The following is a 443,146-nucleotide window of genomic DNA, read 5'->3' as shown; positions in this document are numbered from 1 at the left end:
GCTGATAGTGGCCACTGGAGGAAGGGCTCGCTGGGAGATTAGTTCAGAGGGAAAGGAAGGGGGGTGACAGAGAATAATGGAGGTGAATGTAATCACAACACATGGTATATATGTATGGAACTGTCAAGGAAAAATTAAAAATTAATATTTTCTTTGATTATAAAGTAATGTTTTAAAGAGTTTTGGAATATATTATTTTATGATTCTTTCAAAAGAATACTTTAGAATCATATTTGAAAATAATACATTCACATCTGTGACTTCACTTGAAAAACATCCTTAGTGTATTGTAGTATAGTGAGTTTTCTTTTCTTTCCTGGGTTTTGTGTGGCTGTGAAAATTATTTAGGGAAGATAAATAAATCAGATCTGTGTAGGTCCGATAAGTGTAGTCTTGACCCATACATAGAAGATTGTTTTCAATTGTTTGAAAGCTGTAGTCTATAAAAAATTTGATCTCAGAATCATTTATATAAAACTCACTGTGGCCACATCATTGGTTGAGCCTGGCTATAGAGCTAAATCAGTATTCATATCATTTGGTCAAATCGGACACTTTTCTCCCCTAAATTATTTTAATAAAAGGTGAGAAGGTCTAATGAATCTATCTCTGAGTGTGAATGTTTTTAAGAAGTAGAAGAAAAAAAGAGTTCAGGCGCCAGCTGTCTAATTTATTCCATGACATTGATTTTGCTAATTAAATAACTGTTTGGCTTGTTTCTTCTTGCCTGCAAACAAAAGAGAAATGCAAGGATTTTGGAATGAAGTGTTACTGTGCCCTTGTGTCTCCATCAAACAGAGAATCCAGTATTGTTATCTTAGAGCATACCGAGTTTCCCCAGATTTGGCTTAAATCTCTTCTGGTTGAAGAACTTCGAAGGGCAAGGAACTTCTGCAGTCTTCATGGGCACCTCTGTAGGCACTATGCTCACAGAAATTACTGCAGAGGGTGGGGGGGCACAGTTAATTTTACATGCAATTATTTCTTAATAGAGGTTGGAAATGGATGTATCTGCTAGGTGGTCTGTAATTAGATGCTAGAAAGGAAAAGTTCTTATTGCTAACTCAAATTTCTAAATCTCTATTGAACTGGATCTTAAGGAAAATTACCAAGGAGGTTAGAGGCGGGTGGGTGAAACTGTTAGTCTTGAGGCTTAAACGCAAAAGACAGGAATGATTTGAAAGTAGGGAAATAGGTGGGAAGATGCCTGTAAGCAGCTGCTCACCTGAGAGCAGGTGGTGTTTATTGTATAATAAAGATCTTAAGTATGAGAAAAAATATCTCTGGGATTGAGTTTTTTTTTTTCTTGTAAAAACCTCTATCAGATATTATAAAAACACCTCTCTACACTTTCTCTTCCTCTCAATGCAGGTTTCATTTTTTTTTTTATTAAAGGGAAAATAGCTGATTAATGTCTCCTCATTTACGTTGTTTTCAAAAAGGTCAAGAGAACGTGTCTAAAGTTACATTGAAAAATTCCAGGAGTTGCATTTTTACTTACTCCCCCCATAATAAAGAATATTATTTTATTTGCTTCTTCGAGCATTATTACTAAGCCTTATGTACCTATTTGCATAACCGTTTTGTTGGGCATATTTATTCCAGAAATATTTTACTTAAAAGTATATGGTAGAATCCTTTTTCTCATTCTCTGGGAAGTAGCTGGCTGTGGAAGAAAATTGATGAAACTTTTCATGTGCTTTGTTCTCACGGGGCCTCTAGGGAAATCTGGAAAGAAATGGCAAAAATAACAGCCCATAGCTTGAAAAATCACATTTGTTCAAGTGCAGGATGGAATTTCATAAACATTGGGATTTACATTTCTATTTGTATGACTCCATAAGCAGCCGGCATTGATGTTTGATGTTTACCTGGCGGTAGTTTGGGTGCGTTTGTCTCATAGGGACGCAGTTGGTTTTTCATATTTAAGTGAGGCTGTAGCAGGCTGCACTCATCCTGTGTTTGTTTGTTTGTTTTAAATCTTACGTGTCTTTTAAGGGGAAAACAAGTGAAAAAGACCTCGTCCTTTGGTCTCTGTTCAAGCACACGTTCCTTAGATGTCCTGATAAAGTTCTGAGATTCTTAAGTTAGAGACGCCACTGAGAGACATGAGAGTTAGACTCCGAGAGTCAAATGTATTTTCCATTTTGTCAGCAACAAGATTTCTTCCCAGTTATTAAAATGTACCCTCAATTTAATTTACCAGAGAGGTGTGGTTTTTCAAAGACCTTAGCTATATAATAATCTAAAATAGATTTTGATCTATTTTAATTAATAGAATTTTTATTTATTTAATAGAATTTTTGGCTTAAAGTTGGAAACTTTGTGTTTACATGATTCTGCCCATCCCTCCTTGCTTATGGAGAAGTGCCTCTTTAGTTTGCATGCATTCTAGATATATGTTCAAAACATCCTCTAACATATAAACGTCCCTACAGGGTTTTTATAAAAGTCAGTATCTAACTTTGCTTTTTCTATAAATGACACTGTTTCTAATAGATCCTCCACTATCAGGGAAAAAAATGTCTCATTACATATTCTGTGACTCTGCTGTGATTTTTCCATCTCTATTCTAGCTTAAAAATGTGGCTTTAAAAATTTAAGAAAAAAAAAAAAAAAAAAAAAAAAAAAAACACCCATGGAAATGAATAGCACACACACAAAGATTAGCTGGGGATCGTTAGTTTTCTTTGCCTTCTTCACAAGCCATTCCCGTCAGCGGTCCAGTTATAATAAAGGCGGAACAAAGTTCCCCGATGTCTATGGAAAAATAGCTGCCTGCCGTTCCTTTCAATCGCTCTGCTGCCCAGACAGGCCGGCCTCCAGCCAGAAGCCAGCAGGCAAAATTTAAAAGGCACGCTTCAAAATCTTAGGAGCAGCTACCCAAGCATCCATAACTCTTAGCCCTCTAGGTATGGGGTCATCTTTCAACACTGCCCCACTGTCATATACAACATCCGTCTTGTCCCACATTCAACGGATTGTGTCAAACGATGGAGTAATTATATAATACACATATACAATAGCACAATGAGACCAATAATCTCCAACCCAGTTTCTTTCTTTATTTCAGTGTTATTACAACGTTTCCTGCAGTAAGGAGAGGCTGGGGAGGCTGCGATGTGTTCAGCCCGCACTGGATCTCAGACCGAAGTGCAGACGGCGCTTCCTTTGGTTTTAACCAAGGATGCATGGTCTCCAGCATTCGTTTTCCTAAATTCTAATAAACCCGGCTTATATTATGTAGAATCTTTTTCCTGATTCACCCAGGAAAGTAAATTATGCTGATGTTTATGCATCCTAGAAAAACAAATAGGTTATCTAAAATAGCATTTAACTCACCTTGATTTTTTTTTTTTCAGAGAAAGGGCTATAAATGAATTCTTCCACCCAAACAAATCCAATTTGCCAAACCGTATCTTGTTTTATTGTACTGGAATACAATTCACAAAATCATAATACGATGTTAAAGACACACATGCCTTAGAATTGTTATTAAGTTGTTTTTTTTTTTTTTTTTAAATCCTTGTATAAAAGCTTCTGGGAAAAAAAGTTGACTTAGGGGAATGAGATTCCCCCTCCCCCCGAAACTACACCTGCAGTAAGTCGTGAAATGTCAACAAGTTAGTAGAGAGCATTGGATTCTTTAGTCACGGGATAGGTCGCCGAGGCATTTCAGTACACGCCCAGATGACAGGATGAAATAATATTGAGAAGGACTGAGCTCAGTTTAGCACGATCGCATAATGCATAGATTTATTATAAGAAATAACGACAAACATTCAGAAGCCACTGTGCGAATACTTTTGTAATTGTGATTTGCATGAAGCCAGTAGGCAAACAACACCGTTATTGTTTTTAGAGAACTGTCCCATTTCCTGATGATTTCTCAGTGTTTCTGAGCAATAAAGAACTTCTGTTGGCCATGACAACTTGATTAAAAAAAACCAAACACATAAACAAAACAAACAAACAAACAAAAAACCAACAACAACAAAAATAAAAAGGAGGAAAAGGGACAAGGAAGAGATTGGTTTGAGGCAATCAGAACTCAGCCTTGGTTAAAGAGTCAGTACCAGGGTGGGATCAGAAAGACAGTGAGGATCCAAACGGAAACCGAAGGAAGAGACAGAGAAGGAAGGACAAGGGAACTGAGGTGTAACAAACTCTTGGTAATTGTAATACACCACGGAGTGGAGCGAGCCGCGTGCTCGGAGCTGAGTCCGTCTCCTTCCCGGTATGTTCCGAAAGAAAATGAGCCTTGTTAATATCTTCGCAAAAGTCAATCCTCTTTCAGCAATCAAACAGTGCTCTTTGTAACAGAGCTGCAAAGTACGTGGGGTTTTCAGCCACACTGTAATATTTTTATAGCTCTCCAGTCACCATCTATTCCATATACACAAACATCCGCGTACCCAGAAAATAATTGTGGATAATTCAATGTTCAGATTCGATAATGGATGCTCAAATAAATATGAGAATTCCAAGCAAATTTGTGCAAATGAAAAAAGATTTCCTTTGACATAATGGCATGGTGCAAGGCTGTGTGTAATGAGCTGTAATTTGTCTGGAAGAGCATTTTAAAGGGGTTGATCCATCCACTGGAAGGGCCAGCAGCCGTTCCAAGCCTCATAGCACTGAGCCGGCCTGCCTCGTCTCCCAGGAAATTACACCACAAGCAGGCCAAATTTCTGACAACTTCCATAAATTACTTCAGATTTTCATATTTCAAATTTCATCTGCATTCATCATGTGAGTTTGACTGGGGAAGAAATGTCTAGGAGCGGCTCGGCTAGCGTTCAATGCAGCCGTCCCAAGAGCCTGGCCTGGGACGAGATAATTGAATTTCGTTTTGATTAGATTATCCCTGCTGCAGTCTACTGCCAATCTGAAGTATTGTGCCTTCCTCTCTACTTAACCTTCCTGCCCCATGCCTGCTCCAGCCTGCATGCAGCTCTCTGTATTGCAGAATATATTTGAACAATCAAAGTTAGGAGTTATTATTTTGCCTTCCATTGTCCGTCCTTATAAAAGCACACATCCTTCACTGGGCTCCCTCTTCCCAGAAATCGGATTACTTCTTCTTCTTTTTCTTCTTCTTCTTTTTTTTTTTTTTTTTTTTTTAGTTTGTAATATTGTTTACCATTTTCAGTGGAAAGTGCCCTGTAATTTAGGTGGAAAATCTAAAATCATTACTAAATCTTGGCATGATACAATAGGCTATAAATAAGGATCAACTTTAAAACAACTATAATCATCACTCGGTGACACATGAGGAGACCGAGAACAGGTGAATAATGAATATGCTCATCCATTAAACTAAAAAAAAATCTATTGTAAACTGAAGTTATTTTTCAACCCTTTACCTAATGGTCAATGAAGAGAGCCCTCTGTAATCGGTCTTCCAAAGCAGGCTATTAGAAATTCAGATATAAACTCTTGGTAAACATGAAAAAGCATAAACACTATTAACTTAGGAGAAATACGGGCACAACAGCAAAATAATCTGGGAAACAGACGTAGGGAAATTTGAAAACTCGAAAGGACGATTAACAGTAAACATGGACGGTGGCTATCTCACAATGCCAGGCACATTTATGTGAGATCCAATAACCAAAGAACACCAAAAATGTTTGTCGCTGACTAAGTTAGAGGCACAATTATTAGGAACACAGATAAATAAACAAAGCTAATGTTGTTTTTAAGTGATATCTATCACTTCCTCTTTATTGAGTTATTGCTTTAAACAATATAAGTTTCTTTGATGCCATGTGTCTCAACTGAGGACTTTCCCTTCTTTATTGTTCTCCATTTTGATGAAAAAAATTGAATTGGGGTCTGTTTTATTGAATTTTGTTCAGTAAATATACTGAAATCATATTTTTGTTAGAAACTATCAATAAATCCAGTATAAGAAAAGTAATAAGATACAAATATGAACAGGACCTTTGCAAAGGAAATATTGCAAAGAGAGTGAGCCCAGAAAATATATTAGGGATGTGCTTTTTCCCTGGTGCTAGAAGAAGCAGAAAGAAGGACAGGTAACGGTGTTATTTTTAATACAGACTCCGTGCTTGAAATAAAACCAATTCCAACTACTTTTTCACGTGGCTCAACCTGACATTGCAGTTAAAAATTCCAATAGGCGCGCACCTAGATCCCTTTCCTGAATGAAGAGAAGTCACTGAGGAGATGTCACAACTGATGAATAACCATGATTTCTACATTATGAAAATTTGAATATTTCTGTTCACATTCTAAGAGCGCGTACCTAACAGTCTCAGTTTTTCCCCCTTAAAACCAATTTACTAACATGTGACAAAATTATTGATATCTGAAACTCCATTATGCCCTATTAGTAATATCAGGAACAACATTGCACAGGCTTACCAGGTTCTAATTTATTATGGATCTATCTCTTGATGGATAGTGCTTATTCCTCTTAATCTGGGGGAACACTGGAGGTCAGGATATAAAGAAGCGTGTTGAGCATCTTGTTTTCTTTCCCACTTGTTTTACTGAATCTGTTTTTTGGACAGAGAAGGGCACAGAACTGACTTGGGTAACTCCATTCAGAAGATCCCTGGTTTACCTAGTAACTCTTGCCCACTCCAGGAAATCACACACTGGCAGTACTAGAAATCAGCCATTTGAAGTGCTCCATCTGCCATGGAATCTTCAGTGGTGTATGTCCTCAGAAGGAAGCAACACAAACCCTTGATACATTAGCAGATACTCTTTATAACTTAGACTTTTGAACACTATTTTCCCTTGGATGTGGTCACCGTTTTAAAATAACTTTCCAATAAATGAAATATAAAAAAAATGTGATTTGGTATTTGCAACTTGTCTTAAGGGTCTCAAAGTTGTTGTAATAAAATTAAATGTGTGCACTTTCAAAGCACTATTAAATCACGCTTTTGAAAAATCTCTGTGATTTAATGTTGGAGCCACTGTGCTGTTTGGCAGGGAGGTCTGGCAATTAAGCTTTCTGTACCGGGTATTCAAATTTGAGAATGTCACTTTATTACTTTGATTTTTTAATTATGGACCATGTCAGCAGAAAGACTCCCAGTGAGTGCAGTAAAAAAGAAAAAAAAATTCCTCGTCTTTCCTGGAAATGTCAGTCGATGAGAAAAGCTGAATTCCTAGAAATGGATAATTTATGATGGAAGCGAGAGGCTCCTGTGGACCATCGGAAAGGTAGCTTTAAACCAGGATGGTTCATATGGCTGGGTGCCTTAGGCAGTTGAGCTCCGGACTTGAGATGTTGAGAAGAAGCCCGGCTACTTCCAGTCTTGTAAACTGAGCTTCGGGGAAAAAAAAATGCAATTAACTACACATTTGCTCTGCAAAAGGGTGGACTCGTCCTTATGACCAAGCAAGACGTTGGTTACTGTTGAGAAAAAAAATTAAGGCTTTGGTATGATGAGTCATTTCCCCAAGACACACCTTCTTTTCCCCCATAGGAAAACTCTATACCCTGAATAATTCTCAGGCTGTCACATTGCATAATTCTAGGGACCCTGTCATAGAGTCTGCTGTGGACATGTGTTCTTGAAAGCCATTTCTTAAAATGCCATGGAAGCAGGTGTCCTGGAATTTAGGGGCTCCCGGGTAAGCGGTGGTTGAACCATCTATGTTAGGTTTCTACTTGCAAAGGAGGCAACAATAAAAAAGAAATAAACCCCATCAGCACCACTTTTCCCCATCAACGGAGGCACTCGCTGCCTCATTCCCTTCACGCAGACTTTTCTAAGCTACTGTGAGGGACTAATGTGAAAAATCTGCAACTTCCCAACCAACGGAGTAGACGAAGAAAAGAAAGACTGGTTCTTAGACCTCTTTCATATCGTCAGAGAACCTAGTTGCCAAATCTCTGTATTCCTGAGAACGGTGATACTGGGTTGTGGAGCAATATGTCTTTGAGGTGGTCTGGGCCCAGTAGAGGTTTCCTTGCTCTCAGAGACATTGGTTAAAAAATTAAGTTTCAAAAAAAAAAAAAAAAGAAAATTAAGTTTCTAACACGGAAGTTTAGCTCGCTGGTAGAAGTCAGTCCTCATTTGTAGAATTCCAGTCTTGATTCTCTTAGCTCCCTAAGAATTAAAAATTTGGGGTACAAGCCTTTATGAAGATAGACTTCTTATTATAAGCTATCCTGGTGTAGTTATCTCTCCTACCCGCTACTCAGTGTCAAGGTTTAAGATATACTGTTTTCTTCATCCTTTTGTGTGTGTGAGGGGAAGGCTTATTTCCAGCTCATCCCATAGTTCTCTCTCTCTCATCCTCAGCATCTCTTAAGGCTATGAAATCTCAAGTCCCACATCAGTGTGGTCTTCTGGATTCCCATTCTATTTGGTTGCTTTTGGGTTTCTTGATATTATTTATTTGGTATGTTTGATTATTTATTGACGGATTTTTTAAAAGATAGAGAAATATCTTACAAAGTAACTTTTATAATAAGTTGAAGTAAATGTAAACCACTTTGGAAAATGGTGCGGTAGTGTGGGCTGAACCTCGCCCCATGCACACCTATGACCAGCAACTGCAATATTAGGTACACAGACAAAAGAAACACCTAGAAAATTCCTCAGAAGACACTTATAAGAATGCTCACAGCAGTCTTATTCATACCAGTTGTGGTGGTTTCAGTGAGGAGGACCCTCCCCCCTTTATAGGCTCATGTATTTAAAAATTTGTTTTCCAGTTGGTGGAACTGTTTAGGAAGGATTAGGAGGTGTGGCCTTATTAGAGAATGTGTGTCACTATGGCTGGGCTTTAAGGGTTTAAAAGCCCACACCAGGCTCAGGCTTGTGCTCTCTCTCTCTCTCTCTCTCTCTCTCTCTCTCTCTCTCTCTGTGTGTGTGTCTTGTTTGTGGGTCAGATGTAAGCTCTCAGCTACTGCTCCCAGACCTGCTTCTCCTCTGCCATACTTTCTGCCATTATAGTCCTGGGACTCACCCTTTGAAATTGTAGGCAAACCTCCAATTAAATGTTTTCTTTTATAAATTGATTTCTGCCTCTTCATAGCTATAGAAAAGCAGCTAAGACATTTATTTTAACTAGAAATTACTGTCAACAAGAGCATATGTACTTAGATGATGGCATAATTGTGCTGTGTGCAGTATTTACCCTATCACACAGAGATCGGGAACAAACAAGGTAGAAGTGCATATAAGAAGATGAGTGTATTATAGAAGCACAACTAAAACACTCAGGCCCAAAACAAAGGGCACTATATTCCACATCTATGCCATCTAAAACCTGCAAAGCACTCTAATCTTTGTAACTGGAAGGAAACTCAAGGGGGACATTTATCTTTATTATTATTATTATTATTATTATTATTATTATTATTATTATCATCATCATCATCATCATCATCATCATCATCATCATCATCATCATTGTATTTTGGCTGCTGGTTACATAGATCTGTTCAGATAGTGAGAATTCATCAAGATCAAGTACAATGTTTAAGATATCTGCTCCTTTCAGGCTGTGTTGTAGATTTATGTTAAGTTGATACATGATTGGACAGGGAAAGGAGGAGGGAAAAAGGAGAGGAAATGGGAGGGGAGGAGTCAGAGGAGGAGAAGGGAGAGGAAGGAACAGGAACAGGAAGAAGGTTAAGGACAAGTGAGAAGGGATCTCCTAGGAGGGGGAACAGAGAGTGTAGTGGTAAATCTGCCCAAAATAGATGAGCAGCTTGTTTTCCTAGTTACTGAGTTGTATTTTCCTTGATTGGATTTATTTGGGTTGAAGAGGATATTGCAACAAATTGGCGATTTGGGTTGAAAAGGATATTGCAACACTGTGTTATACTTTCTAAAAAGGAAAAGCACTGTAGTCTTTTTAGAAGTCTTTCTAGAGGAAAAAGTGGTCAGAGTGAGTGCAAATAATGCAAGGGGACCATGTTTGTCTTGATAGTGTATCCCTGCATCTGCTTGGTCTCCTTTATTTATGTCACATATGAACAAATATGCACACACGATTATCAGGTGACCAGTTTTTTTTCATTAAAGAATCCCAGGAATTAATCAGCATATACCTATAGAAATTTAATTGCCTTCCTAAAATAATGTGAGCAAAACAGACCACACTACTTTACTCACTGTCAGGAAGCCAAGGGATGAATGAAAGAGTCTGAAACTGTTTTCAGTGTAGAAGAAAGAGACTGTTTAGAAGCCAGGAATGGTGAAAACAGCTTGTAAGTATGTGCTATTTGTATTTTAGATGTTTTGGCTGTTAAAATGTTAGTTCCCTGAACAATAATAAAAAGTAATTTCCAGGAAGAGATGATTAAAATAAGAGCCTTAGAAAAGTTGGGATTAAGGCTGAACACGAAGGGCATTTTGTTTGAGAAGGCTGACGCTCAGAGAAGAAGGTGCTGTGGCCCTACAGGGACATGCCAGCACAGGGCTACATGTCCTGCTCTGTTTTCTATTTGCAAAATGGGAAACAGGTTTCCTTCCAATTTAAATCCGAGCCATAGTGTAATATTATGTAATTGTTCAGAGAATTGGCTCCCGAATTACTTTAAAATATGAAAGCTGTGTCATTAAGAAGGAAAGGTGGCGTTCTAATTCAATTTTTATTGCTGTGATAAAAATGGCCCGACAAAAGGTAACATAGGGGAAGAAGTACTTGTTCAACTTCCAGTTCCAGGTTAGAGCCCATGGCTGAAGGGAAGCCAGGGCAGGAACTCAAGTCATTAGTCAGGTCAAGGCCACAGAGAGGAAGAAACACATCCTCACTGGGTTGCTAGGTCGGGTGTGCTCAGCAAGCATTCTTCAGTCTCATTCAGACATGGCCCATGTATGAAATGGTGCCTCCCACCCGCCATTTAGGATGGGCCTGTCAACCTCAATTAACACTCAAGATAATCCCTCCAGGACAAGGTCAAAGGCCAACTTAATGGAGATAGTTCTTTTATTAGGTTTCATTAGAGTCTCCCCCAAGGTGATTCTAGGGAGCAGTGGACTGACAGATAAAACTAACCAACCCCGCGGTTTACCGGCTACATGCATAAAACACAACGGTACGCTGCTTAGTAAAAGCCTTATGGAAGGCTGAGGTGGTTCAGAGTTAGGGTGCTCATTCTTCACGCATAACTCTGCACTTTGGTAACTCACTGTGACGAAGAATGAACAGCTGGCTGTCGTCCAGCCTGTCTGCTGCTCCTCTTCAAGAGGAAGTGACCTGACTGTTTCTTACTGTTTATCTCATTGTTTCCTGACACTTTCATGCTGAGGTATGGGTCCACATGGGCTATTTCCCTCCTGTCTCTGTGGAGTATCCAAAGCCTCACATTAACATAGGCCCACCCATGGAGATATTTCCACCCTGAGTTATTTCTATTGGTCAGTTGCTGACCAATCAGAACACTTCTCAAGCAAAATGTCCTCCGTGTTCAGCCTTAATCTCAACTTTTTCTAAGGCTCTTATTTTAATCATCTCCTCCCATTATGGAAATTACTTTTTATTATTGTTCAGGGAACTAAGATCTTAACAGCCAAAACATCTAGAATACAAATAGCACATACTTACAAGCTGTTTTCACCATTCCTGGCTTCTAAACAGTCTCTTCTACACTGAAAGCGGTTTCAGACTCTTTCATTCATCCCTTGGCTTCCTGATGGTGAGTAACAAGAAGAAAGCATGGTATTTGATCTACTTTATCATTTGAGTTTAACTTATAGCCTGCTTATTTAACCAGACAAACCCTTAAAAAACTGAACTGTGACTTAGAAATAGAAGGAGGCAGAGAATGCCAGTGCTGGCTTGGCCTCGTGGCTCAAGCCTGTCGTCCCAACTACTGGCGGCTGAGGCAGGAAAATTGCAAGTTGAAGGCCAACCTATGCTACAGAGTGAGTTCAAGGCTAGCCTAGTAACTTAGTGAGACACCGTTTCAAAATAAAAAATAAGAAGAGAGCTGGGAGTACAGCCTAAATAGAGAACATTTGTCTGGCATGCCTGTTCAATCCCCAGAACTGCAAAAAGATAAAGAAGAAAAATACTGACCAAATGTGTAAGAAAATGGCAATGCGGACATTTCTCTTCCTTGTAATTTCTTGGTGAAGAGCAGGATTGCTAGCTAGATGAGATACCAGCCTCCTGTACACACACACTAACACACACGCTAACACATACACACACTAACACACACTAACAAACACACACTAACACACACTAACATACACACTAACATACACACATACACACACACTAACACACACTAACATACACACATAAACACACATACTAACACACACTAACAAACACACACTAACACACACTAACATACACACATAAACACACACACTAACACACACTCTTCAGAAACTGGACCAACTACCATGATTCTGATATGAGGGAAACATCAGGTCTGGCAGAGAGGGTAGAGACTTTGGGTGAGTTTTGGTAGAGGTTAAGTCTTCATTCTCCTACCCAGTGCTTCCCAGTTTTTATCTATATGATGGAGCAGCACCCTATCCTCCTGCACCCCATCCTCCTGCACCCCATCCTCCTGCACCCCATCCTCCTTCCTCCTGCATCCCATCCTTCTGTACCCCATCCTCCTTCCTCCTGCACCCCATCCTCCTGCACCCCATCCTCCTGCACCCCATCCTCCTTCCTCCTGCACCCCATCTTCCTGCACCCCATCCTCCTTCCTCCTGCACCCCATCCTCCTGCACCCCATCCTCCTGCACCCCATCCTCCTTCCTCCTGCATCCCATCCTCCTGTGCCCCATCTTCCTGCACCCCATCCTCCTTCCTCCTGCACCCCATCCTCCTGCACCCCATCCTCCTGCACCCCATCCTCCTTCCTCCTGCACCCCATCCTCCTGTGCCCCATCTTCCTGAACCCCATCCTCTTGCATCCCATCCTCCTGCATCCCATTTTCCTGTACCCCATCCTCCTGCACCCCATCCTCCTTCCTCCTGCATCCCATCCTCCTGCACCCCATCCTCCTGCACCCCATCCTCTTGCATCCCATCCTCCTGCACCCCATTTTCCTGCACCCCATCCTCCTGCTAAACCATCACAGTAAAGTAAAACAATGGCTAAGCGGATAATTTGGAGTTAGAATGGCTAGTGTTACATCCTGGCTTTGCTATTTTCAATGTAGACATATAGAGGAAGGCAGTTAAATTCTTTAATCTTAATGAAATGTTTCGATTGCTTTAGTTAAATTACTTTTATTAATTAAATTAATAAAATTCTTTAAACTTAATTAATGCTTTAAATGCTTTGATTCCCTCATCTACAAGAGGGAGGTGCTAATCCCTCCCTCAGAGAGTTACTTTGAGAATTTAACACCCATACAACCGTACTCATGATTTGTGAATCTGACAAAACATATCTTGGAACTATTAGAAAAACCCCCTCACTTGGAGTGAACATATGCAGACCGTCTTCCTCCATCTTCCTGTCCATCACCCCCAGACAACAGAGTGTGACAGCTGCATTCTATCAAGTACGGTAGAGATGGCTTAAAGCTCTGTGAGAATGTGCAAACAATGCATCCTCTTATGTAGCTTAGCAAGTAAGAGACTTGAATGTTTGTGGAGTTTGTGCCCCTGGAGGTCCTCGAACTTATCACCCTCAGATAATGAGGGACAGTGGACCACACATGCAGAGTATGTAGGGCAGAGCCTGCCATAAAGACATGCACACTTTTGTCACTGCGTTGCTGACATATAGGATGTGGAGAACTGTTCCCCGACATTGTAGACACTCATTAAATGGTAATAATGCACGATTCAGAGATGTTTGCAATACTGCTGTGCACATAAAAATCAGACTCTTTGCTTGACATGTACAATACCTCACCATCCAGAATTTCATTGTAGCCAGTTTCAGTTTAACTGGTATGTGTTGGTCCAATGTGAAATAATTTGATTCCATGATCTAACAGGTATTGCACTGAGGAAAAGATATGACAAATGGAAATCTGTCTTCCCCGAGACTTAAGAGTTGAGGACTCATGTATAATGTCTCTTCTCACCATAGTCAGGTGAACCCAGAGTCTCCTTGGCAGGAACCTGCAGCAGGCTAAACAGGCTTGCCCCTTCATGCTATATTTTACCTTCTTATTGTGTTTTTTAAGTAAGAAAACAATTTGGACAGGCATTGCCAAGACAAATATGTATATATTATACACACTCAGTATTCATATGTAAGTACACATATACACTAGTGTTCTTATACAGTATCAGTTATGAATCATACGCTGCTGTCCTGACATGATGAAGCAAGGCAAGTAACTCATTGTATAAAATTTGTTTCTAACTGTGATGGCTTCATACTTTTAGCCAATACCTCAGGGCTCAGTCTTAGGGTAAAGTTCATTGTTAATGAGAATAGGATATTAATTAATATTTTGTTTAGGGTAACTTTTTAATAATTTCAAAATGTTTTGGTTGAAGAGTTAGATATTTTTCTTTCTTCCTTTTTTCTTTTTCTTTTTTCCTTCCTTCCTTTTTTCCTTCCTTCCTTTTTTTCTTCCTTCCTTCCTTCCTTCCTTCCTTCCTTCCCTTCTAGGACAGGCTTCAGTATAGCCTAGACTAGCTCAAATTTGTAGTCCTCCTGCCTCATCCCAGTTTTCCAGCCTTATTGTCTTGACTGCTGGGATTATAGCCACCAATCTGGTCCTCATCTTCTCTTTTTAAGTGTCACACTGTGGGGGGGGGGTTGATTTCATTGTATGGGATCCAGTCTGTGAGGAACTTGTAAGCTTCATTCCCACTTTTCTAGTTTACTTATAAATATTGGTCTGGAAAGATGTCTTAGTGGTTAGAAAGAAGAGCTGCTTTTCCAGAGGACCTGAGTTCAATTCCCAGCACCCACATGTCAGCTCCATAACTCTAGTCCCACGGGATCCAACACCCTCACACAGACATTTATATAAGCAAAATATCAATGCACATAAAATAAGAATAAATTTAAAAACAGTTGAGATATAAAACTTAATTCATGGGACTGACCACATGCAACACTACAGTCTCAATGTGTACCCACAAGCAGGTGTGAGAGGGGAGACTATAGGTGACATTTGTCTGGGAAGACTGGGTTGGCCGTGCAACTGTGTCAGGATCCAACCATCTATATACCTTGTTGTGCTTTTATCCTTTGTACTGGGCTCTTACCTTATAGAAACATGGCAGTCTCACACCTTATAGTAACATGATGGGCTCATACCTTATAGAAACATGGCAGTCTCACACCTTATAGTAACATGATGGGCTCATACCTTATAGAAACATGGCAGTCTCACACCTTATAGTAACATGGTGGGCTCATACCTTATAGAAACATGGCAGTCTTATACCTTATAGGAACATGGCAGACACATACCTTATAGGAAACATGGCGGACTCATACCTTATAGGAACATGGCGGACTCATACCTTACAGGAACATGGTGGGCTCATACCTTATAGGAACATGGCGGACTCATACCTTATAGGAACATGGCGGACTTATACCTTATAGGAACATGGCAGTCTCATACCTTATAGGAACATGGTGGGCTCATACCTTATAGAAACATGGCAGTCTTATACCTTATAGGAACATGGCGGTCTCATACCTTTTAGGAACATGGCGGACACATACCTTATAGGAAACATGGCAGTCTTATACCTTATAGGAACGTTGCTGTTTTAGTTATTGCCATTGTGTGTGACTTCAGTCAGTGAGAAAGAGAAAAAGGAAAAGTAAAGAAATGCTAGTTTTTCTTGAAGGGCACAACTTGAAAATTGTTCAGATTCTATTGGTCAAACCTTAGCCACTTGGCTGCCGACCTGCAAAGGAGCATGGGAAATGTAGTATTTGTTGGTGTCTAACACTAAATTTCTTCTGCTAGTGAAGGAGAGGGGAAGTGGTTATGGGGGGGGGGGGTGTATAATGGCCATCTCTCAAAGACATTTCTTAGTATAGTTGAAGGCTTAAAATGACATTTTTAGCACAAAGCTGTGCCCACGATTAAATAACAAAACCAAAGATAACTTCAGATTTTCATTTTCTTTTAATTAAAAATAAAATTTGAGTCAGGTATGGTGTCATGCCTTTAAATTCAGTACTCAGGACGCAGAGGCAGGTGGATATCTATGAGTTCAAGGCCAGCCTTGTCTATACAATAAGTTCTGGGACAGCCAGAGCTACATAATGGATCCTGCCTCAAAAAATTTATTTTTGAGATAGTGTCTACCCATGTGGCCATGTTGGCTGGCAACTTACTATGTAGACCTAACTGGTCTCAAATTGCTTTATCTCCCAAAGGCTGGGATTAAAGGTATATGCCACCATGCTGAGCTTTACTTTTGTTTTATGAGTGATACACACACACATACACACACACACACAAATACTGTGTGTGTCTATGACTGTGTGTGGCTGTGCCACATAGAGTGGCAGATCCCCTGAAGCTAGAATTGCAGGTTGTTATGAACTTCCTGATGTGGGTGCTGGGAGCTCAACTCAGGTCCTCTTTAAGAGAAGCAAATTTCAAAGATCACTTTTATTATTAATTTCTAGATCTTTTCATTTCTCTTAAGCAAAGTGCATATTGACTGACTATTCAATGATGTGAGCAGGTATCAAGTCCTGATCTTGTGGGAATGTCTGGTTATTTCACCAGGAGTAGCCACTGAAACAGTATTGACATCATGGGTGCATTATGAAAAGCATACACATAGTTATTTACTTGCAAAGCACAATTCTTTTATTTTTCCTTTTTAAAAATTGGATATTTTCTGCATTTACATTTCAGATGTTATTCCCTTCCCTCTATCTCATCCCCCTCCCCCTCCCATTGCCTCCATGAAGGTGCTCCCTCTCCCAACCACCCTCTCCACCTCAGCACATTGGCATTCTCCTACACTGGAAAAACAAGCCTTCACTGGACCAAAGGCCTGTCCTCCCATTGATGTCAGAAAATGCTTTTCTCTGCTGCATATGCAACTGGAGCCATGGGTCTCTTCATGCAAACGTATTGGTTGGTGTTTTAGTTCCTGGGAGCTGTGGTAGGTTTGGTTAGTTGATAATTTTGTTCTTCCCATGGGGTTGCAGACCATGTCAGCTTCTTCAGTCCTTTCTCTAGCTCCTTCATTGGGGTCCCTGTGTTCAGTCTGATGGTTAGCTGCAAGCATCCTCCTCTGCATCAGTATGGTTCTGGCAGAGTCTCTGAGGAGGCATCCATATCAGGTTCCTGCCAGTAAGCACTACTTGGCATCAGCAATAGTGCTTGGATTGAGTGGCTGCATATGAGGTGTATCCCCTGGTGAGGCAGTCTCTGGATGATCTTTTATCTAATCCTTGGCAAAGCATGATTCTTACTCCTTGTATGTCTACAATGTAAAGCATTTGCATTACAGCTAATTTTTTTTTTAAAGAAAAACAATGTCCATTGCTTTCACTGAGTATAAAAGAGGAAATACCAGGAGAATCTAGGGAGTGCTCTTTGAGGGGCTCAGAGTTGAGAAGTAAGAGAAGTATATGGGACACACCTGGACTGCAGAGGCAGAGGGACTTCTGTGTTGGTAAACTTCTGCTATAATAATTCCTAACAGGACTGGAGAGATGGCTTAGCTGCTCCACCAGAGGATTCAGGTTCAATTCCCAGCACCCACCCTCACATGGCAGCTTAGAACTCCAATCCCAGGGGAGTCTGGCACTCTCATACAGACATCCATACTGGCGAAACATCAATACATAAGATAAAAATAAGTGCGTCATTACAAAAGTATCCCCAAAGCATGTTCTTGGTGCTGGGGCTGATGGGTAGGGGCTCGAGAGGCCAAGTGACACCATGCAAGTGTTACCTGTGGTATATCCACTCACATTCCATCTGCCAGAGCAAGCCATATGGACAAGGCTAAAGTCGATGGCTTGAGGCAAAGCACTGTAAGGAGGAAACAAATAGATGCGAATAAATGATCATCTTCCAGACTAGAGTTTGAGTTCAAGCTGTGTGGTCAGAGGTGCAGGGCGTATCAGACCCATTTGTAAACAGGGGCCATGACTAGAAGCCCTAGATTTGTATTAACTAAAGGATTTATTTTATGTATTTCATGCATGTGAGTACCCTGTAGCTATCTTCAGACACACCAGAAGAGAGCATTGGATCCCATTACAGATGGTTGTGAGCCACCATGTGGTTGCTGGGAGCTGAACTCAGGACCTCTGGAAGAGCAGCCAGTGCTCTTAACCGCTGAGCCATCTCTCCAGTGCCGTTAACTAAATGAGATGTCTCTGTGAGGCAGCTTCCCAGCAGTGTGCAATGTATTCATTACACATATGCTGTGCTAGTGTATGTTGCAGCCCACCAATCAGTTAGTTGGGTTGGGGGTGAAGCCTTCAGCTACTCAGAGAGGTGAAGCCAGTAGCTTTCTGGATGGGCAAGCACCCTTGCGTGTGTGCTTACAGTGCTAGGGACAACAATTTAATTTTCTTTCCTTCATCTTTGTCCTTCTTGACATAATGTCACTGTTTAGGAGAAGGTGGTTTGAGCCTCAAATGTAGCTCAGGCTGGACTTAGACTTGTGATCTTCTCACCTCAACCTCCCAGCTGCTGAGATTATGGGGATGCAGAACATCACCTTTTCTATGAATGAATTAAAAACAATGGGGGAAACCCAGATTATTTTTTTTATTGCTTCATCTGGTTTTGTTCCGGCATCTGCCACTGCTCAAAGTGGGTGAGGAGGTAGCTGGGGGTGGGATGGGGTGGGGGAGGGGACGCCTTGATGGCTATGAAGTCACCAGTTGAACAGAATTACCCTTCAGAGCAGCTTCAAGAAAATTCCCCTTGTTGCTGTGCTGTTTTCCTCTCTGTGACCCTAGCGAGGTCATGACCTGCTTCCCCCTCTGCAATTTGAGAAATCCTGGAGGACAGTGTCCAGAGCCCAGCTCTGTGTGACCAGAGCTGAGCTGAGTCTAAAAATACGTCTTGCTATAGAACAGCAATTGTGGCTGTTTCTACAGTCATTCTGGAGCTTATTACAAACCCATCCAAAAAGAAATTCCTGGCATTGCATTGGTCTGGGAGTTGCTGGGGAGACAGGGTTGTTCCCCATCTGGTTTGTGATGGAGGTGAACTTGCAGGGTCACACACTGGGGGCTGCCTCTTGCTAAGCAGCCTCTTCTGATCATCACTGGAACCTGTGCTGGCTGCGGAGACAATTTTCCCCTGTTACTCCGGCTGAAAACCTAGGAGAGAAACTCAAGTCATTGGAAGACATCCACTGCTTAGTTAAGCCACTAAGCAAAAGTGTTCCTCTGCTGTATACACAGGTATCTTCTTCCTATTTGACTGAGTCAGTCTCCTCTCCAGCATAGGTATGATCAAAGGTCATTGTCCCACAACATATAACCACAGTGGGAAAGCTAGAGAATTTAACTCAGAGAAGTCAGACTAAGTTTCCCACCTTGGAAACAGTTTTAGTGTAAGTGATTTTCGTGGCATGCCCATTGGTTCACTCTGCGTGGATTCACTGATTAGACTGACATCTCTGGGGGGGGGGTCTCTTCTATTGGAGAGCCTAGAGATTGTGATAAAGCAAGCCTAGTGTCCAGCCTCAGGGAGCTCATACAGTGGGAGAGAAGGCTTTTATTAAAAGAACATTCTGACATTGGTAAGAATGACCACTATTCCATCTTCCAGTCACTGCAAAATCATAGTCTGGAAATGAAATAATAATTCATACATATCTTTTTGAAACAGGCTTTTCCTTATAGCCCATTGGATCCAATCCTCCTGTCTCCACCATTCTTAGCTTAGATACATGTTTAAGATCTCTGAGTTCAAGACCAGCCTGGTCTACAGAGCGAATTCCAGGACAGCCAGGGCTACACAGAGAAACCTTGTCTTGAAAGACAAACAAGCAATGTCTTTTTCACTCAGTAAATCCCAGTCTTTAAATTCCAGTGTCCAAATGAGAGGTTCTTGTTATCTTTCCAAGGAAGAAATAAAAAACACTTGTTCAGTAGTATAGTTAAGGGAACAGGGAAATGGACACATGCTTACACCGTGGCTAAGCACCTAAATTGGTCCAGGCTTTCAGGAATGGCATTCTGGTAATATGGAAATGCCCTCTGATGGGAGAACTTTTAAAATAAATATGGAATGTCCCATACAAGGGAACATTTCTTGTGTACCAGTGGGATGCTCCAGAAGGAAAATGAAGTTAAATATGCTATTGTACGAGAAGAACATCCCAAATATGTATACATGTGTTAATGGGAAGGGAACATTAACACTGGTAACTTCACCAGAACCTGAATTGGAGGATGTTTTTCAGGATTTAAAATTTTCTGCAGGGATCTGCTGCTTCAGCCGTATGCCAGGAGGCAGTGGGGGAGGGCCTGGGGATTTCGCTTCTTTGTTTTTTTTTTTTTTTTGTGCCTTTATGTTTATATCCATATATGTGTGCATATGTGCATGTTCATGTATGGATATATATGTGCATGTATATATGTATGTGTGTATGTATGTATATATATAATTATGTACGAAGCAAATGTTTTGTTGACTGAGCTTTCTCTCTAGACCCATTTATTTTCCCGAGACAGAGTTTCTCTGTGTAGCCCTGGCTGTCCTGGAACTAGCTCTGTAGACCAGGCTGGCCTTGAACTCAGAGATCTTCTTGCCCCTGCCTCCTGAGAGCTAGGATTGGAGGTATGAGAACTGCCATGCTCCTTTTCTGACGTTATTTCTTTCAGAATTCACAATAAGAAGAGAACCGAATGCAGGGGGCCTTTAGCAGACTTTACTGAACTAAGCCGATCGAGGAGGTAGCTTAGCCTTCCAAGTTTTATTTGAGCAAGCAACAAAAGTAATGGGCTGTAGCATAACTGACGCTGAGAAGGGATGTTAGCTCTTCTTAGAAAACGGTGTTCTCTTTGATGATTTGATATTGGAAATCAGGGGCACAGGCAGATGGGGGAGGGGCATGCTGGGCACCATCAGAGTCCAGCTGCTATGGAGATCTGTGCCTCCATATCATTGAAGTTGTTGAAGCAACAGAGCTGGGTGAAAACTTCAGGTTTCCCAATAAGAGTTGTTTCTTATATTCTAAATCTTATAGATTTTAAAGCATTTTAAAGATATAATAAAAATAGAAAAGCGTAGAGTGAACACTGGTTTTCCTACCTTATTATCTTCAGATTTAGTTTGCCTCCTTACCAATCATGTTCACACAGATGTGAATCTTAGAAACCAACTCTGGGCTTGTCCGTCTTCCCATCTCCCTCTTCTGAGGTCTGCACTTGGGTTGTTGCGGTGCCTCTTATTCCCATGTTTAATTTAGAAACATCTACAATGTTTGCAATAACAAACAAACAGTATTTTTTTATCTGGGGTATTTCCCCTGAAATTTTTTATTGATTGTTATTGTTATCATACTGTTTTGACGGCGGCATTTCGTTTCCTAATGTAAACATGCTGCGGTGTGTATGTCTGCTCTTCCATTGGTGAATGTGTGGATAGCATCTGACTTTGTCTGTTTTCCTACTCCTAACTGTGGTGCAGTGGACATTTCTGAGTGGCTGTCCTTATCCAAGGGAGAGAGCTGGCAGTGGGGATTGTGGGTAATCCCTCAGGGTAAGTGGGAAAATCTTTAGCACAACTAAGGATGGCCAAAGGGCTGTGCTGGGTCACACACCCACCCTGGCGAGGCATGAGACTCTGAACTGCACATCTTTTGCTTGTGCCAACTTGAAGGGTGCTCGAGATGGCTTCTCCTTCCTCTGTTTTCTTCATTAACATGGGGGAAGAAGCGTCTTATTATATATTCATTGGCCATTTCCATTTCCTTTTCTGGTTAGTGACCTTTTGACCCTTTCATCACTTTCTTAATGGGTTGTTAATTATTTCGTTGTTAGTTTATTCTGAGTGAGAAAAGAAAAAAGAAAAAGAAAAACCCATCCATTCTACATATTTTTTCTTGAGTGAAAATTTGGGTGCTACAAAAAGAAACAATAACAAAAATGTACACACTTCCATGCCAATACGAAATGTAGGCTTTTGCTGTAAGTTTATAGTATTTTTTGGTAGTAAATGGAGAAAATTCTGTAACAGTGCACCAGCATTGTAGTAGATCTTTACTTCACTTACATTTTGTTCTCAAGGTTTCTATCAGGTTCTAATCAAAACACAAAATGATTTGGTTATAATTACTATTGTATTGTCCCTTCAGTAGCCAAATGTAGTGCGTATTCTGAAGCTGAGACCATACAGCACAAGAAACTGGCGATTTTCCCTTAGCCCTCTCTGCTGTCTCTGCTTTGTGGGGTGGACCACGGTCCACAGAGTGACTCATGCATTCCCAGAGCTTCCAAGGACCCCTCCTCTTAATGGGGCTCCATTGATGAGTTTTCACCCAGCTGGTCTGAGTTGCACAAACAAAAGATTGTATAAGATCAGCCCATGGATGATAAATTCAGGATAATTTCTTGAAAAACTCTTGCCAAGTTACATACTGACCTCAGGGTCTTTAAACCAGCCAAAAATGTTAAGTAAAAACTGAATTAAATCTATTATCACAAATGTGTGCCCTATAATCTGATGAGCCTCCCAGATGTCCAGGCTGAGACCATCTGCTGCTTGTCTGTGGGCACACACTTCAGAACATGCCCATCACTGTGGGCAGCAGACTGACAGGGTGGAGCTGACCGGCTCTGAGCAGTTCCTGCTCAGACGTGAAGCAGGCAAGGAGATCTTTGAGATCATCTCTTTCTTTCTGTTTAATGGCTCAGATGATTTCTTTTTGGAGCTGAGTAACTTTCTCTAACACTCAGCAATGGAATAGGTGCATCTTTTCAAAGGCAACAGACTGATCTCACATACGAATGGAAACCAAAGCTAACAAGCAAACCCCGGGAGGGTCTTGCAATATGACTCAGGCTATCTCGTTATATTTTACCTCATATCACCAATTCCAAAAACGGACTCTTAGAAGGAGATGCATATTTAAGATGTTTATTTGGAAATATTCTCAGAGACAAGGGAGGGAGGAAGAGAGGATGGAAAGGAGGGAGGGAGAGAAGGAGGGAGAGAGGGAGAAAGAGATAAACACAAAAAGAGATGAAGACAGACACAGAGAGACACCCAGAGAAAGAGACAGAGAGACAGAGAGAAACACACAGAAGGAGGGTTGGATTGAGACAGTGACAACAGAGACCTCCGTCACCTCCGTCTCACCTACAGAGAACAGCTATTTCTGTAACGTAGGTCTTTATTCACTCCTGTGTAACTTTTTGGCCAGGGGATATGGTCTGTGGCATGTCCATCTGTCAAGTATGTCTACCTCTCTCTGATTTTCGATTTAGTGCCTCTAACATTTGGTACCCTGATATGAGTTCTCCCTCTCTGCAGACTTGCTAGAGTTATCCATGAGACAATAACTTTTGAGTCAAAGTGAGAGATGAGGAGTCAGATTCCTCACAGACGGATAGGGAAGGGGGGACACGGATAAATAATAAAGGCTGCACCAGACCTGATGGTGCACACCTTTAATGCTAGCACGTGAGAGGCAGAGGCAGGTAGATCTCTGTGAGTCTGAGGCTAGCCTAGTAAGTTCCATAGTAAGTTCCAGGGCAGCCCAGGCAATGAGAAAAGACGTGTGTCAACAAAAACAAATGATAACAATAAAGGTGGCAGGCTTCTGGCCGCATCCTCACCCTCCTGATCTGAAACGAAGGCCTGGCAGGAGTGGCTCCTGCCAGTAGTCCCCAACTGACCAGTCCAGGCCCATCAGATAAGATAAAGACCTGACCTGGACATGTTTACCCCAAGTTGTGGGACTCTTATTTTTCCTTTCTTTGCTAAGCTAACCAGTCTAGTTTAGGGGAGGGCCTCATCCTAAACCACTAAAACCATATAAACGCTCCCACGCCTATGGGGTCAGACTTTGCCTTCCCAAGACCCACCTCTGTCTTGTCAATGTCTTCTGTGTTCCCTGCTGTGCATTCCATCATTGTCAATAAAGTTATTTTTTTTTTTTCGTCTGTTAGTTCGGCTGTTGTGCCTGAGACTTCCCTGGTACTAACTGTGCTAGAATTTTTTTTTCTGTCTTTTAATTTTACCTTGCACAGTTTATATCAACAAACCCCCTGCTCCCTAGCTCGACTCTCTGCATCCCTTTGATAAGGTATCTTTAGAATACAGTGGATCTCTGTGAGTTTGAGGCTGGACCCATGGTCCAGTTTGTGGCTTCTTCAGTGAACAGTCCCTTGCCTTCCTCAACAGGCTTAGCCGTTCTTACACTGGACTAGGTCGTGTCAGTGCTGTGATATGATTTTGTTTTGAGAGCCAGGCTGGGAGATAGGATAACTCCCCGAGAGAGCTGGAAATGACTGTAGTCATAGCAGCCACAATAGCTGCAATTTACACTTCTTCCCATAGTTCCTTCCTTGTAAGTATTGCCTGGCTGCAAGGGAAGATGGGAAATGTTGTCTTTTAACAGGAAATTATCATTCTAAAGTCTAAGGGGATATAGAAAAATGTGGGGCAGGAGCATAGCTTTTTTAAGTTGTTTCTGGTTGAGGAAGTTTTTTTGTTGGAGTTGGGTAGTTCTTGGTCCATTGAGGTCCCTTTGGTCCCTTTGTGGAGTGAGAGCCCTCGGGAGTGCCTGGGTGGAACATTATGTTTGGGTATGGTAGAAAGCTCAGGGAATGAAATACTTAAAAGACAGGGTAAGAAGGTAAGTTTGATAATAATAAAGAGGGAAGAAGCGATGAAAGGGAGGAGCCAGAGTGAAAGAGACCTGGAAACCCAGACATAGGAGGAGGCTTGTGGTTGATGTTTATCTGGTCCCGATTGTTAGGAAAAAGATGAAGAGAGTGGGGGCTGAGGGAGGGGGATATGGCCCATGGAGGTGCGGTGAGGCATGGGGGCAAGGAGGATGCCTCTGGGGGACCCATGTTGGGAATCCCTTCCCCTGAGGGATGATGGTATAGTACAGAATAGAGTTTATTCAGGTCATGTGGGGGGAGTTAAGGGGTTGGGAGACAGAGAGAGAGGAGGAGAAGAGTAGAGAAGCAGAGGTCGGCCATGAGCACATGGAGTGGGGGAGGGAATGGGGAAAGCAGGGGCAAGGGGAGGGAGAGCAAGAGACAGAGGAGAGGGCAAGAGACAGAGGAGAGAGCAAGAAGCCCCTTTTATAGGGTCAGGTAACTGGGGCGGAGCATACCTGGCTATTGCTAGGTAACTGTGGGGTGGGGTTTACAGAGTCCCAACACCGCTAGGGCCCTTTCTCCAGCCAGCTACTATTTGGTGTGGAAGAGGAAAGCGCATCCTATCCTTAGCAGGAGGCAGGTCGAGTCTTTTTGAACTTTGGAGTACTGCAGCTGTCAGGAAACTGAGCCTGTCTGGAAAAAGGGTAAGGAGATCTTGACTTTCTCTAAGGCTTTTTGAGAGCTAGTCAGAGAGGGTAACGGATGCCTCGCTCCAGCTGTTTTCATCCTGAGTCTAAAACAAAGAGCAAGGAAAAGAAGAACCAGGACCGTCCGCAGCTCATGGATGCTGCTTTCACCTGAAGTGCTCTGAGAGGTTTGGGGGTGCTGCTCTCTCAGGAGCTGCCTCAGTTGCTTTAGAAAAGCCTCAGAAGAGTGTCCACCCTAGGGTTTGTGATAAAACTTAACAGCAGGCCAAAGTCAGACCCTAAGTCAGAAGGCAATAATTGTAATGGCTTATGGGAAACATTAAAAGACAAAATTAACGAGGAAAAATTCTACATAAAAAATAAGATTAGCTGATATAAGATTAAATATAAAGCTAACATAAGGTTACAAGCAATTGTAGAACCGCTGGATATTAGAGTTCGGTGGAAGGATATGGTAACCATGACTAGCAGTTTGTTTACATCAAACTCTGTAAGGGACAAGCACCAGGTAGCTTTGTAAAAGAAGTCAGCTAAAGTCAGCACCTGACAGTTTAACAGAGAAATAGAATCCCACTGAATCGTTTCTATAGGATCATCTAACAAAGTTTCCAAGAGTCTACTTGGATATTCAGAATACATTTTCAAAGATATGCGTTTGAAGACAAAGTGTCTAGCTTCCTATAATCAGGAGACAGGTGTGGGCCCTGGAATTAGCAGGGAGTGATAGTTATTTAATATGCTGCCAGACAGACTACTTGACTTTTCAGGATTCGGGGGAAGTTTGTGGCTAATCACTCTCAGGGTTTGGCTGCTGTTTTCCAAACCAGTTAGTCACTCAACAGCCAGTATTGACTCTTCGTGTGTGTTCTTACCATTTCCTCTGGATAACTCAAGTGCCCAAGACAAGGAGCCCACAAAGGCATTGCCTCCCACCGGGCTCCAGTGGTACTGTTACAGCACAGCAGGGTCAACAATCATTTCACCACCCCCAACACTGAGCTTCTCGGTGTCAGCCAGTGGATGGTCAGAGCTAACGTCATTGCACAGGCTGATCCCTAGGACCTGGGAAACACACTCTGGCATGGAGGTTGTCTGCGAAGGCAGAAGAAAGTCAGCACTGCTAAAGAGGCAGCCAGGTTGCTCGCTGGACACAGGACAGCAGTATGCTTGTATTGATTTCCTGAGATGTGCTGTTTACTTGCTAGTTTTTTATAGGCCGTGTACAGGTGTACAGTTAAGATGTCTAAGTTATTTTTTTATTGTTGGTGTGAGTAAGCATTCTGGCCTCGAAGTGTGCAGGGCTGTGGGCCATGTTCTAACTGGTGGAAAGTGAGTGCAATATCACACAGGTAAAGGGAACGAGGGCTTGTCTTTGAAGAAGGAGAAAAGGCTTCAGAAATTCTGAGGGATGCTTAGGAGACAATGCCTCCTGTTTGCCTGGAGAGACAATATGAACAGGGGAATGAGAAGCCAACATGTGGTCACCAGACACTGTCCCCTGTGGCTGTAGAGCCATTAACACAGTAGATCTGGAGGACTTCTAAAGTGGCTCTTTAGTATTTTGCTCTGAGATTGATCCCAACTGTCTGGCTACAATCCAGTGAACAAAATTATATTTTAAGTTACTCAAAAAAAGTATACTTTCATTTAAAAATAATATTTATTTAGTTTAGTTAAATGTGTGTGTGTGTGTGTGTGTGTGTGTGTGTGTGTGTGTGTGTGTGTGTGTGTAGCACCCAAGGAAGCCAGAAGAGGGTATCAGATCCCCTGGAAGTGGAATTACAGCTTGTTGTAAGCACCCATGTGTGTGCTGGGAACCAGACCTGGGTCTTAATCAAGAGCAGCAAATGTTCTTCATAGTTAAGCCATCTCTTGGGCTCAAATATGCATTAAAAAAAAAAGCTTTTCTAATGTTGAGCTTTTTAATGATCCTTCACTAATGAAAGTAGTGAAAAACAGGTAGTGCTTAGGAGTTTTACCTGAGGCACAGTAGACCTAGACAATAGAACTAGAATATAATAGCTAACCACAATGAAGGTGAGAGGACTGGATGGAGCCTACATCTTGAGGTGAGCTTTTTTAAAAAAATAAAACAAGGGCTGGAGAGATTGCTCAGTGGTTAGAGCACTAACCACTCTTCCAGAGGTCCTGAGTTCAATTCCCAGCAACCACATGGTGGCTCACAACCATCTGTAATGGGATCTGATGCCCTCCTCTGGTGTGTCTGAAGACAGAAACAGTGTACTCACACATACATACACACACACACACACACACACACACACACACACACATATAAATCTTAAAAGCAAAACAAAACAACCCAAAAGTATTGTTTTTGTGAACGTCTGATGATTTGTCTTTATGTTAAACTGTCGGACTTGTTTGGAAAATTTGTGCGTGCATTCATGTGTATGTATAGGTGTGTGTAGGTCAGAGAACAACCATGCACCATTTTCCAGGGTTTTGTTGTTGTTGTTTTTCTTTGTTTTTGTTTTTTTGAGACAGGGGCTTCTGTGGGTCGAGCTCAGGTCCTGCTGCTTGAGGGTTGGTGCGTTCCAGTTGCTCCATCTCCTCAGCCCTGTTAGAAGTAGCATCTCACTAAGTAGCCCAGGCTTGCTTTGACTTTGAAACTTTGACTTTGAGGTGTTCCCTCAGCACCCCCTGTGCTAGGGTTGTCTGCATGTGCCACCACGACAGACCTTTATTTGGCAAATTCTGATCACTCCATACAGTGTAAGACTGCCTGTACTTGATTCCTAGCTTTGCCATTTATTGTCTGTGTGATCCTGAAAAAGTCACTTCAGCGGCTTGTGTATGAAAGATTTTTTCTAAAATGTGATTATAAGAATGCCTTCTCACAGGGCTTTTGTGAATATTAGACTATTTAATATAGATGAAGTATTTATTTACATTTACTTTTAAATATTTTGTTTTATTTGTGTGTGTGTATGTGTGTGGTATGTGTGTGTATGTGTGTGTATGTGTATATGTGTGTATGTGTGTGGTATGTTTGTGTATTTGTGTATGTATGTGTGTGGTATGTGTGTGTATGTGTATGTGTGTGGTGTGTATGTGTGTGTATGTGTGTGTATGTGTGTGTATACATGTGCATGTGTGTTCAAATGAATGAGATGGTCCCCATGGAAGGCAGAAGAGGGCATCAGATTCCCAAGAACAATGGTTCTCAACCTTCCAAATGCCGTGACCCTTTAATACCTTGTGTTGTGGTGACCCCAATCATAAAGCTATTCTGTTGCTACTCCACAGCTGTACTTTTGCTACGATTATGAATCATAATATAAGTATCTGATACACAAGACATCTTTTTTAAGACCCCCAAACCATGTTGTCCTACAGGTTGAGAACCACTGCCCTAGAACTTAAGTTACAGATGGTTGTGAGCTGCCATGTAGGTGCTGGGAATTGAACCTGGGTTCTCCATAAGAGTAGCCAGTGCTCCTACGGAGTCCTCTCTTACAGTGCTCTTACTGGGCCATCTTTCCATCCCTAGGTGAATCACATTTCAACAAAACAGGAGGCACAGTAGAAGACCTAGGAGGAGGCAGAGGGTCCGAGTTGTCACATTTCTGGATCTTCCCCTGTGATCCTATGCCATGATAGGATGCACCAAGAAGTTCCTCATCATATGTTGGTACCTTTAAAACTGCAGTGGTTTTGCCTGCATGTCTACAAATCAGATCCATGCCTGGTATCCATGGAGGCCAGAATAGGGCATCAAATGCTCTGGGACTGGACTTACAGGTGGTTGTGTGCTGCCATATGGGTTCTGGGAACCAAAACTGGGTCCTCTGTAAAGTCAGCGAGTGCTTGTAACCTTTGAGCAATCTTTGTAGCCTCATATTGGCACCTTGATATTGAAGTTCCCAGCTCCTAAAACCATTGACAAAATCCAGCCATGATCTTTCTTTGTAAGTTACCTGTTTATGGTGTTCAGTTATATAATGTAAAATGGATGAAGACTGTGTGTGTGTGTGTGTGTGTGTGTGTGTGTGTGCATGTGTGTGTGTGTATGTGTGTGTGTGTGTGTGTGTGTGTGTGAATGGGGTGGCTTTTGCTGTTGCTCAGTCTAATACACTTCCTTTCTCTGCTTAGAATTGGGGCTTGTATCCTAAGTTTAGATGGGATTGCTTTTCCAGTCCATGTTGCAGCTGCTACATCTTAGGCAGTAAAGTCAAGGCTATGGAGCAGTAGCTGTTCCTACTTAAAGGGCTCCTTGTTGCTTCTTTGCTTTCTTACCATGTAGCCTTAGTAGTGATGGCTGCAGCCACAACAGACACCCTAAATCGTGAAGGCACACACACCTCCTGAGAATAGCTATAGGAAGGACTGAGTTGAATGTCTGAGAACACTGTGATTGCTACCCACGACCACCAGAACACCATTATATAGGAGTGAAACTAAATTGTATTATTATTATTTACATCATTAATTACTAATTACTAACAATAACAGTTCCTGTTATTTTGATATCTGCAGTGTGAACCCAAACTCTTCATACATATGCTTACATGTATACGTATATGTGTGTACATATGTATAGTTATCTGTGCCTACCAATTAACTAATTGTTAGCTTTGCTGCTTACCCAGACCCCTGCTCTGTGTGGATGCTGAAGAGTTAAGGCAGTCCTCAGGAATAATTGTCTCTCTAGGTCACTGGGGCTCATGAAGATGAGATGAGGCTACGCCAAACTCAAATGAAAAATCAAGTCAAGTAAGCGTTTGGAGTCTCTTGTTGTTTTTGAGGATGGGTATGTCTATTGATCTGCAGATTCATATTTGCTCAGAGAAAACAATGAAGCTGCTCTGATCTACTTCCAGCCACAGAGGTTGTCGGACTGGGAGAGCTCTGTGGACCTATTTGGATTTTGCTTCCTGCTCCTTAGCTCCAAAAATTTCCTTCCTTTCACCTTTTGTTAGAAATGATATCAGTAGTGTGCAGCAGCGGCAGACTAAAATGAACTGTTCTTTATCTCTGTGACTGGATATTCCTGTAAAGCTGGCTATCTAAAGTTTGGAGCAGAGACTGAAGGAAAGGCCATCCAGAGACTGCCCCACCTAGGAATCCAGCACATGTACAGCCACCAAACCCAGACAACATTGCTGATGCCAAGAAGTACATGCTGACAGGAGCCTGATATAGCTGTCTCCTTGGAGGCTGTGCCAGAACCTGAAAAATACACATGTGGATGTTCACAGCCAACTATTGGGCTGAGAATGGGGTCCCCAATAAAGGAGATAGAAAAGGATTGAAGGACCTGAAGGGGTTTGCAACCCCATAAGAACAACAATACCAACCAACCAGAGCTCCTAGGGACTAAACCACTATCCAAAGAGTACACATGGACGGACCCATGGCTCCAGTTGAATGTGAGGTAGAGGATGGCCTTGTTGGGCCTCAATGGGAGGAGGTCCTGTCAAGGCTCAATACCCCGGTGTAGGGGAATGTCAGGTCATGGAGGTGGGAGAGATTTTGAGGGTAGGGAGCATCCTCATATAAGCAGGGGTTTATGGAAGGAAAACCTGGAAAGGGCATAATGTTTGAAGTGTAAATAAAATATATCCAATAAAAAAATTAAACAAACAAACAAAAAGCTGGTTATCCTTGAGATGCTGAGAGAGCTGAAGCAAAAAGATACCAAACAACCATGTCAGCAACAATCCCAGATCTTCTACCTTTACACACAGATTTGCCAGGCACATAAACACTTGGGTTATCACATGACCACAGGCCAGGCTGCTGCCCAGACAGATGAAAGCCTATTTATGCATAGGAGAGTGGGATGTAAATGTATAAGGCTCAGTCATTCAGCCAAACAATTTAGTCCCAATTACTAACTCGGTACCAAGTACAGGAGAAGGGGGACAGGAAGACAGAGTGATCCCTGCTCTCATGTTGCTTAGAGTCAGAGACAAAAAAAATCCCACTCTTCCTTTACCTTAAAATTGTGCATACATGATATCAGGTTTGACTATTATGGCAGGAGTTATAGTTGACCTTTGACTCAGGATAGTCTCCTTTTTAAAAATAACAGATTTTAAAACAAAGAATTAAGGGTCAGCGAGTTGGCTTCATGGGTAAAGTGACTTGCTGCCAATCCTGAAGACCTGAGTTTGAACCCTAGGCTCCACATGATGAGAGAACTTATTTCTGTAAGCTGTCCTTGACCTCCACACTTACACCATGGTACATATGTGCTTTCGCCTCATACAAATAAAATAAATAATAGCATAAATCAAAGCAATGGATTGATTTTTTTCTGGAGAATATTTACCTTTACACAAGACACACTTTATGTATTTCAGAGCAACATGTCACAGAGAAGATGTGGGCCATAACATTTGTTTACTTCTTGACAGACATGTTCTCTAGATAATGCAGCCCAGTGCACTATGGAGGGAAAAACCCCACTATGCCCAGTACCTAATTATCCCTTCCCTTTCCCCAGAGCATCTTCACATATTCAACAGGCATTGTATTTATGAGGTAGGATCTGCTGTTGACTATTTAGTTGTTCAGCATCTGAAGCATGCATGGGATAAAATGTGGGTCAGTGGGTAAAAGGCCAGAGGCTTGCAGTTCTCACTCAGCAGCAGCCCTTAGACCCTTAAATCCATCAGTAATCTATTAAACACATTTTCATCTTGTCTGCTTTCTACATCCTCAGACCGGTCGGGGAACACCAAAAACACCCCGTGAAGCTTTATTGGTGTGTTTGTATTTCTTTTCAAATTCGATTGATTTGATGGCATTTCTTCCCGCCTGGGAGATGGGAAATGTGGCGTTGAACTGACCAGAGCAAAAACAAAGAGCTGAAATAGAACAAACCAGAAGGGTGCCCTTCTCTTGTAAAGGGAGAAACCTAGAAGTTAGAGCAGCAGTTGTATCTTTTCGTTGGTTTGATTTCTTTCTCTCTCTCTTCCTCCCTGTTCCCAATCTAATTTGTTTATTTATTTTTTGCATTAAATAATTCAACTCCTTTCCCTTTGTCATGAGCTGTATTTGGGGAGATGAAGACAAACTGCTTAGACCTTGAAAAGCACATGGGTTCCTGGCTTAGATGGCGTCTGTGTAGGATCCACTCTCCCTCCACCTTCTATAGGGAAAAAACAGAGCCAGGTGCGTTTCTTCCCAAATCAAATTAGCTGCAAGATGCCACATCCAATTGTGGCAAATTGATGTGAGAGTTTGTGATTTCTGCGGCGGCTCTTACAGCAGAGGTCACCAGGCAGAGACACAGACACCAGCCGGGGGGTTGTGGCAACTTGTGGTACAGGCTGCTCTGACAATAGAAGGGAAGGTGGAGAACACAATCGGCTTTTTGAAAATCGCAAGAGAGTCCAGTTGTAAGCATGCATTCTAATTGGATTTACTGTACCATCACTTACCTCTTTAGGATGTTAACATAACATCATGCTTAATTGAAAAAAATGGGTAGCTAACTATTCAGACTAGATTTTCCAGTAACCCGCAACCCCTGCCTGGTCTAAGCCACAGCTTAATCAGACACAAAATATAGGATTTCCCCTCCCTCCCCCAAGCATATCAGCAGACAGTTTTTAGATTTGAAATAAAATTTGCTTATTTACTACTGGAAATTAGGTAAAAATGTTGACATGTGACAAATTTGCCCTTCCCCGCAGTTGTTTCCAAAGACCTCCCCTGACATTAACAGGTTTACATCATGTCTTATGACATTTAATTAGTCATAGCTTATTTAATTAGCATGGCAAGGCATCCAGAGCAAGCCTAAGATTTTCTGCAAAACCCAAACAGGAGGTGGCAGTTTCATACCTTGTGGAAGTAAATGCATAACAGATTGTTGGGCCAGACATCTGTGTTTCTGTCCTAGCTCAGAACCAGAAGAACCCTAAGATTGCTTAAACCATTTTAGGACCCTTTGTCAAAACTTGTCTTTGCAAAGCTTATGCACTGTCAAGCTAACTTAAGCCAAGACACATCTCTGCAAGAAACGCCTCCTGCCTCAGGAAGGCTTAAAGTCTCCCTTCAGTACACCCAGGCGGATTTATTCATCTGGGAATAACCAAGCCAGCAGGTTTGTGCAGAAGAGATAGCTCCATGTTCCTGGCATCCTTTCTTCTCACAACTTTTTTCTATTTCTTATGGGCTTCTGACAGGAATGAATCATTTTGAGTTCACTGTAAATTCAAATCTTGAATATACTGAGCATCCTCGGTGGCTTACATTATGTGTGAGGGCGTGTGCTAAGCATGCTTGTGTGTTTCAGCCCTGCTGAGCCGATAACCCGTTGCTGTTCTCATTTGTTAGATGATGTACCTGAGGCTCAGGGCTAGTTATTCACAGCTGACACATATATGACCAAGTTAGGAGGTAAACCCAGTCTTGGAGAATGCCCAGGTCCCTGTTGTAGAGCCAAGGGTTCTCTGGAGGGCAGATTCACACTCACTGGTAATGCATATGTTTGGCTTCTGCCCTATTTAAACCCACATTTCTTTGTTCTGACCCTAAAACCTGAGCCTTATCCAGAATGCCTCTCAGCCTCTCTGTGCTGCTTAGCTGTGGCAGGCCCCACTCTTCTAGAAAATACATTGCACTGGAAATGACTCAAAACACCAGGGGTATCCACAATGAAAACCTCTAGGAAACAGCAACTATAAAAATAAGTATAAATATCAATATATGTATAACTGAATATAAATATAAACTCTGCCCATTGCATACTATAGCCTGGTATTAAACCGAAGCCATCTGTCTTGCCCTGTGTTTTCATGGATTTTTTAAATTTAGTGTCTCACTAAATAGCCCCAGCTGTCCTGGGACTCACTATGTAGTCCAGGCTGGCCTTAAACTCAAAAAGTTCCACAAGTCTTTTGCCTCCTGAGTGCTGGGATTGAAGGCTGTGCCGCCACCCACCTTGCATAGTTTTGTTTTCTTTTTCAATGCTGATGTGACCTCAAACAGTGTCTCCAGACAGAAAGACTTTTCCCATATAGACATGCGTTAGCTCAACTTCTTCTCACTTCAATACAGCAAAGAACTTTGTTTCATTCTTGCAAATAAACCATAAAGTTCAAAGCCAAGGGGTCCAATGGAGGGAGCAGGATGAGAACTCTATTCACCCCCTATCTTGACTATGCAGAATGTTAGGGGTGAGCTTTAAAAACATCCCTGTCTCTGTCTCGGGTTTAGATTGTTTGTGAAATGTAACTTTAAAGTATTTACCGGAATCTTCCTGTGCTCATACATCCCACATATGTGTAGTCAGTGGAACTCCTCCTACGCCCCCTCACAAATGGGGAATACAGATGTCCGTTTTATGCCAAAGCACCAGGACTCCGAGTGCATTAAGAAAATCATTTCAGCGTGGCTTTTACTAATGCAGAGTATTCTAAAAATGAAGCGAGGCAGATACAATAGCAGAGGCGCCACAGATAGAATAAATATCACTTAACCAATTACCAATTATCCGTGCTGAGGAAGGATGAGGCAGAGTCCCGATAATTAAAACCCCAAAGAAACTGAATGTTGGTTTAACCAGCGATTCCTCTTTTGCAAGAATGTCTAAGGAACAGCCATAAAATGACTGATCTGAGTTTCACTTCCTCCCCCTGCCTCCACCTGCCCACCCTCTGACTGGGCTCTGATGGGCAGGGGACCGGTCAAAGGGCAGACAGCTGGAGGGAAGTCAAAGGGAGTAGCGGGGACCCACAGAGTGGAGAATCTGCCCCCGGATAATTGAGAGTTGATTGGATACACAAAGGCATCCCATTGTCTACTTCTCATTTTGGAGAAGGGGCCACAGACAAGTCTGACATAAGTAGCTCCCGCCTGGCCCTTCCTCTCCTGGGCCAGCTGTGAGCATTCATTGGTGACGGCCATGTTTAGCACATTCCTGCTCAGGCCTGAGAAATTAAGATTTGAACTAGAAAGTTCTGGCCATACAGGAAGCCCAGCTCTGTCATTTTGCACAACTTTAGCCAGAGTCTGAGACGAGACAAGCGGGGGGGTGGGGGGTGGGGGGTGGGGGGGGCGGGGGGGCCAAAAAATGAAACATTTCCAGATCTGATACCAGGAGCTCAAGGCTCATTGCTCCATGGGCCTGCCCTCCGCCGTTTGACTTCCGGATGCCTTCTTTTCTGCTGCTCTTGCCCTGCCTCCCCCCAAACCACTGCAATGTCTGAGTGTTTCCTCTTCTTTCCTGTTTCCTTTGCCTTATCCAAACCTCACATCAGCATCACTGTCATGGTGCATGTAACTAGAGCTGGTGTTCTGGGGGCCCTATGGGGCACCTGGACCATGGCAGACACAAAACCAATAATGCGCCGGAACGTGTGACCATTAGCTGTCCAGTCCACCAGCCTGCCTCTCTGCTCACCTGTCTCTCGTGCTCAGCCACTAGGAAACACTTCTTTACTTCTGGACCTTCTGTGTTTTGTCAACTAAAGCCGTAGTTCCCAACGTTCCTAATGCTGCGACCCTTTAATACAGTCCCATGTAAAATTGTTTTTGCTGTTACTTCATAACTGTGATTTTGCTACTGTTAATGAATTGTGATGTAGATGTCTGATATGCAGGATGTCTGACACGTGACCCTTGTGAAAGGTTGTTTGACCCCTAACGGGCTAGCAACGCACAGGTTTAAGAACATTGAACTAAAGGGTTAAAGATGGACAGAGCAAAAATCTCCAAGACTTTGTCTGCCCCAGCACACAATGGCCATCTATTCTATAGGGTCGGCATGTTTGTGCATTCCATCAGAAAGATTCTGCCTCTCAAAGATACATATAGAGGTCCGAGGAGCCTAACTACAAGATGCTAAACACTTTGAAATTTGCACTTTGGAAGTTGATTTTGGGTATTTATCGAGAACTTGTCTCTGCTCTATGGAGCGATGTAATTTGCAAAAGTTTTATCCCAAGAGGCTCACAGCACACTTTGGCACGTGCTCCCTTCTTTCTGCAAAGCCCTTGCTGACCACGTCTTCGCTGACACACTGGCACTCATGCTATGTCTTCCCGTGCATTCTCTGTCTGGTGAAGGGATCTTACACTTCTCTGTTTCCGTGGAGGGTGATGCCTTCCAATAGCTCGGTCCCCTATTGGAGCTGTTCTCGAACCCGTCGTTTTTTTCTGTAAAACCAGCAGTGGAGAGCTGCTGTGTGTGCACTGGAATCATTTAGGGAGTCTTAAAGCGATACCAGGAGTGGAGGCTCTCACGCCGAGTCATTTGGATTTAAGTGGGAAGAGGTGCCAGGTTAGTACCTCCCAGCTGACTGTCCTGATTTTCTCATTTGTTTTTTGTAGCCTGGGCACCCGGTACAGCACATGGCACACGGGAGGTGCTTGGTGCACAAACTCGTTGGCCTAGTCCTAGCAAAGGAGAAGTGTCTATACAAAAGAGAATGCAAGCTTTACTCCCGATATTAGTTTTCTGTAGGGAGCCATTTTGCCTGCTTCGGTGAAAGCCTGCCTATGAGGCAGAGTCAAGTCAGGGTCTGCTGGCAGATTTCCTGGCCTGCTGAGGCATGGAACAATAAGGGAGGGTGCACTGGACACTCAAGGAAAGGGGCTGAATGTTCTGTTAATCTTGAAGGAAGGAACAAGGAGGAACAGGGAGACTTCCAAATGGATACAGACATTAAACTTATGTTAGCATTGTCTCTGCTGGCTCGTGACTTTGTTTCCCACGATACTGTGAAATCTATAAAACCCAGGAGAATTAAACTCGAGGCTGCCACAACTACTAACTGGACAGCCCTCCCAATTTCTAAACTTTGTCTCCGAGTCTTCTTCTCTGCCTTTCCTACAGTCATCCTCACTCCCACCTCAGAAGTCCGCTCAATTTTGTACCAGCCGGACTGGTACAGCTTTCTTTTCTACAGAAGAAGAAGACCTGCTGGGTGTCCATAAAAGGTTGCTCAGGGGAAAACCTACTTTCCTGGCTTTTCTGGTAAGTATGAAAGGCCAACAGGACAATCCCGGTCAACTGCGTATGATCAGAAATAATGAGTTCAGTTCCAGGGTCATATACTTCGAGAGTGGCCATGTACTTCTGTGTTTCCCTGTCCTGTTGGTACTCTGCAGACTGCCTTGGACCATAAGATGAGGACCACATGACAAACGGAACCAATGCCCCTCCCTGGGGGTAGAGCTACCAAGCCATGACCTTAATTAAGTATTCACTAATATTTCAGGCCCATACCTTAGCATCTAAGAACTGTAGTGTCTAATCAATTTGGGAAAATATTTAAATTTTAAAATTTCTATCACAAAACCTGATGCCTGAGCTCTCCAAACTAGTCACAACTGTCTTAGCTTATGTCGGAGCCAGCTCTGTGGGATGGCAGCGCTAACATCTAGGTCACGCACATGAGGGCTCCCAGTCACTTTTTTCTTTTTAATCTTATTTTTTAGAATGTTTATTCATGTGTTTATTTAAACTCTTTTTTATTGAAAAACATTTTCTCACTCAATATATTTTGATCACTGTTTTCCTTCCCCCAACTAATCCTAGCTCCTCCCCACCTTTCTACCCAGCCAACTCCTCTCTGTCTCTGTCTCTCTCTCTCTGTCTCTGTCTCTCTCTCTCTCTCTCTCTCTCTCTCTCTCTCTCTCTCTCTCTCTATATATATATATATATATATATATATATATATATATATATCTCAAACAGCAATCGAAAAATCCAAACAAGCCAGAACTAAAAAAAGGAGGAGGAGGATATTAAAAACACGTAATTAGAAACCATAATATACAAGGGAGAGACCAGAAAGAAATCAAATGTCCAAATGAAGTGACATGAGGGAAAAGCTCGTAAACCCCATTAATTGAGAACTTTGCCCATGCGTGTAGTGTGTTGTGATCACATGTACTCCCCATTCACTCACTCCCCTTCATTCCTCTCATCCCAATAATTATTTCCTCTCAATTTTATTTCATTTTTTAAATTGACTGAGTTTGCCCAATGCTGTCTGTTTGTGCATGGTTGTAGGACCATTTACGGAGTGTGGGCAGCCCCTCAGCTTCTGCACTCTGGATGGAAACGGCTCTTTCACTTCCATAAACCCTCAATCACTAGGAGCTCCTCAGCTAGGGATGGGACTTTGTAATCACCTCCCCCACCCATGCTGGGATTTTGTCTGGTTTCATCTTTCTCGGGTCTTGTGTGCACAGTCACAATTCCTGTGACCCTTTACCTGCCACTGTTCTTGTATTCAGAAAACACAGTTTCACCTCTGGCTCTTACTATCTTTCTGTCCCCTCTTCTAAGATGATCCCTGTCCCCAGGGAGGAGGGAGTATTATAAAGATGTCCCATTTAGGAAGAGAAGCTCCAATGTCTCTTACTGTGAATGTGGTGACCAGCTGTGGGTCTCTGTATTAATCTCTACCTACTGCAAAAGGCTTCTTATCATTCATAATTAGCAGCCAAAACCCCCGACATGGATTACAAGTTTTTCCCAGTCAGGCCTTGTCTTCCATCTGACCCAATTCTCTGCTCCTCACGTCTCTCTGTTGGCCCCTCAAATGAACAGCTCTCTCCTCTCACGAGGTAGTTAAATGACCCATCCCTTATCCATATTTCCATGTGCTGACGCCGACTCATCTGTTGCTGTTTAGATCTCAGTTTGGGGCTTATTTCTTCAGTCTCCCCAGACCGCTCTGTCCTTGAGACGACATTCAACAGAGCTGCTCGTTGTCTATGCCCCTAGCACAGCGTTTTGAAGGAATGGATGCACAAGGAAACTCCAGTGGATAAGCCTTCCCTTCTACTGTGGACCAGGCAGAGGCAGAGGAGTTGGGACACATGGGTTAAAACATCAAGAGAAGGAATATTCAACACTCTTTCAGAGAGCATCCTCCCCTGGGATAGGCTATAGGTGGAGAGCCAAGCATGAGCTCACTAGCCTTAGTCCCAAATTAAGTTGTTCTTGGCACAATGGCCACCAGATCCCAAATAGGCTCTGCTTTGGGTAGCAGCATTTTTCCTTGAATTATGATGAAGGGGAAGGCAGTAGTACTTTTCTTTCCTGTTGCAGGCTTATTCACTTAAGAGCCCCCGGCCTGAGCTTCCTTGCCAGCCCTAAGGCCTCTCCATGGCTTCTCCTGAATCGCCTCCCTCTTCAACATGTTCAAAGTAGTTGGGCCCTACACTGCTTACAAGGGCTTTCAGAGAGATGCGTTACCCCAAATGGTGCAAACTTTACTTCTTGCCCTTCCCTGGACTTCAGGAGTTTTGTTAGGAACACATTCAAATGTCTGGAGTCATTATTCAAGGTTTTGAAACCATCCTATCTCTCTGAAAAGAGTTTAGGTTGATTAAGGACCAGAGCAGTCATCTTTCCCTCTTCAAGTTCAACACAGGGATTCGACCGAAGACAGTGAAGCATAGAATGTTTGTTTACTGTGGTGATGGCAGGTTGGAAACATGACGGCGTCTCTCCTGCCTTTGCTGACCTGTAAACTTACATCCCGGAATTGGAACAGGAACAGAAAGAATACAATCCTAAGACATTTCACTCTGAGATTAAAAGTTGAAAGTGGCTGCCAGCACAGTCTAACACAGAGTCCTAATTTTTCTTTTCACAGCAGAAAAAAAGAGAAAGAAAAGAAAAGAAAAAGAAAAAAAATACCAGCTGGTATCCAGATCCCCAAATTTCTCAGGACAATGAAAACTCTGTATGAATTGAGATCAGCTTTTTCTCCTTTAGTTTTAAGAGGTAGAAAACCCATCCAGTAAAGTTAATATAAAAGATGCCCTACTATATCCCAAGGATACTCGCCTAACTATGCTTATAGCAGCTTTACTCATAATAGCCAGAAACTGGAAACAACCTAGATGTTCAACCGAAGGATGTATAAAGAAAACACAGCACATCTATGCAATTGAATACTACTTAGCTATTAAAAACAAAAGCATCATAGAAGAGCTAGAAAACATTATCCTGATTAAGGTAACCCAGTTACAGAAAGATACCCATGGTGTGTATTCACTTATAAGTGGAATTAGCCATAAAGTGCAGGATAACCATGCTGCAAGACACAGATCCAAAGAAACTGAGTAATAAGGAGGTCCCAAGGGAGAATGTGTAATTCTCACTCAGAGGGGGAAACAAAACAGACATCCTAGGTGCATGGATAAGGGAACTGGATGGGAGGGGGGTGAGGAGGGGAATGCAGATGGAAATCAGGTGTGGGGAGAAGGGTCAGTAGAGAGGGCTGGGAGAGAGAGCAGATATCAGTGGGAGACATCTTTTGGACTGGCTAAAGACCTGAGATGGGGGGAGGGTCCCGGAAGTCTATGAGGATGACCCTAGAAAGTCCTAGTAGTCGGGGACATGGAGCTTAAAGTGACCACCTCTTATAACCAGGTGGGACTTCTAATGGAGAGAGGGGCATCAATCCACCCACAAAACCTCTGACGCAAAATGTGTCCTACCTACAACATTTATGGGAACAAAGATGAAGCAGAGATTAAAGGAATGGCCACCTAATGACTGGACCGACTTGAGACCCACACCATGGGACAGAGCCAGCCTGTGGCACTATTGATACTCTGCTATGCTTACAGACTGGAGCCTAGCTTAACTGTCTCCTGAGAGACTTCATCAAGCAGCTGCTGGAAACAGATGCAGAGGCCCACACAGCCAAGCACCAAGTGGAGCTTGGGGAGTTCTGTGGAAGAGGGGGGATAGAACAGAGCAAGCCTAAGGGGTCCAGAACACCACAAGAAGACCTACAGAGTCAACTAACCTGGGCCCATGTGGGGCTCCCAGAGACCAAACAACCAATCAAAGAGGACCAAAGAGCATGCAGGGGCTGGACCTTAGCCCCTACACATCTGTAAGAGCTTGGTCTTCATGAGGGTCCCCTAATAATTAAAGCTGGGACTGTTTCTGACTCTGTTTCCTTCCCCTAGCTGGGCTGCCTGGTCAGGCCTCAGTGGAAAAGGAAATGTGTAGTCCTGCTGAAACTTGATGTCCCAGAGCAGGCTGATACCCATGGGGGATGGGGGTCCCCTTTTTTCTGAGGAGACTGGGGGTGCTGGGATTAGGATTTAAAGTGGATACATAAATAATGAAAAGAAATAAAAGACTCTTGGATGCTAGTCTCGTATTTTGCTCCATTCATCTGGTGACGTAGGTCTTCCTACATCTGACTACCTGACTTATTAATCAGGAAGAAGCTTACTGGTTTATTTTTCCTGGGGACAATGGTGTTTTGGAAAAAAGGACGGGTGTGTTTATTTGGTTTTCCTGACTATGCATTCATTCATCTATCTGTCCTTCTCCTATCTGCCTAACTACTGGGTCTTACTCTCCTCATCTCTTCAGCCTTCCAGGCAGCAAAGGCGGGAGTTGCTCATAGGCTAGTCACTAGGCTAAACATGTAATATATGGATATATGCTAATAGTAGTTAAAAGTAAAATAATGATCAATTTTAAGTGTGGATCACTCCTTGGGTGATACTAACTGTGGTGGTTTTAATAGGTGGCCCCAACTAATTGTGTGTTTCAATGCTTGGCCCAGAGGGAGTGTCACTATTAGGAAGTGTTTTCTTGTTAGAATAGGTGTGCCCTTGTTGGAGGAACTGTGTCATAGTAGAGGTGAACTTTGAGGTTTCCTATGCTCAAGCTTTGCCCAGTTTGAAATACAGTCCATTTCTGCTGCCTGTGGATCAAGATGTAGAACTCCCAGCTACTTCTCCAGCAACGTATCTGCCTGCACGCTGCCATGTTCTCACCATGACAATAATGGACTAAACCTCTGAAACTGTAAGCCAGCACAAATTAAATGTTTTCCTTTATATGAGTTGTCTTGGTCATGTTGTCTCTTCCCAACGATAAAACCCTAACTAAGACACTATCATATCTCTGCCTAGGCTTTCTCAGGCTCTGGGTGAGGGGGCTCTTTGGTTGCCCATTCATCACATAAGATTTACCTAGCCCTAAAATTTACCTAGCACCTTCTATCAAACACAGAGCAAGTTCTGGGCAGGCTCCAGTGGTAGACAAGATGACTGACCATGGGGAGTTCACAGTCCCTGGGGCAAGATAAGTGAATGGTGTTCAAACACTTAAAACAGAGCCCTAGAGGTATGCTCATGGGGTCATGATATGAAGAATATGGAGACATTCAAAGAAGGGAGTGAAGTTGGGAAATACTGTGATGAGTTGTAAGAAAAGACTAGAGTTAGTCAAGAGAAAAAGGGAGAGGGGAGAGACAGAGAGACAAAGACAGAGAGACGGGCAGAGACAGAGTGAGATGTGTGAAGGGTAAGGCCAATGGAAACATAGAAATTTGATAATAAGAGTGGGGAAATGTGAGCAAGCAGGAGCAAACAACTGGAGAACTGGTGGGCAGTTGGGGGATGTGCTCTTGCGTCGAGGGAGGCGAGAAAGGGAGTCTTGCATGGCACGTTGAGGCTGGACTATATTATGAATGTAATGGTGAGTCATTGAAGGATTTCAAGTCAGAGGAGTGACATGATCAGATTTACCTTTTAAATGACCACCGTGACATCAGTGGGCAGAATGCATTGGAGGAAGGCCTGACGGGAGACAGAGAGGCCAGTTAAAGCACGGTGGCAGGGATCCAGGTGGGAGATGATGAAATGGGGATGACAATAGGGGACAGATGCAAGAGCAATTTAGGATATGGAATCAGCAGGAGCCGGCCTCAGTCAGGCACTGAGAGCTGAAGGAAGATGGCATCTAGATTTCCGGTTTATAAATAAGAAGGGAGGACAGGGGGTGGCAGGAGGGAAAATATAAATTGAGTTGGGGACAATTTTAACTTGAGTTTATTCCCTATCACTTAAGTGGCGGGTTATCTGGAAGTCCATTCATGAGCATCTTTGCCAGTCAAAGCCTTCTCTTCTGCAGTTTTATTCGCCCACATATCAGCCACCATTTGATTTCAAGAATCCCTAAGCCTTAAAATGATCTTGGCTCTCTTTTCTGAGGTCCAGTTTCCTGGATTCAACCACAGGTTTAGTCATTTCTTTTGGAGGTCTCATTTCAGGGACAAGTAGCTGCTTCCTGTTACCAGGACAATGGTCATTAATCTCTCTTGGACATGGATGCTACTGAATTCTAGAAATGTACCTGGTCCACCAAGCAAATGGGATAATGAGCCAAGACACAAAGGAGGAGCAAAAGATCTGCTGAAGACATACCTGCTATAAAAAAAATCAAAAATTCATAAAGGGGCCTCAAGACTCAACAAGAGGAAAGCAAATACCAACCCTCACATGGGTCAAAGATCTTAAAAAGACAACCTACTAAAGATGATAAAAGCAAGAAAAGATACTGCAGATTATATGTTTTTAGGAAAATTCAAATTCTAAAGATATCACTGCATAGGAAAATGGAGATGAGGATTTGGAGCAATAGGGCTGGAGTGTCTCCCACCAAATTAAGCATTCTTTTACCACGGCATCTAGAAACTGTTTTCCTTGCTATTTACCCAAATGGAAATCATGTCCTTGCAAAAGCCTGCACATAAGTGTGTGCAGTGGTTTTAATCATGGTTTTCAAAACGTAAAAGCAACCATGATGCCTTTCGTAGGTAAAGGGGTTCCAGTTGTAGTATATCCCGATGCTTTACTACTCGGTGTTAAAAGGAAATAAATGTGTTGTGTTAACAGTTTCCTCCAAGATGAAAACATTCCATCCTTCAGGGAAACATTCTTAAGCAGGAAGTTAAACAAATCAAAATAGCTTCAGGAAGTCTCTGAAAATGACCAAATTCACTAGCCCCCTCCCTGATGGAGTAAGTAATAAAAGCCTAGAGTCCCTTTTAGAGAAACTGAAGCTGTGTTGAAGAGAAGACTCTCAAACAAACTGAGCTACAAAGAAGTCTCTTGAGACCAGACTAGCTACCCTGTAGAAGCAGACACCTGCCAATCTTCCTGAGAGAGGTTTAGACCAATTGAGGCACCAGAAAATGACACTTTCCAACCTGTTGAGCTGCCTGAGGCTGTGTCTCCAGGTTCCGTGAGCCGATGCCTGTGCTAGGGTGGGCTTGTGTGATTCAGCTGTCTTTGAGTCATTTCAGCTCCTGTAAGTAACTCTTTACCCATATTCCTGTAAGTAACTCCAACTCATTGTTCACCAAGTTAGACTTCAGTGGTACCCTTACTCTGGCCTGTCCTGGGGTGCCTATCTGGGATGACTGGGCATGTATGTTGTATCACACCAGGAAACATTTTATCACACAATAGCATGAAAAGTTTGGAAGAATTTTAAATGTATATTTCTAAGTGAAAAAAGACAACTTGAAGAGGTTACAGATTTGATTCCAGCAGTCCGAAGATGAGAAGATCAATGGTGGTCTGGGGTTATAAGGAGAGATGGATACGCAAACAGAGCTTAGAGCAGTTTTAGCCTAGTAAAGCTACCTTGCTGAGAGTAGAATGATAGGTACACATTACTATATATTTATCGAAGTCCATGAAATATAGACCACCAAGGAAGCTTGGCATAAACTGGCTCGTGAAAATTTAAACCAGTGTGGTTTGTTATTGATGCTGACAGAGGGAAACCGTGCACATAGTAGGAGCAGTGTCTGAGAAGTCAATGTACTTTCTGGTTAATTTCACTGAAAACCAAAATCCATTCTAATAAATAATTCCCTTTTTTCTAAATGTTGCTAGGCCAAATTAAGATGTGTCATAGCTATAAAGTAGACCCTGGGACTAAGCTTGTGGGGGTGGGGATCCTATTCAGAGTTAGGGGAAACACTGAAAGAACTGAAGGGGAGGGCAACCACACAGGAAGACCAACAGTATCAACTAATTTGGACCCCTGAAAGCTCCTAGAGGCTAAACTACCAACCAAACAGCATACACGGACTGCCTGGTCCAAAGTCCCCGGCACACATGTAGCAGAGGACTGCCTTATCTGGCCTTGGTGGGCAAGGATGTGTCTAATCATATAGAGACTTGATGCCCCAGGGAAGAGGAATGCTGGAGATGGTGGTGGCACCCTTTCGGAGGCAAAGTGGAGGAGCGATGGGGTGAAGAATTCTGGGAGGGAGGATTGGGAGGGGGCAACATTTGGATGTAAATAAAATAATTTACATTAATTAAAATAATTAAAAATTAATTAAAAATAAGCCTTTAATTTCAAAGACTTGTATAAAGAAAAAGGTATGAACATATTATTGATATTTTACTGTATCAATTGCATGACAAGATGCTTGCTTGAAGAGTGTGTTTGACATACACTAAGGACTACACAAACTGAATTTCTAGCAAGGCAAGTTCAAACTGGAATAGAACCAGAGGTGGTCTGTCTGCAGGCAGAGTTTTTCATTTTGACTGACTGATACCTTGGTAACAAAAAAAGAGACTGATATCAGTTTATTTCCCTACAGCCAATGCTGTTGGGAGACGGAGGTAAACCGGACAGGGCAGAAGAAACAGTCAAATGAGACCCAGAGGAAAACTGAAGTCATGAGCCATGGGCGGCTTCCCCAGTGCAGGTGAGGGGCAGCTAAATCTGAACCACAGTTTACAGGCTGAGGACCAGGATTCACTTGCCTTTCTCTGAGTAGACAGAAGGATGGAGAAGAGGCAGGACCAAGCTTCATGCTCATGATAGACACCATAGGTCCTGAAAGAGATCATTGAGATCTGGCCACTTGTTTCACAGATGGGAGAAAGGGCAGCAGAAGAGGAAAAGGCTGGTGGAAGTGAAGCGGCTGGTGTTGCCAGACCCTGCAGTCCTGGGCTGAGTTAGGAGCCCAAAGGGAATAAAATGTCTTCTTCCCCCCACCCTCTTCCCTCCCTCCCTCAAGCCATTTCTTACAGGGAGGAGAGTCTGTCTATTCGGCAGCATTTCCTTCGCCAAGGAAGCAGTCTGTAAAGTGATTAGCTTACAAAGTACACGGCTTCAAAATCAATTTTTAAGAAAACTCTCTGTACTTCTATTTCCAGTTCCATTAAAAAAAAAAGAAGAAGAAGAAGAAGAAGTTAGGAGAAAGAATCATAAGAGAACATTTGCTCTCACAGAACAAAAGAAGAGGGCCATTTTGCTGCAGTAAAAAATTTGATCTTTATTCCTTGTTAATTTTCCCTAATTTAAGGCCATGTATATGCTATTAACAGATGAAGGTCAGATCCCAGTACAGAGAACATCAAGAGGTTTGCAGGCACTTCTTACACTCAAGAACATTACTACAGTATTATCCTGTTACTGGATCAGGTATAGAAATAGTTCTTTACATTTATTCAATAAATATTTCCTGGATGGCAGCTATATACCAGGCACAGTTCTGGGCCTCAGGAGGGGAAGATGGCTAAAGCTCTGGGGAGGACCATCCATTTTGAGTGAGTAAGGATAAAGGGTGGTGTCAGGAGCACTAGGGGCAGAATGGGGGGCTGGGAACAACCAAGTCTGGTGATACTGGATGGATGGTCAGGGAAGGCTCTGTAGAAATGGTGGCTGCAGAGATTGAGGTCATAAGAATTAAAGAGGGCCTTTAAAGTCTGCTACTGAACTCCACCCTCTACCCTCCAGCACTAGGTTTTTAGATTTATTTTTTAAGATTTATTCATTTCATTTATATGAGTACACTGTAGCTGTCTTCAGTCACACCAGAGGAGAACATCAGATCCCATTAAAAATGGTTACGAGCCTCCATGTGGTTTTTGGGAATTGTGGAGAAGCTCCTAAAGAAATGCTCATCATCCCTAGTCATCAGGGAAATGCAAATCAAAACAACCCCAGATTCCACCTCACACCAGTCAGAATGGCTAAGATCAAAGACTCAGGTGACAGCAGATACTGGCCAGGATGTGAAGAAAGAGGAAAACTCCATTGCTGGTGGGATTGAAAGCTGATACAACTACTGTGGAAATCAGTCTGGTGGTTCCTCAGAAAAGTGGACCCAGTGAGGACCCAGCTAAACCACTCCTGGGCATATACCCAAAAGACGCTTTAACATATAACAAGGACACATGCTCCGCCATGTTCATAGCAGCCTTAATTATAATAGCCAGAAGCTGGAAAGAACCCAGATGTCCTTCAAACGAGGAATGGATACACAAACTGAGATACAATTACACAATGGAGTACCACTCAGCTATTAAAAAATGACTTCATGAAATTCCTAGGCAAATGGATGGAATTAGAAAATATCATCCTGAGTGAGGTAACCCAGTCACAAAAGAACACACATGGTATACATTCACTGATACGTGGATATTAGCCCAAAAGCTCGGAATACCCAAGATACAATTCACAGACCACATGAAGCTCACGAAGAAGGAAGAGCAAAGTGTGGATGCTTCAGACCTTAGAAGGGGGAACAAAATACTCAAGGGAGGAAATATGGAGACAATGTGTGGAGCAGAGACTGAGGGAAAGGCCATCCAGAGACTGTCCCACCTGGGGATTCATCCCATATACAGACACCAATCCCAGACAATATTGTTGATGCCAAGAAGTGCTTGCTGACAGGAGCCTGATATGGCTGTCTCCTGAGAGGCTCTGACAGAGCCTGACAAATACAAAGGCGGATTCATGCAGCCAACCATTGCACTGAGAACGGGGGCCCCCAATAGAGGAGTTAGAGAAAGAACTGAAGGAGCTGAAGGGGCTCGTAAACCATAGGAAGAGCAACAATATCAACCAACCAGATCCCCCAGAGCTCCCAGGGACTAAACCACCAACCAAAGAGTACACATGGACAGACCCACGGCTCCAGCTGCATATGTAGCAGAGGATGGCCTTGTTGGACATCAATGGGAGGAGACATTGGTCCTGGGAAGGCTTGATGTTCAGTGTTGAGGATTTCCAGGGCAGGGAGGTGGGAGTGAGTGGGTGGGAAAACATCCTCATAGAATCAGGGGGAGGGAGAACTGGATAGGGGGTTTCTGGAGGGGAAACCGGGGAAGGGGATAACATTTGAAATGTAAATAAATAAGATATCCAATAAAAAATTTAAATTAAATTAAAGGAAGGAAGGAGGAATCATGGGAGGAACGAGGCATGGGCCACAGCATGTTCTTGAAGTAAACAAGAGCTGTCCATGTATTTTTTATACAACCTGAGTCAGTCAATAAAAGTAGAGACTCCTAGACAGGTGGCCATGCTGGAAAGAATACTGGAAGACTGCAGGGAAGAACCAAAGGACTGAAGTCCAAATCTTCAAATGACTGCATCTCTAGTGAATTTTCCACTTAATCTGGTTTTTTTTAAAGTTGGCATGGTTGATATTTTGGACAGATAACTCGTTGTTTGGAGGTGGCTCAGCAGTCATGCACACTGGAAAGTGTTTTGCAAAAACCCTGGTGTGTCTCAACTTAGGACCGGGAACATTTTCTAATTTATAACAGCCTGAGATAATTCCACTGTGGCACACTGCCACATCCTCTAGGGATAGGGGACAAAGTCATCTGAGATTTAGAATCTCTGTTCCAAACACCAGTGGACAGAGCGTTATCCTTACTGAAGAAATGTCATCACAGGAAAGGATTTCAATCAACATTTATTTCTAATCTGATAGGAAGGATGCTATATACACGGATTTTCATGGAGGGTCGGTCCCTGTTAGCTGCAGCTTCATCTTTAAGGTTTCAGTTATCCACGATTGGCTGTAATCTGAAAGTGCTAAGCTGAAAATTCTAGAAGTAAACAATTTGTACATCTAAAAATCACATGCCTTTCTGAGCAAAAGAAACAGGTTTGATGATCGTGGTGTCTTGTCGAGGCCGAGGAAGGGAATTTTCTCTTTCCCCTCTTTCCCGGTATATCCAAACACTCCCCTTATGTTCTCATAAGTCATCTTAAAGCTGTCTATAACTCCAGGATGGACCCTTGTGATGCTGCTGAGCTTTTGTTCAAGCATCCTTCCTTTTACTCAGTAATAACATCAGAGCCCACATGGGCAGTCTTAGCGTGGCAACAGGTCAGAGATGCTGCAAATGCAAAAAGGTGAATGTTTCCCCCTTACTGAGGATAGAAAAGACACAGTATGCAGAGCTTCCTACGATCTAGAACAGGAACGCTTCAAACTGTGAGATGTGCAAACGCTACCCGCAAGAGTGTGCAGAAAGTGCTTAGTCATTCATCTTCCTTCATCCCACCTCTCAGCATCGCAAGAACAGTGAGTGCAGCATGGTAAGATATCTTCAGAGAGCTGTTTTCAGAACTGTTATTATAGTATGTTGTCAAAATCATTCCATTCTATTATTAACTATGGATGAGTTCCTCATATCTCACTTGTTAGTGAAACTTAGATACAGACAGAACGGAATATGTGCAGGGTTGGTAGTATCCAAAAACCTGGGCATTTACTGGGAGCCTGGGGACATAGCTTCCCAGGTAATGGGACATTATTTTATTCAGTCTACACAACAGTTTGGTAAGTAAGAGATTACCAGTCTTACTTGCATACGGGGAAACTGAGCCGTCTGGAGGCGAGTGACTTGTCAGATGTCATATAGCTAGTGAGCAACACAGCTAGGACTTAAACCTGGGTTTGTCTAACTCCAAAGATCAGGGTTTGTTCTGCCCCCTGCACTGTCCAATACTGTAGATGTAGTCATATTATAGCTACTAAGATTAAGACGTAAATGAATTGAAATTTAAAATTCACTTGTATTTGCTACATTTCAACAGCTCAGCTCTGACATGTGACTAGTGCCCAGTATCTTGGGCGTGCATATGTAGCACACTTTCAACCACCCAGGAGGGTTTTTTCTGGACAGGACTGCTGTGGACCAGTTGGCTCAGAAGGAGGTGGAGGTGTGAGACAAGGAGCAAGTGGACAGTCTTTGTCTCCCTAATTGCTACTCTTTGTATCTTTCCCTCCCTCCTCCCCCCCCCCCCCACGGAAGGCCTACACAGTTTGCCCATGATGACCTGCTTCTGTAGAGAAATTCCTGCAAGCAGCAGGAATGATCCTGGTGTTAGGAATTTTGCTTTTGTTTGCAGAAATGGTTCTTAACAGCAAGAGACGGGTCGGCTGCAAGTCACCAGGAAGGAGTCTATTTTTAGATCTATGTGGGCAGACTATGGCACCAAGCATTTCGTGATCTCGTGAGCACGGAAAAGGAAGAAAGGAAACACATGGTCTTATTGAGTCCACGCCGAAAATTGATGTCAGAATCACTTTCTTTCCTTATTACTTTTGTTATTGTTTAAAATAGAGACCTGAGTGGCCCTGCAGATTGTAAGATGTGTGCTCAGTGTCTCATGATACGGCAGAGACAAGCAGAGCCTCCTAAATGCTACCCGTCTTGGCACAATCGGAGTCCAAAAGTTGCAGAGTGAGTGACAGACTGGCATCCCAGGTCTCGATGTATTACTTCATACTGACCCCAGAAAGCATTTTGTAATTCCTTCTCATCCACTTAGCTACATTTCAATCTTTTTCAAGAGGACAGTACTTAAAAAAAAATATCTGCCACATAGAAAAGAGCTTGGGTTTCTTAGGAACTGCTTCAGAACAGCGCCAAGATGGAGTCAGTGTAGAACTCAGGCAGGAGATGAGCACGCAGGGGGTTATTGCTTTAGGCAGTGGTGACCTCCAGGCATCCTGCTGGACAAACTACTCCAGGGTCAACAGTAGGACAGCTCACATGAGAGTGTTCAAGTTGTTTGCTTTATTAAATCGATTACAAACACACAGGGAAGAGGAGGATATTTACATATGTAGGAGAGGAGAGTGTGGGGCAGGGAGGTCTTCTGTGCAGCATTGAGCAGATTTCTGCATCTCTACAATGCTCTCTCTCTCAGACTTATTCTTTCCTCTCTACATCAGCTTCCTCTCCTGCCAGAGTGCTTATCAAGAACCAGGAGGTTCAGACCTTGGGAGGTGCCTGAAGCCAATGCAGGTGCTGGCCTAGTCTGCTGGAGGGGTTCGGTGGCAAGGAAGAAGGGGTACACCAGACCACAGCAGCTCCAGGGGCCAGTTGTATCTCTGAAGAGGAGGAAATATGGTAAGAGAGCAGGAAGTCAAGTGACTGAGGCAAGGACGCCAGAGTTGGCGGATGCTTGGATGGAGGTGTTCTGGCTCCTCCCAGTGACTGGACCCCTCTTTCTTTCTCCCAGTAAACACCATCCTAATCCATCCCATCTTCTCTTCTTTTCCATGCTTCCTGTGGACCACTAGCTGGCTGTCTTCGAGTAACACAGGGTAACAAGTGTTGGCCGTGTCTCCAAAGCTCTTGGCTTATTTACTATAGCCATTTCTCATAAGAAGGCTTTTCGCTTTGCCTGAGCCCAAAGTAGCCTTCAGCTCATTTCTGTTGCCAAGGCTAGCCCAAAGTAGCCTTCAGCTCATTCCTGTTGCCCAGGCTAGCCCAAAGTAGCCTTCAGCTCATTCTTGTTGCTCAGGCTAATCAATCCTCTTGGCTTAGCCTCCTGAGTTAAAAAACTAACATTTTTAATGGGTACTTGTCCCAAAGCATAGGAAATGTTTTGATGAACATCATAGGAAACTTTTTGCATGAGTCAGTAAACTTTCAGTGTCTCAGAGTCATGGCTCCTCATGGAGTCACTGTAGAGCAAGAAGGGACGGGACCATAGAACTCACTCAGTTAGCCACATGGGAAACAAAAGCCCAGAAATACAAAGCACTTGTACTTGGTCTGTCCAAAAGAGGCACATAGAAACACTTGAACACAGTATGCAAAACCTACTAGAAATTGTTTGCTTAAAATAAAAATTGCCATCAATCACCTCAGTACATAATTGTTTTCTAAAAGTAGAAATGAATATGAATGTGACATGTGGCTGCTTTCTATGCTGTACCTCCTTTCACATACACACACACACACACACACACACACACACACACACAGACTCTACTTCAATACTTTAGTTCAGCTTGACCAATTTCTCAGGAATTAAATATCTCACTGACCATTGTAACAATAATGGTTATGTTATAAATCATAATGTAAATATCTTTGTTTCCTGGCAGTCTTAGGTGACCACTGGGAAAAGGTTTGGCCCAAAAAGGGGAGGCCACCCACAGGCTGAGAAACTGGATTAGAGGGTTATTTCCAGAACCAAGAGGAGCCAGAATCCTGACTCCCATACCTACTATGGGCACCAGTCACTTGCTCTGGAGTTCGCTTTTCTGGCTGATAAGATGTGGTCAAGAGCAGAGTCTGTTCCCAGCGGCTTTTACGGGGAGTCAGGTGAGATAGTGCATTTGCCTTAACCAAGTCTGTTTAACTTGGCGCTTGTGTAGCACATCTCAAGAGTGATGGTTCCAACGCTCCTTGCTTCTCTAAGACTTGGATGGAACAAGAAATGTGTCGAATCTGAAGCTGCAAGAAATCCCCCAGCTGTTGTCTTCCCTGAGCTTTGGCCACACGGCAGGGCTCTAGACTGATCAATAATATAATATGTTCGCCCCAACTATCCTGGCATTAGGACCGAGAGTTCTATCTTTGAGAAAACCCCCAGTCCCAGCCAAACAGGACCTTGCACGGGCAGGGCACATGGAAGCAATGCCACAGCTGTAGCTGGACGTGAAGAACATTGGTTAAAAATACTGTCTGTTCCAGAGCAACATGGGTTTCATTCACCCTTACACTCACTAGACTCTTCTTTAGCTGATAAGGCAACAGAAACAATAAGTGTAACAGCATACTTAATTAGGTGCCACCATTTCAACCGAAGGTCACAGGACTCCTAAGAGACAGGCTCAGAGTTCCAACTCACGGTCCCCTCTGTCCATAAAATCTGTACTCTTTCTAGGATACTGTGATACGTAATCTTGATTCTTAACTTGATAGGATTTTGAATTAACTAAGAGATACATTCTTGCAGTAAATATTAAGAGAAGGGCTTAGCCCTTTAACGGCTCCCGAGGTCTCACTCCTCGGACACTGCTGTAGTGTGGAACTATGCACGTGGACTCTTATCACTCAGTCCACAAGCTAGACTCTCCGCGAAATTCCCTTCCCAGGCGGTTCACTCCACCTACCCTGTTACTTCTGTCTCAGGTGGATACAACCATCCCGGCGTGTTCCATCTCTCCATTGCCTGACACAAACATTACTCCAAAGTCCGATAGCTTCTGGTTGTTGATTTATATAGTCTCAATCCACAAGCTCTCTACACAATAAGATTATATCCAATGGACAAAGATACAAACTGCCCTTCTATACGAGATAAAAGACCTATAGAATCCCTCCAAATATTCATATCTACCTAACAACGATTAAGTCCACCTGTATCCAGATCACCCTTCTTGAGCTCCATCTTGATTTCTCTCTTTCTCTCTTCCCCCTCTTCCATTTTCTACCGTTTCACCGCCTACCTCTCCACTGTCCAATCACATATCACCTTAACATTAATCTACAATACATCTCTAGGTGGGCCTGTGGGACCAGAGAGGATTAACTGAAGATGTCCCTCTCTCAGTGTGAGCAGAACCTTCTGGGTTGCCCAAATTTAAAGCTATATGAGAGGGAAGGAAGGACATTTGCTTGCCTGTGTTGGCTTCTTTCTGAGTAAGCATTGTAGGAACCGCCATCGCCACCATCCTCTGCTGACATAGGACTCCAGCTCTTTATGGTTCCAACATGGACTAGAGACCAGAGTTCTCCAGGACTTCCCCAGACCTTCAGCACAGGATTAAGACTGCCAAGGTATCCAGCTTAACAGGCTAAGCCTATCCAATGAACTCCTTGTCTTTTTATTTTATTTGTTTGTTTATTTGTTTTTAGATAGGATCTATATGTAGTTCTAACTGGCTTGGAACTCACTATATAGATCAAGCTGGCCTCAAACTCAGAGCAATCCTCCTGGCTCTGCCTTTGCCTCCTAGGTGTCCATTAAAGGCTTGCATGACCACATCTTTAACACACGAACCCACGTGCACACTCACAGGTGCATGCACACACACATGCATACGCATGCACACACAGTCCTTCTTAAAACCCCTGTCTTATGCAGATAACATTACAGCTCCCTTTGGAATTTCCTTCTGGAATCCTAGATCTAAAGGCAATGTGGGAACTTATGAAACACAAGCCATTCTTCGTTGGATTCAATAATAATGAGCTGCCTGCAAAGATGTTTATTGACTTAGGGCCATTGCACATCCTGCTTAGACTCTCCAGGCAGGCGGTGAAGTGCCTTGTGCCAGCCATGCTGACTCCTCTCCCGCTCCTGATTGGGCAGCCTGCCTTGCCACACCATTGAAGGCTGAGTTGATGCCAGCATCCTGTCGGTTATGCTGCCAACCCTTTCTTTCACAGACCCTCCATATGTATTCACTGACCGTATAGGGCTTCAAGCTAGAAGGTCCAAGGCTGACTCCCTTGTTCGTACTTACCATGGCAAGAATAAGACATATGCAACTTGCCCAATAACCGAATACAATCAATAAGGATGGCCTCTACTTTGCTCCACAATCCATGGATGCCCATATTCCTGTGGAGTCTAGCTTCTGTGTGAGAAAAACATCTAACAGGTGGACTCTCACCCCCTCCTTTTGTATATGAGATGAATACAGTAGCTGGCTTTTGTTGTTGTTACTGAGACAGGGTTTTGGTGTGTAGCGTTGGCTGTCTTAGAATTCAGTTTATAAACCAGGCTGGCCTCGAACTCCCAGAAATCCCACCTACCTCTGCCTCCCAAGTGCACCACCATCACTGAGCTCTGGGTTACTTCTTACAAGCAAGATTCGGGCAACTGCTTCACTCTTTGTTCATCAGGAAGCCAGCTGTCACATCAGGACACTCAGGCAGGCTCTGGAGAACTCCCTTGGCCACAGTGTCTTGATTTTTTTCCACCAACCTCGGAAAGGGGAGAGTGGTTCTAAGAAGGACTGTCCCAGTCTCTGAACCCAGAAGCTGCAGGTTGTGTGGGACCCAGTCTTGCAAGTTCCACATACCATTTGCATTGCATTTTGTCTATCAGTGTCAGTCCCAAGGCCACAAAGAACCAAAGGGGAAGACACACAGTCTCTGCTTTGTTTGTGTACAAGTATATGTTGTGTATTAAACATATTGCCTTCATGGCTCTTTTCCTTTTCTCTCCCCACTTTCATGACTCCCCTTTGTTTCCCTGGACAATTCTACTTTCCTTTCATTACTCTGTCTCCCAATGACCGGAGTAGATTATCTAATCAATCATTTATAGTAACTTAGAAGGGAAATCACTTCAACTTTAGCTGTTGTCAATGACAATATTTCTAAAAGTAGAGTAATATTGCAGGGTTCGGGGAGGAGGGGTTGCACCAGACATACTTTCTGCATAATGAAGTGTTTTCAAGAAGGCGGGTTGCTGCTCCCCACTTCAATGATCATCATTAATTTGTGTTTTCAAGTTCTCCTATAAACCAGTCAGAATTTTCTTTCAGCTACAGTATGAATGAGTGCAATTCTGGGGTTTCTTGTTTGCTTCCTGCCCCCAGACAAGTACAAGAGTTTAGACTGGTTTTTTAAATACTATGTTGAACTAGAACCCAAGGTCTAGGTTCTGTATGTGGACATGTATCTTCTTGTGTGAAGGAAGTGTTAAAGCTCCTGAAGCAAACACTGAATTGCCTGTGTTGCCATTACCACAGAAAAAGAGGAGACGCCAGGATAGTTACCAAATGTGGTAGTTAATATTGATGGTCAATGCAACAAGACGGAGAAATAACAAAGAAACCAGCTTCTGGGCATGTCGATGATTAACTAAATTAGGTTACCAGAGGAGAGATGCCCTAAACATGGGCCTCACGATCTCATGAGCTGGGGCCCAGGACTCATAAAAAGAAAGAGGGTGAGCAGCAGCATTCGTTGGTGTCTGCTTCCCAAATGTGGGTGCAATGTGACCAGATGCCTCAAGCTCTGGGTATGTCTTTCCTGCCATGGCAGACTGTATATCATCAATCTGCGAATGAAAATCAACCCTAGCTTTGGAAATCTCTTCTGTGGAGTACTTTGTTGTAGCCACAAGACAAGAGATTAATTCAGCAAGAAGTTTTACCTCAGAAATTATGGTAGAGCTTGTAGGAACCTAACACTGGGCAGATCCTGAAGGTACCCATCCCAGGCTTACCTATAGACAGAGACATAGACAGTTTCTGTGCTGTGGCTATACGGGAGCCCTTAGCTTTGGATATCTATATTGGCCAGCATGGGCCTTTTCAGGTAAGTATACATGGAAATTTACCATATCTCCTGGCATTGTTTACTTTCTTTAGTAGTGATCTGGCTTGAATGTCCACTCCGATATCTGAATGCTTGATCCTCAGTTGATGCTGCTATTTGGGAAAGTTTAGGAATTGTGACCTTCTTGGAGGAAGAATTTGGCTATAAGACACTTTGAGGTTTCTAATCATTCAATGTCCATATGATATTGTACACCAACCAAGCACCATTTTAGAAGACATTACCTCTCCAAATTGTCAAAATACAGTACCCAGGACCAACTAGAGGGCAGCTGTAACCAAACTCTCAGCTGGATATTAAAATCAGCTGCTTTAATAGTTGAGGGGGTTTCAAGAAGACACAAAGATATAATTCCATGTTCTTAATGAAAAAACTTAACAGAAATTCAAACAATTAAAAATATTGAATAGGGTTTGAGATATAGTTATGTGATTAAATGTTTATCTAACATTTACTTGTTTTGATCACCAGTAAAACACACACACACACACACACACATACACACACACACACACGCTCACACACACATGCTCACACACCTGCATGTGAGACAGAGAGAAGAGAGAGCCAGAGACAAAGGCAGAGAGATACAACTATTTAAGACTAAACAGAAGTTCTTGACCAGAGGTTACTTTAATCAGAATTAGCACAATGTCATCATCCACAGCCACAAAAATTGAAATCAAAATTAGGAAAAAAATAATGACTTTGAAATTAAGCTATTTGAAAAATGCAGTTAGTGGAAGAAGAAAAAAGATTTAAAAAAAGATCTCAGAAAAAATCAAATAACGAAAAAATGGAGCAAAAGCATTTGAGGTTTGGGACTTTGATTTCAACACACAAGAGGCAGAGGCAGGCTGCTCTCTGAGTTCAAGGCCAGCCTGGTCTACATAGAGAGCTCTAGGTCAGCCAGCACTATGTAGAGAGATGCCATCTAAAAGGAAGGGTAGGGGTTGGGAGGGAGGAGGAAGAAAAGTGGTGGTGTCTCGGGTTTCCTTTGACTCTCCTGAAACCAAGTGTTAGCTCATAAGCCATCCTAAGTGTGCAAGAGGAGTCTCCTGGATCCCACCATGCACTCTGCCCTGGACGTGCCACAAGCATTTAGAGCCTTGTTCTTCTTACTGCATTAGTCAGCAATATAGTAATAAATTTAAGGATTTCAGCGAGACATAGTAATGTATCAAGAGTCAATGAAACGCAGAATGTGATGTTCTATGCCCTAAACTCTCTTTATAAAAATTCACACTTAGGTGGGATTCTGAAGGCTACCTGTCAAAGATTTCCTGTTTCTTTCTTGTCTGCTTGTCTATAACCCCATCTCATCATAATTCAGTGATGGTTTTTAATTCATGTCTATCTGCTAAAGCAAAGACAGAACCCTTGTTTTCTTGAGTGGGGTTCACATCAAGGGATGAAATAAAGAGGGTACTGGCAGTGGGGACTTCTTTTTTTGTGACACTGCTCTGCCCGTGGGGGGCTCTCCTGGTGTCTCCTGTTACCTCACTGCTCCACACAGGTAGGTGAAGTTGATGCTTCTCTGATGATTGGACTAGAGGCAAAATCTTGCCTGAAAATTGCCTTATGATTAATTTCCTATCTTTCTGTAGAAATGTGCATGTCTGGGGGTAAGGGGTTGGGCTGCTCAGTGGTTGGGGTTTCTCAGCATGAGTGAGATTGTGTGGTCAGCCCTGTGTACTGAACAAACAAGCAAAATCTGGAAAAGCAATGTGTGTGCTCTACAGAGAGACTTTAAGAGATCCACTACAGGTCAGACCAACATGAAATTCTGGAGAGCATCATATTTCAGAGACATCAGAGTTTGGCTGGGTAGAGTGAAGATGACTTCCTGACCTCTCATGGAGGTGGACAGCAGTGACTTCAGTGGTCTGGAGAAGACGGGCTGAATGCATGTGTTAGCAGCTGTGTGCCAGCCGACTCTGAGTACATCTCCTCCTTGACGTTTTATGTGGTCCGGAGGTTCGGGCAGAAAAGATTGTGCCTTCTCCAATGGAATGGTGGCCCACAGCGCTGGCACTGACTTAGGGGAGACACAGAGAAGTAAACTAGAAATTAGAACATAGTTGACTGTAGAAAGCTAATTCATGCATCACCCAGAGCCCAGTCAAAATGACTAATAATTCTGGGACTATAATTACCCACCTGTAGGCTTTATTTTTTTTCCTTCTAACTTTCCACTTTTCTGTTTTTCACACATGTTTTAATAATGAGCACGCACTCCTTTTATAATAAAAAAAATCCAATTAACTTAATTAGAAAAAAATTACCCACCAGGTGATGGGAGGTATCACATTAATTCATCATTGAGAGGTACAGTCTGGCCCATGATCTCTGCCCACTACACACACTTCCTGCTGTGTTTCCCAAGGATGAGTTGAGATACAGTGTTGAGGTGGGTAAGAGAGGGGGGATGGTGAGAGGAGGATGAGGGGAAAGGCTGTTGGGAAGAGAGGCCTGAGTAAGTCCCTCTGAGTAAGAGTCACAGTCACCACCATGTGGCTTCTGGTGCTTGTAAGAAGAGAGAGAATGAAGGATGCTCTGTGGGAGAAAGCATCACGACCTATCCACTGTCACTAGTAATCTTACATTTGGAAATCTGATTTTGTCTATTTGGGAGCCTGGAAGAGTTGTGCAAAAATGTTGGGGGCCTCTGTGTTGCATGGGTTCTATGGCAAGACAGGGATGAAGTGGTCAGCTTTGACGCCTCCTGCCTGGGGTTATGTTCTGTGTTCCACTAAGTGCCTTTCTGGGTGGGCTTAGTGGGTCTATCAGCACTGACTGAAAGTTGGCAAAACCCATCGCTCTTTCCCTGACTTTCTCAGTGTTAGTGAGGGGGTGTCTTGGATGAAAACACATGATGTGGACACCTTCTCCGGGAAAATGAAATCGTTAATTTTACTTTCTTCTAAGGGATTCCACATCATTTAATTGGCCACTATTGCACACCCATATCAATCAATCGATAAACACACAGTGCAAACCCTACCTCTAAAGGGACATGCTCTCCATTTCTCTGAAGTGCGATGTGTTTTCAGGGGAAGGAAGTGGGGGGTCACTCACAGCTTATGTGGGGATGCAGAGCAGAAGGAAGACAAAGTAGGAAGTTAAAGCACAGTATCACAATGAAAAGAGCTTGCTCCACACTGGCACCTTAGGTAGAGTTAATGCACGCCATCTTCCTAATGACCATCCACTATTGATTAACTCCCCATTGTCCATCAGTTAGTTAACTGCAGCCTTTTGCCATTCCTGGCTCTAGTGTTCAAAGGTGAAAGAAGCTCTTTGTTATCCTTCCAGAAGAACTATTTGCACATTTTGATTTGGCAAAGCACAGTTCATATTTTTGGATCCTTCATGCTTTTTTTTTTTAAATCTATACAGAATATGCAAGGAAAACTGGTTAAGCTTCCAGACAGCAGATAAATCTTAATAATCACCAGACTTTGCTTGTCTTGCTCTCTTCTGATGGCTACATTTAGTATAAACTATTCTGTGAGAAAGGTCACTGTATGAGGGGTACATCTTCCTGCTTTACTAATTGCCTCAGAGGTATGAGCCCCCTGGCAGGGATCACTCAGCTTCTTAGATACTCTAATCTGGAATGTGTTCTTACCCCACCACTGGGCCTTCTCCGAGGTGGGGGAGGGGAATCTGTGAGCAAAATCATCATCCCCTTGGAAGGCACCCTGACCTCCCCAGGAATGAACTTTCAACCTCTTGAGCTGACAGTTAGTGGTGTATTGCACAAATTTTGTTTGAGACTAATTGCAGCTTGTAAATGGGGCATTGTAGTCCAGGAGAAGAGCCAGCAGTCTCTCTCCTCAGGGTCACCCAAGTGGAATCTGGACACAAGAAAGCCTGTCCCCTGATGGGCCTCCTCCTTGAGCCCTTCCCAACCTCTGGAGCCCTGGGCTTGTCTCCTTCATCAAGTGGAGGAATAGAGGGCACAGCAGGAGCCTCCTCTGCGAATCTCCTCAGGGAAAGTCAGGCTATTCATAGCGACTTGCTGCTCCCTCAGGAATTCCCAAAGACTTCCCAGGGTTTATTATTATCTTCTCCACCCAGTGGTGGCCAACTTTCACAAACCCAGGGACACACACACACACACACACACACACACACACACACACACACTGTCTCAAAGCACAAAGAATTTTGAAAACCATCCTTGTGGTACCCACCAGGGAAACTACTGGAAGTTAGAAAGACAAGCAGAGGCTAGCAGGAAGGAAAGACTAAGATTTTCCCAGCAGATCTGTTACTTATACTTTTGTTTCACAGGAGTGCACACATGAGACATTAAGTGCATGGAACTAGAGACCACACTTATGGAGGTGGGACTAGGAATGGTCTGAGCGCTACACTCGTGAGCAAGCTGGTGCCACGTGTGACTCACAGACATTCAGCACTATGACAAAAGAGGCAGCCAAGGATGACTGTGTTCTTCTCTGAGAGTTTTATCTGACCCGAGTGATGGCTAATATCTTCTGTCCTGAGGCTATGAAAGGAACACACAGAAGTGTGTGAAAGTATAGCGTGAGTGTTCCAGGCAAGCAGCAGATTGTCCTCAGCTAATCTAATTTGTCAAATTGTTTCTGGTGCCTTAGAGCTAAAGGATGATGCTCGGGCCACAGTGTACAAGTCCCCAGCCATCTGCTTTGACAGCTGCTGGACCCTGAGTAACAACTTATATCCCTGGCATCTTGGGAGAGCCCTTGGGTACAGGGGGTGACTAGAACAGCTCAACCAAGTGGCCAAAGGTTAACACTACCAACAGCTCACTTTTAACTAAGTACTGCACTAACCACATTGATTCTTAAGGCAAGGCTGAAGGTATTAAGAAAATAACCCCAGAAGGCACAGAGACCGCTATGTCTGGGGGCTGATGAGTGACAGGGAATTTTGCTCCCTCTTGGCCACACCTCTGCCGGTGTTATCCATAACCCTTTCTACCCCAGTGCTGTTGGGTGAGCATATTTACTGATATGCTCACCAAGAGTAGGTCTTTCCTCCCAATTTAGATTCATCTGTCCACTCGTTCAAGAGAAAAAGGTAGGATTAGCTCTCAGTTTCAGAAAACTATTTTCCATTACTCTCTGTGGGCCAATTTCATTAGCCTAGTTGGGTTTCATAAATAGCAAATAGATAAACTAGCAACCATCCCGGTTATACTGGTGATGTCATGGTTTTAAAATAGAAAATGCTGTGCTCTGTTAAGTCTCTTGTGACAGGAAAAGAGAGACAGATCATTACAGAACCAAGCTATCTGCATTCTGTTAGTCCAGTTCCCGGTGCTACAACCAATGACTCAAGGCTGGATGATATAGAGAGAAAAGTTTATTTAGCTCACAGTTCTTGAGCCTGCAAGTCCAAAATCTACTGGTTGAATTCTGATGAGATACCATCTGGTTGCATCTTACCCTATTTCATTGTATCCTACCCCACTCTACCCCATTCCAACCCTTCCCAACCCCACACGGAAGATTATAGTGTGGGGAAATGTATGCCAGAGGAACAAAATACATGTTAGGATAGGGAACCAGAGTTGGGAGATAATTCTAATCTTACTTTTTGTAGCAATTCCTTAAGGCAAACTAACTGGTAATGCATATAAACTACATTAATCTCTAAAGGTAGTGTGGGATGAAGACCTAGCAAATCTCAATAGACCACAGTACCTTTCTCCTAAGATTTATTGGGATATATGTATGAGTGCTTCATCTGCATGCATGTGTGTGTAACACATGAGTGCCTGGCACCCTCAAAGGTCAGGTGACAGTGCTGGATCCCCTACAACTAGAGTTTCCGATGGTTGTGAGCACTATGTGGGTGCTGGCAACTGAACCTGGGTCCTCTGCAAGAGCCACCATCAAAAAGCTGAGCCATCTCTCCATCATCCAGCTCTGACAAATCCCTCTGTCTGTCAACATGGCCAGATTGGTGACTGGGAGCTTATGAGTGTGGTAACCTTAATCTTAGAGGGACTCACACCAAAAGGAGGCCTGATGAAAATGGTCACAGGCTTCCCTGGTTGACCAGTTGGCCTTAATATTGTCTAAGTGTAAAAGGACTCAGCATGACATTGGGTGGATGGAGAAGCTCAGTGCCACAGGCTGCTACTCGGTCATACCCATGAGCATTCTATAGCCATTGTATTAACATTTGTTCTCTTTCCTCAGGTTCTGCCAGACATGTCTTTATTTACATTTTCTTGGAATGTTTCTAAGTCTTGCTTTAATGTACTTGGGAATCATGGAAAAGAATAAAATAGCAACATACTTAATTTTTGTAAGTCTCTTTCCTGCTTTGTTAGGAGACCAGAGTCATTTCTCATATTACCATTCGTTTAGAACTAAACTTTTGCACGCATTACTCATTTTGACCTAAGGCAGTGCTTAAAAAAAAAAAAAAAAAAAAAAAAAAAAAAAAAAAAAAACAACTGAAATGATTACAGAGGGGGTGACTATTACGCTGCAGAATCTGGTGCTAGGAGTTGGGCCTCAGACTGTACCCCTAACAAGAGCCTGTGTGGTTCTGGGACCATGGGCCCAAGGTTCCCATCCATTATAGCTGAACTTTCTTTACCTTCAGGAAATTCCTGTAATAGTGAAGAAAGGGGGGAGAGAACCGTCCTTATATTCTTGAAAATAATGCCTGTTGAAACAGAGAACATTGTGCGCTTTAATGCTCAGCACAAATGCAATTAGAATTGACCCAAAACATCAGTGCACCTAGGAAAGGAAGTCAGAGGGAGGAAGTAGGAGGGAGGGAGGCCAACATGTGGCAATTACAAGGTCTGTGGCTGGAGGGACTCATTCTTTTTCAAAGCATTGGCATGTACAGATCCCCCCACCAGCACAGACACTGTTTCCTCAGCTTTAGCCAGGAGTTCCTTTCCAGGTTGCCGGAACCAGCTGTGCTTTTGGTAGAAAGCAAGGAAATGTTTCGTTCTCTTCCAGCTGGGTTTGAGAGCCCCTCAAAGAGATCCAATAGGGATCAGAAATGAAGCTCACTCCTCCAGAAGTGCCCCAGGTTTTCCTGTTGGTTAAGGTTTTTTTTTTTTTTTTTTGTGCCAAAGACACGAACACAGATAATGAAATGTGTAAGTAGAAGGGAAAATGTCATTAAGTCAAATGCCTGACAGAAAATGGATGGTGCTCCATCTCTCTCTCTTTCTCTCTCTCTCTTACACACACACACACACACACACACACACACACACACACACACACACCACTTTGATACTGTCTACAATAAGCCTTGCTGCTCCGATTCAAGCTCTTTCTGTTGCTCACATGGCCCTGGTTGATGAGATAAGGCATTAAGGGACAGAAAGAGAATTCTGGGATTAAATGTTTTAATTATTTAAGAACAAAATGTACCTGCCATAGAAATGGATGAGATGGTACTGTTTCCCAAATTATGTCAGTCATGACCTTGGGAGAGTTTATGTTCTTTTTCCCAAGAGAGAAGCATCAGTTGTTGATGAATTCATGGCTGTTAAATTATCAAACAACAGAGGAAACACAAAACAAAATAAAAAAGAAACTTCCCAGGTATGCTTTGTCCCATGAGAAAAGCATTGCCAGGGTCCTAACTGTGATTTTTATTTTCTTCTTTTAACAGATTTCATTCAACACCCCCCCCAAAAAAAACCCCAACCAACCAAAAACTGATAATGCTATTTTTTTGCCTACAGGTCATCAAAGCAAGCAGAGCCCCAAACTCCATGTTCCTTTGTGTTTCTACAGAAGAGAAGTACATAACTGGGATAAACCGGTTTCAATATTTTCCATTCTCTTGGAGCTCACCTCTGTTCAATGGTCTCTCTTATTTTTTTGGTGTGAATTGCTGGCCAGTCATACACTTCTTGTTTTTCTTTTCTTTCTCCTCGCCAACTTGGGTCTCTCAGACACTCCAGCATTTTCCAAAGCCCCTTCTTTGTCCCCAGATTAGACTCTGTCACCAGTGGGTAGCCGAGTGCATAGGCCAACAGAACAGAGTAGAAATGACCCTTTAATTTGCTCAGACACTTGTACAGGTAAAGGCATCATCCCACTTAAGTAAAACCATACATTTAACCTTAGCACTGTTTTTCTGGGAGAGAGGATGTTCAAGCTTTGCTACATGCTTGCTAAGTAGCCAAAGATGACCTTGAACTTCCGACCCTCTTGCTTGCACCCCCTGAGTTCTGGGTGCTGGAATTGCATGTATGTACCACCATGTCCGTTCTAATTTCTGCAGACAGGTGCAGCTCAGTGGTAAAGAAAGCGCCTTCCTGGCATGAGGTAGGCTTTGGGGGCTTGCTGCCAACATAAAAAATAAATCGTTCTAAATTTCTTCTGACTTAGGCTTTTCTTTTGCTCTAAAAAAGACGAAGGTCACTTTGGTGTGTGGCTCATTATGTAGCACCTGCACCAGCCCGAGTCAACTTTGTGGTATCTTTTAATCAAGAGAAAGGGAGTGAAAGAAAGACTCCTTGCTCAGATCTCTCCGGCAAATATGGGCTTCTGGTAGCCACGGAAAGAAACACTCTGTTACAACTAGGCGTAGCTGGCCCCTGTCTTAAGAAACATGAAACAGGTTGGCTTTATTGATATCCATCTACTGAAAATTTAAATTCTACTTGATAGCAAGTAGATTTATTTTAAAAAATGGGGTCTTGTTCAGAAACCCTGTCTGGCATAGAACTCACCATGTTTAAATCAGGTCGCTCTTGAACTTTCTCTGCCTCCCAAAAGCTGAGATTATAGATACACACTACCATACCTGTTACTACAAAGACATTAATTAACAGTTTTCTTTTGAGTAAAGCCAACACATTTCTATTGTAGAAGCACAGGAAAGCATAGAGCAAGTGCATATAGAAAAGACAAGCTATGTTTAGGTCTACTGCCCTATAGTTGCTTCTTGAAAGGTTTCCCACACTGTCCCAAGGAGGAGTAAGAGTGTTAACCAGGATCATGTCTACTCGATTCCAAGACCTTAGCAAGAGAGATAATGCCTTAGTATAGACAGGGATACTTTTAAAAACGCTGGTCAATGACGAACATATAGCCATATCTCTAAGGATACATCTGCCAACTGGGACTATAATTGTCATTGATTCCCTTAACCGGATCCTTTAAAACACAGACCCTAAAGCCAGTGATGAAGGTAAGTAGGTCAGATCCTGTTTCACCCAAGTGGTGGTCCTTAGCTCCATGCTCCTGTCTCAGCTGAATGAACGCTGAGGGCTCATCAGGTTGACGTGGAATAAATGGAACCTAGTCTGGTTTCAGGAATCCCCAAGCCTTACTGGATGTCTCCTCCTGAGGTTTTAGTGGGTGTCATAGTTAGCGTCAACTGTCAACTTGACATGGCCTAGAATCCCCTGGGAGTAGCAGGTGGACCTGGGCTACACAATCAATTTTAAGCAACCTGACAAGCAGCCTCCCTCCATGGTTTCTGCTTCAAGTTCTCTCTTGATTTCCTGCCCAGGTCTCCTTCAGTGATGAATAAACCCTTTCTTCCTTTCAGTTGCTTTTAGTAGGCCTAATGATATGAAACACTTCAAAGATGTCGTCCTATTTAGTGCTCCCAACAGCCGTTTGCATTTGCTGACATTTTTCTTAAAGGGAAGGAAGTAAATGCCTGGATGATAGTGACTGACTGCTCAAAGCCACATGGCCTGTGAGGGACAGAGTCCAGGCCACACCCTTATTACTCAAAATTCCTTACTCTAATCACTTGAATGTGGTGCAATCAGAATTTATGCTAATTTTTGACTGCTCTGTGTATTGGGCCTTGTATTGTAAACATTCGTTCTAATTATTAAATGACTTTTGCAACACCTGGAATGTCAAAATGATGAGCTATAATTCTTTTCATCCCTTTGTCCTTCCTTGCTCTTGTTCATACCTTGTACAGAACAAAAGAGCTCATACAGCCAATAGTTAAAACTCAATAGGGTCAGGAAGATCCCAGCAGAGGGTAAAATCAAAGCCCACTCGCACAAAGGGGCCAGGTACAAGCTGGGTCCTCATTACAGACCTTGCTGGGGCTCCAAACCAGCAGTGGAAATTAAGGAGAAGTCAATAAGGGGCCTGTGAGAGAGGACAAGAGAAGGGCCTGTGGTTTGTGCATTCCTTTCTCCCACTGAAAGATCTCACAGAACCGGTCAGTTCTTTCCAAAGTCACTAAGCACCAATGCCTTCTTAGGCTCAAGGAGGACAATGGGTGGGTCCTGGTTTGCACTAACCTCCCTCTCTTTCTGTCTCTCTCAGTCTTTCTCTTCACCCCTCACCATGCTCTGCCATCTCAGGAACCTGAAGGAGTAACAGGGGATGAAGGCAATTCCTTTTCCTCCATGATTCCCCTCACCCACAAATAGCTGAGGTGTGAATCTTTCTGCCTTCATATACCCTTGGCATCAGTCCTTAACAGTGACTGCTAGAGGGACACTGTAACTGCAGACAAGGCCCAAGGGCAGACTGTTAGACCCCCAGTCTGACTCAGAGTCCTTCAGCTTCCACTTCCTGCTGTCCCAAGTCACTCCTGGTGAAGCAGGAGTTGGGGACCAAGTGAACACAGCCTAAGAGGGCTCGCAAAGGAGGGTGAGTGGAACAGTCAAAGTAGATGTTTCTCTGGTCTCTGGGCTAGGGATAAAGCCCCGTGTCCACCTATGTAACCTTGTCTGTGCTATGTAGTTGGCAGGACGTAGTTCTCCTATGTAGACAATGGTGATGATCAACTCTGGGTAAAAGTTGATATAGCAGAAAGAACAAATCAACCATGAGTACCGTGACCAGCAGCCAATCCATGTGCCATAAAGATGTGACCTTCCTCAGAGCACACAGCAATGTAGTCTCTTGTGGTGGAGACACTTCTGACTCTTTTTCTGAGATCTTCTGGTATTTAAGCTGGCTTGTTTATGCTGACTGGGTCAGCTTGCTAACTCTCCCTTCTTCCTTTCTCCAGAAGTTTTTGTTTTTCTAGGTTCACCCCACTTAGACCCTTTTGTTTGAGGAATAATGGGGCCAGTAGCAACCCTCAGGTGGCCTTCAGTTCCAGATAAAGAATGTAGCTGGAGAAAAGCAGACAGGATGGGAATCCTTTATGGTGGTTCTCTGTGTATGCCTAAAGTCACAGATAGAAGCTCTTTTGTTCTGTTGTCATTCTTTATCTATCTATCTATCTGTCTGTCTGTCTGTCTGTCTGTCTGTCTGCCTGCCTGCCTGCCTATCTATCTATCTATCTATCTATCTATCTATCTATCTATCTATCTATCCATCCATCCATACAGAACAGAGAAAAAGGATCCCGAGAGGCCTCCCCATAAGAATCTACAGTTCTGTGTTGTCTGTGGTTGGCATTTACAATGGTATGCAGTAATAGAGAAGATAGGAACACACACACATACACACACACACACACACACACACACACACACACACACGCTTGCATGCATGCAGACAAAAGCACTCAAAATCCTAAGGAAAGAACATCAGAAGTTCAAGGACAGTCCATTCTGCATATCAAGTCTCTATCCCTACAACAACAACAACAACAAAACAACGTAGATATAATGGACAGGCATGTGTAGTATATTCTCATTGGAAGAATAGAAAATACCTAAAACCAGGATGAGATGGAAAACTTTATGAGATAAAAAAACACCAGCACAAATATGAAAGCTTCAAATTGAAAACGTCTCAAAGTAGTCTTGTTTCATTAAAACATGTCTTGTGGATATAAGCAAACAAACCGACTTATATTCTTATGGGAAAAAGTGATTTTTAGGGTTAAGCGGCACCCTTTGTCAAGTGTCAGAGTTATGGGTTTTATTCTTTTAAAAGGTTTTCAACTGCCAGCCGCTCAAATTTCCTTTCAGAGCTGGAGTTGTGTCATTGTCCTGTGACAGAAGCAGGAGACCATTTCCTTTTTCTAGAATTTAGATTCAGAAAGTTGCAACTGTTCATTTCAGCTCATTTAGCAGTCAGGGGAAAAAATTGCAAATGGTGAATCATTTCTAGAGCTCGTTTGACGCAGAGGTTCTCGGCTCACCAGTAACACTCTGGTTAGTTATTCAGTGGGGCAGCAACCCTCACATCAAATGCGCACACAGCCTTGCTCCTGCCTCATCAACAAGCCCTCAAAACTCAAGACCATTTTTTAAATTCCTCCCGCATTAGAACTTGGCTCTTGCAGGGCTTTATTTGCAGTTATTTAAAAATTCTGTGTACATGGATAAACTCCCACTTGCTCTCATTCCGTGTCTCTGCCTCTTTCAATAGGCAGTTTTTACCAGAAAGCCCTGTCACCCGAAACAACCCAGCCTCGTTTTCTAATTCTCTTTTAATGGTCTTGTGTTCCGAGTTTAATTTCAGAATGGATTGCTCGCATTTCGCTTACAAATCTCCCTTCTAATCACTGTTATTAATATCACAATTTGTTTGCAATATCTGTAAGAGCACACACTGTGTCCTCTTAAAGATGCATTTGCCAGCCACCGAACTGCATGCATTTCAATTACCACTCCTCCTCATAATTATTATTATTAATATCACAATTACCACCATAACATCCATAAGACTGCAGAGGGAGTCTTGTCAGGAGTGCATTTACAAACAGCTTTTGCAGTTTGTGCTTGAGGAAAAAAAAATGTACCAGACTTTATCTAAATTCAACTTCCCCTACAATTTACATTAGACAACACGCTTCATCAATAAAGCTATCAAAATGATCTATTGTGTTGTAGACAAAAGTTATTGTGTCAAGTTGACACTAATCAGCTAATTCCAGTAAACCTTCAGATAAACAAAAGCTTGTTGTCTGTTACTGATGCATGCGATGAGCCTCATGTCCGTCCTATGGTTACACCATCTATGGAGATGAATCTGGCGGACATGCGCCCTAAGGCATGTATATGGAAAGCCAGACAAGATCTATAGCTAATGATGTTGACCCTGACTCCCCCAACAGAGATTGAATTCAAGTCCTCATAATATCTAGACAGCTGATATGTATACTGTGCTAATAATATTAACAATTACTATGCCACTGGGATTCCCTGAGCCCTGGCTTAGGGAGAAAAAAAACAAAACAAAACGAAACTATTTTAAGCTTCTTCCTTTACGTAATTTCCTCCCTCACGCCATCATTCTAACCATTTCTCTAGGAAGACAAGGATGCATTTCTGAATAAAAGAAGGCTTTAAAAAAAAGGAGGGAGCGCTTATGTTAATTAGCAATGCCATGCAAGTTAAAAACATCTTCCCGGAAAAGCTGAGAGTACCATCGGTGGTCTGAAGACACTGTCACAGCCACCACCACGTCACTGGCAGACTGGCTGAGCACAAACTGAGCAGAGAGAGACAGCTTGGCCTGTTATTGTCCAGCCGGGTCAGGAGAGGGCATCAGGAATGACACCAGGCTTTTACTGGTTCCCTCTGGGGCCCCAGAAAGCACCCTGCCAGTCTGTTTGGTGAGCTAGCTGGAGGTGCAGGCTGACGCAGCCTTTTCCCTCCCCTCCCCACCACTCTTTCTCCTTCCGTTGCAAAGAAATGGGAAAGGCAGGGGCAGACTCCCAGGCCACAGAGAAGCTTGGGATGAAATGTTGACAGGGGGCACTGTTAAAAATTAAATTCCGCCCTGTTTTGTGTATCATTCCTGTGAGTCACATTCGTGAATAGTAGCGAGAGATTTAATGATCGAATATTCTTTATCTTATTTCCCTTTGGTCGATGGCAATTTTTTTCTGTTAATGTCAACTTAGAGCTCAAAGTAATTTAGTAATTGATTCTAAGCGCAGCAGTTCGCCAATGGCAGCTCTCCATTTATGGGGGGATGGCTTTGCTAATTTTATCCATCAGAATGAGATTACCATGCTAATCTCTCCCAACCTCACATCTCTTGGTCATTTGGGACCTGCTGAGGCAAATGACTTATTAGACACAAGGGCTCCGTCCATTCCCGTGATCAGGAAGAGATGATAGGAAACCAAGATAAGAACATTAGCATGCCCTAACACACACAGATGGCATGCGTGCCTGACGCTAAAATCAGGAAAGCCTGAACCGGAAACCTGAATAAGAAGTTAACGACAAAGGAAAAACACAATGGCTCAAAACATTAAGTTTCCTGATGGGTAAGAACAAACAGTTAAGGCAGAGCAGATGTATCTAGGGACACGTAATTGGAAACCTAAACATTTCCTGGGCTGGGGAAGCCTGGCCAGTCCAGGGCAGGTGGAGAGAGGGAGGTTCCTTAATAACATTAAGTGGTAGAAACCCAAAAGCACTGAGCTAACAAAAAGATTGAGGCTCAGACTGCAGACAATCTGCTCTGCTGCTCTCAGTGAATGGCTCCCTGCTGCCTGTTAGCCATTGGTTATTTGTTTAATTTAATTTCAATGCTTGGAAGCAGCGTGAGCCTGTGTGATAAAAATAGCACAGTTTGGGTTGTGTGCACACAGTAGGGTATTGTATAGCACAATGAGGTCACAGTCCTTCCCCCCATAGTGAGAGGAAATGGGCACATTCTGAAATGTTTCACAGAATATTTGGGAGGGGAAGAAAGCCTGTTTGAATAATTCAGGTAAAGAAGATGTTTAAAGAAATAATAATAATAATATATGAGTGTGTGTCGTAGCTGGGTGAATGTTTAATGACAAGGGGTATACCTCCAGAGAACACATTTATGATGCCCAATGGCAGATCATACAGGAAAATTTTGATACTAAGCATGTAAACAAACCCTGTTCTGCTTGTTGAAAGAGAGGCAGAGAGACCGGTATTATGAGCATTTTAATTTCAAAACACAAAGCCTTATTACCAAAATATATCACGGAAATCTACAACAGAGCTATTTCCAATTTCTTCTCCTCTGTCCTACAATTTCAAGTGTCTTGTGCTTTAAGTCCATTGTGTAATGATGTCAGATGTCACTCTGTCATCTTGCAACAGAGCAGCATCTGCTGCATGGTACTGTCCTCAAGCTTCACCTCATCCCTCCCAAGTCAGAGTACCTTCCTGCCTTGCTCACTGTCTATAATCCTGTTCCTGGTTTCAGTAAAAATTTACCTCTAATAATAACATGAAAGAGGTCTACAGTGAGCTGATTTTATTTTATTTTTAAGATTGACTTACCAACATTGAGAGTCTATCTCTCTTCTCTATATCTATCTATCTATCTATCTATCTATCTATCTATCTATCTATCTATCTATCTATCTATTTGTATCTACCTACCTATCTATTTCTACTATCTACTATCTATCTATATCTACCTGTCTGTATCTATTCCTATCTATTCTTTATCTACTGCCTATCTATCTATCTATCTATCTATCTATCTATCTATCTATCTATCTATTATCTATTCATCTATCTATCTATCATCTATCTGTCTATTATCTATTTATCTATCTATGCCTACTTACTATCTATCTATCTATCTATCTATCTATCTATCTAATCTATCACCTATCATTTATCTATCTATTGGTTTTTTTGTTTGTTTGTTTGTTTGAGATAAGGTTTCTTTGTTGTAGCCCCGGTTGTCCTGGACTCAGTTTGTAGACCAGGCTGACTTTGAACTCACAGAGATATGCCTGCCTCTGCCTCCTGGGTGCTGGTATCAAAGTAATGTGCCACCACAGCCCAGCACTTATTTATTTTGAGGTTATTGTAGCCTGTGCTCTGCCCTACTCCATGGCTCACTAAGTACAAACTACTAACAGGAGTGTTCCGGGGTTTTCTGACATGAAAAGTCTTATTGTCTGGCAGTTAACTTTTGGAGCTTGGAGTTCACCAGTTCCCAGCCCAAGTCTTTACTCTGCTGGCCACTCACTGTGGCGAGCATAGGTATCAGCTTTTGGCTGAAACACTTTTATAAGCACCAGGGATGAAATGGCTATCATGTGAACACAAATTCTTTGGTGGTGGTGGTGGTGGTATTTTGTTCTTGTTTTTCTTTTTTTTAACTAATGGAAAGGAACATTTAGGCTGACATGGGCTTGACCAAGGAACTTGACAAAAGATGATTTGCCTGTCAGCTTTCAATGGTAATTACAAACAGTGTGTCTCTAAGACAACCTTAACTTTTCTAGCCTCAGCTGGGATTGACTGTAATTTAGGCTCCATCAAATGAGATTTTAGTACAGCTCTCAGACATCAGGAAGGTTTCCTTGTGCAGTTGACAGCAGCTAGCACAGTATCTCAAAATTGGTCAAAGCCTGTTGAGTACTCAATCATAAATGGGATGTGTGAACCACACACACTACCATCAAGGCTCAGGGACCATCATGGACATGGGGACAGCCAAAGTTAGACCAAATGGTGTCTTCTGGACACGACAGTATCAATGAACACATGAACTCACACGCAGCTATGGTTGCCTGCTCAAGATCAAGCCAGTTCCTCTCCAGGCATGGATGGTAGAGGGGCTCACAATCCTCCATCCATAGCTGAGAAGCTATTGGTAGTAGCCACCGGGGAGGGAGAGTCAGTTTTTATTAAGGTCATGGCTCCTGGTGGGTCCAACTATGTGCCAGTGGTTGGTGGAGCTTCCCTAACACCCCAGAGATATATGGGAAGTACAAAAAGGAACTCAGTGAGCTATGTTTTTTTAGGGACAGTAATTTGGGAGAAGGGGTGGATCTGGGAGGAGTTAGAGGTAGGAGTGAAGATGATTACAATCAAATTTCATTGTACAGAGCTATCCAAGTCTAGAAGCATAATATTTACATTTTCTCTATGTTGAAAATGCTTTAGTGATAGAGTTGATCTGTTCCTTTATATTTTTTTCTTTTAGGAGGTTGTAGGAAATTTCATCAGGGCTGGATTGTCATGGAGCAATCCTAGCACGGAGTTTTAAATAGAAAGAAATTGTGGTCCACTTTACAAAGAGTCGTCCCAGTTACTTTGCAGATGATTTGTAATCTTCAAGATTATATATTTGTGGGCTAGATGTGTGTCTCAGCAGCCAGCGCTTGCTCAGCAAGTACACAGTCCTGGGGTCAAAGTCCTCAACAAGGCAGAAACAGAAAACAACCTAGTTTGCTGAGAGCTTTTGCTGGGTGTGGAGGCCCTTGCCTGGAATCCCAGTACTTCAGAGACTGGGGCAAGAAGGATTTGACCACTGGGCTAGCCTAGGCAACACAGTCAGACCCTACCTTAAAAAGAGTTGTAGGTACAGTCCCTGGTAGAACTGAGCCTCCTCCACCCCTCCCACCTCAAGAACACTGGCTATGTATTTTGAATTCTTTGTTCATTTGTTGTTTGAAGACGAGGTTTCTACACCATGCTGACTGTCCTAGAGCTTACTATGTAGACCAGGCTGGCTCCGAACTCACAGAAATCTGCCCGCCTCTGCCTCCAGAGTGCAGGCACTGTAGGTGTGTGCCACTACACCTGGCCTTGAATTCCTTTTTGTAAGTAAAACTCCAACAATCTTTTGGTTACCTGTCTCAACTCACGAGAGTTACTGAAAGACTAAGGAAGTACTCTAATAGAACTAAGAAGCACAGAAATGTCAACTTTAGTTTCGCCACCTAATTGCTGGGGGCTTCAGTGAATTTCTGTGATCGCTTTAAGCTCTGCTGTCATTTGTGTTCACACAGAGGTCGGACAAGGCCTGGTGTCCTGCCATATATCACGATCCGTATTCCTTTGAGAGGAGGTCTCTTATGAATGTGGAGTTAGGCTGGCAGTCAACAACCCCCAGTAACTCTCCTGTTTCTGTTCCCCACGGCACAGGAGTTAATATAGTTCATGTGGAGCGAAGATCCATTGGCATTTTACATGGCGCTGGGATCTAAACTCAGGTGTTCATGTTCTGTACAAGCTCTTTTGTCCATGGAACCATAAGCCTGGTCCCTGGGTTGTATCTTTATTGTCCACAGTCTTAAATATCTCAGTTTGATCATGTTTCTTCTAGAGTCTAAATTTCAGGTCTTGTTTTGTGTGTGTGTGTGTTTATTGTGTGCATCTGTATGTGTGTGTAGCAGGAGAGCATGTATGTGTGTCTAGCAAGGAATGCATGTATGTTGGAAGCCATTAGACAGTATCTAGTGTGGCTCCTCAAAAGCTGTTTTTTTTTGGGGGGGGGGGAGATCTGTGTTTGTTTGTGTGAGACAAGGTTTCTCACTGGCTTAGAACTCCCAGACTAATCTAAGCTGGCTGGCCAGTGAGCTGTAGGGACCCACTGGTCTATGTGTCCTCAGCACTGAGGTTCCAGGCTCACGCCAGAATTTCAATGAGATGTAGGTTCTGAGGATCAAATTTAGGTCCTTGGGTTTGTGAAGCAAGCATGTTATCAAATGAGTGGCCTCTCCTCAGCCTGCAGAGCATGTTTTAATTTGCTGGCAGACTGCCAAGCTTTGGGGAGTAGAAGGGCAGCTTCCTCTTTATCTGAACGTCTGTGCCTACAGCCCTTCAAGGTACCTGTGTACAGTTCCCATTCAAATGAAAAGAATAGCTATGGATGAATGACGGGCTTTCTGAGTAGTTCTTCATATACCTGATAATGAAAGGGCTGGACAGTTTAGAAGGTAGACACTGTTTATTGTAACAAGAAATGCTGGTGATTAATACATGTGTGTGTGTGCTGTGTGTGTGTATGTGTATGTATGTGTGTGTGTGTTGTAAGTTTCCCATTACATAGCTTCCCTGGACTAACATGTACCTTACAAATAGCATGTTAGGGTGCAGGAGCATGACTCTTAGATGAGACATGTTTTGCTTTTTCATGACACCTCTCATGTTTGCCATCCACTGTGTTCTTTCCATTTCTTGTTTCTTTATTTCCTCTGTCAGTTCCTGACTCCCACCTAAATGCTAGGAGCCCAGCAGGCAGGTGAAGGGAGCACAGGTTTTCCCTCAGCTATCGGGATGGAAAACTATACTAATGGATAAAAGAAAAAACCTGGGGCTCAGGCAAGCTGGCTCAGTGGATCAAGAAAAGTACTTGCCACCAAGACTGACAACCTGAGTTCAGTTCCCAGGGTGCACATGGTGGAAGGCGAGCAGTGATTCCCATACCTCTGACCTCCGTACATGTGTGAGTGCCCACACACGAGTGCCACATACTTGCAACATGCATGCATGCACAATGAGTAAATAAAAATATAATAAAAAGGTTTTCAGAAAAAGAGGGAACCAATTGGGGTTTGCCTGTTTGGTTGTATTAGCATCTCGTCACTTTGCAGAGTACTAAGTGAGGTGTGAGTATCTTTTCACAAGGTACTTTCTGTGCGTGTGATTGAATTTTTACTCAGTCCTGATACAGTGCTAGATAAGGGAGAAGAGGATTGCCTAAGGATCCAAATAAAATACAGAGACTACAGAAAATGTTACTGCGATGAAGCTTACTATGTGTCTTAGTAAGGGTTTACTGCTGTGAACAAACACCATGACCAAGGCAACTCTTATAAGGATTTACTGCTGTGAACAAACACCATGACCAAGGCAACTCTTATAAGGATTTACTGCTGTGAACAAACACCATGACCAAGGCAACTCTTATAAGGATTTACTGCTGTGAACAAACACCATGACCAAGGCAACTCTTATAAGGACAACGTTTAATTGGGGCAGACTTACAGGTGCAGAGGTTCAGTTCATTATCATTAAGGTAGGGACATGACTGTGTCCAGGCAGGTATGGTACAGGAGGAGCTGAGAGCTCTACATCTTCATCTGAAGCCTGCTAGCAAATACTTCCAGGTAGCTAGGACTAGGGTATTAAAGCCCATACCCACCATGACACACCTACTCCAACAAGGTTACACCTCCTAATAGTGCCACTCACTGCCCAAGAATATACAAACCATCACACTATGATCTGTAACATGTAGAAGACTGTGTGCGAGCACACCTGTATGTACATATATTAATCTTTAAGCTTGATCTCATGACTTTGTCAACAGAAGTCCTATTAGTTAAACATCAATGCTTAGTTTATTAAGCATTTTCCATAGGCTAATAACTTTACAGCTAACATCCTTTGTACCTTCAACAGTTACCTATGAAGTTGACAATATTTTCAGCATTATATTTCATAGGGAAGAAATGAAGACCAAGAGAGCCGAGATACCAAAGATGCTGGCAGAGCTGGGATTTAACCCAGAGCCTCAGTGGCTTTGAACCCCACGCTTTTGACATTTCCCTGGGTGCTACTATCTTGTGGCTCTGACATCTATCTCTCTCACCTGTATCCGTTAGATATTCCAAACCATTCTGTATTTGGTACCACAGCAGTTTTTAGTATACCATCCCCACCCAGGGCTCCCTAGGCAACCTGTGAAGAAGCATCATTTCACATGCAAGAACTAAAACTCCACGTCCAGAGAGCTGCTTTGTGTGTGGCCAGGTTCCTTGCACATCACTGGGGGCCCTTCTATTTCTGACTGACTGGGTCACATGTGCTGTCACTAACCCGCCACCCTGCAGACTTCTTTCATTAAGACTTAAAGAACTAAGAAATCAGGAAAATTACCAGAAAATGTATAAGAGGGCAGCAGGACATTTTTATTGTTATTCCTAAATGCTTTATTGAGTCCCCACAAACACAGCAATATTTTATTTATGGATTTAATATAAATGCCATAGATTGTATGAAAAAATACACAAAACCCACGAGCAGAGCATTAACAGCACTCAAGTCCCACGCGGCTTAATTTTACCAATATTCTCTGCTTTCCATGGGAAATTTCTCTTTGTGATCATTTTCAGTTTGGTGTGAAAAAAAATATGTTGATCAAGCTTCTGCTTCACACTGAATCCATGAGAGCACATAGGACACATGGCTGCCTGCCCCATTCGTTCTCAGACTATGTGTGACATAGCCCGTCTTAATGTGCATGGGAAATCTGTGTGTCATCCTATATTGTAATTGTTTACCAGCCCAAAGTTCAGCAAAGGGCTCAAGGACATTTTTAAAACACTGTATGGTTGGTGCAAGTTGGGGTGGGAGCCTGTGGGCTTAGCAGTAATGTGAAGGTCAGAGGACAACTGTGGAGGGTCAGTTCTCTCCCTCCATCTTTATGTAGGTCCCAGAGATCATCAGCCTCCTGCCGTTAGCGCCCTTGTCCACCAAGCTATCTCACCGGACCATTGCACACCTTAGTGTTTGGGGTATTAGTATAGAACAGGTACTGTAAGTGTGAAACCCGAGGGCCTACAGGTATTCTGTACTGGGCATGGCACACAGTCTTGGAATCCTTCCTAAGCCAGCACCCCAGTCTTTGGGGGTGGGGTGTATGAGGTCATCCCTCCCTGCTTCCGATGGTGCTATTGAGGCTTTGAGAGTCAGCATCAACTCTTGTGATGTTGCCTGGGCTACGTGCTAGCTAATGTAGAGGGCTGGCTGGGTCTGCGACTTAGCCCTTCTGCCTTCTTCACTGCCATTCTGTCTCATAAATACTACATGGGAACACTGGGAAGGTGGCTGGGTGGTCAAAAGCAGCGTGCTGTTCTTCCAGAGGAAGAACACACACACACACACACACACACACACACACATACACACACACACACACACACACACACACACACACACACACACACACACTTTCAAATCATAAAAATAAATCTTTAAGAACAAAGCCAAGCAAATGAACAGCTTTGTGGGAAGGGGCTGGAGAGAGAGATGGCTCAGTAGTTAAGAGCACTTGCTGCTCTTCCAGAGGACCCAGGTTCAATTCTCAGCAACTTTATGCTGGCTCACCACTATCTGGTTACAGGTGGTCTGACACCCTCTTCTGACATCGGCAGGCATTATGCACACATGTGGTGCCCAGGCATATATGAGAAAAATATCCATACACATAAAATAATCATAAAAAATATTTTAATATCATTTTTAAAAAGAAGTCCTTGTGGGGTAAAAGCTGACATTTCTATGCCCTGAAGAGATAGTTCTGAATTTGTTTTGTTTCTGATCTTGCAATGTACCATGCCACTTTCTGGAGAGACCCTGACAGAAGTGGCGGCAACATATAACCTAGGCAAGAAGAAATGGTTCCAAGTGCCAGGGCCGAGAACCACCTAAGCAGTGTCTGAAACTAGCTTATTCCATTTCTGTCCCTCAGGTTCTAGGAGCTACTATAGCTTGAGGTGTGTGTGTGTGTGTGTGTGTGTGTGTGTGTGTGTGTGTGTGTGTGTGTGTGAAAGAGAGAGAGGGAGAGAGAGTGTGTGTGTGCAACAGTGTACATGTATGTGAGACAGTGTGCATATGTGTGTGTATATGAGTGTATGAGTGTGTATATGACAGAGTGTGTATATGAGAGAGAGTGTGTGTATGAGAGAGATTGTGTATGTGTGTGTTCGATTTTGCTTTGTTTTACAAACAAAAACTTAACATAACCTCTCTTCACACATGAAAATCTGCCCCTCCCTTTCCATTGAAACTGAGTAAGGGAGGGGCAGATTAACGCATGCCTTTTCCCGTTATAAAATGCAACATGTTTATAGACAACCATTGGAAGTCTCAGAAAAGTGCAATGAAGGAAATGTTGCTCACAGTTTTAACAAGAGACCACCGTTGCTGGCACGCCGCAATGACGGTAGCCCTCCCGTGACCCCCCTCACCGCAATGACATACAGCATTTTACTGTACTCATCTAGAGTCTGCTTTACTTTAGTATATTCTTAATTTTTTTTGTAAATATAACTTTTAATACATGTTTAGGTTGTAAATTAATCTAGCGGCTGTATTTCTTTATTCTAGTGAGTTCCCAGTGACCACAAAGAAAGACCAAGATTTTTTTTAAGGCTTCGCCTCAGTATCTGGACAGCCAAATGACTTGTATTAATTTCCCTAAGCCTATCTGGCTACCTCTCAGCCAACATCTGTCATAATACTTGAATTTGAATTTTACTATTCGTCTGGCTCTTTGGACTCCAGGTGGGTTTCCACGATTCCTTCCCAGACCCCTTCCTCTGTGACTCAAACTTCAAACTTCCGCTCTTTCTCCTTCCCTTGGCTGGTTGAAGTCCCACCTTATTCTCTCTTCTTCCCAGTCATTGGGTGATCAGCATTTATTGACAAGCAGAGAACTGTTTACACACACTTGAGACTGGAGATTCTTGTATACATTATAATGTTGTGTCTGAATAGAAATGAGATACGAGGGCAGAGAAATCAGCCTTTGAATAACATAGTGACAATCTTTACGCAGTACACAAAAATATTATGCCTAAAATTTGTTCGTGTGTGTGTGTGTGTGTGTGTGTGTGTGTGTGTGTGTGTGTGTGTCTGTGTCTGTGTGTGCATATGAAGGGCAAAGTTGATGTCAGGAATTGTCATCTGTCAGTCACTCTTCCCCCTCAGTCACTGATAGAGGGGCTTCTCAGTCAGATCCAGCCCTGGCAAGTGGTGAGTCTCTTGCTCTGGGAATTGCCTGTCTCTGCCTTCAGACGCTGCAGTTACATCATGACCACGTGGCTTTCTATGCGTCGACTTCTCAGGGTGAAATATTGCTGTCATCAGGTGTGGCATCTTCAAGTCACCCCCATCTTGTGACTTTTGTTTATTTTGCTTTTAATTTGAAGCAAGATCTGGCTACATAGTTCAGGCTGCCTTAGAACTAAGGAACTCTCTGCGATCCTCCTGCTTCAGCCTCCAAAGCACTGGGTTAACCGTCAACCATCACTTCTGCAAATTCACCATTCATTTACGGTTTCAATTTTCTTCAATTCACTACTGATAGCTTTGGACCCTTAACATATTTTTTGGCATTGCTCACACATAACAATCGTATATTTACGTGACACATGAATCCATGTATGCAGCAGGAATGATGCATGGGGTAAGCGGCAGGTGGCCATCTCAGACAGAGATCATTTCTCTGTGTTACAACCATCAAGACCTTTTCTTGCAGCTACTTCACAATATTCAGTTAATTATTGACAACCATAAATTCTGCTGTACAGTGGAGCATTAGAAGATGTTCTATCAAACTGTCACCCTGTATCCACCAAAATGGCCACTTAGCTTGGCTGAAGTATATATACATACCTTGACAATTGCAGCTAGTTCTGCAGGCAATGCTCCATTGCAGACATACATGCTTTACTTGTGCATTGTCCTGCAGCCATTTGTATTTTGATGCTAATTCCTCTTCCCCAGGAAGGGCCGCCTAGTAAGTACTCAGGTGACTTCATCAGAACCTCCTTCCATTTTAATTAGTAAAATAAAGGCGAGAGTGGGTGGTTGGGAGGGGAAGGTGGAGCTGGAGGGTTGGAGAGAGGGACAGAGAGGGGTCTCCAGAGGAGAAAGAGGTGGAAGGAAGATGGAGCTGAAGCACGTGACCTGTTATAAGGGATTTCATAGCTGGGGAACAGAGTAGTGTAGTGGTAGATCTGCCCAACCTAGGCACGCTGCTTGTATTCATATTAACTGAGTTGTGTTTTCATTGCACGGATTATTTGGGATGGAGAGGTTACTGCAACACATATGGAGTTCTGGTCACGTGACTGTAAAGCCAGTAGTAGCCATTGCTATTTCTTGCATCCTGAGGAACTTCCATACATTTTTTTTGCAGGGGGGGGGAAGTCATGGTTGTATTTGTTCACATCGCTGTGGAAGTCCATTTTCTCTACATCTTTGCCGACATTTATTTGAGGTGTAGGAATTCTCTATATATCTGGAATATTAAATTCTTGGAGTTAAATATACTGCAAACATCCTGTCCAGTCTCTTGCTTGTTTCTTTTCTTTGGGGGTGTAACTGCTGTGCACACAATGTTTTCTGTGGATGCTTAGATGCTTCCTCTATAAACACAAGTCATTATTTTTTTTCACTTAACATCAAAACATTCGCATGTTCCAATATAACTGCTAATGGCACTGAATGTTGCCCAGAATCATTTTGTAGGCACACCTTTCTTTGAACATCTGTGCCATAGCATGCCCAAGGCTGTGTCATTGTCCTTGCTTGCTGGACCCCCTTATGGTAACAGTTACTTGTTCAGCATCTTGGTACTTGAAGTTTTAGATGGTTTTCCTGAGTTGGGAGGGGCAGCTACTTCAACAAGGTGAATTCCTGTATCAAAGAAAAGAACCAGCTCTTGCCAAATTGACTTTCAAAAGCTCAGATCATTTTGTCCTTATTTTAGGTCACATGACGGGATCTGCCAGGAGAGCTTCCAGATCTCCAGAGTGACATGACCACGGTCTGTTGTCCACTTGCACCTCATCTAGATGGTGGTTGTCACAACCTGTGTTGCTCAAAGCAGTTAGAATCATACTCTGGCTTCAAACTTTCTTATGGAAGTGATTAGTGTCATATCTGTTCACATTTCCTTGGCCATAGCAAATTTTATAGTCCTAACTTCTTATGGGTCAGAGAAACCCATCTGCCAGGTGCTCAGGAGAAAAATCAGAATTGTAAACTGTCTGAAGTTCCAGAAAGAGGTCCGGGGGGAGGGGGGGCTCAGTACACCATAGCTTTCATGTATGTATGTATATATGTATGTATGTGTATGTATATATGTGTATGTGTATGTATATGTATATAGAGATATATAATGTGATATATGTATACATATATATCTTCATTCAAATATATATATATGTATATATATATATATTTAAATGAAGAAAGAGGCTCAGGGGTTATAGCTCAGTGGGAGAACACTTGCTGAGCACACACAAGATGTTGGGTTCAATCTCTAATATCTGAAAAAGAAGGACAAGGAGCAAGAAGAGGAGGGAGGCTAGGAGGGGGAGGAGGAGGAGGAAGAGAAAGGGAGAGCCATAGTGTGAGAAAGTTTGTCTTTGGGGTCTGTCCCTTTAACTTTTTTTCTCTGTTGTGTGTTTATACATGTGTTCATATTTGTGTGTGTGTGTGTGTGTGTGTGTGTGTGTGTGTGTGTGTGTAGAGGCCAGAGTTGGATAGCAGGTATCTTCTCAATTGACGTCTGTCTTACTTTTTGAGGCAGGTCCTCCCAGGGAACTTTCAGTCCACCACTAGAAGAGAGCATCTGGCCAGAGAGCTCCACCCACCCTGCTGTCTCCCCCTCTTCAGGGCTGGGTTGTGGGTGTGGCACCCCACCTGCTCCACATGCAAGGCAAGTGTCCCTCTGAACGAGATCTCAATCCCCTCTTCTCAACTTTCGTTTTGAAAGAATTATACATCTGAGGTTAAAATATGATACATAAGGTCCAACGTGGCCTTTCCTCAACTTTCTCCAGCGAGGGCGTCTTGTGTAACTGTAGTAAAGCGTGAAACCAGGAAGCAAACATTGGTGCAAAACCCAGAGATGGACCACAGACCTCATCCAACTTCCACAACTTCACGGATGCTTCCTTGTGTATGTTTCCGTGCAAATTTATTTACTTCTTTATTTATGTGTGTCTGTGTGAATATATTCACTCGCATGAGTTTGGTTTTATAGAGGCCAGAGGAGAGAGTTGTTGGATCCCCTGGAGTTGAGGGTACAGACATTTTTAGAGGCTCAGTTTGCTCCATGGGGGCTGAGATCTAAATCCTTCTGATTGCTCAGTGAGCACTCCTAACTGATCAGCCTTCTTTCCCAGTTCATCTGGGAATTTTAATCTCTCCACAGATTCTTGTAACTATCAACCTGATTCACATTTCCCTCCCCTCAGGACACCACTGTTGCCCTTTGGTGTCCCTTGGCCTGGCATGTGATAGTGTGTATGTTTAAAAGGTAGAATTGTGCGGTTTATTGTCTTCAGAGTGTCTGTCTTATGCACCACGTTCTTCATTTCTTTAGTCATCTAAGGTGTGGATAAGCGATTGCCCCCCTTGTCAAAGACATGAGGGTTGTCTTCAGATTTGGGCTATCACAAGTAAAATCTTGGGGAGTACAGGTCTATATGTCTTCCGTGGATCAAGAGGGCAGCCGTCAGGTTGTGTGGTAAGTACATGTTTCGTTTTATAAACGATGACCAAATCATTGCAGAGTATGTATCGTTACGTTCCCAAAGAGATCTAGTTTTTTTGGATCTTTCAAATAATTTAGTGTTAGTATTACATTTCAAGATATTTTAGAGGCCTGGGAAGTGGCTTAATGGACAAAGGTGTCTGTTATATAAGGGCGAGCAATTGAGTTTTGATCCCCAATACCCATGAAAATCCTAAGTGGGCATGCATGCCAGATTTCTTGGAATTTTGGTGCCCAGGTGGTGACCAGCGTGGATCCCAGGGAGAGCTGCTTCTTAGACTGCCCAGATTGATCAGTTCCTGGTTCAGCAAGGGAACTTGCTTCAATAAACAAGGAAGAGTTTGATCAAAGCCCTTTTGTCAACCTCTGGCTTTCACCCACACACGCACACGTGTTCATGTGCACCTGTAAACACAGAGATGTACTCATCTGCATGTGAACACCCATGCACATGACATGCATAGCCAAAAAAGTTTAGTTGTTTAATAGGTATACAGTGGTATCTTATTATATTTTTAATTAATTTCCCTAATGGCTAGCGATGCTGAACACTTGTTAATGTGTTTATGTGCCTGCTGTGTCTCCTCTCTAATGAAATGTCCTTTCCCACTTACTAATTGGCTTTTGTTTTCATATTGGGTTTTGAGAGTTCTCTATCTATTGCAGATACAGAATGTTGGCCAGATATACTGCTTGCAAGGATTTCCTCTCTATCAACCCTTTGTTTTTTCATCTCTTTAACAAGATCTTTTGCAAAAGTTAAGTTTCTATTTGTTTGTGTGTGTGTGCGCGTGTGTGATTACCTGCCCAGGCCACAGGTCAGTATTGAATGTGTTTCTCATGTTTTGTTTTTCACTTAATTTTTGTAACAAGGTCTCTCACTAAATTTAAAGCTTACTATTTAATCTGAATTAGCTGGCCAGCAAGCCTTCAGCATTAACCTATCTGTCCCGTGTTCCCTAGTACTAGCATTATGATACAGACACCATCATTCCTGCTCCAGTTTGTCTTGTGTCAACTTGATACACAAATTAGAGTCATCTGAAAGGAGGAAACATCAATAAAAAATGTCTGTAAAATCAGGCTATAAAACATTTTCTTGACTAGTTACTGATGGGGGGAGGACACAGTCCTTTTTGGATGGTACCATACCTAGGCTGGTGGTCTTGGGTTTTATAAGAAAGACTGAGCAAACCATGGTGAACAGGCCAGTAAGCAGCACCTTGTGCCATGCAGAGACACTCCATGGCCTCTGCACCAGCTCCTGCCTTCAAGTTCCTGCCCCGCTTGAGTTCCTGTCCTGGCTTCCTTAACCAATGAACAATGATGTGGAAGTGTTAGCTGAACAGACCCTTTCCTCTCCACCTTGCTCTTTGGTCATGGTGCTTCATCATAGCCATAGAAACCCTGACTGGGGCAATGCCCAACCTTTTTATGTGGTTGCTAGGGATCCAAACTTCATGACCCTGTGCTTGTATAGCAAACAGTTTGCCCACTGAATCATCTCCCCAGCCTCACTTTATCGACCTTTTTATGGATTGTGGTTTTGGTTCCATATTCTTACTCTGTCCCCAAACTCCATCTGTCATAATCTCAGTCTCCAATGTGGAATTCATTTGATAGATTTTTGGGATGGTCTCTGTTTCAGCAGGGCACCATCAGCCAACACCCTCTTTCTTAGACTCAAGTTCAAGGGACTTTCCCTCAAAACAAAAATCCTCCTTACAGGAAGAGCTGTTTGGGGGGATGGTATGTGTGTGGGGGGTGGGATAATCTTTCTGGAGATATTTTTCAAATGGGACATTTCAGTGATGTGAGAATTCATTCAATCAGCCTTAAGGCCAGCCTGGACCTGCAAATGGTTGCTCACTGGACACAATCAAGGCCTAGAAGTCCTGCTCTGGTCCAGAGAACAGCGCTAGAGAAAGAAAGTATGGTATACATTTCCACAAGCCTGTCACCTGGAGAACAATGCCTCTCTGACAGGCTATACAGTTAAGCTCTGACTCCAAAGCTACAAGCATTCTGGCCAAGTGTTTCAATGACAACCACAGCTCCTCAGAAGACTGTCTGAGTATTTTTGGAGGCATCCCAGAGAAACTCACACAGAGCCCAAGCAAAAGGCTATCATTTAACATGCTGTCTTTTGACTTTCTCTCATAAATTGCCTCATTTTTTAAGGTAATAAGAAGGATTCTTCCATCTGGTAAAAATCTGGTAATGCTCAACATTCTCCCGTAGGTATAGATGTCACAGTGTACATATCTTGGAAATTCCAAAACTTTAAACACACATTAAACACACATATTGCTTTCAGTAGAACTAGATTAAAACCTTCAGTAAAATCCTTAGCTGGGTGTGGTGGTCCAGGCTTGTAGTCTTAGCACTGTGGGACAGAGTGCAGCAGAACCGTGGGTTTAAAACTAGTCTGAGCTACAGAGTGAATTCTAGGCTGGCCTGGGTTACATAATGTCCTACTTAGGGTAGGTTTTATTGCTATGATTGAACACTATGACCAAAAAAGCAATTTGGTGAGGAAGGTATTAAATGGGCTTATACTGTTCATCATTGAAGGAGGGCAGGGCAGGAACTGAAAAATGACAGGAACTTGGAGGCAGGAGGTTTGCCTACTGGCTTGCTCCCCACAGCTTGCCCAGCCTGATTTACTGTAGAACCCAAGACCACCAGCTGAGAAATTGCACCACCCCCAATGGACTGGACCATCCCCCATCAATCCCTAATTAAGAAAATACCTTACAGCCTGATCTTACAGAGACATTTTCTTCATTGAAATTCCCTCCTTTTAGATGACTCTAACTTGTGTCAAGTTGACATAAAATTAGCCAGCATGCATAGCAAGACCCTATCTCCAAAAACAAACAAACAAACAAAAAAGTAAGTAATAAAATTCTGTAACCCAACCACCAGGATCTAGAATCGTATGTCATCCATATAAATTTAGTAGGCTTGTGTGTGTTTAATAAAATGTATGCTGTGTTTATTTTCAGAAAAAATAAAGGATTGTTGATAAGTAAAATCTTCTTCCAAACATATTTTCACTTCAGTCGTCTTTACTGTTTTGTAAAAAGCTTGAATTTATTGCTTTTTTCCTGTGCTAAAACATATGGAGCAATATGTTAAAAAAAACCCACTAGAAAACATTTGTGATCTTACCTTTATCAAGAATTGCTCAGAGGATCAAGCAGGCCTGGAGGCAGAGGGATGGTTTTAATGACTTCTTGAGGTCCTTGGCAATGGGCTATGGCTAGGATTATAATTATGACTATGTTTATTTATTAACATTTCTACTGGGCCATTTTAGTTGATTAGCACAATGCAATTACACAAAAATATGCAGCTACAAGTTCTGGGAAGTCTCTGCATTGCTAGGAAAGTCTAGATATGATATCATTTCTGATTTTCAATGATTTAATTAAAATAAACAAGCATACAATAGTCTCAGTATATTTTATAATATGATGAAGAACTACATCTAATTGCTGAAAGTAGGGGCAATGAGAGTTAGTAATCTCAAGTTCTTGGCTGATTACTCCTTGGGCCCTTCTCTGTTCACCAAACAAAAGACACATTTTGCTAAGGTGAAGGAGCTGGAATGGCGGTATCACTCGGTGTTAGAAGGTGTGCTTAGTAACCCCTAGGACCAGCAAGACAAATATGAATAAATAAAAAGAAGAAAGAGAGTGGAGATCTTGCCTAGTTGGAAGCACATTTGCCCAGCACACATCAGCTAAAACGGGGTGTGTTAGGGGACACTTGTAATCCAAGCATTGGAAAGGTTGGAAGTAAGAGGCTCAGAGTTCCAGGCTGTCTTAGGCTACACAGTTGACCTGGCTCTCTTTGCTTTTTCCCCTTTTCTGTGCCTCACAGATTCAGCCTCAGGCCATAGACTCCCAGCAATTTGAGAAGAAGCCAGAGGGCAAGCCTAACTGAGCAGAGCATCCCAGGAACAGCAATCAAATAAAGGACCTACCACATTTCTGAAATGCTCCAGAGACCAAGGCTCCTGAGGAAGATTTAATCTGTGTTGAAATACTAATTACCCCCAAACCTTGAATTTTGCACAACATTTGTTTAGAATATCAGTTCTTTACCGAGGGGAAGGTGGATCAGATAGGGTTTCTCTATAGATCCCTGGCTGCCATGGTATACTGGAACTCACTATGTAGACCAGGCTGGCTATGAGCTCTCAGAGATCTGCCTGCCTCTGTCTCCTAGAGTACTGTGTCTTAACACAGGCTATGAAGACCTCTGGAAGTCACTGGGTGGGGAGAAGGGTATCAATGAAGCTGTAGCTATTTTCATAATTATAAAAATAATAATTCGCCTTTACCTCACTGCCTCTCTCTTGAATACAGAGTGAAGTTTTCTAATATTTACTCGACATGCAGTACTTTGATTATAGAGACAATATGTAATATAGCAGTCTCCTTACTAGACCAAATACGAAGAAATTGGAAAATGCAAAACAACGCCATTATTTTAACACATTTAAAAATATAATTTCATCTAAGTATGTTAATTGTGTTAACACTCAGTGGGTTTTATCATTATTTTTAAATAAAGTGCTAGGTGAATATTGTAAGCTTTCCCCCCCCTCAGTTTTTATTTTTAATATAGAAAGTATCAAAAGGTAAACTTATAATCAAGAGCTCTTTGGGGGTGTCAAGGATGGAAAGGAATCTGGGGACCACAAATGTTTATTGCAGAGGCCAGCAGTTGTGGACAGACATAGAGACTCTCTTCTGCAACAAACAGCCTTTTCCATCTTGGTCAGAGGAGCCGGGTGTGACCTGCCTGCAGGAGACGTCAGCATCCGGCCTAATGAGGTTCCTCAGACAAAGAGTGGGGATGGGGATTGGACACCTAGACCCTTACCCGAGATTCCAGCACCGCCTGCCCGCAACTCTCTCCCTGCAGTTTGCAACTCTGCTCCAGCCACATGGGGTCTTGGGGGTGCTAGAAAATACAATGGGGTGGGAGAGGAAGGACTTACTCAAGTTCCGGCAGGTAACCCCCCTCAAGCACCTATGTGGTACTCTCCATCAAATTATTGGTTCATTATTTTGGTCTGTTGTTGTGGCATTATGGGGTGAAAAGTTGTGTGCAGATGTCTCACCAGGAGACATTAGCACAACAAAGGAAACCTTGGAGACTATTGGGATCCCTCCCTTCGTCTATAGGTTGGAAATTGATGCCCAGCAAGGTAAGAGAGTTTGCCTGGTATTTTATTCTTTAACGTACCACAAACTGACATGGCTGGATATAAAGCAATGATTCATTTTGCTGTCAAAAAGGAACTTTGACCTGAGCTTGCTCTGCTCTGGATGTTATCCAGGGCTTCAGTTAGTGTGACCGCAATGTCTGAAAGCTGGACCAACTGGGCTTGGTAGGAACCAATGTCTTTCCTCTTCCCACCAGGTCCCCTTCACAGCTCCCAGGGCTTCTCCCAGAGACTGAGCCCCTGTGGAAACACCAAGGGTTCTTAATAACCTCCATTTAGAAGTTCTGCTGCTCCTGAGATCAGCCCAGTTTCAGGAGGAGGAAAGTTGGTCTCTTCTCAGCCAAAGGAGGATAAGAAGAAGGAATGAAAGCATGGCTCTGTGCTTCTAAGAATGAAGATTGTCTCAGTGGCCATAAACCCCTCAAAGGGACATGCATAGCTCAGAGCCTGAAAAGGAGACCACTGAGGAAGATGCTGAGGAATGGCCTCTCAAAGTCTTACTGGCTAGTTGCTCGTGGAGATGGCCTGCAGTGCTTCCAGTGGGTAGAGATCCCTTTGGGAGTTAAATGACCCTACACAGGGTTCACATATCAGAAACCTACATTATGATTTATAACAGCAGCAAAATTATAGTTATGAAGTAGCAATGAAATAATTTTATGTTTGGGATCAGGATACCATAAGGAACTGTATTAAAGGGTCACAGCAGAAGGAAGGTTGCGAGGCTCTGCTCTAGAACCATGGAGCAGAATTGTTTCCCACTGGCCCTTATGAGATGGCTGCTTTAGGGTGATGCTGGAAAAGGTTTGCTCTTGTCTTTTGTATGAAGCTCTAAGATTGTCCCACTCTTGAGGCGTCTTTGATTCCAGGTTTGTGACTCTTGAAAGTTTCCTCTATTTATAAAGCCCTTTGTATGGCAGCTTATCAACCAAGTCTCTACAATTGGTCTTCATTGCACAATTTTGACCAGTGTTCTCATGCACATACCACACACACACACATTCACTCACATACACATACACACCACACATACCACACACATACACACACACACACACACACACACACACACAAACAAACATTTATACATATACACCTCTCACACACACACAAACATATATATACACTTACACACAAACATATATACATACACATACATACACCACACACACATACACATACCACACACACATACCACACACATAGGCACTCACACACACATATTCACACACACATGCATACATACAACACATGCATACATACACCTCACACACACATGTACACACATACTCACACACATAGACACACACAAACATAATACATGCGCACACACACATTCATGCACACCATCATTCTTGCACTTTGTTATTATCCATGTATACTAATAGTGTCCCATAAAAAAAGAGGTGGTCTAGCTCAGTGGTAGAGCCCCTTGCTAGTAAGAGTGGGGTGTGGAATTTAGTTGCCAGTGTCAGACTAAATAAAGGTGTAGCTAAAACCCCAATATGCAGACTGTAATCTAGCATGCAGTCCTATATCTCCCTCTAGGACTCTGCTGACCACACTTGCTTAGATAATCTGGATGTCTGTGATGGCTATTCCTGGTTGTCAACTTGATTACTTCTGGAATGAACTACAATCCAGAAATGGAGGGCACACCTGTGATCCAGCTCTTGAGGCTGGAAGACTCAGATTTTTGACCTGGATCTTGACATGGGGATCTTGAGGCAAAGGGCCCATGCTTTTAATTACAGAAGACTGAAGCAAGCAGACCTCCGAGTTCAAGGTCAATCTGCAGAGCAAGTCCCAGGGCTGCCAAACTAAGCAGTGTGAAGAAGTTGGAAAACAGAAAGCTGATGGTGATGTAATAGAACAAGGGGGGGGGGGAATGTTCCAGCTTCTGCATGCAGCAGAACTTTGGCAGTGTCAGTCATGTGGCTCTGGCTTTATAGTCAAGAGGAGAAGGAGACTACTGGGACAATTGATGCTGGCTAACTAGAGCTAAGAAATTAGTGGTGATTTAGAAGAAACCAGCATGGCTGAGGTAAAATCTTCTGGGAAGTGTTTTCTGAGAGCACAAAAAAGCTGTGTTCCAGAGATTGTCAAGGTTGTACTTCATGCTTCAGCTGCACTTGGTAATGTGTAAGAGTCACCCAGGTGGTACTGGTTTTGAAGGTATGAAGGGGCCATGAAGCGTAATTAAGGCTTGGCATTAGGAAAGGCCAGGGAAGGCTAATGGTGAAGGTGCGGCCTCAGTTGCAATTGATGGCCCAGGAATAAAGGGGCCATGCAAAGAAGTTGAGGCTTGTCACCATAAAGGGAACCCATGGGAGACTATTGGTGAAGTCTGGTTGCAGTGAGAAACCCCGGCATGTTAGAGATGTCACTACCATGGGATGACCACCAGGAACACCAGCTACAATGCAGTGGAGTCAACCAGAGCCCAGAGTGCTACAGAGGGCAGATCTGAAGTGACCCAAACCCTTTTGAGGAGTCCAGAAGATCATGTGTGGTTTCCAGACAGTAGAATTAGAAGCTGTAAAGTTGAAGTTTCCTTGGAGATCCCAAGATGTTTGAGATGTCAGAGCCACAGGATATCCAGGGAGTAGAACCAGCCCAGGAGAAAGAAGTTTGTTACAGTCAACACAGATGAAAAAGAAGTAGGAGATCTGAAAATCACTTTGACATCAGACATAAAGATGCAGAGTTTGGAGTTTGCTCAACTGGTTTCCTGTCTTGCTTTGGGAATTACAGTTAAGTGATTGGGTGAATCTCAGAAGAGACTTTAAACTTTGGACTTTTAACATTGTTGAGACTGCTATAGACTACGGGAACTTTGAAAGTTGGACTAAATGTGTTTTGTATTATGCTATGTTTAGGTGGGGCCCCCATAAATTCATATGTTTGAACAAGCCTGGGGTGGGGGCAGGGAGTGGAATATGGTGGACTGAGTAAGCCTAGCTCAGAGAGCAGCAGTATTAGGAGGTGTGGTCTTGTTGCAATAGGTGTGTCACTGTGGGCTTGGGCTTTAAAACCTTCATTCTAACTGCCTGAAAGCCAGTCTTCTCCTAGCAGCCTTCAGATGAAGATGCTGTCATGCTCCTGCCTTGATGATAATGGACTGAATCTCTGAACCTGTAAGCCAGCCCTAATTAGACGTTGCCTCTGAGTTGCCTTGGTATTGGTGTCTGTTCACAGCGGTGAAACTCTAACTAAGACAGCGTCTCTAAGTGTTGCGTGCTTAGTCTTTAACTCCATTCTGAAAGTTCAGTTTCATCCCCAGAAGTTTTATCTGTGGAGCTTGATCTAGCCAACCTGTAAGCTCTAGGTTCAGTGAGAGACTCTGTCTCAAAGAACTAGGTGGAGAACAACAGAGAGAAATAGATACCTGAAGTCAACTCATAAATTGAAGTTGACACTATCTACCTGAATGCAGACACTGTTACTTAAGTCCCAAGGCACCATATAACCAGCACATTCGTCAAGTATTTGACCTGTACTTTTACTAGATTGTTGGAAAAGGTTCAGCCAGACAAAGGCCTCTGTCCCTTCACTTGAGCCCATCCCCTATGCTAACATCAATCTACTAATCAGCGTCGTTCACCTAAATGTTGTTAATTCATCTAATGGTACTATCACATAGTCCACATTTCTCCATCTTGTCCACTGTGATATCGTGAGAGGCCTGGACGAATGCTCTGTTGAAGTCCAGATACATTATGTCTGTGGCACTTGGCCGCTCTCTAAATCCACTAGCCCTGTCAAAGGAAATGAAGCAAATCAGACTCTCCAAACACGCAATGCACGTTGATGCTCAGCTTTGCTTTTGTTCTTTGCTCGGCCCAGAATCCCCTTGTGTGACACCTTGCCTGCCCACTTCTATTGCTTATTGCTCTTCCATGAAGCCTCGTTCCTTGACTTCAGGAATATTTTTTCATGCCTGACTTATCTACCCCCAATCCTTGAATATAATGTTGTCTCCAAGTCTGTTCATATGTATGGTCCCCATGCTCACTTAACATTAGACATCTATTATTTGATGGCTGGTTCATCTAGAGCTTGGACTTACTGACAGTCACTTCTTTTCTGATACATCAGTCACTCCCAAATCTATTATGGCAAGGTGACTGACTTCAACGGTGACTGATTCCTAATTGGAAAGATCAGGGCTTCTTGGTGAAGTGGCTGGTGCCAGATGTAGGCAAAGGTGGGAAAGACGAGGCTAGACCATTCTGTTGCTCCATTCAGAACTTCCTAGCTACAGGGAGTCATCAGGGGCCTGTCAATCGAATTAGAAACTAAAAAGAGAGTTCCACTAATCAGAGTGAGGCTAACCTGAATGTTAAAACTGCTGCTGGGGGCAGGGTTAGTATGGGAGGTAGGAGATAGCTCCATCAGCACAAAGCTCGATGTATAAACATGAGGCCCTGAGTTCAGTGCCCAAGCCTAAAAGAATCTAGGTGAATGTGTGTCTTTTACCTGAGTGCTAGAGTCACCAACAGACAGGCTGGCTTGTCAGCTAGTCTAGCCAATTGGTAATTGATAGACTGTCTATCAGTACGTGGAGAGCAACTGAGAGAGACAGCTAAGAACAACCTTTGACCTCCATGTGCAGTCACATGAACAGAGAGAGAGAGAGAGAGAGAGAGAGAGAGAGAGAGAGAGAGAGAGAGAGAATGTCACATTAATGAAAAATATATGAAATGTATCTAGATATGTAAGTAGATAATGCTATAAGAAAAACCACACTGATGAGCTCTGTGGGGTACCAACCCCCCCCCCAAAAAAGCTCTATTTTCTGTAAACTCATAAACAAAGGCAGATAATTCAGCATGTATCCTGCCTTCCCATGTTTGCCACATCTTAGTGACCTAAGGATTGGTAAACTTCTTTTTACTTCCCTTCACCCCTCCCTGTCCCTCCTTTCTCTTTTTCCATTCTTCCTTCCCTTTGAAACTGAGTCTCACAGAGTAGCCCAGCTTGGGTTAGCGACTCCTCGTCCTGGTGCAAGTACTATAGGAACAGAGCACCACACCCAGCACAGCACCGTCCTCTCCTGAACAGCATTCTGGCTGGTGCATTGAGAAGGAATGCAATCAGTAGAACTCTGTCATCTTGTGCCATGTTGCAGAGTCACGTGAGCCATGCTAACCGATGGCCTCCAAAGTCTTTAGGTTAAAAGGGAGAGGATGCAACATTAAAAGAAATGGCCCCAACCGGCACAGAGCAAACCCCACATCATCAAAGACAATCAGCTTTCAAAGGTGGGGTAGTCGGAATAACACAGCACTTGTACAGAGTGTCCTAGGTAAAAACCCAAACATGCAGGAGTGGGGAGCTGTGGTACCTTTAATCCCAGCACTTGGAAATCATCTCTCTATGAGTTCAAAGTCAGCCTGGTCTACACAGTGAGATCCAGGCCATCCAGGGAGCCACAGTGAGACCCTGTCTCCAAAACAAAGCAAAGCAAAACCTATACTCAACCTTAACAAGTAGCTGATCAAGGCTCTGGGGTCCGCTGCTATTATATTACAGAAAATGCCTAAGATTAGAGTAAGATGACCTATGAGAAAGTTCATAGCATATGTGAACCATTCTCTTCCCAAATTAACTCTAAGGGCTAAGGAGATACCTCATTATAAGGTATAAGGGCCTAGGATTGATCCATGGCCTTGGCATTGCAACATAATAACAGCTCAGAGATTATTGTTTTAATAATTACTGATAATTATCATCACCACATGACTTGTAAAGAGAAAGAGGAAAACAGGCGGGAATTCTATAGATCAAATGATAACCCAGGAGCTGCAAAAGAACCCAAGTGCAATGCATACACTAGCAGTGCACGTGTGTGTGTGTGTGTGTGTGTGTGTGTGTGTGACAGAGTGCCTGTGTAAGGATGTGAGAGAATGAGTACATGTATGAGTGTGTGAGTGCATGTGTACATGTGTGAGAGTGTGAGTGTGAATGCATATATGAGTGTGCAAAAGAGTGTGAACATATGTGTGAGTGCAAGTGTGTGTGTGAATGTATGTATAAGTGCGCATGTGAGTTGTGAGGAGTGTGAGTGTATAAGAGTATATGAGTGCACATATTTGTGAGTACATATGTGAGTGTGTGTGCATATGTGTAAGAACACGTCTGATTGTGTGTGAGAGTGAGTACAGTATGAGTGGTGTGTATGTGTGTTCATGCATAAGGCAGAGGACAACCTTAATTAGGTTTTGCTCATCAGGAGCTCTCTGTCTTGTCTTTTAAGGTGGGGTTTCTCGGTGGTCTGGGACTTGCTGTGTAAGCCAGACTGGCTGGCCAGAAAGTCCCAGGGACCTACCTGCCTGTCCTCGCTGTCAGGATTACTGTTGTGCCACTGTACCCAACTTTTGAATTTGCAAAGCGAGTGCTGGGAATTGAACTTGGGTCCCTATGCTTGTGTGGTGAGCTTTTTATAGACTGAGTCACCTCCAGTTCCTCTTGCTCCATCCTCTATGGCCCCCTGGCATGTTTCCCTGGGCCTCAGAGTTCTATAAGAACCCACAGAAGTGGTCAGGACCCTTCTCGTTCAGGTGCTACCCACTGGCTCTGGCCCCTGTCACTGGCATTTTCACTAATCCTTCCCACTGAAGGTTATTCTCTCTGACAGAAAAGGCAGGATCAAAAAGGAGTTTTATTTGGTTTTCTTCATCATTTTTCAATGTTGAAAAAAATCAATTCCAGGAGGAATTTATCCCTTTTGTCATCTAGCTTCAACCCTAAAGAGGACTCCTTGGTCATCATTGGATTTTCTTAACCCTTGTCCTTTAAATTCTATCTTCATAGGGCACTGCTGTTAATATGTAGAGTGACTTCATTCCAGGCTTCATTCCTTTGCATGGCGTTGCTGGTTTCTTTGGGAAATCCTTTTCTTCCTTAGGAGTTTTTGCTCACCTACAGCACCGCAGCAGAGAGTGGTTGTCCCACATTTGGTGGCATCAGGCAGTGCTGGTGAGTACTGGCAGGCAGACCCGAGGTCGCCTTTCTGGAAGGCAGAAGCAGGTGTCGCCTTTCTGGAAGGCAGATTTGCCATGTGTTCAGAGCGTTTCAGGTTGTGATTGCAGACTTCCAAGCTCACCTATTAGTTCTAAGAATACAAACATACAGAGAGACTTACCTAAAAGAATTTCCTGACTATGGTTTTAAATATATTTAAAAATATTAGAAGTTTCAGACGTTGGTGGCAGCGCATGCCTTTGAATCCCAGCACTCGGGAAGGAGAGGAAGAGGCAGGCAGATCTCTGAGTTCAAAGCCAGCCTGGTCTACCAAGCAAACTCCAGGAGACCTAGGACTACATGAAAAAAAAAACCCTGTCTCAAAAACAAAACAAAACAAACAAACAAACAATTAGAAGCAGTCTAACTGTCCAATAGTGTGAGTTTGTCAAAAAAACAAACTATGGTTTTATTGTTTGGCAATTGTATTGTTATGGCCATTAAAAGTATTCCTAATCGGGAATTTCCCAGTCTGGAAACTGTTCCTCACATCTCCTTGAGGGAGAGAGGAGGCTACAAAGTAGTTCATGGAATATGTTCCCAATTTTTTAAAACCAAATTTCGTTTTGTAAAAATGTGCACGAGCAGAAAGGAGAGAAGATGGCAACGATGCATGATGAGAGGGTTAAAGCATTTGCTTTCTTCTCTTTCCATGTGTCATCCACCCCTGACATTTTTGTCCTGTTCTTTTTTTACTGTAGATAGCTGCTGCTCCAAATAAGAAGGGGACTCAGTAAGAGCTGGATTGAGAGGTCAGAGGTCAGCTGTGGCTCTGGTACAAGCCTTATCCAGTGCTGGCTTCTGTGACTTGGGCAGCCCTCAAGAACAGTCCTCAGCCGCTTCTTGGAGTGTCTTACCATTGTTTGATTATTTTTATCTTATTTTATTTAGCTCTATACCTAAGGGACAGATGTTCCCTTAGAAACAAGAGCACCTCAACAGAAGGGAGAGAAATTGATACCCCATGGTGGCTAATAAAGGGTGCTCTGGAATGTGGGTCTGGCCCAGGCCCACTATGACCTCAGCTCTGTCTCACACATAGTCCAGAACCCAACCTGAGCCATTTGAGAACTTTGCAGCTCGTTCCACAGCAGTAAGTACTGTTTGGGTTGGAGCTGGGGGCTTCTGCTCTCTGGTCTATAGAGATAACTTGGGGGGTCTGTATTATCTACCTACCATGCTGCCTAACTTTCCTCCAGCAACACTCTCATTTCTTTCAAAGTCTCTCTTCCTGCTTCCTGTCTTCAAGCTGATCTCAGTCAGCAAATTCTTTATGAATAAGCAAAGGTCTTCACGGCGAGCTTATGACGGGAATGCTAGGATGCCGTTAACTCTTCACAGTAAACAAACCGGAGGAAAGAAATATGCATTTTAAAAAGAAAATCAGTATTCCCAGTCTATCAAACGGGGGAAATACTGCACACACGCATACTGTAACCATTTTATTGTCTCTGGCTCCTGAGGTCTAGGACACGTGGTGCCAGTCCCTGAATACCGGATTGCATTTGTCTCTAAACTCTGAATCAGCTGAAATCCACATTAAAATGCATGTTGCTGCAGTGTATTACCGGCAAACCCCACAAACTTCCTAAATGGGACCACACAGAGAGATGAAGAGCCTATAACATCAAGGTCTTCCGAAAACCCAGAAGGACACCGCTCGGTGGGCTCCCTGGGCTGACTCAAGATGCAAACCCTGTTCCTAGGGCTTGTCTGGATGGGTAGTGGTAGTGAGAATTCCTGGAGAAGCAGAAGCAAGGCAAGCTTGGGGGGGGGGTGCAAGGATTCAACAGATGGCCCTGTGGTATAACAGTAATGGGGTAGGGATGAAAACAGCCCTGACATTCTGACTCCCATAGAGAGAACGATGTAATGGAAATTCTTAGATTGTTTTCCACCAAGTCAGTCAGGACATTAGAAACAAACTAGACTTCTCAGAGTCTTATCCTAGCCCCTGAGGCAACGGAGGTGTCTGCCCAGGATGATCAGCGAAGAGTATGTTCAATGGCCAGTTCAGCATGAGTCCTAAACCATCAAATTCGGGTCAAACTGTCTGACACTTACTGTAAGGGCGCAACTACCCTCAGTTGGGTGGTTTCCCTTTATATGCAGATCTTTGGTTTGTTCCATTTCCAAATCATGCAAGATTATCTGAACCGAGTTTATATCAAGGAGTAGGTTTCTGGTAGATAGTAGAGATACCAAAAATACAGTCAGAATGAGGGAATGAATCTTCAAGTGGCAACAAGCCCAAGTGGGTTGATGGGATCCCTGACCAGGAGTAATCATGGAAATCTTGCCAGTTTGTACTCTGGAGTGGTTTTGTTTAGACAATCATTGTGGGTCCCTTGATGTACTGGGCAGGAATATGTCTGTTTGTTTTACATTGCTTTCATTTGTTTTGGCTCCATCCTTAGGCTATTCCTCTGGACTTACCATGTGTTTCATTTTACCTTTGTGTGTGTGTGTGTGTGTGTGTGTGTGTGTGTGTGTGTGCCCAAGCACTCTTGTCTTTACTGCTGTAATGGAAGCCTAAGCTGAACTATGCATAGGTTCCCATACACTCCAAGCTCCCTTTGCATTTCGAGTCTTTGACTGTTCCAGTTCCGGTTACTATTGCTGTGGTGATACACCACAGCCAAAGGCAATTTCAGAAGGAAAGACTTTATCCCAGTTCCATAGAACAAACAGTTCATCATCAAAAGTAGTGAGGGCAGGAACCTAGAGGCAGGAGCTGATGATGCAGAAAACACAGAGGGATGCTGCTTACTGGCTTGCTCCTCATGGCTTTCTCAGCCTGCTTTCTTATAGAACCCAGGACCACCAGCACAGAGAGAGCCCCACCACTGTAAGGATAAACCCTCCCCCATCAGTCACTAATTAAGAAAATGCCCTACAGGCTTGTCTACAGCCAGATCTTATGAAAGCATTTTCTCCTTCGCAGATAATGATTTGTGTCAAGTTAACACAAAACCAGCCAGAACACTGACATCGCAGAGTCTTTTGCCTGGAACGTTGGTCACCATTTTATTTACTCATACATCATCTCTTCCAGAGTATTCCTCCACACTGGAAGAATCCATCAGTTAATTCTGAGTTTTCAGTGATGTCTGCTCCATGGCATCCCTACTCTAGGGCTAAGACTAACAACGTGGCCACTGCTGGAGTAAAGATAAGAGCAAAGAGATTCTCAAAAGCCGTCTCTCAGTCTCTACAAAATGCACTCAGACCCTTATCTAAGTGGCCTTGCCAAGACAAGGCACATGGTGGTGTCTACCTCCTAGAAGGTAGGAAGGCGGAATCCTACAAGGTTCCTAGAATAAGGCAAAAACAGAAAGATTTGTTAATCAGCCTGAGTAACAAAATATCCTCAAGTAAGTCAGACTTAGAAAGTCTTCAATGGAGCTGTCGACCATGATGAGAAGTTAGGTGAGGGTGTGGAAATCACATAGGGAGAAACAATGAAAAATTAAGAAATAATCACATTGAGGAAGACAAGACATTCAAGATGGCTCCCATGAGGTGGAGGTGGGGAAGATGTGGGAGTAGGGGGGTAGGGGGGGAAGAATGACAGCAATGGGGTGTAGCTACTGGCAAGCTGTTTGACTGATTGTTTGAGTGGGTGTGACTGGGGCTTGCCTGCTGACTTTCAGTAGTTCTAGTTTGAAGACCCATGGAAAGGTGAGATTGATTTCCTCAGCCAGTGAATGCCAAAGCACAGTAACAAGATGAGTCTGAGACTAGAATTAGGCTCTGTCCTTTGAACATCGAAGCAATGAAAACATGAACAGAGGCAGAAACAGTTTGGTCTCTGGACTGAGAAACATCGAGTTCTTGTGCAGTAGAATTCGTTGTCATTCTGAACTTGATTTAACCACATATGTGCTTCACGGGGAGAAATTTGGGAAATTAGAGAGGAGAGAGATGGGAACACACCCACACCCATACCTACACCCACAGACACACTCGGGGAGAGAGAGAGAGAGAGAGAGAGAGAGAGAGAGAGAGAGAGAGAGAGAGAGAGAGAGAGAGAGGGAGGAGAGAGAGAGAGAGAGAGAGAGAGAGAGAGAGAGATCCTACCAAGGTGAGATCCTACCAAGATGGGAAGGATATAAAGCCATTGTTTCTGAATGTCCCCTTCCTACTACGAGCTGTACTTGGGCCTCCATGTAGGCAGTTTTAATGCCAAACACAATTTTTCTCTTTCTTTTAAGGACATGCTCCTTTTTATTTGATGTGAATGCCTGCATGCAGTATGAGCACCACACTTGTGCCTGGTGTGTGCGGAAGAGTATGCAGTATGCAGAATGGGGTGTCAGGTTCCCTGGAACTAGAGTCCCAGGCTGTTATAAGCAGGCACTGAGAACTGAACCCAGGTCCTCTGCAAGAGCATCAAATGTTCCTAACCACCGAGCCAGCCTTCAGCCCTAAGACACACTAGGCTCACAAAGAAGCCAGAAACTATAAGCTTGTTCAAAATTGACAGCAGAAGTTTTAATACAGCTGCTGAGTGAAATTCCATTTCTGTCCAAACTTATTTGAGAGAAACCTGGGATATCAATGGCCCCAGAGGGTTTGACCTGAACTAAGCCCTGCCTCCAGTCTGAAGACAGTCTCTCATTTTATACCTTATTCAACATAGGTGGGCTTTTGTTTGAGAACAAACCTGTCTGACCATTTTCTTTGTAGCACATGAACTTCGCTGGCTCAGAACATTGCTCCTCTGTGTGGGGTGCGGCTACATGACACAGCTGCCAACTCGGAAAATCACAGCCTCTTTACTTGCCATTTGCAAGCAGGGGCAGCTCAAGCCCCCCCCCCCCCCCCCCCGCTTTGCAAATAGTTTTGCTGTTGTTGTACAGGCAGAGAGGGTTCCCTGCCTAATTTAATTTTGTTTCTCCTTCCTTTGTTACAAACAGATGTCACTTTTACATCTGTGACTCTGATCCAATGCCCTGTGTCTCTCCAACCAACAGCCCAGCAGATGTTACTACCATTAGCCAAACTCCAGCTGAAGATAACAAACAGCCCTTCTGCTGGCTGTGGCTTTATATGGGGGAGGGGCAAATAGGGGGAGGATGGCTGGAACCAGGTGTGTCCCCTGAAGAGGTCCTTAAAGAACCACTCCCAGGATCAGCAGCCGGGCACCAATATAGAGCGTTTATGTCCAAAGTCCCTTCCAAAGCAAATCCAGATATACAAACACTGTCTAGAAGTCATCTGAAAACTCCCACCCAAGCCCACCCTGCTAACCAGAGACAAATGATTTTTACAATGACAGAAATAAAGCATCGGATTAATCAAGACCAAATTCTATGCATAATGTAAAGCTGAAATGTAGAATCAACTTACCATCTATATCTAGATAAGATATCTTCTTGTAAATCCCTTAAAATGGAATTCCCATGGTAGATTACTCACTTCCCCCCCCCTCATTGATAACACAAAGCCTTTTGGGTGTTTGGTTACCGTCCTGTACATGTGTTATGAACATGCAATGGGAGGAATATAAGTCTATGCCCCCATCCACATGCAAAAGCCAGTGTTCAACCCACAGTCCTAAGAGACCTCGAGAAGCCCTGCCAATGTCGTCATGGTCATTGTGGTGTCCACTGCCACCATCTTCATCATCACCACCACCATCATCACCACCACCACCACCATCCCAGTGCCAAGTTCTGTGTTGCTTACTTTGCATATGTTGCCCGGCAGTTAACATTTATTAGAATCGTGGTATCAGGAGGTTAGTTACAAAAACCTAAAAAGGTTTCTACTGAGAAGTGAGTAAATTTGGGTACCTTTGCAAATGTTGTACATAGTTTAAAAAAAAAGATCCAGATGGTGAGTGAATACAGTTGGCTTTCGGGTTTGAGGCTTTTGTGGCTCATTTGTTTTGGGTTCTGGGAGTTGGCATCCTGAAGAATTCTGTGGGGATTATTTTCTTGGTGCAGGTAAGTAGAAAAATTGCAGCCTGCAGTGTTCTCTGTACAGAGAGAGCTAAGAACAAATTGCACCCTCTAATTCTCTGGTTAAGAGAATGCTGGCTCTGAGATCCACCTCAGCCAAATGTGGGGCTGGCTGTGTGGGGGCAATTCAGATACAACATTAAATAAATAAAGCAATCAAACAGAAAATTCCTCTAAAATTGTCACTGGTATTTAACGTTTTCTTCACCCCTACCTTATTGTGCCTTGCCTGTAGTGGGTGAGGCGTGAGGCGTGAAGGAGCTGACAAGCGGTTTCCCATGAATCCTTACTACAATACAATGGCATTTTGTTTGCTTGGGTTGTCTTCTTGTCTTCCAACATTCTTTCTGACTTTCAAGGGATAGAAAAAAAGAGAGAGAAGAAGGGGAGGAAGAAGAAAAAGAAACGTTCCTATGAATGGCAAAGCAAAGGGGAAAAAGTTTCTTTTCACCAGTCAACCTTTTTCACTTGGTAGCATGTAAACATTTTCCCCCTCATAGTATATGTGCTGGTAATCTGTTTTTTTCCCTCTTGTTATTTAAATAGCTCCCCCCCTCCTTTTGCCACATAAGATCGCCTTTCCATTATTGATTTAGAAAATTGGCAGGGGGATACAAAGTCAACCGTGTACACATACTAAGAAAAGGGAGACAGAGGAAGATGGATCAAACCATCCATCTCTCTATGTGGCCATTTATCTATCAATCTATCTTGCTTCCCACCCGCCTCTATTAAAATAAAAAGCAGGCACTGTACACATTGCTGGTTGGCTGAAGTTGTGATCTGGACAAAAGGTCTGTTTGGGAAAGGATGCTGAACCTCTAATTCTATTTGTGCCGGTTGAAAATCAGGAGGGGTTTTTCTACACTTCACTTTTATTAGATTATTTCTTATAGATGGCTTCTTTTTTCCTCCCAGACGCGTGGTGGCGGCTGCTGAAGCAGTTGGTCTATAGTTGGAATAATCAAATTAACCATTTGGTACAACTTTTAGGGGAGCGCTCGCGTGTAGAAAGTACAACTGGGGACAAAGCAGGGAGCTGGGGCTGGGGCTCTAGGCTGGCCCATCCCCACAAGCCTTTCATCACAGAGCAGAATCAGTGTCCTGAACCACAAAAGAGGGGCCAGGGCTGGGGACAGGGCGAGTGGGAGGGACCCTGACACTGAACAAAATAAACCTACAAGGCCTACAAAGGGGGAAATGAAGTCAAGAGCCTTTGCTCATCCAACCATGAGGTTCCTAGCTAGGAGAGGTCTTCAAGGAGGCGCACAGCACTCGGGTCGGGTGAGGATGGGCACCAGGGGGCGTCGGAAGAGAGGCAGAGAGGACCGTCCGGGTCGGCAGAACGGGGCTGGCACCGTGAAAACGATTGGCGCGACCTCGTAGAGGCGGTTTGGAGCCAGACTACCGGCGGGACAGGGCTGGCGCCCTACCGTGGCTTAGGCTGGTCTTGTCTCTCCTCGGAGGGCATTTCCCGCTCTCCTTTTCGCTTTTCCAGCCCGAGGGTGTTGAACTGGATAGCCAGAACCTCTCTCCAAACTCCTTTGCAAAGAACTGCCCGCGCACCTTCCCTTTCAACCGGGAGTCATCTGAAACGATGACGGTGAAGGCTGTTGGAACACAGCGTGGAAATTTATGGTGGTGAAGAGCAGTTGCCGGGAGCCGGGGTGAAGCTTCGAATGGCTCACGAGCTCTGCACCCCGAGACACACTTCAGACGGGTGGTGAACCTGGACTTTGCTAAACCTAGGCCTTAGAGACTAAATGCATCTCTTCCCAGACTGCCTAAGTGTCCCTTGTGTAGAAAAATACCCTTAAAGCTCGCCTCTACCAGGTGCTGGCTGGCTGGTGTTAATCTGGCCTAACCTTGCTTAAACCCTACACTTTGGCATCAGAGCGTTGGCCTGAGCTACAACATCCCTTTCAGAAAAACCAAGGACGTGCTCTGTCCTCCTTTCTGCCCTTACCCCAAACTCCCAGAAAGTGGAGAAACTTGGACAATTAGAGCCTTGTGCTTGCAAACTTACCCCCCACCCTCCCTGAAGTGGAAGGCAGTGGGAGAATACCAGCGAGGGAAATTCCATGTGGATTCCGTGGGGTACAGGCACCTCCCGGTCCAGACGCAGATTCATATTCATGAGGGAACGATAAATAAAGACAAATCCGCGCAGTAATAACCCTTGGATTCGCATCCGTCTTTGCTGGCCTTTAGGTTCAGGGACTGAAGACAGATGTTTGTATCCCCCTTTCTCCTCTTGTCTAGTGACCATAAAGAAAAACCATTTAGAGTGTTGCAATTTGTTTCCCGCCGCAATCAAACCTTGGACGCATTTATTTTCATTTTACTCTCCTGCACACACACACACACACACACACACACACACACACACACACACACACACACAATGCGCATTGGTCACCAAGGGCCCTTCTTTATCAAATACGCATTGTACAACGCACAACTGCAGTAAAACTATCAGCCCTCCCCATAAAACTATCACCAGCTTCCTCGCTGGGTCCCCTGGCCTGAACTCGCCTGCTCAGCTCTTCCGAACAGAGGATGCGCAAACTCCTGGACCGAGGCTGAAAAGGCTGGGGCTGGTGTCACTGTCCGGGTTCAATCCATTAGGGCGTCTGCAGCGGTTTAGTACGCAATAAAGTAGGGTGGCAGTGGAGAGCGGGCGCCCATCCACTCCCCAACACTAGCGTCGAATTAAACCACTTAGTTTGGCAAACACTGAACGCCTAAATGCCCCTATAAAGACTTTATGAGTTTGTTACTTTAATTACTGACTTGTTACAGAGCACATAAAGGGGGTAATGAATGCAATAAAACTAATTATCTACACATTTAATTCATATAAAATATCCAGGGTTTGTTTACACCACACGGCGATTCAACTAAGCATTTCCCCCCTCTTGTCCACGGAGAGGAAGGATTTAATGAAATATTTTCCTTTATTCTGCTGGAGTCTAACGAACCAAATGAAAATTACCCTCCGCTTAAATCATAGGGCCACCGAGGTCCACAAATCACGGCTGGCTTCTTTGTCTGTGCCTCTTTGCCAGAACCCAAGAGCCCGAGGACTCGAACTCGGAAAGTGCGCTTTTTTTGAGCCATTGCCTTGTTCGGGTGAAGCCTGAAAAACCTAAAGGGCAAATAGACAGCGATCTTCTTTTGGGGAACTCCAGGTCTGGAGGGGATTGTGACCGCCTGGAAAAGCCGGAGGTGAAAGAGAGGGTGAGAGAGAGTGAGAGAAAGAGAGAGAGAGAGAGAGAGAGAGAGAGAGAGAGAGAGAGAGAGAGAGAGAGAGAGAGAGAGAGAGAGAGAGAGAGAGAGAGGAGGCTGGAAAAGGAGACCCCCATTTGGGTGCATTTCATGCTGGGCTTGGTAGCTAGCAAGTAATTAAAACGAACCGTCACCGCAGGAATCTTTAGACACACACCAATGCAAATCTGCACCAACGCAGGCGGATAAAGAGTACCGAGAAACGTAGGGAACCCAGATGTTTCACTTAGGAGAGCTTTACTAGGTTGTTTGTTTTCCTGTTGTAAAGGGGCTGTCTGCCCACGTCTCTGGAAAGCACGTTAAGCTTCGAGGAGAAACACAATGGATAAGATGCTACCCCCCCCCCATGCCTTCGACTAGGTGTATTTTGAAGAAATCCGCTTAAGCCTCATCGTTCACATAATACCCCTTTGGCCCACTTACGCCGTGTTACAGGGCGCCTGATTCTTGCCAGCGTCCCACCCAGTCCTTCATAACATTTCATGCACTTCAGGGGGTAGGCTTGTTGTTAAATTGAGCGTGTAACACTCTTACAAAACAGGTTTTCTATGACATCAAGGTTTCTTCTCCCTAACCAAGAAAAAAAAAAGGACGAAGAAGGGGGGAAACACACTATCTCAATTTATGCCTAAGGTATATGATCAGTTAAAAAGGCTTAAAAGCTCTTGGAAATTGGATCAGGGAAAATCGTCACCCAACTTTCATTATTTCCAAGTAGCGTGATTGAATTAAAGGGCAGGAGCTGGTTAGAAGGGAGGATCAGGGGCTCGGTGCGTAATGGTGTGGTATTAAATTCTAATTAGAGATGCAGGAATCAGTGATAGGGAGGTTGGACAGCTCAGTTCCCTAGTGCCAGCCCAATAGACGGATGAGTTATTGTCATGTAAAAAGCGCCAGCAATAAGACTAACCGCTTTGCTATTGTCCAAGTGGAAAGAGCCAAGTTTATTATGAGGACTATATACTCTAGAGACCTCAGACAAGGCATCTCACAGGAGGCTTTTTCATAAAACTAGGCTCTGCTGGTAGTAAGGAGGCCAGTTTGGAGGCAGGCGTTGAGCTGTGCACATCTTCCCACTCCAGCCACCGTCTCCACATCCATCTTTGATTTCATTTTTCCATTTGGCTGAGCCATCCAGAGCCTTTTCAATGTATAAAATGGAATATTCTTACCTCAATTCCTCTGCCTACGAGTCCTGTATGGCTGGGATGGACACCTCAAGCCTGGCTTCAGCGTACGCAGACTTCAGCTCCTGCAGCCAGGCCAGTGGCTTCCAGTATAACCCGATAAGGACCACTTTTGGGGCCACGTCCGGCTGCCCGTCCCTCACGCCGGGATCCTGCAGCCTGGGCACCCTCAGGGATCACCAGAGCAGCCCGTACGCCGCAGGTAAGGACCGCTAGCTCTCTCGGCGGAAGAAGCCGCCTTTCCGCTCGTATATAGCAAGCCTTGATTGCATTTGAAAATGGAAATGTGTTTAGTATTTACCAAACGAAATTTGCTTACACAAATGAAAGAATTTATCACGTTAGAAGCGATTGCAGGGAGGGGTAATTCACTTACAGGGTTACACTATCCTAGTCACACCCGAACCGCCAACAAAATTATCTTAAGCTGCCAAAATGATAGGCATAATTTATTTACTTTGCGATGAGACGTAAAGCTTAGAAAATAATTAAATAACAAAGAGTAAAGCTCATTACTGGCGGTCTCTCTCTCTCTTTTTAAAAAAAGAACCGACAATGGCTCACACCTCTTTGACCGGTCATTTTTATGATCATTTCTTCAATTTATTGGCTTTTGTTTTTTTTTTTTAACAGCACTATCCCCCAACTTTCGGGCGGCGTCAACTTCTGAGAATTGAAAAGTTGGAGCAGTAGGTGTGAGTGGAGGCTTTCTGATATTCCAGCTGATGGTTTTGGACTGTTTTCCTGCTGAATGAACTATTATTCCCCCATTTGGGGCCTCAGACACTCTCCAACTTGCTATTTCAACTCACCCAAAAGCACTTGGGTCACAAGAACAGGCACAAAGTCACACTGTTTCTGCTCCACTAATTTGCTGGGTTTCCTTGGCAGGTCGCTGCGACTAAAACCTCCTTCCAGACGCTCTGTGGCGGCTCCCGGGCTCCCTGACCTTGGTCCCTACTACTAATTTGGTGGCCCTCCAAATCCTGGCAATTTTGCTCACTCTAGCTTTTTCCTCTGTCATCCTCTAGTTCCATACAAACTCTTCACCGACCACGGCGGCCTCAACGAGAAACGCAAGCAGCGGCGCATCCGCACCACCTTCACAAGCGCGCAGCTCAAAGAGCTGGAGAGGGTCTTCGCTGAGACGCACTACCCTGACATCTACACCCGGGAGGAGCTAGCGCTGAAGATCGACCTCACGGAGGCGAGAGTCCAGGTACAGGAGACCGAGTGTGGCAGCAGTGGCGAGGCGTGAAAGCTGCCGCTTATGGTTCCAAAGGGACCCGGGCCCATCAAAGAAATGGGATTTGGAGTGTTGTGCGCACCAAAGCGCGGTGGGGGCTAAGACACACACTCTAGGCAATTGGTTCACAGCCTTAGTGTTTCACACCGAAGCAGGTGGTCTGGGAGTTTGAACGAACAAGGTTTTTGGAGAGAAATGTCCCGTGAGAGGAGGATCTATGTCCGCTTAATTGCCACGATTCGTTTGTCCAGTGCCTCCTAAATCAAGCGCCCTTAAAAACCTAGTGCCGGTGGCACCAGGGATAATTTCCTAGCAACCTGGACCTGAAACTGATTCAGGAGGGAGCTGTTTCTCCATTAGAGTCAGGATGCGCAGCTTACTACACCTAACCTATTGGGAGCAAAGGTGCTTCTTAGCCCGGTGCAAGGTGGGTGTTCACTACGGAAGGTTCCTCTGCGGGATGGACAGTGGGTCAGCTGTGTCACCATCTGGACCCAAGAAGCCTAGGATCGGGTGAAGCGCGTTTAAGAGTACAGAAAAGAAAGGTTTCATTTTTAGGGCCTTTCTGGTTATATTTGGACTTGTCCCTTACGGTGTTATTTTACTGGCAAGTTCGTTTGAGCCCTAGGAAAGTTTCTCAGCGAGACAGGCAGACTTGTCAGTCTGTGGGGCGCTGTGGTGTCATTGGCCCATTCATACAATGAAGTGTGTGTGTGTGTGTGTGTGTGTGTGTGTGTGTGTGTGTGTGTGTGTGTGTACAGCATCTGAAACGAAGTGGGTCGTCCCAAGCGCCACTTTTGTTTCAGGTTTTGTTCATCGGGTTTTATCACCAGCCCTCTCTTTGGCAGGTGTGGTTCCAGAACCGTCGGGCTAAATTTCGAAAGCAGGAGCGAGCCGCCGCCGCCGCCGCCGCCGCAGCCAAAAACGGCTCCTCCGGGAAGAAGTCTGACTCCTCCCGGGACGACGAGAGCAAAGAGGCCAAGAGCGCCGATCCAGACAGCACTGGGGGCCCGGGCCCCAACCCCAACCCGACCCCCAGCTGCGGGCCAAACGGCGGCGGCGGAGGGCCCAGCCCAGCGGGAGCTCCGGGGGCCGCGGGCCCGGGGGGCCCGGGAGGCGAACCCGGCAAGGGCGGTGCGGCTGCGGCGGCGGCTGCGGCGGCTGCTGCAGCGGCGGCGGCAGCGGCGGCGGCGGCGGGAGGCCTGGCTGCGGCCGGGGGCCCCGGACAAGGCTGGGCTCCCGGCCCAGGCCCCATCACCTCCATCCCAGATTCGCTTGGAGGTCCCTTCGCCAGCGTCTTATCTTCGCTCCAAAGACCCAACGGTGCCAAAGCCGCCTTAGTGAAGAGCAGTATGTTCTGATCTGCGCTCCGCGGCGGCGGCGGGCGAGCCCGGGGGCCCGGGCTGGCGAGTGGGAGAGTGGGTAGACCCAAGGCTGGTGTCGCTGCTGTCAGTGGCTTTTCCCATTGAGGGCCTAAAATGATCGTGATTTGAAAATGAAAAAAAAAAAAAAAATGACGTCGCTCCCATTTCAACCCCACTCCTACCCCTTTCCTCACTCCCCCAACAAAACAAAACAAAACTAACAAAAATCTTCCCTGGCTTCGCACCTGCCTTGGGCTGCGCATAGGACAGGGCTCCACCTGCTGCCCAAGGGATGTGAGCCTGGACTTCGGGGGCACTCTCAGGGGGGCTGTGTCCGAGTGACCGGTGTATGTCTGTCTCAGAGAATGTGTGTCTGTGGCCACGGTAGGTGATAGGGAGAGATGGGGGGGGGACCAACTCAGTGACTTCTTAGAAAGCAAAGTTGGAGAGCAGCAAGGAGATAGAAGCAAAATGAAATAAAGCAAAACAGTTTTTTTTTTTTTAAAGATTCGAATGGAGGGAACAATCTGAAAAAATACAAATAGGGCGAGAGAAAACTGTGGGTAAAAATTGAGGATTTGGTCTTGCTACCCCTAAATTCCCGTGTTCATGATGCACAGACTGTCTTGCGGAGGAGTACTGAGTAAAGAGTACTGAGTAAAGAGTACTGAGTCCGGCCCCGGTTCCCCTCAGGTCCTTGTGTTCTGGCCACTGCAGAGATGGCTCACTCAGACTGTCCCGGCAGCCAAAGTGACTTTCTGGAGCCCTGCTTTTTGCCTGTCCCCCACCTCGCTGGAAACCATCTCGCCATTAGTGCAACTGATTCCCACACCGTCGTCGCTCTCTATCCTCACAGCGCTTGGCCCTGAAAGACGCCCTGTACAGGAGACACCTTTCCATCCTCCAACTCCGCAAACCCCGTCTCATATTTCACAACGTTTCTTCCTCTCCCGCCACCCCCACTGGCATTTTCCTCTTCCACCAGCTTTTATGGAACTTTTTGGCACTGCTTTGCTTTGGAGTCAGTTGCAGCCCACATAGCTGGTTGCAGAGAAATGAATCTACCCAGCAAGGGGAAGGCACACACACGCGTTTGCAGAAAGTGTCATGGCTCGCGATTCTGATTGAGTGATCCGAGCTGAACTCATTCTGTAGGGTGGACGGACTGTATATTGATAATTCCTTCTATGCGCAGTTTAGACATCTCTGTTGGGCTTTTTTTTTTTTAATTTTTATTTTAAAAGGCACAAACAATAGATATTAGTTGAATGTTGAGGCTTTAACTTTTTCGGTGTCTTTCTACAGCTGTGTTCTGTGACTCAATTGTATCGTGTTACTATCAGTACAGACCGTCTCCTCTATGTGAGTGTATAATGTTTTTCTCTTGTAGTCTCTATGGTGTGTCTTTATGATGTAATAAGGCTCTCACGGGTTCGATTCCTTTGTGTTTAGAGAGACCAGGTTCAGACAATGGTATATATTTTTGTTATCAGGTGCATGTCTGTCTGATTTCCTTTTTCTTCTCGTCATGTTTGTGAACATGAGCGTCATAAGTTATGTTTTCAGATTTTTTCAAATTTATTTATACGTGTTATAATGAATGCTTCTATTTAAAGGGGGAAATATTTCTACATGTGCATATAGTTTTCCAAGAGTGTACCATTAACTTGATTGTTAATAAAAAGAAAAAGCAAGTCTAAGCAAGTAAACTCTCGGGACTTTCTCTTGAGTCTTCTTACTTAAATCAATCGACTTTTAAAGTGTGGAGGTAGAAAAAGGTTGGCAGTGAATCCCAGGAAGGCTGAGCTTTTAATCTCAGGCTTCTAACTTGTAGACTTGAGCATCCAATTTGAACCAAACCTAAATTTTAGTGCTTGGGGAACAGGAGTGCCTTCTGTTCTGTAGGAATTTGTTTCTTCTTAGGAACATCAAACAGGAGTGCACAAAGGATGCTCCTGCTCACTGTGGATGGGGTGTTATCTGAGACAGGATTTGGTATATGAAGTGGAAAACTAGGGTTCTGTGTACAGGAGCCTGCAGGATTTATAGCATCAGCTCTAGGTGATCCAAAGTCCCCAGGTCACTGAGAGACATTCCTCCATCCCCCCACCCCCCACCCCGTGCCTCTCTGTGGGCCACACAGTGCTTCAGGCCCTGCAGGGGCTTGCAGTACTAGTGTGCTGGGGAAATTGCAGTGTCTCTGGAACTTTGGGAGGCATGGCATATAACAATAGTGTTTTTGTTTCATCCACATGGGACCACACAGTAGGTGCAGCTCCTATTCTCACTGCCTTTTGAATGGAGGTGAGGGGACATGGAAAGGTTGACCAGCTCAGGATAACTCATATTGAGGTCCAATAATGCCAACCTTTGAGTGCCAGAATAGAGTGCTAGTTATATTCTTGAACAGTTATTCAAGTAGTTCTAAAAGCGAGGCTTTCAGACCCCAAGTATCAACACTGCTTAGGGATTTGTGTGCACACATTCTTAAATCTCATGAGTCTTAACTCTGAGTGAGGCCCTGTGACAGGTTTCCACCAGCTTTACTAATATTATGAGAGTTGACGAACTGTACTATACTATAGTCTATAAGAAACTTAAATGGAAGTTAAAAATTCTGAGTATTTGGGAAGCCGGTATGTGTGTGTGTGTGTGTGTGTGTGTGTGTGCGCGCGCGCACGCGCGCGTGTGTTTTCTGATAGCTATAATGGTTCCCTTTTAGAATAAAGGTGTCATCATCTTGAACTGTCTGAATCACTTTCTAAGTGAGAATCTTATATGAGTTTCGGATCCTTCACTTTGTTTTTGGCTTTGCCTTAGCCACAGCCTGCCTCTCCTCTAGTCTGAATAGAAGCAGTCTTGAGCCTAGCAGGGCTCCTCACCTTAGCACTCAAACATGGCCTGTGTTTGATGAGGCAAGTTCATTCAGAACTTGCTGAGCCATGATTGTGAGCGTCAACTATACTTCCAATTTCCAAGTGGACTTAGCCACGTTACGGCGATTCTTTTATTTGAAAGGGAAACATTTCAAACATTACATGTGCATACGGTTTTCCAAGACAGTCGAAACTTTGGGTCAAACAGCTTCTGAGCATCTTTGAAAAGGGCTTTCAAAGAGTCTTTGAAAAAAAAAAAAAAAACTCATCTCTAAATGACCCTTAGTAAATGCTAAGACTACATTGCTTATTAACAATGCCTTCAATTGTTCTTGTCCAAATACCAATGACCACTAGATGTCTTTGGGCTCAGTCTTTGGTTGTATATGTAACTCAGAGGCAAAGAAAAGGATTTTATTGATTTAAAGCAGGTCATATTTTGGCTACAGGAAGACTGTCTTCTCTTCAGCAGTGAGGCGCACCTGGTAAAAGTCCCTGGGCCTGGACCGGGCCAGTGGGACAAGTGCCTTAGAGAAGGCAAACCCAGCAGAGAGAAGGGGAAGATGAGAGAGATGAAAACAAGAATCAAAAACTAATCAGGCCAGGTGGTGGTCATATCTGTAAATCTCAGTGCTGGGGAAACAGAGGCAGGAGGATCATATCGATTGGATCCAGCCTAGGTTACATGAGACTGTGTCTCAAAAACCACGAGTTAAGTAAGTACCAGAGGAAGCATCAAACAGGCAGAGAGCATTTGAAAGACCAGTGAAGACCCTGGAGACCTTTTCAGATGGGAACAGACAGGGTGGGCAAAGGGCTTCACTTCTTCTAAATCTACTTGTCTGATTGCTAAGACAAGACAAACTCTGGAGATTCCCCAGAAGGGCAGCTCCCCAAAGGGTTGCATGTGACCCTGCTTCTCTTATAATGACCTAAGAAGGAAAACTGTTGGAAGGTAAGTTTTCCAAGCAAAGTACTGTCCCTGTGATGTGAGGGAGCCTAAAGGTAGGACTCAGGGTCTCTCGCACTGTGTCATCTCCTTGGAGTCCCACACAGTGTGAACAAGCTCACTTTCACTTTTCCTCTCCTGTGGAATTTGCATTTTGGCTCATCAAGCCATCCCTTTTACTGGCAACCCTGAGACCACATGTGACTTCACAAAAGCTTTGGGAACCGATGCCAAGCCTCCTCTGAGACAGCCCAGAACAGAGAACCCAAGTGGCTGCAGAGAGCAACTGATAACCCAGCAAATATTAGCTCCCACAACACAAGCCAGGTGCTTCTCTGCAGCAACCTCAAACCTCGAGGAGGGCAGTATGGCTAACAGAAATAATCCTCCATCCAAGACAGATAATTTTGGAAGGCAAATACCCTAATCCTTTTGAGCCTGACTTACCAACTATAAATTTAAATAATAATACAGATTGAGGGTTGGTAGGGTGATTGAGTAAAATATTACCCAACAATATCTGGAATGGCAGTCAGTTTTCAGTATATGATAATGATAATTTGACTCCTCCCACCTCCCAGGTCCTTTTCTTGATTTTTCTAGCTCAGCTCTCAGTTACAAAAAGCCTACAGGGACATTCAAGTGATGCATGGGATGGTAACTATGACTACAGTGAACAGTTAACACTCAAACAGTAAAGTCAAAAGGGACCCTGTCAGGTTGCTTTTCTGTTCCTAGTAAGGAAAGGATGTATCTTCAAGTAAGTGAACAGCCTGGATATATAGTATATAGAGATATAGATATATGATTAGCTAGATTGGATACAAATATATGATTACATAGATATAGATATGGATATGGATATAAAATATAAGTGAATGTTGGTAAAGGAGGTATAGCAACAAACCAGAATCACCCAAGGGCTTTCCATGCTACATGTTTGGCAATGTTTGAAGCTTCTAGGCTTTGATGAATTTAGCTTCCACAATTACTCTATGGGGAAAAGGTCTATTTTTCATTTTTCCTTGAGTTACTAAATTGTTAAGCAACATGCCCAGGGTTAGTAGCTTTGCATGAGGGATCCAGTCCTAACTGGCTTATCTCTAGAGTTCATGTTCCTTCACTAATGTTCTTTACAGCACAGACAAGAAATGATTCCTTTTAGCCTACGAGGTTCCATGCTGTCAGACCCAAAGATCTCTAAGGGCAGGTGAATGTTAGAAAGGACAAAAGGAAGAGTGGGGCTGTGGTGGAAACTTCCAGTGAAGGCCAAGACCTGCAAGGGAACAAGCTGGAGAATCCTGGAGGAGGAAGCTTAGTCTCAGTTACATCTCCATGTAAATGGACAAGACCAGGAGTAGCCAGAGGCATGGAACAAGAAAGGAAAGGAGTGTTTACATTATGAAGGGCAAAGCATGGACCCATCAGTAGGAATGGACATAACCCCTGTGGCTCATTAATCACTATCATGACAGACACATGGCTCCATTGGAGCCCTTCATCCTTGGCTTTGATTTCAGGATGGCTGTTTTCAATCCATGTGGCTGTATAATGATGAGCCATCTATATACAATAGTGTTTCCCTGTGGGAAAGCAAGGCATCATGCAAAGACCTATAAGCTCATTATACAGGCAGGCAGGTTGGCCAGAACTGGGTCTCCATTACTATTGCAGATGATTTGGGTTTGGGCTGTTTTAGCTTAACTGGGTGTTTCCTCACTTTGAAACTCATGTGTACTCAGAGCATAGGAACAGATCAGTGGCCTCTACATGAATTGCTTAAATGATGAGATGTCATAGCCACTGTCATTACTGTGTCTTGGTCATCAGTAGACGTTACAGATACTTGAACTTCATGATGGAGCTTCTAGCTATTTTGACATAGGATTTGCATTCCTTATTATTTAATATTATGATATGCATTGGCTTAGACACTATAAATTATTACTGAATACATCAACTTACTATATCAAAAATCATTTGCATTTTTGTGGTATTGGAGATCAAATCCAGAGCCTAGCACATTCTAGGTAAATGTTTTCTACTTCTGAGCTACAACCCAGTTCATTAAAAATATTTTCTGATCACTTTAATTGGCCTTTTCTCCTAGAACTATGCTCTTTTCCTCAGATATCTTTTGTCTCAATTGATTTTTTTATTTATAATTTTTCAAAATGGCAACAGTTGTGCACTTTTGTTGTATACAATTTGATATTCTAAAATATGCATACATTATAAGAAGGTTGGTGTTTCAACCTTTCTAACGTACTCATAGCTTTACCTACTTATCTTTTTTTTTTTTTTTTTTTTTTTTTTTGAGGTGAGATCACTTAATGTCTATCCTTTAAAAAACTTTCAAGGGTACGTTCCATTATTGTTACATATAGTCACCAAGTTGACCAATAAATTTATTCAACATTTAGAGCAATATAATTTAAATTTTATAGTCTTTGACCAATACCTGCTCTAATCTCTCCCATTTCATTTTGTGTTTTGCACTGAAACATGCTGTTTTGACTATAATCACCCTGCTAGGGGGTCCATGGAACACACACACACACACACACACACACACACACACACACACACACACACACACAAAGTTACAGGCTCCTAGCCAACTGATGAGATCAGGGAATTATGTCTATGGGACCAGAATATGCACTCATTTTACTTTATAGGCAGAGGCAACATCAAAGAAAATTCAGCCATACCATGTGTTACTTCAAAAGATAAAACAGAATAAAACAAGCCCTCCAAGCCATCCAAAGAGGACTTTAAGACAGTGGTTCTCAACTGTTTAGTTTCTTGTTTTGTGGTGACCCCTCAACCATAAAATTATTTCATTGCTACTTCCTAACTGTAATCTTGCTACTGTCATGAATGATAATGTAAATATCTCATATGCCATAAATCTGATGTAGGATCCCCAAGAAAGGTTTGTTTGATCTCCAAAGGGATCGAGACCCAGAAGTTGAGAACTGCTGTTTCCGGACTTCACGTGTTCCTGGTTAGGCGGAGGTGATATCTGAGGGTGAGGAAACCTGAAGGTGTCTACAGATCCTGGCTTTCGACTCTCTATACCAAATGGTCACAGGAGCCTGACACTATGCAAAAGCTTAGCAAGGCCCTATGGGAAGAGGACAGTCTTCCTCCTCCTCCTTCTCCTCTTCCTCCTCCTTTTTCTTCCGAATCCCTGAGATCTGAAGCTATGGAGTCTTGCCCAAGGTCATATGATTAACATCATGGAAGCAAGGGATGGCACTCAAAGCTTAGCCTGCTAACACATTAGCTAAGCAGCTTTAAAAAAGAATAAAGGAAAGAAAATTCTCATCCCCCTAGCTGTTTACTTACACATATACACCCATTTCAAATCTGAAGCTATTTGGTTTATTGAAACATCCCAGAAAGTTTTAGCAATAATTTTGCTTTAGCTATAGTTTCATGCCAAAGACCTCCTTGTGGGAAAAGCCAGACATCATTGGGAAGTAATGCTTGCTACCTGGGTGTGATTTCATCGTGGAACTGAGTGGACTAATGCTTGCTGGATGGCTTCTCGGATGGTTTAAGTGTCAGCTTCCAGAACGGGAAGAGCTTGGTATAAGACTTAATTTCTTTAAGGCTGTGGTGATGGGTCACTTTTGGGCAAAAGTGGAAGACAAACCTGGTTTGCTTGACACATAGGATATTGAGTCATCTCCCCCACCCTGTTCAATGTTAAATTTAGCTTCCTTGTGTGCATGGGAGTGGGGGTATGGATGCCCACAGAGGTTGGAAGATGGCATCCAGAGCCATCCCTCCAGCCCAGATACATCGTGTTTGGAAGCTACGCAGTGTGTCATGTGCTCTCTTAGCCATTTTGCAAGTGCTGTCTGAGGCAGCTGCTCAAGCATCCTGAATGAAGATGTTGTTGCTCTCATTTTACAGATGTGAAGGGCATTCCAATGGTAGAAAAGAACTACTTACTCCAGACTTCAGAGTGGATAAGGACAACGGCTGAGCTCCAAGCCCTTTGAACACTTTGACACTGAAGTCCCAACAGGAGGAACCTCCCAGGTCAAGAGCAGTTGCCTAGAACACAGCATTGCCTTTATCTCATGCCTCTGGAAAATGTTGGCAAGGAAATAGAGAGAGAGAGAGAGAGAGAGAGAGAGAGAGAGAGAGAGAGAGAGAGAGAGAGAGAGAGAGAGAGAAAGAGAGAGAGAGATATGTCCTGGAATCCCCTTAAGGTATGGAGATTTTATAGTGTGTGAATCAGATTTAGTTAAACATACAGACTCAAGCAAGGGACTCAAGCAAAAAAATCTCTTGGTTTTCTTCCATATTACTGACTGCCTGAGGGCACACATCTTTCTGCCTTAGTCTTAAGTTAGGCCACCATAAAGTAGAACAGAGAAGATGGCAAAGACCTCATTTTTTCCTTCTACTGGAAATCAGTTATCTCTCTTTTGATAATAGAAAGGATGTATTGTTCTTCAAGATTATTTTAAAACATTGGGGGACATTCATAAGGCATGTAGCCTTTGCTTAATATTATAGGTTTTCCCCCAGTCTTATTGTAGAAATTCTAGAGACTTATTCAAATATCTAGATGTCTTAACAGTCTATATTCCTGACCACATGTTAGAACATTTTTGCACAGAAACTCCTTGTGAGGGTGGTTATTGACTGTGTTGAAGAAAAAAAATTCACACCCATTAAAAGCCTTTTCAAAATGTCTGCAGAAATTCATCTTCTTAAGCTGAAAAGTTTCCTCACATTCCCTATAACAGAAGCAGGTTTGGCCTGAGAAAATCCTCAAAAGACCGAAGTTTCACATACATTTATTAGCAGGAACCAAAGGACTTCCCTTTGAAGGCTGTTTCATGTATCTTGCATGGCCTCAGAGAAGCGGTATGTGAATCCACTTAAGAAACCCTGACTGCCTCAAGGGGTAGGCTTCTCGGCTTCCATAGCTGCATCTTTCTGTTGACTTGGGATCTTCAGTTTGTAGTCTGTGATGTCATTCATGACCTAGTACAAAGCTTCCTCATCACCTTGTAAAGCTCTGGGCTAGTGATTCTCAACCTATGGGTCATGACTCGTTTTGGGGAGAGTTGACCACAGGGTTACCACAGGTGGTCACATATCAGATATCCTGCGTATCGATACTTACAATTCATAATCGTAGCAAAGCATATCGGATGTTCACATTACAGTTCCTAATGGTGGCACAATTACTGTCATGAAGTAGCAACAAAAACAATGTTGTGGTTGGGGGGGGGGTCTCCACAATATGAGGAACTGTGTTAATGTAACAGGGTTAGGAAGGTTGAGAACCACCACTCTGGGCTGTGAACAGAGGCAGTGCTGGTGCATGGTTCTCCAAGTGATTACATATTCAAGAGGACTTTGCTCTTTAATACAGCTCATAGATCCTAAATCTCACTCATGCATCAGCCATTGCTGGTTGAGCCTGTGGCTGGGACCACTGGGCCAGCGTCCAGATAGGAGCACACTTAGGTAATAACGCTGTACTCACTACTTGGCCTTAGGAGCGAACGTCATTCAGCACAGTTTGGTCAAGATTAGCTTCTGTATGAGTCACACCTGTGGAAGTCGTTTGGAATAAGTAATTTTTGAAACTCTCAATAGTTCAGTGATTTCAAATTTTAAACATTTACATAGGTATGATGTACAGAGGGTGCACATTTTAAATGATTGAAACGCTAAGTGAGGTGTCCCCTCCTACAAGGTTTCTAGTGTTTGCAGCCTTTGTCACCGCCAGTCAATGGGGGTACATGACTTGATCTCATTAACTTAGAGGCAAAGACCAGGAAGATTATGAGTTTGAGGTCAGCCTGGGTTACCTAGATACTATGTCCCAGGATAAAACAAATAAACAAGCAGAAACAAAACAAAACCCACAACTGTCTTCTGTCTCTCTTTATCTACATGTCCCTGCCCACACTTGGTGTGTAAAGACAGAGAACTGTAAATTACTCCATAAGATGACTCAGAAGTGTCGTCATTGAAATCCACAATCACTTTGCCACACCAGTAGTAAGATATCCATTTAATATTTTTATTCCCCTGGAGGCAAAGTTTTGATATTTCCATCAAAACTTATCTTGAAACTTAATCTTCACTGTGTGGTTTTAAGAGCGTCAAACACTTTATCTGCTACATTTGGTGACAGGGCCTTTGGGGGGCTATTAATTCTTTTAGAAGCCATAGGATGGGGTCTCCTCATTCAATTGGACTATTGCTTCATAAGAGGAAGAAGCAGCTGAGATACAATTTGCTCTACCTTGTGGTGGGTACCCTGTGTTCCTCAGGATTCTCCAGAGTCTACTCCAGCAAGGACCTCACCAGCTGCTGCTGCCCGGTCTTGAACCTCCCAGCCTTTAGAAGCATGAGCCAAGGAAACATGTACTCCGTATGTAATGCCAGTCTCTGGCATTCAATAACAGTAACAGTATAGTTACAGAAGAGAAATGGATATGCATGGGCAAGCACACAGGCTCTAATGGCTAGATTTTGTACCAACGTGACTAGTTTTAGAATCACCTAGGAGACACATCTCTGGATATGTCTGTAAGGGTGTTTCTGGGAAATTTTAATCAAGAAAAAAAGACTCACCCTAAACCATTCCTATGTGTAGTCTGGATGTCCAGCTGAATGAAAGTGGGGAAATAAGCGAGAACACGAGGAGGGTGCTCAAAGCATCGCCGCTTCCTGAGCTCACACCAACTGTGACTTCTCAGTGCTGCCCTCCAAACACACCCTGCCACCACTACCCAAAAGTAATTGGTATACGTGGACTTTGGTTTTTCAAAACCTACTTTCATGAGGGTTCTCAGATGCTTTAACCTCCTTTCCAGGGATAGTGGAAAGGAAATGCTAAGAGGGCAAAAGGGGGATGTGGCCCTGTTTAGAAATAGTATGATCGAGTGATCCCAATCTTTGTTGGGACAGCAGTTTGTTCAGCAGCAGTGGCTTCATCCACTCCACTCACAGAAGAGACCGCCAGGTTCTGCCCCAGGCTGTGGGAACAACAAGAAGCTGCCAGAACATCCAAGTTCTTTGGTGTGTTTTCTCTCGATGGAGTCCTGACAAAGGATCATCGGAGAAGGCCAGCCGAGCCAATGCCACCACATCATCAGCAAAGCCCAATAAAACCCAGCGAAGAACAGCAAGTCAGGCCAATGCCACAGCGTTGTCCACTGTCTGTTGGGTTGCACTGATGGCCTTTTCCAACACCACATGTTCTCTCTGATGTCCACTCTGGCAAAACAGCACCTGCCCCCTTTCCAGGAAGCTTCCAGAAGAGCACCACCTTATCTGTTCTCACCAGAACATCACATAACCCAACTGAGTCTCCAAAGAAACTGGAAATTTCCACTTCAGATGCAAATGCTGTAACATGGTACATGTTTTGTACACCACAGTTCTTACTCTTCCTTCACAGGGCAGAGAAAGATGCCTTACCTTCAGGAGGAGGGAAATCCAGTCAGTAGTTATGGCTGACATCGCTTGTGCTCCTGGTGGCTGTCTCTCATGGGTTAGAAACTCCACAGGGCATTTCTTGTGGATTCTCCCACTTAACTGAGGCAACACCTGGATGAGGTGGGGGGAGTGTAATCACCCCACATGGAGATGAGAACATTGGTATTGAAGATGAAGTAGCTTACTCAGCTTCCCACAGCTGGGAAGGAACAAGACTGGGATTTGGTTTAATCTCAGCTCAACCTGACTAGAGACCACAGTGCTTCACAACATCTGGCTGTACATAACAGGTATTCTCACTTGTGCCTTAGTAAAAATATTCTGATCCCATAAAGCTCTTGTGCCTAACTGCGTGTTTGTGCACAGTTCCTTCTGATTTTTAAAAATTAATTAACTGATTAGTGTTCAAGATAGGGTTTCTCTGTATAGCTCTGGCTGTCTTGAAACTCACTTTGTAGACCAGGCTGGCCTTGAAAGCAGAAATCCCCCTGCCTCTGCCTCCTGAGCACTGGAATTAAAGATGTGTACCACCACTACTAGACTGATTTTTCTTTTTTAATTGAAGAGTGTTGCTTTGTGCAGGAGTTCCTAAACCCCTTCTTTATAGTGATAGTGTGAACCAACTTCTTACCTGTGTGAAGTGTACCCTGGAACAGGGGAACAGGGCAGTCAGGAATCCAGTGTGTGTGTGTGTGTGTGTGTGTGTGTGTGTGTGTGTGTCTAACTCTGGATGCTAACCCATGCCAATAAGACTGACTCCTATCCCTGCCATTACTTCTCCTCTATACCCTGGGAGCCTAATTCATGGCAAGAGAGCCAACAGCAGACAGTGAGGTTTAGGAAGAAGCTGGCCTCAAAAGACAGAGATGATGTCATCAGTCCCTCCCTCTTTATGGGGCAAGAGCATCTTCATGGAGTGGAGATTCCTCTTCTGCAGCACCAAACTGGGTGCCCAGCCCATTTTGGTAACTACAGCTCTTAGGCTGGTTCAGAGGCAACAACATTTTTGTTCCGAGGGCCTGGGATGTCTGCTGCAGGTGACAAACGGACTGCCATTCAGCAAGACCAAGCGGTGCTCCAAGTAGCTTATGAGTCCTTATTGCTCATTTCCCTCAGAGAACGAGTTGTCGTGGCCGCTCCACGTGGAGGCTCGATCCTTACCCTGTTTCCCATGCACTGTAACTCAGGCTTGAAGTTTTTGTGACTTGCCCAAGATCAGAATCAGCGACAGATAATGTGGGTCCCCAAACTCTGTGCATTTTATCTAGAGCTTTTTTCTGCATCCATAGAATCTTTGTTTCGGAATGGGAAGATGGTAGAAACCGCTTAATTATTTCAGAAGTGTATGATGAGGTTTTCTTACTTCTCTGCCTTTGATATTGTAGAGGAGGAAAAAGCACAGTGAAAACACCGACCACCTGCAGCCTCAACTACCCCCTGCTGGAAACAGAACCCGGTCCAGAGATTTCTGACGCTGCTTCGGAGTAACAAAATCCCTGCAGGAGTTAGGTATCCACTCCCAGGCTGCTCAGACCTGGAGGAGCCAGATCAGACCGGAGGATGTCAGAATGATCAGGCTTTTCCCCCCTGCAGCAGGATCATTTCCAACCACAGCTTGGGATGCCAGAGGCATTAGCAAGCCTGCAACATCTAAAACCGCCAGATCAATTCGCAGAAGTACTTCTAAGGGAAACAAATCAATATGTTCCTTCCCCTAAAGATTGATAGCATCAGCAGGAAGCAACAGATGCATTTTAGGGCTGGATCACCACGGAGGGATGGTGTCTCCCTGTACCTCTCTGCTCGGTCTCGGAGAAAGCTGTTGTAAGCTAGCACCTTAACACCCGGGCACCCATCAGGACGGTCAGAACAAAGGACCTTAGCACACTTAGTGGCTTTGAGGGTGTCCTCACATATCCTGTCTTTGTCCATTAACATCCTGAGGTGAATGCTACTCACCCCATTCCATAGGTGAGATTCAGGAAAACCAAAGCACCTTCTTTGCTGGACCACCCATACAGCCCAGACAGGACTGCCATCTTCTGAGTTTGAATCTCTAATTCTGCCAAACTGTCCTCCAGCTTCATTAGCCCTTGGGACACCTTCACTGTGTCTGACACACCAGAGGGCTTCCTGTACATTATTGCTGTTGCATTCCCTTAACGGAGTTTTCACTGTATAAGTCACATCATTTAATAGAAAGCCTCCCTCTCACTGAAACAGATGGGAGCGGTGACTATAGACAGGAAGATGCTGAAAGGAGCTGTGAACACTTCAAAAATGAAACCAGCATGTTTTCCTATGCACCATCCAAGCCAATGCCACATAGGCCATACTCAGACAAAAAAGATTAAACTTAGGCCATTGAGAGGATGTCCCATGTGAACACAGGGGTCTAGAAGCCGGGATCGGTTTGAACAGGCTTCCAGAAACCTGAGAAACAGAAGAGATGAAAAATTCCGGATCACACTATTGGTCAAACAAGTAAACATCAGAGCAGGGTTCCACGCACAAGAAAAAGGACGTTAACTAATTCTGCCATGGAAACTCGACTCAATGCCAGGATTAAAAGGAAAACTGTCTCACTTCATTTCTGAGAGGAATCTATCATTTAAATTCCCTTAAGTCTCATTCATGTCTTATTGTCAATGCTGACTCACAGTGCTTTCTTTCCCAGACTGCCCTCAGATCCCTGTTTCTTTGCTCATTTTATAGCCTCCCTCCCCCACCCCCAGTCAGCATCCTCCCTGAGATCAGCTGCATTCATTACTTGGGCTCTTGTCACAAATTAGCTCCTTACTTCCAAGTCCTGTCTTTCTAAAGTACAGATCTGTCCAACTTCTCCATCACCTAAGCTGGGCCACCAGTTGTCTTTAGAGGCTCCTGTTGCCTGGGACAGTTCCTACCTTAGAGATGTTTGTGTGGTCATTTATTGTAGTGCCATTCCCAAGCCCTAAGATATCATCGATAAGTGTCAGTCAAAGATGCATAGACAAAGAAGGTGTTACATATGCGCAGAGAAATGTATATTACTCATTCTCTTACATGTATAGGAAATGCTGGGTTTCAGACCCAGGACTAGCAGCTGAGGTGCATATTTAACATACCAAAGAGGCCCTGTTCTCCAGGTTCTCCCAACATCCCCCAGTCCCTACCTGGTACAGGATATGGCTGGTATATTCTGCAGGGACAAGGATTCCTCTTACCCAGAGACTTTTCACTATATAATACAGATATTTTGGTTCTCTCTCTCTCTCTCTCTCTCTCTCTCTCTCTCTCTCTCTCTCTTTCTCTCACTCTCTCTCTTCCTTGTTCCTTTTGTTTCTCTGTCTGCATGTCGGCTCCCCTTGCCTCATTCCTTGGGACCTGTGAACCCACCCAAAGGCTGCCCCCAATAAACCTGCCTTTATACTTTAATTTGGCTTGAACTGGCTCATTTTGTGCACAGAGATAACCTACCAGGAACTAAAAAAGCAGACAGGAGAGTAGATCAAAATCAGTAGATATTGGGAAGGGTCAGGGCTGGGGGTGGGAAGAGACAGCCATTTTGATTAGAGCCCTGTGGATGCATGTCTGCAAGTATCACACTGAACCCCATTAATCTTTGCAATTAATACACTTTGAAAACGATTTAAAATATTCTGCACATTTGGGGGAAAGTCTAAATTCCTTCCCAGGGTCATATAGAGTAATAGTCACATATTGTCCACAATTTACTGTCCCCCAAACCAAGTCTCGTTTAAAGAACCTTATCTCACACCTTCCCATTTTCCTGAAGCATCCTTACTGCCTCCTGGGACTGTCCCATCACACAGCCCAGAACACACCCAAACCCTTCTGTCAGATCTGTGGAGAGAAGGCAGGTTGCACCTCTAGACCAGGTGTTTATTTGAGCAACGCTTAAACAAATCTGGAAATAAAAAATCATTTGCCAAAGCATGAATTATGCATTGCTTTCTACTTCTTTCCCCCAAGGTAATTCTTTCCTTTAAATCTGATTCGTTGATTACTTCTTCTTAGTAAGTAGGAATGCAACCTAAATATGGTTCTTGGTGTGAAAGGCAAGCCTTTAGAAATTCAAATATACTTGAAGAAAAACATATATTTTCATCTATTAGCTGACAGTGACTAAGACAGAAGGCTCCATTTAAAGCAATTACCTGCTAGAGAAGGGTAAACTTCAGCATAATACATGAGTTGGTTCATGTTCCTTTGTTCAAGCATTAGTCTTCGGTGTGAAATAAGCCCGTGCCTCCCTCCCTCAAATGCATTGTGTTGTTAAACTTTCTTTGCTTTAAAATGTATAGCATCAACCATTCCTCTTATGAAACGCCATCTGAGTATTGGCTCTGGTGAGAAGCAGAATCTTGGGGTGCAATGATTGGTAGAGCCAATGTTACCTGCCCTTGACTTAGCCCAGAAATCTTTAGTGCTCACGGTTTTACAAGTCCTGGAGAAATGTGTGGAAAGTATGAAATCCTTCCTGGTATCATTATTCATAAGAAGTTAACCTGCCTTATATCCACAGCCTCACCTTCCTTCCATGAAATGTTAAATTGTGTTTGCTTTTCAGGTTAAAGAGTAAGTGAGACTTAAAGATGTTATGTCATTGCTGGGGGTAGGGTTGGGGAGGGTGGTTCATGCTTTCAGTCCCTGCACTCCGGAGACAGGGGCAGCTGAATCTCTGAGTTCCAGGTCAGCCTGGTCTACAGAGGGAGTTTCAGGACAGACAGAGTTACACAGAGAAACTCTGTCTCAGAAAAAAAAAAAAAAAAAAAAAAAAACAAGACAAAACAAAAAATCTAGAAGGATATTATAGCCCGTAGTTGTGGTATAAATGTGAATGAGTGTGTGTGTGTGTGTGTGTATGTTGTGAGTGTGTGTGTGTATGTCAGTGTGTGTGTGTGTGTGTGTGTGTGTGTGTGTGTGTGTGTGTGTGTGATGACTGTGGTCTAGGGGAAGTTGGGCAGGAGTAGGTGGTAGTGGGTAGTCGTAATTTTGAGCTAGTAGTGGGAATAAAAACAAAATCATGGAATGAGTTTTAACTGAGAGCCTACTTTGTGCCAGGCACCTAGCTTGCTGTAATTCATTTAATCTTAACTCTATAACTCTTCTCTTAAAAAAAATTATTTTACATATGAGCGTTTTGACTGCATGTATGTACATATGTATACTGTATACATGGCTGGTGCTCAAGGAGGTCAGAAGAGGCATCAAATCTACTGGGAATGGAGTTTGTGGATGTTTGTGAGCTACTATATGAATGTTCAGATGCTGAGCTCAAGTCCTTTGGAAGACCAGCAAGTGCTTTCTAACAGCTAAGCCACCTCTCAGCATGACTTTGTATTTGCCTGCTCCATTTCTTAGCTGTAGAAATTACTTGCTCATGTGATAACTAACACATTCTTTCTACTGTTCCAGGCAAGGACCCAGGTGGTCTGGTACAAAGTCCAGGGTCCTTCCCACACATTCACCTTTCTCAGTAGCTGTGAGGACCCAGTCTTGTGGGGACGCTTTTTGGTGGGCTGCACTTTGTGTTAATCTTGACCTGATTACGTGTTGTCTTCTTTTGATTATTTTTAACATATTGTTAGAGTTCCTCTCTTTGGTCAAAATAAAAGTCATCCACGGGGGTCATAACCACATGTGGTAGGTGCCCTGATAGTCCAGCTCAACTTTAGAATTCTTTAACTACAACATTTCAGATGGAATAGAAAGATTAGGTTCAGTAACCTGCGGCCATCTCACTTCCCCTCCTGTCCTGCAGTGAATTTGATAACCAATCCAGGAGGGAGCTACACTTTAGTTCTCTGGCCAGGGATGACATCAAGAAACCAAAACCACTGGCCAGTCAGAATCTAACTCCGTTAGTTTCCCCTGTGATGCACATACATTTTATTACTACATGGGTGAATCTTGGGAGAGCCAGTAGAGGAACTGGGGCAGCCAGAGCTGGCTTCTTTACCACAGAGTTCAGAGGCATTACTATTTTAACAGCTGGTTCTGACAAAACAGTACTTGTCCCCTGACTATTTGCTCTGCTCCTGGACATCTGGAACTTATAATTTCTGTTGCCACCTGTCTCGGCAGGTTACTTGCATTTGGCTGGTGTTGATGCTGATAAGGACCAAAGAACTAAATATCACTCTGAGAAGCTCTTTTTCTCTGGCACTTCCGCAAGTCTTTCTGACGTACACTCTGTATGTAGTACCTGCTAGTCCTCCTCAGAGACCCACTCCTTTCCTTCCAAACCTAAAAGTCGAATTTGACCTATGACTGCCTAGTCACAACAGATCTTTCCCATTTTCTTTGACCCTTAAATACTGTCTGCTGGCGATATCATTATTTAACTTTCTCACCAATCAATGGGTTTCCTGTAGCTCAGTGCCTTTGAAAATAGGCAAGAGGAAGGCCCTGTAAAATCCCAACACTCTTGACGCTTAGGCAGGATTATTGACAGTTTGATGGCTACATAGCAAATCTGAGACCTGTGTTAGCCAGTTTCAAGAAGAAAGAAAAATAAACAAAGGAGGGAAGGATAGAAGAAGGGGGAGGGAGAGAGAAGGAGAGGGGAGGGAGGAAGGGGAATAAAGTGGAGAGGAGTGGATTTTATCAAGAGGAACAGCATATGAAAAATCTATAAAGGTAAAATAAAACTAATACAATTTAATGGGCTTTAAAAGAACTGAGTTGATTAGTGTACTGGCTGGTTCTGTGTCAACCTGACACGGGCTGGAGTTATCACAGAGAAAGGAGCCTCAGTTGGGGAAATGCCTCCATGAGATCCAGATGTAGGGCATTTTCTCAACTAGTGATCAAGGGGGGAGGGCCCAGCCCATTGTGGCCATCCCTGGGCTGGTAGACCTGGGTTCTATAAGAAAGCAAGCTGAGCAAGCCAGGGGAAGCGAGCCAGTAAGTGACATCCCTCCATGGCCTCTGCATCAGCTCCTGCTTCCTGACCTACTTGAGTTCCAGTCCTGACTTTCTTTGGTGATGAACAGCAATATGGAAGTATAAGCTGAATAAACCCTTTCCTACCCAACTTGCTTCTTGGTCATGAATAAAACCTGACTAGGACAAATAGACAAAAAGAGACAGAATCTGTATGGACAAATAATGGATTATGTGAGGGATCTATTGAGAAAAAAGGATCTTTTGGGTTATTTTATTTTGTTTGTTTTTTGTTTTTTGCTTAATAATCTCAAACTCTGATGGTTATGAATGAACTATAGCCATCCCTTCCTCTCTGGAAAATTGATTCTAGTACTCCAAGGATGCTAAAATCTTAGAGTGCTCAAGTCTCTTACATTAAATAGGGTATTATTTGCATGTGACCTATACTCATCCTTTTTAAAAAGACTTATTTGTTTGTTTGTTTATTTATTTATTTATTTAATGTATATGAGTACACTGTAGCTCAGACACACCAGAGGAGGGCATCAGATCCCATTACAGATGGTTGTGAGCCACCATATGGTTCCTGGGATTTGAACTCAGGACTTCTGGAAGAGCAGTCAGTGCTCTTAACCACTGAGCCATCTCTCCAGCTCTCAATCTCTGTTTTGTGCTTGCTATTCAAGATGAGAGCTCTCAGCTTTCTCTTCCAGATGCTCTCCCTGGATCCACATCAGATGCTGTGAACTTTCTTTTCTCTCCTAAAACAAAGAAGGTCTCTTCTTGTTCGAGTTACTTTAAACTCTTTGGCAAGTCTCATCAGTAACCAGATACGTCCACTCACTTCAGCAAGCACAGCTTGGTGCCAGTGATTGTCGGGAAGGGGCTGGGGAGACAGAGACAGAGAAACAGAGAGAGACACAGATAGACAGACAGACACACACACACAGACAGAGAGATAGACAGAAAGAGAGAAAGAGGAGGAGGACAATGAGGATGAGGATGAAGACAAGAAGAATAAGGAGGATGAAGATGAGGAGGGGGAAGAGAAAAAAGGAAAAGTACATTTTAGAAAATTTTTGGAGCTGATCGACAGCCAATCAGAAACTTTGATTCATAATACCATGGCAGCCTGTCTTATCAGTCAGGTAAAAAGTAAAGAGAATGATATTTTAGATGGTTTCTGCCATCTGAATTTAGATACATGTGAGGCTCTGCAAAGTGGTTTAAGTCTGAGCATTGGGGAAGGGCACTCATTACTAAAGGTCTCACTCCTTGACCTCTGGCTTGCGTGGTCTGCAGACTTTGCGTGCTTGTGTCTTTGATGATCTCTTGCTCCTTTGTGAGAACTGTTACTCTACTCTGTGGGACCACATGGAAGCTTGCACACATGGTATCTTCCTGGTCCTAGACTCACAAGTGTTCTTCAACAGTTACTGGTCCATGGGGCAGAGATGCCATAACTGGGTTATAGTGATCTTCCTTGCTGGGAGCCATCCCAGGCCAAGCCTTTCTCAAAGGCCCTGAAAAAAGGACAAAGGGAATGTTAGTCTGTGTTCTTGTCCATGAGTGGATAGTGCCAAGGTCTGGTCTGAGGCTGGAGCCTGTGTCTCAAAGGAGTGAAAGTTGTGATTTTGGGGAACCAACTCTTCCCCTGGGTTATCATCCTCTGTCCTAAGGCATCTGTGCCTGAAGTATCTTGTGTTCTCTTTCCAACATTACCTGATTAAGCTTTCGGCTGACCCAGGGCCATTTCCTTCTTCAGGTAGTATATAAGAAGCTGTGTTTCTTAATAAACTTGCTTGGCCTAAGATATAGTTTGTAAAAGGCTCCCTGACCCCAGGTTTTCTGTCTTCTTGATATTCTTATTTCCTGGCCACCTGCATTTAGGAACCTATCACTTAAGAATGACCTCCTGGTCCAGGTCACTTCCTGGAATTGACATTACTATAGTTTGAAATTTGAATGGACCCCAAAGGCTTCTGTGTTAAAGGCTTGGAGAGTGGTTAGTAGAAACCTTGAAAGGTAAGATCTTTTGAGAGGTCCTTAGATCATGACAGGAGTGTGTAGAGAGATTGCCTTGTATATCGATGGGTGAATCACCTATCAATTAAAAAGCCTCTGAACTATGTCTTAGGCAGGAAATAGAGGTGAGACATCCCGGAGGAAGAAAGGATTCTGGGTTAGAGGCAGAAAAACTTGTGGGAAAGATGTGAGCAGAAAGACACATGGTGCCCCAGCACAAGTAAGCAGTCATGTGGCAGGATTTAGGCTAGAATGCACGGGATGTTTTAAGTTACATCTATACAAAGTAGAGTCTAGACGTATGGCCAAAGGTATCTGTGAATATATTTTGAGTCTGAATCTTACTTCTTGGAGTATGAGGCTAGGAGGAAGAACTTGACCTAACTTTTACAGGAGTGCCTCCTTTTCTCTCTCTCCTCTGCTTTTTGGCCACAAGATTGAATGGTTTTATTCTGCCTTGGGTTCTTGCTATGACATGGGCCCTTTCCGTGAGTCCAAAGCCCTGGGGCCAACTGGTCATGAACTAGAATCTCCAAATCTCTTCTCTTCTACGTTAACTGTCTCAGGCATTTTAGGAATGTTTTATATAGAGATACAGGTGCTAGGTGATAGAAGGAACCTCTTTTCAGTGTTGCTTCTAAGCTAACGAAAGCACCAGCTGGCCTCTAACAGGCTGCCCTGGCTATATGTAGAAAGCCTGTGTTAGCATAGGTTTTATGCCAGCATCCAGTGTTGGGTTGAGAGAACTCTGGCAGTGTTAGATTGCTGGTTTCCCACCATGATTCTCTACTGTATTCTTGGACTTTTAGAATTCCATGATCTATCCAGATTTCATCTCAGCTATACATGCCAGTGAACTCCTTATTTGCTTAAGCTGTCATGATCTGGGTTCTTAGTTGCAGCCTTTCATAATACACATTACTGCCCAAGGAAAATTACTAAGTAATACCCAACTAGTCACAGATTCTAGTTTATTTAATGTTTGATATTCATCAGTGACCTCATCGAGCTCCTGCTCGGAGCAGAGGAGTCTTTTCAGTGGAGTGAACCAGTCACAGACAGTTTAGCAAGTCAAAGGAGGAACATTGTCTGGGGCACCTCTCATCTGGAGCTATGGAGCAAAAGCCTCTACCAGAAACTTCTATTCTGTCTCTAGGTCTCTGTTGTACAGGTGAAAGTAGTCAGTAGAGCTGCCAAGAGCCCGGGGGCCTAATGAGTTCCTTTCCAAGGTTCTTACACCTTCAGTCCTCTTCTACACCACTGCAGCAAGACATGGTTGTTTTGTAGGGAATTCAGCACCAAATAGCAATTGCCACCAAATACCGCCACACTTCAGGGAAGGACAGTTATGCAACTAATTACTTCCCAAGAAAATACCCAAACATAATTTTGTTCATTATTAAAATTTCCCAATAATAAATTTATCCTCTCCATTAAGTAATGCATTATTCTCCCACAAAGCACACAGCAAACTAGAATTACTAGGCACTGCTCATATTAAATTGTTGCTTAATAAATTAAAACTTGTATGGTTATGAATAAATTAGGTCATCCGCACATTTTGTAAATTAGTAGTTTCTTGTAGTTATTTTCTCCTGGCCAAAGCCTGAAAAGGGGGGGGGGATGGTGGTGGAGAAAAAAATGATGGTTGTTATTATTTTATTGTTCTCAAGCAGAGCTCTGCACTCTGCAGGGTGGTTTAAAATAAGCCACTCAATCTGCTACATGGGCATCGATATTGTTAAGTATCAATCAATCCGGGTAAGTCTTACGGCCTATGGTCCGTAGGCTTTTAAGTCACACTAAAAGCTGTGTTTACTTGGTTCATAAGACCAGGTAAATAACCAATCTCAGATAGGGTTCAAAGAGCCCTTTTGGAGGGGGGTGAGGGGAAGTGTTTCAGAACAAGGTGGTCCTGGAACTCCCTATGTAGACCAGGCTGGCCTTGAGCTAAGATATCACCAGTCTCTGCCTCTCATGAGCTGGGATTAAGGGCGTGTGCCACCACGCCTGGCTTGAAGATTCTTGATACAAACCAGCATTGTTCAAAGTGACTTTAGTTTTCTGTCCTTCCCTCATTAGCACGGTTGAGGAGGTTAGACATCACCTTCCTTTCTCACTAATTGGAGGACATGTCAGTTTCCCTCTTATCCTCTCGGCCTGAAAAGTCCTTTCAGAAATGGAAGGAATTGAAGAGTCCTTCGCAGCAACTTCTCCAGTTACTGAGTTCCATGACACAAGCAGATTATATCTGATTAAAAACAACAACAACAACAAACCTCTCCACAGTCACTTAAAAGTGTGTGTGACACAATCAGGTAAGACAACTCTCTCCTGACAAAGTTGTGGAATTGTTTACACCCGCCATCCATCCAGGCTTTCCACCTCCTCCCTCCTGATGGCTGGGTGTCTGGGGTCTGCTCTGCTCCCCACAGTCCTTCCCACCCCAGAAGCTATTACTCAGTTCTCTCTACTGGGTTGGTTTTACCTCTTGTCTCTATGCATAGAACTTCTTCAAGCGTGTTCTTCCTATCTGTCCCAAACTATTGGTAGATGGGTACCTCAGCAATTCCCTTTTCTTTCCTGATTGGTTCTGCTCCCCTACACAAAACAGAACCACTCCCACAACACATCCCCATCACCACCACCACCAACACCACCAGACCACCATTATACCACCACCAGACCACCATTATACCACCACCACCACCACCAGACCACCATTATACCACCACCACCACCACCAGACCACCATTATACCACCACCACCATCCCCATTACCACTACACCACTAGACCACCATCACCACCACCATCAGATGACCATCACCACCACCACCAGACCACATCACTATTACCACCAGACCATCAACCACTATTATACCATCATCCCCATCACCACCATCACCATCAGTACCACCACCACCAGACCACCATCATTTCTAAACCATCACCACCACACCACCATCACCATACCACAATCACCACCACCACCTCTATACAACCCCCACCGCCACCACCATTATCTTACTTAATGTACACAGAAATGGTACTCTTCATAAGGAAAATAAAAAAATCATACTTTATAAATGCATAAGACATCATAATTAGAGTAGCCAAGCTATTCATTGACTCAGAACATCTCTTCAGATTTCCTACAGGGAGATTTGCTTAGAGCGAAACCAATAAAGGTGAAACTGACTTCACATTCAATGATTTTTCCCTATTGAATCATTCATTTAAAAACTGAAGGTTTTTCTCCCCAGTATATGGCAGTCCCTCAACATTTAGTCGGTTAGCAATCTTTGCAGGTTGTTGTAAGTTACCAAGAACTGACTTTCAAATCATTTTCTAGGAGCTAAAGCCATTGCATTACAAGCACAGCGTATCTTTTAGAAATATCTCCCCTACTATGGCTTTATTCATTTAGTTCTTTATTCTAAAAATGAAGACTTACCAAAGTAGTAGTCACTCAGGAAAACAAAATAAAGCAATGTTAAATAGATAAAGGAAAAGTCCGATCTCTTACAATTTTTATTTCTTATGTGTGTGTGTGTGTGTGTGTGTGTGTGTGTGTGTGTGGTGAACATGTGTGTATGTGTGGTATGCATGTATCTATGTGGTATGCATGGGTGTGCCTGTGTGTGTGTGGTATACGTGTGTGTGTGGTATACATGTGTGTATGTGGTATACATGTGTGTGTGGTATACATGTGTGTGTGTGGTATGCATGTATCTATGTGGTGTGCATGGGTGTGCCAGTGTGGAGGCCAGAGGAGTATGTCAGATGATGCTGTGTCTCTCTGTAGGTCTTTCTCTAAACCTGGAACTTAGTTTGTGACTACACTGGAAGGCAATAAGCCCCAGTGAATCTCCTTCCTTGCTCTGTGCAGTACTGGAGTCACACCCAGCTGTTTACACTGGTGCTGGGACTGAGCGCAGGGGCTCAGGCTTGTACAGCAAGCCCTCCTAACCCCTGAGCCATCTGCCAGCTTGCTCATCTATTTCTCTTTTATCCAACCCTCGTCAAAACCAGCAAGCATGCTGGGAGTAGCGAAGCAGGCTTGCGTCCCATACTCAGGAGGTGAGGCCACACAGTGAGCTCTGGAATGTGGAGAGCCCATCTTAAGATCGAATCAAACCAAAACAAAAACCACAAAACAAAGCAGCCAGAACTTGTTGTATTCCTTTAACTGTTCTACACAGTTACAAAGAACGTGCATACCTGGAGACAGCAGAACTCTCTCTGTCTGTCTGTCTGTCTGACTGAATGTCTGTCTGTCTACTTCCCTACCTATCACCTATCATCTACTTAAAAATCTGTGTGTGTGTGTGTGTGTGTGTGTGTGTGTGTGTGTGTGTTTCAATCTACTTATGGGTATCCTTTAGTATATGGATATGGCTTAAATTTTAAAAAGTAGTTCCCATTAGATACTTTATCGTTTTGTTAATCAAAGGGGGTACACATCAGTTTGGTCATCTGTGATCAGAAAGTGAGAGAGTGGATACAAAGAATGTTGGCTCAAGTCTACAGTCAAGACCTTGTCCACAGTACAAAAGACAAGCTAAAAATCTTCACCAGGGTTCACTTGAAGCAGGGTCACATGTACCAGGCTGGCATCCAATTCCCTGTACAGCTGAGAATAACCTTGAAACTTCTGCGTCTACCTCCTGAGCTCTGGGCTTATAGACATGTACATCCGTGCCTGTTTTAGGCAGTGCTATTCGGGGTGGGGGGTGGTTTCCAGGGCTTCTTACACTCCAGGCAAGCACTTAACCAACAGAACTGTATTCCTAGCCCCATGAAAGTAGGTTCTTGTTCTTAGATACTGTGGCCATGAAATAGGAAATCAATGCACATTTTTATATGTGCTGTGGCTCGTCTGTCTGAACATCTTTTACATTTTGCAAGCTCACATGGATTTTACCTTTTTCCAGTAAATATTACCTCATCCATGGAGCCCAGGAGCAATTACAGAAGATGAACAGCCGCCTTGTGTTCCTCTCGCTTTAGACCATGTTGGAAGTCAAGCAAACGCAACAGCAAAGAGAATCCACACAGCCATACCTGGGTTTACTCCCCTGGGACTGACAGAACTATTTACTTCCACACAGAGACTCATGTACCAGAGAATCCTGGGAAAGAATGCAACCCCTCCTACCTCAATGTATTGCTCTCCCAGCTGATTCATTCACAAATCTCTGTTACACCACCAATGTTGGTTGACTTATTCTTCTTCAGAAATACCATTTCCTGTATTGATTTCTTTATAAAATAATTTCACTTTTTAAATTGGCTTTGGTAGTCACAACTTATATATCTGTAGTGATGGTTTGTGGCTGCTACATGTCTATCTTGGACCAGTTTGTGCAGCTACACCAAACATATCTGAGGGTGAGTAGCTTTATAAAGAGGTGTACTTAGCTCACAGTTCTGAGAGTTTAGGAACATGGTACAGGCATGTTCTCGGCTCCTGTGAGAGAAGAGGGAAGCATCCTGTGGGACGGTGGTGGGAGCAAGAGACGGTGGAGTGATAGAGATGAGAGATGGTTGAGGAAAGGAACAATTGAGTAATTGCTACCCTGTAAGGACTCATTAAATAAGAGTTACTTATTTCCTTACATGTATGTGAGTGTCTGCATGAGTTTATATGCACAAGCTGTATCCAGTTACCAGAGGAAGTCAGAAGAGAAACTGGATTCTCTGGAACTGGAGTTACAGGTTGTGTGAGCTTCCCCCTTAGGTGCTAGAATCGAGCAAGATCAGTAAATGTTCTTAAAGACTGAGCCATCTCTTAGCTCTGGAACTCATCTAGTCTCGCAGGGGCTAGACTCCCTGGGAGTTAGCATTAATGTTTTCAGGTCTATGCCAATGGCCTTTCTAACTACCATTAAGTTTTGCCTCTTGAACGTTTTACCATGTGTCAGTACCACCTCATCATGGATGGAGTCTTCAATACATAACCCCAGGAACAAACCATCCCAAACCCTAGCAATGGCCATTTGTAAGCTCCTCCCTCTCTGGTTGCTGTTTCTGACAGTTAACCTGTCCTGTGAGATCAGTGAGGTCGGCCACTTTGACCATTTGAAACCCCCTCTCTCTCCATCTTTCCAAACTCAGGTTCTTGTACCAGCATCTTCCATGATCAAGGACCCACACCATCTTTGGAAACGTGGTATAGAGTATTCATTAAAATTATTGGGGTTTCAAAGTTTTAGCTCAGCTTTCTCGGTTTGAAATAAAGGGAACACAGCAGGACACATTGTCTTACTAGTCATATGAATCCTTAATTGCAACAATGAAGCATTATCCTTCCGAGAAGTGGCCCTGATATGTGTTATCTATTTTAAGACAGACAAACAGAAGACAGATCACATACACACACACACACAAACACACCCCTGCACATGCACGTGCACATGCATATGTGCACAGAAGTGGAGGGGAGATCACGTGTGTGCTTAGGGCTGTAAATTTTCTTATACAATACTGATTTTTTTCTGTCACGGGGGGAAATGGTATTTACAAGATTATGTGATATTTACACACCAGCCCTTCCCGAAGGCTTCTTCTCTTCCCATTTACTGAAGACTAGGACTCTTCCTCTCTAATGAAAGGAATGCGTGTACTTCCCGAATTGATGCTGGATGCTCTTCTTGTCCTGTGAGATGGCCAGGAGTCTTGCTCATCACTCTTTTGCCTTTATTTGATTTTATATATATTTTAAACTAATTCCTGAGGGAGGAGAGCTAGTTTAAAAAGTAGGTTTGGGGCAGCGATTTCCCCATATTTCCAGGATAACCCTTTGAAACACCTGTACATGGGGTCTCCATGGAAGAACCTCCCCTTACCCCGCCCATTCCTTATAACCAACATTGAGCCAGAAGCTGGAAAATTGCTCCTTATTGGCCACTTTCCCCAGTAATAAGTATACTTAAGAAATAATGCCACAGTCATGCAGTGCCAAGCAGCTAAAGAATGTAGAAAGGAAATAATCGTCTTGTAATTTAGACTGGTAGGAAACAGTCATTTCTAATTACTTGTCATGAGAGAAGAAAATACAATTAAAGATCCTGGCTTAGACTGGAGCCTGCACACAGCCAGTGCCCCCATTGATTCATACTTTAGACTGTCTGAAAAGGCAAAGTCAGCCAGACTGACCACACGCTCATCCAAGTAGGCTTGTATGCGAAGGGAGACACCTTATGGACGTGCTTGTGCTTTTGGCAGGTTGTCATGGAGACCGGAATGTCATGGTTATTAAAAGCCAGAGGTCCTTACTGCTAGAAGAGAAATTAGGGTTTACTTCAGAATAATATTTAGGATACTACTGAATTTATTTAAAGGACCCACCAGTCCTAAGATTGAGAAAATTTTGTTAACTCCAGACAGAAAGCATTTTTTGGTCTTACCTTTTTTGATTATTATACGTGTTTCATTATTTATTAGTATGCTTGTTTACTATTTTCTTCTTCCTGGATGCAGAAAGGGGCTTTGATAGTTGGTAACCCCGTACTCATTTCAAACCCTGAAACCTTGAGGGTTAAATAATGAGTGTGGCCTTCCTGCTAAAGCAAAGCAGGTAAGCTCTGACGCTCTCTCCCACACCACTTTTGTGGTTGTTGGCACCTTAGCCTTAAGGAGGTAGAGATGGAACAAGTCTGGTCTCTTGGACCACTGTTCAGAGGCAAAACTAGTGCGTCCTAGAAGAGCCTTAGTGCAAGGGAGAAACAGGCTTTTAGTAAAAGTCACTGGTACTGGGGCTTTGAAACTATAGCATCACTCAGTTTATCTTGGTTCCCAGCTTCCCTGGAGGATTGGCTGCCAATCTTCCTCAGATCACGTGATTCAGGGTTCTGCTCTCTTGATATTGCTTTGACTCCACTTTCTCAGTGTCTTTGAAAGCACCCTCTTTCCCCCCTTGTCTCTGAATACTGAAGTCTATTGTAGGATATTTGATCACACTGTCAACCTTGTGTTATTTACTGGGGGAAAAAAAGTGATAAACATGTTGCAAAGAGACAAGCTAGACACAGGTGAAGACAGAACCAGCCAGAGAATGAGAAGGAGCCAGAAGATTAGACCCTATTGCTAAAGTTAGTATGAGGCCAAGCAGAGTAATTCAGGAGAGGCAGAAAGAGAAGCCAGACTGAATCTGTCACCTTGTAGAGAAGTTTGAGCCAGAACAGCTGAGTTGAATCAACCAGCTAGAGAGCAGAAAGAACTAGAAAGGGTGAGCTTATTTAGCAGTGAGTCTGAGGAGCTGAAAACATTCTAGGCCTATATTAGATTGTACAGAGGCTGGAAGCTTCCGGGACTAGGCCTAGGTTGCCAGACAGAGGCAGTTCAGGAGAATTCGTTATTTTTGCAGAGGTCCTGAGTCGCCTGTGCTGGGCTCCCCTCCCGCTTGCCAGTCACCTTGTTTTGGTTCTACCTAATAAGGACTTATAAATCTGAATCCCTAGCCCCGTCTTCCCTCAAACATACGAAGTATGTGACATATGTCTACACGTCTAATGGATATCTCTTGTGGATTCCAAGTTCAACCCAACCAAAATCTAACTTAAAATCTCTCTTTCCTTTAAACCTGCTCCTCTCTAGAGTTCCTCCCTCAGTCAATAGGTCACCATGCATTGCATCTGCTCTTCACAGGTGACTCCCACGAACCATTTACCTCATGCGTCCATTCTTCTACTTAAACCTTGGGCTCTGGGGATTAGGATGTTGCCTTACAGATTTGGAGGGGACCCCATTCAACTAGTCTTATGGTCACTAATATTCCACAACAGGGTATATTTCAAGGATAAGGTATTGCTTCAAGGTAGGTACACAGAGTTTGGAGTTTGATGAGACTCTTAGCCATTCCAAGTGGCATAATCATAGACTCATTCAAAGTTTAGGTTTGGTTTTCAGGATATCTGGAGATCACCCATGAAGCTGGGGAATCTTGTGGCTGTCACGAGGAATGTGCATTCAATTCCTCTGGCCTGAATAGTAAGTAAGTAGTTGCTAAATGGTTTACTGCTTTTCTGTGCTAGACAAATGAAACATTATATATATATGTGTGTGTGTGTGTGTGTGTGTGTGTGTGTGTGTGTGTGTATTGTAATTGTGCTCGTTTACTGTACCTGGAATTTTACAAAGCAAAACGACCATTAATCAAACTCTGAATAGAAAACCAGGAATCGCTTCCCTTTCTCCTCACTCAGGTTTCTAGCAAGTGGGTCACATATTCAAGCTGATGAATTTAAACCTATTCAGAATAACACAAAGTTTCCGCTATAGTCTTACTTCCAAGGCTCCCAGACGAGAAGCTTAGGAAGTGAGTGAATGATTGGGCGGCAGGCTTTGCTGAGATCATCCATTTCTCCTGATTCATCTTCATTTATCACTCTGGCTTTGTAGACAGATATGAACTGCCTGCATTCGACATTAAAGACATGCTCTCCCATAATGATACAGAAATAAGTCTTTAACAAACATTGTTGGAAAGCCTAAAATGCTTTAGTGGGTGTGTTAGGAATATTGAGGCTCATTTTTTTGCTAGCTGACTGAATGTTGCTCAGAGTCTTTCTGCAAAGCTGGTGCTCTGTGCCTCAGCCTAGTACCAGCTTGGGGAAGATGGTGACTCCAGGCACCAAGAAAGATTTTTGAGATGTTGCTTTGAGATCTTGCTCTATGTGGAATATCAAAAACCCATCTCAGTGTGCCTTCAGAGGAGGAAATGAGACAGTCTTGTTAATTTAGCATATAGGCTGGAAGGACAGAACAACATTCATCATCTTATCAAAATTTGATTAAAATGTGGGTGACAGGCCAAAGGAAAAGGAGCCATTTCCCCCTCTCTTTGATTTTTTATTCTATTTTATTTTATTTTTGAAGAGTTCTTGGAACACCACTCAGCTCTTAATGGTTCTTTCATTATGGGAGCCAATTCGAAAGGCTAATCCCAGTGCCCGAAGGTCTCATATAGTAAACTGTAGAGCTTGTACAGCGATATAATTGCTATTAATTTAAAGGATGCTGGCATAGAGTGACAGCCAGGCAAGAAGGTGATTTTAAGGTCTTCTTCTCACAGAGCCTTAAAAAAATAGTACAAAAAAAATTCGGGTCTTACAGGACATTTTCATATCCAGAACACAACGTGGACCAGTGATTATCCACTTATCCCAGATCCAGACTTTAGCTTCCCGAAATGCTATTTACTGAGACATAGCAGCTCCACCCAAGAGTAAGGTAAGCCCATAGTAACGTAGTAACAAGATTTGCAGTGTTAAATGCAATTGGACCTCAAATTTTAGGCAGTTAAATGTCTTAATTTGTTCTTTTCTACCTGCCATAAGATAATGAGGGTAAACTCTGACACACAGTCTCTCCTCCTAGGGAAGATTTCTCCTTGTTCACCGTTTCTCAAACCAATCTTCTCTCCTGAAATTGGATTTCTAAAGTGCCTTACAGTCCTTTAGCGAGGTGGCTGCAATGAGCCCACTTGGAACATTCATAATCGTCTGAGATAAAAGCACGCTCGAGAAGCCAGATGTACTTAAGACAATCGAGAGGGGTTAGTCACCGAGTAAAAACATCTCTTTTACTCTGTTGCTAACTGTGCCCTTTAGCCTGCCCACTCCAGCACAGGTTGCTGACGGGAATCACCTTGGCTTGAAAATAAATAGTGAGGCTCTCCTCGTGTTAAGTACGCATGCGTGTGGCTCTCCTCGTGTTAAGTACGCATGCGTGTGGCTCTCCTCGTGTTAAGTACGCATGCGTGTGGCTCTCCTCGTGTAAAGTACGCATGTGTCCTCTTTTGCACAGTAATTCATCATTCTGGAACTTTGGCTCAACTGTTTTTGCCCCGTGGCTTGAAGAGGGAGGACCGTGGCATGCTTTTCAAAGGGCACTGTGGAAGCCAATCTACAGAGGCATCTTGACTCTACCACTACTGAATATTAGAATATTTTCCCCATAGAAGCCTATCCCCCATCTTAGGAACGATCAGCTGAGGAGTCTCTACAGGTTTTAGATGTTCCATCTCTGAGAGCCTTACGCTTTGAATGGAAAATGTCCCGCAGAAGCTCACGTGTTTGAACATTTGGTCCTCAGCTAGTGACCGTGCCTTGGGAAGTTTTGAACCCTTTAGGAATCTGCTTCTCAACTTTCCTAATGCTGAGGCCTTTTTTCTTCACGTTGAAGTTCATAACCTTCTAACCATGAAGTTACTTTTACTGTTATTTTATTTTATTTTATTTTAACATGAAGATATACTCTGATGTAGTATTACTGGGTAGACAAATTGATTTCTTTTTTTTTCTTTTCTTTTCTTTTCTTTTTACTTTATTTTAAAAAACAAAGATAAATGTACAAATTTTCAGCATTTTTGCATAAAAGTATACAAATACATTTTTAAGGTTGTAATCAAATATTTGTGGGTACATATACATACACATATGTATATATGTAACAATAATATAGGAAAAGAGGCTATTAATTTGAGGGGATAGGAGAGAGACTAGGAGGGGCTGTAGGGAGGAAAGGGGGATGTAATCCAGTTCTATTTTAATTAAAATATATTCTTTTTTTTTGTTGAACTTCACACAGTCTGTGAGTTGTTTTTGGAGTGTTCAGAGCTTTCTGGGGTTAGTATCCCATTATCAGTGACTGCATATTATGTCTGTTCTTTTGTTACTGGGTTATCTCACTCAGGATGATATTCTCTAGATGCATCCATTTTCTTAAGAATTTTGTTAAGTCATTGTTTCTGATAGCTGAGTAGTACTCCATTGTGTAAATGTACCACAATTTTTGTATCCATTCATCTACTGAAGGACATCTGAGTTCTTTCCAGCTTCTGGCTATTATAAATAGAGCTGCAATGAACATTGTGGTGCATGTATCTTTGTTGTATGTTGGAGTGTCTCTGGGGTAAATGCCCAGAAGTGGAATAACTGGGTCTTCAGGTAGTAAGTACTATGTCCATTTTTCTGAGGAACCGCCAGACTGATTTCCAGAGTGGTTGTATCAGTTTACAACCCCACCAGCAGTGGAGAAGTGTTCCTTTTTCTCCACATCCTTGCCAGCATCTGTTGTCATTTGAGTTTTGGATCTTGGCCAATCTGACTGGTGTGAGGTGGAATCTCAGGGTTGTTTTGATTTCATTTCCCTGATGGCTAAGGATGTTGAGCACTTCCTTAGATGTTTCTCAGCCATTCGATAATCCTCGATTGAGAAATTTTTGTTTAAGTCTGTACCCCATTTTTTAATAGGGTTATTTGATTCTCTGGTGTCTAGCTTTTTGAGTTCTTTGTATACCTTGGATATTAGGCCTCTATCTGATGTGGGGTTTACTGTTACTTTATAATTGTACTTTTGCTACTGTTATGGATTGTAACTCAAACATTTGTGCTTTCCCCATGGTCTGAGGTAACCCGTGTGGTGGGGTCGCTACCCACAGGTTATGAGCTGCCAATTTAGGAGGAATTGAGTTAGTACTTGCCAGAACTCTTGTTTTATACCATGGTCCTACTTCCAGTCCATATTTTTCTCTGAAGTGCTGACATAATGTGACCAGATCCCTAACGATCCTGTTCCATGCTTGCTCTCCCAGGACAGACTGCATCTCTTTTTTAAAATCTTAAACCAGAAGTTTATTTAAACAACAGATACTTAACTTGAAGGGGACACTATCTAGGATTCATGGCTTTCCCCAGCTGTCTGGGCTTGAACCCCTACTTAGAGGCAGATTGCCTTGTGTGTAAAAGCTATATAAAGTGTATTAAAAGTTATATAAATTCGTCTGTCTTTGGTTTTACAATGATAAATTAAAACCTTCCAGTTGAGAAAGATGTACAAGGAATTTTATGTTGTTGGATGGTTTTGCTGTTGTTGCTGCTTAAAACAAAATAATTTCCTGGAATGTAAAGATGAGGTGTGAACGAATATGCCAGTGATGCAGACAGAAGCTATTTTTCAGAACCAGTGCTTTCTGTGGACCATCTTCATTTGGTGCTAATAAAAAAAGACACCAGTCATTTATTTAAAGAAAGTAAGGAAGGGAGGGAGGGAGGGGGGATGGAGGATGGAGGGAGAGGGGGAAGAGGGGTGAGGGAGGGAGAGAGGGAGAGAGAGAGAGAGAGAGAGAGAGAGAGAGAGAGAGAGAGAGAGAGAGAGAGAAGGAAAAAGCACATTATGTTTCTGCATGCATACCAGTTACTTCATGTCCAGTAAAGAAATAGGAAAGGGGAGATGAAGGACTAGAGAAAATCGTACTGTAGTCAGCAAGGAACCAAACAGCCGTTTCTTACTAAGAATGTGTTCTTGGCCTATATTCCACTCTGGAGTAAAGGAACAGTTCACACTTTAGTCTACACCTCCTGTCTGCTCCTGAACACACTACTGTATCTCCATCCTCAATTTCCATCTTTGTAGTTGTGTCTGTAAATTGATTGGATGCCCATAAAATCATAACTAGATTTTCCCCAGAAGCTTTTTCTTGCAAGTAACAGAAAAAGCAGCCAGCATTGAGATAAACAATAAAAGAATTTCCAAGCTTTAGGAAATGCAGACTTAGAGCTGGGGCATGGGGGTGCCTTGGAGGACTCTTGCTTTCTCCATCGTCCCATCTTCATCCCCTTGATCCCATCTTTAACCCATTCATTGTCTCCATCCCGTCCTCATCCCATCCATCCCACCTTTATCAGCAGCTGAGTACAACCAGATTTGTATGCTTCTGCCTTACCTAGAGAATAAGAAAACTTTCCTCAACCCTAAGAAAAGGGTTGAGAGTCCAATCATTTAAATCCTGGCCACTCAAACCAATATGAATAGCAGAATGGTGAGGTTGCTGGTGGATTGTTGAAATCAGTGCCCAGCCCTAGAGCCAAGGGTGGGGGTGCCAATCCCACCTAACAATATGGTCTACATGGGATGCAAGACTGGAAGACCATCAGGTGCCCAGCATAGAAGCCGTAGAGACAGTGAACTCAAATTTCCCTACTTCTGTACTTCTTTCAATCGGCAATGAGTGGTACAATAGTAACTTTAAAGCTTTTAGAAATCACAGTGCTTACTGGGGTCTCCTCCTGACAAGCATCAGAACAAAGCAGAGGATTGTTTTTTGTTTCTATTACTACTGAAACAACTATGGAATTAGACAGAAGGGTTTATCCTGTAGGTTACAGTAGGCAACACACCCCACTGGACATTTCTTAGCAGCTCATGACCCATAGCTGTCTTCCTCCTACTTTACCGGAGCCTCCTCTTTCTACTTTCCTAGTTTCAGAGAGAGGTTTCCAGGCTGGTTTTATTGTTGAGAATCTTATGGCTGGGAACCCAGAATTTAAAATGGCCCAAGAATTCCTAAACACAAGTGCATATTACCAGAGAATCAGAATGATTTTTCAGATATGTTTAAATATTTTTCAAAAATGTCTAGTCATTTCTGAAGTATATCAGAAGCACTGGATGATGTTGAGAAAAATCAGGAATAGAGTTTCTTTTAAAAAAAAAGGTTTATTACTTTATCTATATGAATACACTCTAGCTGCCTTCAGAAGAGGGCATCAGATCCCATTACAGATGGTTGTGAGCCACCATGTGGGTGCTGGGAATTGAACTAACTCAGGAACTCAGGACCTCTGGAAGAGCAGTCAGTGCTCTTAACCTCTGAGGCATCTCTCCAGCCCCAGGAATAAAGTTTCTTGATGAGATAGTTTGGGAAAACGTGGATTGAGCAAACTTACAGACTGTCTTTTAATATGCTTCGTGCAGCTGCAAGAAGAATAATGTACCATGTTTGTATACATGTTGGCCATGAAATCCTCCTCCTGAAGAGCATTCTACAGAACACATCCCAATGCACACTGGGCAACGCTCTTCTCCTCCCTTTCAAATCACCATGCTTTTTTGTAAGTCAATTATCTACTTGCCCTTTGTTGGCCTGCATTGTTAGATCCCTGTAGGATTCTATTCCATGATAAAATACATTAAGGAAAGCTTGAAACCCTCCTTTTAAAAGTAGTAGAAAGGAAAAAATAAAAGGCCTAAAGTCTGCTGTTACAGATCTGACTGGAAAGGCCCCGAGGATTTATCTTGTCTGTGAGTGAGGAAGATACATTCCGAGCGCCTTTGACTGGGTCCCTTTTCCCACCTTACGGTACCATCTCGTTATCTAAATACACAGAGGTCACAATGTCCCTGTGTGACAAAGGGGCTTTAGGCACTTGATGTTCATATTTTAATGAAGCATTTTGATGACCCCACTCTTAAGGCCTGGTGGATGCTGCCCATGTTAAATGTAAATGAGATGAGAATCTGGTCTCAGCTCCAAGTTCATGCTAAGATGCAGTTCCGTTCTCCCCTGGATGGGACTCTGCGTACATTAAGGAATAGCAGCTGGAGAGCTTGCGGGCCTCTGAGAGCAGCTCACGGCCAAAGGACCATAAGACTCAGTGCTCAGATAAGTGCTGCTTCCGCCAAGCCTTAACGACATTTCATTGTAGAATCTGTTAATCTAACAAGCTCTAACAGACTCTCCTATCTGCGAGGATACAGAAGTGGTTCCTCTTCACTCCTATAACTGTTCAACTTTTGCAAACAATGAGAACAGCGGGAGCCACTGGGTAAAACACCAAAGTATACAGTTAGCAGTAAGCCAAGGACAAACCCACCAGTGAGCAACCACTGCTGGAAGAACTGGCGTTTATTCCTCTCCATTTTCTTCCTTTTTAAGTTGGTACGTATTTATTGGACAGGGTTCTGAGCATTTCTGAACTATTAGCATTTCCAATGCTGCTGCATCCTAGAATTTATTTGAGGCACACTACCTCAGGAGACCTAGTCTGGTGATCCTGTCCAACAACCTGGACAGAAGTTAAGATGTTGCTGTGGTTGTGTGTGTGTGTGTGTGTGTTTTAAACACATTGACAGACTGTAAGTACCAGGAATTGGAGAGATGGCTCAGTGGTTATTAGTCCTGGCTGCTCTTTCAGAGGACTTGGGGTTTGATTTCCACCATCCACCACCATGTGTTACCAAACACACAAGCAGATATCCATATACATACAATTAAAATATAAAAAAATGTAAATACTGGAGAAGTAATTCTATTATTACATTGTTTTAAACATGCATATACATATATGGTAATAGACAGCAACCCTAATATAAATGGCCAACGTTTTCCCATAGACTAGAGTGTAGCCTACTTAAAATGCATTATCCTTTTAAGAACACTATGTGGCATGCTATATTATTTTATCGAATTTATTTTGGACAGGGTTCCATGCCCTGTGTTAGCTGGTCTCTGAAGGCACTCATAATAAAGTAAATGTGAAAAAATGAAAAAGCAACGAGGTTGGCGGTTCTTCTCAGTCTCTTCAGTAGCAGCCCCGCCTCCCAGAACAAGACCTGACTTCTGTGTCCTTCCTTTGGTTTGCTTCAGCCTGTGTCGCATGTCTCTAGAGACTAGAGCACTTTGTTCTATGTCAAATGAATGGTGTCTTGTACCACAGGAAGTGTGTGGATGTCATTAGGTGTCTTACCAGTGTAGTCCTTATTTTTTCCAGACATCTGAATGTGTGCGATCTTTTCTTCACTCGCTTTTTATATCTTTTTCTTCATAAATATTCTAGTAATGCTATGAGGGCTTTATTGAACATGTGCACACCTGGACCACATCTGACCACTTCCCGAGAATCTGGAAGAGTTAATCAGGGATTTATCCTGACCTACCTTGACTTGGGAAGAGCTGATGAAATACACACTTCTGTAAAATACCTGAGACATGGGGCTGGAGAGATGGATCAGTGGTTAAGAGCACTGACTGCTCTTGCAGAGGTCTTGAGTTCAATTCCCAGCAACCACATGGTGGCTCACAACCATCTGGATCTGATGCCTTCTTCTGGTGTGTCTGAGGACAGCTGCAGTGTATATATATATTATATGTATGTATATATAATAAATCTTTAAAAAAAATACCTGAGACACATCAGTTACTCCTCTTAGAACCCAGTTTCTCACCTCTAAAACACTGGTAGGCACAGATCTATCTTGGAACATGCCAGAAATGCTATCATAGAAAAAAAGAAAAAAAAATTTGAAACAGTCTAGTTGCTCAAATAGTGCCAAACAGATTTAGGGTAGGAAGACAATCTTGTTTCCTGAGTCCCTTGAAGCCATTCATAAGCAACATGAAACTGTTTAGGGGAAAGACACAGTTAATCTGGACCCCAAGTGAAAGTAGTAATCTCTGAAACCATACACTGGGCAGCTATCCAAGTGTGTTAGAACTCTCAGCATTGTCAGATGATGCAGAGGAACCTCTTAGCTCAAACACCCTCAAATGCAGATGATTGGTGTGATATTTGTCAAAATAAAGTATTTAAATTACAGCAAATTAGTATCAGCCAATAAAGCAAAACCTGTTATAGGCTGTAAACTAATTTTCTGAGTACAAACTTATATACATGTTTATACACACCTATGTAATGTATAATATTATATACATGTAGATATGCACACATGGCATATATAATTTTGAGCTCCATAATTTAGGATTGAAAAGCTTTTTTTTCTAAACACTCGCATATTTTGTGCACATAAGCATGTGTGCGCACGCGCAGGCAGGCATGCCATGGTGCATTTTTATGGACACAAAGTGTGAATCCTGGGATTGAACTGAGGTCATCTCTCTCAGCAGTAAGTGCTTTTGCCCACGGAACCATCTCGTTGGCTCTGGAATTCTGTAATTTTGGAAAGCGTTATGTTAGAGGGCGTTTAGAATCGCTCACTTCTACAAACTGGACATTTCATGGGCAAACAAGAGGGCGCTGTTGGAAGCTGCCGATCTCTTCAGACAGAACTGTGTTCCGTTTGCTCTAGTCCTGCACGGTGCTTGGCATTTTCATTGAATTTCCAACTGATCGAGCCATTCTAGTTTTAAACTAATACCTCGGATACTACCAAAGAATGGGGGAGGGAAAGTTTTGAAGTCTAGATTAAGGCTAAAAAATGTAGTACTTAGAACCTAAAGAAAGCTATTTCTATATGGCAGAGATAAATGCTTTTTATTTCAATAAAGATATTCTTCCCTGACTTTACAGAGTAACACCTATTGGTTCTGAAATGCATTCTAGTAGCTTTCATTGCGACAATTATATGTTTTAAAGATCTGTTTGTTTGTTTGAAACTATGTACGTGCCTCTGTGTAGGTAGGTACATGTATAAGGGTGCAGGTGCTTGCAGAGGCCAGCAGAGGGCGTCAGACCACTTAGAACTGGAGTTTCAACCAGATGTGCGCTGCCTGACTAGGGCACTGGGACTAAACTTGGGTTCTTTGCAAGAGCAGTACCATGGGTTCCTAATTGTAGAACCAGCTCTCCAGCCCCAGCAACTGGATTGTTACTCTGGTAACTCTGAACATTCTTCCACAAAAGGAAAAGCACTTGTTTCTCATGGTAGCAACATCTGACTGCCAACTAAACTTTGTGTGAAAGCAGAACCCCAGACAACATCAGTAGCAAGTAGAATACTGGCTCCCTGAAACAGTAGCAAGTTTCCAGGCATTTGCTTGTGGTTTGCAACTTGTAAAAACATGGGACTGAGTATGAGGCAAGGTACTCAAGGGCTTTAGAAAAGGTGTGTGTGTGGGGGGTGTGGTGTGCCAATGGGTGTCACTATCTCTTAGTATCTCTGGTCCATTCCCCAGGCAACTGAGGAAAAGGCCCTTCGTGGGGCCAACTGCATAGGCAGCGAGCAGAGACCATGGAGGAAATAGAGGGCAAATGGTAGCAGGGGCTGACCTCAATGGGCTAGCACTGCTTTATCCCAGCGAGTGTTGAATACTGATCAGTACTTGGTTGTTTCTGGAAGCTTCCATAGGCACCTTGAATGATCTCTCTTGGTCATGGTGTGTCTACTTTCAAATACTTAAAACCTTTTCTTGTGAGGCAACTCCACATCCACCCCTACAAATGGCTGGTGGGTCTGACTTCTCATAATCTGAGGACCTTGAGTGCACATATCTGACATCATCTGACAATGCAGCCCTGAGCAAAAAGCCCCGAGACTTTCTGCACCCCCCCCAGAAGAGTTACCCCACCTCTCCAGAAATAAACAAGCAACACCAAGTCGATTCGAGTCTTTTATTTATAAATGTACATTTACTATAAAAGCTGTTGCGTCTTAGACAACTTTTCATTTTTAATTTTTTAAACTATTTCTCAGAGGCATTTTAGAATAAATATTGTAAATGAAAGTTAGTGTAACTGATTGAGAACTTCGACCACCCAGAAGAGGAAGGTCTTTTTGGATGGACTCACATCAAAAGGTGGATCATTTCAGCTCACCGAATCTTACACAATGTAGCTAGAATGTGTGTAGTGTTAATGACACCTTACAGAAAGAAGGACAAAGGTCACAAAGTTGCTAGTGAGAAAGAGTTACAGAGTTACCCATTTCTGTCCTTGGGAAAGAAGCCTTTGGAGTCTGAGAGGAGAGAATCAGCTACGTCCCGTAGGAGCAATAAATCGCTCAGTTGCCTTGCCTGGTTTCTAAACAAACACATTTACATTATAGCTCCACGCAACAGAGCATTTTTTTCCCTGGGATCTCAAATATTATTTGAAGAGAAATAGATCATAGTCTTTTATGGTGCATCGGGAAAACGACAAGCTTCAGTCTGCCGAAGGTGCCATGTAACCGGCTGTAAATGAAATAGAAATCAAATAGAAATGGAAACGGTTGGCAATTAGAATTTAGAAGACGTTGGAGATTATTCCAGGCTGGTGACTAGTGTTCATTACGGGAAAGCACGCTCTGCACTTGGGGAACGGGGCTTTATTTCTCTTGACTCCAGTCTAGCTCCGATACACGGACAATGAGTCTCACCAAGAAATGTGTAGAAATAGCTTTTCGAAACCAGAAGAATGTGCGGTACTCATGTGCTCCTGACATAATGGATGGCGTTGCACATGTAAAAAATATTCTATAAAAGTTGCTTATGAGTGACCACGTCGTACATGTTTTGTGCATCATTTCTCATAAAGTACTCTGTTAGTATCATGCAAAGTGTAAACATCCACGTTATTAAAATAGTTAATAAAACATGCAGGTGCTTCATCAAAATATTGGACTTGATCTGTACATTTTCAAAACTTTTCTTTTTCTTTTAAATTTTTCCTCTTTTTTTTTAATTTGTCTTTCAAAATCTTTTGTTTGTTTTTTTTTTTTTTATTCCTTGTAAAGCGGCAAACACCTCCGAGAGAAGCCGTGGGAACTAGGGAGTAACTTCATCTCCCTTTGGTGCTCTGAATCTGCTGTTCGTCACCATGTGCAACAGCTTTGCGTTTTTCTAAGGCACAATTTTTGAGTGAAATGATGTGTGAATTTCAATCCGGTAACAGCTTGTCCAAATGACAACGTGGCCAGCGGACCTCCACTGGCCGCGATGTCTGCACCTATAAGGAACCCACATGCAAAGAACCGTCTAGCATGGAAATACATAATTGCTAGCCATACTCCATAAGACACAGGAAAAGTTATTGCTTACATAACAGAAAAACACCTACCTGCTCTCTTTCTATGCTACATTAGCCTACTAGGAGTGTACCCATAGTCCACACTCGCCTGACGTCACCTCACCCAGTTGCCATTCCTTTAAAGCAGAACGGATAGTTCTTTCCCCAGCCTTAAGGAAAAGAGCCTGGAAGCTAGGTCAGGACGGTTGAACCACTGCATCTATGCTGTGTCCAGCTGAAACGTACCACACAGGGCACAGAACAAACCAGGCTTCCGCCACCATCCCTTCTGAGCTCGGCGAGTCAGGTCCAGAATTCTTGAGAATAAAGAAGGTGATGTAGGAGGATGAAGGCGCGCACAGGACTTCCGGGACAGGCAGGGTCGGCCATGTTGTTGCCAATTGTAGATCAGGCTTGTCACCACACGTCTGGGTTCAGTTGGGATGAACTTAATGCTTTTCTTTGGATACCTGGGCTTCAGGCCCTCAAGGAGAACTTGCAGGCAAACACGAGATATGTTTGTTCCTAATGATCCTTTGGTGCCTAATACCCACTTCCTCACATCAAGCCCCTCATTAACAACCCCTAACCCAGTGCTTGGAGCAAGCAAGCAGTTATACTTCCTCATTGATGTCCTAGTACGTTTGAAGACAATGGCTGATCTATTTCCTTCCTGTTTGCTCCTACCCTTGTGCCACGTTTCAGGGCAGATGTCTGGCGGCATTGCAAGGATTCTCTTCATTCGATGGGAGCAGCCTACACTAATGACATGACGTCTAGGGTACACAGATACTACTAACAGTGTGATAATTTATGGGCAGGACTTCTGCCCCCAACATTGTAAGTAACACAAATGTTTTCGGGAGTACAGTATATATTATCAGACTAATGTCTTTGCCTTAAAAAGAACAAGTTATAGTTCAGAGAAAGAACTTTCCGGGACATCTAGAAACGCATTCACTTTATAATCTTCAGTTGGCATGTCTTCCACTTCCTGCAGCTCAATTCTGTAAACATGACGTGTTTAATTTCTAGAAATACTAAAACACAACAGGTTTATTGCACCTTTTTGCTATTTCCCAAACAAGAGAGTAACACCTTTCCAACCATAAGCCTCTCTTGCCCGTGCTAAAACCATTTGTTAGCTCTTCAGGATCATTACAATGCATTTTTTTGTATACACTGTGCAAATGCAGAAAAAGAAATCAGCCCCCCCTCCAACCAAAGCACAGACATTGTGCTACAAGACAAAAGAGCAGATGCCACCCTGTAGGAGAGTCTTCCAGAAATTAGGTGAATGCCAGGAAGCCCCTGGATTTGGGGTTTAATAAAGCAGTTGCCAAGGGACACTCTTAGTAGAGAAATGCTCAGTGACCCGGAAGCTCCCAGTCACATCACAGTGTTGTAGGCTGGCCAGCACCTGTGGTGAGAGAAACAAACCTGGATTAGTCAATGTGCCTCACCTCATACGCTTCAAGTTAGCAGCACCCTCGCTGAAGTCTCTTCCTCACAGGGTGGGATGTCCTCCTGGCCTACCCTGATGCTCCCACATCATGTCTGGGCACTGGGCACGGGATGTGTCATCACTTGGGGCTCTGTAAGAACACAGTGTGAGCTCAGTGTGCGTGTGGTACCTATGCTCTATGCCTGATGTAAGGATTCTGGATTTCCTCTACATTAAATGACCCCCCACCCCACTCAAGCTTTCTAATTTGTCCTTTGGAACACCTAAGCAAGAAGAGGGTTGTTTTGTTTTGTTTTGTTTCTCTTGAGGTCTTAGGTCAAAGAATCAGTTCACTGTAACTGGAGAAATCTAAATGATCTGAAGACCTGGTTGTTAGGTTGAGCAAATAAAAATACTGAGCACCCAATAAATTTGACTTCCAGATAAATACACAATTTAAATGTAAGTATATCCCATGGATATTTGGGACATACTTGTGCTAAAATCTACAGTGTAGTACATAGAACATGCATCTACTGAAAAAAACGATTATATATCTGAAATCCAAATGTGAAATCATATTGTTTATCTGGGGTGTGCTGGCACATGCCTATAACCTCAGCACATGGGAAGTGGAAACAAGAGAATCGGGTGTGCAAGTCCAGCCTTGGCTATATGCTGATGTTGAGGCCAACCTACACTACAGTGTGAGTTTGAGCATCTATCTCAAATAAGCTGCTGCCACCACCACCTGCCATTCCAAAGGGGACAAAGAAGAGACTTCGAAGGCCAGGTGAGCAAGTTAATGCTGATGGCGCACTTGTAATTTCAGCACTGGGAAAGCAGGCCGTGATGGGTTCCTGGGGCGTACTGGGCTGTCAGCCGAGCCCACTTGACTTTCAGGCTCAGACAGACAGACAGACAGACAGACAGACAGGTGTGCACATGCATATATACATTGGAGAGCACCCAAAGAATGGCACCACTCCTGACTTTCATATGCATTTAAACTTACACACACACACACACACACACACACACACACACACACACACCCCAAATAAAAAACCAATACCCCAAAATAATAACAACAACAAGAAGAAGAACAACAATTCATAGCTATGTGAAATTCGAATTTCAGGCAGTTCCTTGGGCATCTCATATTCTATCTGGTCACCCAGTCTAACACGGGTCGTGTTTCGAGTCCTCGATGAAGATTTCAGAAGGCTTCTTCCTCACTTTAGGCACTACAGTCACGATGGAGGGGACCCGGGGGAGTTAGTGCTAAGTGCATCTCAGCAGAGAGCATGATGGGACGCAGCGCCATGTGCAAAGGCGCCATCCAAAGCCCAAGCTAAATGGAACTAGTTACGCATGTGATGGCTGGACTCCTGACGGGTAATTGGCTTTGCACTTCACTCCCATTTACATATGAACTTAAAAAACGCCTTGCATGGCTTTTAGGACCTGCATTTGAATATGCTTTCTGCCATATTTTCCTCCAACAGGAAAAAAAAAGGTTCATTTGAATGTGACTAGTTACTTGGAAAAAGTAGGATTAAATATTCATTTTCCCCCCCACAGGCTTCTCTGGACCGCCTCTGACATAAACCCAACTTCCCATCAACCCACCTCCTCCCTGATCCATTCAAAGCAAAATTTTAAAATAGGAAAAAAAAAAAAAATCACTTCCAGCCATCTTCCCACATGTCATCTGCATCTGGGGACAGTCACCCTGTCGAGCACGTTTATATTCCGTGAGCTAAATGACTCCTACTCACAACAACATCCCTGAACACATTTATTTCTTAAGACATCAAGGGAAATAAAGAAGCATTTGATCTCATATATTCACTTAATCATAATCAGCCAAAAAATACTTATTCAGATACTTTTATGCAAAAATGCTTTTAAAATCTGTACATTTATCTTTGTTTTTTAAAATAAAGTTGTTCAATAAAAAAGAACATGTGACATGACACATTCTCTGAAATAAAAGAGAAACCAGAAAAAAGATACTAATATTCGTCTAAAAAACCAACCAACCAACGAAACAACCAACCAACCAACCAACCAACCAACCAAACAAACAAACAAACAAACAAACAACCAAACAACGAAACAACCCCAAACAACCAACCAAACAACCAACCAACCAACAGAACAAACAAACAAAAAAACTTGGAAAAAAAGAAGAAACAAACCAGAGCATATATGATTATTACTAGCCAACCTCAAAAACAATCATGAAGATACAATTAAAACCGCTCAGAAACGGAAAATGAGTTTTCAGACATTCAGAAGTAGACTCGTAGACGCGGGAACTCACGCGTACTTCCTATCAGTTAGGAAAACAGCATCACTAATGCTAGGCCCATCCTTGGCTAACTCACCTGATCGCTGCCTACTTTTTATTTTCAACTACATTCTCGAGGATCACACGCCTACAAACCGAAAGCTACTTTAGTTTTGTCTATACAGACCTTTGGGACAGAAAGTGTCGCTTCCCCTGAGTGGGACATAAGGTCTGGAATTTTAAAAGGCAAAGGCTTATGTGTTTATTTTACATGAAGGTCTTTTCCATTGAAATAAATCACGAAGTGAACAAAGGACAGTGACCACACCATGCGGTGAACACGACACTGGGAAAATGTCTTTAACCTGTAAAACACTTCAATGGATCGGGTCCCGGCAGAAGGGCTTACAAAGGGCAGAGTTTCATATAGCAGACAAAAAACAGAATTGGAGAAAAACCCATATGGAAAGAGGTTCAAACTTGGAATCAAAAAAAGACATCTTGGGGCTAAGGAGAAGCCTCAATTGGTAAAGTACGGAAGTGCGAAGACCCAAACTGGGGTCCCCAGGAGCCAGACGTGGTAGTTAGCGCATGCGCATAACTCCGATGCAGGGGACTTGGTGGAGATGGGGGAATCTGCGGTATGCGCCAGCTAGGCCACCTAAACAGCGGACTGAGATTCAGGGACAGACCCTGTCTCAAAAAATAGTGAAGAGTGACCATGGGAGACACCTGCTGCTGACCTTAGTCCCCACGCACACATCCATGTGCACACGTGTGCACACACACTTACTCCATCCCACACCCAGCCTGCTATATATCTAGGCAATCCGAGGTTCTCCCTACCTAGAAGAATGAGATTTTGTTTGTTTTTCAAGAGTGGAACCCTGGTTCTCCCTGGTTCTCTCCGGTTCTCTTGCACACTAACGGAGCACCCTGCCCTAAGCTGCCCCGACAGGGGTAAAATGTTCACAAAGCTCGAACCTACTGATGAGCATTGCTCCTGCTCGGTATCTACCCACCAGAGATGACACGTGTCCCTCCAGATACATGCAAGGATGCTCGCAGAAGTATCTGACAAATACTGTTCCAAACCCAGGAACAAGCAGTGTCCAATCAGGAGAAAGAACGAGGCAACACTGACAAGGTATTATGCTGAACACAGCTATACGGGAAACTTTGTGCGGGGAGCTCAGTCACTCTGTGGATCGAATCCCAACACATACGCAGCTAGATGGAACTCGTGTGCAGTATACGAACATCCATTTCACCCCTGCCCTGAAGAAACCACCGGAAAGGGATGACGTCAGAGGGATTTTGATCCCAGCTTGGTATGCTTCTGAACAGTTCAAAATCCCTAACCTTACAGAATTCTAAAGTTTGTTGACTTGGCTATTCTTTCGAATGTTAGAGAGGTATATATGCAGAGACAGTGGGCAGAAAACAATTGGACCCCTCTGCTTTCTTCTTGGTATTTCTTAACATTCTAAAAACACACAAATAAAGTATTGTATTTTGAGAAAAGATAATGGCTCTTGTGTGTGTGTGCTTAACAATGATGAAGGTATAGGATGTACATGTGTGAAAATGACACAAAGAATATGTGTTAATAAAAGAAAAAGTCTATCATAAACAAAATATTATGTGTATAGTCTACCTTCAAGTAGCTTTCTTCTTCCTCTAGACTAATATCATAGTCCCTATATGTCCCAGGAACTCTCTGGCTCTTGTCTTTAGTTGGAATTAAAGACAGTTTCTGCCCCTTCACATTTGCTTGTATAACATAAGTTCCTGGCCAGAATCCTAACTCCCAGAAGAAATCACTAACTTCCAAAAAGTCTGGATGGGAACGTGGCTGTGGCCCACAGGGGTATGTAGGCTTACTGGCATCTTTTGAGCATGCGCTGTTACCAAAAAACTTCAGATCCACAGTGGATCCAGCAGCTGCCATGACAGTTCCTGCCCTGATTCTAACAGTGCCTCCTGGGACCGTGATTTCAGCTGCTTGATGGGGTTGAGGAGAAAGCAGGACTTATGAGAAATAGAGGGTGGAAAATCATTTTGAAACCTGGGAGAAAGGTTCTTATTTTCTCTTCCTAAAACAAACAAACAAACAAAAAAAAAAATCCAAAACACACAAAAGTCCAGTTCAAAAAATACAATTACTCTACATTACACGCATATGTGTGCATTTGTATATTTAGACATGCAGATTTTTGAGGTGTGTAAATTACTATTTGTACACTTTATATAGAACACAAGGTTTAACAATGCCATGTTTAATCTAGGAATTTACTGACCCCTTATTTGACAATATCTTCAACTGAAACTCTACGACTTCAGGGGTTTCTCATAGACCCAAACAACCTGAATTTAATTTTTGTATCACCTCAGTTTACTAACAGAATATAGTCCTCAGTATTCTCTAATGCACTGAATCTATAGCTATAAATGAAAACAATTTAATTTTGTTTTATCCTTATCTAGAAGCCAGTGATATATCTTTTCATTTATTTTGACAAATAATATTTTTTATTTTCAGACTTTATTTCACCAATATAATGGGTGAATTTTCATGAAAAGGTCTTGAGCTGTTCAGGTCTCTTCACTGCAAAAGTATTCTACTTAATGAGCATACAGCCTGCCGGCCACCAGCCAGCTTCAAACTGTCTGAAGAGTAGGACAGCAGCGCCCTCTGGTGGCTGCAGATAAAGCATGCACCTTCTTGAGGAGAGTGTGGCGCAGAAACTCCCCTACACAGCCTGTCAGTTTTTAAGATCTTATTATGACTGGGGGAGGCTCCTAGAAATGAATGCGGGTGACCTTAGCTGAGATACCTAACAGTTGAGACATAGGAACCTGAAGGGGTCACCTCCAGTAGCCAGGCAGGACCCCCAGTGGAGGGATAAGGACACCAACCCAACCCACAAAACTTTTGACCCAAAATGTGTCCTGTCTAAAAGAAATACAGGGACAAAGATAGAGCAGAGTCGGAAGGGAATGGTCAACCAATAACCGGCCCAACTTTAACCCCATACAGGGCAAGCACCAATCTCTGACATTATTAATGATACTGCTGTGCTTGCAGACAGGAGTTTAGCATGACTGTCCTCTGAGAGGCTCTACCCAGCAGCCGACTAAAACAGATGCAGATACTAACGGCCAAATAGTGGGTGGTGGTCAGGGACTCTTATGGAAGAGTTGGGGGAAGGACTGGAGGCTCTGAAGGGATGGGAACCCCATGGGAAGACCAACAGAGTCAACTAACCTGAACCCCTGGGAGCTCTCAGAGGCTGAGCCACCCACCAAAGAACACACACTGAGCCCACCCCCCAACCCTTGCACATATGTACCAGGCATGCAGTTCATCTCCAATAACTGGAGCAGAGGCTCTCCCTAAAGCTGTTGCCTGACTCTGGCATTTGTTCCCAAACATGGCTGCCCTGTCTGGCCTCAGAGGGAGAGAGAGAGAGAGCGAGAGAGAGCGAGAGAGAGCGAGAGAGAGCGAGAGAGAGAGAGAGAGAGAGAGAGAGAGAGAGAGAGAGAGGGAGGGAGGGAGGGAGGGAGGGAGGGAGAGAGGATGTGCCGACCCTGGCAGAGACTTGATGTGCCAGAGTGTGGGAATACGGGGAGCAGGGAGTTGGCTACCTTCTCAGAGATGAAGGGGGGACTCTGGGAGGGATCCTGGGAGGGGCAGCACTTGGGATGTAAATAAAAACAAATATCTTATATGCTAAGGTATGGAAGTTGCTGGCAGCGATAGAGAAACAGGAGCCATTACTTTGTCTCTCAATGAGTTTTCAGATTCATTTAAGAACAAGACCATATTCTTCAGTGGAACTCCTGAAGGGTGCTACCCTTGCAGAGTGGGCGCGAGCTCATCAAACACTAGGCAGCCACTCTCCACATTCCACTACCTCCAGAAGGTGCTGGCCCTTCACAGACAGGCTAGACTGACCGTCCTGCAAACCCCAGCTTTTCCCCTGACTCCACAAGGTGAGAGAGCTGAGAGTCTGTCTCAGCCCTGGACTGGTCTTATGTGCCCATGAACTCCTGCATACAAATCATTTACCCAAAGGAACAGGAACTTCCTGCAGGAAGCACTTGATTATTGGTTTTTTATTTGTCTGACAGCCATCCTACGAATCCTTTTTCCAGGGGTAGGAATATCAGCTGGAGGGAGAAAATTCCTGACCTACAGTGTGTGGGGAGAGGAATCTCCCCATACTCACTTCTGGATCGCATGTAGCAGTCGGTACAGTTTAGGAGACCGTTGCGAATCCTGACATCGGTTCCACTCACTGAATCTCCAAGCTGTCCTTTACAAATGCCGCACTAGGGACAGAACGTACAGAAGTTATACGACAAATAAGACAGTATGTGTACCGCGTGCTGGTGACCGCTTCTGGGGGCTTGAGTGAGGATGGCCTTTTAGGCTCATTTGTTTGTATGCTTAGTCCCCAGCTGTAGAACTGTCTGGGAAGGATTAGGGGGCGTGGCCTTGTTGGAGGAGGTGTGTCGGCAGAAATGAGCTTTGAGGTTTCAAAAGCCCACAGCAGGCTCAGAGCCTTGTTCTACCTGTGGTTCAGGATATAAAGTAACCAATTAATGCTCCATCTCCATGCCTGTCTGCTTCCTGCCATGATGATCACAGACTCTATCACCCCCGGAACCATGAGCCCCAAATTAAATGCTTTTTCTTTTGTAAGAGTGGCCTTGGCCATAGTGTCTCTTCATAGCAAAAGGACAGTAACGCGGACCGCTCGTGTGATCCGTGAAGGGATACATCCACAATCTCCATGTTCACTAAGCATCTGTTTTGGGTCAGATATGGTGCCATAAGCCAATTTATGGTAAAAGTAAATTATGTTTTGAGCATTTTATCTTAGTTCCTTGTATTTTACGGAGGGCACAGGTTGGGAGACACTGAGTTGCCCTGGGATTGGGAAGATGGTTGGGACAATGTAGCGCCTTGAGGGTCTGCTCAACTGTAACAACACACAATCTCTCAATCCAGACAGAAGGACCATGTCCAACAGTGACACCCTACTAGTTTTAAACAGACACATGGGAGATGGATTATCACATGACTCCCAAAGTCTCTTGAGGCTTTCAGGGACATTCCAGCTGAGGATGGCCAAGGAGCACAGGTCACAGTGCATTCCCACTTTATAGGTTCACTGAGGGCGCACTGTGGGGACGGAACTCATATGAGCCCAGTGGTTTGAGGGCAGAGGGAAATATAGGAGGCATCTGCAATATATAGGGAATATAGGGACAGTGGCACTGGGGGCTCCAGCTGGGGGCCTGCTCCTTCTAGAAAAGTCAGGCCAGCCTCTGATTCATGCTCTAAGACTAGCTCACAGAGACTGAGCCACCAGTCAAGGAGTATACATGGGCTGGTCCATGGCCCCTGGCACATATGTAGCAGAGGACTGACTACCTTATCTGTAGGAGAGGATGCCCCTAGTCCTGTAGAGACTTGATGCCTCAGAGAAGGGGGGATACTGGGGAGATTATGGTGGGTGTGGGTAGGTGGGTGATGGGGTTAGGTGGCGGAGCACCCTCTCAGAGGCAAAGGGGAATGGGGATGGGGTGAAGAACTCTTGGAGGGGTACCTGGAAGCAGGGGCAAAATTTGGAATGTATATAAATACATTTTTTAAAAGACTAGCTGGGCCACAGGAATATATTAGGTAGTGTGATGGAAACTACTTTACTTGGTTTTATCTGATTTGTGAATTTCACTGACTGTCTCTTAGACTGGGAACAAAGTGAGTTATTTTAATCCCATGTAAGTTGATCTTATGGCCAAGGGAGCTGCCAATGGGGAAGAGAATAGAAATCCTGATAGAGAAACAAGGTGTCAGCATCAGGCAGAGAAAGTGGTGACTTGGATTCAGAGATCGACAGCTTGGCTTCAAAAATCAATTATATTCACGTGAAAGGTGCTTACGGGTAGGAAGAGAGGCTGGGATATACTGGTAGATCGTTGAGTCATGTGATAGCAACTCAAGCGCAACAGCCTGCGTGTACCAGGAGAGCTGGCATTAGAAGTTAGGCCATCTGCACCATGCTGATCCATCTACGATGGTTACTGATGTCTACTTGTTTGGATGCCAAGGACAACAGTGGCAGCGGAGGAAGACAGAGTCCTTACTCTTATAGAACTCGGCATTTATTACAGAGGCTGGTACAGCAAAGCCAAGGGACTGGCTGGGCATGGTGGTGCAAGATAGTGAGTATCTCAGCACATATATATGAGGCAGAAGGACTTCAAGGGGACCAAGGAGAGCCTGGGCTACAATGGTGAGACCTTGCTTCAAACAAAATAAATAGACTTAATACAGCCCAGAGGAGCCCTTTGCTTCTCAGAGGGAGCCTCATTCCAAGGTCTCAGGCAAACTCGCTGTAAGCATTGAAATCTTACAGCTAGCCACAGTCACTTACTGGGCAGAGGACAACATCTAAAACCCCATCACATAAAAATCCTAACACTGTAATAACAGCAAAGACGCTTTCAGTAAACCCTTTAAGGCCCACAAGACTCAGAAGCCTCACGGTCTTCCAACATCCAGTTGCAACTTCTTGTTAAATGTCTGCTTCTAGCAACAGAAAGTATCTGGAAAGGCAAATGGTTTCGCTTCTTCTAGGAGGATTTTGTTTCCTGGAGGGATTCAGGGATGGAGAGTTGTCCGCTGGATGTGACCTACACATCTGTCTACTGCAGGAGGGGAGGGGTTGTAAGGTTACAGGAGGGTTTTCTCAGTGCAGGACAAGACCCAAACCCTGACATCACCTTAGGAGAGTGCTACGTACGTACCCTGAAACACTGGATGTGAAAGTAGAGATTCAGAGTCTCGATGATCATTGCAGCGCCTTTACCCAAAGCGAGCCCACAGGAGGAGCACAGCTTCTTCCCGCTTATAGACCTGGGTTAAAAAACCAAAGGCACAGTGAGAGCCTCAGCCTGCAACACGGGCAACATCATGCAAACATGGTAACATGGGTTTCATAAAGAATGAATAACGTGAGGGTCACCAAACTGAAAATGGGTACAGAGTGAAGCAGGCCATACACTGCCAGCAAGCTGAAGGTGACAGGCCTCCACGGGGTGCTTAATCGGCTGTGTCTGGGGCATGCTAAGATGACTCAATATATGTGTCTCGTGTTTACAGAAGTCCTAACGACATGGCATGAAGATTTAGCTTTACCAAGGTTCCGTGCAGCTTCCGCAATGTCTTAGTTAAGGTTTCTATTGTTGTGATGACACACCATGACCAAAAAGCAAGTTGGGGACGAAAGGGTTTGTTTGCTGTACGCTTCCACATCATAGTCCCTCACTGGAGAAAGTCAGGACAGGAACCTAAGCAGGGCAGGAACCTGGAGGCAGGAGCTGATGCAGAGGCCTTAAAGGGGTGCTGCTTACTCAGCCTGCTTCCTTACAGAACCCAGGATGGCCAGTCCAGAAATGGTACTGCCCACAATGGGCTGGGCCCTCCCTCATTAGTCATTAATTAAGAAAATGCCTTTTAGTTAGAGGCATTCCCTCAACGGAGGCTCCTTTCTCTCAAAAGACTATAGCTTGTGTCAAGTTGACATAAAACCATCCAGCACAAGCAGTTTCCATTAAAGGTGCATCGGCCTGCTGAGGTGTTTCCTTTTTGCAGAGTCCTTTGTGATACAGGAGAGAAGGTTGCCTTGTGGAGGCCTGAGCGATAGGGTTCCAGCTATGCCCTGAGTTCATGGTATACTGTTGAGTGCTCTGCTTAGGTCTCCCTTCTACCCACAAAAGGAGAGGGCTGGCTAGCCTATCTCTACTGAACAGACACAGGGTACTTCTTTTCTGTCTGTATTGCAAACTCCTGGGGCTGAACCCACCTCCTTCCTCCACCCACAGCCCTGGGTACTGTCCACCTGCTACCACCAGGCTGTCTTCCTATAGAAGCTTTGCAGATACCAGAATGAGCTCCCCAGGATGCCCACTGCTGCAAAGCTCTAGGAGAAATTTACACCAACACGTTGCCCTCTGAAACCACAGTGGACAAAAGCAGACAGAGGAAACAGAAGGGCAGACATGCGGGGGAGGAAGAGCTGTCCTCATCGAACCCTGTAGATGATTCCACTCTATCTAGCCATAATAAGAAAGCTATCAGTGAAAACTACTGAGTCCTCGGTCATTTGTGCCCGTGACAGATGGACACTTAGACAGCTTTGAAAGATTATCACAGGGACCATCTAATGTCCAGGGGGCCACAGTTAGAGATCTAGGGAAGACATAAAGAGAAGAATGGGGTTTTGTTTCCCAGCCCCACCCTGGTTCTCTAGAGGAGCCAGTAGCCCATTGTCCTCTAAGGGCTGAGAGGCAAAGGCACTGTTGCAGGAGCCCAGCATCTGTCTGGTGGACTTTATTATTAGATTACAGGTTCCACACAATGTCATTAAAACCTAATGGCCATGGCCAGCACCACACATCTGACTTTTTCTACCCCGTGCTGATGAATCTGCAGGAAGATGGAGATGTTCTCTCAACTCCTCCCCCTCTGTGTGTGGGGAAGGGATGTAGACCAGCATCGGTCGGCAAGCACTAGACTGGCCAAAATTACGCCCATTGAGTGCAGGACCACAAAGCAGCCTTAGAAAGGCTTGCTGACCTCTTGTACCTGTTTGGAGACTGGCCAGGAGGGGTAGGAGAGCAAGGGGACAGGGGCCCAGCCCGGAAGTTCTCTCGAGGGCTTTTCCTGCAACATGGCAAAGGAGCCCACAGTTATAAAAAGAAGTCAACAGAAGCCACAACAAAAGACATTTCCGCTTAACACAAAACAAAACAAAGCAACAAAACGACCACAAAAGGTTCTCCTACTGACATCTTTAGTTATTTGTTTTGAGACAAGGCCTCACTGTGGCGCCCAGGTTAGTCTCACACTCAGTATTCCTCCTGGCTCAGCCCCTCAAGTGTGGGGGCTATGAACACGTGTTCCCATGCCTGGTTGTCTGTTTTGCTTTGGAACATAATTAGTAACCATGTCTAGAAGGATGGCACATGTGTGTAAATGTGAACCGTATCGACACTGTTGCTCAGGAAGGACAATCCTGGTGAATTCTTCACTAAAAAAATGCTGGACTGCTCTTTACACTGTCAATGGAGCTGCTGTTGCTGAGTTTGATGTGAAAATTATGGGCTTAGTGTGACAGAAAAATGACTAAAGATCCAGAGGAAACTCTTAAGGGCAGAAGTTCAGGGGAGATCTAAACAATGAAAAAAATCACTTTATGGTAAAGATCTTGCAAATAAAAAAAAGATCACACATGTACAGTTGGATTCACATGGCTATTGGAGCAAACAGGGCCAATCTTAGAGGGAGAGGTTTTCAGAGCCACAGTCCCTGCCTTGGAGGTCTGCAATAAATGTTTTTGAGACTGTTCAGATCTCATTAGACCACCAGAAATTACACGTTTGATATTGCCAGAATGCCGTGTTGGCGTAGGCTGCTTAGGAGCCCTACGTGGGATCAAGTTGTCAGCTTTGAGAAGTGTATTTCGTGGGTGAAGAAACAGGACAGAGAAAAGAGCAAGGAAAGAAAAACTAGATCACAGGCAGAAAAGTCTTTCTTGTCTTCTGGCTGCTTGACCAGCTATGAGATCCCGCGAGCCCCTACCCACCCGGTCCCCTCCTCAGGTGGCGCAAGCGTCTCTTCTCCAAAAGTCCCATTTGCAAAATGTAAGCACCATGGCTTGGAAGGAAAAACAAACAAACAAACAAACAAACAAACAAACCAAGCAAAGGGAACAAAATCAGTGGAAATCATTACTACCCAGTACGAGAAATCGCATCTAGTTGATCTGAGCTCCTATTATAGATCCTGGAGCCTCAGATACACAGCCGTGGAAACCGGAGGCATCCAGACAAAGGCAGCGCAGCACTGAGAAGGCAGAGAAGCTAACGGGGTGTTGGTTATCTGTCAGGTGGATAAATCTGAAGGTACAAGGCTCATTCTCATTCGATAGTGGGGAAACTGAGGCAGGAAAAACTAAGACATGTGCTTAAGATTCTGAGTAAGAGGCTCTGAGTAAGAGGCAGAGACAAAATTTGAACCCACAAGTCTGGATCCAAGTGGCATGAGATTCAGGGAGGACCCATGCCAGGATTTTGAAAGCGTGACTGCATGCCTTCACTGTGGCCTCACTGTGAAGCAGTGTGGAGATTCCTCTAATATTTAACCTCCCTGAACTCTTCACTGTAAATGATCAGCCTTGTAAGGTTGTTGGGAAGGCTCCCTGAGAGAAACTGGTTCAAACGCTTTAAGGACCTGTTATACCGAAGTGCTTCGAAATGATTAAACAGAGACCGAGCACAAAGATGCAGCTGCCATCCAGCCATCTCACACCTCCCCCAGCTAAGTCAATACATGAAAAGATATGATGCCCCCCCCAGCTCCCATTTTATTTGTCTACTCACTTCCGTCTTTCCCCTGGAGACTCAATTTGATGATTCACGCTTTTCTCCAGGGCCAGGGTTTTGGGCTTCACATCTTCCGACATGGATGTTGGTGGGTTTGATAGCTGTTGGTTCCAAGGCGGATCTGAGACCAAGGAAGGAACATAAAGATGTTCGGCAAATTCATTTTGATGCCCAGGAAGACACGTTCCTTTAAAGAGCTGAGGCCCGCTGGTCCTTACAGTAATTCTGTATGGGGTGTATCTCAATCTGGCTGGCAGATTCTACTCCCCAAGAGGCGTTTTTATGGGTGGAGGGAGGATTATGTTCAGTGGTGGAACTGGGAAATTCGAAGAATGCACTGTTTATGATGTTTAAAATAATTTTTCTAAAATCTTAATTTTTTTAAAGTCTCCCTTTGATTAAAAAATTATTTTGTATGTAGGGGTGTTTTGCCTTCATGCATGTCTGTGGCTCATGGAGGCTGTACGAGGGTGTTACATATGTCCCCCTGGATCTGGAGTCATTGACGATTGTGAGCTGCCACAGAAGTCCCGGGGATCAAACCTGTGACTTCTGAAAGGCAGCCACTGCTTAGCCACTGAACCAGCCCCTTCCTTAAAATTAAAAAAATAATTACGTTTTGTGAGGAAGGAGCACATGCCACAAATATGTACATGTGTGAGTGTGTGCGTATGTGATTGTGTATGTGTGTGTGTATGTGTGTGAGTGTGTACGTGTGTGTGTATGTGTGTGTGTATGTGTGAGTGTGTATGTGTGTATGTGTGTATGCGATTGTGTACGTGTACGTGTGTGTGTGTGTGTGTGTGTGTGTGTGTGTGAGTGTGTGTGTAGGAAAATTCTTGAGAGTTGCTTCTCTCTCTCCACTCCACGGGTCTTTGAACTTAGGCCCTCAGGCTCTTTATTCATAAGTCCCCTCACCAGCCATAGTTTTTAGTTTTTAAAATGCTAATACCTGGTCTGGTCTCACTCAGACCCCAGTGACATTGTGGGGAGTCTGGTCTCATGGCGGGAGTTTATGTTATATATTTAACAGAAGCTAAGGGGAAGGGTCCCTTAAAGGGAAATTTGTAGCCACCAGAGGTCAGTTTTGGACAATATGAAGAGTTTGTAGGAACTTAAGTATTGGGGCTTATCTCTCATCCTTACCCTGATCTAGCTGTGGGTTTGTTCCACAGTGTGAGGCCCCAGGCTCTGCCTCCGGATGAAAGTCCTGATGGACTCCTTTTGACTCGGAGTTTTCAGAGTTAGCTGAGGGACTTTGAATTAGGCTGCTAAAAAACAAAACAAACAAAACAAAATAAACTTCAGAGCAGCGACAAAACCAACTGGATTAAATTTATTGTCCCTATACTTGAGGACACGGAGCTAGCAACTGTAACTGAAGAAAAAGAAACAGACTGTCTGTTCATTCTGTTTATCAACACACCCAGAAAATAATCCTTTCTGAGATCCTCCCTGTCCACCAGACTCTTCAAGCAAGTCACCTCTAGGGGGTTCATCTGAAGCACCCCGAGTTTCACAAGGGATCGATGACTGTAGCCAACACATGGAAGCCAGGCAGAGTGAAGCACCTCTGGAACTCAGCACTCGGGCAAAGGCAGAAGGACCACAGGGCAGTGAGTTCAAGGCCAGCCTAGGGCTGCCCTGCAATCTACTCTTTCTAAATATATAAACAAGCAAGCAAACAACTGGGTCACTTGGGATCTCCAGGCCTTTCGGTGGCTTCTGGATGCAAAGAAAGGAAAGATTTAAAGGGATGAAAGGAAAGTTTCCTATTGTCTTTATTTAAAATGGGTCTCTCTTTTTAATTTTTTAAAAACATTATTAAAACACTTAAATTTGATTATGTGCATATCCATGTGCACAACAGGTGTGTTCACATGTCATTACATGCATGAGGAAGGCAGAGCCGAACTCTGTGGAGTTGGGTCTCTCCTTCTACCTTTAATTGGTTTCTGGGGATTTAGCAGCAAGCGCCTTGACCCTCTGACCCATTTCTCTGCTGTACATATTCAGGCGCACCAGGATGCTGGCTTCAGAGCCATCACGGTGTGTTTAAAGAACCCGGGATGCATTGTCAGACTGTAAAGCAGTGAGCCCGCCCTGCTGGGAGTGAAGGGTGGAGCCCAGCTTTGGGGCAGCCTGGCACACACCTGTGCTCCTCTGGTAGGCCACTTTCCCCAGCTTTGAGCAAAGAGTCACTGTCATTCTCCTGGAAAGACGTCTTCTGTCTTCTCTCCTTTTCTTTGTCGTGACAGTTTTCCAAGTCCATCTTATTCTGGTGGGAAACGCGGGATCATTTTGAATATGATTTAAACACGCTAGATGACTTTTATGTTTGACCATGGAGTATCTAAAGCCCATCCCCACCCCCTCTCCTTTCTTTGAATAATAAAAGTTTTATCTTTTTTGCTCTACATTTTAAGGAGGTTATTAACCTGTGCTTTCTTTCCGTACACGGGGATGAGACCCTGAGAACTTGTATACATGCATACGGTGTACCCACCATCGCTTTATTCTCCCACTTTTGCCCCAAAGAATAGTCTTCACCCCAAAAGACTGCAATGATTCCCAAATACTTAGAATAAATATGCAATTGAGATCTTTCTAAAAATTATCACAAAAGGGATCGGTCAGGAACCCCCCTTCCCAAACAAAATGAGGTCACGGGGGACTGCTTACTTCCAGACAAATGGACTCTGGTTTCAATGACATTATTCTATTTTGCAAGTCTTGGCATGTTTCTACGTAGAATGTCCCTTCACTGCCTTACTTGGGGGATGAGGGGCCAACCAGTCTTTACAGGCTTTCTCCACCCTCAAAGACAATGTCAAGGTCATGTGGAATTGAACTCTCAATGTCAAGATCATGTGGAATATTTTGGTGGGGGGGGGGAGCAGCAAGTTTTGTGGCGGTAGGTGGGAACGCACTGTGGACATGCCTGCTGCTGCTGAAAAAAATGCAGAGAAATGCATGTCAAGGCATGGCAGGGAGAGGCACGTGGGGGAGGGGCAATGGTCCTGGAAGGGAAGAGCAATCCTGTTCTTAGAGTTTGGTGGTGGTGGCAGGCAGCAGGCTGGCTGAAATGGCCGTGTAGGAGCTGATGGCTCTGAAGGACCCGCCCGACCCGGTGCTGGATGTGACGAGGAAGCCTGGGTTAGGTTATGTGTGTCACAAGCTGGTTTTCATCAGTGATCTCACCCTCATCCCGCCTTCAGTTACGGATGAGGATGTAGACAGCTGATCCGCAGCACTGGAGGAAATAGTGAACGGGACCACGGTGTCCTCGATGATCTTACGCTCCTGAGGCAAAGACAGGAATCAATAAGATGGAGAAAAAAAATTAAAAGCAAAAATCTGTCAAGAGAAAATAAATACAAAGTCCAAGAAAAAATCATCAGATACATACAAATAAGCAGGGTGTTGGAGAAATGTTATTTTTCTGGAACATACAAATCAAATAACAGCATATATATAGCTGTTTAGAGCTTTGTATTGAGTTACAAGATTTAATTAGAGATAGAAAAGAACATGGTCAAGAAAAACTACTGTGGAGCTGATCACTTAACAGGTTGTCACTGAAGGTAACGTTCTCGACAATGTAGGTCATGACAAAGTTTTGGAAGCAGACACTTTATACTCCCACCTCCAAATTCTGTGCCATGGCCTGTTTGTTGCTATTGCTAAAAATATTAAACAGGACACAAATTTTATTCATGGTATAGTAAAGGTAGTCAGTGGTAAGTGTGAATTTACTTTCAGTACCAAAATTATCCTATAAAACTAACTCATTATTACCGAACACACTTGCTACAAGTGAGTGCGTACACTCAAATACATTGCTGTTTTCAGTGTTGTCTAAGACAGATCTGGGCTGGGGAACATGTTATTACAGTGGCTCCTTGAACATGGTTCAGTCCACATGGTGGGGGTGTTTTACTGTGGTCTGTTAGAACCCATATGATGCGATCCTCTTAAAGAGTCTGATGGGGCTCTGCTGTTAGACCAGAGTCAGACACAGCCACATGCACGCACAGGCTGCACACAAAGGCTGGGGCCAGACTTGGACGAACCATGCAGACAAAGTTACATTCCCTTTGGAGCCTCGTACCTCCTCATAGTATCTGCGCTCCTCCTCTTCTACCTCCTTCTGGGCCTTTTCCCACTCTTCCTTCAGCTTATCTTGCTCCTTCTGATACCTCTCCTGTCCAAAGAACATTTGGGGATGAGCGTTTTGTCCATCACTGGGAAGTTTTCCCTTCTTCTAAAGCACCACACACACAACCTGTTGCAAGACATTCTTCACAAGTGACCACTTGGAATCTAAAAGCACTCACACCACAAGAATGAAACATACTCTTGTTCCTTATTCATTACGCTAGGCGCATGTGGCTGTTTGAATGAGAAACGTTCCCGTTGGCTCCTGGTTTTGGACATTGGGATCCTGTTAATGCAGACGTTTAGGAAGGTTTGGAAACCTCGAGGATGCGGAGCTTTGCTAGAGAAAGTATATCACTCGGGTGGGGCTCTGAGGTTTTATGGTCCAGCCTCACTTCCTATTCTCTCTTACCATGGGAAGCAGGGCAAGAATGTTAGAAAAATATGAAGGAGAAGTAGAGTAAGCCACATTGCAGTTCAGTTCTAGAGCAGCAAGTCGAACTAGATTTCCCGAGGCTTGTGATATTTCTCTAGGTGAGTGTTTGGGTGTGTGGCAAAACCAGCCTAGGTTTTAGGGTTGTAAAGACTTGGATTTGGGTCCAGGCTTTGCATCTATCAGCTGTGTGATATCAGGCAGTTAATCGAATCTTTGTGAATTTTCACTTCATCAACTAAAAATGGGCTATTCCCACATGTTCCCGGCACAGCCCCCATATACAAATGGGTCAGTTTCAAAGGTCACTGGGTCACTTTGGACACGAAGCAAATGGAAGCATGTTGCACTTCTCAGAAAATTTCTAGAATTGATCATCATCAGCTTTCACTGGAAAAAAAATGGGATGATTCTATTGAAGAAATTAGACTGATGTCAAGCTCTATTCTACCCGAGTGCTACCAACTAGCTTTTGCATAATTAACTCATCCTCTTTGTTTCTTGAACTGGGACTTGGTGACTGAGGAGGTAATAGATGCAAGTAAACTGAGCCTTAATCACTGCCTAGAGACATATTTTTAGAGCGTTAGTGAACCCTCTCCCAGCTTCCCATGGCAGGAAGAATCAGTACAAGACTCTGTTACCCAGACACAAAGCATTGAGAGACATATGAGTTTCTGAGAAGTACCAGACTCCTTGTCTCCTGGGCTAAAAATCTATTTAATGTAACAGACATTGTTATGAGGAGAGCTGCAGGTCAGTCCTACCTGGAGAAGACGCTCTTGCTCCTGCTGCCATTTCTCCTGTCTCCTGCGCTCCTCTTCCGGGTCCCATGCCCAGAACTTAAACTGTTGAAGAAAAACAAACAAAGCAACCCCGTGATCAGAACTGAGGCAGGTCCTCAAGGGCTGGCCAGAGTGAGAGAAGACAGCCTCAACATGGTACCCATAGACACAGAAACAAATCTTCATAATCTAATTGCCTTTTTTTGGTGGCAGAAACCATTTCCCAAACTTGAAACGCTAGGCTGGTTCTATGCCTCTGTGCCTCCTATGGATAACGGAAACACACAGTGATTAGACGTAGGAATGAGAAGGCTATGTTAGAAGCATCCTTGCTCCCGGGCAAGAGCCCTCTGTGCATGCTAATTCTGGTGTATCATCTGAGAGCTACTGTCTGCTGATCCTGAAGCCATGCCTTTATACCACCATTGCTTCCCGTGGCAGCTTTCCCTGAAGTGGGTTGATATCACCTCAGAACAAGATGACTGGAGCAGCCCGGAGGCCCGCGTAGGAAATACTCAACCCAAGACCGAGAACAAGTGAGATCCATAGAGAAGGTTATGGCAGGTCTGAGAACAGCCAGGAACACAGGTGGATTCTGACTCTGAGTCCACAGATTCCCTCACTCCTCCTTCCCACACACAGGCAGTGACCGTGTGTCCTGTTGCAAGACCTTTTCCTCTCCATCCCAACCCAGGGGCACATGCATACTTTGACATCTGTGCTGTAGATGTCAAAAGTTGTAGACGTTTAAGTTAGAAGTCAATGTGTTAAATCACCCTCTTCAGCTCTGTGTACTGATCCCAGCTTTGGAGTCTCTCTGGGGTTCTCGTCTTCCAGAAAACTCGGGACTATTGGTACTGGGTTATGGCCGGACCTTCATATATGGCTCCTTGTTCTGAAGTGTGGCTGGAGATATCAGGACTATGTGATAAGCCGGGGTCCACTCTACATGGCCACAAAGGGAAACATTTGCCTGTAGATACCAAGTAGTACTGGCCATGATAAGCATCTTAGGCTGGATACCGCAGAGGGAAGGGCCCTGCCAGTATCAGGCCCTGCATAGCAGGGATTATATAATAATTTTAATCAATAATCACAACTACCCTGAAAGAATGCTATTTGCATCTCACTGAGCAGTCAAGGAGGATTAAATAGAGAGGATTTATAAATTACCTCCGGCGTCATACATGCTAGCCCAGGTTAGTAAACCTGAGCTCAAGGATAGAAAGGGAACAGCATTTTGTTTTCAGGCAGGACAGAAAAATCACCTCATATAATGATAATTCGCAGCTTTACAATCTGCGGGGCAGCATTACATTGTTGTTTCAAAATAAAATTTGGGGGCTGGAGAAATGGCTCAGTGGTTAAGAGCACTGACTGCTCTTCTGGAGGTCCTGAGTTCGAATCCCAGCAACCACATGGTGGCTCACAACCATCAGTTATGAGATCTGATGCCCTCTTCTGGTGTGTCTGAAGACAACTATAGTGTACTTATATGTAATAAGTAAATAAATCTAAATAAAATAAAATAAACTTTTAGATCTTAGTTTTGGTTCAGTATTCCTTAAGAAAATCAGACACAAGTAAAAACCACTCTAAATGGCCAGCTTTGTTCTTCAGGGAGGGATACTTACAGGTGTGCTCGCAGGGGACTTTTCACTGCTTGGAGAATCTGCTATGCCTAATAAAAGAAAGAAGAGAAGCCATCAGTCTGGCTGTGCTGGTCTTGTGGTCCTCTCGCTGAGTGTGGTTCCTCTTAACGTTGTCAGTATTAGAAAATCACAATGAAGCAGAGACCCGCGGCAGGCTGTACCCATCACCAAAAGGAACGAAGAATGTATCGGAAGCACCAGGTACTAGACTCTAGGCAGCTTCGGCTACGGCTATTAGTGCTGGTTCTTAGTACACCTCGCATTCTGGCAGAGAGCAGCTCCTCCACTGTGTGACACGGAGAAGTGCCACACAGAGAGGCCAGATGTCATCCAGGAAGAACAGAGTGTGACACAGTTAACAAGAGAGCCACCGCGCTTGTGGCTTCCAATCATGGTTTTAGAGGGAGAAGAGCCGGGAAGGGATGGATGATGTCATCAATATAATGTTCTGTGACATTCCTCCCGATTTTAGTACAGCAGGTGCTGAGATCAAAGAACAAGCTCACTGCTAACTGTGTGTCACAAACAAGCATCTCTCTTAAAAAAGAATTATCCAAAATCAGAAAGGAAGACAAAACCCCACTGGTTGCCCCAACATGGATTTTTTTTACGTGAAGAAAAGGCAGCGAGCCGGTATGTTGTTTACCTGACTGGGAGAAAAACTGGGACCGTCGCCAAGAGTTCTGAACTCTCAGCGGGGCACAGCCAGGCAGCTCTAGATCAGATAGCAAAATAAAACAAGCAGAAATTCATGAAACGCAGTGAGACCTGAGCAGAACACAGCCCACATGTCAAGGAAGGCTCGGTTGTACTGGACCCAGGGACTGACACCTAAGACATCTCACCAGAACCCACCTAAAACCTGACCACGGGGACAATGGGCAGCAGAGCTGGCCAGTCTCTGTTCCTGCTCGGTGGGTGCTGAGTGATAGATTTTAACGCCTGAACTTAGTAGGGATTTTGCTTTTAAGGGTTAAAGGTTAAGATGTCATCGTAATAGGCTATGCAGGAGCAACTCTAGGAAAATCTAAAAGGCAGTGGGGATGTGTCGTGGGCTTGTGGTTCTCTTCACATCACACCCTATGAAAGGGGGAAGTCTGTGGCTCAATTCCCTTCAAATACACCGCCAGGCACGTGTCTGTGACAGCCGGAGGTGCCAAGCACACAGAAGTTCTGGCAAGCATTTGCTCTCTAGCCATTGGGCTCTGCTGCTTCCATTCCTGGAACAATGAACACTGCAGGTTAAAGCCCTTGTTTTATAGAAACCACTTGGACAACGGAACTCTGTCGGCTTCCACTGTATTTATGAGTGGTTCCAGAATGTCAAATGGCTGTATGGTGCCCACATGTGTTCTTGGGGGGAAACCTGTGGAACCTTTTTCATGCTGACAGGAAGATCATCAGTGGCCTGTGTGAGCTTCTATAAATAGACAACTTTAAAGAAACGGGGGAGGCACCAATTTCTGGGAGAGAGAAAGAATTTATGAGGTGTGGCTCCAGGGCCTCTGGTTCCTTTGGACTGGATGCTGGGATTCAGCCTAGTCACTTAAGTGTGTACTGACTTCTTGTATCTGGGCCATAAGCCATGATTTCTTCCACTCCATTCCAGCTCAAGACAATCATGCCTTCAAAGGCTCCATTTATTGGAGGTCTCTGGCTTCCAGAAAGACGGGCACTCCACAAAGTCTAAATGAATGCTAAAGTCTGTCTCGCATCCATGTGCAATGTCTTCAGACACCATTTAAATAAATAGTTCAAGGTCAGGATTCCTGGGCTGCCACATCAGCATTCCTTGGACATTCGAACTTGCTGGAAGTACAGATTGAGCCTCTGGCCAGATCTATAAGACCAGACCTTGAGGGCTGGGTGCCCGGCCTGCAGGCCCAGGCACATACTACTTCAAGGCCTGCCACTGTCTTGCAGATGCCTTCTTTCTTTCCTTCTCTTTTTTTTAAAGGAAAGTGTTCAAGAAGAGTGTGTTATTTATGCCCAGCTCTTGGCTCTATATGCCTACGCTTGTTGCAAGTGTTCTACAATAACTAAATCCAACTCTTAAAAACCGGAGTGTGGTAATTTGTACTTGACAGGCAGTTAGATCTTGGGGAAAACTAAGAGAGGAAGACCGTGTAGCTAAGAACTTAGGAGCCAAGGACGAAGGGAGCTCTTTCTCTAGTGCTCACGCTTAAAATCACAGTGTTTATCATAACAGAACAAGTGCCTGCCAAATCCAGTTTTCCCTTGAGGAATTAACTTAAAAATACGCCAGCACTATAAAATTTAATTTTTTAAATTATTCAACCTGGATAAAGCACGAAGTAAATTTCTTTAATTCAACATCAATTCATCAAATCCAGAATGTCTTGTGAGATATGTAAATACAGAAGGCATTGAGACCAATTGATATGGCTTACATATTTTCCTAACTATATGTCTTATTTACATAGTTAGAAAGTGCTAGGAACAGAACACAATGACAATGTCTAAATATAGCAAATCTGTTGACCCAGTTGTTAGATTTTATTTTCATTAGCTGTTTTCAGGACTGTAAGCCTGAAAACTCTGGGCCGGTGCTTTGGAAGCGGTGGCGAATTTGCCTCTACATTAAGAGACTAGTAACAATTAGTATGTGTACAACTTAGTTTCTTACCAAATGTTCCTTGGCTCTTACATGGGTGCCCAAAATGATTGATAAAGGTTAATGGAGAGGGCTGGAGGGATGGCTCAGTGGTTAGAGCACTGACTGCTCTTCCAGGTCCTGAGTTCAAATCCCAGCAACCACATGGCGGCTCAGAACCATCTGCAGTGAGATCTGATGCCCTCTTCTGGTGTGTCTGGAGACAGCTACAGTGTACTCATATATAATAAATAAATCTTAAAAAAAAAAGTTAAGGGGGACCAGCTCAGATGGTGTTAATGGTGACCCTAAATAGCTGACCACTTTTTAAAAAAGAACTAATGATAAACCATGAGCAATGAGCTCCGTGCCGTCCTCCCTGACAGAGGCTAATAAAATACACTGGAGGGAAAATGTCAGCAGAGCAGAACATGGAATCTTCTGGTCCTGCCTCCCATGTTAGCTGTTTCTAAAGGACTTGGCATTGGTGAAGCCTTGGTCTGTCCACCTCGAGAAATAATTCTAAGGACGGCAGGGTCCCTGGCCTGCCATCTTCCCTGGATCACATTTCTAAGAGTCTTTTGCAGTCAAATGGGCATCTGGGTTTCCCAGGACGATAAAGGGCATGGAGTTGTGTCCTTAAAGGATAAAAGGTGAGTTCATAACCTATCTATGGTCCACAAAGTGGGAGTGAGCACAATCTCTAACAGGCCTTCAGCACCCATATTTCTAGAAGTTACCTCCTCCATTATATCAAACATTAAAATATGGCAAATACACTAAACACACTAAAAATACAACCCAACTATGTTATATGCTAAACATATTAAAACATAACCTTAGCGTGTGCGTGTGATTACACAATACTGAAGATGTATCTTTAATGTTTTCATGTACTTTATTTTTCATTTTCAAAACTATTAAATGCTCATTATGAAGAATTTTTTTTTGAAAAAGTAAACTTTTGGCTTGAGTAAGTACAGTGGTCATTATGTATACCCAAACATACTATAGAACAAAAATAAAGTTTATATAATGTTCAGAGATAAGCTTTTCGAAATACAAGTTGAGTTTAATTATTTTGTTAGTTATCTTCTCATGTTTTGGAGCCCGGATGAGACAAGTTTGAAGAAAGTCTCGACACATACTCAAACCCTGTTCTCCCATAATGCCTGGCTACAGGGTAGACTCAGTGCCTGGGGTTCCCACAATAATTAGAAAATGTATCTCAGCTTTCCGGTCTGAAATTCATAATTCACAGACTCTAGTAAACCACACAGCCAAGGGATCTCATGAAGGATGCAAACAGATTTTACGTGAAGAGTATTTTACCACAGGTGAGCTCAGGAGATTATGAAGATCTAAGAGAACCCCACCTCCCCTTACCTTGAGAACTGAGATTTGGCAAATGTAGTTGGTTGGTTTCAGGCATTTTGTCGAGAAACGGAAATGTCAAGGTTGCTTCCGGTTCGGGGGATTTTGGCTTTGCCACCTGGACCACAGCAACAACATGAACATTAGGAAGAGTGTCAGGCAATTAACCTACAGAGCTTATAGCACCACTATTTAATTAAGTCGGTAAACCTTAATGCTTCCTTCTACAATAGAATTTTCCTTTCCTAAAAACTTTTCACACTTTTATGAATTAATAGAGTGGATGGTTTTCCTTAGAAATTAAATAAGGGGATTAAAATGTGGTGAATGCCCTCTTCTTCAATCTCAGAAGACATTTGGAGCCTTTCCTCCCTTACTTCCTGTTTTTTTTTTTTTTTTTGGACAGGGTTTACTATGCATCTCTGGCTATAACTTGCTATGTAATCCAGGTTACCCTCAACTATCTACCTGGCTCTGCCTCCTAAGTGCTGAGGTTAAAAGTGTACACCACCACTCTAGGCTTCGGGTCTAGTTATTATACCCAGCTAAACTTGTTACCCACAGACAAGGATTAAAACCATCCTTGCTATAAGGCTAAGCATTAAAGCAACACTACTTTTAGTGGACATTATGCTAAACACAGTACTCTACTCCCCAACAAAGTTATGTAATACACAATATACTGTGCGTTTTGACAAAGAGATATTGCCAAAAATAGCTAGAATCAAACAGTGTCACCACAGGGGTGTCCTTGAGGAGTTTGTGAGGCACACCAGATGACTTGTCCTTATGGTAAATAGTTATAAGATTACAGACATTAAAAATTTGTATGTTTGCATTAAGATTTTTTTGTATTATTGCTACTTAATTTTATCTGTTTTTCCTTAATCTAAAGTCTCTGAGCAGAAGAACCTTCTTGCTGTCTTGTTACCATTAATCAATTTACTGCTAGAGACAGATTGCCGTCACAGGAGCTAACTCTGATTTCATCTCTTTGCCGTCACAGGAGCTAACTCTGATTTCATCTCTATTTGGTATCTGAGCTATCCATGGCTAATGTGACCTCAGGTTACCAACATTCATTTATTCCTATTGTGCTTTATTTTTCTCTATTAGGAACCTATTCAACTCTAAGAGAATCTTGAAGAAAATACAGTCAGCCACTTTGGTCAGCATTGCTGAACCAGACGGCCGTACAGAACTCAGCATTCAACATGCAGCGAATACTTAAGGTCTGACTTTCACCAAAGTTCACAATATTCCTGGTCTTTTACTTTTCTAAATATTTTTACTTATAATTTTTATATAATATAATTTTACCTATATTTTTTTACTTATAATCTTTCTCGTGTGTGTGTGTGTGTGTGTGTGTGTGTGTGTGTGTGTGTGTGTGTGCAACAGGTACTCACAAAGGCCACAGGTATTGGGTCTCTCTAGGAATGGAGCTATGGGTGGCTATGACCCACCTGTTCTGAATGCTATGGATGCTGAGAACTCTTAACAGGGAGGAGAGGTGTGAAAACTGTTGCCCTACAGGTCATCATTCCATTTGCTAACCAACTATCAGAGCTTTTGAACTTGGAACCATGGAATTTTAGAAGTGTAGACATGGTGGCATTTGATACCAAGGATAACCTGAAAATCCTGGATATTTATTTTATGCTTAAAAAAAAAACCAAGACCATTCTGTGACTCGTGTTTACTAAACAGCCATGACAGAAAAACAAATAAAGCAGAGAAACAACATGGAAACCTGGAGAGGGCTTTCCCTGTAGTGGTTGGGCACGAAACGGGCAGTCCAAAGATGGCTCGCACTGATGCGGGGACAGAGGTGAGGGACGGTAGGGAAGACACTCAAGTTACAGCAGTCATTTAGTTTGGTTCGATCTAAAGTCTAGAAATGTTCCAGTTTTCCTTTCAGGTTAGAATGATGTGAAAGAAGTGAGTTTAGAATAATCTCTCAGTAATGATTACACGCATATTGCAGATAAGGGACAAATGGCAAAGATGGAGGTCCTGCCTACTGCGAAACCTGTGATTCTGTCATGCTCTATAGACCTCGAGACTGCTCAGTAATTCTCTCTGCATAAAAGCAGGGAGCCACTAAAGTTGAAATACTGAAAATGCACCAGACAACAGGACACTCCACTCAGCTCTGTGATGCTAGGTGACGTGTCCTGTTCCCTATCAAATATCCAGTGCCTAGTATGTGCACCGTGTGTGCACAGTCAATGTGTCTGAGTGAGTTCTGTATGAAACAGAATCAAGGAGTACATTTTCCTCTTGAAGGTCAAATCTGTATTTAGGTTGATTTTAAAGGGTGGAACATTGCCATAAATAATCTGACTACTGTACAAGTCTGGCTCCATTTTGGGGGTCATTAGGATTAACCAGAGCTTTTACAGACATCAGGTCCATGTGTCCAGAGAGTCTGCCCATCTGGTCTGGAATGTTCTCCATAGTTTTAAAATTCTTTAGAAATCAACCACTGAGATAAATGGTAAAGTACTTTTAGACTTGGTATTTAAAAACAAACCCCAACTGCTATAAACAAGACTCTAAGTATGAACCACATTTAATGCAAGAGGTCATTGTATCATAAGTTATTTTATGTTATTTCTGCTTGTTATTTACCCCGTGGTATCTATAATAGCACTGCTAGGAAGTAGGTACGCAATGGAAAGAGAATATTTCTAAGTGTCAGGTTAAGAAACAAACCAGAAAGTCCATCAACAGCAAGCAGAAGCCTGAGTTTAACAGGATTCTCCAACATGTTCACATTTAAATTTAAATAGAATTATCTTTAGGATTAAATCAAAATTGTCAATGCTGGAGGCATTGCTAATACAGCCTGCCTTGCCTCAGTTCCCCACCCCTCGCTCATTCTGTTTGCTTGTACATTTAAAATGTGTTTGCGCATTCTGTGGTACTTGCTATATTTGTAATGCAAATGTCTGTCTTTCCCTCTTTCTCTCTCCACACTAGTTTGCGTAAGATTGGGTTCTGCAGGCTCAGATATTTGAATGCTTCTTCCCTATTGGTGGAATAGTTTTGGGAAGGATTAGGAGGTGTGGTCTTGTTCGAGAAAGTGTGTCATTTACGTGTCAGCTTTGAGGTATCGAAAGCCCACAGCCAGGCCCAGTTTCCCCACCTGTCTCTCTCTGTCTCTGTCTGTCTGTCTCTCTCTGTCTGTCTGTCTCTATTTCTCTCTTTTCTCTCCTTCCTGTTTATAGATCAGATTTAACATCTTGGCTATTGTTCCAGAATAATGCCCGCCTACCTGATCCCGAACTCCCCACCAAAATGATCATAGACTCCTCTTCTGAACCTGTAAGAAAGCTCCCAATTAAACGCTTTCTTCTATAAGTTGCCTTGGTCATGGTGTTTCTTTACAATGTGTGTACTTGTGTGTGTGTGTGTGTGTGTGTGTGTGTAATGAACATACAGTATAGTTTTTAGAGAGAACTACAGATTGAAGACAAGTCAGAAGGCCAGCCTGCAGCTGCCCCAGGCTCATGCAGTGTCTCAAGGCTGCCTGAAGCCCCTCAGCCTCTGGGTTACACTCCTCCCCTACTGTGACCTCACCTTCTGCGACAGCACTAACTCCACCTTCCCACTCATCTCGTTTTCTGGCCTCCTCTGGTCTTGTTCTTCTGGCACCTCATTCTTGAGCTTCGGGTTGGAAGAAAACCCCACCAAGGCCACGGTTGGGCTGCACCGAGTCACGGTTGTTGTAAAATGCTGTGGCTCTGGAAGGTGGTCACAGGTGGAAAAGGAAGGAAAAGGAAATCACACAAAGGACCACTTTCTTTCAAAGTCACCGGGACCCTTTCATCAGAGTCCTCCTCCTGATGACAAGCTAGTTCACTACAGGGGCACAGCAAAGGGTCCCAGGATGGCAGGATTCTCTCCAAACTGCCCTACTATGAAAGACATGCACCCCTGAGTAGCTTGTGACATAAAAGGTTTAGTGACAGTGGAGCAGATAACAGAATGTCCACATACCTGACTGTGCTTTTGACTGAGTGACAAACTAACTTTTTCCTGTTGTGTTTACCTCTGCCCTAACCTGGAGGCCAGAGGCCGGCTTCCCCTGTTACATCTTCCTCCATAGCCCCACCTTATTTTCTGAGGCAGAATTTGTCACTGAAACAGTAGCTTCCTTTCTCTGGGTAGCCTGGCTGATCAGCAAGTCCCTGGGACTCACCTGTCTCTGCCCCACGAGTACTGGGGTTACAGGCATGGTGCTCAGCTTTCTCAAACTTGATGGGGACCTCAACTCGGGTGCTTAGGTTTATGCAGCAAGCACTTTGCCCGCTGAGCTAACCTCTCCACCCCCAAACCTTTCTGTTTTCAAATTACATTTTCTTAACGGGATTGTGTTAGGAATTGAGGGGCAGATGGACAGAAAGCATGAGAAAGGAGCTGTTCTCTGATATTTAAAGCACTGGATATACTTTAGAGATGGCGGAAAGGTCACTCGGTGAAGGGGTATGATCATGTGTGGAGGCCTGGTAGAGCTGGAAAATTTTTACCCTATTGTTTGTAGTTAATGAATAATTTGGTGTTGGGAAAGGAGTTTTCATACTTACCAAAAGGAATGTGTAAAAATTCTTATAAAAAAAATATCTAGGGCTTTACATATTCTCCTATCAAGCTACACCACCGTCACCATTATTCTGTATATTTGGTGCCTGGCTGATCTGCTGCTGTGATGGTGTGCTAATGAATTTGACCCTGGGTATGCTTAATCCAGGTTGTCAACTTGACACACAGGGGAAGAGGAAATGTTGGCTGAAGAACTGCCTTGGTCAGACTGGCTTGCGGGCATGTCCTTGGGACTTGTAAGGACATGCCCTTGATCGCTAATTGATATGAGAGGACCCAGCCTTGTGTGAGGAGTGCTCACCCACTCTACATAGGTGGGTCTCGGATGCTGTATAGGAAAGGTAATTGAGCGTGCAGTGTGTGTGTGTGTGTGGGGGGGGTGTCCTTCTGTGGTCTCTGCTTCAGTTCCTGCCTCCAGGTCCCCGACCTGAGCTCCTGCCCCAATCCCCTTTGTGATCTGGGAGTTCTAAGATAAAACAAACCCTTTCCTCTCCTCCCCCAAGGTGATGTTTATCATAGTTACCACAAAGCAACTAAGACAAACCCGTTTTAGGGAATAAAATAACAGAGCGTGCACACGCACATGCGCGCGCGCGCGCGCGCACACACACACACACACACACACAGGGACACAAAGCTGGACTGCCTATTTTCACAGCAACATTTCACAGTCCGAATTTCCCCCCAGAGCCTCTAGGTGGCAGCACAACCACACAGAGCCCGACACTCCCCTTGAGTTTAGCAAGAAAACCCGGCATCATTTCGTCGCAACTCAGCACGGTTTACCGGAAAACAAGCAGGCTATAAAACAAACCTGCCGCGTCCGGCTCCACATCCGGCGTCCCTGACCTCTCTTCACTGTTCTCATCCTCTCGGCCGTTCGACTCCGTTTCCTCAGAGGCTGCCTGAAAAAGATTTTTCCCCCCTCTCTTGAATAAATCAACAAGGTGGGCTGCCCAGGTAAACTGTCTCCGAGCAGCTCTATGTTGGGAGTCTACTTTGTTGGAAAGAGATGTTTGTGAGCCAGAACAAGTGGGCACACCCTCCGTCCTTCCCTGGTCCTTCCACCGAACTTTATAAAGTGAAGTTACCACCTAGCCACCCCTGAATCCTTTCAAGTTGGCTGTCATCACCAGCAGAGTGGATTGTGTTTGATTTTTAAAGGACGGCCACTTCTCAGTTGGCCGTCCTTGGCACAGGGGCCTGTTGCTCTGAACACGGTAAGAGGTTCTCTGTAGATTGCTCTTCTCTTTCGTTCTGACTTCCCTCCCTTTCCACTAGGGGTCTTCATAACTTCAGTTTCCTTCACTGCCACACCACAGAAACCACCTCTCTGTCACAGCAGTGCATCGTGCTGTCACATGCGTGCGTTTATTTTCCTAATGATTAAAAATAAATTGCATATCAACTTAAATGTTCAACAGATGGGGAATGGTTGGATGAATTGCTTAGGGCCATAAAGGGAGGTACTACACTTCACAGTCACTGAAAATAAGATGCTAAGCAGGCTGCGGACATTGCTCAGTGGGAGCTGGGTGCCTAGCGTTCAGGAGGCCCTGGGTTTATTTGATCCCAAGCACTGCCAAAGAAGACAGCAAACACAGGAAACCTACTATACAGTAGTGATGTGTGACGATTACTGTTATTTAGTGTAGAGTTAAAATATTTAAGGTTCACACACACACACACACACACACACATATACATAGCATTATGTCTGCATATGCAAGATTGCATAAATGCTTATGTATATATACATGTATATCTTAGTGTATAAATTAAAATATGCAATGTGCACATTTATATACGCAGGCGTATGTGCACACACATACATATCTATGCATATATATGTATATGTGGCATAAAGGCAAACGTGGCTAAATAGTAGACTGGCAGGGTTGGGGAGGATGGAGGCAGATAGCAATAAGGGAGGAGAAATTGGAGCCACGCACAGTGTGTGTATAAAAATATCATTATGAGGCCCACTATTTTATGCTAACTAAACCAATAAAAATAGGAATGTACAACCTCAAGAAAATAGGCAATGTTAATAGTGTTTTTTTTAATGTGTTTATATTTTGGAATGATATTTCCCCTTTCCCTGCATACACTTTTATATGTTATAAATGCTCTACGATCAGAAAAAAAAATTAGTGAGGTTTTACACTGTCTTTATGGGGAACTGACTCTAGAGTTAAGTCCAAAGTTTTCCTCTTATCTTGGTTGCTCAGTAAAAGAGAAAGGTTAAACCAAACATATCTGGAAGTCTCGTGCCAAAGACAGCAAGTTAATGACTCTGTGATGTATTCAATTCTTTTTTAGTAGAAGTTTTATGTAAAAGACTAAAGTTGAGGTTTTAGTGTGTATAAAACATTTCATAAACTTTAAAAGGTTTATAGATGAAAGCTAATATTGATTTTCAGAATGGGCATTATTGAATACTTCATAAAATATCTCCCAGGAGAAAACCACCTCCCTCAAATTGCTCTCTGACATCCACAAGCACACAATGGCACGATTGTGCCCTCATGCATACAGACACAATACATATATACACACATACATGCATACAGACACATACACATACATACATACATACATATGTTTATATATACATGCACACAAAATAAACAAATGTAAAAGTTTTTAATTAAAAAATAGAATTCTAAGCCAAAATCTTTCAAACTTCTAACAGATTTTTACAATAGTATCTAATGGGGAATACATACTTTTTCTTTTGGAGGATGGAGTATTTTGAAATACTCATAATGAGGCTGGAGTTTTCTAATGATGGATAATATATCAAGTTGGAAAAAGCATATGATCAAGGTAAAAATGTATTTTTCCCTTTTTCAGTACCAAGGATTCAGCAGAACTTCTTGTATGTAAGTGAAACAGCCCATCACTGAGCCACACCCTGCTCTTAGAACTTTATTTATTGAAGTCGGGGTCTTGCTCAGTCAATCTTTGAACTAACTTCATAGCCAGAAAGACACTGCAATCCTCCTGCCTCAGCCTCTCAAACAGTTGGGACTTTAGACTTATGCCTTGAGTCTGGCTTTCAAACCCTAGGTAGGTCAATTGGGGTGCGCGAGGTCACAGTTTAAGTCCTGCCTAGGCCAAATTAGTGAGACAAGTGAAATTGAAGAGCCCTAGGGGTTAGACAAACTGTAAAATGCTTTCGTGGCTTACAGAAGGCTCTGGGTTTGATCCTCAGTATCACAAAAACAAACAAAAAACAAAGAGAAAAAAAAAAAAAAACAATGCCCCCAAACATTGCTTATTGAAAAACACACAGACAGAAAATAACCTCCACGTTAATATTATTTAATGCATCTTTAAACATCTTCTAATACCAACAAACTTGAATTGAATTCCTTTAAGAAATATGATTAATGAAAATAACCAACCAAAGTCTCATTATTATACAGAGGCTCAACGTATATGTGTGTTTGTGCATATGTGTGTATATGTTATATCTATGTGTTATTGTGTGTATATGGTATGCATGTGTATGTGTGTGTGCATGTTATATATGGTATTGTGTGTATATGGTATGTATTTATATGTGTCTGCATATGTATGCGTGTGCCGTGTCCGCATGTTACATATATGGTATTGTGTGTATATGGCATGTGTGTATGTGTGTGTGCATGTGTATGCGTCTGCACTCATATTTATAGGAGTTTCTGAAAATCAAGCAGTCTAACATTATCAAGGAATAAGTTAGGCTTTTTAACCTAAAGTTCACTCTAATACAACTAGACACATTAATACGCCATGGTAGTTCTGCTTTATTGTGTTAACATATAAAATACTGGCTGGACTACTGATTCTTAGCTTCCTTCTCCAAACATATTAAATTATAGAAAACTATTTAAGGCTGGAAAACAAATTTGCAGCTAAATACTGATGAGCGAGAGTCTCTTGAGGACACTCATGTCTCCAATCGCTGAGGCAGAGGAACTACAAGCTGGGCCTGTATCCTAGAAATGAACAGAAAATGCACATAACTTATTCAATCTATGAGGCCATCCCATTCAGGCTGTGTTATTTTAGGCACCAGGAAGAAAGAAAACACACTGTTAAACATGGCACACTGTGGAAGGAGGGAGCAGTCTGGATTTGCAGACGCTGAGACACAGACAGTGTCCCAGTGGACTCAGAGATCCAAGAACCTTGCTGGAGCCCGTTCAACACCACGCACAATGCTAACAGGGTGTGATCTGCCAGCATTACTTACTTCCCCTAGGGTTACGTAACCGGTACATCCCGTTTCAGTAATATTGTAGTCATGCTTGGCTGACAGGTAATCTACCTTTGAGACGTCTCAGATTGCTAAAGTATTTCGCCCTGAAATAATGATTAAGAACTTACATCCTGGTATCCAATATGGTTCCATAATGGTTATCATGATTAATATTTATCGTGATTGATATTTAGCCCATTTCGCAGGCACCATTGCTGCTGAGGCCCTTGATGTGGGCGATAGCACTTAGCCATCAGAGTGAACTTAGGCAGTATCAGCACAGTTCCCTTCACAAAGACTGAGGGTAAGTGGCTTGCAAAAGTCCCAGTGCCAGTAGGCACGAGAGGTGAAGACCTTGAGCTGAGCCAATAATCGGTGGCCTTGGAGCCATATTTACCTTTGGTGGTCTCTCGGCATTTAGAGTTTTTGACCCAATAAAGTAACTAAGTACCCGAGACTTTCATGTTCACTGCAGAACCATCTAAACTGCCATTTTCTATCCCATTTTCATCTTGTACCAACTGTTCATTATTCAGCAGAAGGCTAGAACTTCCTGGAATCCTTCAGGGCAGGAGATAGTTCAGTCATCTCCAAAGCAGCCAAGACCGTCCTGTCCCCAGCCAGCCAGACATTCAGAGTGCCAAGGGTGGAAAACAAATGTCACTCCGGAATAAATGCATCATCTGCGAAACCCGTGATCAAACGCTCACTTTAAATACATATTGTTCACCCAAATCAAGCCACCACTGGCAAAATATTCAGGGGAAATTGATAGAGAGAAAAAAGGTGGCTGTAACTCAACTTAAAAAACTCTTTCTATGCACCAAGAGAAAGAAGGAGGGGGGCTATTTTAAAGCTATTTTTAAAAAATGAATTAAAACAGTGGTAACATAATGGGCACTTTATAATTTCCTATAACGTTTTCTGAGTTCTGTAACACACAAAGACCATCTGTAATCAAGAAGAATTCCCAAAGCTGGTTTAATTAACTTGAGTCTGGCTTCTTCATCCCGAGTGCTTGTTTCTGCATTAATGGCATCGCATCCAAGGAAATGAGTTCAAAGTTGGCAGTCCTCACCAGCCCTGACAGAGTCAGAGGTTTGCTCCTAAAATATACCCTTGCTGGCAAATGTGCCTTCTAACCCGTGCTTCCCTTTGGTTACAGCTCAGAAGACAGGTCTTTCCTCCTCTGACTGGAAACACTTTTTTCAAGGGTCAAAACAAACAAACAAAACCCAGTCCTGGACGGGAATGAATGAGCACACAGAAAGGTTTGCACGAGGCCAAGCCAGGAATTGGCTTCCACTTCACCAGGAACGCCATCCAAACTAGCCTCACCGCCTGACTCAGCCCCAAGACCAGAGGCAGTAGGTGACAGATTTCTGACTTCAGAATCACACGGTTTAGCCACAAAATCTACCTAGCTACCGGCTGCTGCCCTGAACTGCAGCGTTGGCAGACTGGCAGAGCTCAGTTCAAGGATGGACAGCAGCCTAAGGCAAAAAGGTAAGAGCCAGCTTAAGACCTAAGCTCCAGCCCATCGTATGACCCCTATTGTTTCAATGGTGATATCCAAGGCCCTTCCTGGGACTATTCTGGGATGGCAATGGATTTTCTGGCTCCAGGCTTGACTAATTGGACTCAAGCCTGGCAAACAGTGTATTTGTGCCCTGGCACTATGACCCAGTGCCACATATGCTATGCATGCGATTCTCCTTTTACCTTAAGAATCTGTCACCTCTAGAAGGAGAATCAGCAAGCCAGGAGGTCTGATTCTCCATGCCTTAAATCTCTCTCTCTCTCTCTCTCTCTCTCTCTCTCTCTCTCTCTCTCTCTCTCTCACACACACACACACACACACACACACACACACACACACACCCCACTCAGACCACGCTATCTACATGATGATTTTCAAATCACTGAAGATGGGCCGGGTTTAATTTATCTCCTCTGATGCATATCATCTTGAAATTGCTGCACAATTCTATATGCAAATATAGGTTAGTATTTAATAGATTTTTTTCAAAAACATTAATCTACCAACTTTAAGATTACTTCTGGTTGGGGAAAAACACTTTCTAAAGAGATGTCTGTCAATATCTGACACCCGAAAGGAATCTGCAGTTGGTATCAACTGCAAGGCCAACAGCGCCTACTCAGATGCCTTGACCCTGCTCTCACTGAGAAGCTGAAGGAGCAAGAAAGATCTGATTGTTCCCCTGGCTTAGAAAACAGAAAGAAAGTGCTGATTTTTTTTTTTTTTTTTTTTTTTTTTTTTTGAGGAAGGCCACAAGCTTTTTCAAGACAAGGGACAAACAAACCCACCTCATCACTCAGAGAAAAGCTCGTGGAGTGCTTGAGATACCCAAGAGCTGAGCTTGGCTCAGCCCACAAGGACTGCCACCAATCACTGGGGCTCCCACCATTTAGGAAGAGTGAGTGCCAGAGAGAGATCTGGTCGACCTTCAGGAGATGGAGTGACAGAGGATCACTGTGCCTGGAGAGTGGAATCCTGGGAGCCAAGACAGGGGTACACAACAGATACAGAAAGAGCCAGGGGAAGAGCAGCAGTGATAGGGTCTTTTAGAGAGAGCTGGTCACAGCTGCATGGCTTTTAGGGAATGAACTGGATTGACCGCCATGAGCAGCTGGAAGAAGACAAGTAATCTATCCATCTCATGCATATAAAATTCACATCTGCACAAAATGGTAATTGTGATAATCTTATATAAATTCCCCAATCTTTATATCTCTCCCTATTTTGTGTTTCTAGGGAAAATCTATTTTACCTTACACTTGCTTATGGTCATATGAAAAGTAAGGGTGTCTGTAGTCTACAAGTCACCTTGACATTCCAGCTAAGTGCTGGGCAGATGTGCAACCTCACACTAACTACCTGACATGTATTAGTATATGTAACAGTATTCCATTACTTCTACACACAAACTGAAGTCAGACACTTAATCATGGTCAGGTCATGTTTGGCCTACTACATGGAGTTCTTGAGGTAGTTTAGGAGAGAATCATTTTCAGACCACCAAGCAGAGATCCAAATGCAAGTTGGAGGACAATGGACAAAACCCACCAGCACTACCATGGAAGATAGCTTTGAGGAAGACTGTATTAATTACTTCTCTTGTGATAAAAATACACGGTGAAAAAAACGTAAGGGAGGGAGGCTGCTTTGGACTCACGGGTTAAGGGGGTGCAGTTCATTATGGCATCAGGAACACAGCACGAGGCAGCTGGTCACACTGCCTATGCTGGAAGAAAGCAGAGATGAATGTTGGCGTTCGGCTTCCTTCCTTTCTCCCTTGTATTTATCTACATCTGGAGTGGGCCTTCCCACCTCAGTTAACCCAATGGAGACATACTTGGAGGCTTGTCTCCAAGGTGATCCCAGAACCTATCAAGCTGATAATCGATACTGAACATCATGAAGAGAAAGCACATCTTTCAATAGGCTACAAGCATAGGATCGATTTATCTTCAGCTTAGGAAAACATTGAAATTCCTTCCCAACTCTGTAGTCTTAGGACCCCATATGTGTGTCACCACAGGATCTTCTGACAGAAGCTGGTATTTTGAAACACAAGGTGCTAGGTTTTTATTGGCTTCTAACAGAGATACTGAGAGAAATTAAATTCGGAAAGATCTCACAAGTAACAGGGAGGGAAGGGAACCAGTGTCTCTGTCTGGAAAGGACAGTATCTAGTCTGCAACACCACCTGGCCTCTCTCTTGGAGTCTGTTCATTCTAATATCCGCACTATGTGGAACAGCTGCCTCTGTCCCCCAATTGAATCAAATGTCCACAGTGAAGGTCAGGCCTCAAAGTCCACATCCCACATAAAACTTCCCCAGAATGCATCCTATTTACACCGATCCTACCTATTCTTTGCCATCTTATATTCAGGTGTTCTTAGTCTATAACCTAGCATTTAGTTACATACTGTTTCATAAACTTCTCTAGTTCATGAAAAAGATACATATCTTGCTTCTTTTTTATTTCTAGTTTAACGACTTGGACACAGAGTGTGTATTCACTCAGTCTTCAGTAAGCAGGCCTGCAGGTGCATGGTGGTCATTATTATAATCCTATTCTTATAGAGCTGAGCCTAGCAGGAGGGTCTGGAATGGGATAGCCTTTGTGGATACAGCCTAAGTATCTCAAGAGATCTGAGTTCACTCCCAACTATAAAGGAAGAGAAGCATGGTTTCAGCAGCATCCCGTGAGGAAGATGGAGTGGAAGAAAGTTGAAAGAGGTGACAGGCCATCATGTGCCCACATCAGCCTGAGGGCGGCCACTCCCACTCCAGAGCATCGCTGCCTCCCTTCCCTGGGGCTCACCTCACATTCTCAATCCACACTCCTGCCCACTGTTGCCACTGTGCCCTCTGAACAGTTCCAACTTGTCCTAAAGCAACTGTGACATTTTAGTGGTGGGTGAGGCTACTCCTCTGTAGAGAGTGTCTCGTTTGAGAATGCAGTTTTTGGAAGAAAGACACGATTTAAAAAGAACACTATTCTTTTGACAGCCCCATGGAACTGAGAAAATGTGTCAGAAAGAAAAGGCAAGTACAACCCGGTATCCATCCTTGGGAGGCTTGGAAGTACAGCATCCTGGTTCAAGAGAGCCACTACCCTTCACTAGGAGCAAGTCACCCCACGTTTTCACTATGAATAAAGCAGCTTGCTTCTTTGGAATAACAGAATGGAAGTAAAATAAGGATTCAGATTTCTCAAAGCAAACTCCTCTTTTTTTAAAGAGACAATATGCTTGAGTGGAAAAGGATAGAATCTTAAGTAACTAGTACACACGAAGGACTTTCTAGTAGTGAGCCAAAGTTCCACATAACACAGCTAACAACTTTACACACACACATTCAAACTCACACATGCATAATAGTGAAGGGAGACAGATGATAGACAGATGATTGATTGATAGATGATAGATAGATAGATAGATAGATAGGTAGATGGATAGATAGATGATAGAGGATAGACAGACAGATGGTAGAAAGATGATAGATAGATGATAGATATAGGTAGACAGATAGACAGAAAGAAAGACAGACAGACAGACAGACAGATCCACTTAGAGAATTATGGAAAAACTCCTGCCGAAGTTTAAGAGTACACTCTACTAGACATCAGACCAGAAATACCACCCCCTGTTTGCAACATTCAAATTTACACAACTAGAAATTACTCCTAACTGGTACTAAAAAACACTCAAAAAAAGAAAGAAACCCCCAGGCTTGCCCATGAGTTTGGGCCTATATTCCAAGGCTTCCTAGCATCATGCTGACGATAGGGAGGAAAGGCCATAAGGTCCCCTTTCCTTTGGAGTTCCCCTTATGGGAACTCACAGGCTTCTGAAATCACATGATTTATTTCATATCATGACTGCTGCTTCTCTTAAATTAAGTCACTTAGTGGGTACGTAATCCCTTCAGAATGAGAGGAATCTAGAAAATGCTCCGGAGAAGCCGGGGTGGGGAAGGAGAATTGTTAACATTCCCAGAAGGGCAAGCCCAGTCCTATGGTGTCTAAGGATTCAGGGGTTTCTGGTTTAAGTGTAGGAGCAGCCGTGAATGTTATCTTACTAGTTAAGATCTTCCCTCCGGGAAGCTCCAATTCTGCAGCTGTGTGAGGCATTCCCAGAGGTGGAAGTGACATTCCAGCCCACAGGTGGGACTGAGCATTCACCTGGATCTCAGCACTGGGAAGATATGACCTCTGTCTCTTCCCATCAGAGTCTCTATCACAGAGCATGGCCGAACAAGGGCAGCACCCTCCGGTCCAGCATGTGGTTTGGAGAAAAGGCACGTCTTGCTGAGTGGAGGAGGCGGGGAGCAGGTTTACCTCCAAACCACGCCTTTGAGGAAACCTCAACAATGTCTTCATCCTCGAACTGTCATACAAACCCAAATGCTAGAAAGGAGCGTAGTAGGATGTGAGCTGCTGGTGTGAGCAGCCTGTACCCCCAGACCTAGGCTGCATCTTTGTGGGCGCCGCCAGCTTGGGTCGGGTAAGCAAACCAGTCAGAGCCTTTCTGGTGGGAGATCCGTGGAAGCGTAACCCCCCTGATGCCCTGGCATACTCCTAAGCGGCAAGCCTTGGACCAGATTGAGTCTCATGTCCACTGTTATTAAATTACCCTACGCTTTACGGCTTGTTCATTAAAGACTGGTTCATTGCCTCAGATGAGCTTGAATTTAGAAGTTTAAGCCAGTAAAAATTAGCTGTACTTTTAATAGTTTTTGTTTTTTTAAAAGTAAAAACATACATAAATGTATATGGGTTGGTAAATAGATAGGTAGAAAATAGATGTGTGTGTGTGTTTGTGTGTGTGTGTGTGTGTGTGTGTTTGTGTGTGTGTGTGTATGTGTGTGTGTGTGTGTGTGTGTGTTTGTGTGTGTGTGTGTATGTGTGTGTGTGTGTGTGTGTGTGTATGAGAGAGGGGGTGGAGAGATCAAAGATAAGAGTAAGGTTTGACAGAACCACTCATCTTGAGACAGGGTCCCACTATAGAACTCAGGTTGAACTTAAACTTAGCATAGGACAGTCTTGGGTTGTTGTTCTTTTTTTAATATATTTTTAAAATTTAGTGCATAAGTATCTTAATGTACACCTGCATGCCAGAAGAGCGCCCAAGATCTCACTATAGATGGTTATAAGCCATCATGTGGTTGTTGGGAATTGAACTCAGGACCTCTGGAAGAGCAGCCAGTGCTCTTAACCATTGAGCCATCTCTTCAGCCCCTGTCTTGGCTTCTTACATGTTGGAATTACATGTGTGTATCACCACACCCAGCTTGTCACTGATTATTTTCAAATTATATTAACAAGTCTAATGATGTCTTTAATGAGAGAAAAGGGATCATTTAAAGACATCTTTGTTTTTCTGTAACACCAGAGACCAATAATATGAAGGAAAGTTAATTTACTGTCCTTAAATTATGTTATCTTTAAGTGTAGTCTATTATTATGGACTGAGTTATGTCTCCCTAGGACCTTCAAATATGATCTTATTTGGAAATAGGGTTATTTCAGATGAACTTGGTTAAGGTTAGTGGAGGAAGCATCCCACCATACTGATTTCCTTTTTAACAGAAAACTTTGGCTCTCTCTCTTTCTCTCTTCCTCTCTCATTCCCTTCCCCCAACCACCACCTCTCTCTCTCTCTCTCTCTCTCTCTCTCTCTCTCTCTCTCTCTCTCACACACACACACACACACACACACACACACACTCACACACACACACACTCACACACACACACTCACACTCACACTCACACATACACACAGAGGAAAGGGTACTGGGATGGAGATAGCAAAGGTTGGGGTGATGTGTCTATGTGCCTTGGGCAGTCAAGTCTGCCAGTTGGCAACAAGAGCTTGAGAAGAGGCCTAGGGCAGATTCCAGCTCACTGCCAACACAAGGCGCAACTTTCATCCACTAGGCTAGAAACAGTTTCTGTTTCTGAAACCTGGTAGTTCGGAGTACTTCAGTATGCTATATGGTCAGAGCCAATGGATACACCCAAGGAGAAATGAATAAACAGTGTCATGACCTACTTGTTCTAGGGACCAATTACGTGATATAATAATCCCGAGGAGCAATGGTGCATCTTACTGTCAGTTCCTGGGGAGCAGAATCTGGCTTCTTGATGTTGATTTCGATGCTGTTGCTGCCTTGTTTCACTTGCACGGGAGAGCTGTGCACCGTGGCAACACCTTCAAACATCTGGGACTTGGTTAAGGATGAGCCAGGGGCTGCCACTGGGAGGCCTTCTGTTCCCTTTCCTGCCTCTTCTCCGTGGACCATTTCTCCATTCACGCTGACTTTCCCGTCTACCTACAAAAGCCAGGGTGAACAAGACATGCTATTACTCAGCCAAAGATGATGACCAAACACATTCTGAACCGCCTTAAAGAAACCTCTGTCAATGCCATACGCAAGGGCTTCTCTCTGACCATTTTATGACCGGACAACATTGCACGTTCGTCTGGCTCTTGATGTGCTTTCTTCACTTGAAAATATAGAAACACAAGAAATCTTTTTTAAAAATTTACTAATTATTTTACAGGCACACGCTTAAAAATTTTTTAAAGAAATCCTTTTATATCATGTGTGTTGGTGCTCTCTGTGTGAGCGTGTCAGAGTCTCTGGGGCTGGAGTTACAGACAGTTGTGAGCTGCCACGTGGGTGCTGGGACTTGAACCCAGATCCTCTAGAAAAGCAGCCAGTGCTGTTAACCACTGAGCCATCCCTCCAGCCCCCCAAATCAAAGAATCCTAAATGCAAACAAACCCCACATATTTGGGTTAGGTTGTGATAGCAATTCCAGAATTTGAATGTATTTTTTCTGGTGACCATATAAATGAGGTGGGGCTATCTTCTTATCAAGAGTATTTTATAGGTTATCTTGTTGTGGAAAATTTTTTAAAAAATAAAGTTATCATAGAGGGTAAGGATTCTGATATTATGTTATATTACAATAAACCTCATTTTTCTATTTAATTTTATAATTCTATGTTTTTCCCATGGGGGGAAAAAGCCCATGCTTATTAAAATGTTTTCTTTCACATTTTATATTTGGAGGGGGCAGTAAGCTTTAGGAAGGGAGGGGCTCGCCTGGCCTATGGACAACTTCCTGATGGCTGAGCCGCTCATCTGCTGTGAGGCGACCTGTGCTCCAGTTCTGACTATGCCTCTCAACAGCTACGCAGCCTCACAACTTTCTGACTCTCTGTGCAAAAATGCAGATTTTAACCTAACAGCCTTCTTCATAGTGTTGTTGTGAGGTCATACAACTAAAGAGTGCTCAGGACTTCGAGAAACACCTTACACACTCCTGGCTGTTTTTATTAGATTGTCTAGGGTCTTTGACAAGGAACAGTGGAAGGCTGGGTGCTAGCTATGGTTTTTACTTTGTGCGACGGCCGGTCACGCTCTGTTCCCTGCTACTTGTAAGAAATTTGCAACACAACTCAGCACAGGCACATGAATACAATGGAAGCAGCTAAACAGCATGCTTATTTTTACTGGGTGTGACCCATGTGACTTTTTATATTAATCATTCTTCACTTCATTTTCTAAATGGATGATTCTGAACCACTAAACTGACAATAACCCAGCAGCAGGTTTGAAACAAGACGGTTTCTGGAAACCAATGTTTAAATTTTATCACTTGATCTTTCTTTACTCTTTTTATTTTCTTTGTAAAAATATGCTACAGATTATTCATTTGGTTTCGAGAAAGGGTCTTGCTGTTGTGGGTGCTCACAGACACACACACACTCACACAGACACACACACTTTTCTAAGATCCTTTGTCTCTCTAATCTAGTAACAATTGTCCTATGTATAGGTTACTTTGACAACAACTGCTCATTTATTTCTGAGAAAGTGGCATTCTGTGGTGAGCATGCGTGTGTGTACACTCACACACACACACACACACACACACACACACACACACACACATTTTCTAAGCTAGCTGCTTTGTTTCTCTAATCTAGTAACAACTGTCCTATGTATATATTACTTTGTCAGCAACTGTTCATTTATTTTTAAGAAAGTGTCTTGCTATTGCAAGTGTACACACACACACACACACACACACATATACACACACAAAGAGTGAAGGAGAAATAGGTTACCAAACAAAAATGAGAAGGTTTTCTCAGAGCCTAAGTTCTGTCATAAATTCGTCTGTCTTAATCATTACGAGGCCACACTGAACCAATTACATAAATAAGGGGAATCGAATCACTGATTGACGTGATCAGATACCTATACAGCCAGTTATGTAAATGTATTCCCGCCTGTGTTCTGCCTCAGCATAATGCTTTCCTGGAAGGTTACATCATCCATTATCCTGGCCCCAGGTGAAAGGAAGTGGACACTGCTAGGTACACATGCACACATGCGCACACACACATACATGTCTTGTATAAAAGTCTTCAATTTCTCTTGAACCTCAGGAAGAATTTATTCGTTCACTTTTGCTGAATGCCTACCATGTTCTGGGTTTCTATCCCAGGCTCTTAGCTAAGACGGGGCCATGAAGAATAAAAATATAATCTTTACCCTGCTAGCGACAAACATCATAATTCGATCTGGATGAAACGGCCAAGCATTTATTTATCTATTTATTTTTTGCTAGCAAAGCTTAAGGTACAGATATATTTAGATACTTGGATTTATTTAAATGTAAGTCAGGCAGTAGGTTTTGAGCTCTCTCTGAAGTCCAGGAATGAAGGTCTCCTGAACTCACTGCTCGGTTACTTGGGTCACACAAACTTCTCTCCAGCCCTGATGGCAAACCACTCCTACCGATGGTGTCCACTTTTCTGCAAGAACAGTGTGAACTGATTTTTCTTTGGCATCAAGGGAGCTTAAGATGCAGGCCAAATGTTCCTCCGAAATATCGGAAGACACTGAAATGGGAGCAAAGGGAAATACGTCTGGTTGCCAAAGGGGTTTTGGTTCTCAAAAATCATTTTATAGATTCTTGGGTATTTATTTAAACCAAAGCAAATACAGTCTGAGTTTGCTGCACATCCTGATCACTATAGGTTTGGAGTTTTGCTAAATGGGGATTTGTTTATGCTGCTCTATGAGAAACCATCATTTTAAACCAGAAAAGAGACCTTGCTTGTCAGATGACCTGTCTATTGCAGGGAGTCCACTAAGAGGAGTAAAAGAACTGAGAGGAACACCCATGCCTCAAGTATCTGCAAATCAAAGCTCCTGAAATACGTGTATTATTGTCCGCGATGAGTGTTTGGCTTCTGTTTGACCCATAACTTGTTTTTTTTTTTTTTTTTTCTCTCCAAGAATTCATCCTACCTTAAAGGTCTTCAGAACCTCTTGAGAGTTTTTGGGCTGGGAGTAAGGCCTGGGTGTCAGCATAGGCACTGTGTTTGGAGCGACGGTTTTGCTTGGAGACCCAGGGCCTGCTGCTGCGCTGCTCTCCGGGACACTGGTACGAGCGATGGTGGTCTCGACCGTGGCCGTGAACTTGGGAGGGGGCAGTGACTGCTGACGCAGGTATTTCATGGGGCTGGGGTCGTTGGGGAAGGGGGATGCGTTTGGCTCTGTCGAATGGCTTCTTTCCAGAATTTTTGGCATCTCCAAGCGTTCGAGGACAGCCTCACTGATGGTGAACCTCTCGATGTATTGCTGCAGAATCCCCTGCGCCTCCTCCTGCGACCGTGCGTTCTTGTACGCTTCATGCAGCTCCCTCTCTCTCCGCTCTCTGCAGGGTGGGGCACGGGAAGAAGAGCAGTGAACATCTAGGAAAGGTACAAAGATTCCCACCAAGGTAGAGCAAAGCCAAACTATAAACAGTAGCGTTGGAGCCTTGGCCACAGTGAGTATCAGAGGAAGCATGACTAGATACTATTGGGCACTAGGGACAAAAAGACCCACTTTTCTTGGACAATTTCTCTGTAGGTTTTGATGCTTTTCCTCCGTTCACTTGTCCCATCTTCTCCGGACATCAGCTTCTCCATTTTCTTCCTTTCTTCCTCTTTCTTAATTAAGTCCTGAGAGGCACTTCTTCTACGGCTCTTCCATCGAGCCAGGTCCTGGGGGGAGGGGAAGACAGATACCACACTCATTCTCAGCCTGCATGCACTGGATTCCCTTCCTGTGACTCTCGGACCTATAGGCACTAAGGCACTATGCTGGGGGACTTCCATACAATCCTGTAAAAGTCTGGTTGGAACAAGGATGCCTAGGAGGCAGGGAAAGAAACAGATGGTGTGCACACTGTCATTAACAGGGCACATTTCACTGTGACAGTGTGATGGGACAGGTCATCAAAGTTCATGTCATTTGACAAACTTGGCAGAACTGTCTTATAGATGATATAGAAAACTTCATTTTTTTTTCTTCTATTTCTACCTCTGCAATGGAAATAAGATATCCCGGCCACAGAACGGGTAGGGATTTGTGCACAGTTTTCTCTTGGATGGGAATAGCTTTGGAGTTAAGTTCTACAGATCCACCGATGGTGTATGTGTGAATTCTTCTGGTCCTCAGGAGATCATCGGAACCTGTCCTACAGGTAGTTGTGGCACAATGAGCAGCTTCTGGGTTAGAAGGATGATCCGGAGCCATGGACTGGCCTATCTCTAATTTGCTCATGCATGATTTTGCGTTTCTTAGCCTCTCTGAACTCATTTTTTTTTTTTTTTAAATCTTCTCTAAAGTGGGGGTGGTTGATCCCACCCTGATTACAACCTTGGGATTAAATGTGATAGACACATTGACATGTTGTCATGACATCGCGCTAACTTTGGAGAAGTCAACTTTTTGACTATCGATGGAATGAGGTTTACCATAGTGACACCCCCCCCCCCATGAGAACCAAATAAAATGATCCTCTCTCTCTGCTAACCCCAAGCTCGCCCTGAGTTAGCTCTTTGCTCTTAATGAGCACATGACCTCGAAGCTCTCATCAGCCTCTGGCACCTTGCTGTCCTGGTTTGAATCTGCCTCTCTGCTCACTAGCTATGGAACTTTGGGCAGTGACTTAGCTGGGCTGGGACTCATCTGTGGATGCTGGGAGATAACCGTTGTTAGGACACAGAATCACTAAACCGTGCCCGCTACGGGTTCAGTTAACACTGACGGCTGGACCGTCACCTACCAGTCTTAAATATAGGCTATTAAAAGACAGCACGCCACAGCTCTGCGCCTATCCTGCACCGGCCTCCCACCCTTTCTCTTTGTGACCAAGCTTCTGTCCAGAGTACCTGCTGATACACACCGAGTGCTGGGTTCTCCTCTCTCCACGTTCCTACGGACCTCTCTCCTCCTCTCCCTTAATCTTCACAGTCTCTGTCGGTCACGCTGGGGCGACCCTCCCCGGCATGACTTTGAAGTGCAAGTTAACCCTGCCAGTCCGGTGGTCGCTTGAGTCCCTCCCCACTGCCCGCGGCCTTGGCCAGAACTCACATCTTGCCATTTGTCGTCCTCTTCCCTCAGCTGGTTATTTATCAGCTGCAGCTGCTCCTGGCGGGCCCTGCTGTGCGGGAGCACGGCTGCCTCCTCCTCACACCGCATGTCAAACATACTCGTGCTCCTGATGCGCGGAGAGAGCAAAAAAAAAAAAAAAAAAAAAAAAAAAAAAGCAGGATGAGAGCTGGCGGCAGGGCTCCTTTCGCAGTCACCGCCGCCTGGGGGCGCTACCGGGCAGGGAGCCGCCTCTGTGCTCTGCAGCGGGAAGTAGCCGCCAGCGGCACAGCCAAGAGGGGATGTCTTTGTCTTCATTGAAGGCCCTGAATGGGGGAGCTTTCTAGAAAGGTGCCCGAAAAGGGGCCAGGAGAAAGTAAAGGCCCGCATTCCTCTCACTCAAAGGTGTGTCATTTAGGGAGACTATATGTGTTGGGGGAGGCGGCGGGCGGGGACATTCCATTGTAGGGGAATTTCACACTACAGTTGGCCGCGAAAAGAGGGCTTGCCTGATTTACATGCGCAGAGACAATTTCTCCACTTAAAGAAAAGTCATATAAACGAGGGTACACTTTGCACCCTAATGTGTTCCCGATTGCTTTGATTGCTTTTTGATGGGATTCCTCTGAATTTAGTTTTTGAAGGGAAAGGGCGGGTAACGAGGAAAAGCAAACCTTTTGGCTGTGCCCGGAGTTGATAAATTCTGCAGGAGCTTACTAAGACCACAGAGTCTTTTCTGTGATACTCACACAGACATGTTAAGAGCACTGAAGCACAGAAGCAGAGACCAAAGCAAAGACCCCCTACCTCCCCCAAGGGGCTGGGGGAGAAAGACCAGCTCTGAGACCAAACAGATCGCATGGACCACTTACTCAGAAAGTTAAGTAGGAACTTAAGTTTAGGAGTTAAGAAAGTTAAGGAGAAACCTCCTAAGTCCCCTAGGTATAAAAGAGGGTGATGATCCATTCATTTTCGAAGATAGCTTAACGCGGGGTGGTGCTGAGGGCGCAGGAAGAAGACATGCGCTTGGAAGCCAGCTGATCCAGGCATCATCAGATGCACAAACAGCATCAGCACCGCAGGGCGAATCCGCATGGGTGGCCGGGTTCCTGACCCATTTCTCCGGGTGCTAGGCATTTAAAATCTAACCCGAGCGTGCTAAGAATTCAGCTGCAGGGATATGTGTTCGTACTGGGGTGACAAAGCATTGGTGGGAAAGTTGCTCTCCGGTCCCATTGGCTTTTGCAGCTGTGTCTTCTAGAAAAATAAACTTCCTCCTCAAAGGGGAAAAGGGCTGTGATCTTTTCATCTATTTTACAGTACTTATGAATATTAAGGAAAGTTCGGGAATTTATACGGTTAAGTGGAATAGTCTAAACCATGGTGGGTTTTTTTTTTTCTTTCTCATATAAGTAGGTCTTCTAGAAATACATGGATATGCTTAAACTTTCTTTTCTTATACTTAGAGGGAGGGGAGGGCCTTACCTTTAAAATATGTAATCTAGCCATTAATTTTTAAGGCAAATTACAATTTCCCTTAAGGCCTTAGGATGAATACATGTCTCTGAGCTGCATGTCTTACGAAGCAATGGACAAGCTGTGGAGAGAGAGGAGACCCCTGACTTTGTTGCCTGAACTCTAACGGGCAGAATTCTGGGTTGGGCAAAGTAGGTGGCTATAGTGCTTCTGCAGGGCTGGGAAGGAAATAACTCCCAAGTATGGGGTTCAGTTCACTCACCCGCAGAGCACTGAGGGAACAGGAGAGGCCTCCACAGTTGCCTCCTCTGCCTTGATTTACCAGCTCCGTTCCCACTGTGAAACTTCATCTGACCCTAGCCCAGATGTGGCCAATGACCAGATAATCAAGCGGGACTCTTGTTTGCCTCTCTTATATCAGGAAGACCCATCTCCCTCACCCAGAGTTTTTGTATTTCTTTTAAAAAGAATATCAATAGCTTTGTCATAAAAGAATCTGAAGTAAGAAAACTCTATAAAATGCCTCGTGACGTTCCCAAGACACAGGCCCTCCGGCAGAGCCGTGTTGGGAGAGGACCAATGTTCCACTGAGAAGAACGTGAGAACATTAAGTGACAGAGAGATTCCTGACTGTCCAGAAGGTGGAGATTTCGATACCTCTATGGCAGGTTTGCCCTGACTTGTATTTTATTAGGACACATTGTCTTTTGATTGGGCTATATCTTGAGCATATATCAATTAATAAGTGTGGTTTATGCCAGTAATTGCCCTTAAGGATTTTGGAAAATGGAGAGGGGAAAGACAGCACACAACTCCATTTTTAAAATTAACTCTTGGTATCACCCCGTGGTTTTGTTATACACATGACTGTCGACAGCGCCCGCTGTAAGCTGGTATTTGGTGCTTTTGCATATTCTCAAATCAAACCTCCTTTCCGTCTTTCTGATCTGCAGGGTCAGTTTTGGATTTTTGTTTTGTTTTGTTTTTTTAATAAACACCAGAGAAGGGAGTGCCAAGCCCCACCCCTTTAAGTAGTCCCTAACTTTTCCTATGGCTGTGCGTTGAGAGGCAAGTGTAGGCAAAATCTAAAATCTTCTGAATGTAGCTTCCTTCCCCAAGATCTACTTTGAGCACACTGCATGGCAGCTGCGTGTCTGTGTGTGAGTTTGAGCACACTGCACGGCAGCTGCGTGTCTGTGTGTGAGTTTGAGCACACTGCACGGCAGCTGCGTGTCTGTGAAGAGTGGGATTTGGCCTCTCAATTGCACGCCCTCCCCTGTCAGTGACGTGAAATATCACCACTGAAGGATGTAAGAGTAATACCCAGGTCTCAGTTTTACTGTCTGTTTAACCCTGTGCAGTCAGCCAAGCACAGGCTGAACAGCATTTTGGGGACACGGAGGGTCTGTCTACCAGATAACTAAATAATTCTAGACTGCCCCTCAGAACTTGGCGGTGGAGTGTGACTGCTCAGGGTTAAGACTCTAAACTAGGCTGACCTCAGCACAACCTCGGGGAAAAGCTTGCTGTGAAAACAGTCCTTTAAAGCCCTGTCTCTGCCTAAATACCATTATCATTGTCACCAGTAGAAATGACATTTGTGGGTTCTTTGCCCTGATTTGTTGTGGAACTTGGCTAAGACATCAGGCAGCGTTCACCCTTCCGGTGATGGCCACGTCTCTGTCAGGCCACATGATGCTTTTTGATGTTGGAATGAAATATTAAATCCTTTCCCCCAGAAGACCAATTGCCAGACCCAAGGAGAATATTGTTCTGAAAAACTTTTGGCCTTGTACACCAGGTGCACAAAGATCTTCTTGCGGGAAAGGCAACTTTAGAACAAGAGAAGATCAAGAATAAAAGAAAAAATGTATTTTAATTAAAATAGAACTGTATCACATCCCCCTTTTGTTCCTAAAGCCCCTCCCAGTTTCTCTCCTATCTCCTCAAATTAATAATCTCTTTTCTTATATTATGGTTACATATATACATATGTGTATGTATAGGTACCCACAAATACTTAATTACAACCTTATAAAAATGTGTTTGTATACTTTTATGCAAAAATGCTTCAAAATCTGTACATTTATCTTTGTTTTTTAAAATAAAGTTAAAAAAAAGTTTTCAAGGTCACAGATAGGGGGATATGATCCTTTTCAAACTGGGATGTGAGGGGCCAGGCAGGGAAGAGACCTCTGTTCAGAAAGAAAAGAACAGGCAGAGGAACCGTACCGTTTTATACCCTTGACCCCTTGTTATGCCATGGAACTTGAACAAAACCCCCAATGTTTGGGTTTTAAACATCCCACAGTTTATATGACTCCAACCTGGTAGAGACTTGGGCTTCTGAATCTATAATTAGTGGTTTAGGACTTCTTGTTTTTTCTTAGTTTGGGGGAAAAAAGTTACTGTAGGAATGACTACTTCATTGTTTAGGCTAAGCCCTGGTACATGAGGAGTTAAACTGCAAAACTCATGACCCCCTCCCCCTTCCCTAACTCAATGGTTCAGGGAGGGTACGGATGTGAATGTGCAAGTCATAGGAGCAGCTCAAGCATGCCAGGCTATGGGAAAGGGGCGGCAAAGCCGAAGCACCAGCTACACATCAGCATCATGCTTAAGTTCCTCTCTCAATAATTTCCCCTGCACAGAACACATGAGCCCTGTGGCAACCCCCCCCCCCCCCCCGTGGTCTCCTGTGCACTGGACTCGATGCCGCATCCGTTGCATTCCAATTAGTGGTAAGTACAGGAAGCATGCAGTTTAGGCTAGTGATTAACGTAATCCTATGAACGCGATACCACTTACTCTGCGTCATCTGACACAGGAGCTCTTGGACCGTATCTACGAGATCAAATACAAAATTAGAGAGAGGGCCGGCAGACAGTGGGCGCAGACACTGCCACCAACCTGGAGAAATAAGCTGTGGGGGAAAATCAGCTCATGTCTACCAAACTTTTTTGTTGGTCATGCTGAAAGAAAAATGCCATTACACAATTCGAAATATTCATTAGCTACTAAAAAAGAAATTAATAAAAGCCTTCCTATTTACAAAGAGTACATTAAGAACCCAGAAGAGAAATCAAATAATCCCATGTTGCCCACAAAGAAAACTCTTGTTTAATGTAAACACAAAAGCTTGGGTTTAACTCTCAGTGTTTGAAAAAAGGCAGCTTAAAATGCAAACACACCCTGGTTATTCGCACACAACCAGCTCATGCCTCTCTGTGCTGGTGGTAATGGGCTGTAATGGACATGCGACATACACACACCCTCACCAAGCTGCTCCGATGTGTTAACGCATTTGTACAGACAATATCAAAGACCTTTTCTATGGTTTTTTTTCTAAGAGCACACTAGAACGTCAGCCAGAACTCCCATCAGTACCTTCCGCCTGCATTTGACAGAAACCACAATTCCTAGAAAACGGGTAGTCTTAATCAAAACTAGACTCAGAGGCTATTCCACAGCTGAAAAAAAAAAACCAAGGTTTGTTCTAATCTTTTCTATTCCCCAGGGAATTTGGGTTTATAAAGCGGCATATCCTTGTGATGTTGGGCCCGAGTCTACCCACACAGTGGGAAAGATTTAAAGGTGAGAGCATCACTGTTCGGAAGTACGAATCTGAATGAACGACTCCCATGACCAAGCATCCCTTCAGCAAGTTGAGAGCTTAGACCCTGTCCTCTTCTGCTCCTGAAAGGCTGCTCACTTCTGCATTCTGAATGCTGATAAAGAATTGCTGCAGTAAAGAGAATCTATCCTGCTTCTAACTTCCCAGAAATCTCAACTTGTCAGCAAAACATTACTTTGTACCATGATCCAAGTCCTATCGGGTAATTTCTAAATGTCTCTTCCTCTATTTTAGAGAAATTACCTCAACAATGCATGAACACACACACACACACACACACACACACACACACACACACACCCCTTCTTCAACTTTCACCATTCTAGAACATTCCACATTTATTGACAATTATTCTTCAATTCACTGGGAAAAACCTGTAAGGTAAACTTGCTTTTGCCAATAAGTAGGAGGTAGTTAGCACTTGGCTACAAGGGGCCTTTCAGTTATTAAATCTGTGGGTAAACCCCCAGATTTCTGTTGGAACGGACACAAGCAAGCTAACCAAAGGACTGTGAGACTTGGCTTCTGCGGGGAAAAGACTCGCCCTGTTCTCCAGGGAGGCACTTTCAGAAGGTACCAGCTTAAGTAAGATCCTTGGTGTGCCCCAAATACCACAACTGTGAAGCAAGTGATAAGAGAATTCTTCCCCACCAGGACAGAAAGTGTGAGTAAGTCAGTTCTGAAGCCTGGGTACCTGAATTTTAGTTAGGAAAAAGGCCCATTAGGATACTCATATTAAAATGCAGTGCTTGCTAAACTGTCTTTAAGAGAGAAGTTGTTCTTGATGGACAAATAATGGAGACATAGTTAGCTAACAGTTGTGTGATTTTCTGTCTCTATTTGGATATCCAGTTAGCATTTTAATCTAAGTATAACACAATGCAGAAAGGAAACTTATAGTGCACATACAGTTTTCCTAGCGAACAGTATTAGCTTCGGGGTAGATCTGAACTTCAACTGTTTCTTCACAGAACAGCCAACAGCATTCAGGGACGTCTCTGCAGGTAACAGATTCCTACTAAGTTCTACGTCTCACCATGCAAGCTGCTTTCTAATGATTTCCCCTCAGCAGTGGCCAGCAGAGGCCCTTGTGAGGTGTTCTGGGATACTCACAAGAACAGCAGATGCTGAGGATTACCTCCTTTTCTCTATTTTCTGTGTGCTCATGGACCTAAGGAGTTTCCTCTTAGATGGATCTGTTAGTTTCCCAAGGGCACTGATGTAAGTAAGACTGCCTTTGCTGAGAACAGAAAGATAATTAGCACTTGGCTTTGAGGGGCCTTTTTCAGTTGTCATACAGGTGTGCGCTCTCTCTCTCTCTCTCTCTCTCTCTCTCTTTCCTCCCTTTCTCTCTCCCCTTCCCTTCTTCCATCACCCTCCTCCCTCCCCCTACCCTTCCCCCTCCTCTCCTCTCCCTCTCTCCTCTCCTTCCTATCCCCCTCTCCTTCTCTTCCCTCTCCCCTCTACTCCACCTCTCCCCCTCTCATAAAGAGACCCTTAAATGCAAAGTAGGAGATACTTTGGGCAAAGAATGTTTTAATGCTATAGGGTATAGAATCGATGACTATGACAGATTGGAACGAGCAAAAGTCAATTACTGAAGTTCCAATCTGAGGGTAGCAGTATTCTGAAGGGTGATGGAAACAAGGCGTGTACAGTCTGGTTATGTTCATACAACATCTGCAACTAAGAAAGCATCCTGGAATCCACAACTATTCAGTGGTGGGTCCCTATCCTCCAAGCCAGTTTGAAGTGAGAGTAGAAAATCTCTTCACCCACTCTTCTAGGATGAACACTCCGTCTTATGTTTTGCACATAGCAACTACTCTGTCAACACTGGTTAAAAGGAGGCACAAATTTTTGGGGCGTGTGTTGGCTCAATCAAGAAGCATGTCATGGTGTGGGGATAGGTAGCTCAGCAGGTTAAGGGTTTGCCACCAGGCCTGATGACCTGAGTTTTCTATAACTCACATAGAAGGAACAATTCAATTCCCACAGACTGTTCTTGATTTCTACTGGCATGTGGGCATTCCCTCCCTCTCCCTCTCACACGCACAAAAGCACACAAGCACAGAAACACACACACACACACACACACACACACACACCAAAAGTTTTTGCAAAAGAAGTACATCATAAGTTATTGGCTCTCTTCACTTACACTTTTTATCCTCATATGAACTAAAAATGACTGGAGCATAGAAAGCAACAGGAATTCAAGCAGGTCTCCGTGACTCCTGTTTAAGCAATGCCTTGAAGGGGAAAAGTGGTTTTTCCACTCAGAGCTAAGTTTAAAGTCTTGGTGCTTTAATTCTGGGCTGTGTACTGAAGTTCGGTTTTCCAACTGCGATGGAAATTCAGACTCCCAAAGGTCGTGAAAACCAGGAATGCACCCAGGAAGCATGTTATGTCTGACCTACAGGCCCTGCCCCCTTCCTTCCTGTCACTCTGGCTTGCTCCACAGCAGCCCACAGATCACGTTTGGACATCTGGAAGGTGAGTTGACAATAGAGGGCGAGGTTGACCACTCAGTCCCTTTGTGCTTAACTAGCGAGGGATTCAATCACTTAACTCTTCTCCCTATGGCGTTTCTCATTTGTGAAACGAGCAAATATCCACTCAACCTACTGGTGATATTTTTTCAGAGAAATTTTGAGCTAGAGAGGGGGCAGACACACTGAAGAGAACACAACATATTCTACAACTATGGTGTAGCATGACTACTGTCTCTGCTCCCTGGGTATCATGGGAATAAGATTACTACTACTTCTATTCAAAAGGATAGAAACTGTCAGATCAAGCTGGTAAAAACTACCAGGGTAGGGCTGGAGAGGTGGCTCAGCAGTTAAGAGCACTGACTGCTCTTCCAGAGATCCTGAGTTCAGTTCAATTCCCAACAACCTCACGGTGGCTCACAACCATCTGTAATGGGATCCGATGTCCTCTTCTGGTGTATCTGAAGACAGCTACAGTGTACTCATAAAAATAAATTAATCTTAAAAAATGGCTAGGGTACTAATTTTAAAAATGTAGGATGAATTCATGCTCTTCCTGGCCTCTGTTATACTCTTGGCTCAGTGCCATCAACGGTGTTTGAGAAGCAGAACATTAATCCTTCTCTGTTTCACAGTGAGCTGAAGAGAATTCCTCTGCCCTTCAATATTAGGCGGGTAGCCTACACTTACAAGCACACATATCATTAGCTGGTAACGGCAGCTTCCACACGTAGGACCTTGAAATTCCAGGCTCTTAAATCAAGTCAGAAAGTGGAACAGAAATCCTGCCACCAGATGGCAGCGAGGTTGGCTAATGTTGAAAACATCGGCAAGTTTTTATAAATGTCGCTTGTCTTCTTAGGCCCGAAATTCACAAAACCAAATAGCTTGGAAAGAAGTCTGACTCCTTTGCCAAAGGCTCCTCTGTGATGCAGGAGGATCAGGTTTTCATTTATTCTCCCCCACAGAGTGAAGATCAGGAAGAATGGGCTAGTGGGTAAATGCATTGTAAGATGACCCTGTTCATACCTGCTTACATGCAAGAGAGAGAGACTCGAAATTGATGATTGTCCACCATGTTGTTTCTTCTAGCAGAAGCAGGTAAGTGGCTTCAATACACCATGATGCATTAGTAATACACTCAAAGCACATGCCAAGGCCTTGACGGGAGAAATTGTCACAGGGATACAGGATAACCTGACCTCTGATCATTCCTGGGTATACCCCTGGCAGATTCCTAGTTCCCCGTGACTGTGCAGAAGGGAATGGGGTGGTTGGTATCTGGGAGGTCTAGAGAGCATCTCAGTTCTCCTGGTCAGCATAACCTTCTCATGAATCAGCCATTTTGTTCTAACCTTTCTAGTCCATAGCCACTCCAGGAAGGAGCTGTTTTCTTCTCCAGTCCCAAAGGCTCCCACTCAGAGGCCAGAAGCCATGCTCTAGGGCAACATTCATGACAACCCATTAAAGACCATTTACCGCTAAAGGAATTCAATAGTGTCGCCCACTGACCTTCGTCCAGGCAGACGTGCCTGGAGATGGAGCAGCGGTGTAGGAAATCCCCCTTTTAACTTGGTGAGACCTCTGTCACTTGGAAATAGCTCCAATTCTGCTTTTCCCCAGCAGTGAGGAGAGGATCAGGCCAGTCCCTGGTCACATGCAATAGCTAACATCTCCATTCAGAGTGGATCCAGGAGCCCAACTCCTATCCTGGGATGAGCACATCCCTGTAAGCAACGTTACCTCCCACAGACTCAGTCATCAAAGGCACACAGGGATGCTCAGCTCTCATCCAGACACACACGCCAGCCACACAGAGCAGAAGCAGCACACTGCAGAATGCAGGCAGGAGGCTCACAGGGGTCCGGTACATCCCGCTGGTCTTTTGACCCTTGTCAGCATCTCAGGCTCTTTGTGAATAACTTCATTTTGTCCTCTGCCCCCTTGTGGCAGGCGTGTGGGTGTAACTAGAGTCAGAGAGGACAGTTTTGTCACAGGAGAAGGAAAAAAAAAACTTTTCCCAAAGCCTGCTTGCCTGTCACCCATCACTACCTGCAAGGCGGGACATACCATGCCTCACCTTCCTCTGCCTTTGGGTTGCTGCTCTGAATGCAGACCTGTTCTTCCTGAGACTCCAGCACTGGCACCAGCCATGGGGCCTTTTTGAGGCAGCCATCCATGCCAGCAGACACTGACCTAGTGTTAATCAGGTGGCATTGGTGACAGAAGATAAGAGGGAGAGAGTTATGAAAGGAAACTGAAAGAGGAAGAGAGATGCTCAGCTGTCATTTCATGGTCCACCTAGCAAAGGGGGCCATGATCAGACTGTGAGTTCTCCCAAGGCCAGAAACACACCAAGGGGGCACGGTGTGACCTAGTCACTGCAGGATTAAGTGATGGCCCAGAGTGCACTGGAGGGCCCTGGGCTGCCTTTCTCATGAGTTTTCTGCCTTCTTGGTCTCCGAGACACTGGAGCCCGGAAGCCTTACCGCATGTTCCTGGCATGTTGATATGCAAAGCTTTTCCTCCTTTATGGTGTCCACCAGTGGAGAGCCCAAGAGACTACTCCACACCTCCCACTTCCTTTGGGTCTCAAGGACAAAGGATTGGGATGAATGCCACGTTTTCTTCCCTCATGAAGAACTTCATGTGGTTCTGACCAGGAAGGTGGGATGGAGGTTCTAGAACAAGCAGGGCATCTAGAAACGTTCTACTTCTGCCTAAGATAATGGGGACCCAGTGATGGGCATGAACAGGGATTCAGATGGAGCGCCTCCAGAGAAGAGGAGATTTTTGAGGCCTATGAGCTGCTTCCCTGGTCTGAGCAGTGCTGTCTCCAAGAAATCTTGACTAGAGAGACTCATCCTCTGGTCTCATCCCAGACTTGATTTACTGGAGACTTTGAAAGCTGGGGAGAAGAGAGAGCCCCCTTTTATGAGTCTACTTAGATGTCCTAAACTGAGTTACAAGACACCTGTGGGACAGGAGAGGGGGATGTTGTCATGCAGTGGCTCAACTGATAAGATGATGCTCCAGGGTTAGACCAAAAGGGATGGCTGTAGATTCCCGGCCTTCTCGGGCACGGATTCGCGTGAACACAGGCTGAAAATAGATACCTGCCAGTTTCATACACACGCTTCCCCATGATGGGCCCTCAACACAGTTTTTACGCTGTCCTGTGAGGAGTCTATCAAATGATGTCATCTCTGGAGGTTTGTGTGATGTATCTTATCAAACTCTCCGACTTTTGTTTGAGCAATTGGTTGGGTGGGTTTTGTTTTGTTTTGGTTGTGAATTAGTTTGGGTGCTGGGGACCTAGCCCATGCTAAGCATACATATGCTCTACCACAGAGCTATGTCCCAGCCCCAGCCAACGTTAAAAGCAGCATTTGATTCCCATGCAGACGTCTTTGCACCAGAGGGGAAAATACCTGCAGTCACTCTGAGGACTGAGCATGTGTCCGTCCTTCACGTTAAAAGGAGCAGTGGAGGGAGGTGACCCAGAGGAGGTTCGGCTTTGGTTGCTGTGACTGAGAACCTTTACATCATCCCTAGGCCCGGCCTTGCCAATGCTGAGCCGCTTCCAAGTTTGTTGGTCTATCTCTGTCACAGGCCCAAAGTGTACAAACTTTTGCCTGGGGCCGGATGCTTTCTTATAGGCCCTTGCTTTCCGGCCAGCAAAGTCATCTCGGATGGCGGTTTCTGCGTCGATTTCTGGGGAGGGCTCAGGGGCACAGGTGTTCTGAGCATCTCCATCCCTGGTCAGAACCAGAAATCAATTCCAGGGATTCCAAGGCAAGTACAAAGCAAGACAAGGAAGAAAAGACACCACTAGATATATAAACAATACTGCCGGGGCTAGAACCCCTTGGCTTTCCCATCAACCACTCAAATGAAAAAATGGTCACTATTCTTGCCTTGGTAAATAGCACTGTAAGTTTCTATTGCTTTCAAAGCATCAACTGCAACACCAGGATTGATGCCATAAGAAACTGTAGGCGCAGCAAAATGGCTGGTTATTCAAAACTCAAGTCAAGATTCTTTATAGTAAGCAAGTCTAGGAGAATAAATAACTACTTGCATGCAGAAAGTCAGCTGGGTAAAGAAGATGTTTTCTGCTAACGTAGCTTTTGGTATTAGTGCTTCCTCTCACACAGAACGTGCTCCGCTCCAGACGCTCTGTGTTTTGAGAGGTGCTCTTTCCAGCCATCAGAACAGAAAACGAGTTACAAGGGTAACGGCTCACTCCTCTGAATGTTAAATCCTACAATTGCCAGGGGTTAAACCATGACACACCTCATCTCTCCCGATACTTTCAATCTCTCCCAAGTCTCCAGGTCAGCTTCTGTAATATCAGAGAGTTTGATGAAGCTCAGAGCCTCACGGTGAGGGGTAAGTCTGCTCTGGATTCTCCTCTGGGCCAGGTCGTCCTTCTGAAGATCTGGTGCCTTCCTGAAATTTGTTTCCTGTGCTCCACCCTCCTGGGTTCGCAGGACACGGGTCACAGCTGTCTTCACATCTTCTCGCTGGCCCTGGTCTCTGTTGTTTTGATTTAGGCCCCCACATCATTGGAAAGGTCGAGTTCAAGGAGGGGGAGCAGACAAACAGAATGTCAAGTACGGAAACTCAGAGGAGGGGGACAGAGTGAAATGACAGGGACATCCTTTCCTTTCTCAAAAACATGGGGTTAATAGGAGCTGTGGGCACCTTCATAAGATGGGACCTGGGGCCCTGCATACGCCTGATGAATGCTCAGCCGCTGCAGCTACATCTCAGTCCTTCAGGCTACACTTTTGATACTGTAATTAGGCAAAGTTTTCTCTTTGAGAATGATAGTCTCTGACTTGTCTAGGAAAGGAAAGCCAGCGCGGGCTGCAAGGCTGCTGGGAATGGTAATGAGATTTTATTTTGACAGTAATCATGCCCAATCCCCACACTATTCAAGTCCCTACAATGAATCTGGGTTTTCCAACTGAATCTCTCGGTCCCCCTGAGAACGGTTTTTTCTACTGCATCAGTAAATGTCAGAAATTAGCTTGGCAAGATCCAAACTCTGGGAGTCGTTCGGAGATAGCAGGAGCATGGTTCAGATGGGAAAGACCTCAACTGTAAACCGTTAATGCCGGGAGCACATTTAAGTTGATTCGGAAAGAAAGCTTCCATTCCAGCTTCACTCTGTTTCATAGCATTCGCCTGGGTTGGTCACTGTAAGCAGAGTAGAGAGCCCACACTCTTCTCTGGGTAGTAACTACCTTACGGATGCTGATATCCTCAGGTTGTTCTACTAAATTAAATGCAGGTTGACAAATGTAACTTAAACTGAAGCTGTGCCAGTCATATCCTTAAACGTCCTATCTAAAAGTCTTTGTGTACATGTGGGAAGCATAGTGATGTGCATCGATGTATAATCCTAGCATTTGGGAGACAGAAGGAGGAGGGGGAGTTCAAAGCTAGCCTCGGCTTGCCCATTCCCAGCCGGCCTGGGTTACATAAAACACTATGTCCAAAGTAAAACGTAACACAAAATGATGCATTTTACAGGGTGACATTCTGCAAGTAGACACCTGGATTGTTGCCATATCTCACCTGATACAAAAATCTCTGTTCAAATCCCACAACTATAATCCCTTCCCCCCACCCCCGTTCACTCCAACATGTATGAGCTGAGTAGGCCGGTTGTAAAACACATTAGATCGGCAGTGTTCAGTTCTAATTTTTTTTAAACTTTAGAATATTTTGCATATACATAATGAGATATCTTGGGCCTGGGACTCAAGTTTACATGTTTCTATACACGCCATAGGCATGGCCCAGAGGTTGCCTGTATAGAATATTTTCAGTGCACCTGCATTTTGACTGTGACCTGCCGTGTGAGGTCAGGAGTGGGATTTTCCACTTGTATGATGTCAGTCCTTAAATGTTTTTGGATTTTAGACCATTTGAACTAAGATAATGGGAGAAAGATGGGAGTAGGAAGTTCACCTGAGAATGATTTCTATGATAGTACACACGGAACAGCATGATATGTATGAAGACGTGTGTGTGTGTGTGTGTGTGTGTGTGTGTGATATGTGTGTGATGTGTGTGTGATGTGTGTGTGATGTGTGTGTGTGTGTGATGTCTGATGTGTTTGCATGTTTGAATACATGTGCTATGATGTACATGTGGAGGTCAAAAGACAACCTCATGTTTTGAACCTCACCTTCTCCCTTGTTTGAGCCAGGCTCTCTCTTATTTACCTGATACATGCTTGGCTGCCTTGCAAGTTTCTGACGGTTCTCTTGTCTCTACCTCACACTGCCTGGCAGGCTGGAGTGTACTGGGATTAGACACTTATGCTGTTGCGTCTGGGATTTTATGGTTCTGGGAATATGAACCCCAGTCATTAACCCTACATGGTAATCACTGAGATGTCTACCCAGCCCTTGCTTTGTTTTTGCTTTAAAAAAAATCCACCATTATTTATCTTGTTGGTGTAAGAGAGGAAAGGATAAGATTTGTTCTTTTCCTTCTGTCTAAAGCTTCCTAATGCAGAGACTAATAGAAAGGCAATGACTGTCTTCTGTTCCCTTTGAATGGAGTGGAGCATCCATAAGTATTGGTTGTTCTCTTAAAGGCCATGCCTGCTTGGGTTAGTGATGCAGTTTACAAGACCAGGGGCTGGAAATGGAGGGATGGGGGCTGTATAGAGATCATTTTTGCTTAATGATGCTCTTTCTCATATAGACACACACAGAGTGCACACCTTTGACATCCTAGATTTCTCTTGTCCGACGGTCCCTTTGAGAGCTGTCTGCCGCCACCTGCCTTCTCTGCAGCATTTTTTCGGTAAGGCCCGTAGAGCAGTTGGTTGAGTGGCACCACTGGCTTGCTTTGGTTCATCCTTACTCTCCTTGCAGCAAAGTCATCCTTCTCAAGGTCAGGGAGCAGGAATGCAGCTTCATCTTCTGACTCCGAATCTTTGCCATGTGGGTGGGTCAGGAAAGGGTTTTCTTTCCGAAGGACTATATCACGAACAGCTTCCTTCTCTTCGCTCGATTGCTTTTGACTGATAGAGCAAGATCAAATGGAACTCCACATGTGATCAGATGAGAAAGTTTAAATCCCCAACTCCGGGTAATTTGTTATTGAAAAGTCCTCTCAATGCTGTTAGTTCAAAGGGCAGCACCTTTTACTTTAGCTGGAGCACAATTAGAACACGCTTAAGCTTGAATTCACCTCAGATATAACAAACAACACTGAAAGCCGTGTAATTTGCAGGGCTCCACGGGCATCTGTAACAGCAAGATCCTAAATGGCTCTGAAAGTGACCATCCAAAATCTTTTCACGAAACAGCCGAGGAAGAGTAGGGGGTTCCTTACCACCACCTTCATCACCACATTTGCTACACACACAGTAAGTACCCCATTTGCTTTTAGCTGACAGAGCAAAAGAAGGAGCCCAAGATATGACTTGGGAGGAAAAAGGCAGGAATGAAGCCTCGTGCTAGAATACAAGACAGGTGCCCACTACAGAGCCTAAGGAAGGTCTTTCTGCAACATACTGAGCTGAACAGAGACACATGGAATAGTTTAATGGCACTCAGAGGGTGACATCAAAGATGATCAAGTGCCTCACTTTCCAGTCAGCACCTGCTTCCCCTCCCCCACTCCCTGGGCTCTCCACCATGGTAGGGCTGCTTCTTTTCTGTAGGCAGAAGTGCAGACCAGCATGATAAAGGTACTCTGCCAAATTATTGCTACAGATGACTTTCGATTTTAAAGGACTTTTGAAGGTCCCTTAAAAACACAAGCTTTAAATGGCCAAAGGCAATCTGACAGCCTTAGGACTTTTCTTATTTATTTATTTATTTATTTATTTATTTATTTATTTATCTATCTATCTTTCTGTCCTGGGGTGGTGGGTAAGACAGAAGTTGTGTTTATGTGGCCTTCGAAGAATTTCCCACTCTTCCATTTAAAAGACCCGTTTCACTGTGAAGTCCCAATATGGGTAGGAGCATTTAATCTGCCCATCATTGACTGTATTCTCAGTTCATAAGGATAAGAAATAATAGTAATTTGATTTCTACAGAAGCATACCTATTTTGTATGAGCTTTTGGAAAGATGATTAAATGTTCTTGAGCTTAAAAGACTTAGTAGACAAGCAAATCAAAATAATTTGATTCCTTAAAAAAAAAAAAAGTGTACCTGTTTTGTAGGGGCTTCCTGAAAAGTTGATTTAAAAGTTCCTGAACTGAGGACATAACTTAGTGCCAGAGCAAACCTACCAAAGACTCAAACATAAGTTCAATCACTAGTGCTTCAGCTCCCTTCCCTGTACCCACCAAAACATGTTTAAGATAAGGCAAGATGGCTCAGTGAGTGAAGGAGCTTGCTGCCCACAGTGACAGTCTTTTGATCCCTGGAACCATGTAGTGGAAGGAGAAAACTGACTCTCACAAATTGTTCTCTGACCTTCACATGCACACCATAACACACTCAAATAAGCACACATTCACACACATGCAAACATACACACACATATGGAAACACAAGCTACATACATGTAAAGACTAAAATTTTTTTTTAATCGAAGGCCAAACTTATGTCAAGAATGAATCCAGGAGGAACTGACCTGGCTGAGGACTGAGTCAACAATTAGACAGTCTACTCTGGTTGACCAGTTGGTCCACTGACTGTTACTTTGTATCATATTGTTCCAAAGGAGGTCATTACTTCAGTGACAACAGATCTCCTTCTGTCTGAGAGTTTTGGAAAAATTAAAATATGCTTGGCCATATTTATAACACCTTCCACTGTTAGCCATTGCTTTCATTGGCCTAAAAATCTTACGATTTTAAAACAAACGTGTGTACAATGTTTTACTTCTCAATAAATGCACCATTGAGAGTATCAAATCCTTCTCCTAGTTACATCTCTTAGTCTTCTGCATAGACCCTCCCTAAACTGTGTCCATTTTCCTGCCTGAATTTTTAGTTGATATGTCTGGCAAAGATCAATTTGAATGGCTATGAAGAGTGGTTAGTAGAAAACAGCAGACCACCAAATCACTTCAGAGTCATTAAGCACAAACCAATCGATTATAATGATCCTGGCCAGTGGGCAAAGAACATGAATTAGAATTCCTCCTAAGTAGTGATCTTAGCTAAACCGCATAGCCTATGGTATGTACACACTCATCCTCTTTTTATCGAGACTAGGCCAACACGTTTGCACAAGGTCAAAGAGCTAGTGCATAGATTTGAATACAAATCAAGGCAGGCTTGTTCCAGGGACTCTGCTCTGTGACGATGAATAGACCATTGTGCTATTGACTGGACAAACAACAATGCCAGAAACAGCTTTGAAAGCAAAGCATCTTACAAAAAAAAAAAAAAAAAAGGCATTATCATTACTATGAGATCAGGAGAAAGGGAAGTAATTTGGTAACTATTTTAAATAAAGGGAATTTGTGAGTTGTACTTAGAATAGAGTTGTAAATTGCATTGCTCCACAACATTCGGAAGAGTGGTGGTAGCAGAATGCTGATTAGTCATACCTCACAATTTAGGTCAGCATTTTATGTCTTACAAAGCCCTCACCTATTCTTGCACCACAGTATGGAGCCAGTCATCTGCACAGACCAAGCCTAAGACTCAAACTCTTTCTACTTTTTGACCAGGAGGCCTGGGTTTCATCTCTGAAAGAATTTGTTAAAAATAAAAAGTATGCATGTATGCAAATGGCCCTGCCAATTTACAATGCCAATTTGAGCATCGTGAATCTGGTACCTTATGCATCTTGCAAGCCCAGCTGGGCTGCAAATTCCCCAAGTGTTTCTTTTTAGGCTAACTGCCCAGTGTGGCAGGACTTGTTTCAAGCGATCTCAATTTAGATGTGTGTGCTACAAAAAAGAGACTGAATAAAGTTTCTCTATCAATGGCCACTTCATGATAGTCCCATCTCTGGAATATCTTTACTCCAACCGGAAAACTGTTACTATGAGTAATTCTTGTTCATTGTATGAATTCTTTAAATTGAGAGCTTGTGGCCATCTCAGAGAGATGGGAAAAAATGATATAAATTATTGGCTGGTACCACTGGCCATGAGATAAAAATGCATTGAAGGCAGATATTTAGAGGAATAGTGATAAGTATATACCTACCAAAAAGATTTTAGTGACTTCTATTCTGTATTATTTATTCTTTAAAAACAGCCTATTTGTTAAACTGTGGTATATTTTTATTTTTTCAATAATCACAAATCTGAGCAGCTAATATGTAGACTGGTGACCACGAGAACTCAACAAACCAGGAATTATGATGTCCATTTTGCATAGACTAGTAAGGTACTTAGTTCAAGTTTTATGAACTTAGCTAAATGATTTTAAGTCTACATAAACAGCAGAGCCAGGCTGTTCAGACTTGTATCTACTGGTAGGTTTGGCAATTGCTGGGTGAACATTGCTTGCTAGAAGGAATATAACCCATATGTAATTTGAAATGCAAAGCCCTAGTGGAACCTTAAGGCACAGGTCTGTAACCTCAGATACTTGGGAGGCCGAGTCAGGAAGATCACAAGTTCAAGGCCTGCTTAGACTACAGAGAAATGCAGAGCCCCTGCTTATAACCTGGCAATCCTGCCAGCCTCATGTTAAATGAAAAGAAAAAAGAAAAGAAAAAGGAATGCTATTATGACAGGAGAGATTAAGGACCCAGTGCATGAAATAGGGCAGAAAAAAAAAAGTTTGTCTCCTAGTGTCTAGGGTTTATTTATATATTTCAAAGCATATGAGAGAATGGCTAAAACTAAGAAAGGGGGAGGGGACCTGGGGAACCAGCTCTGTAGATGAGCCCTTGCTATACAAGCAAGGGGATCTCACTTTAAATTTGCAGCACCCACTTAAAGGGGAGTGGCCATACACTTGCCTTTAAGTGGGAGCTCTCCTAACTTCAATGCTAGGGTGAGGGGCAGAGACAAAGGCACCACTGGGACTTTCTGGCCACCAGCCTAGCTTCAGATTCAACCAGAAACCATACTCCAAGGGAACAGACTGGAGAATGACAGAGCAATTACACATGATGTCCTCTTCTGGGCTCTGCATGCTCAAGAACACAAACATGCATGTAACACACACACACACACACACACACACACACACACACACACACACACACACACACACACTATAAATAAACCAAGAAAGAGCTGGCATTCCCTTTTACCCCCTTTTACTTGGCAAAGAACAGCAGCCAGCTTGGCTTGGCAGTGAGTTTGTTCTATTCAAAGAAACTGGGCTCTCCAGAAAGGCCTGTTCGTTCTCTTGGGAATGTGATGGGCAGCAGCAGAAACCTCCCTGTTACCCCGTCTCCAGGCATGGCACACACATCCAGAGTCACAAAGGTCATGCCTGTGTCTGTCTGGTCCCTAGACTGGGGAATCTGTGCAGAAAGAAGCCAGGAGCCAGCATCTGGGAGAGAGAAACATGGAAGTCAATGTGTCTGGCACTGGGCTACATCTGCTCTTCCTCTGAAGATTTCTAAAATGTCGATTGTTCCCTGGAGAGTTGTCTCCCCTCTGTCATTAATTACTATGTGGTCGAGAGCATCCATGGACTCGCAGAACCATCGAGTGGTGAAACACGTGCAAATAATTAGGGAAGAAGTTCAGTCACGTGAAACATATAATTCGGTTAAAAACTTTACTTCTCCAATGGGAAACACCAAATAAGAGAACGCAAGTCTCTGTGGTATTTTAATTTAAGGGGAAGTGAATCTTGGTTCTTATTTTACCCTCTTAAAAAAGAAATCTGGCTTCTTTTGCAGAATCTTATGGGGGAGGGTTAATTAAGTTAACATGGTCATAAAATAAGATAGAAAAAAAAGTGGTTTATATAATTTTTTAAAGACTTCTATGGAAAACACTAATAAATATTAATGGCCACAGATTTATTGAGAAGCCCTATGTTCTGTTCCTTGATGCTTAGATACCTCCTGATTTATTTTTTTTCACAGGCAGTATGGATCCTATAGGCTTCTCACATCATGTGGAATTGGAAAGACTGTACTTTGCTCTGTGTGCATAGTGGCTTAAAAATAATGTAACTAGGCGTGTGAGAATCCTTGAGTCTGGCTCTAAAGGCTCCCAGCCTTTACTGTGCACGTCCAGTTCCTGGACAAAGTCTTTCCCGACTGAGAAACAGGTCAGTTATCTTTAGCCTCTAGCTGGGTCCAAAACTGTGATTACCAGACTGCATCTGAACTTGGGGTCAAAAGGTTTGAGAGACATTGGCACAGTTCATTGTATATTCACAAATATACAACAAATGATGTATATTCTCATTTTTCACACATGGAGAATCCTGAATTTTTGGGTTTTTTTTGTTTGTTTGGTTTTTGTTTTGTTTTTTCTTCATGATTTGCATTTCATTCCAGTTAAGCAACTTTCTGCCACATTAAAAGCAGGACCCTGAGTGTGGGTAAACTTAGAGTGACTCTCTGTCTACTGTGCCTTGTAAGAAGTTAGGTGAGAAAATGTAGGCATGCTAGGCTGGTGACATGTGTATGTGGTATGTGCATGTGGCATGTGTATGTGGTATGGGGCATGTGTGTGTGTGGCATATGCATGTGTATGTGGTATGTGGCATGTGGCATGTGTATGTGGCATGTGGGCTGGGGCATGTGTGTGTGGCATGTGATATGTGGCATGTGTGTGGCTTGTGTGTGGCATGTGGTATGTATATGTGGTATGTGGCATGTGTATGTGGTATGTGACATATGTATGTGGCATGTGCATGTGGCATGATGGTCACTTTAGAGTGAACTAGAAACTGAAAACCTGTCTACCAAATGAACTCACAGTGACTGGAACAGAACATGGAGCTGCTATTGGGGGCAGTCTCTAGGAATATTTATAGCTGCCTCAACATGAGTTTAAATACTGTGTGAGAAAGTCTGAGGTGTGTTGACATTAACAAGCCTGCACATTTCTGCTTCACATTTAATTTGGATGACACAGATAAAAGTTAAATCAGTTAACAGCAAACATGTATGGAAGCAAAATATATCTCATACCAGAACCACCCTTTAAACCACGATTCAATGTTTATGCTTTGAATGAGAATCGTTATCAAAGAATTCAATGTTTTATCATAAAACATGCTTTCCAGTTACTGAGTGGCACAGGTTGCTTAATGAACACCCAACCTGCACACAACGTTGTCCTCAGTATCTCCTTGCTCACCCTCTACAGATATGATAAAAAGCAAAGGTGTGTGCATCAAAGATATGGAAATGTGATTTGTCTGTGTTCTTGCTCTTATCTGGATAACTTAGTGATTTTCTCACCGTGCTCTGCACTTGAACAGGGGAGACATACAAGTTGGAAAATGATACATGTGATAGGGTGCTGTTCATCTCTGTATTCAGCTTCTAGCTTGGTCTCTGGGATAAGAATATGCTTGAAGGATACAGGGAAAGAGCAGGATTTAACATCAGAATTCCTACAGTTTGGGGTACATAAATTAAATATTTGCGTAGGGATATCACAAACGGGGTAGAAATAGATTCTTTTGGTGTTTTTTTTTTAATTAACAAAGGCTATCCTACAATTAAATATATAAAACAACCTTGGATGTTTCAGTTAAGAACTTAGACCATGGGAGTAGCCATGAAAGGGGCACGTAGAGAAATACACGTGTGGGATCAGACGCAGTGCTATGGACAAAGTACCTGAATCTGGCTGCCATGTCAGCTCTGACCAGCTCTATAGGTTACTTACTATCGTTGCTATGGTATGAATGTAAACAGAATCTCCACTGGCTCATATGTTTGTTGATTTGATCTCCAGATAGTGACCTGCGTGGAAGATTCTAGAACCTTTGGGATAAGGGATAGATTGGCCAGGGTGAGTCACTGGGAACAAGCCTTGAGGTCTGTAGCATGGACTTATGGATCCCATTCTCTACTGCTTGGCACAATAAAGCCTGCTGCTTCACACACCTGTCACTAGGACCAAACCCCTCCCACCGCCACACTTTCCATGACATCACGGACTAATATCCCCCGAGACCATGAGCAAAAACAAACCACTCTTCCCTTGAGTGGCTTAGGTCAGATATTCTCTTACAGCACCAAGAAAAGTAATTAATACAACCACCCATCCTTTCTTCTTCCTCTCACAAGATAAGTGTGTTCTTGACCTTTAAAATGAAAAAGAAGGAACATGTATGGAATAAATTTTAAGTGTCAAACTGCTCTGGGAATCAGATATGTGAGTGTTGCCTACAAGGTTATTTGTGAGGCTCACTGTGGTTCTTACATAAAAGAGAAACAAGCTTTTCAGAACTCTCCAGAAAACAGTAGACCTGTAGAAATCTGTTGCTTTGGTAAAACACATCTCACCCAGCTCAAGAAGTCGGGAGCACTGTATGCTCACTAGCAGCAGTGGAGAGAGGTCACAGCTCCAGTCTTTGCTTTTGAACCGCTATGCTTTGGAAAGCACACCGAAAAATTCGGTCCTTACTACTTCATAAGAGAAGGCAGACGCATGGATTTTTTTTTTTTTTTTGAGGGGGGGGGGTAAGTCGGTTATTGTGGCTGAACAGATTGCCCTTCCTCTATTTCAAGATGTTGGATATATTCTAATGAAGGGCCACGAAGTAATGAGCCATTTAGGAGTAGGACGAAAGTTAACAAGACACAAGCAATAGGAGAATAAAATGTTATTGCTAGGTAAATCCTGCAGCCCACACAACCGACTGGAGGGATGGGGGCCAGTGAAGCAGAGAGGAGTTCACACTTCATCTCTATTTAAACTAGGCATGGACGTAGCAGAGGCATGCCCCAAAGGCAGAGTATCTATTTCTACTAGTCCAGAGCAGAGGAGACTGATATGAAGGACACGCAGGAACTGGGCTAACAGCATGAGAAGTCCAGTTCGCTAGCCGGACTCCAGTCCTGCAGGCATGCAGAAGGCCAGCCAGGAGAGCCCGCGGCCAGCACAGCTAACCTGGCGAAGCGCTGTGCTGCAGGGACGACCTTGATCCCAGCTTGCTCCAGCCTTCTGCGCTTTTGGCTTTCCACAGCATCTCTGTCTTCAGGAATAGCAGCTGGTACCGCAGTACTGTCCTCAGGAGGGGGTCCTCCATGGCTGGGAGGAGCTTCTAACCCACAACCACGCTTCCCATCAGGGCCCTTCTGGCTGCTGGGGTCATCTTCAGTGGGAGACCCTGCTTCACTTCCTTCCTCCTCCTCTATGGTTTCAGGGTAACTAGTGAGTTGGACAACATGGTTTACCAAGCTAACAGGCAGGTCAGGGAAGCTGACTAGACATCACTTCCGAGACATTTTGATAACGCTTTTAACCTAAGTCACAGCACAGGATAGGATGCTGCTAAGGTCAGATCAACTTAGTGGAGCTATTTCCGACAGTGCGTTTCCACCCCATACTGATCAAAGGCTCTTGTAAACTTGAAAGCAAAAAAAAAAAAAAAAAAAAAAAAAAATCCCTTTTCACTGTAAAGGTAAAATTCATTAGTTTTGATCAATACATATAAATTTTAAGAAACATTTCCTTAGTGGGAAAATCATAGATAATAATAATAATGAAATATTAAGTCCTTATAAAGACAGGGCCTGTTTCTTAGTATCTTACTACTGGGCCCCTAAATCCTGAATACAGCACCTAGCATGTAGTAGACATGCAATAAATATTTGCAGAATAAATATGTACATTAATTTAGACATGGAGGGAACAGTTTCCTTCTCTATAAGAAAAACAAAACACAGCTTGTATTTATACTGACACTTGTCTACATTTGGACTTCAGGCTTTCTCCATGTGTCTCTTATCTGAGCTTGCTGTCTATATAAGTGCATTAAGAATCTTTTTGTATAATCTTTGTACACCCACTATAACAGGATCACAAGTTGGGCAGCCTCCAAAGTGGGCCATGTTTCCTGTCTTCCACAATCAACAGAATTGGCCTCAGCGGACCAATTCCTCAGCAAGGGATTTGTTGGATACCTACTGCACACCAGGCAAGACTCTAGGGACCTTCATGAAATCAACATTTTAGGACAAGCTCTCTGGGAGGCATTGGCCACTTACATCCCTTCGTAACCGTACATCAAAAACCGAAGCCTCACTCTTACCTGAAGGGCCTTTCCCCGCCCAGGGGGGAGGTGGCGGTGCTCCAGCTCTTCCTGTACTCCTCCCGCTCCGCCTTCTTCTTTCTCAGAGGGGCTGGGACATAGGCCGTCTGGTTGCTTTTGTTCGGGAGGTACTGGTTAAAAGGCACTGCTGATTTCGGCTCACCGTGAGAAGTCCGTCGTGCAGACATATCATCTTTCTTCACATCGGGCAACTTCCGGTGCGGCAAGTCAGATTCCGAATCGCTTCCTCTTCCTGCAGAACAGAGCATGGATACTGATAAAGTGTGTGGGGCAGAAGCATCCAATGGCATGTCATAGACTCAAGGGTAACTCTGGTGTGTTCTGGCATTTGTACCTTGACCTAGTAACTTGGAAAACATCAGTCTAAATTAGCCTCCTCTGGATTGAAAACCACAGGTTTCAGTGATGAAACCCAAAAAAACCTACAAGCATAACTTTTTTTTTTTTTTTTTTAAATAGAGGTAAGTTTAAGTGTGCCAGGAATTACTGTGATACAGAACTGTTTACCAGACAAACTTTGGGCTTTGGCCATTCAAAAGAAAAATCTCACCAGTTCCCCATTGGGGATTTTATTGGTCTCTTTCCAGAGTCCTCTGAACTAGACATTCTGACAAGCATGCACTAGAAATTATTGGTCTTTGTGTATCTTTACGTTGTCCAGAACATGGTGAAGATGTAAATTATAATCTAGTAGCAGAGACAGATGAGAATGTCAGAACTTAGAAAGGTGACCAGTTGGGCTTCACTAAGGGTTGGTCTTCCAAGAAGTTACATCTTCTTCTATGTGGGGTTTTCCCAGTTCCTGATCTGGGACAATCTTTGATCTGCTGTAGATACCAACTCAGAATCATGTGCACCCCCTCCCCCATGCATAGTTTTCTCTTCCCTTTGTTTGGAAAACAAGAGCTATCCAGCATCTAGCTTCTAAACCATGCCAGTGTAGTCAGTGGGCATCTCAAACTTGGATACTGGAAATGGTTCAGCTGAAAGTGTTTATTTTCTGCAAAGAAATCCAGCTCTGTCAGCCTCAGCCTTGTTCCTAGATAACAGCCCCAATAATTCCAACATGGCGCATTATCTGGCACCTAGTGTTTAATACATGCTGCCTAATCTTTGTGTTGTAACAGCTCCATCAGACGAGAGCCGTGGCTTCCTACGTTTGCCTCTAACACACACATGACTGTCCTCTTCTGCGAGACCATAATGAAAGGATTTACCCTGGATGTCAGATCCTAATGGTGACATTTAAGACTGTGACTCTAAAGTATGAGCTGTGAACAACTTGCTCAATGTGCGGGAAATATTCAGAGTAGGAATTATCCGTGGCACTTGCTTACAGCCCCTCTCCTGAGATTCTGGCCATTTTCTGATGTGTTAGCGTCTGGCTCACTACTTAGCTTCCTCCCTACAAGTCTTAACACGTGATTCTATCAGTGTCAAAATAAAATGTTGCCTGTAAACGAACATTCCACCTTGCCAAGTGCATAGATCTGCTTCTCCTCTTGATAGTAGCCTCTCTTTATAAAGATAGAAATGGGCTCCAAGGGGCCAGAGTGGTCCTTCCCTTGCCCACAGATGATTAGTCTTGGTTTAGGGAAGCTGGCTCCTGCTCTCTAGCTACCCCAAATTCTGCCCTGTCAGCATACAACACTGAGAAAAATGTCTTCTTAAAATGTCCTGACGAGGGGAAATACTACCCCGTGTTGATAAGTGAATGAGAATAGGTAACTTCTTCATCTACTGTGTCGGCTCAGTGATGGTTAGAGTGGCCTTGGATGCCTCAGTCCTAAAAACCTAGAGTAGGAGCCGTAGTTCTGTATAAGATCTAACATACCATCCAACGGGTTATCGAATTACATTAACATGTAAACACAGCCCCTTTCTCTACTGAACAGCTCTTCAAGATTGTCTCAATGGACATTTTAAGAAATGTTAACTTGCCAACATCCCATGGCATAATGGCTTATCTGTGTGATGGGTAGCTTCCAGGACTTACAGCCAAGACTGCTTTTCAGTTCCACCACTTGCTAGTTCCGTGACCCTGGGAGTTTAAAGTCCCTGTACTCCGGGTTCCCCTGGCCCACCAGAGACAGCACTTGCATGCCCCTCGAGTGTTATGAGACCTCAGTCAAAGGCTGTCACGGTGTGTCTACATACTCTCAGGCTAGATTTCACTTTATTTGGTGGACATGGAAATTCACCAGGTTGACTTCTCTCTGAATGCTCAAAGTTAGGAAACCCCAACAGAGCACAGGACACAGTATTATTTTATCAACGTCTCACTCATCCTTTCCACGTGGCGACAAGCAATTAGAGCCATTGGGCTTTCCCTACCTCCTCTCCTACCTCCCCGTCTTTCCACCTATTTGCCAAATACTCCCAAGTCACAAACACTTTTTAATCTTCTTCTGGCCCTTTACTTTTGCTTATTCTTCATTTCCATTTTGTAACACATCTTTTTTTTTTTTTTTGATAAAATACAGGGATATGGAATTAATTCAAAGGATCCTGTTTAGGATATGTAACTAACATGAATGCAAGGTTGCATTTCTTGTTCAGGAGTTTTGTGGAGGTTGCTAAGAGAGGCTGAAGGAGGAGTTCCTGACTGGCAATATAAACTGTCTGAAGCAAGCCCAGGGGTCTACAGATTTCCTACCAGGAAACCGTATCTACCACACAGAATCCTGACACTTCTGAATGTGGCTTCTCTTTTCTGAACTGGTCAATGGGTACCCACTCATAATAACCAAGTTGAAGCCTTCCCAATGGACCCCAATATAAAGGCAAAGAGTGTTATGTTAAAGCTGCCTCAATTTGGTTGTGAGTCTTGAGACAAAAAATTTCAAGACATACTTAAAAAAATAAGTCTTCCAAATGTGGAACCATTCATTAGAACTAACGTTCTTACTGATTGGCATTATTTTTAAAGAACATACCAGAAAAGTCTTATATAATTAATTATGTATTTGGCAAAAAAATTATACTGAATTTTTAAAGAAAGATTAAGGAATGTGATAGTGGTGTTGTTTTTAAGCTTCTGTAGGTCTTGATTAGTTTACAGAAAGATAAGCCTTAAGCTATCAGATTGAGACTTGTGTGGAAGATACACTTTTCGAGGGGGCCGGTAAGGCTTTATTCCACATTGTTTGTCTGCCAGAGAAAGCATTTATAAGTAGGTTCTGGTTTATCAGCCTTAATTGCTGCAACTAAACTATGCTTTGGGATATTTTAATTCGGTATTACTAATCACCATCTCAAATCCCTTCAAGATGTGATGTAAACTCTGAACCCCTCAAAGCTAGGGACAGACTAAGGCATCTCTATAGAACTAGTTATTGGAGGTGGGGGTGGGAAAGGTGGACAGGTCCTATTTTTTTTAAGTTAAAGTAAGCAATATGGGTGAAATCGTTTGGTTGAGAGAGGTTTTTTTTTTTTTTGTGAAAGCAAAGCCACACTTGGGTTTTGTTAAAACATAATTAGATCACAAACTTGGTATTTTAACTTCTGGTGCTGTGGGTGGCACTTAAGATGTCAAATAAAATTTCAGAAATATTTTTTAAGCATCTCATAATGTACCATGGAATTCTTTGGGAGTCACATGCTATGTGGCCCTGAGGCTAATCTGTCTGCTGAAAAGTGTATATTCTGAGCAAACACATTTGTTCAGTGACTCTAGAGTCCAGCTTCTACGGGGCAAAGAGACAGTAGCCGTGGGTGAAATAGAGAACCAGTTTGGCCCCACACTTCTTGAGGCTGACAGAGCTAAACTACCAGACCTTCAGTGATTTTTGTCACTTAGAAATGTTGGAACAAAGACTTAAACTCCTGAAGGCACATCTGTAAAACAAGGACAAGGAATGTCTCCCAGCTCCAAGCAAGGATGGATTAAGATTCGATTAGATGCCAATGTTGAAAATTCAATAAGATACTGTGTGCTGGGTATCCAACTTAGAACCTGGACCTGTGAAACACTCAGGTACTGCAGTGACTTAGAGCTGACAGGCCGAGGACACAGCTCAGTGGCACCGCACTCACCTAGAATTTACAAGGCCCTAGGATCAATCTCTAGTACTTCGCAAAAACAAATAAACAACAACAAAACCACGACAAGAATTTTATGTCAGAAAGCAACACTGTGGCCACAAAAGATAAGCTTGACCTCAGACAGTGGAAGAATGTCTAAGAACATAACTATCACAGCAACATATGTAAAAATAGAAATAATAGCATCAAAAGAATTTCCCAGGCAGCCTTGCTGTCTTTCTGCAAGTCTATACATGTGGGACAAAGCCACCTGCCTCCTGAAAAGTCAAAGGTACAAGAGAGCCACTCTTACCAACAACCATTGAACTCCCAGCAGGCTGCAGGACCACACATTCCTGTAATTGATCATTCCATGCAAGTAATATCAAATCCACAGGGTTTGCATAAAACATTCAGCCTTAGAGGCCAGTAGGCAGTCTGGGTATACACTATGCATTCATGACCATGTGCACCAACCTAGCCTACTAGTCAGATGTGCTAAGCATCCAACTGACTAATAAAACAGGTGCCAATTAAGAATGGCACAGCCCCAGGTCCTAGGGCTGTCGCCGGGGAGCAGTACCATTTTTGCTAACATAGTGTGTTACTCACTAAACGTTTCCCTTCCTTGTATCCACAGTACATAAACTTCAGCACACTTTCTGAGTGAATGGCTGTCTGCACAGCCTCTTGATTCAGGGAGACCCAGGGAAGAATGATGTAACACGTTTTCCAACCGAAGATAAGCTCACTGAGGCGGTGTTCAAATGAGCTCCTGGCAAAGCCAATCAAAATTCCGAAAGCCATGAAAAACAACAGCCAGAGACTTTCCCCCCTACAAGTTTATAGAATTACCGGGCTCCAGCCAGGTGGAGAGAGAGTTTGCCTTCAAGTACCCAGCTCTCTAACCTTGACCCTGAAACTGCTGCTAATGATTAATTTCCAAGATGTAGGGTGTGTGAAGATCAAACCTTACCATCACTGCTTCCCCTGAGAACTACATCTGGAGAAGGTGTCTGCCTGGATCGGGAGCCAAAAGAATCCAGGCTGTCGAAGGAGTCATCCCGGCCGTGGCGTGGAGGAGAGAGGGAGTCGCTGCGTTCGGAGTCCCAGCAGTCGATGTAGCCACTGTCTCGGATGCTGCGTTTTGGGCTCTCGATGTCATCCGTCTCCTGTCCCAAAATAAAACGAAAGAATTTCAGATATGACCGCAGCATATATATCCTATCTGGCTTCCAGTGGTCTGCAAAGATACTTGCACAGGGACCATCTGTGTGGGAAAGTTTGTAGCCGTTAGCTTAAGAGACTAATGAGCACCAACGGTGATTACTTTCAGCTCCTCAACATTTTCCTGCTCCATCTTTTCAATTAGAATAGCACACACGACTTTAAAAAAAAATCCCCAAATAACTCACATCCTATATATTTTTTCAAGTAGATGAATACAGAGAATCACAAAGTTCGGAGTCACAAGAATGCAATGATCATTAACAACAAAGACAAAACCTTTGACCTGTCTTTCAGGGTCCATAAGCACATCTCTGTGGGACAGACGTGTCCCCAGTTAGTGCCACTGCCCCGGGTGATGGTATCTGGCAAACACAGGCGGAACCAGGGCTGTAAAATCCTGGAGCAGCATACTTCTACCTCCTGCTACCTTGGAGGGAAATTCCTCTTCTGAAAGCGAGCTGTCTTTCTGAGGCAAAAGTTAAAGGGGAGGGGAGGGGGCAATGAAAAATATGCAAAATGCTTTTCCTGATGCCACAGAAGAATCCAGGCATGCTCTCTCTCCGCCAGCTCCTGGCGTTGGGGGAGCTGCAGGCACTTGTGGCTGACCCACATGTTCAGAGCAGAGAGAACAATGGCTGTCTTTGACAGCCCGTGATTATAAATTCTTTCCAGCACAAGCGGCACAGACTAAAACACTGAAACTCCAGCAGAAGAAAGGTCAGGCAAAGCCATCCTCACCCTCGAGTTATAATAAAAGCCTTGTTCCCGCCAGTGCCTTTGCGTTCAGTACAATAGACCGGGCTGACGAAAACAAAAATAACTCCGGTCACTCAAAGATAAACCTCCACTTAATATCCCCGAGACTGTCACTAGAAATCAAGACAGTGGATTACACTGGCAGAGGAGTAAACTCTCACAGACAAAACTGGAATGTTGCTCCTGGGATGCACATGGAGGTCCCCTCTCCATTCCCAATGGAAAGAAGGAGGCGGAGGAAGAGGAGGAAGAGAAGGAGGAGGAGGAGAAGAAGAGGAGGAGGAGGAAGAGGAAGAAGAAGAAGAAGAAGAAGAAGAAGAAGAAGAAGAAGAAGAAGAAGAAGAAGAAGAAGAAGAAGAAGAAGAAGAAGAAGAAGAAGAAGAAGAAGAAGAAGAAGAAAGAAGAAGAAGAAGAAATCAATCTTCTCCATGTTTGCAGTTTGTGAAGCTGGTCTGTTCTGTCCGAGGTGCCTCCTGTGCCCTCGCAGGAACTATCTTTACTGCTGCTTCTGGCAACCAGAGAAGGTGGGGAGCATCTTTCAATTTTTCTCCCATCTCAGTAAAATGGGGGGAGGGGGGCTGAAATGATTGTGACAATCACAAGGCACCTCCGGTTTGCCGCCAGGAGGAAGGAATAAGAAATAAGACAGGGGCGGGACTGGGAAGAAAACCAACCCTGCCATCCCCAGCTGATTAATGCCCCTGAAGAATAGGTGGTCAAATGTCTGGGTGAGTTCAGCAACATGATGCTCTAAAGCAGGGGTTCTCAACCTTCCAAATGCTCCCACCCTTTAACATAGTTCCTCCCAACCATAATAGTATTTCATTGCTACTTTGTAGTTCTGTGACTGTAATGAGTGTAATCTAAATATCTGATATGCAGGATATCTGATATGTGATCCCTGTGAAAGGATCTTTCAGCCTCCAAAGGGCTCAGGACCCCTCCGTGCAGACCTGCCGCACTAGGGGAAGGCAGAAATGCCAGTTATGGAAGTTGAGGTTATTTATTTGCAGGTCAAAAGTTAACCAGATTCTAGAACACAATCTAGGCCTGAGAAGTTAAAAAAGAACTCATGACTCATTGAAAAATATAGAACTGAATTAGACAGAAGCTCGAATTTAGCTTCTTTCGGAGCAGAAGTTATTATTGTTAAATTACTCATCAACCAAATGGCTAAAAAAATACAAAGTTAGCCTTTATTGAACACTTACTATATATCTGGTTAACAATTTTGCATATCATGTTAACAATATCCCCATTTTATAGGGAAAAATAAAAGAACCAGAGAGTTACTTTAACTGTGGTCACACAGTAAATGGTAAATGCATAAAAATAAAACCTGACGCTGTTCATCTCTGGGGTTGACAAGATTGGATGCTGCCTGGATCCTTGCATGGTTCATGGTGTCAGTCTGGGTCATGTCTCTGAGTTAATGCTGTTTATGACTAAATCACTGCAGTAGAAATATCACGGAGCAATGCAGGCTAGGGTCATGTGGTTCAAAGCTTAGCTTCAGAAGCCATGATGACTGGGTTTAAATCTTGCCAAACATTAGGCAGCTCATGTCACCTCACTGGTCTTCATCTATAAAATGGGACTTGGCAATGACAGCCACCCAACAGGGCTTCTGGGACAACTAAATATGAAATATATGGAATGTGTTCAGAACAGAGAACAATGCCTAATAATGACTGTAAAAGGTATCAGCAATGCTTTTCGCTGCTGTTTCTTCAGTGAAGCATGCGGATAGAAAGTATATGATATTTATACATTGGTGTTAGAGACACCACCTGTCACACACTGGCCTAGATGCCCCACAAAGAGACACTCAGTGGTGTGGCTACTGCTTGCAGCTAGATTTGACATGTTTTCGGCTGCTTGGTGAAACATGGAAAAGCTGAATTTTCAAGAAAATAATATCAGAAAGGCTTCCCTTGCAGCCCCAGTCTTCCCCACATCTCAAGTGATGGAGAAGCATCCTGGAACTTCAGCAGTCTTCTCCCTGATGCTCATGGGAAAAAAAAATAGAAAGTTCACCCTGTTCACGACTCTGTAGTGAGATTGAATACTCAGTGGGGAAATTAGTGGCAAGGACAGTTGGAAAAGTGGAGAGCAGATCGCTGTGGCCGTCTCTCACCAAGATGGCCTCCCAGGAACCCTACAACCCTACAGGTAAAACAGAAGGCTGACGTGTTAGCCTAAAATAAAAATGAGGTGGCTATCCCCTGGACTTGCAATTTTACTGGTTTCAGTTAAGTCACCGTGCCTTCTGTCCTCTCCTCTCCTTCCTTCCTCCCTTCCTTCCTTTCTTCCTTCCATCCTTCCTTCCGTCCTTTCTTTCTTTGAGTACTATAAAGTGAGGCTTTGGAGAAGGGTTGAAATATAAACCTTCATGGGCTGCACTTGTCTGCACCTTTCATCTTGGAGCCCCGTAGCTCCCGTCCCTCCACAGAGCTCTCAAGGGTCGGCAGGATAGACTGACAGGAAGTCAGTGTAGTAAGTGCTCACAGCTCTGTGAAACGATATCCCTAAGGAGAATGAACAGCTGCTAGCCTCGAAGAGCTCTAGGCATCTTTCACTAAGCCCTCTTCTTCTTAGTCCCTCTGTGAGCATTAACTAGAACCAACAAGGGCCTGTGGTTGACTGACAGTGTCTAAGGCACTCCAGATGCCTTCTCTGGACAGCTCAGCATTCCCCCCCTTGCTGTGTGATTTACAGGGTGGCTGAGCACTGCTCCAACATGTCTGAGGTTTAGCTCCCCCAGTGCGATGGCCCAATTCCTCACTCATCACACTGGTTGTGGAAGCAATTCATTCTTCTGATATTGCCCAAGTACCTTCTAAGTAGTGTTCCAGCCCCGGGGACACAGCATCATAAAAATAAATCAACAGACATTGTATCTGTAGGAACCTGTGTTCTGATAGGGAAGACCAGAGATAAACAGACAAAGGTTACTTACAATAAGTTACTTGCTAAAAAGGTTATTGAGACACTGAGTTGAGGGATGGGTATTTTGTGCATTTATTGCTCTTGTATTTGTTTGCCAGTCATCCCACCCCACTTTGTCCCTTTTTTCCTTTGATGTTCTCACCTCTAGGAACAGGAATGGGATGGGCACCCCATGCCACTCCTGTCCAGAGCGGGAGCTTAGGCAAGGGCATGGCTGGCATCACCGTATTCACACCAAGACCCTAACAGGCAAGCACAGCAAGCTTTGGCTGAAAGTGAAGAGCAGCTGCTTGCTTTTGCATGACATCACATTGTCTTGCTCAAGCATCACTTCCTGAAATGCACAGGCCCCGAGCTCCGTGCTGTGCCGAGCCATACACAGACATACTGGACTCTCTTTTGAAATGCCAGCAGGAGCCAGCTCAGATTCTCCATTCACCAAAGAGCATAAGATGCAGACCTTGTAGTGCTGTGAAAGTCAAGAGGCAAATATGCTCTAGGGTAAGACAAATGACAAATGGCTCTTTTCTTGAGCACATACTTTGGTCAGTACAGTCCTACCATGCCAAACTGTAATTATTGCCATTTTAGTAAAAACTTAAAAAAAAAAAAAACCTGTTTATGAGTGTTTTCTTCATACACATGCCCATAAGGGTCAGAAGAGGGCATCATAGCCCTTGGGACTAGAGTTACCAATGGTTGTGAACTGCCAGGTGGGTGCTGGGAATTGAACCCAGGTCCTCTGGAAGAATATCAAGTGTCCTTCCCCATGGAGCCATGTCTCCAACTGCAGAACATCAATGATCATAAAAACAAGTTGCTTTCCCACTTCGTCTAGCCCTCAGGGGATGATGGGCTCACGCCAAGTTACCTTTCGCATCTGAGCCAACAGTCCCTCAAACTCCTTCAGGTTCAGTGTGGCTCCACTGTAGGATGCACAGCTGTTTGCGGCTTTCCCCAGCCAGTAAATGGTCACCAACACCTGTGGAACCAAAGAACGCACAAGAGTGAGAAGATTTGTCCCGAGGAGTGGTTTTTCAACAGGAGGATCAGTATTGCCCCAGGAACAGCAAAGCAGGAAGGAACAACTCAGCAGCCCTGACGTGTGGAAACCAGTGCATGCTTGAATCCATTCATCTGAGAGCATAATAATGAGAACTCAGTGCTGCCTCAGTTGGCCCAGAACACACGGTTCAGTCAATTAAGTCTCAGCTCTAAGGAAAAAATGGAGGTTGTGAGAAGGTGATCTCAAAGTGAGCGGGAAGGGAAAATAAATCCCCCAAGATGACACTCGTCAGGCTGTGGGTTTCCCACCAACTCTTTGGAGTTTTCACCCAGACGAGCAATGCAGGAGACTGTCAGCTCCATTTGAGATGGGTGCTTTCGAAGCCCCTTAATTTCTACTTCCGTGCGCATGGAGAACCTGCCAGGATGGATGGCAATTATCCTAAAGGATAAAGGTTAGTGAGTGCTTCTGGGCACAGGATCAGCACGGTGCATCTAAGTGAAGTCAGAAGACAGAAACGCACAGAGAGTGAGACACGCTGGTCCCTCCCTCATCCAAGCGATGCCACATCCCCATTAATGTGAGATGGAGATATTTTATCCTTGGCACAATTGCTATCAATTAAACAAACTTGGATGCTGAAGAATGCTTATGAACATCCAGTGGTCTGAGGTTACTAACCTACATAAGCTTTGTCCTTTCTTTCCAAAGAAACGTCCACAAAAGCAAAACCGTTCTTTATTTTGACTTAGAGGAAAAAAGTATCAGATGGGATAACGATGCACTCCTTAGCTGAATTACAGGGAGATATAGGAACAGAAGGCCACGCAAGAGCTTAGGCTTCCTGTTCACATTCTGGACTTTTGCTGCATCCCTGCTGGGAAGAACTTACTGCACGGCCTTCCCCATGGTGGGCAGATGCTCTGGATAATGAACTATAGGCATGTGGGGCCAGTTGGCCATGGGCCCAAAGCAGAGCCGTGTGCTGCAGTACTATGCTGTGACTCGGTTTTCTACCTCCGTGGGAAACTCTTACATCATGATTCCTTCAAAACTTCCAGAAGGTCTCTTAGTAACTGAGTTCTTACAGATAAATTTCCAGAGGACAGACAATCCCAAACATCAGGACACTCACCAGACTATACATAACCAACATGTGCTGACTGCGGTCCCATCTGGACCACAAGCGGAAATGGCTAATGTTAGAGTTGAAACCGGTTCCTGTGTGTTTTAAGAACACGAACTGCACATGGGACACAAGCCCTTCATTTACTTCTAGAATGAACTCTGATTAGAGAGAAACCCCCAAATCTACTACTTTCACACCAGCACAGTTATCATTTAGTCTATAAATGGTGCATATACTTTCTCTTAAGAATCAATCTTTCTAGTAAGGTCAATCGGACCCACCGAATTTAGCTAAAGGTCAGCCTTGGACCACTAAAGTCAAAAGTTTACAGATGTGGAGAGAGAAGTTACAACACTTACGTTTTTCAGCTTCCTGCTATAATCGAGGTTCCTAGGTCAGGAAAGGAAAACAAAACATTATTAGAATAGCAGTTTCTATGATGTGGCTTTCCTTAAACACCTCTAACACTTGCAAAAAAAAAGTCTCATAAAACAAAAGCCAGAAAAATATTAGAATATTGCTGGACTTTTAAGGCCTATGGCTGGTGGTTTCAGCTGTAGGATAAATTGTGGAGAAAAACAAAACACAACACAACAAACAAACAAACAAACAAAAAACCAAACAAATGCAGGGCCAGGTAGGATTGAAGTTGCTCAGTAGACCAGGAAAGGGTGGATTCTTGTTAGCATACAAAAGATGAGAATTCTGTTTAGCACTGGAACTGTTTATAGTTGAAAGTGTGTGCATAAGAATCAGTGCTATTCAAACATTTCCTTTTTCTGTGCTGGCTACAAATTAGAATGAAAAATTTGCCATAAACAGAAAAGTATGCATGCTATTTCCAAATGCCTGCACATGTGTTCCCAAGTCCACATAAATGTTCATTCCATAACTCAAAACCACCAACGCTCTGAACTATTCTCACCATGAAATATCAAAATGTTTCCAACGGTCTTTGAAAACTCCTCGAATATATTGACAAATAAGTATTTGGAAAATGAATGTTGGGTTTCTTTTCTCTGGTCATTTTGGTGAAGGAGGGGAGTAGAAAGTCCCTGCTTCAAACGAGCCAAGAATGCCTCAGAGCATCCAGACCGTGGTCCCTTAGTTCTGGCCTAATCTAACAAACTATGTATGATGGGGCGGCAGGCAGTTTTGAGTTGACTGATCTCGGAAGGACTGTGCTAGTCCTGTTCTGTAAAGAGAAGCACAAGATCAGCCCTTCAGTTCGGACAAGCATCCACACAATGTACATTTGATCAAGAAAGTGATCTTATGTTTTTGAGTTTAAACAAACAAACATATCTGCTTTTTTTTTAAATCTAGCAGCAGAAAAATGAGAAAACAAAAATCCAAAGATCTAAAATATCTTAGAACAAAAAGAATAGGGAAAACAACCCCTTTCCTGTATTGACAAGAGACGTTCACTGGCTGACACTGTGACTGGTTGCTAGAAACTATGTGGCACACCCCAGGGCCTCACAGAAGATTTGTAGAGTGGTTTCCACAGAGCCACTCGTTACGGAAATGCTTCCCAGTTTTCAGAGAGACTCTTGCCCCAGGAGCCATCCACGGCCCCGCCATACTCCCGTACTATTGGTTCCCTGGAAGGTCTTTGCTATGCACCCTTCTGAGCTGGCCGTCAGATTTGTCTGGTAGTCTTTACAGGTGGAGTTCACACAATTACACAGCCAATGACGTAATGACTTGCAGGCTTTTCCCCCTTGAAAATGTGTTTTTTTTTTTGTGCATTTAAGTCAAATTTGGGAGAGAAAAAGCAAGAAAAATGACCAACACTGCAAACTGGAGTGTTTTTATTGTTCAAAGACAATTTTATACAAATACAAATGTCCCCATGGAATCTTTCTCTATTCTATATCTCTTTGCCGATGCTACTAACACATGTTAAAGTGATACTCTCCCTTTTATGCTGTAAGCTGAACTCTCAGCAGGGGAGCCACAGAATTACTGCGGTGGTGCTTGGATCCATCTGAGCAACAAAGTCAACACTTTAAAAACCAGTCTCTGGCTAGTGCCAAACCAAAGCAGGATCACCTGTGAAAACACGGTGACTCTGACAATGTACGCCATGTTCCCCTCCGACATTCTTGCTAAAGCCAAAAGCCCTCCTAAGCTCCACAAATTAATTTGTGACGTAATTTTAGTATAAATTCTTTATGATTTTCTAAATGCCAACCCAGTGAGACAATCTCTCTGCATACTGACTCCAAGTTCAACATCCCCATTGTGTGTGGATGGCTGTTCCCACTCCATTTGCCCTCACTAGGTGCTTGGCCTTCTCTTTCAAGCATCAACGGCTTCCTTTTCCTTGGCCTTTTCTTGCTTTTCCTCCACCTTGCCAGCAAATCACCCCACAGCTGATGCTCCAGCTGAAACCCTTCAGATGGGCTATCCTTGACCTTCAGATGAGCTATCCTTGACCCCTTTATATGGGCTATCATTGACCTTCAGATGAGCTATTCTTGACCCCTTCATATGGGCTATCCTTGACCTTCAGATGAGCTATCCTTGACCCCTTCATATGGGCTATCCTTGACCTTCAGATGAGCTATCCTTGACCCCTTCAGATGGGCTATCCTTGACCCCTTCCAGACAGATCACTATCTTTCCCACCTCCATCTTTTACATGATCTTCTCTGAATTCTCACTCCCCAATGGTTATTTTCTTTCTTATGATTTCTTTCTGCAGTAGGAATTCAAGATAAACAAAGAACCCTGGTTTTCTTCCTTGTGCATTTTTCTCAAGGAAGCTGGAAATATTTCACACACGGTAGCTACTCAGTAATTATTTGTTCATTGGATGAATGAAGGTACAGAGTCTTAAGGGGAAGGTGTGTCTAAGGATTGCACTGCACAAGTGAAGGTGGTCTAAAAAGGAAAGAAACAGAAAGTGAGGTAGATAAGAGGAAAGGCTAAGAAAGGGAAGGTAGAGGAAGGAGAAGAAGACAAAGATGGAAAGACCAGAAGGACAAGATGAATATGCTGCCCTACAAAGGACTGTGACCACTCGAGACTATGTGACTTTCTCCTGGTGGGTTGCTTCCAGTCTCTCTGAATTAGTGTATTTCTTTAGGAGTTGGTTGCCTTGCTTCCTCAGGTCTGCAATGACCAAGTTCCTCAGAGTCACATCTGGAAGACTAATTCATCTGTCACATTCTGTAGATGAGAACTTGGTGCTGAGACACTCAGCAAGCTACAGACTTAGCCAGCTCCAGACCTGGGGCTCTACCCAGCTCTCGGATGCCTTGATTATCATAGACAAGCAATGAAGATCCGAGTTTCTGTTTTAGATTCTGAAACCAACTGGCTTTGGAATTCACCTGCTCTGTTAATTTCTAGTCTAAAGATAGCCAAAAGTTGATGATGATGATGATGACGATGATGATGACGACCATGATGACATTGAGGATGATAATGACAAAAGTAGCTAAAGTAAAGCACCAGAGTAAATTTTTCTTCTCCTTCCCCAGTGAGTGTGTGACTGATGATTACCTATGGCAATGCACAGCTGCTATTGTTTCTGGTCACTTGCCTTGCAGGTGAGACTGGAAATGTGAATTTAGCCAGAACCTAAGATTATTTCCCAAAATTAAATGAGAACTTTGCAGAGTTAAGACTTAGCTCAGTAACAGATGAGGCATGTGATGGTTATCGAGAGGCCTATGGAGGCTTCTTTGGTGCAACATTGTAACTTTCCTTGTGTTTTTTTCACTTAAATGCACTTTCCCTGAGAAATACTGAAGAACAGTCCATTAAAAATACAGATGTAACTTTAGCTCATCAGTCATGGCTCACTCTCCTTGTTCCCAGTCATGAATCACTGTAAACTCCCTCCCTCCCTTCCTTCATTCAGTAGTTTCAAGTTTCCCATTAGGAAATCAAGATCCGGAAACAAAATAAAAAGGACCCCTCTGACCTGTGGCTTCTCTCCCTTCCATTCGTCTATGAAAAAGGGCACTGCCCCAAATGATCAAATTGCAGGATGCCTTCCGCTCAATTCATCGTACTAGGCTTTATTGTTATGGTTGTAATTTGTAACAGGGCTGCCCTTATAGAGCCTGGTTTGCCTGGTATTTGCATTACATACACAAAGCTGGCCTTGGTCTTGTAGAGATCCTCCTGCATCTGCTGCCCACCCACTGAAACTACAGGATAGGCCACCACACTCTATGCTACCTGACTTTTAGATACTCTTCGAAAGGCTTATTTTTAGTTATGTGTATCTGTGTATGTCAGTATATGGGCATGAGTCATGAATGTAGGTAGCCCATGGAGGCTAAAAGAGAGACAGATCTTCTGGAGCTGGAGTTATGGGAGGTTCTAAGTTGCCTAATGTGGATGCTGAAAACCAAAGTGGGGTCCCCCACCAGAGTGCTATCTTCTCTTAACCACTGCGCCATCTCTCCAGCCACAGAGAGACTCCAGCTTTTTGTTCAACCATATTCCTGCTACATACTGTTTGAATAAAATGACAAATGTGCTATATGATATCACAGGCTCTGCAGAATCCCTGGGCTACAGACAACCTATTTTTGCCATCCTATAAGGATGAATCTTCTTACTCAGATCTTGAGCTATCTCTTTATTCAGAAACTAATCCTATCTCAAGAATTCTTTGGCCCCAATTATGGTTCACTAAATAGATACAGGCAGAAATGGCCAAAAGGCCAATGATCCATCTCTGAAAAGCTTAATCACCGTCACATACGAAAAAATGGCTGCAAATGTAAATGCAGAAGCCAGCTCGCCACCAGCAAATGCCTTCTCTACATCATCAGCAGCGTGCACAATCTGTTCACCTCCTGTGCAGTCTGCCAAGAGCCTATTCAATGGCTCCATTGGAGCCAGTAAAAGGGATGCTATCTAAGGTACACAGATTTTGTACATATTTGTCTGTAGCCTCACTGTTAAACCTTACTTAACATTTTCTAAAATTCTGGTTCTATGTGTATTTGAAAACTTGTTCTGCACAGAGGGGCAGGACACTGGGTTGTGAATGCTTGCTTTTGATTGCACAATTTTACTTTATTGAGAATACCTAATCTTCTACCCCTTAGAACTTACAACATCCTCCCAAAAAATGCAAATCAAAATACCAAGGGTTTCCTTTAAACATAAATCAGGCATTACTCACTTGACAGTGACCCTGTTGGAGGTATCCTGAAGGTCACTCGGGTCAAAGAGTTGAGATTCTTTAAGGCCAAGCTCCTTACAGCCTCTCAAGAATAAGATGGTATTGTCCTAGAAGGAAGAAAAGAAGCCCAAGTGTTATTTTAGATTGTCTCTGTGAGTCAACCTCACTTTGTTAATAGTCCACATTGCTGTCAAGGTACTAGCCATCATGGCTGCTAAATTCAAATAAATCAAATTTGTCACCCAACAAAATTGCAGTTAGAAAATACCAGAAGAAATGGACACTTCAGATTTCCAAAACCCTAGCTAGCCATTGCCCAATTCAACTTTCCCTTTAGCTTTATACGTTTAAACAAATGACGCTACAAAGGGGATGTGGCATCTTAAGGAGCCATACTTTTAAGAGCCAGGTAGTTTCTATTGCTTCTAAGTCCTTTGCTCATGCCTTCTTGTTTAAAACTTGGTATCAATGGATACTTTTTAAAATATTTTAGAGCTGGGTAGGGAATGGTTTAGTTGGTAGAGTGCTTGCTAAGCAAGCAGGACTATCTGAGTTCTGATCTCGGGGTACAGAGCTAAACAAAACGTTCTCAGTTGAGGAACACCGAATGGCCGAGAAACATCTGAGGAAGTGCTCGACATCCTTAGCCATCAGGGAAATGCAAATCAAAACAACCCTGAGATTCCACCTCACACCAGTCAGATTGGCCAAGATCCAAAACTCAGATGACAGCAGATGCTGGCGAGGCTGCGGAGAAAGAGGAACACTTCTCCACTGTTGGTGGGGTTGCAAGCTAATACAACCACTCTGGAAATCAGTCTGGGGATACCTCAGAAAATTGGATATAGTACTACCTGAAGACCCAGCTATTCCACTTCTGGGAATATACCCCAGAGACACTTTAATACACAACAAAGATACATGCACCACAATGTTCATAGCGGCTCTATTTATAATAGCCAGAAGCTGGAAGGAACCCAGATGTCCTTCAGAAGATGAATGGATACAAAAATTGTGGTACATATACACAATGGAATACTACTCAGCCACCAGAAACAATGACTTAACCAAATTCTTAAGAAAATGGCTGCATCTAGAGAATATCATCCTGAGTGAGATAACCCAGTCACAAAAGAACAGACATAATATGCAGTCACTGATAGTGGGATGCTAACCCCAGAGGCTCGCACTCCCCCAGAAACAACTCACAGACTGTATGAAGTCCAAGAAATAAAGAAAACAAAACAAAACAAAAAAATATTTACAAAACAAGAAAACTTTAACTATTTCCATGTTATATTTTGTTTTACATGTACTTTAGCTCATTGTAACTATTAAGTTTTTAAGGCATACTATCAAACCTTGAAAAAAATTAAGTACTGACTAAAAAATATATTCATATAGTTTTATGTAAAAATGATGTTAAAATCTGAAAAAAGTACTGACAAAAATGTATAATTTTAAGCAAAAAAATGTTTAAAATCTGTACATTTATCTTTGTTTTGTAAAATAAAGTTGTTTTTTTTAAAAAAAGAATAAATCAGAAAAGAGAATTACAAGCTACCTTCTAAAATAGCCAACATTCCTTTCTTTTATAAATGCAGGTACAGTAAAAAAAAAAAAAAAAAAAAAAAAAAAAACCCACAAACAACAACTACAGCAACAAAAGCCAGACATGACAGCACACGCCTGAAATCCCAGCACCAGGAATCTGGAGGCAGAAAAAGTTCTAGTGTTCTCTGGCTAGATTGTATAACTGGTAAGCTCCAGGGGACCTTGTCTCAAAAAGGAAGATGGACAGTATGTTCATTTGAATGAGAATGGTCTCCATTGGCTCATGTATTTGCATGATTAGTTCCTAGTGGTGGATTTGTTTGGGAAGGAGTAGGGGGTGTGGCTTTGTTGAAGGAAGTGTGTCACTGGGGGTGGACTTCGAAGCTTCAAAAGACTCCCAGCATTCCCAGCGTGATTTCTCTGCTTTCTGTTCTGTTTCCATGCCTTTGCACTGCCATCATGGTCTCAAACCCTCTGAAACTATGAGCCCAGTCAAACACTTTCTTTTATAAGTTTTGTTAGTCACACTGTTTTATAACAGCAACAGAAAAGTACATGGACACACAGCACACACACACACACACACACACACACACACACAAAACAAGACACCATGAAACTAGAAAACTTAAAAATAATAAAGTTTTGTTGCCTAGTTGTGTTCTTCTCTGCACATTTTTCTTATTAACTGATTTAAGAATATCCTTTGCCAATTTTATACCCTTCATACATCCACTATGGGCTTTTACTGAAAAATACCTTTTTAATGGGTTGTAATATAAATTAAAAGATAAAAGAAATCCAGTCCCTCCATCTCTTTCTTGCCACATTTACTCCCCATTACTCTTTCTCCACTGTTCTCTGGGAGGAAGGGAACAGCAGGTTGAAGGGTGTGGGAGAAGAGTGGGGTTAGCCAAGGAACAAGATATAATGATACAAATAAAGTTATGATGAAACCTACTACTTTGCTTGATAAATGTTAAGGAGGAGGAGGAATATGAGGAGGAGGAAGAGGAAGAAGAAAAAGAAGAAGAAGAAGAAGAAGAAGAAGAAGAAGAAGAAGAAGAAGAAGAAGAAGAAGAAGAAGAAGAAGAAGAAGAAGAAACCATCTTCTACACTTATTTGGGAAGGAAAATGAAAGGCAAAGAAACGCTTTTGAAAACAGTGCAAAGACCCTTCTTAGGAGAACATTTCCTGGAAGGCATAGATTGACATTGAACCGGAAGAGGAGCAGGTTGGCTGGCAATCACACTCATAATCAAGGGGGGTTCTATTTGAGCTGCCCATCTGTTAGGAGGTCTTAGGAATAAATGAATAGTTCTGAAAGTTAATCCAAACTGTGGGCCATCCTTTGAAGGCCCCAGAACAACTGGTCAACAGATGTATTGCTACAAACATATAACAATCCTCTTCTTGAGAGACTTCCATAGGACTTATTGACTCCATCAGTTTGGAGGAACAACAACAAAACAAACAAAAACCCAGCAGAACAAGAAATGTTAGCCAGTTTCCATGTGAAAACCTCTGGATGCTGAAAAAAATTGCTCTAAACAGCTGAACTCAGACTGGTGATTACCAGGTTCATACCAGGTACTCAAAGAGAATGGCAAAAGATAGTATTTTTAATTACCCAGTGTGTAGGCAGGACCCTCAGGCCCCTAAGAATCCCAGCTCCAGATGAACGCACCCTAAGTAGTCTCCCCTTGAGAACAAGGGAAACCCATGACCCTGATAATGTTATGGCATTAAACAATCACCTCTAAGTTAACCAAGACAAAGATTATCTGATTGGCAATGATATAACTAGGGATCTTTTAAACAGAAAGTGACAGAGTTCCTGCTGGCCCTGAACACCTCAGCTGCAGAAGCTTGGATTTTGTTAACTGCTATGAGCTTGGGATAGGCTTGGAAGATGCACAGTATCTTGACCCTACTGGCATCCTGGTTTCAGTCCTGTGATACTCTGAGCAAAAAGCTCAGTATCACCCTATCTGGATATCCAATTTATAGATGATGTGAAGTAGGAATTTCTCTGGATATTAATGGTAATTTTTGATGTGGCAATTAAAAAAAAATGAACATGCTTGGGCCCTAAAGAGCAATTGTAGAAAGCTGTTGACCTGTTTGTAGCCCATTTTATGCACCCAACATCATTCCAAGGGATTCATTTATTACATTAATTTATTTAAACCCTGCACTGTTTATCCTCAACTGACAGATGAATGATCTGCAGCCTAGAACAATTATGCAATGGTTCAAAGTTGCAATCAGCAAGAGATGCAGGTTGCAAAACAGTGGGGGTATGTCTGATGAATCCAAGCATAGAATTTGAGGTCAGTACCAAAGGGCAGTGGGGCTACGGAGAGTGGGACTGATCCCAGAGACTCTTACAGATGTTCAGCAGCTGGAACTGAGAACTGAGGACCCAGGTGGCTACTGGAAGGAGATGGTTGGGCTGGGAGCCAGAAGAAAGTCAATGGTATGGCAGAAAGATTTAAGAGATATCAGATGGGACAGCAGTGGGGAGACAGGGCAGCCTCTTCTAAAGCTGAGACGCCTTCATCCCAGCATGCTTTCTGGGCTTCTTGTGGAGGCAGGAAGTGCCCCATACCACTCTGCGCATGGCCTCTTTTGGCTAACTGTGCACTAGCCACAGCATATCTGAGGCTGTTCAGTTCCTGGGCATTCTCTTCTTTAGACATTTCCCATGTTGTTTAAATAATTAAATTTAGTAGCTCACATCTAACTCCTGAGTTCTCATTTTGTCAACAAAATATTTTTCACTACAAAATTCTGTCCTAGGAATAAATAAATCAAGGGAAGGATAACACACTAAGAAATACATTAAGTCCCTTTTAAAGGATACAATTTTTTTTATTTATACTTGGACCATCCTATTATTAAATTAATTAACCAATTACTTTTGTTTTATATTTTTGGATAGGATCTTATTCTATGACCCAACCCAGTCTTGAATTCCCTAGGTAGGCCTCTCCAGCCATGAACTCTTGGTAATCCTCTCTATTTTTCCCTTTCCTGCTTTGCCTCTCACCAGAACACAAATTTATCCTCCCTCCCTCTCATTCCTCCCTTCCATCTTCCTTCCCATCCTCCCTCCCTCCCCCCCCCCCCCCACTGACCTGGCTCTTTCTGTCTCTCTCCCATTCTTTTTGGCCCTAAAACTTCTAGAGACACCACTGGCTCTGAGACCGCCAAGTTCAAAATCAGGCACACCCCTGTGTTTTGAGTCCATATCTCAGAGGGGTAAACATAGTCTTTACTGAAGAAGGCAATTGCAAATGAGGCAGTAAGGAGTACAGATGTCAGCTGGGCTTCAGTGAGCATCTGAGTCTTTGGGATTGAAGTGAGTGCCTGTCAGGAAATAAGAAAGTGAGTTGGTACTCTCTACAGATCACCAGCGACCACAATAAAGGACAGGCCTCTGACCTTCACACACAGCTCCCTGGGACTGTGGCATCCTGGATCATGAACGTAAAAAACAAGAAGGTCTTCTTCCTGTGCAAGTCCCCAGATGCACGCATGCTCTCGGGAACACAGCGCACTATTCAGCACACAGCCTACAAACATACAAGCTTTGTATGGCAGCCAGCAGGAACGATTTGGGTTGGGAGATTTAAATAACTGTAGGTCTGTTTCCAACTCCTTGCTGTAACCTAATGATGCTGGAGAAGAGCCAAGCCCCAGTCAGATGCAAAGCCAGAAGGAAGAGCCACCCAGCCAAGAGCTAACAGAGGCCAGCCACAGGAGCAGGCAGGAAGGATGGCGTTCTCAATTACAACGTGAGGCATCCAGCTTTTTCTCATCCACCTTTTCTACACACTGACATGTCTCTCCATTACGATTTCAAGCAAAGCCTACATCTTAGTAGCTCAAGTTCAGAACTAACCCACGTAACCATCTCAGTCCCATAGAAGAAATGGGAGACACAGATTTACCACAATGACTTTTATACGTAGGTCTCACTTACACAGAGCTAATGACTCCACTAAGACCTGGTAATCTTTGGGGTTGGTTTTTAGGAACTGGGGGAAAAAATCATTGTTATGAAAAAAAAACCCAGTAAACAAAAATACATGCTGCCCAGAGGTAATGTGTTAGCCCTAACTGAATTCCAGACTCTAGAAGGAAAAGCAAATAAGACTGAGCAGTGAAATTTAAACAGTGAGTTGATGCCTTAGTTATAAACATACAGTGGGGTTATTTAAGGGTGTTATGACATCTACAACACCACCTCTAAGTGGCTCAAATAAAAGTGCATGCATATGTCTATGTGCACAAACGTATCTTCACATGTACAAAGAGAGAGGTCATATAACAGGGGTGGAGAGGCAGGGACGGATGGGAGCCTTGCGTGTTTTTATGTGTTTTAGAAAGAGGAGTGATTCAAATAGCAAATATTCAGAACTGGTGAATGTGGATGGGGCCGGAAAACGCTTTTTGTAAAGGGTGAGATTGTAAATTCCTTTGGCCTTGGGGATCATATGGTAGACTCTTAAAACATAACTCAGTGCTGTTGTAGTGACTGGGAAGTACACACGTAAAGGCGTGGATTTGTATTCTGATACATGACCCTTACACAGGCAGACTCTGGGCAGGATTTGGCCTACAAGTGATAATTAGCTTATTATGTGTTAGTTGAAAAATATTCAGTTATTCACGTAATATTCTAATGTGTTTTCCTGACCAGGAAATATGTGGAGAACACTTTCGAGTTTGTTGATTCAGCTAAGGATAAGTCAGGACTCTAGACCCTAATGATAAAAATCAACTCTGCAAAATTCAAGGGAGAAAAGCTGTTACCTCTGAGGAGATGGCTGAAGAGCCACTGGGGTCACAACAGGTTCTGTTGACAGAGAGTAAGTCTGACAGAGCAGAAAGGACATGAGGGTCTCCGTGAAACACAGACTTCCCCATGCTGTTGACCATGGCTTTGAATCAGTTTCTAGAACGATGCATTAACTTCTTGGTTAGGCCCCAGTGTGTTCCCATCCCACTGATGTGTGAGTCTGTCCAGTGACTGAAAACACTTTCCAGAGTCTTATTGGAGACCTGACCTTACACATTCCTGATAATTCTTGCTCTGAAGATTTTAGATCTTTTCCCCTTCTCTTCCCACTCAAAGATGGCCCAGCTCAGGATATTCCCTAACCATAGGATAGCCCCTAATCCCATGATGTGGTTGTTATCACAGGTAATATACATTCATTTAAATATGTAAATATAATGTACCATGTAGCCTTCTAGACATTTTAATGATGAATAATATTTTTTATTCTTCACGATCCTTTACATATTTAGCTATTTTTTCTTTCAAAATCCATATGAAGAGGGAGAAAGCTAGCTGAGTGGGTAAAGGCCTTTGCTGCCAAGCTTGATGTCCTTCATCTGACCTCATTCTAGAGACCTATGAGGTGGAAAGAGAGAACAGACTCCTATAGGTCATTCTCTGATCTACACACACACACACACACACACACACACACACACACACACACACCGCTTTGGAGTCAGAACTTCCATTAAAACCACAGCCTCATCTGATCTACACACAAACACACACACACACACACACACACACACACACACACACACACACACCCCGCTTTGGAGTCAGAACTTCCATTAAAACCACAGCCTCATCTGCATTCTGGGTGTGTGTTCCTAGATAGACTTCTCAACCTTCCTGATCTTCACATCTCTAATCTTTAAGGTGGGGGATGCTATCAACCTTGCAGATGTGGAAATCAGAATTATAGGAAACATACATTAAAAGCAGAGCTCAACAGTCTGGCATATTCCAGGCACTCATTACAGTAGCTCCCCCCTTATCTTCAGGCTTGCTTTCCAAGGTTTCAATTATTCCCATAGTCAACTACGGTCTAAAAGTATGAAATGGAAAATTCCAGAAGTAAATAATTCATACATCCTACTTTGCATGCTGTTCTAGATAATGTGATAAAGTGCTAGACCATGCCAATCCATCCTGCCCAAGATTTGAGTCATTTCCTGTGTCTAGTGCATTCTTGCTGCATACACTACCTACACATTAGCTACTCTGCAGCCATCTTGGTCATCAGATCAACTGGAGAGTCACCACAAGTTTAAGTAATCCTTATCCCAATTAACAATGGCCCTCAAAGCACAGCATAACTGTCCTGACAATTTCATTACAGTTCATTACCACCCTTGTTAACTATTAGCTGTTACTAACATCTCACGATTTTTGTCTATTGAACTCACTATTGGTATACATGTGCACTAGTTACATTTGCATCACTAGGAGAGAATGTCTGACAGACAGATTAGAGGAGAAGAGACTTATTTGGCTCATGGTTTCAGAGATCTCAACACATCAGGGCAGAGCAGCCATTGGGGTTCATGATGGCAGGAGTATGAGGTAGAAGCTGTTGACATCAGAGTGGGCCAGGAAGCAGAGAATCAATGACAAGCCCATACCTTTCAAAGGCCTGCCTCTTACTACTGCCTGAGCATCAGAGAGGCACCACCCTCCAAAGGGCCCACAGCCTCGTGAAAGAAATACTACCAGCTAGAGTCAGAGAATAAGATTGTGGAAGACAGTTCAGATTCAACCATAATTATGTCTGTTCATTGGGTCGAGGGCTAGTATGGACAGGGTTTGGTACCAACTGCGGTTTCAGGCATCAGCTGGGAATCTGAGACTGTATTCCCTGCGGATAGGTGAGTGTCTATAGAAGGCAGCGTTAGGACATTTTTGTCCACTCAGGTCAAGAAAAGACTGAAGATGGAATGAGGGACGGTTTGTGCATCTAAGAAAAGAGACAGTGCGTAGCTTGCACATGGCAGATGTTGAAGTCCTGCGGCTGCTATTTGCTCCTGGTTAGCCATCAACCTGACTTCTACAGGCAGCCTGGAACTTAGGAGCAGGCTAGTGCATACAAAGGTCACGTGCAGGTGGCTGCCCATACGTAAGTCGTCACTTATAATTTTTTACACAGAAATAAATCCTTGAGCCATCTCTCCCAATTCAGTCTGAAAGGCCCACTTGAGCCACAGAGCACGCGTTGGGCTTTTAGTTACACAGTGAAGCGGAACCCTGCAGTGGGAAGACACACACACAGATGTCCGGTGCTCATTGCTGCTGGCTACAGTTTGATCACAGATCCCTTCAGTCTCTGGCCATGAGGAGACTTGCTTCACCCTTGGCAGTACTTCAGGATGGAGGGGCCAGGAATGGGGAACACTCCACAGCCCACAGCCTCACCCACATCTCTTGCTGTTCTCTTCCTCAGACGGCAAAGATGAAACCTCTAGCTGTTCTTCACTTCCCTTAGCTGTAGGAAGCATCCTCTGTCTCCTTGAGCCACCATAAGGGGCAAGCGGTTTTCTGACTGTGACTCAGACACCCAGCCATCAGTGGACCCCTTTCAGAGTGCAGAGCCATTTTTCTCAGTTTTATCTTCTACTCAAATAGAGAAAGATAACATGATTTGCAATCCAGGGGAAACGCAAACAGCGCACACCAAGGCTTCCGACAGACTCACTATGGCCGGGTACTTAAAATGTAACACATAAGCTCATCTTTGCGGTTCTCAGTTTTGTAAGATGGGAACTATAAAATGTAAGCTGTGATTGCCTGCGGTGGGCTTATCGGATGAATACACTATCTATATAATACAGGCTTGCTGTAAAGCCTTCATAAGCAATAGGATAGCTCAAAGAGATTTGGAAGTATATCAGAGAAGACCAGATCTTGTTAGAAAAACCAACAAGCAAGATTAATGCTACTTTTCTACACTACTTATAAAAGCCTTTTTAAAATATGTTTTTTTTTTTTTTTGTTAGATTTTCTACCTCTGAAGCAAATTCCACTCAACAGAAACCCAATTAAGAAGTTTAAAACGTAAGGAATACATTACCAAAACATCTCCAGGAACTTATCCCATAATTAATAGAACAGGGGGGTTTCCTGCATCTGCCGTGTTCACAGTTACTGCCCGGTCTGCACTGGCTCCGTTCTTACTCTTGGGATTGGCTGGGGTCCAACAACAACCAACGCCTGCTAGACTGTCAGTGCATTTTTATTAGCTCTTAATGAGGATAGCAGTCCTTCCACCGAGAGGCAAGAGCAACCCACCACACCTGGGAGATTTTAGGGAACTGAAGCAGAAAGGTGGTATCGGAATGGATTGTTGACGTTAAAGGAAGAAAAAAATGGGTGGAAGGTGAGCAAACACATTGTAGGGTTCAGAAGAAGGAATGAGGGTAGGAAGAAGAAAATAATATGAGTTTTAAGACCAATGGTGAAGTGTGGGCATCCTTGACAATCTCTAGGTAGTGGGGAACCTAAGCCAGCTGGTGTGGTGTCTTGGAGCCCTACCTGTATCTTAGGCAAATTTGTAGGGTTTGGTGGGAGAGACTCATTGGTCAGGACGAAGATCCACCAAAGAGACTCTTCAAAGACCTAGGGGGGAAGTAAATCAGAAGCGAGGAGAGGAGGAAGGATGAGTGGTCCAAGAACCAGTGATGTGATGGGAGAGATTTTAGGTGATTGATGTCCGTACTGTAGGCACTGGAACCATCTGATAGAACCAGAGGAGGCTGAAGAAGACAGGAATGAGGTTTGACCTGGAACACCCGCTACTCAGAGCCACATGTCCCTGGAAACATCTATTTGGTCTGAGGTTCAACTGTGAGGCACTGACCAATACAGAGGCTTAGGAGCCAACTGCAAGTGTGCACTGGGGAGGGGGCACCAGCCAAATGTTCTCCAAATGTCTCTGTAGGTTGGCTTTATTGCTTTTATTCCACGATAACTTTCTGACATTCATAAATTGATTTTTTACCCCACTGTTCCCTCAAAATTCTCAAAAAAAATTAGTAATGTCCTCCTAATCAGAAAATCCACTCATTGACAGTTCAACAGTTTTTATTCAATTAACAGAAATGAGCATCATATGGAAGGCAGCTATTGGATTATCGATGTGTGCCAAACATTTCCGCTCTAAGTGCATTATGTACTTTTCCCTTATGTAACAGCACACAATAGACTTGGCATAGCTTTTCTCTCCCGACTCTTAGGACCCTGCAAAGCACACATTTTTATTGAGGGCTTCCTGTGTATCAGGTATTGTACTAGGAAGCATCTAGGATCAGAGTGGAGAGAGAGAAAGAGAGAGAGCAGTGCCCAGACCATGGCAGGGTTCTGCCTGGCATTTCTGAGGTCCAGCGAGGCCATTTCCCTTGCCACACTGAGTTTCTAAGTTGTCACTATTCAACCCTGTCAAAGGGATTCTGACTCATATCCTCTGCCTTCCCACTGGCTCTCCCTTCTCTCAGGCATCTCATTCTTTTCCCTTCACAAGGCTCTCTGTCTCTCTGTCTCTCTCTGTCTCTCTGTCTCTGTCTCTCTCTGTCTCTCTGTCTCTCTCTCTCTCTCTCTCTCTCTCTCTCTCTCTCTCTCTCTCATTTTTCTCTCCCCCCCCCTTGCCTTCCTTGGGAATCCAGTTCAACTCCATTGCCTGATTCCACTATTTTAACACAGCACAAAGAACAGGGAAAAGAAACAGTACAAGCTGAATCAGTCGGGTGTGCTGGCTAAAGCAGGCTTTTCTGTACAAGAGGAGAAACCAGTCTCAGCTCTACATAGAGGGAATTTGGCTAATATAATACCCCTGGCCCCTCATCCTCCTCCCCTGAGCTGCTTCAAGAGACGAAATGGAGCACACACCCAGCTCAGCTAGTTTGGGATATCCTTTCCCCGGCAGACAGCCTGTCTGTAGGACATGTGTGTTCTGTTTGTCTCTGCCATGTGGTAGGGGCCTCTCTGTGGGGGATGCCCATGGACGTCCAGCTGTGGCGAAAATGGATGGCTGTATTTGTTTAACTCAAGACTGAGGACCAGCAAATGGGCTTGGCGGAAGCTACGAATCTATGTGCTCCGGTGTGCTTCATGGGCAGTGGTGCTGCTGAGAGTCTGATCTCTGTCTTGCTCCTGTGCTTAGATCTCAGCTTGGGGGTGAGAGGGGCTTTGGTTATTGACAGCTCTAAGCCCCTAACATGCAGCTTTCGACGCTACTGGATGAAACAGTGCTGCTCTGGATCCAGAGAAGCTCCACATACGTGAGCTCCCACATCGGTGGACCCATCCTTCAAGACATCTGGTTAGCTCCCTGCTTCTCTGTTCTTCATCTGTCTGGTGTCTTTCACTATCTTCTCTCTCACAGATGACATTATTCTCACCACACCCACCTCAGGTTTGCATCTAAAAAACACCTTCATTTAAAAACTGAAATGAGATATCCTAAGGCATTTAAAAATAGAAATAGGATATCCTAAGACCTTTTGAAAAAAAATCTGCCAATATTCCTTCCAACAATAGGAGCAAGACGTACACCTCGGCTGGGGTGAGGGTTAAAGAGCTGGAGGTTAAGCCATGTTAACGTTCATTTAGTTTCACACATGTACATTTAAACCAACTCATCACATACTTTCTGTGTGAAAAGTAGCAGGTGAAGTGCCCTGAGTAAGAAGGTTCGAAACAAGGGCTGGGTTCTTATTTGCCAATGAGAGACGCCCAGAGGAAATGGGCATTTGTGGATTACAGAGCCAAGCACAGCTGAGCACAGGGTCACTCACCCAACTGCGGGACACAAGAAGCAGGAGTCCCTACATCATATGGCTGGGACGGGAGCATGACCTTCAGTGTGGGCCTCAAGTGGGTATACAGGTGACCCTTTGCAACAGCAGGACACCAGGGCTTTGTGATATGGGGACGTGTACTTCACCTCTCATCTGCCTACTCTGCCTGTTGGCTGTTGGCTTGTTGGTCCTCACTGCAGTTCCCAACTAAAGTTGTTGGCTCCTCTACAAGGAGGCCCACTGTTTTTTGTTTTTTTTTCTCACTTGCATTTGAAGAATAGGCCAGGGAAACATCCCTGTAGGCTTGCACAGAGGAAAATTGTCTCCCATGATGGCTAAAGAGATTGGGCAGATAGGATCCTAAATCCTTCCAGCAAATGAAGAGAGTTAGGCTAGGCACTGTTTCCAACAGGAGAAAAATGACTGTCAGCAGGGAACTGGCCCAGGAACACTACACTTCACTCACAGAATGGATCAGAAATGGATTTTTTTTCTACCTAAATCCTGTCCTTAGGGAACAGAATGTCTGGTTATTACTACCACTGCAAACATATTAGACAAAGCTAATCAAACTTAGGGTCTCTAAGAACATGGAAATCTATCTACTAAACCACAACTCTGCCTCAGTTTCTCAAAGTTAACAACGTAAATGCAATCGAATGAAACAATAAAAACAAGTAAGTTTTTCAAGCACGATTCCTCATCACTCAGCAACTGAAGCCCAGTTCTTTAGAGGGTATTTAGGGTCTAGACTGCCCAATCCCAAAGACCGTATGGCCTTTGTCACTTTGATTTGCTTTGTCTTTCTGGACTCCTGGCTCAGGACCATGCATTCAAGTCTACCTAACAGCCGGCCTGTCAGCACCACAGTGCTCGTGGCAGTGGGAGTCCAAACAAGCCAGGAAAAACTGTCTAGATGCCACAGATCAAATACTCTGAAAGAAGTACTGGACTATTTCTTAAAATACCTAAGTTAACCCCAAAACTCAACATATAAGATGTTGTATTGGCAAACTGTTTCCCAATCTGTTCGGTTAATTGTGCTTTGGGGATTGAATAGAAAATATTTTCACTTATGTTAGGATCAAACTGATTAAGTCATCTATCACCGTCAAATGACAGGCATGTCTCTGACTTGTCACATGTGACTGGCAACATCAATAAAACTATGAATGACCACTATGGACGGGCTGTGCTTCGTGATGAAGTGAATGAGTTAAGATTGGGGGGAAACGCCCTGAGAAACGTTTAAAAACAATCTGGCACTGTAATCAAATCTTAACTGTGGGGTCAATAGACTTATCGCACTGAACAGAGAATGAACACATCAGTGAGGGCATCTTCCAAATGCACAAGTCCTGTACCAGCAGGACCAAGTAGTCAGTGTGAAACATTCTCCACCAAATACGCAGCTAAAGTAACAAGCAAACGGAACATGGTAAAATGCTCATTAGAACAGAGTTACATAAACATGTTTAATAAAGTGCTAGTAAGAATGCTCTGTACATGGCTGGCGGGACTGGAGACTGGCGTAGATGTTATGGAAAATAACCCAGCTGTTCCTCCAAAAATTGAATGCGGGATTGCAACACGACCCAGTAACTTCACTCCTGAACATATACACGAAGGAATGGAAAAGATGGAGCCAAAGGGCCACGTGAATGACAACGTTTGCATTCGCAAAAGCCAAAAAGTAGATGCAGTCCAAATGCCAACTAGCAGACAAGAGGACATGAGGAATGTGTGTGCAGGCACCAGGGAATGTTATCCACTCTTAAAACGGAGCGGCATTGTACACACTACGCTGACGGCCATTACGCGGAATGGAATAAAGCCAGACGCAAAAGGACAGAAATGATATGCTTTTGCTTCTATGAAGTGCATAGAGTGGTCACATTCAGCAGGATGGGCGGTAGACCAGACATGGTCAGGGTCAGAGAAGAAATCGAGGAATGCAAAGTGATTGACTAATGGACAGAGTTCCCGTCTCTCTTCATGGAGACGGTCCAAAAACATTGCTAACCATTAAATGTCAGTATTGACCACAACTTACATATCTAATCTCATCCTCGGTGAATATTTGGAGGAGAGACCTTTGGGAGGTGATAGGGGCAGACCCCAGGTGAGTGGATTTTCCTATCCCTACACCCTATATCATGTGAAGTTACAGGCAAAAGATATCCATCAATGAACATGGGAGTAGGTTCTTCTAGTGCCTTCTCAGCAGATTCTCCAAATTCATGAGAATCAACTTCTCTTGTTCATAAGCTCACCAGTTTATAGTGTTTTGTTATAGCAGCTTGATGACCTAGATAAGTGATAGTGGTCCCAAGTGTCACTCAACTGTTTATATAAAATGGCAATTTGTATTATATATTTTACTACAGAAGGAAAGAAAGGGGAGAGAAGAGGAGGGAAGGGAAGGAAGGGGAGGGAATGGAAGGGAGGTGAAAGGAAGGGAAAAGAAGGGAAAGGAAGGGAAAAGAGGCCACCACCAGCAACAGAATTTGATTTGTTACAATGTTGAGACTGTCACATGACCTCAGAACAGAATGAGATCACTACGACTCTGCTGTGACCTTACACTCCCTCAGTCCCTCCACTGGGAATGGCAAACCCAAGGCATGCAGGGCTCACAAACGTCCAGCAGCTTGGGGTCTGATTCATTCCTGCCCCTTGAGGAGCGATGCGTTTCACACCAGTTCTCCAGACCAGGATTGACTGGTTAACGCTGACCCCAGGAACAGAATCCTTCACGGTCAGGGTGAGCCATGTGGATAACATTAGAAAAGAAACAAGAAGGAAACACACTGACAGATTCAAATGTGGCCGATCCTTTTGCACTCGGGGGTCACAACCTCTCCAGTGAGGAGGCTAAAGGTCAGTAAGAAAGGAAATGCCACAGACGGCCTTTATACTGACCGACAGAGAGCAAGACCTGGAGTAACCTTAGCACTTAAGATAGTCAGCTGGAGAACATGGCTCACTCCAAATGCTCTGCTAATGTCCAAATGTATGTGGAAAGAGGAAGGGGGAAGAACTCAGGGGGAGAACAGAAAGGTGAAAATATTGTCGCCACGCCTCTGTCTGTTTTTTCATGTCTACCCTTCTGTGGTGTCCTCGACTGAAATCAGGGCACCTTCACTACCCTAACTTACAAAAAAAAATACAATCCAAAGGGGTGTGGAGAAGACTGTCCTCAATAATCCGCAAGACCCCAGCTCCATAATCATGCAGGAGTGGAAGACACAACACATGTTTAAAATATATACCTACACATAAGTGCCCACAGATACTGAAATGTTTGGTCTAATTTGCACGATAAATAGGATGGGCAAGTTATCTCTTTCCAATAGCATCTAGCATATTCTTGGCATCCAACTGGAGTGTTAGCATTATTGCATAGGCTGTTCATGTTCACAAATCACCCATGAGTCAAAGGTCACCAGAGACAGGTGGGGATGAAGAAGACAAGGTAAACAAAGAAATGTAGAGCTGCAAAGGGCCATCTTCTAAGCACGTGGGCTCCTGAAGGAGTATTTGGAGCTTCCTGTCCACACTGAATTCTAGCAATCCAGCCCTAAGTACTTTCAGATGCAGGAAATCATACGGACTACGCCATTCCAAAGGCTCAGCTCTTTTATCGTGTACAGCGCTGTCTCTCAATGTGTATGGTTTGGCCTGCACTGTATCAGTACACAAATGTCACAGGCTTCAATATGATGCTCCAACCAAGCATGCCAGGAAGTCATCAATAATGTTTGGATAGGTACCCCCGGTACCCCCAAACCCCATGTACATGTAATCTCTAAGAAGGTATTATAAAAGTCCTGCTCAAATGTCTCCTGGCACGGTGATGTCCGCATATCTATCTATGGATCACACTCCGTTGGCACCACATATCCCACAGTCATAATAACAGCATGTGTGCACATTCTGGGCCATGGTAGGCCTATGAGCTATCATGTGTGGAGTCAGGCTATTTAGGGACTAGCTCTATGAGTGGCAGACCACAGGTGTTGGGCGCATTTAAAAAATTCAGTTGGAGTAGATAGAATGACATGGTTGGCCATTCCCACCATGGACCCAGAAGCAGCTGTGCCCTTCAGTGGATGAAGAGACTCACAGAAAATGTTCATTTCTATAAAGGGAGGAAAAGCCCGTTCTTTGTGAGAATGAGGGTGAAACCCAGAACATTCTGCCATGAGAAGAAAGGCAGAAACAGGAAAATAGATACTGGCTGATCTCACTGATTTCTGGACTCTTAACTCATCAAATGCAAAGAAATTCAGAATAGGATGCGAAGAACTGTGTTGTCTCCTGCGTTGCTGTGTTGGGCTTTTGTGAGGATTGTTTTAAATTACTGGTGTCTCCAAAGAGCTCACTTTTAGATATTTTTCACTGTTCTACTTGTTTAAGTCTCAGCTCTTATCTCTCTTAATTAACTCTTGCCTATCTTTAAGGTTTCATTTGCTCTTCTTCATGTACAAAGCAGAGCTAACGCATTGCCTTGTTTGCTTTTGTTTTTTGAGAATGTCCTTGGTTGCAACTAAGGGAACATTTGCATAGGCAATGTTTGTAAATGTTTGTGCTTTTCTATGTCTACCCCAGTTCCTGAACAAATGACACAAAAGCTTATTTATTCATGAATTAATCCGTAGGCCTTAAGCTAGGCTTGTTTCTCAAATTGTTCGTGACTCAACTAACCTGTTTATACTATTCAGTGTCTTCCATGACTGGTTACCTCTCCTCAGTTTCATACATCTAACTTCCTCTGCCTGAATCTCACATGCCTAACTCGTTCCCAGAGTTCCTATCTCTTCCCAGAAGTCCCACTTTCTACTTCCTGCCTTTGCTTTAGGCCATCAGCATCTTAATAAACCAATCAGAAAGTGAGAAAGTGTTTACGAGATATGATGTAGCCATATAAATAACAATACTAAAGTCAGGTCTGCACTCAACTCTACCAGCACAGAAACCAGCATTTGAATAATACATTTTTTTTTACATAGTGACTACCTTTACACAGTGCACAATAATATTACCCCAGCAAATGTCTACTCCCTCATTTTAAAGATCCAGTTCGATTCCACCAAATTCAAGCGTGAATTTATTGGGCTTACTTCCAGAGCATGAGTGAGGGGCTGCTGACAGGAGCATGGGCAAGCCACAAACAAAGGTCTGCACAGCAAGGATAATGGATTCCCTATGGAGCCACCTTCCCCACATAATATAACTCTAATTCTTCCCTGAGATCATAAGGCTACAAGCAATTAGAGCAGAATTGCATACAACTGGTTGGGAGGCATGGCTGGACACACAGGGAGGGTGCCACAATCCTCCTGCCGCCTCCTTCTATGAAGGAATGCCAACAGTCAACACACCCAGCTGTGGTGATCTTTTAGGCAGGCACAGCTGAACTCAGGAAGATGGCAGCTGTCTGGCTTGGAGGATTGTGCTATATAAGACCTTCACTCTTTAACAAGGAAAAAAAGTCCTCTGAGAGCATTGCTCACTCTACTTAGAAAGGTTTTTATTATTGCCTTTATTTGTGTATATTTAAGCGTGCACTGTGTGTGTGTGTGTGTGTGTGTGCACCTCTCTGAAAACACATAATCGAGGTCAGAGGTCAATTTGGGGAGAGTCCATTTTCCCTCCCATTATATGTCTGGGTTTGAATCCAGGTCACCAGGCTTCGTGACAAGCTTATCTGCTGAGCTGTCCCACCCACCCTGCTTAGAAGTTTTGATAACAAACAGACTCTTTTAAGTTCCTGATGCGTTTAACTTCCTCTTGGATTCTATTTTGAAGCCCAAGTGATCACTAAGTGTGCTTCCCAATGTGAAGTTAGAGCTTTTCAATTGCTTCTCTTCATTTTGATTCCCACTGCGTCCCAACCAGAGAATAACTCCCTTTTCTCTGTCCTTTACTGAGCTTCTTTGCCATCAGGTACAAGATCAGAGGGAGGAAGTTGCAGGTATGGACATTCAACAATCTATATTCATGTTTTTATTTATATCACTGGACACTGCTAGGAAACTCATTCTATTCATGGTTTTCCATCAGCCACCTAGTAAGACGTGACAAGAAAAATCATGAGACGTAAAATATAAACTCCCCATCACTTTCCTTCAGAGCTTTGGGTCTCAGCATAATCTGGAATTATAAAGTGTAAATCATAGCCAGACTATCTGATAAGAGCCTGCTTCCAAAACCACAAGAACATAAAGTGTGCTTCCTACTCGTGACCGGTGGAGGATTATCTCATCCATTTACTCTCTCTGGTACTAAAGACCCAGGTAGCTACCAAGATAGAAGTACCTCCCATCTGCAGGTCAGCATGCAACAGAAAAAGTCTTTGAATGGAGACTGGCTGTGGTCAGGCCATATGGAGGAAAGGACACTGATGGGCATGCATCTGACACAGCCGAGGGGATCCTAGTGAAAGGCAGCCATCCCAGATCAAGTGCCCTTTGAAGCCGTTAAGTGTTTAAAATCCTTTAAAGCATGCTGAAGTGTGCAGAGGGAAAGCAAGTCTTCTACGCAGCACTGTGGAGAACAGTTTGGGAGCTGAAGGCTGATTGAAAAGGACATCAAAGGAGTGCAACTTGTTTGATGTTTAGACATCCATATATGATGCAGATTACTGCTGTATTAGTGGTGGCCGCCTGTAAGCCAGATGGACTGGCGGACTGTCTCAACAGGCATCTACGTCAGTGCCACTGAAAGTCAGGGCAGGGTAAAGCCATCTTAACCCAAAGGATTCGCCACCTCATGCTTAAGATACATCTCCCTGTTAAGGTTGAACGATGCAGGAAGGTGTAATTAATTTTAGCGGCTTTCATGGCTGAGTCAACATCACATAAGAACTGGATGTAGTGATCAACCTGAGCAAACATGGTGGTTGGTAAGATGCTCTTAGGACAGCGAGCAGGGTGGGGTGATTGGTCCTGATGCTCAGATGGAGTCGGCCATAGCTCCCTCGACAGCTATCCTGAAGACTTATACAATCATTTCTGGCGTGGTATTTCTAAAAGTGACCTTGAATCCAGACATGTAACAAGCAAAAGAGAGAAAGCCAAAATTGAGTACTCTCCTCCTTCTAAAACATTCTCCTAAAATTTTAGTCTCCCTAAAATGTCGTTTATTTCCTTTTGTTATCTTTATTCACAAGACACTAGCATCTGGTAGGTATCCAGGAGGAGAAAGTCAATGTGATCCGAAGTTTTCACTGTACACAAACATGAAAGGAATCCAACCCACTGGACTAGCCAGGATAAGATTCAATGTTTTTGGGGAAGGCAGGAAAAAGCTGACACTTTCAATCCTGCTAAGAGGGGGATAAGATAATTCAAAGCTATCTTACAGAAGAACAATTAAAAAGTAGGTGTAAAAGCTGTCGTCTCGTGTGTTTCCTAGACGTAGTGATTCACCGTTTAGTAATTTGACCAAAGACGTACATACTCATCATTCACATTCACAAGTGTCTTGTGTAACAGGCACTGCAACTTGGTGTAAAGTAACAAGGTGCACACAAGTGAGCAACAACAGGTTGTTTAAGTGATCTCCTGGCTTGTACTTAGGTCAGAAACTATAGAACTGTTGATCGATTCTTGTATTAAGTATTAAAACTTTTCGGAAAGGTTTAATTTTTAAGCTCAAACTATTCAGGTATTCAGTAATGAAAAACATTCACAACGGAATTCAGAATTAAGTATTGCTTATATTAAGACAGATCATTTTCAAAATTAATTTTCTGTGAGTAATTACAGTATTTTTCCCATTTTTAAAATTCGGGTTCTGGGGGGGGGTATTTTTGCCTTAGAGTTCTGGGGAGGCAGAGTCCAGCATGATAAGGCAGGCAGAATGACAGCTGAGACAAGTATGGTGGCCAGACAGGAAGCTGGCTAATCACATGTTATGCATAGACAGGAAACAGAAGAGATCAAACAGGAAGTGGGGCCAGGCTTGAAGCCTATAGAACAAGTTCCTCATGACGTGTTTCTTCAAGCATGACTCCACATTCTAAGGTTCTGTAAACTTCCAACAGTAAGCAAAAGAAGTGTGTCCAGATGAGTAAATTATGCAGTCAGAAAGTGCAAGATCATAGTAAACATATCGCTTATTCGTGTACGTTTGTCTATGGCCTTCTTCCAGTTTTCTACCTTATGTTCTGTTGCTCCACCTATGCAAGTCAGTTTTTATTTGAAGTCAGTAAATGACAATAAAAAGCTAACCAGAAAGGTGGTCCCTTTTCTTGTCAGAGAACAAAGAGTACTACTTGGGAGGTAGAGTAGATATGGGAGGGTTAACAGCATCCTTTGCAGCTGCTGGATCTGAGGAAGGGAGAAATTTCTGAGAGACCCACAGATGGGTAAGATTTGCTATAGACTGCATCAGCTCTATGTCTCAAGAGGCAAGTTTTTCTTCTACCAAGACAGATTCATTCCTGCATCGGGTGCTTATGCTCTGGGGGTGGAGGGATGTCACAGATATTTTTACTTAAAAAATGAAATGCACACTTAACAAAATATGTTTAATAATTCCTACACCAGTATCCTAACCTTAAGCCTCTTCACAATCCTGCAAAGCTTTATATTCATCCCATCAGTTCTGGGAGACCAAATACAGAGTGCTCTCGAGAATCTGAGAGGGGATTCTTAAGTGCTTTTGGAGAGGTTCATATGCACACGACAAAGTAGTGCTCTAAAGTTATTTCCAAATGAGCATTTCTCAAGATGAATATAATTTTTAAATTTTGATCTTGTAATGAGCGAGGGAAAACCCTGACACATAATAACGATCCGTTAAAATACCACATCTGGGGCAAGACAGACCTCCACCTACAGAAGCCATGTCGGATGGTGCCATGTGGAGCTGACTGATGGAGCACACTGTGCCTTCTCAGGCATGCTGTCTTTAAAAGTTAAACATCTTAAAGAAGTGCTGTGCTAGCTGGGAGTGTTGCTACATATGTGGACTCCCACATCTGGGAAGTCTTGGGAAGGAGGATTGAAAACTCAGGGCCAGCCTGGGCTACCCGGTGAGAGCCAATAGCTAAACATCATAGAAGAGAATAAAAAAATTAAATACTTCCTTATACAGCCAGGTAGCTGACTTCATGTAGCATGAGAGAACAATGGCCGCTCTTAAGATCTGCACCGCTTAAATCCAATGCACTAACCCTTGGCAGCAATGGTGGTTAATGAGCTAGGTTTGTGGTTTCACCTAGTTTTGCGGGGAAGCCTCTGGATGCTATAGTATGAAAGGGGGCCTGTGTGAACAACAGTTAGATCCAGAATGGTATCCCGCATAAGCTTAACACATTGTGTCCTTCTGAGAATTTCACTGGACCATCCCTGCCAGGTCCCACCAGAATCCATATAATAAAACCAAAGCCATATAATAAAACCATATAATAAATACCAGGGCATTCCCTCCCTCCAAGGTTTGTGTGGATCAAATGAGCTACATTTAGATCGTTTGGCACAAACTACCTCTCTGATGGTGCATGTAAGAGATTTTTCATTGTCACATTACAGATGAAGGCTTACGACAAAGATCCAGAACCCAGGCCTTTAAAAATAGTTCTTAAAGCTAAGGACCTAATGACCACTGCCCCATAATCTAGTGCTCCCCCGGGGGGATGAGGAGCGCTTTTCAAATGCATGGTGTGTATTGCGACCTTTTTGAGGAAGACTTGACAAATCTCAAAACCCATAAAACGTTGGGTTTTCTTTGATGTAGCATTTTTACCACTAGGGAATTGTCCTAAAAAAAAGTAGTGAGGAAAAAAGGGAAGATTTATGCTCAGTACTGTTCATCTTAAGTTGATTTATAATGGCTTAAAATATAGAAACATCCCCCAAATGGCCAAAAAAAGAAATAGGCAAGTAATTTACTGTACAACCATATGTGGGAAAGGTTATATAGCCATCAAAATAGTAGTTTTCAAAGAATTACTTAACAGTGTAGGGAAATCCTCATGATCAAGGTCAAGGAAGAAAAAGAGGTAGAAATGATGTATTTAATAACCTTGACCATGCCGTTTATAAAGTAACTTTAAATGAACGTACAGAAGAAAACCTGGGCTTCAAAGGACAATACCTCAATAGAGAGCAGACTGTCAATGTGCTTTTGTTTTCTTTAAAACAGTTTTTAATTTCATACAATATAAATATTAAAATTCACTCCAAGAAAGTATGAAAGAATTTTAAAATGAATTGATTACTGGTGCTGTGGAGTCTCAGCTAGGAGCCTTCCGAAGATACAGCTAAGCCAACGTGAATGACTAGACATGGCTGGTTCCTCATCTTGTCTTCTGCTGTCTGGACAGCTCATCACTGGTGTTGAAAAAGATTGTGACCATGAGGTTCGGGGACATCTTAGTTGCCATGTTTGAAAGGATCTGAAATTATTACCTTAGTCAAAAAGTAGAGCTTTTCTTTATCTATATAATCCTTGATGTACCAACTGTCCCAATATTGCACACAACTACATTTTGGATTCAGAATAAGACCCTCTGTCCTCACTGAATGGCAACAAGCCATGGGAGTGTCTCTCTTCTCCTTTGAAGGCGCTCCTCTTCTTCTTCTCTCAACACCTTAATTCCTGGAAGCTTTTGTCTTAGATGTTCTTAACTGTCCTAGGGTTCACTAAGTCCTTCCCCCTCTCCTCATCCAAAGTCCTATCTAACTAGACAGCGAGATGAAAACATGCACTCCCAGGCCAAATTTCAATTAAATCATTGCAGCCTGATACATCCCCCACTATTATGGTTTTTCCTCTTTCCTTTTAAACGTACTACCAAGAGACTCACTTCCTTCTGCCAGAAAGACTCGTCTCCAAGGTCCTTTTTATTTACTTCCCTGTCAAATCCCATATCACTCCAGATCACTCCTGGTTTACCTCTGTGAATTAAGGCATCTCATATTTTCTTTGCTCTCGTTCAGAGACTAGGATTGGGGGCTAGAGGCCATAGCTCAGTGGTAAAGCACACGACTTAGCAAAGCTGAAGTCCTGTTTAATCCTGGTCACCAAGAAACATGACCAAAACCAAAAAAAAAAAAAAACCAAAAGCAACAAGTACTGGGGAAAGTTGTTTCGACAGCAAGATAGAGTATAAATCGAACTCCACTAGGAATCTATTGAAATTCACTGTCAAACTGAATCGTGAGACGTTTTGTTTGGTCTTGTTTGTTTGCCTCCTATAACTCTAGCCTCCCCCCCCCCCAAATTGTGTATTTATATACGAACTTGAGCACAGCACTCAGCAGATCGTCTCTTATCTGTGTTGGTTTTGGTACCTTTGTGACGGGGGCTGATGAAGCAGACACTCCCCATGCTCAGGAGAAGTTCAGGAGAGATGCTCTTTGTCTAACACTACAGTTGCCTCTCACACAACCAGCTAACACATCTAAGAACACCTCCACCATCATCTCGTAGGCATGCAGTGGGAGACATCGTCAGAGATGAAAATATCTTCTGTGTGAGCCTACTTCTGGTTACCCATCCATTATAGGTAGGTATAACATGACTTCTAGAGATTTCAGACTTGTCTGTGTGCTGTACAAGGGTAGAGGTGCGTTTTTAAGCAGGGACAGTTTCCTCCCATCCTTGATATGGAATCAGAAAGGCTTCATCTCCTTCCCGTTTCCTATCTGGCCAGGCTCTGCTTTGGAAATCCCCTATGAACCATGTCATCTCCTGACATAGTAGCCTTGGGAAATCCATTCCACACGCCATGGCTAAATGCACTATCCCTCCTGCTCTCTCTTGCTCTTGGAATGAAGTGGTTTTCGAGGCTTATAAACGTCCAATCTTTTGTAGTGGCTCCCTTCTATGTTGACTGCCTGCGAAGCCAGCCAAATTTTTCCTGAGACTACGAGCTTCTCCCATCCCCCCCCCTCACAATGGATCCAGTGCAGACCTGTCTCCCTGTACTTCCTGTGGGATACCCTCTGTTGATTTTCAGATATCCTGGCTGATGCTGAAGGGAGAAATTTGAGATGGCCATGGTTAGCATAGTGACCTCTCCAGTCCTTATGCATAAGCTCTATGCGTTTGACCTTCCTGCCCTGCTCTGAAGACAGGGCTCTCCTTCCCTGACAGCCTTTCCCTTCCTGGAATCCAAGACTTCACCTGCTTCAGCTTCTCGCCCAAACTCACCTTCCTCCCAGTGATAGCCATCTCTTTCTCCTTTGAACAAAAGCATTCTTGCCCTAAGCAATGCCACCTTGAAGCATGCCACAGCTCCCTCAAATCTATGCTTTTACCTCAATCCATGATTCCCCTATCCCTTGTGCCATCAAGAACTGTCCCTTCTTGGTCTATTTCCCTCTTCCTATTCTTTACTGCCCCGGATCTAATCAGCTTTCACCATGTGCTGCATGTGTTGGAAAGGTTAACTATCATGCCTTGACAATCCAAGGACGCCTCACAGCTCTTGCCATGGTTACCTCTTTATGTGCCATTGGCACAGCTCATGACCACATCTCTTTAGATAATTCCCTTCTTGGTGACAGTGTAATGCTCTACTTCCCAGCACATCTCTCCTACCTTTTCTCAGCTTTCCACTGAGTTACGTCCACCCCATTTTTCAAAATGGCCATTTCCCCTGAGTTACACCTCATGGTCAACTACTTTTCAGTCTGTTCTTAGGCAGCGCCAGTCACCCCTGTGTCCTCAGCATTTCCTTATTAAATATTATTGCTTCTTGCAGTCTTCCTGTCCAGCGCTACTTTTTGGACATCCTCAATGCTACAAAACGTCCAGAGCAGAGTCACTATGACACCTTTAGTTCCCTTGGTATATTCCATTCAACACAATTTATTCCTGCTCCAAAACTGATGGCTTCAGGCACGAGCACACAAACCAAAGTAAAGAAGGACATGTGACTTTTCAAATGCAAAATTCCTAGAGTAAAAGACCAAATAGAACAAATGTGCCTACTGAGGAGCCAAGCTCCCTCTAGTGAGCGGGTTAGTTCTACTGCTGAATGAAGCTCTGGTTATCTGGTTAGCAAGAAATGGTGAGGATGGCCAGAGATTGTTTAATCGCAGCTTTCAATTGCTCATATGATGGGTTGCCCAGGGCAGGCTTTCCCAATCTCTAGTCCTATTTGTGAGGAGAAAGAACTCCTTTAGAATAAGGGCCACGGATTTTTTTTTTTCTGCCACCTTGCTCCTGAGTTATCAGTGTTGTGTTCTGAGGAAGAAATCAGGCATGCTCTGCCAAGCTAAGCCCTTCCTCAGTGTCTGAGAAGAGAAATGCTTTTTCTTTTCCTAAACACAAGATGTTTTACAGGAGGTTCTCTTTCTGGGACTTGGGGAGTAAGACTCACTTAGTCCAGAGAGAAGTAGCTTTTAGCCTGCCCCTGCTCATTAAGAAAATGAAGCTGACTCAGACATGAGGACTACCATAAATCTAGAAACGTTGCAATAGAATCATGGCTTGCATCAGGACAGACAACACCAGGCCAATACGGTTCCACATGGAAGAGGCTTATTGAGGACGAGGGAGACAAAGGGGAGAAAGAGAGAAAGAAAAGGAAAGGGGACAGGAGAGTCTGCCTTTTATTTAGACTGTGATGTAACTGCCTCCAGGTAAAGGTGGGAAATGAATCAAATGTATGCTGGGAATGTATGGCCATTGCCATGGCAACAGATGCGCAGTTCCCTGCTGCCTATGGATGACATCATTGCTGGGTTCAGAGGTTAAAGCAGTTCTTTCTGATCCCTTAGCAAACTCTAACTCCTCACCACCCAGTATAGATGTCAGACATCAGGAGACATGGACCAGTTTTTCAGCATCAGTGCTGGCTTGGGTTCAGATATTTATTTAGTCGACTCTCAACTTCCCTTGCTTGGTAATTTCTACTCAGTGCAGCAGACAGAATTGTGGACTCTTTCTCCCTAACACCCTATGGTTACTTTCAATGCCCCATAGTCAGGAGGTCAGCAGAAAGAAACACTGGAAACAAACAGACAAAAAGGATAGAAATGTAACAAGATCACCAGGGAGCTAACACAGGCACCCAACTTGCTCCTCACCTGAATTGGGTGGTAACTCTAACTAATCAGCTGAAAGACCCAAAATTCACAAGATTGTTTCCAATGTTTATTCTTGTGCTCAATTCCAAAATCAAGCAAACTTTTTCACTTACTAGCCACAGGGACTGCCAGCATCCACACCTGTAGCCCCACCATGCCTTGTGACAAAGAAGACAATTTACATTTGACTATACCCAACAACATTCACAGACATTTCATCAACATCTTGGCCCGCCTTTAACTGCATCATATTTTTCTTATTCGTGCCCTCTGAAGGAACGCCAGAAGAAATAATCTATTTTAGAGTATTTTTCTAGCATGGGTGTTTGAGGCCATTTAGATCCAAAATAAGTAAAACATTAAGTCACCATAATTTCATGAACACTCACTCTGTTTATGTGGGTCAGATCCATGACACCCCATCACAAGGGACAGCCACAATCCTTGTGTTGTGATGTTGGTGTGTGTGTGGGGCTCGAGGGAGATGGTAAAGCTTCGTTGTGCAAGTGTGAGGATAGCCACTTGGGTTCTCACCTCCCGTGTGAATGCAAGGTGGCTGTGGCAGCTCATCCACATGATCCCAGTGTTAAGGGGGCAGAGACAGAGAATGCTTAGAGCAGCTTGCCTGACTAGAGTAAGATTAGCTGGATCCGTGAGATCTCGGCTCCGGTTCCAGTGAGAGACCCTGTCTCAATGTACTAGGTATAGAAATTGAGACAAATAACCAGCGTCAACCTCTGCCTTTCAGCCCCACTGAAACACATGTATGTTCACACACACACACACACACACACACACACACACACACACACACACAGAGCCCCACAACGGGGTATTCAATAATCCTTTCCAGTGGTGTCTGTTACTATGAGCTCTAGAAATGGGATGCTTTACGTATCTTCCTGCGTGACATCTGCAGCCCTGCAGCTGACATCAAATGATGTCCAAGGAACAAAGGTCAAGGACCCAGTATTGAAACCAAAAGCAATAGTGGATTGACAAGCTCTCCACAAAGGAAACTTACTGATGATCACTTACCTATCACGAAGTACTATAACCCGAAAGTAACTTGAATCCTTCACCAGTCCTGAGACTGACATCCATGCTCGCTTCTCCTTTTGTCCCTCTGGGACTTGGAAATTCAGGGGTTCCCTATGCTAAGCATGTGTCATAACAGGTACGTGAGCCTTATAAAACATCTCCCAGTTCCTTTGAGAGAAAGATTTGTTTTTACGAAAGCTGACTGAGCTAGGCATGGTAGCACGTTCAGCACTAGGGGCACAGAGGCAGGTAGATCTCTGTAAGTTCAAAGCCAGCCTGGTCACCATAGTGAGTTCCAGACAAATGCAGGCTGTAGAGCAAGACCTTATCACAAAGCCCCCACACAAAACAAAAAAGCCCAATCGTGACTTTGCTACAAGACAGGTGGGTTTCTATCTGGAACAGGGAAAACAAACATAGAAACACCCCTAACATCTATGATAGAAAGATGGGAGTATCCTTTCTATGAGGTGAGCCACTTCCAGCCTGCTTTCCTAGGAGGTCAGTCCATGACGGGAAGTCAAAAGCAAGGGAATTCTGACTCAGCAGGCTGGTGTTTACTGAGGACAAAATGGGGACAGGTGTAAGACAAAGTCACTGCAAGGTCACATGGGCTCTTAGGCACCAGCATTGCAGCTTGAGCACCTGTCATTCACAGCCTTACTCATATCCCTTACACATATTTTTTTCTTTAATTTATCCTTTAATTAAGTCAAATCTCCTAAGGACTCAGAGCCTGTGGTGGGAGCTGACGTCAGCTGGGCAGCTCTGTGAACGTTTTGAAAGCAGAGACGTTTTGCTGTCACGGAGGACAAAGCAGGATATGGTTCTTCCCACTTTATCCCCTCACAGAACCAAGGTCAGACCTTAAATCTTTGGTGAACTCAGCAAATACTTACTGAAAAGTGTTCCCACATTACCGGCACCAGTACCTGTAATGTTCTTGAACACAAAACGTTTGTGTGGTGTTATGGTTTGGATGCAGATTGTCTCCCAAAAGCCTTACACATGGAAAGGCTTGGTCCTCAGGTGGTGGTGGATCATATCACTAAGAGTTAACTGGATCCGGAGGCCTCTGGCCCAGTGAGTAGAATATGTCATTCATGTGCTCATTACTGTCACCGGATAATGGACACCAGAAGAGAGATCCTGGTCAGAAGAGGCAGATGGCTGGAGGCGTGTCACTGAAGGGTGACCTGGCCCCCAGACCTTTTCTTCAATGGGCAATAATCGCACCTTGGATAAACCTCATTGGCTACGACACTGCTTTCTTCTTCTTGGTGCCAAGAGGTGAACAGCCCACTCTCCACTCTCCCACAGGCATGGTTTCCTCTCTTACCTTAAGCCTAAAGCAACAGCCACACCTAACTCTGAACTGAAATCATGAGCCAGACTAAATCTTTTCTCGTTAAATATGTTTCCCTCTGGTCATTTGTTATAGTGATGTGAAAGTGAAAGCATAGGTCGGAATGGGAAAGGCTGGATGTATCCTAAATCTGGGTTCATCCGGCAGAGCAAATGTGTAGGAAGGGGCATCAAGGCCACTTGTATTGCAGTATGGCCTTTTGAACTCTGGACATTACATAATCTCCATGGCTTGGTTGCCATGGCAGTTAATTACAGAACAGACTGGTCACCTGCTTTCTAAGTCCAGCTCCATGACCCTAAGTGGGTTGCTACTGAACTCTGGACTTTGCTTTTGTATAAAATGAGGGGGAGAATATTATTTATACCCTGTATTAGAAACCACTGAAACAATAGGCAAAGGAATAGAGCGATTTGGGGCCATGAAGAATATTCAGTAAATGTTAGCTGCTGTTTCCTCGTTTGCTAGTTGAGAGACGTGGGGTCAGTCACGTAACCACCTCAGCTTCATCGTTTCCTCGGGTGTAATACAAAGAGTAGAAAGCAGTTTCCAAGGCCTCCCAGATCTGGGTGGAACAAAGAGGCACCAACGAGCACGTTTTCTCAAACTCAACAGGACCCCGATGGTAAAACTTCTGGCTGCATGGAGCTATAACACCAAAGTGATCAAAGTGAAATGGAGCATTTGTCCTCTCCTCTGATGGAAGCCTCTTAGGACCAAGGGAATGACCAGGATATTCCCTCGCAGGAGGAAATGTGTGCATAGCAACTGGAGTAACTCACAGCTCCTGTGCACCGCACTGTGTAGGGAGGGAAGTAGGCACATTGCTCTTCAGGGAATCTACAGTGTTAGTTTACTGTACAAGGAGACATTGTAGTTTACCTTACTTCTTGTCAACCTAACACATCTAGACATAACTTGGAAGAGGAGACCTATATTAGGGAATTGCCACCATCAGATTGACCCTTGGAGATGCCAGTAAGCACTTTCTCAAATGCTAATGTGTGTTCAAAGGCTCCTCCCAATGTGGGCAGTGCCATGACTCGGCCAGTGAGTCCTGCCTGTGCAGAAAAGGTAATTAACCAAGCTAGGGGAACTTAACCAATAAGCAGTATCCCTCAGTGGCCTCTGCTTCAGTTCCTGACTCCAGCTTCCTGCCTTGGGTTTCTGCCTAGGCTTCCCTCAGTGATGGATTATAACCTGGAAGCCAAATAAACCTCTTCCTCTGCAAGTTGGTTTTAGTCAGTGTTCTATTACTGCAAGGGAAAACTAGACCAATACAGCGAGGTAGGGGGATGTTGTTCTCCAAAGCACAGTTGCTTTTCTTTCAAGCCATTTGTATGCTGGGCTCCCTAGAAATTACCCAACATTGCTCAGCAAACTAGTCAGATTAAGGACCAGGGAGATGGCTCAGCAGTTCAAGGCTTGCTGGAAAAGCATGTAAATGCCCGGTGCCTGTGATGACCTAACTGTAATTTTGGCCTCAGAAGACACAGACAGCAGATCTCCTGAGCAAGCTGCCTTGCAAGACCACATCAGGGCCCTCTGGGTTTGATTAAGAGACCTGCCGCATTGAGTCGGCAGAAGAGTGAAGGAGAGTGACTTCCATCATCAATCTCAGGTCCCCACAATGCATATACGCCAATGTGCATGCACACCCACAGTGCCACTAGGCTGTGCAGATAAAGGACAGCAGTGATCAGAAAGGTTCTGTGACCTAACATTGTCACAGAGCTGCAAGGCAGCAGTGCTAAGATCTAGCCCCAAAACTACATAGTCATAATTTGATACAGTTTTTCAACTATTAACCGTAGATGAGTCTTCCCCAACTAAGCACAGAATTTGAAGTTTATGTAACAATATATCCTCTCTACAATCTGTGTCACTGGGTTTAATCTAGTTAGGATTCAGTGGGTAAGGCGATTACAACCCAAGCACAAAGACTTGAGTTCAGATTCTCAGAACCTACATAAAAAGCTCATATCAGACCCCAGTGCTTATGAATAAAGATAGGCAGAGCCCAGGAGTTCACAGGCCAGCTAGTCTAGCCAATCAGTGAGCTCCAGATTCAGTGAGAGACCCTATCTCACAAAATAAGAGGGGGATGGGCTCACAAAGCACCTCCCTCTCTCTCTCACACACACACAAACACAACTTAAAAAATACAATAACCTTTATCACAGAACATCTGATGTCAACCTCCAGCTCCCATATGCATGTGGACACTCATTCGTGTGCACTCTCATTCACATATGCACACACACACACACACACACACACACACACACACACACACACACACTCACGGAAAGTTTAAGACAAGAGAAGAACAAAGTCAGAAGAAGAAGAAGGAAGGAAGGAAGACTCTCTGGTCTCCACAGGTGTGTGCATGAGTCTGGACACCTGGACACGAGTGTACACTCATGTGTGTAGCACACATGAAAAAAATTTAAAACCCAATATGCTTTGAAATGCAGTAATTGAGAAAATAAGTCCTCTTTATTACCCCCTATTCAACATGATGACAAAGTACATTCCAGTTCATTGATCGTTCTGAAAACATCTATCAGTTTTGATATCAATAGTGCAGAATGGGCAGCTGTCCCGGGGCCTTATACCCTGCTATCTGCCCAAATAAGGTGATGGGAACACACATCTGCCCCACAGAGTCTGATACAGCAACTCATACTCCTGCCCTTTGTCTACACTTTCAAACTAACCATTTCTTCATCAATAACTATAGCCAAAGTGACTGTGCCTTAGTAACAATGTGGAAATTTGCTATGTACTGTTGACTTGACTGAGAGGGCAGATTATTATTTTTAGGGCAGGTGTGTTGTAGGTAGATTGTCCTGCAATCGTTTGTATTTTGATGTTAATTCCATGTCCCCAAGAAGGGCTGCCTAGTCATATACTCATGAGGTGACTTTATCAGAACCTTCCCATTTTAGTTAGTAAAATAAAGGCAAGAGCCCGTGATTGGGCAAGAGAAAGGAAGGTGGAGAGAGGGTCGGAGGTCGGGAGAGAGAAGGACAGAGGAGGATCAAGATGGAGATTGGGAAGGATGAACTGGATCCAGGAGGACTTAATTGGCATTAGGTAGCTATGAACATTTTAAGGATTTTATAGGTCTTTTATATTATATGGAAGGGCAGTTTGTATTTTGTTCATTGGATGTAATCTTGTTGTGTAGAGGGTTTGTGGATTGAGAATTGAATACACAAACCTGTATGAAAAGCTATCAGGCCTTACAGTCATGTTTGTGCTGGACAGAACGGTAATTCCACCCGGGACTGAGGCAGTCTTGCGGGCAGAGTGAGATCCGAGGAGGGACAGAGTCCGTGTGCTGGCTCCATACTAGAAATGGTGCCTTCGGAGTGAGACCGAAGGGCTGATAAAGAGATAAGAAATCTAATTTTAAATATTTACTGCAGCACAGGTGGATGGGATCCACGCTAATTTATGATAGAGCAACATTATCACCCTTTTACTTTAACATTTCACTGGAATTGTTACACTTACACCAGACTCCCTGAAAGTTCCCTTTTCCTTTCACTTCCAGAGAGAAACTTGATTAATGGGCACTCAGCCTTCTTTAACTGATTCCAGAGACAAGGGAGAGTCAGACTTAGAAAGTCTGGCTTATCGTCACTCTGAAAAGGGGGAAACAAAATTTCCCATCTAGTCCCTTAACCGGTGGTAAAATGAGGCAACTTTACAGGAAGTCTGGACTGGAACATGAGGAAGCCCACTGTAGGCAACATTAAGGAGGTTTTCAGAACTCTGTTCCCCATCACAAAGGGTGCCACAAGACTGCCTGTCACTTCATGCCATTTTGGCTACTTTTGAAAGTAGCTCAGAAGTCACAGAACAGAAGCAAAAGTAAAACCAAACCTCAAGCCACAAATCAACCCTGATGTTGGTAAGGAGGGAGGAGTTACAGGGTGCACAATACCACCAGAGTCCTCCTCAGACAGGAGGGGTTGGTAAGGCCCCTGGGGAGATGTCTGTGGGCTCTCAAATGCCATTTCGGGAAAATGTTTAGTGAAGTGTGTGCTCTTGTGACACCCTTCAATTTCTTTACGGTGTAATTACAAGGCATAAAGAATAGGAACAGTGGGTAATTTCCCAGCTTCTCTCCCTGAGACTCTTGTTGATTAAATTCTTGGTAGACACTTGAAATCCACCATTTGTTGGAAATTCCTTTCCCCCTTCCCTCACCTGTCTTTCTCTCTCGGTCTCTGCCTATCTGTCTCTGTCTGTCTCTGTCCCTCTGTCTCTCTCTCTCTCATTTTCTTTTTTCTCTCTCTTTTCTCCTCTTTTTGTCATTTTGCTCTAATGCCCAGACAAAGGAACTTAAGATCAAGAGGTATCTAAATAAATTACATAAACTAATTTCATATAGCAACGGCGAGCACATACTTCTCCTTGAAATACGCACGTATGACTCAAAGCCCAGATGTATTTACAGCCTTTTCCTCCCAACCATCCCCCACGAGTGGCATGTCTATACATTCTAATGAGCTGTACTGCATTCTGCTCACACACTGCCAGCCTCGAAGAACCTGAGTGTTCTTGTCAATCTGAACAAGCCCTGACTCACCAAGATTTACAAAGCAATCAGCAGTACAGAACTAGGATTTTTTCCCCTATGCAGTTCTGAAAAAAATAAAATCACAGCACACAAAGCAAGACCACACTTAAAATATAACATTTCTGACCTGGAGAAAGAAATGGAAAGAGATAACCACCCACAAAGGGCTTTGCCATATGTTGGGACAACACTGTTTATAGTCCTTTCCCAGATAGGTTTGACCAAACAGTACAGGGCCAGGAAGAACTCGGCACCTTCTATGCCTTGGATCTGCTCGTGGGTCTGAACTCTTGGGACAGAAAAGGGGTCGTAGTTGATTTGTGCCCAAATCTAAGAATGAACAGGAAGGAGGTACATGAGAATGGAGTGTTGGGAGAGCTTTTGAGAAAGGAGTGGACTTGGACTTCACTCATGTGTATTTGCCTCAGAGCCTGTTTGACCATGAACAGGGCTCAGATTTTTCTTTTGTCTTTACTTTGGTCAGTCTTGTGTGGCCTTGAAAGTGCTCCAGGAGAGTGACATAATCCTCGTGTATGGTAGGGACTCCAACACAGTCAGTAGGGAAAAGCTGTCTGTGATGGGAGTGTTAGGATTCTGTCTAAACTCCACGCCACAGTTACCTGGCAACAGCCAGCTATGCCCTACCCTGCCCCACAGTTTTCTGGCACTATAAAAGGGGCTGCTTCCCTTACCTCACTCTCCTGTTCTTGCTTCTCTTGTTCTTACCCCTTTGTCCCTCCTCTCTCCATTCTCCCCCCCCACATGCTTATGGTTGGCCTCTTCTTTTTCTTCTCCTCTTCTCTCTCTCTGCCCCCACTACCTTCGTAACTCCCCTCCCATGCCCTGAATAAACTCTATCCTATACTATACCATCGTGTGTCTGGTCCCTCAGGGAGAAGGGATGACCAACATGGGCCCTCTAGAGACACCTCCTTTCCTCCATACCTCACCACACCTCCATAGAACATATCCCCCCACTCTCTTTATCTTTTCCTAACATTGGTGCAGAAACCCTGGACATATCTTTATCTTTTTATAAGCACACCATGGAGGACTCAGGGAGAATGTACAGGCCTGAGAGGCAATCCCCTGGAAGGCTGAATGCTGGAACCAGCTTCAACTTGATGGCTAGGAATGTAGGGTGGCTTTTGAAGGAAAATGGGCCATTAAAACAATGAAGAGTCCTGAATAATGGATGGGCTGCCAGCCACACAGGGGGACCATATGCTGTAGGGAAGGCCATATGGAGGGAAGGTAATACCACACAGGGACTGAGCAATGGAGACCTCCTGCAGGAGGCAGCAATGCATCTTTAAGCTCTGGGGAGGATGGTAAGCGACAGGGTTACCATGACAGGGGATAATGAGGAGTGGGGATGCTCCTACGGGAGAGCCACAAGTGTGCCTTAGGGAGGAGGATGGAGAGGGAGGAACTGGAGAGATGCAGACAAGCTTCGAGCTTGGAAAGAGGAGAGAGGGAGAACGGAGCTAATGAGACCGATGGGGAGATGATGGTGAGGTGAGGGCCAGCAACAGTGACAATGACAGGCTTCAGGGTGGGCTTTCCCACAGGGCATTCTAGAAGAAGGGAAGATCAAGATTCAGAGGATAGGACCCTTCTTCCTACAGGCCCCAGGGGAGACAGGACACAGGCTGTAAGAATGTCTGAAGAAAAACAAAGGAAGCTAAAGGTACCCAAGAAGGGTCCCTTGAAGCTAGACTTCCAATTCATGCTTTGTTAGTAACAGGAGCACGGGCGCATTTTTTACCATCTGCAAATGTTAGAGGATTCTCTAATAAAGCAAATAATAAAATCTGCCTCCTCTCTCCCCTCTCCCAATTCTCTCCACCCTTCAGAATTAATCTACCAAAACCAGATAAAAGCCACACAGACGAGGCCCTCTTGGGTAACACAAAACAAAGCTATATCTGGTTCATAAAGCTAGTTAAACACACAGCATCGGAGGGCGTCGACGTGTTTATGAAAATGTGTGTTTAAATTGAAGATCCACTCATGTTAACAAGAAGCAGGCCTGACATACAACAGAAAGCCTCCTCTTAGCGTGACACTAATTCGGTCACCCGTGAGCTGGGGTCAAACTGCACACTGAAGGAAGAGACAGACGACAGTTCCTAACATACATAGAGTTTACTGACTCAAAATCCTGGCCACGTCTTTCAGTAGATGTGACTAGCTGTACAGAGGGAGGCTAGACAAGAAGATGGAGCCCACCCAGAGGGGGCCAAAGGGGTGGAATGAACTTGGTCACCCTAAGGTGACTGGTCAAGCCAGGCTTGCTTGTCTGCGAAGAGGGAAGGGATGTAAAGAAATGGCTCTGGGAGGTAGGATGAGTGGGACAAAGGACAGGACATGAGGCCAGGCAGGTCATGGAGAAGAATATACATTGTAGCCTGCTGCAGAAACAGCTGAAAGGAAGCCTCATCAGCCTCCAGGTCACTCCTTAGCCACTGGTTCAATGGATGCCATGCCTACTTTCGGGAAATGTCTACAAGCTAAGGCCAGCGCTTCTGAGTCCTGCCTCTACAGCCCTGAGAGACAAGCTTTGAGGTTCTGTAAAGTAATAAGTGGTATTGGTTTTTTTTTTCTTAAAGATGTTTTTGGAAAGAGTAAAGTGGCCTGAGGGTTGTCACCAGTGTGGAAAAGGTTTCCTAAGGGCATGGGGTATTTACTGGGGACTTGCATTTGGGCTGATATGTATGTAGCAGCTATATTTAAAGCTTCAAGGAAACTAATGACAGGCCCTAGGAGGCATCTCTGAGGTGCCCTGAAGCTCAAAACACTACAAGGCCAGTGCGGTGACCAGGTCACCCTTCGGGGCAGTTAGAGTTTATATCAGTGACAGGATGGTTCTCAAGTTTCTTACTTAGCCTCACAACTGTGGCCTGCCCATAAGATCCTTACTGAATAGCCTCCCTGGAGAGTTTACATTTAGGACCCGACTTCCCTCACAGAAGACTCCCTTTCAACTCTGTAGAGTGCACAGGGAATTCTGGAAGATCAGTTTCCCATTATCCTGTATTTCTAATGGTGTTTTAATATCTGTGTTTGGGGACTGGCTTGACTTATCACACAGTAGGCAGGCATTCCACTGCTGATCTATGACCCCACGCCTAACACTGAAGTGTTTAAAACAAATTTGTTTCTGCTCCTAGATCTTACACACACAGAAGGTATAAATTTTAACAAAACAAACCCATTTATGTTCCCTTGCTTAATTTAGAACTATTTATTGAAAGAAAAAGGCATTAGTTAAAACTGCCTTATTCTCTCAGTCTCTCAAATTATCCCACCCAAACGCTTGTAAATTCTCAGCATGTGGTTGAGTATGGCTGTGTTTTTATTAATACACTAACTACACTGACTAATATACAGGGCTCCCTTGTAGGACCCCTTTTTATAGGTCTCGAAACACAATTTTACACTTCACAACACTGCCGGCTCATGACAGGTTGGTTACTGACACCGAGCTCCTAAGCACTGGGTATGAGGAACGCCGTAGTCATACATTACTGAAGGGAAATGTGATTCTGTGACAGGCTACTTCGCAACAGTTTATGAGATGGAAGCTCTATAGTTACCAGTGGCCTGAGCTTTGCATGCCAACCCCACTCAATGCCAAGAACTGCCTGGGTACCTAAAGAAATCAGAGCTCTATCCCAATAGTCATTAATAATAAAAATGGACAGGATAAATTCATATTCAAAGAATATGGACGACCTCACTGGAAGCCACACTCTAAATGCCTTTTGCCTTATTGAGTGATACTTCCTGGGAAAATGATCCTGGGAAGGATTTCGTAGACTCTTAATAATGTCATACTCTGCTTTTCAGGACTCACCCACCCACATCGAATCTTCTTTTTATCTCAGGGAGAAAACCCAGGGCCTAACACATGATAGGCAAGTGCTCTACCAGTGAGCTATATACTCAGTCTCTTAAATAACACCCCTTCCATGCCTGATTTAGTTTTGGGTCATACCTACTGATGTTCCACATGGCAAAGAGAGAAATGCTTGAGCTTTTGGTGTCAGAGTTCAAAGCCGGATTCAGATCCCTTCTCAGCCGCAGCTCGGGACTTAATCTGAGTTTTTATTCCCTCAGCCATAAGTGGGGATAGATAATAAAACTCGGCTGCTGGCAATTTCTAAGCAACATATACAAAGTATCCGGTGTCTTGTCTCCAGCACGGAGAAACCAGAAACTAATGTCATCTGAAGGCTGTTGGCACCATCTTGATGGGCCTGGTGACCTTAGTGCCAAGTTATCATATCTATATGGTTGATATACTTATATCATATAAATATACCATATCTATATGGTTTTCAATAGCTATCTGGTTACCTTCTTATTTTTCTTATATCTTTACTCAAATTAAACCAACTTGATTTTTTTAAAAGAAGTAAACCCTTCTTCCTTTTACCCCAGCATTGTGTGCCCCTGATTGCTGAATTCACTGCCTAGCATATTACCTGACCTTCCCACTCATTAGTAATGGCCGCATGTCTTCATGCTGGACTGTGGGCTCCTCAAGGGCGTGTGTTCATGGCTAGTCTTGGTGGATTCTTGATATTTGATGAAAATAAATGAAGAACTGAATGTACTTTGCATTTTGAATGTTGGGTCAGCTAGGGTGAGGTATCTTCAGCATCCTCCCGTATCAACAAATGAGAAAGGACAACACCCTGGGCAACACTAATGGGGTGCCTAGTACCAGCGGGATAATTCCAGCCAGCTCTCACCCAGGACATGCCAAACAGTGTAAGGGACAAAAAACATTGGTTTCCTGGAGTTAAGTACTTATCATGTGCTCCTACATCTGAAATGTTCCGCGGCTTATGCCCATTAAGCAGTAAAGGGAAAAATGTTTGAACATCCTATGGAAGTGGAAGGAAAACCCTGCTAAATGAACAGACAGATCTGTGATGTTGATCACGTTCATAGTGCCTTTTTAATTTGTGAACAGTTTCCACGTGACTACGCTTGTTCACAGAGCTGTGTGAACATCTCACCAAACCCCCAGCTATCAATCAAAGGGCAAAGACTAGAACTTTAATCAAACACAGGAGCTCTTAAATAGAACAGAGAGGCCTCCATTTTCAAAGGTGCAACAACACTGACAAAGCCTTGAAGCTGACTGCCAAACTTTTAAAGTCTATCACAGCCTATCACGAGTGCCATAAGAAAGGCCATCCATACCTGAATCTGGACATAGTGTTTGGGGCTTGTAGGTACATGATAAACATTTACTGAACGAATGAATGATGAACAAGTGAGTGAATTGATTAATTAACTACTTAATTTAGCTAATTCAATGTATATCTCAAAAATCCTTTACAAAATCCAATAGAAACACTTGAAGGATGTGACATTGAACACAGATGATTCAACAGGATAAAAACTAAACACACACACACACACACACACACACACACACACACACACACACTTTATTTTTTGCTTAACATGAGATAAATGCCCAAATGTGTAATTCAGCTGCTAAATAGGCTAATGCCATCTCAGCTCAATTAAGAATTAACAATATAGGGTTTGGAGAAATGGTTCAGTAGTTAAAAGCACTTGTTTTTCTTGCAGAGGACCAAGAGTTCAAATTCTCAGCATCCACATCGTGGCTTGCAACCACCCAGATTTCTAGTTTCGGAGGATTTGATACCTTTTCCTGATTTCTTCAGGTATCAGGGACATGTGTGGTATACAGACATGAATATGAGGAAAATATTCATACATATAAAATAAGACGACCAAATCTAAAAGAAAAAAAACTAAAGAAAAATTATATCCAGAGCATAAGAAAAAAATGTTTTTTTCCTGCATTATAAAAATTGAAAAAAAAAAAAAAACCTGACACAGAGATGGTGGGAAATCTTATCCATGCTTTTTTTTTTTTTTTAAACTAGTTCTTTTCCCTTAGAGTTGGTTCTAAGCTTTAGTGGTTCCAGCGGGTGGCGAGGGGGACCTTGGTTTTATAGGGATTGGAGTCCCAGGCTTTGCTGATCTTGAGCATGGAAAACTAGTCACTGGCATGGAACTACCCCGGCCTTGCTCTGAAGTTTCTCCCACTGAGAACCTGAAACATGGACAGTATGCATTTTGTTTTTACATCACCACACATTACATCATACATGTTTTACACCAACCATACAACAACAACGCAAGAGGCAGCACATAGTCAGCATACGATAAATGGTTGGTAAATTTTAAAAAACTGAAAGATGCTAAAGCTGGTCGCCAGTGGCTAGATTCAAGAGAGACTGGTACAGCAACTGGTTCTAGAAACTTCAGTGGGAACTCACCATCGGGGCACCAGGACTTCCTGTCCACCCTGGGAGGGATACTAGGCCTACTACTCTACCCCATCATGCATAGTTAGCACAATTTCTTTAGATTCTCATCAGAAGGGATCCCAATCCCTGAGACCTGGTGCCCAGGGCTTCTCAGTTCTTGGTCCTATTTGGCCTAACCTCCTGTTTTCCCGCTAGAGCCTACTCTGCTTCATAGGCTAAGATCTCTTGTACATTTGTTCTGTCTTCCTGCACATCCTCTCATGTTCTTCTGCCTGCCAGGACTGCTCATGCCCAGCAAATCTAAAGCATCATAGCCAAATTTCAACATTCTCCTTTTATCTACCCAAAATAGCTTTCTCCAAAGTCCCAAATGGGTTCCATTAATGCCCTTCTTTGCACTCCCACAGCATCTAGGGGCTACATCCTCTGAATACCCAGTATCCTAAGTTAAAATATCTGCCTCCCCCAACAGGTAATCGGTTCTCCAAAGGTGGAACACCCTGCCTTTCATGTTGAGGACCCTGTATTCCTTCATGGCAGTGGTACCTTAGATGTCCATATGATCTGAAATAATGGGGGAAGTCAGCTGCCCTTGACTGAGAAGTGTTCAGACCTCAGGGGTCACACTTCCATAAAGGGGAAGAAATCCCTAAGATGCGTGAACCCAGGTGACAAATGGCACCAATAACTATCTTGCAGCTGCCATAATAGTCACCAAGTCTCCTTTCTGACTTGGACAACCAGAATACTTCCATTAAAAATAATAATAAAAACTCCTCTCTGGGCAGTAAAGTGACTTCCTAAGTGGACAAGTTTATAAGTCACTCCTATGAGCCCCGAAGTCTCCTCTCTTACTTCTTCAAACTGGTCCCACCTCTGCTTACACCAAGCTTTCCAATAATTATAATTAAATAGTGACATCAGATGCAGAGCCTTAAGAGAGTGAATGTACATTTTTAAAAGCCATTTTATCCAGGCTCCTGAGAAAAGATGGCGGCAACCGAGAATGGGATCAGTGTCTAGGATGGAAAAGAAGGGGCGCGCTTTGAGCGTTTTGTGATACAAAACTTGCAAATGCTTAGGCTTCCAATTTTAGATAGGTTAGTGAGGCGCACGCTCCAAGAGCAACACAGCAAGGGGAAAAGAAGGATCAGATTCTAGAACAAGAGCCATCCACTCCATGAGCAAAACCGTACTGAATATAAACTTGTGGGTGCTGGGCCTATGGTTCCAGGTTTCTAGAACATCTTTCTTTCCTCCCATGTGGGTCCTGATGCAGGTGCCAAGTTTTAGAGATCAGTAGAGACATAAAGGAAGAACCATATGAACTGAAGTGAGCCACAGAGACTTCACCTTGTTCACAAACACATCGCAAGCGCACTTCCCACTACTGTGGGACTTGGCAATTTTTCTTAAAAGGCAGAACACCGCATGGTTTCAGCCTTGAGGGCCTCATGGTTTCTGTTGTAACTGCTGGGCTCCACCATTATGGAAAGAATGTAACCAAGATGTTGCACAAACGCAGGAACAAGGCCAATTCCAGTGTTTACAGATTAAAAATGAGAATTTCACCTCATTTCCACATGCCTCACAGCATTCTTCTCTTACCATTTCTTTAGCCCCTTAAAGACATAAGAACCAGCCCTAATGCAGGCTGTGAAAAGAGAGTAGGTCCCCCCCCCCCGCCTCTGTGCTATGTAAACGCTCCTGTTTGAACTCGGAGCTCTGTTTTTCTACTGCCAAGTGCCAGAAAAATAGCCCAGTTCCCAGAAGATTCTCAGTATTTGTCCATTTTGACTTGGTAAGCTTTTATTTCACAAAGTCATATAAAGAGAAGCATATCTTACAAGGCTTATTTTTCCTTTTAGTCATTTCCTATGGAAACGTTGAGTGCCCAATACCATTGTGAATGGTCTTTAATTAGTTTGGCTACAGAAGTCCCGGCTGTAATAAATGTCCATGGTTATAAGAAGTCAGTGAAACTCGTGGACGCTATAGATAGAGCTGGAGAAGTGAAAGACACGTCAGTGCTCACAAGCCATCTGTTCTAGCAAACGGAGCAACCGTCCTGACAATGACTTCCTAAACTTCCCATCTTGAACGGCACTGGTCTCTGTCAGGGAGGCAGAGAGACCGGGATACATTGGAATCAGAGTTCATCTTCTATACATACCTATAACAAGATTTCTTCTAAGCTTAGCTGTTAACAACAGCTTTCTTTTTTTCATGAAAAACTGGTGTGACTCTCTGTCATGGTCATTGGAACTTACATAGTTCATCATATTGTCCATGTTGCTATGGCATTAGGAAAGCAAAGTCAAGCTCCTATCCCAACTACGGAAACAATATACTAATCTTTTGATTATATTGATATTTTCCATGGTCAAAGCTTTTATCTTTTCAACTACATGAGTATTTTTTTATAAGTGGTTGGTAGAACCAAAGTGGGACATCAATTAATCAGCTCATTAATCTTAGTAACCTAGCCTTTCAGGTCATAGGACACACATGAAAGCCATGTAAGCAACATGGTCATACCAAGAAGAGCCATATGAAGGCTTTCTTTCAAACATGCTCTATTTCGAGTCTTCCACATCTCCCCTTAAGTTTCTGCTCTTCACCTGGCTGTTGGCATGTGGTTGCCATGGCATTCATTATTTACACAAACAACACGCAAGGGAAGCGTTTCTGCCCACTTCCTGACGACTACTACTTAGGATTTCAGGCCAAGTGCTTGTGAGCCCAACACCAGAGAGGGTGGGGCAAGCTCTAAAGCCATTTAGTCTGCATTGTGGAGCTAGCAGACTCGGTTTTTTAAATGCCTAGGAGAGTGACAAAAGCTAAGAATATCAGGTACTTTTCTTATCCATTTAGCCAGCTGGCTTTATTTGAGCATATAATATAATATAATATAATATAATATAATATAATATAATATGATATAATATGGTATGATATGATATGGTATAATATAATATAATATAATATAATATGATATGATATGATATAATATGGTATGATATGATATGATATGGTATAATATAATATAATATAATATAATATAATATAATATAATATAATATAAAATGAACCAACCAGATTGCACGCAACCTTTTAACTCTTACCTTCTTGTAAATATGTACCTTTTAAATACCTTTTTAGAGGTATCTCTGTGTGTGTTTGTGCATCTGTGTGTGTATCTGTTTTGTGTACATGTGTGTATATGGTATGTACATGTGTGTGCCCTACCCCCACCCATGCCACCATGTCACGCATGTAGAGACTATAGGAGGACATTAGAGGTGTCTTCCTCTATTGCCTTTTGACTTATTCCATTGAGACAAGGTATCTCACTGGATCAAAAGCTTCCCATTCGGGCTAGATGTGCCAGCCAGTGAGTTCCAAGGATCTGCCTATCAAAGCTCATGATCATGTCTAGTTTTTCTTATATGGGTATTAGGGATTCGAACTCAGGTCCACAGGCTTGTAGAGCTGATGCTTGCCCACTTTACTGTCCTCTCGACCCAGGAAACAGAGTTTTAAACATCAAAGGAAGGTTAACTGTCATTAACAATATCTGACTTGTAGGTAACAATCAGCTGATGTTTGCCATCACTAATAGTAAAAACCCCAGGGAGCCATGTAAGAAAGATTTTGGCCCCAAGTCTCACAGGTGTAACACTTTGAAATCATTCCATAGTCTTTCCTTTCACAAAGAGGAAAATCCATGCTCTTCTGCTATGGAGGACTGCGGGCTTCTATCCTATGTTCTTGGCTGGAAACCCACACTGCATTCCTGGTCCTTCTGTCTTTATCATGGAAACCAGTTCCCCATGACTGTGCTCCAAAAGAGAAAGAACTGGGTGGAGACCTAAGCAAGGGCCAGGTAGAGGGCAGTGGTGAGAGGCCTGCATAGCATTGCCCTTGATCCGTAGCATGCATGTCTGGAAGGCATCATTTGTTTTGAAACTGGCCAACGGTCTATAAATTAAAAATATGACTATAGAAAATCAGAATGACTTTGGGGGGTGTTAAAGCTTAATCAATTATACTCTGGAATAAGGTCAGGGCGTAGTGTCATTAATCAAATGAACATTTTCTTTTTAATACAGAGAAAATTTACTAGGGCCCTTAGAGGTTTTATGGGTTGGGACAAGGAAGTTCTCAAACAGAATTCTCATGAACACGATTTAAAAGAAAAAAAAATGAGTATTGTGATCACTGCTAAAATGTTTTAAAGGAAAAGGTGATTCCAAGTGTTTAGCTTAGAACACATTTCCAATGCAGAATAGAAACCAAGAGAGCAAGTGGTTGACCACAGGGGTGGGACATTTCAGATCCCAAGCCTCAGAAGAGTTTATGATCTATAGCATGAACCTCAGAAGAAGTCATACGTGGAAGAAATGTAACGGTCTCCCTAGTCACCACCCAGTGAGAGTTCATTAGGGTTAGACAGCATGCTGAGTTGACCTACATTCCTCACAAATCAATTGGTTAGATGCTATCAATGTCCCATCCCACCAGTGAGGAAGTCCAGGGAAAGATATGACATTAACCCCTGCATCACAGTGGTGACAATCGCCAATTGCTTGGGAACGCATACCATACCCTAGGCAGAAATTGAATCACTCATTTAAGCCACACCACAGCCTCCTGGGGTTCGTGCTAAGGTTACTCCTTGCTTTACTACATAAAGTTGAACAAGTTGGCACAAGATCAGCTAGCATTAAATAGACTCAGCAGGCAGACGGAGCTCCGTAATCTACACCACAAACACTCACAAGCAAAGGAAGGCAAGTGTCTCCGGACCTCGTTGTATGGGGAATCTAAAAAAACATCAAAATGTCCTCCTCACTGCCTCAATGAGAATGAGGCAGCAGGTGGGCTCCTGCATAGCATGGTGACAGCTTTGAGGAATCGTGAGGCTTGCTTCAAGTTCACGAGTTCGAGGTGAAGGACAGCACCCAGAAAACCAGCCTGCAATGTGCTCCCTGCCTGGAACAACATGCTAAGTAAAACCAGTAAGCCAGGGGAGGTTTGTGTGCCTGAAAGGCTCAGGGGCAAGGAATGAATGAGGGAGTTAAAGAGGAGAAGAAGAAGGAAGAGAAATGCAACAGTTCCCATCCACGGGCAGACAGCTCTAAGCAGGCTTATAGGGATTGTCCGTTAAATAGTGGGAAGATGGCTCAGCTCATTTACCATGTGATGCATTAGCATAAGGAACATACATTAAAGTGTGTGTGTGTGTGTGTGTGTGTGTGTGTGTGTGTGTGTGTGTGTGTGTGTGTGTGTGTTGTAGCATATACCTATAATCCCAGTGCTGGGGAAGCAGAGGCAGGATGTTTCCTAAGACTTTCAAGCTTAAATGATTTATTGAGCTCTAGGTTCAGTGAGAGATCCAGTGTCAAAAAAAATTAAGGGACAAAAGGGTTGAGAAATACACTTATTGTCAACCTGTGCACTCGCACATGCACACACACATACCCAAGTTTATTGGCATAAATGGGTATATGTACGTGTGCTCACATGCATGTGTACATACAATAGATGTGTGAGGTGCTTCTGTAAGTGGAAGGCAGTCTTTTATTTGTGAATAATGAACGTCTGCTGGAAGTCTGTGGCCGAGTCTGGACCATTCTGATGGGTAAACAGGGAAGCCAGGCAGGAACTATTTTGTTCATTGTTAGTATTTCATGTTTCCACGCTGAGCCTACTTAAAAAGCTGAACTATGGCCCTGCACATTTAAATCATCAAATAAGTGTAAAGTGCAATAAATAAACATTTATGAACCTCTTGTTTTTTCCTATAATCATTTAAAATTATGTAACTTTGGAAAGTCAAACCTGTGCCTTACCCTAGTGAATTCTTCCCTGACCTCAGGCACAAGAGACTCCCATTCACTGGCTTAGTGCCTAAATGGTCATTAAATAGAACGGTGGAGAATTCAATACCTACAAGTCAAGATGGAACAGTCTTAAGACTGACTGTACATGAGCAAGTACCACTGGACAAGGTAAAGACAGTACAGACAGTTGTAGTGGTAACTGCCCCTTCACTTGGCTATTGGACCTCCCTGAGTTTTCTTTGTTTCCCATCCCTGATGATAATTTTCCTCAGTTACTCTCTTCTCATGACAAACAGGAAAAGGAAAACAAAACACAACACCACCCAACTTCTCTCTTATATAATGCATGCTCCCTCACAAACGTCCTTCCTCCTCCCCCCAGAAAAACCAGAACTCAAAGGGCCTTGCTGTTTTTAATCAATGCCACTCAATGTCAAGGACAGGAAATAAAAATATTTCCCTTTTCCAAGTCAAATATAATACCCCTTGTGAAGCTGCTTTAAAGAAATTAAAAATAGAAAATTTGGGGAAGATTTCAGGTGAGAGATACTCATCAAAATATTCCAGTTCGCTAAAAATATCTCCACGTTTTTTCTTAGCATTCCAACCTGCACAGTGCTGAAGTTCAGCACGATTAATCTGTTTCACTCTTTGGTCGTGGAAAGAAACCCTGAGGTCATCACAAAGGAGGTAGCTCTGGAGCTGTCCTGTGAGACCAAAAGTCCCTGAGGGCACGTGTCAGGCCAGAGTGCTGTTTTCAGAATGCAAACAGGGCAGGTGGAAGAGAGAGGAGGATGAGGAAAATGACTGCATCCCGTTACCTGGCAACCAGAGTTTAGATCAGAGACCCAGGAGGTAACTTAGGCAAGCCGAGGAGTCCCTGAAGGCTAAACCTATGACAGCAATATGTCCTTGGTCACCTGCTCTGGCACAGATAAATGAGGCCCTTTGTTTGGGAAGTTTAACCTTGCTGATGACAGACAGTGAGGCTGACTGAGCATTTAAAGACGAAGGGGGACAAATGGGGGAGGCTGGTGTCTGGGGTGGGCTCAGACATCACAGCTCCGGTAAGGGAAAGATACGGACAGGCAGAGATGTGCACGGTGGCAACAGGGATTGGGAGAGCAGGGCAGCCTTGGTAGCAGAAAGCTAGGCAGCTGCGGGGCAGCAGAGGTTCCTCCTGGTCTCCTTCCTTAATGGCTTCTCCTTTCCATGTCAATCTCCTGGGCCCAATTCCTCTCCTCAACAGGAGCAACATAGATGACAGCCACGTCTGTTTCAAGTCCTGCCAGGAAAAACTGCAGGGTTAAGAACACACACACACACACACACACACACACACACACACACACACAATTTAAAATATCATGCTACTGGATTTTTATTTTTTTTTCATACATTTCTTGGGCACATATACATACACACAGGGAAAGATTGCTTTCATTCAAAGGACTCAAGAATGTTCACAGTCTATAAGAAGTTGCTATGTTCTTAAGCTCTGTCACCAGCTGCTTCTGTTCTCCAATGGGCCATAGATTTATTTCCGAGCAGTTGATCATGCCATTGGCCAATTACAACCCAAAGTACAGCACATGAAGCCACCAGGATAACCACAGGCCTGTGTCTGACCAGCTTGGGGGACATGGCTGAGCAGTCAGGCAAACAACACTAATTCACTGTGTTACTGGCAGCACAAAAGTGTCCCCATGGGAGAAGAGGTTGAATTCCAGGCAGAAATATAAATGTGAATATCTGCAGAAAGATGCTTCCCATGAGGGTGAATTTGTTTACATGTCCTGCAAATCTGTCATCCATGATGAAAAAGGAATGAGGGAGAACTTATGGAACGTCAAAATGATAAAAAGTAATCACAGAATAAATGCACATCATACGCTTTCTAGAAAGGTGCAAATAGAGATATCTTTGCATTATTACTATTACTAATATTACTATTATTATATTACTATTATTATTAGGCATCATCATCACAGACTGATAGCCAAGATACCAAGATTCCAAATGGCAGCACAACTCTGAGGACGAGGGGCCTAACAGAGGATCTAAGGCCTGCATGGGAGAATAGCGATGGTGACAACAGCCCTTCACTTATTGTTCATTCAATTACATTCATAAGGAAGATACAGCAACTATTCAGGTGCACATCAGTATGCTGAACCACACACAGGGAAAAAGTAAAATCTTCATTCAATTCAAGCTGAGTAGTATAGAGCTAAACTTCAGTGGTCATGTGTATTGAGCCTCTCAAGTTCATGAAAAACCCACAACTTTTTAGTTCAGATACAAAACATCATCTCTACATGAATACAAAGAAGGCTTTAGCATATTCAAACACAACTCACTCTTTCTCTGAAGAACCACCCGCTGGGAATTAGGTCCATTAACTCTCCATAGCTCCCCACTTCTAATTTAGCCAAACCAACTACACCCCTTGAGTTTCTCTACAAATTTCCTACAAGTCCAGCATTTGAAGGTAGAGACAGATTCTGTGTGTTTGATAGCAATGCCATCACCTATCATGGAGAAGTGAGGAGCTGTGGAGAAGTAGTTCAGAGGCAGCAGCTCATGTGGTACAGCGGGTGGGCTTTGCCAATAGTAATATTGTTCCTCCAGCCAGCACCTGGCTGTTCCCCACCTTAGACATTGTGCACCACAATAAACACACCACTGGAAATGCAAAGGAGAAGGTGAGGTGAATTCTGGGGTTGATGGGCACACAAGTGAAGATGAGGATGCTTCTGGTGGTAGTTGGCTAGTATCACTGTTGTCAGCACCCTGCTGTGGCTCCCTAAGCAGACATTAGAACCTTCTTTTAGCTACACCTTCCTCAGTACCAAAAGCCGGTTCCTCACCTGCATTAACCAGGCCTAGTTCATGGTTGTCACAGGAGAGATGAAAAAAATGATCCAGTTCAATGTGAAGGAGTTTTCAGAGAACCAGTCTCAAAAGAATTCCCCAAGGGGAGAAAAGGGTTCATGAAGAAGAAGAGAAGACTAAGCCCAGGCTGAGTGAGAATAAATAAGACAGCTACCATAGCTCTTGATGAAGAGATGGATGAATGTGAGAAGAAGCTGGCTGCTTGTCCCTTCACCTACCTGCCCAAGTGGACCTTCGTGTCGGATGAGTTTAGGCATAAGTACTCTAATGATGTCACCCTCTCTGTGGACATATTTTTGTGATTACTTTGACACAAAATGACTGGTCCCCATGGTCTGCTGAGTTCCACTTCCCTGAAGAGCTCATGCAGACCTTATGAGTTGTAAACTTATCATGGAAATGTACCAGAGATTGAACAAATGGGGCAGGAATGTCTTTGCTAGTGCAATCCTCTCTGAAATCAAAAACAGCAGATCTATTTTTGGTGTTTAGATCTACTGAAACCATGATTATAGATCAGCATATTTCTCTTAAAAGATGACATGTGGATGTTTACAATAAAAACTAAATCCCATCAGACATTCTGAGCCTGGAGGTCGACCAGCTGTCTTAGGGACACTCACTAGAAAAACAGTGCTAGATCCACTGAAGAAATTGATTTCTAAACCTCTTAGACATAGTTTGGTGTGAGACTTTCTTCTTCTTCATACATTTGATGAAAGCAATTAGCTTTCATCAAATCAAGATATTAACCACAAAAAAAAACCCCACACTGATGATAACAAATGTCCATTATTTCTTGAGAGTCAGTGGATCCCTTGGCCCTTACACATGGGAATCAGTAATAGGTGATTGATTCTTCAGTGGCAATTGCAAAAAGTAGTCCGTACCTCTTTAGCTCTTGTTTTCAAGATATGAGGATTCATTTCTAGGAAGTATTTTTTTTTCTTGCTGTTAATACACTGATGTAAAGAAGACACTCCAGGGCTTGTGGAAACACACAGAGCAGTCTCCCTCACAGTGGGACCAAATGTAAATAACATAATAGAGGGGTGTCTGCAACACAACGGGGGGGGGGGCATTCCTGTGTGTTTATTTTAAGAGAAAAGAGGGATTTACTTTAAGGTATTAGAACTGAGTCAATGTCAGAAAACAGCAGGTGTATTTAAGTGCAACTTAGGAAAAGAAACGGTCAGCTCTTCTTTTCTCCTTCCTCTCCACCTCCTTCCTTCCTTCTTTCCTCCCTTTTTTTCTTTCTTTCTCTCTCCCTCCTTACTATTTCTCCTTTCTTTTTTACAAGTCTACTCAGATGGCTTTTTACTCTAGGTATGTTTTCCTTCCCAAAGTCTTTACTAGCTAAGTAGGTAGGTAAATGGATAGATGAATAGACAAAAATCTGTAAACTTGATTAGGACTTTGCCTTGATTGAATATTTTGAACACAGAAACCTCCTATCATTAGTGCCATCTACATACATGTAAACAATTACATGTCCAAGAATATCCTAAATTTTCCTATACTTCTAAATGAAAATGTAAAAGCAGTTCTGTGGATCAAAATCAATACCTTGGAAACTTCAGATTTTCTGAGCATATACAATTCAAACTGAACAAGGAAGATGAAATACAATTCTATCAGAAATGATTCTAGCAGAATCACGGCTGCAGTGAAAGTCCCAAGACATATGCCAATGGAAAATTGATTCAGAGAGCTTTGCTTGGACCCAGAGGAGTCAGGAAGCAGCCAGTGAAGGCAGAAAAATTTCAGGCCACTGCTCATTTCTCAAGTATGGCTGAGGTCAGGGTCTCAGAGTTCAGGCCCGGGTTCAGCCTTTGGAGAGGCAGGGAAACCACAGTAACTTTTCAAGTTGTACTTTTTATGGTCTTTGTGGGGAGACAACCAACATCAGCCAAGGGCTGTTTACCAACAGTGTCTTCCAGCACCTCCTTCAGAGACAAGTATAGACATCCCTGCCAAAGCTTACATGAGAAGCGAAAAGACTGAATGTAGCCATGTAAAACATGCCCCAGTCATTTCGTAAGTTCCAGCTCTTTGCAGATGGCCGCTGTGGAAGAAGTGACTGCTTACAGAAAACAGAGCCCAGGAATCCATCCAGCTCCCAGAAAGAAAGCAGAGCAAAAATTACTCAGTGCACTCAGAAACTCACCGCAATGCCCTGTTCTGTCCGAGCTCTACGGTGTCTAAGAATAAAACCTTCACAGAGAAGAGGGAATGAAGTTGAGGCAAGTACAGGCCATCAGGGGAGGCATTCAATGTCAAGACTATATTCAAGTAAAGACTGGAGAAGCCAAATAGAAATGAGTACATCTCACATACCCAAGACCATGTGAGGGTATGGGTTCTGAAAGGAATCAGATACAGTTCAGTTGCCAAGGTAGTAGCAGAAGCCATGGAAGCTGGCCTTCATCAACCCACCAATTCAAAGCTGGGCAGTGGAAGTCTTGGGATCCTGGGAACCAGTTACCTAAGGCTCATCCTTATCTCTCCTTTACATAGTTTTCCAGAACAATTTGATACACCACTCCATACACACAGCCCACTCTGTTTCCACTTCCAGCTGCCTAGGAACACACAGAGACACTGTCCTTCTCAGTCTATTGGACATTTGTTTCTGAAGCCACAGGAAAGGGATCATGGAGGTGGTTTGAGACAGTTCCTTGGTCTGATTAGCTCCTGGTACCCTATTGTCTGCTACACCCTGCAGGATTTAGACAGCAGCATACATCTGGGTAAGACCTGAGGTGGCTGGTTCCAATACTGACCACCTGACACTTGGTTTAGTACCTAGTGCAGTAGCAGTACAGTCAGTATTCAGGGACTATTATACTTTTAGTATTCAGGGACTAATATACACACATCCCACACACATATATGTGTACATGTGTACACAAACACAAACACACACACACATACATACACACCCCAATCACCTTTACTTGCCCATTCTAATTGACCTTTCTACTGGAGAAAGTTTAATTAACAGAACTTTTAGACTTTATATTCAGATCTAAACTCTCAAAGGATTCCAAATTCACCTCAATAATCAATCTCCCTCCTCTTCCTCCTCTACTACCTCTTCTTCCTTCTTCTCCTCTGTTTACCCTTCCTTCTTCTTTTCCTGTTCTTGCATCTCTTCTTTATGAAAGTCAAGAAGATGGTTATTGACCCCATTTTATAGGCAAGTAAACATGGGCCTCAAATGATTAAGGAATCTGCCAGAATATACGGCTAAGATATGTGTTCTGAAAACTCAGGATTTCAGATTAGGCCTGTTCACTGTACAGAAAAATGGCAGCTACCAACAAAACATGCTTCTACCTGCCAAAAGGTAGGTTTTAAGAAAGGGTGGCGGTTATGAGGAGTTGCATTACATTCGTTCAGCAAATATCTGCAGAATGTCTATGTAGCAGGTGCTGAAAATGCTCAGGCTGGTATTGGGTCTACATTTCTCTGTCTTGCTGCTTCTCGAGCTCCTTCATGTCTCATCATCAGAAGAAGCTGAAGAATATACCACTCACGGCCACCTGGCTCTTTTCAACGTTGTTAGGGGGAAAAATCCTACTCCCTTTGGATTTCCTAGGACTCCTGACGAACCATTTGGGGACATGCAAGAGGCTAGAGGAATGGATGAATGGGGACACGAAGGAAAACAGAAGTGTTTTCCTAAGCATGAAGTTAGGGGTCTGTTTCTGTCCTGATGCATGTCTTTGTATGTCTTCTCTCCCTGTCAAAAAGGGAAGGTAGGTAAGCTGGAAGACCTATGGCCATCCCTAACAGTCAACAGGCCTTCAGGGAAAGCAGGTTGCTGAGTGCAGCTCACACCCACAGGCAGGTTCCCTGGCTGCAGGCAGCGACCTCAGGTAGCCCCACCCATGAGGTACAGAACCAACAGGCCCCTTCTTCCCCCTCTGCTGACTCAGCCAGGTTGGAGGGATCCAGTGAGAATGCTTATAGACTCTGGAGGTATTTGGTTTAACTTGGCACCATGAAGGAAATAACAGTAGTTCAGGGAGAGAATAAAAATGAGGAGTTGGCAGGATAAAAGTGATAAAAATAGATTTTCCGACTGTACGAAGATGAATCATTTTGCCACAGGGATTCGTGAAGCTGTTTCAGTTTGGTTTTCGGTCCAGCCCCATAAATTTAACGAAGAGAAATTTCCTTCCCTCGATAACCAGTGCCATGAAGTGTTCAGCATTCAGACAGCTTTGACAGGGTTTTATTAGAAAACCTCTCAGGGTTCCCTTCCAGTCCTTTCTATGTCTGCTATAAATATAGATTGGGACGGGCAAGGACCAGTGGGGGAGGCAGCCCTTGAATCCAGAGCAACTGCCTTTTCCTCCCTGGCCAGTTTTCTCGTTGATTATTTTTGTTGCCAGAAAAGGAGATTTTTCACAACGAAAAGGGGGGTAGCTGAGACAAGAGCAAAGTGCAAGAGAAGTCCCGGGTGCGAGGTACCTCCTGCTTATGTAGTCACGTTCCCCATGGCACCGAATGCAGTGACGGGGTCAGTCTTTAAAACAGCAGGACTGCTTCTCTCTCACAAAATCCTTAAGATGCTCTTGAGATGGGCAAATTAATATATCTGCATTTAATCACACACCCGTAAAGAAAAAGACAACATTCTGCTTAACAGATAAAGCCTATTCAAAGTGACTGGAGGCTGGGTAAGGTGTACAAAGTAAAGACCCATATCAAGGATTAATCGATGGGAAATCAATTTTGAAATTACTTTAGTTATATCACAAACTCCAAAGGGGGGGCATTTTTAAACCAAATGTAAAAAAAAAGAAAATCCGCCTCACCTCCTTCCTTCCCCCCTGGATATCTTTCATAGATACATTCTGATAACGGGTTTACTCACCCCAGCATGTCATATTCTGTGTTGAACCCCAGCAGACCCACACAGGGAGGTGGGAGGTTCAGCTCCCCTCCTGTGAGTCCTTCATGGCAGCCCAGAAGAGCCTACATCCTCTTGCCCAGCAAGATCCTCACTGCCACAGAGCCTGCCTGGCGGAGAGCAGGCTGCAACAGCTGGACTGCGGATGTAGGGAAGGGGATGAAGTGTTAGTGAGCTGATTGCCACACCTATTGGGGAGGGAGGTGGGGATTCTGATCCCAGCGTGGAAGAGGAAGAAACATCCCCAGAGCTCCAGAGACCCAAATCTGATCCTTAAAAAAAAAAAAAAAAAAAAAAAAAAAGGCATGGTGACAGCCTGTAGCACACAGTAGGCCTGCAATTCCTGTCAGCCATTCTGGAACTGGACTAAAATAAGTCTGAATGGGCGTAATGCTTCAAGTTCTGAGGCAAACCAGCTGCAGGGCTCTGGGCCAGTTATCACCTTCCGAGTCTCAGTTTCCCTACTTAAGAAAAAAGACAGCGTCCTTAAACAGCTAGATGGATCCTAGCCCTGCAACCATGAAAGTAAACACAAGCTTAAGAAATAAGAAGCAGTGCTGTGACTTACTAGAAACATATTGCATACCATCCACCATCATCTTAGACATTTAATGTGTGTCAGCTTCCTTGGTCCCAGGATGCTGAGCGGAGATTTATTAGCTTTGTTTTATAGACGAGGAAACTATCACACGCACTCCGTGAGTCCCCGTGAACATAAAGGGCCATCACACCCCTTCAGTGTTTTGAATTTAAATGGTGGCATTTAATCTCTGTGCCTGAAATTGAGATGACATCCGAGAATGGAATCCAGCCCTGTTGGGTGACTAATGTGTTTACAGTCTCTGCTGGTGTAATTCTGAGGTACCGGTATTTATGGTTATAGTCGCTCTCGCTACTGCAGAATCCATTTTCCACCTGTTGTTTTTTATTAAAACTCCATAAAGGCCATGAAATATTTCTTTGTGCAGATTCTAAAAACAGGGTCCTGAAATATGTGGACTGAAATTCTGTGTGTGGATTTACTGTTTGGAATTTTCTGGTGCCATAAAACACAGTGTTTACGACCAATCCATCACCTATAAAAGTTTATTCGATTGATAGGCCAGCGGACTCTCTGGTATCCTGCCATTTATCGACACCAATATATCCCACCCCAAGGTAGGATGGCACTTACCATTTATTAGTAACTTCTGTGTTTCCATTGTTTTCCTTCTGGTGTGCCCTCCTTTATCATTATCAGGGTTGTCATTTACCCTACTTTTTAAATTAAATATTTACTTTGGGGAGAGCTTTTTAAATCTACAGAAAATTTGACAGAAAGGAAAAAGAGGTTCAGTTCAGCTAAGACCCCCACATCTCAATGCCTGGGACCACTGGTGGCGGTTGGTGGAGAGATGCTGTTAGAATGCTGAAGACCAGCATCTGGGCTTCATCCCTTAGCTACCCTCTTAGCTACCCTCTTAGCTACCCTCTAGCATATCTCATTGTCAGCGGGTCAGGACCTATCTTGTTTCTAAAACTTGCTTCTTTTTTTTTTTAAAAACCTTGGCAGTCGCAAAGAGCACTGCCAGGAATCTTGTAGAATGTTTTTCTACTTGACTTTGCTATTTTTTTCCCTTATGCTTAGCCATGTGAGGAGGGCCCGTTAAGGTTAGATCTTATTATTACAACACTGTATCCCTCAGGCTGCTCTTGTTTTAAGTGGGTTTTTTTCACTTTATATTGGTGGTGGGGGTGGGAGAGGCTGTCTGACTATGCTTTTCAGGCTGGTCTTGAACTTCTGGCCTCAAGTGATCCTCGTGCCTCCCCTCCTTGGGTAACTAGGGCTCCAGGGCTGTGCCGCCATGCCTACCAGTCATTATATTTTAACATACCTCGTATTTAAGCCAAGCAGAAGCGTCCAGGTAGTGGTTCTCAACCTGTGGGTCGCAATCCCCTTTAGGAGTCACACAACCTTTTCCCAGGGGTCACATATCAGATATTTACATTACGATCCACCAGGGTAGCCAAATTATAGTTATGATATAGCAATGAAAATAATTTTATGGTGTGGGGGTCACCCCGACATGAGGAACTGTCTTAGAGAGTCACAGTATTAGGAAGGCTGAGAACCACTGCTTTGAGGTAGGCAAAATTGAACTCTGGGAAAGCAGGGTAAATACCAAAGCTATTACTCGGCTCTTGTGTATATTTCATCATTGAGGAGCTAAAAATGAGAGAAATTAATGTGCCTATCCAGTTTTAGGTCAACGTAGAACCAAGCTTCTAGCAGGAAGCCACTCGATGATCAGATAGGTGTCTAGCAATTCTTTTGAAATGCTGGCCAAGACAAACTTCCTATGAAAACAGTCTCAGAGGAAGGCGCACTGGAAGAGCAATGTTATCCCAGCCAAGTACGGCCTACTGATCATAGGGTGCCTTCAAGTGGGTAGGAACGTGGTTTTGTTCTTGTCAAACCCAACGAACTCAAGTTGAAAGTCCATTATCAGAATTTGTTCCCCAGAATTTCCTTTATGTAAGCTGTGACTATGAAAAACAGGTAAGACAAAGACCAAATGTGTCCCCATTCTTGTATATTTTTCCTCACAGATCCTAACTGAAGCTTCTAAGGGGGAGGCGCAAGGAAGTGATGTAATGTTACAGGCTGCTGAACTCGGCCCCGGGGAAAGATAAGGGAAAACAACTGAGCCCTTTCTTCAAAGAAAGGTTTGGTTCCAGCCACTGTCCCAGAAACAGGAAGAAGAAGAAAAAAAAAAAAAACCCAAAGGTTAAAAAAAATTACAGAATTTCTATATATAACTCTGTCTTTGTGGAAACACAACACAGTCATGGAAACATGTTAGGAAAATCATCTGTAGTGCACAGAGAGGCTACCAGACCTCAGCTACTCACTTAGCACACATGAGTGAGAATTTAGGCGCTTGGCTGGCTTACCCACTGTCATGGGTTAAATTCTTTCCTCCACAATGTCCTCCTACCAACTCCTTGTAACTCAGAATGTGCCAGCATTTGACTTTAAAGAGGTCATTACATTATAGGAGATCATCTGCATGGACTCTAAGCCCAGCCATGATGGTGTCCTCCTAAAAAGTGGAAAGACAGAAACTAACAAGCACATTTTAAAAAGTGCCAAAGATGGACACTCAGAAGAAACCAGGCCTCATTCCAGCTTGGATCTTGCACGCTCATATTCTTTCAGAATTGTGAGAAAACACGTCTCGTCTCTGCTGCTCACGCTACCCATTGCGTGGCACCTGCATTAGAACACACCACTAACGAAGTCAAGGGACAGAAACACTCAGAGTATGAGCAACGGCAACCTAACAAGCCATCGATCAATTAGGTGAAGGACTTTCGAAGTCCCTGTCTGCCTTGCTTTCAAAGCCAAGTCCAACAGTCAATGGCTTCAAGTCCCTCTTGTCTGCCTCCTTTTCCCTTAGTCCCTTCAGGACCCATCAAAAACACCTAAAGATAACACTACAATTAGGGAGAGGGATTCAAAGTTTGTGGTTATAGGAAAAGAATTTAATATAATTTCGTGCATTCTTAAGCATAAAGATTTAATGTCAGAAATTTTCATTCATTAATGGAGTCCAAACTTCCTCGTTCCCCCTGAGTTTCAATCTAACATGTCTCTTACCCTGCCATACATCTGCACATGAACACCTCTCAGAGACAGCCAAGTCGGTATATCCAACACAGAACTGATCTTCTTTTCTTGGAACCCATTTCTCATTTCCCTGTTCCCATGATCCCTATTAAGAACATTAGCATCCTCCAAGTTGCTCAGGTCCAAAACACGAATGTCATCTTCTTAGCATTATTTATTGTGTTTTACCGAGGCCAACGTGTACATATTTTTAACATCTGACAAAAAGTTCCATCTTTTCCGTTGCTGGTGCTTTACCATTGTGTTGTAATTGAAATGGCAGGTGGTTTTTATTAGGAAGACTCCTAAGAATGGTATGTCTCATGAAATGATGGCTTGTTGTGCTTAGAGACCAGTTCTGTCTTCCCATGGTCATATCCCCTGGTCCTTCGTCTAGGCTTAAGTGTGCATCAACTCTTACTGGAATTTCTTGTCTCCTAATCAGTTGATGCTTGCTTTCTTCCCATAGCTGGCTTCTCACACTTTTAAGTGTTTAAATCTGAAATGCCCCCCTCCCAAGAGTTTATGTGTTCAAGGCCTGGTCTCCAGTGAAGCAGTATTAAGAGCTGAGACCCTGAGAGGTGATTGGATTTATTGATGAAGTCACCACTAAATGGTCTATTAGAAGGTAAGGCCTAGTAGGTAGAGACAGGTTACTATAGATGTGTCATTAAAGGAGATGTTCCCTCCAGTCTCTTCTCTGTCTCTTTGCTTTTTGGCTGCCATGAAGATGGTGTCTTCTCTATCACACACTCTCCTAATCCCATAATTCTACCCCTTACCAAGCCCAAAGTAATGGAGCCAGCCAACCTTGGACTGAAGTCTACGAAACTGAATCACAACAAAACCTTTTTCCCTGAGGGTTTTTTGTCTCCGGTATTTATTCACGGTGATGGAGAGCTAGTCACACAGCTGCAGTTCTCTTTGCTTTGCTTTCCATAAGTCCTTTGCTTTCTGTAGGTCTCAAGGCATGGGAAAGAGACCAACTCCACCAAGATGGGATTTCTGGGCTCAATGTCCTCTTACTGGTTCACATTCCAAAACACTGACTTCTCTCCAAGACCCTCAGCTCCAGATACAGTCATATGAAAACATTGGCCACTCCGAGACAGCATCTAAGCTTTTCTGGTTTGGTCTTTTACATTCCCAAGGAGGAATGCAGCTGTGTGTGGCTAGCTAGCTTCCCAAAGCGCCTTTGCAAAGCAGGTCAACAACTTTCCTTGGTGATCCTTGCACATTAGACTTCATGACTGTTCTACAGTTTACTCAATGTTAGACTCGTTTCTTTGCCTCTTAGGAGGAGGTCCCCTAAAACTACAGGTTGTGCCTTATATCAAAAACAGATTCTCACTTGAAAGGCAAAAGAAGACAAACCATCTCTTTTTGGTACAATGTGAACCCCTGCCCCAGGAAAGAATACAAAAAAAAAAAAAGCTAAGGAACTTGGTTGGATTTTATACAAGAGGCTATTCCAGGAAACTGTAATCTTTAAAGTCCTTTGACCCTATGACTATATTTGTTGAGGTAAATATTATTTGTGGGTTTCTATCCCACCTTAGATCATTTCGTTCTCAAATAAAAGACACAAAACCTTTATATTTATAATAAGCCTTAAAGCCTTAGAGCTGGGCAGACATCAATCCCCTATAATACTTTGTCTATTTCTCTGTCAATAATCCCAATATATCACTTGCCATGTTACACCTGAGCTGATCCTACTCCGACCTGCTGGCCCTCATGGTAAGGTGCTCACAATTCACCTAGCCCCATGGTGCCTTCTTCCTTCTCTTCCTCCTTCCCTGTGGTTTCCCTCTCCCCTCTACCTGTGACACTCACCCTCCACCAGGTAACTGAAAACCATCTTATCTCTATTCCCTCCAGTAATTGCCTGTCATCATGTTTATTCAGCCAACAGTTTTAGATTAAGGAGCAAGGTTTGCACAACCAAAGCTGGTACAGTTGAGAATTCATTCAGCATCCATAGCAACAGACCAGACCTCCATACCTGTCTTTAGAAGAACAAGAATATTTACAGGTTAGTTGAGATGCTCCTCAGCTCGCAAAGGGAATAAGTTCTGACATCATAGGTTGAAAACCCATTTAAACATCTACCTCACCAAAGAGCACATCTAGGGACACGGCACAGTAGTGGTAAGTATGATGTTTACTTATGTTTGTGTGACTGACTGCAAGCTGAGGCTCCTGCTGCTGTCAGGGTTTAGAAAGTCATACTGTACAGCCCCAGCCCAGGAAGGTATCAAAGAATAGATTCTACCGAAAGGGTGTCATTTTTACATCAGAGTAAAGCCAAACAAAGGTGAGCCAAGGCAGGTGGGGAAGGTATGTACCACGAATTCAGGCCCTGTGACAGGTAGAGTCTCGAAGCTCTCAGGGATCACTTCTGGTATTCAAGTCTTTACATAATCTCCTTCCTCGGAGAGTGGGGTTGACTCGATGTCCTGCTTTTGATTACATGTATGCAGAAGTGATGGACTGTCACTGCAGAGATTAAGGAGTAAAAGATAGTAACTTCCACCTTAAGCAGCTGTGCTCTCTCTCACCCTCCCTTACTCCTTCCTCCCCCTCCTCCTCTCCTTCTTTTCTTCTCCCTCCTCCTCGTCTCTCTCTCTCCTTCCTTCCTTCCACCATCATCTCTCTCCTTCCTTCTCTTTCTCCCTCCCACCCTCCCTATCCTTCCTTCCCTCTCTCCATTTCCTCCCCTTTTGAAAGCGACTCTGAACTAGCAAGTGCTCTAAGCCTTGTTCAGATCCGTAACCTGTGGAAATTATGTGATAACCAATGTGGTTTTAAGCTACTAAGTTGGGTAACTAATTTATTACATGGCAGTGGATAACTAATACACTCTCCGAAGAAGAAGAAGAAGAAGAAGAAGAAGAAGAAGAAGAAGAAGAAGAAGAAGAAGAAGAAGAAGAAGAAGAAAACCCAAAGCATGATTATATGTTCAGGATAAGTATAAAGAACAAAACTTCTTACCAAACCTTCTGCCAAAAACTGGACAAGGAGAGTAATGTGTTATCTTATCTAAGCATATTAGCAAACAGCAGCTAAAAGTTGCACACACAGAGCACATGATGTTTGTTCTTATGCTTGTGTGGCTAATTGGAAGTCTACCCACTGTCAAGACTTAGAATGCTATACTGAATATCTACATCCCAGGAAAAGATCAAAGTATAGAGTCTACTAAACAAGCATTGTGTTTATACTATGGTAAAGTTAAAAAAGAAATAGTAAACCAAACCAGTTGGTAAGTATAGGTAAAACTCTTTTACCCTTGGTGACTGGCAGATTCTGATAGCTACCTCTGCTTCACTGGTCATTAGAATGTTCCTTTAACCTACCCAACTCACTGTGGAGAAAAGTTGTCATCATTTGACACACCATATTCATTATGTAGTCATGTCTTTTGGGTTGGGTCAAACATGGATAGGAGAGATAAATTTTAGACTCTAACATAGGCCAGGAAGAGCCTGAAAAGTCTCTATTAACACGAGCTTGGATTCCATTCAATATGCATCTGAGAGCTTTATAAAAGTATAGAAAAAGACAAGGCCAAGAGTGTTCTGCACATTTACGAGCTAGTTGTGAAGACTATTATAAGCAGCACACAGTCAGAAATGACCTGGGGGACACCAAATAAACTACCCTGCTCCTCAATTAATGTTCTATTCTTTATGTTAACACAAGGCTGAATGTACCCCCTTTGCCCCTCCCCCAAACACCAAACTCACATTTTTTGTTGGTTTTTCCCTCTACAGTGTGTACTCTTTTATGTATAAACCTAGTAAAATGCTAACAACCATCCCGCCTGCAGCTTAGCCTTGGCACCAACCTTGACAGCAGCACATTGAGCATTCCTTCTGTGTACCATGTGGGAACACAAGCAAGGCTTCTCATACCGTGCCAGGGATGAGGATAAAAGAAGATGTGTCATGAAATCCAGTCTGGCTGAGCTCCTCCACAAGATCTATTCATTTCCCTTGGTGAAACATGCTGCCTTTGCAAAGAACAGTCAGCTAACCGGTTTTCACTTGTCTCCCACACAAAGAGCCTGGCCATCGGAGTTGCCCAATTGCATCATGCAGTGGCCATCAAGAGCAGAGCTGCAGGCACAAGACACCAGGACAGGGTTCCAAGCCTCCTCTTCTTCCCCATCCAGAGTGGGGATGCTACATCTTTGTTGCTCCAAATCAGAATCCTCAATTAGGACAGCTGTGTCTGGCTAGAATGACTGGCACTCGGAAATGCCATAGCATTAGCCATAGCAGAAAAATAATAAGAAAGAAAAAAGGCAAGAAGTAGTATAATAAGAGTCTGTTCAGTTCTGGCTACCGGTGGGAAAACCGATATGCATGAAATATATGCATACATAAGACAGACTGTGTGTGTGTGTGTGTGTTTGTGTGTGTCTGGGTGTGTGTGTGAATGCATGCATGTGCATATACCTGCATGTGAATGTACATGTATGTGCAAACAGTAAAAAAATAAAAAGATTGAATTGTAGAAAGCTCTGTTGCATGCTGTGAATGAAAATACTATGATTTTTTAAAAAGTCTTTAGCAAAACTTTCTGATATTTAAAAAATCATTTTATGTGTATTTGCCTGCATATATGTATGTGTGCAGTGCATGAGCCTAGTATGCATGGGGGCCCAAAGAGAAGCCAGATTGCTGGAGGAGAGTGAAAGTTCTAGAAACTGTGAGAGCAGTGATAGGCTATCTATCTCAAACACAAAGCATTCATAAGTACGGTCTGGGGTACATTGGAGCTCACCTCCAGGTCACTTCTATGGGAATCTGCTCATTGACTGGTGGACACCCCAGCACTTGGGGTTCAAATTTACTATCTTGCCCTCTTCCTAAAAACATAGTTTGAATAACTGTTTTCAACAGCTCCACAAACCTACCTTTTCTCTAAAACAATGTGTTTAATCTTCTCACAGCCCGGGAATTTCTTCAGCCCTATCATCACCCGCCCTGCTCTGACCACCCTCGAACAAGAAGACTTCAACCACTCCACCATGCCTTCTGAAAGCTTCCAGAAGTCCACAGAGTTTATGAAAACTTACATTTTATCCACTTCAGGAATTTCAGCTCTAACCATATTTGAAAAAGTATCTTTGGCTAGAGAAAAACAGATCAGTTATGCAGAAAAAAAATATCTTTTCTGAGTAGGTTTAAAGCGGCCAGATGTTGGCCTTTGCCTTTCCTCCCCCATTATTACAATAACTTATCATTCGTCTGCTGTCTCTTCAACGGGGAATGCTTGGGTAGACAACAGAAGATGGGCTAAGCTTCGCCAGCTATCACAGTGTTTACTGTTTGTCTATTGGAGTTAATAACCAAAACACTCCCCCATTATATACCATGTCCTTATCTGTAAAATATGTAACTACAATGTCTTTCCATCTGTGAGATTCTCCACCCCGCCCCCCAGATCAACTTCATCTTCAGGGTCTCAGATGCCAAGCCAAATGAATACTTTAAGAAAGCCGTAAGAAGGCTCAGGTGCTGGGGCACCATCCCCTCAAATATTATCTATCTCTGTATGTTACTCTTCTCATATGCATATGTGAGTAGCTGTCAATATATAAATCTCAGTCACCAAAGATTAAGCTGTAAATTCCCACAGTGAAATGGCCTTCAACATCCTTTCTACTGACCACTAACTTGAACTTCAAGATGTGACTGGGTTGCACAATACTGACAAGCTGGCAGGCTAAGGGAACACTTAAAAAATCTTGGTAGGCCAAGCCCCAAATTTGAGGTCTTTCTCTCTGGCAGCAGCAAACAGTCTCACCAACACCTAAGGAAGAATGCAAGCATCTGCAGACAGTCATCACGCGGTTTCAGATGTCAAGCATCATTACAGAAGGAACCCAGACCTGGATTCATGGTCTGTGTGAGTTCTTGCCAGGAAATGGTTTTCAACTACTTTGTTTTAACACCTCTGCCCCTGAATTCTCTAAAACCACAGCTTAGGAGGTAAAATACACCTATTCATGCCTCTGCAAATCTGCATGTTTTGTAATCCTGGACTGGTATGTAAAAACACACTTTGCTATTTATCTTCGGGTTGAACAGCTGGGCCATCTTACTGAACTGATTTCTTAATGCCAAGCCATTAGGACACACATACACATAAATATGCAAACACCCATACATAATATATACAAGCACACAAAGACACACACACACAAATACACAGACACACAGTCTCTGTTCCTGTCTGTTTCTTTCAGTTTTTCTCTCTCTCCCCTCTCTTTGTCTCTTCTCTCTGTCTCTCTCTCTGCCTCTGTCTGTCTCTTTCTGTCTGTCTGTCTGACTGTCTGTCTGTGTGTGTGTGTGTGTCTCTCTCTTACACACATAGAGACACACACACAGACACACAGACACACACACACACACACACAGAGAGAGAGAGAGAGAGAGAGAGAGAGAGAGAGAGAGAGAGAGAGAGAGAGCCCTCTAGCCATACTTCTTAAGAAATTTAAGACTTCTTGACCAATAGTTGGCTGGTGGTCTGTCAACTTCCTGGCAACATACACACCAATCCAGAAGTCCTGAGGCACATTTGAAGCATTCCCTGCATTCCTAGTGTCATGACTGTGACAGGGCAAGACAGTGATGAGTTTCGTCCATCTTGTATTCTTCCTAATGCCATTTCAGGCTTAACTAGAATTTGATTTCCATGATGGAGAATTTCATAGAATTACCCAACTCTATTCTGGGACACTGAGGCCAAGATGTTTAGCTAGCATTGCCTCTCTTAAACTGCCTACAAATCTCCTTCTCCAGCCATCTTCTTGTCTTAGTTTCTGTTAAACTGCTTGCTTGCACAAAACTCCTCCTATAGCTGCTAAGCAAAATACCAGGATGTAGATTTTTCTTTTAAAAGCCCCTTGCTCTAAACACTAGATGCTACACTTAGGCCTCAAATACCTGAATGTTGTCACAGTCAGCTGAAAGAAAAAAAGACTTTCAGTTGGCTATAAACTGTGTCTGGGTAGTCATCTCTGGAGATCCCCAAAATAATAAATATGAGAAGGAAGAAAATATTATCTGAAAAATATACTTAACCCAAGAACAACAACTTAGAAGATAAGTCTTATTTAGAATCTCCTACAAAACATTATTTTCTTTGCATTTCAATTTTTGTGTCAATAAGACTATTTGGAAACCTACCCAGACAGTTACATGACCATAACATCTGTGTAGTTAGTGTGTTTTGTGCATGCATTTGGACTTTCTTATTATCTCTCCTAAGTGGTGATTTCTAAACATAAAACCATGACAGTTGATGCCACTATACCACAGCTAAATGACATCTAAAGCCACACTGTCTTCTCACAAACACTAACCCATTCACGAGCCATCCATTTCAAACCGTTACCAAGTAACTGCTATCTTACTCTCCAGGGTGTATTTATACATAGTTGATGTTTATTTTTCCCATGCTTTAATCCATTTTATCTTAAGTCAGGAGATATTATCCATACTCTGTAAAGAATGATATGAACAGACTGCCCATACTCTAGCTCTCACACAGGTAGTTCTGCTTTTTGTTGTGACTGTGGACTCGATTTCAAAATTCCTTCCTGGTGGCTAGAGGCACTCTCAATGGTAGACCTGCTTGGCATTAAATTCCTGGTGTGCACAAAACCTTGAGTTGAATTTAGTGAATCCTCTGTGGGAATGGCTTTATTTATCTAATAATAATAACTCAGACATCCACCCGCCTCTGCCTCCTGAGTGCTGGGATTAAAGGTTTGTACCACCGCCCCCAGCTCCACACAAGGAGTTTTATGTTAAATCCTGATAAATAAACAGGAATTGTCAAAAAGAGTAGAAGGACAGCACTATATGCCCAAGAAGTATTTTGAGAAATGGCGTCCTGTCTGGGAGTTGAGGGTAATTATCCAGGCAAGAGACAGGGAAGGCTTGCTCTAGGAAAGGGACAATGCAGAGACAAGCAGATAGATAGACTGGACAAAGTAACCAAATTGCTTCCCAGCACAGCTGTAGTGCCTGCAACTGCCACATAGTTCCAAGGGTGACAGACTGGTTACCGAACTCTAATTTGGATATGTTATACTTGAGGGACCAGAGTGCTTTCAGACAGAGGCTCCTTAGATGACTAGAAGACACTTGGGTGGAGCTGTCCAACAGACAGATGAACGTCCCATGTGGGTGGAAGAGTCCTAACCTGAGGTCCAGGTTCAGTGAAGAAGAGAGCACCTGGTAAGGAGTGCTTTTTTGGTCAAAGCTAGAGGGGCTGAGATCAGAAAGTCAGTCTAGCGTGTGAGCATAGAAGGAAGGTGGCCTATGTAGCAATACCAGGAGAACACTTAGGTGTATATTAACGCACTGGGTAAAGAGGGAGCTGTCGTTCTTTTTCCTGTTAGGACTTTAGTTTTTCTTGAGCATTAGGAAATGCTAATCTGATGGTAACTGGAGGGAAAAATTTGGCCGCATTTATAGACTAGGAAATCATTAACCAATGGGGCAGTGAATGCACTTAAGGAAAGCATTTTCTAGATGCTGAATGACCACAAGGTAATTTACTTAGAACTTAACATTAAAATATTAAATATGATCAGAAGAGAAAAAAATGATGTTAAGTTAAAAAGAATAAAAAACAAGCAAGGAAATGTCAGCTAAAAATATCTAGAACATGGGGGGAAGAGGAGGAGAAAAAGAAAACAAATTCATAGGCAGGAGCACAGCTAAAGTCCCTTTGCATCCATCAAATTGATGGTCATGCAAAAAAAAGCATTCGATCCAAAGTAAATGATAGCACAATAGGACTTGGAAGATAGGCCAAAGGATCAGAGTATTTGCTCTGCAAGCATGAACATCTGAGGTGAAATTTGTAGCATTCACATACAAAAACCAAGCATGCTCTGCACACACCTGTAAACACCAGCATGCTCCAGGTTCAGCGAGACACCCTGCTTCAAAGCAATAACACAAAGTGGAATAAAGAAGACACTCAAAGTCCTGCATGGGCACACACAAATACTCATGATCATGTGCCATACAGCACACACTACACATTACCACTAACCCACCCCCCCAAGAAAAATATCAAATGTCACAATAAATGCATGTATTCAAACCTGTAATTTTACTAAAATGATTCGTGAGTTTCATTTGCAATTAAGGTATCTAATCCCCTGTCCCTTTAGCTACTGTGAATGCACACACTGTATACAGAGCTCTAAGCAGCTCGAAAGCTTTGCCTGGGGCCTCTTCACTTTGTGCTTCAGCTTGTTCCTGGGACACTACGCCTCAAAGCTGCAAGGTCAGCAAGGTCAGAAGCTGCCCCAGGCTCAAGGCCAAGCAGGCATAGAACAGATCAGTCATAAAAACCATAGCTTCAACATCTGGAAGAGATAGCCTTAATAAAAAGTTCTAAAATAATGGATGTATGTACATACTAACATATGTGATATATTAATTATACCCATATATTATTTGCTTCATATAATTATTTAAAACTACTTTTCCTAAGTGTATCTAGCTACCCATGCCTTACTTATTAACTTAATTGGCTACACGATTTTTGACAAACAACATTAGATGGCATTTTAATATCTAATCTCCAACTCTCTATCAACTGATAAAGGAAAGAAAACGAATCCACAGAAATTGCAATTCCTAATGAAAAAATCTAGTTTATCCAACTTGCTGATACCATGCCTTCCCACCAGGACCCCCAGAGGCTTCAAGCACAATTGCTTCTTGTCACATCTGATTTTAACCAGTCATCATGATATAACTAAGAAACTTTGAAACAATCAGCAAGGCCCGTGCAGGAGCCAGCCCAAATTCCTGACATTTTTCTCATTGTTTTCAGGCAAAAACCCAGGCAGAGAAGGCATAATCAAGAAAACAGTCAGCAAATCATTACCAGGCCACACATCTGTGTGTGTGTGTGTGTGTGTGTGTGTGTGTTTGTGTATGGTGTGTGTATGTGTGTGGTGTGTGTGTGTGTGTGTGTGTGTGTATGTGCATGTGTGTTTGTGTATATGTGTGTTTGTGTATGTGTGTGTGGTGTATGTGTGTGTGGTGTATGTGTGTGTGTGTGTGTGTGTGGTGTGTGTGTGTGTTTGTGTGTGTGTGGTGTGTGTTAGGTGAGTGTGTGTGTCTGTGTGTGTGTGTCTTCTTCAAGAATAGAGAATAGAGCTTTGGTCATTTTCTTGTTCTATATTCCCCTTTTTTACAACAAAAGGCAGAATTAGTTAAATGGCTACTATTAATTGGCAAGAATTATAAAATATATCAATACAGGAAAAAAAATTTCTGCCTGAACACTTGAGTTCTAGAGATCCCACAAGTAGACTTGGAAGGGCTGGGGCCATACTTGCAGAGTTCCCCAGATAACACTGGATAACTCTGGTCCTGAGAGAATCTGGTTTACAACTAGACAGTGTTGGAATATTTAAACCAACACAGTTCTAACACTGAAAGAAGCAACTTGTTATGGAGCTGATGTTCCCTCTTGGAAGCTATCTCTCCCCCCAGTCCCCTCCACTGAAGGGGAAGGCACTGAAGCATTGTGAAGAGAAAATGTAATTAAAATCACATTCCTTCCTGGGGTCAACTGAATTATCAGCCTCTTACCCCAAAGCAAATTTACCTCTTTAAGACTGGAGGACTTTATCACTCTTGGGAACAACACAAACAATGATTAAGGTGCCATTTAAACATGGCTGGAATTCTTCACGTTCAAGGAACCTCTTAGCTTAGTGGAGTCAGTGCCTTTTCATTCCAGTAGAATACATATTGCCAAAGAGAACTGTGATAAATGGCCCCACTGTGACCCTTAGGTTAGAGCAAAGAACACTGGAAAATAAATCTCAATTATAGATACTCACCAATCCTGCGATGGGGGTAGGCAATCTATTGATCTTTTTAACAAGTCCTGGCTTTATAGCATTCAGCAACCTGTCATGAGAAAGGCAGAGTATCAAGTGAGACATAAAGGAAGATGGGTCACACAGATCACCTGCATCCAGGGCTGGGGCTGAACTGCTGAAGAGGGAAAGGAATATGCCGTAAATCCAAAACGTCTACCAGCCTCTATGTGTGTAAGTAGCAAGTTCTGCCAACATCAACTTTGTTGGCTGCCGGTGAAGTCTTAAGAGTTTGGAGTGGAGAAGGGGGGGAGAGACTGAGAGGTGCTTCATGGAAACAGACAAAAGTGTGAGGTAGGCTGGAGGATAGGAGGGAATGATGTAGAATCAGAGACATGTATACAACCCAGGCCAGGCAAGGCCTGTTTCCAAAGAGCTCTCCCGGGATGACTCAGTTCAGAGACCAACACTGATCTTTGTAAATGACTTGCCAAGACAAATTCTGTCTCCAGATCCTATTTGCCCTTTGAGAAGAGTGGCTTGTTAAATGTGGTTGAGCTCCACTTAAAAATGGAAGGTATGTTTTGTAAGAGGTTAACCAGTCACATCCTGAAGATCTGAAACAAGGTTAACCATAATTCCCTAGGTACCAAAAAAAAAAAAAAAAAAAAAAAAAAAAAAAAAAAAAAAAAAAAATCACTCAAGCAAAAGCCTTTTCAGGGCAAGCTTAAACACACGTAAAAATGGAAATATAAGTAAGGGAGGGCAATTGTAGCAGAGCTGCGGTCTGCAGGAAATGTAAGTCGAGAGCAAAGAGCAATACAAATGGCAAGCAAGCTGTAAATTAAAAATATGGCTAGCATCAGGGAAGCGTGGTATTTGCAAAGGAGGTGTTTATAAAGGAATAGTTAGAGGTAAGTGGTCATAGGCATAGTCTTTCGAGAATTAGACAGCTAGGTGACTTACTGTAGTAAATCTTTACTTACATAAGAAGAAGCCAGAAGGGATTTATAATTTAAGGATCAACAGGCAACAACCCTATGGGCCAAGGGTGCTCAACCCCTGTTTTGCAAATACAACTTTCCTGGCAGACAGCTGCAACCAAGCCCATTGGTTTAGGAATATCTGCAGCTCCTCCTGTCCTACAACCACAGTGGCAGCAGTCAGGGGAAGAATATGTGACCTACAAAGTGTGCAGATCTCCCCTTTGTGGCCCTTTACAGAAAGGAAATGCTGGCTTCAGTTCTACTTCCAAGATCCAAGAGCCAGGATCAGAGCAAGTCGTTAAGTCCCCACACCGGAGAGCTTCTCCAGGTCACAGACAGAGACTCTTTGAAGTAGTCTGACACCGCTCTACACAGACGGAGACAGCAGTGCAACAGGACACTCTGCTGTTGTAGCAAAAGAAAGCTCCGCTGTCAGATCTCAGTACGTTTCATTACAAATCCCACTCACTATTTCAGCATGGAAGAGTCGGAGTGGGCAGGTTAATGACAAGAGAAAAGAGTCTGTACATGTTCAATGGAGTTTTCCCTAAATATTTTTGACTGTGGCTGGCTAAATCAATGGACGAAGAACTTACGAATAGAGAGAATTGACTGTCCTGGTGGTTGAGCAATCTGTCTCGGAGAGCGTGTCTTACCAATGCATATGGAGGCCAAAGCCTTCTTAATAACCACAGAGGATCCTGGAGAGCTCGTGAGGGACTGGGGAGCATTTGCTCTGAGGATTACCTGAATGCCACACCCAGCTGGGTCCAACACTAGAGTGCTATTACCAACAAAGGTCGCTGTTTTATCAGCTGTAATACCAATTCGTGATGGTGCCAGTTGAGGTTGTAACCCCAGACATAATGACATCAGTTGTGGTTCTAGAGTCGGTGTGGCTTTAAAGAGATGAAACCGTGAGAGCCCAGCCCACACATTCCCTGAAAAAACTTTTATGGTTTTGTGTAAGTTTTTAATTCATTTTAAGTGGATGGTGAGCATTTTTATTTGTTTACTAACTTCAGTTGTTAACGAAAATCAAATGAAACAGTACTGCTACTAGGTTTTAAGCCACATTGCTGACTAATGAAAGCAGAGGGGGAAAAAAAACCCTCTCCTCCATAATAGATTAGCAAAAAATTCTTTTCAAAAGATACCTTTTGGGACTGGTGATATGGCTCAGTGGTTAAGAGTACTGACTGCTCTTCCAGAGGTCCTGAGTTCAAATCCCAGCAACCACATGGTGGCTCACAATCATCTGTAATGGGATCCAATGCCCTCTTCTAGCACACAGGCACATGTGCAGATAAATCACTCATACATAACATAATTTTTTAATACAGAAAGGTACCCTTTGTCTTCTACATCTACGGACTTATTGGCATTTGTAGTAACATCAGCTCTAATCATGCATCTTTGATAAACCCATCCTTGCATTTAGTCTTCATAGACAATTCTGACAATAGATACTTTCCTATTCCATGAAGATGTCAAAAAGGTAAAGAGACAATGCAAACTATAACATTAGACTTTAATCACATGAATGACAGAAAGCTACAACCACTCTAAAATATCTCACTAAAAAATACAAGGAATGGCATACTGCTCTCTCCCACATTTGGGATATTTTCAAGATGACACAGTTGTGATTTTCCATGTAAACAGTCTCCCAGTTCTGTACAGAATTTACACTATACAGCAACAAAAGATAACACTGAAATCACAATGTTAGAATGTGTAGCACCTAGATTTTTATCTGGTATTTTGCCTTTCCTTAATGAAGGAAAACTTTCTGTGTATTATCAAACAAATGAGACATGCAGCAGCTATAAGGAAGAATATTCGTCTGTAATTTTACTTTAAACCATGATTGCCCTCCTATGTACAACATGCTGTTAAAAGAGGACCATGGCGATATTTTATTTATGTCCTTTCTCAGGTGCATTATTACCCAAAAGCCCTGTCCTGAGACAGAGGTCACATGTTCACACTACCACATCTGTAGGGTGAAATGCTAGGCCCCAATCCAGTGTGAAGACCTCCCAAGGGACACGGTTGACAGCATGGCCCGGGCAGCCTTCACTCTGGGATGGCTGCTTATGCCTTAGCTTGATGGTGTGGAAAGAACAACAAAGCACAACAAAGAACAGTGTCAAAATGTGTGGTAAGAGCTAGTCATGGTGGTACATGTGTTTAATCCCAGCATTGGGATTATATGTGTGTGTTATATGTTTGTATACACACAGACACACACACACACCAGTAACATCTGTAAGATTGAACAGAACTAGAAGCAACCGTCTGCAAGGATGGTAAGTGGAAGACATATTTTTGCTCTGCCTATGGATAGTCTATGACATGAGCAGGAATTCCAGACACAGCAGAAAGTCTTCTCTCTGGGGGGCACTGTACCAGTGTCCCACCTGTAAGCTATACTTTCCAAAGCTTTTAGCTGGACAGCTTTGCAGGTACTTTTCTCTATGGGTCTAGTATTTATCAAAAAAATATTTCTAGGGTGGGCAGGGGGTACACCTGTAACTTCAGTAACTTCAAGGCTGAGGCTGGATAACTACAGACCAGGCTAGTTTGATCTATAAATTAAAACCTTGCCTTATTTTTTTTTCTTGAAAGCCGGTATAATTTTACACAATAAAAATATAAAAGTATTATATCCATGTTATAAAACCAGAAACATAAGAAATAATGAAGATAAAAGAACCAGTTAGAAGGAACTACTTTCTGACAGTTACTCCTCCCATAATCTTTTGTCAAATGTTTGCTGTGTGTGCTACTCCAGACACACAGCAAGTGAGGTGTGAAAAGGCTTTGTTCCTTGGAATTAATGATAAACGTGTTACACATGAGGGAGTGGAGATAGTGGGGGCAGGAAAAATAAATACACAAACAAAAGGAATCTTCAGGTAATCATGAACACTAGAAGAGCAGCCCAGTGATCAGTCATGTGACCAGTCATGTGACCAGCCATGTGCCTGATACTTTATTGATGATCAGAAAGCTACTCTCTTACAAGGTAACATTTGGGGGAAAAAAAAAAAAAAAACAACTGAATGATTCAAAGGTCTTAGCCACTGAGATTGCTTCAGGCAACAGTTTTAAGCAGACCGAGCAGCTAACAGAGTTTTTGATAAAAGAGTCAGGTTGGTACCTCCAGAGGGATCTCAGAAGCTCAGCACATCAAGGAGAGTATTGATCCACCACTTGAGGACCAAAGTGTAAGATCCAGATCCTGGTGATGTGAGAAGACTTTTTTTTTTTTAATTCAAAAGAAAGCACTTTAAACTTGAGATTGAGGTTAACCACTTTACATTAAAAAAAAAAAATCTGTGAATAACTACAAAGATAACTCTACAACCATATATGTAAAGTGATGTGTATGAAAGAAATCAGAAAAAAAATGTAGATTATACGGATGAGTTGTAGCTCCTCATGGAGAGCACCTTGATGGTCAGTAGTCTGGGTCTTGACAGGCAAATCCCACATTCATCAACTACAAGTTACTGGGAAGCCACTCGACAAAAGTTATAGCTTCTCCCTTAATAAAATGGGGGTGGAAAAGCCCTCCCCTACACCTATTACAACCCTGAGCTTCCAGCCAATTCTTGTCATGAGGCTGTGATAAATGCAGCTGGCCTGCTTCTTTATTCAGTAACTGAACATGTCCCTCTGCAGTGAGTCTGAGTTGTTTAATTTCAAGTACACATTAACCAGATGTCAAAGACTAAAAATGAGTCTTACTTATTTTTCTCTCATCAGCCGCTTTGGCTAAAAACCTCAGACAAACAAGTCATATCAACAGATGCATACTGCCTGCCTTGTAGTGTTTGGCGGAAAATTATGAGTAAGAAAAACTACCATTTTGGATAATCCTCAATTTTGAAAAAAAAAAAAAAGCACCGAAGATAAGTAAAAAGAAATGTGCTTCATAACTTAAGCCACCACACCTACACTCATATTCTAAACTGACAGATTTATGTCAATGTGACGAAAGCTAAAACAATCTGATGGGAGGGAGCCTCATTTGAGAAAAATGCCACCATACAATCAGGCTGTGAGCAAGCTTGCATTTGCTTAACTAGTGACTGAAATGGGAACCCAGCCCATTGAAGGCAATGCCATCCTTGAGCTGGTGGTCCTGTATGCTTTAAGAAAGCAGGCCTCCAGCTTCCTGCCCTGTTTGAGCTCACGCTCTGATGGCCTTTGATGAGGAACTGTGACACTTAGGAGAAAGCGGAATAAGCCTGTCCTCCCCAGATTGCTTTTGGTCACGGTGTTTCATCCCAGCAATAAGAAGCCTAAATAGGACACATATTGTGACACATATGTTAAAAGGCCATTCCGCTGTTTATGTACTCAACGATTATCTGTTGAGCATCCATGATGTTGGCTCTGAAGCCAGGTGTGAGGGACAAAGGAAATGAGGGGAGACCCAGGTCTCTACCTCATAGTGTATGCTCACCAGTGGATTTAAGAGCCACAGGAAGTCAAGGACTGTGCTCATACACAATTTGATAGCACACTGCCTATGCAGTTTATGAGATATGATTCATAAAGAGCAAACAGACTGTGGGACTCCTTCAAAAAAAAATACTAAACCAGGAATGACAGCAACGTTCCTGTACACAGTATATGCTGACCTACCAGCCATGGCTTAAGCATTTATGAATACAAAGCGAAGGTGCTTTTATTTTTTATTATACCTACAACAAAACAAAACAAAAAACCTGTCTCTAGTCCTTGGACCTGGAGAAAGAACTTCTGTTTCTTTGTACTTGAGCTCTGGAAGGGGCGCAGAACTGTGTGGTGCTGTGTTCAGACACGGCGCACTATGCCACCAGATAGACTGCTGTTGGATAGTAATCGGAAGGTGAGGAGTAAAATGTAAAAGGCTGAGGACTTCGGGAGTATTGAACAATCCAATACTCGCTTCAGATGGCTAGTGTTTGGAATCATCCTAGAGCTTGGGAGAGAGCAACTATAGACATCACCAGGATGGGAAGTCCATGCTTCACCTCATGGGAAGTCACTTTGTCCTTTATCACAATAGATTACATCACTGCCTCATTAGCTTGGTTTGTACAGCTGGGATAGGGGATTCTGATGACAAAATGGCCCATTTTTGTGTTCCCTTTCATTTGGCTCAAGACTGTTTTCTGACATGGTTTCCTAGACAGGTTTCTGGGCTTGACTGTGAACCCCGAATGAAGGGGTTTTCCATTTAATCCACCATGGCATCTGGTTTCAAACCCAATCATGAGGAAGTGAGTAGAATACTGTTAGAATACAAGTTGCCAGCATTAACACCAACCAAATGTTCTCAGGGTGCTGTGCTTTGTCCAGAATGGGTGACAGGTAGGCCACACATGAGCTACCTACCTTGAGTACACCCAGGAACATCCTAGGAGATTTTGAAAGGCTTCTGTCAGCTTGGAAACTAGGAAGTTGGATCTGGACCCCTAAAGTTGAGCTCTTATACTGACAGAACTCCCATGTTCAAGTCTGTCCACTGACTGTCCAAACTTGCCTTCCTTTTCTTCCAGGCAGACTAAGAGACATCCTCTGGCTTCCTTTATTATCCACTACAGGACTGGGATAGACTTTTGAACAGCGGGAATTGGGCAGAAGAAATAGAACTCACTCAACTCTCAGCCTCCACCCTACATCGGCGATTCTTCACTCTCTCTCCTCTCCAACCACTGGTTCTAGATGACTTCACCTCTGCCCTCCTCTAACACCAAACTCAAGCTGCACAAATGGAATCACACTTCCATAACCTTAAACCACTGTAGAATAGCTTTTATTACTTATAACAGTCAATCCCACATCAACTATAGGCAGAACTTTTCCAATGAAAATGGGACTTACATGGCAGATGTCACCCAAGAAGACCCTGTTCTCAAACATGAAACCACCACACATTTCCCTTAGATCTTATATCATATCATTTACAAACACAGGAAGGAGTAGAAAGTGTTTTGCTGCAGCTCTGATTTGATTTGTTTTCAAGCTCTTGGCATGAGTTCTTCACATGGCCTTCCTTGCTGTCTGAAAGGTACGGAGTAAAAAGGGCCCATACAAAATGATCTACATAAGGAAAGTCCCTCATCAAAGCCAAGGCACATATCTGAGGTCAGCGCTCACACTGACAGAGTTGGGGTTACCAATTTTGCTTCTTAAAATTTTTAGTTGTTTATTGTATGTATATGAATACACAGTAGCTATCTTCAGACACACCAGAAGAGGGCACTGGGTCCCATTACAGATGGTTGTGAGCCACCATGTGGGTGCTGGGATTTGAACTCAGGACCTCTAGAAGAGCAATCACTGCTCTTAACCACCGAACCATCTCTCCAGCCCCAAACTCTGCTTCTTAAATCCAGACAGGATCCTTTCCTATCAGCCTTTATTTAAAACATATTTTATTAATTTTTTGAGCATTTTATATTATGTGTGTGATCGCATTAACACAGTAGGACTCCATATCCTAATTCTTCTCAGATCTACTTTCCCTCCAGCCTTTCTGTCACCTCCCAACTTATGTTTTCCTTAAAAGGTTTTATTTTTAAAAATAACCCCTCTGGTCCAATTTGTGCTTTCAAACATTCACAGGTTTGGGACTGTCCACTGGACATGCTAACCTACTAGAGGCCACACCCTTAAAGTAAAGTGACCCTTCCTCCCTGAGAAGCCATCAGTTCCTCAGATATGAGTGGAGTCTCATGAGCCCCTCCCCACGTCATACTAGCTCCGTCTTGTCCTGAGAACCACACCTGCTGTGAGTTCACAAGTGCAGCAGCCCTGTCATGTACGAAACTCCAGTCCACCCTGACCTCCAGGTCTTATGATCTTTCCATCCCCTCTCCCATGCTGGCCTTGGACAAGGGGTGGAGATTCAGATATCTCATTTATAGTACTCTGAGTACTTTGTTTTTTATCCATTCCAACAAACAACTTCCAGTCCCCACACTAATGAGCCCATGAGACCCATGCTTCTAAAACTGAAGCTGTAGCCCAGAGCATTTCTTCTTCCAAATGACTTCTTGGTTTTCCTGTGCTACAGGATATCTACCCTATGAGCTGCATTGTTCTGTAAACCTGACAAAAACTGTAGTCACCTGAGAAGAAGAAACCTCAATTGAGGAATGGCCTCCATCAGACTGGCTTGTGGATACATCTCATCTTGGGGAGGGGGGGTATTTACTTTCTTGATTAATGACTCATAAGGACGAGCAGAGCTCACTCTGGGTAGTAGCATTCCCTTGAGCAGGTGAGTTGTATAAAAATGCAAGCTTAGCAAGGAAGCCCTGTTCCTTCCCCTGGGTTCTTACCTGAGCTCCTGACTTGGCTTGCCTCGGTGGTAGACTGTGATCTGTAAGCCTAATAAACTCTCTCTTTCTGAAGTGACTGTCGGTCAGTGTCTTATCACAGACACAGAGAACTAATGTACCATCCGAATGCCTTTACCTAGTAATCAAACCTCCATCCCCCAAACTGCCTTGGCCACCAAGACTTCTTCTCAAGGTCTCTTCTGCTTTTATAAGCTACCAATTTGAGATGGCACACATGATCAGTGAACTGTGAAAACTGGCAATGCAGGAACAGACTTCAGTGGAGCTTAAACAGAGTGAGTATTAAATTCCATCGACACAAGCAATGATACATGTAATCACCTTTGTTCTATGTTGTAATTATGCATTAATGACTGCAATTAGTGCTTCTTTTGCAAAGCAAAAAGCTCACTTCTTGCTATGCTCACTGTGAGGAGGGTGGAGAAAAACCTCAAAGAGTGAAACCACTGGGCTCAAACTCAAAAGATTTCGGAGCCCATCCCAAGGGGAGTAGGTAGCCATCTCTAGGCCTCCAGTACTCTTCTTCCATAAGGGGTCCTCAGAACCAAAAGTCCCCAAGATATCATGAGTAATAGGAATCACTAGAAACAAATTCCATCCCAACTCACAATTAAGGTTATTTAAGTAGTCAACATCCAGGAGCCTACATTTCCCCCTCTGAAAATGGGGATTAAAAACATCAGCTAGTCACAACACAAGAAGAATGTGAAATGCATAGTTGTCATAGACTATATGCCAAATACACACACACACACACACACACACACACACACATATTTGGTGTATATATATGTATACATATACATATATATATGTGTGTGTATATATATATACATATATATATATATGGTGTGTGCACATAGTGTGCACAGTATTATCATATCCTCCAAGCCCATTTCCACCCTGCCTCCCACAAGAGGAAGTCTGATGTGTCAACCATTGGCTTCATTCCCCTGCCAGGCATCCTGCCTAGGTTAGCAATAGAACAAATGATCTCTACATGGGTGTTGTCTCTGGACAGGGCAGAAGGCAACAGAAAAGCAGGGAAAGGGAGGAAGGAAGGGAGGATGCCCACAAAGGAAGGCAGTGAGGACAAATACAGCTAGGTCTGGGCTCCACCCAAGGCATTGGTCCTGCTCTCTGCTAGAGGCTAGCTGAGGTTTAACTCTTCAAGGTTTCATATCCTCACCTTTCTTGGTTTTCTGAGGTGAAGGGGATTTGGGGGAGGGTGTCAGGGATGCAGAGAACATTTCCATTTTGGAATGGAGAGATGCTGCTGTATTGTGACCTGCTTCCTACTCATTCTGCATATGACCTCCATACACACCCCCTACTAAGCCCTGACAGACCCAGATGGTGGGGAGACCACTTTATTCTCCAGACACATGACCCACATCTTAAATGACTAACAAAGCCGAGAATGTGGGAAACGAGGAGGTAAACTGTGAGTGGACAGAGGGCGCAGGTGTAGGAAGTCTGCTTATGGCTCCTCTGGCTGTGGGAGGGGACACTGCATTTCACATATTCCCATCAGGACACTGAAGAGCAGAATGAAAACCTCCACCACCACGCAGACTCCATGCCCTCAGACTCAAGTACCAGACCACCGCTGTCCTGGATAGAAAGAACCCTGACTGCCAGCTCCTCTCACTGAGTGCTGCTGAAAACCCTCACTCTCGGCTCAAGCCCCTTCACAAACTGCTCTGATACCAACCTCACATCTCTCGTCTGCCCCACCTTGTACGTGCAATAGTCCCTGGCCTACAGCATGAAAAGACCCTTCCTGTGACTCAGTACTTTTCTAGAACAATAGTTTTCTGTCTAACCTGTCTTCATCAGAGCCCCACCCCAAGTCCTCTGCAGACTAATAAACTCCAACTTCTCCTTTGCAATACAGCTTGCATTTTTCCTCTTCACTGACACATTCCCTACGAAGAGACTATCACCCCCATTACCAGATGCCAATATTTATGGGTATTCTTTGGGCCTCTGTCCTTATCCCAAATCACAGCAAATCTAATTAATTAGGAAAAGAGTGCATCTTCTCTGCAGTCTTAGCTGAAATATAAAGGCTAGTCCCCAGTAGGGCCTTAGTGATTGTCTGCTTAGTTAATTGATAAATAATTTTCAAGTGTTTAGGAAAGCCTTAAACATCACCTTGGAGACTAAAATAGGCTACAATGTATCTCCATTCATAACTTTGCAGTGATGGCCGTAGTTAAGTCATGCTCTGAGGACCAAGGTTAACATTGGGTCCAGGCAGCGTCATTACAGCAGGGTCATCTGGTAGACCCTCGGGTCATTCTTAGCAGCCATCATGTTATGACACAGTTGTTGATTTGCGGGAATGGGGTGGGAAGAACAGAGTCTGTCCTGATTTCTCCAAAAGTCAGTTGGAGGCTGGCTATCCCTAAAGGATGCAGCAACAACCCCGAGTTCTTGCTTTGTGACATATCAAGTAGCTAACCATTGGGGTAAGGGTGAGAATAACACAGCAGTTGTCCTTCTGTCTTATGGGCTGTGTCCCAAAAGTTGAGAGGCTATGTTACTGAAGGCAGGAGCTCTGGTAGGAGAGCGGAGGAATATCAAATGTGTTGAGTCCTTGTTACTTGTACTATATATGCAAGACTACATAAGTCTGAGAGACTATATCTGAACAAGAACTCATATAATATAATATAACATAATATAATAATATATAGTACAATGTCATCAAAAAAGTTGCATAATATTAATATAACATTAGCATGTCATAGACCCAGTACATACATAGAACACACAGAAAGGAATAGAATGGCATCAGAAGAACATTTAGATGATTTTTTGGACTTCTTGAAATAAAATGATTTGAAATATGTATGTGTTATTAATGAAGCAGAATTCATATATAGCCAAACTATTATAAGTCTAAAATTAAACTTTTTGCACAGCTGTTAAGATAATGTAGCCACCCCTAAAACTAATTTTAATCATATTTTCCTGAAAAAGAAACCCCAAGCCCATTTGCTTCCTTTCATTTCTTACCCATCCATAACCTAAGCACTAATCTACCCTCTGCCTCTATAGATTTACCTCTTCTGGGTAATTCATCTAAAGGGTATCATAGGATGTGGTCTTTGTGACTACTGTCCCCCACTGGCCTCATCCACATTGTTCCATGTATCAAGACTTCAGTCCCCCACACAGTCAGACCATTGTGCACTGTGTGGATGGGACACCCACCTTTGTTGGGCATTTGGGTGTTTTCCCCATCGGGCTATTTTGAAGAATGCTGTTGAGAGCATTTGTGAGCGACCTTTTGAATCTGCCTTTCACTTCCCTTGGGCATGTCTTCAGGAGCACAACTGCTAAGGATAGTAAGAATCGTCTCATGAACTAATTTCCCATGTGTATTATTATTTTGGAGAAACGTCTATTTATAACATTTGTCCGTTTTCAGATTTGGTTGCTCATCTTTTTCGCTTTTGAGTAGTAAGGGTTCTTTACATACTTTGGAGATAGATCCTTTATCTTCCCATATATTTTCCCACTGGGTAGGTGAAAATGTGTTTGGGGCCAGCCTAGGCTATATAACAACAAAATGACAACAAGAAAACTGACTTTGGTAGAGCCTAGTTCAACTATTTCTTTATCTTTTATGACTGTAGTTTTGAAATTGTATGTAAAAACAAACAAACAAACCAAAAAAACCACCCAACGTCTAACCTAGCTAACCCTGTTTTCTGAGGGTTTTAAAGCTTGTGTCTTAATTTTAGCTCTAGAATTTATTTTGGAATAAGACGGATCAGATTTAATATGTATTTACTGATTAGTTATATTAGTATATTATGTTAGCTATAAATACAGTAACTTTGGAATAACTTTCCCACTCTACAGAATACTTTGAAAAGAATCTTATATGTCTTCCCTGTACTAGAACCACTGAGCAAACAAAAATGGGTCTAAAATATCTCCCAAAGTCCTGTGTGCTAAATGCTTGGTCCCCAGCCTGACACTATTTCATGCTGATGAAGCCTAAAAAGTAGAGGTTATACTGAGATGTGTGGTTATCGTGGGTGTGCCCTGAAGAGTACTGGCATTCCAGCCTCTCCAGTGCCCCCAGATCCACTTCCCTTCCATTCCTTCCACCTTGCACTCCTGCTGTGATGTCCATTTTTCAATTGGCTTTTGAACCTTGACATAAGACTCAAAAGCAGTAGACAACCATGGACAGAAACCTCTGAAACTGTGAGTGGAAACCTTTATTATTTTTAAAGATTATTGCCTTAGATATCTTATTAGAGTAATAGAGTGCTGCCTCATAATCACTGTCATTACTTTAAAGAATATATAATCTAAAAATATATATAATTATCACGAATACTGTCATGTGTGAGACTAATTACTAAATCTAGGCATAGCCAAAATATCTTTCAAGCTCAAAACATGGGAGAGAACTGTTACAGTAAATATTTTTTGAGAAAATGAAATGGTTTATCTCTTTATCGTCCCCCTGTGGTCTCACTCCATGGCCACCGTTCTAGTTTAGAGCCGAGCACATGGACTCTGTCACTCGGTCCACAAGCTACACTCTCCACGAGATTACCGTCCCAAGCAGTTCACCCCACCCGCCCTGGTGCTTCTGTTCTGGTGTGTTTCTTTACCCCACTGCCCTGCACAAACATGACTAAGGCCCGATCACTTTTAATTCAGGTTTATATATTCAGTTCTCAATCCACAAACCCTCTATACCATAATATTACATCCAATAGACAAAGACAGAAACTGCCCTTCTATATGACATAAAAGACCTACAGAAACCCTTAAAATATTCATAGCTACCTATCACTGATTAAGTCCTCCTGGATCTAAGTCTGCTTTCTCCAGCACTATCTTGCTTTCCCCTCCAATCTCCTCCACTTCCATTTTCCTTCCTTTTCCCCACCTACCTCTCCACTGTCCAATCATCTATCAACTTAACATAAATCTACAGAGAACACTTCAAATGAGCTTTTCCATTTATGCTGTAGGTACATACGAAGCACTGAATGTAGGATATAGCAACCAGGTAGTTAGTGGAGAGGAGTGCCCAGTATGGTTGTGTGTTTGGGGTATTAGACGAAACTGGCCAGAAAGGAGAGGACTCCAGGGGCTGGAGTGAAGTGTAGCAAGAGCCAATAACAGGACAACAGCTCAGTCTGGGGTCAGTGCACAGGAACAGTACTGGCAAACTCGGAAACCTAGCAATCAGAGAGTCAGGGATACCTGCCGATGAAAGTGTACTCATGTCCTGAAGGGCGAGTGAGTGCTGATGAATTCACCTTTCCCTTCCCACCTGGGCTGAGGTAAACAAGCTCTTACTGCCATAAAATTAGCCTTCCAGAACATTCTACATGAGTTTAAGGAAAAGTGGGCACCAGCATTAACCACATCCACTGGTCTCAATTTTTTTCCATCTCCTTCACTCTTTGTTTGCTATAATAATAATAATAAAAGGAAGTCTACTTTTACAGTTCACTTTAAAAAGAAATTATTCACAAGGCAGGCCCTTGGTAGGCTATTTAAGAAAGGGCCCTCTCTCCTGTGGGTAACCAAAGAAAACACTGAGAGGAAAAAATGGTGGAGAAAAGACATTTCCACACTTTGTCATGGGAAGCCAGCCCACCCAGCTTGACAGCCCATAAGAGGACATCAAAAATGTGAATTATTAAGGAACTTCATTTGGGGAGCTACTAAATCCCCCTAAATGCTAGCAAAACCCAATCTAGCATGGGTTTCTCCCAGGGGGCAAAGCAGCAGACCAGTCTCCTGCCACACTGCAGCCCACGTTTAAACCACAGTTCCCTGTTTCTAAGTCAACTGGTCTTTCTCATCTGTGTGTATGAAATCTCTCTAGAAGTCAAGAGATTAAGCTGTTTTAAGTCAACAGAAGACTCACATCTATCAATGCATGGGGTTGACAAGGTGGGAGAAAGCACCCCATACTGGGTGGGGAAATAGTTATTGAATGATAATTATCCTAAAATAAATTTCAAACACATTTGTAAGAAGCATCAAGAGCAGCTCCAAGCTCCAAGATCTGTGTTGTTTTAAAGTCTCAATGGGGACATGAGCAGTTTGGACAAGGGGAACATTGATTTAAATGGGGAAAAATGTTACAAAGATGGATGAGGGTGAGCATGTTTCAAATGCAAGATGCTGGCATGCTCAAAAGAGCTCCCCAAGAAGACTTTGTAATTGATGCTGAAAGAACAGTTTCAAAGGATCGACTGTGCCAAGAAGCTATTGATGTCTGGAGAACCAGGGGCCCCTCTGCTCATCACAAGAGTCCTGTACACTGGCCTGACATGGTTTCCATGTGTGGGCTTTTTTTTCCCTCGACATAAGGCACCTGGGATACTCAGTCTTTGCTTTAGTCCCCACCTAATCTAATTGAGGCCAATCTTCAAACAAAAAAAGCAGTTTTTCATTAGAGATCTTTGAGGGAGGGGACAGAACAGCTCAAACTGTCCTCACTTGAACTTGAAGGCTTAATGAGTCTTGGTGCCCCAAAGCTGGAGACAGGCCAAGTCAGTGGGGCCAACTGTGATTTGGCAATGATACAAGAGAGAAACCTACACAGAAGGCCTATCCGGTTCTTACCAGCCTGCTAAGACCAGCATGAGTAACAGTGAAGGGGCCCAAGTGTGCTAAGATTTGAGTGAGAATCTGGATTGGTGAAAAAGACACAGTAAGCTCCACCACTGTCTATGTGGCCCACTGGACAGGGGCCTTGGGAAGTCCTGGCTGGTCACCTGCTCAGGTCACTTAGAGGTGGGTCATAGATCGTGAACAAAGCAATGATATTCCAAAAACGAGCAGTGGCCAGTGCCTAGGAGGCCACTTGATTTTGAGTCTCATCTGCTATCCATCCTCTGTTAGCACCATCCTGGTTTATAACCGCAGGGTCGGTCCATTGGCAAGCCATCAGGTCTCAGCCATCCCACTTCCTTTTCAGGGACTCAGGAAAGCCTTGCGTGTGTTGTTCATATTATGTAAGATCTTTCACAGTAGCCCAAGGAAAAAATGGAACACATTGGGCAAACCTAACCCAGCCAGGCAGAAACGTGATTATTTGATGTCATTTACCGGTAAACACTCCAGCATCTCCTCTGCTACTGGGGTATGACTACCTCAGCCTGATTTGCACAGGTTCTTGGAAACTCAGGAGGCTGCTCTAGCTTTGTAAGAGTCTCCTTAGCAACCTTGGTTTCCATGGCATCACACTTCCCTGATTTCCTTTCAGTTCTCTGATGGCCCTTTTGTTTGCATCTTTCTCCTCTCCCTGGAACAAGAGAGAAACTCCCCCAAACTCAGATATGTTCTGCTCCTCTCTCCCAGTGTGTTCTTTCTCTGAGACCCTGCCAAAGGCTCACAGCTTACCCACAATATCTAACCAAGGCTTTCTGATCTGATTTGAGTAGATCAAATCTACTGTCGCCCTCCTAAGCAGTCCTCATTCCCTAAGGCCCACAGTTCTCCCCCTTGGGTGCTGTATCTATATTCCAAGCTTGATCTGCCCAAACTGAAATCAGAACCCTTCACAGAGGACCCTGACAAGCTGTGTCATGAGTCCAGCCCTGTGGTCTGTCATTCGTATATTGGCTTAAAAAAAAAAAAAAAGAAAGTCCTGTTAATCAACAATACGTTCTATCCTGATGATTTCATCAACAGTCTCACTTCTACTCTGGAGGTCAAACTTCCAAAGCTTTGTGTGGCTCATGGGGTCCTGCAAGTCTTAGTCTCCCTACCTCACTGTACCTCTTCAGATTCCATGCTTTGCCTCCCGTGTTTGAGCCCAACATGTCTACCCGCGGTTCTTCCCAAGCACACTCCTCTTCCTGTTGGAGGTATGGCATCCTGTCAACTACAGCGTGTCTCTTTTCTACTTCATCTCCTCTGCCAGCGAAGGACAAAAGAAGAGTTTCTAGACTTCCTTAAACTCTCCATCCAAATGTTTCCTCCTCGAGGCAGCCTGAGGCTTATATTCCACGTGGAGTTATGACTCAGAAACTGGATCTGATTGTCTGACTTCGCAGTGTAGTGGGCTGTCATTAAGTGACATCGAAGTTTCAAGTGGGCTCTTAAAATGCTTTGTTCAGGGGCTTAAAAGATTGATCAGTGGTTAGAAACACTGGAAGCTCTTCCAGAGGACCCGGTTCAAGTCCCAGCACCCCCAGGTGGACTTATAACTTCAGGGGATCTGAAGGCCTCTTCTGGCCTCTTTTGGGACTTAATATCAGTGGTACAAAACATACATGTAGGGAAAACACCCTGATTTTTAATGCTGCATTGAATGAACAGAAAGAGTTATCACCTCCCCAACAACCAGCAGTCAGCTTCTCTAACTCTCAACCTTTCTTCTTGCTGCTGTTCCTCAAAAAGATGATGCTATGACGTTGTGGCTTATAACAAATCCTTCTCTTAAATCTCTGCTCCTGGTCCCTGGCATACATCTCCTTAAACTTTTATGGCTTCTCTAGTAATAGGGATTCTAGATACATTGCTCGCTCTGATATCTGATCTTTGATTCTGGTCCTTGATGCAGAACTCTTTCTGGAATATCTGGGGGAACAATATTATCTTTTGTTATGAGTGGTGACTCTTGGGTCCCTCAATAGAAACCGATCCCAAGAAAAACCAAGCCTGATCAGAAGTCTGAAACTTCCAGTCTGACTCCCATCCACAAGCAGGACCATGTGATAAAGTCTGCCATATAAAGGGTACAGCATCTCCATGCCTGTTGCTTCACACCTTGCCCAAAACATTTCTTCATCACAGCTCTTCCTTCATAGCTCTTATGATAAATTAGTATGCATTATTATTAAGGCATTCCCTTGAATCCTGCAAGCCAGCTTAGTGGTTAAAACCGAAGAAAGGAGATCATGAACACCCCCAACCTGTGAGAATCATTAGGGTATATAGTCTTGTGGCACTGAGCCCTTAACTTGTATGCTCTGCACTGACTCCAGTTAGTCTCCTCAGAGGCTCTGCCAGAGTCATACAGATACAAATGAGGATGCTTGCAGCTAAACATCAGACTGAACATGGGGACCCCAATTAAAGAGCTAGAGAAAGGGCTGAAAGAGCTGAAATGTTTGCAACCTCATGGGAAGAACAACATCATCAACTGGTCAAGGCACTGAGGTGGAGAGGGTGACTGGGAGAGGGAGCACCTTCATGGAAGCAAGTTGAGGGGGAGGAGGAAGGGGAGTGGTGAGGGGAGGGTATAACATTTAAAATGTAAACACAGAGAATATCCAATAAAATTAAAGAAAAAAAATGAGTAAGAGGGGACTAGAGAGATAGATGGCCTAGTGATAGTCTTTATCTCTTTTGCAGAGAATATAAATTCAATTCCTAGCACTCACGTGGTGTCTCACAACTATCTTTAACTTCAGTCCTAATACATCAAATGCCTTCTTCTGACCTCCAGTGGTATACATGTGTATATATACACATATGCAGGCAAAACAATCTTTCGTGTAAAAGAAAAAAATAGAAAAATCATCTTTAAGAGTAAGCTAAGTTATTGGACACCAGGCTGGTGTTAAAGAATTGGTTGTTTTTGTTACCAGAATTGGTTGTATTGTGAAAATATAAAGAAGAAAATAAAACAAACAAATATAAACAGATGATATAAAAATGATTGTCATTTTCCTTGGCCTATATGAAGTAAAATCTAACTGATAGATCATCTCCCTAATAATTGTTTATCAAACCACAACAATCCCCCCTTTCACTCTTTTATTAAATCCTGAAATTAAACTTTGTTCATGTCTACATTTATTGAGACACTAATTTCGACTCCAACCTCACTACATTGTACATTGTGGTGTGTGTGTGTGTGTGTGTGTGTAAGATCACTCTATAAAGTGATCATAAAGCCTTTGAAGATTATTTCTCACGTTCCCTGCTTATGGTCCTCAGTGCCTAAACTCAGCGCTGTGCTATGCATGGAGAGCATCCCACCAGGCCCCCACATGATAAGAAATTCTTCACAAAGAGCTACACCATCAACTCCCATCTGCCCCAGAGAACTAATCCCATCTGTGCACACCACATCGCATGCTGAAATCATGACAGGAATCTAAGACAAGCCCTCCTTCTTAGAGCAAGCAGCTCATTTATCAGAGACAGCATAAACAAGGGTGGGCCAGCAGATTTCTTATCTTCAGAAGATTATTTCGGCAACAGAAGAACAGAGGCAAAAATCCACTGAGACATTCTTTATCGGTCACTTATTTGTAGACTCACACACTCAAACTTGGTATTCCATGAGAATGTGTTAGCAAAATAAAACTCATCCACGTTGCCTAGAGAGACAGAGGTCCAAACAAAGAGTCTGATACTTTAAGGGAGCGATGTATCCATCTTTCCCTATACAAATATTCAGGAATAGGTTCTTTGTATAAAATTTGTATGTGTGAGGATTGGGAAGAATTGGGGTGGGGGGGCTGTTACTGATGTCCTAGGCATGGATTTTTCTACTGGTTCTCAGTTTCCACACATGCTTAGAGCAAACGTTGTGTGCCAAGCCAGTGAGGGAAGTACAAGGCTATATATCAAAACATTTTCAAAAAACTGGGGTCCAGTGTAACCAACAGATGAGGTTAGACATTAGGGAAGGTGTTCTGTGATACTATTAGAATAAGGTTCAAAACAGTCCTTAGAAGCCACAGAGAAACCCATTGTTTCTGCCTGGAGGGTTCTAAACAGGCTGCCGGGGGTGGGGGGAGCACTGCACACTGGAGACACAGGAGGAAATGACATCAGTATAGTAGTCAAGGTTATTGTTTGCAAAATAAGCAATATTCCCGTTCCCAAGCTCTGCCAGCCAGAGTTCATTACTCACAGACGATCAAGTTTGTAAGGAGCTCAATATGTCTTGCCCAGCTTTTGCTCACAAACTGGATAAGAGAAGCTAGAAAGTAAAATGCAAATTCCTTCACCCTGCTGCCAACTGGCAGCCCCCAAGAGAGAGCAGCCAGGTGACACAGAGGGGCGTTGACCATGTCACCGTCATAATTGGCTTTTGGCCTAGTTCCACGGACAGCAATAGGAACAAGCGAGCGGTGGACTGCACTGAGTGTTTACCGTGATCTCTCACAGAGTCGCCCTTGAGTTCAGTACACGCTCAGTACCTTAGGAGCTGAGTTTTATGATGTCCGCACCTCCCTTTCAAATGGTTAGTGCAAAAAGAGGCATGAAAAATGATGCAAATGTGGTCAAATGAAGATAATCAGAATGCCTTGGGACATGATAGACAGGTATCTACATGTTATTACAGCTTTCTCATACATTTGAAATCCTTCCAAATGAAAGGTTAAAGGGAAAAAAAAAAAAACATGAAAAATTCCTGAGTGACTTTTTGGTTTACAAAGGGGGTCAATTATTTAATTTCCCAAAATAGTATCTTGCATTGGTCAAACTCAATCATTTAATAAGTCACTTTATGAGAATAAGCAGTTTACAGCTACATCAACCCCGTAGCCTTTTTGGGGCACATCGGGTTTCTCTGACAATACGCTGAAACACATAAAAAGTATCTGAGCAGAGAGGCCAGTACAAAAATACACAGAAGGAAACAATCTGCTAATCTCGTATCTATGTGAAATTTCGTAGAGATCTGTCTAAACAATAAAGTCATGGTAGAGGAGTGGGGTAGGAAACACCCTTCTCTGGAGTTCTTCCAGGCAGATTGGACAGCTGCCGTCACCACTCCATCCCAGGGCAGCTTCTTCATGGACCGAATCACCCTTCCATGCCCAAGAAAACAGTGTAGTATCTGGTTTATGTCCCTGATATCAGATACTTGCAGCTTTATCATACTTAGATCCCAGGCCTTTTAGGAAACTCTCCGCAAAGAGCTCACATCACTTGGGCACTTAGAAGCCATAAGTAAACACAACAGAGGCAGGTGAGCTGCTGAGACAAAACCATGTTGGTTGGAACTAGGAAGGATGCATGCACTCCCTCCTTGCTCTTTCTACCTGTAAAGTATGTATGCCTGTATCCATACCGGTGGCTCTGCAGGGTTCCCGTGCAAAGACTGTGAAGTCAGGGAGGCCTCAGGGAGGTGATGTCGATGCTGCTCATTTCTTATTCTCCACGATGCCTGGACGTGTCCATCTTTTCTCTCTCCTGACTCTCATCTTTGGTGGTCTACCATTCTCGTTCATCTCTGCCTGCTTGCTTAAAGAAACTAAAATCCTGACATCATCCAGTGAGCACAGACTCCTGCTCTTTCACACACACACTCACATGCACACACAAGCTCACCCACGCTCATGCACACACACACTCCATGCTCTACGGTTCTGTCTTCACCTCATCAGCACCACCACACTCTTGTTGCCTCGACTGTTCTAAAACCATCGAGCTGTCGACTCGTTCATCCTTTGCCCAGCTGAGGTACACAATCCAACTTCCACACTGCCCTTCTCTCTCTGCTCTCGCTCTGCTCCAGCTGTAAGGAGAAGATGACGGGGCACCAATGAAAGGAAAAGTCACAAAAGAAAAAGTCACGGGGCACCAATGTTGTGAAAAGATGATGATCCGAGTCACAGCACCAATGTTAGGGGAAGGATGAAGAGAGTGGGGGAGGCATATGCCCCATGGAGGTGCGGCAAGACCTGGAGGCAAGGGAGATGCCTTTGAGGGGCCCATGTTGGGAATCCCTTCCCCCTGAGGGACCAGCCACACAATGGTATAGTACAGAATAGAGTTTATTCAGGTCATGGGAGAGTTAAGAGGGTGGTAGAGGCAGAAAGAGAGAGACAGAGAGACAGAGAGACAGAGAGACAGAGAGAGAGACACAGAGAGAAAGGGACAGAGAGAGACAGAGACAGAGAGAGACAGAAACAGAGAGAGAGACACACAGAGAGAGAGGAATAGAGGAGTAGAGGAGAGGCTGGCCATGAGCATGTGGAGGGAGAGGGGGAAAGGGAAGGGGAGAAGGAGGGGTAGGGGTGGGAGAACAAGAGAGCCAGGAGGCAAGAGAGGCAAGAGCAAGAGAGAGAGGAGGGGGCAATCAGCTCCTTTTATAGTGCCAGGTCATTGGGGCGGAGCATATCTGGCTATTGCCAGGTAACTGAGGGGTGGGGTTTATAGAATCCCGACACCAGCCAACCTCTGACCCCAGGCCTACCCTTCCACCTCTTACATTTCTCTCCCCTAAAACCCTGGTTTAGCCAAGTTTTCTGGAGCAGAGCAGATAAATCAACTTCTTCAAGTGAAGTCTCTCTATCCAAGTGAGCTTGCTAAGTTATTTATCCTTCTTCTGTGCCTCAGCTATTTCTTCTGTAAAATGGGTTTAGTAATAGCAGCTTTGAATCCACATGTTGCTTTGCCCCAAGGTTGCTAATATAGAAGGGCCCTACTACTCAATGAGAACCAGGAGAGGTTATTTTTTTATTTTTGACTCGTGAACAACTCGGGGCATTTTTGACAAAGATCATGGAAGTCTCTATAGTTTCATCGAATACTGAGAACTGGTCTAACTTGAGAAGTTTGTGTATTTCCTACCTAAGGTCTCAACATTTATAGGAGGCCCTAACCAAGCTTGAATAACAGGAAGGTTAAAGGTCCCAAGTAATTTTGCACGCTATATGTGTGCCTTAAATCTACATTATTTCCTTATCTTATTGTTGTAGACTAACAAGAAATAGCTTAAGGGAAAGAGGATTATGTTGACTCCGAAGTTTGGGGGTACAGTCTGGCATGTCAGGGAGAGCTGGTGGCAAGACTAACTCTCATTCTTTGTGAACAAGAGTGCGAGGCTGCTTCCTCACTCCTGGGTAGGACCAGAAGCAGAGATTGGACAGGAAGTGGAGCCAAGCTAAACATCAGGGCCTCCAATGTAACCGACCTCCTCCAGCTAGGATGCAAGGATTCTACAATCTCCTAAAACAGCAGCATCCGGGGAAACTCGTGAGCCTAGGATGAGGAGCATTCCACAGTCAAAGCATAACAAAGAAAATATAGTATGAAATGCCCACTCTAAAGAGAATGACCTGCTTAGCATTTCAAAGGCTGAAATTGTAGAGTTTTGTATTTTTAAAGGCCACAACACGTCTGGTAGCTCTGAGAACCCCTTCACCACCATCCACAAACCTCTCCAGGTCCAGGTGGTAGCACCCTTTCAGCATCTTTGTTTACTCTTCAAAGATAGCCATGGGCGGAGTAGTGCAAGCTGCTCTCCCTACATCAGTCATATGAGCAGACTGGCCTCAGAATCCAAGTTCTGGGGAAAGGACCTGCTGACATCAACCAACAGAAGCACAGGGTGAGAGGTCAAAACGCTTACTCTATTATCTGCTGAGACCTCAGTGTGCTCAGCAACAGGGCAGAGACTATGGTTTCTATGAACTAAAGCTCTTGGAAAGAGCCACGCCCACCACTGAACTTTCTGTACAGCTGATTAACTGATGAGAAGGATGATGCTTTGGAGAGGCTGGAATGTTGCAAGTCTAGAGCCAACTCATCTTGGGGTATGTCTGGCCTCTTAAATGCCATTCATTGCCTTCCTCTGTGGCTGACATGACATCTCTGTGACCACTGGGTAAATCCTCTGGGATATAGGAACAGATCCCTGGTTTCCAACCGACTGAGAACTAAGAAAGCCTTCAGAGAGCATCTGGGCCTATAGCAGAGTTTTCTCCCAGTTTGCCTTTACCCACTTATAGATTGGATGAGAATGGCCCTCACAGGCTCATGCATTTGTACACTTAGTCCTTAGTTGGAGGCACTGCTCGGAGAAAGTCTCAGGAGTGTGGCTTTGGTAGTGACTAAAGTCAGGCTTTGAAAATTAATAACTCATGCCAAGTCTAGTTCACGCTCTACTTTTTAAAAAAGATTTATTTGTTATTATATTTATATGAGTACACTGTAGCTGTTTCAGACACACCAGAAGAGGGCATCAGATCTTATTACAAATGGTTGTGAGCCACTATGTGGTTGCTGGGAATTGAACTCAGGACCTTTGGAAGAGCAGTCAGTGTTCTTAACTGCTGAGCCATCTCTCCAGCCCTCATTCTGTGTTTGTGCTTGGTATTCAAGGTGAGAGCTCTCAGCTTCCTCTTCCAGAAGCCCTCCCTAGATCCACACCAGGTCTACTCAGCCCCCTTCAACCATAAACCCAAATAAACTGTTTCTTCTGTAAACCACCTCAGTCAAGATGTCTCAGCACAGCAACAGGAAACTGATGCATTTGAGATATTCCTTGATTTTTCTTCGATCTCTTTCTATAAAAACTTCATCAAACTGTCACCACATTGGACCATGGACTTTAGCTTAACCTAAACTCTCTCTCTCTCTCTCTCTCTCTCTCTCTCTCTCTCTCTCTCTCTCTCTCTCTCTCTCTCTCTCTCTCATCTCCTCTTAGGTGAGAGTTCTGTTTTGACACTGACTTTTCTATGAGTCTGTAGGTCCTAAACTTGGAAATGTTCTCTTGTCTTGTCTCGTTGGCTCCTGACTCAGCTTTTCTCCTGAAGCTGTGATGGAGAAATGTGTCCCAGAGGATCCTTGCTTTGGGCCACCAAGCAGTTCATTCCCTTTCAGCAGTCCCTGTTCTTCATCTACTTATGTCATGTCAGCCACAGAGGAAGGCAATAGATGGCATTTAAGAGACTAGAGATGCCTCAAGATTATTCGGCTCGGCAAGTGGTACTCCGTGTCTTTCCTAGCCATGGGCTAACTCTATGCCTCCCCTCAGCATCCTGATGCTCATTACAATGTTTGCAGAAGCCCCAACTACAGTACCTCTGTGCACATGGAGAGACTCCATCCTCTCATTTGGAAGGAAATTCTAGGTGTAAATGCTTGTTTTCAGAGGACCCCACTCTGAACCCAGAAGCAGGCAGGTAGTACAATTACCTGACAGAGCCATTCCTGGCAATACAGCAGAAAGGCAGATGCCTATCGGATTCTCTGGAATAAATTTTGAATGAACAAAAATAGGTACCAAAGACTCTGACCTAGTTAAGTTTCTATTGCCGTGATAAACACCATGAGCAGGAGCAGCGAAGATGAGGAAATTGTTTATTTCATCTAACAATTCTCAGGTTACACTCCATCATCCTTGAGGGAAGTCAGGGCAGGAACTTGGAGGAGGAACCCAGAGGCAGGGAATAAAGCAGAAGCTATACAAGAATGCTGCCCCCTGGCTTTTCAGCATGCTTTCTTATAGCACCCAGGAGCACCTGCCTAGGCATATTACCAAACCCAATGATCTGTGTTGGGATTCTGTAAACCCCACTCCTCAGTTACCTAGCAACATCCAAGTATACCCCATCCCTCAGTTACCTGGCAATAGCCAGGTATGCTCTGCCCCAGTGACCTGATACTATAAAAGGGGCTACTTGCCTCGTTCTCTCTCTCTCTCTCTCTCTCTCTCTCTCTCTCTCTCTCTCTCTCTCTCTCTCTCTCTTGCTCTTGCACTCTTGCTCTCTCTCTCTCTCTTGCTTCCCCCTTACCCCTCCTCTTCCACTTATCTCCTCCTCTCTCCACGTTCTCATGGCCAGCCTCTACTCCTCTACCCCTCTATTCCTCTCTCTCTCTCTCTCTTTCTCTGCCTCTACTACCCTCTTAACTCTCCATGACTTGAATAAACTCTATTCCATACTATACCGCCGTGTGGCTTGTCCCTCAGAAGGAAGGGATTCCTAACATGGGCCCCCCAGAGGCATCTCCCTTGTCCCTAGGCCTTGCCGCACCTCCATGGGCCATATCTCCCCCACTCTCTTCATCCTTTCCTTAACATTGGTGCTGAAACTCGGGATGTCATCTTTTAACAACATTGGTGCCCTGTGACTTTTAACAACAATCTGGGCCTTTCCACATCAATTATAGATTGATGCCTAACAGGCTACTGACAGGTCATCTGATGGGGACATTTTCAACTTTGAGGTTCTCTCTGCTCAAAGGTCTCTAGCATGTATTAAGTTGACAACAACAACAACAACAACAATAATAATATTCAACACTGACACTCTTTCAACAGTACCCTGAGTCTCTCTCAGCAGGCTGTTGATTCAAGAGTAGGCTGCAAGCCCAGATTCAATGCAAGTGCTATCCCAGAAAGTGCTGTCTGTGAAGTGCTGTCTGTGAAGTGCTGTCTGTTCAGCTCTGCTTAGGGAGGCACCAAACCAACTAATTACAGCTTCAGGTCAGCTGTGAAACACGGAGGAGAGGTGCTGAGGGAAGGGATGCCCAAGAAGAACACACCTCCAATGGGAAAGAGGAAATAGAAACAACAATCTGGGAGAATCAATTTTTCCTTAACCAAGATGAGCAGTGAGGAGGCAGAAGAACACGCCGACATGAGCTATGTAGAGAAGTCTACACAGTGACTTTTGTCTATGACATGCTGCCCGGTACTTTAGAGAGCCTGGCTGACAAGTGTTTAAGTTCCCAAGAGCCTATGCAGTAGAGCAGTAAATGTGCCTCAACATTTAGAGAAAATGGACTGGAAGAGGCTAAGTGAGTCACAGAAGGAAAGTGGGAATTTGAACCCTTCAATTCTTAGGCTCTAAAATCCCTGTCATTTTCAACCTCATCAAATGATACTCTGCAAGTTGTCCACACTATGTGATTCCATTTACCTGGTACTTCAGAAAGAGGCCAAAGCATGCTATGGTGATGGGGGGGATCAGAACAGTGCAGTCGCCAGGGTACTGAGATTGAGCAGGAAAGGACATGGGGGAAGTCTCTCTTGTGCAGCTTGGTGGAGGTGTAGGACTGGCTTGCACATGTCCCTCAGAGTCTCAGATTTCACATTTAGGAGCTGCGTGTCTTGTTCTATGTCCAGGATCTTTCATTAAAATAGAAACCAGGGCCAAAATTTTACAGCCCATTAAATACATTCAAATTCTGAACTAAAGTTTGTATCTATAAATAAACATTTGTAAATATTAATGTTCTGAATTATTTTGAACCACTTTCTAGAAAGTTCTAACTCTACTGTCATAAACCTGCTCTGATATTGAGGCTTGGTCTGTTGCTATGGTAATGCTAAATACTGGTCCTGGTTGCCTGGAGGGATGAGAAGATTTTCATTTAGACCCAGGTGATGCTATGTAACTTTGCCCCACCCCCCAAGTTATCTCTGATTGGTGAATAAAGATGCCTAAAGCCTTGAGCTGAGCAAACGAGAAATAGGCAGTTTTGATTCCCAGGTTTGGGGTCTGAGGTAGAACCATTAGAAGGAGGAGGAGGAGGAGGAGGAGGAGGAAGGGGCAGGGGAAAGAAGAAGACACCCTGAAATAGGTGAGTCATAAAAACATGGCCATGAGGGCTGGCTAATTGGAATTAAGAGAGGCCCAGGTGGAACATGGAAAGATATAACTCAGGGTTATTGGTAGGGAAGTAGGCTAGATAGCTTACAGGGTAGATATCTGCCCAGCTCTGGTTCTCTAAAAGCTTATTATAAACACTAAGGTTGTGTGTCGTTTATCTTGGGAACTGAATGATCAAAGGCAGGACAGAAAGCCTGGCAGAGATTAAACTTACTACAACACCCGATAATAAAGACTTGCTTCAAAACCCAGCAGACACTGTCATCACGATCCATTCTGGACTCGGTCAAGAGCACAGGTTAAATGTACCCAACACTCACATGAAGTAGAGCTAGCGAGGAACACATGCCGGCCTGCATTTAAGATGCCCTGAAACACAACGAAAATGCTGTGCTTGCTGGCTGCAGGATGCTTTGTGTTGGGATTTCTCAAGATAGAAACCCCACTATGTGTAGCACAGTTAGACCTGAATCCTTACCACTACTGGGACTCAAGTTCCCATGTGGTGAAATTACTGGGAGCAGAACACCCATGGGGTCTATTTCTTCATCTAATTTGCAATTACTATGGTCCCCACCATTCCCTTTGCATATACACACTCACTTTCCACATGTGTTTCCTGCCTATCTCAGTGGTTTCTTGTAAGATTCAAACTATGAACTCAATCAAAAGTAAAATAGGGGAGGCCAGATTTAGGTGGCAGAGGCAAGCCGATCTCTATGAGAACAAGGGCATCCTGGTCTATTGTGTGATAAGCCAGCCCTAGTGAGACCCTGTCTCAAAAAAAAAAAAAAAAAAAAAAAACAAAAACGAGTAATAAATAAAAGAAAAAAATTACACTGCACTGGAAGTTCTACAGACAAACTGAATAATTTGTTAAGTACCTCCCTAGAATAAAACCAAGGAAGGTAAGCATTACTTACTCGCAAAGGAGGGTTCCATTTTCTAGTCCTGTCCGGAAGTCTTTGTCACCAAAACTTCGACCAGTGACTTGCTGGAAAAGAAAGGGGGGGGGGGAGAACATAAGTTTTTCTTTTAGAACCAGGAGGTTCAGTATTTACACAAACAATCAAGAGCCCTGAGAAACTCATGAATGAGAAAAATCTATTGACCTTAAATCCCCTTGGGGTGTGTGGCTTTGCATAAATCAGATGACATAGACAGATCATGAAATGTCAGTTCTTCCTGATAAGACTCTGTTACTTTCTGGGCTCAACCTCAGGAAGTCAAGGTCATAGTGTGTCTCCTCCATGGGGCATGTGCACTCTCTCAACATAAAAAAACAAATAGCAACGACACATAGAAGGAACTGCCCCAAGACAAAGACCCTGTATACTAAAGCACTGGTGGTCAGGGAAGGAGATGCTGTCAGAGTCTAATGTCATGTGGCTAACACTATGGCTGCAGAGGATAGCCAATGTGCATAAACGATAGAGCAGGACCAAGGGACAATTATGGTGTCTCTGGCTGTCGGCGACCATTGGCTGGGGAACGAGGTACTCAGAGTTTTACTTATTGGTTCTCTGAATTCCTGACCTAAAATATACCAGGTAGTCATGTCTGTAAACATGCCCTAAAGAAAATTCTAGTATACAAAAAACCAGAAGTCATGTCTAATAAGCTACAAGAGAAAAGAAAGAAGGAAGGAAGGAAGGAAGGAAGGAAGGAAAGAAAGAAGAAAGAAAGAAAGAAAGAAAGAAAGAAAGAAAGAAAGAAAGAAAGAAAAGAGAGCCATACTCCAACAATAAAAAGGGCAAAATGAGGAGGTAGAAATGAAAAGGGAAGGAAAAGGGAGGTGGGAAGGAAGGAGAAAAGAGGAGAGGAGAGGAAGAGGAACAAAAGGGGGGAAGAAGAGGAAGGGGAGGAGGGAAGAGGAGAGTGAGGAAGGAAGGGGAGGAGGGAAGAGGGGGAGAAAGGAGGGGAAGGAGAGAAGGGAAGGGAGAGGAAGGAAGGGAAGGGGGCAGAGAACAGATAGAACATGGAAAGGTTAAAGACTTAGTGCTAACCATGCAATCAATCATTCATTGTGAGTGGCCACAGAGTCCCCAACTTAAAACACAGAGATTGTGAGACAACACAGAAGTTGAGTTAACCTTGAGCTGCCTACAAATGTGCTGGATAAACTGGAAGACGGGCACTAAGGCAAGTCACAAGAAACCTGGGCCAGTTGTACCAACAAACATCAGAGGAAGATATCTCAGCACAGAATATAACAGCATGGATGGAGAAAGCTCCTTCATAACAAGGGTTAGTTCACTGACAAGACATTGTAATAGTGAACATAATGTATTTCACTATTCACCATATGTTTAGAAAACCCTTCAAACTATGAAAATCAAAGCAGACAGGATTACTAAGAAAGAAAGACAGATCATAAGTAGAGTCAGAGTTTGAAATATTTCTCTTTAGTAACAGATAAAACACATAAAAAGAAAGTTAATAATGGTATAGAACACATGTGTAACACTATAGACCCAATTGGCCTAGTTGATGCTTCTAGAACATTCCACCCTAATTTACCAAGACAGACCAAATTCTAGACCATAAAAGAAGTCTCAATACACTTCAAAACATCTATCCAATGTGGTTGTTCTGACCACAACAGAATTCAAAATATCTGTGAACTATTCCCAAATGTTTTTAAACTAACTAGACCAATTCCAAATGATAAAAAAATTAAACATTATAATACATTTGTAGATAAAATAGCATAAACCAAAAATTTACAGAAATACTTAAGCAGGATTGGGGGAAGGGATACAAAAACTCCAAAGAGAAACAGGACACAAATTACCAGAGACTCAGGAATGGCAAATGACATCACTGCAGGGTATAAAAATATTAAAAGCACAATAGGGGGCTATTACAAATAAACTAAGCAACCTAGATTGCTCTGATGAATTCCTTGATGTAAGAACAATTCATACCACAGGGAAACAAATCATCCTCCTACAAAGAAAATAACAGGGCTCAAATGCTCACTGCTAAGTTGCACCTACAGATTACAGAGGAAAAAAACTAATTCGGTACAAAAGCATGCAGACGATTTAAAAAGTATGCTTTACTATGTACTTACGATGACTCACATTCTGCACTCTGACTAAAGACTTCTAATTAACATTCCCTTCATGACAATGCCAGACATCACTATTAAGATTAACAGCCACTACCAACGGTCCCTTTGCAGGGGACTAAGAGTCATGGCTCAGACCCTTCTAACCTCTCCCTGGATCCCAGCCAGTGGAGGATTCCTAGCAATTTTCCCAAGAAGGCACTGGCCCTGGCATCATTCCATGACCGCATTCCAAAGGCACAAGAGCATGATGGGAAACTCAGCAGAGGAATTAAGAAGATCTGAGGTTGTGTGGATGTACACACTTTGAATCCTAGCACTCAGGAGGCAAAGGCAAGTGGATCTCAAGGCCAGACTGGCTCTATATAATGAGCTCCAGGTTAAGTCCTGACTATTAATATATGTGTTTGTGCATGCATGCCTGTGTGTGTGTGTGTGTGTGAGAGAGAGAGAGAGAGAGAGAGAGAGAGAGAGAGAGAGAGAGAGAGAGAGAAAGAGAGACAGAGACAGAGAGAGAGAGAGAGAGAGAGAGAGAGAGAGAGAGAGAATGAGGTGAACCCTTAGGTTGCAGGGTGTTTGTAAAGAAAGCTCAGACTCAGGAAGATCCAGAGCCTAGTAGGAGAAGCAGCAGATGGTCAGGAACACTGTAGCTCGTTCCTGCCCCTACTTCTTCTCATCTCACCATTTGATCTGATCGTTGAAACTCCATCCTCACAGTTGTCCATCCCTAACTGGCAAAGCCACACCAAACCCTTTCTCCTATATCAAGCCCGCCCATCAATACACGTAAAGTAAATAAATATATATTTTTAAAAAATCCTCAAACCAAAAGATAACATATTCTTTGGAAGTGTCCTTTACTCCCTCCATCCCAACACCTTTCTCTAAGCCACTGTCACCTCTACCCACCAGGCATGCCCAGCCTTTGACACGGTGACTTGGCGCTGTCACCAGTGAAGTTCACGCTCAAGATCGTCATGATCAAGAGAGAGAAAAGAAAGATCTTAATATAAAAATCTCAGATTGTAAGTTGTAGTTTTGTGTGATGACAGGTCATAGATTGAATGTGTCTGACAGACAGTTTGGACTCAGGTAGAACTACTTCTCCCTGGCTTCCCATCTACTCCCAAGGTGGGGGGGGGGGGCTCTTAACCTGTAAAGGATCATCAAACCAGAATACCTTTCATTGATTCCATAAAATGACACTGAACCTCATTCATCATGGCAGAAGCCAAGTTCCCACAGTTCTCTAATGGTGTTTAGTACGTACACACACACACACACACACACACACACACACACACACACACACACACGGGGCAGAGAGTATAGATGACAAGAAAGACACTGGAATCCTATAATTCATGGACAAAAACTACCAACCAACTATCATCTCAGTGACGAGCCCAACACATCTCTTCATTCAAGGGACTCCTCAGTAAGTCATCAGCTCTTTCCTTGGCATCCTTCCAGAAGCTGCATCAGCTTTGTATCAGGCCCTCCCTGCTTTGTGTGCAGGGTTAATTCACTTTAATTACTAACCACAATATTTGTTGCAGGACCATGTCACCGTATGGCTGATTTATCAAAACCTGGTTTTCCAGGAAAAGAAAAGCCTTCATCTGCCTCCATAATTCAACAAAAGCAGAAGGCAGGGGCATTACAGTGTGTCGTCACACTGTTTAGTGCGAGTAATTATTGAGGAAGCTCATCTGTATCCGACTTTCTTTCCACAGAGCTCAAAGGTAATTCTGGATTTATCTACACCGCTGGCTCTGCTCTGAATAATTTAGATTCTGAAATATGGAGACACCACAAAAGGACTCACAAAGGAAAACTACTCAGGTCCATGGCAACATGTTTACGATGTGTTCATAATGTAACATTCTTTATATCAGAGCCCTACAGCCTGATTGTTTTGTTACTATTGTTAATATGTAATGCAAGGACCAGCCAAAGCCCACCAGGAACTGGTCTTCCAGCCCAATCATTACCATGTATGCAAGCAGTGTTTCAGAAATACTTTCATGACTCTTTTGTAGACTTCTGAAAGAAAACCACAAACAGACTACAGGTCTAAAGATGATGCAAATAGAGGATTTTTATAGGTCATTGTTTGGTTTGAGGTTTTTAACTATAAATGTATTTACTTTATGTGTATGAATGTGTTACCTGCATTTACACACATGAACCATGGGAGTGCACGGTGCCTACAATGGTTAGAAGAAGGTGCCAGATCCCCTAGAGCTGGTGTTAACAGATGTTTCTCTGCCATGGTAGCCACCATGTGAGTGTTGGGGACCCAGGACCTCTGCAAGAGCAACAGGTGCCCTTATTAACCATGCCACCTCTCCAGCTCCTGATTGATTGGTTGGTTGGTTGACTGACTGAATGATTGATTTATTTAGAAGACATGTTTTGTTTTGTTTTGCTTTGTTTTAATCATACATCTCTGGCTAGCCAGGAACTCACTATGTAGCCTAGGTGAGCCTCAAACTTTCAAAGATTCTCTTGCTTCTGCCTTCCAAATTCTGGGGGTTACAGGAGTGAGCATCATTCCAGACCTTCCAAAGAAGAGATTCAGTTTGTTAACAACACACACACACACACACACACACACACACACACACACACTATGGAGTAGATTTTCACTCGATATTGTGTGATATTGAGATGTATAATAGCAGGTAACTTTCAGAGGGGTATGATTTCCTCTCACACTCTGTTAATGATAAAAACCACACTCCTACATTCATGAAGAGGCCTAGCTGCAGCTCATTATGCATTCCCTCTCTCCTGGCTCTGCCTTAATTATCTAAAGTAGCTGTGCATATTTCGTGCAGAAATCCTAAGATACAGCAGACTAAAATTCTTCTTACTTTTTGAGTTGTTTTCTCTCTCTCTCTCTCTCTCTCTCTCTCTCTCTCTCTCTCTCTCTCTCTCTCAGAAATAAACCCCTCATGAGATTGTTAGAAGTCAAACCAAGATTTTTAGGATATACTCTATAAACAAAGGTAAATCATATTCACTTAAGGAAGATTTAGCAAGCAGCCTCTAAGGCCATCGTTTCAGCCCCTCCCCCACCCTTCAGTAGAGCAGGACTGCCTTCATCCCTCTGTTCTTTCCTGCCAACGCAAAGGCTCTATCAATGCTCAGGATCTTCTCCATTCCCTTCCACATCTCAACCTTAAGCCTTTGTCCAGGGCTTAAAGCATTTCCCTGCTGGTACCACGATAAACTCTCTCCTTTCCTCAAACCCCTAATTCAATGCTATCCTTCAGCCGCCATCTTGGTTTTCCTTCCCTGCTCCAGATTCTATGTGACACCCTGTCTCTAAGGTTGAAAATTTCAAACTCTCTTTATTCAGTTTGGTGAAAATTCCTTAAAAGGTGAAGAGTTACAGCTGAGGCCACTTGAACTGAATGACTCTAGACAAGTCCATGAACCTCACTTCCCCTCTGAAGAAACGGTAACTACCTATTCCAGTGGTTTGCATGAAGATGAATCAAAATAGCACATAAAACCCTAGACCCATGCCTGACCAAGGTAAGAACTCAACGCATCTCATCACTGCATGGGCCCAAGGTAATGAAAATACAGGGCCACCTTCCCTTCACTGCTGTTGCTTTTATTTCTTCTTTTAGTGGTCTGCAGCTATTTTTCTTTCCTGGTCTTCTGTGAGGCGGTGCTCACCAGCTCTCCGATGATAGGCAGGTATTGCCATACCACCTAAGTTAAAGATGCTCCCCTCCTACGATCTTAATCAATATCTTAGCAGCTTGAGCCGACATCTCCATCCTTCTGAGATCAGTTGCCTTTCCTGGGCTTCCTCATCATTTCATGCTCCTTGGTTTCTTCCTGTCTCGTTAAACAAATTAGTCTTTCCACTTCCTTAAGGATCTCTACCTCAGAGCCTTTCCTCTCTGCTCTCTCTTCCCCTTTCTTCTCTTTCTACATCCTCGCCTTTCCCTTCCCCAGATAAGTCCTAGCATTTTATGTTATATGTTTGAGGAGAATTCATGCATTTTTATACATGGCTCTGGGCCTTCAAGTCCCAAATCAAATCTCAAGTTTCTCATTAAACATCTCCTCTGGGTACTACACACACACACACACACACACACACACACACACTCACACAGGCACACAGGCACACTCGAGAATGAAAATAACAAAATCTTAATCCATATTGTGGGGGGTTGCCCCCCCAATCCAACTTGATTCATCTCTGGTCTTCACTTCAATGAATAACACAGGGATGAATTCGAGCCACCAGGAAGAGCAAAGCTCTCTTTCTGAAGCAGATTTCAGACCTGACTTTTCTGTCTCTACATAGTAAGGGTGAAGCAAGCGGCCATAGTTTGTAAGCAATACAATTGTAGTGCCCACCCATGGGACCCTGCTCAAATCATCACCCACACAGCATCCTGAGATCTTTCAAAATTCCCACCATACCCCCCTACTTCACACTAGATTAAAGTCCATTATAGAAAATATCTTTTTATATGACAGGTGAGTAAGACAGTGTCCTACAAATTAAGGGACTCATGGAAAGTTATGTGCACAAGTCAGCAGCAAAAGTGACACAGACCAGTTACCCTTGGTCCCATCAAACTGTGTTCAAATCCCGGAGGCCTCCCGGCCAGTTAGATCGCTACACTTTGTTCAGTGATAATTGCTCCTTGTATCGATTCAGTTTGGCTTGGCAGAGAAACAGCACAGAAGCCCAGGACTGGAGTTATTTAATCATCATTACCAGACCGCTGTTCCCGCTAGCACCAGCTCTGAGTGCCTAATATGGAGAATAATAAAATGCAATCTGCAAGATCCATTTATATTTTCATCATGTCATCGGAAAACCAGAAGGCACTGTTTATAGCCACAGATTGACAGTGCCTACAAAAAAATAAAATATCTCATTAAGAATACAGCTGATGCTTAAAAGTACCCTCGGAGCATTCAGTCTTCTGATCTAAGCATTGTATGATCTGGACACAGAAAATGGGTTAGTGCCGACACGTGTGCGTCGGTTCAGCTGACTGTGTTTGCACATTCTCAATCTGTCCCTTACAGACAGGGTGACAGAAGCTGCAGAGGACAGACAGAAAGACATACACGAAGAGTTCCACCAACACTAAAAGCCTTAGTGACAGATCGGAGAGATAGGCGAGTCCGGAAGGAAACAGGTCAGGATGGTGCTGTGAGCATGTTACCTCCTGTCAGTTCCTCGAGCCACGGGTATTTTTACCTGGGTGTTGTGTTGTTTCTTCATTAAACATTGCACTTCTGGGCTAAATCTGGCAAAAGTGTTGCAGTGAAGTGGAGAGTCACTGAATTAAGCAGATCTGGTTCAGATTCCAGAGCTGTGCAGGAGGACCCTGTTGTACTTGGTTGTGGGAGGTCAAAAAGTAGAGTAGGTGCTGTTTGCTGGGCATCTCATGCTTCTGAGATGGGGACAGTGCTATTTCTCTCCTGGTTTTGTTTCTCAGGGTTCACATTTCAAAGAAAGGAAATTCACAACTAGAGTGCCTAAGGTCAGGAGGCTCCCATTTGTATTTAGAAATGCAACTCTGTCCGGGAAAGGTGGAACCAGGTTTGTGGGCGCTGGGCAGTGTCAGGCTGGGAAGCCAGTGAGAGAAATTGACAGAACTAAAGGAGGACATGAGAACTAAAGGAGGACAGCCATGCAAACCCTGCCCCCTCCAAAAGATACATTTGTAAGAAAATCAGAGTTCTAAGAGAAAAAAAGAAAAAACGCGTTTGACATAAAAGAAAAGGAAAAGGCTGATATTCCTAAACGAGAGACTAAAAAACATGAGATCATGTAATGCTGTCTTTGTAAGATAATGGTTGAAAAGAAAACCCATGGGCGACACCCGGGCACAACTGGGATATCCTGCATATATTACTGGTCACATGATATCAGTCACCACTGTTCACTGCTGGGGTGGTAATGGTTACCTGGGAGGATGCTCTCCTTCAGGTAGATGCTCGGGTACTTAGAGGAGACGGATAGCTGATGCCTGTACTTTCTCTGGAAACCTGAAAAACTACTAAGAGTGGATACGCATGTGTGTGAACTAAATACAGAAAATGCTAATAGTCGCTGAAATCTAATCGAGGGAACATGGTTTTCTTCAATCCCGCTTCACAGAATTCTTTCCTACATCCCTCCCTTCCCCGCTCCCCTCCTGTTCTTTTTCTCTTTCTTTCCTCATTGCCTCCCTCACTTCTGAACCCTTTCTCCTTTCTCCTCTCGTTTCTTCCCCCTTTTCCTCCCTTCCTCCTCCTTCCTCTTTCTCCTCTCTCCCTTTCCCCCTTTCTTCTTCCTCCCTCTTCTTTCCTTTTTCTCCTCCCTCCCTCACTTCCTTTTTCTCCTTCTTCTATCCTTTCCATTTGTTTTAGAACAATAAAATAATAAAATGCTGAAAATAAAATAATAATAAATTGATAATAAAATGCTGTTTGGGTTCTAGGGCTGAAATGTACTTTAGCAGCTCCAGAAACCAAGTGTTCATGAACGACCCATCTGGGGCCTTCTTGCTCCTCTCTATTCCTATTTAAGGGCCGGCATTTGCCAGCTCACAGTCAGTCACCAGAGTTATGTCAACTCATAACCCAGAACCAGCCCTGCCAGCAATAGAACTGACACTATCAGTGACGATGGAGAGGAAGAAAGGGTCAACCCTTGGCTTCCTGGTGTTGGGCAAAGAACTAGACTGACGGCTCTGCCAAGTACATGCAGTCCTGTGGCCTTTGTAGAGCCATCCGAAGAGGTGATCGATTTCACTATTTGATATTCTAATAATGGAATCATTTTTAGCTAAGAATCCAAAACGACCACAAAACCGTTGGACATGGCCAATGCGCAGCATGGAAAATGGCGTCAGAGCCAAAGAGGAAATTCACCCAAACAAGTTATTAGATTACCAAACGAAAATAAAGCATGGTGAAATACTCAGGACAGCAGGGGAGGAACGTAGGTAGCCTTTTAAAATTTAAATTGACTCGAGTAACATCACACTTGGGGACAGCACTAAATGTGACCAGCCGGAAATGGGTGAGGACAGGGAGTATGGCAAGCCTGAGGGGCTTTGATCCCTAGCACTCACGTGAGTAAAGCCAAGCACGGGGTCACTACATGCCCATAATCTCGGTGCTGAACAGACAAGACAGGTGGTTCCCTGGAGCTCAGCAGCTAACCAGCCTAACTTCATCAGCAAGCCCCAGGTCCCAGTGAGAGACTGTCTCAGAAAACAAGGTAGACAGGCTCCTGAGGACTGACACTCAAAAGAGTTTATCTCTGGTCTTTATAGACAGGAACTTGTATGAATCTACACACATCTGCATCACACACAAACGTGTGCACACACACACACATACACACACACTCATAAACACATACAGTAAGGAGACCTTTTTTGAGAAAAGAGAAAAACACATCACAGAAGATTCTTTCTAGGGTATGAAGGTTCTATTTCCTGACTTGATGAAGTCATTACGAGGCTGCGCACATTAAATTATTAACCAGGCTGTGTACTTGTTCTTCGTGATTTTCTACACCGTGCGTTCGTCCATTTTGTATGAAAACAGTGAAATTCACAGGCAGAACACTTTGTGAAGGAAAGCGGTTTATTTTGGCTCTAAGGGGCTGAATCTGCTGTTGCCCTTCCTGCTGGCAGAGCCCTGAGGGTGACAGGCCACATTCAACACAGTCTCAACCTCTAACAGTGGCTGTGATCCACCCAAGCCTACCCCACAGTGTATTTTAAAAATGAACATTTGAATACCTGGAATAGTAACTATTGTAACCATTTAGCTTTTGAAATAAACAAATTGCATATTGTTGTTGGTGGTGGTTTTTTCTTTCTTTCTTTCTTTCTTTTTTTGTTTTTTGTTTGTTTGTTTGTTTGTTTGTTTTTTGGAGAGTCTATCATTTGGGCTTCAGGTGAGCATTTAGGTTGGTGTAAGCCTAAGAGCCCCTTAATCTAATATTCTATTACTTTTCTTGTTGGTTGGTTGGTTGACTTGTTTGAGCCATACAACTGTCCACTAACACCTAGTCAGCATTGGAAAAGAAAAGCCCAAAGTCAAGGAAATGGAACTCTACCCACAGTTCCATTTCTCTAGGATCCCTGTGTCTACATCACAGACATTTCTGAGCCACTGCCACCTCTGCCTCTTACCTTGAAGTGACAGCCAACAGTGTCTCCCACTAAGCTAACTCCCCAGCTCTGTAGCACCAGGAGCTGAGGTCAAAACTCCACTAGCTGGTTATACAGGTGAGACTGGGAACAAAGGCAGCCAGGGGAGAAGTGAGGCTAACTGCTTCACTCACCTTTGCCTGACCGTGCAAACCCTTCTGAAAGTCCTGCTTCCCTAATGCTTACTAAAGCATTGTGAGGGCCCGTGGGGGTCTGTTCACAGAGACATCTTTCTTCAAATAGTCACTAAGTACTCAGTGGGTCATCCAGAGCCCGATGCAAGGGTTATCATTATCCCTGCTGCAGGCTGAAACAGCTGAACTATAGACCATTAAACAATTTATGCAGTCTCCTAGAGCTAGCAGGAGGCAGAGGATAACGGGCGGGATGCTCTGACTCCTGACCCAGCCTCCGAGCCATTAGGCAACGCTGCTACGTTATGAATGAAAACTCTCTGTGCCAACTCCCCCCACCCAGCACAGCCTTTTCTTCTAAGTGGGAAATAAGAAAATAAATCCCTAAATTCAGAAAACTACTAAAATATATGGGCATGCATCATGAATTTCCTCAATACCGTAGTGCTGAAGTAATAAAAGGCTTTGTGGCATTGCTAGATTTTTACCTCTGCCTTTTAAAAATCATAACAGGTATTCAGTAATCCATCTTAAGTAATCCTATATACAACTCGATCCCCTGTGTAATGAAAAAGAAATAAGCATAAATTTAGGGTACAGACAAAGACAAGGAAGTCAAGATGCTTCACTTAAGGCCGGTACCATTTACAAAATAGAGCATCTATTCATCATTCAGCGGTTATGTTGTTGTTTGACACAGGGTTTCTCTGTGTATCTCTGGCTATCCTGAAAATCGATCTGTAGACCAGGCTGTTCTCAAACTCATAAATCTGCCTGCCTCTTCCTCCTGGGTGCTGGGATCCAAGGTGTTCAACTCCACCCAGCATTTCACTGGCTCTTTAAATTTATAACTAATGCTTCGTGATGAAGATACCAGGTGGTAATCCAAATCTGATGGCGGAACCACCATCCATCACTGGGTCTCACAGCCATCAGTGTGGTGTCTGCCACTCACTAAAACAGAATCCATCTTGACTGCCATGAAGCAGAGAGAATATAGAGCCATCTCTGAACTTATCCCACCCCCTTACCGCCACATCTAAGTAATTCGCATGCCAAGGAGAAAGGCTCATCTCAAGACAAAAAGAACCGTTGGACCACAATGTAGCATTACGCCATGCCAGTGAAATTAAAAAAGACACAAGACCATGCTTAATGAACCCAATTGGTAAGGTCTATGTTTAACCAACAAATTCTAGAACAGCGGTTCTCAACATGTGGCTCATAACCTCATTGGCAAACCTCTGTCTCCAAAATATTTACATTATGATTCATAACTGTAACAAAATTACGGTTATGAAGTAACAATGAAAATAATTTTATGGGTGGGGATCACCACGGCATGAGGAACTGTTAACAAAGGGTCACAGTGTTAGGAAGGTTGAGACCCACTGTGCTACCTTGCACTCTTATTTCTCTGTACATTTCCTAGAAGGTAAGATGTGCTTAAAGAGACAAAGGGTAAAATGTCTAAAAGGTAATTTAGTTACAGTTATGGGAGCATAATGGGCATCTTAAGCGATATCAAACCTCAATTTGTTTGGTGTACCCAAAGGCGCAATGAGAAAGCTTCCCACTTGATATCATGTGATAATGCGTAGCCCAAAATGTAGGCACACTAAAAATGCTACATAAAATCGCCTTAAAGTTATGGCAAAGTTAAGCAGGTGGGCATGGAACAATAAATTTCATGTTTAGACCTGGATCTCACACACAAGATATTCCACTAGGTATATGAAAATATTTCAAATAGGGGGTCAAGGAAGGAAGGAAGGAAGGAAGGAAGGAAGGAAGGGAGGAAGGGAGGAAGGAAGGAAGGAAGGAAGGAAGGAAGGGAGAGAGAGAGATTGGAAACACATCTTGTTCCAAGAATTTTAGGCTTAGGCAAGCAAGGTTGCACAACTTAATTAAGGAAGCCTGAGAGTTAGCCCATGACCCACGGTGTTCCACTAAACACCTACCAGCTCTCATTTAGATAGAGGGCTCCTAGTGCATAGCAGTTGTCAACTCCCGTGGTGTAAACAACCTTTCTACCATGGCTGAATTTAGCCTCAGCCTGATGTCACCAAATACAAAACGGAAAAAAAAAAATAGGCACAGTCTTTTTCCAGCCTTGTGAGCTGACCCCAGAACCACAGAGTCAACTCACCTCTGTGTCCTTTATATTATGGGACAATGAGATCACTTGTAAGTAATGTCCAGTTTGATAATCTCTTAATAGCCGTGACACTGGAGAAACTTATCCAGATAATGACTAAAAACAGTGTGTGACTCTACAAACGTCAAGATTCTTCTGTCTCCAATATAGGAGAGACTTACAGCAAAGCTAATATTCGCGCACAGTCCAGGGTAGATGGATAGAGGTTTGAGATGGTTAAACTGCAGACAGTTAAATAAGTGAACATTTCAAGAAAAGGGAGAGAGGCATCCTACTTCCAAGATAAGATGTATACTCTCCAAACTTACCGCACTGCTGGGTAGGCAAGGAGAAGAACTAGCAAGGCGGCCACATGCTACTGTGTGACACGCGACAGGAGGAGAAGGAGGTAGAGAAGGGTTTCTTTTCTCTTTGGTAAACTATTGCCTGATGCCTCTTTCTGGATATGCTATGGTACAGGATACCTAATGTCTTGCCTAAAGCAAGACAAAGAAACAGGCCCAGTCCCTGAATGAATGTGAGGGTCACAGCAAACACAACTTCTGGTCTCCTCCCACTCCTGGCACTAGCAGGCAGACCCTTAGTGAGGCAGGGTCACGGAACTTTCCTCCTGCAGCAAGAGGGGTCAGAGGCGAAAGTGCAAGGTTAATGCTGTCCTTTCCATCACATCTGTAGAGGGATTAAATCACCTTCTCACTATGACTGGCTTTCTCGATCATTCCCTGCCTGCCTAAGAGAAAAACTGCTTACAGCAGCGCTTCCCCAACGTGCGTTTTACGGGATCCCAGGCTCTATGGGACTGAGAGAGATATGATGTGGAAAAAGGATCCATGGCCAAATAAGTTTGGGGAATGCTCTGTTTACTTTTTTAGCTCGCTGCTGACAGCATGCTCATGAAATCTTCCAATGGCGTGAAAAAGCAGCATTACCGAGCCTGTGAACTCAAGACCTCTTTCTAAGACCAGAGCTCTGAAGATCGGCTCAGGGACTTGTGGCTTTCTACACAGCTGGTGAATTCACAGCGAAATGGCTGAAGAGTTCCCCAAACCTATAATTGATGTGGGACCCCTGCAATCCTGGGCACACAGGCTATTTGTATTGAAAGTGAGCACACTATCGCTCAGGTCTGAATGCCCCCTTCACAGGTCATGCTGAAGTTGAATTGCTACTCTAAGAGTACTTAGGAGTGAGATCTCTAAGAAGTAACCAGATGCAGTCTGTTAGTTACCTAAGAGTGGGCTTGTTAGGAGCTCCTCCCTCCCCAGCTCCTTCCCCCCTCCCTCCCTCCCCCCTCCCTCCCTCCCTCCCTCCCTCCCTCCCTCCCTCTCTTCCTGCATACTCAATTGCTTTTGTGCAGTATAGTGGTGCAGCAAGAGAACCCCCACTGGACCATACACTTGGACTTTCCAACCTCCAGAATCGTGAGAAATAAAATTCTATTCCTTATCATTTCCCCAGCCCATGATATTTCCCAGGCTAGGCATTCTGTCATTAAAGCAGAGGGCAGGCTAAGATAGCCACTGACAATTTAAAAAAATCAAAGAGCTGATATTGGAAACAAAGATTTCCAAATATAGATTTAACAGACTCTCATGGCCCTGGACAAACTATTTCAAGACGCTTGAAAACCACACTGAGGTGGATGTGATAGGCCATCAAGTGAGGGCACTTTCCACCAAACCTTATGATCTGAGTCCAATCCCTGGGGACCTACACACTGAAGGGGAAAGAACTGTCTTCCCACAAGTTGTTCTCCAACCTCCTCACCAGCCATCTATGTGCATACCCACCAACATATACACCCACAAAAAATAACTTTGTATTAGATCACCAACCATCAAGCGTCCATTGGTTGACCCATGGCTCCAGTTGCATATGCAGTAGTGAATAGCAGTGTCTGGCATCAGTGTGAGAAGAGGCCTTTGGTCCAGTGAGGGCACGGTTTCCCAATGTAGCGGAATGCCAAGGCACTGAGGTGGAGAGGGGGATTGGGAGCAATTGCACCTTCGTGGAGACAAGTGGGGGGAGGGAAGCAGGGTGGGTGAAGGGGATAACATTTCAAATGTAAATACAGAGAGTATCGAATAAATTAAAAAAATAACGTAAACTTTAAACACATACATCCCATGTAAGCTATGCAGTTTATAGCAGAGTTAAAGAAAGAAAACGAGATGTTCAGAGGAGTCAAACAGGCAAGTGAGCGTGGGACAGTAAAGAGGGGTCTTTAGCACAGGGATTTATGATGGGTGAGGCAGGAAGGAACAAACAGAGCCAAGGAATGATCCCGGGGAAAAGCACATGACTAAATCTATAAAACTCAGATCCCAGGCAGACACACACATACATGTGACTTTTTCATTAGAAAACAATTTTTTAAATCCAGCTGTCAGAGTGTTGCTATTAGACACAGCAGGTGACGTCAACCTATCTGGTCAACCTCAAGGAGGACAAGCACAGGTATTTCTTAGGTATTTGACTCAGTGGTTCGTTAAACGTTTTCTATAAAATGCCAGGTGCAAAGCCATTCCAGCAGACTCCTCACCAGTGGACATATCTGGGGGTAACAGGGCCTCCTAGAGCCAGCCACCTAATTCAAAACTAATTCTGGATCTTCAGAGATGCTATTACTAGGAGGCAGAAATAGACTTCCAAGTGCTCACTTTGAAATATCAAGCATTGTTCCACTTAGCTCAGCTTTTCCCACTATCTTAGAGCATATATATATATATATATATATATATATATATATATATATATATATATATATATATATATATAACAGTGCAGGGTGAGTCAGCCTCTAAAAGAAAGCTTCACTGCGGATGCAAGATGGCCTTGCTTCCCCACCGTGGAGTAGGCATAGCGATGATGGTGATAACTGTTTAAAGTGCGCCCAAGTGTTTATTAAAGAAAGTATTGAGCTGGGGAGATGACCCAGTGATGAAAATGCTTGCTACATAAGTAAGGGTTATGATTCTCGGCACCCATGTGAAGCTGGGGACAGTGATGTGCGTCCGTAACCAAGCCCTAGAACAGAAACAAGCAGGGTCCAAGAGCTCGCTGGCCAGCCAGCCTAGCTGAAAAGACAGCTCCAGATTCAGTGAGAGACCAGTCTCAGTAAAGAAATGAATAGCAGTTGAAGGAGTTAGTGGCCGTCTACCTCTGGCCTTCATATACACACCTGTACACTCACATGCATAGACTTGCATTTAACACACATAAGGGACTGAAAGGGCTGGGAGTACAGTTTGGTAGCAGAGTGCTTTCCTATCGTGCATTAAGTACTGGGTTCTACCCCCAGCATTGTAAAAATAATAAATAGTACATAAATAAAATCACACATAGTTATATGTAACTCTAAATATTGCAAATATATAAATAAAATTCTATATTTACAGGCATAAATTGGACACCTGTTTACTTGTGTCTGTTAGCACGGTTCTCTAGCATATGCAAGGACATGGGTTTCATTCTTCCCAAAAGTAAAATAGTAGAGTTAATGCATGATAGAGAAAAATGCATTTCTTAGTCAGAATTAAGATCTGTTGTTTCTCACATAATGAATACTTCAATAATGTTAGCAGCCTAACCCCCATGCTTAGTTCTTTTCTGCTTATATGTTCATATGTTGCTTCAGAAAGCTTGTCACCCTCAGACAAATAGAGTTCTCTGAAGCAGTGGGAGCCCCAGTCTGTGTCTTCACGGGTCTCTATACCTCCTTTACCACCTGAAAGCGTGAATCTCCTCTGACTTACAGAACAGGAGGTGAGAGCTGAGCGTAGGAAATAAAGGAGGGAAGGCATAGATGGCCAACTGGACAGAGGAGAAAAGAAAGCATGCTAAAGGAATGACACACAGAAAGGCAAGCTGTTGTTCTACAGAAGTGACATAGTTCACAGGCCAAGGTCAAAGTTTAGATGTGTGCAGAGAGGTCAGTCTTTATAAAGCAAGGGGAGGAGAATATAAGGGAAGGCAAAATGGCGGACAAGGGCCTCTGCATGCTGGGAAGATGGACTGCACATTCATCAGCTCAGAGAGAAGCAAGATTGAGTTGGTAGCTCAAGGGAAGATGGAGTGAGAGGTGGTGAGCTGGAATGTGAGCAGGGGACACAAATGGGATGCTCACATGATGGGGACACAAATGGGATGCTCACATGATGGGGACACAAATGGGATGCTCACATGATGGAGACACAAATGGGATGCTCACATGATGGGGACACAAATTGGTTGCTCACATGCTGGGGACACTAATGGGGTGCTCACATGATGGGGACACAAATGCGTTGCTCACATGATAGTCTATTCTTCCTGACACCCCTCGGCTCCCTTATAAGAACCTCTGTGACTGTTATCTACCAGCCCAAAATTCTGGAATTGTCCTCTAAGAATAAACTAGTTACATGTTTCTCAAACCTAGCAATAATACAACCATGAAAAGGGATTGTTTAAACTAAAAGAAAGCTCTCTGGGAATGTGTGCCCAGGCAGGCCTTGAACACCACGTGAAGTGCATATGTCCGTGAGCATGGCTGGCAACCAACACTCAGAGTCACCTTCGCCTCTCATTTTGACAAGGACATGGGAGCCCTGATGGATGGGACATTCCAGATGACAAACACTTCAAAGGCTGTGCAAATCTATTACAGGATTAGAGAGGGACGCAGAAAATAAAGTGGCAGACACCAGTCAGTAGTGCAATTATGCATTCTGGAAGGATGCAAGAGCCCATGTTATCATGAAGAAGCAGTGTAGAAAAGAGTCAGTCACTCAAATGTGTGATCTTGCTGCCAGGGTGTGGCAGTGGTTTACATATGTTAGTGTTGTGTCTGGAAAGACAGCACAGTAGCTAAGAGCACTGGCTGCTCTTCCAGAGGTCCTGAGTTCAATTCCCAACAACCACATGGTGGCTCACAACCATCTGTAAAGGGATCTGATGCCTCCTTCTGGTGTGTGAAGACAGCTACAGTGGATTCATCTACATTTAATTAATCAGTTAATTAATAAGTTAGAGTCCAGGTTCTACAAAGTACAGTTTCCTGACTTCCTACCTTGTAAAACTTATGAATATCACCCCCTAAAGACAGAAAGGATGACCTTTAGGTCACCAACATCTGTGACATCCCGCCAAATGCCATGTTTTTCAAAGGAGTCATAAAGAAAAATCCCCTAAGTTTTCAGAAGAGCTTTAACGCCACCAGGATAGGTCCAGCAATGGCTCAGTGGGTAAAGGCTCTTTTGCCATGAGGTATATGGCTGGAGTTCAAATCCCTGGGATTCACATAGTACATGAGAACTGACTGCAAGATGTTCTCTGGCCTCTAAACATGTGTTGTGGCATGTGCTCGCATGCACACATACACGCACACAAATAAAATAAGGTAAATAAATTTAACCACGTGAGTATAAATACCTAGCTTAGGCTTCCTAAATAGAGAAATGTTTTTCAACTTAAGAGTAAGAAGTTTTAGGATCTGGAGAGATAGCCATTAAGAGTTCTTGCTGTTCTTGCAGGAGACCCAGGTTCAGTTCCTCAGACCCACACTGGGGCTCACAACCATCTTTAACTCCAGTTTCAGAGGGTTCTATGCTCTCTTCTGATCTCCTCCAGCACCAGGGTCACATATGGTGTGCTTTAATACACATAGGAAAAATCAGTCACACACATAAAATAAAAATAAATTCATCTTCAAAAGATAAGGCACTCAGATTGAGGACATAGCTCTCATACATGAAGCCCTAAGTCCAGACTTTATAACCATATAAAATGGAGTCTGATAATACATAACTATGTGCACCTATGGTAAACTCAAGGTTAGCCTGGGATACATGAGAGTCTGTCGCAAAACAAATGTGGCTCTTCACAACTGAGTTTCACAAATCTTCCCAATAGATAAAAGCCCAGAGTTTGAAAACTGACTGAACTGCTGTTCTGTTGGACAGCAATCTCTATGATAAAGAAAAAAATCTATATTGGAAGTTCCTTAAGGTGCAGGATGTTTAGAGGAGGATCTAAGAACGGGATGATCTTAGGGAGAGGGAAACATTCCATCCTGCAGGAATGTTAGGTTAAGTTCAAGACGTAGACAACTAAACAGCTCCAAGAAGTTCCTGAAATCGATCAGATTCACTAAACTCCTCCCTTCTGAAGCAAATATATGACACTCTCAGAAAGAAACAAAGACAAGCTAAGCTCACTGGAAGAGGCATAGAACAACTGAAGTGCCCAGAAAGGCCACTCACCAACTTGTTGAGCTGACTGAAGGCTGTGCTGTTGCTACAGGTTCCCAACTTTCATGAGCTGTCACCTAGGCTGGGGTGTTCTTCAGTGATACAGCTACCTATGTATGAGTCATCCTGTTCCTGTAAGTAAACCTTCATTTATACTCCTGATAGTAGCCCCAATAAAATCTATTGGTTTGCTGAGTTGGACTGCATAGGAATTGTGACTTTGGTCTATTATTATTTTTTTTTATCTGAGTAAATAGGTGTTTCTGTTCACATCTCCCTAGGAATATTGTCACACAGGTGAGAGGCATGCATTAAGCTAGGAGGACTTGTCTGGAGCGTGACCACCCACTGATTTCAACTGAACGAGAGAAAGTTAGACGCCCAATAATGGGAGGCTGCCAACGTTGCTCTAAATTTGGGATTTATAATATCTCAGGGTATATCACAGTCATGTGACCCAAGTACCATTTTCAGGAAACCCATCCAGAGGGCTAGGGAAAGTGCTCCATAAACAGACACGGTGTCTTTATGACACAGTCCTTAGATAATCACATTCAATGGAGTAATGGAGGCGGCAAATGGCTCCAGGCAATTTTGAACCAGGTCAATTTTTCACTATGAACTGCAGGAGGGAAGGGAAAGAAGGTGAGAAAACAAACTTAAGAGATACTTTCCACTTCTCCGAGCTTCTTGGATTTAAAAAAAAAAAAAAAATGTGTTTTGTTTTCTGGCTGGTTTTGTTTGTTTGGGAGAGTAGGGTTCTTTGGTTTTGTTTCCTTTCGTTTTGCTTTTGTGGTACTGGAGATTGAAGCCAGCTCCCCACACATGCTAGGTGAGCACATTCCAAACAAACCATAGCCCCAGCCCCACATTACGTAATTAAGCCCAACAGAATTCCAGACCCATAAAGGTAAAAACATGTAAGTTTGGGAGTTAAGCTTCCTCTACTGTACCACACACAGAGCTGCCATTTGACTCTTTGAAAAGCAAATGAAAAAAAAAAAAAAAAAAAACCATGAAGAGTTTTAAACCACTGACAAGCATCAGGAAGTGCGATATTTTTGGACTTTGCCTTATGGCACTACATGTGGAGCCCACTAGGAATCAATGGTGCCAAAATGCAATGATAGACAATCATAAATATTATTTGGCTTCTGAGTTCATTGGTACCCATACTTGTGATGTCAACTGTTCCGTCTTCTATTACTGACAAGAGTTAGACAATGACCATTAATCGCTGACCTCCTGCAAACATCATGTCTAACAGGAGAACAGTAAGTATCAAGGGCTAGATCTGACTTCCCTTGGACAGGACAAGAGGTAAATCCAGTAAAAAGGGAATACAACGGGCTCAACGAGACATTTATTCATCCATGTTCACAGCTGTATGACTCCCCATAGCCGAAGGACTGAAGATGGATATTTTTAGATGTACATATTTATATAATAGATATTACTCAGCCTTAAAAGAGAAGGGAATTCTGATGTATGATGTGATGTGCCTGAGTCAGGAGCTTGCTGCACTAAGTGGAATGGGCCATAAGAGGACAAATAGTGAGGGGCCCCATGCACATCTGGATTAATCTAATTCATAGAGACAGAGGTGGGAACTGAGGTAAAGTATGAGGGCTCATTGTTAGAAGTACAGTGTCTGCTGGGGACAGGAGATGGTCTGTGGGTGGCTCATGGGGACAGAAGAGGGTCTGTGGATGGCTCATGGGACAAGAGAGGGTCTGTGGATGGCTCATGGGGATGGGAGCACAGCAATGGAAGCATTCTTGGTGACACTGAACTACGTGCTTAAAAATAAGGGAGCCGATTCTATGTGTGTGCTATCACAACTAAAACTACTAAAATTAAAAGGGGACTTTAACAGCTCAGGACGTCACCGTCTGGAAATGCCTACTGAGGAACATGAAGGATGAGACACACTCTACAGATGGCAGCGAGAGAAAGATTCTGAAGTCAGATCACAGAGATGGCTCTGTGGGCACAAGTGCTCGCTGCATAAGCAGAAAGGCTTGAACCCATGTCCCCAGTACCCACCGTGGGACCATGCAACTGTAACCTCTGCGCTGGAGGCGAGCACAGGTGAGTCCATAAGAACTTATTCTTATATTACTCCCGTTGAGACCTCTGGGAGGTAAGTGGTATTGAAGTTTTGTTGGCATGATTTGGTTTCAGATGATGCAAGATCCTGGATCCTACCCAGGATCCTCATCCCAAGACCATTAAGACTGTTGCCATGTTGGTGCCTCAAGCTGCCTTTCCCATAACACAGATACCCATGAGAGCAGATGCCTGCTATTAAACTTATACTTACTGATTTCATGAAAGATGGAATTGCAATATAAACTCCAGGAAAGTATAAGGTCTATTTTAAATTTCTGGACAATTACAAGGGAGGCAAACCCATGCCTTTTGCCAGCTGTTTTAGCTTTTGGAGGGGAACAAAAGCCAAACAGACTTTTTTCTTTCTTTCATGTTTCATCTCCAAACCACACACCAACAAACACTGGTATTTACTCCAATGTTAATAAAAGTAAATTACTTTGTGGTTTGGGGTCATTGGTATAAAACTTGTGGCCTTCTTGGTTTATGTTACATACAAACGTTCAAGATGCATCCAACACCAACTGATGGCTTACGTGTGTCTTCCTTCGAGATTCAAAGCATTTTTCCAACTCATGTTTGAATTACTTCTTCCCTGCCAGGACAAATGCCTCCTGATTTCTGCGAGACTTTTTCCACTCTCTTCTTCCATCACTCGACCTTCATGGGGGCAAAACATTTTTTTTTCCTTTTTCTTCTTCTTGAGACATCCCCTGCACTGCCAGATACTTGAGGAGAAAAGTCATGCTTGAAAATTCAGGAAAATTCTCATCTCAGACTATCAGTCACTGATGGAAGCCTTCCAGAGAGACAGAATCTAATTAATCCTTCTTTGCAGCTCCTTTTTATTTCCTAAAGGAAACAAGTCAACTGGGACCAACATAAACAACTTGAAAAGAACACTTGAAACCTAACGTGCAGATGTCAGACATGCAGCCCCTTCCCAAACCCACCAAGCCCCCACACCAGATGTTGGGGCTCTACACAAAGTTCAGCATTCTTTCCGAGAAGTCTTTCCATCACCCAGATGTTCCAGCCGACGGTCCCCTTTATGATTATTTATCACACAGAGAGAACCTCACAGACCTGAAGTGCCCGCCACCTACACTATCCTGGCCAAAATGTTGTAGACTGACGTCTTTTAAGCTGTACTGAAACATGCTACTGATTCAGACAACCTCATAGCACAATCCATCGTAGGCTAGGTCCTGGCAAAGGTCCCTGCAATGCCCACGTTCATTTCATTAGTCTCTCGCTTAAGGCCGAACACTTTTCTTCGTTATGTTTTTACACTGAGGCAATCAGTGGATGTGGTGATTGTGGTGGTGCATGTCCTTAATCCCAGCACTCAAGAGACATGGACTATAGGATCTCTGTGAGTTCCAGGTCAGCCAGGGCTACATAGTGAGACCCTATCTCAAAACACACACTCTCTCTCTCTCTTCTCTCTCTCTCTCTCTCTCTCTCTCTCTCTCTCTCTCTCTCTCTCTCTCTCTTTCTCTCTCTCTCTCTCTCTCTCTCTCTCTCTCTCTCATTCGCACACATGAATGCTAAGTCTACACATACACATGTATGCATATGCATACACATACAAATACATGTGTGCACGCATACACACACATACAAACACAACTGAGACAACTATTTTCGATAGCATGTGAGTGAACCATGCCACTCAAGCTAGTGTCCAGCTGATGACTTTCTCAGCAAAATACTAAGTCCTCATAAATACCTTTTTTAAAAAATCCAGTTTAAACTGCGGGCTTTCTAGTTTAAAATCCTGCCAGGTTTTCAAGAACCCAATCTATTCTGCTGGGTTCCGATGCAACTCTCAAAGCAGCCCCACGAAGCTCTGCCTCTGTTCTCTGTCTTCTCTGTAGCAAGTTGTCACAGAGAGGACAGTCTAAGGACACAGCAATCAGTTGATGGTCTGTGTGGGGCAACTGGACCATGACAACAGAGAAGAACCAGTGAGGCTGAGTGAGCCCAAACTTTCTGCCTGCCTCCTCCTGCTCTGGAACATGTAACCAGGACACCCCACCGAGAGGACTATGACAATCTGTCACAAAGCTTAAAAACCCCAAGTCCTCCGTGCTGATGGGGTATCTACATAGGCCCCAAGTATGTGGCTAGTGAGTTTTCCTTCCTGGGCATCCCTTCTCACAAAGGGCATTTAATCCCTGGTTCTGCCCTGAGCAAGGTATTTACGCATTTGCATCCACCATCAAATAAAATAGTTTGAACAAGCAAGGACCACCTCTTCCAGATTGAAGCCTTGGCACTCGCTCAGAACCGAACCAGCTTCTGCCCCCGTCCCAGGCTCTACCTTTCCTTTCCTACCTGGTATGTGGACACCAAGGCAGGAGGGGAAGTGCCAACCAGGGACCTCCATTCCCAGCTCCTAGCAGGATGCCAGAAGTGGCTGGATATACCAAAGCCTGGGAGCCACCATTACAGACTGCTGACTGCTTTCTACCTTCTGCCTCCCCTGAGCCCATGTGGGTTCTTCAGGCACCCTATTGCCGAGGCAGACAAGCAGCCTGTCAAGGGTGAAACTCAAGTCTCAAGCTCCTGATCCTTCAGCCTCAACCTCCAGAGGATGAGGTAATAGAGTCAGGGCATTGCATCCAGCCCTAACATGACCTGTGCTTTCCTGGCTGAACGCTACCACAGCGTCCCACATTTTCCGCCTTAACGCCAATCTCATTATTTGCCTGGTAACCGCTGCCCCGCTTCACAGACATCATTGTCAGTGGCAAAGTGATGTGTGCTGCCGGCAAGATCTCTCAGGAGGTTTTCTAGGTTCCATCCCATGTTTGGGACAAAAGTGCTCCCATCAGAAACAACTTATGGGAGGAAAGGCTTGATTTGGCTTCTACTTCGAAGTAAGTCACTGAGGGGAGTCAGAGCAAGGAATTCAAGCAAGATTGTGAAGTAGAAGCTATGGAGGGACACCACCTGCTGGCTCATCCACAGGCTTCACGGTTAGTTATATACCCAAGGACCACTTGCCTAGGGATGTCACTACCCAAAGAGGACTGGGGCCCTTTGAATATATCAATTCTATTCAGGATAATCCCCCCATAGACATCTTGGCAGTTCTTTAATTGGGACTCTCTTCTCAGCTTCCAGGTTCCTTGATGCCAAACCTAGCAAGCTGAGTTAGATCAGCAGAACCTATACAATGGAAAGCAAGAACCAATGCCCACAACTTGACCTCTGACCTACATGCAAATAATGAGGAGTGCACATGGGCATATACACATAGACACACATAGCCACGTTTTAAAATCAATAAGTAAATGTTCATAATAACGTGTGATATAAATTATATCATATACCTCATCTCTTTATAGTAATAATATATTATAAAAAGTATATTATATACCTCATTGATATCCAAGGTATGGAATACACTTCCTGTCATATATTACTTTCTGGGGAGTATATATATCATACATGATTATTTGACATAGCACACATAATAGTAACTGGGACTCATGAAACACGCAGAGCAACATACACTGATCAAACAGAAACTCAAAGACTTGGCACGTGTCAGAAGTTCAGGGACGGTCCTGCAACCCTCCGTTCAAGCAACCACCATGGGGTGTCAGTTACTTCCTGTGGTCTCTTGGGTACTGGATTCTTTCCCTTTGCCCATAGCCCCTAATAAACAACCGGATGCTTCACTTACATACGTGATGGCTACTGTCCCATGCTACCAGTGAACATCACTTCAAGGTGGGACTTAGTTTCCACATACTCACAGCTCATGGGTTACCTAAAGCTTCTCCCGTGTAGTTGTCACTCTTCGTCTGGACCTACTGGTTTCGGAAGTTCCTGTTCAGTTCCCCGGTTGTTTGCATTATATTCTAGTCTTGGTATTTTCATGCTTTTGCTAAATCATGAGGTCTTTAGAAGCAAAGACGGTATTCTCAGTATTTTGTTTTTAAACCCCCTATCAGCATCTGGGTGACTTAGGTGATTTTCAGATACTCATTAAGTCCATTTCTATAACTCTTCACAGATGCTTGGGCATGTGACCATTTGGAAAAAATGGAAGGCAAGACCGGAGCTTGGTCCAAATTCTCTACCTTTCTCCAGGTCAGCGATGGGGCACTTGAGCCAAACTGTCTCACTGCAACGCTTTAACTGTTGTTCTTCACCGTATGACTCGGGCGCTGGGCCAGGTTTCTTCACCATAAAGTTTAACTAATAAAACTACCTGTTCGACATTGCCACTGGAGACCTTAAAAGCTCCCCGTAAACATTGTAAGCTCTTATTAATATGACATCACTCTTTACCCAAAGCTACACTCTCTGCCTGGTTGATCATTTTCCCTAGGTCAGGGGTAACTGTCTCGGATCCATAACTTTTCTCAGGGTCTCCTTCCTGGCTCCATAAATCACACAGTGTGAGCCAATAAAGACTGTCCAGTTTATTACAAGGAGAATAATGCGGAGAAGGCTATGAAAGTAAGATAAATTTGGCAATCAGAAATCCTGACTAACCTGAGATGTATGTCCAGTGAGCTCAATAGTTTATGTCTATGGTAGACAGTATTCAGATTTTTTTTTCTGTACCTATTCAATACATGAATTCTGAATTTCTAAACATGGATCTACCAAGTCTCCAAATAGAATCTTCTCTTTGGGCGCTCCAGCTCTGACAGCCAGAACTTCCCAGAGCTAGCTGGCCTCTCATCTTACACCCTTGAAAGCCGGCTTCCATTTTGTGAGGAACCCCAGACTATACAGAGACATGTAGAAGGCAAAACAGTCCCTCTCGGGAGGAAGCTTGCCTCTAGTATTCCTCTAGGCTGGCACAGGTGATAAGCCTGTGGAACAGAGGCACAGCTCTGGTCAAGGTGCAGGTTTGCAAGGGACATCAGTTCTGTAAGTTTTCAGCCAGGGCACTTTGGGGTAACTTGGTAAGTAGGAATGGTAGCCAGGTCAGGCAGTTTGGCACACAGTAAGAAACATCTGGCGAAAGCATTTACCTTCTGTTTCTGTGTCTCTGTGTCTTCTTTCAAAGTAAGAGCATTGGCCCAAGACAGTTGTCAAGGGCATACTCTAGAGTTTCACATCTAGAGCGGTCTGACAACACAGCAATGCTTTTTAATTACTTGCTATGACAAGAAAAAAACATGCTGTACCTGGGGAATTTGCAGTGTATTTTGGGATAAGAAAACATCATCAAAAAAAATTAAAACATCACAAAAAAGCTGAGAAAACCGACATGAATCAGGCAAACAGACTTCTGAAAACAACTGGATGAGTCCCCGTTCTCTGTTAATAAATCTGTATGAATCCCAAATCCCTAAAACAAACATTAACAGAAACTAAGAGCACAAGCCCTGTGAGAAATATAAACTCAGCCTTGTGCCCCACCTCCCCCCAAAAAATGGCCATTAAAGCACACATTGCTTTTCAGTCGTAAATTTTATAAACTCTAATAGACTGTATAAAAGATATTAATCTAACTGTTTTCCTGGTATTATTAAAACCTGTATAGTTAATAATGATAATAATAATAATAATAATAATAATAATAATGTCTCAGATTTAGGAGCTTAATGATGCCAGAAATGACATGCTCTCGTTTTCCTACCAACTGGTCAGAGGGATATTTTATTTGACATCATGTGCTTCTCCCTTAGCAACAGGTTAAAATAGCAGGAAGTGGACTGGAGAGATGATACCATTCATCAGGCGCTTGCAGCTCAGACATGAGGCCCTGCCTGGAGCCCTAGCACCCACATACACAGCACGGTGCTGCAATATCTCCAGCGCTGGGGAGGTAGAGATGAGGAATCTGTGGTGCTTAGTAGTCAACCAGCCAAAGCAAATGGGTGAGCCCCAGATTCAGTAGGCGACCATCTCAAAATATGAGGTGGAGGGTGACTAAAGAAGACACCGGGGGATGGGAGGGGATAACATTCGAAATGTAAATACAGAGAATATCTAATAAAATAATTTTTAAAGAAAGAAAAAGAGAAGACACCCAACTCTGATCTCTGGCCTCTACACACACAGTGTGTACATACACCATACACTTATCCATATAACATATCCATATAATGGGGGGGAGGGGCAATTTACAAGACTCCTGTTGTTAGCATTTTGCCTAGGCTCTGCCCCACAGTTTCCTGGAGGCAGGTATGTCTGACTCACTATAAAAGGAGCCACTTGTCCCCTCCTCTCTCTCTCTCTAGCTTTCTTGCTCTAGCTCTGCCCTCTTGTCCCTTACCCCCTCTTTCCCCCTCCCCCCCTTCCTCTTGCTATGGCTGGTCTCTACTCCTCTGCTCTCTCTCTGCTTTTCTGTCTCTACTACCCTCTCTGCTCCCCTCCCCATGCCCTGAATAAACTCTATACTATACCGTCCTGTGGCTGGTCCCTTGGGGTGGGGGAAGGGATGCCTCAGCATGAACCCTCGGAGGCACCCCGTGCCCCAACACCTGAGTGCACACCCACCAAACATATTCCTTCTCTCCTCTTTTGTTTTTCTAAAACACAACACCTGTCATTATAGAAGACTTAGGACTTACATAGCTCAACAGAACATGCAACAGTGACCGGTCATCTTCAGCCAGCCTTGTTCACTTCAGGACCACGTCCATGTCTCCACCCCCAACCTCAGTTATCTGAACCATCTCAGTATTTCCCCTTTCTCTTTCATCCAACCCCGCTCCCTCCTGTCCCAGATCTGCTTCCAAGCTCATAGTTCCTGGATCTCCTCTTCCTTTTAGGATGAAGGAAACACACCCAGGTGTGATGGAGCAGAGTCTCAAGATTGACTGGCATATCACATAACAAGCCGTCCTTTCATCTGAAGCCATACTTCTAAGCACCGTAATTGATAACAGCCTCTTTTTCTCTATCATACAGAATGCTCGGCTATTGTTTTCCTTCTAATTCGAGAGAGCTGCATTCCGGAGAATTAACTCCACATAAATATTTACAGCGGTCAAGGCGACAGAAAAACACGGCGTGTCTCATGGCTGGATCTACAGTACACACGTCAACCACAAACAATCATAAAACGTGATAGCTGCACACACAGGAGGGAGGGGCTAGAGCCCACGTCTCTGAACTCACAGCCCTTGTTGCAGAACCAGAGGTCAGACTTGCCACTTTCTCACGGCTAAGCACGGGTCGATCCCCTTAAGGTGTACCCACCATGCATCGGAAGTAAGTTATAATCCGGTCAGATCAGATTCCCAAGTTCTTCTTGAAAATAGCCTGCTGCACACTCACTGATAATTGGATACTAGCCCCAGAAAGCTCTGAATACCCAAGAAACAACTCACGGACCTTATGAAGCTCAAAAAGAAGGAAGGCCAAAATGTGGAGGCCTCAGTCCTTCTTAGAAAAAAGAAAGAAAGAAAAGGAAAAAATTGTGTTATCCACCATACATTATTATGTAACAAATTCTGTGAGCTATAATATTTTATAAAATAAATAACTTAAAAATAAAAAATAAAATATTATAAGATAAGAAAGGACTTATATGGGGGAGGGGAGATGGGATTGGGGGAAGGAGATAACATCTGAAATGTAAATGCAGAGAATATCCAATAAAAAATGAAAAAAGAAAAGAAAATAGCCTGCTGCAGATGCTGATGTGCCCTGCGCATCTTACATTCCTGCCTTTCAAAATCAGCTGGAAAGCACGTGCCACCCCAGACACCTCATACGTGTATTCATTCTCACTGTCTCCCCCAACAACCTTTCGAAAAAGCTCCACTGTTTTTACTAATCTCCATTAGCAAACATGTAAATGTTCTCCAGAATAATTCCTCTATGTACTGATGAAATGAGAAATGAGTTTTAGTTTTATTTAATAAAATACTGATGGCCGACTAATTGACTCGCTTTGTTATTGACTGATTGGTCTACCCCAGGCCCCACAGGCTTCACTGCAGTGGTGGGTTCCATTCAGCATGCATGGAATTGCAAGTAGCTGTGGTGAGGGCCACAAAGGGGGCTACAGAAGAGAATGACAAGGGGCTGTGTCCGAAGGTGACAGTAGGAAGCAGGCATGTTTGTGTGAGGTGAGGACAAAGGACTGGGCAGACCCCTGAAGACAATGTTAAGCTTTATGTATAAGATGAAGACTCATATTGTTAGGAAAAAGATAAAGAGAGTGGGGGGATATGTTCCATGGAGGTGTGGTGAGGTATGGAGGAAAGGAGGTGCCTCTGGTGGACCCATATTGAAGCATCCCTTCCCCCTGAGGAACCAGCCACAGGGCGGTATAGTATAGAATAGAGTTTATTCAGGACATGGGGAGGGGAGTTAAGAGGGTAGCAGGGGCAGAGAGAGAGAAGAAGAAGAAGAGGAGTAGAGAAGTAGAGGAGTAGAGGCCGGCCATGAGCATGTGGAGAGATAGGGAGAAGGGGAATGGGAAGAGGAGAGAGAACAAAAGAAGAGATCAAGAAAGGAAAGCAAGAACAAGAGAACAAGAAAGTGAGGAGGGGGCAAGCAGCCCCTTTTGCTAGGTAACTGGGATGGAGCGTACCTGGCTGTTGCCAGGTAACTGTGGGGTGGAGTTTACAGAATCCTAACACATGTGGTGTAAGGTTTCCTTCTTCCCCTCTCCCTTCCTCCCCCTGCTCCCCCCCTTCCCCTTCCCTTCTCCCTCTCCCTCTCTCTGACAAAGTTTAGCAGAGCTGATTGCTTCACCACTGAGGCTGTGTGGTGAAAGGCCCCTTATTTTCTGAAGTTCTAGGATTCTTCCAGAGTGCTGCCTGGCTTCTGACCAACAGCCTACAATAAGAAAACACCGGTGTGACTCCAACTGCAAACCACAAAATGTCCCAGGACACACCAACTACTGAAGTATTCTCACAGAATTCCTCAACCGTCTCTCACACACACAAGGCATAGATGTGGGTGTCACAAAGATAACTAACACCTTTCCTGCTTTCAAATATGAGCTAATCTATCCATGGAGGGAAACAGAGGAGTGAGAGCCACTAGCCTGCGGTAAATATGAAAGGTGCGGGCAGATAAAGTGCTGTTGCAACCACGAAGGAAAACCCATCTGGTTTTGAGGTCTGCAGGAAACTATGGAAGGCTTGGCCTCTGAACATTGGCCTTGCTGAACTGAAGGATGAAGTTGGATTGTCATGACTTATGACAGTACACACCAAAGAACAGACAATGGCCCTGCCTACTGAAGTCTTTGGTCTGTCAAGGTCTTCTAACAAGATAAAAGGGTAAGAGTTCAGAGAGAAATAGCTGATGGCCCTCTCATATCCTAAGTGCAGGAGGGTAAGTCAGAGTCGGATTACTCATGTAAATCTCAAACATTTAGAAAGCGAATGCATGCAGACTGGTGGGAAGGTGTTACACTGCTCCCATAAATAATGTCACACATGGCACATGGCTATGCACATATGTGGTAAAAAAAAATTAATGAGTGAGAATGGTAAAAGCCCATTGGGCTAACCATTGCATACAAGGAAGGGAAGAGATTAGAAGCAGGAAGGCTATAGAGTAGGTTTCAAATACAGATTATTATACACTTCCTTGGATGTGGTAGCAGGTCTAGAATCAAGGGAAACACTGATGCTCTGTGAGGCAGCAACATGCAGTAGCTCACACATAAGTTATCAGACGTGTTCTGAGTAGGTCAGAGAACAGTGGCATCCGCCAGCTAAACAGCGCTTGGATATTGACTACCACAGCTTTGCTTAGGCACGTTGTTCCTGCCCAGCATCTCATCCCCAGCATCTCACCGGGGATGGACACCCAGTAATAAGGTTACACAATGCCAGACCTTAGAAACATGATGCCTGGGGTCATACAAATGGCTCAATGGGTAAAGGCACTTGGTACCCGAGGTCAGTGACCTATGTTTAATCCCTGGGGTTTATACACAGGTGGTGGGAGAGATCAGACTCCACCAAGTTGTCCTCTGACCTTCACATGCACGCCCCAACACATGTGCACTCAGTACATACACCTTATACACACACTAATCAGTATTTTAAAGATGATGCTTAGAAAAAAGTATCTGTCTATGCAGGACATGGTCAGAGGAAAGAAACTCCTAGTACTTAAAGGACGACCTTAAAAATACTGCAAGGATGACCATACACTTGCTACCAAAACTATAAAAGAAAGTCATGAGTCATATGGCCTCAGAGATTTTATGGTTCCTGTCTCAATGACTTCAGAAGAAGTGACTAAGTAATCTAAAGATGTATTTATTTAATGTATGAGTGCCCTATCTGCACATACACCTGCATGCCAGAAGAGGGCATCAGATCTCATTATGGATGGTGGTGAGCCACCACGTGGTTGCTGGGAACTGAACTCAGGTCCTCTGGAAGAGCAGTCAGTGCTCTTGGCCACCGGCCCGATCCATGTCTGTTATGGTTTGAAGAAGAAATGTTCCTCCCTCGTGGACTCATCCTAATCTTTGTTCCCTAGTCAGCAGCACTATTTAGGGAGGCTGGAGCACCTTCAGGAGGTGAGCTCCCACCACCAGAGTAGGTTACTGGGGGACAGACAGGCCTTTAAAGGTTAAACCTAACCCCTGGCTCCTGGCCCACTAGCTGCTTCCGGATTGCACTTGACTTAAACAGCTACCCTCCGCCACGTGCTCAAACCAAGGGGCTAAGAAGCTATGGCTTTAGCCTTCTAGAACCACAGAAAACAAAGCTTTCCTTTGTTACACTGGCTTGAACCGGCCTTTTAACAAAGCGATATACAAAGTCACAACCACTGTAACAGCAAACGTGAAAACAGGTCCTAAGGGCGTGAGGCGGTGAGAACTGTCACTTTCACAGCACCCCCAAGTGACCTGTCACCTATCGCTCAGGCGGGTGAGCACTTCAGGGTTTTATCTCCCACAGTTCTGTCAAGAACTTTTTCCATGGATCTAGGTGATGTTCAGCCTCACACAGAAGGATGGGGGTCTAGGGAGAGGGAACCACTCAAGGTTCATTGGCAGCAGGAATAGCTGAGGTGTCCACAGTGGAGATACCATGCAGCGAACAACCATACCAGGGGCTTGTGAAAGGAAATAAAACCAAACCTTCAACTGCGGGTTAGAAGCATTCAGCCTGCCAGTAGATAACTTCATGCAAATAAAATTCTCAACCACAGCATAACTTCAAAAAGGAGCAAAGAAGCGGCAGGCAGTAGTTGCTATGGTGATAAAAAAAAAATTTTTTTTTAAAAAGCATGCCTTTGCCTTTTCATCTGCTCTGTGTGGGGATGGAAGAGTAAAGGGTGTGTGGAGACATCCTCTTGGAGGTAGGGGGAAGGAAGAACGGGATGAGGAACAGTCAGAGGGCATACTAATTCAGGATCGCCTGCTCAGTCCCATAATTTACTCCCCAAACCCTTGTGGAGTGTCAGCTGTTGGCTAAGTGTGACACTCTGATGTATCCCTAATTGCCTTGTGGGAGACACTAGAAACACCTGGACAAGAGAGACTTCCTGCTCTGTGGAGGGAACTCAGACCAGCTTGGGCACCTGCATCACACATGCAATGTGTCACACATGCAATGTGACCAGAATTGGAGACTATGGTCAGTCTTCACGCTCTCTGAATTAGATATACCCCAGCTCACAGCATCAACCTAATGCCTCCAATGAGGGTTGAGATTTTCTGATCCAGTTGAAGACTAAAATCACCTCTATAGTTGATGCCCTAAACATGGAGGAAATGCATGTGAGGTGTATCTTACATCATGAGTGTGTACACTCCGGTGTGTATATATACCCAGGGAAAATGGTAATACTGTCTACGAAACAGACTTCTTACTATATAAGTGTACTCGGCTCTCCCCGACCGCCGCTCCATTACAATTGTGTCAAATGCTAGTTCCAACCCACTAGCTTGACTTCATTACCAAGGTAAGGATGACAAGCAGCAGGTTAGAATGCTCCATTCCGTGGGTAAGAAGGCAAACTGCCGTGCGCTCACCTCCGGATGTTCGTCTGCACAGCCCCGCCTTCCAGAATCAAGCCTCCATCAGCTAGAGAAGAATTTCCCCTCACTTTCATAAAAGATGTGGTGATTAACATATGTTCCTTATTATGAAAACCAGACTTTTAAGAACAGATGTGCAATTCCCAACTCTGTTACTTCATTTTTTTTTTTTTTTAAGAAAAGAATATTTGGTTTTCCTTGAAGATTCCATGAATCACAGTCATCTAGTTTGGATGGACTTCATTGCCTTAGTAATGAACACTGCCTTCTGTAGCCCAGGGATCTTATGCGTTTGCAGATTCAGACAGGGGTGGCCAGCCGGCTAATGAGGCAGACACCAACATTTAACCCCCTCACCCCAAATCCCTCAGCATCCTTAAATGCATTGGTCTCCCCTGAAATGTAGTGAATACATTTAACCTTCAGATTTGTTACTGATTTTCGACTATGTTGATCCACATTGAATTTGTAACCCAGAATCACACACACACACACACACAGAGAGAGAGAGAGAGAGAGAGAGAGAGAGAGAGAGAGAGAGAGAGACAGAGAGATAGACAGACAGACAGACAGACAGACAGACACAGGAGAACCATTTCCTTTCCTCTTATAATAATTCAATTTCTAGCCAGGTGGGAGTGGCACACACCCTTAATTCCAGCACTCAGGAGACAGTGGAGCTTTGTGAGTCTGAGGCCAGCCTGGTCTACAAAGCTAGTTTCAGGACATCTAGGGCTACCTACACAAAGAAACCCTGTCTCAGGAGAAAAAATGTTTTTTGGTTTTATTTTTTAATTAATTTTTATGTGTATTTGTGTGTATACACATGTGCACATGAAAGCCAGGGGTCAACGTTACATGCCTTCCTATAGCATATTCTACTCTACATGTGTTGTGACTGGTTCCCTCACTAAACCAGGAGTCCTCTAACAAGTCCTAAAGATCTTCTGCGTCTACCTCCTGGCTTTTACCTGGGTGTTGGGCTAGAACTCAGCTCTCGCTGTTTGTGTGGCAAGCGTTTAGCCAACTGAGCTACTGCCCTACCCCCTCGTGATTCAATTTCTTTGTTCTTAAAATTTATTTATTTTATGTATGTTAGTACACTGTCCTGTCTTCAGACACCCCAGAAGAGGGAATCAAATCCCATTACGGATAGCTGTGAGCTACTATACAGGTGCTGGGATTTGAACTCAGGACCTCTGGAAGAACAGTAAGTGCTCTTAACCACTGAGCCATCTCTCCAGCCCCTCATAATCCAATTCCTAAGTCTACTTCTAAGTTGTCTTTAAGATCAGATCTCTAGGTAGCCGAGGCTGGCCTTAAGCTAGAATGTCTTGCCTCTGCCTCCCTAGTGCTGGAGTTACAGGCATATGTCACCACGCCTGGCCACCACTTGCCACTTTTAATGAAACTCTGCAAGATCAAGAAACCTACTAGTCAGGTTATCTCTCGTCCTTATGTTAAGTGTCAGTAACTGAGGTTTTATACAAGCTTTTTGTGTGTTTGTATCGTCATACACACATGGTTTATTTCTTTAAATTCCTGCTAATTGCCTGAGCTGTTGCCTTCCAAAACTTACTCAACACCTCCCCATTTGTAGAGCATCCCAGAAAGACTGGGGGATGTACGGTACATTAACTCATTAGCTAGTGTGAAAATAAAGCAATCGGCTGGCAAAGCTCATGCCCAGGGGCTGGAGCCAGAGCTGGAGCGCAGGGGTAGAGGGGTGGCCTTGCACACGCATAGCCTTGGGTTTGATCCAAGTTTCCCAAGATGTCTAGATTCCCCTCCTTGCTGTCCCCCAACCACCGCCCTCACCATCTATCCAATTGTACAGATGTCAAACGTGCTTTGAACAAAATGGCCATCAGCAGCCTGAAGACGGTCCCCCACCGTGATCCCGACCATGGTCCAGTTGAACTCATAGTTTAATACAATTCTCTTCATCTTCAGTCTTGAAAACAGCCAAGCCTCAAAGCCTCGTATAAAAAACCCCCTTTTTAGAACAATTACTCAACACGCTGAGGCTTCAAACAATAATCCTTCAGGGAAATTCATTGTCTTATTTGAACTTTAATTCTTTCCAGAGTTGCAATTCTCTAGAATCTACTCACAGAAGGAATTAAAAGCCAGTGTGGGTTGATATATATTTATCTCAACCACGAAGAGCCAGAGCCCTCCAAAGACAGCATTTGTTGCACAGGGCCGGGCTCCGGCTGCATCCGGGAAGAAGCAGGAACCGCCAACAGTAACAGATAGCAATGGCAGATAGGAAAGTCAATGCAAAATTAACTTCCATTTTTAGGCTACAAAGATTCCATTTGAAAGTATAGAGAAAAGATAAAGTCCAGTGGGCAAGGGGATAATAAAGCCTTCACTATTTCCACGGTCCAGTAACTGATTGTAAGCAATCCACCTCTGAAGATTTTCTTTAAAACAGAGACAATAGTACTTCAGTTGAAACTATTATTACCAGCCCCCCCCCCAATTATTGGAGAACAAAAAAAAAAAAAAATTAGTGTCTCTGAACCTTCCTGCTTTATATTTAAATGACAGGGGCTCTTATTTTCAGATGGCCGCCATTGCTTGCTTTCTCCTGGGGTCACACAGTGGCATGAGCCCCACCTTTCACAGGTAATCAATCAACTGCTCTAATATTAATCAGAGGCTTTTTAGTCAGACAGGCCTCCCAGAAATGTAATAGAGAATTATCGGGGCTGGGGACACAGTTCAGTCAGTAAAAAGGTTTGCCTTACAAGCATGAGGACCCAAGTTTGAGTCCTAGAACCCACTTTTTAAAAACTTGATGATGCATGCTTGTAATCCTAGGGCTATGGAGGTAAAGACAGAAAGGGTGCTGGGACATACCAAAAATGAGGACATGTTGTGGGACATACCAGAAATGGGGACATGTGGAATACCCTCTCCATTAGTTGAGTGCACGGTGCTAACAGAACAGGATGCTTTGCTGGAAGAAGTCGGCAACATTGCCACTAAATAACCCAACTCATAACCTCAGTCTGGTGGGCTGGTCACCACAGAGACAGTGGATGGTAGGGTCTGGGCAAATTGCTGTCCACAAGATTTCTTTTATAAGCACGATAACCCTGGCCACTAAGAACAGTCCATGATCATAAATGATACTCAAATCACCATTATTGAGCAAGACGGGAAGTCCATTTTCTGCAGTGGTCAGCGTAAGACACTGGAGCTCTTGGGATAACTCCTTCCATGCTCCTGGGACTTCAGTGGTTCTACATGGCCAGAGCAGGTGGCACATTGCCTCCTCTCTCCTCGAGGTTACTTTCAGAGACTAAAGGAACACACTGCTCACTCTAATGATGGATAAAAATGGCCAGGAGAAGATTCTGGCATGTTGAGACAAAGGAATGTCACCATGACCACAAACTACAAGCCAGCCCGCAGCAACCAAGTAGTTCCAAGGTTCTGTGACTCTCCCTTAGGACCATGCTCTATGCTAACATCAATTTCCACCAAGTAACTAAAAGTGGATGTGGTCTTTACCACTTCTCAATGAGACTGCAAGAACAAACTCTTGCTGTTCCCTCTATACCAGGAAGAAAAAAAAATCCGTATACCTGAAAGTCTATGTAGGGGATATCACAAACAGAAAGTTGTGTGAAGAAAGGGCCAGAACTTAAATAACACAGATGCATAATTCTGGGGACTTCTCAGACTAATAGAAACCGGAAGTTCTCCCTTCCTGTTCCATCTCTACACACATTTTGACATTCTTCAGTCCCACTGATGACATTCCTGGAGTCTGAGTTTCCTGCGAGGTTCGCCCATCATCAGTAAAGCAACCTAGAAGGTGCTGTTTCGATTCTGACCATCCCTCTGCGTTAGTTCAGACAGTTTCCCCTTTGTCTTCCAAAGGCCAGGACGCAAGGCTACAAAGCACCTGCTCCTCTGTGAGACCCACACGAGCTGCTCTCTTGACAGATGGAGAGCATTCCATCCTATCCAACAGGAAGAGATATCCTTCCCCTTGTGCAGAGTTTAGCCATTGCTTACAAACATTCTGGATTAACAGTGTTTCATTTTCCTAGGAAATGGTACTTTGGGGGGTCAAAAGTGAGGGTTTAAAAAAATACAGCTGCCCTAGCTTCCTGAGATCTGGAAGACTTTACAACATGAAAGGAGAATGGTTTCACTGGATAATGGTCCATCTGCAGAAGGGCGAAGTCCATACTACTATTAAATATGTTTATCCACTGATTTGATTCGTCTGCATATTCCTTGATTTGCTCTTAAACACTATAATCAAATGTTGTTACTTAACTCACATAGACTCCGGAAAAGTAATTTAGAGTCTCACAGGTGGTCTGAACCCACTACATTGCTTTCCTCCCAAAAGGGGCTCGGGGAATCTTACATCATTTTTTTTCTTTACATCAGAGCATGAAACACCAAACTTTTTATGAGGCAACTCGCTCCCTAAAAGTAAGACTGTTGCTTGCTAGCTTATGTTTCTATTTAAACAAATTTTCAACTAAACACACATGAAAACCGACAGGACCCATTCTTTGATATAAATCTAAGCTTCAAACATTGGCAGCCCAAGTTTTGTTGTTTTTTTTCCCCCAGTTACTTCCTGAATTGCTAAGCAAACGAAAGAAACCGTCAAACACATTCGAGCCTTCCTCTCCCGTTGACACCACAATCCTTCAAGTTGAAGATCTTAGTTTTCCAGTAAGTTTTGTTTACCCTGCTTAAATGGCAGATATATAATGAGGTGACCGCATTGGACAAAATGGAGAGGAGGGTAGACTGCTCAGACCGCCCACATGATTAAGATCCAGTCTGCACTTTTCTCCACACCATCCCTAGGACAGGTGTGCTTTTGTGAGGAGATTGGGTTTCTGGGTGTTACTCTCTCCATGAAGGGGGACAGAAGGAGACTGTCTGGGAACTACAGGTGGTTTCGTGCCATAATAGGGACACACAAGTATGTGTGTGATGTTCCCATAGGGACACACAAAAGTATGTGTGGGATGTTCCCAGCTCCCTCTGAAATCAATCAATTAACAATTTGGTTCTATTTTCCTGATTTCTTCTGTCATTTGCTCCAGAAAGACACATTAGGTCCACATGTGTGCTAGAAAATAGGATAAGCTTGCATACAAAAGTCAGTAAAATCGGACACTGCATTGAACGGCCAGATCTGCAACTTTCATAAAATGGTTTATGTGGGCTAATCTGGCCTCCCTGTCTGCTGTATTTTTCAGAGAACGTTAACATCTGAGATAATCTCATCTGTTGTTCCATGCACAGACTACACATTCCCAGTTAATTCCAAAGTTTTAGAATAGAGAGAGGCAAATAAAACTACGTCTAATTTCAATTATTCCCTATTCCCTTAAGAGATCTCACATCTCACCCACAAAACTCCAGCAACCTTAAAGCATTACCACAGCACCCACTTACACTATTATTAGTTAGTAACAACAAACTTGATGTTCATTTTTTTAATGGCTTTCATTCTTAGGGAAGTCAAAATAAACATGAAGAAGGTCATTACGCACGACCTGGCAACCCAAGCTCTCAAATGAAAGAGCGCTGTTCTGAAAGCGAGACAGCCCATCCTCGTGTGCATGTTTCAAATATCTGGGGAAGATCCTGTTTCCAGTGTGTTTCCCAAGTCTCATGCATATTCTAGATGTCCAAGTTAGGTAGGGGGGGAAATTCCAAACATTTGATACAAATTCCACCCCCTCCCTCATTGTCCCTCGTGTTAAAAGCAAACACAATGATGTCCTTACTGAGAGAGAGAGAGAGAGAGAGAGAGAGAGAGAGAGAGAGAGAATGACAAATTTGAGTGTGCTCCACTTTTTTAAGTATTTCGTTATAGAAAGTCACCCCTGAGGGAGAATGAGAAATTAGGGGAACTACCACAAGCAGGAATGGCTTTTCTTAGATTTTGTACTTAACATGGTACTACTGAGTTTTCTTGTTGAGGGGGCTGTCCATTTCTCATATCACCAAATTTTAGTTTTCACTGGCTTCATCTCCCAGGCTAACCTCAAGCCAGCAGTAATCTCTCTGCCTCAGCCTCCTGAAAACTGGGAACTACCAGCCTCAATTAGTATTTAGTAATTTTTATATTAACTTGGTTTGCTCTAGCTTCTCCTAACAAACTAACACCCTTTCAAGAGATCAGTTGTATTAAGAATCCAGTGCAAACCAGGAGAGGTGGCACAAGCCTTTAGTCCCACCTCTGGGGAGGCAGAGAAAGGCAGATCTCTGAGCTCTGAGTTTGAGGCTAGCCTAGTTTATAGACACAGATGTGTGTGTGTGTGTGTGTGTGTGTATAATATATATGTATATGTATGATACATATGTATATGTAGATGATGTGTATGTGTGTGTATGTATGTATGTATATGACAATCTACCATATGTTTTTGAATTCCCAAGGCAAGGTAGTGCTAGCACACGTCAAGTAACTCACCCCTCCACACACAACAGAAAGACTCCAGCATGAATCTAACAGGAAAGGATGGCTGTAAAACTATTGGAGAACCCCACTTCCTTTTTGCCTTGTCAAAAGAGGACTGAGCCAGCCACACTACAATGGAAGGTAGGAGACATCGACTTTCTGATGATGCAGAACCTAAAGTCCCAATGGCAGGGATATGATGCCTTACTCTAGAGAAACTAGAACAGCACTATACGCCCCTTCACCTGGAGCCGCCACCAAACTGTTCACTCTTGAGGGAGGTAGAAAGTGAAAAATAGCTCAGGAAAATATAGGGTTTTTTTTTCCCCCTCATAACAACACTGTTCTAATTAGATATTAGCTTTCTGGTTAGAACCCTGAAAAATGAATCTACCACAGGGGCCTGATTTTTATCAATTATATAACTAAGCATTAAACAGCATTGTCGTGAGACAGCCTATTGCTGCTAGGGGGTACACGCACTCTTACCCAACTCAGAGGTTGGAAAGTTGCTCTCCAAACCCAAATGGCAGTGATACTGACAGGTGAAGCACTGGGGGGTATAATTAAAGCTAAATGAGGTCATTGGAGGAGGACCTAGTGGTGGGAGTGAAGGCTTTGTATGCAGAAAGTCCACAGTTAGCACCCTTACTCTGTCTCCTACATCCTGCTCTCTACCACCTTACTAGATACCAGGAGGGTCTTCAGCAGACATCGAGCAGATGCCTGCACCACAGTTAAGGGCTTCCCAACCTCTGGAACCATGAGCCAAACATATTTCTATGTATTATAAATTACTCACCTCAGTATAGCTTGGTCCAGAACGGAAAAGGGATTAAGGTGATTACAGATGGAAAACTCACAAAAATGAGGTTGAAATCTTAATGGTTTATCTTTGAAGTTTGAGATTAGATCTCCTGTAGCCCAGGTTAGCCTTAAACTCACTTGCACGGCTGAGGCTGACCTTGAACCCCTGATCTCCCAAGTGCTGGGATCACAGGGGTGCTCCATCATGCCTGGCAAAGTTGTTTCGGGATTAGTTTGGTTTGAGAACTTCATACTTGAACACCATATTGGCATAACTCCCTCCCCCCTTCCCAAACTCCTCCCATATCCCCCCTCCCAGACTCATTGTCTCTTGCATACACAGCCTGCTGAGTCCATTCAACTTTGCTCATATGCACACAAGTCCAGCGCGAACTACTGGCGGTTGGACAGTCTATGCGGGTGCTCACTGAAGGAGACTGAGCATCCCTCTCCCAGCAGCTATAGACCACCTGCCTGCAGCTCTCCAACTAAGAATGGCACCATGTGGGATTTCCCTTGTCCATGCTGGCCTGTCAAATGCTACTTAATGTTGCTCAGGTAAGGATATTATTGAGATTTCATGGCTGTGTTTTCCCTGTCTTGCTTAGGGAACACTACCTAGCAACAGGCGTCCTGGGACTCTGTCTCTCACTCTATCTCCTTTTTCATGATTTCCCTTTAGCCTTAGGTGTGGGGGTTTCACTGCCTATGTATCTGTACTGGTTGGCTTTGTGTGTCAACTTGACACAAGCTGGAGTTATCACAGAGAAAGGAGCCTCCCTTGAGGAAATGCCTCCATGAGATCCGGCTGTAAGGCACTTTCTCAACTAGTGATCAAGGAGGGAGGGCCCAGCCCATTGTGGGTGGTGCCATTCCTGGGCTGGTAGACCTGGGTTCTATAAGAAAGCAGGCTGAGCAAGCCAGGGGAAGCAAACCAGTAAATGGCATCCCTCCATGGCCTCTGCATCAGCTCCTGCCTCCAAGTTCCTTCCCTGTATGAGTTCCTGCCCTGTTTGAGTTCCTGTCCTGACTTCCTTTAGTGATGAAGAGCAATGTGGAAGTGTGAGCTGGATAAACCCTTTCCGACCCGACCTGCTTCTTGGTCATGATAATTTGTGCAGGAATAGAAACCCTGACTAAGACAGTATCTATTGAGATTAAGCTAAGTTGAAAACAGAACTGTAATGTCTTTGTACTTTTTTTTTCTCGCACCAATCAACTCTAAAATATAAGAAAACAACACCTTCATCAGGAAGCAGATAGAAAAAGACCCCATCTGTGTGATGCTCATTAATAAGCCGAACAAACTGCCAAGAGAATGAGTAAGAAGCTGCTACAGGAATAAGCGTTCTGCTCCCCTCCTCATTAGAACTTCCCTCCCATGTAAACATCAGACACTCCTTGTGCTCCTGAGATGGAGGTTGTGATCCTCTCCAGTCTCTCTTGAGAGCAGTAAGCCAGTATACTAAGCGTGAACTTGAGCTACTGGACCTTAGGGAAGCCCAAGAAATCCAAACCACCTTCTTTTTTTTTTTTTTTCTTGACCATCTTAAAATGTATATTTTTTTAACAACTTTATTTTACAAAACAAAGATAAATGTACCCAAACCACCTTCTACATGTTCAACTCCCAGTAGCTCAACTTCACTTCCCATGTTCCGTGGATTCCTCCACACATCCTTACACTCCAAGGCAGGATGCTCAAAGAGGGACCTGTGAGTTAGTCATTACAGTCCACGACAGCACAAGTTATAGGGGCTGAGACCACCTTTAGCATCTTTGCAGTAGTTTTTCATTACCGCTTCTCTAACCATGAGGCACAGAACTAGTCTTGCTGAGCGGGTAAAGATCTGGCGAAGCACTGGCCAACCTGCTTGGATGGATGGTCTTAGAGGTGACAGCAGCATGGTAACCCTGTCCTGTCAGCCTGGAGTTACAAGAGTTCAGAGCTTTCTTAAACAAAACCTTAGCTCTTCAACCATAGAAGTCTGCCAAGGAGGCTTCCACTGGAGTCAACAGACCCAGGTCTGAACCCTTGTCCTATTGTTCCTCTGTGCCTGGAGCTCTGTGTTCCATCTGTGTGGATACAGTTGAAGAAATCTAACAACAGGATCGGGGCTAACTAGTGGTTGAGTTCTTGCCCAATATGCACAGGGCCCTGGACTAGTACTGTAAGAAAACAGATATGAGCTGGAGAGATGGCTCAGCAGTTAAGAACACTGGCTCCTCTAGCAGAGAACCTAGGTTCAATTCCCAGCATCCATGTGGAGACTGTCCGGAACCACAACTTCAAGGGATCCTATGCCCTTTTCTGGATGCTGCAGGTTTGAGAAATGCACACAGTGCACAGACACACATGCAGGAAAACAGTAATATAAATAAATAAATGAGGGTGGAGAGGAAGACACAGATGAAAGGGACCATATGCTTGCTGAGTGAGCAGCTGCCTCTCCACATTGGCAAATGCACATTTCAGTTTTGTGCAACTTGAAAGTGGATAGCACACTTAAATATTTTTGGGCGGGCTCCATTCTCCAGCTGTACCATGCTTTTGGAACCAGCTCTCCTGCCATGAAACACCGAATGTCTAGCCTCTTCTCATAGTCCAGGTAAAAGCTATTTTGGCAACACATTTAATGTACCCCAGGCTGGATGCCAATGTGCTATTCCTGTGGACAATGAAGGGTGCAGGCTTCACCATGTGTGACAATTGTGAAAGGCAATTATGAAAGAGAGAGAGAGAAAGAGAGAGAGAGAGAGAGAGAGAGAGAGAGAGAGAGACAGGTAGACAGACAGACAGAAAGTAAGAAAACCCCAAAACCTCAACTCCATCCAACAACTACAGAACAAGAAAGATAGCAGGAAAACAGATTACTTCAGCTAGCTTGCATAGGGATAGTCATTCTGGCCAACGCACAGGTGAAAATCAAGACCAAAAGCCTTTCTCAGGGCTATAGAGCCCACCTGCCTTGGGCAGAGAACCAGAAAAGGCAAATAGCCCCTATTAAGTGCCTCTGATTTCTCCTAGGCTATTTCTGTCTTTGAAATGCTGCTTTAATTCTTTCTGCCTTGATTTACATAAATTTCATTACAGCTTCCTTTCTGCTTGTCATCGGTGCCAGCTGGAGCCTAATGAGATGTCAGGGACACTGCTTCACAGTCAGCCATGGTCCTCGAGCAGCTTCTGTCTAAAACAGAACATCCACAATTTCAGCTCTGATGGTACTGGTTGCCAGGCTCATCCCAGGTCCCTGCACTCTTCTTGCTCCTGTGTCCCTACTGGGAGTAAAGAAGGTTGAGTCACACAGGTGTTTACAAGGTTTGTAAGGAGATTAACCCTTTTCCAAGAAGCAGCTAATCTCCCCCATTGTCTAACCATCAAAGGTTTTTCTTGAGGATACTTTAGGGTTTTTTTTGTTTGTTTTTTGTTTGTTTGTTTTTTTTTTTGTTTTTTTTTTTTTTTTTTTTTTTTTTTGAATGAGAAGAAAGTTAACCTTTACTTTAAAGTGAGCTCAAAAATCTTACTGGAAATCTTTCTTCTGAAAAGACTATGCCAAGCCTACATTCAGAAGAAACAGCAGGTCCAATGCAATATAAGCTCAGCAACATATGCAATATGCCTTGGAGACTCTGAACAGAGTCCGTGTGTGTGTGTGTGTGTGTGTGTGTATGGATCTCTGTGTGTTTCCGTGTGTCTGTTTATCTGTGTGTCTATGTGTCTATGTTTCTGTGTGTCTATGTATGTCTGTATGTATGTATGTGTGTCTGTGTGTGTGCTTATGTGTCTGTGTGTCTGCATATATCTGTTTGTCTATGTGTGTCTGTGTGTATCTGTGTGGCTATATATATATATATATATATATATATATATATATGTGTGTGTGTGTGTGTGTGTGTGTGTGTGTCTGTGTCTGTGTATATCTGTTTGTCTATGTATGTCTGTGTGTCTCTGTGCCTCTGTGTGCATATGTTTTGTATCTGTCTGTCTTGTATATGCGTGTGTCTATAGCTGTCCTGTGTATGCACATATGGAAGACTGAGGTCAAGCTCTTGTGTTATTCTTCAAGCACAGTCTATTTGAGTTCTCTTGCAAATCAGGCTAGGCTGGCCATACAGAGAACCCCAGGGACCCACCTGTGCCTCCTGGCCATGGGATGACAGAGTATACCACCACTCCCTTCTTTATGTGAGTTCTTGGGATAGAAGTCAAGGCCTTGTGTTTGTACAACAGGCCCTCAACTGGACAAAAAGTAAAAAAGAAAAAAGCAGAATCATAGTTTCATCCTAAATTTCCACCTTAATCAATTTTTCCCTGCTGGCTCTGTATACTTAGACAGTGACCAAATCCTGCTTTCCCATCCTCCAACAGATCCAAAACTATTAAATTTCCACAGACATGACCAAGTTGACAAACAAATATTCAGAAATGTAGAAGTCCCCCCTTGTGGTCCTGGCGTTCTCCTGCCGTTATCACAATTATTTTACGTGCTGCCTTCGAAATTCCTACGACAAACAGCAAAGCTGTTTTGTTGGAACTTGGGCTGCAAATAGCACAATGACAGTGCTAGGAAAAAATCCCTCACAGTATTAACTGGCTCACAAATATTATTCTTAATGCAAGCTGTTCCAACATATGGGCATTGTTTCTGAGTGACCCAGACTCGTGACCAGACCCTGAGTAAGCCTGCAACCCCAATCCTTGAGTACGGACCCCCGTCCAGGACTAAGTCAGAAACGCCCCAGAGAGAGGCCTGGCCCACAGGTGACAGTTCACAAGTACCATCTCTACCTAGCCTTTAAAAATAAACAGTCCTGGTACCCAAACACTTAACTATGAACTAAGAGGAAAGAGGTTCAAGCTAACGGGCTGCAGATGTGCTCAGTGGTAGAGTGCTTGCCTAATGTAACCAAGACCAGCTTACTACTCAAAGCCACAAAAATGAAAATAAATTCTGTCTTACAATTTTTCTAAAATGAAACCAGTACCACCTCCCATGATGGGATGAAGATTTCTGGCATTCTAGTAAAATAGAAAATAAAAAATTTTAAAAGAATACGTTCTTTTACTAGAAACACAAATTTAGAAAAGGTTTTCTTGTGGTTCTACAAACTTAATTAAAACTGAACCTCATAAAGAGATTTAAATGTGCATCTGGAGAGATGGCTCAGCAGTTGGGCACATTTGTTTCTCTTGCAAAGGACTTCGGTTCAGTTCCCAGAAGCCACATGGAAGCTTGTCACTGTCTGTAACTCCAGTTCCAGGGGACCTGAACTAGGGAGCAACCATCAACTACTGACAGGTTATCAAGTCCCAAGTGGTCATCCCTAAACACCTGTACATACAAGCAGCACTAAACAGACTCAGAAGACTGTGTGTTTGTGTGTGTGTGTCTGAGCACACGCATGTGAGTGTATGTACACAAAAAAATTAAAAGGGTCATGAATCTGAGAGGGAGTAAACAGGAGACGTTGGAGGAGTAGGGATAGGGACGGATGGAACTGACATAAACATAGTACTCGTGTATGACATTCCCAAAAAATGTTTAATAAATGATATGAATATAAAAACTAAAAAAAATAAATCAAAAGTGAGAACATATTTAAGAGTTACGAATGCATTCAAAACTGCCTATGCCATTAAACATTCAACAAATACTCCACGAAGTTGATTTCTAAAGGAGTCAATTCAAACGTTGAAGGTCAGGACGAGAGGCTACTCCACACTGTGTAGGCACTTCTCAGAGTTCCCAAAAGCCTCTTGTCAATAAGCTGCTACAGTATAGGGCTTGACAGACATGAATTTTAAGCCCCAAAGCTTACTCACTATAGACTCCTTACGTGCTATCCCCGGAGTTTGGCGGCTCTGACCCAGGCTCACTCTTAAATCATTCAACCAAGGTAGTCACCACACTTCACTCCCTAGCCTTCCAAGTTCTTATTCAGAGGGGTGGGGGGGGGCTGAAAGAAAGAAAGAAAGGAGGGAGGGAGGGAGGGAGGGAAGGAATGAGGAAAGAAAGAAAGAAAGAAAGAAAGAAAGAAAGAAAGAAAGAAAGAAAGCTAATACATTACTAGGACAATAGATGTGGGGGAGGGGCGGGAGGTGAGCTAATTCCAGTTTTACTGTGTCAAAGAGCAAAGGTGAGCTGGACTTTGTACTTTGGCTTTCAGTGAGAGGAATATTGCTGATACACCATGTGTCTTTTACGTTTAGTGTCTTGAACCGATGCAAAGCTATTGCACTTAGCTCTGGAGGTCAGAGTGCAGGCATCAGGCATCATAGTGCTACTCCTAGAAACTCTGAGCATATGTACATATAGTCTCATTGGTTTTCTCTCTCTCTCTCTCTCTCTCTCTCTCTCTCTCTCTCTCTCTCTCTCACACACACACACACACACACACACACACACACACACCTCCCCTTCCCCTAAAATGGTACCACTGGGACCAGGATGACAAGGTAACAAAGCACAGACAAAATGACTGAGTGTACTAAGCAGGCATTTTACAATGCCCACTCATTTGTAAGGGTTTTGTCTTTGTTTTAAAAGCAAATGTGCTTGTTTAATTCATCAGTAGCCCCGGAGCTGCCCAACTAGCTCACAGAGATCCCTCCTGGAGGTTGTGCTATGCAGTCATTGGGCCACTGTCCTGAATAACAAGTCAAGCCTTTGGACACCAGTGAGGAAGTGCCTCTAGAAGTCTATGACACAGATTGTGAAGTGGGAAGTTCCAGGGCATTAACCCTCCATTCCTGTACTGCCCTCATCGGTTTCATTTTCTTTGATCAAGCAGACTGTGAAACTAGATTGGAACACTACGCATCAGATTCAACTGTCTTTAAAAAAAAAAGATGTGGAACTTGATCCTTTTAATATCTCCCAAATGCTCCCCATTTCACAGAAGGTTTAAGAAGCGAGTATCACCACCATTTAAGAATGGTGACCTGTGTCCTGGGGAGATGGCTTAGTAGGTAAAGCCTGCTGAGCAAGCACTGGTCCTTGAGTTCAGAGACCTAGTAGCAGTCTGTAACCCCAACACTGGGTTAGAGACAGGCAGGTGAGGAGGGGTGTCAGCAGCCAGTCAGACTAACTGAAACCCAGAGATCCAGATTGAGCAAGCATCCTGTCTCAAAGAATAGAGAGCAAAGAGAGCTGACATCAAACTTTGTAGTCCACACCCATTCTCATGAACAAGCCACCTACACATGTGTATACACACACACACACACACATACATACATACACACACATATACATACATACACATAATACACATACATACACACACACACACACATGCACACACATACATACATATATACACACATACATACACATACATACATACATACATACACACATACATACATACATAAGCACACACATATATACATATACACACATACACACACATACACAATACATACATACATAAGCATACACACATACATACATATACACATACATGCACACACATACAACACATACACACACATATACACACATACACACACATACATACACACACACACATGCACACACAGAATGGTGTCTCCTCAAACCTCATGTATGTCACCCAGAACTTCCTGCTTATCTTTGGAAACATTTTAATAGAAAACAAGACAAAAGGGCATCCGGACCATAACAACCAAAACAGGAGCAGAAGACCCCAGAGTGACACTCTCAGCCAGTCTGCTCAAGTTGCTCCAAGGGAGAAACTGAAGGAGTAATTTGGGCAGATCAACACCAAGTCCTCATTTTTCTAGTTTCCACCCTTCCTTCTCCCGGATAACACTTCCACGGCGGATGGCAAAGCCTGCAGACACCTTGGCAGATGGCAGGAGCAGCAACATACCTATTTTAAAGTCGCCTGGACAAATTTAGATGGTACAAAATGCCAGCAACACACCCTGTTCCTTTTCTCTGCCACAATAACCTCTTCACAGCACAGCGCTCAACGGCTGCTGTCAGCCAGGGATATCTGGTACCCTCAAGTCAGAACCCAGATACGTCTGCACAACAGAAGTGAGGAGGGGAAATGAAGTCCTTTTGAAGTCATGGGGTGCTGGGTTCGATTTTGACAGTGGCAGTGCTAAGTTTGTTGCCTGGGAAACAGTATTTATTGACTTCTTCATCTTTCATGCATAAATAATAACCGAGCTAGAGGAAGATTATTTCATATGAAAACAGAAATGTCAACCAGGAACTAGATACATCTTAGTCGCCACAGTCTGCATTTTGAATCTCTGCCTGAGGCCCATGTGTTAAAAAGCTTGATCCCCAAAACAGCACGGTTGGACAACTGTGGAAGTCTTGGGAGACCAAGCGCATGAGGGGGTGTGTGTCTTGGCTCACTGGAAGTGCCCCTCGGCAGGGGACTAAGGGATCCTTTCTCAGTCACACATGATGTGAGTATGCCTTGCTATGAATGCCTACCGTGATACACCAGCTCGCCATAGGCCCAGAGCAATGGAGCTGAGCAGTCATTTGCAGACTAGAACTTTTAAAGCTGTGGGCAGAGTGAAGCTTCTGCCTCGGACTCCACTAACTCAGGCATCTTTTACAGTAACGGGATGATGGCTAACATGCAAGGTATTCAATTATTAGTGACTAAAAAATGATCGATTTGTGCTTTTTTTCTCTAGAGTTTGCACACCTATTCCCCTTCCCTGCTTAATCATCCCTCACTGGTTACCCAGCTGTAGAGGACTCCAGCCATTGGTCCATCGACTCCCATGGAGAGGACACATGAGAAAACAGGCGTGTGGCATAAATCAATGACTCACTACAGTTCAAACTCTGGCTGTTTGATTTGGGGGTCTTGCATTTTAGGAGGGCTAACAAAACACCACTTCAGCACTCTTGCCTCCACAATGTGTTCCCATTAGACGACATGTGACAAAGTTCTTTAAACTCCAGTAGGTGCTATGCCAATAAGGATTATTTGGTGCATCCTTACATCAGCCACAAATGGCATCTGATGGGAGCTGTACGCAGACACTCCACAGGAAGCATTTGAAAGAGTTCTAGTGGTCTTTCTTTCACCAAATGTGAAAAGTGGGATTTAAAGAGAGTAAGCAACCTGCCCGTGGCCCCACGGTAAGGAGGGCCTACTCAGATCCCAACCTGCATCTACAGGTCCTGGATTGCTGTCCTCTCCACTAAGCAGGCAGAGGTCACATGTCAGAACTCTGCGGCAGTCCCCTGAATGCTGCAGAAAAGAACAGGACACGGATGATGTCATCATTTCTTTCCTAAGTCTAGACTCTAGGAAACAACCCCAAAGCCAGCACGAAGCCTGGGGCTGTGACCCACAACAATGAAGCTGCGTCCAGGACATACAGTATCCTGGACATTGAGCTGCAGCCTAGATGATCCGGCCGACTCCAGACACACAGGAGCGATGTAAGTGAGGCACTCTCTTGCACATCATGTAGAACTGCTACGTCTTTCATTATGAAACTATCATTTCCAACATCAGCACCGAAAGACCCAGCAGGAAAGCAACCAGAAAATCCTGAGGTTTAAGCTAGCATGTAATAAAGGCATTATTCTCTTTAGGCATTCAGAGAGCTAATACATAGCAAGAACACACACACACACACACACAATGGTATTCACATACAAAGATTCAAAGGACGACCAAATTAAATTAAATATGGGCAATTAAATAAAGCTGTCTCTTAAGGGTTTGTATTCTAAATGTGACTTTGTGTAATTTTTGTAAAATAATTACAAAACTGAAGAAACGGGTGATAAAGGAAGCATTCTTTTAAAAAGATACATAGAGAGAAACGGTTTAATAAGCTCTTAAAAATGAACAGAAATAGTTTGTAAACTGCCTAGACTTCACATTATGTTTTTACAAGTCTTAAAAACTTTTTCTCAAAATGTTAATCTCTCTCAGAGCACATTTGTGGGGTCGCCCAGCTCACCCCAGTCTGGAGTAGACATTAGGCTGCACACCAAATATTTCTGAGTCTCCTTCCAAGAGCAGGATAGAGCTGTGGTTCCAGCCCACCTGAAGTTAAGCATGAGTCTTTAGCAGGCTTGCTTTCTCTTTCGTTGGCCAGTGAGCATGAGCAGCAGTTATATCCCTCCTAGGCCCAGTCTCACAGTGTGTGGTGCATGACTCCACAGTGTCCTTTACTTCACCATGATGACTTTACCACCATCCCAGGTAGGGAAGACTCCCTGACTGCATTCACAAGGAGCATCCTTCAACTGGACACGGACTACAGGCAAGTTAAGAAGAAGAGATAACAAAACACGTTTGTAGTTTTAAGCAGCTAAGATCTGGGTACTGTTTATTACTGCAGCGTGGCATGCTGCATCCTGAAAAATATATTTGAAATTCTGTATGAGGGATAGAGTTTACTTGATATAATGTTTGCCTAACATATACAAAGCTTCAGATTTGATCCTTACCATTGCAAAAAAAAAAAAAGAAAGAAAGAAAGAAAGAAAGGCATGGTGCTGAGTACCTATAATCCCAGCACTTGGGAGGTAGAGACAAGAAATCAGGGCCAATCTGAGCTATGAGACCTTGTCTAAAAAACAAAACAAAACCTCTGGAGAGGAAGAGACAGCTCAGTTGACAAAATGCTTATTCATGCAAGCATGAACAACTGAGTTCAGATCCCCAACACCATCCTCTGCAGTGGGGTGAGGTGTCATATACTTGTAGTCTCTTTGCTGGGAAGACCAATGCAGGTTGATCATTTGGGGCTTACTGTCCAGCCAGCTTACCTGGTCTCTCAGCAAGTCCCAGGTCCCAGTGAGAGACCCTGCCTCAAAGACAAAGCTGACCATGCCTGAGGAGCAACACCCAAGATTTATCTAGCTTCCACACACAAGTGCACATACTTCTGAGAACACTGCCTACCACAGCCTGAGACAAGCCCAAATACAACTATAGTGAATGCTTGTTTGACTAGAGTATCAGGCTGCTAAATACTACTGCTGTGAGCCTCAGCCCTCAAAGATACTAAAACCCAGGGAGGAGTTTGTTCCTATGCCTTATACAAGACTATTGAGTATCTAGTCTGAAGTGAGTGGGCTTCACAAGCAAATGTGTAACCATGTAACTTGTGGGACAGAGCGCAAGACACAAGTATGGAAGGGAACCAATCCTGCCTTGTAAAATAGAAATATTGAAGGAGCCCAGGAGGAGAGAATAGAATAGCAAAACAAATAAAATATACATGCAAGAAAGTGATGTAAAGATAGTCTCCAATATCAAAAACATGCTGTCCGTCGAGGTAGGTGGGATTCAGCCCAGCCACATGCACACCCTCCATTGCTGGAACCCATCTGGGGGATTTGTAGCTGCTGGTTTATCACTACTTCCTTCCTAAGTAGACATATTTAAATAATGAACCCCTTTGAGGTGCAGCTTGGAGTGGGAGAAGGTTGGGAGATATGTGGGAGACAGAAACAAATGCCCATAAAGGGAGAGAACACAAAGTAAAGGTGCAGCAAGCCTGAAACTCGTGCTGAGCTCCTCTCTTCATGAAGTAACTCCACTCAGTACCGCCCCAGTCTCAGCTGAGGCAGAGGGATGGTCTCCCCTCTCACGGTCAGGAAATAGCACGAGAAGCAGATGTGGCTCTTCCCTCCATCCTCAATGCCACCTGAATACCCACATCCATCATCTATCTGGCTCCTGTCCCCAGCATTCCAGTAAAAGCAGGAGCAGGCAGTCTGTGGATCTCTGGAGTGAAACACACTTCAGAGATACTAAGCCGTGGTCAGTCCCCTGCTTACTGCACAAGCCACGTGCATGAGGACCTGAGTTCAGATTCCCAGCTCCCACAAGAAAAAAGCATCAGCAGCACATGACTAGTCTCAGCACTGGTGAGACAGACACAGGCTGGCCAGCCTTAATCAGTGGTGAGCACCAGGGTCAGGGAGAGATTCTGCCTCAAAGGAAAAGCTGGAGAAGAAAAAAAAAATGTTTTGAAGACGACATGTCAGTTTCTGATTTCCATATATGTACACACATATGCACACATTTATATATACACACAAACATTTTATAAATGCATACATGCACACACACATTTATACACACACACCCAGAGGGAGGGAGGGAGAGGGAGAAGCAGTCTCCCTTTACAGATGGGGCATTAAGTGGCTGACTGAAATTCACACTCTGAATATCTTCAAAGTAGCAAATTTATTGTCCAGCCTTTGATCTTAAACCTGCTGCTTGCTCTGCTTCTTTTATCACCACCAATTAGGGGCCACCATTTCAAATTGGTCTTCTCCCTTTGATGCTCCCGGGTGGCCTGCTGGTTAAGGATGGGCCCTGTCAAATTGGTATCCTCTCTTCTTTGTGCATGTATATGTTTGTGGGGGTAGGGGGTGCACATATAAGCATTCAAATATGTGTGTGCTCATACATGGAGAAGCTCACAGTTGAAATCAACTATTTGTTGAAGCAAGGTCTCTCGAAGTGGAGAGCCCACTATTCCAGTTAGTCTACGTGGCCAACTTGCCCTGGGCACTGCCTATCTCTGCCTCCAAAGTGCTGAGATAACAGGCAGCCACTGCACATGCCTGGCTTTTACATGGAAGCCAGAAACCCAAACTGCAGTCCTCATGCTTGTGTGGACAAAGGCTGTATTCACGGAGCCATTCCCACTGCCCGGTGCCTCTTTCGAACTTCTTGACATTAATTGCTCCCAGCTTTTTCCTATCTCCATACCTCGTTCACATACCCAACCATCACTTTTTACAGTGCCTACTACATACCAGGCACCACCCTAAGTCCTTCAGAGACAGTAACTCACTCAGTCACCGCAACCCAGGACAGGTCCCAGTTGATGCCATCACACAAAGGAAGCACAAGGAAGTTACTCACACAAAGCCCCTGCCTCATGTCTGTTCTTCACTACGGGGTCCAATGTGTCCCTCTCTGCTACTGTAGTCTTCCAAAGATTAGACAGATCACATTTCCCCCATTTTAAAAGTCACTTTTATCTCAACTGCAGAATAACCTGTGAGTGACTGAGACCACCCAAGGAAAACTGTTTATTATCCCCCACAACACATTTTAGCGGTGACCTCTGCCCCTACAATAGCTGAATATGCGGAAGGAAAAGGGAGCCAGGCAAGTGTTGTTTTTCTTCCGTGAAGACTCACCGTTAGGTGAGCAAACAGGACGAGGAGCAGAGCAGCGCCCCCAAGAACGAGACAATGACAAAAGACAAAGCAGAAACGCGCTGGATTCTCGGGGATGATTGATTACACCCTAACTAGGGACTGAGTTTGTTTGTACAATCTAAAGAAGGAAGGAGTCCTGTTTGGGTGAGATAACCTTCAGTCTGGCTTCTGTTCTATTTTTTGTCATATTTTTGTAACTCCGGGTCTGCCTGAGCAGAAGTGCAAAGGTCTCCCAGCAAACGCTCTTCTGTGCAAATGAAGAAAAATAAATATAAGGCTAGTGTTCTGGGACCAACCAGAACCCCGGCTGCCCTCTTTCAAACATGCTACCTTCCACTTCTTCAAGGAGACAAACACACACAGACTTCCAGAACTGTCTGACCCAATGGGGTTGGTCACTGCATGGGGCCAGTCAACTTCTTGCCTGGGACGGGCAGAGGTCAATAGGGTAGGAGGGTGGGAACAGTCTTTTGGACAGATAAACATAAAGCTGCCCATTCTCTAGACCCTTGGGGCAAAGAGAAAACAAAAACCATTCTTGGTGTGCTTGGAGACAAAGCCCCCATGGTGCTTAAATGTACGTGTGATACCACCTTCCTGTGAGTGAGAAGAAAGGAAACGTGCAGACAGGCAGACCCTCGAGACTTGGTGAAAGAAGGGCGCAAGGGGCAGAAATAGCAATGAAAACTCTAAAAATAAAAAAGATTAAGCACCCCCACCCTCCCCGACCTTTCAAGAATCAATCAGATGTAAGATGCCTGCATCTGGTCAACACCTCTGATCACTAAATGTTCACACATTTATTGATTCTCCCAACTTAGTCTCTCCCTCCGTCCCTGATCTAGGTCAGGCTAGAGGGGTTAAAACTTAACGAGGGTTTGAATGCCCTCCATCCGAATATCCAAAGTGTTCTAAGACCTGACACTTTCTGAGTGTATCCAAGACAACACTAGGGGAGAAATTCACTCCTAGCCACCTACAACAGGTCACATTCAGACACCCAGCTTATGGTCCCCAAATGAAAAGGGACCCTCCTGGACTGTGTCTTCTGTGAGAAGCAAAGGTTGTCTCTTGTACACAATACATTAAAGATATATAAAATTATCTTTTATCTATTCGTAAAAGTGTGTGTGTGTGTGTGTGTGTGTGTGTGTGTGTGTGTGTGTGCGTGCGTGTATAAATCAATTCCATGTTCAGGCTTGGATCTTACCCTCATGTGAAAGGGTGAGAAAATGGTGAACTGACAGTTCATGTGGCTACCATGAGAGCCTGAGTTTGGATCCCTGGCTGCCATGTAAGAAGTAAGTAGTGCACATCTGAACCCCCCTGCTTAAGAGGTAAGAGGGCAGGCGCTGGAGCCAGCTGACCGGCCAGGCTAGCTAAACTAACGAGACCCAGCTTCAATGAGAGACCTGCCTTTTAAAAACGAGGTAGAGAGTAACAGACAATGTCAACCTCTGGCTTCTACACACAGGTGTACACATGTGCACACACGTGCACTTACCCTTGTAAACATGTAAACATGCACACAAGATATCTATGTGCATGCAGCCACACCAAATCTGAAATCTGAAATATCTATAGTCCTAAATGTTTTAGGCAAGAGCACTCAACCTCTGGTGCCACATCTCTGGTTATGGGGAGTTAAGAGTTAACTGGAGTTTCACCAGAAACTTCCAGCAGGTGCTACTCTGTGTACCAATGGATGTGTCCCTTACTTAGTGCCTCACCTCTAATGAATATTTCAGATGAAAGGCAAACCAACATCAACTGCTCAATAGCCGAGAACTATAAACAGAATGACCTAGATTTTTCCACTAATTTCAACAAAGCTGGAGAAGTTTGTTTACAAAGACCTGTCAAAGTGATCTCGGGAATGAGGTGGCTCTTCTGAACACTAATGTTTCCGTGCCAACCAAAAGTCTAGGAGGGAGAGTCCCTGGGAGGAAAGGACAGTGCTGGCTGGAAGCAGTGGCCGTGTACACTGGGTGGGCTGTTTAGCTGCAGTTGGAAAACAATGGTTTCCAGATAGTTCCTCCACGATGCATGGAACCTTCAAAAGAGTACGCTAAGCGAATTGCTCTAAACACACAGTATCCATAATGAGAAACTGCCAGACTCAGGCTCATAATAAATTTCACTAATGTTTCCTGTGACACACCTACATGACTGTGTGTTTATACACACAAAGGAAGACCTAAGAATCACATGAAGTTAGAGGAATCTTAGCACTCTCTCAGATTTCACAACAGCCCGGGCTTTGGATCAAAAGCATCCACATATATTAACATACTCTTGCACTGGTTCAAGCAGTATTTAGCTGCCCAGCAACCCAAGGGCTCCAGGCAGCAATGAAGCTAGAAATGTAAGTGTCTGCCTATGTGAGCAGACTCCAAAGAGAAAAGCCTGCAGCAGGAACAGTGATGGCCAAAGCCATGGATTCTCTGTAGTAACTGCTGGTAGAAATGGGCAAATGAGTGTCCGGGTTAATGCCCACAGACATGGAAAGCTGAAGGAAATAGCGCCTGAAAGCAGGTGTATTGAGTAAACACAGTAAGCCAGGTAGGGCACCGGGCACATGCTTATAATCCCAACACTCAGGAGGCAGGAGGATTGCCACTAGTTTGGGGACATTCTAGGCTATCTTTGTCTTACCACACCCCCAACACATGGCAGAGAACAGAGATGGGGTGGCAAGAGAGAAGAGACTCTGTGTGCACTGGAAAGCAGGGGGGTGGGGGAAGACGAAGACCAGGAGAAGACGAATAAGAAACAGCCAAGAATCAGACAGCTCGTGGGATCGAGGTCCCTTTGCAGCCACAAAGCCGTCGGAAGTCATTATCTCTGCATATTAAAACAACTTACCCTTCACACTGGGTTACAGTCCATCTTTTTATGTTCAGGGAAAAAAAAAATACAGATACGTTCTTTTCAGTGTAAGGATCCCCTTGTGCTGGGCAAGGAGCAATGTCACATTCTCTGAGCAGAGATTAAGGAAAGGAACCAGGGAGGTGACTGAGAAATCTGGTGGCCAAGAAGAATTAGTTTTACAGTCGAGTGACCTAATCAGGATCCAATACAGACACCCAGAGGCAAACCTAAGATGGATGTTTCTCTGCTTCCTTCCTCGTCTGTGGCAGGAGAAGTGCAGATTTCCTGCAGGAAACAGAAGATGAACAATGCCATCTGAAGTCAGCCTCTCCATCAAACACACAAAAGCAGCCTTTTGGTTCTGGGTTGTTATTTTGTTTGTTTGTTTGGTTTGTTTGTTTGTTTGTTTTTAAGACTAAGTGGGTACCTAACAGCAGCATAAGCCAGGAGAAGCTACAAGGCTCTACTGTGACCTGTTCCCTACCCACAATTCAGAATCCCCAAAGCCAGAAGTAGTGGTGCACACTTGTAATCTCAACACTTGGGAGGCAAAAGCAGGTGAATGTCTGTAAGTCTGAGGGAGTTCCAGGCCAGACAAGGCTACATCTTGTGAGACCTCCATCTGAAATAAACAATAAAAAATATCCCAATATCTCTGAAAACCTGACCTGGACTAACCCAACACTATGTGTGTTGTCTTTATAATTCAACGTCTGTACTCATATATTTCATTTCCCAAAAGACCCAGTGTGCTTAAATATGAAATACTGCTATTATAAAGGCATATTATATGTTATATGTTCTGCACCAATTCTTGTGTGTCTAGCAAATTCCAAAATATATGGTGCATTTCAGAGAAGGACTTGTGGATATGTTAGAAGGTTACCTTAAACAGCCAATAAGAATCTAGGAAACCAGCTTTGAACTTATACCTAGGTTCTTTCATTCAACTGATCTTTCTCCCAAACACCCAGTTTCCTGAGAAAGGATCCCACTGTCATCATGGGCTGGCCTAAAACTCATAGCTTAGCCCAAGCTGGTTTTAAACTCATGATCTCCCTCCCTGGCCTGCGGAATGCTGAAATTGCAGGTATGGGTTACCACACTTTCTCTCTCACCCAGCATTTCCAGGCACATGTTGTATGCCTGGTATTTGGGATAGGTATTTGGCACACATGCAAAGACCTTTGATTTATCTGCAAAGCAAGGTGAAGAGTGAGAATCACCAAAATCGCTTAGATCATCAACATGGTCTCATCCCATGGAAAAGGAAAAACAAACCACAATAACAACCAAGAATCCTGATTTTATATGCACAAGGTTAAATGGGGGACAAGGCTTTTAACTTTACAGGAGGCATCTTAGTTAACCCTATGAGCTCGACAGGAAGAGGGGACGGGAAGGAGGAGACCTTCCTGATAGCTGTATCCCCTTCTAATCATTCTGAGGCTCAGAACACCACTCACTGGACATCACGACCAATCAGCCACCTAGATGTCTATGCTAAATCACCACTTCCCCCATCTCCTCTCCACAAGTCCCTCCAGTACCCTTCATACAAACACAGCTTTCCCCCAGGCCACACGTGGACAGCACTTCAGCTTTTATATGGGCTTCCTCATTCTCTGTCATCACAGGAAAATGCCCCAAGACTGGGCTAATCACAGCACCCAACAGAACCGTGTCTACCTGTAGGACCCTCACTCATGCCCATGCCTTGCTCTCCCAGGCTGTAAAGAAGGTAGGAACCGTTTACCTAACAGTCTCTGGTCCAGAACTGGGGGTGGAACAGGCTAATGTGAAGACCTTGAGTAAAAGAAGATACAGTGTTTCCATGAACTTGCTGAACAGTTCAGATACTGTTCTTACTTTATGTGGGATGTAACGATATGTCAAACACAAAAATCTGCTGCACCTGATTTAAGATTTTCATTTTGTTTTACTTTATTTTACTCTGGCTGTTCAAATTACCTCTGTCACATGCAGACAGAGGGCTTCAACTTGGTGCAGACATGCTTCATATTCCAGAATTTTTGAGATTTAAAAGGCTAATTTAGTTCATATAAATCTAGTCCATATAAAAACCTAGTCCATATAACTGTGTTATGTAAGTAAATATGCTGACCTGAGCTTTACCCTCAGTCACTTTCTTTTTTTTTTTTGAGGTTGTTTAGTATTTTATTTAACTTTTTTTAAACGACTTTATTTTGCAAAACAAAAATAAATGTACAGATTTTAAACATTTTTTGCTTAAAATTATACATTTTTGTCAGTACTGTTTTTTCAGACATTAAAATAAATTTTACATAAAACCATATGAATATGTTTTTTAGTCAGTACTTGATTTTTTTCAAGGGCTTGACAGTATGCATTGAAAACCTACTAGTTGCAATAAGCGTAAAGTACATGCAAAACAAAACGCAACATGGAAATAGTAAAAGTCTTCTTGTTTTGTGAATATATGTATATTTTTTGTTTTCTTTATTTCTTGGACTTCATACAGTCTGTGAGTTGTTTCTGGGGGAGTGCAAGCCTCTGGGGTTAGCATCCCACTATCAGTGCCTCAGTCACTTTCAATTCTGATGTAGAAGTGGGGTGGGTGGGAAGAAAGGGAGCAAGGTAGGTGCACAGGCTGTTTTGGTGTCACCTTGACACAAGGAGGAGCCTCAGCTGGGGAAATGCCTCCATGAGATCCAGCTGTAAGGCATTTTCTCAAGTAGTGATTAAGCGGGGAGGGCCCAGGCCATTGTGGGTGATGCCATCTCTGAGCTAGTGGTCCTGGGTTCTATAAGAAAGCAAGCTGAGCAAGCCAGGGGAAGCAAGCATTCCTCCACAGCTTTTGCAACAGCTCCTAACTCCAAGTTCCTGCTATGTTTGAGTTCCTTTGATATGAATGGCAATATGGAAGTGTAAGCTGAATAAACTCCTTCCCAACTTGCCTTTTGGCCATCACAACAATAGAAACGCTAATTAAGATAGCAGGGATAAAGGAGTTCAAAAAGGAAGCCAGGTAGGAATAAAGGTGCAGAGAGGGGGCAGACTGGAGATAATGAGTAGAGATAATGACTTAGCCAAAGCAGAAACCAAATGATCCCTGGCAGGAGATAATGCTACAGGAACTATAAACCAGAGTGGTTCTTCACTTCCTAATGCCATTAACGACCAGTGTTTCTAGAACATATGTTGCGTGGCAGCCCTTACAACAAGCTCTTGGTGTGTTTAAACTCAGCACAGTTCATCATATCCCAATCAGAAAACACAAATCTCACTCTCACTCTACAGGTAAGGAAACTGAGGCACGGAAAGCCAAAGTATGAGATAGTGGACTTGAACATGGTATTCTACAAAAGCCCAGTAGAACTAATGAATTAAGGAATTAAAGGTTGTAACATTTCTGTTGCTGTGTTAAAATAACCTAGCCAGAAGTAACATTGGGGAGAAATGGGTTTGTTTTAGTTCACAATTCCAGATCACAGTCCCTCAGTGAGGAAAGCCAAAGCAGAAACTTGAGGTAGAAGCTCGAGGTCAGGCTAATGGCTATCCCACACAGTATTTATTACCTCCAAACAAGGAACTCAGCTCATAGTCAAAGAAATACAGCAGGAAACATGGAAGGTGCTGCTTGCTAGCTGGCTTTCAGGGTGTACATTAAGCTAGCTTTTTAAATTCAGGATCACTTTGCTAGGGATGGTGCCACCCACAGTGGACTAGACACTTCTACATCAGTTAACAATCAAGTTAATCCTCCACATGCTTGTACACAGGCCAACCTGGCATAGATAATTCCGCAACCGAGGCTCCCTTCTCAAATAATTTGTTGTGTTAAGTTGACATTTAAAATCAACTATCATGAGTACTCAGTCACACCATTTAGGTTGACAATTTTAATAAAATATACCCAAGGAAGAGAAAGTGGATTTGAATCTCAGCCCCGCTGTTACACATGTAGCCATGAGGATTGAATTTAAGTTCAGTAATTCTTCACTTAATGTAGAAGAGAGTGGCAGCCAAACCACATCCCAGAAAAGCAAGAACTCTATCTGTTGGATGCCAGACATTCAGGGCTTATTCGTTTTAAAAAAAAAATAATGAACATTTGTGGATGATTTGTATGTGTTCGACCCAGGGAGTAGCACTATTAGGAGGTGTGGCCTTGTTGGAGTAGGTGTGGCCCTGGTGGAGTAGGTGTGTCACTTTGGGTGTGGGTTTTAATACCCTTATGCTAGCTGCCTGGAGGCCAGTCTTTCTCTAGCAGCCTTCAGATGAAGATGTGGAACTCAGCTCTGCCTGCACCATGCCTGCCTGGATGCTGCCTTGCTCCTGCCTTGATGATAATGAACTGAACCTGTAAGCCAGTTCCAATTTAATGTTGTCCTTTGTAAGACTTGCATTAGTCATGGTGTCTGCTCACAGCAGTAAAACCCTAACTAAGACAATTTGTATGGCAAGTACTTTGTATCCAACAATACAGACTTTAAGACTAATAATATTTTATTTGTTAATTATTTGTGTGGTGCTGGGAATAGAAGCCTCTGCCACTGTGCTATCTCCCAGCCCTCAAATTTACTATTAATATCAGGACTCTGTGTCCTAGAGATTTGGGGTTCTTATTCAAGGTCGCAGAGCACTTCTTTCTTTTCATTTAAAGATGGTGGCTGACTGTAGGTCTCTCTAGGTTATCATATGCCTTATACCCTCCCCACAAGCAGAACGAGTGTGTGCGGGGGCTCCCTTCTCTCTTTGTATGTATATCCTTTCCCTGACTGATTTCCTCACAGCTATCCTCACCCCAGCAGATTATTCAAACCTAGTCAAAATCAAAACTCCCAAAGCTTGTTTGCTGAACATTCACACGCTTGGCTTTCAGAAAACTTGGGCTCAGTTTAAAATATAAGCAACAGACTTTGCCTCGGCCATAATGGGAAACACTTTATTAAACTAGCTACACAAGAAATGGCTGCCTTTTATCTGTCTAATATAAAAATTTTAGGGGAAAGCCCAAGCATCACATTCCAAGATACTTGGGACATTTGCAGACACAATGCTGCCTGGGGCACAGCCCTAGTGTTCAGCCCTGGATGGTTGATGGGAGTCTGAAGCTTTGTTTAGGTTTTATAGAAGCCAGGGAGTGGTGGTTGGCTTTGACAGTCTCCCTTCTCTAACTGCAAGCAGACACCACTCACTTTATGGAAAGTCTGCAGACTGCTGGGGTAGTTGCACCAAGCTGCTCTGGGCACTTTCGGTCTGATGTCCTTGGTGAGCACTCCTTCCTTCCCACTTCCTTCAGGGGATGCTCCGGAAGGCCAAGTTGCCTGTCCTCCATTCCCCAACACAGCACAGCCAGGTTTCCCCATCTGTACTCTAAACTAAATGCTGTTCTGGGGCTCTGGGGGGGGGGTCATTTCTTATACCCAAGAAGCTTGCATTTAATGCAAATCCATTTTGGTTTTTGTTTGTTTGTTTTTGTTTTGGGTTTTGTTTTTTTTTTTTTGTTTTTGTTTTTTTTTTTTTTTTTGTTTTTTTTTGGGGGGGGTTGGTTTTTTTTTTTGTTTTTTTTTGTTGTTGTTGTTTATTTGTACAATTCATTTTAACAAACTCCCGATGGATTGTGCTGGTTGTGTGTCTCAACCGGAACTCTTCCTCCCAGCATCCAGGAGACTCCAGTCTTTCCAGCTGCCAATGGCTGCCACCAACATTGAGATTTCCAGTGAAGAGGTTGCTTTTGAAGGAAGCTACAGTTTCGAGCCAGTTCCTACATTTTCCACAACTCTTCATGTCCCCAACCCACAGATGCTGGCCTCACAGTTGTCCCCACTTGCTTCAGTGGAGCTGACATTGAGTACCAGCCCCGTGCAAACTCTTCTTACTCTTCACTGGAGCCGCGCAGGATGTTCGATCACCGCCAAATCCCGCCTGATTCTCTAGCATTTCCCTTTTTAAATCCTTAAAGGTTATTTTAAAGATTATTAAGCCACACCCCCAGGGGTTAATATTAGTATGACATTAGGTTTTTTTTTAAGGCCTTACATAATTTTTAAAAATAATACTGACCTTGGGAGCTTATTGGAAAAAAATAAAATAAAATAATGCCAAGAGTTGAGGCAACTTGCAGAGAGAAGTTTCCTATATTGAATTAAAGTGTCTCTAAGAACAGTTCGTAACTTATTGTGGACAGGAAAGGGTTAATTGTGATGTCTGCGGCATTAGTATCAAATGATCATACATCATAAAAAGATGACTTCATTATTATACTGGAAATACCATTTTCAGTCTTGTGCTTTTTAAAGCTCTTTATAAAATTGGCCTCAGGAAGATCAGTAACAACAAAAAAAAAAAAAAAAAAAAATGCCAAAATAACCACAGTCAGCATAATTTAATAACATCTGCTAGGTAGCTCCATTTCCCCCTAGATGAAGCAGGGCAACATCATTCAATTACTGCGTGGCTTTCCTACCAAGGGCATAAGTATCTTTCACATACTATTTTTAAGTGTGTGCTACTAGATAGTAAATAAAAATAGAAAGATAAGGCTGGGCGTGGTAGTGCATGCATGCTTTTAATCTCAGCACTCAGGAGGCAGAACCAGTTGGTGTGAGGCCAACCTGGTCTACAGAGCTAGTTCCAGGATAGCCAGGGCTACACAGAGAAACCCTTTCTTAAAAACAAAACAAAAGAAAACAGAAGAAAGGAAGAAAAGAAGGAAGGAAGGGAGAGGGGCAGCTGGAGAGACGGCTCAGCAGTTAAGAGCATTGACTGCTCTTCTAGAGGTCCCCAGTTCAATTTCCAGCAACCACATTGGGACTCACAGCCAGATGAAATGAAATCCAATGCCCCCTTCTGGTGTGTCTGATGACAGCTACAGTATAATCACAAAAATAAAATAAATCTTTTTTTTAAGGGAGAATAAAAGAAAGCAAAGAAAAAGAAATAAAAGAAAGATTACTTTGAACTATGGAAACTGGTCTTTAGACTCCAAAGGCGGTCTCCTGGAAGTCTACCATCCAAGTATCAACAACTCTGAAGGACTAACCACATTCATTGAGAATACCCTTCCTGGGCTAGCACTTCAATCTCTGACGTTTTTGTAAGTCTTGGGGATCCAGATCAAGGCGTAACTGCTACACACACCTGAGCTCTGCTGTTGTCATCAGTAAGAGTACATTCCAACTGGCCCACATGCAGCAAGATGTGCTTTGTACGGCTTCCTTGCAGTGAGGAACCTCTGTCCTGCTGTACTTGGTGGCCATGGGCTGACAACACCTGCTGTCAAGTCTTTCTGCAGGCCATGGCCATTTCTTCTCCACTCCACAGTGCAGAACTGGGGAATTCGGCCAAGGGCCTGCCAGGTGTGTGCGTGTCTCAAGAGCCTTCTGCGGCACGCACATGGGCCTTACCTCAAAGCTGCCTGAACATTGCTTTGAGGGGGAGGGGGAGTAGGGCTGAGTTAACCTGAGGCACAGTTCCTAGTGGAACCCTATCTGAAACTCCATCAGACAGGTTCTAGCCAACGAGTAAAGCAGATCTGGCAAGAAGCACAATAATTAACCTCATTGATCGTCTCCAGAGGCAAGGATTCCATCTTCATCTTCTCAGTCCTAAAATCCGAAGCACAGCCCTCACAGACACTTTATTTTATCCTCCATAGCCAGCAGGTTTCCCCATAGATGACGTGACAACTTCTAACAACAATGACAAAAACAAACAAGACCAATGAGGAGGAGTGCATTTGTGAAGTCCCATCGTAAGTTAAGGCTACTGGGTACCAAAGGGGTTCTAAGCATTTCCTGCCTGATAACTCCATTACCTCCAGCATCCCCTAGAAAGGAATCACCATCCCCCAGCTAGACGCTAGACTCCCCACACATTGGAAAGTGTACATTTCCACATCTAGTTGTTACAACTACATAGTCTCTCTTCATCCAGGTATGGACTGAAAGTTCACTTCCCCTGACAGTCTTCAAGGGACCAGGCAAGGGAAAGCAGTGAACTGTCCATCTAGACTTCTCAACCTGCCCCCCCACCACCACATGGTCTTGATTAATCTTATCCATAGCATTGTTATTGATCTCTTTTGATTTACATGTTATTGTACTTGTTCGTGCCTGAGTGAATTCATGTATACCACAAACATGCAGAAGCCCATGGAGACCAAGAGAGATTCAGATCTGAGATTAGAGCTGCAGACATTTGTAAGCCACTTGTGGGCACTGGGAATTGAACTTAGGTCCTCTGCATTTTCTTCCAGAAAGCCATCTCTCATGCTTGTGTGTGTGTGTGTGTGTGTGTGTGTGTGTGTGTGTGTGTGTGTGTGTGAGTGCGTTCCTGCCTGCCTGCCTGCCTGCCTGCCTATATGAATGCAGGCACATATAAGCCACAGTGCAACTATGGAGGTCAAAGGACAACTTTTGGAAGTTGGTCTCTCCTTCCACCTTCTTGAGACCTTGCCACTTAACTGGCCGGCCCATGAGCTTCCAGGTGATTCTCCTATCGCTGACCCCACCTCATTATATGAGTACGGCTTTACTAGTTCTCACCACACATCTGCCTTTTTTACATGGGCTGCAAGAACGGAACTCGGTTGTCAGGTTCATGCAGCAAATGGCAAATGTTTTATCTACTGAACCATCTTGCTGGCCTCTGAAGTTCTTTTTAAGTGCATTAATTAATTATGGGACTTATCCACTATAACATGAGTTTCTTTAGACCAAGGAAACTTTTCAAGTCTAGTACTAGGTCAAAGTTTTACATTTGACATTAATAATAACAGTATCAAAGAATGGAAGGGGGAGAAAGGGAGGGAGGAGGGGAGGGAGAGAGGGAGGGAGGAGGAAATGCTGAGTCCTCCATTACTTTTGGGAGAAACATTTATATAAAATATTGGAATTTTGTGACTTAAAATCAAGTCAAATTCTGAGACACCTCTCTGAGAAAAGTCATAAAGCATTTATTAATTCTAAGACTAAAGCCCAACAACAGCTTTCAGAAAATATCTTTTATGAACCAGGAATAACCTGAAACTTGGAGTTATACCATCTTGTTCTATTCCTGATGACACTCAGAACTCTCCAAAATGAAAGCGTGTGTTTTCTCTTGGGTTGGAAATCACCTGTTTGCTGTACTTACATTGTCCCTCCACAGCAGGCTTTTCTCTCTACACTCCACCCCCAGCTCACAGAGCTTTAAAAGCCTGAGTTGACAGAGTCCCATTGTCACAAATGGCATTTTAAAACTGGCATTTGGCTGGCTGACCACACACACCAGCAAACATCTGGACCAGTGGCTGTGAGAACATTCTGTGGTGACAAAAGCAAAGCTTTCTGTGAAGATGGGATTGGAATCCTATGGTTAACAAGGGGAGGTACCTCAACAGGTTGGGAGCCAGGTTGACCAGATGGCCTGAGCAACAGCCAATTGCTTTGAACAGGACATTTGGCTGTTACTATGGACACTGGTGCCTTTGCCTGCATACCAATCCTCAGTGAACAATCCTGATGCAACCCTAGGCTTGCTCACAGTGTTGCATGTGGTAGCAGCTTGCCATTGTCCCAGGCCAGATGCTGGCTCCTCCCCAGGTCAAGTCCTTCTCAGTCCAGGTGAATGGAGAAGGTAGCAGGTTTAATTAAATTTTCTAACTTCAACATGACCTAGAACTGAAGCATTTGAATGTTCAAGACATTCTCAACTAGAAAAGCATAAAAGACCAAGCAGCTGTCGTCTTAACCCTTGATGAGATCTGATACTACATCACTTACCTGCTAAAGTATCATACAGCTTCACATATTTGGTTAAAGTTAAGTGAACAGTGGGGATGTACAAAAGAAGAGGAAGGGTAGGGAGGCATAAAAGAGAAAATACTCCTATCTTCTGTGTCACATGTACATGTTTAAGCCGTTACTCAGTGACTATCAATGCCTCAAGAATTAAAGTTATAGTTTAGTTGTGCTGATATGTAGCCTCTTCTCTGCTACTTCTTTTGGTCAAAGTGAATAAATCCAAAACAAAACAATCAACCATTAGTTTCTTTTACTAATTATGAAATAACATATGCCTATTGGGAAAAAATTCAAAAATTTATTCACCACATTTACCCCTTTATCTTAGTGTACATTAATTACACAAAACAATGTATTTCACTGTGATATTTTTTATACATGTATATAACAGGTTTTTTACCATATTCACAAACATCTATCATGTTCCTAATGTGGGAAAATGGGCAAGAGAGAGGAGCGGAAGTTTAAAGGACATTTTACTTCAGTTAGATTTTTAATTAACATCCAATCACCCTCTAGAAATCACCTCCTAACATACTATTGGTATGTTCCACACTGCTTCTAAAGGTCAAGGGTCAAGACAAATATGTCATATAACATTAACAACAGTCACCAACAATAATGCCTCTGCATTTTCAGAAAAGGAATATTCAAAATGTTTAAGCAGTTCTCTAATTATTTCTGCTGTTATTGCTACTATTATTATAAATCTTGATGAAAACAAAAAATCATTATTGTATATATACCAATTTTATATAAAAGGGGGAGAGAAAGCTAAGAGAGAGTAAGCATTTTAATAAGTGCCAAGGCCATTCAAACTAAGACATAGTTACCTGTAACTATCGACTTGACACAACCTACAGTCACCTGGAAAATGAGTCTGCCAATAAGGGACTGTCTGTGTTAGGTTGGTCTGTGGAAGAATGTCTTAAGTTCATTGATCTGATAGGATCCATCCCACTGTGGGCAGCAGCATCCCCTAAGCAGGAGGACTCTTAACTTTATAAGACCAAAGAAACTGAGCTAAGCACAAGGAAATAAGTATCCATTCATCTTTCTCTGCTTTTGCCTATAGATATGATGTGACAGCTGTCTCAAGATCCTACAGCTGTGACATCCTCCCCAGTGACAAACTATAACCTGGAACTATGAGCTAAAATAAACCCCATTTCTCTTCTAAGCTACTTTTTGTCAAGATATTTTATTACACCAAGAGAAATAAAATGTATCTTATGGTCCATGTTCCCAATTACCCTATTACATCTGCCACTTTATCAATAACTTTTTTTAGATATTATGCATGCAAAAGGTATCAATCTTCTATAAAAAAATCTTTGAACCATTTTATTCTTAATTTATGGGAACCAACTGTATGGTTTTAGTTGTTTTAAAGCACAACATTTTAACAGTTGTATCTTTGAGACTGACGTATTGTGTTTCGTAGTCCTAAAATTAGATAACCAGGGTTGGCATCAAACAAAAACTGCCGTGATGACTAGTTGACACGGGAAACATAATACATAACTTTACATCGGACTCCATATCCAGCATAATTTATATTCATAACAAAAATGGCAATCGCCCAGTCTCTGACATGTGGATTTATGGTCTTGGTCAAGGCCAAGTCAAGGCACATTAGTCGAATATATCTAAACATCTGACTCTAATCACTGCATTGAAAATACTCAGGCATTAAGGGCTTATAAGTCTGTCTCACTGAGCATGAGAAGTTAACAGGAAGTTGGGTTTTGAAGGGGGATGTGGATAATGTGCTTTTAATTCAACATCATCTTTTCTTCACAGCATGTGAGTTGTCCCATTCCTGCTCTCATGATTAAGGACCCAGTTATGGCAAATGTTGCTAAGTCAAAATCAGGCAAAAGGAAGATTCTGTGGACATCTCTCAGCCATCATGATTTTAAATTATTCAAGTGCTATGTGGTCCACACACATCCTCTTCCTGCCTCCCTCCCATCCTGTTAAAATGAATAATAAAGGGTTATTAGTTTTTCAGTCAGTCCCAGATACTTGGAGGAATGAGTTACTATAAATCTGTAATCTAGTTTTTTCTCCTATAAACAGAAGGAGCTGAAGTTTAAACAAAATGTATTTATGACCCTCTAATGATATTTCCCATTCTACTGGGGAGGAGGGAGGCAGGGCCCCACCAGCTCTAAGGGGATCTGCATTGAAACCCAGCACAAGAGATCCATGGTCTATTAATTCGCAGCCATCAATCGCCTTGCTCAACCATTTTCTTCTGATAAAACACAGGAACCCCTCTTAGACTTTTCAAAAAGCTTTGTTTATTCTCCTCCCACTTGAGGTCACCATGTGGGAATGACCTGGGTCTCAGCTACCTCACAAGACAAATAAATATTCACAGCACCCAGGACCAAACCTAGGGTTTTAGATACCAGGGACCAAAACCAGGGCTTTGTATAGGCTAGGCAAATGTCACCCCACTGAGCTCTACCTCCAGCCCTAGGCTGGGGTAATTGACCTATGAAGTGTTAGCATCTCTCCATTTCTCTCTCTCTCTCTCTCTCTCTCTCTCTCTCTCTCTCTCTCTCTCTCTCTCTCTCTCTTTTCCTGGTTCATCATTGATATTTTCAGAAACCTTATATTGTAGATGATTCTTCAAGGGCCACAAGGCTTCAAACCACTTGACCAGATTTTCTCCACCACCCCCTTCTGCTTATTAAGTCTGCATGTTGGATTTAGTAAAATACTTATCTTCATAGTTTTGTAATTTAAACCAGGCTCTAGGAGGAAGAAAAGAATAGTACTAACATCTCAAGGGAGAACAGATTTTGACATTTATCAGAACCTGGATATTGTCATGATCTCAAACTCCAAAGGCCTTGGGAAAACTCACTTCCCAGAACACCTTTAGTGTTGGGTTAGTAAGTCCCAGGTTCAAGTCCAGTAAATTAATTACAAAATATACCCCAGCAGTGTGTTACATTTAACAAACAAACAGAAAAACCAAAGGTCACTCTGTGAAACAACATCATCACTTTGAAAGCTTTACATGTTTGCTTTCCCATTGGTGAAGACAGACTTCTGACCACCAGTTTGAGTGAAGGGCAAAGATCGGGTGTACCTGATATACAGAAGGATGTAGCTCATCAGGTTCATTCTGGGCTCACTCTTTCTAAGGCTCGTTTCTCTATCTAATTATCCTAACAGCACATAGAAAACATCACATACACACACACACACACACACACACACATACACACACACAGGCCGACATATTACCATGTTCTTTTTTAAATACTGCCCTAAAAGTAAAAGTTTTAGAGTTTGCCATTTTACCTTTATTTCCCCTTACGGCTACAAAATCTCATGACTTTTGATATCCCCAAGTAACCTTCTTAAATACTGGACTATTTAGAAATCCTCAAACATGAAAAGTGGGGACTGAGATACGCAGTTCAACACCCAGGACGACAGCTGCCGACTGTCTTCAGAACATAATCAGATTTCATTTCTTAGTATCCTTGGATTTTTAAACTGGTCTCTTTCTTGGACAGGCTTAAAATTATTGGGTTGAAAAGCAACCTCCATATGAAATCTGCAAGTGGTACCCAATAAATCACTGCTGTGATTCCCCAATGCCAATGCTTAACAATGTGAGAACTGGGGGGAGGAGCGGGGGTCCTAAGCTTAGCCTACAGAAAGAAAGCGCAGATGCACTGGAATAAATCAAAATCTTGTTAAAAATAGATTGCAGGGAGTGATAGTTAGCAATGACAACAATAAACCCCCACAAGCCCACAGGATTTGTATTTTTTTCAAAGCTTGTGGCTGGTGACCTAAGGTAGACCACAGGAGTGGGCAAGACAACCGTCAATGAGAATCACACAGTGAATTGCAGCCAGTCAGGGAGACAGGGCAAGCAAGGTTGAAGTTCTCTTTCAGCCAGAAAAGAATTTGCTGATAAATGCAAAATAGTACTTGGCTAGTAAGTTTTTCTTTCCTTCCTTTCTTCCTTCCTTTCTTCCTTCCTTCCTCTCCTTCCTCTCACCTTCCCTCCCCCTCTATTTCTTCTTTTGATTTTTCTTCTGTAACCCTGGCTGTCCTGGAGCTTGTTCTGTAGACCAGGCTGGCCTTGAACTCAGAGATCCACCTGTTTTGTTAAGTCTAAATGGTAATTTTGGCCATAAGAGGTTAGACTGCTACACAACCAAAGGGGCAGTCCAATATAAAAAGGTTTGTGTACATTATGTCTCTGTTATCCTAAGTGTAAAACCCAGTAATTTAAGAACATCAGCTCTGGAGACAGATTGCTTGAGTTAAAATGCCAGCCTGACTTTACTTAAATAAGTCTTTTAGTTCAGAGAATTATCACATTACAATATTATATTATAAGAGACATGGTGTCTCCTGTGTTCTTCAATAATAGTCACGATCTTAAAGAGGTGCTCTGAGGATTCAGTAAATAAGCCTAAAGAACACAGAAGAACAGCTGATGTACAAGACTCCATGAACGTTAATTTTCACCACTTCATTTTGTCTTCTTCATCATCATCATCGTCATCATCACCATCACTTACTTTGCCGGGAACATCCTCCCCATCACTCCTACACATCTTTTACTAGATTTTATACATCTTAGTTCAAAGTTTTCTTACAGTTAGATGAGAGTGGGTTCTCATGCTACATGGTCAGGTAGCGTGTCTCTACCACAGCCCAAGTGCCTAGATCTCCTGGTCCATCACTGAGTGTCTTACTCGGGGTTTTATTGCTGTGATGATCAGGGCAACTCTTATCAAAGACGACATTTCATTGGGGCTGGCTTACAGGCTCAGAGATATAATGATCTCATCCATAGCAGAAACAGGGACACAAAATTGACATCCAGGGCTTCATACTTGCCACTGGAACCCAAGTATGGGAGAGACTTACAGTGACACACTAAAGTCTCTTTCCCACCGTGTTTTACTGAGGTGCAGCTGAGCAGAGCTATCACGTCCAGGTCGGGGTGTGAAGGGGTTTGAGGGTAGAGCCATGGAGAACAGATGAAGAAAGTCATTGACAAGACCAACAGCAATGGGGGCAGGAACAAGCCTCTCGTCCCTACAAGACCAGCAATAGAGGACGTAATGGAGGAGCAGAAGGTAACCCGAGATGAGTAGAAATCTAATGGCATCAAACAATCCCACCCTGAAGAATGCAAAGAATTCGGTATAATGTAAGATGTAATCTATAGGCCTTGGAATCATGCGCCCAGCTCCTGTATCAACCGGGTCTTAAGACACAGCCTCCCTTGTGTCCAGACAGCAATAGTAAGGAAATGGGTTTGCCCTCTGGAGCTACTCACTGAAATCAGCCTGACCTCCCCCTGTGCTTTCACTGAATCTCATGGGTTGGTCCCTTTACATAGAGGATTTTTGATATTGTAAGATATAAAGTCCTTGTAGAACCTCATTTAATAAAATTTCTAAATCTATAATCTTGCTTAGTTATTCAAAGGCAAATAAGGAAAGAAAAAACATTCTCTTCCTTTGCTTTTTAAAGAATTAAAAACTTTTGGGTCTGGAAGAAAGACTTGAATAAAATGGGATGGAGGAGAGAGATGAAAGAAGATCCCCGTGATTCAACTCAACTGGTCTGTGAGGTGAAAATTTAATGGTTGGGTTCTTCTCCCCTTGAAGTGGGAAGATCAGGCAAGTCTCACCTTGTTCCTGGTTGCCCGGCAACCGTGAGGCTGGCTTCCCCGGCAAAGGGCTAAGAGCAGACACCCAGAAGATAAACACAGTGTTGCTGCATCATGACATCGTTTGTGGTACCCACCCATGTGTGCATCGTGATGGAAATTCAGAATGAGCACCCAACTAGCTCACAGCCATTAAATTGTTCTCTTTCTTCAGTGTAGATGCTCTTAGGTATGAGTGGCAACTTCTCTAAAAATATTTGTATTTTGGGTCTATGTGGCAGAGGGAATAAGCGCATGTGAGTGCCGATACCTGAGGCATCCAGGAGAGGATACCAGATTCCATGCAGCTGGAGTAACAGACAGTTGTGGGCTTCCCTGTGTAGGAGCTAGGATTACAACTAAGGTCCTCTTCAATAGTAGTGGTCACTCTTAATCGCTGACCCACCTCTCCAGCCCGAAATGACATCTTAATTATAGCAGGGATGTCCAAATGTTTTAAAGCTAACCAAATTAATCTGCCCGGTATCAAGTTATCGTTGATCAGATGGTTACTTTTCTCCCTAGTGTGACAAAAGAAACTTAAAGAAGGGGGGGAAAAAAGCCTCTGGCTCACAGTTGAGAGGATCCAGTCCACAAAAGCAGGCAAGGTGTGGCAGCAGGGGTACAGGAAGTGAGACAGCCACTCACTGCAACCATGGTCAGGAAACAGCAAGTGAACAATGGTACTCAACTCGCCTCCTTTTCTATCCTGTTAATCAACCCACGGACTGACTGTGGGACAGTGCTGCCTACACTCAGGGAGAGCTTTCCTTGCTCAAAAACAACCGCATAGGCATGTCTAACCTGTGTATCCATGGTCTAAAGCCTGTCAAGTTGACAATGAAGATTAACCATCACACTGACTATCACTGGACTGTCACTGCCTGACTCACTGAAGTAATGTATTATTCAAGTTTGAATGTCACAGTGGAGATACTTCAGTACCGGCTACCCTAATGCCCTGATAGTCTGGAGTCTGAACAGTCCCAAGAAAGTGTTTCTGGCTGAATATCTGGCTAATGAACTGACTCAAGACTGAAAGCCCCAGATTTCACTGCTCATGAGTAATATTAAGCCAACAAATCAAGTTGCATATGGTCAGTTATAATTACCTACAGTTTTTGAAATGTGGCACGAAAAAATAAGCCAAATTGTAGCATCACTTCATTATTAAAGAGCTTCTCATAGAACCTCAAGTCTGGTTTCTAAATATATTTTAATTAGTAGGAAATATCAAATACACTGTCTACATACCTCTCTACATATAAGCCCTGTGATAACCCAATCAGGATCACTAATAAGTTTCCTAAGACACTTTTAATCAAGATGGAAAAAAAGGCAGATTGTTCTGGGTCACTGAATGCAACCACTAAAGTAAAATGCTTTAATTCCCAAGGTAAATTGCTTTTCTTCCCTTGTACTTATGGGAAGGAAGCCTCAGGACTAATTTAGGAGGTCTTTGTGGCCATGGTTACTAGGAGCCTATAACCATCTGCCTGTAACTTTACCCTCGGAACAATCTGCTTCCACTTAGGTGTCCAGCCTGTCACTGATATTTTCTAAAGAGCCAAGCAAAATGTTCTACCTCAGAAGAGTTCTACCTCTCTCCGATTCCCTAAAAATCACTCAACGATCGATCCACGTTTCGATGAGAACGGTTCTCATACTTGGAAACTCGAGTTCCCAGCTGGTGGAATCTTCGGAAAGGATGAGAAGTGTGTCACTGGTGGTAGGTTTTGAGGTTTGTAAAGCCCACACCTTTCACGGTTAGCTCTCTCTGCCTCCTGAAGATGTGAGCTCTCAACCACTCTGGCCACCTTCCTTTGGCTTCATCACCATGGACGGCCTCTAGCCCTCTATAAGTTCAATTAAATACTTTCTTTCATAAGGTGTCACCATCGTTGTCTTTTGTCACAGGGGTAGAAACCCTAACTAATACCGTTGACTCTTAAGCCTCACCTGACTACTTTTTTTGCCCTGTATGACTACTGAGAACCTGGTATTTTTTTAACATAAGAACATGCCTGTTTTCATAGTCGTCAGAGAAACTTTGAACATGTTTCTGAATTCTTGTAGTCTCCATCTTCTTGTCCTTAATATGGGACCATGATGGGGGCTGGGTGACTTGTAAGCACCAAAACATCCTCAGTGAGTCATGTCATGCTTTCGTTGTTCAAGAAATCCTCCTACACAGATTCTGCCTGCTGTACCGAAAGGGATGCTCCTTTAGCAGAGAGCTGCTCACAGCCAGGATGCTTGCTCAGCTGTCTCTGTCTCACTAGCTCCTAAAACCTGTACTTACCTGTATCTCCCACTGGTCTTCTCTGCTTTCCCAGCATGCTTTTGGGCACTCCAATGCCTTCCTTAAGAATTATGTCAGACATTCTGTCCTCATTCATTCAGGCTGATTTTGACCTCTGACTATGGGCAAGGTGTTGAGCAAGATGGGATATGAATGAGGGGCTGGGAGATGGCTCCGTTGCAAACACTTGCCTTTATAAGAATAAGGCCTGAAGGGAGCCCCTAGATCCCATCAAAAAGTGCAGGATGACACATGCTTGTAATCCTGGTACTGGAGAGGCAGGAGAGGATCCTTAGGGTTCGCTGACCAGCCAATCTTTTCTAATTAGAGAGTTTCAGAGCAATGAGACCCTGTCTCAAAGGACCTGGGCACAATTCCCGAAGCCAATGCCTGAGGTTCTTGGCCTCCACACGTGTGCACAATACACACTACATACATGAGCATTCAATCACATATAAATACACGTTTTTTTTTTAAAGAAAGGATGTAAAACCAGTTTTATATATGTAACTCGACTAGCAAAAGAGCAAGAACTTTGTAAGTACCTACTAGTTTATAGGGTATCTTATAAAATGATACAAAATTGGCCAGACACAATGACCCACACCTTGAACCTCCACATTTAGGAGGAGGAGGCAGGAAGATCTCTGTGAGCTCAAGCCCTCCTAGTCTACACAGAGAGCTCCAGAACAGCCAGGACCACCCAGAGAGCCTGTCTCAAAACAAAACAAAAATTAAAAGTTAAGTCCAGTTAGATTCACTTAGTAGAACCATTGAGTGATTAACTTTCAAAAGCCAAAATACTGTGAGGCAGAGTTTAAAATCGTGAACCTGGGAGGGTGGGAGGAATCAGCTTTAAACAGACTGACCTTCTAGACCTTAGGCTCAGCTAGCCTGCCCTCCTTAGAGAGCAATACCATCATGAAAAGCAGGAAGGCCAGGACCAGTCACAGTTTACTAATAGTTAGGAAGGTAGAAGGAGACACATTCATGTGAATGTGAAACTGGCCTCCCTATGGAAGCTGAAGCCACCAGGTCCTGATGCTGCTTCAGCACCTGAGATGCTGAGAAGACCCAGCAATGGCAGTCACGGTAGCACAGAAGCAGAGACCACACTCAGCCATGCTTTCAAAGTGGCAAGAGTGTCCCTAGTGTGTGAACAAATGTCACCAACTCTTAGTCCCTCTTTCTAAAGAACTGTAGCTCTGGGAGGATGCCTGTCTTTGGAACCTACACCCCACACGCTCGTTGAAAGCATTGTAATGAATACATGAACACATCAGTTTACTTGAATCTTTACCATATACAACCAAGGAAGGTCTAGAAATCCAGCCATTCTGTTACCTTAACGACAAAAAGGTTATCAGTGTGACACTATAATTGACTGCTGGACTCTTAAATTGAGTCCTTGGGGACCCTACCACACAAAACCAAAGCCGTAATATTTCAGTAGTATCCCCTTCCCCCTCTTAATAACTAACCCTTCCGTTTCGGTGGTAAGGGAAAAGTGAGTTAATGAGAACCATCACCCACCCCTTGGAGAGTGAGGGGAGGGCCAAGCTGTGACCATCTCCCCTGTGCAGGAGGTACGCCCCCCATCCACTCTGCTGACCCCCCCACAGCCTTCCAAGGACCCCGAAGTGCATGCTGAGCTCCGGGAGCATCAGTACGGTCACTCTAGATAACTTACTGAACAAAATGGAAGTAATCAACCCAGAGAGGGACCATAAAACATCCACATTCTGAAAGCGGGGTTTTCCTTATATAAATCAAGAAGTGTGCTTTGCCGGGAGTCAGAGCAGAACTATAAAGTAGCTTGGGAAACGTCAGTTAATTATGTTTCTCTGAGGCAGAAGCATTGGATTTGGTCCCAGGGGCGTTTGCTTCACTGCCCTCTTGAAAGAGAGGCATTGACGTTATTAAGAAGAAAGTAAAAGTGATTGATGGAGGTGTGTGACGTCAGAAAGCCAAAAAATAATAATAATAATCTTATACAAGCAAAGTAAAACAAACTGCCCTCTTGAAACAAGTCGAGACTTTCTAAACATGCTGGAGTCTCTATTAAATAATTACAGTTTCTATCTTAGCACCACATCATCTCAAACATTCAACCCTTGTTCTCAATGAAGATCTAATCCGCCTAACAAGCTTTTGTCAGCAGGACTTTATGTGAGGCCTTCGAGGGGAAGAGAGGGATGGTCGGCTGTGCAGACAAGCGTGGTGCTTCTTTTGCTCACTCAGTAAATAAACTTACAGTCACATGACAAGCCAGACCATACAATGAGGAACTGCTGTGCTGCAAATGTTTGCCCCCTCTGAAGTTGAAATTCTGTCCCACAGTGGAGGAATACTCAGAAATGATGGGCCTTTGGGAACTGTTTGGGGACCAGAGAGATGGGTCATAGGCTAAGAGCGCTTGATGCTCTCCCAGGGTTTGATTCCCAGCAACCTGAATGACAGCTCGCAACCATCCGTAATTCCAGGGTCATGGCATCTGTCACCCTCTCCTGGCCTCCACAGGCACGGCACAAAAACAGACTTACATACAAGCCAAACACCTATACACATAAAATTAAAAAGGAACAACCCTTTTCTTTAAAAAAGAAAAACAGAGGAGACAACGTTCACAGATAAAGAATCAAAATAAATTCACACGCAAAAGTCGCGCTTAAGTAATACCTTTCCAAAGGGTTGTGCTTGAAGGTGACTAGTATAAAATTTAAAATTTTTTACGAATTGGTTTTAAAAGAAATCAAAGCTTAAACAATAAAAATCAACAAAATAAATGGGTGGTTACATGGTTACATTATATACGTGACATAACAGTATTTATGAACAAGATAAGGGGAAGGTCACTAGAATCACTTTCTTTGGCAATGATGATGAGCAACGTCGCTGCACAGGACACTACGGTGAGGGCCTTGTTTGTCCAAGAAATGCAATGCAACCTCTCTGGGATCTGGCATATAATACTATGTGGATGGGTGTATTATTCCCTTCTCGTCCCTCTGGACCAGAGCAGATCCTAGCAACCTATGTTAATCACTCCTATATGTGCCAACAAGTTAGAGCTCAAAGATGCTATCCCTCAGACACCTGAAATCAAACTCGGCACTGGTAGTGTAGGAGAACGAGGCAGGATTCTCCTGCCTTGATCTAGGCCAGCTAAGCTCCACAGTGAGTCCCTGTAGCAACAAACAAGTAATAAAAACCCTCCTTCCTGTAAAGTGATGTGTCTCAGCAGGAACAGTATTAGGCCAGTGCGATTCACCAGCATCCCATAGTTTCATGTGACAGAATCCACTTGCAATTCCAATCTGCCTTATGGGCAAGCTAAGGCATGGGTGTAGCATCCACTAGATTAACAAGGCTTGCCATAGGCACTGCTCGAAGAAGAAGGTCAACTACAATGTACTATATTGAAAATAGATAGGATCTGGGCTGGGGAGATGGCTCACTGGATACAGCACAGGCCCTACAAGCATGAACTGGCATTTGATTCACAGAACCTATATAAAAAGCTGGGTAGGAATGGTGGCTTCTGTACTTAGAAGTTGAAGACAGGGGATCCCAGGAGCAAGCTAGGCCAGTCAAATCAGTGAGCTCTGGGTTCAGCTAGACACCCTGACTCGGTAAATAAGTAAAGAACAATTGAGAAGAACACAACACGTAACATGTGAACCTGAACATGTATGTGCCACTCACATTCAAACATGCATACACACACATGCACACCACATTGGTGGAGGAGGAGGAGGACAAGGGGGAGAAGAAGAAGAAGGGGAAGAAGAAGAAGAAACTATAAAGGATTAAAGCAAGCAGTGGGTAGACATTATCATAGAAATTGGAAAGGATCCAGACAAAAAGCTCTGAGGGCCAACCTAAAATGGGAAAGAAAATTCTTAAGGGTTTAAATTCATGTCATACATCAAGTGGGAAATTCCTTCTTGTGCTCCTAACCCAATACTAAATTAACCAATAAAAATACTTAACGAATAGTCGAGACATTCTTTATAGCATTTCGTCTGTGTTCCTAGATTTGAATCGCTGGAAAACATTTAACTCGTGACAGCCCTGTAAAACCCCCAGCAAGAGCTGCTCCATCCATGTGAAATCCCCATTTGAATAGTAGGTCCAAAGAGCATTTCAACATCTTTAGCTTTGAAATTTCCCTAGCAAGTTTCAAGGTAGAGTGTGTACTGTACGGCTACTTTCTCATGTTCCCACCAAAACATGGTCAAGATGAACAAACGTGCCAGGATTAATTCTCTGTGCCTCCCACTTTGTTTCCTATTGATATTTATGTTAAGCTCTATCTAGAAAGCACTGAGTGTTCAATGTGCCCCAGAGGTTTGATATTATAGAACAATAATAATTGTAATTAGTGTTTGTATATGCAGGGGTGGGAAGAGAGTAAAGAGAGATGGGGGAAAAGAGAGAAAGAGAGAGAGAGAGAGAGAGAGAGAGAGAGAGAGAGAGAGAGAGAGAGAGAATCCTCAGTTTTGACTTCAGTAGCAACTGCCAAGAACACATAATTCTTCAAGCATTACTCATGAGATAGTGCAATCGAAAATAGTCACCTGCCCTGATATAAACAAGAAGCTGGGAGAACAACCTGGCCCTTTCTGGAAATGTAAAACAAAGAGCAGAGGCTTCTCAAGCTATCACAGGATACAGTTTAAGGTATGTGAGATGCACACACCTGACTCTCCACTGAACAATCTTAGTAAGAAATACATTAAAAGGGCACCTATGGTGTGTGAGATAGCATGCTATTTCAGAATAAATGATGGGCTAATTTGCATCGAACCTCCCATGAAACCCTACCTCCTTGCATTCTAAAAACTCCTCCTGTTCCTGCTAGCCCCCTTAAACAAGTAACACACAGACAAAAGGCAGATTTGAATCTATTGCTGCAAAGCTTAAATAGCACATCACAGAGGGGCAGAGCAATGGGACCTTGTAAATGTTAATTCCCTGGAATCCTTTCTTAGCATACTTACTTTTCTCTACATGTTTCTGGACACAACACCAGGGAGAAGACCTGTATTCTCCAGAATTAACGAGGAACCACCATCCAGCTAGACAGCCAAGGCTGTGCACATCCTGTTCTCTGCAGGAGGGAGGGGTGAAGAAGGGTGGATATTTTAAAGCCTTCCTCAGTATCCCACGACAAGGCAAGGGTGGGGTGGTAGCTCTGGAGAGAGAACTCATCTCATACATTTGTCCACCTTTCCCTAGAGGGTCTGCTTTGGAGGTGAGCTGCAGAGACGGATAGGTGGCTGCCTCCACGCTCCACACTTGAAGAAAAAGGCACAAAGCCACCTTGTGCTGAGCCCGGGACTTCTCTGGTTTCTGAATGCCAGACCTGAAAGGACACTAGCTACCTCCCTTTCCTGGGGTAGAAGTCAAACCTTTTATTTTACCAATTAATTCACCACCAAGAGGCAAAGTTTGATACTGTTCCTTAGGGAGAGCTAACATAGATAAATGAGTCAAGACAAAACAAAATGCCAGAATATCATTTATAGAGAATAGAGCAGTAACTCCCTTAGCCCTGCCCAGGGTGAACTAGAGAGAAATACAGAAGCTGGTGTGCATACAGTCTGAAACCTGACCAGCCTCATAGATGTCTGTCTCTGCATGCCAGTATTAAACGCTCCTAACAAATGGGGCAAAGGGTCAAAGGTCAAAGTTCCTGGAAATGTTTTCTTAAGCCAAAGAATCTGGACCCATGCAAGAAAACCCCCATGAGTCTAGCATGTACTCACGGGTTTGTATGTTTAAAATGTGCCTTTTTTCTTCTGTTCTTGTAAGATGTTTCTAACTTAAAGGGCAGGAACATCAGAGTAAATTAAATTAAACTAAAAGTTTCTTTGTCCCTTTAAAAACATGAAATGACCTTAGCCCCTTCCCGGAGGAAAGACTTCAGAGACTGTATAAGAACAGCAATTCTGACCGTGCCTCATTTTAACCTCCGAAATGATTCCAGCAATTTGCAAGTTTTTGGGGCTAAATAAAAAAGTCATCAGAGAGTCTCAATTGTCACTCATGGAATAGTATTCTGTGGTGATAAACAGGAAAACAATTGACAAATCCCTACCAATCCAGATGGTTGCCAGTGGAGCAGACAAGCCTGCCTTAAACAGTGATATTATCTAGCACAAAGCAGGTGAACTCTAGAACCCAGGGACCCCACAACGTTCATTCTTCATTCCCAGACTGGCATCAAAGTTCCTGGACATTACTAGAGACACAATGATGACTGGAGGGAGAAAGACAACCCTCTCTTACTGTCTTGCTTAGAGTTCTGACTATGTCGCTGTTTTGTTTCTTAGCCGATCTCTAGCAAAGCATACCCTGGTTAGTCTAGTAGGAGCGACTGGGCATAGAGAGTCAACCATAATGACCCTGGTGGTAAGTTATATATGGGACAGAGTATATTCATTCAAAATCATTAGCTCCCATCAGCCTAGCTCCATGAGAAAGTACTGCAACCTAGCCTGGCTTCAGTTACACAACTCAGTCTATATGGAATCTGAGAACCCATGGTAGACACAAGCCCTTTGCTGAATTTGGACCTAGGTCACGCCAGTCATCTCTAAGCTCCATATGTAAATGCCCCACTTGCTGAGCAGCTCCCAAACCCCTGGATTCTTACAGCCACACAAGATGCTGCAGAGCATTACATGGCCTGCCCAAAATACTTGACAATTATAGACCCCAGACAGTTATTTAGATGCTCCCCAACACGTGATTGCCGGGACAGTGAGGTGAGTCATGAAGAACCCCAAATTAAATGTCAGAAGCACCTTCAATCACCAATCAAGAATAGCATCAGTTCTTTTGGCATCTCACGGCCCTATTTTTTTCCACAGGCAAGGGCAGGAAATAGACAAGCTTTCACTCCAAGGCCCAGAACCCAAGCACACAGCTCTCGAAGTCCACTGAGAGGTATGACCAAGATTTTCAGATTAGGGCCAGTCAACAGAAGGCCTTTCTTCTGCACACCCTATATGAAATCTAAGAGTTTAACAGGTTCCAAGCAAATGAATATGTCATGCCTGCTTCACAGTATAATAAAAAGTCCTTTTCTTTGGGAGAGTTTAAGTGTAACCCAAGAACCCACCTTCTGATTCTATCGCAGACCACAAACCAGCGCGACTGAATGCCCGTCCCTTAACGAATCACAGCGACAGATTGAACAGTCTTCACTCACAGGGGTGTGGGGCTCAGTCACTAACTGCCAATAACACATAAGTCAGCACCAAGCGGACAGAGGACATGGCAGAGACAAAGGTGGATTCCTTAAAACCGTGAGAGAAGTGTTAACAGACGACAACAGAACCCCAAAAGCAAAAAGGGAAAAGCCGGCCTCTGACATAAACTCTTTCTTACTCCTGCACACTACAGACACTTAGATTTCTCCAGAGCCATTTATTTTTCTCAAACATTACCATAAAACTGGTTCGGAGATAATTCAGCTGAAAGGGTTCTATTCTGTATGTCTTTGAGTGAAAAAAAGGCTGAGCTGGATGGTAAAAATGTGCTTTGATAGGAGGAAAGTTTATTTGCTTTTGTCTAAGTATCTTTAGGGTCCTTAGTTTTATAATTCTCTCCCATGTATACAGTTCTAAAAGGGGGTTCCGTTTTATAAGTCAGAGTGACAGTGTTTCTTCTGTTACAGGGCTCTGAAGTCACATTAGAAGGTATAAAGACTCCGGATGGAACATCTGCCTATTCTATTGAGATTTTTTTTCTTTTATGTCTAACCAAGCCTTTCTTTCACCCTTGTGCTTCCAACCCGGAACTAACAGTGGTACATGAGACAGAGCATCCCTCAGTAGAACTGGCCCAGGCCAGCCTGCTGTGTTGAAAGGGCGTACCTGGTAAGATCCTAATGTCAAGGAATCCTTTATGTGGAAGGCAGGTTTTAGGATCCCCTTGACGGTACGAATGCACACTTTATGGCCAATGAGAGTGATATTCATGAGGGGTAGACTAGGAGGATAGTAAGTTACTCCCAGCAACAGCAGCAGCAGCAGCCAAATTCCTGTCCTCTCTCCCAAAGGTAATAAAGATACAGTGAACTCTCCTGGCCACACCCCTCCTAAGCAGGGAAGGAGGCGGGTCCTCATGAGGAAAGTCAGGAAAATCGGATGACTCTCAGAAATGGGGTGCCCTTTTCAGCAACCCTCCACATCTTCATAACCTACCTATGGCTGATCAAAACCAAAAAGAGAGAAATAGCATTTTGGAGAGTGTGGAGAGGGCAGCCTCCTACCACCACACTTTCCTGGATGAGCACAGAGAGCAAGAGAGAAGACGTCTCCCTCTATCAGATCAGCTTCACAAACATCTCGCTGCATAGGCACTGCACCATGCTAAGTGTGATGACAAAACCACACACACACTCACACTTACACTCGCATACACACACAACACATACACACATTGTTGGGATTCTGTAAACCCCACCCCTCAGTTACCTGGCAATAGCCAAGTATGCTGCGCCCCAGTGACCTGACACTGTAAAAGGGGCTACCTGCCCCCTCCTCTCTCTCTCTCTCCCTCTCTCTCTCTCTCTCTCTCTCTCTCTCTCTCTCTCTCTCTCTTGTTCTCTTGCACTTTTGCAGCCTTGCTCTCCCCCCCCCATTTTACCCTTCCTCTTACCCTTCCCTTTCCCCTTTCCATGTGCTCATGGCCCACCTCTACTCCTCTACTCCTCTTCCTCTCTTCCCTCTCTCTCTGCCTCTACTACCCTCTTAACTCTCCCATGACCTGAATAAACTCTATTCTGTACTATACCGTGTGGCTGGTCCCTCAGGGGGCAGGGATTCCCAACATGGGCCTCCCAGAGGCATCTCCCTTGCCTCCAGGCCTCGATGTACCTCCATGGGCCATATCCCTCCCCCAACCCTCGTCATTCTTTTTCTAATATTGGTGCCAAAACCCAGGACATCATTTTCTAACAACATTGGTACCCTGTGACTTTCAACAACACACATACATACATTCATACACACACACATACACACACTCACACTCACATACACACACAACACATACACACATACACACACTTACACACATATACATGCACACACATACACACATGCATGCACACACAGACATGCACATATACATACACACATATACATACACCCATGTACATACACATTCAGACACATACACACACTGACACTCACATACACACATATATACTCACACACTCATACCCATATACACATATATACACACTCACACACACATACATGCACACACATACACATGTATGCACACACAGACATACACATATACACATATATACACCCACATACATATACACAGACACATACACACATACATACATATATAAATATACATGCATGCACACACAGATATACACATATACACCCACATACATACACATACACACACAGACACTCACATACATACACACATATATACTCACACACTCACACACACACATCCACACAGATAGACATCACACACACACACTACACACACACAGATGACAGTGACAAGATCCCACCTGTCACTTGTAGAGATGTGACTTAGATGATATTTGCTGTCAGAACCCACCATATAAATTCACTGCTGTCCCAATGCTATTAGCTAATGACACCATCTATTAGGTTTTCAGATTCCCAATAATGTCCATATTGGATTTCATCATTGTGGCTCTTTTGTGTGGGAAGAGAGCGGGAAGAAAAGGAAAAGGAAAGAAGGAGGAGAAGGGATGAGAGAGAAGCCCATCGTGTGGTAGTCTCTCTCTCGTGCTGGAGTCCTGTCATTTTGGACCATTGTTATTTGATCTTTATGTTTGTAAGTGTCCCATTTAGATTAAGCTAATCATTATGTAATTCCAGAGTGAGAGTCCTGCACAGGAAGTCTGCCATGCAGTGTGTGTGACATTTGCCACGTGATAGCCTACAGATAGGATCAAAAGTCGAGGAGGATCTGGAGTCCATCCCTGGGGCTGGGGGTGTTGGGGGCTGTCACAACTGTAGGAGTTAAGACAAGATTCCCAGTTGGGTTTGGATGGCAGGTAAATAACAAGATTCCTACAGTAAGTGTGAATATCTGAAATTCGGATCTGCTCGCAGTAAAAGGTGACCAGAGCACCAGCAGTTAGCTCTGGGCTGTTGGGATGAGTTGAATAAAAATGGCTCCCATAGCCTCACATATTTGAATTTGCTTAGTGACCAGGGAGTGGAACTAACTCTTTGATAGGATTAGAAGAATTAGGAGGTGTGGCCTTGTTGGAGGAAGTAGGTCATGGGAGTGAGGGGTGAGGACTCAAAAGCCAATGACAGGCTTTTCTTTCTGCTGTGTGAACCAGGATACAGAATTCTCAGCTACTGCTCCAGCCACATGTCTACCTGCCTACGGCCACGCCCCCCACCAGGATGACAATGGACTAACCCTATGTAAGCAAGTCCCCAGACACATGCTTTCTTTTGTTAAGAGTTGCAATGGTCACAGCGTCTCTTCACAGCAATAGAACAGTGATCATGTGCCTAACCAACTGACTGAGCCTCCATGGTATGGGAAAACCTCCAGGACAATTAATAGTTTGGGCTACATGTTCGGTTCCTTACCTGTAACACTGTTAGATAAGTGCTGTTGGCTAAATGCAGTTAATATAGCCAAGCTTAATAGCCAGTTGCAGTGACCAGGGAATGCCTGGGCTATCAGGCATTCAGAACAGGGTTGGAGCCACCTCACCTGCTGATTTGTCTTGTTATACCAGCAATTTGAACCCTCAAATACCCCATTTACGGGATTATGTTCCATGAAAAATAATATGTATTACCTCGGACTGCAGAAATCTATGACCAGTCAGACGCTCCACATTTTGGTGATTTTCAGAATCCCATTGCATATGCCTTCCCGCCCCTGGGGGCCAGGTTAAAATGGAAGTGCTGTTTTGGAGTCATTAGGATTGAAGTCAGCACACAAGCAAATACGTTTTTGTTAAGCATACTGGGCACGAAGTGAGGGCTGAGGGGATGGCTCAGAGGGTAAAGGGCTTGTATGAGGGCTGGCGTTTGTAGCCCACATAAAAGACAGAACAAAACAGCCCCGCTGCATGCCTGTGACCCCAGTTCTGGGAGACAGAGACAGACATATCTTCAGAGATTGTCAGCTGTTGGTCAGGTAGACTAGTGGACACAGTCAGCTTCCAGTTCAGTGAAAATTAAGGTGGGGAGTGACAGAGGGAGATACTAGATCTCAGCCTCTTGCATCCCACATGTGCATGAGAGCACCTTCACCATAAACATGCACACACGCATGCACGCACGAACACACATGTATACACATGCATGTATGAGAGACCATAGAGGAGTCTGGCAGACACCATCCTTACCAAGTGTTCAAGGTTGACTTCACCAGTCCTAAACTGTGTGTTACTCGGATGTCATACACTCTGAAAGGTCCTTCAAGCTCATGCTATTTGTCCTCCAAATCCATACCTACCCCAAATTAGCAGTAGACATGTTGAGACTGAGGGAGAGTCTCTGAGCAAGCGTCCAGCCTGGCAAGCTTGTTTTTTTTTTTTTTTTAATGGGAATGTATCTATCGGCAAAGAAGGAAATCATTTGCAGAGAAATGGGTGGAACTAAATATCACCATGTTAAACAAAATAAGGCAGACGTAGGAAGAGAAATGTCTATATTCCTTTCCCACACATCAAATGTGTGTGTAATACATCTCATACATGCACATGTATGGTATGAAAGTAACAGGAGTCTGTGACAGAGAATGGAATCATAAGCTAAGAGGAAGGAATAAGAGAGGGTATGAAGGAAATAAAGGTAAATATCACATTTTTCACATGTATATTTTTATATGTAGAATATAAACACACACATACAGACATGCACACATATTCACACATTACACATACACACACATACATGCACCTGTACACATATGTACACACATTCACATGTGTGTTCACACATACATACATATACACATGTGTAAATACATATGAGTACTATAAATGGAGACAGCTTGGGGAGAGTAAGGGGACCAGAGGCAGGGAAGACAAGGGAGGCTAACAGCAGGCGTGAAAACGAGTGAAGCACAATTATATTTGTGTATGATGAGGTCATATTGCAACCCACTGTTCTACATGCTACAAAGTAGAGCATCCCTTGGCCCCCTCTCAGCCTAGATGGCAAATCTGTTGCTACAGCAGATGCCGGATTGTCACCGAGTGCCTCCCTAGTGTTCACCGGTCTCCACAGAAATGTTACTTGGTTTCACTGCTGTCTTGTTCTTGCTGAGCACACACTTAACTCTGACTATGAGGACTTCTTTTTGCCCTTTGTCGTCTCCACTCTCTCGGGCTCATCGAGTCACTTTTCCTGGAGGCATTAACTTTGCTCTGTAAGGAACCCAACATTGGAGGGGGACAGCGCCTAAGGACCTTCGTCCTGGCTCCCCCGCCGCCTTCCATCTTTCTTGGGGTCTGGTATTTGCAGGTGGCTCCAAAAGGAGGAAATTCCTTCAGGCTGTTTGGCCGACCTCTTTTTGAAGTACTAATATATAAGGCTTCTTTTTATAGCTCTTCCCTGTGAGAAAGGGGAAATGGGGGCTATCAACACTGGGTCACACAGGGAACACATCCATTCTTGTCCTGGAAGCCAGGGACCCAAACAGCACTGATCTTTTGCATCTATCTACTCAGTCTACAGTTTTCCCTGAGAAAAGGAGGAGGGGGAGGGGAGGAGGAAGGGGGAGGGGAGGAGGAAGGGGGAGGGGAGGAGGAGGAAGGGGAGGATGGCATTCCATGAGTTTTCCATGAGAGAGTCTTTGCTTTCCTGTCTAGAACTTGAGTTTGTAGAATATAAAATTGCACGGCTCCCTAACAAAAGAGAATCCCCACAAGGAAAACTCACAACTCTCTAATGATCCTTAGGTTCACACCTATAATCCCAGCACCTGAGGGGCTGGGATAGGAGGATTACAAATTTAAAGGCCAGTCTGGGCTGTCTAATGAAACTTTGTCAAAAGAAAAAAAAAAGAGAAAGAGAAAGGAGGGAGAGGAGGGGAGGACATAGGAGGGAAGGGAAGGGGAGGGAAAAGGAAAAGTGTCACAAACATTTAGTACGGAAGAAAACCCACTATAACCTATACATTAGTCATGATATTTTTAAAAATCTGAGTTATCAATTTAATCTATACCCACTCACATTTAATCTGCATTCAAATAACATTCTTAGTCAAAACTGGCTTTGCACAAGAGAAAACTTAACTTGTTCACATGGATTTCTTAGCAAAGAAATCTAACCCCGAGGGATGGCACATGCCTTTGGGAGGCAGACGCAGGTGGATCTCAGAGTTCAAGGTCAGCCTGATCCACAGAGTGAGCTTCAGGAAGCCAGAGCTGCATAGAAAGAACTTGTCTGGAGAAAAGAATAGCCCACCGTGGACTAGAAACAGATGTTCGACCCGTTTATCTTCACTAACCTGCTTCATCGTTAGCAGATGAAGGAAATGAATTCACTAAAGAAATAAAAAGCCTGCCAGACTGGAGAGAACCAGCTCACAGTCACCCACTGGTCGAGAGGACAACTGAACTCTTCCAGTTTGCAAAGGGCTAATAAGCAAAAGACACTGAAGAATTAAAGAGGAAACTTGAAGAAAATGTAGTTGGGCTCTGGAGAGCCTGTCCAGGGTGCTTTTTGGAAGAAACCTCCCTTTCAGCAGTTCCTGACCACATGAAGCCAGAGTGATGTAAACAGCGCTGATACGTTCGTTTTTTATAGCTTTGGTTTTCATTATGTAGACCAAGCTGACCTCAAACTCGAAATCCCCCTGTCTCTGCCTCCCAAGGGTGAGTAGTACAGTCGTTGCTGCACGTCCGTGTGTGTCTCTCATTTCCAACGTCCATCACACTCCCAAGCTTATAAAGTTAAAGGGAAACTCTGACTTGGAACAATCCCCAGTAAAGTGTGTTGGCTTTAACAATAATGCTGTATTTATGAGATAATCAGGAAAATGGCCGTCAAACCGAACCCATCACAACCCAAGACCAAACTCAGCTAATTTACTCCTCCTGCTTCCACTGAGTGCTGAGTACCCACCTCCAGATTAAACCCTGTCACCCTAACCCCTTTCTGCCCCATTTCCACATTCCTACTCTTTGATCTATTTCCTTTCAACTAGAGGGGCTAAGGATACAGCTCAGTTTGAACAACACTTGCCAAGCCTACACAAAGCTGGGTTCAATGGCCTCCATGGCCTTTGGGTACCATTGTGTATGCCTCCTTTGGGTACCATTGTGTATGCCTCCTTTGGGTACTACGATGTATGCCAGTAAACCAGTACTTGGGAGGTAGAAGTGGGACGGCCAGACATTCGAGCTCATCTCAGTTACATAGTGCGTTCAAGGCCAGCCTACAATACACCAAATCCTGCCTATAAATAAATAGATAGATAGATAGATAGATAGATAGATAGATAGATAGATAGATAGACAAAGCAGAGACATTCTTAAAATCCCAGTGTTTAGGAAAAGGGGTCACCACAAGGTCAAGGCAAGCTTCATCTATTATAAAATGCCAGGACAGACTGGGAAAAGAGATCTTATCATGAAAGACACACACACACACACACACACACACACACACACCTACACACCCTCCTGTGTGCTTTAAATCATCCTTATCATGTTTGCTGTACTCGATGCATGTATAAATGCTACACAAACAGCTATTATACAATATTATTGAGCAAGATGTACGTGTTTAACACAGACACAACTCTTTCTTTTTTCAAGTAATTTCAGTCTGCAACTGAGAGAACCCGTGGACACAGAGCCCCAGGATATGTGCTGACGGAACATATACAAACATAATCTAGAACACACACCCTGGTTGTGGGGATTCAGTAGGCATGGAGGAGTCCAGTTACACGTATGAAAAGTTCCCTGAGGTGGCTTTCATTTGTAGTACGAATTGAAAATCAACCAGAGCACTTTTCCCTCCCCTCAAATAATTCTGAATATAGCTTACAGCTTGCAAGGCACTGTATCATCCAGATGTGCTGGGTTTTCTCCTGTGCCTTAACTGTGCTGATTTCTCTCATAAGGATCACAACATTGTAAGTCCCTGGCTTTAACTCCTACACCACATCCCATCTTTCTGTCATTTCCTTCCTCCAAGTGACCTGACAGGCCAGCAAGGTGACCCCGTGAGTATAGGTGCCTGCCACCAGGCCTAACAACTGAGTCTGACCCCAGAACCCACACAGTGGAAGCAAAGGATCAACTCCTGCCAGCTGTTGTCTGACCTCCATGTGTGTACAGTGGCACATGTGTACTCACACACACACACAAACACACACACATGAAAGAAATAGATGTGGAAAGAGAGAGACACTCACCAGCTTTCCCTACTCTGGAGAGTCTGCTTCTGTGTCACCCCACTTCCTCATCCCCCTCTCCCATCCCCCTCCCCCTCCCCCTCCCCCTCCCCACTTACATGCATAGCCTATCCACACCAGCCTGGTTACTGCTGTCACCATAAGCTTCAAGACAGGAGAGACAAAGACCACGAAACTCACTCACAGATGTATCTCAAGGACCTGCCACCCAAACAAAGAGCGAGTGCTTCAAGACTGACCTAGCTGCTCCCACATAGAAGAGATAGACTTCAAACTGAGGGAGGGTTAAAGGTCAGCGGAAGCTGAGTGTGACATGCTTGTCAGAAGTCCCAGCATCCAGAGATGGTGACAGGGGGCCAGCAAGTCTGAGGCCAGCCTGGGCTACACAGTAAAACTCTTGGAAACAAACAAAACCAGCCAACTCTTGTGTGTGTGTGTGTGTGTGTGTGTGTGTGTGTCTGTGTGTGTCTGTGTGTCTGTGTGTGTGTGTGTGTGTGTGTTAAAATGCATTGGCCTCTGTGAAACTAAATGCTGAGTGCCACATAAGCTCTACCTTGTGACAAAGAGATGTCACCAAGAACACTGAGGTAAGTGTGGAAGCCTGCTAGAAAACCAAGGAGAAAGAAAACTTCACACATAAAGAAGCAGATGTATGAAGTCAGCAATACCTAGGTCACCAGGCTGCAACAATTTTACATCAAAATGTGTCCAGCAGCTCTCCCGGCTTGTACAAACCTACACTCAGTCTCCTAAGCCAGGGCTTCTGTACCCATCAGGTGAACAACTTCCAAACCCATCCTCCTGCCTCCGGCTCCCCTTCTTCCTGACAGAGACACTCTAACATACTCATACTTCACAGCAAGGCATGTGAAATCTTCATAGGTATCCTCCAAGCCCATGATTCCAGCCTGGCATGCACTCCACACTAACTCTGGATAATTCCCCATTCCCCAGGTTGGCCTCAATTTCATTCACTGATTCCGCTCTGCCCCACTGTAAGACAACTCAAAAAATCACCACAAAACCACGCTGCTCACTCATCTGATAGCCACAGCTGGACAGCGCCACCGATTTTCACCAAACCCATTCATAGGTTCGAGCAGTGGTTACAAACCAGGACCAGCTTTGCTCACCATCCTGGAGAGCATTTGACTACAGCTGGGTTTTAGTGATCACACTGAAGATGTGTTTGTTACTGGCATGTAATAAGTAAAGATCAAGGATAACACCAAACATTTTTTTAAATTTATTTTATGTATCTTCAGACACACCAGTGAGGGTGTCAGATCCCACTGCAGATGGTTGTGAGCCACCATGTGGCTGCTGGGAATTGAACTCGGGACCTCTAGAAGAGCAGTCAGTGCTCTTAACCGCTGAGCCACCCCAACACTAAATATCTTAAAGTGAACATCTGTCTTCCCCTAGCAAACAATTAAGCCAGCCTGGTGGAGCTGAATCAATGAGTGAAACAGTGACTCACCCAAAAACAGTCAATCGTGTTACTGTTGAGAAACCATGCTATTAGTTGGCTCTTGGTTGATCTAAAATGGCTGCATCTAAGGTGACTGGGCTCTGCCCCAACCCCTAAGCACTCAGAGAGCTATCTGAGGCTTTGAGAAAGTGACAGGCAAAGGACAAAGATGCGCCTTGTGACACAAGATGCCAGAGCATGACATGGAAATGGCATGTGAATGGCGTGTGATTGCTTCTGCTATAATCTATTACCACAAGTCCTACCCAGCCCCAAGAGAACGAAAGTGGACCTCCCCTCTCTGTTGACAAGAACGGAAGTCGCTCAATCCCCCTCCCTCATTACTAAACTTGGTCAAGTGTCTGGAACTTCATATTGCTCACTATAGCCCACCATAAAATGCTGATTATTTTGGTCCATTGTGACCTAGAGATGACGTTGCTGGCAGAAAGCATAGCTGAATTCCCTGGACACACACCTCTTTGCACACCCCCACAGAAATTGTAATTAAAATGGACTTTACATCCTGCATCTGCCAACATTCCCCTGAGCAGTTCCCTGGCCTGTTTAGTCATCTGCTCGGTCCCCACCCTCACTGCACACTGGACTCAGCCAGAGAAGACTCTCACGAAACCGCAATGTCCACACCCTGGTCCAGCTCGCTTCAGCCGAGAGCTCCCAATTGATTCTAACATGGAGCCAGGACAGAGAACTGCAGAGTTGGGACCTGCCTAGCAGGGAGACCTGGATGACTACTTAAGGGCATTTCAAAAATACAATTCAAAAAAAAAAAAAAAAGAATCCCAAGGCCCCACACGATGTTGTTTAAACAGAAAGTTCCAGAAACCTAGGGAAATTCCCAGAAACATGGGTTCAAATGTGAACAGCACATGCTACCAGTGTGGCGCGTTTCTGAATGCGGTGAGATCAGAGGACCAGGGCACTGATATCCTTGTACTAGCTTTGCTGCTGTACTTTGCTGTCATTTCTCCTCATGACTCTAGGTAAAGCCACTAGCCTGCTCTGTACAATGTATCTCGGGAAAAGACTTCACATTCCTCACTTACTGAAAAAATGATATTATTATTGTATCATTCATGTATAACACATGACACATGAATAGTTACAGTTACAATCACAGGTTGGTTCTGTTCTTTTCTTTTTTTTCTGGTGGTAGTTTCAGCACAGGTCCACAAAGCCTCTGGTCTTCCTCATGAGAGCTAGGGCCCACATCCTCAACTGTTCAGGCTTAGAGTCTCACAGTTAAGGAAAAATGTGCAGCAAATACGGAGGCATCAGAAGACTGCAGAAGACACAGTGGCTTCTCCCCTTACTCTATTGAATCAATTATTCAAGGGAAGCTAGTTACTATTAAAAACCAGTGAGAGTTACGGAAAACCTAGCCAGAGAGACCCGAGACCTGCCCACCTGAGGCCTCCTGCCTGCAGCCACATGGGTAGAAATGGGTCTTGCAGCACTAGTCAAGTCAGCCACCTCAACCCCAGACAATATCTTCTTCACAACTCTAAGAAAGACCTTGAACCAGAACTACCAAGCTTATATTCCTAAATTTCTGACTCACAGAAACCTGGAAACACATGTTAGGCATCCTTAATTCAAAAATCTGAAATCCAAAGTCCTCCATAATCTAAAACTTTCTGAGTGCCAACCTGACATCCCAGACAGAAATCTCCCATACCTGGTCTCATGCTGAAGTCAAGCATGATACTAAAATCTGCATGATAGCACCTTCACTTGTGTGGAAGATGTATGGGGAACATAAAGTTCATCTCTAGGTATCTCATTATTCACATGCAAATATCCCCAGGTTCTAAAAAGAAAAGGTTCAAGAATCTGCAACATTTCTAGTCCCAAGAATTTCAGGTGAGGGAGACTCAAAATAGGTTATTCAACTGGTTACTTTCAGTCGCAGTGGGTGGAGAGTAACTTGTTACACAGCAACAGATGACCAAGGCACCATCACAAAACTGCCAGGCTTCCTTCATGAAATCTGAAACATTGTATCTGTTCTGCATTTGCTCCTTGATGAACTCTGAAACATTGTATCTGTACTTTGACTTAGCCATCCATTCCTTCTCACCACTGTAACCTAGGTCACTCTTTCCACTCCTGCCTCAAAACCTATACACAGGGGTCTCTCCCAGCCTCAAAGGACCGAACAAAACAAATTTTATCCCAGTAGTAGGTTCTTGGCTCCCTGCTGTTAACTGCCTTCTTTCTTCTTGGAGGAACACCATGAAATAATCTATACTGGCTCACTCCAGGCCTCCCACCTAGAGGGGAGCTACTGATGCTGTTGTGGTCATTGGAAGCAGCTCACACTGCTTGCCTGACTAATGTCCATGGACCCTACTTCTTCTTAAGCCTTCCTCGGGATCTCACAGACCACAACCTAAAGCGCTCAAGTCTGAGCACACTCTCCCCACATTATCTCCCCTAGGGTCCCCAGCTCAGGAAATCACATGACCTAGGCCAGACATCTGAGGTCACTTGATGTCTCCATTTCTCCACTTCTGTCCCTGCAGTCATTAAATCTCACCCACTTCCTATGTTTCACGTCCCTCCCATTTGTCCTCACTGGGGTCTCATCAGCATCTCTGTCTCCTTCACTGCAATAACATGTTGGTCCCTAGCTTCAGTAGCTCGTAAGTACAGGTCACTCAAACAGCATGAACCTGTCCCACTTATTTTTGAGGTATTGACTACAGATAAAAATCTGAAATCCATTAAGTAATACTAACATAGCCAGCATCCCCTGAGCATGTTCTTGTTTAAAGACCTAGGGTGCATTGATTGTCAGCTCAGAGGCACTGCACCTGTCTATGTGCACGGCCCTGGGTTGAATCTACAGCCCCACAAAAAAGCAATAATCAAAAATTTCCAAACTAGATACTAGAAGGTCCTCCTCTTTAACAATGAAGAATAAAGCACAAGATGGATCGGAATTTGCACTTGTGCACGGTGTTCTGAGATGACGGAGCTAAGTTTCGAACTCAGGCTATCAGATTCTAAAACACCACATCTTCCCTTGATCATCATCGTCCTTATCAGCATCACCATCATCAAATGCAATTTTATTTTCCCCAGCATCAGGCCCTCAGACATGTCAGCATGGTCTTTGTTAACACAATATGTGTCATCCCCCCCCCCAGCCTTCCCTATGTTCTGTGCTCTAGTACCAAAGCTTCCCAGTGCCCCCTGCTCCCCCAACATACTGTCATGCTTCCTCTGAGCCCCTCCCACTGCCCAGAAAGGCCTGTCTCCAGCCCCCACTCTCACCCCCTCTCTTTCCTCCCCACCCAATAGACAACCCCTACGCAGATACGTTTCCACTCAGTACCTTGTCCTCCAGAACTCTCACAACCCAGAAGCATCTTCTCATCTCCCCACAGCATCAGGACAGCTGAACAGATTGTTTACTAACGTGTCTGTTAGAATATGTTAGTTAGGAACCGGGACCTTCCCTGACTCTGTTGCCTGCCTGTGAATCCTGTTCCCCTATCTAGGAGAGGATGTCCTGCCGTGAGTTGATGTCCCTGGGAGCCTAGCAGAATTATCTTCTGAGAAGCTTCTCCCAGCAGCTGATGGACACAGATACAGAGAGCATCAGGCAGAGCTCAGGGATTCTTGTTTCCACAAGTTGGAGGCAGAATTGAGCAAGCCAGAGGGGTCAAGGACACCACAAGAAAACTACAGAGTCAACTAACCCATGGGGCTCCCAGAGACTGAACCACTAACCAAAGAACAGGCAGGGGCTGGACCTATAGCCTCCTACAGAAGAAGTGCAGCTTGGTCTCCATGTGAGTCCCCTAACAATTGGAGTAGAGGCTGTGTCTGACTCTGTTGCCTGCCATTGGATCCCTTCCTTTACCTGAACTGCCTGGTTAGGCCTCAGTGGGAGAGGATGTGCCTAATCCTGCTTTGATTGGATGTCCCAGGACTGGTACCAAAGTAGGGATTCCTCCCTCTCTGAAGAGAAGAGCAGGGGTTGGGGAGGGATTTATAAGGGTGAGACAGGGAGGAGAGGATGGAAAAGGAGCTACAACCAGGATGTAAAATGAATGAATGAATGAATGAATGAATGAATGAATGAACAAGTAGAAAAACATAAATGGTTGTTAGCAACTTAAAAAAATATATGTTAGTTGGAAAAATGTCTGCTGCCTCTTCCACCCCTATGAGCAGAACGTCCTTGCCTGCCCTACCAACTGGGCATGGCCACACCACTTGCTTTGGCAGTGGGATGTAAGTGGCCTCGATGCAAGGGAAGACTTTAACTGTATTCATGGCATGTGTTTGGCTGGGCTCTGCTGCACCTGTCATCCATTTGCATAATGAGAACAGAGCTCCAGGGTTGCCTCTGTCCAAAGAGAACAAACTCATGAAGCCAATGTGAAGCCAGCCTGCAGCCTGGAACCAAGTGAGGCCAGCCTAGTACTTGGACAAAGCAGCACAGCTGACACTGCACATAAAGGATGCTCTTGCCATCTGCCACATGATTCTGGGGAACCTGTCCACTGTGCCGTTGTATCCAGAGCTGTCTAACCTATGCCTAGACCTCGTAGTTGAGTGTTTCTTTACCTCTATTTAGTTCTGAGAATGGTGCTTAGAACATTAAGAGCTCTTCAGAACATTAAGAGTTCAAATTTTTAGCAAAGATAATTCACATACTGTCAAGTATATGAATTTTGCAAAGTCCACAATTCAGTTTTGGTACTGTTCTCTGACTGTTGTAAATAAATAGCCCACCATCATCATCTAATTCCATGACATGTCTCCAACTAAAAAGAAATGCATAGCAACCAGAAGTCCTCTGATAATTTTTATAAATAACAGTTGGAATGAATTACTTAGAAACCACTTATTCCAAATTAGCACACTCACAAACAACACAGAAAAGCTTTTGCCAGAAGCACCATATCCCTAGAGTATTCTATTTTTGTCTTTCAAATAAGTTATATCTACATTTTCCATATATTTTGAAATATAAAAATGTAGTCTATCTTTTAATTGCTCTTGCGACACAGAGGCTATTTGGAGAGCTAATTTTCAATCTACAGATCACAGAGACCTAATCACATTCAGAACCACCAGCCACTTGGGAGAGATTTCACATGCTTCAGAGCTGTCATTAGTGACTGAGGAGAGAACATGACATGGAACCTATTTTGGTCTTTAAAAAAAAAAAAAAACTCACCATTCCAATAACAAGCACCACAAACTAGCAAATAGACACTTTAAGAATATGGCAAAATGGCAGAGTGGGAGGGGCTAAAATATTGCTGTCAGTGGATAACCTGACTGCATCCTATCACTCAGATTTTTTTTAAGATCACTAAACTATGTTAAAAAGCATAATAAAAAGTTCACTATATTTTATTAACAACCAAAAGAAATGCTTTGGAGAAAACAGACTTAATGTCAGTAGGATAAGTCAGAAACTCAGGAAGGGAAACTGTTCACCTTTAAAAACTCTATCTCCCCGCCCCCAACACACATACACACAGACACACACAGACACACACACACACACACACACACACACAATCTCTCTACTGTGAAGCATAAATCTATTCTGTAATTCTAAGAAACCTAGAAAATAATAATGTCTAATTATCACCGCTATCTTTCTGCAAATGGAAGGAGAATTCTAATCAAGAGCTAGCCAAGTACCAGGGAATTTCTGTAGCTCCTGACTCCAGCTACGCTGCTTGTCCAGTTTTATTTTTACCCTTCTCTTTCCCGGACACTCTCTGTGTCCGGCCCCAGCTGTGCTCTGCCAATCTGGGTCACTCAACGCAGAGGATCAGTGGGTGACAGCCGCTGTGTCCACTTTTAACAGGCTGCAGCCTTGGGCAGAGCTGGCATGCCCTGAATCCAAGGGTCCAGTGAGTGACTAAACACTTTCGTTCCTCCTAGGTTTCTGGGGAACTCACGTTAGACAGGAAAAACAGAAATCAGCCACTGGGGTTGGCTCTATATAACCAAGGCTCTAAGAAACCAGCCATTTTATAATTCGGTATGAAGTAGTTCTCATAAATACTAAGAAGAAAAGAGTTGAAGTTCTATATGTATAGAGCTTTTATTTTCTTAATCAACACTTAAAAGCAATGTGCTACTTTGCATCAACTTTTTACAACTAATGGAACCAACCTGGTGTGTTTGGGTTGGGGGGTTGCAAATAGGACACTCAATGATACCTCCAAAACTGACTTTTTTTTTAAGTCTCAGAAATAAATGTAAGAACACTGCAGGTTCCAGGCTGGCTTAAACTACATAGAGAGGGACCCTGTCCAAAAAAAGAATAAAACAACTTATTGATAGCTTTGTAAAAATCACTAAGATTATAATCCTATGTTCTCCTTAAGGTTTTTGTCTTTTTTTTTTTCCTTCCTTTCTTCCCACCCACAAGATATGTTCCTATATATGCTAGCATTATTATTTTTGTGTGTGTTTGTGTATGTGTGTACATGTGTTGTGTGTGCACCTGCACATGATGGTACAGACGCACTTAAGTGAGCATGAATAACCTCAGAAGTCATCCAACTTATTTCCTGAAGTACGGTCTCTGAATGACACGAAACTCTTCTTAAATAAGTGGGGCTCATCCGTGAGCTTCGGGGATCCGTCTGTCTCCCCCTCTTTGGCCTTGGGATTACAAACACCTCTAAGCCTGGCTTTCTGCTTAGGTTCGGGGAGGCAAACTCAGGTCCCCATCTTGCACAGTAAGCACTTTTCTGATTACGAAATCTCCAGACCCCATTGTTACATTTGAACTGAAAGGCCAATAGCAGTTCTCCTTGGCCTCTTCCTGCCCACTCCTTGGATTCTTCCACCACAAGGTCCAGATTTGCCTTTAAGGTTCCCTCTGCTTCTGTGTTGGGTAACAGCCAAGCCCTTTGATAGAGATGGATAGAGCAGGCTCGAGTCTGATTGGCTCAGGCTCATCAACTCCGCCCCCCTGGACATCATGAATAAGAGCTGTGACCCCTTTCTCTACCGGGGGCATGGAAGGAGAATGTGAAAACAGGACTCCCCCTGTCTAAGCCAGAACTCACTAGACCTCTTGGGGTGGAGCAGGGCAGGCAAATGGCATTACAGAAAGCTAGAACACAAAGCCACAAAAAGCACAGCCCAGTGGAACAGCTGGGAGAATCCAGGTCCTCTCCAGGGTCCCTGATATGGCTGAGTCAGCTTGGCCGGAAGTGAGCTAAGAGGCTTCCTATTTCTCTAAAGCCAAGCCCAGTATGAACTTTCCTTGTACAGCCATAAAAATGCTAACAGATGCACACAGGCAAAAATTCCAGGGAAATTTCACTAATGATACAGATGATGCGGTAGAAACCCAAATAAGAAATTAAGTTGCAGGTACGTCTATCGTACAACTCAAAACTCTAAAACAGAAGGGGGAGGTGAAAGCTAGTGTCCCATTACACCAGACCGCTATTAGGGTTCATCGGGTCACGTGGGAAGCAGAGCCGACCAACACGGAAGCACTGGAAATGACCAGACTGGAAGAAGAGATGGTACTTCCTAGTATTGACGAAAGTAGAATTTTACTACAAAACTGTGTGATAAAAGAAGGCAAAGACACGGGTACGGAGGATATAAGAAAAGACAAGGTGGTCCATCATGGAAACCAAGATTTAAAAGCTGCAGACCTGGGGAAATCAGGCTTTTCATTGACCCCCCCGCAAAGCCTAACGGTGTCTAGAACATAGAGTGATAGCCTCTCTGTCCGGGTGTCTATCTCTTCCTGTTCAGCTTCTCACTGCTGTTATTTGGTGGCAGAATTGTTCAAGTGTACATCGTTTTAATGTGAACTGTTGCCCATAGCTTCGTGTGTCTGGACTATGGTCTGCAGCTGGAGGGGCTGTTTTGATAGGCTGCAGGAGCTTCAGGGGGAGGAGCCTGAGTGAAGATGAGTCACGGGGGACAGGCCTCATGGCTTCTGTCCTCAACTCCTCCCACATCATCTCTCTGCTCTTGACCGCCACAGCAATATCACTAACCAGACATCCCATGGATGCTCTTCCGCCATAATGGGGCGTCCACTTCCAATTACTGAGCCAGAATAAGTCTTTCCTCCTTTAAGTTCCTTCCTCCAGAAATTTTTCTCACAGCGATGGGAAAAGTAATAAATCCGAATGATCGCACAGGGGCTGTGGGAAGACCTCAGTGGTAGAACACTTATCTCCCATGTGTAAGACTCGAGGAAACTGTGCGTGCACACAATTCACATTCCAAACCGAAATCAACATGGCGCCAGTGTATTTGTTCGAACACCAGGGATGAAACCAGGCAGGTGAAATGGGGGGATACAGTCTGGGGTGCCATGGGCAAACCAAGGAAAGGGCTGCTTCCAAGGCACCAGGTGGGAGTTCAGGAGCCACACAGGATCCTGACCAACCTGCCCTCCCAACTCAATGAGACTAAAACTAATGGAGATGAGACCAATAAAGAGCCTCGAAGTGGGACAAGGGTAACAGATGTGTGGGATCCGGCTCTAAGCAGGATGCAACATGTACATGTATGTGGATCCAGGTCTACGCAGGATGCCACATGAAGAAACCCTAACAGTGCACTGAATCTGTGAGCTTTTCTTTCTCTTGTTAATAATTATTTAATTTCTACATTGTATCCAGGACTATCTACAGCCAAAGACAGAGTAAGGGTCCAGAGAAGAAAAGAGACAAGAAAAACAGGTGAAGAAGAAGGAAGAAAAGACTCCACCCATTGAGTTGGTCCAGTCTACTCCTGTAAGGGTTTTTTCTTCAAATTTTATCTTAAAAAAAACAAAACAAAAATTGAAAGGGCTTCAGTTGAAAAAAATGTGCCTGGGTACCACACAGATGAAACTGTTTCCTAGCAACCAACACTGCTTTGCAGATATGCTCAGTAAACAGCATCTCCTGAAGGGGGCTGAGCTGGAGGGGGAGGGGCAGGTCAGCCATTGATGTCTGTGGCTGGGGTCTCCTTAGAGAGCATAGCTGTCACAGCCCAAACTCTGGAACTAGATTCCCTGCGGTTTAAAATCTCAAGTCTGCAAAGTGCTAGCTCTGTGGTTTCAGACAAATCAGTTAACACTTCTGTGCTTCAGTTTTCCCGTCTGTAAAATATGCATCAAGCTGCTTGGTTTGAGAAACATAGCGCCAGATGTTACAGGTTTATATTTATCATCTCGTTAGCTCCAGCATCTACACTGTCACCAGCCTAAGAGAAATGGCCAAGAAGGGGTCAGCTTTCCTCACCATTACTGTTACTGTTTATACTGGCTCTGGGGGAGCTGGGTCACAGTACCCTACCACATTCCAGAGACGTTTACCACAGGATGAGTCAGGTTTTTGCTTGTCACCCACCCCTCCCATTTATAACAACTTGCAAGGTCCCTTAGGAAACAGGCAATAACCACATCTGTCTGCCAATGGCAACTTCAGCTCCACAGCCATTTGTCTTTCTGCTTCCCATAGGAAAGGCAGGAGGAGACTGCTTCCTTGAGGCTACACTAGGCTGTGACAATGGTCACAGCCATGAACACACAAACACACACACACACACACACTTACATGCTTTGTCGTGCTGAATAGCTAGCAATCAGGAATACTCCAATCTTTCTGTCCTATTAAGAAGTAAGAACTAGCTGGACATCAGGAACAGGTGAGAGAAAGGCCCGGAATGTTGCTTGGGGGTAAGGAACAGGAAAAACAAACCATCCTGGGGCTTTCCATGCTTTCAATTAAATCAGATCTAACCCAAAACTCAGTTCTGTGAGTGCTACCCTAGGCCGAACTACAGGGAAGACTACTCTTTAAATGACTCCTCCAGCAGGTATCACCTACCAAAGGGCCCAAGGTGGAATTATGTTCCACGAATCCAATCACTGACCGTCTCTGGGTCACAATTAGGTGAACTGCTTTGCTGATTTACTTTTAAATCACTCTTTGAAAAAAGGAAAAAGAAAAACACGTTGCTTCTTGTTAGAGCAGGAACAGTTTCTATTTTCTCTGACCACTCCAGAGCCCACGTGCGAATCAAGTGATTCCCGAGGCTGGGCACCAACTCTGTGCCATGGGCTTTGCAGCTACCCTACCTAGCTAAATGAATGAATGAGGAGGTACTAGGATTAGGATGAAGAACTGACCATTGCCCGTGGGCACTCTGGGACTTATCAAATGAGGTGGGCCCCAATCTACACACATTTATCATGGTACCGGAGGAAAATTTTTCAGAGAGATGAATGCTCTGGGTATAATGTACGCTGGGTAGAAGGCGATTTGTGAGTTTAGCCACCTGGAGAGAATGTCACCCAGGCAGTCATGTTGAAAGTCCTAAAGGATTTGTCTCTGGGGAAATGAGAAAGGGACACACCAGGGGCCATCCTCTCCTTTCTCCTGACATAGATTTGGGACATAGATTACTTTTTTAATACATGACTGATGATACTGATGAGGGAGAGGAGAAGAAGGAGGAGGAGGAGGGAGAGGAGGAGAAGGAGAAGGAAGAGGAGTAGGGAGAGAAGAGAAAAGAAGAGGAGAAGGAGGAGGAGGGAGAGGAGGGGGAAGGAAGAAGAGAAGGAGGGAGAGGAAGAAGAGGAGAAAGAGGAGGAGGGAGAGGAGGAGAAGGAGGAGGAAGAGGAGGATGGGGAGGAAGAAGAGGAGAAGGAGGAAGAGGGAGAGGAGGAGAAGGAGGATAAAAAGAGGAGGAACAAAAGCCCCTTCTCCAGCAATAGCTATGATACTTAAGTTCTGAACAATAACAATGAAGCAGATGTGTCAGGAAGGGTTTTCCAGACAGCATCTTTCATGGGACAACTGTAATCTCCAGTTCTCACTCCTCCTACTTCCTGGAAAGGTGATGTAGTGATGTAATCTGGCAGCCATACTGGACCATGAGGAGAGAGCTGACAATTGACGGGGCTTCCAAAGAACATCCCAAACCAGAGGGCATCTGCGAATTGCCACCTGAGATCTTGTACAGAATCACTCTGCTTGCACTTGGAAATGCAGGCAGATTTCTTCCAGCTCTCTCACATTTGAGAAAAGGCCAGGCTCTACCAACTCCATTTTACCTGGGAGTTTGAATCCCTGAATCCTGACGTGTAAATCTCAAAGCCTCCTCTGACATTTCTCCTGGAAAATGAGTTCTAACTTTCTTGTGTGACTTGGATAAAGGGTCTGGTTGAAGCCTCTGACTCTCTGAGTAACCCAAGAATGAACTCGTGGAGGCCACGGCTACAGCTCAAGGGCTAGAGCCCTCGCAGAGATTACCAAGTTCTAGGCCTAGTGTTCAGCACACATTCTAAAAGAGAGAGAAAAGGGAAATACACAAGCATATTTAACAACTCCCTGTCCCTTGCCACACACAGACCTTCACCCTACTTGTAGAACTTTAAGAGTGTTCTACCCCCCCCCACACACACACAGAAACTCCACAGTAACTGCTGAGCAGCCTGTAGTGTTGGTTAGCCTTCCCTGCTAGCTTACCAGTTCATTCTTTACAGCTCAGTGTAGATACAAACATAGCCATTTGTTGGCAAGATAAATGTAGTAGGAAAAGACCTCTGCCAAGAGATTCCGTAGGTGTATGGCATAAGACCAAGTCACCCTGCCTTTTCACTGATGTCAAAGGGGGTTCCTTGGGCTCCTACAGGTAACCCGCCAGGGTCCAATGCACAAGAACATCGTGTTAAATGTATTGTTCTCAACACTGTAAACATGGACTTTTTTCCACAGCGGACCTGGATTCCATTACGTCATTTGATCATGCGCAGAGAGATAGATAAAACCTCTCATGTCCTGACTGAAACCTTGCCAATATTATGTCATTCTTCTTTAAAAGAACTATGATTTCCTCTCTGTTATCCGGCAACCCTTCCGTTTCAGCCACCACTAGGATTATCACTTTACAGTAAGGTTCTAGTCACCCCTCATTTTCTCATTGAGTAGCACTGACGTCACCCTCTTCCCAGTCTTCTCTCCTCTACAAGAAGTTAACACAGATACCTTCATATTTGGTTGTAAGCATATTTCAATATAAGCACACACAGCCTTAAGAACAAGGGAAGAAATGAATTACAAAAGATTGCATTGCCAATTTTTTTTAACTCTTAAAGCAGTGAACTATGCTTTAAAAGAACAAACAGTTCCAGTGAGAGTATCTTAGTCAAAAATCAGCTGGGCAGGATGCTGCATGCCCATAGTTCTAAACAGCCCTTCAGAAGGTGAAACCCAAAGACAGGCATTCAGAGCCAGCTTTGGGTTACCTAGACCTACCTAAATATAAACACCCATGCCAAAAAAATAAAAAAATAAAAATAAATAAAAAAAAATAACAACAAATCCATGAAGATCAAGGTCACAGTACAGTGATGAGGTCCCACTGAAACAGGTGACAGGGATGTCAACAACAGCTTTGTAAAAAGAGACTCTGATGGCTGCCAGAGAGGCTTCCAAGCCCCCCTCGGAAGGCTCTCCCTCTTGGTTGAATTCAACATTTTCACTGTTAGAAGAGAAAGTCCTGCCCAGATGAGAAAACTCTGGGATGAAGACGTGGGGCTGAGGGGGTGACCAAGATGAAAGAGTCAGTATGTCACGGCTGCTGGAATATACCGGGGCTGACAAAGGTTGTTTCCCTCCCCTCACACCCCATACAATCCCATTTGAAGAACAAGCTATACAGACCGCTCAGGCGTTGTTTTTCTAGTTGGATTCCTTAGGGGATGTAAGGGGAGTGATCATAAATGCCCCACACCCTTGCACACTGTGCACTCAATGCCCACAATAGTCCTGAAGATAAATGTATAAGGAAAACATGACCTCCATTCGCAGACATGAAACACTCTAGCCTCTGTCCCAGTAGTACCACCCACCAGGGACCAGTGCGGTAGCCTGTCCACATGAGACCAAGCCTGAGTACTGAAGAAGAAAACTACATGTGCAGGGAATGGGCTCATCTGGGCAGTCGCAGTTCCTGAATGCACATGTTCTCTATACACGAGAGGTGGAACTCAGCACTGTCGAGCACAGTCCTTATAGGAGACACACCGTCCTAAGTGAGAGAAATATAAGACATCGGATGGCAAAGGCTGTGGAATTAAGCTGATTAGGAGAGCCTTTTCCAACTCCTAGAAGCCCAGTCTCCTCGTCTGTAAATGTTGGATAATTAGAAATGTTTATAATATTATGTATGTATGCATATGTAATATGTACTAACATATATTATACATACACACAAACAAGACATATCCTCTAGAACATATACTAATATATAGATTTATAATATGTATTAATAATTAATGTATATAATATATACTAATATATAATACAGACATATACTTGCAAAGATCTAAGAAAGGATCCTATAGGTTACTGTCCTACCTCTGACATTTACCATTTACATCTTGGACAAGACCTTTAATATGTCATAGCCTCAACTCCCTCATCTATAGATGGGAATGACAGCAGTACTTACTATGTAAGCATAGAATTTGTGTTCTGCCAGGTGAGTCAAAAAGCAGGTAGATCTCTGTGAGTTTGAGACCAGTCTAGTCTACATAGGGAGTTCCAAGCAAGCCAAAGCTAAATAGAAAGTCTCCTTCTTAAATACATATTAAATATTCTATAGCTATGACTTCCCATCCCAAGCAGTATTAGCATATTTAGCATGCTGCCTTCTGGGCCATCTAATGAATGAAAGAAAAAGAAGAAACTCACGATTCCCAGTACTTCCAGAGCTGCCTTGTCCCACCTAGCACTGACTGCCACCCATGAAGTCAAAGCCAGATGTGGACATCATGGGTCCTTTGTCATCTGTCAGTGGAGGGCAGGGTGCTCAGAGCTCTAGTTGCTGGAAGCAAATGTCCTCCCCTCCCCCCTGCTTGGTGGCCAAAGCTCTGTCTGCTCATTTCGAGCTTGTTTGATACAATCAGTTTCCAGGGAGACGCTGAAGCAAGAAGAGCCAGCTCCTCCTCCCTGTCCACTTCCCCTTTCCCCAAATCTCTGGGCCTTCACTGTTCTCCAACCATGTGACAGCTTTGTGTCCAGCAGCCCTTGTATACAGTTAAGACAGACTACTTAAATATCACTGTGAGAAAGCTGTTGCTTGCTCTGGCCTATACATCAGCTTTCTCTACCCAGCTAAGAAGGGCTTTCTTTCTCTTCCTCATCTCTCAGAAGCAAAGCTGGAGAAACATTTGCAAACCTAAACTTTACTGCAATTGGAAAAAAAATTAAGAGTCCTGACAGCCACAGAGAACTTGAATGACTGTGACTATGCAACCCAAAGCATGACATCACCAATGTCATAGTTACTGGCCATCAAACGCTAAATTAACTCATAAAACCACTCCTAAATTTCCCCCACTGCCAAGCCAAATGGCACCTTCCAGTATCAGAGCGCTAACATCCAGAGCATTTAATCTTCAGAATCAGATCTGAATAAAAGTGGGATGAAGAAAAGCAATTCCCTGTGGACCTAGGAATGTGTAGTTCCTACTCGCATAAAACATGGCGTAGTTTACAAATGAGACCGCGCTCATCACCAAACAACCCATCGGCGTGCTATGGCTCAGGTTAAAGGGGTCCAGGGGGTTTTCAAATTGGGATCACTGAGCTGAGCTGAAATCTTCTGACCCTCCCTTTCAAAGGCTTGACAACCTGTTCCTTATCCAAATCAGGAGAACCCGACTGAAGGGACATCTGGTCCTCCAGAAAGTGTCTGGCACTTAAGAGAAAAATAAAGATTGGAACAGATTAATATTGTTGTGGATGGAGATATAAATAGGAGAGGAGAACCAGGCATATTAGAACCATCTACCTATAAACAAATATCAATGCTAGCGTAGAAGAAGGGGGTAAGGGCATCAAAATAAGCCATGGCCTTACCAGTCTCCAGTTTAATAATGTTGGACTGTTTACAAGGGGACAGGTACTGAAGATGTTTCTTGGAGTTTAGTAACAAAACTACATGCTAAAGTTCCAAGTTCAACCTAATATCAAGGGGTAATTCTCTAAGCCCCAATAGACTGTGACGTCATCTCATGGGTTAGCTATCACAGGCTCTCCTCTGTCCCTACAAGCAAACAAGAGTAGCTTGCACTATCTTCTCAATCTCTAGCCCAAGTGTCCAGAAGTAAGTAAATTAAAATATAATAAAGTGAAATCAGTAGGTAACTGAATCATAGTGTATACGCTAGAAACATGGTTCTGAAGAATTTCTTTTAAACTCAGGCTTAGTACTAGGCAGTTATGGTATATGCCTATAATCCCAGGAGGGCCCAGAGTTCAAGGTCAGCCTGGGCTACTTAGCAAGCCTCAGTCTCAGAACATCAATATAAGACTAGGAATGTTAGGTCAGTAAGAGAGCACTTACTCAGTTCCTGGTACTGAAACATAAATAATAAATAAAATAAAATAATAAGGTCTGGAGAGACGGCTCAGTGGTTAAGAGCACTGACTGCTCTTCCAGAAGTCCTGAGTTCAAGTCCCAGCAACTACATAGTGGCTCACAATCATCTGTGATGGGATTCAATGCTCTCTTCTAGTGTGTCTGAAGTCAGCGACAGTGTACTCATGTAAATAAAATAAATAGATCTTTAAAAAATAAAAAATAAAATGATTTATTTATTAAAAATAAGCTAATAAAAGAGTGAAACCAATACAGAACAAGATCAAATTCAGTTGCTGTTAGCAATAGCACCAACAGTGGTAGCATTGGGGATAATAGTAAGAATAACAGCAACAGTGGGGGCTGGAGAGATGGCTCAGTGGTTAAGAACACTGACTGTTCTTCCTGAGGTCCTGAGTTCAAGTCCCAGCAACCACATGGTGGCTCACAACCATCTGTAATGGGATCTGATGCCTTCTTCTGGTGTGTCTGAAGACAGCGACAGTGTGCTCATATATAAATCTTAAAAACAAAACAAAAAAAAAAAAACAGCAACAGTAATATAAATGGAAACATGATACCATCACTCAAACAGTACCAGGTTTGTTCTAAGTACTTTCTTAACATGCATGTGTCTCATGGATTTGTTGTTTATGTGTGTGCATGCACGCTCGCGCGAGCACGTGTGCAAACATGCATGGACCACCAACACTGACATCAGGAATCTTCCCGGATCACTCCTCATACTGTTCTTTCGGTATCTTGAGACTGAACCCAGAGCCTCCTGCCTTGGGCAGTCTAAGAAGCCAGCTTGCATGCAGCTCCCGTGCTGGAAGAACAGCTGGGTCATGGTGGGCTATATGGATCCAAACACCAATCCACACACTCAACGGGCAAATGCTTCAGCAACTGTGCCCGTTCTAAGCATTTTAAAATGTATTCACTTATTAAATCCTGCCGAAATCCTATGGAGTGAGGTGTTGTTTATTGTGCTGTTTTACAGTTGTTTCAACAATACTCCTTTGTTGCTTTGTTGTTAATTCGAGGTATCTTTCAAAGAAAATATCTGGAAACGGAAGGACAGGAAAAGCAGCTTGCCCAAGGTCGCTCAGTTAGAAGTGACAGACCTGGTCTCCACCCAAGGGACTTCCAGCTAGGACGCTGGGCCTACGGTGTGGCTTTCTGTCCCAGGAAAATGAGCTAGAAAGGCAATTCAATAGGAAGTTAGCCGTGCTTCTGCCTGCTGATAGTGAATTAATCCTTGAACTTCCTTCCCCATCTCCCCTCCACAAAAGGTACTCAGCCCCGCCCACCACTGGTCATGTGACCCAGCTGTCCCTACCCAGTCTGCAAAGGAGCCCAGTTTTATAACGAGTTCACCTTTAGTAGCTAGAGCAGAAGCTGGTGTTGGGAGAGATAGGGGCATGGTTTCTGAACCCTATTTCCTGCCCAGTAAAACGGTCTTCAGATAGTCAAGGCTGCAGGCTGAGACATTCCTTGCCAAGAACCTGTTTCCGGAAGCTCGCTCCGTGAACCTTATTAAGAATGTAGATTCTCTAGGCAGATGACTCAAAGAAGCCCAGGACTAAGGACAAGGACCCAAAGTAGTAGCAAAGTTTATTAACCTGCTGCACCCAAGGGAATATTTTCCTTTTTTTTTTTTTTTTTTTTTTTTCTGAAAAGGTAAAATTCCTGACTGCCCAGAAAGAAAAATGGAAAAGGCCTGTGGGAAATTTAATCACCCATGGAACAAAACCGAAAAACAAAGCCCTCCCAATGAGGATGTTGCCGGAGACAATGGGCCCCTAAGGGGAGATTCGATGGTCTCCAGATAAGAATCCCCGCGGGAAGAGGCTCACACTAAGAAACACATTATTGCTGCATTAGCCCAGGAATCTTTGTTCACTGGGCAACTGTGTGCAAAACCATCTGTTCCGGCCCCTGGCTCCCAGTTTGCAAACGTGGCATTTACATTTTAAGAATGTGGAGGGGGAAAAAGAAGGGGGGGGTGAGTACTCTACCAACACACACACACACACACACACACACACACACACACACACACACACACCTTTTTACTCAGCTTGAGTTAGGAGAGTAAACACCCCTTTTCATGAAACCCAACTCTACTGTGGAAAGGAGATAGGCCACTTCAATTATGCACACGCAGCGTGCCTGGCAGCCTGGTCCTAAAGACACACACACACACACACACACACACACACACACCATTTGGGTTTTCACTGTCTTGGACTAGTTTTAAAGTGCAAGGTATCAAGAATCATTCTAAACTGTGGCTAGAGCTTAGCCTGGCTCTGCTTTCTTAACCTGTCTCTTCTTTTCCTCGAGCTGATTAGGAAAACTGATGTTCTACACTGCGTAATGGTTACCCTGAAATACCACCAGAAAAGAAAAAACAGCATTATAGATCTTGGTCTATAGGGAGATGTAATAATAGTCGTACATACTCCAAAATTCACAGAGATGAGCGATTCAGATTTGCTTGCTATCCTGTATGGCGTTTATAGCACAGTATGTTTTTAAAGGCAGGGCATGTATGGCGATATTGCTATCAATTAAAGAAACTGGAAATAAATCGCTTGCCTATGAGAAAACAGAGAGGCTAATTTCCCCCAAAAGAAGTTGAAGGAGATGGTCACACAACTCTCCACTACTGGCAGTGTCTACAAACGTCAGCAGCGAGTCTGTGAGCCCCAAACACACGGAGAACACCTGTCACACCGCCACACATCAAAAATAAGAGGCCAGTGTCTTTTCCTCCTCTAGTAGTAGGTTACTTCTTGTAGTTACGAGAGTCACGCCAGTCCTGGCTTTTAGTAATGGTGCCTCGTATACTCCGTTTCCTTAGCTCCATTTTTAAATAGACGGCTCCAAACTCTGAGGAGCCTTTGCATGGTGAAGCTGGTTGACCCTGAACGGTGGCGGCCTGCCGGCTGGAGCCTTCCAGCAATGGCCTCTGCAGGCAATTCAGCAGGTTTAAATCTGCAGCCCTACAGTTCTATCATCCTAACAACAATGGAGACCTGAGCTATCCCGAAGGTCGACGTGGGTCTCTAAGTAACCCTCTGAGCACTGTGAAGCTTATTCTTGCCTGGTCACGACTTATCTGCAAACATGCTCCTTTGAACTATCAGACCAAGGGGGTTGCGCGCCATTTGGCCAAATTCACCTCCTACACGGCGGTAGAAAGGTGGTCCATTGAAATAGGAATTCCGGGAGTGGATCACAAATCGCCTCCCCTACTCTCGCCCTCCACGCGTCCTGAACGCAAAGACCGGCTTGTTTCGGAATAGCAGGGCTACTGAGCTGCACCTGCAGATACACATCATGAATCAGGATCACGCAGCGAGCGCTTCCTGGACTGAGCCGAGAGCTCCAGTGATTTCCTTGGCCTTCTACCGAGCCATTTAAGACGTGAAATGTGCCAACCTGCCCCGGTATGCGGCCTGCTGGAGCCCACCCTGCGGTCTCCGGGACAACCAATAGCTGGGCAGCGTGCCTGCGGATAGTGTGCACTCGCAACTAGGTCTCGCAGGTTCCCCCCACGCCGTGCTCCGCGCCAGCCTTGCACCTGAACGGGTGCCAGAACACAGCCAAGAGGCTTGGGTGGGTATGAGCCTCTGTGGAGACACTGCCAACTCTGCTCCGGGAGAGAGGGGCCAAGGAAATGGAGAGCAGAGAGCTGGACACCCCGAAATGCGGCTCTCGCAAGGGTTCCGGAGGCTCGAGCCCCTGGCGCCTTTGCAGCGCCAAGGCTCGCACTGCGCTTCCCGTGGCAGCACTTGCAAAGCGAGCCGAGATTGCGAGCTCCGCAGGCAGCAGGGATGAAGGCACAGGGGACCGCCTCTTGCCCCTGGGCGCACAGCTAGACCGCAGTGTCCCCTTGGCTCACACCCACCATCCCAGGGCCCCAACGCCAGGGCATCGCAGTCTTCACCGAAGGCCGCGGAGGGTGACCTGGGGAAGCTGGCCCATGAAAGTGGGGGAAGGCTGGACCTGCGGTGGCTGCTCTCGGGGCAGCAGCTCCGGGCGCCCCTGCAAGGCCGCCCGCCGGTGGCGGCACCTACCTCGATCCACTTCTGTGCCTCGGCGAAGGCAGGCTCCGGAGGTGGTTCGGGCTGCAGGGGTTGAAGGACTTCCAGACCGAGAGCGGGGCAAGCCATCTGCGAAGCCCGGCGAGTACTGGAGCGCTCGGCCGCCGGGATGAGCACAGCCTCCTCCGCAGGAGCGCGCTCTCCGCCCCTTCCCGCCCGCCGCGCTCTCCAGCCGCCTTCCCCGCCCCCACCGAGCGCAGGTCCCCGAGGACAGCGGCGCGCGCTGCAGGAGGACACGGTGGCCACCTCAGCCAGTGTCGCCCGGGCCCGCCGCTCCGTCCCCTCCCCCAGCTAAAAATAACCTGTCAGGAGCTCCGGGCGTCCCTCCCGGCTCACGCAAGGACCGTGGGAGGGACACGGCCGGCCACCCCGCTTGTCCCGCCTCAGGCCAACTACCTAGGGATGGCAGGTCCCGCTGCCCCTTTGGTGAAGCAGGTCAGGGAAACTGCACTACTGCAGCTGAGCTGGAGGACTGACTGGCACCTGCTGTCTACTACAGACCTGAGGCCTAGAGCTGTAGCTCCCGACCCCAGCACCCTTAAGTGTTCCAAAGGCGCCCACCAGATCTTTCTGTTAAAACGGAGGAGACTACTAGCAAGCTACCTGGGCCTTAGCCTGTTGACTCCTTCACAGGATTTATTCAGCTCCTATTAATTTCCAGCCATCAAGCTAGGCGCCCAAGGGGCTGGGGTGGGGTGTGGTGGGGTGGGGGGCAGAAAACAACACGACAAAACAAAACTCTTAAAATTTGTGCTGGCTAGTTTTATGTCAAGTAGACACATGTTAGAGTTATCTGAAA

General features: G+C 43.6%; 2 protein-coding genes across 22 annotated transcripts; one reads left to right on the top strand and one right to left on the bottom strand.

Moving 5' to 3' along the window:
- Positions 1-106,107: 106,107 nt before the first annotated feature.
- Positions 106,108-108,753, top strand: PHOX2B (paired like homeobox 2B; the record flags this gene model as incomplete). Its single annotated transcript, XM_080910549.1, has 3 exons — positions 106,108-106,348; positions 107,178-107,365; positions 108,241-108,753. The coding sequence occupies 3 exons, from the start codon at positions 106,108-106,110 to the stop codon at positions 108,751-108,753; spliced, it is 942 nt and encodes a 313-aa protein (XP_080766675.1).
- Positions 108,754-148,109: 39,356 nt separating this feature from the next.
- On the bottom strand, positions 148,110-442,478 carry LIMCH1 (LIM and calponin homology domains 1). Of its 21 annotated transcripts, none has more exons than XM_080927843.1 (34): positions 442,321-442,478; positions 331,910-331,980; positions 304,341-304,410; positions 236,563-236,669; positions 231,767-231,797; positions 230,144-230,254; positions 225,314-225,509; positions 220,294-220,546; positions 219,150-219,410; positions 210,902-211,204; positions 208,453-208,695; positions 207,588-207,914; positions 206,237-206,352; positions 206,015-206,123; positions 200,836-200,871; positions 196,555-196,681; positions 195,022-195,179; positions 194,440-194,848; positions 191,218-191,439; positions 180,137-180,227; positions 178,300-178,463; positions 174,727-174,832; positions 170,709-170,755; positions 169,057-169,137; positions 167,810-167,902; positions 166,900-167,001; positions 165,852-165,976; positions 164,845-164,969; positions 163,696-163,819; positions 161,891-161,977; positions 160,060-160,168; positions 157,470-157,572; positions 151,034-151,092; positions 148,110-150,917 (listed from the first exon to the last, which is right to left on the bottom strand). In XM_080927843.1, the coding sequence occupies exons 1-33, from the start codon at positions 442,414-442,416 to the stop codon at positions 151,049-151,051; spliced, it is 4,647 nt and encodes a 1,548-aa protein (XP_080783969.1). In that variant the 5' UTR covers positions 442,417-442,478; the 3' UTR covers positions 148,110-150,917; positions 151,034-151,048. The 21 variants fall into 21 exon arrangements, with proteins under 21 accessions (XP_080783969.1, XP_080783984.1, XP_080783980.1 ...); XM_080927858.1 differs by having other exon boundaries at positions 161,900-161,977; XM_080927854.1 differs by having other exon boundaries at positions 164,845-164,966.
- Positions 442,479-443,146: the final 668 nt, after the last annotated feature.

This window comes from Micromys minutus, assembly GCF_963924665.1.
Source record: "Micromys minutus genome assembly, chromosome: 1".
Taxonomy (NCBI): Eukaryota; Metazoa; Chordata; class Mammalia; order Rodentia; family Muridae; genus Micromys; species Micromys minutus.
The sequence above is the reverse complement of the archived record's forward strand: the minus strand, read 5'-3'. Positions and strand labels throughout refer to the sequence as shown.

What these genes read in the sequence shown, in the direction of transcription:
- LIMCH1 (XM_080927843.1), bottom strand. Translation starts at nt 442,416, where the DNA reads ATGGCTTGCCCCGCTCTCGGTCTGGAAGTCCTTCAACCCCTGCAGCCC. An exon ending in CCTGTGTCAGATGACGCAGA is followed by an intron (nt 196,682 to 200,835) that starts GTAAGTGGTATC and finishes TCCGCGCATCAG; the next exon opens with GAGCACGAGTATGTTTGACA. An exon ending in AGCGCAGATACTATGAGGAG is followed by an intron (nt 167,002 to 167,809) that starts GTACGAGGCTCC and finishes TCTTTGCCTCAG; the next exon opens with GAGCGTAAGATCATCGAGGA.